This window comes from Gouania willdenowi, chromosome 9 (genome assembly GCF_900634775.1).
Source record: "Gouania willdenowi chromosome 9, fGouWil2.1, whole genome shotgun sequence".
In the NCBI taxonomy this organism is placed as follows: Eukaryota; Metazoa; Chordata; class Actinopteri; order Blenniiformes; family Gobiesocidae; genus Gouania; species Gouania willdenowi.
In genome coordinates, this window is record NC_041052.1 from 27346873 (window position 1) to 27766646 (window position 419774).

At 40.7% G+C, this 419774-nt stretch overlaps 10 protein-coding genes and 3 long non-coding RNA genes across 35 annotated transcripts; 5 read left to right on the forward strand and 8 right to left on the reverse strand.

Moving 5' to 3' along the window:
* Positions 1–1117: 1117 nt before the first annotated feature.
* On the forward strand, positions 1118–25009 carry tmem150aa (transmembrane protein 150Aa). Of its 5 annotated transcripts, none has more exons than XM_028456640.1 (10): positions 1168–1232; positions 4475–4618; positions 4912–5202; positions 6024–6315; positions 6455–6502; positions 6607–6693; positions 12698–12765; positions 19063–19190; positions 19281–19458; positions 21062–25009. In XM_028456640.1, the coding sequence occupies exons 3-10, from the start codon at positions 5175–5177 to the stop codon at positions 21361–21363; spliced, it is 1131 nt and encodes a 376-aa protein (XP_028312441.1). In that variant the 5' UTR covers positions 1168–1232; positions 4475–4618; positions 4912–5174; the 3' UTR covers positions 21364–25009. The 5 variants fall into 5 exon arrangements, with proteins under 5 accessions (XP_028312440.1, XP_028312445.1, XP_028312441.1 ...); XM_028456642.1 differs by having other exon boundaries at positions 4920–5202; XM_028456643.1 differs by lacking the exon at positions 4475–4618.
* rnf181 (ring finger protein 181) lies at positions 24758–32672 on the reverse strand. Of its 5 annotated transcripts, none has more exons than XM_028456657.1 (6): positions 32653–32672; positions 28240–28362; positions 26479–26615; positions 26194–26309; positions 26030–26104; positions 24758–25951 (listed from the first exon to the last, which is right to left on the reverse strand). In XM_028456657.1, the coding sequence occupies exons 2-6, from the start codon at positions 28323–28325 to the stop codon at positions 25892–25894; spliced, it is 474 nt and encodes a 157-aa protein (XP_028312458.1). In that variant the 5' UTR covers positions 28326–28362; positions 32653–32672; the 3' UTR covers positions 24758–25891. The 5 variants fall into 5 exon arrangements, with proteins under 5 accessions (XP_028312458.1, XP_028312454.1, XP_028312457.1 ...); XM_028456653.1 differs by lacking the exon at positions 32653–32672 and adding an exon at positions 32444–32646; XM_028456656.1 differs by lacking the exon at positions 32653–32672 and adding an exon at positions 32432–32646.
* Positions 32673–51532: 18860 nt separating this feature from the next.
* LOC114469296 (uncharacterized) lies at positions 51533–57218 on the forward strand. Its single transcript, XR_003674756.1, has 5 exons — positions 51533–51767; positions 51838–51910; positions 51999–52053; positions 52494–52727; positions 57167–57218. It is a non-coding gene; the product is annotated as an uncharacterized LOC114469296 (long non-coding RNA).
* A 10081-nt stretch (positions 57219–67299) lies between these two features.
* On the forward strand, positions 67300–122126 carry LOC114469285 (paxillin-like). 7 transcript variants are annotated; one of them, XM_028456635.1, is made up of 15 exons: positions 67300–67479; positions 112481–112689; positions 115008–115090; positions 115182–115321; positions 115393–115576; positions 116745–116838; positions 116956–117493; positions 117626–118176; positions 118667–118945; positions 119043–119432; positions 119657–119818; positions 120339–120512; positions 120593–120674; positions 120758–120906; positions 121652–122126. In XM_028456635.1, exons 1-15 carry the CDS (start codon positions 67467–67469, stop codon positions 121916–121918), a joined length of 3315 nt encoding a protein of 1104 aa, XP_028312436.1. In that variant the 5' UTR covers positions 67300–67466; the 3' UTR covers positions 121919–122126. The 7 variants fall into 7 exon arrangements, with proteins under 7 accessions (XP_028312436.1, XP_028312433.1, XP_028312434.1 ...); XM_028456634.1 differs by lacking the exon at positions 67300–67479 and adding exons at positions 78863–79008; positions 114804–114922 and having other exon boundaries at positions 116956–118176; XM_028456632.1 differs by having other exon boundaries at positions 116956–118176.
* Positions 122127–150731: 28605 nt separating this feature from the next.
* ctu1 (cytosolic thiouridylase subunit 1 homolog (S. pombe)) lies at positions 150732–154699 on the reverse strand. Of its 2 annotated transcripts, none has more exons than XM_028456646.1 (3): positions 154208–154699; positions 151488–152005; positions 150732–151410 (listed from the first exon to the last, which is right to left on the reverse strand). In XM_028456646.1, the coding sequence occupies exons 2-3, from the start codon at positions 151981–151983 to the stop codon at positions 150875–150877; spliced, it is 1032 nt and encodes a 343-aa protein (XP_028312447.1). In that variant the 5' UTR covers positions 151984–152005; positions 154208–154699; the 3' UTR covers positions 150732–150874. The 2 variants fall into 2 exon arrangements, with proteins under 2 accessions (XP_028312447.1, XP_028312446.1); XM_028456645.1 differs by having other exon boundaries at positions 150740–151410; positions 154407–154699.
* Positions 154700–154850: 151 nt separating this feature from the next.
* Positions 154851–185151, forward strand: LOC114469295 (uncharacterized). Of its 2 annotated transcripts, none has more exons than XR_003674755.1 (3): positions 154851–155004; positions 165842–165926; positions 184923–185151. It is a non-coding gene; the product is annotated as an uncharacterized LOC114469295 (long non-coding RNA). The 2 variants fall into 2 exon arrangements; XR_003674754.1 differs by lacking the exon at positions 184923–185151 and adding an exon at positions 167954–169807.
* Positions 167085–169393, reverse strand: crybb2 (crystallin, beta B2). Of its 3 annotated transcripts, none has more exons than XM_028456652.1 (6): positions 169017–169393; positions 168715–168788; positions 168463–168581; positions 168216–168348; positions 167983–168125; positions 167085–167312 (listed from the first exon to the last, which is right to left on the reverse strand). In XM_028456652.1, the coding sequence occupies exons 2-6, from the start codon at positions 168775–168777 to the stop codon at positions 167144–167146; spliced, it is 627 nt and encodes a 208-aa protein (XP_028312453.1). In that variant the 5' UTR covers positions 168778–168788; positions 169017–169393; the 3' UTR covers positions 167085–167143. The 3 variants fall into 3 exon arrangements, with proteins under 3 accessions (XP_028312453.1, XP_028312452.1, XP_028312451.1); XM_028456651.1 differs by having other exon boundaries at positions 169011–169017; XM_028456650.1 differs by lacking the exon at positions 169017–169393 and having other exon boundaries at positions 168715–168849.
* Positions 181788–195006, reverse strand: LOC114469289 (beta-crystallin B3-like). 2 transcript variants are annotated; one of them, XM_028456648.1, is made up of 6 exons: positions 194957–195006; positions 183167–183258; positions 182859–182977; positions 182631–182763; positions 182388–182530; positions 181788–182118 (listed from the first exon to the last, which is right to left on the reverse strand). In XM_028456648.1, the coding sequence occupies exons 2-6, from the start codon at positions 183239–183241 to the stop codon at positions 181890–181892; spliced, it is 699 nt and encodes a 232-aa protein (XP_028312449.1). In that variant the 5' UTR covers positions 183242–183258; positions 194957–195006; the 3' UTR covers positions 181788–181889. The 2 variants fall into 2 exon arrangements, with proteins under 2 accessions (XP_028312449.1, XP_028312448.1); XM_028456647.1 differs by lacking the exon at positions 194957–195006 and adding an exon at positions 183504–184464 and having other exon boundaries at positions 181789–182118.
* A 1447-nt stretch (positions 195007–196453) lies between these two features.
* On the reverse strand, positions 196454–199158 carry LOC114469292 (uncharacterized). Its single transcript, XR_003674752.1, has 3 exons — positions 198241–199158; positions 197704–197708; positions 196454–196463 (listed from the first exon to the last, which is right to left on the reverse strand). It is a non-coding gene; the product is annotated as an uncharacterized LOC114469292 (long non-coding RNA).
* Positions 199159–207394: 8236 nt separating this feature from the next.
* Positions 207395–338695, reverse strand: LOC114469284 (trichohyalin). 4 transcript variants are annotated; one of them, XM_028456630.1, is made up of 13 exons: positions 338399–338694; positions 312669–312762; positions 295555–296870; positions 295382–295466; positions 278554–281613; positions 276708–276833; positions 239035–239156; positions 236913–237054; positions 236578–236728; positions 227654–227787; positions 217978–218120; positions 214827–214914; positions 207395–207440 (listed from the first exon to the last, which is right to left on the reverse strand). In XM_028456630.1, exons 3-12 carry the CDS (start codon positions 296853–296855, stop codon positions 214827–214829), a joined length of 5352 nt encoding a protein of 1783 aa, XP_028312431.1. In that variant the 5' UTR covers positions 296856–296870; positions 312669–312762; positions 338399–338694; the 3' UTR covers positions 207395–207440. The 4 variants fall into 4 exon arrangements, 3 of the variants coding, with proteins under 3 accessions (XP_028312431.1, XP_028312430.1, XP_028312432.1); XM_028456629.1 differs by lacking the exon at positions 207395–207440 and adding an exon at positions 213369–214746 and having other exon boundaries at positions 338399–338693; XM_028456631.1 differs by lacking the exons at positions 207395–207440; positions 295382–295466; positions 295555–296870 and adding an exon at positions 213369–214746 and having other exon boundaries at positions 338399–338685.
* Positions 338696–340104: 1409 nt separating this feature from the next.
* Positions 340105–353643, reverse strand: rnf10 (ring finger protein 10). The gene is made up of 17 exons (XM_028457547.1): positions 353074–353643; positions 350558–350742; positions 350198–350403; positions 350029–350119; positions 349753–349937; positions 347201–347337; positions 346917–347071; positions 345411–345536; positions 345079–345313; positions 342745–342878; positions 342488–342605; positions 342127–342228; positions 341905–342036; positions 341711–341796; positions 341579–341636; positions 341153–341317; positions 340105–341070 (listed from the first exon to the last, which is right to left on the reverse strand). Exons 1-17 carry the CDS (start codon positions 353222–353224, stop codon positions 341000–341002), a joined length of 2337 nt encoding a protein of 778 aa, XP_028313348.1. The 5' UTR covers positions 353225–353643; the 3' UTR covers positions 340105–340999.
* Positions 353644–364722: 11079 nt separating this feature from the next.
* Positions 364723–371309, reverse strand: pop5 (POP5 homolog, ribonuclease P/MRP subunit). The gene is made up of 5 exons (XM_028457433.1): positions 371212–371309; positions 371003–371145; positions 365569–365718; positions 365390–365473; positions 364723–365293 (listed from the first exon to the last, which is right to left on the reverse strand). The coding sequence occupies exons 1-5, from the start codon at positions 371229–371231 to the stop codon at positions 365187–365189; spliced, it is 504 nt and encodes a 167-aa protein (XP_028313234.1). The 5' UTR covers positions 371232–371309; the 3' UTR covers positions 364723–365186.
* A 3557-nt stretch (positions 371310–374866) lies between these two features.
* On the forward strand, positions 374867–399931 carry unc119b (unc-119 lipid binding chaperone B). Its single transcript, XM_028457432.1, has 5 exons — positions 374867–375514; positions 379444–379554; positions 397517–397622; positions 397700–397872; positions 397962–399931. The coding sequence occupies exons 1-5, from the start codon at positions 375277–375279 to the stop codon at positions 398072–398074; spliced, it is 741 nt and encodes a 246-aa protein (XP_028313233.1). The 5' UTR covers positions 374867–375276; the 3' UTR covers positions 398075–399931.
* The last annotated feature ends 19843 nt before the right edge of the window (positions 399932–419774 follow it).

Sequence of the window (419774 nt, forward strand, 5' to 3'; positions counted from 1 at the left end):
AGAAAACGTCAGTTTGGGCCCTCTGAAGTGATTTTTAACATTGCAACTTGAAACTTTAAGAAAACAACTCAATTTTTTTAGTATGGCCTAAAACAGCTTTAACACGCTGAGAAAACGTCAGTTTGGGCCCTCTGAAGTGATTTTTAACATTGTAACTTGAAACTTTAAGAAAACAACTCAATTTTTTTAATATGGCTTAAAACAGCTTCAACACGCTGAGAAAACATCAGTTTGGGCAAAATGGCAGCCATGCCTCTGTCAGTCTGTCCTAGGGCAGCTGTGGCTACATTGTTACTTACCACCACTGGTATGACTGTGAGTGACTGGTATGAATGAATAATGGTTTTTGTAACACGCTTTGAATCTCCTTGAAGAAAGCGCTATATAAATCCAAGCCATTGTTATTATTACTGTAAGAGATTATTTATGGCCTAAAACAGCTTTTACAGGCTGAGAAAACATCAGTTTGTGCCCTTGAAGTGATTTTTAATATTGCAGCTGGAAACTTTAAGAGAACAACTTAATTTTTTTTTATTTAGTTACTTTTTTCAGAAGCACAACTCTGGTCCCAGCTCATGTGGGCCTGGGTGGGAATGAGCTGGCTGTCTGCAAAACAGGCCTAAAGAGGAAACACAGTGACTATTAAATGTAAACTTTAGAGCACATTCTGATTTGATGCATGGCCTTTGATAATATTTGTTTGTGTATCTTAAGTGCGCTAGATATATAAATAGAATTTAGTTGAGTTTCGTATGTTTTTTTTTTTTTTTTGTAGCTTGTAGCTACATTTCTTACTAAAGCTTGTGAGCCATGCAGTTGATCGTTCACGAAGTATCAGGAGGGTGGCGGTAGTTCGCTAGTAGTCGTAGTAATAGTGGGAGAAGAAGAAGAAGAAGAAGAAGAAGAAGAAGAAGAAGAAGAAGAAGAAGAAGAAGAAGAAGAAGAAGAAGAAGAAGAAGAAGAAGAAGAAGAAGAAGAAGAAGAAGAAGAAGAAGAACCAACGTCTATTTGAGAATCTAAAATGGAGTGACTCTAAGTGAACAGAAGAGGGCAGCATTACGCTTCTTTTAGTGTACAGCCTGCCGGAAACCATTAGAAGAAGAAGAACCGACTCTGAACTTTTATTCTGAAAATCTGAAGCGGTAGCACTTTGACGCTACTGCAAAACACCATTTTTGTTTTTAAAGGGAAATCAATGTTGTTGCGGTCTGTGGTTGACATAGCAGTGGAAGGTATGTGTAAAACAATTGTTTGTACGCCTATACTCTTTTGACATGTATGTTATTCGACCTTTTACGTTTTTGGGGTTATCGTTCATTGCTTGTGTTAGCGGAAATCAAAGAGCGGGGCTTAAATAGAAAGCTAACCCCTGCTCGCTGGAAGCTAGCGGTGACAACAACATCGGCACTGGTGCTGTAGCGCAATTGGTGGCCATTTTAATACGTTTGTGTTACTCGTCGTGGAGATTGATGTGCAGATGCGTTCACCGTGTCATAATATTTGCATTTCGGACGGAACTTTTTTTTTTTTTACTATAATCTGCAATTTTTTTTATTATTATTAAAAGAGAATTTTGCAGAACAAATGGCTTATAAATCACATTTCGTAGCTAAGTATTGCGACATTTCTGACTGTCTGCTCTATTAACTGGAAACGGAGACATGGGTAGAAGATAGTCTACCTTACCATTTTTTGTGGAACACCCGGTTCACTAACGGAGCCTGTAGTTCTCGGTCGGCTCTGAAGTTTGTCCCTCGGTTAATAAATCGTATAAATGCTATTGAAATTCATGGTTATCTAATAATGCACATTGTTGCAGTTCATGTTGTCAATGACTGGAGTTTAGCGCAATTCGTGTTCCACAGTTGCTAAATAACAGACATAACTACATACTTCTTATTTCTCACCGGGATTTAAGGGTGTACTCATAAAGAAGGTCAATTTTAGGCAGCAGTTAACTTTGCTCCTTTGTTGCGACTCAGCAACATAGTTTGTGCTTTTATTGTACATATTATTCAGTACTCTTCTTGCTGCAATGCACACAAAGCAATATGTTTCTACCTCAACAAGAATGAAGTATTTGACGTTGTTTCAAAAGCTTTAGTGAGTGCAGTCACTGTTGTTCACCGTAGAACCTCACCGATACAAGATTTTTAGAGTTGATGCCGATACCAATATTGGGGGTTTTAGCTAAAATCATCGGACTGTAGTTCACAGCAAAAAAAAACGAAAGGGTTCATATGGTATATTTAAAGTTAAGAGACCAGGTTAATTTGTAAGCATTACCTGAGATTTACATTTTCTTTTTGAGACCTTGTGTGTTCCCCCTAGGCACTTTGATCTTCCTCCACAACTGGTATGTTTGGTAAATAAAAGTGAAAATGTGTGTATGTATCGATCGATGGTTTGAAACAGCTGACACCACGACTGGGCGATTTTGCCTAAAAAAAAAAAGAAAAGAAAAGAAAAAAAAAAAAAGTGATTTATGTAAAAATGTAAGGATATTTCACCCAACCTTGACGTGGAATAATAATCTAATTTTCCATGAGTAGTCCATGATTAATATACCGCTGAACTTAGTACTTGCATGCTCGGGCTGCACGGTTTTGACAAAAAACCTAATTGCGATTTTTCTGACAGATATTCGATTTACGATTTTTAAAAATATTTTATACATTTAAACACATATGCATTTTATTTTTTTTCCAAATTCTGTTTTCCACATCAATTTTTTTAGAAATATTATTTAATTGTTTTCCAAAAATATTAGTTTTTAACTCCTGTGAGGAAACAAAATACTAATAAATTTAAAAAAAAACCATAATTAAACAAAAATGTATGTGAAAAATAAATTAAGATACAATTAAAGGGAAGATATAAATTATACTGACATGGATTATTCGACTGCTCCTTTTTAATTATTTATGTCATATAAAGATGCAACAGACCAGCATTGTCACTCAATTTCCCCTCAGGGATCTTGAGATACCATTGGTTATGATTTGGCGCTATAAAAATAAAAGATTGATTGATTGATTGAATATGCAAGGAGGAAGTCAGTGTCCCGTCTATAAACACGTTCACTCATGAATATGCATAAGTAGGCCACAAATCAGCCCGTTTGTGTAGAAAGTGACTTTTCAGAAGGCTAAAACTCTGGAAAACAGACGAGTTTGGGAAAATGAACCTCAAGTGCTATGTTTTTGGGGTTCTTAGAACAAATGGAGATGGGTGAAAAATAGCATGATATGGGACCTTTAAATTTGTTAACTGTACAGGATTTTGACAGGATTACTCAAAAAATACACATTAAAAGTAGTCAATATTATGCATGCACGTAGTCTAAGAAGTACTAAGTTCAGCAGTATATGAATCATAGACTACTTATGGAAAATAACACATTTATTCCACGTCAAATTTGGCTGAAATGTCCTTTACTTTGAAATCTGGACGCATACCTTCGTGATATCTTCAGTTTATTAATGAAGATGATAATAATTATTACTGTAAAAGTATCGTGATTTTCAGGGGTCTGATTGTGAGACTGCAGTCTGACCCTCAGTCTCTACCAGCAGGTCGTTATGATTACCGTAAGTGTTAGAATATTCACGCACTAGAAAACAACATGCGGCTGATTTGACCTGGCAAACGCTAACCACGGCTGGCTTGACCGCAGTTCCACTTTGTGGGTGTCTGCCCGAATATGTTTGAGCCTTGACAGTACTGTTAGCTTAAAGCACTACGTAACCTACCACATGACTACACTTAAGATAATTGGTCAAAAGCTGAGTAATAAAACTTTGTTACTAATTAGTGTTACTAATTGGAGTCATTTATATCAACTTTTAGTCTTTAAATACACATAATATCCCTTTATACTGTATGTGGATGGAAATTAAAATCTAATAAAAACCAAGATAAATGGGAGTTAACTCAAAACATGAATTACTAATTATTTTTAAATAGCAAGGTTTCAACATTTCAAATAGTAAACAAACTGACATACAATAGGCCTACCGGATGTACTCGTGTTTCGCTCATGCCTTTAAAATAGCTGAAACTATCAGGCCCGCAAAAGGATTGGGGACTGACACTGCCCCGCCGTAAAGATAGATAGCATAGACACAAATCAACGTCCGGGTCACTGAGTTCTCCTTCAAAAACCAATTAGCCAATTACTCCTAATAACTCTACCCACACGGTTCGTTTGTGTCAGAATTGCAAGCAAAATGTGAGGAATCGCGAGCAAAAAAGCAAGATATGGAAGAATTACAAGTAATATGTTTTATTTTTTAGATTACTTTTTTGGCAAAGTCTTATTTTTTGTTTGCTATTCACAAATTTTTGCTTGTCTTTTTGACACAAATCTGATTCCATAGAGGAGAGCGGAGCGTACTTTGCACGCCTAATAATTCTTCGACATGTGTCTGTAGTGCTGATATGAGCCTGACTAGCAAATGATGTGATTTGGCAGAGAGACAAACTTTGGATCTAATATCGTCAGATTGCCCACCCATTAAGCTCCCTTGACAGCTTGGAGACTGGAGGAAGACGAGCGCGGTGGACAAAAATACTGTTTGGTTCCGCGGAGGCATGCGCAGAGGTCTTACAGTAAACAGTGAGTAGATAAATAACCATGTCACAACATCAGCTGCGCTGCTATGAAGCGTTCACCTGAGCTCCCACGCCGGCTTGGCTGATGGCTGCATTTACCCAGCTGGCTGTCGTGTTACTATGGAGTTTTGTTTCTTTCTTATTGCCTATGCTCTTTTCAGGCTTAAAGCTAAGGAATGTAAGATTTTTTTTAAGTCATTTGGTCAAAAATCTATAATGACCTTTCAGCATATTGTAATTTAAAGTGTTCTGAGATGACAATGGACCTTTGCCCCTTCTCTTGGCTTTGTTTTCAAGAAATCCAGGAGCATGACGCTCTTTTTCCGGCAAAACCAAGTGGTCTGCGAGCTTTTTTGGGCATTACTATTGGCTGCTCCACAAAAGTCGAAGCGCGTTCACATCCCGTCGGTAGTGAATGGCGGACGTTTCAGCTGGAGAAGTCCCTATCATGGCATAAGGAATGACTGCTTACATGGCAAAGCAAGCCAAAAAAGGAACAACGTTGTGGAAAAGCGAGACTCTAAAAGGGAGAGTGGAAACAGACATGCGCGTTCACAAGGATGCCGGTGAACGACAGGGCAACAGGAAGTAAGTCATGTTTGAAACGGGGAGCGTAATTGTTCTATACCAACCTCAAAGATTCCACATACTGCTCATGGTTTTTCCTCTGTAAATAGACTATCCCTAAACTACACACTTCAGAATATGCAAACTATGTTTTCATGTTTTTTACCCTAGCCGTAGTTTGTATTGAGCTATAAAAACTTCTTGGCGTGATTCATTTTTAATAGTCTAACTTTTGTTTGGATTTATCAGAGATTGCAGTTAGCTCACTCAATGTTACTCTTGAAAAGGAACCTTGCACCTTGTAAACTGATTGAGGCTGTATTGCAGCATATCTAACTCGACCTTGGCCACATTTTGGTACAGACTTGACAGTTATGTTAACTGTTCAGTGCTTTGTCTTTATTTGTTTTGCTCTTTGCACTCAAACAGTGTTAGACTTAGTGTGTAGAAGTTTGAAGACGTCCAGACTCCAGAATCTTCCTCCATCTATTTTCCAACCCAGCTTTCTCCTTTTTCGGGGTCGCGGGGGAGGTAGAGAATGTTCAGCACCAAATTCAGTTAGCAAAAGTAAATGGCAAGCTCTGGCCTTTCATAGAAACCAGTTTTTTATCATCAACATGATCATTTTGTTTGTTGTCCTTTAAGCTTTGACATACCAGAACCAAAGCTTAAAGAATAGTTTAATTAGAAAAAAACTATAAAGGGAAAACATTCAATACCACCATTCCACCAACAGTATTAACTGACAGTTTTGAGTAATTATGATAGTGACTGTGGCTTGCAGGGCAACTACCAACACAGACATGATTCTAGTGGTCTGATCCAGACACTTTCACTCACAGGTTGCTGCTGGTTTGACAGACCCTGTGGAGTCGACGAGCTGTGCCATTACTCCTTCTGTCCTCTCATGCCCCCCACCCCCCTGTGTTTTCCTTGTGCCAGTGGCCCCGTACCCCTGTCCTGCCCTGTCTTCTTCCCTGATCTCTTGTGTCGTGTTGCCACTCCTGCACATCCCACATCCTCCCCTCTCACCCCATGCTTAAGACAAAGCCAACTCACTGCCAGCCCAATGACTGCCTGGATTGTCCTGCCTGTCAGCCTCTCTGCCTTTTCCATCACAGGAATATGGATTGTGTAAGTTGAAGTTATAAATAGTGTTGGTTTTATGCACCCTGTTGTATTCAAACAGGCAGTGATCTGATATCAAGTGATGGTTCATGAAATAGAGAACGCTGAATTGCCTCGGGTACATTGAGATGCTTTTACCTTACAGGTATGCCATGGCTGTGATGAATCACCATGTTTGTCCTGTGGAGAACTGGTATGAGTTTTTTTTCTCTTGTTTTTTTTCATTTTCTTCCAACATGCGCACCATCCCATTATTTTCCTTAGGATTTAAGTGAGCTCATTGTTTTACTGCTGCAGGTCCTACAATGTAACATGCACAGAGGAGCTACCCCGTCCTGGCTTTCCCAAGACATGCTGCACCGTTCAAGACATTCCCCTCATCAGGTGTGCTTGACTTGATTCTCTGTCCTCTTCTTTGTTTTCTGCAATTTTCAAACTTGTATTGTCACAAACGGCCCTTTAGGTATGTACTGCTGTGGCAGTGATTTACTTCCAAGATGCATGAATTACTCTTGTTAAGTCAATAAGTACCGTAATCTTCAAACCATAGATAAGTACAAAGGCACTGATGTATGAAGGCATTGGGACACTAAGATATTTTTTGTCTTGTATACGAATTAGGGCTGAAACTGTCTCTCGAGATATTTTATTACTAAAATTAATTGTCTAACCCTCATTTAAATTTAATGTAGTCTCTGTTGAAAGCTGAGTTTCACTATTCAGTGCTCTGTGTTTTTTGCCTGAATGGTTATTTGTGATGTACAACAATCTGTCTTAAGTAAATGCCAGGGTTTGTTTCAAGTTTTTGGTCTTTACTTCATTGGTTTGAAGTATTTTCTTTAACAATTGTATTCAAACTGTAAATCAAATCAAATATGCAACTAAAAAACCTAGAACAAGCAGCACAAATTGTAAGGTTGTCTCGTGCTGCTCACAGGACAGCACAGCATTATTTACAGACATAGTCACAGCTATCTGCTTGTGCAGTGGTGAGATCAATGAGTAACAGAACACCTTCACGTAACAAGGAATGAGCTGAAACCTCTGTCTGTGTAAATGGTAAATGGACTTGATTTTATATAGCGCTTTATCACCACACTGAAGCAGTCTCAAAGCGCTTTACATATCAGCTCATTCACCCAATCACTCTCACATTCACACACCAGTGGGACAGGACTGCCATGCAAGGCGCTAGTCGACCACTGGGAGCAACTTAGGGTTCAGTGTCTTGCCCAAGGACACTTCGACACCTAGTCAGGTACTGGGATCGAACCCCCAACCTCTTGATCAGAAGACGACCCACTACCACCTGAGCCACGGCGTGCGTGCGTGCGTGTCCACCTTCTCCGTGTGTTACCTCTTTCACATGCGTCATGCACATATTGTGTGTGTCTACCTATATCTCCTCCGTGCGTTATCTCTTAACCCGATTAGACCCGAAAGTACCACGAAAAATAAACGTTTTGCAACACAACTCTCTGTCTCTTGCGCAGAACAAACATCAATCATAGTGGTGCCGTGTTGTGGACCCATCGGCTCACAAAAACGTTACATTCCTCTGTCTGAAGAACCAGATAGTTTGGTCGGCTAATGCTAGTCTAAACTATCTTCCTCTCTCAGTCTGTCTGCTTGGCTGTGTGCGCAGCGATTGGCTCTGGCTGCACACGTGACTTGTGCTCGGGTGAGGAGCTGTGCAGTGAAATAGGTATAGAGGGTGCGCTAGCGCCCCCGCACATTCTGAGGTCAAAAGCTGCCGTCCAGAAGTGAAATTAAATTAAAATAAACATTTTGTAATGACCAAATTACTCCAAAATAGCAGATGTTTAGTTTAGTGTATTTTGAGTCATTTTCATGTTTTTGTTGTCGTTTGGTGTATTTTTCTGTAATATATGTTTTTTGGAGGCATTTTTGTTGTCGTTTTGTGTACTTCCTGTATAAATATTGTTTAGTTGTGTGTGTGTGCGCGCGTGTGTGCCTCTACCTTGGACTCAAATCTCCTCCCTTGGTTCTCTCACACACACACGCGCGCTGCTGAGAAATGTGCTGCTTTCAACACAGCAGCCATTGCCGTCAATAACTTCCGGGTGAGGTCTGTCCGGTCTAAATAGCGAAAGGTCAAACTAACATGAAAATAAACGTTTTGAAATGTCATCACCAAATAAAGAACAGTAAAAAATTATTTTTCCTCAAAAGAGAAGTCCACAGGAGCTCGTGCACGCACCGGAAGTGAGCTGTGCAGTGAAATAGATATAGATGGTGCGCTAGCGCCCCCTCACTCCCTGAGGTCAAAAGTTGAATAGGTTTAATTTTGGGGCTGTCCAGAAGTGAAATAAAATGAAAATAAACATTTTGAAATGACCAAATTACTCCAAAATAACAGACACACTTGGGGTATTTGGAACCTGTTGACCGAGTTTCAGGTTGAACTCGCACCGTGTCGGGGAGATGTTTGCTACACACACACACGCGCATGCACACAGACGTCCCTTGCTTTTTAGTTGGACAAGTAAAGTGCCTGTCGGAAGTATGCATTCATGTGGGAGCATAAGGGGTATATTTGCGGGTGCAATTTTCCTGGTTTAATTTTATGGGGCATGTGCATGACTTCATCATCACTTTTATATTTTTTTGTTTGGTGTATTTTTCTGTAACGTATGTTTTTTGAAGTCGTGTATTTGTGTATCTTTCTGTTGTCTTTTTGTGCATAAATGTTTGCTGTTTTTTGTATAATTATTGTTTTGTTGTCATTGTAGTCTGATTCTGGGGTCATTTTGTGTGTAAATATTTAGTTTTATGTATTTTTAGTATAAATATTTAGTTTTGTGTATTTTCAGCCATTTTCATATTTTTGTTGTATTTTTCTGTAATGTATGGTTTTTAACTCATGTGTATTTTTTATATCTTTCTGTTGTCTTTTTGTGCATTTTTTTGTATAATTATTGTTTTTTGTTGCATTTGTAGTGTGATTCTGGAGTAATTTTGTGTATTTTAGTTTGTTTTTTAGTGTAGTTTTGGGCATTTCTGTTGTCATTTTAGTATATTTTTTTGTAAAAGTATTTAGTTTAGTGTATTTTGAGTCATTTTCATATTTTTGTTGTCGTTTGGTGTGTTTTTCTGTAATATGTTTTTTCTCTCTCACACACGCTTTGCAGAGAAATGTGTAGCTTTCAACACAGCAGCCATTGCTGTCAATCACTTCCGGGTGAGGTCCGTCGGGTCTAAATAGCGTACGGTCAAACTAATGTTTTGAAATGACATCATCACCAGATAAGAAAAGGGGTTTATTTTCGGGTGCAGAATAAAACAGCGTGTGCGATTTCTCTGGTTTAATTTGATGGGACATGAACATGATAAATGTGTTTGTTGTTGTTTTTTTTACTCACTTTTATATTTTTTTGTTTGGTCTGTTTTTCTGTAATGTATGTTTTTTGGAGTCATTATGTGTATTTCTGTATCTTTCTGTTGTGTTTTTGTGCATTTTGTGTATAATTATAGGTATTTGTTGCCATTTTGGTGTGATTCTGTTGTCATTTTGTATTTTTTGTATAAATATTTAGTTTTGTGTATTTTGAGTCATTTTCATATTTTTGTTGTATTTTTCTGTAATGTATGTTTTTTGGAGTCATGTGTATTTTTTATTCTTTCAGTTGTCTTTTTGTGCAGTTGTCCGACTCTAGTGAAACAGCGCATTATTGAGCAACAGTTCTATGGTTTAAACAATGGGAAACGTGTCTGCAAAAGACTGACCAGTGGCTGACGGTTTCAAAAGATTTATTCAGAGAGCTCCCGTGTTTCGGTCTAAACTATCTTCTTGTCTCTCACTCTTGTGTTTACAGTCCGTGTCTGCTTTGCTGTGTGTGCAGCGATTGGCTCTGGCTGCACACGTGACTCTTGCTCGGGTGAGGAGCTGTGCAGTGAAATAGATATAGATGGTGCGCTAGCGCCCCCTCACATTCTGAGGTCAAAAGCTTCCGTCCAGAAGTGAAATAAAATTAAACTAAATGTTTTGAAATGACCAAATTACTCTAAAATAACAGATGCACAAACTCGGGCTATTTTGAAGCCGTCGACAAAGTTTCAGGTCGAACAGGCACCGCGTCAGGGAGATATTTGCCCCACACGCACACGCACACACACAGACACAGACACAGACACAGACACAGACACAGACACAGACACAGACACAGACACAGACACAGACACAGACACACACACACACACACACACACACACACACACACACACACACACACACACAGACGTTCCTTGCTTTCATAGAGAGACTAGTACAGTGCCGGTCGGAAGTATGCATTCATGTGGGAGCATAAGGGGTATAATTGCATATTTTTGTATCTTTCTGTTGTGTTTTTGTGCATTTTTTGTATAATTATTGTTTTTGTTACTCTTACTTTTTTTTTTTTTGATGTATTTTTCTGTAATGTATGTTTTTGAAGTCATATGTATTTTTGTATCTTTGTTGTCTTTGTGCATTTTTTGTATAATTATTGTTTTTTGTTGCCATTGCAGTGTGATTCTGGAATCTTTTTGTGTATTTTTGTATTTTTTTTTAGTGTAGTTTTGTGCATTTCTGTTGTTATTTTGTGTATTTTTGTATAAATATTTAGTTTTGTGTATTTTCATGTTTGTTGTTGTTTGGTGTATTTTTCTGTAATGTATGTTTTTTGGAGTAAATTTGTGTGTTTTTGGAGCCTTTTTGTATATTTTAATGCATTTCTGTTGTCATTTTGTGTACTTTTTGCATAAATATTGTTTAGTTTTTAGTTTTATTTTACTCATTTAGTATATTTGTATTATAAATACTGTGTGTGCGTGCGTGCGTGCCATCTCCTCCGTGCGTTATTTATCACACATGCGCGCGCGCTTCTTGCACATAATTTGTCGCAGGTTGTTAAGAGAGACACGGTAACTACGGTACGCCAGTTAAGTCAACTATTCATCAGCATGCATGGCTATATGCTGTACACCCCCTCGACTAACAGAAAAAGTTGGTCACACCAGTGCCAACACTGGATAAGTTTGTGTAGAGCCCTGATAATAATAAATATGTTGATAAGGATATAATATTAATAGTGAAAGTAGTAATAGTAATAAAAGTAATGTTATAATAATGATATTAATGGTAATAATTGCGATAAAATAATATAATAATGCACTAAAAACAATATTAATAATAAACAATTATAAATAATTATAAGATTATATAATAATAATATAGCAATGCTAATAATACAATGAGAACACCAGTAACTATAATAATGAAAAAGAATATAATGGTAATTATTAGAATAGCAATAACTTTAATACAATTGTAGTACAATTATACAATAACAAAATAATGTAATGAAAATCCAGTAACTATAATACAATAAAAACAATAACAACATAAAATAATAAGGTAATAGCAATAATAATAATACAATGAGAATACCAGTAACTATAAGATTAAAGAATAATACAAAAAAAGAATAGCAATAATACGGTAGCAGTACAAATAGATAGAGATAATATAATTTTGTGTGTGTGCGCATGTGTGAGGGAGAAAGAGAAAGAGACCCGAAAGTACCACGACAAAATAAACGTTTTGCAACACCAAAATCGTAACTCTCTCTCAATGGCTCTGTGTGCGTTCACCATGTACATCCCAATGTAGTGCGCGCATCAGCCGGAACCGGAAGTGGCGATAGATATAGATGGTGCGCTAGCGCTCCCTCACACCCTGAGGTCAAAAGATGAATAGGTTTCATTTCTGGGTCGTCCAGAAGTGAAATAAAATTAAAAGTAAACATTTAGAAATGATCAAATTACTCCATAATAACAGATACACACACTTGGGGTATTTGGAACCCGTTGACCAAGTTTCAGGTCGAACTCGCACCGCGTCGGGGAGATATTTGCTGCACACACACACACACACACACACACACACACACACACACAATCCTTGCATTTATAGGTAGATGTGTATACAATGTATGTGAATGTTGTTTTTGTGATGTTAAATGTAAGGGACTATCAATGACAATTTTTACTAAATCCGGCATGTTTACATCACTGTATTGTGTATGAATATGAATGTGTGCTGTCCCTCCCCAAAAAAAGAAACACAATTAATCAACTAAGAAATCACTGATTGACACTGCCATAATACAGATTTTATTCGAGTTTGAAGTTGGTCATTTTAATTAAATTAGAATTTTAAATAAATAGGCTACTTTTCTAGGAACAATAGAAACCTTTATGCCTGGAGAAAATTATGTAAAGGTGCCCAATGTTGAGTAGAAACCTCCTCAGATTATTATGAGTTGAATGATTCTTGCAGTAACTTACATGTGTTTGGGGTTAATTTTCATCTCCTCGTGTCCCACAGTAAATGCGGCTCCTTCCCTCCTGAAAGCTGCTTGTTCAGTCTGATTGGAAACGTTGGAGCCTTCATGGGTAAGGCCTCCGCTGAAGAAAACTCCATCCACAAGTACATGGTCATAAACTGAAGCTTTATTGCAGTTTTAGTATTTTGTTTATAAGTATATAAAATGTATTTTCATTGATCAATGATCCTTCTGTGGTCAGTAGTGTTCAACATGTGGCGCCTGGGTTATATTTAAAGAGATCTGAAATAAGTGTGGTCCAGTATATGATGGAGAAATAACTTGGAGGTTAGCAATGCTGCCTCAAAAATAGGCCTCAGCCTTTTTGGAGTTTGCATGGTATACATATATATCAATTTAAATAGTGACAAAGAAATGTAGCTTTTCCCATATTATTAAAAATAGTTATTTGTGTTTTGTCTTTCTCCAAACACAGAAAGTAGTTTCCGTCAAACTTATTCTTTTGCTTTGTCTTTTTTTTTTTTTTTACTGGTTCAGACCACATGAGAACAGACTGGGTTTAATGTGGATCCTGTACAAAGCCATTCTGCTAATGTAATTTTTGTGATTACTATAAAAGATGGCTGAAGATATATATACACAGTAGCAGGGGTGGAAAGCAACGAATTGCATTTACATGTATCTTGAGTTTTCATTTATTCAGACATTTAAAAAAAAAAAAAAAAAGTTAAAATAGGCTTTACACAATCAGGATTGTTAGCCCGTTCAGTGAGTTTAAAAAAACATACACATATAGTTGCATGATATAGGTGCCAAATTGGAATGGTTCCTACTAGAAATTCTACACGACGGTACTGTCATGGATTATGATTCTACCGGTGCCAGTTCCCGCTACATAGCGGCTGCCTCTACTCTCCTTCCGGTGTCACTGTTTGAGTTTACTTCAGTACTAAGATTATAACCCTAACCCTAACATAAACCAATAAACGAATAAAACACGTGTCCGTTCACTTTGAAAACAAAAATAAACATATGAATAAATTTTTTTAAGCAAAAAATAATTTTTTGGTCGTGCACATGTAACTCAGTAGATGACACTGGCTTCTCACTGCACAGTCTAAGCTCACTGCACGCTACTCACTTGAAAACAAACCAACATGGCAACTACTGCAACCAAACTCCACAGCTGCTGAATGATTGGCTGTTTGCCTGTTACTGGTGACGTCCAGAGATATGATACGCTGTTTCTGCACGCTGGGTCCACCCGTCTGTTAGCTGATTGGCTATTCGTGTGTTTCTGCCGGCAAGAACGAACTCCATGAAGGTAGCTCCGCTTTGACAGAAACTCGCTTCAAAACGAACAAGCTTAAGGTCTGTCTTGTCTGGAACACGCGCATGGCTTACAGTCACAAACATGAGACAACACATGGCAGAACCACCGGCCCCGAGCGGCGAGTCTGCCGGGGCGGTGTCGACATCAGTGGCATTACTAATTTTCCTAAAAAAAAAACAAACTGCAAAGTCCCATTTGGAACTATTTTGGCTTTAAACGAGGCATAGATGGTAAAGAAATAGGAGATCCACTGTGCAGGCGCTGCCACCAAGCTATAGGAGCCAAAGGAGGGAACACTTTTTTGGTTTTTTTTTTCCGCACGACTCAGAGCAATCTTTTTTTTTTTTTTTAGAGATATTTACAATGTACAAACAATATTTACAAAGTATGTACATACAAAGGAGGGATCACATACAATCTCATAAAACACTAGTGATGTCACCCAGAAAATGCATACAAATATAGGGGTCTATTCTGCTGTCTGGACTTAAACGCTTTTTTGTGCGCCTGCAGTTACGTACTTCTCTCCTATGCGTCCAGGTTCCTGACATGCCCACTGTGCGTAAGGTAGACCAAAAGCGTGTATGTGTGAATGAAGGCGGGTTGAAAGAAAGGAGGCGGTGATGTCATTTTTTTTTGGGCTGTCTAGAAATCACGGAACATGGAGTTTTCCCAACTCTTGTAAATGTCATTGAAATCTGTGAATATGATAAAGTTTATTTTTAATTGGAAACGCCTTCATTGATAAATAGTGTAAGAGGTTGATTTGATCAGATCATTGATCAGATTATTGCAGTGTGACTGAGTCACAATTAAAATCTCTTTCCTTGATCATCATCACCTTCATCACTATCATAATCATCATCGCTGTAAAGCGTGACAGAGTTAGATGAGCTGGAGATATGAGGAAATAACCCGGCCGCAGAGCATCTTGCTTTAATACAGAGGGATGTTTGCAGTGAAAAAGAACTATTGGCTTTTAAATATAAATAGTTTAAAGCGACCTGAGCTGAGCCTCATTAATGTGTGGAAACAGTTTGTGTCCTTCCTCATCCACATATGACAACTTGTTTCACTGTAGTGGATCAAACTGTGACTTCATGTTCGCTAGTGCTGCTGCCGACCGCTGCTCCGCCATCATCAACTTCGGTCTGTTAAACATCCGCTCTCTCACCAGTAAAGGACAACTCATCTATGAACTTATCACTGACCGTAAGTTTGACTTCTTCTGTTTAACCGACACATAGCAACAAGGACACGACTTCTCCGAGCTCATTGAATCCACTCCACCTGGGTTTGTTTACACCTGTAAACCATATGACTCTGGCCGGGGCGGAGGTCTTGCGATAATTCACCGCGAGACCATAAAAGTCTCGCCTGTGCCTGCCCCGGTCTTCACCTCATTTGAATCCACAGTATGTGAACTCTTCGGACCTATTCCCACCATCATTGCAACTGTTAACCGCAATCCTAAATCCAACAGTGAGTTTTTTAAATGACTTTGCAGCCTTCCTCACTCATTTATCCTCCCTTTCATCAAAAATAATAGTGCTGGGAGATTGTAACATTCATATGGACAACATCAATCATCCTTTTAACAGAGATTTTACATCCTGTTTAGATAGTTTTGGTCTTCAGCAACATATCAACACTCCCACCCACTCAAACGGTCACATTCTTGATTTACTCTGCTGCTCCGGTGTCACCCCTCTTGACTGTAAAACTGATGAACTCCACATAACTGATCACTTTCTCCTCTCATGAACTGGTGATGCATTACAACACTACACTCAATTCCATTCTCAACTCCCTGGCTCCGTTAAAATCTATGTCTGTTACATTCTTCACTCCTGCCCCCTGGTTCACACACCATCTCCGGCTCATGAAAGCCAGAGGTTGCCAACTCGAGCGCCTCCATAAAAAAACCCACCTCACTATTCACAAAGACGTACAATAACCACATCCTCCAGTTCAAAGACTCCATTGCCAAAACTAAATCCGAACATTACTCTAGTTTAATCAGTTCAAATAAAGGTAACTCCAAGTGTCTGTTTTTCTCTCCTCAATAAACTCACCTGCCCTCCTGACTCACTGCCACCTCATTTCTACTCCACCTCATCCCGTGAAACCTTAATGTCATTTCTCTCCTCAAAAATCCAGAACATTCATCACCACCTCAGTCAGAACTCTCCTCTCCCCATCCCATCAGAATCCTTCCCATTTACTCATTCCTTTTCCACTTTCCAACTCCCCACTCTCTCTGAAATCTCAGACCTCATTCGTCAGTCCAAACCGTCCTCCTGTCAGTTGGACCCTCTTCCCACATTACTGGTCAAAGCCTCTCTCCCCTCACTGATTCCCATCATGTCAGCCATCATCCACTCCTCGCTCATCACTGGAACTGTTCCCTCATCCTTCAAAACCGCTGCAATAATTCCAATCAGATCCTTCCAATCTCAATAACTTCCGTCCCGTCTCAAATCTCCCCTTCATCAATAAAATTCTCGAAAAAATAGTCTCCAACCAGCTTCACTCTCACCGATCCCACAATAACCTTTAAGAACAGTTCCAGTCTGGTTTCCGCCCCCTCCATAGCACTGAAACAGCACTCATAAAAAAAAAAAAACAACGACCTCCTCATGGCCGCTGATTCTGGACTCCTCACCGTCCTCTTCCTCCTCGACCTGAGTGCGGTATTTGACACCATCTCACACCACCCTTCTGAACCGACTAGCTTCCATTGGCATTACCCATAAATGGTTTAAATCCTATCTCTCCGGCCGCACTCAGTTCATCCAGCTCAAATCCTTTAAATTAAAACCCTGCCCCGTCACTACAGGTGTGCCCCAGGGCTCGGTCCTGGGCCCATTCTCTTCATTATTTACCTCCTCCCCCTTGGCAATGTCTTCTGTAAATTTGGCATTCATTTAAATTATGGTTAAATCATAATCTCCTAAAACTCAACAGTGACAAAACAGAGGTTCTCCTCATTGGTACAAAATCAACACTCTCCAAATCCAATAGTTTCTGCATCCAAATTGACAACTCCTCCGTTTCCCCCTCCCCACAGGTTAAGAGTCTGGGTGTCATCCTCGACAGCACTCTACCGTACAAATCCCACATCAATAATATCACCCAGTCTGCATATTTCCACCTTCGCAACATTAATCGCCTCCGCCCCTCCCTCACCCCTCACGCTGCTGCTATCGTTGTTCACAGTCTCGTCACTTCCCGGCTCGATTATTGCAATTCCCTTCACTTTGGTCTCCCAGCAAATCCCTCCATAAACTTCAGTTAGTCCAGAACTCAGCTGCCCGCATCATCACCAAAACACCCTCTATCTCCCACATCACTCCTGTTCTCCACCAGCTCCACTGGCTTCCTATTGAATCTCGCATCCACTTCAAGATCCTTCTGTTAACTTTTAAGGCCATTCACCACACTGCCCCCCCTTACCTGACTGATCTCATCCACATCCACACTCCATCTTGCTCTCTCAGATCATCTTCCGCATTCAGCTGTCCACTCCACCAGCCTGCCTTACCACCATGGGGAGCAGAGCTTTCAGCCGTTCTGCTCCCCTGCTCTGGAACTCACTACCTCTGGATCTCAGGAACATGGACTCATTCTCATAATTCAAAGCTGGACTCAAAACTCACTTATTCACAACAGCATTTCCCACCTGACCCCCCCTCCCCCGCACTGTCTCTGTGTTTTAGCTTAATTTTTACTGTTCTTTTTATACAGTTTTAGCTTAAATTTTATTGTGGTTTTATACTATGTTGTTGTGGTTTTATCATGTACTGTTAAGTGACCTTGGGTAACCTGAAAGGTGCTGAATTTCAAATAAAATGTATTGCCACGCAGCGACTGACATAAGTGCAGGGGGAGAATAGCACACAGCCAAAAACAGCGCCGCTGTGTGGCTTTTTGGACTTGGGCACATGGGAGAATAGAGCCCATAATTTTTTCAGGGAATCAGTTCCTGTTTATTGTATCTTATTCACTATGGTTTATTATGTTGGAGAAGAAGCATTATTGTCAAGTAGTTTGTTTTTTTTTTTTTGTTTTTTTTTTAAAAGACAGTGGATTTGTTATCCTAAGTTAATTATTTATATTAGTTAAACATAAATTGATGTGTAAAGGAAACTGAATGATTTTTTTTTTTCCAACCATATACATTTTAAGTTAATTTATTAGTTTTTTTTATTGCTTATATGCTTTTGTTCATGTACTTTTATCATGCACCAAACAACACTATAAGTATTTCTAACTTGTACAAATACATTGCAGTTCATAAAAATAATAATAATGAAAAAAAGGCTTCTGTATCGCGCTATTACCTGGAACCGTGATACTTTGTTGTATAGTATCGTGGTTACTCATTTTGGTATTGTGACAACTCTACATACACACATCCGCTTCTGTGTCCACCATCGCTCTGAAACAGACAGAAGTCTCCGCTGTGAAAGCAAAAATGCATCGCTCGACTCTAGGACTCTCCCTTTTAACATGCTCCTAGTGAATAAACAAAACACGCATGCACACACACACACAAACAGAGGATGCTCTCCCCGCTTTCAGAGCCAGTAGACTGGGGAAGAAATTCGGCGCTTTGCTGCTTCGCTCCAAGTTCCAACCGAGACATTTTTGCCGTTTGCCCATAGGTTTTCACCTTTGTGCATAAATGTGAGTGAAATAAAGCTGTGTCACGGAGAGCAAAGAACTCTTCGGTGTAAATGAGATGGAAGGGAAGCAATGGGAGCATCTACAGAAGGTTTCATCACAACAGTCAATCACATTAATTGCATAAAATGCTAAATATCGGCCGATCTGATTTATCAGATCAATGTAAAACTAAGTTAAAAATTATATTTACTATTTGTGGGTCATGTGTGTTTGGTAATGAAGACTGCCGCCTCCTGGTCCTGGTTTTAACATAGTAACCTAGTGTAGTGCTAAAGTGAAAAGGTTTCCACAGTTATAGAAGAGATTTAAAACATTTGATTTGATCAAGTTAGAAAGGAGGAACGATCCATCTTCCGTCTTGTGAATTTTGAATGTCCCCTACAGTGGTGATGGTGTGCCTTCTACGCTATGCCCAGGTGATCGAGCACGGCCACCAGTGTTGGCTCAACACCAGCGCATTGGTGTCGGGCTGCACCAATGCTGTTGGTTTAGTCATGGTGGGAAATTTCCAGGTAAACATCAGCTTATGTAAATAAAAACATCATTCAGCCTCAGTTGTGATGGTACAGCTATTGAGACATTTCTCTGCTTCTATCTTACAGGTCGACCACGCCAAATCTCTTCACTATGTGGGTGCTGGTGTTGCATTTCCAGCAGGTCTGCTGTTTGTGTGCCTGCAGTGTGTGCTCACCTACCGAATGGCCATGACTGCTCTGGACTACTGGATGGCCCATTTCAGGGTGGCTTTGGCACTGGGAGCCATGGTCTCCCTTGTCCTTAATATCCTTTAGCAGTCTGGCGTTGTTGGAAGCTTCTGCTGACATTGTAGTTGGAGTTGTGTGTGTTGACACATAATCATCGCCACACAGACAGGTCCAGGTACCGTGTGGCACACCTCAGAATCAGGCCCTGTTGACATGAGAACATTTTCTAGTGAAAACGCAAAAGTTTTGTTGCAATTTGGCGTTGTATTTATAGGGCAATGGCGTTTTGGTGCTTGAAAATAGAACATTTTTTAAAAAGTTTTTGAAAACAGGAAAACAAAACTTTCTGTGTCACGGGCATGCGCACTGCGGCTGTAGAGCCTCAGAGGATAGCTTTAATTGGACCTATAAAGTTAGACCTGATCCGGCTCGTAGCCATCAGAATACGGCCTGAATCAGAATAAAGGCGATCTCTTTAATTTTGAACCCATTGCTGACTACACTATTCACATCCGTGAACATGTAGGTGAGTTTCTTTAATAACAGCTTTATTTAATAGCCACTTGCTCTGTATTATACCTATAAACATGACAAGCAGCTTCATGTGATACAACAGACTCTATTTACCGGTTTACTGCTGCAACACACAGCTCAGAGAACTGCTCTCTACATACTGTACTGTATGTGATACACACAGCAACATGGCGAGTCAAGAACGTGTCATTTATGCATCACCTTTACCGCGCAGCGTCCGACCCAAGTCCAACCAGAGTCTGTGTTAAAAAGACAAAAATTAAGCCCGACCCCGGGTTTGGTCAAATAGCTTTTATTTGGAGTGCAGCACTGTGAATGATGTCAGAATCTGGTGCAGGCATGAAATACGCCTCTGCTGATACAAGTGATGGTGAAGTAAATCAACACTTAGTTGGACGAACACTCTAACTTGTTTGCCTATTTTGGTTCATTGCAAATTCATTCAGCAACTTATTGGCCTGGCATGTATACTAAGTTTTTATTTTATTTATTTATTTTTTTTTTTATAAACCTTTTCTGTTTTTTCACTAAAATGTGCAGGTACGTCTTCACAGAAATTTTGTCACTGTTTGTTGAAAGAATCAATATATTGTTTACTGGAATATTGCACTATAATGGTGAAGACCCTATTTTTTGTTTACACAAAGCACTATTGGAGATACTCATTTGTTTACATTGGTATGTTGACACTCATTTACAGAAATGTTGCACTAAAATAGTGTCACTGTTCATAGGACACTTTTTCAATTTATTGTCGTTCAGAGATATAAAATAAAAATTTAATTTTTTCACTTAATCTTTTTTTCTTGTTATGTCATAGATTGTCGTAGATTGATTTCTGACCAATATCGATAATCGCAGTATCGTCATATCGTGAGAAAAATGTTATCGTGAGCTTCTATCTTACAGGTCGATACGATACGATATCACGTATCGTATCGTGAGGTACCCAGAGGTTCCCACCCCTAATGTGCATATAGTAGACTAATATGAAGTCAAAAACTAAGGGGATATTACAATCAATATTAATCGGTGGAAACATAATTTCTCTGAGAATCTATTTTTTTCTATTTTCTGTCTTACTTTGTGATATATAGTCTCTTTGGTTCTTGAGTCTTGGTCCTCCTTGACTTTCTCCCTCCCAGGTGGTATATTCTTCATCCATGAGAGCTTCGTCCTGCAGCATGCTGCTGCTATCTGTGAGTGGGTCTTCACCGTAGACATCCTGGTTTTCTACGGCACATTCACCTATGAGTTTGGCACCGTCACCAGTGAGACCATGATGGCAGGCCTGCAACAGAGCCAGCACCATGGCTCCGGGATCATCATTGGTCCCCGGGCTAGGGGCTCCATGCTAGGGGGGGCAACCAAGAGCCTCAAGTCTCCTGGAGGAAGCAGCACATCGACACACCTCAATTGTACACCAGAGAGCATAGCCATGTTGTAGTCTTGCACTGCAGATGCAGGATGATTTTATAGAAATGCCACCAGAGTGATTTCAGATGTTTATAACTATTGAGGCACTACAGGTAATTTTCTTTGGTCATCAATGTAAGCCACTAATGGGTGAAGCCTTTGTATGAGCTGGTGATCAAGGTCACTTTAAACTGGGCATCGGTGATGTTTCTCTGATCAGAGGAGGGTCCATTGACCAATTGAAACTTTTTTTTCCCTAAACGCTCATCTTTATCATTTTAAGTCACCCAAATGTTTTTTTTTTACTACGGCATGTCCCATTCTTATGGATGAAAAGACGGACAATGGGTTATTATTGTAAGAAACACTGAATGTTTGAGTAGTAATGTTTGTTTCGGCTGTAAGGTCATGGCCTCTTTAATCAAACACCAATAATTTGCCTTTTTGACGGCAAGACATTTTTTTTTTTTCATCTGAGCTTTGTTTTTCATCGCACAAGCCTTCACCAATGTCTTTTTGTCACTTTGATTTTCAAAATGACCACTCAGTGAGAACAGCATGTTATTTAATTTCTCAAGATTTTAGTGATTTTTAAACTAATTCTCTGTTACTGTTAGTTTTTAATGATTTATTAGAATGCTATCATGTCCACTGCAATAATCGCCGTCAGTCACCTGCTAATTTTAGGTAGGTTAAACTATAATCTGATGAGAACGTGAGTGGAGTTTTTTCTCTGTTGCTGATTTGGTCCCAGGCTGGTCCCTTGGAAACCTTATTTTAATTTTTTTAAAAAAGCAATTTTTGTGTGTATGTTGTGAAGTTTTTATCATCCACAGCAGAAAAGTACAAATGATTGTTGACAAGTGTGTCATGTATCACCATTATTCACTTTTTCTCTAAGGACCAGAGTGTAGAGTTTAGGGAAACCTACTGGCAAAAAAGGTTTGATTATATTTGGTGCTTACTCATTTTATTCAGGGTAAATCGTCTACAGAACCAAACACTTTTTGTATGTTTACAGCAAAGTGTGGACAACAGAAGCAGTAATTTAAATGATAATTTAAGTGTGATGTCACTGTTCTGTTTAATGGACCTGGCTGTAGATTTCTGCAGTAACCTGTGTATCGTTAACCTTTTAATTTGGGTGCTATTTCCATCCTCACCACTAGGTGTTGCTAAATCTTACAAACTGGTCCTGAACTATCCTCACTGTTAAGGTCATTTATTCCCTTGAGTGTAGGTTATCTCAGAATGTGTGTATGAGTCAGATTAACTTTAACTAATCTTTGCTCTTTCACTCAGTATTTTGCCATCAGCTGCACATACCTAAACACTCGATCACAGCAATACCCATTGTGCATAAGTGTGTTCCCCTACCTCTTTATCCCTCTGGGTTTTAAGGTGCAGCTTAAAACCCAGAGAGACATGTTTTATATCTGACTGACTGCAGGATGACTGGATGTGTATTGTAAAAATCGTTTTCTGTTGAGGCATCAGTTTTAGAGAGTGGTGAATGTGTCATCAAGCGTCTATAATGGTGTTTTTCCATTTTCTGTGCAAATGATGCAGCACGTGTGTTTATATTTTGCTTAAAACAAAGAGAGCAGACACCCTGGAAATTAGGTTGCCTTTGTGTGTCTGACTCTTTCTGTGCACTGTCGGCCTTATTTTTTATACCACTCAAGTGCGCGCAGATCTTTCCTCTTTGTTTGCTTGTGTTCAACTATAGCCAAACTGTTTCATTTGCAGCAGCATCAGTACAATTACACCATCCTTAACAGGCCAAATATGACTTTTAATGTTAGAATTTATCAGTCTTTTTTGTCATGAATGTGCACTTCAGAGAACTTTCTGTGTTGGAGAGCAAAATGCTTGACCTGTCAGGAACCAATGTCAGTTAAATGTACCAATCCTATTTGTTCATTCTATCAATGAAAGCTACGTGAAAAAAATGAGACGGACATGAATGATTTAGTTTTATTTATTTAATTATGTAAATATGTATGATTTGTCTATCAGTTTGGTATTTTTATTTGACAAAGATTTATATTCAAATATAAAAATGTTAAATTATACCCACTCTGTGTGTGTGAGAAAGAATTATAAACTGTAGGAACTACATTTGTTCAATTCTGTTGATTTTGTCAGCAAATACAATTTGCTAAGAAATAAAACTCCACTATATAGACAAATGTATATGGCCACCCCTCTCTATGAGAGATTGGGCTGGGCACTGTAGGAAAATGCCTTGATGCTGCAGCTTCACACCACTGGTGAGGTGGTTGGCATAAGAGCTGGACACCCTGGCATGTGTAGCAGTGCCACGGTAGTGAACAGATTCCTGTCCATCAAAGACGATCCACATCATTCACTGTGCAGCAGTGGATGATGGACTATTAATCTCCTGTAAAATGTGACGTCTATCTAATTAGGCTTTGAAAACATTGTCTTTAAGCCTTTGTATTGTGAAGAAAATGTCATACATTTATTAATATTTTTTAATTGGCTCTGATTTAGTTTTTGTCAGGTGAGATGTAAAGTCAACCAAATGAAAAAACTAAATTAAAAGTGATTGAATTTAGAGAAATAAATATAGAATTTTAAAAAATTTGAGAAAAAGGTGAGCAAATTAGGGAGCAGTCTGCTTGTCCTATCAACATAGAAATGTAACCACTGATGGCAATAATGGAAGTATGACAATATATATACTGTATATATAAAAGGTAAAATATATATTTTTATTACATATAGTGCAACTAAACACCACTGTCACAAACGACATGTTTCTACTGCAACACCTTAATGGAAAAATAAAATACTACCAGTCATTTTTAAAATCCATCTGAAGTCTGAAATCTAATGGTTGGTTTTTAACAATTGTATATTTATATGATTTTATTCTTTGAAGTAAAAATGTTCAATGATTCAGTATTGAAGGTGTATTGTAAAAGTCATTGAATAAGGGGAATTCATTTCTACTTCTCATTTTACAAATAAATATTGCTTAAAGCAGTTGATGTTTAAAGGCATACTCAACCAAAATGACAAAAACACATCAACTCAATGGCGATTATGTACAAATTTATTTAGATTTTTTTTATTAATTAAAATTAAACTTTTAGTAATGAGAGGGGGTTTAGAAGCTGCATAATACGCAGGGGGAAAAAAGCACTTCAAATGCATGTGTTTTTAAATAAGTTTTTTCTTCTGTACTATACAACAGCAGAGGTTCCTAAAAACCAGGCGAAGGCCCAAGGGTCATCTTTTTCCCCCTGCAGGTTTTCCTCACTTATTTTGAAAATATGCATCATTGCCTGCTCTTATTTCCTTTTAAGTTTGCAGTAAATCCAAAATGTACAAAGCTTAGCAAAAATGACAACAGACATGAATGCAGAATTTTGTAAAGAAAAGAATGGAAATTGAGGTATTATGAAGGTGAATTTATTAAGCAACTTGTTCCACACAGTAGAAACAGGCTCTGTCATTATAAACAGCTACAATTAAAGGTTGTGTCCATTTACAGGGAATGATTTGGTGGCCGTAACCACCGATAGTAAAATGAAGAAAATTAAATGTTTCACATGTACAAATTATCATGAAAAACACCTACTGAAGGGGGTATTTCCAGCTGTAGCATTATTACCTAACATGTTTTTTCATAAATTTCTGTTTGAACAGCTCTGTATTTTCAAATGGTTTTGTATTTGAATATTTTGGTTGGTGGGTGCAAAGCTAAAGCAGTGGAGAACCACTAAACTATAATAAGAACCTCTCTCTCCTGCGACACTGAGATGTTCAGGTTAACATGAAATCACGAGAAAACAAACCTGACATCTGGATTGCAGTGATAACATTACACAAAGTAAGCAGTTAATCAGGTCTGTGCCATAATCAAAATAAAAACACCTGCAGCACTTCCATCTGGAGCACAGTGGTTTTAAATGCCACGTGCACAGGACACTAACGCCAAACTTTTTCCCATTCTGAAGACAATAAGCAATTCTTGTAAGGACCTTCGAATAAGACTTGTGTGCTTGCAGAAGAGAAAAATATTTCAATTCAGTTAATTAAAGCCCGTTTGTTGCATATTTAATCAGTTTCAAAAAAATTTTCGAGACCAGTCTGATTACATTTCTGCTGTCATTAGTATTTGTGATTACTCCCACAGATTTAGCTAAACAGTGCATTTAAAGCCATCTGTTTTTTCTTAAAAAAAAATTAAAAAAATTAGTAATTCTTCATTTCTACAGAATTTTAATATTCTTAAACCCCCTGCAATTTCTACTGCATTTACTACATTTCAAACTTACCGGTATTTGTGTAAACTTAAGTCTCATTTTAATTACATTTTATTTATAATCCACCGAACACAAGCCATTTAGTGGCACTTTCATGATAAAAGTTAAGACATGCTTTCTCAGTTTTGTTTTGTCTGACTGGTCCAACTGTCACATGTTAAACAGATTTATCTGGACATGTTTTGTCTACTCCCACTTGTGTTAGAATGACTGAAATGGCTTAAATGCAGTAATCTGTGCTAGAGTTCAACAGCCTTTACATCATGTGTACATGGCTCCATGGAGGTCTCCCAGACGGTGCTCTCTCTGTCTCCTTCTCTCCTACAAGACAGCAGAAATGTGTGTGGTTCAGCTGAGACTAGGAGTGGAAGACAAGGATCAGACAGACACACACCACACCTTGTCTTTCTTAAACTCTTCATACTCCAGATTGTCAGTAGGCAGTTCCAGTCTACAGAGTGGACAGGAGTTGGTCTGTTGGTTGCAAACAAGAAGAACCAGAACATCTCAGTGATGTTCAGTACACAGAAAACACACAGGAGTCCTGCGTTTATAAGCTTTACCTTCCCCAGCCACGGCAAGATGCATCCTGAGTGGAACAGGTGTTTGCAGGGCATTTCTCGAACGGTTTCTTGTTCTTCAAACTCCAGCAAACACACTGGACACTTCAGACCTTTATCTAAGAGAGAAATTGTTAAATTAACCCCATTAGAATAAATTGAATTAATAATATCCTCAGCAAAGTCAACAGTTATCCACTAGTGCTGCAACTGTGCATTTAAAACAAAACTGCTGTCAAAAGCATAAGTATTACATCATGTGGTTTACCCAACAGTCGCTCACACAACCTGCTTGTTCTGGGGAAATGATAACAACTGTCAGGGTCTGAACTGCGGTTTTGGCCGCTGGAGGAGGTAATCTCTGGTCCCATTCTGGTGAATCAAATGCTCCACTGTCCAGCAGGTCCAGTCCATTCATCAGAGACCTGCACACACACACAGGACAGCTGATATTTGGAATTTAGGTGTGGAAACAGAAAAATATTCTTATATTGAAATGCTAGCCATTTGGCCTACCCATAGATACAGTATGTATATATTTACACAAAGATGGAACACGTTCAGCATTCAGCCATAGTGCAGAATGGTCCAAAAATGGACGCAACCTTGCCCAGGACTAACTGTATAGCAGCTAGTTTCTGTCCATGTAAATAAACAGGATGATCATCAAATTCAACATTAAAGAACTATTATCTGGCATTCAACAATATTCAACACTTGAAGTGATGTAGTAAATGAAAGACAAGTGTCTAGTAGTTTTATTTACATTATTATAGTGCAATATTTATTCAATGTTGATAAAAAATGCCATCAGAAGCAGTGATGTTTACTGTGTAACTGTAACTAGATCAAACAAATGAAGTGTCACAGGCATGTTCATGAAGCCAAACTGTTATATATAATTAATAGTGGTTGGAAAATAGAGTTCACTATAAAATACAATAAACAATAATGTACTCAAGACCAAAATAACTGCAGTTGAAAAATCAATCTTGTATATATTTGACTTTAACTCTGGGCATGCTTACTCTTGGTAGAACCTTTTCAACTCAATAAGAATATAAGAAAATAAATAAACACCAACATAAGTAGGACATGTTTTCCTATTTAAATTGCAAAAACTGCCACTCAGCAAATGGAAGGCTAAAACAGATTATTCAAACAAGGGTTTTCAGGAAATTTTATCTCCTGACTGTTGACTGGCAGTCTTCCTCAGAGGTGACAAGCTTTGATGTATCCCCACAAGTTCTCTCAAAAGGAAAGTATCTTCTGATGGCTTTCATGTGTCCTTATGAGTTCTTTCTGGCCACGACCAACGTGAGAGTTCTCCCAGGCTGGCCACACTCCCTGTTGCCCGATAGTCAATAGATGGAGAAGCCTCCCAGGTGTGGAAGTGCAAAAATGTTCCCTCATCCCTGTTGATGTTAAAGAAGGAAACAAAGACAAACGCTGGATCAAGGAGGCCATCGATATCATTAAGTAGAACTTTAACAAACCTCATTGAATTTATACTACTCTTGTCATCTGTCCTCTGAGCTGTTCAATTCAAAGATCCGAAAGAAAGTAGAAAAAAAAAAACTTTACAGCCATGCCCAGAAAGGACACATGAAAGCCATCAGAAGATCTCTCATAATGCTTCCTTATGAGAGAACTTGTGGGGATACATCAAAGCATACCACCTCTGACGGAAACTGGCAGTTGACAGTTGAAACATGTCAGGAGATCAAATTTCCTGAAAAACCAAAACCTTAACATATAAATCAGAAATGAACGATTCATACCAATCTAGAATTTAAATCACATCATGTCATTATTATGACATTCTTCATGTCAACATTCATCTGTGCGTTAACTTTGGACAACAATTTTTTTATATATTGATTTATTCATTTTAAAACATCACACTAGAAAAGTCGACAGCCTAGATTTAAGATCTGAACATCTTCTATCTTGATCTTGACTCATGTTTTCTGTGAAAATATATTTACTTTCTTGAATAAACAAAACAAAAACTATCAAGTTTAAACTGCATGTATTTGCACATCTTACCTGGCCAACTCAAGCAGAGCATTCTGCCGATACTGCTCCTCCGGGTTTGTAGGTTCACAGTCATGCTCATCGAAGTAAGACGCCATAATTGACAGAGGTTGATGTTTCTTTGCATCAAAGAACCTGTGAGACAGACCAACACAGATTTTTGGTCCAAGAACTAAAGACTCAGGTAAACAGAAAACACTAAAGAAAGATTTGAGGAAACCTGAGCAGCTTTGTATCATGTCACACAAGAGTAAACCTGTGGATTGGAGAAACTGTGATTGAAAAAACACTTTTTTGATTTTCATATAGAAACATATTAAAGATTCCAAACAGCAGTGATTCTGAGCTGTGACCCAAACCCAGGAAAATGTATAACATCTCAATTCTATCATTTAAAAAATTTAATGGTTTGTAATCACTAATAAAGAAGACCTTCGCAGAATCACAATATTAAAAAAGCAAGTTCAACGATCACCCAAAGCTCATAGCAATTAGCTTATAATATCATCACAGTGAAGTTTGCTTGATATCAGGATAGTCGACAGATATTTGGCTGAAAATGCTGCATTCTACCTTTTTTTTTTTTTTTTACAAGTGGTTCAATTATATATTTTAAATGTATAGTCTCACTACCTCTTTAGAGGGACAATGCTTTAATGTCTAAATAACATTTTATTCCAATTGTGTATATTTTTTTCAACAGCTCCTAGCTGACTTTTTTTTCTTCTTCCTTTAAATGTCCATTTCCACCACCTTAACATGGCCCAATTCTCCAAATTGGATTTTCAAACTTTGTTCATCTTTAAACTATTTTTAATTTAGAAATGTTAATATTTATTTATTTTAATCATATTCCCACTGCTTTAACAGGACACAACTCTCCAAATTGGATTTTGCAGCTTTATCTTTAAGAAGAAATTACATTCAAATTGTATACACAACATTTTGAATAGCTTTAGAAAAGACAAAGAAGGTTGATTTGTGGAAAAAATTTAATAATTTCCTTGCATAGAAACAATTGGCAGTGTTTTGAATAGCAGCCATAAAGATGGACCAAGGGTTATATATTTTTCTTAAACGTGTAATCCCAGGTCCTTGTAGTGGCATACCCTTTTTAAGTTGGTTGGGGCACCAAATTGTTTTTAAAATAACACGTCTATACATCTTAATTTTGCTTTTCAATAGCTTGAACATAATTTATCAATTTGATTAAGATATGTTTTAACTCCCAAAATTTTTTTTTAGGTAAGTTGTTGGATTAATTGCTCATAAATGTTATGATTTACTTTTAATAGCATACATATAATTTGATCAGTAAGACTATACATTTTATAACAAATACTGACACACTGGGCTGTAGGGAAACTATTGAAAAAATGGAATCTTGAAAGACAAAATATAAAAAATGGTGTACCCTCTTAAAGCTGATATCCAGAGTTTCTGAGAGGACGTCTCCATGTCCCGCCCTCAACAGCTCCACTTCCTCCCACTGCCTCTGAAATCTACTAGAAGCCACGCCTCTACTTTTCTGCATGCGCATCGCGGAACATAACAAGGTCGCATCAGGTCACATTGATATAGGTCTATGGGTCAGGTAAGAGCCAAAATCATATTTACCTGTTTACTGTTGCGACACATGGCCTTGTCTCCGTGCACATTTCCGCATTCACTTTGATTGACAGTCTCAAATACAAGAAGTCAAAGCCTATTGGCTGTGCGCACTCGGCAATCGTTTCTATTTGTACAGGGGTCTATAGGACGAAGAAGGGACTTGTATACATTAATGTACACTAGAACAGTGCATTCATATAGTGGGCGCTTAAGGAGAGGGCATAATACAACATACTCTAGAGGATTATTAAGGGGTTTTATTTTTTTGTTTTAATTGTTTGTTGTTGCCATTGTAGTGTTATTCTGGAGTCATTTTGTGTTTTTTTATGTAGTTTTGTGCATTTCTGTTGTCATTTTAGTGTATTTTTGTATAAATATTTAGTTTAGTGTATTTTGAGTGATTTTTATATTTTTGTTGTCGTTTTGGTTTATTTTTCTGTAATATATGTTTTTTCTCTCTCACACACGCTGCAGAGAAATTTGTAGCTGTGAGGTCTGTCCGGTCTAAATAGCGTACGGTCAAACTAACGTTTTGAAACGACATCATCACCAAATAAGGAACATTAAAAAAATATTTTTCCTCAAAAGAGAAGTCCATAGGAGCGAAATCAGGGCCAAACTCAGCTGGCACGCACCGGAAGAGAGGTGTGCAGTGAAATAGATACAGTGCCCGTCAGAAGTATGCATTCATGTGGGAGCTTAAGTAGAGTTAATTATGGCCAAATGACTGTGTTTGAAGGTTGGCTGTACATATTTGCTCTGTAGTGTTATAAAGGGGTTTCCCCGGTTTAATTCTATGGGACATGAACATGATAAATGTGTTTGCTGTTTTTTTTACTCGCCTTTATATATTTTTTTTTTTGTTTGGTGTATTTTTCTGTAATGTATGTTTTCTGGAGTCATGTGTATTTTTTATTCTTTCAGTTGTCTTTTTGTGCATTTTTGTGTTTTATTTTACTCATTTAGTATATTTAAATAAACAAATACCGTCCGTGAAATGTTTGAGACGCTGATAACCAAACTCCATAGAAATTGTAGGGCCAAGCAGAAAAGTAACAAAACTGAGCAAAACAAAACGTAAAGCTCCAAACTACATAAGTGAGTAAGTAAATTAAAGTATTACCTAAAATTCGGCTGCCTTTTTAAATTTTTTACCTTCGAACCGAGTGGTCAGAACTTAGCTTCCATGTAAGGCACCACAGAGGCACCACAGAGAATCTGTTCCAGATGGAGTATTGAACAGGTTGAGGTCAAAACCGACTCTAGTGAAACAGCGCGTTATTGAACAACAGTTATATTGTTTAAACAATGGGAAACGTGTCTGCAAAAGACTCACCAGTGGCTGACGGTTTCAAATGATCTTTTCAGAGAGCTCCCGTGTTTGAGACGCTAACGATAGCATGGCACAGGAGGAAGTGGAGTCGGCAGTGGCTCACACACACAAACATCAGTGACTAACATCAGGCCCAATAAGTGAGACTTTAGAGCTTTGCTAGTTTATCAGTACAAGCACGGCTGCTTAGACGCTCCTCTCCCCTCTCCGGTATAAAACTATCTTCTTCTCTCTCACTAGTGTGTTTACAGTCCGTATCTGCTTAGCTGTGTGGGCAGCGATTGGCTCTGGCTGCACATGTGACTATTGCTCGTGTGAGGAGTAGATATTTATAGATATAGATGGTGCGCTAGCGCCCCCTGAGGTCAAAAGTTGAATAGGTTTCATTTCGGGGCCGTCCAGAAGTGAAATAAAATTAAAATAAACATACACAGCTCAGAGTGTGAAAGCTCGAGACCTCCTCTGCTTTCACACTCCTCTCATTGATGGGACTCCACCCGGGAACGACGCACATATTCGGACTCGGGGGTAATATGGCTTTCCGCTGACCCAAGCACTTTTGAAACCGATGAGAGAAGCAGTATCAGACCTCCCTTGCTTCCACACTCCTCTCCCAAGCTTTTAAATTGTGATTGTTATGTATTTTCTGTATTTACCTTTATTGCTGTTTTAACAACTGTAAAGTGTCTTTGAGGTTTTGAAAAACGCTTATAAATAAAATGTATTATCATTATTGATGGGATAACCTCGATTTCAGAGTGTGAAAAGGACATTATCGGTTGTCACCATTCACTAAGCAGGTCCATGATTATTTTTATTAAGCTATTGTTTAAATTCAATTTACAAATTTGAAGGAAGTGCACAAGATGAACAGGTCGATTAGAGAAACCGCACTGATCAGCTGATTGGTTGAACTGGCAGGAAAAACCTGAATTTTCCGCTCGTGTGCAGCTTTAGCTTTAGCAGCTAACTTGGCATTTCTACCTTGTAGATCGATACCACGTTTCAACAAAAAATATTTCAAGGAATCAACGCTCCAACGGGGAAAAAGAATCCAGATCTCTGTCGACTCACTGCCTACACCTTCAGACATGGAGTTTATCCATTTTGACCTTTTACCCATGCGCGAGAACTGAACGAGAGGGCTCATTTCCGAGTGTGAAAAGACTTTCTCTCCGAATAAACTGTCATTCACTTTAAAGCCCCGGAAACCCACATATTTAGTCATTTCAGATCGTTATTGAAGGACAGTGAACACACCGAGTTACTCACAAGGTAGAACAGAGTCTTTTCAGACGCGATATGTTCTCTCAAAAGAAAAATAAGGTCCACTTCATCTGAAAATACACAATTTACGTTTGCCATCTATCCTGGATTGACGTCATCAACCGGGCAGCGCTTCTCCCAATTACACAGAGCCGTATAGAGAGAGTAGCGACAACTCCGTTCACTCCAATATCTCTTTTTTTTTTTTTTCTTACTGCAATGACGATCCATGGAGCCTCACAATAATTCCGGGAGTGTTTTTTTTTTTCTCTTAAACTTTATTCAAACATAGGAAACAGTACAATTACAACCGCCAGGGGGAAACATACAGAGGTACAGCTCCAGAGTAAAACATTAAATAAAAACATTGAAGAGAACGCATAAATTAAGTCTTGATGGCGTTCATATTAGTGGTATTAATATATTAGATGGTTTTAATATATTGCTTGACTTCATTTTCAAATATAGAAAGCAGTGGTTTCTGTTTTGCACGACACTTGGCCATTTAGCTATACGTATAATAATGTTAATTACGCAGAATTGTTCCTTTCTCATATATGGATATTCAAAATGACCAAACAATACATGTTCCAAACATAAGGAGAAGTAAGGTTCAATACAAGCAGAGATCAGATTAAAGATGTCATTCCACAATTTGTTGAAAAACTGGCAGGACCAAAACAGATGGATAATGTCTTCAAGGTGTACTTCATAGACAATTTTTTTTTTTAAACTGCTGGGTAATATTATTTACATGTGTCCCTAGAGGATTTACTCTGCCGACTAGCGCTGACATGCGCTCCGGTCCCGTCCGGAGCTGATAATCCGCCCTGTTCTTTAATGCTGGAGGAAGACACACATTTATGATCATACACTTATAATGAAGATGAAGTCAGGGAAATGATTTAACACCATTTATTACAGATACAATTTACGAGTGAGTGAGATACTATTCGGCGCCAGACCCCAGGGTTCCATCACACGTGTTCCGGAAGCTGAAAGAGACCATCGTCCTGGAATCCCCTGGCTTTATCATCTTCGCTCCTCCTCTTTCGCCAGGCCCCCCACCTACGTAATCTGTATCAGTGATCAATGTGTCTGGGACAGGTGTGTCGCAGTTAGTTACATGAATTGCTTTATGTGAAGCTAAGTGTAGTGTGTAAACAATGTCCCTAAATATTCCTCAATTCAAGTTTAGTGGGTTTAGTGGGATGGCTATTACCTACAGTATATGTACTTCTGTGTGTGCTCCCACCAGTTTGGGGAAGTGCTTCCCCCCACCTGGGGGAAGTGGCGTACTCACCTCCTCCTACGGGGTCGGCGTACATTGTAAAGTGGACATCTCTACAATATGAAAAACCCTCAGAACCCAATGCACTAAAATTAACAATATCTGAGTGAAACTAAATTAAACACAGTTAAGATCATACAGAAACCTTTCCCTATGACAACATCATCATGGCCTAAACACGTGTGTATGGGCCTAATTCCCATTCGTCCTTTTCTTCCAGTTCCAGGACCTTAAGTGGCTCACAAGCCACATCTGCAAGGTCCTCCAAAGCCAATCCCCCAGCAGCTGCTTCACCTGAATAAGAAAGCAAAGCATCCCTGATTACCAACTGGTAAGGAGGGGGTTTCTGCAAACCCCCCAATAGGCCACCACACGTCCAATCTGATCACAGTTGATTTAGTTTCAGTCGAGTTGTTTGATAGATCTGCAATGTTATACATCTCGTTGCGTAGGAATTGGGGAGGGGCACATAAGGTGAATTATAGACTGCTTTTGCAGCCTCATGTTTTTATTTCAGCCATGGTGGTCAATTAACTTTTATTGGTGTCAAATGTTTGTACACAATCATCTAGTTGTGTTTTTAAGGCGTTAGATTGGTTCTTTGGAGATGGATTTACCTATTTTGCTACACTTAATCCCATTAGATCTTCCCCCGACACATACACCCCCAGGCTGACATAGATGTAATACTATTTTGGGCTGTTCGTGCGGTTTTTACTGTTGACAATTTTGTTCTCAAAGGAGTTTTTTTTGTCAGAGATTGTTAAAAAGAGTGGGTTTATTCCACCCCCTGTTGGCCTCAGAAAGATCAAGTAGAAATGCGGTAGCCCTGCCTTTCGCATATGTAAAATCACCCGTGACTGTCTTGTCTGCCATACTCACAAGTGTGGTCATGGCTCCTCCTACCTGCTCTGTTTGCTCTCCCTCTATAGTCTGGCCTGTAATGTTAATGTTCACCATACTCACCTCCTCCCCATAGCAATAACAAACCTATTGTTAGGAGAGGTTGCCACAGTGGGAAACCTGTCTTCCTAGATGGCAAAGGCAGCATCGGCCTCCACCGTCCATGTGGCACAAATTAAACAAAGCAATTCTGTCATGGCGCCCATCCGATCTGAAATTGAGAGTCCTTGCAACCTCATGCTCAAAAACTGGGAAATCATGAAACAGTAAACCAATACATTCTTGTTCTTTTTATCAGCTGCAAGAAATAGGTTAGCTTATTGTTATTTGACAAACAGGGAAAAGAATGGAAAAAGAAAAATCCCCACGTGTGTCAGCTCAGTATACAGTGGTATGAAAAAGTTTGGGCACCCTTGTAAATGTTCATGATTTTCCTTTATAAATCATTGGTTGTTTGGATAACAAATTCCAGTTAAATTTATCATATAGGAGACAAACACAGTGATATTTGAGAAGTGAAATAAAGTTTATTCGATTTACAGAAAGTGTGCTAGAATTATTTAAACAGAATTAGGCATGTGCATAAGTTTAGGCACCACAAAAGAAAAAAAATACTTAATATTTTGTAGATCCTCCTTTTTCTGAAATAACAGCCTCCAAACGCTTCCTATAGCTTCCAATTAGGGTCTGGATTCTGGTGGGAGGTATTTTGGACCATTCTTCTCTGCAGATCATCTCTAGTTCAGTCAGGTTTGATGGTTTCCGAGCATGGACCGCCCGTTTTAAAGCACACCATACATTTTCAATAATATTCAGGTCTGGGGACTGAGACGGCCATTCCAGGATGTTGTACTTGTTCCTCTGCATGAATGCCTTAGTAGATTTTGAGCAGTGTTTAGGATCATTGTCTTGTTGAAAGATCCAGCCCCGGCGCAACTTCAACTTTGTCACTGATTCCTGGACATTGTTCTCCAGAATCTGCTGATATTGAGAGGAATCCATGCGCCCCTCAACTTTAACAAGATTCCCAGTGCCTGCACTGGACACACAGCCCCACAGCATGATAGAACCACCACCAAACTTTACTGTAGGTAGCAAGTGCTTTTCTTGGAATGCTGTGTTCTTTTTCTGCCATGCATAACGCCCCTGGTTATGCCCAAATAACTCTATTTTACTTTCATCAGTCCACAGCACCTTGTTCCAAAATGAAGCTGGCTTGTCCAAATGTGCTTTAGCATACCTCAAGCGACCCCGTTTGTGGCGTGTGCAGAGAAAAGGCTTTTTCCGCATTACTCTTCCATACAGCATCTCCTTGTGTAAAGTGCGCTGAATAGTGGAACGATGCACAGTGACACCATCTGCAGCAAGCTGATGTTGTAGGTCTTTGGAGCTGGTCTGCGGGTTGACTGTGACTGTTCTCACCATCCTGCGCCGCTGCCTTTCGGAGATCTTTCTTGGTCTTCCACTTCGGGCCTTAACTAGAACTGTGCCTGTGGTCTTCCAATTCCTCACAATGTTCCTCACAGTTGAAACTGAAAGCTTAAATCGCTGGGATAGCTTTTTGTATCCCTCCCCTAAACCATGATGTTGAATAATCTTTGTTTTCAGGTCATTTGAGAGGTGTTTTGAGGCTCCCATGTTGCCACTAATCAGAGAAGATGCAAAGAGGAAACACCTAGAATTTTCCTACTTAAATACCCTGACTCATGATTGGATTCACCTGTGTATGGAGATCAAGGATCACTGAGGTTACCAAAACAATTTTGAGTTCCAATAATTAGTGCTAAGAGTATTAAAATCAATAAGATGCAAGGGTGCCTACATTTATGCACATACCTAATTTTGTTTAAATAATTCTAGCACACTTTCTGTAAATCATATAAACTTTATTTCACTTCTCAAATATCACTGTGTTTGTTTCCTATATGATAAATTTAACTGGAATTTGTTATCCAAACAACCAATTATTTATTAAGGAAAATCATGAACATTTACAAGGGTGCCCAAACTTTTTCATACCACTGTATGCTGCAACCAAAAACATGTTAGTTCAGAGGGAGGTTGGTCTCTTTTGTCAAAGTCAAAGTCTGGTTGTGAGATCCTCGTCAGTTTGGATCTCGTCTTTGTCCATTCAGTGCATGTCACCTGTTGCTATTTGTCATTAGTCAACCTGGTTCAGTGTCACCCCTCCTTTGTGACTGTTACCAGACCAGTCAGACCTATTAACTTGTTGCAGGGTCCAAACATCTGTAAACATCCATGAGGAGACCTGTGGGGACTAGGAAAAATGTATTAAAAAACACAAAATATGCATTTAATTTCAGTGGTCTGCTCGAGTTATCAAAAAGAAAAAACATCTATTATACCTCAGTATAGTGATTGTGAATCAAATAATTAAAGCTCAGCTCGTGTGAGCAAAATTAATGCAAAATTTGCTGAAACAAAAAAAACGAGGGCTGCATTTGTATTTCTAGCATTAGTTTTATTTTTAGGCCACCTGCCATCATTTCTTATTGTTGTGGAATTTCATATCTTTATATTAGGTAATTCTTTATTTGAATTGTGCATTTTAGCTCACTTTTCCTATTGGTTTGTCTTGGGCCAGTGTGTTCTTTACCATAACTCCGGCCATGGTTGTACCTTGTACTCTGGGTAGTACTCTTGGTAGTGTGGAGTAACACTTAGTGGTAGTTGAGCCTGAATCACTCCCTGTTTAGATTTCTCGGCTCCTGTACCTTTGGCCTCATTTAGTTGGGTGCAAGCTAATTCAAGTTGGACTTGAATTAACTGTTCTTTAATTTTGTTCTTTCCCTTATCATGTTCATCCTAATGATGACTAACAAATTTGGCCCACTGTTCCCAAGTTTTCTCATCTAAGTCCACCACACTATCTAACGGTTCTCTAACTAAGGGTGGCAAAGAATCCAAAATTGTCTGTCTCAATAGCATTTCAGTTGCCTCATTTAGGGGGCCCAGCTATGTGAGCCATTTGGGCCTCACAAAACGCCACAGCTGATCTTTAACTGTGGTGAGTGGGGTGTTGTCCCTCAAAGTTATTGTCCCTGCATTGGTTTCCACCTCTGTGATATCAGATGGGTTGCGCAAATGGACAAGCAAACCCGTAAATCACCCAGTGTGGGGGTCTTACCAACCATTAAAGGGATGAATACATCGATCCAGGCAGCACCCGCTGTGGATGGACTCGGTAGTTTAGTTTTAAATTGTTCAGCATCGTTTAGACTCATAGGACCATATTGCCAGTAATCATCATTACCATGTCTCTTCACTCTGAGGGAAAACTGTCCCCCTTTCAAAGTTTTCCCCCCTACGTAGCATCATGCCTTCTCGGTCCTCAAACTTTCTCAGTTGCTGTCTCTGCTCCTCAAGCCATTTTTTGAATGCCTCTTCCACTAGTCTCTCAGTTTCCTGTCGTAACTCGTGCACTTCCTGTCTCTCCCTGTCATCATCCTCAACCAACTTACTCTGCTCATCATTTTCAAGCTTTTCCAGTTTGTTCTTCATGATTTGAGTCAATTCCTCCCATTCATTTTTAAGGGCTTCCAATTTTGCTAACAGTTCTGATTGACTGTCAGAGTCATTAGCATCTGAGCTATTCAGGTAGCCAGTGATGGTGCTGTTGTTGTTGGCTTTCGCGTGCTGTGTCGAGTGGATGTTTTTGTAACCAAAAATATATAAAAAATGAAATACCAAAAGTGATGATGTCCATCAGATATGCCAATCTATTTATTGTAGAGAAGAACAGATGGGATGTCCAAAACCAGAATGATGTAGTTATTGCAGGGTATGAAATAGCAGTAAACCTCCACCTGATCTTCCCCTTTCCACACGATGGCACGTATGAACGGTAAAAACCGTATGTTCTCCAGTGCCACACCTGAAGCTCATTACAGCCTCCTTTTAGCTGATTAGGCAGAGGTGCTCCTAGAGTGCCCTCTGCTGCTATAATGGCTCCACTATACCGGCCCCTAATTGTCTATGGCCCTGACATAACAATTATTCATAGTGTGGAGCGACAACATAAATCTTCTTTATAGTTCAAACACACAGTAATCAAATGTAATTTCTGACCATTTTTTTTGTGGTTTTACATAAAAAGCATTAATATTTACAATTCTCACATTTGTATTTACATATTTACAAGCAGATTATTTAGCCTCTTTTGAATTCATCTTTCTTTGGGTTGTTTTCTTTTAAAGCGTCCTCCTTTGAATCTTTTTCCTTTGAACTATCTTCCTTGAATCTTTTTCTTTTGAATCGTTTTTCCTGGAAATCTTTTTATTTTAATCCTTTCCTTTGGAAATTTCTTTCTTTGAACTATTTGTCCTCTTGAGACGGTTCTTCTTTGTCATCCTTACTGCAGTCTTTGAAATCATGTTTATATTGTTTATCCAGCAGGTGTTCTAGAGTGCATACTGAAGTGTGGTTGACACTGAGACAACTCACATCTGTTGTGTCCTTAATATTTTTGCCTGAGCCACAAACGACTCATCCCAGAAGAGTCTTTATGGCAAATGGCCCATCTCCTTCACTGGGCACAACCCTCCACCAGGGTTTGTGCAACTTTGCAGCAACTGTGCCTATCAATAGCACCACTTCCGCATCAATCTTTGGAAGTTTAACTTGATATAAATATGGCCACTGTTTTATGTCTTCTTGTGTCATGACATGGGTTTTGTTTACAGGCATTTGTTTTTGTGTATACACAACAGGCAGTTTATGAAAGGTAGGAATCTGTGGTGATGATTGGACTCATTGTTAAACTGATTTTTGACATTTTACCGGTTACGTTTCGCTTTCTCATTAAGTTCTCAGTACAAAACGTAGATGTAGACCCATTGTCCAGAAATGCATAAGTTTGTACTAATTTATTTCCATTTTTGGATTTCACTGTTACAGGGAGAATTGACAGTTTTCCACTGGCCCCAGTATGGCTCACATTTGACTGGATTACTGCATTTACTTGTGATGTTTCAGCTGTACAGGGTTGAATGGTATTTGTATTGACAGATCAGTCAACTTTTGTAACAAAATGTAGAGCAGTGGGATGGCTTAGGTTACATTTTTCACATCTTTGGTTTATTACATTGATTTGAGGAATGTCCCAGTTTTATACACTTAAAGCAAGCACCTTTGTCTTTAAAAAAATGATTTTGTCTTGATGTTTTTCAGAAAACTGTTGGCAATAATTTAAAGAATGAGTTTGTTTACAAAATAAACATTTGAACGTATTTGGGTCTTTCACTGTTGATTGAGAGTTACTTGTCTGTTGCACATTGACTGAAAAGCTTCTATGTCTCGGTTTGAGTAGTTCTGGTTGACTGACAGGTTTGACACAGTCTGAAGTTTGAATTTCAAGATCACCGAAAGTTGGATTGTGAAATTATTTTGACTTGCCTTTCAACAAAGTATACAATATCCCTAAAATTTGGTTCGTGGTGGTAAGTTTCTTGAATATCGTATGCAATGTGCCGAAATTGTTCCTTCATTTTATATGGGAGTTTTGCGATGACAATTTTAATGCTTGATGACATACTTAATTCACTAAGATTTGTCAGATCACACATAGCGTTACAGCACCCACAAAAAAATAACGCGTAATCTTGTATTAGTGTCACATTTTCCTTTTTTTATGATTGGCCACTTTTATGATTGCATTTGTGAGCTTTATTTCATTTCCAAAATGTTCATGTAATAATGATTTTGTATTATTAAATCCCTCTTCAAGAGACACGTATAGACAGGTTTGAATTAACTGTCTTGGATGCCCTCTTGTGTACCTTTCCAAATAGTACAGGCAGTCCCCCTTGGAAGCACATTTATTTTCTACACAGTATTTGAAAGCTTGGATGAAGATTTTGTATTTAAATGGGTCACCATCAAAAATTGGAATGTCTCTGGGTGGTAGTTGTGTAGCTTTTTGTTGTTGTATTAACAGATCAGAAATGCCATTTTGTTTTTGTAGAAATTGTATTAATAAAGTGTCATTTCCTTGTTCGGCTTGAGTTGCTGACTGAATGACGGCATTAGTATTTCTGTTTTGACTTGTTTCTTCTTATTAGTGGGAGTGACAGGTTGAATATTGGGAGTGGTTGTTTGTATGATGGCATCAATATTTGGGTTTGTAGTAGAAACATTGCTTTTTCTTGATCTTGAGGCCTTTGAGCCTGAACAGTCACTGTAGGAATCCCAAACTGCAAGTTCTGCATTGGCAGCTTTGATTTCTGCTTTCAATTCCATTGTTTCAATTATTTTTCTGAATTCCTCTTCCTTGTTTTGCCAGTCTTGTTTTTCCTTCATAGCCATTCTTCATAGCCACTAATAGAGAACGTGACCTGGGTTTAGACCGTCGTGAGACAGGTTAGTTTTACCCTACTGATGATGTGTTGTTGCAATAGTTCATGTTTCTCTTTTAAAGTTCCTTCTTTATCCATGAGAGCTGCTCTTTTTGCCTTTGCATGGACACGCACTATTGAGGATCGTGAGGAATGGCTTGACATTGTGGATTTCATTGATACATTTGAGGCACTGTCAACAGGGTCTATTTCCTCCAATACATTTTCCTTATCTTCATAGTCATTTTCATGAGTCCTTTAAATATTCATTAACTGAATCATAAAAATTTTGGACATTTAACATTTTTGCTTTGAACCATATTTCATTCTTTTCTTTTTCCACATCTGGCAAAAAACTCCAGGAGATTATTATGTACATCTTTTGCTTAATTTATAATGTCCTCATATTTAGAAAAAGTACCTTTTACTTCAGGTTTAAATCCTGGTTGTGAAATAAGGCCTGTAAATGTGTCCTTTATATTATTTGATTTTTGAAGTAGTGATTTTCTTGTTTTTTTCTAAATCACTAATTTTTGCAGAGTGCCTTTTCCATTAACTTGACTATATATTTGCTTTTTTTACTGCTTCACAATCCATTGGAACATTCTCTAGTGGGTTTTGCAATAGATTCCTCCACAGGCACCACCTGATATGCCCCTTCCGCACGATGGCACGTATGCACGGTAAAAACCGTATGTTCTCCAGCGCCACACCTGGCGCTCATTACAGCCTTCTTTTAGCTGATTAGGCAGAGGTGCTCCTAGAGTGCCCTCTGCTGCTATAATGGCTCCACCCACCAGCTAGATACTTCCATAATTGGAGCTTGTTTTTTTCTAGGAGTAGGCAGTTTTGTTTTTTATAATGTGACATTTGCCTCTGCATATGGCCATCTAGGATTGTACGGAGGCCGGTGGGCCGATTGTGGGACACCGGTGTCACGGTCTGAGTTCACATCGAACTGAGATCGGTTTTGAGCATGCCCACTACCGGAAAATGAATTTATGCTACTTCCTTTTAGCTTTTTTCTACTTCCGCCGTGCTGAGATAAAAAAATAATTTCAAAGCTAAGGTTCAAAGCTTATGCTTTGAACCTTAGCTTATGTTCAAGCATAAGGGTGTCCATATGTGCACTTGGCACCAGGACACCCTAGGCCGCAGTTCGATGATCGACTTCGTAGTCGTGTCATAGGACTTGCGGCCGCATGTCTTGGACACTCGGGTAAAGAGAGGGGCGGAGCTGTCAACTGATCACCACCTGGTGGTGAGTTGGCTCCGATGGCGGGGGAGGATGCCGGTTAGACCTGGCAGACCCAAACGTATAGTGAGGGTCTGCCGGGAACGCCTGGCAGAGTCTCCCGTCAGAAGGAGCTTCAACTCCCACCTCCGGGAAAACTTCAACCATGTCTCGGAGGAGGCGGGGGACATTGAGTCCGAGTGGGCCATGTTCCATGCCTCTGTTGCTGAGGCGGCTGATCGGTGCTGTGGCCGCAAGGTAGTCGGTGCCTGTCGTGGCGGCAATACCCGAACCCGTTGGTGGACACCGGGGGTGAGGGATGCCGTCAAGCTGAAGAAGGAGTCCTACCGGGCCTTTTTGGCCTGTGGGACTCCGGAGGCAGCAGACAGGTACCGACGGGCCAAGCGGAGTGCAGCCACGGCGGTCGCCGAGGCAAAAGCCCGGACATGGGAGGAGTTTGGTGAGGCCATGGAGAACGACTTCCGGACGGCTTCGAAGAGATTCTGGACCACTATCCGGCGTCTCAGGAGGGGGAAGCAGTGCACCGCCAACACTATGTATGGTGACGTTGTGGATCGGTGGGGGGAATACTTTGAAGACCTCCTCAATCCCACCGACACGCCTTCCAATCAGGAAGCAGGGCCCAGGGACTCGAGAGTGGGCTCTCCTATCTCTGGGGCTGAGGTTGCCAAGGTGGTTAAAAAGCTCCTCGGTGGCAGGGCTCCGGGGGTGGATGAGATCCGCCCGGAGTTCCTCAAGGCCTTGGATGTTGTGGGGCTGTCATGGCTGACACGACTCTGCAACATCGCGTGGACATCGGGGGCAGTGCCTATGGATTGGCAGACCGGGGTGGTGGTCCCCCTTTTTAAGAAGGGGGACCGGAGGGTGTGTTCCAATTATAGAGGGATCACACTCCTCAGCCTCCCCGGTAAGGTCTATTCAGGGGTACTGGAGAGGAGGGTCCGCCGGATAGTTGAACCTCGGATTCAGGAGGAGCAATGTGGTTTCGTCCTGGCCGTGGAACTGTGGACCAGCTCTACACCCTCAGCAGGGTCCTTGAGGGGTCATGGGAATTTGCCCAACCAGTCCACATGTGTTTTGTGGACCTGGAAAAGGCATTTGACCGTGTCCCTCGGGGATTCCTGTGGGGGGTCCTCCGGGAGTATGGGGTATCGAACCTCCTGATAGGAGCTGTTCGTTCCCTGTATGACCGGAGTCAGAGTCTGGTCCGCATTGCCGGCAGTAAGTCGAAATCGTTTCCGGTGAGGGTTGGACTCCGCCAGGGCTGCCCTTTGTCACCGATTCTGTTCATAACTTTTATGGACAGAATTTCTAGGCGCAGTCAGGGCATTGAGGGGGTCCGGTTCGGGGGCCTCAGTATTGCATCACTGCTTTTTGCAGATGATGTGGTCCTGTTGGCTCCAACATACCGTGACCTTCAACTCTCACTGGATCGGTTCGCAGCCGAGTGTGAAGTGGCCAGAATGAGAATCAGCACCTCCAAATCCGAGTCCATGGTTCTCGACCGGAAAAAGGTGGAGTGCCTTCTCCGGGTTGGAGATGAGGTTCTGCCCCAGGTGGAGGAGTTCAAGTACCTCGGGGTCTTGTTCACGAGTGAGGGAAGGATGGAGCGAGAGATCGACAGGCGGATTGGTGCGGCGTCTGCAGTGATGCGGAGTCTGCACCAGTCCGTCATTATAAAAAGGGAGCCGAGCCAAAAAGCGAAGCTCTCGATTTACAGGTCGGTCTATGTTCCAACCCTCACCTATGGTCATGAACTTTGGGTCATGACCAAAAGAACAAGATCACGGGTACAAGCGGCCGAAATGAGTTTCCTCCGTAGGGTGGCTGGGCTCTCCCTTAGAGATAGGGTGAGAAGCTCAGTCATTCGGGAGGGGCTCAAAGTAGAGTCGCTGCTCCTCCGCATTGAGATGAGGTGGCTCGGGCACCTAATTAGGATTAGGCACGTCCCTCCGGAAGGAGGCCCCGGGGAAGACCCAGGACACGCTGGAGAGACTATGTCTCTCGGCTGGCCTGGGAACGTCTCGGGGTCCCCCCGGAAGAGCTGGAGGAAGTGGCCGGGGAGAGGGAAGTCTGGGCCTCCCTACTGAGGATGCTGCCCCCGCGACCCGGAAACGGCTAAGCGGGAGAAGATGGATGGATGGTTCAAAGCTAATGTTATTTGACGAGTGCTGAATGGCTCCTTTTCGTGTAAAAAAATTGTACAACTGCTCAATATATGAGGCAGGAGAGGTTCCAACGCCACAAAGAAATGATAGACAAGTTAATCTTCTTCATGGTGAAGGGCACGCCATCACCAGACACCGACAAGAAGGAGCTCAGGAAAACTCCATACAAAAATAAATAATTCCAAAAACATGATTATAATATACATTGCAGTAAAAAAAAACAGTTAACCTAATGTAACTTTATTTTTTAAAATCAGTATAACCCAGTACGGGTACACCTCACTACGTAGCAATCACGTACTGAGATTTTAAGAGGAACTCAGTACGATGTGAACTCCAATTTCAGCGCTCCTGAAGGGGTTTTTGTCACTGAATTCCACTGGCCATCACCTCCCCAGTGGAATACTTTTTGGTCCCCGTTTCCTGTGGCTGTTGGTCACCATAGCAGTCTTTATTAACTTTACTTGTAAATTTAATTGTATATATATATATATATATATGGTGTTGTGTAAATAAAATGGCTGCATTAAGCTCTGCATAGCCGCATTGTGACTCTGGGCACCGTCGTATTGAAGAGGAGGGTTTACTGCATGCACAACATTTACCAAGATAGGCTGCTGTATGTGAGATGTATTGTTCAGTTTCGTTCCACCAAACGGCGCACTACTTTTTATTTTGCTCAATATGTTCAACGTTGATAAAAGATTTACAAGCAAAAAGTTATCCACTCATTATCCTGCAGTTAATGAGAAAAGTGTAATTTATTGGCGCACTATATTGACTGCGCATTGAGACAAATACAACTGTTGAGCCCGATTTTCAACCAATCGGCATCGAGAATGTTAGTAGGCCACAGCCAAAATCAAGGCAATATCACTACGCACATGTAAACATTGAGGAGAATAAGCAGCACAGCTTCATCAGATAGAGGCAATCAAGCCCGATTAATATCCGTAAAGTGTCGGAAAAGATGGTGGGAAAGGTCTGCAGCCCTTCACCAAAGTCCGATGGAAAAATTATAAGCAGTGTGCGAAAGAATGGCTCAAAACGTCGGACACTACGGAGCTACCAACAAATTTCAGGTTTTACCCGGCCTGCTATCGGCGTTTTATAGACAACAAACTATTGCACAATGTGCACTACTTGTGCACTAAAGTGTCAAGATAAGACAGAACGTTACCACTTGTAACCCCCGTTGAAGGCTCTAAAGCGGTTTCGCCAAAGATGCTGCATTCCATGTACAGCTTGATGAAAGTTACGCCTACCACAACAACCACTTCTTCAAAGCCATCAGCAAGCCAGCACGTTCTGCCTAAAAGCAGCTATGTTTACTCACTTTATTATTATTATTATTATTATTATTGGCTTCCTGATTGCTTTTTAACAAATTATTTGCATAATATAGAAATGAATATGTTGAGGAACCAAAATAATAACGAAGCATAGAAAAAATTAATTAATGACATTCAAAAAGGAGTGAGAAGAAGCAAAGCTTGTTAGCTCTCATTCCTTTGTCTAAATAAAATATGTATATATACATATATATACATACACACACATATACGTGCATATATTCATACACTCTTATATATATATACACATACTGAAAGAGAGGAAATAGTGATCGTCTAGTTCTTTTAGGTTTAAGACAGCAAACTGAATGGGGTGCTGATCAGGGCACAGGAATGAAGAGATGAGACGTCCTTTCTCTTTAACTGGGATGTGTTTGCTTGAGTTCCTGGCTTAGATATGTTCCACAGCTTGAATTGAATGTTATGCAAGCTAATACATTGGCAACTGGGTTTAGAATTTATTCTTCATGTCTTTAATGTAGGATTTCTTTGTGAGGAAGCTTAAATGAAATCAGATGAGAGCATTCTGACTAATGCTGAACGATTAATTGCATTTGCGATATTATTGCAATATCATAAAACACAATTTTCTAATTGCAAAGGCTGCAATTTTTATTTTATTTTTTCAGATTTATTTGCTTTATTGTTGTAATCTGTGCTTTAACACTTATATTTATTTAAAGTTTAAATAAATCTGAAATGACTTATTATGAAACAGATTGTTTTATTGCTTGTGTTCATTGAAAAATACATGACAATAGGCCCTTGAAAAAATAATGGCATATTAAATCGTAATCTCAATATTGAGGAAAAAAAATCGCAATTAGATTATTTTCCCCAATCCTTCAGCCCTAATTCTGACACACATTCGTGGGCCAGCACTGACCTATGTAAATGTGTTTATTGTGACTAGATTTACTTATGAATGAGCGTTTTTGTTCCCCACAGTACATCACATGGACACATGAACAGCTTTGTCCGGACAGACACCGTAGAGGAAGCTGCACGTCTTACCACATGGGTTATAGCAGTGGCTCCACTCGTTTGACTTTTTTTTTTTAATAATGATAAACCTTAGGGAATAGGTTGTATATTTATATATATATTCTGAATGTATCAAATTTAATTGAGAATTGTTGCATTTAAATAGTTAATTTGTTATGTCTGGATGGGCTCATATAAGCAAGTTGCTTCAGCCCAATCCCTTTTTGGTTGAGATGTATTTGGTGAATGTAGTATTTTTCAATGTACTGTGCATCAAATGGACAACCAAATAAAATGTATTCATTCATTCACATATATATTTAATATGAATAAATCAAAATAAAATCTTGTTTACAGTAATCACTCCTGTGTATATGTACATTGTCATGGCAAATTTGCGGTTGACCTCATTTGGAGACATGATTTATTGCTCTGGTTGAATGATGGAGTCCAGGCGAGGCATTGATGATTTTATAAAAAAGGTTTATTATAAAACTAAATAAAAAAGAGTATAAAGATGGACAAAATTAGTGACCGCCCCGGGCGGACGTCCGATGACCGAGTGGCACAGTTCTAACTCATCACGTATATTCCCCCTCAGTCCCCCTCCCTCCTCCCCCCAGGAGATAAAGAGGACAGGGCGGAGGTGAAAGAAGAGGGTGAAAAGAGACAGTTTCTTCTTTAGGTCAAAACAACCAGTTCTCTGGTATCTCCTGATTGTCGTGAGTGTGTCATGCCTCTGTGTCTGAGGGATAAGATGTGTTTTGGGAAGCTGACCTCGAGAAGAGAGCAGAAAACATGAGACAGCAGAAATGAAAAGTCTCAACTTAAAGCCTTAAAAAGAATAAGGTATATGAGTAAATATGTTAATAAACATAACTAACAATTTTGCCCTGACAACATGTACTGCAGTTACTACTTCTGTATGCAAATTGACAATTCACCATTAAATGTGTTATTTTGAAAATGTTTTATTTTTTTTAAATACATTATATTTTGGCTTAATTCTATTTGTTATTTAGATTTTACCTCAAATATTACCATTGAATTGGAATAACATAATGAGAGTGTTCCTAGATATGAACTTCAGGTATATCTCAAATTTCAAAGTGTTTTATTTTGTACTTCAAGTGGTTATTCAGCATTTTTGGGTTTATTTGATAAACAGGTTAGAAAGTGCAAAATTCCCTGTTTTCCCTTTTTTCAAAATGGGCACCTTTAGCATCGTTTTTCTCAAAAACTGCAACCGCGGAGAACTTTTCCCTGAGGAATCTCTATATATATTTCTGATGTAAAATACAAAAAAAAATTAAGTAGTGCCCCCCGGGGTGGAACGAACACCTATTTCTAGGCAAGGAGTGTTTACAACAGTGACATAATCAAAGGGACCGGACCTTTAGGGGGAGCGCTAAGCGCAAGTTACTTAGTTCTGCTTTAAGTTAAAAAGCTGTGAAATAACTTTTGAATATGAATTTATTTGAGTTGTAATTGAAACTGAATGTGAAATGTCAAATAGAATGGAAAACAACAGAAGCATCAGTCAGGTGGTTCTCTCACATGTTTTTCTTCACATCCGAGTGAACAAATCACAAGTTTCCCTCATAGTTGTTTAAAAGCTGTTTTCACCGTGAGTCATCATCGTTGTAGCCTATTTTGAGTGGTGTTTAAGAGCAAATTTTAAATATTTGTCAACTCCATCTTTTTGATCCCTTTTCCAGAGGCAATCATGGAGACTACAGAAAACTAAGTATACAATGTAGACTAGAGACATCCTCAACAGAAAGTATTGCAAGCCTTTGTAAGCCAGAAGTGTCATTAATGAGCACTGATTGAACAGCTTGCTAGAAACTAGCTATTTGTACAGCAAACTTAATAAATGAGTCAGACTCGACAGCGTCAGACTTTATTTTTAGGAGATAAACCCAATTTTCCTGTGCATGTTTCTTACGCTAACCCAGTAACAAAACAAAAGCACTTCCCTTGAATGTTGGCTTAATTGCACACCAGTAAATTTCCATTCCAAGTTTCCATTTGTGGGTCAAAGCTTATTACATGCATGAACTCGCTTTGATTAATAACATTAATGAATAAAAAAAAAATCATATTATTTTCTAGGACATATGTAATACATTATTTGCAAGAAGTCTTAGTCTTTCAAAATATTTGGTGGGTGCTGATTTTTAAAGGATCTGAGTGTGAGATTAACCGTATTTCAACCCGAAGCAAAGCTGCAAGCAAATTTGATAGAGCCATTGACTTGTACTGAAGAGGAGTTACTGCGCATGTACAACTTTTAATGAGAATGGATGGTAAAGATTTTTGCGCCCCAAGGAGGAAACACGTCACCAATCAGACACAGATGAACGAAACAACTTTACACATCATCATTATCTATATATTATTCATTCTGATTATCTAAATACAGATATACATTTTCTTTTTTTTTTTTTTTTTCCTTTGTCTGCACATGCTGTCGAAGGTTAACACTACAAGAAGTGCAATCTTTAGACAGCAATGCATATTTTATTATTGCAATTAAATACATTTATTTATTTCATTGCATAATTGTGACCATCACCAGCCCTCCCTAGGGAAGGGTAAGAAATACTTTATTAAAGGGAGGATGTAAAAAAGAGAGGGCAGTGTTACACCAAGGTGAGGGGGTGGAGGGGGGTGGGGAAGTTAACAGGGAAGAGGGATACAAGATAGGAAATGGAATGGGTGGGGAGTAGTCGATAGGTTTCAAGTGATGCGATGTGAAATTGTGGTTGTGTATATTGTGCTTATTGTTGTGTTATCAAGCCAGTGTGCGGCTTAGGAATAATGGTGGTGGCTGTGAACAGAGGAAGAAGTGAGTGGAAATTCCATAAAACAGGTATTTGGGAACAACGTGTCTATGGTTGAGCCCAGTATGAGTGTTATCCCACAGCCCAAGGCCAGTGCATCCATGACAAATTTATTTCCAAGAACCGCCACTGCAAAACCCACGAGCCGCCCCCGGGCCCGAAGAAGCAGTCAGGCCAGCAGCAAGAGCGGGCAATCTAGGGGCCCCCGGCGACCACCCCACGGCCAAGCAGCCCCCCGAACGCCCCCAAGATCCCAAGCCGAGAGGCAGCCATCGCCCCCCCCATACACACCCGAGAAAGCCCCAAGGAGCCAAGGACCCAGCGCACCACGCCACCGATCCAACCCCCAACCCCCGGGAGTCTCCCCGCCGGCCCCCAGGCACCCCAACCTAGCCCCCCATGGCGCCCCAAATCACCTTTTGTTGATGCCGCCCGCGCCACGAGCTTCAGTTTTTTTAAAGCCAGGGCCCCCTCCAAGGGCCAAGCCAGACCGCCTCGCCGGGATGTGGCCCCCTATTCCGGCCCCGACACCCTGCCTCACGGGGCACTGCCCAAGCAGGGGCCGTACCAGTGGGTATGCAAGGGCGCCAAGGCCGCCAGGACCGGCCCGGCCAGCCAGCCAAGCACCCCGGGCCCCAGGAGCACCCCTCGGGACCAGGACCCCCCAAGGGCAAGCCCCCCGGGACGCACCCCCCAACCCCGCCCAGGACCCGGCCACAGCCCAGCAGGACCGCACAGCCCCGGACAGCCCAAGGCCAGCAGCCCAGGGCCCGCCGCCCCCCGGACAGCGCCAGCCACGGAGCAGCGCCCCCCACCGGCCCGCTAGCAACCGGCAATCCCCACCGCGGGGACGGAGGCATCCCAATGGCACACATCAAGTGCGGAACAGCAGCCCCCAGCCAAAGATGCCCCGGACCCACCCACCAGTCCGCAGATGGCAGGACAGACCCACCAGGCGGCCGACAGCAACCTCCACCACCGGAACAGCTAGCGCCGCCCCCCAGTAAACAGCATTGCCCCGAGGCACCAAGCAACCCCGCTCCAACCCCGGTGAGGACACCAGCACACCCCCAGCACACCCACCCCCCAAACCGGCGAGGCAGGCCGCCCCGGGTCCGCACACCGCGGGGCCCGCCCCCAAGGCCACCAGGAGACGAAACAAGCACCAAGCCACACCCAAGGGGAGGAAGCGCCCCCGCGCCCCACCAGGCCGACACCGCCCGGAAAGACCCCGCAAGGAGAGACCCCAGCAAAGCCCCCCCGAGACCCACCGCCACGCCCGACCGCACCATCCTGATGTATTTTTACTCTATGCAGTGGCCCAGCCACCAACAGAGGGGCCAGGCCACCACCGGAGAGGCCCAAATATGTGAACCAACCCACTACCCTGTTATGGTGCCTCTCCATTCCCCAAGGGACTGCTGCCCCTTGTAGCCAAGAACGAGCAGTCTTTTCCCCTGGCTTAGAACCAAGGGAAAGTGACCTCTTCAGTGAGGGAGATTTGTGGCTGTTGGTGTCTGATGAGCCAACACAATCTACTTCAGTACCTCATGTACCTAGTGTAGGGAGTATATCACAACCTCACCCCTCTGCCCCATCAGGGGAGCCTGGTACCAGACAGCCGGGTCTGCGTCGTACAACCAATGCTACAGCTGGGCATCACTCTAATGTCCACCATCTTCCAGCATCTGCAGACCAGTCTGGGAGTTCTGCACAGCCTTTGTCTAATCTCCAGACAGCTATCTTTAGACCCTGGTGCTAACTTCTACTTGTTTCATCGTCGGGGCGATGACACAAAATCCGGGGGAAGAATGTGACAAGGTATGGAGTGTACTCCTTTCCATTAGAGGGCAGTGTGGCTGTCAATCACTGGGCTGCCGGCTATAAATGAGCATGGCCTGCGCTGTTTGCATCCCTTCCTCTTCCTCTCTGATGGCATTGTCAGATGGTGTTGTTTACGTCCGCATCTGTGCCTGCGAGACTCAAGCAGTGTTTGTTCCCTGTGAATGGTATGTGTATATATTGGCTTCCTTCATTAGCTTTCAAGACACTGTCTACATTGGGTTTTGTGTACTATGAGAGTGTGGTGTGACCGGGCTCTGAGCTGCATTGCCGGTTTGTGATCAGGATCTGGGCTGCATTGTCAAGCCTGTGTGTGTGTGTTCGGCACCTCTGTCGGTAAGCTGCCATGACGCCTGTCTCTGTTAGCTGCATAGCTTGGTGAGTTAATTAATTAAATCTCTCCCAGCCAGCGCTGGTGGAATCTGGGCTGTGTGGTTTCCCTAATGCCACTGCTGCGTGACGGTCAACCCAGCGTTCCGGTAGGGAGACTTTTAACATAACTTACATTGTTTACTTGTTTTAGGTTTACTCCTAAATACTAAATGTTTATATTGGTTACTTTTACAGTGCACGGCGACCTTCTGCCACAACTTCTGGGCTGACACTGCTGTCTTTGCTTATGGTAAGTGCTGCTAATGGTGGTTTGACTGAAGCCTTTGTACTGGACCTTTTTGGCACCCTGGTTGCTCCCCTAAGCCAACGTTTGAGGGCATTGTGCACAAGCGAGGCCAGCTTTGCTGCCCTCTCTTCCACTTTTAGCTTTAACTATATTGTTTGATTTATTTGTGTGCTATTTTCTGTAGAGCTGTAATCTTAGTTATATTTTCTATACATCTTTGTGTGTTATTTTCTTTGGATTTATTTTAATTCCTGTATTTGTTATGTTTTTCAGTGTGTTTATTTTTGGTATTTGGGTTGTCCTTGTTTGTTTGATTTTTTCTTCCATTTTGTTGTTTTCCCGGTTTTCTTTGTGATTTGTTTTATTGTTTGTGTGGCATATGTGTGACACATTTAGTGCTTGCATTGTGGGACGTTTTTAAGTGTATGTGTTTTGTTTGGCAGGTGCTGAGGGCTCCAGCATGACAGCGGCCCGGGTGGTGGTCCCCTCACTTGATATTTTCTTTTGTTGCTGTCACACGGGTGCTGTGTAGTTTTGGATTGCCCGCCCTTAACTGCGGACTACAGCCAATACCTTGCCGACAATGAGAGCGTTGAGCACCCGCCCCAAACTGCTTGGAGAGAGCCATTGAAATATATGATGTTTATGGGCTCAGGTCTGACCAAAGTACTTTCTGGGTCAGTGTATGTTTTAATCATTGAATTTTCCATTCAGAAAAGGAAATCAAAAAAGAAAAAAACAAGTGGTAGTTTGATTTTAGTTTAGTTCAAATTGAAAAACTAAAATTGAAATTTAAGGCATATTTCTTCATCAGGGTCAAGAAGGGATTAGAAACATTAAAAAAATTGGTTGATTTTTCATTTTTGTTTCTAAAACTCAAAAACAGAAATACCAAAAGGCAAAAACAAAAAAAAAAGGTTGTTTTTCATTTTTGAGACCGGAAGTTGTTTTTTTCAAGATAAGAGCACATATATCAGGACGCTGCTGTTTTTCTGGTGCCAAAATATATGAATTATTGGCTTGTCAACTGCAGAAATTGCTGCAAAAATATCACACCAAAGTCGGAGTTTTTCAGCAAGACGTGAGGAGATTTAGCACAGAAAATGGTTTAATCCGACTCACTGATATATGTATTATGTGCAATATATTTGTAGCAATTTCTGCAGATGACAAACCTTGTTTTGCCATTTCAGAAATGACTTCGGAGTGCGGTTCCAAAGACATTTTAAACAAATATATTAAAATATAGAAATAATTCATATATGTTGGCACCAGAAAAACAACAGCACCCTCATGTGCTCTTATTTTGAAAAGAACAACTTCCGGTTTCACCATAATAAGAGACAGGCATTTTTTTTTGTTTTTGTCCTCTGGTATTTTTGGTTTTTGGTTTTAGAAACAAAAATTGAAAAATCAACCGTTAAATGTCGTTAATCCCTTCTTGACCCTGATGAAGAAATACGCCTTAAATTTATTTTTCAGTTTTTCAGTTTGAAAAAATCAAATAACCATTTTTTGTTTTGTTTTGTTTTATATATTTCTACAAATAATTAGACAGACAGACAGACAGACAGACAGACAGATAGATAGATAGATAGAGCACTTATAAGGTTACAAAGTGCTTTACAGAGTGCAAAGATAAAACAAGATTTAAAACAGAGTTAAAATTGTTCCATAAAATGCACATCAAAAAACATTGGTACAAAATATAAAAATGAATGAATAAATACATTAAATTAAATTTTAATTTTAATTTTAAATCTGGTATAGCGAGTTTGAGTTGCAGAACTTAGGGCCTCTGAGGCATAAAGCTCAATATAGATAGATAGATACCGTAGATAGACAGACAAATACATACATACACACAAGTTATTTTATGTGAGAAAAGACACATTTAAATGTACTAGTACAGTATTCATTTAGTGGGCACTTAAGGAGAGTTGTCAATTATGTGCATAATAATAACAACATACTCTGTAGCATTATAAAGGGGTATATTTGCAGGTGCAAAGTAAAATAGCTAGCGTGTGCAATTTCCCTGGTTCAATTCTATGAGACATGCGCATGATGAACGTGTTGTTTTTTTTCTCATTTTTATATTTTTTCCATTTGGTGTATTTTTCTGTAATGTATGTTTTTTTGGAGTCATTATATAACTTGGTAGTAAAAGACCCCCCAGGAAAGGATAGCACCACTTCTGTGCTGGGTATTATTGCCATGAATGTCATGAAAGCGTATTACAAGCAGCTTTGTCACCAGTATGGCCCTGGTTTGTTTGACCTTACCTCTGGGTTAGGAGTCCCCACACCCTGGTTACCTGCTCTTCAGTTGTGCCAACAGGTTGCGGTGCAGGATCGCTCAACGAGAAATGGTTTGGCAAAAGTTCGAGGTCCGAGGCCCGTTGTTATCCCTGCAGGAACCACAAAATGTGTTGCTGCCACTTGCTCCGCCGTAGTTGGGTCTACTGAAGCCAGCATTGCTGAGCCCCTGGGGTATGGGTTTAGTCTGCCACCCGGGCTGTTTGTGTCGCCCACTTTGGTTAGTGTTGTTAGAGGGACTGTTTTTGTACCTGTGACCAATGTTGGTATGTTCACTGTAACTTTAAAGTCTTGCTGGCCCTTGTGTCCTCTGTCGAGGTTGTTGGCCTACCCTCGGGATTACATGAAGTTCCCGGTGAACGTGAATCCATGGTTGCTACCGGTCGGTTTCACGCGGCAAAGGAGGGTTCGGTGCTGGATAAAATATTGGGGCTGAATCTTTTCATGCTAAATGAGGCTTAGCAGCTAAAAGTCAGGGCACTGCTAGTTAATTATGTCAGTGTTTTCCGTGTTTGAAGGTGACCTAGGTTGTACTGGTTTATTTCTCACGATATCCCTCTTTTTGACAATGTACCCGTGCGTCAGCTTTATAGACGTATTCCTCCATTAGAGTATGAGTCTAGGCCCACATAAACCAACTGCTAGATGCCCAGGTAATCCGGGAGAGCAGTAGCCCCTACTCCTCCCCCATTGTCATCATACGCAAAAAGGATGGCAGTCTGCGCCTCTGTGTGGACTATCGACAACACAATAAGAAAACCAGCGAGGACGCGTTTCCACTGCCCCGAATTGAGGAGTCCCTGGACTCGTTTTGTGGAGCTCAGTGGTTTACCATCATGGACTTAGCCTCTAGCTATAATCAGGTACCAATGGCAGAGGGCGACAAACAAAAGACTGCTTTCTACACCCCATTTGGGTTATTTGAATTTAGCCGAATGCCCTTTGGGTTATGTAATGCTCCGGGGACTTTCCAGAGGCTTATGGAGCGAAAGTTTGGCACACAGCATGGCCAGTCACTGCTACTCTACTTAGATGATATAGTCGTTTACTCTTCCACTTTTGATGAACATTTAAAGTGGCTGGAGGTTGTGATTAGCTGTCTGCAACAAGAAGGACTCAAAGTAAAGTTGGAGAAATTTAATTTTTTTCAAACAGGAGGTGCAATACTTGGGACATCGCATTTCAGAAGAGGGAGTGTCAACTGATCCTGGGAAGATTTCTGCCATGTCCAATTGGCCCCGTCCTAAAACTGTCCCTGAGCTGCGGTCCTTCATTGGCTTTGCGAGCTATTACGTTCGTGGAGGGGTTTTCCAAGCTGGTATATATTTCCAAGCTGGTATATATTTCCAAGCTGGCTGCCCCCCTTCACTAGGGGGTGGCTAGTTGCAGAACTATCTGGTCCCAACAACCGGAGAGGAAGAGGAACTCACCTGGGTGACGCCTGGTCGGAGGAGTGTGAGGAGATCTTCAAGGAGCAGAAGTCCCGCCTTGTAAGTGCGCCCACCTTAGCTTTTGCTGACTTCTCTCTGCCATTTATCCTTGAAGTAGATGCCAGCCACTGTGGATTGGGAGCTGTGCTATCACAGGAGCAAGGAGGAAAAGTGAGACCCGTGGCCTATGGCAGTCGCAGCCTGCACCCTGCAGAGAGAAACTATAGCTCCATGAAGCTGGAGATAGCAGCCATGAAGTGGGCCATGGCCGACAAATTCAAGGATTACCTGTGGGGCCACTGCTGTGTTGTATGGATGGACAACAATCCGCTGAGCCACCTGGACATTGCCAAGCTTGGAGCAACGTAGCAGCGGGGGGTTGCCTGCATTTGACTATAGTGTGAGGTATCGGCCAGGATGGATTAACCAGAACGCGGACGCCCTCTCCAGGCAACGTAATCACACTGGCAGTGAGGGGGTCGAGTTGGAGCGCTACCTACCTGGCAATTGCAGAGAATGTCTGCCAGCATCCGCAGCAGGCGGCCACCCAGTCCGCCATTACTGCTCTTCCATCCCACAGTCCAGTTGACCTGAGAAGGCTCCAAAATGTCAGACTCTTCCATCAGTGCCTTCCTGCCCTTCTGGAGCCAACAGAGAGTGCCAAGTCGTGCTGAGCAAGAGAAGCTGAGTCCTCGAGCGAGGGGTTTGGTGAAACAGTGGCACTGCATTGTGCAGGAGGGGCTGCTGTGACGTCGGCTGCTGAGGCCACAGCAGCCGACGTCAGCGGACGTGATCACCAGCTCAACTCGGTTCCCACAGAGAAACACATTATCACGTTAATTTATGACACACGTATGGCGTTACGTCACCATTAAGCGACTCTGGGTTTGTTGTTGACAGTACATTCTGTTAATTTCATATTTTCTGTTGCGTAGGGTAACTATAAACCAAGATTTACCCAGACACGTGCTCTTTTCACGGACTGGGTTTCCCAGGGCCCCTGAACGCATCACGTTAATTTAAATGACCGTAACTCTGCTCATATTTGCTCTATCGGAGAAATTCCACCAGTTTATGAAAGATAATAAGTTGTTCTTTACAGCCAGTATCGGTACATTGCGGTAATTTTACGCACACGTAACGGAAACATTAAAGATGCCGCTTTGTTTTAACGAAATCAACACAAGGAACAGAGAGAACCAAGTGAGTGAGAAAGAAAGACAAAAACAGACCAAATAACGGTGGATTTATTAAAAATGAAAGACTCTCTCTGATGATAAAATTTATATATTTATCTCCATCACTTTCAGTTTTCCTTTTGATGAACATGACATTATCTAACTCTTCTTTTATTTCTTCTTCTTTAAGTCCATGCAGAGTGGACACGCCCCTCCCTGGACATTAAAACCATGAGCTGACCCTAGTTTCCATCATCTGGTCTAGACCCATCACTTCCACAGACAACAGACAGAATAAAGCTCAGTCAACATGGGAACATGGGATGCACTTATTTATTGAAATGTATATTAAATGATTATTTAATTTTCTGTAATTTTATTTTTTAGGAGATGTTTTTAATTGTTTCAATAATTTAGAGACTTAAGGAACAGATTGTTATAATGGTTTGCGGAGGTGAAAGAAGAGGGTGAAAAGAGACGTGCTGGTGACGTGCTGGTGATGTGCTGACGTATCGATCATTTCCTGTTTACACTCTACCGCTGCTTGCAGCGCTCTACTACTGTGTTCTGCTAACTCTAATCAAACTTGTTGTCATTGATATTTTAGCCTTGAAAACACTTGTTTTAATTTTTTACCGTAGAGTTAAACGTACGAAGGTTAAGTAAAAAGCAATCTCGCCTCTTATAGGCAGTGTAATCTCCTTTAAACTTCCTTTTGTCCTTAGCTTAGCTTAGCTTAAATTTAGCACCTATGGCTTCTCTCTCCTCCCCTCCGCTCTCCTGCCCAGTGTGTCAGATGTTTAGTTACTCCTCGTCCTCCTTTAGGGACAATGGTAGTTGCATAAAGTGTAGCGTACTGTTAGATATGGAGGCGAGGATCAACAATCTGGAGAAGCGGTTCCGCACCCCTGATACCAAAACCGAAGCTAGCAAGCAGGACCTAGCCAGTGCGGACCGTGCTAGCTCTAGCTTAGCCTCCCCCCCGGCCAGCAATGAGTGGGTTACTGTCCGTGGTAAGCATAGTCGAAGGTCAAAAAGCCGCTCGGGACACCACCATGTTCACGTCTCAAACAGGTTCTCCCCCCTCCGTGAGGACAACACACTCACCGGGGAACAAACTCTGATAATTGGCGACTCCATAGTGAGAAACGTGAAGCTAGCGAAGTCAGCGGGCATTGTGAGGTGCATCCCAGGGGCCAGAGCGGGCGACATAGAATCAAATCTAAAGTTGCTGGCAAAGAGTAATCGTAAGTTTGATAGGATAGTCCTCCATGTCGGCACTAATGACTCCCGACGTCGTCAGTTGGAAGCAACCAAAGTGAACATTGAATCAGTTTGTGCTTATGCTAAAACAATGTCGGACTCCGTAATTTTCTCTGGTCCCTTACCAAATCTGACCAGTGATGACATGTATAGCCGCATGTCATCATTTAACCGCTGGCTATCGAGGTGGTGTCCAGAAAACGAGGTGGGCTTCATTGATAATTGGAGATCCTTCTGGGGAAAACCGAACCTGATAGGAAGAGATGGAATCCATCCTACTTTGGAGGGAGCATCTCTACTATCAGAAAACATGGCACAGTCACTGTTATGACATCTCATGAATGAGACCATGTTACAGAGGGGGAGTCCTCCACGCCCCTCTGCGCTTGCCTTAGGACAGTTTCCCTCCCATTGCTATTATCATAGCTGTGTTCATCGCCATGGCAACTGTTGTGATGGTGGTGAATATTATTTTATGGAGACGGTGTCTGTCCCTCGACCCATATTTCACAATGATTTTAACATAAAATCAAATAAAAGAGCTATCAATTATAAAAATCTGAAAAAAATTTTAATCTCAAATCTAGAAACACCAAAACATAAAACCATTAGATGTGCTCTATTAAATATTAGATCACTGAGATCCAAATCTCTACTAGTAAATGACCTTATCTCAGAAAATAACTTTGATTTATTCTGTTTAACTGAAACATGGCTGTATCAAGACGAATATGTTAGTTTAAATGAAGCCACTCCTCCCAGTCATTTAAATACTCATATGCCACGAGACATAGGCCGTGGAGGTGGTGTAGCAGCTATTTATCATTCCTCTCTCCTAATCTATCCTAAACCAAAGGCCAACTACACTTCCTTTGAAAGCCTGGTTTTAAATTTATCTCATACCAAATCAAAAACCTGCCAGCCAGTCTTATTTGCGATAATTTACCGTCCTCCAGGCCCTTATTCTGAATTTCTATCAGAATTCTCTGAGTTTATATCAAACTTAGTCCTCAGTTCTGATAAAATACTGATAGTAGGAGATTTTAATATCCATGTTGACAAAGATAGTGATAGCCTGAGCTCAGCCTTTATGTCCCTAATAGACTCAGTTGGCTTTTTTCAAACTATTAATGAAGCTACTCATCGTTTAAATCATACTCTTGATCTTGTTCTAACATATGGCCTTGATATTAATGAACTAAAAGTCTACCCTGAAAATCCTCTGCTATCAGATCACTTTTTAATATCTTTTAACATTATATTAGAGGATCTCGCACTGTGCAATAAAATAGTTACGAGTAGAAATCTGTCCAATAGTGCTGTGGCTAAATTTAAAGAGGCCATTCCTGCTGCCTTAAACTCAGTGCACCATCCAATAAATAACTATGATATTAATTATAACCCCTCTCAACTGGATCTGCTTGTCGATAGCTCTGCTAGCCTACTAAAATCTACCTTGGACTCAATTGGCCCATTGAGGGGAAAAAACTATTAAACGAGGAAAGCTCCGTGGTTTAGCTCTGAAACTCACACACTCAAACAAACAACCCGTAAATTAGAGAGAATGTGGTGCTCCAATAAAACAGAGGAGTCACGAATACTCTGGCAAGAAAGCCATAGTAAATACATGACAGCCTTACGACATAGTCGATCTACATACTATTCCTCACTAATTGAAGAAAATAAAAATAATCCGAGGTAACTTTTCAGCACTGTAGCCAGGCTAACACAAAGTCAGAGCTCTATTGAGCCCATGATTCCTTTAGCCCTCAGCTGTGAGGACTTTATGTCATTTTTTAACGATAAAATTCATAAGATTAGAGATAAAATTAGCCACTCCCTGCCTTCACCTGGGCCTGCTGTACCATTAAATGTAAATAGGCCTAACCTAAACTGTTTCACACATATAGGACTTCAGGAACTTAACTCTATTATTTCATCCTCCAAACCATCGACCTGCCTTTCAGATCCGATCCCAACTAAGCTGTTTAAAGAAGTTGTTCCCCTGGTCTGCCCATCTTTGTTGGAGACAATAAATATATCCCTATCAATAGGCTACGTGCCACAGTCCTTTAAAGTAGCTGTAATCAAACCCCTTCTCAAAAAACCTACTCTTGATTCCAGCACTTTAGCAAACTACAGGCCTATATCTAATCTTCCTTTTATTTCAAAGATTCTTGAGAAAGTTGTGGCGGCTCAGCTCTGTGAATTTCTTCAAAACAACAGCCTGTTCGAGGACTTCCAGTCAGGTTTTAGAGCTCAACACAGCACAGAGACTGCTTTAGTTAAAGTAACTAATGATCTACTCTGGGCTTCAGATGAAGGACGACTCTCAGTGCTGGTTTTATTAGATCTTAGTGCAGCTTTTGACACTATAGATCACTATATTCCACTAGAGAGATTAGAGAAATTACTTGGAATCACAGGGACTGCCCTAAACTGGTTTAAGTCCTACCTATCTGATAGGTACCAGTTTGTACACGTGAATAATAGGTCTTCTGTGTACACTAAAGTAAGCTACGGGGTTCCTCAGGGCTCTGTGCTAGGTCCAATCCTCTTCTGTATCTATATGCTCCCCCTTGGTAATGTTATGAGAAAATACTTTGTTAACTTTCACTGCTATGCTGATGATACCCAACTGTATGTATCAATGAAGCCAGGTGAGACAAATCAGCTATCTAAACTTGAGGCCTGTCTAAAGGACATTAGGGCCTGGATGGACCAAAATTTTCTTCTTCTCAACTCAGACAAGACTGAGGTCATTTTACTGGGCCCACGACACCTTAGAGAAACCTATGCTAGCCTAACTACCCTAGATGGCATTACTCTGGCACGAAGCACAACTGTTAGAAACCTTGGGGTTCTATTTGATCAGGATTTATCCTTCAACTCTCACATAAAACAAACTTCAAGAACTGCCTTCTTTCATCTCCGTAACATTGCTAAAATCAGATCTATCCTGTCTCAGGGCGACGCCGAAAAACTAGTCCATGCTTTTGTTACCTCTAGACTGGATTATTGTAATTCTCTTTTAGCAGGCTGCCCGAGCAAGTCGCTTAAGACACTTCAGCTGGTTCAAAATGCTGCAGCACGTGTACTGACTAAAACTAGGAGAAGAGATCACATTACTCCTGTATTAGCCTCTCTGCATTGGCTTCCCATAAAATATAGAATAGAATTCAAGATTCTTCTTCTCACTTATAAAGCCCTAAATGGACAGGCACCAGTCTATCTCAAGGAGCTTGTAGTGCCATACAATCCCCCCAGAACACTACGCTCTCAAAATGCTGGACTACTCGTTGTTCCATTTGTCTCTAAAAGTAGTATAGGAGGAAGAGCTTTCAGTTATCAGACCCCACTTCTCTGGAACCATCTACCAACCACGGTTCGGGGGGCAGACACCCTCTCTACCTTTAAGGTTAGGCTCAAAACATTCCTCTTTGGTAAAGCTTTTAGCTAGGAACCAGCTCATAGCTCATAATTAAGATGCAATAGGCATAGACTGCCGGGGAGGGGGTCTGGCATGCTCGGTTGGAGAGAGGTTGGAGAGGGCGTTAAGAGAGAGGTCATTTAGGCTAGAGAGGGACCGGAGAGGGTCCCATTCCTCTCTCAAACACTCCCTCTATGTCTGCTTCTTCCCTTGTGTGTTTGCTCCTGTACTCCTTCTGGCTTTTGTCTTGCAGGTCCGTGGGATCCTTAGTGTGGAGTTACAGAGTCTCAACAACTCTGTCTCCACCCTCTCCTCTGCACACACCCAACACAGCATAACGTGGATGGCTGTTCATCATAGGAATGGGATCCACACAAGGTTCCTGCTGCTTAACAGAAGGTTTTCCTTGCTGCCATGATGAATTCATGTTGGGTGTGGGATACAAATGTATGTGTATATACGTATATATGCATATGTGTGTATCCATAAAATGAAGAGTCCGTCCTTAAGACTGCTCTACTGTAAAGTGCCTTGAGATACCATTGGTTATGATTTGGCGCTATACAAATAAAGATTGATTGATTGATTGATTGCATAATAAAGGTGATTTACTTGAGTCATCACTAATTTCAGATTGTTTTTAAGTCTTTGTATAAAAATACTTTAACAGGACAACAATGATGTGCAGAGCTGCAGTAATGTTGGCTTCATACAATAATAATAATAACAACAACCACTGCACACACCACCAGAGAAGCTTCCAGTGAATAATTTACAAATAAAAAAAAGTTCACTGATGGTGACATTGAGATCTCAATGTCATCAGTGAACTTTTTTTTTTTCTGTAAATTATTCACTGGAAGCTTAGATATTGTGTTACAAAGATATCAAAGTTTGTTGTTTTGAGAAGAGTCATATTTATGATTAAAAGTTATGATTGTATTATATTCTAAAGTTTAGGATTATCTGGCTCGTCTTCCTTTCTTTCTGTTCACAGCATAACTTTATATTTAGTTCTACACAATGTGTTTACAGCTAATTTTACTGATTATTGTTACACATTATCCTGTATGTGCATTATATACAGTATAAATGTGTAGATTTAACCAACTGTTGGAGAAACCATTTTATTAAATACAAAGCAAACGACATGCAAACAGAAAAACAGGTAGAAATAGTTTATTTAAATTATGAAATTAGTGAGTTGTTAAAGTGCTGAGGTGCAGCGGAGGGTCTTCTTCTGCAGAGACGAGATGATGAGGGGTCAGCTGTCATAATATTCCCATCCTTGTACTTCCAATGTTTAAATGTTTTGTTTTTAAGGTTCATGTTACATTTTGCAAAAGGTTGCACTTTATTTCTGGCTTATTGATTTTTGTTTGGAAAATTATTACTCTTTCTTTCAGACATTTCATTTATTTGGGCTTGTATTTGTGATGTTCTGTTTTTGGTTACATTTAGATGAATAAATTAATACACAACACTTTGCTCCCCAAGACACTTTGTTTGTTTTCATTCTACAGAGTTTGTGAGTATGTGTCCCAGAACACTGAAACACCATATATATATATATATATATATATATATATATATATATATATACATTAGCAGCAGTACAATGTCCAATTTCCATTTTTTTCTGGGTTATATAATAGCCAACTACATGTGTCCTGTCCACAAAATACCAGTAATATGTTACACATTTGCAGCAGTAAAATGTCCCATTTCCATATGTTCTGGTTTATATGGGTTAATATACCAGTAATATGTGTTTATATGTATATTTATACCCTCGGAAATACCCGGACCTGATGATGAGCTGCTACACTCCGTTACTGTCCCGCTGTCGGCTGAACAAAGAGAAGTCCTGACGGTCATGTTGTCCTCTTCCTCCTCGAGTTCTCTGTGGTGTTGTTCATATATAGTGTATATATATATATCAGGTAACGCCAACTCTGAACTTTTCATCGGCTAACGAGCACTTCTGACACCGCTATCAATGCGGAATGCAGATGTTTACATGCCGTAAAGCGTCGCGCGGTACCAACGTCATCACATTTTGCGCGCGGGTCGAGTCGAGTTGTGCGTGCGCATGTGCGGCCAACTGTGCCAGTCTGGCACCATCGGGCCGTTACCCCCCCGTGGTGCAGTTCACACTTACGCAGGCCAGACAATGGCCCCCCATGGTTTCACACATGCACAGAGCTGGTTAGGAACGGCCCTGGTTGCCAGTGTGAGTACACCCTAACTTCTTCCAAGTCCCTGAGTGCATCACATGGCTGGTCAAGGCCTACTTCCAGGACCTTCAGTTCTGTATTAGAGTACAGGCCACTACAACTGCCTGGCAGCACCTCGAGCTAGGTATAATGGCAGGCTGTACCATCTCCCCACTGGCGTTTACCATGGCAATGGAGCTCATTATTCGAGCATCCCGATGGGTGGTTGGAGGAGAGCGGTTGAAGAGCGGGTTGCGTCTTCCTCCAATCAGGGCATACATGGATGACATGACGACAATAACAACAACAAACGCATGTACCAAACGCCTGCTGAATAAACTCCAGGGAAACATCAAATGGGCACGGATGGCGATTAAACCCAGCAAATCCTGCAGTATATCCATTGTCAATGGCCAGCTCATAATGAGAGGTTCCATGTCAACAATGAGCCAATACCAACAGTCCTGGAGAAGCCTATCAAGAGCCTTGGTCGTTGGTATAGTGCTGAGCTCAAAGACTAGGGGCAGGCGGAACAAATCCGGCAGGACATAATTGGTGGCCTTAAACAGATCAACAGCACTGCTCTCCCTGGGAAACTGAAACTGTGGTGCTTCCAGTTTGGGCTGCTACCCCGTCTCATGTGGCCACTTTCCATCTATGAGGTCACCCTATCCCAGGGCAATCGCCTAGAGAGACTGGTGAATGCCCAATTGAGAAAGTGGCTTGGACTGCCAAGATGCCTCTCCAGCATAGGCCTGTACAGCAATGGAGCCCTCTCTCTGCCAATCTCAAGCCTTGTGGAGGAGTACAAATGTTCCAAAACTAGGCTGGAAATGACTCGCACAGAATCCCGAGATCCAGTCGTCAGAGGTGCTGCCCCAGCTCTAGTAACGGGAAAGAAATGGAAGCCATCTGCAGCGATAGCGGCGGCAAAGACTGCCCTTAGACACCGGGAGATTGTGGGAAGAGTCCAACATGGCAGAGGGGGCCTTGGCTTGAAAGCAACAATGCCTAGATAGCAATAGGCTACTCCAGCTGAACGGCGGCAAATGGTGATAGAGGAGGTGCGTCTCCAGGAGGAAGCAGCCAGATGTGCCAAGGCAGTCTCCCAAGCGAAGCAAGGTTGCAGGATGAAGTGGGAGTGTGTGGAAAAGAAGAAAATCACTTGGAACGATATTTGGAGCATGGAGTCTGGTAGGCTGAGTTTCCTGATCAGATCCACGTATGATGTCCTGCCCTCTCCAAACAACCTACATCTCTGGTATGGAAAGGATTCAGGCTGTCTCCTGTGTGCAGCCCCTGCAACCCTCAAACACATCTTGTTGGGTTGCAAGACCAGCCTAATTCAGGGAAGATGTACCTGGCGCCACAACCAGGTGTTGAAGTGCCTGGCTGATAAAATTGAGCAAAAAAGGGTAACCACCAACGCTATGCCTCTAAATGCACAAACTATTTTTCCACGGAAGACTTTCATCCAGGAAGGGGAGAAACAGAGGACCAAGCCATCACCTCCAGACTCAAGCCCACTGAATGCAGCCCGGGATTGGGAGATGCGTGTAGATCTCAACCAGAGGCTGACTTTCCCAGCTGAAATTGCAAGGACCAACCTGCGCCCAGACCTCGTCCTCTGGTCCAAGTCCTGCTGCTGCGTCTTCATCGTTGAGCTTACAGTCCCAAGGGAAGAAGCCATCGATGAAGCATTTGAGCGGAAGAGGCTGCGGTACACCAACCTAGCAGCTGAAGCAGGGGGGCGGGGCTGGAACGTGAAGGTTTGGCCTGTGGAGGTGGGATGTAGAAGCTTTGTAGCTTGTTCCACCACAAGGCTACTGAAGGAAGTAGGGCTTAGAGGACATACCCAACGGAAGGCATTAAAAGAACTTGCCACTGTAGCAGAACAGAGCAGTCACTGGCTGTGGCTGAAACATAGGGATGCAACATGGGCTGGTAGATGATGGCAAGAGATGATGGTGGATTATGATCGCTGGGCGCCACATGCAACGTACACCCAGGTTTGATCAGCCTGTGGTGGGTCAACCTCAGCAGAGGGTGTATTGTGTTAAGTGGCCGAAACACCCAATGAAGTCGGGGCACACAACTGACAATGCGTTGTAGTGGGTGGCGCCCTGCGATCCTTACTAAACTTTCACCCCACCCAAAAGTACCCCAATTGTCGTGCTGAATTTTAGGGATTGATAACATCTAGTCCTATAAAGAATCTATCTATTTAATTATTTACGTCGATATCTATCTATCTATCGTTCTAATTATCTTAATTATTTATCTATCATATAATTATCTATCATATAATTATCTATCTATCTATCTTCCTTCCTTCCTTGGGCTTTTATTTTGACGCTTTTACTCGAGTCATAGACATCATAATACGTAGATGCCGCATCGACTGCTGCCGCCCACTAGAGCAGTGCGTCAACAGGGCGGCCATCTTGGACCGGTAAAAATAGCTTATTATTATTATTATTATTGTTATTATTATTATTGTTATTAATAATAATAAGAAGAAGAATAATAATAAGAAATATTGTTTATTATTAATATTATTTTTTTTGTTATTGTATTATAGTTACTGGCTTCTTATAATATTTTGTTTCTATTATTATTATTATTATTATTATTATTACAACTACTATTGAAGGAATGACTCAGGTGGAGGTTAGAACAGCTTTTATCAGTTCAGCAGCATCACACGGATAAAGATACAAAGCGCACCAACACAATATATAGGGCGTAAAACCACACCTCCTACCCATCAACCCCTTGGGTGAGAGAACAGTCCCCAAGTGCTCACCACACTATCACTATTACTATTATATCATCATCATTAATTATAGCCGAAGAACTGAAATATTCGAGGATGTGGGTGTGGAGATTGTGTTAAGTGGTATAACCAGCATTTTAAATATATCCAAGCACCTTGTATCATAGCTACATGTGTGACGTTTTTAAAAAATTAAACAGTTTGGAAATCGGTTCAAAATTCAACGAATAATTCTACTTAGTGATTGAGAAATACCTCTTTCTGTCGTAATGTCCATGTACCGCTGCCTCCACCACCACCGGTCCAAGATGGCGGCGCTGTTGACGTGTCCCTCCACAGTCGATGCGGTGTCTATGTATATAATGTCGATGCTTTTACTTTTGGTCACGTGACAGTCCTTATTCATGTCTTAAACAATTACGGTAAAACAAGAAAAGGAAACCCTTTTTCAAGCAGTTAAAACACCGTAACCCATTAATCCATACTTTGTTAGAGAAAGACTCAAACAACATCCAGTGAACACTAAAATACAAACACTAGTAATGCTATCTGACCTCTTAACGTCATTGTGTAGTTACACAATTTGAACACGAGATGTCGTTTTATCCCATAGTTTAGTACAGCGTGCTCTGGTGAAAGTACACATGCACGGTACACGTTGGGGCGCGTTCACGAGAACGAACCCCTGACCAACTTCCAGAGCAGCTTCAGAGGAAAAGTTTGTAGAAGGAAATCTGGACTCCGTAAACAATCCAGAAGATCACTCCGGGAGAAAACTGACGAAGACCACAACACATTAACCGCTATGGACGATTTAGGTAGGAAAACACGCTGTTATTTACTTTAAATATAACGTCTGTATACTTCTATGATTTATTCAATGTCCTCATTGAGGGGCGGGCGGCAGGGTGGAGGAGGTGAGTAGGTTATGACGGGGTAAAGCATTGTACAGCCGTGTTTTTTATGTTTCATAAAGGTTATTTTACTGTAGCATTGAATGATCGCACAACTGAGGTTGTGAGTTTAAGGTGAGTACCTTAAACATTGTGAGAATTGCAGTGAGTTAACGGCAGAATACCAGTGGAGCCTTTAAATCCTCTCGTTTTTCATCGCGATAGCAAAAAAAACAAAAAAAAAATCACAGATACACCTTTTTCTTTTTTTTGTAATTACCACAGTGGCTATTGTCCACCTTTCGTTTAAACAAGCAGAGTGTCCTATTGTTACCGTCCCAGCTCCTGACCTCAGACTATTCATTCCTGCTTTGAAGAGTGAAGTCAACAGGCCTCCACTTCATTTAGCCTCCTCACTATTTAGCCTCTCACTGCAGCTCAATCTGTGTGTCAGTCAGTGAAGTCATTCAATACAAACCACACAGAGTAGGAGAGATATCTGCAAAAAAAAAAAAAAAGTTAATTTCAGTGGTTACTAGTTAATGTGTTTGCTAATATGCAGTGAATATTAATATGAGAATGCTGTAAAAAAAAAAAAAAAAATGACAATTTCAGTTGACAGATGTTTCTCTGTAAATGCAGTTTGTTTAGTCATTAGTGAGGATGCAGGATGGATTATGCCCCACGTTTTAGACAAATGTGACCAATGACAACACAATCTGTGACTCCCCTGCTACAAGGCCAAGAAGACTTTGTTGATCTTTACCAGTTAGAGCATCTTCTCTGGGAGCCAACAGCTATACCTATGGTGTACTCAGAAGCCATGACCCAAAAAGTTTGCAGACAGGTCAATCTTTAGTTTCTGGTGAGGTTACATGGCCTTGTTACATAGTCCTCCACAGGCTTTGACAAAGTCTCTGATGCAGTCTGAACTCCGGAAATGTGTCAATGCTGCAGGTTTTGCAAACATAAAGGCTTCTCTTCCAGTATCTCACATGCCAGTCTCTGCCTGAGCAGGAGTTCCCGAGAGTTAACCATCATGGCTGTTGGTACTGGTCTGCCTCGCTTCCCCGCTAACAACCCATGAAAGGTGCCTACCAGAGTTTTCTTCCCAACTCATTGAGTGCCCAGTCAATATCCTTGTGTGCATCAGATGTGCCACTGTGTGAAGTACTGATAGTGGCACCCCTGCAACCTCAATAACTCTGCCTCAGTTAAAGAATATGGTTTCCATCAAAGCCATTTGCCATGCAGGACCAGGGGCCTCACAGGGCTCTACACTAACTTTTCCAGTGGTGGCACTGGTGCAACCAACTTTTTCAGTTGGTCGCACCAGCACAGAATTTGATTGCACCCTTGCATAGCCATGCGTGCTGATGAATAGTTGACTTAACTGGCGTACTGTAGTTTGTATGAAGTAAAGATTGACATTGACTTGAGATATTTGCAAAAATGTTATCAGGTTTTAGTGACAGTATTAAGTTTTTTCTGCAACAAGCAGTGGCTGAAATAACAGGTAATTTATTATTATTATTATTATTTAATTTTTTTTTGCAGAAAGGCTGTACTTGAATTAACTTAACAGTAGCATAACCAATTTAGCATCTGCATTGCTTCACCCCATGGAAATAAAAATTCAGAGGGTCCAGCTCTTATAGTGGGGTCTCCTAACCCTCTCCCCTGGTCAGGGGTCTGCAATTTTTACTCTACAAGGAACCCTTTAACCTCATCTCACCTGGATTAAAGTCCTCCTGAAGCCAAAAAAATACCTTCTCAATGAAGACAATACAGTGAATTAAATTATATACAGTTAAAATTATATGGAATAATGTTTGATCTAAATTGATTTATATTGATCATGTAAATGGAAACTTAAAAACAGTTTAAAATAAAATAAAATGAATTGACATCAATAAATAAAACAATATCTTGCATCTTGAAATTCTTATGCATCTCAGTTTACACAAACTCAGTGTTATATAAAAAATATTTTTTATTTAGTAAATGTATTTGAAAGGCTACAAAAAGTAACTTGAATTTGATAACACATGATCATGTGGTCATCACATGCTAATTGATCATTTCTTGCCACACATAAAGCATGCATATTTAACCAGCACATTGGCGGTTAAACTAATCTGTTCCCACACAATTAAAATCTCTATTTACTTCCAGAATAATGTTTTTGTTGGTTAAGTTATCTTACCAGGGATTTAAAACTTAAGGTTAGTCACAGGTGCAAGGAAAGGTAGTGGTCTGTAGAGGTTTAGGAGGTGAAGTGAAGTAGGGAAGGTGCTGAGTCATTGCACAATGTGATTTTTAAGTTAACCAATTGTTATATTTTGATTTTGTTTGTCATTAATAGCCTCTGTAAAAAAATAACTGTTTCAACAGTTTTTTTTTTTTAAATTATATGGAGCCATTACAAAGAGTCAAAGAGCCGCAGGTTGCAGAACCCTGCCCTGAGAGAACCACAGCTGAACATCTGGCCTGGCATCATAGTCCATCAGTTCTGGTCCCTCCATGCTGATTCTGATGAGCGTGTACGCTCTCAGGGCTGACAAGTTTCAGAAAATGACAAGAGTGAGACTTTAGTGACCTGATGCGTTTCAGTGAAAAAAATGTTTTAACATGGCTTTGGCCCGTTTTAACATTGAATTCTACCTTAAGACTGATGTCCTCACCTCCATGCCAGCGGCTCTCCCTGCACTGTGGGTTCCTAATGCTAGTTTTAATTAACCAGAAATTAGAAATGAAAACTAACAAGAATTTTGACAAAATACATTTATTTGTCAATATTTTATTTCAAGCAACTCTCCATCATTTAGCTGGGAACATGTCTCATGTTGTAGGTGTTTGTCTCAGATGTTGATGCCTTGATGACAGAGGCAGGGGGCTCCCATTTAAAACACTGTGGCCCAAGGCAGTGCTACCTTTACCTCAGCTCTCCTTGTCTGCGACGGAAAGGAGGTCATTAAAAAGCAAATCATGTAAATGTAAAAAACATTAAAACATCAAGTAATTTTTGATTGAATGAATGTCTTAGCAGCAGACTCAAGGTCCATAGTTAGACACTATTACATACCAAAATAATCATAAAAACAGTTCAAATGAACATTAGATTAGACAAGGCATTTGTTTCATTTACTATGTATTTATGCTGATTTAACCTACAAGTGCAATTCAGCTACTAGCAGTGTTCATAACACTGGTAGTTAGCTGAATAAGAGTTTTAATTAATTTAAGTTAATGTCTAGCACAGACACACACGTAGGAGTGGGCGATATGGGGAAAAAAAATCATATCACGATTTGTTCTTTGTAAAATCACGATCACAATACGATTTAATTCATTCAAATCATTTAGACTATTTTATAGTTATTTACCAATAAAACAAACCAATTCTCTTACTTAAAATCATTGCCTTAAAGAGATAAAAGGAATAAAAGATAATTTAAGACAAGGTAATTTTCAAATATTTAAAAAAAATGTATGTAAGCAATTTATCAAACTGGTTCCAAGTACAGTTAACATCAAACAAAAGGGCTGACATGTTCTTATATTCACACACAGTGTTTTAACTTTGTTTAACTAAAGTAGTGTAGCATTAGCATTAGCAACACTTAACGCTACATAACGAGGCAGCATATCTGTCTAGTAATTTCTACTTGTTATTGAGGTTACACACTCATATTAATAAAATCCTACTTAAAGCAGTGTTTGAACGCCTATTTTCAGACAGTTTAGACAATAATACCCTTTACAAGATAAAACATTACTGTTTTGGTTACATTAGGCCTGGGTGATTTGAACCAGTATTCACATCTCTATATTTTTCCTCAAAATGGCAATAGGCAATACAAACCATTTATTTTTTTTTTATTTTTTATCACTTTTGACTTTTTCCTTCATTAAGGCTGAAATGTGATTCAGTTATGTAGTTTTGCTTTTTTCAGGGCAGCTCTGAGTTGTTGAAAGTCATTTTTAAAGTAAATCACATTCAGGACACTGTCTCTTTAAGAGTGTGGAAACATCCTGTTAGCTTCTGCGGCAGCAGATCTCTGCTGAGGAGCGACAGAGAGTTAGAGAAGAGAAACACATGCAATGTTTCGTCAAACGTCTCTCAGTGTTTAACACTCAGAACTGATAGAGTTACAGACGGACAGACATCTGTACTGAGCCTCTGACAGACAGACACTAACACAGCTGACTGTGTGTCCGTGCACTGGGGGGATGGGGGGTTAGTTTTTTAGATGAGTAAATTAACACTATAACACACACACAGAGCAATATAAACAGTGAACAAAATTAGGTAGTTACATACCATCTCAGACAGCGTCTGAGTTCTAGAAACGCTTTCTTTCTGAAAGCATGTCGACGACTCGGTGCATGTTGTGTGAGGTGTCAATAGAGACCAGATCATCAAAACCCGCCTTACGTTGCTCCTGATTGGTTCATTATTGTGTGATGCCTGCCGTGGTTGGTTAGATTTAGGCACAGGGAGACATGGATTGGTCTGTGATTGGTTGTCTCGGTCAGTCAATCAGAGTTACTCGAGCTACTGCAAGCCGCGAGGAACAAAGTTTATTATCATGAAAAAAATAAAGAGTACTGAATGGGGTAAATATAAGAGTGAGAAATATCAAGTGAGAATGCGTCAAATGCGACTGTCACACAAAGCGTGAGGCTTGGCAGCTCTGGCTCTATCGCTGAGCTCAGCACATTTTTCCTTTTTACTTCTGTCCTCAATGTGAGCGCGCTCTCAGCGAAGCGCTCGTTATGTCTGGCTCTGTTCATAGTAGACCACACGCACTCCAAAAGAGCACGTTGGTGTTTATACTGCGCATTCACTGTTGCATTACCCGCAGCCACCGTCTCCTCGGCTCACCCGCAGCGCGTAGCGAGAGATAGAGAGAAGTGCACTCTGTGGGACTTGACAAAGCGCTCAGCCGCTCCGTCCAAAACAAGGTCACCCACACGCACTCACACAGATGCGACCAGATAAAATTTTCTCTCGCACACATTGAAAATATACGACCATTTTGGTCGCAGTCTCGAGCCCTATCTCATGTACCGTATGCTCAAAAACGTGCAAAGTCCACGGCAAAATCATGATGTACAGAAACTGGAGTGAGCATGGAAATGTGTGGTCTTTCATGTCAAGTCCTGAGGTGGCGTACGTACGTTTCTACATAGTTGATGCTTTAGATTCTAAGGATTTATTAGACACACTACCAAAATAATACAATACATTCACACATGAACTTCTGAGCTGCTGTTGTCCTGTATCATTTACACATTTTTAGTGAGTTACAGTTTATATATATATCTGTCTAATCTGTGTCAGTGTTGTTCACTACCTGTCAAAGGCAGCTTACTTGAAGCTCTATGAGCTGGGATCTCCTCCAGGTGATCAGATGTCCTCTGAGTAACAGACACTTACATCTGTCCAACCATCATTAGCAGCATCACACACACACACTTCAACAGACTGATTACTGTGACCGACCAACCGGTGGGGTGTGTGTGCGTGTGTGCATGCGTGCGTGTGTTGCAGGCAGGATCGTACCGGGCAGAGGCGGCGGGATTGACGTATTGAGAAAAGGACTTAACTTATAGAGGGTTTAATACCAAAGCATTTTCCACTGAGTCACATTTATCTATTACACATTCACAGCCTGTTTGATGATGAGATGGAGACAGAGACAAAAAATTAAGCCTGATGTGCGCGATCAGACTGTCATATTTTGCACTTATTATTATTATTATTATTATTAGTAGTAGTAGAATTTTCCCCTCTACCTTAATCCGCTTCCCACTCACACAAGCTAAGCATTCAGCGAACTGTGTGTGCCTATGTTAATGTTGAATCATCTCCGTCTTACATGTTGCTGTTGGTCTAAAACATCTCTTCTTTCCTGTGTTACTGCGGGTAAGAGCGCAGCTTTTTCTGATGACGATGAGGGGAATCCCTGTGACGATCTCATTTCAATATGATTTACATATGTAAATGTGGGTGTGGACAGGGAGGGCACACGTGCGCTCACATCCGCACTTATTCAGATGTTCAAATGATTGGTGCGTGGATCCAGTCTTACGCACAGATTTAAACATCTGAATTTTTACGAGAGTACGCCTGTCTCTTGATGGAGACACCATTTATACGTAAGTCTTTGTAGATGAGGCCCCAGGTCTTTGTGGATGGAGTCTCAGCCAGTTCCCTGCTGCCCTAATGACTCTGCGACCAGTGACATCGACAGGTTGTTGCACATGCGCAGATTGCAATTGCAAAGGGGTGTATTGCCACTACGCACACATTTACGAGAGGGTCTCCAGTTCAAGTATTACCAGGGGCCAACACTGGGATGTTGAACAAGTCCCTTAACCCTAGCTGCTCACCGACTGCTCCTCAGGGATGGGTTAAATGCAGAGAACAAATGTTGTATATGTGTAAAAACATATATATATGACAATAAATAAAGGTAAAAGCCCTGATTCTTCTTCCTCTCCTTTACTTAATCAGTCAAGGCTTAATTTACTCTGAATCTATTTCCAGCCTGTATTGACTACACATTGACTGTATTGGCTTCACCTTTTTTGTTGTATCTTACGTATCATTGGCCCTTCACCTTTGACACAGAACCTCGGAACTTCTAATTTTGTCCTTTTAGTTTTGAACAGCTGTTCTGTCAGCTATATTTACTTTATCACTTTGTAATGCATCAGTGTTTTCACTAGTCAGGTGTCAGGCAGAACTATCATTGTGTTCATTGCAATAATGATTGCAAAATTGATTTGGTATTCATTTTAGGGGTGAAATCCCTCTGGTACTATATGTGCAGGTCACATTATATGCTGCTGTGGTAAGCCTCTGAAAGGAGCGATTGTGGCCTGGTGAACAGCATGCTGTGTTGGGGGGAGGCTGTAAAGGAATTTTCAACATCACTGTGTGTCAGGGACCAAGGCCAAATGCTCACTGGGTTATGACTCACCTCCTGCTGCTGCTCCAGGCTGCGTGTCTGCATCAGAGGGGGTTGCTGGTTTCTTAATGTCCCACTATAACTCCAGTCCCACCCCACACAGTTAGTGATTGTTTAACAAAAAAAAAAAACATCTTAAGAGTCTAAGAGTGTGTGTCTGTATCTTGCTCCCAGTGCATGGTGCGGCCACGGTTGCTAGCGACATAGACGGTACCCGCACTTTTTAAAAATGTCCACTACACCCAATACTACACCACGTCCTCAAGAGCAAAAACGCTTGCAAAAGTACAGACATCAGTGGGAATAGGCACAACCTTTGCTGGACTGTATCAGTGGACATGTTGACAAGGCAAATTGTAAAATGTGTCGGTGAGTGTTTTCAGTGGTGCACTGGGATATCAGACTGTGCATTAGGAGAGCAACACTAGTACATACACGTAAGAATGTAAAACGTGCAAGCGTCAGAGTCACAGTTCATATGTTTATTATCTTATGTCTTTCTAAAGAAAGCAAACACAATGGGCCTGTACTATGAAGCTGGATTCAGAGGTGTCCCGATCCGATATTGTTATCGGATATCGGTCCGATATCAGCCAGAAAACAAATATCGGATTTTATCAGCCTGCATCTAAAATCGCTGATATAAGCTCTCAGATAAAATTTTCTGCTCCAGCACTTCTGTCCATAGGTGACTGTGGTTCACACTCCAACAAAGTAACCTACTGATGCTGACTATTGTTCTCTGTTTGAGTAATATCACTTGATCAAGCCTTTTCTAACATTCTACACTACAAAATAAGTAATAAAAGTATGTATGATTTGTGCCGCTATCATATTGGATTAATATCGGTATCGGCCGATACGCAAGGTTGCAATATTGGTATCATATCGGAAGTGAAAAAGTTATATTGGGACATCCCCAGCTTGATTTCCTCCTATCGCTCTAACTTAAGGGATATATATATATATATATATATACATATATATATATATATAATGTCTCTTTAAGCCACATTTCAACCCGACGGTATTCACATCCATGCACATGCATGTCAAATGATCTGATGCGAGTTATAATTATGACGAGCAGCTTCATGTGCGCTAAACACTACGTTCTTTTTTTTTTTTTTTCTCTTGTCTGCACATGCTGTCAAAGGTCAACACTACAAGAAGTGCAATCATTATGAGACAGCAATGCATGTTTTTTTATTGCAATAAAATACATTTATTTATTTTATTGCTTAATTGTGACCATCACCAGCCCTCCCTAAGGAAGGGTAAGAAATCTTTTATTATAGGGAGGATATAAAAAGGGAGAGCAGTGTTACACCTAGGGGGAGGGGGAGGGGAAAGGGAGCAGGGAGGAGAGACTCAAGGTAGGAAATAGAAAGGGTGGGGAAGAATAGATTGTTTTCCAGTGAGGGTGAGATGTGAAATTGTAGAATATATTGTGCTTATTATGTTGTGTAATCAAGCCAGTATAGTGACAAGTGTGAAGCTTATCTGTAATGGTGGTGGCTGTGGACAGGGGGAATGAGTGAGTGGTAGTACCTAAAGCAAGTATTTGGGATTAACGTGTCTAAAGTTAAGCCCAGTATAAGTTTTATCCCACATCCCAAGGCGCGCCAGTGCATCGTATACCAGTATATGTGCAAAAAAACGCAGGAACTGCCCCAGGCCCGCAGATGCAGCCAGGCCAGCAGAAAGAGTGGGGGCCAGGGACCCCCAGGCCACCCTCCCACAGCCGAGCAACCCCCCAGACGCCCCCAAGATCCCAGGCTGAGAGGCAGCCACCACCCCCCACACACACATCCGAGGAAGCCCCAAGCAGCCGAGCACCCAGCGCATCCCGCCACCGACCCCAACCCCCAACCCCTGATTAGTAATGCTCTCAGTATATTAATGATTAAATAATAAAGTCTGATCTGGTTTAATTATAGGAAATCAGAGAGATATTTATGAATCATAACTTCATGTAACTCATTATCAGATATAAAATAAACTAGATTCAGCGCCAGTAAAAACACAATTGGAGTTATTGTTGCTTTTCATATGCTTTTTATTTTTTTTTAGATAAGAATTCATTATAAATGACGAAATAGATAAATTATATACAATAACACTAATGGAGTGACCCATATGCACACACATGTAATATAAAATATCAGCCCATGAACTCTTTGAGTCAGCAGCTAGTGTAGCTTTTTTTAATGTGTTAATGCTATTACTGAAGCAGATTCTAGTGATGATGTATTCAATATAATTTGTGTTTGTAAAGAACCGGTTTACACCTTAAGTTGGGAAATGTTTCATTTATTTATTGTTTTTATTTGTCGTAATTTGCCCCAAGCCAAATTTAAAAGATTATAGCAACATAGAGCAAATAATTGTACGATTTGTCATCCGATTAGTCGGTTAATTGTTTCAATAATTAATGACTGTTGACTATTAAAATAGTCGTTAGTTGCAGCCCTAGACTCTATACCTTTGCACTAGCATTGAGATGGCAGCATGCAAAGGCAAAAGTAAGCAATAAATATTGTAAATACAGTACGCTGACTAAAATGCCATATCTAAAGGGCGACCGTGGCTCAGGTGGTAGTGGGTCGTCTTCTGATCGAGAGGTTGGGGGTTCGATCCCAGTACCTGACTATGTGTCGAAGTGTCCTTGGGCAAGACACTGAACCCTAAGTTGCTCCCAGTGGTCGACTAGCGCCTTGCATGGCAGTCCTGTCCCACTGGTGTGTGAATGTGAGAGTGATTGGGTGAATGAGCTGATATGTAAAGCGCTTTGAGACTGCTTCAGTGTGGTGATAAAGTGCTATATAAATCAAGTCCGTTCCGTTTATCTATTATGAAAATAACTAGCTTTCATGTTTTAGGCTTGTCAGTCACTGAGGCCTCTGAGTTCCCTGGTTTTACCCCTTGACCATGTTTGCACTTTTTTATTTATGTTAATTTATTTTACTTTTAAATGTGACCAGAGATGGCTTGTTTTAAGATTCACTAGGATTTAACTTAAGTTAATTGATATTATTTATTAGGGGGCCAAGCCCGCTGGTCCTAGGAACCACGTATGCTTACATCCTAGGACCAGAGGTGCTAGGAACCCTATTGTATTCGTTAGGATTATTATTAGGGGGCCAAGCCCACGGGGTCTGGGGAACGCATATGCTTCCTAGGACCAGCGGTGCTAGGAACCCTATTGTATTCGCTAGGATTATTATTAAGGGGCCAAGCCCACCGGGCCTGGGGACCGCATATGTAAGCAGACGCGGTTCCTAGGATCCCTATTGTAATCGTAAGGATTTTTATTATTATTATTTTTATTATTATATTTCCCCCGGTAAAAGTGGTGCTGCAGGCTAAACCGTGCAAGGAGGGTAGGTCCAGACGCCCCCCCCGCGTACTATGGATGCAAAAACTCACATATGTCCGTTAGCATGTGGCGCTATAACCAAGGTCAACGTGTTTTGGCCTTAACTCCAACACTGTTTGTTGCATATTCAAAAACTTCATATCCACAGGTTCCTTGAATAGCACTGAATCACCTGTGCTAGGACTTTTCTCGGAGTAAAATCGCAAAAACTGAAAAACCTACTTTTTTTAATTACTCCTTGGGATTTTGTCCAATCAGCGTGAAACTTGGCACGTACAGTCTTCTGTTGAACCTGATCTAAAGTTCAGCAAATAATTTTATTCGGGCAAAATATGCCTAAATTATTAATGAGTAAAGTTTTCTAGCTAGCTATAAAAACGTGAGCTGGTGCATATCTCGGTCAAATTAAATGCTATCAACACCAAATCTGAGATCCTTGGTTGGCATGTGACTGTGACTGGGGGTTTCCACTGGATACATCTCCACTACAGTTGAACGACTGTGACGTCATGAGACAGAGCAGTTCTCACGATATTTATATAATAACGCAGTTAAAGGTACGTGTTATAAATGCAACAATAAACAGATAAACAGGTCAGTGTTCCTAACAAAGGAGTACAACAAGGTTGTAATCTCTGGATTTGTCATAGCCACATTTTTTTAGCAACAGCCAACAGAGAAGAGATAAAACTACACCAGTAAAACATGAACTAAATCAAAGTTGCTGCAGTTTACAGTGCAGTTACAGTATGAGTGAAAACAATATAGTGAATGTGATTTTTTTTTTACACATTATGACGTTTTGGTGATGTAGTTACTTGAAATTTAATCTGAAGTGTTTTATTTTGAAAAGTAACCCTATATTTTATTGTGGAATATGTGCTTCATTTCCTGTTTAGCTTCATTTGCTCTGTGCTGATTGGTGCGTCGCGCTCCAGAAATAGAAGCCCTGTGTATATCTGGCGCAGGGCATCGGACTACAGCAGCTGGGAAGGAGCAGACACGCATCGCAGTGGACCCAGTGGAAATTAACACATAGACTAAAGTGGAAACCTATCAGCTCCGGTGACGCGGCGGTGATGTAACGTGTAACAGGTTTAATTAATACTATTTTGCTATGATGTGTAATATATGGCAATGGACTAGATCAGAAGATTTAATTTCAGCTCTGGTAGGGAAGTGGAAGTGGTTAAAGAGACACAGACACAGGATTGATATGCTGCAGTGAATTATATTATGTGATAAATATTTACAAGTATTTACAATTTATACAAAGTAGTTGAAAATGTCCAATAGTCCAACATGTTCAAAGTATTTATATCCAACAATTCACCCATACAAGGAGCAGCGCTTACTGAGACCCAGAAGCGGTTGACTCACAAAGAGCAGTCCAGTGAGTGTGTGTAGATGGCTACAGCGCCTCCTACCGGATTGGTAGAACTCACACGTTGTGTCCTTCGATCATTAGGCTCACAGCCTTCTAGCTCACCATCGAACCTGGCCAGTTCACTTGTGATCTAGTCCCTCTAAGACAGCGATCTATGTCCACAGCGGTAGAGGCAACTATAGTTGACCGGCTCCCCCACACACGCTCGTATACCAACAGTGCGGCCATGTTTAAAGGGTAACGTCATACTATGACATCATCGCGCACCAATCTCATGGGACTGAGACTAAGTCTCGTGATAATTTGAACGGCAAAGTGGGAGGGGGAGCAGCAGAGTGGAGCAGCAGAGTGGCTAAGATGTTTGCAGTGAGGTCCTAAATGTTAACTGTGCTTACAACGCATACCAAAGAATTCAAGTGGTTAGTGTGTCTTTGTGTTACCAGATGAGCTGTCATCCCTCTATGAGAGCTGCAGAGTTTGTGCATACCAGCCCTGAACCAGTTAATGGTTATAGTTGCTTGGCCAGAGATAAACTGGTAGCTGTAAATCAGTGCTCCTTCATTAGATCCACACCCATCCTGTTCTGGGTATGGGGAAGGGTCGGACCTCATTTCAAATGGAACGCAGCCTGCCCCACATCCTGAGGAAACAGTTGAGGAAAACAATGAGCAGAGTCATTGCTGTTTGCCAGCCCAGCAAACACTGGTGAAGTCCTGCAGCGAGGTCATCGGACTCCTCTGCCAGATCCTGCTTTCCTATATATGCCTTTCTTAGTCAGGGCCTTGTAACTATTGATAGCAGTGAAGCTGGTTGAACACTACAGGATTTAAAATTAATGTTTTTTTTAAGTTGGTGATACCTAACATGCAGTGGTGGCTGGTGACAAATATTCTTTGGGGTGCTGATCATGTGACAATACATTTATCTCCCTAGTCCAGTATAAGAATTCAAATCAACAACTATAATTAAACAGTAATGATTTAATCTCCTTCTCAAAATCACCAGTTCCACAGATAAGTAAATTAACAATTTTCAATTGTATAATGTTGCATGCATGCTTTAGAAAGAAAGGGTATCAAATACAATAGTCACCAACAATCGAAAAGTATGATCAGCTGAATCTATATGCATCAACAGTGTGTGTGAGTAAGTGATGTTAGTGTTTCTAAGGTGAATGTAATATGATGAGTGAGTGGAGGGATGGACAGTTGTTATTTGCTCTCTGTCTTTGAGTGCATCATTTCTCAATGACTGGTGTCACCAAATCAGGGATGTCTTGCGTTCGTTGATTTTATAGCATCAGATGGAGGCAATCATCTGATGCCATAAAATTTCTTAGGAAATATTTTATCATCTTTAAAGTAAAGAAGCACCTCTCTGATATGACTGTCATTTTTGAGGACGTTAAGGAGATTTACAGTTTCTGTAATGGAGAAAGAACAACCTCCCTGATAATAGTGGGGGAGGGAAACAGGGAGGAGAGACTCAAGGTAGGAAATGGAAAGGCTGGGGAAGAGTTGATTATTTTGAAGTGAGAGTGAGATGTGAAGTTGTAGTTGTGCATATTGTGCGTATTGTGTTGTGTAATCAAGTAGGGCTGTGCAATATGGCCTTTTTTTTTTTGATACCTCAATATTTTCAAGCTATATCACGATATACGATATATATCTCGATATTTTGCCCTTGCCTTGAGATGATGCTTTGATGCAAAAAATCGAACCAGATGTTTTTTTTTTTGTGATGTCATTGGGATTTCCCCTAATTATTATAGCATAGCGTACCTGTTAGTTAAAATGACACCTTTATTAACAGAGGTGTAGAGAACAATATAAAAATGTATAAAACAAATTATGTGAATTCATGCGCGTTTTTAAAAACAACTTCAGCTGACCAAAGTGCTGTACAGTTCTTTTTTAATTATTACAGTTAACTCAATTAAACTCAATCAATTATTTATTTATTATTACTGACAATTGTAACTTTATCAGATACAAAATATATAAACATTTGCCACTACTAGCACACTCGCACACGCATGCACAGACACATGCGCTGTAATCATTACCTTCTGAGGACTGTCCCTTTAAGGGAGCCATGGTAACATGAGGTCAGAATTGAGTCAGACCTGTCTTCTTTTCGATTTGTACAGAGTGCATGGATGGAGCTTTATGTTACCGTCCCATCTAAAACAACATATAAGCATTGTTTGATCTTCCCCTGCTTACAATAACGTGCAGTGTGACGGTAACGAGTTGTTTTGAGTCATGTTTATAAGGTTATCCACCCACGGAGACCTCAAGATCTCTACAGCGCACCCACACACACACACACACACACACTCACGCACACAGTGTTTTACAGAGCATTATACCTGTCATAGACAGATTATGGGGATCATGTCCTTAGCAATATGGTAGGCTACTGCTTTGGTACTCTCGCCCCACAGCACGCTCCGCCCGACCGCACCATCCTGATGTATTTGTACTCTACACAGTAGCCCAGCCATCAACAGAGGGGCCGGCCCTCACCCGACAGGCCCAAATGTGTAAACCTACCCACCACCCTCCATTCCCCAATGGAGAGGCAGTTCCCTATCCCCTGTGTGAATGTGTGTGTTTAGTGAATGTATGAGGTGCAATTAAAAGAAAGGTGATAGAGGTGATCGGTGCTCCCCATCCAACCTTTGTGTATATATTTGCATGTGGTGCAATGGCTCCGAAGGGTGGAGGTGGTGGTGTTACCCTCCGGGGGTTGGTGTGTTGAGGTGTGATTAAAATTGGAGAGATTGGTAGGGCAACTTGAGGTGGGAGTGCCGCCCCCGCGCCACTACTTAGTAGCACAGGCGACGGGCCCCTCCACCCCAGCCCAACCATCCAGCCCGTCAAGGGTTGGGTATGGGTGTGTGGTGCACCAAGCGAGTGAGCCAGACCAGCTGGGAGTGAAGTGTCCATGAAGGAGGTCTGTCTGGTGTGAGCCCGGCCCATACACATGGCAGGCCACCTGAAAAGGTAGATGGCGCAGACGGGCACGTGGGCCCCAGGGACATGCCGAGCAGCATAGCCGGAGACCCACCCCGCAGCACCCCCGAACCATGCCAGCCCCACGGAGCATGGGCACCAACCACATCCCCCAGCGGTCCAGAGGGCGACCCTCGCATTGGCCATTTATTTACTAATCTGCCATGGCAACTGCACACGATTGACTTTTTTTCTGCACTGCTTGGGTGCTCTGAAAAGCACCCTCATGACATAAATCAGAATCAGAATCAACTTTATTGGCCAGGGGTGTATGAATACACACGAGGAATTTCTTTTGGTGACCTGTGCTCTCTCAGGTAGTGTAACATTAAATAATAACAATCAACTAGAATAAAGAAAAATAAAGAAATTAAAGAAAGTAAAGAAAAATAAATAAATAAAAAAAAGAAGTATAAACATAAATATAAGAGTAGTTAGACTAATATGTGCAAACTAAATAAAAATAACAGATAATAATAATAATAATAATAATAATAATAATAATAATAATAATAATGAAATAAAATAAAAATACAATAATAATAATAAGATAATAGTGCAGTAGTGCATTGATGAGTAGTGCAGGTGAACATTTAAATGAAAAAATTATGTCCATGAACATTTCGCAGTGACAGGATTGTTCCAGGGTTGATATGTTTAATTCCAGGTTATTTCACAGTAACAGAAACAGGTCTGACACTCTTTGACTGTATAGTGTTGATCAGAGTGACAGCCTGGGGGAAGAAACTGTTTTTATGGCGGGTAGTTTTGGCGTACAGTGATCTGTAGCGTCTGCCGGAGGGGAGGAGTTTAAACAGATTGTGTGCAGGGTGTGAGGGGTCTGCAGTGATGCTACCTGCCCGTTTCCTGACCCTGGACAGGTATAAGTCTTGGATGGAGGGCAGATCATTTCTCCTGAAGTCCACTGTCATCTCCACAGTCTTGAGCGGGTTCAGTTCCAGATGGTTCTGACTGCTCCAGAGGGTCAGCTGTTCCACCTCCCGTCTGAAGGCAGACTCGTCCCCATCCCTGATGAGACCGATGACGGTGGTGTCGTCTGCAAACTTCAGGAGTTTCACAGAGGGGTCCCCTGAGGTGCAGTCATTGGTGTAGAGGGAGAATAGCAGTGGGGAGAGAACACACCCCTGAGGGGCGCCAGTGCTGAGTGACCGGGTGCTGGATGTGATGCCTCCCAGCCTTACTTGCTGCTTCCTGTCAGTCAGGAAGTTGGTGATCCACTGACAGGTGGAGGCCGGCACTGTGAGCTGGGTGAGTTTCTGGTGAAGGATGTCCGGGATGATGGTGTTGAACGCAGAGCTGAAATCCACAAACAGGATCCTCGCATAGGTCCCTGGGGAGTCGAGGTGATGCAGGATGTAGTTCAGACCCATGTTGACTGCATCCTCGACAGACCTGTTTGCCCGATAGGCAAACTGCAGGGGGTCCAGCAGGGGTCCTGTGATGTCCTTCAGGTGGCTCAGTACCAGCCTCTCAAAGGACTTCATGACTACGGACGTCAGGGCAATGGGTCGATAGTCATTAAGTCCTGTGATGGCAGGTTTCTTTGGGACTGGGATGATGCTGGAGCTTTTGAAGCAGGATGGTACTTCACACAGCTCCAGTGATGTATTGAAGATCCGTGTGAAAATGGGGGCCAGCTGCTCAGCACAGGCTTTCAGGCAGGAGGGAGATACTCCGTCTGGTCCTGGAGCCTTTTTGATCTTTTGACTCTTGAATAGCTGGCACACATCTCTTTCATTGATCTTCAGGGTAGGTGGGGGGTCAGAGGGTGAGGTAGGGGGGGAAGTGGGGGGAGCAGGAAGGGCAGAGTCCAGGTGATGGGCTGATGCTAATGAGCTCGGGGGTGGGTGAGAAAACCTGCAGTAAAAGCTATTCAGGTCTTCAGCCAGTCTTTTTTTACCTGCAGGGTGGGGGGAGGGTTTCCTGTAGTTGGTAACCTCACGCAGGCCTTTCCACACTTCTGAAGGGACTTTGTTTGAGAAGCTTTGTTTTAGCTTCTCAGTGTAGCACCTCTTGGCTACTCTGATCTCCTTGGTTAGTGTGTACTTGGCCTGCCTGAACAGGTCCCTGTCCCCACTCCTGTAGGCTTCCTCCTTAGCCTGACGTAGCATCCTGAGTTGAGGTGTGAACCAGGGTTTGTTGTTGTTGTATGTGCAGAAAGTCTTGGTCTGCATACACGTCCTCACAGAAGCTGATATAAGATGTCACAGTGTCAGTCAGTTCATCTAGGTTGTCTGATGCAGCTTCAAAAACACTCCAATCAGTGCAGTCAAAGCAGTCCTGTAACTCCTGCTTTGACTCCTCTGTCCATTTCTTTACAGTCCTTACTACAGGTTTAGCAGATTTAAACTTCTGCCTGTAGGTCGGGATGAGGTGAATCAGACAGTGATCAGAGAGCCCCAAAGCTGCACGGGGAACAGAGTGATATGAATCCCTTATTGCAGTGTAGCAGTGGTCCAGTGTGTTAGCACCCGTGGTGGGGCACTTTATATGTTGTCTGTATTTAGGGAGTTCGTGGGTTAGATTTGCTCTGTTAAAATCCGCGAGAATGATAAGCAAAGAGTCTGGATGTTTTTTCTCCACGTCTGCTATCTGGTCGGCCAGGTGCTGTAACGCCTCTGTTACACAAGCCTGAGGTGGGATGTAAACACCGACCATAACAAACGAGGAGAACTCCCGCGGAGAATAAAACGGTTTACAGTTTATGAAAAAACTCTCCAGATTAGGGCTACACGTCTGCTTCAACACTGTGACATCTGTACACCAGCCTTGGTTAATGTAAAAGCATATTCCGCCGCCCCTCGTCTTCCCACACAGCTCTTTTACGCGGTCCGCTCTGAAGAGCTGAAAGTCCGGTAGATGTAAAGAGCTGTCCGGGATGAGTTCACTGAGCCAGGTTTCAGTAAAACACAGGGCGGCGGATCTGCAAAAGTCCGAGTTTCTAGTGTTTAGGAGCAGCAGTTCATCTATTTTATTTGCCAGAGAGCGGACATTTGCCAGGTGAATGGATGGAAGCGCAGTGCGTAATCCCCGCTGCCTCAGTTTTACGAGCGCGCCTGCTCGTTTACCCCGTCTGCGGCGTCTCCTGCAAATTCCATAGAGAGCTGCTGCTCCTCCGGTGAGAATCTCCGCATAACTTTCTGGTTCAATGAGAACCGGTGAAAATAGATCAGCAGAGGACTGTCCTAAGTTTATTAGTTCTTCTCTGGTGAAAGAGACCAGAGAAGGGGAGCAAGAAACTACAAAGAAGAGCAAAAACGCAACAACTACGAGAGAGCGCAGTACCGAGGCAACCATCCGCGGCGCCATCTTGGTACTAATAAAAAAATGATTAATAAATGATTAATTCCTGTGCAGAAATTCACTTGTTAATGAATGTCAGTAGGTGGGAATTGTAATTTATATAATTCATATTGTATGTAGGCAAACACGGATAAAGGTGTTTGTTTTTCGTTTTCTGTACGGGAGCAAAAGAGCTTGAATTTAAAATAAAAAGGAGTTTTTTGTTTCTTCATTTTGGTTTTAGAAACTAATATCAAATGAGTGTTTTTTTTTTTTTTTTTTTTCAGTTTTTGTTACATAATGAAAAATGAATGAACGAATGATACACAGATTTCAATGCTTCCTTATAACCTCCTTTAGCCTAGGAAACACTGATGCATCCTTTACCAAAGGAGACGAGACAATGCTGACCCACAATTCCTTGCAGCAACATTTAAAGGGAAACTCGCTCAAGGAAACTCATGATAAGTAACGAAGATCATGTAAGTTACCAATGCAATAATATGCCTTGAACAACTTTAAATTAATAATCTATAACCCAATATTTATGATATGTAAGACATATTATCAGATTATAACTGACATAAAACAGACACTGTGTTTCAAGAAAAATGGATCAGAGACATTTTTAGCCACATTATGTTTTACATACAACATACAACATAATTCTTATTTCTGAGTGGAAGGCGATTGTGAGCAACCATTCTCAATTTGACGTTCTTTTAGTTTCACTTTTGTTCATCGTAGCCTCTTTTCCTTTGATTTACATTCAACCTTTGTTATTTTTGAGATTATATCTGAGGAAGGTGTTATAAATGAGATTTTAGTCCATTTTCGGAAATTTTTTATTTTTTCACCTCGGCAGACGTCGCTAACCTTCGCGGCCATCTGGTTATTGCGTCACCTAATTGAAGTGCATCTGATTGTCATAACAAACATGATCGTCTTTTCCTAACTCCTCTCTTAACACCTTTCCCTAACCCCATGACATCATCCACGGGGTTATGGAAAAGTGGATAGGAAAGGAGATGGGAGGGACTATTCAGACGCAGCCTTAGTTTTACAGCAACATTCTGCCTGTTTGTTTGTGACTTTTACTCAAACCTGCCTGCCCATCCAGGGCTCTACACAAACCTTTTCGGTGGTGGCACTGGTGTGACTAACTTTCTCAGTTGGTCACACCAGCACAGAATTTGGTCGCACCCTTTTTTTTTAAGGCGGGGGATACAGCATAGCCATGCATGCTGATGAATAGTTGACGTAACTGGTGTACCGTAGTTTTGTATGAAGTAAAGATTGACAATGACTTGAGATATGATATTTGCAAAATGTTTTGAGTTTTAGTGTCAATATTAAGTTTTTCGGCAACAAGCAGTGGCTGAAATAACAGGTCATTTCTTTTATATAATTTTAAAAGAAGACGTAACAAATTTTTTTTAAATAACAGCAAAGTTATCTGTTTTTTTATTTTGCAGAAAGGCTGTACTTGAATAAACTTAATAGTAGAATAACTTAGCATCTGCATTGCTTCACCCCATTGAATTCAATTCAGGGTCCAGCTCTTATAGTGGGGTCTCCTAACCCTCTTCCCCTGGGACAGGGGTCTGCAACCTTTACTCTACAAGGAACCATTTTGCCTCATCTCACCTGGATTAAAGTCCTCCTGGAGCCAAAAAAATACCTTCTTAATGAAGACAATACAATGTATTAAATTATATATTGTTCAAATTATATAGAATAATGTTTGATTTAATTTGACTTGATTTTTATTGATCATGTAAATGGAAACTTAAAGACAGTTTAAAATAAAATAAAATAAACTGACATCAAGAAATAAAACAGTATCTTGCATCTTCAAATTCTTACGCATCTCAGTTTACATGAACAAAATGTTATATAATGAAGATTTTTTATTTATGTGGGACCTGGGGGTGCATAGGTCGAGAGGGATATAAATGTCACTCTGTTGATATTTCCAACCTGACAGTGTTTGTAAAGTTATTCCAGAGATCGTGAGCGTTTCAATAGTGTTCATATTATTAATATTACACAAATTTGGACTCGAGGAGGTGTCCAGGGTTTTGAGCTGATGTCACTTTTGGCCAATCCGAGCACTTTTAAAAACCGATGGTAGCAGCTCAGCAGCAGTATCAGTCCCCTCGCTTCCACCCCTGGTGAATGAAAACACCGACTACCTGGGTCTCTAGCGGGCAGATTCAGACTCTACCCGGGAATGACGCACGTATCCGAGCACTTTTGCAAAACCGTTGGGACTCGGAACGACAAGTCTCGACTTCCAGGGTTCCAGCGGACTCTAGCCGGGAACGACGCACATATTCGGACTCAGGGAGACCATGGCTTTATTTTTGTTGTTTTTTTTTCTGACTTGTGTAGTTGTTTAACAACTGTAAAGTGTTTTTGAGTTTTTGAAAAGTGCTTATAAATACAAGTTATTGTTGATGGGACAAGCAAGACTTCCAATTGTGAAAAGGACGGGATGAGTTCTCATTTTGAAAAGGTAAATTTACGAGGTCCACCATTCATTAACCAGGTCCGTGATTATTTTTATTAAGCTATTATTTTAATGAAATTTACAAATTTGAAGGAAGTGTACAAGATGGACTGGTTGATAAGTGAACTGCAGTAACGCCATCAGCTGAAACAGCTCGAAAAGTCAGGAAAAACCAGAATTTTCAGCTCATAACTTGGTCTCTCTGCCTCGGAGAAAGATACCACGTTTACGCAAAAAATCTTTCAGGAAATCAACTCTCCAACGGGTAAAATAATCTCTAAATCTCTGTCAGACTTGCTTCCTGTTTATATTATTAATACTGTAATTTATTTATATTCTACCTCATAGTAATTTATCCACATTCTACCTCATTGTTGTTCGTTATTTGTTATTTGTTGTCCGTATGTCTTTAGTTAAGTTATTTGTTGTATAGTATTGCTAGTTGTTTTTTTTGTGTGTTTGTTGTGTGTTTTAAGTGCTCTTTTTATGCACTGCAGGTTTGCACTGGGGTTTGGGGGGATTGCAATTTCATCTGTGCTGTATGTTTAACATGGGGCATATTTGACAATAAAGAACCTTGAATCTTGAATCTTGAATCTTCCTACACCGTCAACCATGGCGAGTATATCTCTCTTGACCTTTGACCTAATGCGGAAGAACTGAACCAGAGTGAGAGTGTGAAAAGGCTTATAGTGTATATAAAATCAGTGTAAGACTACAATATAGGGTGGAAATCACAATATGGGCGGAAAATAACTGCTTGGTGGAGGTCTACGCTCTCTGAGTGCTTTTCTAGTTGTATTTGGCTTGGTATAGGTTGAAAATTGCCAAATATATTGTTCTCGTAGGAGTTATTGTATTTGGCAATTGAAAATTGATGTGTAGTTGAACTTTTTTGGGGCCAAAATGTCAATGTCAAGGTCAAGGTCGCGTCAAGTGTCAAAAAACAAAATTTCCATTTCTCTATCAATATTCATCGTATAAGTTTGATGCTTACATGTATGAAAAGCTCATCTCAAGTGGAGTATTTTATTTTATTGGACTGAAACTGTACCACCTACCAGTAAGAAGATTGGTAGGGGTCAAAGTTCATGACGTCACAAAAAAAAAAAAAAAAATCCCTATTACTTGGCCACTGGTACCATTGAACAACATTTCCTTTTAACGTGTGACCTTGACCTTCGCTCAAGGTTGTATTGGTACCATTGAACAAAATGTCCTTTCAATGTGTGACCTTGACCTTCACTCAAGGTCATATTTAAGGTCAGTAACTCCTCAGAAAAGTGAACTAAGTGAGACCTCTTCGCTTTCAGGACGACAAAGCTCAACCAAAACAAAACAAAAAATCCCTATATCGTGGCCAAGAATTGAGATACAGCGCTCAGACTAGTACCATTGAAAAACATTTCCTTCCAATGTGTGACCTTGTCTCAAGGTCATATTTAAGGTCAAGGTCAGTCTTCTGTTTTTCCTGCATTATTACTTTCAATTTCATTAGTAAAAAGAACAAACAAATTCAGAAACAGGTTGTCATTTTTGCCAATTTTTTCAATTTTCAATTGCTAACTACGTATTCGCCTTTGCGAATACAGGTCTTGCTTAGTTGTACATTGTACATTGTTTTTGTAGGAGTTTTTTTTTCTTCCACAACTCCTTTGTCCTAGAACTCCTCCTAGGCTTTTAATGCAGCACTAAGGACACATATGTCATCTCATAGGGGCAATGTCAAGGATGTGCAGTCGACCTTTTTTTTGGCGTCAAAATGTCAAGGTCAAGGCCGCGTCAAGTGTCAAAAAAGAAAATTTTCCATATCTCTACAAATATTTATTGTACAAGTTTGATGCTTACATTTCTGAAAGGTTCATCTCAAGTGGAGTATTTTACTTCATGGACAGAAGCTGTACCACCTACCAGTAAAAAGATCAGTTGGGGTCAAAGTTCATGACGCACGCCATAATATAAAAATGCATAAAACTAATATACAAAGTTTAAACTGCCTCATGTTTGATACGGATGATGACTGTCCATCCCTAAACAAGACTCAATGTAAAAAAAAATACCCATCATGCCTTGCGTTCTTGACCGGCGCCATTTAGCACGTCATAATAAAAAACCGCTATGGTAAATGGACTTGATTTTATATAGCGCTTTATCACCACACTGAAGCAGTCTCAAAGCGCTTTACATATCAGCTCATTCACCCAATCACTCTCACATTCACACACCAGTGGGACAGGACTGCCATGCAAGGCGCTAGCTGACCACTGGGAGCAACTTCGGGTTCAGTGTCTTGCCCAAGGACACTTCGACACATAGTCAGGTACTGGGATCGAACCCCACACCTCTCGATCAGAAGACGACCCGCTACCACCTGAGCCACGGTCGCCCATGCTATAACTCGTATACAACGGTCAAACAGCCTCATATTTGATACCCATGATGACTGTCCAGCCCTAAACAAGAATCAATGTGACAATTACCCATCATGCTTTGCGTTCTCAGATGGCACCACTTTTAGTGGTGTCCGACGCTAACAGCTATAGCGGAAAGACGATATGTCGTGTTTACTTCAAGAGTTTTGGATGGATCTTAGAAGATGGGAGCAATCGCTGATGAAGAAAAAAACAGGCTGTGATCAGTGGGAGGGTCCTATAATGTCACTGGAAAATCCTTCGCCATCACATTCTAAATCCTGTAGCTTGGCTATTTTTCAAAGGATTTGCATCAAATTCTTTGAGTGTGATTTTTAATTGGTTTACCCTTTATACTGGGTTTTTTCGACTCGCATCATTTTGCACCCCATAACAGAAAAAAACGCTATAACTTTATACAGTGGTCAAACAGCCTCATATTTGATACACATGATTACTGTCCAGCCCTAAACAAGGATCAATGTGAAAACTACCCATCATGCTTTGCATTCTCAGAGAGTGCTGCTTTTATTCCTCAATTGAGACGTAAATTGCTCTACAGTTTCTCCGTGATTGTGATTGGTCTGACGCTGAAACCTCCACCTCTGTCACAAGAGCGCACATTTAGCCAGGCTGAAATCAACTTGATTAACTTAGTGAGCTGATATTGAGGTTTGTAGTCCAGCTTCTCTCTGACAGAGAATGTTTGGTTAGGTGAAGCCTGCTATTGGAGATAAATCCAGGCTTCTCTTATCTATCTTCGTAGTACAGGCCCATAGTGTTTTTGTTTGTTTTGTTTTTTCTCGCACCATCCACTAAGTCACATTCCTTGTGTTGTTTTAAACTCTACTTGGCAATAAAAATATTCTGATTGATCATGAAGTGATAATGTTTGTGGTTGACTTTTTTGGGGATACGTGTACTTTTCTCACACAGCGTAACGTAATTGCAGAGTGCTAAGTTGTTGCATGATTTGTTTGCTCCCTTTTTTGTGTGCTGTAACCTCCGCCCTCGCTTTGATTGCAGCAGGTAGCAGTGCTTCTCACACTCTTTGCTGATGCGCACACAGAGAGGGAACAACGCATTGATTAACAGGGCAAGGCACTCCCAGGTCTGCCTCTTCCATTGTGCCATGATCAGGACCCAGTTTTCCTCTTAATACTCTTTTATTTTGCTTTTGAAAAGAGCACCAGCATTCCCAGTGATCACCGACAGCTGCATCTGCGTCCACCATTAATATCAAATACATAAAACGGTGAACTTACCAACAGTTAACAACAATAAGTAGGGATGTAACGATTCACTCAACTCCCGATACGATTCGATTCACGATACTGGGTTCACGATACGATTCTCTCACGATTTATTTTACAAAATGAGACTAGACAAAAAATTTTATTGGAAAAAAAACTAGAAAATATTGTACTATTTTCATTTTATTTTTCATTGTCAAAAGAATTCCTTGATAAACAATTCAAAACAATGCAATTTAACTAAAAATAAATCTTGAATGAAATAAATAAAGGAATAATACAAATGAAAATGAAGCCTATTAATTTAAATTCTGGTTCTATAATAAACAATGCAAAACTGCATAATAGTTCTTTTTCTTTTAAAAGTGCAACTGAAAATGTATTTTGTGCCTTAACAATTGGACTTTAAAAAAAAAAAAAACGTGATTACACTGATTTACGTCAAATTTTTTTGGACCAGCAGAGGGCGCTGGTAACACAGTGGTCGGTTGACATGCAGATATCTTGCAGTGAAGAAGAGAAGCTATGCTAGCAGACAGAGCTAATAGAAAAACGTGACTTTTACAGATATTCAAGTAATATTACAGATATTCTTTCGGTGCTAAAGGGGTAATGAATCATTTATTAACATATTTAAGAGTAGAAGGCGGCCAGAAAGAAAGTATTAGCAGACTCCGCCCGCCGCCTACACTTGTGGATAGCGCCCTCTGCTGGTTAAAAAAAGTACTGTGATTCAATTTTCAGAAAATCGATATCAACCGTGATACCTATGAATCGATTTTTAACTGCCTTACGATTAATCGTTACATCCCTAACAATAAGTGAACAATATAAAGATAGGCCTGTGAATAAGGTTAAAACTTTTTGAAGTTCTGTACAAATTCATCTATTTTTGCTGAATTAAATTAATTTCATGATTACACATTTCTGAAATTCCAGTATTATGCTGTTTTTTTTTTTTTTTTTTATCTCATTTTGTACTAAGAACCCCAACAACATAGTATTTGAGGTTTATTTTCCCAAAGTTCACTGATTTCTGGAGTTTTAGCCCTCTGAAAAGTCCCTTTAATGATGTATCTAAAAACAGACTGTTTTGGGGCCTTCATGCATATGCATGAGTGGGCATGTCTATAGACGCAGACTTCATGCCTCGCTCTTGCGAGGGAGGTCAGTGATTTTCTTTTGCTATCCACACACTATTGTTATTGTAATCAAATTTGACATTGCACACCCTTGAACCAAGCAGCAGCCATGTTGAAACTCTCTGGTCAGTCTGATCTTGATCCGCAGAGATATTTGAGGAACACACACACACAAACAGACGGAGATTATTTGCTTTTACAGAGATGACAATACAGTATAATGCATATTCTATATTAAACCTCAGTGTTTGTTTTACCTGTGAGGTAGGTTGAGAGGAAGGTGCTTTGTAGGGTAGGAGGAGTTTTTGCAAAATGTGGAATAGCGAGGGAGGGGGATAACATAACTTTGGCCCTCTGAATGAGGCTAAAGAATGTATATCAATATGGCAAAACCATTATAAAGAGATTTTTTCATAATACTGCCCCTTTAATGCAATTGTTCATTTATTTTACTCTCCATTCATTATTAGGAGCACAGAGCGCGGCCCCACCCTTTCTTTAACAACCAATCACAGCTCTTATAAGCCTGCATCATACCCAGCAACGGAATCAACCACACCTCCTTAGCAGGCCTATCGCTATTGGGGGCCATGGGGGGCCCGGCCCACCCAGCACAAGCATTGGGCCCACCCACTTGTGACACAGGTTGTTTTTTTTTTTAAATAGGATAATAGCTAATTTTTGCTATTGTAAGTATGCATTTATTATTAAAGCTGAACGATTTTGGAAAATAATCTAATTATGATTTATTTTCCTCAATATTGCAATTGCGATTTAATATGCAATTATTTTTTCAAGGGCCTCTTGTTATGAATTTTTCATTGAACACAAGCAATAAATAAATGTTTCATAATGAACAATTTCAGATTTATTTAAACTTTAAATATATATAAAATATAAATGTTAATGGACAGATTACAACAATAAAGCAAACAAATCTATGGCTTTTCCTCTTCAACATATCTAACTAACTTCACGTTTCATGAAACATGTAAACATGTGGACGGCACTTTTTAAACACTCTCTGAACTTAATAGGAGAGTACAAGACAGGACAAGAAAATAAAAAAATACAAATTGCAGCCTTTGCGATTAGAAAATCACATTTTATGATATTGCGATAATATGAATTAATCATTCAGCCTTAATTATTCTAATTAAAAATATAAATAAACAATAGTGTTTGTGTATGATCTTTTCATTGATGTAAATCTACACAGCAACAGTCGAGTTGAAAAGGAAGTGACGTCAGTATATTTAGCACATATTTTTGAAATTATCTACCTACCGGCATATATTTCACCTAACAGACTACTACAAGCCGAAAATATGGACTTGTACACAGCGGTGACGCTTGTGAACATTACATCAAACTGTATAAAGACACTGCCCACAGAAAAAGGCTTTGGTCACTGTGTGATCTCAGCTCTTCCAGGTACGGCTGCTTATACTGCTTAGGGCGACCGTGGCTCAGGTGGTAGAGGGTTGGTTGGTGGGTAATTGTCACATTGATTCTTGTTTAGGGCTGGACAGTCATCATGGGTATCAAATATGAGGCTCTTTGACCGTTGTATATGAGTTATAGCATGGGCGACCGTGACTCAGGTGGTAGAGGGTCGTCTTCTGATCGAGAGGTTGGGGGTTCGATCCCAGTACCTGACTATGTGTCGAAGTGTCCTTGGGCAAGAACCTGAACCCTAAGTTGCTCCCAGTGGTCAGCTAGCGCCTTGCATGGCAGTCCTGTCCCACTGGTGTGTGAATGTGAGAGTGATTGGGTGAATGAGCTGATATGTAAAGCGCTTTGAGACTGCTTCAGTGTGGTGATAAAGCGCTATATAAAATCTAGTTGATTTATACTGATCCAGTGACCGGTCCCAACTCAAGCAAAAGGAAATAGACAGTGACAATGTGCAAGAAATTCTGTGACTTTACAGTAAACAGTTGGGCAGCCACAAGGTGAAATAGATGTAAAGCTTGAGTTTAAGAGGTTGTATTACGTTATTAATGCAGTGCAGATGAATGCACATTTTGGAGAGCACAGCATTGCCCATTGGAGCACCTGCTGCTCTGAACTCAGAGGATGAGGATAAGTTCCTGGATCCATCAAAGCTAACCCTCTACTCAAATTGGCTGGAAACAACTTGATTGAAAGTTAATTTAATGTGGCGCTTGAATTCCTTATGAGGAAGATGATTAACACCCCAGTTTCCCACAAAGATGGCAAATGGACAATCGCCAGTGTTCTCAGCAAACTGCCTTGCCCTAACTTATTTTTAACACTTAAAAACGTGTTATCGGAGCATCGGTGAAGTATGCTGCCCAGACCCATGGCCCAGCTGATTCAGCTTGTGTTTTTAAAAGGAGTTAACGGTGGTTTAACTCTCTTTTCATCCCTCTTGCCCTCTTTCCTTGTGTATGAAGCTCTCGTAAAACAAAGCAGCCAAGTTAATGACTTCAGATGAGGAAGTAAAGTTGGTCTTTACAGCCATAATAGCTTTCAGATATTGATATTTTTTCTTATAGGGTAAAATTTGATAGAGTTACAGTATATAAAACGTGTTGCTGGCAACACTTTTAGGGTTGGTGGCAAACTCGCTCATTTTCAGGAATTTGTAAAATCTCCCTGAATGCCCCGGACAGGACAAGAAAAGTTAAAATGAATAAATGACTAAACTCTTTGAGTAGTTTGATGTCTAGAAGATTGATTTGATCTGAAAGTTGCTGTTGCGTGGTAATTGTAGTCCTTGTGTAAGACCATATCTGATGTTTTGAGTAAGATTTTAAGTGGTACAGACTCAGACAATGTGGCCTTTCTTTGACAATCAGATTACTCTCTCTTACAACACAAAAGGCTCCAGACTGTTTCTTATACATGCATAGTTTTGTATTTCTCCATAGTAACTGGGTGTTACATCAGTCTAGACTTTCTCTACTAATCTGATTTACTCATCCATGTGGAAGAACTTTTATTTTGGTCCTGCATTTGCTCTTGGGGAGTGTCACCTTTCCAGTTATGGAGCTTCTTGGTCGGGTATTTTTAGTTGGTTATCACCTCTTCTTCTAATAGCCTCTGTCTTTCTGAAAGCATACTGTTACTTTGATTAAATATTTGTCCGTATGCGATCCCACATCCTACAGCAGTGCAGAAAGAGCTTGGTGTTTATTTAGTAGTTTTTTGCCCTGTCAGAATTTTGATTGATTCCATCTTTGTGTATTTTCTCCCATTCACATTAGTTATAATTATCTGCACACCCTCTGTTGCCTCTGTGTCACCTTGTTCTCCACCCTCACTCCCTGGCTTCTGCCCGTCTTGTTTGATATAAATATCATGTTGGGTTGGCCCGATGGGGTAGAATTTCAATGCAGCCAGTTCTGCTCCTGTACTCTCTGGGTATCAGCAAGGGAACATCATTGCTGCCCACTTGTTAATAGAAAAGATTACAGAGCTCCTGGTCTCCTCTTCGGCCGACCTGCACTGTGTTCCTTACTTGGCTTGTAATGTGAGGCAAAAGCATTCACATCTCTGTTATCCTGGAATTTAAAGCATCATAGTGAAATGCTGTAATTGTCAACACATTATTTTAATTTTCTGGACTGACAGGCGGTGCTTTTCTACATATTCTTCATTGCTTACTTACATTACAGGAATGTTCAGCTCCAGTTTTTATTTTTTTAGGAATATTTGAAATTATTTCGCTTAGATTTTTAATTAGCTTTCACTGGATCAGAGTGAGTTAACCACCTCCTTTGTGTCATTGCATGATTACTTGCTGTTTCCAAAGTGGACGGAGGAATGTTAGGAATTTCCCACGTAACTTCGCTCCCATCTGATAAACCCTGCAGGACCTTGGCTGTGCTTTGGGTGGGTAGATTGTGCTGTGCAGTCAAGACTGTGCTTGTACCCACTGCTACAAGAACGCACATGTATCCACAGGATTTCAGTTATTTATTGACTGGATAAAGATTATTTCCCTTTAGCAATGTGACCCCAGTCTGATCTCTTGTAAGCTGCCTGTTGTCACATTTTAAATGAGTAGGTAGTTTGACCAAAGAGTAAAATTGTACATCATGACTTGAACCCCCGTCTCCAATGAGAAAAGGTTAGCCTGTTACTTGGCTTACAGCACGTTTGCATCCATAATACCTTTGTGGATTTGTCTCTTAGTGATGATGTATGTTGTTCAAAATCAGAATGTTTTATTGCCATTGTTTATGAACAGAATTCACAACTCGGAATTTGCTTTGGCTTACAGATGCTTAAAAAAGTGCAAATAGCAAACAACAGAATAGATTAAATAAAATAAAATAAAAAAATAAGGCATGCAATAATACGTTTTTGATAACAATATAATATATAAACTAAATAAATATAATATAATAATATATACAACAAACATATCGTCAGTGCAGGTTCTTAAAGGGCCCATGTTAAGATAAATCAACTTTTTTGTGCTTTAAACATCATAAAAGAGCTATTTGGACCTTATACATATGCCCAAAGTGTTTTTTTTTTTCATTGATTCCCTCAATCGTTAGTTAGAGGGTGATTTGCTCCTTTCTTACTGCAGGGTGAGCCCAAACACCTCGCTCCAATTTGATGACGCATTCCCACTTTGATGATGAATTTGACACGGCACTGAGCTGAAGCCGTGCCTCCAGGAAGCTCTCTGCCGTGATTGACATGTAAACAGACGTGCCCACGAAGGTGAGCATTTCAGCGTCCTTCGTGCAGTGTTATGTATTTTCTACAGTCTCTATATGTACTGGCGAACGCCCAGCCCCCTCAACCTCCCCCACTACCCCCTCACCCAGGTGTAACACTGCCCTCTCTTTTTATATTCTCCCTTTAATAAAGTGTTTCTTACACTTCCTTAGGGAGGGCTGGTGATAGTCACAATTATGCAATAAAATAAATTCATTTATTTAATTGCAATAACAAAACATGCATTGCTGTCTTAAAAAGATTGCACTTCTTGTAGTGTTGACCTTTGACAGCATGTGCAGACGAAAAAAAAAATATGGGTTTTAGATTATTTAAAGTTGTTCAAGACATATTGCATTTAACTTGCACGATCTTCATTACTTGTCAGCGCTCGGGTGTGCCTGTCCCTTTAAATGTTGTAAACGATCTCCTGGACAGAGGCATAATTTGTCCGTGCAATAGCACCTACTCGGCACCATTCTGGCCTGTTCTGAAACCTAACGGTAAATGGCGCCTCACTATTGACTACAGGCGCCTGAACCAACAGATTCCTCTGTCACGGTGGCCTATGACACAGTTACAACAAGAACTGCCCAGAGTCAGAAACGCTAAGTACTTCACTTCCATTGATGTGGCCTCTGGGTTCTGGGCCATTCCAGTAGACCCGGAGGACCAGCACAAACTTGCGTTCACCTTTGCAAACCGACAATACACCTTCACCAGGTGTCCCTTTGGTTATGCTAACTCTCCAGCAGAGTTTAACATCTTTCTGAACAAAGCAGGCCCGGACGCGGAAGTGTCAATGGTGACGCACATAAGTATGTTGGTCTCTTGGTCGGTAGTAAGGGTGTGGAACCACAGGCACAATGCATCCAAGGTCTCCAGAACCTCAAGGTTCCCCAGGATGTCTCAGGCTTAAGAAGCTCCCTTGGTATCTGCAACTACTCCAGGCAATTCATTGGCAATTACGCTGATCTAGCCAAACCTCTTTACACACTCCTGAAAAAGGATGTTCCTTTCACTTGAGGTGAGCCCCAACAACATGCTATGCATGCTCTAATCGATATGCTAGCAAAAGCTCCGTGCCCCGCTTACCCTGATCACAACAGGGAATTCCATCTGGAAGTGGGCTTTTCAGCACACTGCCTCAGTGCTGGTCTGTACCAGATACATGACACGAACAGACGAGTGGTTGCTTACGCAAGCAAAACCCTCTCCGACCCCAAACTCAAATACAATGATTGCAAAAAAGCTTTGTTAGCTACAGTATGGGCTGTGAAACATTTCTCCAACTATATTGGAGGTCAAAAGGTCATCGTTGAAACACAACACCAACCAGTGGTGTTCCTCAACAGCCAGCGCCTAAGAGATGGCATGGTAACAAATGCTCGCATCGCATCTTGGATGATGACCCTGCAAAGCTTTGACCTTGAAGTCCGTTATAGACAAAACCGCAAGACGCCATTGAGGATGGATTTGACCGCATGCCAACTCTGCCCCAGCGGCGCCTTCGCTCAGGCCGCGTCAGATGGCTCCCAGCCCCATAGCACACACCTGCCTCCGATCCCAGGCAATCCTCTGTCTGACGTCCCCTTGAATCATTATTTCTTTGATCCGAGCGTATGTACAGACATGGCGACAGCTTTTGTTGATTCCACCAAAACCCCCAGGTACTCGCTGGGGCTGGTCTCGTCTGGGTCGACAACGTCCCCAGCGAACCAATGATGTTCAAATTAGGCGAACAAACGTCTCAGTTTGCAGAGGTAGCCAGCATCCTCATTACCATGCAACATGCTGCCGACCATGGCCTCAGAAACTTGGTAATCTACACTGATTCTAATTATGTGCGACTCAGCTTTGTGTGCCATCTACCTGTGTGGAAGGCCAATGGCTTTGTGACATCAGGTCACAAACCTGTTAAGTCAGACAGGTTTGTCGCATTGCATGCGACGACTTGGTGTTAAAACACGACATACAGGTCTACTGGAAAAAGGTCAAGGGTCATTCCAAGGTCCTCGGCTTAGACCGAGATCTGAACAAAAAAGCTGATGCCCTCGCCAAACAGGGGGCGCTGTCAGTGGCACCCTGGTCCTTTGACCCAACCCAGCTCCCTGAGCCCCACCCGTTGTCAGTGAATGCTATTACGCGCTCTCGTGCTGCTGCCGAGACCGACACCCCAACGTCCTCACAGGTCACTGCATCGGTAAAACCCGCTTTCACCGACAATGACCTAATAACGTTACAGGGCCAAGACCCTGCAATCTCCTTCATGATTCGCCTCATGGGAGACACTACACCTGATAAACCCTCCTCCTCTGACTTTGCCTCCACACCCAACCTCAGCCATCTGTTTGCTCGTTACGGATAGTCAAGGGCATCTTGGTCCATGTTTCTGCGGACTCACAAACGCATGCGTTTGTCGTCCCACAGAACCAAAGGGGGGTGATACTGGCACATGCCCATGACGCACCCTGCGCCGGACACAGAGGAGTCACGGCCACAATGACAGCTCTGCAACAGATTGCATATTGGCCATACATGAAAAAAGACGTAACAGACTACATAAAAGGATGTCTAGTCTGTTGTCAGTTCCAACCATCAAACCCAATACACCGAGCACCTTTACAAAAGAGAGGCATCACTTTCCCTTGGTTCGACCTCCAAATCGATTGGGTTGGACCCTTAACTAAGTCCAGTAGAGGAAACAAATATTTCCTCACAGTGACATGCGCATTCACAAAATGGGTTGAGTACCTACCGGGACCAAGAGATACTGCAATGATGACCGCATTTCTGCTAGTCAACCACGTCTTTTCGAGGTTCGGCTTACTGACTCGTATCAGCTCTGACAGAGGAACTCATTTCACCGCTGACACGATGAAACAACTCTGGCAAATCCTTGGGGTCAAAGCCAACTTTCACATTAGCTACCATCCCCAGTCCTCTGGACAAGTGGAACTGTCCAATCGCACAGTGGTAGAAATCTTAAAAAAATATGTCTCTGCCAACCAAAAAGACTGGGATGTCAAACTTCCCTTAGTCTTAATGGCAATCAGGGCAACGCCCAGTAAATCAGCCGGCGTCCCACCTTTTGAAATGATGACGGGCAGACAAATGACTCTGACCACACACCTTCTGTACCAACCAGGACAAGCTAACATCGCTACCGCTTACACCACTCACCAATATATGACTGATCTTGAGAACTACCTCCGAGCTACGTTCGCGTTTGCTCAAAAACACCTCAAAGAGAGCGCAAAAGGCCGTAAAACCTACTACGACCAAAAAGCCTCACAGGAGGAACTACAGGTGGGAGACCACGTCTGGTATTATAGCTTCGCTCCACCCGCCGGCAAAAACGATCATCATGCAACCAAACTGGTGAAGAAATTTCTTCCCAAATGGACAGGACCCTACCTGGTCACCGATAAACTGTCTCCAGTGGTGTACCAAATAAAGATTCCGAGCACAAAAACCGAACCAAAGCTCAAATGGGTCCACCGAAACCAAATTAAGCTATACAGAACACCAAAACCAACAGACAAGCCGTCAACCACGAGCTGAATAAACCCTACAAGCCGAGAGATATCATTCCTAATTAACCTACCAGTCATCACGTTCAATAACGTCTGCCACCTCAAGGACGACATAAACTAAGAACTAGGAACTAGAATCCACTACACTATCTTGTCCCACTGAGGACACACCTGAGGGTCAGGACTTAACCGTGCTGGTTGATCCGTAAACTTCCAATCAGCCGTCCCATTGATCATGCCTTTAAACATTAGCATATCTCACGCCCCGCTACTGAGACCACCAACTCGTCTCATTATATAGGCACAGGCCTAAATTAGCTAGAGCAAAAGAAAGCTTTTCTTCCTTTTCTCTTATTTAGTTTAAACTCCCTTAGGGATTTATTTTTGTGTGTTTAGATATGATTCTTTTATATCCTGCATGCCTTGTCTTTGTCTTATTGATGTGCACCAGGATTAACTGACCAATACCACACCTCTAACTTTGTGTTTATGTGTACACTTTCACGTTACCCCACTCTACTGATCCTAAATTACATGTTCGCACCGAGCAGTGTTAAGGGACCCATAGTAACATATGGTACACACACCTAGCCTGCCTCCCTGGTCCACGGGTGCCCACTGCCAAGCGGCGCCCCAAAATTGACTTCATGGTCGGCCAACTCCTACCTCCATGGGCCTTAACACCAGGCAATGCTCCAACGCCAGCCACCAAGGGCTCCAGTCTTCAACCTCCAGGGGCTCCAGTCTTCAACTTCCCGGGGCTCCAGCCTCAACCACCAAGGGCTCCAGTCTTCAACCTCCGGGGCTCCAACCTCAACCACCCAGGCGTTCCAGCTTCGACCTCCAGATGCCCAGACGGCAACCTCCAGGTGATACCTCCCATCTCAACATCAAGGTGAGAGTGGTTCCCATAATTGACAGAGAAAGCACCTTTGCCATCCCTGAGGACGTCGGACTTTGTCACTCCTGAACTTTTGTCAGGAGCATGAGGACCTCTACACACCTTTACCTGTTTCCAGTTTTCTTTAACTTGAAGGTTCGTTCCCTCTTTTGTTTCCTCAAAAGAACTATTTGATAAGAGCTTCAAAGCATTGAAACCTTATCAACAGGGGGATTATGTAGGGAGCCAAATCAGATCAAGCCTAAAGACCCTCTTTCTAACAGGAATTAACCAAGGAGCCCGTTTCTTTATCACAAACTGTTTACAACATAACTGCCCCAGCAACTTTGAGGTGCATAGCTAACCCCCACTATGCGGCCTTTGAACCCAATAACGTAGCCAAAAAGACTGGCCCAACACTTTGAAGTGTTCAGTACGAACTCTCTTTATGACTCCACACGGGGAAGAACATCCGTCTTCTCCCTCCTTTACAAACAGATATCTTTGGGTTGCTCTAAGATCACAGAACTGTTCCACTGACCCCTGACCCCCTGTGGTGAGCTGTCACACCAGGACACTGCCCAGGCCTTCTCTGAGATGTGTACCGTGAAGAAGTGAGAACAAAGAAAATGTATTATGTTTGAAAAGTTACAAATGAAAACATTATTGGAATGGCTTCTGCAGAAAGTGAAATTGCAAATATTGTCTGTCCTATTTCACTCTTTTCAGATAATTTTATACCCACAGAATGCTAATTTTAAATGTTTCATCATTTAAAAGTGCTTAAAATACCAGAAAACATCACAAAAGTTAGTTTAAGGTATCTACTGCAACCATATAGTAAAGAAGAGGCATAACATGATTTTTAACATTTATGTTTATGAGTAATTACAAGTAAAACTCATTAACCGGTTCCTAAAGTAATACTAGGCTATTTTCCAGTCGTGTTTGGTATCAAACTCTTTCGTAATACATGATATTTCAAGATATGATGTTGAAAAGATTATTTGAATATGCTGAACTTATTATTATTGTTTATGGGTAAATCTTGGAATCATCCCTCCTGTTTGTCATTGTCCCACATACACACACACCCCAGACACACCCACAGGCATCCAGCTGAGATGCTGACAACTTTAAACCAATCAGCGAAGCTTCCTTCTTGGGAGGCGAGTCTCAAAGATAACCTTTTAAAAGGAAGAAAACCACCCAAAATTTCAGTTTTGGGACGCTGGCATTTCATGCTCAACGCCTTTCCCTTCCCATTCTTTTTTTTATTTCATTTTATTTTCAGTTGTAACAGTTAGATTTTGGAAACAACAGCTGCTTGGTTCGAACGAATCCAGCATCTATTTACGTGCGTAACAGCCGAAAGAAGCCTGGCCCGCAACCCATTGGGGTAAACCACGAGCCACTCTCTAACCCAGCTGCGAAGGCCAGAACCGCCTGGATTGGCTGAAGGGGCTATACTCTGTTGAAACGCAACAGAACTCAACGGTGGCACGTCCCGCTGCATTTCTTCAACCCAGCACCTCCAGGTCCAACCCTGACATCATCTTCTAGGTACCTGAACGAACTCAGATCAGCAAACTTGATCTACTATAGCTTACATCCATTCTTCCATAACTGCACACTTACATACACTCACAACATGTTCTACACAGTTAATCTTATTCATGTTTGTTCGTTCTCCCGTCTGTCTTTATGATTTTATTCTTTGATTTTATGATATTATTCAAATATGTATCCTGCATTTGTATTCAATATTTAGTAGACGAGCATTCTCCTAGAATAGTGATTTCACTTCATTACATATAATCCTCACAGCCTAGAAATGCATTTTATCATGATTTAATTATCCCATTTCAATTGATATTTTGACTGTTAATTGTTGAATTTTGAATAAAAGGTTAAACATAATCTTTGATTCCTCTGATTCAATAAAGCTGTGATTATGATGTAGATTGCTGTTCAAATTCACTTTTCCCTGGTTTCAAATTAATGGGTTTAGTCTAAAAACTTAGACATAATTCTCCTGTTAACAGGTGTGGCACCCCGCAAAAGTTGAAGTAATATTAATAATCATAATTAATATTCTTATTTATATAACCCATTATTAATAACTCATCCTCCTACATTAATAATGAAAAAATAAAGCAAGAAAAGTGCTGTGAGATGTCTAGCTTGAATGTGTTCATTTTAATGGAGGGAGTGGGTGCATGCGCGCAGCTGTTGCGCGTGCGCACGCATGTGTGCGCGTGTCAGTGGAGCAAATGTGTGTCTGCTTGGTAAGTCCTGATGTGTATAGTCCGACACGGTAACCAGGACTTGTAGCGAGGTTTATGCTTACAGTGCAGGTAGTTAATAAAATACAGCTCTCTCTCCAAAACCAACACTGCCTGCTCTTTCTGCGTGGGTCTCCTGGATTTAACACTAGGGGAGACTACTGACAGTGGCGATCTGCAGAGGAAGTAGTGGGGATTTCATTTGATTTGTGAAAAAATAAAGCCAAGCATCATTTCTTAATCATTTAATATAGTCAATGCATTGCCGTTAATAAACATGAAAACATATACGCAGCTAACACGATTCAGCTTTAGTTTTTAAGGCGAGCTGTCTGTTTTTGGTTGTATACTTCCCTGGTTCAATTTTCATTGTACAAGTTGGATAATGACTGGCGCCCTGTCCAGGGTGTACCCCCGCCAAGCGCCCTATGAGAGCCGGAGATTGGCACCGGCAGACCCCCGCGACCCTGTTAAACGGGAATAAGCGGGTAAGAAAATGGATGGATGGATGGAAGTTGGATAATGCTCAATGAAACAAGACTACAGTTCGTCAACATACATTTGCATTCGCAAAGTCGGACAATGAAATTAAGCAATACCCCTTAAACTGCCATATTTTATTAAACACCATGAACTACTGCACATGAATTATGCTTTGCACATGGACTGTTTTACAAGGAAAAACTGGACATTTATTGTCTTGAGATTTGGTTATCTGCTCATTTGAGAATACTGTATTTAGATTTATCCAAAAGTTACTCCCAACCAAGTAATTTGATTAGACAAGAGACATTCCATGAGTGCTGCTGATATAGAGCAACAATGGAACTTTTTACAGACATTATAAACTGTTCAAGCATTCTAATAGGTTTTACTCGAACCCCTCATCATCACGTTTCTGCAGAAGGACACCCTCCGCTGCACCTCAGCACTTTTCAACAACTCACTAATTTCACAATACACTATTACTACCTTTGTTTTTCTGTTTGCATGTCGTTTACTTTGTATTTAATAAAATTGTTCCTCCAACAGTTGGTTAAATCTACACATTTATACTGTACATAATGCACATGCAGGATGATGTGTAACAATAATCAGTAAAATTAGCTGTAAACACATTTTTTAGAACTAAATATAAGGTTATGCTGTGACATATGCTGTGAACAGAAAGAAAGGAAGACGAGCCAGATAATTCTAAACTTTAGAATATAATACAATCATAACTTTTAATCATAAATACAATTCCTCAAAATAACAACCTTTGATATCTTTGTCACACAATATCTATGCTTCCAGTGAATAATTTACAAATAAAAAAATAGTTCACTGATGGTGACATTGAGATCTCAGTGTCACCATCGTTGTCCTGTTAAAGTCTCTTTTTACAAAGACTTTAAAACAATCTGAAATTAGTGGTGACTCAAGTAAATCACCTTTATTATGCATTATAACAATCTCTACTCGAAACATATAATATAAACCTTCCACAAGTCTCTAAATTTTTGAAGCAATGAAAAACATCTAGAAAATAAAATTACAGAACATTAAATAATCATTTAATATACATTTTAATAAATAAGTGCATCCCATGGTCCAATGTTGACTCTGAGCTTTATTCTGTCTGTTGTCTGTGGAAATGATGGGTCTAGACCAGATGATGGAAACTAGGGTCAGCTCATGGTTTTAATGTCCAGGGAGGGGCGTGTCCACTCTGCATGGACTTAAAGAAGAAGAAATAAAAGAAGAGTTAGATATTGTCATGTTCATCAAAAGGAAAACTGAAAGTGATGGAGATAAATATGCTCAGATTGACTCTCACACACACAAAGTTTAAACAAACACACAAATACTCTGTCCTAAACTGTCTCACACATTAAAGGCATCTATTTACACTAATGTACACAAAGACTAGCTCCACAAAAGCAGAACTACATTTATTGATCGAGAAATTAAACTGATCTTACCTTTATAGGCTCAGTTTCCTCCTTTGTTTTCAAATCCATTTAAACCTCTATTCATGTGGTTTTTTATCATCCAAGAGAGTCTTCATTTTCAATAAATGCACTGCTACTTGGTCTGTTTTAATTTCTCTCTTTCTTTCTCACTCACTTGGTTCTCTCTGTTCCTCGTGTCGATTTCGTCAAAACAATGCGGCATCTTTAATGTTTCCGTTACGTGTGAGTAAAATCACCACAATTTACCGACACTGGTTGTAAAGAGGAGCAATTTCTTATTTTTCATAAACTGGTGTAATTTCTTCAATAGAGCAAATATGAGCAGAGTTACGGTCGTTTAAATTAACATGTTGCGTCCAGGGGCCCTGGGAAGCCCAGTCCGTTTGTATAATCCAGCCGTGAAAAGAGCACGTGTCTGGGTAAATCTTGACGGATAGTTACCCTACGCAACAGAAGATATGAAATTAACAGCATGTACTGTCAACAACAAACCCATAGTCGCTTAATGGTGACGTAGTGCCATACGTGTGTCATAAATTAACGTGATGACGTGTTTGACTGTGGGAACCGAGTTGAGCTGGTGATCACGCCACTCTACTGGGACAGGGCGGGGGGGAAGCTGTGAGCTTTGAACGGCCCGAGCTGGCAGTATGAGTACACCCATACATATACAGTAGGGCTGGGGACAAATTAAGTTTACAAATAAATCTTTTTTTTATTTGGCTCGATTCATAAAACTGCTACTCGTCAATACTTCGTTAAAATCCCCTTCTTGGTTATATAATTTACAGAGAGTACAGTATACTTCTCTAATACAGAGAGCCGGAAGGGGTGCCGAAGTGTTTTAGATGTGCGTGTGAACTTGGGATTAATAGGGGTTTTCTAAAGCTCTGAGGAGGAGGAGGAGGAGGAGGAGGAGGAAAGAATAAAAATGGAAAGTTAAAGTAATGAAATTAATAAAACTTTACCAAAATTAAAATTATGGACTATGAATCTAGAATTTTCGATTGAGAGAATTTGTTGTTATAAACCACTTTTCTGCCAGAAATGTGCGTGCATGCAGTTTTACCCTCCTTTGAACAGGCGCTTTCACGACAGCTCCGTTGTGTGACCAGCAGTGTGTGGGGGAAAAAGCTTTTCCTGACGCTTTTCCGAGGATTAGGGATGTAACAATTCACTCAACTCCCGATACGATTCGATTCACGATACTGGGTTCACGATACGATTCTCTCACGATTTATTTTACAAAATGGGAGTGTAGACAAATGATGACTGAAAAATATTCCTTTATATTTTTTGGGGGAAAAAAACTAGAAAATACTATTTTCTTTTTATATTTCATTGTCAACAGAATCCCTTGATAAACTATTCAAAACAATGCAATTTAACTAAAATAAATAAATCTTGAATGAAATAAAGGAATAATACAAATGAAGAAGACACCTATTAATTTTAATTCTGTTTCTATAGTAAACAATGCAAAACTACATAATAGTTCCTTTTCTTTTTAAAAGTGCAACTGAAAATGTATTTTGTGCCTTAACAATTGGACTTAAAAAAAAAAAAAAAACAGTCTGCACTGTATTTACATCAGATATTTGGTTGGACCAGCAGAGAGCACTGGTAACCCAGTGATCAGTTGGCATGCAGCTTATCTAGCAGTGAAGAAGAGATGCTATGCGCTAGCTAACAGAGCTAATAGAAAAACGTGACTTTTACACATATTCATGTAATATTACAGATGTTCTTTCGGTACTAAAGGGGTAAGGAATCATTTATGAACATGTTTAAGAGTAGAAGGCGGCCAGAAAGAAAGTAGTAGCAGATTCCGCCCGCCGCCTACACTTTTGGACAAGAAGGCTAAATATATAGCGCCCTCTACTGTTTAAAAAAAGTACTGCCATTCAATTTTCAGAGTATCCATGTGAACCGTGATACCTGTGAATCGATTTTTAACTCGATTTTGAGACTGAGCTGGGGGCGAGAGAGAGAGATTCTTGATAAGAGGGAGCGAGGCCTTTTATAAACATGTCAAGCTGTGATTTGATTGGGTGAACTCACATTTGTGGTGTTGTTCTGATTGGGTAGCAGAAGTAAGTGGGAGTCTGAACTTTCCTGTAAAGACAAGATGGTGGAGCTATCCCCACATGTGCTTTTTAAACAGAGTCATAAAACTAGATAGGGTGTTACCATGTTAAGGCTAAAATGGAGCATGGGTGTGTGCAGCTTGTATAAGCCCTTGAAAAATGACTTTCAATTGATTATCCCTTAAATGACTGATTTGAATTATTTCTAGCTTTAAGCATAACAAAAGAAGACAAAAACACTTTGATCAATGGTCATGGAATATGAAGAGTTACTGTATAAACATTTCCCTTGAAAGACTATTACATTAGTGATTAAACATGTCAGATGGAGGCACACGATGAGTCTCTTTCCTGTAGAGAAAAATGGTTAAAATTGAGGTCCCACGTCTGGAATTCGTTTAAATCACAGTTCTGCCTTTAAAGCATCAGATGGTGTTATAGGTTTTATTTTTATTTCTTCCTTTACAATCTTCATGTTGAAAAAGATGTCTCTGATGTAGGGTGTCAGGTTACATCCCTGTTATCTCTGTGGAATGTCTGTTCTTTGGGGTGGATGATGGGAGTGTCAGCCACGGGTCTGCAGGTCAAGGTGAAGAAGGGCTGGGATTTGAAAAAAATTTCCTTGGTCCTTTTTCTGTTGTCTGTTTTTGTGATAAAATTCCAAATGTGCAACAGTGTTTTTACCGCCTTTGGACATCAACCAGGGTTCCTACATACACATGCCCAAAGTGTTTTTTTCATTGATTCCCTCAATCGTTAGTTAGAGGGTGATTTGCTCCTTTCTTACTGCAGGGCGAGCCCAAACACCTTGCTCCAATTTGATGACGCGTTCCGACTTCGATGACGAATTTGACGCGGCACTGAGCTGAAGCCGCGCCTCCAGGAAGCTCTCTGCAAGTGTAGAGAAATTATACTTATAGCTTAAGTATAATGATGGTGGCGGTGAACAGGGGGAAGGAGTGAGTGGTATTTCAGATCAACGTAGTATCTAAGGTTAAACCTAAGATGATCTTATCCCACAGCCCAAGGCATGCCAGTGCATCATCCACCAATGTGTGTGAAAGAGCCACTCTTTCGAATCCAGGCTCTGGAGAGCCTTATAAATAAAAGTAAACCAGTGACACTGCCTCCTAGTGTACAGGGAAGGCCATCCCACCTGAGAGTACAGCTCACAGTGATGTGTCATGGCTCTACAGTTTGTCATGAACCTCAGAGCAGAATGATAAACAGAGTCCACCATCAGAAGACATGTACAAGAAGCATTCATATAAAAAAGGTCACCATATTCTAACACAGATAAGAATGTGGCAGAGACAAGGCGCTTCTTTACACCAAAAGAAAAACATGTCTTATTGCGGAAGTTTTAATTTCCTCACAAGTTTGTCAATGAAAAGTTTAAAAGTGAGGGAATCATCAATTACGACACCAAGGTATTTATATTCATGTACCACTTCTATTACATTTCCTTCAAGAGTGGACACGATTGGGGGAGTTAGAGGCACCTTCTTATGATTAGAAAACAACATTAGCTTGGTCTTCTCAGCATTGAGAACCAGTTTTAGATTAATCAGCGAATGCTGGACAGAAACAAAGGCTTTCTGCCGGGAATTAACAGCCTGTTCAAGAGATGATCCGAAGCAATAAATAATTGTATCATCGGCATAAAAATGCATATTAGCATCAGAAACATTTTGTTCGACATTATTAATGTACAAGATAAATAAGAGGGGTCCCAAAACAGATCCCTGCGGCACCCCCTTGTGAACAGTAATAAATTCAGAACAATGGCCCTCATATTTAATACACTGGGTCCTGTTTTCTAAATAATTTGAAAACCAAGCGACAATGTGCTCTGACAGTCCAATGAGATGTAGCCTGCGTTTTAAAATAGCATGGTCTACAGTGTCAAAAGCTTTAGAGAGATCAATAAAGAGTGAAGCACAGTACTGTTTTTTATCAAGTGCTAAAATAATGTCATTTATCACCTTCATAGTAGCAGTGATAGTGCTGTGCTTTTTTCTGAAGCCTGATTGCAATTTAGAGAGGATTTCATTAGAATAAAGGAACTCTTTCAACTGATCACAAACAAGCGACTCCAGGATTTTTGATAAAACACATAAATTTGAAATTGGCCGATAATTGGTAAGAACTGCTGGAGCACAAAAGCTGATTTCCAAACAGATGGAATATCTTTGTTTCTAATTGAAAGATTAAAAAGAATTGAAAGTGGCTCTGCTATAAAAATCAGCTGCCAGCTTTAAAAAGTAAGGCTCAATCAAGTCAAGTCCAGGGGGCTTTATGTGGTCTAATGTTTTTAGAGCTTTGTGCCCTTCGTGACAAGTAGGATCTCCAGAAAACATGGAAGATTGTGTGCAAGAATTCCCCATCGTTATTCTTTTAGAGTCAAATAGAGAACCAGATGATAAAAAATGCTGGTTAAAGCAGTTCAAGACTTCAGTTCTATCATAAACTGGGACTGAGTCTTTAAGTACAAATGTAGGAAGAGTCTCTGTGTTTTTGTTCAAAGACAGGGACTTGATCACTTTCCAGAATTTCTGTGGATTGTTGAGGTTCTCAGTGGTGACCAACAAAAAGTATCCTGATTTGGCCTTTTTGATAAGCGAAGTGCATTATGCATATGGGAGGAGAACATGCAAATAATGTACATGCGTGCGCGAGAGAGAGAAAAAGCTGGACCTGCACCCCCGGCAGTGCGTATGGAGTCCAGTGGCTCTGGTGCAGAGGGTCGCTGTGCGCGTAGATGGATATGACCATGGATCAATGTCTCTTCGCACGCACAGCTCCAGTCAAAGTCTTGTCGCGTTGATGTCAGGCCACATCAGCTGATCAGATGCATAATTTATGCTTTGATCACTGATGGCACAATGGTCACGTGTGTGCGTGACACAGCTCTGCTCAGACCTACTGGATTATGGTCAGTAGATCATCTTCACATAATGCAGACTGAATGACAGACTGTGTTGCTTTATTAACTCGGATCAATGGTAGATCAGTAGGATTGTTTCTGTCCAAATCTGCCTATTTTTTAATTTTGACTGATCAGAGCAAAGTTACAGGACCTTAGGGGGAAAAAAATATAATAGGATTTTAAAAAATAAAATTATAATAAAATATTTGTTTATTTAGTTTTCTACATTATTAAATGTCTGTGCAGCAGACAGTCCATCTGCCTACAATTTAACTGCCTCAAATGTCATGTGCTTGTGGGCACTGATGTCTCCACATTAAACAAGCAAAACGCTAATTTAAATAGGGGCGGTCGGCACCATTTTGGCATGCGCGCTAATCATTGTTGCAATCTTTGTGAATTCCTTGCAGCAGAGGAGGAAACTGTCACCAAAGGATTTAGGGAAGCTACTGGTTTACTACCCTTTATTTCAGATCTTAGTGAATCGTCCCCTCATTGTAGAAAATGTGGTAGGAGCCTATTTATTTGGACAGTTTTCCAACTGAACTTAAATGGGGAGCAATTGTTGGTAACACATCTCCAGATCCAAGTGTATGTTGCCTGTGAATGCAGTCTATTGTGTGATGATGTAAGGGTCTATTTTGTTGGTGCTCTCCTTTAATGACTGACACTGAGCAGGCTGACACTATACAACCTTGAACCCTGGACAGGATTCAGAAAGACTATTTTCCTCTAGTCACGTTCTTAGAATGATCAAGTTATGTTGAGTTTAAATTTAACATAGAAAGCTCGAGTATTAATTGACATGAGTTGACTGATCATACTGCTGGTGTATATTTGAGTAAGAAAAAATATGTTGTGGATTGCATTGGGATATTTTCTAACCATAGGAATGACATAGTGCAATGAGTTATTTCTGTCACATTGTCTAATCTTGGACACTCTGTTGACAGGCAAGCATAAGACACTCAGGCATGCTGCCATTGTCTTTCAGAAAACACCTCGGATCACCCAATGAAGAGCCATGTTTGTTAACTGACACATCTCACATAATGAAGCCACAAATTTGGCAGCATTTATCAAGACACATAGATAGAGTATAAGGTTTTCTTATTAATCGTGTTGTTGTTCAATAATTATTCCTTCTAACAAAATGAAAACCCTTTCAGATGCATTGCTTGCTGATCTGGAATCTACTACATCCCACATCTCGAAGAGGCCTGTGTTCTTGCTGGACAAGACTCCTTACTCCATCCCCACTGGAGGACACTCCTACCAAGATGTGTCAATACCACCTCCGCTCCCCCCTCCACCTTCATCTGAGGCTCTGAATGGGTCGCTGATAGACCAGCCAGGCTCTCACTACTCTTCTCAGCAAGTATGTGTCATTGACTGCAGCACCTTAAAATCTGCAAGAAAGGTGCCTGGTAGGAGTTACCAAGAAAGACTGTGTGCAATGGTACTCATAAAATTACAGATTTTTTGCTCACTATGTTTACTAACAAAGCACACTTTATTTCTGACTTTGTATAAGGTCAGATTTTTACATTGATGCCAGATCTTTCTTCAAAAATGTAGCATAATGTATAGTATTTTTAAGATGCAAATGAGCAGAGCAGGGGCCTCAATTATTAAAAGTGTGCCTAGGTAAGCACACTTCAGTTGGCGTACGATAAAAACCAGGAAGTGCGTACAATTTTTTTTTTTTTACTTTTTATGAACGAGGGCGCACGTACGTCCCGTGCCTTTCTCCGTTTATAAATCACAACTCGAAAGTTGTCACACGTGAGGAAACACCTTGCTCCGCCCATCTGGTGCCTAGAAAAGGTCCGGTGAACGCCCTGAATGAATATTCACGAATACGAGGGGGAAAACGAGCAAATAAAACAAATTTCACTCAATGCGAGGTGGAGGTATTAATTGTTGAGGTGGACACACGCAGGAGAGCGAAATTTGGTAACACAGTGAACATTACGAATGATAGAAAGATTGGTTGCGTTGCCTCATCAGACTGTGACGGGTGAAAAATAAACGATCACACATAAGTGGAGGAGAAAATATTTGGATTACTCTCTATAGGAAGAACATCTGTTCAACAGGTGGAGGAAAGCTCACCGGAGCTCAGCCTCACAGACCAAACGGCTGGAGGATCAAGGGAATCCCTTGATCTGTGTTGTAGCGGAGACTGAGGATGCACACAGATGAACTATGTACCAGAAGCATGGGATTAAATGATATTTTCTTGTTTGAAATGATAAAAATGAAGAGGTAGTAAAACAGCTTTGGTGTTATACGTAATTCACAATATTTAATTTCAAGTAAAACCATATTTTTCATCAGTCCAACTCCCAGGCTGTTTACTGGTTGGTGGTATTGTGGCTGAGGCCGGCCGCTCCGCAGCACCTCGTCTTTCTTCCTCTGCAGCCCCGTCCTCCCTCCCGCAGCACCTCGTCCTCACGGGGGGTCCAGCAATGCCAGTTAAGCGTTAAATGTGTGTTCCTTTTTATAACAACTGCAGTTGTTGCAACCAGTTGATCAGCAGTTTTGTGCAATGATCATGTGATTTTGATTACTATTATTAATATAAAACTGTATTTGTAGGCGCGCGTACGTCACTCACTCCCTGGGGTGTCAGTATAATTATTTCCTCCTTTGTTTTTGCAAATATATCCTTTATATATATGTGTTGTGAAATGTGCAATGTTCGATTATTTCACACAAACTCTATTAATTTCACAGAGCTGTCTTTAATTTCATCCTTCTCCTGTTGGGGTGGAATTTTCCTGTTTCTCCTGATTTTGTGCGTATGGCAGGGCCAGAGCTGCTGTGGAGGTGCGCACATTATCTTACCAGGTTGTTTTTTTTATAAATCCCAAACTTTGCTTATATATGGCGTACACTTTCTTTTGTACTGTATGTACGCAGCATTTATAAATGAGGCCCCAGATCACAGATTTCTGTAAATTTGGCTTTAGATCTCATTACCTACCTTTAACAGTTGATCCAGAAGAATGTAGCTGAATAATTTACATTTGAAGAATGATTGTTTATGGTTTTGTTTAATTTTATGGACCAGATGGGGACTGAAAAAAGAGATGCTGTCACCACGGGCATTGACATATTATGTACAGTTAAAATACTATTTGTAATTTTGCTAAACATACCTTAAATCAAAGGTTCAGTCCACAATGTTGGAAAGCTTGCAGGATTTGAGCTAGCAAGACCTCCTCTAAGCTCCACCTCCTCCTCCCTCTCTCATGTGTTCCCATCATGGCTCTATCCAAAGCCACGTACCTCACAAGCTTGAACACGAATCTAATATAAAAATAACAAATTTCCTCAAAGCAAAACCTAGATGCCTCGTTTTTCCTTGATATTTCTGGGAATTATGTCACGTGATGATTGTGCAAGCACAAGCAGGAGAAAGGAGGGACAAAGGGAGGCGTGGGCAAGATAAGACATGAGGGCATCTGATTTGTTTTTTGTATTCAGACGGAATGACAGAGATTGGCTACAGAGGTCTGACTCTTTTCATGCATGCCCTGCACACTGAGGAGGAACATGTAAATGCAGTAGAGAAAAGCAGAAGTAGCGTCAATACTCCCGCTCCTGTGAGCATCTTTGTTGGTGAACCACAATTGTATTGGCAGTGACGGTCACATGGTTATTTTGTATTAATTAGACAATCCTGTGCAGTCTTTAGGTTCAGGCCAGAAAAGCTCATGGTCCAGAGACAGCAGCAGCTCCCCAGTGTCTGTTGAAGAGGATCATGTCTATAGGTAACCTCTACATTTCAAAGCCACTTGCATCACTGGATGCATCCTCTAACATAAGTCAATATTAGCTGTCTCTACTCTGTTGCTGCCCCAGCTTTCCAAATAAACAGAAGATATCAGACTCATCCACAGCTGGTATGAGCTCAGCACTGGGCAGTAACCTCTCCGAACTCGACAGACTTCTTTTGGAACTCAATGCTGTGCAGCAGAGCTCCCCCTCATTCCCCACAACAGGTAAAAGCTCAAACCTCAGCCTTTTCTCTGTGTTAGTGTTGATTAGAACCAGTGTTAATGTATGTCTGCAGAGGAAGCAGCTCCACCTTTACCCTCCTGCAGCATCACGCACTATGACAATGGCAGCACCCCTGACATCCTAATTAGTCCGCCACTTCAGGAAAAACCTAAGAGGAATGGCACACGTTTAGAGGAAGCCCAGCCCACTGTGGAGAGTCTACTGGATGAGCTGAAGGGATCAGTGCCTACACCAAGGTATACACCACCACAAGGTCTAACACATCCACACACCAATGGGACAGAGCTGCCATGCAAGGTGCTGGTCAACCACTGGGAGCAACTTGGGGTTCAATGTCTTGCCCAAGGACACTTCAACACATAGACCAGTATAGACCGGGATCGAACCCCCAACCTCTCGATCAGAGGACATTTTCATATTTGAGCATGAAGGCTCTTTAAGGTGGGAATGTTAGAAAAAGATTAACTTAAAAATTGTTGTGTACTGGTTTTGTATTACATTTGATTCATAAAATGCTCACATTTGTTATCGAATAAACAAATAAAAGATACCCGTTAAACATTTGTGTTCCTCATTTGGTTTTTTAGTGTTATATTCAGTTAACTGTCAGGTTCAAATGCTAATTTAAAAAATAGATTAAATTAAGCCAGACAGGTTAAGAACTATGGCTCTGAAGCAAGCTGTAATAACTTTGAGAGAATAGCCACGGTTAAGATGTTTTTTTTTATTCAGAATTATCTATTCCGATTTAAATCATTCAGAAAGTGTTCTGCTTCGTGTTTACACGGAAATGGTAATTCCTAGTGTTGTAATAGTCGAGACCGGTCTTGGTCTCGAGACCAAATTTTAAAGGTCTCGGTCTTGTCTCGGACTCAGAAGCATTTTCACTCGGTCTTGTCTCGGACTCGGGATTTTCCCTCAAGACCATTCGAGACCAGCACTAATTCCTGCTATTTTTATAATGTGATAACACGGAGAAGAACCGGATAAATAAGTCGCACATGTGCAAAACAATCCGAATTAAAGCGGCTTTAACCAAGTTAAGTGTTTACAAGAAAGAGGAATTTTCTAATTCGGAATTAAAAACGGAATAAACCAGCCACCTAATTCGGAATTAACTTTAATTTGGAATTAAATTAGCATTAGGAATTATGTGTTTACAAGTCATGTTAAAGAGGAATTAACTTTTATTCCGCTTTAAACAGGAATTAATGCTCCCATGTAAATGGGGCCATTATCTCTTAGTAAAATCAGTTGTAGTTTGTAATGCGGTTTGCCAGCCTGAAGCTCATGGCTCACACTCCTAGCCAGTCCTCATGTGTACAGTACTCACAAACATTTAGGTTGTGCTTATGTAGCTGCCTGAAATAATTTTATGCTATGAATTGTAAATTGTATTTTCAGCCCCTTGGACTCGTCTTCTCAACAAGCCAGAATTTCTGCTTCCTGTGCAACCAGAGAGCTGGATGAGCTAATGGCGTCGTTGTCTGACTTTAAGGTACAAAACTGTTGTCAGTGGAGTAGCCTCAATCCACTCAAGGAAAATTCCAGCTTCTCCTGTCATATTCTTAATGATTTCTGTCCTCTTACTGTTTTCCTCTACTGCTGTCTCCAGCCCAACTCTCTTGGCTCTCTGCTCGAGCCAGCACCAGCCTTTCCCAACACCAACCATCTTCCAGTCTCCTCTGTCACCTCAGTAGTTTCTCCTCCCTTCACTATGTGCCATCCATCTGCCTCGCCGCTCTTCCCTTTACCGGCTGGCTTTGAACTGCACATAGATGAAGATGGAGGAGGTGTGTCAATAGCTCACCCAAGCTGTCTCCCTCTCCATAGTCCAGCATCCTCACTCTCTGCAGCTAGTGACTTAGAGCTGGATTCAGTCATAGATGTGTCTGCTCCCATGCTGTCAACACAAACCAGGTCTCTGCTTGTAGTCTCTCAGTCCTCATCCCCCAACTCCAACCTTATGAGAAATTGCCCATTACATTTGAATACCACGACTCCATCTCTTACATCAGTTATTACTGTACTGCACCACAAGTCCTCCAAGTCCCCCAGTCCCACTGTAGAAAGGCTCTCCCCCTCAGCCTCAGTCAGTAAACTCTCCTGTGCTCCTGAAACTTTGGGCTCAACTTGTTTTAATGACCTTGAAGGTAATTTCTTTTTTCCACCTTCCCTGAAAAATCTCACCCCTCCTCTCTCTATGCCTTTCCCCCTTTCTGTTGCTGTCTCCATGTCTCCACCCTCTCCACACACCCCCTTACAAACTGCCTCACTGTCCCCAGTCTCTGCACTGATAGTACCATCTCCATTGGCCTTCACCTCTGCCAGCAAACAACTCCCAGAGGCAGCCTCGATCTCTCAGAGAGCCAGTCCCCTCCAGGTGGAGCCATCTCTGGATGAGGCACTAGACACACTGCTGAAGATGAGTTTTACACAGAATCAATCAGAGGTGAAGATAGAGGCGCAGTGTCTGGACAATGGAATCCAGAAGGTGAGCGAGGAGCTCATCCTGCCAATGGACAGAAGCAGTGTGCAGCCTGACACCTTCAACAACACCATCACAGACGACTCTGTGGATGGAGGCACCGATGGGAACGGGGACCTGGACTGGGCTGATGAGGAGCTGTCCATGTCTTTTCATGATGGACTGGATGGCACAATGACGCCATACACAGAGAGGCCATACACAGATGGAAGCCTGACCCCGCTGACAGAGGCCAGCTGGATGGATGAGTTCATGACCCCCTCCTCCTGCCCTGGGACCCCTGACGTTGCCTTGGACTTGCCACTGATCCATACTCCCAATGTAGACAGAGTCTCTGCATCTGGACATGTATGCATCTGATCTGCTGCATGACACAGGCATGACTGCTATTCTGTTTAGAAAACATAAATGCTGCATACAGATGTGTGAGATAGATATACGTACTAGCCTCTGCCTCATCAGCTGTGAAAGCTGTTAAGTTAAGACAACATAGCATTTAAATCTGCTTTTCATGGAGCAGGTCGTAACATATAAACAGATCTTAACAACTAACCGGTTGTTTGCTGGCACCAGTTTTAACCACACTCCTAATACCTGCTGATCGAGTTTGGTGTACAGGACCTGTTTGTGACCCTCCTGCTCAGGTGGCTTTAACGGAGGCTCATGGAAAAAGCATGACGCATGATGCTAAGCCAACTGACCACCACTGATTTTGGCATGTCAACAATTTAAAATCACAGTTTGAGTGAGTCACTGCTACCGTCGTTGCTTGGCTGTAACACCATAACCAGGTATGTTGGTTTGGATGGATGATGAGATGCTCACAACTCTGCTTCAGATAAAAGCTGTGATCAGGAGAACCAAGGAGATGCCCAATGTGCACCCTATGTATCGAGACAGCCATTTGCGGCGTAAGATGGGACCCATGATAGTGAATAAGAGCAGTTCTCAGGACCGGCTCATAGAGGAGCTTCAGGGCAAGCTTGGCATCGGCCGGTCTGAGCGGCGACGTAAACAATCAGATGATTGGCTGACGGAGGGCGTCGTCGTCATGTCTAAACCTCAGCATTTCCGTCCTGAAGGGGCCACCAATGAAGTTGACAAGGTTGGGTTTTGTGTACTGAAAAGTTTTCTTTCCTCACTTGATTCACATTTTCCAGTTTTCTGCATGTTTTCCCCTCGACCTCCTGCTTTTCTGCTTTTTTCCTCTTTAGATCACAATCCCCCCTGATTCGCCTGTCCCTGTACGGAAGGTGCTCCCACCCCTTTCTCCCACTGCTCCACGCTATCCACCAGTCATCGAGGACCCCAGACGGCCACTCCCTGTGCAACAACCCCAAATTACAATACCTCTACTACCCCCTCCCCCACAACCCACCCACACTGATCAATCAGTTCCTGATGCACCACTACTCATTAGAAAATCAACACCTCGACAAGTCCCGTTTCAAGATCATCCTAGCCCCAAACCAGAGCTCTGCCCCCCTGTTCACAAAACTCCTACACATCCTCCCCCAATGGAGCCAACCCCACCAGCTGCACCCAAAGTGCTGGTGTCGGTGGGTTGCCAAACTGAATTTGACCCAGTCTTCCCACCAATGCAGGTTTTCACACCACTAATACCAGTACTCTTCTTCTGTGCAGCAAGAGCAAAATGTTTCTATAAATCTCCTAATTCAGTAGAGACTTACGTATATTCAACAATGAATACATGACTTGTAATGCAAATGACAGTTTTTACAGCAAGATTAGTGCTTCAAGAATACTTTGAATTTGTAAGGAACACAATTCCTGATACAATGACTCAATTCATTCTAAATTGTTTCAGATTATGGCCCAAGGGAAAGGGGGTCTTCCTGGGGGGGTTCCTACTCAGGTCAACAAGCTGGACAACATGCTGGGAAGCCTTCAGTCTGACCTCAACAAACTAGGGGTGCAGACAGTCGCTAAAGGGGTGTGTGGTGCCTGCTGTAAGCCAATTGTGGGACAGGTGAGATGATTCAGTTACCTAATATATTAAAGAGCAATAGTTCATGATATTTATGCCACCAATCAGAAATGGTTAACTAATCATGATAAAACATAACAAAAAAGTCTTTAAAAAATCTAAAAAATTATCAAGTGGAATCCTGTACACTATTTCAAACAATTCCAATCTGTAGTTTGTGTCAGAAAATCTCATCAAGCACAATGATCAAGAGACCTAACAAACAGGCACATTTCATAACTGTAGTTATGTGAAAGAAGTTATTGAATCCACATTATGCCTTCATGAAAAATATGAGAAAGAAATGGAAAATGAAAATGTGGGTAAAGCTGATTTGCCTTGAGAGAGTGTACTCTTAAGATCATGGTAATAATGATTATAAGAAGTGATTCCAATAACATTTTTATGAATTTCTACAGTGCCAGAGTGGAAGTTGGATGATTCATTTTTACTTTTTTAGTTAATTTAAATAAATGTTGAAGTCTAAGGAACGTTATGTAAGCAATTACAATTTTTTTCCCAGGTGGTGACAGCCATGGGTCGCACATGGCACCCTGAGCACTTTGTGTGCACACACTGTCAAGAGGAGATCGGCTCCAGAAACTTCTTTGAGCGTGAAGGCCAGCCGTACTGTGAGAAGGACTACCACACCCTGTTCTCCCCACGGTGTTACTACTGCAACGGGCCCATCCTGGATGTGAGTGACTGCACAGTAAAATATGTGGGGTTTATTTGTAGTCAATTCATCATCTATTGCTCATTTTAAAACCCTTATAGAAAGTGGTGACGGCACTGGATCAAACATGGCATCCTGAACACTTCTTCTGTGCTCAGTGTGGATCCTTCTTTGGTCCTGAGGGTCAGATGTTTGATTCTGTAAACCATGTTATTGTAAATATAACCACTCTGATTTGTATTGAATTTGTGCTTTTCTTCTTGAAGGTTTTCATGAAAAAGATGGAAAGGCCTACTGCAGGAAGGATTACTTCGACATGTTTGCACCGAAGTGCGGTGGCTGTGCCAGAGCTATTCTGGAGAATTATATTTCAGCACTGAACTCTCTTTGGCATCCTGAGTGTTTTGTTTGCCGGGTGCGTATGTTGCAGGGGACCGATCACTTTTTCAACCAAAAACGTGTTCAAATCATCCTAGCCTTAAAACCATAGCAAATACTTCTGTTGACCTAAAACATCATGTACAATAAAGCTACTCTCTTCCTAAAATGAGAAAAGTAAAAAGTTAAGAATCTTCTGACTTGCAGTTTAAGTGAACATTAACAGCAACATTATATATTCTAATGCCAGATTTTATATGGTTTTAATGTTACACCCAATGAGGTGTGGAGGTCAACTATAGAAAAAAATACCTAATAATAAAATAACAAAAGTAAACATTTTAGTTTCAATGATAGTAACAGAATCAAAATCCTTAATGTGCTTTCAAACATAAGAAGGTTCCCTAAATGTAGCAAATTATGGCTAACTTATGGTACTTTTGTCAAAATATTAAAATGAAAGTTAATTACATTTTAAATTTGACGAGTGTCATGATATGACTGTTTTATTGGGTGCTGTATGAATGAAGTTGGAATAAATCAAATGGTATTTTTGATTACATTGATTTTGGTTTTAACCATTTAAGCAACATATCCCAAACAAAAAGGCAAATGCCTTTCTTTTACGTGTTGTGCGGCATTATGCGGCATCAGTTCCAGCTTTTATTCTTGATGTTACAGTTTTTGTTTTTACAATAGGCATTTTCATACTGAGTCATTGTTGTGTAATAATGTGTTTGTACTGTCATAATGATATTGTGTTTATGTGCTTACCCTCACAGGAGTGCTTCACACCATTTGTGAACGGGAGTTTCTTCGAGCATGACGGCCAGCCCTACTGTGAAGTGCACTACCACGAGCGGCGCGGCTCGCTCTGCTCTGGCTGCCAGAAGCCCATCACAGGCCGCTGTATCACAGCCATGGCCAAGAAGTTCCACCCGGAGCACTTTGTGTGTGCCTTCTGCCTGAAACAGCTCAACAAAGGGACCTTCAAAGAACAGAACGACAAACCCTACTGCCATGGCTGCTTCATCAAGCTCTTCAGTTAGGGTGAACCCCTTCGGCACAGAACACTTTTTGTTTGGGTCAAAGAAAGTGTGGTATGTGCATGTGGTCGATGCAGCCTTCTGTCATACATTTGAAAATACCTTGTATTTTTAGGACCTGAACAATCAGGTTTTCAACTATTTTATCACAAAGAAAGGTCCTAAATGAGGGGCGGATTCACTAAGATCTGAAATAAAGCGTGGTAAACCAGTTGCTTCCCTAAATCCTTTGGTGACGCAGTTTCCTCACCTGCTGCGAGAAATTTGCTAAGATTGCAGCAATGATTAGCGTGTGTGCAGAAGTGGTGCAGACCGCCCTATATAAATGAGCGTTTTGCTTGTTCGATGTGGAGAACTGAGTGCACACAAGCATAATGACATTTGAGGAAGATAAATTGGAGGCAGATGGACTTCTCTGTTTTCTGCACAAATATTTAATAATGTCGGAAACTAAATAAACATTTTTTTTTTTTATTTTTTTTTTTAATAAAAAATAAATCTTTAAAACCTAATGATATTTTTTCCCCTATTTTAATGTGACTGCTCTGATCAGTCCATGTAAAATAGGCAGATTTGGACAGAAACCGTCCTATTGATCTGTTGATGCCATTGATCTGAGTTAATGCAGCAACAGAGTCTGTCAATCAGTCTGCACCATTTGAAGATGATCTACTGAGCATCTTCAAATGTGTGTGACTCACACACTCATTTGTGAATATTTTGCCATTGCTGCATAAATTACGCAAGCTGCTCAGCTGATTCTGGCCTGACACTCCTGCCATCCACGTGACACGAGAGTTTCATGTTCAAAACATGGAGGGAAAGACGTAGGAGCTCCTTGGAGCTTTGCGTCCGTAGCGACATCCATGATCTTCACGCAAAGCATCCTCTCTGCACCACAGCCACTGGACTCCCTACGCACCGTCGTGGGTGCACATCCAGCTTTTTCTCTATCACGCACATACACACTTTACTCTGCATTTTCTTATTCAGTGGCTGTTAATGTTGACTATTGTTTTATTTAAATTACTTTTCTATCCTAGAAAGGTTAACTAGTCTTTTTTTCATCTTCGTTGTGTTTTGTGTCTACATTTTTACTACAGCAGATCTCTGCATGTGTGTTTGCACCTGCTTGTCAGTCGGGCTTTTTATTTATATTCTCCCCTTGTGAGATGCGCCTATTTTACATATTCTTTAGAGGAAAACGTGCTAAATGGATTCAGGCCGCATCCTGAAGCGCAGCAGCCGTGCACTCCTGATTCCCTGGGGTATGTACTCTTTATTAGCGTGTGGAGTGACGTTTGTACATATTTTAATACCTATAAACCTTTAGTGAATCCGCCCCCAAATTTTTTCTATGCTGCTAACTCAGCAGTTTATAAATCGCTCAGTTTTTATGTTGCTTTAGTTTCTATGCTTTTACAAGCTGAGTTCTTAGTTGAAGACTGAAATTTGCTGAATTCTCACTGGTTGAGTGCATCATAACTAGACTCTTTAGCAATCTCTTTTAGTACCAAATTATTTTTACTCATTTTAGCGAAGAAAAAAATGCTATCTTACTCTCTTATCTTACAACATCCCTATTGTAAATATCTGCTGCAACTACAGTATATTCCCTGCAAACAAAAACCACTTGATCTAAGTTGAAAGGAGGAGAGGAACTGCTGGAAATGTGCAGCAAAAATACCCTTGTTTTTGCAGTTATCACTGTTAAAAGAAATGGAAGAAAGTGTATGGTTTAAAGAAGATGTGAATTAACAGTAACTATAAAACTGTGGATTAACAACTTTGTATCTCTGCATCAGTGTCTTGTAACACTGGGAAATTCTGTCTTCATTTTATTATTGTAGAGTGTTTAGTGAAGAATAAAAATACACACCTGGTGAAGACTGAAATGACTATGTGCCATGATGATCATACAGAACATATAGTTTAAGTATTGTCTTATTCAGGGAAATCTGGAGCCTTAAATATTTTGTTATTCACAGATATGTTGTTTTTCATTTTATTCATTTAGTTATTTACCCCAAACCTTAATCATCTGAACTGCTCTGTTTGTCTTTGTTTTCCTCTTCCAATCTGAATGTCAATACTCTGTGAGATTCCTCATATAAGTTTGATTACACAAATAAATTCTGTTTTGGTAAAACAAATATCCAAGAGCTTGTTTTAGGATTAACTGCTGGATTTATTATTATTATTTGGTTTTTTTCCCAAAAAAAAGCTGATTTAATATATAAACTTTTTTAATATATATAAAAGGAAAATGTCAAAAAGGAATATCTTCCCAGTTTCTGTTTTGAAGCAGGTTGAGTCATTCTGACAAAAGTTAAACTTTTATGGGCAGCAATAGGATCAGATAACCTAAACTTCTCACAGAGCTGAGGTGGCAAAAGTACTAGTCTTCAGTACTCAAGAAAAAGTATAATATAGATACTTGAATAAAAATGATTGGTAAATGGTCTTGATTTATATAGTGCTTTATCCCTACACTGAAGTAGTCTCAAAGCGCTTTACAATATTAATGGGACTGAGCTGCCAATCAAGGTGCTGAGCAACTTAGGGTTCAGTGTCTTGCCCAAAGACACTTTGACAGGTGTAGACTGGGATCAATCAATCCATCAATCTTTTATTTGTATAGCGCCAAATCATAACCAATGGTATCTCAAGACACTTTACAGTAGAGCAGTCTTAAGGATGGACTCTTCATTTTATGGATACACACATATGCATATATACGTATATACACATACATATGTATCCCACACCCAACATGAATTCATCATGGCGGCAAGGAAAACCTTCTGTTAAGCAGCAGGAACCTTGTGTGGATCCCATTCCTGTGATGAACAGCCATCCACGTTATGCTGTGTTGGGTGTGTGCAAAAGAAAGGGTGGAGACAGAGTTGTTGAGACTCTGTAACTCCACACTGAGGATCCCACGGACCTGCAAGACAAAGGCCAGAAGGAGTACAGGAGCAAACACACAAGGGAAGAAGCAGACATAGAGGGAGTGTTAGAGAGACCTAACCTAAATGACCTCTCTCTTAACGCCCTCTCCAACCTCTCTCCAACCGAGCATGCCAGACCCCCCCGGCAGTCTATGCCTATTGCATCTTAACTATGAGCTATGAGCTGGTTCCTAACTAAAAGCTTTACCAAAGAGGAATGTTTTGAGCCTAACCTTAAAGGTAGAGAGGGTGTCTGCCCCCCGAACCGTGGTTGGTAGATGGTTCCAGAGAAGTGGGGCCTGATAACTGAAAGCTCTTCCTCCTATACTACTTCTAGAGACAAATGGAACAACGAGTAGTCCAGCATAGGTAGGACTTAAACCAGTTTAGGGCAGTCCCTGTGATTCCAAGTAATTCCTCTAATCTCTCTAGTAGAATATAGTGATCTATAGTGTCAAAAGCTGCACTAAGATCTAATAAAACCAGCACTGAGAGTCGTCCTTCATCTGAAGCCCAGAGTAGATCATTAGTTACTTTAACTAAAGCAGTCTCTGTGCTGTGTTGAGCTCTAAAACCTGACTGGAAGTCCTCGAACAGGTGATTGTTTTGAAGGAAGTCACAGAGCTGAGCCGCCGCAACTTTCCCAAGAATCTTTGAAATAAAAGGAAGATTAGATATAGGCCTGTAGTTTGCTAAAGTGCTGGAATCAAGAGTAGGTTTTTTGAGAAGGGGTTTGATTACAGCTACTTTAAAGGACTGTGGCACGTAGCCTATTGATAGGGATATATTTATTGTCTCCAACAAAGATGGGCAGACTAGGGGAACAACTTCTTTAAACAGCTGAGTTGGGATCGGATCTGAAAGGCAGGTCGATGGTTTGGAGGATGAAATAATAGAGTTAAGTTCCTGAAGTCTTATATGTGTAAAACAGTTTAGGTTAGGCCTATTTACATTTAATGGTACAGCAGGCCCAGGTGAAGGCAGGGAGTGGCTAATTTTATCTCTAATCTTGTGAATTTTATCGTTAAAAAATGTCATAAAGTCCTCACAGCTGAGGGCTAGAGGAATCATGGGCTCAATAGAGCTCTGACTTTGTGTTAGCCTGGCTACAGTGCTGAAAAGGTACCTCGGATTATTTTTATTTTCTTCAATTAGTGAGGAATAGTATGTAGATCGACTATGTCGTAAGGCTGTCATGTATTTACTATGGCTTTCTTGCCAGAGAATTCGTGACTCCTCTGTTTTATTGGAGCGCCACATTCTCTCTAATTTACGGGTTGTTTGTTTGAGTGTGTGAGTTTCAGAGCTAAACCACGGAGCTTTCCTCTGACGTTTAATAGTTTTTTCCCCTCAATGGGCCAATTGAGTCCAAGGTGGATTTTAGTAGACTAGCAGAGCTATCGACAAGCAGATCCAGTTGAGAGGGGTTATAATTAATATCATAGTTATTTATTGGATGGTGCACTGAGTTTAAGGCAGCAGGAATGGCCTCTTTAAATTTAGCCACAGCACTATTGGACAGATTTCTACTCGTAACTATTTTATTGCACAGTGCGAGATCCTCTAATATAATGTTAGAAGATATTAAAAAGTGATCTGATAGCAGAGGATTTTCAGGGTAGACTTTTAGTTCATTAATATCAAGGCCATATGTTAGAACAAGATCAAGAGTTTGATTTAAACGATAAGTAGCTTCATTAATAGTTTGAAAAAAGCCAACTGAGTCTATTAGGGACATAAAGGCTGAGCTCAGGCTATCACTATCTTTGTCAACATGGATATTAAAATCTCCTACTAAGTTTGATATAAACTCAGAGAATTCTGATAGAAATTCAGAATAAGGGCCTGGAGGATGGTAAATTATCGCAAATAAGACTGGCTGGCAGGTTTTTGATTCGGTATGAGATAAATTTAGAACCAGGCTTTCAAAGGAAGTGTAATTGGCCTTTGGTTTAGGATAGATTAGGAGAGAGGAATGATAAATAGCTGCTACACCACCTCCACGGCCTATGTCCCGTGGCATATGAGTATTTAAATGACTGGGAGAAGTGACTTCATTTAAACTAACATATTCATCGTGATACAGCCATGTTTCAGTTATACAGAATAAATCAAAGTTATTTTCTGAGATAAGGTAATTTACTAGTAGAGATTTGAATCTCAGTGATCTAATATTTAATAGAGCACATCTAATGGTTTTATGTTTTGGTGTTTCTATATTTGAGATTTTAATTTTTTTCAGATTTTTATAATTTGTTACGGCTGAATTTACGGTTGACCTCATTTGAAGACATGATTCATTGCTCTGGTTGAATGATGGAGTCCAGGAGAAGCATTGATGATTTTATATAAAAAATAGTTTATTCTAAACTAAGAAAAAAGGTACAAGATGGAACAAAATTAGCGTCCGTCCAGGCGGACGTCCGAAGGAAGTGCCGCGCCCTCTAACAGTTTCAGCTTAAGCTTTTTATACAGATAAGAAAAGGTCCCAACAGTGAGAGACAAAAGGGAGGGAGTCAGATGCCCATAGTGGAATTGTTGGAGGATGATGAAGATGTTATGAGAAGGTTCTGCTCCAGTCTTTATCTGTCTTGATAAGTGTGTGCGTCAGTGTATGTCTGCATGTGAGCAGAGATTCTGGCTTGGCAGAGACTGTGCTGCACTGAGAATAATACGATCTGTACTGTTTAATCATGATTCAGCTGTTCAAAAGTGTAAAGAGTAATGGAGTCGTCATGTATTAAAACATGACAAATTGTACACATGAACATACATTTGAGGATATGATGATGAATATAAAAATGACCATAACATTCCCCACTTTTGGTCGCCTCAACGACCAAATCAAGAAACAAAATTATTATATTCCACCTTTGCTGTCTGTCAGGGTTAACCATTAGCATCGTTATTGTCATACATTGGATATATTCTTCTTTTGTGAGGCACAGTTATATCAAGAAAAATGTGGAAATAAACCTTAAAAAAAAACTTCATTATTATCAATGGCATGAATCATCAAAAATCATCCTTTATTACATCTAGATAAGCAAAAATCATCATTTGCATGAAGGACATCACTCGTCTTCATCGGCTGAGTTCAGTGGTAACTGGGGTAACCAATAGCCATGGTTAGAATCACCGCACTTGATTGGCGGCATCATGAGTGAAGAACCTTGAGTATTTTCCTCAATCGTAGCAGAAGGGTTTATGACTGTATTCCTGCAGCTAGGTGTGAGGTTGTCCTCCCTCAACCTAGCTATGAGCATTTGGTGTGGCTTATAAACAAAGCTAGGCCCTAGAGCGTTTTCTTGTGTGTGTCTCAGTGGCCTTGTCGGTTCCCCCTTCATTGTTCGGTCAGCCTCCGTCTCAGCATCAGCTGGTGTCGGCAATCATCTTGGATCCATGTTGCCTGCTCCGCGACCTTCACTGCCGTGTGGGTCGTTTGTTTCCGGTCGGCGTTGTAGATGATTGGTTGTTGTCTGAGGAAGGGTAGTCTCCACACACCTGGCAACCTCTCTTGGGATCGGAAGGTACCTGAACAGAAGAGGGGGAAAAACACCGAAACAGAACTCTTGGGATTGGCTGGTACCTGAACACAGGCGCGATCCCACTACTGAGGCTTTAGCTGGTACCTGGTACCTGGTAGGCTTTAGCTGGTACCTGGACAGAAAAAAGGGGGTGGGGGGGAAAAACACTCACCCAAAACAAAATAAAATAAAATAAAATAAAATAAAATAAAATAAAAAAATAAATAAAATAAAATAAAATAAAATAAAATAAAATAAAATAAAAGTTTATGGGTGTTAGGTTTAGTTAACTAACTAAATGAATAGTTAGTATGGCCAGGAAGGCAGAGACAGGTCAGAGGTCAGGATCTGAGAGCTTTTCAGATCCTAAAAGGTGCTGCTGCACAATCACACAATGGTTAGGTGTGGGTTAGTGAGCTTTTAGCCATGCTAGCTCTGTAGCCCATTCGCACGCGAGTGGGAAAATATGAGGCTGAAAGAAAAGCAGGAAGTATTAATTCGATTTTCTTTTCCTGGAGTAAGGAGAAGCATAGCTGGAGTTGCAGTGATTATCTGTGGTACATCTACTTACCTGGTGAGAAGCAACAATTTGAGAACCACTGTTTACAAGGGCATGCAAGTCGGACGGAGAAGGACATGCAAGTCGGACGGAGAAGTGTGGAGTGTGATTACATGTCTTCTCAAGATGAATACATACAATTGGGAGACATGGAGATGTGAGAAAGCTAAATGAGTTTAACCAAATAAATAAATAATGTTATTTATTTATTTAAATTGTTTGTTTCATTTTTCGTTGCTATCTCTTATTTGTGAAGGAGAAATCTTATTCTATCCTTTATTTATTCTGAATAATGTTAACACTCCACACCTATTTACATAGCCTAATTCTTTTATAGAGCTGAATTTGTCAGTTCATTTATTTCATTCATTTCCCTCATAATTATTATTTGAGATGTAATTTACTTAATTTTGAAGGTCAATTGGTGGCAAAAGTGTCTCCTATTCTGTGTCTGAACCAGAGTTTAGCAAGATTATTGGCCCTTTAAGGTTAGACAGAATTAAAGTTAAGTTGAGTCAAACAATCATATTGTCTTTTGCTCTCTGTATTTATCCCATTCGTAGGGGTGACGAGCCCCAGCACGGTTTGGAGAGCTTCCTTAAATACTTGGAAGTTACTTAACTTTAAACTATCTCTTATTTCAATCAATTATCTAGAGTTTCAGGAGGACCCTTTTTAAATCTCAGGCGACCCAGATTGGGCCACCAACCCAATGTTGAGAACACTTAATTTTTCCCTTAAACGTGTCTAAACCCACTGAAGGTGTTTTATGGTCTTGCACGCTAAGTGCTGTTGGAACAAGAAGAAAATGGTTGGAGGGTTTGAGGTATATTTTCCTATGATAAAATATAAATCAAAAATCAGAGGGACGTTGGTCCCTCCCTTCCCTTTTTTTACATAAGAATACATTTGGATTCTTAAAACCATATGATAAATATCATTGGAAAATCACTTATCTGATCATTTTGGAAGTGTCTCCGTTTTCCTCTCTCTTGTGTCCGCCTGCCTTTGTGCCCTCCAACCTCCTCGACCTCCTCCTCCTCAGCCTTAAAAGGTCAAAGCCAGGGTCAACTGTACGCTCCCTTTGGAAATTTGAAGATCTGTCCCCACTTTTGCAGTTGGATTGGAAGTCTCTGTAGTCTCTGGAATAGATATTATGTTAGAACATCCACAATATTGTCACGTGTCTATTTCTATTTCCCCTTTGCTTCCCAGTTACAGTTATGGACAATACTTCCCTTTAATTCTCATCCTTCATCATAAGAGCAGTGACCAGGCATGGCGGCGAAGAGGTAGGATCGGAGTCGAGAAGGCGGTGGCATTTTCTGTTAGGAAACACTCAGAAACAGAAAGAGAGGAAAACATTAAGACTTAAATGAATAATTTAAAATATCTCTTTTCTTTAGTTGGATCTGATTCGTCTCCTTTGAGTATACAGCCAGCGACCTGTATTTTGGAAAAAGCTACACAATAACAACAACTAAGACGAAGACATAGACAAGTGCACACCACAACGAGTATACACATATAACAACAAAAAACATGGACACTGAACATGTAAGGTCAGTCAAGGTCAAAGCCAGTCATTCCACTGAAAGTGGTATCATATATAAAAAATGTCGTTTGGTGTTTTTAAACACCCAGAAAAAAAAACCTTTAAATCCTGGTAACTTTTTAGAAGGCCCAAGGCCTAAAACCATAATTTTTTAACAAGCAGCAGTGTTTTCTGAACACCCCACTACATAATTGGCAAAAACAGGGAGAAGATCTAGTGCATCAAAACCCAGGAGGAAAGGAAGGTGAAACAGAGGAACATGTGTAGTCAAACAGCCATTCATCGGTCAATCACTCAATGACACGTCCACGGCACATTCGCACTCACAACGCGGTTCTCTCAGGCATACGTAACGTGTCATCATTCAGTCACTCATGCACCGCACACGTTCATGCCTCAATTTTCACGTCCATGCATTCACAAGGTTTTGTTGCATAGTGTCTAAGTAGAATATAGGTCTCATCTAACCCACCAATGGCGATAGCCAGTCCACCTCGTGTCTCGGGGTCAATGAGCTCTTATTGCCCCCCCCATGCTTGGCAACCTTTTAGTGTTAATTAATTGCTTTTTACTGGTATCGTCTGATTACTAAGAGGTACGCTCCTTTTTACTTCCGCCTTGGCGGAGTCTTAGATTATCGCCCGTGGTACTGACAGTCTGCTCATCTGCTGATCAGGCAGGAATAGCACAGCCGTGTCTAACTCAACAAACTCAACCGCGGTACCAAACCGCGGGAAATTCACCCGCCGTCCGTCTCCAGAAATGTAAAAAAGAATCTCTGAATCAGCAGGGCTCAACCACCGCTCTTGAAAATAAGAGTTTGGGAGATAATTCACAACAGTACCAAACTGAAGGAAAACACAACCTCCGGTACCAAACCGAAGGAAAACTCACCCGCCGTCCGTCTCCAAAGATATAAAAAAGAATCTCTGAATCAGCGGGGCTCAACCACCGCTCTTGAAAATAAGAGTTTGGGAGATAATTCACAACAGTACCAAACTGAAGGAAAATTTCGCACAACTGTCAGGACTTTTATTGGGCACCTCTAAGATTGAACGGAGCACGCAACCTCTAATAACCCTCACTCTAAGGGAACGTAGAAATTTGTTCAGAACGGTATTCGGTTACCAAGCATGTATCAAATCAGGTGGACCGCTATCCCCCGAAGAGTGCTTTCCCTAGCAAGGTGTATCCTGTTTCTGCACATTAAACCAGGACTTCTTGTTTGAAAAGTAATTGCCTATGTACTCATAGCAACTAATGGGACATTTTTTTCTCAGGAAAAATTTGGCTCCCCCCCCCCATGCTGTCGAGTGGCTTTGGGCCGGCCAGACAGTCCGACGCGGTAAGGGGGAGGCGTGCAAAATGAAAACAATGAATGTTGAACTAGGCTGTCTGTCGCAAGCAGCTTCAAAAAGGGTAAGGTACAGATTGTTTACGAGGGTATCGGTCAAAAAATGTCAAAATGTAAACTTGGTTGAGGCTGCAGTCCTCAATCTCTGTCTCAATTTTCCTGAAATTGAGTAAAAACAAAAGAGAAAAAGAAGAATCGTTCAGAAATAACAAAGGAGAAAAACGTGTGAGCTCAAAAAAATCATGGCCAATAAAAATTAAAAAATTAAAACTTCAGCTCCAAAAGCTGAGGCAACAGAGGGCTCTTTCTTCAGCGGATGTAACCATATCTTGCATTGTGGGGGCCTCCCCTCAATCAAGAAAATAAATGAAAGAAAAGCAAACAAAAACAACCTTATCAGTAACACTATTTTCTTCCCCTTTGTTTGTTCTTTTCTCATAAAGGCAACAGCAGTGTAAATAAATGAGCAACATAATGAATAAAAGCAAAGATAAATGATGGGCACACTTGATCTCATGTGGCAAACAGAAGGGTTCTGTGTGAAGTTCTGGTGGTCCTGTGTTTCTCATAGTTATGAATGTGGGTGTGTGACTGTATGTCTGGTCTGTCTGCGTGTGAGAGAATAAATGAAAACAAAATAATCTAGTGCACAGTCAGAAGATAGAGGGGTTAGTATTGTGCGAAGGAGAAGCTTGTTGGCTATTTGCTAGTTGTCCCCCTCCATGCCAAAGTTCAAGGCTAAAGTGATTTAGCACTACCACCAAAGGCTGTGGTGGACTTCTTGTGGCTTGGTATCCTTGTGGCTTTTGAAACAGTGTCTTTTTTGGTGAAGATATTCCATCAGACGTGTGACCAGTCTGCAGTTGCTGCCCATCGTTCAGGCAGTGGTCGTGGCGTTTAACTCGCAACTCATTGGTGGGGGAGTGTCCACTCCGACGCCCACAGGTTCTCAGTCTTTGATGATGGGGCATGCGGCCCATTCATAGACGATGAAGAGTTGACTTGGGACTGAGCGAGTTATTTCAGCATTGCTTTGCTGAATGGGAGTTGAGTCCTTGAGACCCTGAAAGGTCACCGACCTTTGATTGTCCATTTCCTTCTGATGCTTGGTCCTTTGAATGATGTTGACATTTCATTAGAATAAGAGTTGAAGGTGATTTCATTCTTTCATTGAAGATGTCGTTTCTTCAGGGGGGCAACCACAAAGCCAACAGAAACTAACAATTTAAATAATAAAAAATGATAATGATGGTAACAGTAATATTAAAATAAAATAAAATGAAATACTGTATTCATCTGTGTGTGTGTGTTTGAGTGTGTGTTGCTCAAACATGAAATCAAAATAAAATTTAAAATAAAAATAAAAATAGTGTCTGTGTGTAATGGCACTATTCTATCGGCAGGGGGCAAGGTGAGAAATCACAATGTTGTGTCACAAGTGTGTAGTGCACTAAACTGGCCAGTGAGGGGCGCCACCTCTCTCTCTCTCTCTGTTGGGTGTGGCTCTCTGTGCGTGCGCGTGCGCGCGCTTCCCTCTCGCTCTCTGTCTTGTGTGTGTGTGTGTGTGTGTGTGTGTGTGTGTGTGTGTGTGTGTGTGTGTGGCTTTGCGAGAGAAAAAACCAAGGCACACGGAAGCCAAAAAGCTGACACTCTTCCAAATGAAAGCATTAAAGCCAAACACCCAAAGGGAAAAATCTGATTCACGTTTAAACAAAATAAAAACAAAGATAAAAAAAGAAGTAAAACTCACTGAAGCATGATCTGAGTTCACATCATACCAAGATTGTATATGCGTATGCATATATTATTTGTTTATTGGATTCTCCATCTGTTTGATTCACAGAAACACAATTTAGGTTAGGTTCGGGGTTTTAATCTATTTTGCTTTCGGTACAGAGGTGAACTCAGATCATGGCACCGCTGGGATGTTTTGGAAACTTTGGTTGCCCGTCTATCTATGGTCAGGACCTCACAGGCTGTCTGTGGGTGTCCGAACAAAACCAAAGTAAATAATGACCAGCCGTATTTTATGCCTAAACAAAATATCCGAGCCCGAAGAAAAACAGAGGGAACCTACAGCATTAAAAAGCACAGAACCTCAACCATTTGAGCCTTTCTCATGGCAGTTCACTGCGTCAAAACACAGAACAGCTGAGGATCAAAATCAAGGCTCAAAGCTGAAAATCAATACAATGCTTGACTGGTTCCAAAAAAAAATCAACACAGAGCAAATATATATATATGTAAATGAAAATTTACATATATATATATATATTTATAAAGGCAGCTTTACCTTAGTCCGAATTGGTGTTTGAGATTCAACCGATGGTTCGTGATCCAGTCTCTGTCCGAGGGGTGGACAGAAGATGGTCCTGTTCGTGATCGCCAATTGTTACGGCTGAATTTACGGTTGACCTCATTTGAAGACATGATTCATTGCTCTGGTTGAATGATGGAGTCCAGGAGAAGCATTGATGATTTTATATAAAAAATAGTTTATTCTAAACTAAGAAAAAAGGTACAAGATGGAACAAAATTAGCGTCCGTCCAGGCGGACGTCCGAAGGAAGTGCCGCGCTCTCTAACAGTTTCAGCTTAAGCTTTTTATACAGATAAGAAAAGGTCCCAACAGTGAGAGACAAAAGGGAGGGAGTCAGATGCCCATAGTGGAATTGTTGGAGGATGATGAAGATGTTATGAGAAGGTTCTGCTCCAGTCTTTATCTGTCTTGATAAGTGTGTGCGTCAGTGTATGTCTGCATGTGAGCAGAGATTCTGGCTTGGCAGAGACTGTGCTGCACTGAGAATAATACGATCTGTACTGTTTAATCATGATTCAGCTGTTCAAAAGTGTAAAGAGTAATGGAGTCGTCATGTATTAAAACATGACAAATTGTACACATGAACATACATTTGAGGATATGATGATGAATATAAAAATGACCATAACAAATTGATACCTCTTTTATTTGATTTTATGTTAAAATCATTGTGAAATTTGGGTCGGGGGACAGACACCGTCTCTATAAAATAATATTCATCACCATCACAACAGTTGTCATGGCGATGAACACAGCTATCATAATAGCAATGGGAGGGAAACTGTCCTAAGGCAAGCATGGAGGACTCCACCTCTGTAACATGGTCTCATTCATGAGATGCCATAACAGTGACTGTGCCATGTTTTCTGATAGTAGAGATGCTCCCACCAAAGTAGGATGGATTCCATCTCTTCCTATCAGGTTCGATTTTCCCCAGAAGGATCTCTAATTATCAATGAAGCCCACCTCGTTTTCTGGACACCACCTCAATAGCCAGCGGTTAAATGATGACATGTGGCTATACATGTCATCATGAGTGATCAAACCCACAAACTCTTTATTAGAAGATGACCCCCTCTCCCACCTGAACCACGGTCCGCACGGTGAAAGGATTGAAGTTGCTTTCTCACATGAGTAAAAGTTAAAAAAAAAAAAGTACTTGCTACTAAAGTAAAACAAATGTTCCTTCAATAATAAGACAGCGTTTTTAAACCAGCAAATTCCATATCTTTTTTTTTTTTTTTTAAACTTGTAGAATACTGGTACAGTACATGAAGTTAAATCCATTACCTTTGAACACCTGGATAAGTTAGCACTCATAATAATGTATCAAAAAATGTGCATATGCTCAATAAAACCCAGAGCAGCTTTGAGTTTAACATTTTGTTGAAAACTGGTACATGGAAATACATTAAATCTGTTACCTTTTATGAGCACCTAACATATATAGCACTCTATATATAAAATTTGTAAATAAAATGTTTCAAGAAAAAAAATGCAAATGCTCAATTAAAACCAGAGCAGCTGTTTTTAACTGATTGTTTAAAAAAAACAAAAAAAAACAAATGTTAACCATAAAACTAAGGGACCTGCCTAACAGAAAAAAGCTAAAACTACCAACATTTTTCATTCAACCTCAAGAGAATCGTGTTCTCCAAGTTTCTGTAATGGATATGTGCCCTTTTTGGTGTGAAAATGATCCTGCTATGCTGAAAAGCCTTGCACAAGCAGCAAAAGCGGGTAATGGCGTGTGTAATTTGAGTGACAAGTTTAGGACTGCTGGAAATTATACTTGGGAACACCCATCGTGTCATCTTGACATACAAGGTAGGACTCAATCTGCTTGGAGTTTTCTTAAGCATTTCCTTGCTTAAAGGTCCCATATCATGCTATTTTTCACCCATCTCTATTTGTTCTAAGAACCCAAAAAACATAGTATTTGAGGTTTATTTTCCCAAACTCGCCTGTTTTCCAGAGTTTTAGTCACTTTCTGAGCAACTCTACACAGACAGGCTGATTTGTGGCCTATCTATGCATATTCATGAGTGGGCATGTCTATAGACGGGACATTGACTTCCTGCTCCTCGTACGGTGACGTAGGGCCAGAGGACGGACCGCCCTCTTCCCACCCACTTTGTAGTCGAGCTCATGCTGCTTTATAAACACGAGACAGAGCGTGGGGGCTGGGCGTTCGCCAGTACATACATAGACTGTAGAAAATACATACATAGCAGTGCTAGAAGGACGCTGTAATGCCCACCTTCGAGGGCAAGTCTGTTTACATGTCAATCACAGCAGAGAGCTTCCTGGAGGCGTGGCGTCTCCAGCTCAGTGCCGCGTCAAATTCGTCATTAAATTAGAGCGAGGTGTTTGGGCTCGACCTGCAGTAAAAAAGGAACAAATCATCCTCTAACTAACGATTGAGGGAATCAATGAAAAAACACTTTGGGCATGTGTATGAAGCCCAAATAACACTTTATGTTTAAACACAGAAAAGTCGATAAGAAATCTTCCTCCTCGGCAGACTGTATGGTATCATTTGGACTCACAGGGGAATCTTTAAGATTGCTCTTGATGAAGTCAAGACCTATCAAAAAAGAGATTGCATAGTATATATTCATATTATTAAATTATACCAATTAATTGGATTGCCACATCTGTGGTCCAATGATTTTGAAAATTCGGCACTAGTATGGTAGCTGCAATGGACTTTGAAGTGTTTCGCCAAAGCGATTCTCAAGCCCTTGTTGAAGAGCATTTATCGGTGGCACACAGCACTTGGTGGAAAGCCGAAGGTTTTGTAGCATACTCTTGAAAAGAGTAACGGTGGGCACGTTGCACATTGGCCTCTCATTGAAGCACATCAATTGCATTTGCAGTCTTTATATATTCGGTGAGAAAGGAGACCTCAGCTGAGGTAATTATTATTTTTTAGGGCCCTATAAAATCCACTTTAACGGAATCGTGGACGAAATCACGGAATCGACCAATGAAAACGGAATTTACTGTTGAAAGCCGAAATGGACAGAATCCGCATAGTATAAAACCACATAGTATAATACCACTATAAAATTTAAACTAAAGCAGTATAAAAACAACAGTAAAAGTGAAGCCAAAACACAGAGACAAAGCAGGGGTGGTCAGATGGGAAATGCTGTTTTAAACAAGTGGGTTTTGAGTCCAACTTTGAATTGTGAGAATGAGGTAGTGAGTTCCAGAGCCGGGGAGCAGAAAGGCTGAAAGCTCTGCTCCCCATGGTGGTAAGGCGGGCTGGGGAAATGGACAGATGAATGGAGGAAGAGGATCTGAGGGATTGAGATGGAGTGTGGATGAGATGAGTCAAGTAAGGGGGGGACAATGTGGTGAATGGCTTTAAAAGTTAACATAAGGATCTTGAAGTGGATGCAGAATTGAATGGGGAGCCAGTGGAAAACAGGAGTGATGTGGGAGATAGAGGGGGTTGTGGTGATGTTGCGGGCAACTGAGTTCTGGACTAACTGGAGTTTAAGGAGGGATTTATTGGGGAGACCATAGAGTAACAGTAATCAAGCCGGGAAGAGAGGAGACTGGACAAGGATAGCAGCACTGTGAGGGGTGAGGGAGGGGCAGAGGCGATTAATATTACAGAGGTGGAAATATGCGGACTGGGGGATATTATTGATGTGGGACTTGTAAGATAGAGTGCAGTCAAAGATGACACCCAGACTCTTGGATTTGGAGAGTGATGATTTTGTTCCAATGAAGAGGACCTCTGTTCTCTGGGGCACACTTGTAGTGACGGGTGAGGGGTTTGATTTAAAGGATTTGAGCTGGATGAACTGAGTGTGGCTGCAGACATAGGATTTAAACCAGTTAAGGGGGTATGGGTAATGCCAATGAAAGCTAGTCGGTTCAGAATGGTGGTGTGAGATGGTGTCAAATGCCGCACTCAGGTCGAGGAGGATGAGGATGGTGAGGAGTCCAGAATCAGCGGCCATGAGGAGGTTGTTGGTGATTTTTATGAGTGCTGTTTCTGTGCTATGGAGGGAGCGGAAACCAGACTGGAATTGTTCATAGAGGTTATTGTGAGATAGGTGAGAGTGAAGTTGGCTGGCGACTGTTTTTTGCTAATTTTGCACTGTGAGTTTCTTCTGTTTTCTTGCTTTGCTGCTGTAACAATGTAAATTTCTCCATTGTGAGATGAATAAAAGATTCTTATCTTGTGTATGGGCTATTAGCGAACAAATCATACTGATAGGTTAACATAAACACATTTAATTATTTATATATATACACACACACTCTACCGGGTCAAAGGTTTTAGAACATTCTAATCTTTCCAGTTATTTTGTTCTGATACACACGGTGTGTATAATGTTTTGGACCCAGACGCACGACACAGAGACAGAGTTAACAGTGAACAAGTGATTGAATTTACAAGTGAGGTGAATGTGCAGTCTTTCCTTCTTCAGTGAGCGGTGAGGTGAGTGGAGATCCCAGTCACAATCCTGAAGTCCCAAACATGTGAGGTGAGTGTGGAGCAGACAGGAAGGCAGGAGGTGGGTATCGCTGAACGCTGGCGAGCTGGAGAATAAGGAGACACGAGGAGGTGAGAACAAAGACCATGGGGAAGAATACTTTCACTGAGAGCCGAGATCTGCGGATACGATACCACTGGGGTAGATAATAATCCGGTACTGAGTGGAGGTAGAGTCTGGTCTTTATGCACTGGAGGTTGATGAGCTGATGAGGAAAACCTGGCTGATTACAAGAAACCCACAGAAGAGGACACACCGGAGGAGCAGACAGAAACAAACACACACAAGTGGGAGGGCACTGCACAGAACTAACCATAACATATTTATTGCAACTGAAGTTGTGCAAGTCCAATGAATAGCTTGACGTAAAAAACTGGAAAGAGTGTGGTGTTCTAAAAATTTTGACCAGTAGTGTATTCCCCAGATTAAAAATGTTTGTAGAAATTTCTGTATATTCTAGTGGTTCCCAAACTAGGGTACGTGTACCCCTAAGGGTACTTGAACAACTTTCAGGAGCCTGGTAAACAGAAACATTTCAGTTTATTTTTTAACATTATAGATTGTTTTATAACAAGTGCACAGACTTTTTTTCTCATCCATCAATAGATTTGTGGCACAACTCTTAAAAATCAAGGTTAATGTTGGATGAGACAGAAAAGAGTTTAGACGAGCCTGCAGACACAAAAGCCATAATGTGTAACATGAACTCTAGGGCAATAGAGTTTGGGAAACACTGTTCTATTTTAAAATGTTTCTATTTTTGAGGATTGTGTTCACAGTCCCATGGTTGCCTCTTATTTTCTTTTCTGAAAGGTGGCAACCCTAGACGAGGCTGAGATGGTTTGTGTGTGTGAGCGTGTAGCTGCCAGGTTAGAGAATAATTGAAAGGCTAGTCATCTTTCTATAAAAGCAAGGAATCTCTCTCTGTCTGTGTGTTCCTCAAATATCTCTGCGGATCAGGATCAGACTGACCTGAGAGTTTCAACATGGCTGCTCCTTGGTTCAAGGGTGTGTAATGTTGGATCTGTTTGAAGAGTCGACGGACTCAGTAATGATGTAATTAGTCCTAGGTCTACAGTGATGATGTCATCAGTTAGAACATTAGAACATTGGAACATTGGTTCTACCTCTACAGTGATCAGTCCTACCTCCACAGTGATGATGTCATCAGTCCTACTTCTACAGTGATGGCATCCCACCTTCAAAAACAACCTCATTTGGCCATCCATGAAAAAGCTACTTACCCTCCCACTTTTCTATAGCAATACTTACTACAGGCACTGCACTAGTAAGGTTGATGTACCTTGGCTGTTTAAAATTGTGCTTCTGTGGTGAATAGTTCTTTAGGTTAATGTGTTAAACAGTTGTTGTATTATCTGATTATTGACATTTATTTAGTGACTATCATATTGCTTCTTTGGAATTATCTAGCTACCATTAAACAGCTCACCCTGGGGTACTGGAGTTGTTCTCAGTTTGCTTAGGTTGCCAGGCAGTGCACATCATGGAAAAGTCACAGTCTAACACACAACTAAAAAAAACAGGTACATTCCTTTTAGTGGCTCACATTAACCCAACATACCCACTAACGAAAACATCTGGTAAAAAAGGGTAGGTATTGTTGGATTTATTAGCTAGAAATAGACTTTTTTTTGTTACGATTGGTGAGACTCAGGTGCAGGTCAACAAGACACGACTCAAAATTGTATAAAATAACTTTTAATAAACAACCAGCAAAATACAAAAGCAAACAGAAACAAAACAAATGCTATACTACACTAAAATATCCTAACAAAAAACAACTTCAATGAGTGAAAAGTAACAACTGAATAAAAAGCTTAACTGGGGTGCAGCAGAGTGTGAGGGAAGGGAAGTCCGGCGGATGTCAGTGGCAGGTGGATTGCTGACGGGGTGATGGAGGGTGAGTGGTGAAGCTGCGGAAGTCCTGGTGTAGGGATCCAGGGAGTTTGCAGGGGGGCAGAGGGGAATGAAATCCGGAGTCTGTCCTGTTCTTTTCCACAGAGGGTAGAGGTGGGTTTGGAGGCCAGGGTGTGCAGAGTTCCAACTGAAGAAATAAAGATATCGGTAAGTATTGGCAACAAATATACAAACAGACTGATTTTGGAGGTCAGACACTGACGATTCAACTTTACAGTCCGACGAGGAACTGAAGTCCAGAGTGAAGCTGTATTCAGGGGAGAAGATCAAACCCAGGTGCACTTCATCAGCTGATTGGAAGACAATCCACCTGCTAAGCTGCCACCCACCTAGAGGGAACAGAGACCGCACTACCTGGCTTCCGAGCCAGAGGGCGTGACAGTACCCCCCCTTCTACGTGCACCTCCAGGTGCACGTAGAAGGGGGGGTACTGTCACAGCCGGCTCTCCTTAACCAGTCTAACCTGGGAGACGTGGAATGTAGGATTCTCATAGAGGCAGGTAGTGTAAGACGCACCGCACTGGGATTAATGACACGCTCAATCGTAAAGGGACCCACAAACCTGGGAGCCAGTTTTTTGGATTCCACCTTAAGCGGAAGATCCTTAGCCCTAAGCCAAACCTTTTGTCCAGGGGAGTAGACAGGAGCGGGAGATCGACAACGGTTGGCTTGCTCCTCCATCCTCTGTGAAGCCTTCAGCAGCGAAACTCTGGCTCTTTTCCAGGTACGCTCACATCTGCGGAGGAAGGACTGAAGCGAGGGGATTGCAATCTCCTGTTCTTGGGAGGGAAACAATGGTGCACTGAAACGGAGAGAGACCTGAGGAGGCATTGGACAAAGAGTTATGGGCATATTCAATCCATGGTAAGAGACTGCTCCAGGCAGAGGGGTTATCTGAGGTCATGCATCTGAGAAATGTCTCAAGGGATTGATTTGCACGTTCTGTCTGTCCATTAGATTGAGGATGGAAACCCGAAGTAAGACTAACAGATGCTCCAAGAGCAGAACAAAAGGTTTTCCATACCTCCTTGGTGAACTGGGGTCCACGGTCCGAGACTATGTCAGTTGGGATGCCATGGAGCCGAAAAACATGGAGGATGAGGAGGTCAGTGGTCTCTCTTGCAGAGGGCAACTTGGGAAGAGCAATGAAGTGAGCAGTCTTAGAAAAACAATCAATAATCGTGAGAATAGCAGTGTTACCGTGAGATGGAGGGAGTCCGGTAACAAAGTCAACTGTTATATGCGACCAAGGGCGATGTGGAATAGGCAGGGGTTGGAGATAACCGGAACTGGGCTGATTTGGGGTCTTATTAGTGGAACAGATGGTACATGCAGCCACACACTCACGAGTATCCTTTTCCATGGATGGCCACCAGAACCTTTGCCTTAACACTTCCAACGTCCGAGTGGCTCCGGGGTGGCAGGTCAGACGGGAGGAATGAGCCCATAAAAGCACCTGGGGATGAACAGGAACTGGGACAAACAAGCGATTAGGAGGACCCCCGCCAGGGTCCGGATGTTGCTCCTGAGCTCTCAGAACTTGGGATTCAATCTCCCAGACCAAGGATCCAACTATACATGATTTGGGAAGAATGTGTTCTGGCTCACCTGGAGAGCTAGCGGGACAGAGCATCAGGCTTGACATTCCTGGATCCGGGTCGATAGGTGAGGGAGAACTTTAAACGTCCAAAAAATAGTGTCCAGCGGGCCTGGCGGGCATTTAGACGTTTGGCAGAATGAATGTACTCCAGATTCCTGTGATCTGTCCAGACTATGAAGGGCTGTTCTGCTCTCTCCAGCCAATGGCGCCATTCCTCCAATGCCATCTTCACCGCCAGTAACTCCCGATCGCCGACGTCATAATTCCTCTCTGCGGGTGACAAACGCAGAGAGAAGAAAGCACATGGATGCAACTTTTGATCTGAGGGAGAACGTTGAGAGAGAACCGCCCCCACCCTTGTGTCAGAAGCATCAACCTCCACAACGAACTGAAGTTTGGAATCGACCTGCGTGAGGATGGGAGCGGATACAAACCGATCTTTCAGATCTTGGAAGGCTTGATCTGCCTCGGGTGTCCAAACAAAAGTCCTCTTGATGGAGGTGAGCGAAGTCAAGGGTGCAGCTATCCGGCTATAGTTCCTGATAAAACATCTGTAGAAGTTAGCAAAACCAAGAAAGCGTTGCAATTGCTTACGGCTTTCCGGAGTGGACCAGTCCTGGACAGCGGTCACCTTTTGGGGGTCCATCTTGACCTCTCCTGCAGAAATTATGTAACCAAGAAATGAAACAAAGGACTTTTGGAACTCACATTTTTCTGCTTTGACAAACAAGCGGTTTTTGAGCAGCCGCTCTAGAACCAGGTAAACATGTTGAATATGTTCTTCTGGGTTGCGTGAGAAGATGAGGATGTCACGAAGACAAACCGGTTCAACATGTCTCTGAGGACGTCGTTGATCAGATTCTGGAAGACAGCAGGAGCATTGGTGAGGCCAAAAGGCATGACCAAATATTCAAAGTGGCCAAGTGGAGTGTTGAAGGCAGTCTTCCATTCGTCTCCTTGTCGGATACAGATGAGGTGGTAAGCATTACGCAGATCAAGCTTGGTAAAGATTGTAGCACCGTGCAAGGGGGTAAAGGCAGAGTTGATCAGAGGTAGCGGATATGTATTTTTAACAGTGATGTTGTTAAGTCCCCGGAAATCGATACAGGGTCGTAAGGTCTTATCTTTCTTAGCCACAAAGAAAAAACCAGCCCCCACCGGCGACGACGATGGTCTGATAATTCCGGCTGCCAGAGAATCGCGGATGTATGTCTCCATGGCGGCTTGTTCGGGCTTTGACAGGTTGTACAGTCTGCTAGTAGGTAATGTCCCCCCCTGTATCAAGTTAATAGCACAATCATAAGGGCGATGTGGTGGTAAAGACGGAGCCCTGTGGTGATTTCTTTTCTTTTCCAGTTGAATTGGGGGTTATGTGACTGGAGCCATGAAAAACTTAGTACCATAGAAAAGAACCGGGGGTGGTGAACCCACATGTCCAAGCGGGACGTTTGCGGCTGGATACACCCTTGACCCTTGGAACAAGCGGCGAGTTGTGTGTCTGTCCATCCTTTCCGTGGAAGACGTGGAGGACATCTACATGATTGGAATAATGATAGTAGGCATGCTGCTGATCGGAACTGGTGGCTTCCTAATCTATCGAAAAGTCCGTACTACGCTGGCGACTGTTTTGGAAAAGCTGCCAGTGATTTCTGAAGGATGTAGCAGGGCTCTGAACACTCAGACTCATGTGTTGATCGATATCAAAAGCAAGCAAGCTGCTTTTGGATCGTCTACGCGTTATGGATAACAACTGGGAGAAGTTGGAGACCCGGCTTGGAAGTGGAAACTAGGCCATTCATTGGATTACAGCAGAGAGACCCAGGACAGAAGGCTATTGGAAATTAACATAGCCTGTATCAAATCACATTGCTTATCTCCCTTTCGGCTCCCCAGCTAGCCAAGGCTAAAGCCAAGGTTGTCTCAACTCTTATCACCAGGAAGTTTCTGCAGACGGCGGCTCTTACCCCCACTCCCTCCCCCCGCTCCTTCCCTACATTCCTCCTGGAACTGTTGATGCTGAACTTTTCCACACGTCATCTGGTTGTCAGTAACGCAGCTACAGGTCTTCAACTTCAAATGCCTCGTTGGCCATCTTTCCCCACCTCCCCATCCACAGCTGCATGGAGGCGTGGTTGCAGCGCCCATTGGCAGCACGCCCATGTCCCCAAACGGCTGGAATCCTGCTGTTCTTCCCACCTGACCCCCTCCCCCAGCCAACCTCCCACCTAACCCTTCCCACATGCCTTGTCTCGAGTTGTTTGACTGTGTCATGCTTACATTTATGTTTGCAGAGGTGGTTTTTTTCCTGGTTTCACACTGTTTTCTCTGTTTAGGGAAATCAGTTTCAAACTGGCAGTTTTTTTCCCCCTCACCCCTCCTCTCCTCCTGTTGTTGATCCCTTTTTCACCTAAATATGTGGGCGCCGCAAAAGGCTGCCCCGGTGTGTTGATGTGTCTTCTCTCACTGCAACTACCAAGTCAAATTCCTCGTATTGTTCTAAACTGTACCTGGTCAATAAAGCTGATTCTGATTCTGATTCTGATTCATAGGAGGTTGGGGATGATCTATCAGATTGAATGTGATAACTTCTCGATGATTACCGGCTAAAACTAGCGTAACAGGAACGGTCTGCTGCTGTACCTGGGCGAGATGCAGACCATTAAGGGCTCGAACTTCTAAAGGGGTTCTAAGGGTGACCAGAGGAATGCCCATCTGCTTAGCAAGATGTCAATCCAAAAAACTCTCTTCTGCTCCAGAGTCAATCAGGGCTTGGACCGGAAGGGACTGGGAATGCCAACAAAGAGATGCGGAAATTAGAAGACGAGGTAGGGAGTTTATGGTTGTTTGGCTCACCCGTATCTCCCTGACTACCGATGAGCCTGATCTTTTTCCTTCCGCTGGGGACATGCAGCAATGACATACAGGCATTCGTATCTCGTCGATGCTGCTTCTCGATGTGCGACCCAACTGCATAGACTCTGGATCAGGGTCAGGACGAGGAGAGGAGGGGAAGACTGGTGACTTGAAAGCAGAAGAGGACCGGGACGCTTCTGAGCGCTGATTTCTTTCTCTGCGTCGCTGATTGGAAGACAATCCACCTGCCAAGCTGCCACCCACCAAGGGGGAACAGAGACCGCACTACCTGGCTTCCGAGCCAGAGGGCGTGACATTTTTCATTTGTGGTGTGTTAGAAGCAGGAATATGGTCAAGAATTAGAACCTGTGAAGTTTGACAAAAGCTACATTTTAGTTGGTTAAAAATACTTGCAACTGCAGCTATTGTGAAGGGTTTCTCGTACACAGTTGTCAGTATGAAATACAAATATTTAAGTCAGTTACTAATGGATGAATGGTGCAAAAACTGACCATAAAGATAAACGTAGTAACGTTTTTAATAAATCTGTAATAATAAATTTTAATAATCTAGTAACGTTTTTGATAAATCTGACTGAAAAGAGTCCAAATCTATAAAGAACTCTGGGTGATGTATACAATACATTATGGCTAATCACAATATCTCACAGTCATTATATATAATTACATGAGTACAGTACATGCTGATGTGCTAATTTGACTCAGGCAGTGCGGGTAAATTAGCAGTCCGGTAATGTGTTTTGATTAGCGCGAGAAAGACGAGGAGATTGATGCTGAGGAGGTGAATGCAAAGCTGGCCTCCGAAAAATGAATAAATTATGTAAAAAAAAAAAAGCACAGCTTTGAATTATGTTGGGTTTGGACTGGTTCGCACTGTATTCCGTGAGGCTTGGGTCTATTTGTGAAGCCCCATCACAGCTCTAATTTGACTGTGACTGTTACCCCTTTTCCACCAAGAGCACATTTTTGTTTGGAGCTATTGTTGGAGCTGGAGTTAAGTCAGAACTACTCAGTTATGGCGTTATCATAAGGCAGTGGCTATTCGTACGGTTGCTGTATCAATATACCAACATTCTATTCGTACGCAACACCCCTCATTGGCCAGTTTAGGTGACGTGATAGATCAGTTATGTGACCAGTTTAGGTCACATGACTAAGAATAAACCTAACCGTAAACCTAACCCTAAAAATGGTTGTGCTATAAGGCCCTGCCCCTAAACCTAAGACGTTACGTACGTGCACTTTGGTAAACGTACCAACAGCACTGGGGGTTGTAGTGGCAATCCGTACAGTTGCTGTATCAATATACCGACATTCTATCCATATGCAGCGCCCCTCATTAGGTCACGTGATAGACTAGACACTTTCTTATTAGAATTTTGTGTTCTTGCAAAAACATGTTTTTGTGCTCAAAACTTTGCATTAATTGCTCATAAATGTGGCACAAAAATAACGGCATACTCAGTCCATGACAGCGGTAAGTTGAAGCCACGTCCTCGCGTCACCGTAAAATGTCACTACATCACTGATTACGTAGCAGTTTACCCATGAACACTTGTATGGCAAGCCCTTTTAACCTATAATGCACAGACTGTAAAAATATTTAATAGCTAGTCTGGATATGTAATACAGATATTCGCTATTTAATTCTTCCTAGTCAAAATGACCAATTGAGATATGGATATCTGCAACTAAATTATGACTATCCAAAACTCCATTTAGGGATATCTACAATTTAATTCTGACTAGTCATGATTCCAAATCAAGATATCTTCAACTCCCATCCATTAAAGATATCTTTAATGACATTTGTAGATATCTTTAATCACGTTTTAACCAGTCAAAATGACATTATAGACATCTTGAACTGGAATTATGCCTTGTCAGAATGCACTAGTAGATATCTCTAAATGGAGTTATGGATAGTCACAATTTAGTTGCAGATATTCACATCTCACATTGTGCCTCGCCGCCTATCCATAACGAAATTAAAGATATCTGTAATGACAAACCCCATACACATCAATGGGGAAAGTGACATCATTTATCCTACTGGAATGACGTTGTGGATAGGCAGTGGCTATCCGTACGTTTGCCGTATCAATATGCCGACATTCTGTCCATATGCAGCCAGTTTCGGTCATGTGACTAAGACTAAACCTTACCCTAACCCTAAAAATTGTTGCGATATAAGCCTTTTCACACTCGTACTGGTTCATTACTTCTGTATTAGGTCAAAAGTCAAGAGGGATATACTCACCATGGCGAGTCTGATAGAGATTTTGATAAGCATGAGCATCGATTCCTTGAAATATTTTTTGCTTAAACATGATATTGTTTCTGAGGCAGAAAAGCTGAGTTAACTGCAAAAGTTAATGCTACGCACAAGCTGAAAATTTTGTTTTTTCCTCACTTTTCAAACTCTTTCAACTGTTTCAGCTGATGGCGTTTTCTCCAGGGGGGGCTACAACTCCAAAAACAGGTTTTGTGTAGCTGTGAACAAATAAGTAAGGACAATTTATTGTCATCGAACCCATAAACAAGTAAGAACAAATATAGTATACAGTATAGTAGTAGTATATAGCAGTGGTTGTCAAACTTTTTTGGCTCAAGTACCCCCTTTCTCTCATTTCTGATGTCCAACTACCACATTTTGCACAGAATACTATGAAAAAACAACTATACAGCATAATGATGGAATGAATGAGTGATGACACACATTTTAAATCATCTCATTTTGTAAATAAGTGGAAAGAAACAGTATTTAGTGCCTCAAGAATAGATTTATTTCTGCAGCACGTGTACTGACTAAAACTAGGAGAAGAGATCACATTACTCCTGTATTAGCCTCTCTGCATTGGCTTCCCATAAAATATAGAATAGAATTCAAGATTCTTCTTCTCACTTATAAAGCCCTAAATGAACAGGCACCAGTCTATCTCAAGGAGCTTGTAGTGCCATACAATCCCCCCAGAACACTACGCTCTCAAAATGCTGGACTACTCGTTGTTCCATTTGTCTCTAAAAGTAGTATAGGAGGAAGAGCTTTCAGTTATCAGGCCCCACTTCTCTGGAACCATCTACCAACCACGGTTCGGGGGGCAGACACCCTCTCTACCTTTAAGGTTAGGCTCAAAACATTCCTCTTTGGTAAAGCTTTTAGTTAGGAACCAGCTCATAGCTCATAATTAAGATGCAATAGGCATAGACTGCCGGGGGGGGGGGGTCTGGCATGCTCGGTTGGAGAGAGGTTGGAGAGGGCATTAAGAGAGAGGTCATTTAGGCTAGAGCGGGACCGGAGAGGGTCCCATTCCTCTCTCAAACACTCCCTCTATGTCTGCTTCTTCCCTTGTGTGTTTGCTCCTGTACTCCTTCTGGCTTTTGTCTTGCAGGTCCGTGGGATCCTTAGTGTGGAGTTACAGAGTCTCAACAACTCTGTCTCCACCCTTTCCTCTGCACACACCCAACACAGCATAATGTGGATGGCTGTTCATCATAGGAATGGGATCCACACAAGGTTCCTGCTGCTTAACAGAAGGTTTTCCTTGCCGCCATGATGAATTCATGTTGGGTGTGGGATACATATGTATGTGTATATACGTATATATGCATATGTGTGTATCCATAAAATGAAGAGTCCGTCCTTAAGACTGCTCTACTGTAAAGTGCCTTGAGATACCATTGGTTATGATTTGGCGCTATACAAATAAAGATTGATTGATTGATTCTATAGTTTTTATCATTTATGGTCATCTCCCTCCTGATGTGGGACCAGAAGAATGATCCTTGTTTTTTCAGTTAGTGTTCTAATCAGTATCATTTCTATCATCATTTTGTGGGTTTTCTGTGTCAATGTGTGTATTTTGTTTTTGTGTGTGGTTGGTATTATTTAAATTATTCCATCTCAGTCTGTTTCTTATGTCGTTTTGAATGTGTAATTTGTAGCAATGTGTCTTTGTTGTTGTTTTGTGTGTTGCTGGTAATAGTATTTTTCTCTCTTGGTGTATGTTTTTGGTGTTATTTTTCAGATTTTGCTATTGGTTGTCTGATCTTTTTTATTATTATGTAAATTTCTCTTATTTGGTGTTTTTATTGTCGTTTTGTGAATTGCTGATTATATTTAGAATTATTATAATTTTGAACTAAAGAAAACAAACATTATAAAACCCTATATTTTTAATGCTTTCATTTGTTAATTTTCTCTCTCTCTCTCCATGTACCCCCTGTAGTGCCATTGCGTACCCTTAAGGGTACACGTACCCCAATTTGAGAAACACTGGTATATACAATAGCGTGAGTGAGTTTGTATCAGGGTTATTATACTTTTAAAATTTCGCAGGTTGCGCATGCGCAGTTCCAGAGTGTGAAAAGGTTTAAATCCTAACCCTAACCCAAAGACACTACGTACTTGTACTTCGGTAACCGTACCAATAGACACTTTCTTGCGGATAGCTGACATTACAATTCGAAACTGAGTTAAAATATATCTCTAACTGTCAGTGTGACTAGCCAAAATGAAATGCATATATCTCTAACTGTATTTTTGACTTGTCAAAATTAAATTTTGAGTAGTCACAATTGTGTTGTTGATATCTATACAATGTTAATTCCGGATAGTCAAATGTAGCTATTAAATGTTAAAAGGGCTTGCCATAGCTCTCGTGCAATAATGAAACCTTTGCTTTGACGTCTTAAACATTGTATGAATGCTATCCTATCCTACATAAAGATTCAGAGGCGGACAACTCTACCCGTCTTCATACTGCGGTCAAGCCAGACTCCACTCTGAAATTCTCGGTCATTCTAGCCGCCAACCAATTTGCGGTGCATGTTTATAGATGGTTTTACGGTAATGCAGTCGGGGGACTGTTTCTACAGTTTAATTTAACTTCAGACAAATATTATAAAATCTTAGCAAGTAACTCAGATTCGTCTAACAAGTTTCAAAATAATATGCCACCAATGATTTAAATATGGGACTAAGTAAATGTGATTTTGGATTACATTACATTTAAAGAAAACCCCGTTATTAGTCTAATTCCACTTCAGGGTTGTAGTACACGACCCCATAGTGTGACCCTATAAGTTTCAAGACATTCTGATGTGTAGTTTCATCAGAATGTCTTGAAACTTCTGATGCTGTTGTGTTTAAATAAACATTTGTGTCGTCATCATGCTGTTCAACTTGTGTTATATTAATGATCAACGACACGACACCTTGTTTACCCACATTTGTTTTATACCTAATGCTGCTGTTTGATTTGGTTCAATAAATCAATCTCAAATGTCTTACTCCTTAGGTGAGTATTGCATTAACTTTACAATTCGATAAATGTATCAAAATAAAACATACAAACCTAATACTATGTGCTACAGCAGGGCAAGTATCTATATTTAGGAAAAAAAAACCAAAAAAACAACAAATACCACATCCCAGAATGTGTGGATGTAAAGAGCAATTTACATCCACACAATTTACATCCACAGAGCAATTTACGGTCTAAACCTGTCTCACGACAGGTTTAGAGCTGGAGTTCTGTTGTAGCTTCAAGTTAGCTCCAGCTCCTGCCCGGTAGAAAAGGCCTGTTTCCCCTGTCTTTTATTAATGCCATTCAATTGAGCACTCAAACACTCCCAAGAAAGGTTAAAAAAAATATCTAGATGTAAACAGGAAACGAGATTTCTTAGTTTAATGGAATGACAAATTACAAAGTATATTAAAATGTAATGAGAAGATTTTTTATTATAAAAACACTGTGCCAACTGTTAAAAAACAGCTGGTTTGAGCTTCCTCTCCTCCTCCTCAGTGAGCGGCTGCTTTGACAAGATCTTTTCGTGCAGGCGGTGGGGTTTGCCAATGCCTAGCTTGGGCAGGCCTCTGTTCAGCCCCTCCAGCAGCATACAGGCTTTGCAGAGCATCTGGCTGGAGATGTAGCCACAGCGGCTGCAGGATCCCTGAACAGGCATCTTCACACTGTCCCGCACAGACAGGTTCTCCCCAGAGTGGATGACATCTATTATGGCACTTGGCCTGATGCTCTCCAGGTCCTTCAAAAAAGTCCGGGCATGGCCACGATAGGCGTTGGGGGAGTAAATACATTCAGTAGAGAAATAGTCCAACTTTTTGAAGTAGGCATACAACACGATCTCCTTTTCGTAGGCATATTTTAGGGGCTTGCAGCGCGGCACGACTCCTTCGCCCTCGCTAGCAGTGGAAATGGCAGTGCAGCGGCACAATCGGGCAATGTCACCTCTCAGGACGTTCATCAGGACAGTCTCAGCAATATCATCAGCATTGTGACCTGTGCAATGAAACAAATGGGTGTGAAACCAAAGATTAAGGCCAGCTATGTTTACTCGTAGTTTTTTTTAGTCCCACCTGTGCAGATCCTGTTCACTTTCAGCAGCATAGCTCCCCTGTCCAGTGCCTGTCTCCTGAACACACCACAGAAGGTACAGTTATTCTTCAGTCCAATCTGCTTGACTATGGCATCCATTGTCCATCCATACAGCTCCTTGTACGACACAATCTTCAGCGGCAGCTCATATTGCTGCTGGTTTCTTTGCACAGTCTCTAGGGAATCATCCCGATAACCAGTGATCCCTTCATCTACTGACAGCAGCATCAGTTCCAGCCCGTAGTTGTGTCGCTGGTTCAGCAGCTTCATGACATGTGCCAGCACCGTGGAGTCTTTTCCACCAGAGGCAGCAATTGCCACAATCTCGCCAGGTTTGAACAGCTCTCCAGCCATGATGGTCCGATGAACCTCCTCCTCAAAGGCCCAGAAGAAACATTCCTTACAAAGAGAGTGGCCAGTTTTGGGACGCTTCAGCACAGCACGCTTCTCAGTACAGCTGCTGCACTGGACAGGCATCGTGACTGCTGGAGGAAAATCCCTGAAAGTACAATGTTGAAGATGATCAGATAAATATTTCACTCGTGGTAGTGCATGCAGCTTGGCTGAACCAATGTTATGATATCGGCCTCTCAGCAGGTCAAATCCACCATGCCACTGATCCTACACATGTTCTCCTTTCTCATCAGTGTTTTCTTTGACTGTTAGACATGTCGAAGTTCATAAGTAAAATTCACCCACCATATGATCAGAAAATGCTCATATATTATTTTTTTAAGAATTGGTGTTTAGTTGTGTGAGCGTTTCTACAATAGCCTATCCCCGTTTGTGGGCTCTATTCCTATCCACATTGTGATTGTCTCTAGTCATAAAATCAGATCAAGATGTGTGAGTGAGTATTAAATGTGCACATTTTTGGGGGGATTACTCAATTAAATGTCAAAAATAATTGACACCCCACATCCGAGTTGTTCAATTAGTGACCACTGGGCTCACATCAACAGAAAAAACAATAAGACCAAACCCTTGAAATGACCAGTAAACCATTTCCAATATAAACATTGATGTCACCATGATAATACATTGCCGTATTTTCAAAGGGAACTTTTGGAAGGACCAGACTGGACAAGAAAGACAGAAAGAAGTTCACTTGATTTCAAAGTAGCCTTGTGCTATTGTTAAAAGAAAGAATTTTGAAATATGTGTCAGGTAAAATTGCTTATTCACCATATGGTCTCTATTGAAGTTTAGATGTTAATTTTAAAATTGCTAGATTTTTATAAAATGTTTTAAAATGTGGTATAATGGCCATGAAAAATTGCCGTGTCCTACATCTTAGTAGGTAGTGTAGGTCTACTTAACTGGTGGCTCACAGGCCACATGTGATCCAGTGATAACCCAAGTTTTATTGAAAATACCTGAGGAAAAAACGCCACTCATTACTATTCAGAAATGTTAGAAAATCCAAGACACATAGCATAACAGCTCTGTGCACATAATCTTACATGTTTAAGATGAAACATGTTACATAAAACATGTCCTTATCCGGAGTTTCTGAGAAATATCTCTAGATAGTGTGATCGTTTGAAACCAGATACCACAACACCCCTTCAGAAATACAATATTAAACAATCTTTTAAAAAGTTATACACTAAGGGCTTACTCCACACACTGTCCAAAATCCCATTACTTTGTGTCGACAAAAAGATGAACATTAACCAACTGTAAGTGCAAGCCTGGCAAGATAAGCCTTTTCACACTCGCTCTGGTCCAGTTCTTCCACATTAGGTCAAAGATCAAGAAGTATGAACTCGCTATGGTTGACGTGTAGGAAGCAAGCCTGCCAGAGATTTTGATTATTTTTGCCGTTAGAGCTTTGATTCCTTAAAAGATGTTTCGCGCAAACGTGGCATCAATCTCCAGGGCAGAAAGACCGAGTTACCTGCTAAAGCTTATGCTGCACACAAGCTGAAAATTCCAGTTTTGCCTGACGTTTCAACAGTGACCCAGGTTATAGTCAAATTGTGTAAACATGAATAGGCTGATCAGTGCTGTTTCACTTAATCAGAAAATACCTTATTTAAATAAACGACCAATTAACAAATACCATGCAGATTACAGAGTATACTAATTAATCAATTGTATTTGTCAAAGTAAGTAAATGGAGATTGTTTTTGCAAATGTATGGGTCCTGGCTACACTGCTTAGGCTGCATAAAGATTTTTAGGTATATTGCACTGGTATGATGTACAGTACTTAAACATGATAAAAGGCCAAAATAATGGTCAGATTCAAGTGATTAGAAATAGGTGATACAGTATATTCTGTTCTTCTCTGGGTATTTTCACAATCTCACAGTACCACTACCATTAATTTATGTTCGTTTATAAATTACAATATTAAACAATATCATACATCATTTATATTCATCAATTTTATTCACACATTTAGCTAATCATAGATTATTCATTATTTTTTGCGGTAACACGTCCATTAAAAACAAATCGAAAACCGGGCTCACACACACCCATGGATTATACCTACCAAATTTCAGTCCGATCCGTTCACAAAAAACAGAAGAGTAGCGATTTTAACTTGTATACACAAAAACAACAACGGAGTGGCGTTTTAAGTCCGCTAGCCCGGCCTAATAAAAGCGGAATTATTCAATGAAACGTGTTCATTGAAACAGTCTGAGTGTTGCACTTGCAATATACTGGAATGTCAGATAGATTAGACCTACCTTTATCATACAAAAAGTCCGCGGAAAATTTCAGCAAATAGCACAAACAGCGTCGTGTTTACGTTTTTATGCCTCTTGACCGATGATCCCCGCCGGTCGCGCATGTGCACTTCGAGAGCATGAAAAGGCTTATTCACGAAGGCAACACATGTCGCTTAACAAAAATAATTATTGTACAATATAAAATGCGTTCTCATACCGCAGTTTTCCAAGGCACAGGATGTGAAACTGGAGTGTGTACAAAATAAATGAAGAATAGTCTTTGAAAAATGTTAAAGGGCCATTTAATTGAGAGAAGTCACACCACGAACAGCTACAGCTACTGCTACTGCTACTGCTTCTTCTTCTTCTTCTTCTTCTTGAATTTCCGGCAGACTAGATACATCAAATGCGTATTGCTGCCCTCCACAGGTCCCATTTTTCCCCACACCCTGGTCTTCTTTTGTAAGAGCATAATCCCTGCCCCTAAAAACTCCAGAGTACATTCTGTTGGCTGGCGTTTGTAACTGCACTGTCCGGAAGCTCAAAATGCTTGACCGTCACGTGATTCATGTAGACTCAAATAGTTCCCGGAAGTTATTGGCGGGCAATAAGCCTTACACACTTTGGAAGTGGATGTGCGCATGCGCGACCAACAGGAATCATAGGTCAAGAGAGATATAAATGTAAACACGACGCTGTTTGTGTTCTGCGCTGATATTTTCAGCAGACTTTTTGTACGATAACGGTAGGCCAAATCTATCTGACATTCAGACTGCAATCTCTCACTTACACCAGCTTTCAACGAACAAGTTTCAGTGAGTATTTGCGCTTTTAATGGACAACAAGGAGTCGCAAAAAAAGAAATGGGTAGCGTAAGCTTTTGCCTTACTCTGTATGTTTGTTTCCCACATCAGAATCAGAATAGTTTTACTGCCAAGTATAGTTTAAAATAATACAAGGAAAGTGACTTGGTCTAATCTTAATGTGTTCATGATTAACAATTCCATATCACAGACCCGTTCTGTACATGTATATAAATTAGCCATTATATGACACCAGGGATGTGGACCAGGCAGGTATTACAGTATGAGTTCTCACTTTGAAAAAGTACATTTATGAGGTATGCCATTCATTAACAAGGTTCCTTTGATTATTTTTTCATTAAGCTATTATATTATTTAAATTTACAAATTTGAAGAAAGTGCATGATGGACAGGTCATTTCATTTGCACATTTTCTTGTGTGGTCTTGCTCCTTTTTTCTGCATTTGTATAATTTTCATTATTAGTGTTGTTTTTTTAATACACCGCTCTTTGCTGTTTATGCTAAACTTATATGATACTTTATTTTATTTTTTTCCTGCCTCTCCATTTCCCAATGGAGAGGCACTTCCCTGAGTGAATGTATGTGTTTAGTGAATGTATGAAGTGCTAAACACATATGTGTATGTGGTGCAATAGCTCCGGAGGGTGGAAGTGGTGGTCCCACCCTCCGGGGGGTGGTATGTTGAGGTGTAATTAAAATTGGAGGGATTAGTAGGGCAGCCAGAGGCCAGTGCCGCCACTTAGTTGCACAGGCGGCGGTCCACCCCAGCCCCACCATCCAGTCCCCCAAGGGTTGGGTATGTGAGTGTGGTGCAACACACCAGACCAGCTGGGAGTGTGTGATGTGAAGTGTCCATGTCGGAGGCCTGTCCGGTAGGAGCCCGGCCCGTCCACATGGTGGGCCACCAGAGAGGGTAGATGGCGCAGACGGGCATGCGGCACTGTGGGCCCCAGGGATGCACCGAGCAGCACAACTGGAGACCCCCCACGACACCCCCCCGAACCATGCCGGCCATACGGAGCGCGGCAGAACCCCCCCCAGGCAGAGCCAGGCACCAGCCACATCCCCCAGCAGTCCAGGAGGCGACCCCCGCTGCCAGCCGGCCCAGAGCGGCCCGCCCCGCCAAAGCAGGTGGCGGCCGGGCAGGAGAGAGGCCAGCTCCCACACCAGGGCCAGCACAGGCCCGCACGACATCACGACATAGCACCCTCCACAGGTGGGCGGCCCCGGCCCCCCCGACAAGAGAGGACGCCATTAACCACTCAAGCCCAGCCACGGACCGATAGGCCGGCGAACCCATGCACCCCCAGCCAGGCACCGCAACCCCACACCAACGTTGCCAGCAGAGCCCCAAAATCTTTTACAGAATCAACGTTCCAACAGCAAAAAATATCTAAATCTCTGTCAGACTCGCTTCCTACACAGTCAGCCATGGCGAGTTTATCCCTCTTGACCACTCTCGCTCTGGTTCAGTTCTTCTGCATTAGGTCAATAATGCAGAAGAACTGAACCAGAGCGAGAGTGTGAAAATTTTTTTCCATTTCAGTAATGCCACCAATGCCAACACCAATGACAATTTCATATGTTTCTGCTGACAGTGTTAATTCAATTTACAACAAAGTCATCTCAATGCGCTTATCAAAATATAAAATTCATAATAAGAAAGAAAAAGCCCAACAAAATCCACATGAACAAGCATTTAGCCATCTAACAGAATCAAGATCGTAAAACACCATTAAAGAAATAAACAATTATTCAATCAATAGCAGCCTCCATTTTCTCCCAACAAGATATATATCATGACACAACAGCGCATCCGTTGTTTGTGTTGGAAACACAGAAAAACTGACAACAAGAACTCGGAACAGCCTCAGTGAGGCATATCCACAAAGCCAATCCTTCCTTTTACTGTAGAAAATACAAACAATTTTCTGACCTTAACTTTGCTGAAGGTCTGGTAGCTCAGATGTTGGTCTCCCATCTTTTAAAAGCTGTCGTTTTTCCTTAAAAGAACGTTTCTTTGTTGTCATCCTGCCTGTAGTGTTATCCCACCCACTAGCTAGAGAATGTAGCAGCAGCGGCCATGTGATATCAATTCACTAATGCACTGTGAACTAACGTATAGCATTTAGCATAGCTAAATGCCTTTGGACGTAAGTCCAAAGGCAGCATAGAGAGCTGCCTTTTTACGTAAATGGTTTTCATCTTGGAGAACTGACTGTGCATGCGCAAACACATAAAAACACACTATGTGAACAGAGGCAGAGCAGCAATGTGCTTTTGGGAGGGGGTGTGGCCTCCTCCTGCCTTACAGCGGAGTGAGACTGTGCAGCGTCTCTGCCGTACCACAAAATAGCGATGTTTAGTCATTTGGGCAATGAAAAGCACAAAATGCTGACACTGTCAAACTTTTGTTTTTTTTTTTTCTCTTGTCTGCACATGCTGTCAAAGGTCAACACCACAGAAAGTGCAATCATTATAAGACAGCAATGCATATTTTGTTATTGCAATAAAATACATTGATTTATTTTATTGCTTAATTGTGACCATCACCAGCCCTCCCTAAGGAAGGGTAAGAAATCTTTTATTATAGGGAGGATATAAAGAGGGAGAGCAGTGTTACACCTAAGTGGAGGGGGAAGGGGAGGGGAAAGGGAGCAGGGAGGAGAGACTCAAGACAGGAAATAGAAAAGGTGGGGAAGAATAGAAGAATAGCATATGTGCAAAAAAAAAAAAAACGCTACTGCAAGCCCAGTAACTGCCCTGGGCCCGCAGATGCAGCCAGGCCAGCAGAAAGAGCGGAGGCCAGGGAGCCCCAGGCAACCCCCCCGCGGCCGAGCAACCCCCTAGATGCACCCAAGATCCCAGGCCGAGAGGCAGCCACCGCCCCCCACACACACAGCCGAGGAAGCCCCAAGCAGCCGAGCACCCAGCGCATACCCCCACCAACCCCCAACCCCGAGGCCCCCCGCCAGCATCCAGCCCCCCCACCCACCCACACCCAAGCACCCAACCCCCCGAGGGAAGGGCCCAGAGAGCCCCCCGCCCGAGACCCCAGCAGAGTAGCCAAGGCCCACGCCCAGCAGACGGCCAGAGCCGCGTGGAATGGGCAGCCGGCGGGCACCCGCCCGTGGGCCCAGAGCCAGCAGGGTCCGGACCCCAGGCCAGAAGGACCCGGAACGGAAGCAGCACCGAGAGCAGCGCCCCCAGGGACGACAACCACGCCCATAGTCGCCGAGGGCACCAAGGGGATGCTGCAAGCCGCCCCGCCGGCCCCCAGGCGCACCGACCAAGCACCCCAAAGCGCACCAGATCGCCTTTCCTTGCTGCCGCCCGCGCGATACGCCCCCCTCCCCCCACCAAAGGGCCCAGCCACACCGCAGAGCCCGGCTCACAGGGCGCCGCCCAAGCAGGTATGGCAGGGCGCGGCCTGTACCACCCGCCCCGGCAGACCCACGCCAGGACCGGCCCAGCCAGCCGGCCAGACCCGCCGGACCCAAAGGGCACCACCGCAGGACAGGGAATCCCCAAGGGTGAGCCCCCGGGCCACCCCCCCAGCCCACGAACAGGCCACAACCCAGCAAGACCGCGCAGCCCCAGACAGCACAAAGACAGCTGCCCAGGTCCCGCCCCCCACCGGACAGCGCAGGCCACGGGGCAATGCCCCCCCAGCGCAAGAGCGACCGGCGGCCGCCACCTCAGGAGAGAGGGACCCCAACGGCTCACAACCGATGCAAAGCAGCAGCCTCCAGCCAAAGGCGCAGAACCCACCCACCCGCCAGCCCGCAAATAGCAGGACAGACCTACCAAGTGGCCGATACCGACCTCAACCCCTGGAACAGCTAGAGCCGCCCCCCAGCAAAGAGCACCACCCCGGAGCGCCAAGCAACCCCGCCCCAACCCCGGCGCAGACGCCGGCACCCCCCAGCGCGCCCACCCCCCACACCGGCACGGCAAGCCGCCCCGGACCCACACGCCGCGAGGCATGCCCTAAGGCAACCAGGAAACAAGACAAGCGCCAAGCCCCACCAGCAGGGAAGGGGCACCCCCACGCCCCACCAGGCCGGCACCGCCCGGAGAGACCCCGCAAAGGGAGCCCCCAGCAACACCCCACAGAGACCCACCGCCCCGCCATGCCCGACCGCACCCCCTGATCCCCACACGGTAGCCCAGCCATCAACAGACGGGCCAAGCCCCCACCCGACAGGCCCAGATGTGTGAATTTACCCACCACCCTGTTATGGTGCCTCTCCATTCCCCAATGGAGAGGCACTTCCCTATCCCCTGAGTGAATGTATGTGTTTAGTGAATGTATGAAGTGCTATTAAAAAAGGGTGGATGGAGGGGAGCGGTGCTCCCCATCCAGCCTATGTGTATATATGTGTATGTGGTGCAATAGCTCCGGAGGGTGGAAGTGGTGGTCCCACCCTCCGGGGGGTGGTGTGTTGAGGTGTAATTAAAATTGGAGGGATTAGTAGGGCAGCCAGAGGTGGGAGTGCCGCCTCCGCGCCACTACTTAGTAGCGCAGGCGGCGGCCCCCTCCACCCCCAGCCCCACCATCCAGCCCCCCAAGGGTTGGGTATGTGAGTGTGGTGCAACAAGTGGGTGAGCCAGACCAGCTGGGAGTGAGTGATGTGAAGTGTCCATGTAGGAGGCCTGTCTGGTAGGAGCCCGGCCCGTCCGCACGGCGGGCCACCGGAGAGGGCAGACGGCGCAGACGGGCACACGGCACCGCGGGCCCCAGAGATGCGCCGAGCAGCACAGCCGGAGACAACCCGCGGCACCCCCCCGAACCGCGGCGGCCATACGGAGCACGGCGGGACCCCCCCACAGGCGGAGCCAGGCACCAGCCACATCCCCCAGCAGTCCAGGAGGCGACCCCCGCCGCCAGCCGGCCCAGAGCGGCACGCCCCGCCAAAGCAGGCGGCGACCGCGCAGGAGAGAGGCCAGCTCCCACACCAGGGCCAGCACAGGCCAGCACAGGCCCGCACGACACCACGACATAGCACCCTCCACAGGTGGGCGGCCCCGGCCCCCCCGACGAGAAAGGACACCACCAACCACCCAAGCAGGGCCACCCCGCCAGCCACGGATCGATAGGTAGGCAAACCCATGCTCCCCCAGCCAGGCACCGCAACCCCACATCAATATCGCCAGCAGAGCCCCCCCCCATCCACGGAGACCACCCCCAATCACCCCTGCGCCGACATGAGACACCCCCGACGCCAGCACAGCCCGGAGGACAGCAGGCCCCAGCCAACAGCCCCACCCCGCCCAAGGCGGCGCGGCACCTCGCCGAGCCGAGCCGCAGCCCGTCCCCGGGCAGACGGTGGGAGGGCGCACCCCGAGACGCCGAACCCAGAGACCCACCCCCGGGGAACCCCCGCCCAGACACGACACCCTCGGGGCCCGGCGCCCCCAGCCAACAGACCAACCACCCCAACGCGGATCCGCCAGGAAAGAAGCCACCTGCCGCGCCACCACACACACCCACCTAGCACGGCCCAGGGGAGGCCCCAGCGTGGGCGTGGCCCCACAACTCACCCTACCCCCCCCTGAAGCTACACAAGCCGGCCCCTGCGGTCCCCCAAGTGAGCCCCCGAGGAGGAGGGGGAGGGGGCGGCCCGGCCCACCGCGCCAGCGGCACGCTCAGCGAAGGCGCGCCCCAGGGAACCAGGCCAAGGCGCCCAGACCGGCCGGCGGAGCAACCCACCGCACCACCCCACCACCCAACAACCCAGGACGCAAGTGCCGCCCCCAAGAGCAGCCGCCCCCAGCGCCACCCCCATCCCGGACCCCCCCGTCCCGAAGCCACAAACCCCACCACCCCAGGCCCCCAGACGAGCCAACCCCCGAGCCACCCACCCAGCGCAGCAATGCCTGCCCCCCAAGCGAAGGCCACAGCCCCCCCACCAGCACCCCGGGCCGACAGGAGCCCCCCACGCCAAACCCAACGGGAGAGCCGGCGCCGAGCGAATGCGGAGGAGGGGGGAGGACGAGACAGGGGGACAGAGAGAAAGAGGAAAGAGTGGCAGAGAGACTCGCAGGCCCCCGGCACCAAGGGCCACCCAGATGTGCACGAAGGGGGCAGGAGAGCAACACCAAGCCGCCCAGTGACCACAAGAGCACCCGAAAGGGACGCACGCCCCCACAGAGGCACCCAAAACACCCCAGCAACCCACTCAAACCACCCAGGTCAAGGCCACCCCACAAGCCCATGGAGGTCCAGGACTACAGTTAGATCAGTGTGTTAGTAAAGAGTGGTGCTGGCAGTTGCTTGCAGGCTAGATCATCAGGCTAAGAAAGAAAAATCAAGATTCAATGCAATTAGAAAAGGAGTCCAACGCTCCTCAAAGCAGGTTATTTTATTTTTTCTGAGAGGAGACATCTTTTCCATGGAAATAAATTCTATGAGGAGATTTCGCCATTGGTTTATGTTTAAGGATTTTTTATCTTTCCATTTCACTAATATTGTTTTTTTTTGCTACGGCAAGTGCCGCACGGATGGATTGTGATTGGTTTGCTGGAATATCAAGCATAGTCAGGTCTCCTAACAGACATAGATTTGGAGATAACGGAATCCTGGAGTCCAAAATGGAGGACAGTTTTTCAGTGATTAGAAACCAAAACTGTTGAACTGGCGAACAAAGCCATACGGCATGTAAATATGAATCAGCTGTTCCCTGGGTGCACTGAGAGCAGATGTCTGTTGGGGAGAAGCCCATTTTATACATTTTCTGTTGGGTAATGTGGGATCTGTGGAGGACCTTGTATTGAATTAGCTGAAGATTTGTGTTTTTAGTCATCTTAAAGGTATTGCAACAAATTTCTGTCCAGAAATCGGTGTTCGTGGTGATTGAGAGTTCAGCTTCCCATTTAGCGATTGGTAAGTGATTAGAGTTAGTGTTCAAGAGTGCTCTGTATATTTTTGAGAGTTTTTTTGTTTTTGTTGAGATATTTTTCATATATATGGCCAGTTCTGGAGGTTGCAAGGTGATTAAATCTATTGCCGTATTTTTCTTAATTGTCTCTGTTACTTGTAGGTATTGAAGAAAATTACTTTTATTTATATTAAATGTTTGGGTTAGATTGTTATATGTCCTGAGCTTATCATTTTCGAAGAGGTCTTGGAGATGAATAATTCCGCTATCTTCCCATGTTTTTAGATAGAGCGGTGTTTTTCTGTTTCTAAAGTCAGGGTTGTGCCAGATTGGAGACAGCATGTTAGTTTTTAATTGAACATTTGTAATGTCCAGGGCTTTCCACCACGCAGTCAGGGTGGAGGCAATCAGTGGGTTTTTAAAGCAGTTATGACGTTTGAGGGTCACAGTGATAAAAGGGAGATCAGAGAGTTTAATATGTTTGCAGTCTAGCTGTTCTATTTCTAGCCAGGTGTTGTGGTATTCTTTTGGTTTTAGCCATTCTGTTAAATATAGAATTTGGTTTGCTAGGTAATAATGCGTGAAATTAGGGGCTTCCAACCCTCCCTCGCTTTTATTTTTTTGAAGAGTTGAAAGGCTTATTTTGGGTTTTTTATTCCTAGCATAGAATTTTGTAATTGCAAAATCTAATCTTTTGAACCATTGCGTTGGTGGTTTCAGTGGGATCATAGAGAACAGATAGTTTATTTTAGGTAAGATTTTCATTTTAACTGAGGCTATTCTGCCAAGGAGTGAGATGGGGAGATTGTTCCATCTCCGCAGGTCTTCTGTGACTTTATCCAACAGAGGGTCTAGGTTCAGTTTAATTAATTCATTTAGGTTTGGTGATATATTTAAGCCCAGATATTTAATTATATTTGTGGGGGAGGGGTATTGTGGGTTTTGGGTTGCTGGGTTCCATGAATTTTTCGTTAAAGGAAGGATTGATGATTTTGACCAGTTAATGGAATAGTCTGATAGTTTAGAGAAGCTGTTTATTAGTTTAAATAATTCTTCTAATGAGGATTGGGGTTCTTCCAAATAGAGTAAAATATCATCCGCATAAAGATTTATTTTGTGTTCTGAGATGGATGAGTGGATTCCTTTAATAACAGAGTTCTGACGAACAGCTGCTGCGAGAGGTTCAACAAATATTGCAAAAAGAAAAGGTGATAGTGGGCAACCTTGTCTCGTTCCCCTCTGCAGTGTGAAGCTTTGGGATGTTATTTTGTTTGTGGTTACTGAGGCCTCAGGTTTAGAGTATAGGGTGGAGATCCATTGTATGAATGAATCTCCAAAGCCAAATTTCCCAAGGACAGCAAGGAGGAATGACCAGTTGACTCTATCGAATGCTTTTTCTGCATCTAGTGACAAGATTATTGTTTTCTTTTTAGAGTTCTGTGCCATGTTGATCAAATTAAACAGCCTTCTAACATTGTCTGTGGAGTGTCTATTTTTAATAAATCCTGTCTGGTCTTGGTATATAATTGACTGTACGACTTTCTCTAACCTGGAAGTGAGTGCTTTGGAAATAATTTTTATGTCTGTGTTAATAAGTGAGATGGGACGGTAACTTGAGGGTAACATGGGGTTTTTGTCTGGTTTAAGTAGTAATTTAATGTTTGCTGTATTCATGTGACCTCCTACATAACCTTTATTTTTAATCTCTGTTACTACTCTGAAAAAGAGCGGAGCCAGCATTGACCAGAAGTGTTTTAGGAATTCAGCAGGGAACCCATCTGGACCTGGTGCTTTGCCCGTTGACATGCTATCCAAAGCATTTTGTAGTTCTTGTAAGGTTAATGATGAGTCTAAGGTGGTTTTCTGATCTATGGTGAGCTGTGGTAGGTTTAAGTTATTGAGGAAGGTTTTAATATCTTCAGGGTCAGGGTTTAAGTTAGATGAGTATAAATTTTGATAACAATCATGAAAAATCTTATTAATGTCCTGAGGTAAGTTTAAAGTTTGACCTGAATTATCAGAGATTGCCGCTATGAAATAGTTTTCTTTGTTGTGTTTAAGCTGATTTGCTAAATATTTGCCTGATTTATTATTGTAGTCAAAGTTTTTGTACCGTAATTGCTGTAAAATAAAATCCGTTTGTTAGATAAAATTATGTCCAGATTAAGTTTTGTATTTTGGAGTTTTTTCCATAAAAGTTCAGACGGGTTAGCTGCGTATTCTTCCGTAAGTTTCTTAATTTTTTTCTTCAATCGTTTCTGATTAGAGTCACACTTCAGGGTGAGGGATATCGGGGCATGATCGCTAATAATTATAGGATGTATTTTAGAGGAAATCTTATGTGCAATGGATTTATTTGAGAGAAAAAAGTCAATTCGGGAGAAGGATTTATGCACAGGGGAGAAGAAGGTGTATTCTTTTTTAGTTGGATTGTTCAGTCTCCATACGTCACCTATTCCAAGATCATCCATGTAATTCATTAATACTTTAGCAGATCGAGACGGTTTTGTATTTGGGCACTTACTGGATCTGTCTAATGATGTGTTGAGTGTCAGATTGAAGTCACCTCCGATGATTACAGATGAATCTGCAGATAGGTCCGATAGCTCCGAAAAAACTCTATGGAAGAATTCAGGGTCGTCGTTATTGGGGGCATAGAGGTTTAGAATTGTGAAACATTTATCATAGATTACCACTTTGATAATAATATATCTACCCTCTGGGTCTATGGTGGAGTTGATTATGTTAAAGAGCAACCTTTTGTTGAAAAGAACCGAGACTCCTCTTTGCCTGGAATTGAAACACGAATTATATATTTTGTTAAAATTTGAGTCTGTCAGAGATTTTTCTTCTGATTGAAGTAAGTGAGTTTCTTGAAAGAAAACAATGTCTGCATTTAATCTTGATACATAATCAAATATCTTGATCTTTTTAGCCTGCGAGCGAATGCCACGCACATTCCAAGATGTTACTGTAAACTGAGACATGGAAAGGAGTGTGGTTTAGTCCTTACGAATGTGATCATAACCAAGAGTCTGAGAGCATTTGTGCACAGCTGTGTCGTGATAGACTTCAATGCAAGAAAGAAAGAGAAGAAATGCTTATCATGCGATACCACCACAGGGTAAGGGGCTGGGTTGAGAAGGTTAGTGAGAAGCACAAACATACAACAACAACAACCAGTACCAAAAGAATAAAACACGCAACAGGTAATTATATAAAGCGTAGGAAGGGGGTGGTATTGAGTGGATGTGAAAGAAAAAAAAAAGGTTAGGGGTTGGAGAAGAAAGAGGTGACATGGGGGTAGAGAGTGTCCTGTGAAACTGTATGAGCCTATACGTGTTTACCAACATCTGAGCTAGCATACACACACATTCATACACACACACTTAGTATATATACACATATCCATGATTTTATTTTATTTATCTTTTGAATTATTTGAATTATTTTTTATATATATATATATATACGCATACATATTTAATTATTATTGTTTATATTTATTTATTTTTTATTTTATTTTTTTAAATTTTGTTAACATATATATAGATATACATACACATAGAATACATATATATACACACACACACACACACACATTTTACCTTTTAAATAGTACTACCTGAACTACACCATGAGTGGAGAATTATCCTTTCAATATTTTTTTTTTTTCTTTTCTTTTCTTTAAAATTTTTTTTATATGTTTTATTTTATTTTTCTTAGTAGAGCCAGGGGGTGATGTTAGAATCCCTAAATCATCGACACTGTCAAACTTATAGGTAAATTGGAAATAAATAATTTATAATTATATTATAATTAAAAGAAATGATCAAAATATCAATTCACCCTTGGGTAGGCACTGCCTACCTTACCTATCCTGACTGCATGTCACTGTTAAGGGCCTCTGAAATCTTAATGATTTAATGTAATCTTTGACTTTCAGATAGGACAGATGAGAGCCTTTGAAGAGCTCTGGGACAGACTAGGACAAAAGGAGTATGACAGATCTTCAACTGACAGCACAACAGGTCAGAGGAGGATATGTATCAGCAGCTTGATGCTGTTGCGTTGTCCGGGAAATCCATTGCAAATCCATTGAAATCTTTCTGTTTACAATTTGTATGCAACCCTGCCCTTCATAACAGTATATATACACATGAATGCATAATATTTACAAATTTAGAATATCTTCACTGTCCACTTTTTGTTTTGCAAAAGGCAGAAGTATATCTTTGGCTTGCGTGTGCAGAGATCTGAAAAAAGGGGTAATTAACAAACACACCACATCCAGACAGAACACATTGAAAACATATTTATTATGTTTATACATGTATAAAAATAGCAATCTCAAAATTTATTTATTTTATTTATTTATTCAGTTCATTTCCGACATGGTTGCAATCACAGAAATTCATTTTGACCTTCAGAGCAAAATCACATCATTGTTTTTTTTTTTTTTTTTGTCCTTTTGCATGCCGGAAAGGGCGACGGAAAAAAGCATTATGCTTATCCAGATCCGTCCCCTGATTTGAACACAGATAATTTTACATCAAACCTCGTTTCTTCCCGAGTCAAATAAAATAAATCAGGATAATAACAATAAAAAAAATCTGTGAGGTAATCATATTCAAACACTTTATTTGCACTTTTTCACTAATTACTTTATCCAGTAACGTTAGCATTTCCTAGCCTCATGCTATCTGCTAATGATCCCTTAATCTACTAGTTTAGTGGGGATAATAGGTGTGTCTCTTGCACACCCATTAACGTGTGCAAGAGACATGCTCACGTTAATGGGTTTAGATATGCTGATAATAATAATAATAATATTTAATATGATTATTAAAAGTCTTACCGTTCAAAAGTGTATCACAAACTGTCTACTTCACTCTAGCTCCATTGCGCTGCAGTAGTCAACTGCTCACTTCCAGGACCTATTGTGAGGGTCCATGACCAGCCATTGCTGTAAAAAAAAAAAAACGGTTCATTGACGTGAACGGTGTTGTCGCAACTCTTTCTCTAAACGGCTCTGATTACAGTCAGTTACTGCCATTACTTAAGCGCGAGCAAAGAGTAAAATCAGAAGACACGTTGAAATGTAAGCAATAGGAATTTATTTTTTTGTTTCAAATAACATCACTGCTGCACCATCAGATATGAAAATGCAGTTTGGACACAGGGTGGAGAGGAGGTGGGCTCTGATGGAGCTGCTGGCTGCAGAGGTCAAAGGGAACAGAGTCAGGGCTTAGTTGTTGGGGTGAAAAGCTCCTCTCTGATGCCACTGCATATCTCGGATGCGCCGCACCGACTGGATCTGAGGAGTCTGGGCTCCGAACTCGCTGCTGTCCTTGTAGTCCCCCTTTTCAAACAGGTACTGGTATCCTCTGTAGCCTGGGTACTGGTAGCCCACCCAGCTGGTGCAGGGGGTGATAGAAGGAGACAAGAGTGAGGATGCAGGAAATATGGTGTTGATTTTGATAAACTGTTTGATCCTAAACAATCCATTTTAGAATTAAGGTGTCTTATTGATTTTATTCCAATGCACCACATTTTCTCTGTGAATCATTGCAGCTATCCACTCCCTGTAGAGGTATATTTGTCACTGCTAAATGGATACTTTAACAATTTGGATTGTTTGAGTCACACTAATCATAATTAAGGGGTTTCTCGACAGAATCACTGTCTCACTGAAACTGCTTTAAAGCCAAGGAGTTTTTTGTGTGCAAAGTTGAATTATTTTCCCTGAATATGCGTGGGTTTTTAGAGCACTCTGAAACTGTCAGTTCTATGATGGACTGAGGACCTGTCCAGGGTGAATGGATGGATGGATGAGCCCTATCATCAGTAACAACATTGAGGTTTATGGAAGCACAGTGGTAAAATAGATTTTAATCTACAGTGCTGAGATTGTCCAACACCATCTCTTTACTTCTATATTATTAGTAAGGTGAAATTCTATTTCAGTCATTGCAATCAAAACATATTTTTTACTATTTTAAGTCGGTTAGTCATTGTGATCTTCTGGTTTGGTTTTATTGTGTTTCTATGTTTATAGTAGGAGATTTGAAGCAAGGAAGGACTCACATGCCACTCTGAACACGAACAGAGGAGACTTTCTCCTGGTAGCCATGAGCGTGGAAGCTGGGAACATCATCGTCTATGATTTCCATCTTCTTCCCTGCAAAGCTGGGGTTTTCGTAAAGGACAATCTTGTGCTCCTGGCTGTCCTGGGAGAGCACCAAAGCAGCCAGATGTTCAGGTTAATGTGTGTACACTAAGTATGTAATATAGTATAAAAGAAAAATGCTTTCTCTCACCACTTTAATTGGGCGGAAGGCAACAATGGTGCCACTGCGCCTGCTGTTGGTCCAGGAATCCCAGCGAGGATACTCCCCCTTCTCAAACACATACTGCTCACCCTTACAGTTGGCCTGTTTGTATCCCACCCATCTGAGATGTGATCACATACAGACAGAGAAAAGAAGGGAAAGCTGATGTAATCAGGCAAACGGTCTTTATGTCCACACCTCCTGTTTGTGCTGTGTGTCTCTGAGCCACACTCACGGTCCACACAGCACCAGAATGGAGCCCACTTTCTCAACGCCTGCTTCCTGGAGGTCGTTACAGGGACCAGTCAGTTCATGGCAGCGTCCCTGAAAGTTTTCCTGCTCATAGATGATTAGCTGTTAGGTAGAGGAAATAAGAAAGAATGTTAATACATTTTTTTTAAATCCCATGGGTTATTTTTTATATTGTGCTGCGTGGGAAAGGTAGTGCACTTTACAGAAATAAAGATTTCTGCTAATTGTGTCTCACCTTGGATGCACTGGTGTCTGGCTGCTGCTGCTTGGATGCAGGGTTCTGGTGGTCTGTGGCCATAATGAATGAATCTGCAAAGATGAAACCGGGGATGGAGGTCACAAAAACAAAGTTCATTTTCTTGGTTTTTAATGATTATTAAATCACAAACAGATAATGGTAATGTTTGTATATTTCATTTTCACATATTCACAGTTTGATGAATTACAACAAAGCAATAATTACAAAAAATATTTTAATTGATTAAGAGAAAAAGCAAACATCCACAGAGCGTAATGGCATGAAGCCCTTACCAGTACCTGTTTGTGCCAGTGTGTTTCTGATGGCACGATGAGCTCAATATATACAGACGCCCAGGGGAGGATACGCTGCCAGCAGTGCCCATGGTTTTCCAGCCAGCCTGCAGATTTTGGCCTGCAGGCCAAAACCCCAACTCCCCCAACCCCCCACTCATGGGTGTCCCACTCCCACAAAGTTATTTCATTAGTTGTCAGTTTCATCCAGCCAGTCATTGTGTGACATTCACATGATTCAGCAAAAACTTTGCCGAGAGTCCCACAGCTACAAAGAGAGGCAGAGAGGGACAGGCAAACTATAAAACATGGCTTTATGTGCTTTCAATGACAGTGGAAAGGCTGCTGGAAATATGCACTAAAGTAGGTTGATATATTGATTATTACAGAAGTCCTTTAAAAGGGAAATATTCTATTGCTGCTGCAAAGACAAATACAGCTGCTTGAAATGCTTTTTGATTAAAAGATGAAACTTATACTGACCAGATATAATTTTATCCATCTGTTGCCTGTTGGCTGTGAACTCCAATGGCAAATACAGTGAAGCGGTTTCCTGAGACTTCATCCAATGGCTTTGTACAGTTTGAAAATAACTGCATATACAGTGAGGAACATAAGTATTTGAACACCCTGCAATTTGGCAAATTCTCCCACTTAGAACATATGTAAGGTTCTGAAATTTACATCGTAGGTGCATTTCCACTGTGAGAGACAGAATTAAAAAAAAAAAAAAAAAAACAGGAAATCACATTGTATGATTTTTTTAAATACTTTTTTTATATTTTCTTGCTGAACACACACACACACATATATATATATATATATATATATATATATATATATATTTGAACACCTGAAAAAATAATTGTTAATATTTGGTACAATTACAGACACAACACAGATCTTCTCTAGATCTGTCAGGTTTCAGGGCTGTTGCTGAGCAACATGGAACTTCAGCTCCCTCCAAAGATTTTCTGCATTTAGGTCTGGAGACTGGCTCAGCCACTCCAGAACCTTGATATGCTTCTTACGGAGCAACGGTGCAACTGCTAATGCTAACAAAACAATGACAGGGACGTCTTATCATCACACTTTTTAGCGTTATTTACAGCTTACCGAAGTGCTCTGTTCATCATCTCAAAAGATAGAAGGAATTGAACCCTCAATCAGACGAAGTCTTTCGGCAAATCCTTCTTTATCCTGGTGGAGGTTGCTGAAGCAGTCATCCTTGAAGTGCTTCACGCACACAAAAATGACCTTACCCACAGATGTGGGTACAATTCCGTGAAAAATAAAACTTAATCAGGCACTTCGAAAAGGTTCTGATGCTGGTAGACGGTGTGATGAAGCGTGTGGGTTACTACATCCAACAACGGAACATTTTGACTTATCCTCTCGTAACTTCGGCATCCTTGAGCTTGGACTACAAAATAAAAGCGAGAAATAAAAATGGCGGATTGCTCAAAGTGTTGGGCCTGGAGTCGATGTCCTAATTTGGCAGTTCTGCTACAAATACTGTGACGTTATTGTTCAAAAAACGTAATCGAGAATCTAAAAATCGAAACAGATCGTCAGACGATTATCCATTTTGACAGCCAGGGCGATCAGGGAATCCAAGTCCTCCGGGGGATCCATCGGAAACAGCTGATCACAGACAGGGCCAGCCAGCCCGTATAGGAAAGTATCCTTCAGTGAGGCCTTGTTCCAGGCACAGTCCGCGGAGAGAGTCCGGAACTCAATCGCAAAGTCGTCCACAGACTCACACAGCCGAGATCGGCTATTCCAGTCAGCGGTAGCCCAAGCCTCTGCTCTCCCAGACAGGTGGGATATGATAGGCTGTTTCCACACGCTGGTTCCAACCCGTCTGTTAGCTGATTGACTGTTCGTGTGTTTCTGTCGGCTGAACCACAGACATGAATACGTGCTGAACGAAGACAGGGTCTGGGTATAATTGGATAATCCCAAATTCATCTGTAAACCAAAATTAAATAACCGTTTTTCTTCCTCTCCTTTTCAAACAAAAAACAAGAAAACCGTTTTACCGTTTTAATCAAAAAACCATAAAACAAATCCAAATTGGCCCGTTTTTCGATTGTCCCGTGTCCTTTTCTCTTTTACAATTGAACATTGAAAAACAGCAGTTTCCGTTTTCCATTCTCCTTTCCCCGTTTAGAATTGAAAATAGAAAATCAGCTGTTTCCTTTTTCCATTCTGAACTCTGAAACGAAAAACAAAGTCACGTAACACGAGGTCATGTGGTCTGGCTTTTTTTCAGAATAAAGGTGTCAGAATAAAAGCATACGGGGAGACAGAATATAAAGCAGGCACAAGATCTATCACAGAGAGTGATACATCATTAAAAGCCTTACAAAAGCTACATAAAGGTCAAGTTTTGGTGTTTTTTTTTTATTTCGACATGAAATTGCTGAGCCGGCCTGTCGTGTTTGAAAAACATAATCCTAAATGACCAGCAGAGGTCCCCACGTCCCAACAAACAATATGAGGACCAAATCCCTCGTGAAATCTGATCAGACTAAGATGATTTTTTTATGGCTCGCAGTGTTTACTTACATTACATGTTTATTCAAACAAGCACTTTTATGACCCCATATCAGGATGAGAGTGGTGATGTGGAGACATGCAAGAGATGTCCCTAAAAGGTAAAAAAGAGCTGTGTCCACATTGCAGCAATTCTGTACGTGCATTTGTATCCCGAATCAGCTGATCAGTCATTCGTCAAACTCTTTGCACGTTGTGCTCTCTTCTGAAGGCATCGGCTGTAATTTCTTTCAGCAAGGCTGGATCTTTACACTTCCTGAGACGTAAATCACAATCATGTATTTGTTCCCTTCATACACTTCAATAGGCTACAATTATTCAGCTGGTTTTCGTGACATATATATTTCGTGGTAGTATTAGTAAGAGTGGTCAAAGATTAGATCCAATATTTTATATTACAAAGTATTTATATCTTTTGACATTTCTATGAACAAAAAAAGTGCCACAATAACAATTAGAAAAAATATCAGGCACATTTAAAATATTGTATATACAGTAACTGACATTATGTAAAATAGTACATTAGCAAGTTTTAAAATCATAATTACAAAGTAAAATGTTAAAATCAACATATATGCTTGTTTTTTTAGACAACAGTTGCAACTATAGCATAGAGGAACAACAATATGCACATGATGACATGGAGCATTACTTCCAGGTTCCTTGGGAAAACAATGTCAGAATAATCCTGTCTATAATTCAAAGCCACACTGTTGCAGTGTCCTTTTAGCCTCTTCTGTGTTGTGTGTTAATGCAGACTTGACTCATACAGTCAATTTCCCATCTGTGAACTTTGACCTAGGTCTTTCACTCAGTTGTTACAGTAATTTAATTTCCCATTTAAAGTCGGTGATACATTGATTATTGGTTTAAAGCATATGAATGTGCGTGTCCAAAAATTCATTTTAAAAGACTGTGTTCATTTCTTTTAGTAGTTTGTTGAACAAACACTCTTCACAACATATAGAACTATTTCCTCTTAACTCATATACTCCAAATTCTGCTGACTCTAATGCTTTTGGTTGGAAAAACACTGAAAAATAAACAACCTGCACTCGGCCACTAACATTTTCTTTATCCTTTGTCTGTATTAAATTAAACTAGACAGAAAGTCGGTTTGGAAATACATGACTCTGATTTGGAAGGGAGTACGTTTCAGAAAGAGTGTTGTCCCCTCATGTATTGAAGAACTTAACTTTAACTCCCACATTGACTGTTGTATTGGCTACTATGGTTACTGTTTGTGTTCCTCCCTGTGTTAAGTGTTTATATAATGTGAGTCCATGTAACAACTGCACAAACTGGGGACAAGTATTGTATGTATACTCAACATTTCCTGGACTTCATGAATGGAATAGAAATGTCTAATTACTTAACTTAATATCAGAGTACACATACAGAAAAAATATCTTGGCTGTCCTGATCTGGTAACTCAATACCAACAAAATTCATACACCACAACACATTTGTCACAATACAAAATGTCACAAACTATCTGCAAGTACAATTACAGTCACAAACCATTTCTCTTCCTGGGAGATCTTGGGTGACCTTGGTTCCTGTGGGTTGTTGCTGCAGTTGACCTGCTTTTGTTTAGCATCATTGTAGGAGGCATGTTTAGGAGAATTAAGTGTAAGACACAATTTGTACCAGCAAATGTCGCCTTTCGGTAAAGGTGATACTCATTATTGGTAGAAACTTTCAAGGGATGTTTGGTGCGTTGCTACGGAGAGCACATAGGCCCTATACCTTTTTAACTGCTGTACGCCACGTTATGAAGTAATAGATATTTATAATGGAAATATGTGGACTATTAATTGAATACTGTACATATGGCATTAATGAATACAATCATTGAATGAGAAATAAATATTCTGTAAACAAAGAAGATATTGGACTGTCTTATTTCACAATCTTACGCTCAGGAGAAAGCCGACAAGCACGTCAATTAATAGTGGCTTTACGTTTATCACAATTATAATGCTGATGTTGATCCGAAAATTGCTATGTTCATGTAATCAGTCCTAACAATATTTGAATTAGCATATCTATAAAAGCAAGGAATCTCTTTCTCTGTGTGTGTGTGTGTGTGTGTGTGTGTGTGTGTGTGTGTGTGTGTGTGTGTGTGTGTGTGTGTGTGTGTGTGTGTGTGTGTGTGTGCGTGCGTGATTTGCTGTGACGTGTGGAAGCCTGCAGCCCTTGCCTGCGATTTGTTTTTGTGTTGAATGTTTCTATACTACAAGACTTATTTCCTCATACAAAAGTATTTTTGTTTATATATGAATTAGGGGTTTGAATGTGTATAATTATTACAGTATTATTTTTTATTTACTTGGTCTTGGTTTCATCAGGTTGCTGTGTAAGACTAGGTCACTGTACACAAAATAAATAAACTATCATGATGTCATTAAGCATACATACTGTACATAACAGTTGACTGTGGCCAGCAAGCTGAATGAAAATCAGAGGCAGTCGTAGACATGCTTAACAAAGTTGCTAAATATGTTTATTGAATAAAACATACAGTGTAATGGGTTGACTGAACTTTTACATTTTTATGGGCTATAATTGGAGAAAAGCTTGGTTTGCATCTACCTCTGTGGATGATTTGAAAAGTAACTACTGTCTCTAAATAAACACAAACTATAGTATTGATATAACATTATTTGGCAGCGAAACAGTGAAAATAATAATAATTACTTCAAAGCCACACTGGCTGCTGGGAATTATTTTTGAAGAATTGAGACAATGTAAAAAAAACAATGCAAAAGTTATAATTTGCTGTCCTACAAACAGATAACTATCCACTGCATCAATTTATGAATAATTAAATAACAACTCAGGTTTTTTTTTAACAGTTTGCCAAATAAAAAACAAAAAATGTGGATTTAATAATATGCTAAAAAGAAAAACATGAACAACTACATATACAATCTAAAACTAGACTCAAAGCAACTTATTTTTAAACGCCTCAAGCCATTCATTTTTTGAAATAGTCTCTGTACCAGTTGTATGTCTCAATGTTGTATACAAGTTGTGACAGCAGATGATGTGGTAAATGGGACCCGAGGCAATGGATGCAATCGTATTTCACTAGGGATTTGGTGTCTCATATTGTTTGTTGGGACGTGGGGACCTCTGCTGGTCATTTTGGATTATGTTTTTCAAACACGACAGGCCGGCTAAGCAATCTCATGTCGAAATTAAAAAAAACACCAAAACTTGATCTTTATGTACCTTTTGTAAGGCTTTTAATGATGTATCACTCTCTTTGATAGATCTTGTGCCTGCTTTATATTCTCTCTCCCCGTATGCTTTTATTCTGACACTATCACTTCCGCATGTCGGCTGAAAAAAAGCCCGACCACGTGACCTCGTGTCACGTTACTTCGTTTTTCGTTTCAGAGTTCAGAACGGAAAAAGGAAACAGCTGATTTTCTATTTTCAATTCTAAACGGGGAAAGGAGAATGGAAAACGGAAACTGCTGTTTTTCAATGTTCAATTGTAAAAGGAGAAAAGGACACGGGACAATCGAAAATCGGGCCATTTTGGATTTGGTTTCTGGTTTTTTGATTAAAACGGTAAAAGTTTTTTTTTTTTTTTGTTTTTTATTTGAAAAGGAGAGGAAGAAAAACAGTTATTTAATTTTGGTTTACAGATGAATTTGGGATTATCCAATGATACCCAGACCGCAGCTTCAATTCGATAGAATTACGGTTCAAAACAAACAAACAAACAAGCTAAAATTCTGTCTCACCCTGACGCACACATCGTCACAAACACTAGACAACACACTCACCATGGCTGAAGCACTGGACCCGAGCGGCGAGTTTGCTGCGGCGTCGATCGTCAGTGGTCAAAAAAATCAAACTCCAAAAGTCACATTTTGAACTATTTTGGCTTTTTAACAAGGTAGAGACAGAAAAGAGGCGCTTCCATCAAGCTGCATGAGCCAAAGGAGGGAACACATCTATCCTCAAAAAACACCTGCCGTGTCGTCACAGAGATTTATATCTAATACCAGGTTAGTACGCCCTGTTTATGTTCTCACTGGCTAATATTAGTTAAAGGATGTCAAAGTATAAAGCACCTACAAAATGCATAAAAATGTAGTTTTCACAGAGAATCAGTTCCTGTTTATTGTATTTTGTCCTATATGGTACGGGAGAAGAAACATGATTGTCAAGTAGATTTTTTAAAAGGCAGTGGATTTGTTTTCCTAAGTTGATTATTTATATAGTAAATGTGCTAAGGAAACTGAATGATTATTTAATTTCAACCATATAAATTCTAACTTTAATTTGTTTTGTATTCCTTATATGCTTTTGTACATGTACTCTTATCACGCACCAAACAACACTATAAGTAATGAATAAGAATTTATAACTTGTCCAAATATATTGGCAACTTCTATCATAGTGGGGCCACAAAAATGGGTTTGTGTGCTTGGAGGGTCACATAATCAACATTCATGTTGGCATTTAGAATAATGAGCGAATTTTGTGTCTTTCTGTCATTCTGTGTATGTTTGTTGTTGTCTTACTCGTTGTCAGACATTTTGTGCAGTGCTGTAGTCGTGTATTTTTCCTGTAAAATATATGTATATTTGCAGTCATATTATGTATTTGTGCTGCCATTTTGAATTTTTGGAGTCATTTTTGTGTCTTTCTGACTTTTGTTGTCATTTACTGTAATGTTGTATATTTTTCTGAGTAATTATTTGTATTACTGTTGCTTTTTTCTCATTTTTGTAGTAGTTTTGAGTGTTTTCTGTTTTTCCTCATCTTTTACTGTATTTTCCTGCAATGTTGTAATTCTTTGTCATTTTTTGTGTTTTCTTGCTCTTGTTTTGTGTATTTTTCTTTCATTTTGTACATTTACTTTGGGGGTCACATAACATTAGTGTAAATAACCCCAGGTACATTTCTGTGTGTAAACAAGATTTAAAATGTTTTATTTTGTGCTTATCACTGTTTTACAATCACTTGTAGTTAACTTCCGGTTAGATGTTTGATGCTTTTATTTTGGCAGCATCACTTCCTGTTTGCCGTTTGGCGCTTAAGGTAACTTGATGTTGATGGAAACACGGAGAAGTAGAAGAAACCAACACAGAGCGGCTTTAAAAGTGTTTTATGTTTAGCTGCCCCCTTGAAGAGGCACAAGATACGTTTGAAATGTTTGGGAATACTGCATGAATGTTTGGTGTGGCCAGAGTTGTATGTTTGCTGGGTTTTATAATGTGTGTCTGAACTTATGCACATGTTTAGCATTTCATGCAAGGATGTAAGAGCTTAGCATTTAGCTTATACTTTGTTTTTGTATATTTCAGCTCTTACGGTGAATTTAAGGTTTACTGTCAAATAAACCTGTTTCATCAGTAAAGTCTCAACCTTCATTGGGGGGGGGGGGGGGATATGCCGCATTTGGCCCCCGAGCTGTCTGCGCTAGTAACATGTATTAATTAATTAGGAAACGCACCTACAATTATTTAATGGATTTAATGTTTTACTAATGTTAATGTCAAATATATTAAGCGATGGAGTGTAGTTGGGGAATATGTCACAACAGAATTAACTAACTTTAAATTGAAAAAATGGAGTTTTAAATATTATATATATATATATATATATATATATATATATATATAGTAATTTTTCACAAACTACAACCTAAGTGGTGTAAAAAATGTTTTTAAGCTTAAAGAATATAGTGTATTCTCTGGGATAGGATCCCCCCAGGCCCCCCTACAGTGGGTTTTGTTGTCACATTTTTCATGTCGTTGGTGTTTAAATGTCTGTAATTAAAACTAGCATTAGGAGGCCACAGGGCCGCAGGGAGAGCTGCTGGGATGGAGGTGAGGACATCAGTCTTAAGGTATAAATCAATGTTAAAACAGGCCAATGTGATGTTAAAAAAGGCCTTTTTTTTTTTTTTTTGCTGGAATGCATCATGTCATTAAAGTCTCACATTTTCTGAAACGTGGCAGCCCTGCATACTATTGTGCCAAACAGTCACAAGCCAAGAAGTTAAAACATCAGTGCCTCGGTATCCTCCATTGTCTGTCTCTGCCAGCATGTGGGCGTGGGTCTCGTCGCACCGAAAATGACGTCATATGGCAGTGTCTCGCGTCTGGTCCTTGCTCAATTGAAACGCTCTGCAAAAACAGTATCGGGTCCTGAATGCGAGTGGAGTAGAGCCAATACCACCAGTGGAAACACGCCTTTAGATTTTTCAAAAGATGTACAAAAACATTTCAAGTTTGAATTGAATGTTATGCAAGCTAATATATTGCCAACTGGGTTTAGAATTTATTTTTCATATCTTTAATTCAGGACCTCTTTGTGACACACACATTCGTGGGCCTGCACTGACCTACAGTGGGCCTGCACTGACCTACAGTATGTAAATGTGTTCATTGTGACTAGATTTACTTATGAGTGAGTTTTTTTCGTCCCCCACAGTACATCACAGTCATGCATGAATAGCTTTGTCCGGACAGGTCCTTCATGCACCGTGGAGGAAGCTGCACATCTTACCCGATGGGTTATAGCAGTTTTACTTTTTTCATTATTCAGATTCAGATTTGCTTTATTGTCATTGCAACAAGTACAACGAAAGGTATGGTGCTGGCCATTCTGTGCAAAAAGACAACAAAATATATAATAAATATGAAATATTTAAAAACTTTGTTATAATAAAAATACAATACAACAAGATGAAATAAAATTAAATAAGCACAGTCTCAAACACAATATGCACAGTCTAAAACACAAAGCACAGTCTAAAACACAAGATTGAAAAAAGGTAAGTACTGGAGGTGCAGATAAGCTGTAGTGTGTACAGGTATATGCTGTACATTGCAGGATGGATATACTGTAACACCGAGGTAGAATCAGTTGTATCAGTATATTGCACATATTACAGACACGTTATTTAGAGCTCTTACAGCAGTTGGAAAAAAAAGCTGTTTTTCAGTTCATTAGTCCTGGTTTTGATGGCCCTGTACCATCTGCCCAACGGCAGTAGCTCAAACAGGAAGTAGCCCAGTTGGTAGTAGTCCTTCAGGAAGGAGTTGGCTCTCCTGAGACAGTAAGAGCCATAAAGGTCCTCCAGTGTGGGCAGAGGGCACCCAATGACCTTCTCAGCCATTTTGGTGACCCTCTGGAGTTCTTTCCTGTGTGCCCCTGTGCAGAGGTGTGGTGGACAATCCTGACCCTCTGTGGGCGTTTTGTTAAAAAGTCCTTAATCCAGAGGCATGTGGAATGAGGTAGACCGAGGTTCAGCAGTTTCCTTACCACACCGTGTGGGAGGATTGTGTTAAACGCCAAACTATAATCCACAAAGAGAAGGCGAGTGTAGTGTAGCGCTGCGTTCATGACGTCCCCTGTTGATCTGTTTATCTTGATGGCAAACTGCTATGGGTCCGAGCTGGGGGTTATGAAGGTCATGATGTGACTCCTAACCAGTTTTTCAAAGCACTTCATCACCACTGGTGTGAGCGACACCGGCCAGTAGTCGTTGAGGCTGGTTGTGGTTTATTTCTTGGGTAGGGGGATGACAGTGGAGGTCTTCAGGCAGGATGGGACTGCAGACTGGGTCAGTTACAGGTTGAACATCCTGGTAAAGATTCCAGCGAGCTGGTCGGCACAGTCTTTCAATACCCACGCTGAGACGTTGTCTAGGGTATATAAACCTAAGGAAATAGGTTGTATATTGTATTTTTTGCCCTGGGATTTGTTTACTGTTAAGTTGAAGTTTTTGAAAAATAATTCTGAATAACATTTTGAGGAATAACTGACAATTGCTTGCTCATTTTAAGAGGTCTTTCATATTTCGTAACACACTATTGATATAGTTGTTTACAAACACAAAAGTGTCATTTACCCGAATAATCGATGAAAAAAAAAAGACAAACTACAGTACTCCATTACAGAAATATTTGATAGCTGCAGCACTAAATGTGAGTTTCTCAAAGTGTTTCTCCAGGCATAACTTTATGCTGGTGCACTGCTTTTTCCCAATTTATTCGTTTTAATATATGAAAACAATCACTCTACACATTTCACAACAAACCTACAGTAAATGTCCCTGACGTCCCACCTTCAAACACAACCTAATTTGTCCATCCAAGCAACTTAACCTCCCACTTTTCTATAGCAATACATACTTCCTACAGGCACTGCACTATAGTTGTGACAATGTGAGATCAATTGAGGATAGTTTTTCATGTGAATCCGATAGTGAGGACAGGGATCTTGATATTTAGTGTTGTGTATATGATAATAAATGTGATATAGGACATATATATTTAATATGAATAAATCAAAATTAATTCTTGTTTACAATAATCACTACTGTGAATATGTACATGTAGGGCCCTATAAAATCCGCGTTAACGGAATCGCGGACAGAATCATGGAATCGACCAATAAAAACAAAATGGAAATGGACAAAATTGGCATGAAATGCCATCACCGTGGTGCAAAGAACGTTTTTTATGGGGAAATGTTTCCGGGGACCGCTTATTAGGTGCACCACCCTCTCTCCTCCTGTCCTGGCTGTATTAAACTCATCTTAAAACAACCTCTAAAACAACACAAATCATCACTGACTCCTCACTACAGAACCTCTAGTGCCAGTTTAACTATGCTGTGCCTGCAAAGCTCTGCCCGTTGTCACGGCAAATTTGCGGTTGACCTCATTTGGAGGCATGATTTATTGCTTTGGTTGAATGATGGAGTCCAGGCGAGGCATTGATGATTTTATAAAAAAGATTTATTATAAAATTAAATAAAAAGGAGTAAAAAAGAAGCTTCCATCCTGAAAGAATGAAAGGCAAAAGGCTCGTGGAAGAGCAAAAAGGCAAGACCCACTCTAACTAACAGTTTCACAGCTTTAGCTTTTATACAGATAACAGAAAAGGTTCCACCCTGAGGTGAGGAGAAGGAGGGAGTCAGATGCCCAACAGTGGAAACATTTGAGGATGATGAAGACGTGTATATTATGAGGAAGATTGGGCGCCACTCTTATCTATCCTTGATAGTGTGTGTGTTCGTGTGTATGGCCTTCAGCAGAGACTCTGTGTTGCACTGAGTACAATACGATCTGTACTGTTTAATCTAACATGATTCAGCTGTTCAAAAGTGCGAAGAGTAATGGAGTCATCATGTATTAAAACATGACAAATTGTACACATGAACACACATTTGACGATATTATGATGAATATAAAAATTGCCATAACACGGTGTTTCGTGTAGAGCAGCGGCACTCCTTGAAAATGTGATCAGCTTTAATCATCTTCACCTGCTCAGTGTTCGAACTGTTATGTCTGGTTAACTAAGAATAACTCAGTCCATGTTGTCTTTTAGTTCTTTTTATTCCAGCCTTTTGTCCGTGTCTTAAGTACACATTCACAGTCAACAAGCTACCTCAAGTAAAAAAAAGTTAAAAAATTACCTGTGTCATGTTGTGGGAGTGGTGGCCTAGTGGTTAAGGACGCTCGCCTTGTAATCAAAGGGTTCCCGGTTTAAGCCTTACTTAAACTGTGGGATGTTGAGCAAGTCCCTTAACCCCGAACTGCTCCCCAGGCGCCGCAAAATGGCTGCCGACTGCCCCCAGGGGATGGGATAAATTGCAGAGGACACGTTTATATGTGTAACAATGTGTAACATCATATACCAATAAAGTTTGAGTTTTTTTTATAAGCAAGTATTAAAAAAGGAACAAACAAACCAATGATCTTCAAAGTCAAACACCTCACTTTCTATTACTGAACACCTGATCCTGTGGTTTCATATAATTTTGTATTTTTTGGAGGATAAATAGGTTTCAAAGAGGTTTCTTCTCTGAATATTTGAATTTAGAACTGCTAATCCTCAGAACCCATCTGAGGATTACCTTCAAACTTTTGTGGTGATTTCAATCCAAACATGCAAACAGCATGAATTAATTTCCACTGTTGACGAGCAGCATCACTAGCTTACTAAAAAGGTCTCATACTTGTACTAAATTCTCCTACCAAAAGAAAAACAATATGAAATTACTCAAATGTGCACAAAGGTCATCAAAGTACCTCTGAAGGAAAACTTCTGTAATATGTAGATGACATTTACATGAAATTATCAGAATTGTGTTTGTTTTCTTTTTTTTGTAATCAACCATATTAGTTAAAGTCCTTTCTGCTCTGACCAACAGAGAAAACATCATCACCAAGAAACTCGAGGTCAAAAAGCTTTTATTCACCCCTGAAACACACATGGCACTCCTCATTGTTGTAAAGGTGGGAGTTGTGTTCTCGGAGGCAGCTGAGGGTCCTGCTCACTTTGCTCCTGCTGAAACAGGAGGAGCTGGAGCAGGGTCCGGTTCTGGGCCTGGAGTTGGATCAGGGATGGTGAAACAGCCCCTATTGTGCCACTGCATGTCCCGCACACGTCGAACAGACTGGATTTGAGGCATAGGTGCCTCCCAGTCATTCCAGTGCTTGAAATCTCCCTGTTCGAATATAAACTGGCGACCTCTGTAGCCTGGGTACATGTAGCCGACCCACCTGGAGGAATGGAAAAGTGCCATGTTGGCCTATCAGTGCTAATCCTCAGGATATTGGTATAAAATGTTATTTTTCCATATGAGGTTTCACTATTGGTCCTAGGGGGGCTCTGTCCTGCATCAAATCTAAAAAATGTGTAAATATTCTTGCATGCAGAAGGCCTTCACTTAAGTGTCGAAGAGAGAGAAGTGTAAAACATGCAGGACAGTCCCCGTCCCCGAGGAACAGGAATGAAAATTAAATTGCTTTCAACTTTCAGGGTTACTCACACTCCGTTAATAGCCTTAATGCTGGCTACACGGTCCTGAAACCCATGGCCCCACAAGCTGGGCACATCATCATCATCGATCTCCATCTTCCTTCCAGTAAAGCCTGGGTTGTCATAGAGGTGTAGCTTGTGTTCAGCACTGTCCTGTTGACATGAAAGTCCCAAAAATACTGGACTTAAAAAAAGAATGAATTGAAATGAAAAATAAGGATGGAGAATTGGGTGCTTTTAATCAGTCACCCACCACTTTTAGAGGGCGCAGAGATAAGAGTGAGTAGCTGATCTGACTGTTGGTCCAAGTGTCCCAGCGTGGATACTCGCCCTTTTCCAGGATAAATTGCTCCCCTGTGAAGCCGTGCCGGTCGTATCCCACCCAGCTAGAAGGAAACCAGAGCCAGTCATCAAAGTCATGGACTTTGATGACTGGCTCTGGACATGGACATGAATTCAAATATGAGACGAGTAGACTTACGGTCCTGACTCAACAATCAGGGAGCCAACCTTCTCCAAACCCTTTCCACGCAAATCTTTACACTCTGCTGAAAACTCCACCTTACGGCCCTGGAAGTTTTCAAACTCAAACAGCACCACCTAAACCACACCAACAAAGGGAGATGAATGTGTGAGTCACCATTAGTAGATGTAACATCTACTGAAGACCTTTATGAAGGAGATTGTAATTAGTCAGTGAAAAAGACCTTAATGCAAATATATAGAAGGTCTGTCCAGTAGCTGATCATCCTGTTGGACTCTGACCTTCATGTGTGCACAGTGAAGTACCTTATATGAGGCTCCAGCTCCACCCTGGCTCTTCCCAGCAGTCAGCTGCTCCGGGACATTATGCTGCTCCGACATCCTCCTGATCCACCACTCTTCACACAAAAACACAAAACCAGTCATTATGCATGTGCAGAGATAAACATTTAAAGACTAGGGAACGACCACAGGTTAGACCTCTAAACATGGTTATGTTCTTTTGGACCTTCAGTGGCATTGACTGCTGTTAACCATTTGTTTTATGAAGTACACTCCTGTAATCCTGTACAACCTTCAAACATGGAGCGCTGAAACTCCCTTTCCATCTCTGTGTAGATCTCCACTATCCACTAGTTTTTACCTGTCTGGCTGCCTGAAGGTGGAAACGTTACTGGTTTTCACGACCACTTGGTGTTTGGTGGGGTAGAGCCAACAGAAGGCAGGGATGAGAGGGGGGTGTATTTATGGTTTATTTCTGGCCACAGCAGCAGAAAAGAAGGAGCTGTTGATGCAGCAAGTCTAGCTCACATTGTGTCTGTAACAGTGGCTCTCAATATGCAGCTGTGTTGGCACACGGCGTGCTGCCCGTCCGCCTGCCTGCTAGCGAGCACTGTGTTTGGGCACCAGGGGAGAGAGCCAAGAGGATTCAGCAAACAAGCCTGCTCAGCACAAACGCGCACACACACAGACAATTGAGCTATATCTTGCATTAACTTTCTATACGTTCCTTCTCCCATGGCTCATTCATTGTCAAATCCTAATGGAGATTGTACGAGAGTCTTTTTGCTGACATTTTTCATTAAAATTAAAAGTTATTGTTCTCTTTTCATCCTACTTGCTTTCTCTTCTCTCTGCCCTATGTTTGAAGCTCTAATCATTGGCCTCTTAAATGGGCTCCGTTACACGTGTCAGGAAAATATCCATACTTGGCTGTAAAGAGCAACTACTTAGCTCTCAGAAACTGTTAAAAATGTGATCTCAATGGTACGTTCAGAGATGGAGGTTTCCATTAGTTTTACACAATGGGCAGAATGTGAAAAATGGTCACGAGAGAGTAAAACTGGACGTATGGTCACCCTATGTAAACATTTGAGGTCATATAAAATGTTTAGAGAGCCCACAATAATGCGCACAATTAAAAACAAAAATACTGTGTATCTTGATAAATTCTTTGTGTGTGTGTAAAGTGGTGTCGGATCCATGGAAATGAGGAGGATGCGACTTTTAAAGTGTTATGACAATTATTATATTCATCATATCATCAAATGTGTGTTCATGTGTACAATTTGTTATGTTTTAATACATGATGACTGCATTACACTTTGCACTTATACACGTCTTCATCATCCTCCAACGTTTCCACTGTTGGGAGCATCTGACTCGCTCCTTTTCTTTCTCTCAGGGTGCAACTTTTTTCCCTATCTGTATAAAAGCTTAAACTGTATACCCTGAGCCGGGGACAAGACCTTTTGGACCATCCTGCTTAGTACGGGGCCGCCTTTCCTTCCCACAGGATGGGACTCTTTTTTTTGTACTCCTTTTCATTTAGTTTTATAATAAATCTTTTTTTTTTATAAAATCATCAAGCTTTGACTGGACATCATCATTCAACAAGAGCAATAAATCATGTCTCCAAATGAGGTCAACCGCAAATTTGTCATGACAAATGTCACTGCTGACCTTTGAGGTTCTTTGTGAGCAACGAGAGGAGAGCTGTGTGCAACTTTGAGAAGAAAGGAGCATTTACAAGACACAGAGACTGATCACTTGACCTCTACAGGACCAGAGAAAGACTTCAGACCAGGACCAGAGAAGAATTTTAGGACCAGGAAGACCAGAAAAGGACTGTAGGATCAGGAGTTTGCCATGGCCCTGCAAATGGCAGTAGGTAAGACATGTTTCAATTAGTGTTATCTGATAGGCATATTTTAATCATTTTAGCACTAAACATACATTATGATTTATAATTGTCATGATTCTGTAGGTCTGTCTGAATCAGGTTTGGGGCTTGAGACATGTATGTTTTATATTATAGGCTTACAGAAAATGGTTTTAGCATAATGAAAATCAAGAAATGCTGATAGTTTGTCATTTGTTATGTGTTACTTTTGCTTCTGTGATCATTTTACTCTGATGTAACATTTGAAGTGAGCGTTTAGGTTGCTGAGACTGTTTTGCAGAGGTGTATTTAACAAAAAAGTAGATGTACTTAAGTCCTGCACTGAGGTAGCTTTGATTGAAATGTATACTTTATTCCAGTCTATTTTTACTTAATATTTTTGAGAGAAAATTGATACTTTGACTTCATTACACTTCCCACAACAACCAAAGTACTTTTTGCTTTTGTTTGTTTTTAAGCAGCCAATAACATTCAATCAAACTGAAAAAATGTTGTTGACTGGGTAAAATGTAGAATGGATGCTGTTTGCATTGCTTGTGATTGAATATTTCTTTGATTTATTCTACTAATGCCAGTGAGTAGAATAAAGTAAATTGTTGGAAGTAAATAATCATTACTTCCAACAATGATTATTTTCTCGAAGGATTTCTCCTCATTTAAGTTTAAATGGCTTATTTCCCCCCTCTTATTTGCCAAGGGAGACCCCCGTAGCCCGTAGCAGGCTGGTATTTAGGCCAAGGCCTCCTCTTCCATGCTGAACATTCCCAACAATGTCAGCATGTCTGAGAGCTGATGTTGCCTCCTCCACTGCTGTTGCTGGAGTCCATTTGCGCCCAGTAGCTAAGATTGGTGGGTTGTTTCTCACCACTTTGTCTTTGGATTCGTTCAGTGTCACCTGTAGTCATGTTTTAGCGCACTTGAACTCCTCTGTGAGACTGGTGAGGGGCAACTTGAGAACACCATCTCCATAGAGGCCTATGCTGGAGAGGCATCGCAGAAGTCCAAGCCACTTTTTGATGTATGCTGTGACTTCTCTTTCCAGCTTCTCTACTGTTGAGATAGGGACTTCATACACTGCAAGGGGCCACAGGGTAGAAGACCAAATTGAAGGCACCAAATCTTTAACTTCCCAGGTAACTGGGTGTTATCGATGGACTGTAGGCCAGCGCTGATGTCCTTGCACAGCTGTTGCACCTGGTACCTGTCCTTCAGGCTTGTGTCGTAGCACCTTCCGAGGCTTTTGAATGGCTGTTCAGATACTGTATGATAAAAAATCACTGGAAAACCACTTATCTGTTCATTTTGGATGTCTCTCCGTTTTCCGCTCTCTAGTTCCCGCCTGCTTTGTGCCCGCTGGCTTTCTCGACCTCAATCTCCTCTGCCATAAAGGTCAAAGCCAGGGTCAGCTGTATGCTCTCTCCTCCTGTCCTGGCTGCATTAAACTCATCTTAAAACAAGCTCTAAAACAACGCAAATCATCATTGACTCCTCACTACAGAACCTCTAGTGCCAGTTTAACTTTGCTGTGCCTGTAAAGCTCTGCCCGTGTTTCGTGTAGCACAGCGGCACTCCTTGAAAACGTGATCAGCTTTAATCCTCTTCACCTGCTCAGTGTTCAAACTGTTATGCCTGGTTAACTAAGAATAACTCAGTCCATGTTGTCTTTTAGTTCTTTTTATTCCAGCTTTTTGTCCGTGCCTCGTAAGTACACATTCACAGTCAGCAAGCTACCTCAAGTACAACCGTTTCAGTGGGAACTTCTGGTTCACAAAATAAAAGTCAGTTGGAGCAACGTTATTAGAATAGTACATTCTAACATCTCATCAGAGCTTCAGTAAAATGCATGTTGAAATAATTAATTAATACAAAATTAACTAATGAAACACAATAATGAAAACAATCAAAGTTTATACTTAAGGAGAGGTGAGGACGCGAGAGAGAGGTAAGTCACGCGAGACAGTCTGTGAAAATTCAACATGGCGGCTCACTGCCTTGACTAGCTTACCAACTTTGTTTACTTGCACATTAACGCTTCTTACCGTTAAATCCACGCCACAAACGAGAGCCAACCACGCGCCCTCTCACCAGCCAGAGTGGAGGACCTCGAAGAGTTTATCGACCGATATTACGCCGAGTACGTGATGGAAACCAGACTGAAAGCTGCGAGCACATCAGGTAAGTCTGCTAAACGCCGTAAAAATGAATCGACATCGACAGACACGTCAGATCTGGAGGCAGAATCTCACACCGAGGTCCTAAAATCCATCAACAAGAGGCTGGGTGTGGTCGACTTGCTGCACCAAGATTTTCAGGAAAGCCTGGAATCTCGCAGTATGCGAGATTGGATATCCAGGACTGTAATATCCAGGACAATGTAATATTCTCAGGCATCCCAGAAACCCCCAACGACGACCCAGAGGCTCTGCTGAAAAACTTAATGTCTTCTGCGCTTAAAATCCCGGCAGAAACCGTGAAAAACATCACCTTTCACCGTGTCCATCGTCTCGGTCCACGCAGAGGTAACCACCCACACCCTATCATTGCCAAATTTGAACACTTTCAACAGAAAATCCAGGTTAAAAGTAAAGGTAGGGAACTTAAAGGTACGCAATTCGGCATGAATGATCAATTCCCTCGAGAAATAAATGAATGCCGAAAAACCCTGTATCCTACAGTATATTCAAAGAAAACCGACAGAGAGGCCGTAATTCAAAACTGGTCGTAGACAAGCTTTACATTGATGGTCAACTGTTTAGGGATTCTAACGTCACCCCCTGGCTCTACTAAGAAAAATGAAATAAAATAAAACATTTAATAAAATAAATTTAAAAAAGAAAATTAAAATTAAAAAAAAAGAAAGAAAAAAAAACAACAACAAAAAAAAACAGGTGATTTATGAGTTAATTATGAAAGGATAATTCTCCACTCATGGTGTAGTTAAGGTAGCACTATTTGAAAGGTAAAATGTGTGTGTGTGTGTGTATATATATATGTAGGTATGTGTGTGTATATCTATATATGTGTGTATGTATGTTAACAAAATAAAAAAACAAACAAAATAAACAGAAAAAATTAAATAAAAATAATAATAATTCAAAATGTATGTATATATATATATTTATCTGAAATAATTGAAATAATTCAAAAGGAAAATAAAATATAATCATGGATATGTGTGCATAAGTGAGTGTGTATGTGTGTGTGTGTATATAGGCTTGCACAGATGTTGGTAAACATATAGGCGCGTACAGTTTCACAGGACACTCTCTACCCCCATGTCACCTCTTTCTACTCCAACCCCTAACCTTTTTTTTTTTTTCACATCCACTCAATACCCCCCCTCCTACGCTTTATATATTTACCCCTTGCATGTTTTATTCTTTTGGTACTGGTTGTTGTTGTTGTATGTTTGTGCTTCTCACTAACCTTCTCAACCCAGCCCCTTACCCCATGGTGGTATCGCATGATAAGTACTTCTTCTCTTTTTTTCTTGCATCGAAGTCTCTCACAACACAGCTGGGCACAAATGCTCTCAGACTCTTGGTTATGCTCACATTCGTATGGACTAAACCGCACTCCTTTCCATGTCTCAGTAACATCTTGGAATGTGCGTGGCATTAGCTCGCAGGCTAAAAAGATTAAGATATTTGATTATGTATCAAGATTAAGCAGACATTGTTTTCTTTCAAGAAACTCACTTAAATCAGAAGAAAAATCTCTGACAGACTCAAATTTTAACAAGATATATAAATCGTGTTTCAATTCCAGGCAAAGAGGAGTCTCGGTTCTTTTCAACAAAAGGTTGCTCTTTAACATAATCAACTCCACCATAGACCCAGAAGGTAGATATATTATTATCAAAGTGGTAATCTATAATAAATGTTTCACAATTCTAAACCTCTATGCCCCCAATAATGACAACCCTGAATTCTTCCACAGAGTTTTTTCAGAGTTATCGGACCTTTCTGCAGACTCATCATTAATCATCGGAGGTGACTTCAAACTGACACTCAACACATCATTAGACAGATCCAGTAAGTGCCCAAATACAAAACCATCTCGATCTGCTAAAGTATTAATGAATTACATGGATGATCTTGGAATAGGTGACGTATGGAGACTGAACAATCCAACTAAAAAAGAATACACCTTCTTCTCCCCTGTGCATAAATCCTTCTCCCGAATTGACTTTTTTCTCTCAAACAATTCCATCGCACATAAGATTTCCTCTAAAATACATCCTATAATTATTAGCGATCATGCCCCGATATCCCTCACCCTGAAGTGTGAATCTAATCAGAAATTATCCTCTCTGTGGCGCTTTAATACTTCATTACTTAATGACAGTGAATTTGGTAAAATAATAAGAAAAGAATGGGAGGACTTTCTATTAACAAACGATTCCCTGGAAGTGTCACCGTCCTTACTATGGGAAACCGGCAAGGCTGTCATCAGAGGGAAGATTATATCATACTCTTCTTATAAGAAAAAACAGGAACAGATAGCAGAAAAAAACGATTGAAGAAAAAAATTAAGAAACTTACGGAAGAATACGCAGCTAACCCGTCTGAACTTTTATGGAAAAAACTCCAAAATACAAAACTTAATCTGGACATAATTTTATCTAACAAACGGATTTTATTTTACAGCAATTACGGTACAAAAACTTTGACTACAATAATAAATCAGGCAAATATTTAGCAAATCAGCTTAAACACAACAAAGAAAACTATTTCATAGCGGCAATCTCTGATAATTCAGGTCAAACTTTAAACTTACCTCAGGACATTAATAAGATTTTTCATGATTGTTATCAAAATTTATACTCATCTAACTTAAACCCTGACCCTGAAGATATTAAAACCTTCCTCAATAACTTAAACCTACCACAGCTCACCATAGATCAGAAAACCACCTTAGACTCATCATTAACCTTACAAGAACTACAAAATGCTTTGGATAGCATGTCAACAGGCAAAGCACCAGGTCCAGATGGGTTCCCTGCTGAATTCCTAAAACATTTCTGGTCAATGCTGGCTCCGCTCTTTTTCAGAGTCGTAACAGAGATTAAAAATAAATGTTACGTAGGAGGCCACATGAATACAGCAAACATTAAATTACGACTTAAACCAGACAAAAAACCTATTTTACCCTCAAGCTACCATCCCATCTCACTTATTAACACAGACATAAAAATTATTTCCAAAGCACTTACTTCCAGGTTAGAGGAAGTAGTACAGTCAATTATATACCAAGACCAGACAGGATTTATTAAAAATAAACACTCCACAGACAATGTTAGAAGGCTGTTTAATTTGATCAACATGGCACAAAACTCTAAAAAGAAAACAATAATCTTGTCACTTGACGCAGAAAAAGCATTCGATAGAGTCAACTGGTCATTCCTCCTTGCTGTCCTTGGGAAATTTGGCTTTGGAGAATCATTCATACAATGGACTAATACTAATACTATACTCTAAACCTAAGGCCTCAGTAACCACAAACAAAATAACATCCCAAAGCGTCACACTGCAGAGGGGAACCAGACAAGGTTGCCCACTATCACCTTTGCTTTTTGCAATATTTGTTGAACCTCTCGCAGCAGCTGTTCGTCAGAATACTGTTATTAAAGGAATCCACTCATCCATTTCAGAACACAAAATTAATCTTTATGCGGATGATACTGTATATTACTCTATCTGGAAGAACCCCAATCCTCATTAGAAGAAGTGTTTAAACTAATAAACAGCTTCTCAAAAATTATCAGACTAAATAAATCAATTTATTTTATTGCAATAACAAAACATGCATTGCTGTCTCATAATGATTGCACTTCTTGTAGTGCTGACCTTTGACAGCATGTGCAGACGAGAAAAAAAACAAAAAAAAAAACGTATACTTCAATCAATCAATCAATCTTTATTTGTATAGCGCCAAATCATAACCAATGGTATCTCAAGACACTTTACAGTAGAACAGTCTTAAGGACGGACTCTTCATTTTATGGATACACACATATGCATATATACGTATATACACATACATATGTATCCCACACCCAACATGAATTCATCATGGCGGCAAGGAAAACCTTCTGTTAAGCAGCAGGAACCTTGTGTGGATCCCATTCCTATGATGAACAGCCATCCACGTTATGCTGTGTTGGGTGTGTGCAGAGGAAAGGGTGGAGACAGAGCCGCTGAGACTCTGTAACTCCACACTGAGGATCCCACGGACCTGCAAGACAAAAGCCAGAAGGAGTACAGGAGCAAACACACAAGGGAAGAAGCAGACATAGAGGGAGTGTTTGAGAGAGGAATGGGACCCTCTCCGGTCCCTCTCTAACCTAAATGACCTCTCTCTTAACGCCCTCTCCAACCTCTCTCCAACCGAGCATGCCAGACCCCCCCCCCCGGCAGTCTATGCCTATTGCATCTTAACTATGAGCTATCAGCTGGTTCCTAACTAAAAGCTTTACCAAAGAGGAATGTTTTGAGCCTAACCTTAAAGGTAGAGAGGGTGTCTGCCCCCCGAACCGTGGTTGGTAGATGGTTCCAGAGAAGTGGGGCCTGATAACTGAAAGCTCTTCCTCCTATACTACTTTTAGAGACAAATGGAACAACGAGTAGTCCAGCATTTTGAGAGCGTAGTGTTCTGAGGGGATTGTATGGCACTACAAGCTCCTTGAGATAGACTGGTGCCTGTCCATTTAGGGCTTTATAAGTGAGAAGAAGAATCTTGAATTCTATTCTATATTTTATGGGAAGCCAATGCAGAGAGGCTAATACAGGAGTAATGTGATCTCTTCTCCTAGTTTTAGTCAGTACACGTGCTGCAGCATTTTGAACCAGCTGAAGTGTCTTAAGCGACTTGCTCGGGCAGCCTGCTAAAAGAGAATTACAATAATCCAGTCTAGAGGTAACAAAAGCATGGACTAGTTTTTCGGCGTCACCCTGAGACAGGATAGGTCTGATTTTAGCAATGTTACGGAGATGAAAGAAGGCAGTTCTTGAAGTTTGTTTTATGTGAGAGTTGAAGGATAAGTCCTGATCAAATAGAACCCCAAGGTTTCTAACAGTTGTGCTTTGTGCCAGAGTAATGCCATCTAGGGCAGTTAGGCTAGCAGGTTTCTCTAAGGTGTCGTGGGCCCCGTACAATGACCTCAGTCTTGTCTGAGTTGAGAAGAAGAAAATTTTGGTCCATCCAGGCCCTAATGTCCTTTAGACAGGCCTCAAGTTTAGATAGCTGATTTGTCTCACCTGGCTTCATTGATACATACAGTTGGGTATCATCAGCATAGCAGTGAAAGTTAACAGAGTATTTTCTCATAACATTACCAAGGGGGATCATATAGATACAGAAGAGGATTGGACCTAGCACAGAGCCCTGAGGAACCCCCGTAGCTTACTTTAGTGTACACAGAAGACTTATTATTCACGTGTACAAACTGGTACCTATCAGATAGTTAGGACTTAAACCAGTTTAGGGCAGTCCCTGTGATTCCAAGTAATTTCTCTAATCTCTCTAGTAGAATATAGTGATCTATAGTGTCAAAAGCTGCACTAAGATCTAATAAAACCAGCACTGAGAGTCATCCTTCATCTGAAGCCCAGAGTAGATCATTAGTTACTTTAACTAAAGCAGTCTCTGTGCTGTGTTGAGCTCTGAAACCTGACTGGAAGTCCTCGAACAGGCTGTTGTTTTGAAGAAATTCACAGAGCTGAGCCGCCACAACTTTCTCAAGAATCTTTGAAATAAAAGGAAGATTAGATATAGGCCTGTAGTTTGCTAAAGTGCTGGAATCAAGAGTAGGTTTTTTGAGAAGGGGTTTGATTACAGCTACTTTAAAGGACTGTGGCACGTAGCCTATTGATAGGGATATATTTATTGTCTCCAACAAAGATGGGCAGACCAGGGGAATAACTTCTTTAAACAGCTTAGTTGGGATCGGATCTGAAAGGCAGGTCGATGGTTTGGAGGATGAAATAATAGAGTTAAATTCCTGAAGTCCTATATGTGTGAAACAGTTTAGGTTAGGCCTATTTACATTTAATGGTACAGCAGGCCCAGGTGAAGGCAGGGAGTGGCTAATTTTATCTCTAATCTTATGAATTTTATTGTTAAAAAATGTCATAAAGTCCTCACAGCTGAGGGCTAGAGGAATCATGGGCTCAATAGAGCTCTGACTTTGTGTTAGCCTGGCTACAGTGCTGAAAAGGTACCTCGGATTATTTTTATTTTCTTCAATTAGTGAGGAATAGTATGTAGATCGACTATGTCGTAAGGCTGTCATGTATTTACAATGGCTTTCTTGCCAGAGTATTCGTGACTCCTCTGTTTTATTGGAGCGCCACATTCTCTCTAATTTACGGGTTGTTTGTTTGAGTGTGTGAGTTTCAGAGCTAAACCACGGAGCTTTCCTCTGACGTTTAATAGTTTTTTCCCTCAATGGGGCAATTGAGTCCAAGGTGGATTTTAGTAGGCTAGCAGAGCTATCGACAAGCAGATCCAGTTGAGAGGGGTTATAATTAATATCATAGTTATTTATTGGATGGTGCACTGAGTTTAAGGCAGCAGGAATGGCCTCTTTAAATTTAGCCACAGCACTATTGGACAGATTTCTACTCGTAACTATTTTATTGCACAGTGTGAGATCCTCTAGGATAATGTTAAAAGATATTAAAAAGTGATCTGATAGCAGAGGATTTTCAGGGTAGACTTTTAGTTCATTAATATCAAGGCCATATGTTAGAACAAGATCAAGAGTATGATTTAAACGATGAGTAGCTTCATTAATAGTTTGAAAAAAGCCAACTGAGTCTATTAGGGACATAAAGGCTGAGCTCAGGCTATCACTATCTTTGTCCACATGGATATTAAAATCTCCTACTATCAGTATTTTATCAGAACTGAGGACTAAGTTTGATATAAACTCAGAGAATTCTGATAGAAATTCAGAATAAGGGCCTGGAGGACGGTAAATTATCGCAAATAAGACTGGCTGGCAGGTTTTTGATTCGGTATGAGATAAATTTAGAACCAGGCTTTCAAAGGAAGTGTAACTGGCCTTTGGTTTAGGATAGATTAGGAGAGAGGAATGATAAATAGCTGCTACACCACCTCCACGGCCTATGTCTCGTGGCATATGAGTATTTAAATGACTGGGAGGAGTGGCTTCATTTAAACTAACATATTCATCATGATACAGCCATGTTTCAGTTAAACAGAATAAATCAAAGTTATTTGAGATTTGGATCTCAGTGATCTAATATTTAATAGAGCACATCTAATGGTTTTATGTTTTGGTGTTTCTAGATTTGAGATTTTAATTTTTTTCAGATTTTTATAATTGATAGCTCTTTTATTTGATTTTATGTTAAAATCATTGTGAAATATGGGTCGGGGGACAGACACCGTCTCCATAAAATAATATTCATCACCATCACAACAGTTGTCATGGCGATGAACACAGCTATCATAATAGCAATGGGAGGGAAACTGTCCTAAGGCAAGCGCAGAGGGGCGTGGAGGACTCCCCCTCTGTAACATGGTCTCATTCATGAGATGTCATAACAGTGACTGTGCCATGTTTTCTGATAGTAGAGATGCTCCCTCCAAAGTAGGATGGATTCCATCTCTTCCTATCAGGTTCGGTTTTCCCCAGAAGGATCTCCAATTATCAGTGAAGCCCACCTCGTTTTCTGGACACCACCTCGATAGCCAGCGGTTAAATGATGACATGCGGCTATACATGTCATCACTGGTCAGATTTGGTAAGGGACCAGAGAAAATTACGGAGTCCGACATTGTTTTAGCATAAGCACAAACTGATTCAATGTTCACTTTGGTTGCTTCCGACTGACGACGTCGGGAGTCATTAGTGCCGACATGGAGGACTATCCTATCAAACTTACGGTTACTCTTTGCCAGCAACTTTAGATTTGATTCTATGTCGCCCGCTCTGGCCCCTGGGATGCACCTCACGATGCCCGCTGACTTCGCTAGCTTCACGTTTCTCACTATGGAGTCGCCAATTATCAGAGTTTGTTCCCCGGTGAGTGTGTTGTCCTCACGGAGGGGGGAGAACCTGTTTGAGACGTGAACATGGTGGTGTCCCGAGCGGCTTTTTGACCTTCGACTATGCTTACCACGGACAGTAACCCACTCATTGCTGGCCGGGGGGGAGGCTAAGCTAGAGCTAGCACGGTCCGCACCGGCTAGGTCCTGCTTGCTAGCTTCGGTTTTGGTATCACCGCTTCTCCAGATTGTTGATCCTCGCCTCCATATCTAACAGTACGCTACACTTTATGCAACTACCATTGTCCCTAAAGGAGGACGAGGAGTAACTAAACATCTGACACACCGGGCAGGAGAGCGGAGGGGAGGAGAGAGAAGCCATAGGTGCTAAATTTAAGCTAAGCTAAGGACAAAAGGAAGTTTAAAGGAGATTACACTGCCTATAAGAGGCGAGATTGCTTTTTACTTAACCTCCGTACGTTTAACTCTACGGTAAAAAATTAAAACAAGTGTTTTCAAGGCTAAAATATCAATGACAACAAGTTTGATTAGAGTTAGCAGAACACAGTAGTAGAGCGCTGCAAGCAGCGGTAGAGTGTAAACAGGAAATGATCGATACGTCAGCACGTCTTAATTGCTTTTTCTTTTTTTTTTTAATTAAGCAATGAAAAATGTAATATTTTTTTTCTATTTAGAGAGTGCATGGCTTATTAGCCAGAACATTGTTTTGTTTTGTTGTTTTCGTTGAAAAGATGTTTTGTTTTCTTTTGTTTTTTAACTTCAGTGGGGTTACTCTTGTCCTGACTATAGGGGACAAAAATCTAGTCAACGTCAAATTCCACATTACACAGAAGATAGTATAATTTAAATTAGGTTAATTTAAACTAAGTTGATCAGGACTTAATCAATAAACCTGATCATATTCAGTAAATCATTGATCCCTGAGAGGAAATCAGGACATTAATGCTGTTCTCATACATCTTTATATGACATATAAATAATTAAAAAGGAGTGTCAGAATAATCCATGACACTACAACTTATAGCTACCTTTTAATTGTCTGTACTTTATTTTTGACATACATTTTTGTTTAATTATGAGTTTTTTTTAATTTATTTTAACTTATTTAGTTTCTTCACAGGAGTTAAAAACTAATAATTTCTTTAAAAAATTATAAATATTTCTAAAAAAAAATGGAATTTTAAAAATTAAAGTGGAAAAAACAGAATTTGGAAAAATAAAATAGATTTTATAGGGCTCTAAATATGTCATATTGTCACATGTCTATTTCAATCTATTTCCCCTTTGCTTCTCAGTTGTAGTTATGAACAATACTTCCCTCAAATTCTGTCTGTCATCAGAAAAACAGGCAGTGACCTGGCATGACGGCTGTAGGAGGCAGAACTTGGGCCGAGAAAGAGGTGGCATTTCTGTTTGGGAACACTCAGAAAGAGGGGAAAACATTAAGACTTGGATGAATCCTTTAAAATTCTTCATTAAAGTTGTTACTTATTATTCTATACATCTAAAATGTTTAGTGTTTGTGTAGCATACACAGTTCTTTACGTTACTTTATGCAACCCAATAAAATACATTGTGATCTTTTCTTCCTCGAGGTCCTTTGTTGAAGTTTTTTTAGTTTATCACCACAACAACAACAGCAGCAGCAACAGCAGACCTCTCTTCATGAAAGTAGGAACTTTTTTAGTTCATGAGTGGGGTCTTGAAGAAGAAGACTAGGACATGATGGCACCTTCATGCAGCAGCAGTATGGCAGCACAGCATTCCATCACCACCTCTTCATCACCCGTGACACCACATCACCAGAAGGTACTCAAATAATAGCAAATCAAATAATATCAGATGATCCTGCGCTGTGGCCAAAAGCTATCAATGAAAATGCTCGGTGTCAAATTGTGAGAAAAGAACCACTCCAAATAACAGACATGGACTTCCCCAAAATTCAGAGAACCCACTTCGGAGATTCACCAAAAAAATTGTTAGAAAATCCAATGTTCATAGTTAGTGTACGCCTACTTTCCACTTCAGTTACTTGTTTTTTTTTTTTGCTTGGTAGCATTTTTATCATACTTAAAAGTTTTCACATTTCAGTTGTGTTTGTTTTTTGGCATTTACTGTATATATGGTGTGTAAAGTTTGCATTTAGCTTAGATAGTTATGTTATTTATTTATTATTTATTTTATATGTTAATTATTGATTTATTTAATTTATATGTTAAGTATTTCTTTACTGATCCGTCGTACTGTACTTCATTCATCATCATTCTGGTGCCGGGAGGCCCCATAGTCCTTCTTGCCTCGGGCCCCCATGGGGTCTAGAAATGCCCCTGTTCAACCTTCATGAACCGACACGCTGTCAGCTCATCAAGGGAGGCCTCAGAATTCAAAACAAAATGATGGTTTCTCAATTCCATTTTTGAGTTCCCACTGAGTCTTCACTCAGAATCTGGAAACAGCCTAAATAATTGATCATCAGAAAATTGTTCTGGGTGTTGTAATGCATATTTCTTTGTGTCGATCAAATTGGCAAATGTGTGTCAGGTGTTTGGGTGGATGTGTCCGGTATATGGTTCGTCGGTGGATTAAGCATGGTACTCATTGGTTGGACATTCGCAGTTCCCACTTCACCTGAGTCCGCCGGTCAGTCCCTGTAGGGTGGGGCATTTCCGAGCACGCCGGCCGCTACCTTGTCCAAAATCATGTCTATTCTGGTTACGTTTAGGGTATTGTCTATTATTGGGGACTCTACAGGGACAATCTACGGCCCAGAGATTTAGTGCACTGCAAATTAAGCACTCATTCAATCTCAGTTGGCCTCGGGACGGGTGATCAGATATGGGTCTGTGGTAGTCAGCTTGGTAGCGTTGCTGACCATCATATTCATCTCTTTGACCTTCACTTTGGTGGTGTTGATACATCGTGAGGGAAGCAAGTCTGTTTACAGCAGACGTTTATTTTTCATCAGCTGCCTTCTTTTGTGTGTTCTTTTCCGTTACCTCAGCACTGCTCCATCTTTGCTGTGGAGACTGTGTTCTTTCTTTGTTTTCTTCCTCCCCACTGTCGCATTAGTGGGAACCTATGCTGGTTCATTCCGTAATGAGGATGCGTCCACAAAGGACAGTGAGGCATATAAGCACAGAGCATTCTGGATGGTAATAACCAAGCGTTGGATTGTTCATCCACTAATAGGGAACGTGAGCCGGGTTTAGACTGTCGTGAGACAGGTTAGTTTTACCCTACTGATGATGTGTTGTTGCGATAGTAAGTGTAAGTGTGGGTTGTTAGCACAAATGAATGTGAAGGGCCAGTTGCACATGGTGAGAAGGGTTCTTTGGCATGCTGGAAAGTCAAATGTGTCACCACAGCATCATCGTTGTGTATTCCTGGCTTAAAGGCCATAGGAGGAGTGACCATAATGTTCGGAAATGCAGAAGAAGTGTCAGGAGGAGGAGCCAGCGTTTCTAACAATTCAGGGCAAAATGTGTCTCTCTCTTTGGCTTTGCAGGCATTCCAGGCTGTAGATGGTGTGTGAGTATTTTTGTGGAACAATGGCTCCATCTACCAAGTATGAACGTCACATTGTCTATTTGTGTTATTTAATTCTGCCGGCAGAAGGCAAAGAAGGGTCGTCGCGGTGCCTCCGCCACACTGCCCCGACGCGTCAATGTAGGCGGGTGGAACTGTGATGTCCGGATACAGAGACACGGAGGGAGGGGTTAGTGTGTGTTTTGGAAATAGGGGAAAGAAGGAAGGGGCAGAAACGAAAGCTGCAGGGTTGCATTGCCCTGGTTTAATTGGATTGTAATGTTTGAATGGTTCATCAGTGCTTTTCTCTTTTTCTTTTTCTTTGATCACTTTAGAAGCGATTGTGACTTTCTTATCTTTGGCGGCCCTGAACGCACTCTCTAACCCAAAACTGTAAGCATCAATCGTGTTCCATCATTGTCTGAACATATTCATTTTTAACTCTTTTGTTTTTGGCAACAGTTTCTGCTTTTTCTTAACTATGTGAGCTGTCTTTCGCTTAAGCTGCCTTTCGCGGGAAACCCAAAGAATCCTACTCAAACGGGCAGATGTTTACAACATTCATCACCGTAGAGTAGGACATGATGGCACCTTCATGCAGCAGCAGCATGGCAGCACAGCTTTCCATCACCACCTCCTCACCACCCCCGTGAAACAATGTCGGACTCCGTAATTTTCTCTGGTCCCTTACCAAATCTGACCAGTGATGACATGTATAGCCGCATGTCATCATTTAACCGCTGGCTATCGAGGTGGTGTCCAGAAAACGAGGTGGGCTTCATTGATAATTGGAGATCCTTCTGGGGAAAACCGAACCTGATAGGAAGAGATGGAATCCACCCTACTTTGGAGGGAGCATCTCTACTATCAGAAAACATGGCACAGTCACTGTTATGACATCTCATGAATGAGACCATGTTACAGAGGGGGAGTCCTCCACGCCCCTCTGCGCTTGCCTTAGGACAGTTTCCCTCCCATTGCTATTATGATAGCCGTGTTCATCGCCATGACAACTGTTGTGATGGTGATGAATATTATTTTATAGAGACGGTGTCTGTCCCCCGACCCAAATTTCACAATGATTTTAACATAAAATCAAATAAAAGAGGTATCAATTATAAAAATCTGAAAAAAATTAAAATCTAAAATATAGAAACACCAAAACATAAAACCATTAGATGTGCTCTATTAAATATTAGATCACTGAGATCCAAATCTCTACTAGTAAGTGACCTTATCTCAGAAAATAACTTTGATTTATTCTGTTTAACTGAAACATGGCTGTATCAAGATAAATATGTTAGTTTAAATGAAGCCACTCCTCCCAGTCATTTAAATACTCATATGCCACGAGACATAGGCCGTGGAGGTGGTGTAGCAGCTATTTATCATTCCTCTCTCCTAATCTATCCTAAACCAAAGACCAATTACACTTCCTTTGACAGCCTGGTTCTAAATTTATCTCATACCGAATCAAAAACCTGCCAGCCAGTCTTATTTGTGATAATTTGCCGTCCTCCAGGCCCTTATTCTGAATTTCTATCAGAATTCTCTGAGTTTATATCAAACTTAGTCCTCAGATCTGATAAAATACTGATAGTAGGAGATTTTAATATCCATGTTGACAAAGATAGTGATAGCCTGAGCTCAGCCTTTATGTCCCTAATAGACTCAGTTGGCTTTTTTCAAACTATTAATGAAGCTACTCATCGTTTAAATCATACTCTTGATCTTGTTTTAGCATATGGCCTTGATATTAATGAACTAAAAGTCTACCCTGAAAATCCTCTGCTATCAGGTCACTTTTTAATATCTTTTAACATTATCCTAGAGGATCTCGCACTGTGCAATAAAATAGTTACGAGTAGAAATCTGTCCAATAGTGCTGTGGCTAAATTTAAAGAGGCCATTCCTGCTGCCTTTAACTCAGTGCACCATCCAATAAATAACTATGATATTAATTATAGCCCCTCTCAACTGGATCTGCTTGTCGATAGCTCTGCTAGTCTACTAAAATCCACCTTGGACTCAATTGGCCCATTGAGGGAAAAAACTATTAAACGTCAGAGGAAAGCTCCGTGGTTTAGCTCTGAAACTTGCACACTCAAACAAACAACCCGTAAATTAGAGAGAATGTGGCGCTCCAATAAAACAGAGGAGTCACGAATACTCTGGCAAGAAAGCCTTAGTAAATACATGACAGCCTTACGACATACTCGATCTACATACTACTCCTCACTATTTGAAGAAAATAAAAATAATCCGAGGTACCGTTTCAGCACTGTAGCCAGGCTAACACAAAGACAGAGCTCTATTGAGCCCATGATTCCTTTAGCCCTCAGCTGTGAGGACTTCATGACATTTTTTAACGATAAAATTCATAAGATTAGAGATAAAATTAGCCACTCCCTGCCTTCACCTGGGCCTGCTGTACCATTAAATGTAAATAGGCCTAACCTAAACTGTTTCACACAGGAACTTAACTATTATTTCATCCTCCAAACCATCGACCTGCCTTTCAGATCCGATCCCAACTAAGCTGTTTAAAGAAGTTGTTCCCCTGGTCTGCCCATCTTTGTTGGAGACAATAAATATATCCCTATCAATAGGCTACGTGCTACAGTCCTTTAAAGTAGCTGTAATCAAACCCCTTCTCAAAAAACCTACTCTTGATTCCAGCACTTTAGCAAACTACAGGCCTATCAAAGATTCTTGAGAAAGTTGTGGCGGCTCAGCTCTGTGACTTTCTTCAAAACAACAGCCTGTTCGAGGACTTCCAGTCAGGTTTTAGAGCTCAACACAGCACAGAGACTGCTTTAGTTAAAGTTACTAATGATCTACTCTGGGCTTCAGATGAAGGACGACTCTCAGTGCTGGTTTTATTAGATCTTTGTGCAGCTTTTGACACTATAGATCACTATATTCTACTAGAGAGATTAGAGGAATTACTTGGAATCACAGGGACTGCCCTAAACTGGTTTAAGTCCTACCTATCTGATAGGTACCAGTTTGTACACGTGAATAATAAGTCTTCTGTGTACACTAAAGTAAGCTACGGGGTTCCTCAGGGCTCTTTGCTAGGTCCAATCCTGTTCTGCATCTATATGCTCCCCCTTGGTAATGTTATGAGAAAATACTCTGTTAACTTTCACTGCTATGCTGATGATACCCAACTGTATGTATCAATGAAGCCAGGTGAGACAAATCAGCTATCTAAACTTGAGGCCTGTCTAAAGGACATTAGGGCCTGGATGGACCAAAATTTTCTCCTTCTTAACTCAGACAAGACTGAGGTCATTGTACTGGGCCCACGGCACCTTAGAGAAACCTATGCTAGCCTAACTGCCCTAGATGGCATTACTCTGGCACGAAGCACAACTGTTCGAAACGTTGGGGTTCTATTTGATCAGGATTTATCCTTCAACTCTCACATAAAACAAACTTCAAGAACTGCCTTCTTTCATCTCCGTAACATTGCTAAAATCAGATCTATCCTGTCTCAGAGTGACGCCGAAAAGCTAGTCCATGCTTTTATTACCTCTAGACTGGATTATTGTAATTCTCTTTTAGCAGGCTGCCCAAGCAAGTCGCTTAAGACACTTCAGCTGGTTCAAAATGCTGCAGCACGTGTACTGACTAAAACTAGTAGAAGAGATCACATTACTCCTGTATTAGCCTCTCTGCATTGGCTTCCCATAAAATATAGAATAGAATTCAAGATTCTTCTTCTCACTTATAAAGCCCTAAATGGACAGGCACCAGTCTATCTCAAGGAGCTTGTAGTGCCATACAATCCCCCCAGAACACTACGCTCTCAAAATGCTGGCCTACTTGTTGTTCCATTTGTCTCTAGAAGTAGTACAGGAGGAAGAGCTTTCAGTTATCAGGCCCCACTTCTCTGGAACCATCTACCAACCACGGTTCGGGGGCAGACACTCCCTCTCTACCTTTAAGGTTAAGCTCAAAACATTCCTCTTTGGTAACACTTTTAGTTAGGAACCAGCTCATAGCTCATAGTTAAGATGCAATAGGCATAGACTGCCGGGGGGGTCTGGCATGCTCGGTTGGAGAGAGGTTGGAGAGGGCGTTAAGAGAGAGGTCATTTAGGCTAACACTCCCTCTATGTCTGCTTCTTCCCTTGTGTGTTTGCTCCTGTACTCCTTCTGGCTGTTGTCTTGCAGGTCCGTGGGATCCTCAGTGTGGAGTTACAGAGTCTCAACAACTCTGTCTCCACCCTTTCCTCTGCACACACCCAACACAGCATAACGTGGATGGCTGTTTATCATAGGAATGGGATCCACACAAGATTCCTGCTGCTTAACAGGTTTTCCTTGCCGCCATGATTAATTCATGTTGGGTGTGGGATACATATGTATGTGTATACACGTATATATGCATATGTGTGTATCCATAAAATGAAGAGTCCGTCCTTAAGACTGCTCTACTGTAAAGTGTCTTTGGTTATGATTTGGCTCTATACAAATAAAAGATTGATTGATTGATTGATTGATTGATTGACATCACCAGAAGGTACACAAATTGTAGCAATCAAGTAATATCAGATGATCCTGCGCTGTGGCCAAAAGCTATCAATGACAATGCTCGGTGTCAAATTGTGAGAAAAGAATCACTCCAAATAAATGGACTTGGACTTGATTTATATAGCACTTTATCACCACACTGAAGCAGTCTCAAAGCGCTTTACATATCAGCTCATTCACCCAATCACTCTCACATTCACACACCAGTGGGACAGGACTGCCATGCAAGGTGCTAGTCGACCACTGGGAGCAACTTAGGGTTCAGTGTCTTGCCCAAGAACACTTCGACACATGGTCAGGTACTGGGATCGAACCCCCAACCTCTCGATCAGAAGACGATCTACTACCACCTGAGCCACGGTCGCCCACGACCAAATAACAGACATGGACTTCCCCAAAGTTCAGAAAACCCACCTCAGAGATTCACCAAAGAAAATTACAAAGTGACAATGAGAAATGGTTAGTGTACTCTTAGTTTCCACTTCAATTCCTTGTTTTTTTTTTTTTTGTTTGTTTGTTTTTTTGCTTGGTTGCATTTTTATCATAGTTAAAATTTTACACATTTCAGTTGTGTTTGTTTTTCTGGCATTTACTGTATATTGTGTGTAAAGTTTGCATTTAGTTTAAATAGTTGTGTCATTTATTTTATATGTTACTTATTTAATAAAGTATTTCTTTACTGATACGTCATCCTGGACTTCATTCATCATCATTCTGGGGCCGGGACCTCCAGGTGGTCTAGAAACACCCCTGCGCACAATATTAATGTTGTAAACTTATAGGAATTTCTTCAGAACGATATTGTAGTTGTCAGGCATATACGAGGTGGACTGGAGTCACCCGTTTTTTTTTTTTTCATCTAACAGCACAGAGCAGAAGATAAAGCAGAAAAATATAAAAATCAGCTTTACCTTTTCTAAACTGGTGTTTGAGGAAACAACAGGCGGTTGTCTAGTCTCCATCCGTGTGAACAGTCCAACGCGGGGCGGGTACGGAGCCCTTCTGCACATAAAAGACTGACTTTAAGGTTATGCGCATCCGCTCCTCCGGTATCGGTCCACAACAGACGTCCGCACAGGGCAGAAGATTGATCCTGTTCGTGATAGCCAAATTGTCACAGCAAATTTTTAGCATCCCCCATTTTAGACCAAATATTTACACTCTGTGATGGTGAAGTCCAGACGGAAGCAATGTGAAACAAACTAACAAAAGTTTATTAAAACAAACCAAATCTAAGGGTGAGCACAAATGGATCTTCCTGCCGGCAGGAAGGTACATAAAGTAGACTCACTATACTATTTATAATGAGTGAAGCTCGAGAGAGGAGAAAAAGAGAGAAAAAGGGTGGGGCAGAGAGAGAAAAGATGAGGACGAAGATTAAGGATGGGAGGGGGTGAGGACGAGGATAGGCCATCTTGTGTGTGTGTGTGTGTGTAACCTTTAAGTCTAGTGCCAACTGGAACAGTATCTCCATGTGAGGGTGTGCTATCAAGATATGTGAGCATTGTGACCCTAGCTGTGACTCAAGCAGACAGGGAGTGTGGGACATCACAGGATAGCTCAGAGAGAAAACTCACCTTATATGGAGCATTGACATGCAAGCACACAGATTCACACTATAATATATGAGTTCCATTTCTGGCGAAACAGAAGGGAAAAAGTGTGGATCACGTGTAATCTACATACATAGTGGAAGACGTCTCATCGCGTAGTGTAGCCAGTTTTTTTTACTGGCTGTTTAGAACAACGGTTGGGGTCCCCCATGCCGAAGTTAGAGTAAGACAAATAACAAAAGGAGTCGGAAGCATCCATTGGTATCGCGGTTAAGCGGGGGTGTGTTGATGACACAGGCATGTAAGAGCAAACATAACAGTTGGATAGGCTTCTACTTTTAGCTTGATAGTGCGCGTATCGGTACCAGGTGTTCGTGAAAAACGGATGAGTAACATTGGTCGCAGCTAAAGTGTCGTGCAGGGCGATGTCGTCTATCCAACGTTTATTTCTGCTAGCATTATTACTAATGCTAGTAAAAGGAAACATTCACATTAGGAACAACACTTGCATTCATTGGTTCAATCCAGTGTCCTCGATTGCCCCCTTGAAGGCCAGGAGCCAGAAGAGTACTGGAATTGCGGACAGGACCATCGCGCCAATCGATGGCCAGAACATGAGTGACATGAAATGACAGAATGGTGGCATGATTTCAGCCTGCTCCTGGGGCATAAACAGAAGGGCTTGTGACCTCTTCAATCACAGCGAGAAAGGCTTGTGACCTCTTTTCTCCCACGATGTCCTCAAGGTTGGATTTCAAAGGCTTCAACAGACCGTATGCCCCGTAAGAAAGGTCAGCCCGTGACCCCCCGAGGTCTTTTCCTTTTTCCTTTTGTTTGCAACTTTCAAAGCAAACAAAAGCTCATCAAAGCACTGCTCCCGAAAAGAAGAAACTGCTCCCGAAGGCGCACCTCCTTACTGCGGTTCCTCGATCAGTGGTGATGTTGGTTCTTCCTCCGTTGGACCAGTCGCCTCCAGATCAGGGTCGGCTTGTGTTGGCACCTTCCTGCAGTGTGATGCGTGAATCCACATGGCTCGCTCTGCGACCTTCACAGCCGTGTGTGTCGTCAGTTGAACCTGAAAAGGGCCGATCCACCTTCGGTCGGTCCACCCTCTCGGGTTGTAGATAATCACGAAGTCTTTAGGCCAAATATCGTGTAGATGATCAGTTGTTGTCAGAGGAAGGGTAGTCTCCACACACCTGGCAACCTCTCTTGGGATCGGTTGGTACCTGAACAGAAGAAAAGGGGGGGGGGGGGGGGGGTGGGAAACAAAAAAGCAATGTTATCTGTAGCCCATTCACACGTGAGTGGGAAAATATGAGGCTGAAAGAAAAGCAGGAAGTATTAATTCGATTCTCCTTTCCTGGAGCAAGGAGAAGCATAGCTGGAGTTGCAGTGATTCTCAAACTGTGGTACGTCTACTACCAGTGGTACGCTGATACCTGGTGAGAAGCAACAATTTGAGAACCACTGTTTACAAGGACATGCAAGTCAGACGGAGAAGTGTGGAGTGTGACTACATGTCTTCTCAAGATGAATACATACAATTGGGAGACATGGAGATGTGAGAAAGCTAAATAAGTTTAACCAAATAAATAAATAATGTTATTTATTTATTTAAATTGTTTGTTATATTTTTCTTTGCTATCTCTTATTTATGAAGGAGAAATCTTATTCTATCCTTTATTTATTTTGAATAATGTTAACACTCCACACTCCATAAAATAACCTAATTATTTTATAGAGCTGAATTTGTCAGTTCATTTATTTCATTATTTTTTCTCATAATTATTATTTGAGATGTAATTTACTTAATTTTGAAGGTAAATTGATGGCAAAAGTGTCTCCTATTCTGTGTCTGAACCAGAGTTAAGCAAGATTATTGACCCTTTAAGGTTAGACAGAATTAAAGTTAAGTTGAGTCAAACAATCATATTGTCTTTTGCTCTCTGTATTTATCCCATTCTTAGGAGTGACAAGCCATAGCACGGTTTGGAGAGCTTCCTTAAATGCTTGGAAGTTACTTAACATTAAACTATCTCTTATATCAATCAATTATCAAGAATTTCAGGAGGACCCTTTTTAAATCTCAGGCGACCCAGATTGGGCCACCAACCCAATGTTGAGAACCATTAATTTTTCCCTTAAAAGTGTCTAAACACAGTGAAAGTGTTTTATGGTCTTGCACGCTAAGTGCTGGTGGAACAAGAAGAAAATGGTTGAAGGGTTTTGAGGTATATTATTTTCCCATGATAAAATATAAATCAAAAATCAGAGGGACGTTGGCCCTCTCCCTTCCCTTTTTTACATAAGAATACATTTGGATTCTTAAAACCATATGATAAATATCATTGGAAAATCACTTATCTGATCATTTTGGATGTCTCCGTTTTCCTCTCTCTTGTGTCCACCTGCTTTTGTGCCCTCCAGCCTCCTCGACCTCCTCCTCCTCAGCCATAAAGGTCAAAGCCAGGGTCAACTGTACGCTCCTTTTGGAAATTTGAAGATCTGTCCCCACTTTTGCAGTTGGATTGGAAGTCTCTGTAGTCTCTGGAATAGATATTGTTAGAACATCCACAATATGTCATATTGTCACGTGTCTATTTCAATCTATTTCCCCTTTGCTTCCCAGTTATAGTTATGGACAATACTTACCTTTAATTCTCATCCTTCATCATAAGTGACCAGGCATGATGGCTGAAGGAGGCAGGATCGGAGTTGAAAAGGCGGTGGCATTTTCACTCAGAAACAGAAAGAGAGGAAAACATTAAGACTTAAATTAATAATTTAAAATATCCCTTTTCTTTAGTTGGATTTGATTCGTCTCCTTTGAGTATACAGCCAGCGACCTGTATATTGGAAAAAACAACACAATAACAACAACAGAAGGGTTCTGTGTGAAGTTATGGTGGTCCTGTGTTTCAGCTCATAGTTATGAACGTGAGTGTGTGACTGTATGTCTGGTCTGTCTGCTTAGAGCACACCTTCTTTTAAGTGTATCTCAAAGCGTGTGAGAGAATAAATGAAAACAAAATAATCTAGCGTACAGTCAGAAAATAGAGGGGTTAGTATTGTCCTATCGAAGGAGAAGCTTGTTGGCTATTTGCTAGTTGTCCCCCCCATGCCAAAGTTCAAGGCTAAAGTGATATAGCACTACCACCAAAGGCTGTGGTGGACTTCTTATGGCTTGGTATCCTCGTGGCTTTTGAAACAGTGTCTTTTTTGGTGAAGATGTTCCAGCAGACGTGTGATCAGTCTGCAGTTGCTGCCCATCATTCAGGCAGTAATCGTGGCGTTTAACCCGCAACTCATTGGTGGGGGAGTGTCCAACCAACTGCGACGCCCACAGGTTCTCAGTCTTTGATGATGGGGCAGGATGTGTTAATCCCAGCATTGGCATGCGGCCCATTCCATAGACGATGAAGAGTTGACTTGGGACTGAGCGAGTTATTTCGTTGCAGCATTGCTTTGCTGAATGGGAGAGTTGAGTCCTTTGATAGTCGATTTCCTTCTGAAGCTTGGTCCTTTGAATGATGTTGACATTTCATTAGCATAAGAGTTGAAGGTGATTTCATTCATTAAGAGCTTTCATTGAAGATGTCGTTTCTTCAGGGACAACCGCAAAGCCAACAGAAACTATCAATAAAATAATAAAAAATGATAATGATGATAACAGTAATATTAAAATAAAATAAAATGAAATACTGTATTCATCTGTGTGTGTGTTTGAGTGTGTGTTGCTCATAGTCATTTTAGAGTGGACCCCAGATATATCAAACATGAAATCAAATGAAATTTAAAATAAAAAATAAAAATAGTGTCTGTGTTGTAATGGCTTAGCACTATTCTGTAGGCAGAGGGAAAGGTGAGAAACCACAATGTTGTGTCACTAACGCTGTTAGTTTTGGGAATCAAGTATGTAGTGTCTTAATCATGTGACCTTTCACTAAGCTGGCCAATGTGGAGCACTACCTCTCTCTCCCTCTCTCTGTGTGTGTGTGTGTGTGTGTGGGTGTGCCTCCCTCTCTCTCTCTCTGTGTGTGGGTGTGCCTCCCTCTCTCTCCCTCTCCCTCTCTCTCTGTGTGTGTGTGTGTGTGTGTGTGTGTGTGTGTGTGTGTGTGTGTGTGTGTGTGTGTGTGTGTGTGTGTGTGTGTGTGTGTGTGTGTGCGTGTGTGTGTGTGTGTGTGTGTGTGTGTGTGTGTGTGTGTGTGTGTGTGTGTGCGTGCGTGCGTGCGTGCGTGCGTGTCTCCCCATACCACACGTCCGCACGTTCAACTGAGAAAAAAAACCAAAACGCACAGAAAACACAGCAACCGACTCTCGTCCAAAATGAAAGCATTAAAGCCAAACAACCAAAGGGAGAAATCTGATTCCATTCACACGTTTAAACAAAATAAAAACAAAGATAAAAAAGAAGTATAACTCACCGAAAGCATGATCTGAGTTCACATCATACCAAGATTGTATATGCGGATGCATAAATTATTTGTTTATTGGATTGTTCATCTGATTGATTCCCATTATCAGTGTTTTACTCCCTGTAGCCTTCACTACAGTTTAGGTTAGGGTTGGGGTTTTAATCTATTTTGATATCGGTACAGAGGTGAACTCAGTACATGGCACCGGGGTGTTTTGGAAACTTTGATTGCCTGTCTATCCTATGGTCAGGACCTCACAGGCTGTCCGTGGAGGTGCCTGAACAAAACCAAAGTAAATAATGACTAGCCGTACTTGATGCCTGAACAAAAATATCCGAGCCCGAAGAAAAATATAGGGAACTTATAATATTAAAAAACAAAGAACTTCAACCATTTGACCCTCTCTCATGGCAGTCCTTTCACTGTGTTAAAACACAGAACAGCTGAAGGAGGAGAGACCCTCCAGAATGATGAAAATCAATACAGTGCTCGACTGGTTGCCTTTCTATCAACACAGAGCGAATATATATATGTAAATTAAAATTTATATATATATACATATATATATATAAAGGTATCTTTACCTTAATAGTCCGAATTGGTGTTTGAGGATCAACCGATGGTTCGTGGTCCAGTCTCTGTCCGAGGGGCAGACCACGTGGGGCAGACTCGGAAGTCCCATGCCATAAAAAACTGGCTTTGGGGTTTTAAGTGCGTCCACTCTCCGGTGCTGGTCCACGGCAGAAGCCCCCAGAGTAGAAGATGGATCCTGTTCGTGACGCCAATTTGTCACGGCAAATTTGCGGTTGACCTCATTTGGAGACATGATTTATTGCTCTGGTTGAGTGATGAAGTCCAGGCGAGGCATTGATGATTTTATAAAAAAAAGGTTTATTATAAAACTAAGTAAAAAGGAGTACAAAGATGGACAAAATTAGTGACCGCCCCGGGCGGACGTCCGATGATCGAGTGGCCCACATTTCTAACTCATCACGTATATTCCCCCTCCGTCCCCCTCCCTCCTCCCCCCAGGAGATAAAGAGGACAGAGGAGGTGAAAGAAGAGGGTGAAAAGAGACAGTTTCTTCTTTAGGTCAAAACAACCAGTTCTCTGGTATCTCCTGATTGTCGTGAGTGTTGGAGGTGTGTGCGTGTATGGTGTTTGTGTGTATGAATGGATGTGTATTGGGTGTGTATGTGTGACTATGTGAGTGTGTGTAGGCATGTGAGTGTGTGATGCCTCTGTGTCTGAGGGATAAGATGTGTTTTGGGAAGCTGACCTCGAGAAGAGAGCAGAAAACATGAGACAGCAGAAATGAAAAGTCTCAACTTAAAGCCTTAAAAAGAATAAGGTCTATGAGTAAATATGTTAATAAACATAACTAACAATTTTGCCCTGACAATATGATAAATTAATTTTCCCCCAACACCATCCTTTATTTCAGATCTTAGTTGTTGGGTTATATTCTTTCCATGTGCTCTGGTCAGAGGATCCAAACTGCCGACCAGAGCAAACATGCGCTCCGGTCCCGTCCGGAGCTGAAAACCCGCCTGGTTCTTTAATCCTGGAGGAAGACACATTTATGATCATCCACTTATTGAGAGTGAGGAGTCACGTGGTGAGTTGGGTTGTTTTGGGGGGGTCTGAGCCTGTCAGCCATGATGGTGGTAGACGCCCCCAGAATTTCACGCATTCGCCAGAGCTTTACTTTTTGCGCATTTACGTAGAGGAATACGACGGCTGGGTCCAGGACTTGGTCATCTACAAGCCTCCAGCTGGTGAAAAAAGCGTTGTACTGGCAAAAGTAAGTTTCTTCACATATGTGAATAACATAAGATAACCTACACTTCCTAGCTTTAAGAGACAACTACATAAAGACATTTTAAGAGAACGTTCCAGAGTGAAAATGCAGAGAACACACTCTCATCCACGAGGGTGTGCGATCGAAAGTAAGGTCCTTTCTTCTAATTGCAGCCAACCAAGCAATCCGACGTCTCCTCATCAGGTCAGACACTTGCTCTCCTCAATGCTGTGTCCATTTCGGTACCCTAAAAAACTGCATCCCGTTGTTCCTCCGTCTTCCATGGCTATCATGGGAGGTATTGGAGCAGTTCTTAACGCAGCAGTGACTTCCAGGCATGGTCAAACAGTGCAGAATTGCAAGTACGCCCGCTACTACCGCATTAAAAACACATGTAAACAATCTGTTTTGCCACAGGACTTATGCCAACATGGCGGTGGGGAGGATCGGGGGAGGGGCTCTAGGCCGTGATGACAACTCCTCATTCTCATGATGATGAAGTCAAGGAATGGATTTAACACCATTTATTACAGATACGATTTACGAGAAAGTGAGATACTATTCGGTGTCTCACGAGTGAGTGAGACACCGAACGGCTCTGAGTTCTCCTTCACCGCGCGGGGATCTAGAAGAAGTCGGGCTCCCCACTCACTGTATCAGTAATCAATGTGTCTGAGACGGATGTGTCGCAGTTAGTTACATGAAGCTTTATGTGAAGCTAAGTGTAGTGTGTAAACAATGTCCCTATATATCCCTCATAGTGAATCCTAGTGTTGTGTTCAAGACCACACTATCCAAGACCAAAACTTGCCAGAGACCAGAATGTACCGAGACCAAGACTTCCGCGAGCCAAGACCGAGACAAGCCGAGACCAAGACCATAAAAAAAAAATTTTCAATTTAAAAAAATACATGAATAAATAAAATTGTGGTTACGGTTTGACAGTTAAATAAAATTCTCTCTTTAATTTTAGTTTATTTTAAATACATTTGACGGACAAAAAAGGTGCCTGCAAAAAATTAACTAAAATATTAAAACTACTACTGCTACTGATGAATTCACAATTATTCTACATATTTGAAAACAAGATTTTTATGTCAGCTGAATCTACAGCAAGTGTTTAAAAGTATTTCTGCCAAGAAATAATGATTCCGATTCTTTGAGTTGTGCAGATCAGCAGGTCACAGATTTCACAAGATAACTTTTTAGTTTGTAAAAGCCTTTACACAGGCCATTTGTATTAATTCACTTAGTTGATACAGTTTAATTTGGTTGCTGTAATATAACTAGGATATTCAATTAAAGGTTTCCAGCTGTAACTGTAAAAGTGAAACTTTCTGAAATAAAACTACTACTAGTTGGCATCAGTCTAAAAAACAAAGAGCTACAGCAGGTAGATTTGAAACAAAAAACAAACTCAAACCCCGGAACAGTCATGTGACAAATCAATCAACAGTTCTTGTTGAGAAAGATTATTATTCTGGATACAGTGGAAACAGAAACTTTAAAAAATAGTTATATTGTGAACCTGTTTATATTGTAGGGAACATATTATATACAAATATGTAATTGGAGTCTAAAGCCACAAAAAAACACCACTTTAAAAAGATAATAGACTAATATAAGTCCTCTTTACAGTTATTTGGGTCATTCTGCGCTTGTGCGAATTGCAGGCACTAGGACCCAGAGGCGGAGTAAATGCGTCCCCGTACTGCATTCACAGGCTGTAATATCAACAGTTTATCATTTTACCAGTTGTTAGAGCTACTTTCTTTACCAGGGAGATAATATTTATAACTGGTGATTGTTTTCCAGAGTTTTACTGGGCTTTTTACCGGTGATTAGTTTCTATCTCCCTTGCGCTCTGGGGTCCAAACTGAAACCGTAGCCAGACACACACACACGCACACACACACACGAGTGTGTCACACACGTCACTCAGTCACATTAAGGAAGGTTGCGGTCATTATACGGGGTGGATTAAAGAATGAATAAAAGATTGTTTTATCCCGTTCTTCTCCGTGTTATCACATTATAAAAGAGTTTAAAAATAGCAGTAATTAGTGCTGGTCTCGAATGGTCTTGAAGGAAAATCCAGAGTCCGGGCAGTCCGAGACAATTTGGTAAAATTTGGTCTCAAGACCAAGACCAGTCTCGACGACAACAACACTAGTGAATCCGCCCCTCAGTGTACTAAGACCCGGTGAGCATTAGTCATGACATGACTTTAAAAAGAAATTAACAGGAAAAGTCATAGAAACTAAATTTTCTTGGGCTTTTCTGAGATCTAAGATTTCTCTCACAGGACCCTACTATACACTGTGATCATGATAACCTTCACAAAGAAAGCTCGTTATGCTATCCATCATCCATCTATCAGTCTAGCTGAAGAATGTCATTAATATCAGATGAAGTGACTTTAGGAAGAAAAAAGTAAAAAAGGAGACTGCTTCTGACGTCAGGTACGTTTTATTAAGAATGGATTCATTTTAGGACACTGGCCAGTACAACACAGTGCAATATACATCTTACTTTCAAATAAAAAAGGACAAGGAGGAACATAAAAAACAAACCCTCGATTTGTACGCCAAAGTAAAATGTTGATTTACACAGAAAACCTGGACAATCACTCCAAAGCCTCGTCACTTGTATTGCACAAGTAGAAAAGTAAAGGGACACAGCCGACAGGAGGGGGCAGAGGTCAGTGCTTGTTGTGCATCAAGTGACAAAGTGCCTTATAAAGCGCAGAGTGGGTGGATGGCAGTTGTGAGAAGGAATAAGCAGTGACGTGTAGTGATTGAACTTCCCCCTCCTGGAGGAATGTGAACATAAACAGCCCATCAGCTGGAGTGAAACAAAGATTGTACATGCAATGTTAGATTGGGGCAAAGCCGATTGCACAGTGACTGGAAAAGAAAACGCATGAATCATGATTGAAGTGTGTGAGTAGGTCTACAAATATAATCTTTTAAAGCAGGGAAGATGTGCTGGTTAGTGTTTTTATACAAAGATTTGAGGAGTGTGTTTGTGCTGTAAAGGAGTGTGCATGATTGCAAAAAACTGTAGTCTGGGGCCTAATTTGTCCTTCGCTTTCACAAAAACCAACAATTAAAGAAAAACATGGAAAAATACATCGACATGTTGACAATGCTAGGTTAAGGAGAGTATCAAAGTATACGCTGCCGATATAGAGTCTCTTCATAGGGGTGCATCTTTGCCTCCAAAACTAGCTCTCTGTCTTTGTTACACCAACAAAAATACAAATCTAACATCTCCTGATTACAGTTACAAACCTGACCCACAACAGTTTCACAATTCATTAGTGCCTTAAAGGTTGTGCGACTCCCTTCAAAAACCTTGACAGATAACAGAAACAGTCAGCTTTGTACATGTTAGTCAAATAAGGACTCAACCTACACGCATGCACATCTTATGAAGGCTGTACAGGAGTGTGCTCGTGCATATCATAGGGAGGGGAAGAGTCCTGGTCCCACAAGTTTCAGGCAGAAGAAAACTTTTCATGTATAAAATCCTAAACCATTGCATCTCTTGGTCCCAATTAAAGCGTCCATGTGAATCCAGTCCTGCAGCTGAGCTTTGACCTGGATGAAGCAAAGCAGCTGATGGTTTATCTCCGGGCATCTTTTTTTTCTCTCTCTCTCAGGACAGAAATTTGCGCTGCGAAAGGCACCATGCACATTATCCACCCAGATGGGAGGAACAAAAAAGAAAAGAAAAAAACAAACAGCAGCAGCAGTAAATCTGTCCTCTCCATCTGTCTGGGTAGAACTTTAAGGCTTCTGTTTCAGAATCATCTGTTAAGGCAAACTTCAGAAAAGAAAAGCAACACACAGGTCAGAGGAGATTACCTTTGTTTAGATTCACCAAATGCCCCAGAAAACACTCACCTAATTATTCACGTAGCTGTCGTTTTCATACTGACTCATTCGCTTCTTTGACTTCAGTTCCTTCAGCCACTGTGGTGAGTCCTCCTCACTGATCAAACAAAAGACACCCATCAGAAAGATGCACTGATCCACTAATCTTGTGGTTTTTATTGACTATTTTTAAATTTTTGGTCCTCTCAATATTTTTACGAGTGAAGTGACTTTTTTGTTGCGCATGCAACACAAAAGTCAGTGAATATATTATTATAGAATTAGGATTGATGGTCAATAAAATCAGACTTTTGTGCTGTTTCATTGTATAGGTAAGAAGATTATTTTTCAACATATTACTTTGTATTTAATACAGAAAAGGAATAGTTGGTTTGGTTAAAGAAGAGTATCACTGTATAGTGGCTGTACATTTGTTCTTCTTCAATCGTGATCTATATTAAGCCAGATTCTCTACCCATAGGCTGCTGTACGTGAGCTGCATCGTTCAGTTTCACTAAACCAAACAGCTCACTACTTTTTCTTTTGCTCAATATGTTCAACGTTAATAAAAGGTATCCAAGCAAAAAGTTCTCCACACATTATCCTGCAGTTAATGAGAAAACTGTAATTTATTGGCGCACTATATTGACTGCGCATTGAGACATATACAACTGTTGAGCTCGATTTTCAACCAATCAGCATCGAGAATGATAGTAGGTCACAACCAAAATCAAGGCAATATCACTATGCACATGTAAACATGGAGGAGAGTAAGCAGCTGATAGCGGTGATCAAGCTCAATCGACACCCGTAAAGTGCACTCACTCAGTGCCATTGACGAGATAACTCGTCATTTCAAATCCAAACGCTCAGTGCCATTGATGAGCTAACTCGTCATTTGCGTTTTTTCACGGGGATTACTAGAAAACACCCTGACGGAGGTCCCTCATCAATATCTAAGCTGTGGGGTGTTGTAGTGACCAACTGTGCCCTGAAGATGGCAGCAGTGCACCTTTAGATGAGAGATTAGCCACTGATGCTACCCAGCAAAGTAGGAAGAAACAAGAACAAGTGAGATTATGGCGCTACAGAGTGATATTGTGACGTATCCAGCAGCTCACAGCTCAACATACTAACACAGAACATGTATGGGCATGAGTAGATTATTGATAATGTTGCGATGGTGAGATAAAACCATCAACTCACCGGGCCAAACGGGTCATCGCCGCGTGTCGGAAGGAAGAGGGGGGGTACAAAATAATAGGTGACATGTAGGAGGTAGCAGCACACCTTTGGATGAGCGATCATCTGTGCTCAGCAGAGCTTAGAGGGAGAGGAGGAAAGGCGTTTACGAGACAAAAAATGGCACTACGTATGAAGCTGACCCAGATAGCAAAATAATAATAGTTTTGCCATCAAAAGCCTGGTCTCAGTGTTTTTTTTTTGTTTTGTTTTGTTTTACATAAGGAACCAATGTTCAGATGTTAGAGTTGTCACCAAAGCAAAATAGCTTTAAAGTCACTGACAGGGTTTTTTTTTAGAAAAAGGCTTTTTTCTCAGCTTTTTGCTCTAAAACTGAAGATTTGTGTAAAACTTGCTCTATCCAACGGCTGATTACAAAAAGAACGAAACGAGCCAGAAACAAATTATTTTTTTTAATGAAAGTAGAGGCTTCAATCTTTCAGATTGCAGATAGTCATAGTAGAAAATATTCCGTGGGTCTTTAAAATCAGTCAAAATGCTCAAAAACGGCTGGCACTGAGGGGGGTAGAAAATCTGAAAATGGCTAGCACTGAATGAGTTTATGTCGGGAAAGATGGGGGGAAACATCCGCAGCCCTTCACCGAAGTCCAATGGGAAAAAAATCAAGCAGTGTGCAAAAGAATGGCTCAAAACGTCGGACACTACGGAGCTAGCTATTGCTAATCAACATGTTGGACAAACCGATCTTGATGTCCCAACAAACTACGAGTTTCACCCGGCCTTCATTTTATAGGCAAAAAACCGCTTGACTTGTGCACTTCAGTGTAAAGATAAGACAAAACGGTTGAAAAGACTTGTAACCACAACACCCACTTCTACAAAGCCATCAACAAGCCAGCTTGTTTTGCCTAAAAGCAGGTATGTTTACTAACTTTTTTATTTATTTATTTGTTTCTTATTCAGAATATGCAAATAGTACAAGGCTTCCTGATTGCTTTTTAACAAATTATTTGCACAACATAATATAGAAATGAAGATTTTGAGGAAGCAAAATAATAAGAAAGTGTCTAGAGATACGTTACAATTAGCCATAGCCCCCGTGACTATGGGTACGTTTCCGGACCTTTTCCACATAATCGTAATGTGCCTGTGTTTTCACCGTGTCAGGATGGCCGAGTGGTCTAAGGTAGCTAAAAATAAATGTGAGCTAAAATGCAACTGATGGAACTTTAAGTCACGTGGTGCACCTATCATGTGACCTAAATTGGCCAATGAGGGGCGCTGCTTATGCATAGAGTGGCAGTCTATGGATATGTTTAACGCATCCATAGCCACGGCCAAAAATAATAATGAAGTATAGAAAAAAAATAAATTGACAAATTTGAAAAGGAGTGAGAAGAAGCAGTTGCGTGTACATATGTACAATATGTACATGTAGTGCAGTCACTGCTCATGTATGCAAATTGACAATTCACCATTAAATGTGTTATTTTGAAAAGTGTTTTTTAATACATTATATTTTGGCTTAATTCTAATTGTTATTCAGATTTTACCTCAAATATTACCTTTGAATTGAAATAACATAATGAGAAGTAATTGAGATTTCTTGATAATCTTATCATGTTTACTGTTCCGAGATAGTAACTTCAGGTATAGCACAGATTTCAAACTGGTTTATTTTGTACTTCAAGTAGTTATTCGGCATTTTTGGGTTTATTTGATAAACAGGTTTGAAAGTGCAAAATTCCCTATGTTTTTCCTTTTTTCAAAATGGACACCTTTAGCATAATTTTTCTCAAAAACTGCAAGGTTGTGCACAGATGACTTTTTCCTGAGGAATCTTTAGATATTTCTGATGTAAAATATAAAAAAATAGGTAGTGCCCCCCAAGGTGGAACAAAACCGTATTTCTAGGCCTCTTTTAGACTATAGACAGCCTAAAGTCCATCTAAATGAGGCCAGGTTAGCTGTCACTCACCCACTTTCCTTCCTGCCAGCTGGGGGCAGCATTCTGGCTACTCGGGGGAGGAATGGTGATTTGGGGGAGCGAGACAGCTGAGAGGGAGAGGAGGTTGGTCCATCCACCTGATTGTCAGAGTCATTCCTCTTCTTCAGCTGGGCCTGAAAACAGAGGAAACTATCTTAGATCAAAACATTCTGCAGTATGACAAAAATGCTGGTGAGAGATTGGCTGTTTGTTCCACTGAACGAATGCTGAAGATCCTCCAGTCTGGATCATTGTGGTAATGAAGAAGTAACTGGAGCAGTACAAGGTAGAATAATTTACAATTCACCTGCGATAGAGATGGTATTATGTGTTTTTTTGCAATTGAACGTGCTTCATAACATCATGTAACAAATTTATATAGGTTGGAGGGTTTTTTTTATTCCAATTTAATAATATCAGTCTGCTAGATAGCACTGAAATACAGATAACAGTTTTCTGCTTGTTAATAAGATTAGCAGTTACTGGGGGTACTCCAGAAAGTGCAAGCACAGAGTCAGGATGTAACTGTATTCCACAAATGTCAGAGATCAACTCAAAAATTTTAGTCCAGTAAGCCGTTATGTTAGGACAGTTCCAAAAAGTGTGAGCTAGTGAAGCCTGTTTCTGGCCGCACCGGTCACAAGCTGTGTTCACCCCATGGAACATATTGGAAAGCCGTACTTTGGAGGGGTGTAGCCTGTGCAGAACTTTGAATTGGAGCAGTCCATGACGAGCACAGACTGATGATGAGTGGATGTTGTCTTGAGCCTTAGTCCATTGAGATGCAGTGATAATCATTCCAATGTCCTCTTGCCAAGCTTCTTTAGGTGATCAAGTGATGGGGTAAAGGGTGGGGTGTCAGTCTTGTGCCAGCAAGAACCAGCTCGTTTATCTGGGCAATTAAATCCAAGAAGGCAGGGGTAGGAGAGAGGCTGAATGAGGTGGAAGTAGGTGAATTTTGGGGTGAAGCAGGTGGGTCCTGAGATGCGAGGGATGAACAGACTAGTCAACTTTAGTATTGTCTCGCGACTCTGTTCACGTGACATCGGCTAGTTGCAGATGGCAGCGCAACACAGCAAACGAGGGTCCTAGTACGGCAAGACAGCACAACATCAAACGTTTGTTGCTCCTTCCTGGTTTGTGCTCAAACTGCAGCTGGTAGGCAGACACTACGGCTAATATACATGCTAATGTTAGCTATAGTTAGAACAAGTCTGTGTATTAAGCAGATCTGGAAAAAATCAGCAGCTCAGGACGGAGGCTCGGTTAGCAGGGGAAGACCGCTGTTGTGCCAAAATCTGTGACCCAAAAAATCTGTGACCCCTTCGGCTTCTCAGCGGACAGTTACTCCCCCTTAAACATGTTTGTAATTCTCCGGTCTGCATTTACTTCACCCACCGGAGTGTCATGTTTAACGGGGACTATAAAGCTACGAAGAGGTTTACACAGTTGACGTAGCAGTCTTCTTTTCTACCGCCAAGAAGCCGCAGCAGTCAGATTTTGGCACAACACCGTCTTCGGTGAAGGAAACAACCAACCGTTAAAACAGACCAAACTCACGGTAGGAGCAGCAGTGTTCCTGGGTTTATTTAGCTTCTATTGCATGTCCCCGTGAACCAGGTGCTGGCGGTTTCTGCCAAAATCTGTGACCCGAAAAAAATCTGTGACCGCTGCGGCATCTCTGCGGTAGACAAGAAGAGTGCTACGTCAACTGCGTAAACCTCTTCATAGCTATTAAGGAGCTATTTACACCCCCTTAAACATACTCCAAAACACACAAAAATGAACAATACAACAGTAATACACAAAATTACTAAAAAAATGTACAAAATTACAGAAAATGACAAAAAAAAGTACACCAAAAGACAAGAAAAACACAAAAAATGACTCTGCAAACCCACAGTACTAACAAACAAACAAAATGACAAAAGAGATACACAAAAATTACTTCAAAAACGCAAAATGATGGCACAAATACACAATACGACTCCAAAAAACACATATTAGGGCGACCGTGGCTCAGGTGGTATTGGGTCGTCTTCTGATCGAGAGGTTGGGGGTTCGATCCCAGTACCTGACTATGTGTCGAAGTGTCCTTGGGCAAGACACTGAACCCTAAGTTGCTCCCAGTGGTCAACTAGCGCCTTGCATGGCAGTCCTGTCCCACTGGTGTGCGAATGTGAGAGTGATTGGGTGAATGAGCTGATATGTAAAGCGCTTTGAGACTGCTTCAGTGTGGTGATAAAGCGCTATATAAAATCAAGTCCATTTACCAAAATCAAGTCCATATTTTACTAGGAAAATACACCAAAGGACAACAGAAATGTAGAAAATTCCTCACAATGAGCAAGACAACAACAAACATACAGAGAATGAGAGAAAAACACACAAAATGACAGTAAAAACTCTCTGTTCTTTCTTGTATTAATGCTCAGGTCCTCCGATCAAACAAACACATTTTTGTGGCCCCTGTGATAAAAATTGTCTACCTCTGGTATACAGTACTACAGTAGTTTGCTCAGTGGGATAAACATTAAACACCTCTGATTGAGGATGTCCTGAGCCGATCACGTGATCGAAAATCGGGCCCAATCACGTGGTTTCAGACTCGATCGGAATCAGACGTTATCTCCTAATCAGGACTCGGAAATATATGTATATTTATTTTCATTATAGGGATGGGCGGTATACCGGTTCATACCAAATACCGGTATATATTTTCGTTATATCAATTTTTAATATTCAGCCGTACCGGTATATTGATTACACAACGTTTGGAACGCTAAGCTGCGCCGCGTCAGACTGGAGCCTTTTCAATGTTGCACTGCGAAGGTAAACCGTAGCGCTCTGGTTACGGTTCTAGAACTAGTAGACCATGTTCTACTAGTTCTAGTGCAGAACTAGTAGAACATAATGACACAGAATATTGTTTCAAAAAGAGGAGCTCTGTCTGTTGTTTGGTCGATAGAGCAAGTTGGATGCAGAGCGGAGGTCGAGAGATAGACCGAACTTCTCAGACGTTTGTGAATAAAGGAGTTCAACAGCAGGTAAAGCCCTACAACATTTGTTCTTTTTGGAAGAGACCAAACGTATCGTTAGCCTCTCTGGTAACTAGCCTAATGCTATTGTGTTTGAGGGCATGTTTGTGTGCTCCGCACAAGTGTTTGTGTGCGCACTCGCGCCAGTGTTTGTGTGATTTGCATGTATGTTTGTGTATGAGAATAGATCATTTTAAGGCAATCTACTGCAGTATTTCATATATCGAGCGCCAACAGCAGGACGTGCAGGTGTGTTCTAAATCAGTGATTCTCAACTGGTGGGTCGCGGACCTGTACTTGGTGGGTTGCAGACAGCTGGTCAAAAATAAATAAATAAATGTCGCATGTTGGGCTTGTCTTTTATTATTGCAAAAAAAGCCACATTCGGCCTTCGGTTTTGTGAGTTAAAAATAAGGCCGAATAGTAGCGTGTGACGCAATCAAACAACATGTAGTCATTTTGAGTCGGAAAAGTGTGTGCACATTGCTGCAGGAGCACAGCAGCAGGAGCAACAGCTCCTCCTTTTCACACACGAACACAGCTAGACTCTCTCCTTACCGCTCTCCGTCGTCCGTCACCGCGTAAACCGTCCAATTCCACAACCGAGTCCATTGTTAGCGCTGTGAGCCACGAATTCATAAACATCCCCATTGTTTCTTCTTTACACTACACCAAGTCTCTCTGCATAAACTGGTGTAGCATTAGCATGGAGTGCTAACAGCTGATGTTTATAAACAATGGGTCCGTGGCTCCAAGCAGTGACTCCCAACACAATTGGCAGCAGAAAAAGTAGCGCAGTTTCGCCATCCAGTAGTGCAGTTTGCATTTACATATATGGCAATAAAGTATAATATATATTCTATATTAAACAGCAGTGTTGTTTCAGCTGTTAGATAGTTGGAGAGGGAGGAGCTCAAATTCTGATTAGTGATTACTTCTATTCTTCAAAAGAATAGAGCTCACATTCTGATTAGTGATTACTTCTATTCTTCAAAACTTCAAACAGTGTTCCAGGGATCCAATTTTCCAGGAGGCGTGTTAGGTGACGACATCTACCAACGTGAGCAAAATCCAACTGTCCCGTTTAAAGCTGAATTTTTATAATATGTGGAATAACAAGGGAGGGAGGAAACAGAACTTTTTCATCTTTGGCACTCTGAATAAGGCTATATCACTGAAGCAAAACCATTAGAAAGTGGTTTTCCTCATCATACCTCCCCTTCAGCTTTTTTTTTTGGAATGCATGTTTTGTTTTTTTTGAAGGCCTAATATATATTAAAAACTTTGTTGTGCTTTTATTAAAAGCAAAGGCTACTGGAATATTTAAAAAATGTCATAATATTCAATAAACATTCACTTTCTTTTAAAAAAAAAACATGTCTAAAAATGTATTCTAGGCTATTTATGCACTGTTTAAAAAAAAAGTGAAAAACTTAACAACCACATTCGATATTCGGTATTCGGCCAAGTGTTTATATTTTAAATTAACTTTGGCGGGAAACATTGTAGTGTTACTAGCCATTTTGGCTGGTGAAGAATGAAACACCACTGCAGCGTCTGTTTGAATCGGCAGGCTGCGGAAAGTCGTTGTTGCCAGATTGGGCTCTTTTCTTTTGTGTTTAGACTTCAATGTGTATCTGGTAACACAGCTTGTTGTACTAATCCTACATTTCCCATGAACACTATGTCGTGACGTGTCAACAATTGGCTATGTGCTTATGTTAGCGTGATTACGGTTATCGGAGAAGACAAACAGAACGGTGCAAAACAAACAATAGGAGCTGAAATTAAGTTGTAAAATTAGCTAGGAAAAACAAACAAACAAACGGAAATATTTATCGGGTGTTGAAAAACCTGAACTGCTAAAAAGGAAAGCTGCTGCTGACACAGGGGAAAATGAAGATGAAAGAGGATCTGAAACGAAGAAGAAATTGGATGTCTGGTATTCGACCATTTGTTCACCTTTAAAATGTGAACTATACAGTTTGTGGGGAGTAGGATTTGTTTACATTAAGCATGCATGCTAGTAAAACATTTTTTCTCTACAGTACATGTTTTCTTAGTACTGATTAGTGATTACTTCTATTCTTCAATACTTCAGTGTTCCAGGGATCCAATTTTCATCTGAGTTGTTTGTTTAATTAAGTTATGAGAATATACTTTATAAAAGGTTCACTTCTCCGACACACCCAAAGTTCCACATTTCACCTTTTAGGCCTTGTTACAACATTATTTTTAAATTAAATGTTTGTTTGTTTGTTTTTTTTTTTTTTTTTTTTTACCATTTTAATGTATTTCTGCAATCAACTAAAATAAAAACAATTTAAAGAAACATGAAAGCTTAATTCTTTCCTGTGGCACTCATAATGTAGTTTATTTTTGCTGGAAAAATATTTGGCTGGTAGAAAATCTGGTTCGCTGGTAACTTTAAGAGTAGGGATGTAACGATTAATCGTAAGGCAGTTAAAAATCGATTCATAGGTACCACGGTTCACATCGATGCTCTGAAAATTGAATCGCAGTACTTTTTTTTAAACAGCAGAGGGCGCTATATATTAATCCTTCCAGAAGCGGACGTGACGGGCGGAATCTGCTACTATTTTCTTTCTGGCCGCCATTTACTGTTAAACATGCTCATAAATGATTCCTTACCCCTTTAGCACCGAAAGAATATCTCTAATATTACGTGAATATCTGTAAAAGTCACGTTTTTCTATTAGCTCTGTCTGCTAGCATAGCATCTCTTCTTCACTGGTGGAATAACTGCATGCCAACCGACCACTGGGATACCAGCGCCCTCTGCTGGTCTAAACATATATCTGACGTAAATACAGTAAAATGACTGTTTTTTTTTTTTTTAAAGTCCAATTGTTAAGGCACAAAATACGTTTTCAGTTGCACTTTTAAAAAGAAAAAGAACTATTATGCAGTTTTGAATTGTTTACTATAGAACCAGAATTTAAATTAATAGGTTTCTTCTTCATTTGTATTATTCCTTTATGTATTTCATTCAAGATTTATTTTTAGTTAAATTGCATCATTTTGCATAGTTTATCAAGGGATTCTTTTGACAATGAAAAATAAAAGGAAAATAGTATAGTATTTTCCCCAAAAAAATAAAGGAATATTTTTCAGTCATTTGTCATCATTCCCATTTTGTAAAATAAATCGTGAGAAAATCGTATCGTGAACCCAGTATCGTGAATCGAATCGTATCGGGAGTTGAGTGAATCGTTACATCCCTATTTAAGAGTGATCCAAAAAGGTAATTTAAAGCCCTGTCTATGTCACAGCAGAAGGCTGAGTTGATTTAATGACATTTTACATTACAGGATAAGAACCATTCTGCTCTGTTTCACTCATGTTCCACGGTTTAAGAAAAAGGAAGTGTTACTTGGTGGAAAGCTTTTTGGAGGTTTTAGCCACTTTACTCTGCAGCATGGACTGACGTGCAACTCTGGGCTCCTACTCCGCTTGCTATCAGCGAGGAGGGCGGGCTTCCCTGTAGCACTAACACTGCCAAAGATCATATATTAAGTAAGATGAACACTTCTGCTCACTTCACATTTTAGACATGGAGCAAACATGTCTCATCTTTTGGTGACATTAAAACTTCTTGAATTCCAAGTGCTTTATTCTTCATCCGAGGCCCGAGTTAATGAAAGCTGTATACATATACGCAGAATTTTAGGTGGGTTTTTATGTCAACAACTCCTTCTGTAAAAAAAATGTATTAATGTTTAAAGTTTTATAGTGCACTACTAATATCACCACAACCGTACAATTTTGGCTTGAAAATAAATCTATCAATTTAATTTTCTCTAGTCTGGTGTACCTTGATAATAGTTACAATAACACTTCGTTCAAATCACCTCAATTAGTTTTATCATTCACAAGATCAGGACATTACTATTACATTTAAACAATATTCACCATAAGTGAAACTCAAATACTTGAGTTACAATCACACAGCTCCAGGTTAATGCTACCATTATACATTTCAGCGTTACCAATCTCTGTGTGGGGATTCGATCATCATCATCACACTGCCAAGAGTACTACAATCAGAGCCTTTCTAACAGAAAGCAGAATCTTGAGAATAGCTCTATAGCTAAACGAGGATGGCTGAAAAGTGGAAAGCTCCTCAGTCACAAAATCTGCATAAAGGAATTCAAGGGTATTGGTGCCAATAAGCACTTGCTCACAAGTAGCAAAGCAAAGTTGTGGTATCACTAGTGCCAAAGAATAAAGTTTAATGTCATTACATACAAAGTTCTTTGAGAACATGAGAGGCAGCCCAATGTATCCAAGATAAGGGACAGATTGGCTTTTGGCAACTTCAACATCAAGGAGGTGGCAACTGGATCATGTTCATCAATTGGTAGAGTTAGAATCCAAGGCAAGTTCAGTTTCAGGACAGTGTAGATCAGAGGTCTCATTCTCGCAATTGGCCCGTGGGCCGATAATTTGTGGTCCGCAGGACAATTTGAAAATGTAATCTTAGTGCGGCCCGTGTGTTTTATACTGTATTGTAATGACATGACTCGAGCTGTTATCAAAGATTTATCAGCCTTTAAGAAGTCTTTAAAACATTATGTATCCCTCATTCTCCACTTACGCCCACCCTTCCCCAAGCTCCCAGCCAGCTCGCATCCGCTTCCGAGGCTGGGGGCTCATAGACCTACCCGCCTCGGTTATAGTCAACGAAACATCAGTGTTTGCTGGAACGTACAGCTGATTCCATGGGGTTAAAATAGAAAATAAAATCCAGTAAATAACGCCTCTGTGGCTGCGTCCCATGGTTTATATTGGCTATAATCGGCTAATGTCACACTGTCCCAACGGATAGTAAACACCCCACTGGCGATTGCCTTTTTTCTGCTCTCTATCTCGGTAGTTTCTACAATCTAAAAATGTCATGATGTTCATGTCGTCACAAAATACATGAACACTGAGCGCAAAAAGAAAGGCGATTGCTGCCGAGTGGTTCATTATCCACCTTGTTGTTGCCGGAAGAAAAAGCGGAAATTACTTTCTGGTTGGCTAAACACGTGACTTGAACTTTATTGCTTGGAAAAAAAAAAAACTTTATTAGGAGAGTGACAGACATTAGCCGAATTCATGTCATGTTCAAAGCCTGCAGTGAAGAGAAAGGCTGGTGACAAGCACAGACAATTACTTCCCTCAAGCCAAATGTCGCTCAGCTATGTGAGAGGAAGCACTGCCAGGTCTCTGGAAGCAAGAAGTAGGCAAGAGAAGCCATGTTCAGAAGAAATGTTCATGTTTGTCAATGTTGCATTCATGTTCAGGGCAGTTCATGTTCAGAAGAACCCATTTAAATTAAAGAATTGTTAGTACAGAGCACAGAGGGGAGGGGGTAAAAGCGGAGTCGTCGGGGAGGCTATTTTCAAAATCATGCTAGCTTTCGAAAATTGCCGACCCTACCTTTAAAGAACTGTTAGTAATGACGTTTATGAAGATTTCATTTTTTTAGATTTCTGCGGCCCAACCTCACCCAGACTCTGGCTACTGTGGCCCCCAGGTAATTTGAGTTTGAGACCCCTGGTGTAGATGATCACCGTAAAATTATAAGAGACTGTCTCTACAACCATCTTTTTTTTTAGATAATATTTTTTATTATACTTTTTAACATTTCTATGCAATCAGCAATCACCACAACAAAAACAAAACAAAAGTGCACACACAGCATGATACACTTTCAATTAGGCATGAAGCTACATCTGTCCTTGATAAGTATATTAGGTAATGGTAATTACACACATTCTATTAAAAAGAAAAGTGAGTCGGAGACAGAAACAGATTAGGTTGACTTTGGGACTCCCTGCAGAAGAGTCAAAGATATTGTGGGTCTAACTTATTGTAAATATGGATCCCAGACACTGTAAAATACATCAGACCTTGAATGGATCATACATGTAATAAGCTCACTGGGAATACAGTCCCTGATTATATTGTGCCATGACTTTGTGTTTGGAGCAGCAGCGTCAATCAATAAAGAGCCCAAGGGCATGCTTTAGATTTTTCAAAGTTGATTTTGTATCCTGAGAAGGCGCCAAATGAGGAAATTACCTTGATCAAGCAGGGGATAGAAATTTTGGGGTTTTATAAATTAATATTAATATGTCATCTGCATACAATGTTTTTTTATGCTTCCTATTACCAACCGAAATACCAGATATTAAGGCATTCTGCATATAGCATGTACCGGTGGCTCAATAGCAATGTTCAAAGTAAGGGGCTGAGTGGATCGCCCTGCTTGTTTCCACGGTGGAGGGAGAAGTTGTTAGATCTCAGTCCATTTGTCAGAACTGCCGCACTCGGTGAGTTGTAAAGAATCCTAATCCACCTCCCAAAGTTTTCCCCCAGTCTCTTGTTGATTTCAAACTTCTCTTTAAGTTTCTATCTTTAAGTTTTGTCAGGCCTCTGTTGTTCCTTCACCTTAAAAAGACACAAGTGTGTTCTCAGTTTGTGCGTGTGAGAAAATTAATCGACAGTAGTTATGAGTTTCATGTTTGGCTGATTGATAATTACCTAATTGACAGTAAAAGTAATGTTTCGTCCCATGAATCAGGACTGGGTTCTGTGGCACACAAAGATCCAATACTCACTTTTAAAGCTAACGGGTCCAAGCCGGGGAACAGGGCGACTCTCTGTGGCTGAAAGGAAACTGCAGGCCCGGCATCAGCTCCTCTCGCTTGCTCCTCTGAGTCCGATTCATCCTTCTTATTCTCAAGCGTTGCTTCTGCCAAGTGGAAAAACACACATCCAAAAGGAGCTTCCCAGACAAAGGCTTCAGTAATTTTCCCTAGACTAGAGCAAACGTTTGTAGGAGAGAAGGTGATTTACATTTCCACCACAGGAACACTCCCTGGGAGACTATGCAAATTAGGGTGCTGACGTTTGAGAAGTGTGTCAGGTTTTGGAGCCGTGTCATTCATTTCCACATGTTTTTAAGCTGACAAAAGGATAAAGCGAGGAAATGTGATATTGTTTTGTTGTATTTATCATAATATCAATAGTAGTATACACTTATTATAAATAATTATACAATTAGTATATGCTAAATATACTTAATATATACTAAGATTTATAGTAAATAATTATATAACTTGAAGGTATCTAGTTAAACTTACTGATTATCGGGCTTGAATCCATGATACGTACAGAGCCTGAATTTAATAAGTCTGTATTGGCTGTTAATGATTGTAACCAGCTATGATAACCAGTGTTTCTTACACACTATGACAAAGATTTGTGTCTAGGCACAAAATCATTAATTTATAGTCTAAATTCAAACTTTGGATAGATTTTAGCTTTGTTTAGTAAAATCCTGGAAACCATCACTTTTCATACAATCATGCAGCTTGTGATTAGGCTTTACTTACAAATGTTACTTTACAAATGTTTAGGAGTGCTTTTATTCTTTTTCATTTCAGATCTCATCAATACACTGAAGCAGAGAAAGGGCAGAATGTTGTAGCAGTAGCTACCATTTGGAGATGTGCTCTCACAACTGTGTAATACACATGGATCAACATTTTAAAAAATTACATAATTTTGTGTAAGCTGAATAAATAGCTCATCATACCAAGCTCCTTCACATTATCTATAAGTTCATGGCTGGTGAGGCACTGACTTTTTCATTTTTACAAATATTTGAACCCATTTATAGAGTAATTTAAATTCACCATTCAAAGGTTTAGGGGCATTAAAACGTGCAAATGTCACTCCACGTGCTAATAAGCCGTACAAACCCCAGGGAATCAGGAGTGCGCAGCTGATGCACGTCGCAACGCACCCTCAATCCATTTAGCGTGTTCCCCTTTAATAAATATGTATAGTAGGCGGAGCTCACAAGTGGAGCAAGAAAATTGGAGGAGGACATGCAAATAAATTAATGCAGTGGGCGCAATGCAATTAATCAAATCTGGAACTGTTTGCAGTAATTGTTTTAGCACAGGAAAATAGTACGACTGACAAGCAGGTGCAAACACACTCAGAGATCCGCTGCAGTAATTGTTTACACAAAACAAAGCAGAGATGGAAAAAAAGCCTCCAGTTAACCTTTCTAGTATAAGAAAATAATTCAAATAAAACAATAGTCAAAATTAACAGCCACTGAGTGAGAAAATAAACAATGAGTTAAGTGTGTGTGAGGGGGAAAAAAGCATCACACCCTCGGCGGTGCATGTGTGGAGTCTGGTGACGCTGCAGTGGAGAGGGGATGCCGTGCGCGCTATGGACGCACTGCTTCTGTCATGTTTTGACTGTCAAACTCTGGTGTCGCGTTGATGGAAGGAGCATCAGGCCCGAAAGCTGATCAGATGCCTAATTTACAGTGATGGCACAATGTTCACATATCAGACTTGCTGGATGATGGTCAGTAGATAATCTTCAAATGGTGCAGACTGATTGACAGACTGTGTTGCTGTATTGACTCAGATCAATGGCGTCAACAGATCAATGACTTCAACAGATCAATGATGTCAACAGATCAATAGGACGGTTTCTGTCCAAATCTGCCCATTTTTCATGGACTGATCAGAGCAAAGTTACAGGACCTGACAGAGCAGCCACATTAAATTAGTGGGAAAAATTATCATTAGGTTTTAAAGTGGTTGTTTTTTTGTTTAAAAAAAAAAAAAAAAAAAACAGTTTTAATTGTTCATTTAGTTTTCTACTTTATTAAATGTTTGTGCAGCAGACAGAGAAGTCCATCTGTCTCCAAATTAACTTCCTCAAAAGTTATTGTGTGCTTCTGTGCACTCATGTCTCCACAATGAAAGAGCAAAATGCTCATTTAAATAGGGTTCCACCCCTTCTGCATGTGCACTAATCATCATGCAAGCTTAGTGAATTCCTCGCAGCAGGTGAGGAAACTACGTCACCAACGGATTTAGAGACACAACTGGTTTACCACCCTTTATTTCAGATCTAAGTGAATTCACCCCTTAGTTAAGGCCCTATAAAATCCGCATTCGCAGACGGAAGGCTAATTCATAATGTTATAAAAACAATCAGGAAGAAATTAGATCCCCAAAATACACAACCTACCATTTACAAAATGTCTACTGCAAACATACGACCACTTTGATTTTGGGCTCCATGTAATTTCATCTTCGTTTGTTTGCCTCAGTGCTTGGATCCATAATTTCGGTTTCTGGCCTTTTTCTGTCAGTATTCTGAAAACGGCTATCTTTTCCTTCAGCCAGGTGTGGTTATGACAGCCAAATACTACGCAGGATTTGGGCATTATACGATAATAATCAGCCAGACTGCAAAATCAGCGGTAAATAGCAGTTGTCAGGCAAATGATTACCACTCTTAAAATGGCGGCGCGTTGCTAAGTCAAGTAATGATGTCACGCAAAAAGGTGTATAATTTCATAATCAAATGACATCCTCGTCCGAAGTAACCTGTGCAACTCTCAAAATAAACTGCAATAAACGAGTGTGACAAAAGCTCGGCAAAATTGGCATGGATGGCAGTGAATCTTTGAAAATACAGGTTCGACAGAGCCTCCAACACAAGCCCGAACATATCCTCGTCAAAGAGTTAACAACACAGCCGCAATACGCACGGAAATCGAACAGGTGAAGACCCATGTTAAAAATGTCGAAGCGGGGCTCTCAACATGGTCCGATGAAGTTGTGTCGGTACAACCAAATGTACAAGACCTCAATAAACAAGTGAAGGATTTACAAGAAAAGTGTGAGAACCTGGAGGGCAGGATGCGGAGAGGGAATATACAGATTACTGGTGTACCAGAGCATCCGGGATTAAGCTCTCCCACAGCTGTTTCCAAACTTCTTCAGCAGGTGCTGCAGATGGAGAAAGAGGTGCGGGTGGAGCGCTCACATCGCAGCCTAACGCAGAGAAGACCGGAGGTCACACCACGCGTAATAATCGCAAGATTGCACAATGAGGGAGATGTTATGGATATTCTGAGGAAAGCCCGCGACCGTACAGGGCAACTCAAATACAAAGGAGTTCCGATCGCCATATTTCCGGACTACACAGCAGATGTCGCTAAAGCTAGAGCGGCTTTCACGGTGGTCAGGAGGATGCTACAGGGAGACAGGGAATCCGCTATGGACTCTTTTTTTTCCAGCCAAGTTTCGCATCTCCCACAACAATGTGGAGAAGGAGTTCGTTGATGATACCAAAGCTTTGGATTATGTTCAGAAAAACGTAATCCCTGCCAATGAAACTGAACATTAATAGGAGCTGATAAATGTATAAATACCCGCATTTGCATACGTGAGTATATCACTGTGTCGCTGCGACGGTGACGCGCTTCTTATATGCTGCAGGTGGGAGAGAAATATATGTGAAGGAGGTATGTGTGTAGCAGGTGTTGTACAGGACCACATATGATCAAGCGCTGTTTACTCTCTTGCCTGTATGATGTAATCAATACGTGACATACCTTTACAAGTCACATTTGGTTTTCTGTTATTATTATTTCCAACAGGGTATTCATAGCTCTGATAATATCCCTCTATACAGTACATCAGTATTAAGATGTCGTTATGTTCATAAATTGCATGATGAGGTTCTGCAGGAGCCTGGGCTGCTTGCTATAGTTTTTCTTTTTTTTTTTACCCAAGCAAAGGCGAGCGACTTTAAACTTGCTCACACAGTTGCCTGTTCTGACCTGCAGCCAGGGACCCTGTCCCAAAGGACTGACCAGACTTTGATGTTGGTTAAGTTTATTATATTTTTCATGCTCTGTTCTATCTGTTCAGATCCCACTGTTCCCGGGTGATCCCAAAAGTAACATTAATAATACAGCTGTACATTTAGTTTCAAAGGATCTAGAGTATAAGACAATAACTATGTGTTTGTATTTCTTATATATACATGATGCTCTCATATTCTTAATTATTTATTTATTTTTTACATATATATATATACAGTATATAAACGATTTCTCAACCCACAAGTCTGGGTTCCCTCCCAATACATATTACCTCAATACACTCCTTGTCTTTCACTTATCTCGGCAAACTTACTCACTCACATCCATACACAAACTCACACATTTACTAAACGTCATATTCTACTCTCATCTTATCATCTGAGTCACAACGCCAAAGGGCTCCATAGCCCCATAAAGAGGAATAAAATCCTCAATCAATCAATCAATCTTTTATTAGTATAGCGCCAAATCATAACCAATGGTATCTCAAGACACTTTACAGTAGAGCAGTCTTAAGGACAGACTCTTCATTTTATGGATACACACATATGCATATATACGTATATACACATACATATGTATCCCACACCCAACATGAATTCATCATGGCGGCAAGGAAAACCTTCTGTTAAGCAGCAGAAACCTTGTGTGGATCCCATTCCTATGATGAACAGCCATCCACGTTATGCTGGATCCTCAACCAATTAAGAAAATTAATTGTCAGATTGCATTCCTACAAGAGACCCACCAATCTGATACAGAACATGACAAGCTGAAAAAATCATGGGCCTATAAAGTGTTTAACTCATCACACCAGTCGGGCAGAAAAAGGGGGTCTCCATTTTAATACATAGACAGGTCAATTTTTCACCAAATCTTGTTCACAAAGACTCTGAGGGAAGATTCATGTAAGTGAATGGTTTTATTGATGGAATACAAGTCTTTCTCATGAATATATACACTCCAAATGAGGATGTACCTGGTTTTATAAGTAAAATATTCACTACAATAATACAGCACAGTACAGGTATCCTTCTATTGGGAGGGGACTGTAACTGCGTTATGTCTCAGTTTATAGATAAACAACCTCCCTCGAGGACCTCTGCACCAAGAATGAGCAAAAGATTAAAATATTTATCCATCGAGTCAGGCTTAGTGGATGTCTGTGGAAGTAAATATCCCAAAAGCAGAGACTTCACATTTTACTCCCATAGACACTCATTTTATTTAAGAATTGATCTCTTTTTTACTCCCAAATCAGAGATACACAGGATAAAAAATATACAGATTTTACCAATTACTCTGTCTGACCAAGCGCCGCTTGGACTAATGCGGGATCTGGGCCACAGGCCTACAACCAAAGAGTGGCGATTGAATGTCTCACTTCAAAATGATAAAGACTTCCTTTCATTTATAAAAATGAACTGAAAAATATTTAGATACAAATACCTCACCTGAAATATCACCTCTTACTCTATGGGACTGTGCAAATGCATACATTAGAAGATGCATCATCTCATTCGCAAGCGCAAAAAAAAAGAGAAGGCAAGCAAAACAAACACATTTAGAGAACAAAATAAAAAAAAACTGGAGCAACAACATAAGAGAACACCAACCTCTTGTTTACTTGACACTCTTAAACAAGCTCGAAGAGATTTAAACACTACTAACAGAAAAGAGGGCAACTTAAGATTTACCAACCAAAAATATTATGAAAATGGCAAAAGGGCAAGAAGATTGTTAGCATTAAGACTAAAAAAACAGCAGTCATCTAACATTGTACACAAGTTACAGTACAATAACTCAACATTTACAAGACCTGACGAAATATCACAGGAATTTGCAGGATTCTACGAATCGCTGTATAGTAATACAGATACTTGCATTGAGGATAGGGAATTGACCCAATTCTTGAAAGATATCAAATTACAGGAGCTATCTGAACCTATGGCAAAATAATGAGATGAACCAGTCAGGAATTACAGCAGGTAATTTCCACTCTGAAAAAAAAGAGTCCTGGTCCGGACAGATACATTATTTAACTTTATAAAACATTTAAAGAGACGATATCACCTTTGCTATTAAAGCTATTAAAGGCCTATCATTAAAGGCCTATCATACTATGGCTCCCTCCTTCCAGGAGGCAGCCATAGTTGTCATACACAAGGAAGGCAAGGATCCCACTAAATACGAGTCATACAGACCTATAAAATTGCTGAATACAGACCTACGTATACTAACAGCTATTTTAGCAAAGACGCGTCAATAGAGTTATAACCCAAATTGTCCATCCGGATCAGACCGGGTTAATAACAAGGAGGAATTATGGAGACAATATCAAAAGACCATTGAACCTTTTAACCGCAGAAGGAGGAAGCTATGATATTATCACTTGATGCTCAAAAGGCGTTTGAGTATTCTGGAAATACCTGTTCCAAACATTGAAACACCTTAAATTTGGTCCAACTTTTATTAAGTGGATTCAAACACTGTACTCTAATCCGCACGATGCTGTTAAAGTCAACAGGTTTTTATCAGATTGTTTTGTCCTTGAATGTGGTTACACACAGGGTTGTTCCCTATCACCTCTATTGTTCAATATCTGTATTGAACCATTAGCTCAACTCATTAGAGACAGCATAAATTATCGCTGTACACAGATGACGTTCTTTTATACTTAACTGAACCTGCAACCACAATCCCTCACCTAAAAGACCTAATTTCAACATATGGGTTCTTCTCAGGCTATAAAGCAAAGGTAGACAAAACCATGGCTATGGATATAAATTGTAATATTTCACAGTCAGTCAAACTGGAATTCAATGGCCAAAAGATGGCATTCAGATTCCACTAACATTAAAAAAGCCTATACAATACAAACTACAAGCCTATAATTCAGAAAATTAGCAGAGACCTAGACCGGTGGTCAACTCTTCCACCATCTCTGTTAGGTCACATAGAAATTGTGCGGATGAATATACGCCCTAAACTTCTCTACCTATTTTAGATGTTGCCAATTGATATTTCTAAATCCACGTTTGCTAAATTAGATAGACTTATCTCAAAGTTAATTTAGCAAGGGCGACGGCCAAGAGTTAGATTGAAAACACTACAGCTTTCTAAATCCCATGGGGGCCTCCAACTGCCCAATCTTAGACACTACTTCTGGGCTGCACAGTTAAGACTCTTAACAATATGGATTCCGGATCTCTCAGATACACGCTGGCTAAATATAGAAAAAAGTTTGTGTGCTACTCCCCTACAGGTCTTACCTTTTATAGATATCCCATCAGGGGATGCTCAAATATGTGAATGGACTAGAGAAACACTAAATATTTGGAGGAAAACAAAAGTATCATTTGGATCACCTAAAACAATCTCATCACTAAATAATATTGGATTTATAAAGAATTTTGCTTCCTCCCATATGGATGCAGAGTTTAGGAAGTGGTCAAAACATGGACTCAATAAGTTACATCAACTTCATGGGGGTAGGAGTCTAAAATCATTTGAACAATTGAAAGAGGAATTAGTACTCCCTCACACTCATTTCTTTAGATATTTACAATTACGGACATTCCTAACTAAACATAAAGAATTAAATAAAGTTTTGAAGGCCAGTCCAATTGAGGAGTTTTTGCTAAAATTACAAACTGCAAACGAGGGTAAGAAGATTATAGGTTGTTTTTACCATATATTTTCAGGTATGACCTTGAATAATACATTGCAGATAAAAAAAAGATGGGAAACCAAAAAGAATGTAGATATACAAAAAGACACATGGGATGAAATATGTACAGAAGCCCATCTTGTAACCAATTCCAATTCATGAAGGGAATTCAAGTGGAAGGTGATAATGAGATTCTTCCGGACTCCAGTTATAGTGTCAAAAATGGTCCCAGCATACTCTAATACATGTTAGAGAAATTGTGGTATACGAATTGAAAACCACACTCACATATTTTGGGAGGATGTTTTTAAAGATCTCAAACTGATATTCCATTACAAGTTTACAAAAGATCCAACTGTGGCACTACTAGGCCGAACACCAATACGCATTGATGGTAGAGCTAAAAATTATATTTTACAAATACTTATTACAACAGCTCTTAAATGTATAACAACTAAATGGCTAAAACCTGACATACAGTTACTGGATTGAGAAAGTATCGGAAATTTACGATATGGAACGCATAACATACACCCTGGGACTACAGAAAGAAAAAATAATGAAAAGATGGAACCCTGACATTACCATATTGCTTCTAAGCTAACGTTACATACTCATACACATGCACATACACACACACGCAAATTCCCTCCCTTCTTGCCTCCTCTTGTTATTATTTATCTAGGCTTTTATACACTTCCCCCCATGAGTCATACCTGCCTTGTCTTTTTTTGTTTCTTTTATTATTGTACCTATCCTTGTACAGATACAGCTGTAAACAAAAAAGGAAAATTGAAGAAGTGTGAATGTCATTGTATAAACTTTAGTTTAGTTTAAAAAAAAAAAAAAAATTGCACATTACTCAAAGTCAAAATTTTGTGTTTTTCAAAAAAAAGAGCCAGAGGGTGGGATTTCCACTGTTTTATTTGTTGATCGTTTGTACTGTGCTCTTATGATGCATTGTAATGTCTGCTTCGTCATAAAAGCATGTATTGTCATAAATGTTATTATATTCATGTATATTTTCAAACTACAGCTAATTAATATATTTATTATAAGTACTTATATTACTAATATTTTGAAACATAAATAATGAAAAACGGTCTGATTGAAACTAAAGGTTAGAAAAAGAGAATAAGTAGAGGGGGAAAAGTACCAACCTGTTGAGTCTCTGTAAAGCCAGTCTGCAGGGCCTCCTCCATCTGCATCAGCCTGACGGGCAGCCCGTGACGGCCGGGTACGTGGGGCTCGTTTTTTTGCCAGTTGAGCTCTCGAGCGCAGAGCGCTGGTGTCCAATAGAGCTGTCGGAGTCTGGAAATCAAAACACGCAAAGAGAAAATATGTCAATAAGAAAAAAAAATATTCAGCATGATTCTATATTTAGCAACTAAAGGTTAAACGACTGCAGTAAATAGCAATACTGTCTGAACCATCTTCACAAAACACCAGATAACAACACCAAGCATTACAGACTATTAAAGCTGTATTCACTTACATCAGGGAAAAGGAGTGGCTGGCTTTCAGAGGGAGGAGGAGGATATCCATCTATAGTGTCAGCCTCAGCCTGTGAGGCAGCATCTCCTGGTGTGTGCTGTGACGTGGACTTGCTCTCTGAGCTGGGAGTGGCTGGTGTCAGGCTTGAATTGTGGGGGGAAAAATATTTGGCAAAATTGCCAAGTTAAACTAATAACAAAACAAAATGCTTTAATTGAAACCTCTAAAAGGATAACTACAAGAGCAAAAACGAGACAGAGAAGAAAAAAATTGGAACCAAACGAAACACCGGCAGCTGCAACTGATTGTGGAATTGAAAGGCTCAATCTCCGGAGAAATTAAGATTTTCAGAGCCAAATTCAAAGACTTTCGCTCTGTTACAGTGCGGGATATTAAAAAAATAATGCAACAAACAATGGATCTACGACGTGACATGGATAAAGTTAAAAACTAAATCTCTGAACGGCAAACAAGAATCAGTGAGCGTTACAGGCAATACATGTGTGACTGATCATTCACCCCTCGCCTCTCTGGACCCGGGTGTCAGGTTACATACACAAAGGCCTTCACACACAGAGCAACACAGATTTAAAGCTGCAGTATGTAGAATCATGAGACGTTTCATGCTCCACACTCCCCTCCCTATTTCGAATCCCATCGTCCCTTACCGGTATGCTTGTGAACACGCACAACTGTGGAGCTCTTAAGTTACTTTTTTCTCAATAGAGACTATTGACAAATGTAGGGACTTTATCTTGTGTTATTGCACATGTTTTCTAATGTTTTAGGGACATGAAAGCACGTATCACTCACTCCTGTGAGGACAGTAAGAGGCTCCTCCACCTCGTACCTCAACAACCACGGCAGATGCGAGGTCCCGTTATCACTGCTTGCAGTTTTATTTCTTCTTTGAGGTACTGCATTGGTTTTTATATCGAAAAGAAGACGAGTAAGATGATGAATAAACTCTACTACTTTTTTAAGGTAAGAATAAGTAACAAAATGCTAATATTACGTCTTCCAATGCTAATGCATGACCAACGTGCTTCCATGGTAGGCGAGGTCTGCTTTACACGCATTACAGGATGTCTTTAATGTGCCGCATTCAACGTGAAATATTTCAATAGTGTGGACATACTTGGACTTAATGTTGCCATGTTGCTGGTGCTGCACTTTGATTACTGCCGTTTCTGTCCACTGAGCATGTGCAGCAAACAGCAGAGCAAATCTGCTCCACAACACGACAACTTTCACCCACGGATGAGGAATAACACTTGCAATGATGTATATGATAATTATCGACATTCACCTTAACCGGGGATGAGCTTTGTCATCAACGATGAATTGTTGCAGCCTTAATTTCAAATTAAATAAATGTAACCCATACTCTGCAAACAGCCTTAATGATGCTACAGGGGTCCTTCAGGACACTCTGTGCTGCTCTACAGCCCTTCTGCTTGCTTTCTGGCAAAGCCAGATATTATATGCATTGGCTCAGCCATCCAGAGCACCATCTATGAGTTGGCAACTCAGTTCCTATATTTTTGATGAATCATTGAGTCGCTTCACCTTGTTTTACAACAGAAGATTGCCTTTTGGCAGAAGCTCTTCGATTGAGACCATCTGTGGTAAACGTTTTCTGGCCAGCTGATGGAAATACCTGGTTTCTTCCAATTGTGTTTTCAGAAGTAAAGAGCTATTAATTTTAGCCTGCTGCAAAACATTTGCGATAATCACCACTGAAGCCACATTTTCCATAATTGCCTGTTGTGCTTCTTTAAAAAGTGTGTAAACAGCAGATCTTGAAACTCCAGTCTACTTTACTAATCTTTGTTGTGGATAGACCTTGACCTTGTTGAAGCAATGTAACCCACATACATCTTATTGTGCTTCTCAGTCTTGTCATGGATACATGACCTGTGACATTTAATATATAATATATAGTTGCTCCTAAACAACGGTTTTAAATAATGACTAAAATAATTATGATTGATCATGACCGTCATCAAGCAAATGCTTTTGTTATTGACAGTGTTGTATGTCATATGTATACAAACGCATGACATAATGATTGCTTAAGTAGTTTCGAAGCTTAAGTATGTTGTAGATAAAAGACTGCTTACCTGTCGTCTGTTCGCAGCCCTGTCTCCCAGGTCCCATACTGACTGTCGGTGTCACCACATGCTGTCTCTGAGTCTCTGCTCTCATCTTTGCTCTCCTCCTCAACACTTTGTTTCTGCTGCACCTGTAAACAAAAAGTTATTATTTAGGGGGTAAGACTTCAAAATGTCTCAAAATCTAGAGAAGGTTTGAAGAATAATTAAGGATGAGGAAAATGTACGATCTTAACACAAATAAAATACATTCTTTTAATGTGTCAACTAATACATCTTTTGTATAGCCATCAAATAACTTGAATCAAGCATTTTAAAAACAATATTGCTAGTGCTTTAACAAAACAACCATTATTTATTATATGCCCTGTATATTTAAGGTGTACTTTTATTTTAATTTATTTTTTTCATTTTAATTCTCTTATATATTTTCATTTTGTTTTATTTTAGTTATCTTTTTATTTTTATTAATGATCCTGTGACTAGATGTTGCTCGAAATTGTGCTTTATATACAGTGGGAAGTTGTATTTCTATTTTTCCTCTATAATAGAAACTGATTTGTATTTATCATTATTTTCATAGATTTCAATGACAGTTACAAGCGTTGGGAAAACTCCATGTTCCGTGATTTCTAAAGAGCCCAAAAAAATGACATCACCGCCTCATTTCCTTTAGCCTTCATTCACACACTACACGGTTTTGCTCTACTTACGCATGGGTGGGTGTGTCAGCAGCCTGGACCGGAGAATAAGCGTAGGAGAGAGGTGCATAACTGCAGGTGCGCAAAAAAGCACTTAAGTCCAGATGGGAGAATAGACCCCCAAGTTCTTTTAGGTGAATTTTAAGGGGTTGGAATTATGTCAGATATTTTTGCTCTTTGTTGGTGTTTTTTTTTTCCCCATATAAAGCATCTTGCGTTTTGATAATCTTTAATGGTCATTTTGATCATCTTTAATCCATGTCAAATAGAGGTTGCCCAGTCAACTTTGTGAGCTGGAATGTTAAATCACTCAATCACCCAGTGTGTGTGTGTGTGTGTGTATGTGTGTGTGTGTGTGTGTGCGTGCGCGTGGAGCAAATATCTCCCCGATGTGGTGCCTGTTCGACCTGAAACTTTGTCAACGGCTTCCAAATACCCCGAGTGTGTGCATCTGTTATTTTAATTTTATTTCACTTCTGGATGGCCCAGAAATGAAACCTATTCAGCTTTTGACCTCAGAGTGTGAGGGGGCGCCAGCGCACCATCTATATCTATTTCACAACACAGCTCACTTCCTGTGCGTTCCAGAGCTCCTGTAGACTTCTCTTTTGGGGAAACGTACTTTTTAACTGTTCCTTATTTGGGGATGATGTTTCAAAACATTTATTTTCATGTTAGTTTGACCGTTCGCTATTTAGACCGGACAGACCTCACCCATAAGTTATTGACGGGCAATGGCTGCTGTGCTGAAAGATGCAAATTTCTCAGCAGCAGGAGATTAGAGTCTCAGGTAGACAGTCTCACACACACACACCCCGATCAGGTGCGCTTCACTATCGATCACCAACATGCGTGTAGGTATGTGAGTGTTGAGTGTATAACGGACCACCATTTATTCCGGTTACAATCTATGTCACGACACCCGTCCATAGCGTGGTAGTTACTGTAGTGTTACGCTCTGAGTCAGATATAAGTGTTAACATGTTACGTAGACGGTGCTACATAGTGAAGGTCACCTGATTACTGCTGCTTCACTCACAACACACCTGCCACTACACCTAACTAGTGAAAATAGATAAGTTTAGTGAAAGTTAGGCAGGTACACGTGGATGGACTGGTGCATATGAATTTAGAACATAAGTATTGTTTTATGCTGATGACATGTTCATTTTCATGTCGAACGCCTCCGACAGCCTGCCAATCATATAGATTTAAGTTTAGACGATGCATGGCACAGATATATATGTCATGGTCTATAGCAAGCTCTACCAAAGTGGGATCAGCGGCCCCCTGGTGGGCTGCGAGGGCATTGCAGGGGAGCCGCGAGGGGTCATTCACAAAATATATTAATTTCATAGAAAAATACTATTTTAATTGAATTATTTAATGTTATACATTATTTAACACAGGACATGACTCTGAATTATACAGATGCTTAAACTATTGTAAGTAATTTCACAAGTTGCTGATAGGCCGGAACGTGTTGATAAAATAAAGGTGGGGAGGAATTAAAGGTGAGGGGACGCATGAACGGTGGGAATTAAGTAGCAGTCATAGACCAATGGCTGTTTAGCAAAAACAAGTCTATTGTTGATTTAAGTGAAGATCATGATCAAGATGATCATCAGGATGAGCAGACAAAAGAGTCAGCAAAGAAACAAAGAAGAAAGTAACTGGGTGAGTATCTGTCGCTGGGATTTACAAGCGTGGGACCTGATGACAACCCTTGCCCTGTCTGTGTCATCTGCGCTGAAGTCCTATCAAATGAAGCACTGAAGCCGTGTAAACTGCGTCGCCATCTACAAACCAAACATAGACAATTGTTGTCCAAGCCAAAGGAGTTCTTTGAAAACCAATTATGAGAATATATGACTTGTGAAAAAGCCACTGAAACCACGTGTGATGGGGGCGAATATGCCAGAGCTGTGGAGGTATCTTACAAAGCGGCTAAATTAATTTGCACATACTGGAAAACCTCACACCATAGGAGAGGACTTTATTTTACCTGCTGCTAAGGAAATGGTCAATGTGTGCAACTGGCAATAAAGCAGCAAAAAAAATGATTGTGATTTCATTGTCTGATAACACAGTGAAGCGCTGTATCGACAACATGGCTCAAGATGTGTTAAAACAACTACTGGCCCAAATCAGAACAAGTGGCTTCTTTGCTCTGAAAATGTATGAATCGACTGACATTGCAGCCTTGGCAAACCTGCTTGCTTTTGTCAGATACGAACACAATGGAGAAATACACAAAGACGTTCTGTTTTGCAAGCCTTTACGATCAAACACTACGGGGGAAGCCGTAATTGAAGACAAATTAATTTATGGTTGCAAACAAAAACGAATGGGGAAAATGTGTCGGACTGAGCACGGATGGAGCCAGGGCTGTGGTGATAAGGGCTTTTCCACCAAGAGCATGAAGTTTTCGTTCGGAGCTATAGTTGGAGCTAGCGCTACTTCAGAGCTACTCCTGTTTAGCTGAAGAACCGGTTTGGTTTTCCATCGCAGCAGCAGCAAGTTGGAGCCACGTCCTTGCGTCACCACAAAACGTCAGTACGTCACTGATTACATAACAGTTTACCCAAGAGCACTTGGCCATAATGAAGCCCATGCTTTGACTGTTGACATCGTATGAATACTATCGTATCCTACGTAAAGACTCAGCTGAACAACTCTAACCATCTTCATCGGAGTCACAGGAATCTGCGACGTTTGTGAACACAGGTATATATCAAAGACGTTTTATTGCTAAACAATGGCCGTCTTAATGGGCGACCGTGGCTCAGGTGGTAGTGGGTCGTCTACTGATCGAGAGGTTTGGGGTTCGATCCCAGTACCTGACTATGTGTCGAAGTGTCCTTGAGCAAGACACTGAACCCTAAGTTGCTCCCAGTGGTCGACTAGTGCCTTGCATGGCAGTCCTGTCCCACTGGTGTGTGAATGTGAGAGTGATTGGGTGAATGAGCTGATATGTAAAGCGCTTTGAGACTGCTTCAGTGTGGTGATAAAGCGCTATATAAAATCAAGTCCATTTACCATTTACCATTTAATGTTTGCCTTTGCTAAGCTATTTAGCTTCAACTACGCCTGTACAGCAGATAAAGGCAATAAGTTGATTATGATGTGTTGTTTATCAGTATAGATGCTCTTAAGGCTGACTGTGCACGTCAATGATCGCCCTACTGCTGGAACTTAATATGACCAGAATCAGCGCAAGTTTGTGTCAAACTAACGTGTCGTAATGTCATTCCATCCATCTGTGTTTGGACCGAGGACCTACTGTGTGTGGCTGAAGGGATGCTGTATTTAAATATATGTTTGTGTCCTCATCATACTGTTCAACTTGTGTTATTAATGATCCATGACACCTTATCAACTCCCTCATTTGTTTTATACCTAATGCTGCCATTTGATTTGTTTCAATAAATACTGATTTGAGGAAATCTCAATTGCATTCTATTTTAATGTCCTACTCATTAGGTGAGTATTGTATGAACTTTTGAATTCTATAAATGTATAAAAAAAAAAAATAATACAAACCTAATAATATGTGCTATAGCAGGCAGGTTTTGTTTCTATCTTGGGGCAAAAAAAATCAAATGCTGATGTTTGAAACTCAGAATGTGTGGATGTGAAGAGCAATTAAATTGTCTGAAAAAAATAAAGTAAGTGTGTGCTTACAAGTAGGCATTAAACAATGAACAAAGTCCTTGTAGACAATGAAGGTAATATTAAAATTCCAATGGACCCCTGGAGTATCTACTTGGGTTTAATTCCTGATGTAATTAAAAAAGAAGACATTTACTTATTTAAAGCATTAATCCTTGCCTAAAAAAGGTTACAACAAGAAACTGGGTAAATGTGATACTATTCAACCACAGCAATGGCTGGACATTATAGAGGAAATATATTGAATGGAGAAGTTAACTGTTCACCTGTGGCTTAAGAGTAGAACATTTGATCAAAGATGGGAGAAATGGAACATTCATTCATGGCAAAATAAAAATAAAAAAAATAAAAAATAAAATTACTAATTATTTGCAATTACAGTACTAAAAAAACTCAAACTTAAAATTATTCCTATGCAGTATGCACACATCACTGTAGTAAATAGCTGGTATAAATGATAACGCAAATTAATTTAATAACAGTAAGTAGTGGTAGGTTGAGTGATCTCTGCCTGTTGCTGGAAAGCTGACAGTATTTTTTAATAGAAGAGCAGGCTGTAACGCTTCAACAATCAGCAGTGATGAAGTTGGATATTGAAAAAGTGGGGGGATGAGTTAATCGAAACAGGATTGGTGTTGGGACAAAGACAGATTTGGATGGGCAGGTGGTTGATTGTGTGTTTGTTGTCTACTGAACCATGGCTCTCTTAATGAGGCTTGCAGAGAGGCCACACTGTCTGCAAACTACACTGTGCTTACTGAGGCAAGCCTGCACATGAACTGATAACCATGTCCTATAGGGAATAGATGCTGTCGTCAGCTACTGCCTATAGGGGGGAAAGATAAATCTGATCCACATGGCCTAGCTTTCTTTACCATGAGCACAGCTCAGATAATGTGTTTTTCTAAAAACTGACTGGAGTTGAAATCACTGTTTTGTTTTATGTAGGTGAGTGCAACACATGCACAAGACAAGTGTGTAGCCTCTTATGAACTTGGATTTAGAAGTCATAAAATAGATCAAATGTGTGTGAGATGTTATTCCTCACAGAAGCATTGAGAGTGGCATTGGACAACAATCCCTGACCCCAAAATAGCACTTGTACACCACTTCATTCTTCTTTCAAAGACAAATACACTGAAGTTGACAGGGCATAGTTACATATCAACATTAGCACTTAGCTAGGGCCCTATTGTGTAGAGCTTTCAAGTTGAAAGGGATTTATCCCATGGTCCCCCTGCATTCCCCATCTTAGATAAGCACCAGTGCTCAAAAAATGCAGTGTGGTACGATAGAAGCTGTGCTTCAATCGACTGATTTGACCGGTTAAACTGTCCTTTGTGCCAAAAAATGGTAGTCACATGAGGTTTACCATTTGAGAGTGGCATGAGAGTTGTTTCTCAGATATGGGAAGGATGTAAGGGTATATACTGTACATAAGTGTGCTGTTGTATTTGTAAAGTAAAACTTAAACATGCAGCCGAAAGACCAAAACCAACAACAAAAACATGTGAATGTGGTGAGAAAAGTTAAGCAAAGCCGATTTATTAATCAGCGGCACAGATCAACCTGCACCTGAAAACGACACTAAGGAGCCTCTGGGCAGGGATTTTACACTAAAAAGAGCCAAACTCAACACAAATGTTACCATTTTAAAACCTTCAATACTGTTATTTGAAACATGGAATGGTTTCTTAAAAAAAATTACCATGGAGCCGTTTTTATGAAGGTAGATATGATGCAAAATGGGAGAGCTTATAGAATGTGATGTGAGAACTTATAGAATGTGATGTGAGAACTTGTATTTAAAAATGTTTACTTGTATAAAAAAATCCACACACGTGAAATTAATTTCATATAACAAATGATGGAAAAAATGTAAACCTGGCCCAAACATACTCAGGTGGACCCCACGCACAACAGACTGAGCGGACTGTCCGCTCTCCTCGGAGCTTACAAACTGGGGCGCTCCGCAGCACAGTAGTTTCCATTAAAATCCTACATGTCCCATTCTTACTGCTTCTCCGTAGTCCTTGTTCTCCTGGGACGTGTTTTAAAGGTGTCGCTACTGTCGTAGCTCGTCTGACAGTCTCTCCTCTAAGCTCAAGTTTATCTCTCCTGCTCTGTTTCACTAGGCGGTTGAAATACAGGTTGGCGTTACATTTCATGCGGGTTGATACAATGCCCAGCAGTGTTTTGTGTGACACCAACTAAGCGGAGAGGTCCTAGCGGTCGTAAAATTTGAGCTTTGCATTTAATTGGCCTGGCGGACTACTCGCGGACTCCGTTGTACTAGTGCCCACCCGAGTATGTTTGAGCCTTTAAAATATAAACCCAATGGCCACGTTTACATGGGAGCTTTAATTCCTCTTTAAAGCGGAATAAAAGTTAATTCCTCTTTAACCTGACCTTGTAAACAGTTAATTCCTAATGCTAATTTAATTCCAAAATAAACTTAAATCCAAATTAAGTGGCTGGTTTATTCCGATTTTAATTCCAAATTAGATAATTCCTCTTTCTTGTAAACACTTAACTTGGTTAAAGCAGCTTTAAGTTAATTCAAACTTAAAGAAAAAAAAAAGAAGTTAATTTGGATCGTTTTGCGCTTGCGCGACTTGCGGCGATGACGCGCTAGTGATGACATAATCCAAGATTGTGGCGGCCCGTACACCAGCCAAGACTATTTAATAAAAGCTCTATTCCCCCATGTGCGTAAGTCCGAAAAGCCCCGCAGCAGCGCTGTTTTTGGCTGTGTGCTATTCTCCCCTGTACTTAGGTCAGTCGCTGCGGTGCCTTCATCCCAGTTACACACTGTGGGCTGAGCGTCCGTGAAATGTGGGTGTTCCCATTCAAATCTGGCTTTACGCACATTCTCCGGTGTGCGTAAAACCTTTTCCTCTTACGCGCCTCTAACCCCAGAATAAGTGCAGCGCCCCGATAAATTGAAACATTATATTGCACTAGAAATATGGACTTAGTTACATTTGAAGCCACATGGACTCGTGCGTAGTGCAGCAGCAGCTGTGATCACCCAGCTGCTGCTGCACGATTAATTAAAAGTCTGACAGATGCAGATTTCTGTCCACATTGGTCACAGTGATTCAACTATTTTCATACTATGTCCAACGTAAAGTCACAGTTTGATCCACTACAGAGTGAAACAAGCTGCCATATGCAGATGAGGATGGAACACAAACTGTTCTCACTCATATTAATGCTTTAAACACATTATATTTAAAACTGCATATTATGGAAGCCAATAGTTGTGTTTCACTGCAAACATCTCTCTGTACTAAGCAGGATGCTCTGCGAAAAGGTTAATTCCTCAAATCTCCAGCGCATCTAACTCAGTCACGCTTTTCGATGATGACGATGATGGATTTTAACTGTGACTCAGACAGAATGCGGCCGATCCTCAGTCACACTGCATTAATCTGATCAAATCAACCTGTTATATTGTTTATCAAAGACGGCGTTTCAAATTAAAAGTGAACTTCATCATTTTCACGGATTTCAATGACATTTACAAGCGTTGGGAAAACTCCATGTTCCGTGATTTCGAGACAGCCCAAAAAAATGACATCACCACCTCCTTTCCTTCAGCCTGCTTTCATTCACACATACGCGCTTTTTGGGCGTGTTAGCAGCCTGGATCGGAGAATACGCATTGGAGAGAAGTACGTAACTGCAGGCGCGCCAAAAAAATCGCTGAAAACCAGACGGGAGAATAGACCCCTAAGAGCCTTAAAAGACATGGATATGGGGGGTGTGGTTATGGCGCTGACCTAGGCGATAACTGATTAAACTCCTGTACTTTTTCCTTTACACCACGGACAAGAATACCAAACCTCTGTGGTAACGTTGCAGTGTACTCCTGCGGTATTATGTCGCCTAAAAAGTCCAAAACAAAGTCTAAAAGCAGCCCTTTCACTTACAAGGAAGACGACGAGGTGGATGCAAACAGCCTAGCTAGCTCAACAGGTGAGGCTAGCCCCAGGCCTCAGTCGGAAGACGCGGAGACTGGAAAACCGCATAACATGTATGTAATTCAGAAGCTCGATGTGATCAGAAATGACTTTTCAACCAAGATTGACGGGGTCCTGAATGCAATCCAGGGCGTTAAGAAGGATATACGAGACTTCTCGGGTCGTATGGATGAAGCGCATCAGTAGTGTCGAAGACACAGTTAATTCAGAGAAGAGCAAAACTGATGCGCTAACTAAACAAGTGGCTGCCCTCACACATAAGCTTGACAACCTGGAAAACCAGTCCCGACGGTCCAATTTACGACTGGTTAATGTACCCGAAAGAGTGAAAAGCAATGACGCCAACGCTTTCCTTGAGAAATGGCTGCCGGAGCCTCTGGGTCCCGCTACTTTCCCGTCTTCACCCATCATCGAAAGAGCACACAGGCTGCCTGGCCGGGCACAGCACAATAGGGCCCCTACACCGAGGATTCTCATCGTGAGGTTCTTAAATTTCCAAGAAAAAGTCCGGGTAATGCGAGCAACCAGGGCCAAAGGCAAAATAGTATGCGGTGGACAGGAGGTGAAGTTTTTCCCGGCCATTTCTATGGAGCTTCACCGGCAAATGTGCTTTGACGGTGTAAAATGACATTTGAGAGCGCTGAATATCCGCTACGAAATTGTTTACCCAGCCAAGCTTAGGGTGAGGACGGTTGATGGACAAACTAAGGAGTTTGTGTCTGCATCAGAGGCAGAGAAGTTTGTCCACACACTTCAACGCAGAGAGGACTCAAAGGGTACCTAAGTGGGACTCTTTTGGGATTTTGATCGCACTGTTTGCCCTGTTAAAGGAGAACCTACCTTTGTATATTTGGGTGGACATTCACTAATCCATAGGCTTTTTGGGAAGAATCCTACACTGCAAGTTAATTGTTTTGTAACATGTTATAAATGCTTGTACGTGTTGAATATACAGGGAGATTCATATGTCTGGTTAGTTTTGTTTTGTCAGTGTTATTATTACTTTGAATGCGGAGTCTGGTTTAACTGCTCCTTGGTTACATTGGATCAGTGTGTGCATTTAACTTCAACCCATGGTGAGGTGGAGGGGGGGAACGAGAGGCTGTCCTGTTCAGGATGACAGCTGAGGAGATTTGTTTTTGGCAGGTTTTATATTTTGTTTGCGTTATTGGCTCACATTATCACATTTTTTCTCAGTTTGCCTCAAATGGATCACATGTGCACATTCTAGTCTAACATTGTTTTAAGATTAACTCAAATAAGACTTTAAACATCACATCTTGGAATGTAAGGGGGATGCTTAAATTGTCTAAATTAAAACAGGTTATTACCAGGATTAAGGAACTTGAGTCATCTATAGTTTTTATTCAGGAGTCACGTTTATTAAAAGAAGATTTGGTGAAAGTTTGTAGAAGATGGCCAGGTAAAGTGCTGGCTTCATGTTTGTCTTCCCACGCTAGAGGGGTTATGGTGTTGATTCACAAGTCTGTGCCATTCCAAGTTAATAACACTATCCATGATACATCTGGTAGATTTGTGGTAGTGCAGGGAACACTTTTAAGAGAAAATATTAATTTGGTTAATATATATGGCCCTAATGATGAAAACCCGGCATTCTTTGAAAATATGTTTTTGCTGTTGGCCACCCTCCCAGGTAAAATAATAATGGCAGGCGATTTCAACTGTACTTTAGATCCAAAGTTTGATCGATCGCCTGGATGTGACAATTCCCATTTACAAACCAGAAAAAAAATACATCAATATATACAGGACCTGAACCCCTGTGACCCATGGAGGATTCAGAATCCAAGCAAAAAGGAATATTCATGTCACTCCTCACTTAATACACACTCCCGAAGAGACTATTTTTTTAATTTCATCCTCTCTGTTACCAAATGTAAATAATTGCATATATTGTTTTGTCTGATCATGCGCCAATCTTGCTATTTTACACTGATTTTCAATTAAACAGATGTTTTTATAATTGGCGGCTGCATCCTAAATGGCTGCAAAATTCTGATTTCATAAATTTTATAGGTGAACACATTGACGTCTACTTTTCTTTAAACACAAGTCAAACTTCAGCAGCGATTAGATGGGAGGCTTTTAAAGCATATATTAGGGGGCAAATGATTAGTTTCACTAGTTCCAAAACTAACAAATTTAAACACAGAATGAATGATTTAGACTGCAAAATTAGGGAATTAGAGAAAGCTTGTATTCTGGATAATTCAAAACAAACAAAACAAAAGCTGCTCGCTCTTAAAGCAGAATATGAAGAGCTTTCCGCACAATAAGCTGAAGACAGTCTAATAAGACTGAAGCAAACCTTTTACGATCAAGGGGAAAAACTGAGTAAACTACTGGCCTGGCAAATTAAGAAGCTTGATTCAGAAAGAGCCATAAATATAATTAGGAATGAATAGGGAGAATTTTTGTGTCGTACTATAAAACCCTTTACAATTCAGACGCCCCACTAAATCTGGAAAACCAAAACAATCTTCTAGATGGATTAGACATTCCCTGTATTTCTGAGGAGAGCTGAATTAGATAAGGAGCTAGATTTGGATGATGTTTCTAAGGCTATTACTAATAGGAAAGGTGGTAAGGCATCAGGTCCCAACGGTCTACCAATTGACATTTATAAAACTAGTACAGTGCCCGTCAGAAGTATGCATTCATGTGGGAGCATAAGGGGTATAATTGCATATTTTTGTATCTTTCTGTTGTGTTTTTGTGCATTTTTTGTATAATTATAGTTTTTTGTTGCCATTGCAGTGTGATTCTGGAATCTTTGTGTATTTTTGTATCTTTTTTAGTGTAGCTTTGTGCATTTCTGTTGTTATTTTGTGTATTTTTGTATAAATATTTAGTTTTGTGTAATTTGAGTCATTTTCATGTTTGTTGTTGTTTGGTGTATTTTTCTGTCATGTATGTATTTTGAAGTAATTTTGTGTGTTTTTGGAGCCTTTTTGTATATTTTTATGCATTCCTGTTGTCATTTTGTGTACTTTTTGTATAAATATTGTTTAGTTTTTACTTTTATTTTACTCATTTAGTATATTTTTATTATAAATACTGTGTGTGTGTGTGTGTGTGTGTGTGTGTGTGTGTGTGTGTGTGTGTGTGTGTGTGTGTGTGTGTGTGTGTGTGTGTGTGTGCCAGCCAACTCCTCCGTGCGTTATCTATCACACATGCGCGCGCTTCTTGCACATAAACCATCGCAGGTTGTTAAGAGAGACACGGTAACTACGGTAGTCAACTATTCATCAGCATGTATGTCTATGCCGTACAACCCCTCGACTAACAGAGAAAGTTTGTCACACCAGTGCCACCACTGGATAAGTTTGTGTAGAGAACTGATAATAATAAATATGTTGATAAGGATATAATATTAATAGTGACAGTAGTAATAGTAATAAAAGTAATGTTATAATAATGATATTAATGGTAATAATTGCAATAACAAAATAATAATGTCCTAAAAACAATATTAATAATAAACAATAAACAATATTAAATAATTATAAGGATAATATAGAAATGCTAATAATACAATGAGAACACCAGTAGCTATAATAAAAATGTGTGTGTGTGTGTGTGTGTGTGTGTGTGTGTGTGTGTGTGTGTGTGTGTGTGTGTGTGTGTGTGTGTGCGTGTGTAAAAAAGAGAGACCTGAAAATACTACAAAAAATAAATGTTTTGCAACACCAAAGTCGCAAATGTCTCTCAACGGCTCTGTGTGAGTTCACCATCCCGATGTAGTGCACGCACGTCCGCGCATCAGCCGTGTGTGTGTGTGTGTGTGTGTGTGTGTGTGTGTGTGTGTGTGTGTGTGTGTGTGTTTGTTTACATTGCAGCTGCTAGCATCTTTCTTAGCACATAGAAGAATATGAGAAGAAACACTCACCGTTGCGCAGAACAAACAATAATCATAGTGGAACCATCCGCTCACAAAAACGTTACATTCCACTGTCTGAAGAAGCAGAATGTTTGCAATAAGGTAATGACCATCAGCACAGGCACCGCCCACACTCATGGATACGAAGGAGGAAGTGAAGTCTGTGACCCGAGATTTAAAGTAAGTTTGGAATCACGGGAATAATATTAAATAACTATGAAATATTAACTTAAATGACTTTCAGCGGTACAAAAACCTTTTTAATATCGACCTTTTTTGTTTTTAACCCAAACAACTGCGACACGGTGATGTCATGAACCCGAAACCGAAAGTGGTGCGCTCTTACCGAAGAGCCATAATTATAAAATTAATGTTTTGACCATTTTGCGTCACCAAATTACTCCAAAATAACAGATGCACACACTCGGGGTATTTGGAACGTGGATGAATAGCAGTTGACGTCATGACCTGCCCAACCTGCAGTGATATTGGTTGAAAATCACAAAGATAACTTCGATATTAAAAGGCAGGATTGGATTAGAGATTTTGAGTAAGACATCTCCATCACTGATTGGCATAGAATTTGTTTAAAGGCACACACTCGAACTATCAACACTTGACTGAGATTAATACAATTCAAATGGATAATGAGAACTTATATCTCCCCTGTACAATTAAATAAATTTAATTCCAAGACACCTGATCTATGCTTTAAGTGCAATATACACCAAGGTACTTTGTACCATTGCCTGTGGAAATGTGAAGAGATGGAAAAAAAATTGACGTTTAGTGTTAAAATATGTCTCCCAGATGACATCTACCCCAATTCCTCTATGTCCTAAAGATTTGCATTTTAGGCATATGCCCTGACAACTACCTTCTATCCAGCAGAGAAGGAAAAATGGTTGATCTCTGTCTTCTATAGGCCAGGCACTCTATCACACTGTGCTGGAAAAATGTTAACTGCCCTTCTCTTGGCTACTGGTTAAAAAACCTAACATCAAGTCTGGCTTTTGAGAAACTGACAAATATAGTTAGAAAGAAAGCTTTTGAGTTTGATAACATTGGGAGGATGTTTTTGGATTTTGTTAGGAGGGGTGATACCACATTTATTATGAGGAAGATAATTTGAATATTTTATAATAATAATAATAATAATAATACATTTTATTTGTATGGCGCTTTTACAGTGCTCAAAGACGCTTTACAGAGATAAACAATAAGTAAAAATACAGAGGCATAGACTTAAGTAAAAAACACAATGTAATAAATAATAGGTAGACTACAAGATAAAATGGCTTTACATTAAAAATAGCTATACATTAAAATGGCTTTACATTAAAATGACTATACATTAAAAGCAGTCCGAAATAAGTGGGTTTTGAGGTGTTTTTTGAAGGTGAGAAGATCCGTGCAGTCTCTGAGATTTTGAGGGAGTGAGTTCCAGAGGGTGGGGGCGGCAATAGAAAAAGCTCTGTCTCCCCAGGTTCGGCGCCTGATCCTGGAGGGAGGGGACAGGAGGTTGGCGACAGAGGAGCGGAGGGATTGAGAGGAGGTATGGCGATGAAGCAGGTCAGTGAGGTAGGAGGGGCCCAGGTTATGGAGGGCTTTGAAAGTAATCAGTAGGACCTTGAATTGTATGCGCTGAGGGATAGGAAGCCAGTGTAGATTTTGAAGAACAGGGGTGATGTGTTCACGGGAATGAGTGTGTGTGAGGAGGCGAGCAGCGGAGTTCTGGATGTATTAAAGTTTATTGAGGGTTTTGGATGGTAGGCCGTAGAGGATGCTGTTGCAGTAATCGAGTCTGGAGGTAATGAAAGCATGAATGAGGGTTTCGGCGGCAGAAAAGGAAAGGGACGGGTGAAGACGTGCAATACTTTTTAGATGAAAGAAGGCAGACCGGGTTATGTGATTTATGTGCTGTTGGAATCTGAGTGTTTGGTCAAAGAGAATGCCAAGGTTACGGATGAGAGGGGATGGTGATAGAGTGGTCTGGTCAAGATGAAGGGAGAAATTCTGAGAGGAGTTTATGATGTTTTGCGGGCCAATAATGATGATGTCAGATTTACTGTATAATGCTATTCCTTTCATGTGATATTTTTTCTTATTTTTTGTTTCAATATGTATATATATTTTTTTCGTGTGATGTTTCTTAATTACAATTCTTCATTCAATATTTTTGTTTAGTTTTTTTAATTATTATTATTTATTTTTTTTAATTTAATTAAATGTTTTCATTTTTTATCATTTCTTTTTATTCATTTGATTATTACTTTTGATACTGCCAGGTGTTTGTGTTGGGGGACTGTTCAACTGTGCCTGTATATTGTACTGTATGTTCAATGTATAAATTGATAAAGCAATAAATACATGTTTTAAAAAAAAAAAAAGATGGATATAAACATGCAGACTTTCACACAGACACACACAAACTTATAAAACACACAGGGACCTCGGTAAATGAAACAGGCTTCACCGGACGGCTGCCACAAGGACCCGGAGGCGGAGTAAATGCGTCCCCGTACTGCATTCACAGGCTGTAATATCACCAAGTTTATAATTTTGCCAGTTGTTAGAGCTACTATCTTTACTAAGGGGCAACTATTTATTCCTGGTGATTGTTTTCCAGAGTTCTACTGGGCTTTTTACCGGTGATTAGTTCCTATCTTCCTTCCGCTCCGCAGTCCAAAAGTCTGAAACCGTGTGTTAGTGTCGAGCTGCTGCTTCTAAACTACAATCAAAATAAAAGTGAAAACAGTTCTCATGTGGTCTTCTGTATTATAGCTGACAACAAAAGGTTTGCTGTGTGTTTCTCCCGATACGTCACGTTCATCCCCTGTCCAATCAGAGCCTTCCCAACCCCCAGACCTAAAGCGGAAATATCTAAAGCCGAATAAACCGGTTTTCTATGTAAACCTCAGTTCGGGAATCACTATAGTTTTGCAACACATTTTGCAAGTCATCTGTTGTAAAACAAATTTGTACCTGTACCTGTAGAAATGCCTTTTTTAAATCAGGTAATTAAGTCTTTGTTAAGCAAATGTTTTATTTTACTATTTTATGCAGGGATGAGAAATATGGTTTGTTTGAAACCGGTTAACGTCCACTGTCCCGAATACGGGTCAAAATGCATTTTCTCACTCATTCAAGCTCATAGGGGCAGATTCACTAAAGGAATTCCCCATAGCGGGTGAGGAAACCGCCCCTTAAGGGATTAAATGCCTTCTCAAATACAGCAGCATATCACAAGTGTCATATACTGTTTGAAAGTTAAGTTCTCCAGTTTTTAACCATTCACTCAACTCCCGATACGATTCGATTCACGATACTGGGTTCACGATACGATTCTCTCACGATTTATTTTACAAAATGGGACTGTAGACAAATGATGATTTAAAAATATTCCTTTTATTTTTTGGGGGGAAAATAGTGTACTATTTTCCTTTTATTTTTCATTGTCAAAAGAATCCCTTGATAAACTATTTAAAACAATGCAATTTAACTGAAAATAAATTTTGAATGAAATAAATAAAGGAATAATACAAATGAAGAAGAAGCCTATTAATTTAAATTCTGGTTCTATAGTAAACAATGCAAAACTGCATAATAGTTCTTTTTCTTTTTAAAAGTGCAACTGAAAATGTATTTTGTGCCTTAACAATTGGACCTTTAAAAATAAAATCAGTTTGCACTGTATTTACGTCAGATAATTGTTTGGACCAGCAGAGGTCGCTGGTAACCCAGTGGTCGGTTGGGATGCAGCTATTCTGTGCAGTGAAGAAGAGATGCTATGCTAGCAGACTGAGCTAATAGAAAAACGGGCCTTTTACAGATATTCACGTAATATTACAGATATTCTTTCGGTGCTGAAGGGGTAAGGAATCATTTATGAACATGTTTAAGAGTATAAGGTGGCCAGAAAGAAAGTAGTAGCAGATTTCGCCCGCCGCCTCAGCATTTGGACAAGAGAAGGATAAATATATAGTTTGCAGTACTGTTTAAAAAAAGTACTGCGATTCAATTTTCAGAAAATCAATATGAACCGTGATACCTATGAATCCATTTTTTAACTGCCTTACGATTAATCGTTACATCCCTAATATAAACCATTCTAATATTCAACCATCACAGCAAACATCACAGCCTCCTCACCTCTAAAGCGATGTCATGTCTTACTGATTCCATATATTCCATCAAAAGTGGTCTCAATATCTTCCTAAGACATTAAAAATCCAGTGAATCCCAGCATTTAGTCCAAAACACAGTAAAACTGCTTTAAAAAAAATAAAATGTAATGTCCTATTCACAAAAAGAAAGCAGCTCCACGCTAATTTATTCTAAAATTTGAAGCTCGATTAGGTTGACCATGTCATTAAAAATCCTCACGGCTCTGCCGGATTGACTGCCACATTATATTAGCCAATCCGACCCAGTATTACAAATCTACAGACTATAATGTCCAACCGGCGGCAGTGGGTCAGAACATAACCTTGACTAACATAACCGAGTCAAAAGTTTCAACCAATGGGAAGCAGCATTGATAATATTGCGCCACTTTTCACTAGTTTTTTCGTAGGGCACACCATGGGCCAGTGGAGCTTGCAGCAGGGTTTTTTTCGGGGCAGCAGGCTGGGAAGGCTTTGTGGTCTGGGTCACAGTGATGCACGTAGTCTGACACACTCCTCGTACTGATGATGAATTCATGTTGGGTGTGGGATACATATGTATGTGTATACACGTATATATGCATATGTGTGTATCCATAAAATGAAGAGTCCGTCCTTAAGACTGCTCTACTGTAAAGTGCCTTGAGATACCATTGGTTATGATTTGGCGCTATACAAATAAAGATTGATTGATTGATTGATTGATTGATTGATTGTACTGCACTTTATTAGAATCAGAATCAGAATCAACTTTATTGACCAAGAGTGTATGGAATACACAGGAGGAATTTGTCTTGGTGAACTGTGCTCTCTCAGATAGTGTAACATTAAATAATAACAATCAACTAGAATAAATAAAAAAAGAAGTATAAATATAAGAGTAGTTAGACTATTATGTGCAAACTAAATAAAATAACAAGATAATAATAATAATAGTAATAATAATAATAATAATAATAATAATAATAATAATAATAATAACAAAATAAAATAAAAATACAATAATAATAATAAGATAATAGTGCAGTAGTGCATTGATGAGTAGTGCAGGTGAACATTTAAATGAAAATATTATGTCCATGAACATTCACAGTGACAGGTTGATCCAGAGTTGTTATGTTTAGTTCCATGGTTATTTCACAGTAACAGAAACAAGTCTGACACTCTATGACTGTTTAGTGTTAATCAGAATGACAGCCTGGGGGAAGAAACTGTTTTTATGGCTGGTAGTTTTTGCGTACAGTGATCTGTAGCGTCTGCCGGAGGGGAGGAGTTTAAACAGATTGTGTGCAGGGTGTGAGGGGTCTGCAGTGATGCTACCTGCCCGTTTCCTGACCCTGGACAGGTATAAGTCTTGGATTGAGGGCAGATCAACACCAATGATCTTTTCTGCAGTCCTGATTATCCGTTGTAGTCTGTGTCTGTCTAGCTTGGTTGTAGATCCAAACCAGACAGTGATGGAGGTGCACAGAACAGACTGAATGATGGAGGTGTAGAACATGATCAGCAGCTCCTGGGGCAGGTTGAACTTCCTCAGCTGACGCAGGAAGTACATCCTCTGCTGTGCCTTTTTCCTGGTTGTGTCTATGTGGGAGGTCCACTTCAGGTCCTGTGAGATTGTGGATCCCAGGAACCTGAAGGAGTCCACGGTAGCCACTTTGCTATTCAGAATGGTAAGGGGGGTGAGTGGGGGGGGATTTCTCCTGAAGTCCACTGTCATCTCCACAGTCTTGAGCGGGTTCAGTTCCAGATGGTTCTGACTGCACCAGAGAGCCAGCTGTTCTACCTCCCGTCTGAAGGCAGACTCGTCCCCATCCCTAATGAGACCGATGACGGTGGTGTCGTCTGCAAACTTCAGGAGTTTCACAGAGGGGTCCCCTGAGGTGCAGTCATTGGTGTAGAGGGAGAATAGAAGTGGGGAGAGAACACACCCCTGAGGGGCGCCAGTGCTGAGTGACCGGGTGCTAGATGTGATGCTTCCCAGCCTTACTTGCTGCTTCCTGTCAGACAGGAAGTTGGTGATCCACTGACAGGTGGAGGCCGGCACTGTGAGTTGGGTGAGTTTCTGGTGAAGGATGTTAGGGATGATGGTGTTGAACGCAGAGCTGAAATCCACAAACAGGATCCTAGCGTAGGTCCCTGGGGATTCGAGGTGATGCAGGATGTAGTTCAGTCCCATGTTGACTGCATCCTCGACAGACCTGTTTGCCCGATAGGCAAACTGCAGGGGGTCCAGCAGGGGTCTTGTGATGTCCTTCAGGTGGCTCAATACCAGCCTCTCAAAGGACTTCATGACTACGGACGTCAGGGCAATGGGTCGATAGTCATTGAGTCCTGTGATGGCAGGTTTCTTTGGGACTGGGATGATGCTGGAGCTTTTGAAGCAGGAAGGTACTTCACACAGCTCCAGTGATGTATTGAAGATCCGTGTGAAGATGGGGGCCAGCTGCTCAGCACAGGCTTTCAGGCAGGAGGGAGATACTCCGTCTGGTCCTGGAGCCTTTTTGATCTTTTGTTTCTTGAATAGCTGGTACACATCTCTTTCAATGATCTTCAGGGCAGGTGGGGGGGTCAGAGGGTGAGGTGGGGGGGGGGGGGAAGGGGGGGGAGCAGGAAGGGCAGAGTCCAGGTGATGGGCTGATGCTAATGAGCTCGGGGGTGGGTGTGAAAACCTGCAGTAAAAGCTATTCAGGTCTTCAGCCAGTCTTTTGTTACCTGCAGGGTGGGGGAGGGTTTCCTGTAGTTGGTAACCTCACGCAGGCCTTTCCACACTTCTGAAGGGACTTTGTTTGAGAAGCTTTGTTTTAGCTTCTCAGTGTAGCACCTCTTGGCTACTCTGATCTCCTTGGTTAGTGTGTACTTAGCCTGCTTAAACAGGACCCAGTCCCCACTCGAGTAGGCTTCCTCCTTAGCCTGACGTAGCATCCTGAGTTGAGGTGTGAACCAGGGTTTGTTGTTGTTGTATGTGCAGAAAGTCTTGGTCTGCACACATGTCCTCACAGAAGCTGATGTAAGATGTCACAGTATCAGTCAGTTCATCTAGGTTGTCTGATGTAGCTTCAAAAACACTCCAATCAGTACAGTCAAAGCAGTCCTGTAACTCCTGCTTTGACTCCTCTGTCCACCTCTTTACAGTCCTTACTACAGGTTTAGCAGATTTAAACTTATGCCTGTAGGTCGGGATGAGGTGAATCAGACAGTGATCAGAGAGCCCCAAAGCTGCACGGGGAACAGAGTGATATGAATCCTTTATTACTGTGTAGCAGTGGTCCAGTGTGTTAGCACCCCTGGTGGGGCACTTAATATGTTGTCTGTATTTAGGGAGTTTGTGGGTTAGATTTGCTCTGTTAAAATCCCCGAGAATGATAAGCAATGAGTCTGGATGTTTTTTCTCCACGTCTGCTATCTGGTCAGCCAGGTGCTGTAACGCCTCTGTTACACAAGCCTGAGGTGGGATGTAAACACCGACCATGACAAACGAAGAGAACTCCCGCGGAGAATAAAACGATTTACAGTTTATGAAAAAACTCTCCAGATTAGGGCTACACGTCTGCTTCAACACTGTGACATCTGTACACCAACCTTCGTTAATGTAAAAACATATTCCGCCTCCCCTCGTCTTCCCAGAGAGCTCTTTTACGCGGTCCGCTCTGAGGAGCTGAAAGTCCGGTAGATGTAGAGAGCTGTCCGGGATGAGTTCACTGAGCCAAGTTTCAGTAAAACACAGGGCGGCGGATCTGCAAAAGTCCGTGTTTCTGGTGTTTAGGAGCAGCAGTTCATCCATTTTATTTGCCAGAGAGCGGACATTCACCAGGTGAATGAATGGAAGCGCAGTGCGTAATCCTCGCTGCCTCAGTTTGACGAGCGCGCCTGCTCGTTTACCCCGTCTGCATCTGCGGCATCTCCTGCAAATTCCATAGAGAGCTGCTGCTCCTCCGGTGAGAATCTCCGCATAACTTTCTGGTTCAATGAGAACCGGTGAAAAAAGATCAGCAGAGGACTGTCCTACGTTTATTAGTTCTTCTCTGGTGAAAGAGACCAGAGAAGGGGAGCAAGAAACTACAAAAAAGAAGAAAAACGTGACAACTACGAGAGAGCGCAGTACCGAGGCAACCATCCGCGGCGCCATTATGTTTTGATATTTATTTGAATTTGAAACACTTTATTCATCCCTGAAGGGAAATTTGGGTTTTTACACTCTTATTTTAGGGACATGCTTCCCACACACAGGCCCGAATCACACACAATCACGCACAAACAGGACCTGTGGACATGCATTAATGGAGAGGTGTCAGAGTGGGGCGGCTTTTACTATGAAGGGAGGTCACCAGGGCAATTTTTGAGTTTGGTGCGTTGCTCAAGGGCACCTCAGCAGTGCTTGAGAAGTGCCCTGGCACCTCTCCATCTACCAGAACAACTTTCGTTTTTGAACCGGCGACCCCCCAGTTCCAAACCCATGTCCATACGAACTGAGCTACTGCCGCCCAATGGTGGGTTTGTCGTGCTCAAACCTTTAGTTGAAACCATGTTCAAAATTGTCCTGGAAAAACTTCACAATATTATCTTCAAAAGAGACTATCCCCACGCATGTGCACCAAAGGGTTCAAACAGTTATTCCAATTTGGGAATGTCTTGGACAGGCGTTTTTCCCAAATCTGGGTGGATAACTGCTTCTTTATAAGAAGCTTTCACATGAATGCTTAAAGCAAATCAACTGTGGTGCCCAAAAACTCACCAAATAGTAGATGCATACAGTATGTCAGTTGGATTAGCAGCGCTACGGCCGCTTTTGGGTTTTTCTTTGAAACAATATTGTGACTGTATACATTGGTTTGTTTTAGGTTTCAACCAGCTTCAAAACTATTTGTTTACTGCAAACCCTAACAAGTTAATTCCAGCAACAGTTGTTGGGATGACTTAATCTGTTCTTCAGGAGTGAAGTTGATGATCACTGTTATCAATGCTAAAACTAAACCCTGTCAACTTCTGGTAATAAAAATTGCGTGCGTGCATGACTGTTTTTCAACCTAAGCACACCCAATTCACAACCTCACATGCTCAGCATGGAAGAGGAACATTGCAGGGACATGTTGGAGAGTATCTATCACAGAGTGGATAAACGTTCTCGTCACAAGCTGCTCAGCAGCATTTTTAAGGGCACATTCTAAAAGGCATACGGCAAATAAGGGTTTTACAAATCTTTGTATTGAACATGATTTTTTAAGTTCTGCTTAAATATAATGTCCACTGTTCAGATCTTTGGTTTTAGCACTCCGAAAAGGCTATGCCTACTTTTATACCGGCGTTTGGAACATATTGACATCACAGAGGTGATGCCTGTAGACATCAGCTCCCTCCTTCTTCTTTGGATTAGTAATCAACATTACCAACTATCAACCCTTTTGGACCCCCCCCCCCACTTCGCGCTGGGACATCGAGCCGAACATCCACATAAAATGATCCAGGAGGAATAAGGAGGAACCATAATGAGGAAGGTTTTTCCCTAATAACATTAGCGATAGCTAAGCTCAAACAGCCAGGAAGGGTGGGTCAAAGGAAAACAACATTAAGAGCAGATGAATGAAAGACTGAAGCAAAGTGAGAAAGTACGCATTGGAAATAGCTGTTTCATATTGGGCCAGTTTTGACACAAAGTTCCCAAAAATCACTGTTTATGCTGCTTTCTCCTCAACAGTTGAAAGAAATGTGACAGTCCCACCCAAACACTGCAGCCAATACAAGTGCAAGACCACAAATATAAAATGAATGGTTTTATGACAGTCGATTATTTAAGTAGTACTATTGATTTTAATTTCAGTTATGGATCATAAACTTTTTTATATAGGCTTCATAATAGTTGGAATCAAATGAATAAACAAGAGCACTCAGAGAACGCAAACCTCTGAAAGTTTAGAGGTGCAAAGTCAGGTGGTGCTGTAGAACCAGCCAAAAATCCACATTGTGCTACGCTCCAAAATTTGTTCTGAATACTGTATCCACAATACCTGCTGGATCATCTCCACAATAAAACTTGTTCTTCCTTTTGACATTTTCTATCAAATTGTATTTAAATCTGTTCAGAACTTTTTGAGATATTCTGCTAACAAACATCTACATTAACAGATGGAGGGACAAACGTTGCTGAAAACATTACCTCCTTGGTGGAGGTAACTAAGCAAAGTACTGCAGTATTTTTGCTTTGATTATTCATTTGATTATTCATTTTAGTAAAGATGTGCATACCACACTTTTAAAGAAATAATAATGTTTGGCAATGTGAAAAACAAAGTCACAGCATCAGTGTGTGATAAACTAAAAACAAGACTAATGGATCACAAATTGTCCACAAATCCAGGACTAACTGTAGGTCAACCAAAGACCTTAAAAACCATGTCACCACACAGAACATCACTTAACTGTGTTTTCTCCATCAGGGTGGATGGGGAGTTATGCTGTGTGTGCACTCAAGTCTACCAGCGCATCAATGAATAATTACATCCAACTGAAAATAATGCACAACTGCTGCCACAATCCTTAATCTCGTGTCAGCAAACAGGCATGCAAGCTGCATATTGGTGGGCTTATATTAAGACAAACTCAACAGGTCAACCTGAACAGTGCTGTTATTCTTTCATTACATAAATGCTGCATGGAGACGAGGCCCCAAGATGTACAAAGTCTTAGAGGTTTGAACAGAAGGCAGGAATGCTAAAACCCGACTTGGCTTAAAATTTAAGTTCTAAGCACGCTAAATCTGATTTAAAGGATTACAATTAGTCTGAACTGTGTTTTTGTGTTTCCCCAAGTCAAATTTGATTTGTTTGCCATAGAAAAGGATAGTATATTTTGATTTAATACGAAGGCACTTAGCTCATGTTTAGCAACGGTTTTTCTCAAAATGACGATACACAAAAAAAATCTTACATTTTTTCACTCAATATGGTCTTAATCGGAAAGACGAACTCTGGATCAAATTCACCGATACTAAAGGCCACACAGGCACATTTATATTCAAATAGCTGCACAATATCGACATGTGCCACTTTTGGGTTTTTCTGTCATGAGGCAACAGAGCTGTAACGTGTAGCCCCTTTAAAAGGACTGATAATGTTCAGGCGCTGCTCGCCTTTTTCACCAAAGACGAGGTCCAGTGTGACCTGGCTTTTGTGGTCTGCATACCATCAGATCGCAAAATGCCTGGTGGCTTTACATATCCACTGCAAAGCAAAAACAAGTGAGGGAGAAACTTGCTGAAACAAAACTACATTAAAATAAAAAAAACTATAACAACAAAAGCGGTCAGCCTCCAGCCTCCGTTATGTTCAAAGACAAACATGCTGATTTGTTATTTTATCCCTTCAAATATTGATTATGCTAATGTGAGATGAAGCGTCTTTAAGCATAAGATGCTTTAATAGCAAATTTCTGCCACTTCTTATGTCACGAGTTACGTGTACACAGTGAATCTGGTGCTTCAGAGTAGGTGTGAACACAGACACAAGCAGGGCATGGTGCACATTTTACCCCAGTGATGAGAACCCTACACTGAAAGTGCCAAGAACTGTCTGAATGAGTGAGTGAGGGTGGGGCGTTTGTGCGCAGAGCTCAAAAAAGAAACAGGCAGGGGAGAAGTAGTGAAAGCAAAGGCTCCAAAAAGTAGTATTTTAACAAAAAAGAAATATTTCATTATAGTATAGGCCATATTGTAACTTTTTATGTCATCTAAAAAAACGATATAACAATATGTCACCAAGGCCAGCATACAAACATCTTAACATATTTACCATTCAGCCTAAAAAAACCTACTACATTTGACATGACTGCATTCTCACTGTTCTCTTATGATTCTAAGCCAGCAGTGCCATGGATAAGGTGATCAACTGTTGTGTGGAGTCATAGGTGGAGTCTGCGTCTATGGACACGCCCACTTACACAGCCCGATTTTAGAATTGGTCAGATAGTCACTTTTCAGAGGCTAAAACTCCAGAAAACAGGTGGATTTGAGAAAAAAAAAACCTCAAATACTATGTTGTTGGGGTTCTTAGAACAAATGGAGATGGGTGAAAAATAGCATAATATGGGAGCTTTAATTTTGGTGGAATCTGTCAGTCTGTTGCTGTTGCCTCAGCTGCAGCTGAGCTAAGTGGGTGAAAGTTAAAAGCTATCTGGCTTCAACAAGTAAAATGTAGCTGAAGAAGGCTTGTCTCCCCATTTAACATAATCCTGTGTAATATGGGTGGGAGGGAACAAAAAGGGGTTGGGGTTGACTGATGTAGACTGTATAGGGTGTGTAAAAATGTGGGTTGGAGTTTACTGGTAATGACAGGCAAAGTAAATGTGTTTTTTTTTTTTATTTTTATTTTTTAAGATAGGTCATATTTGGCATTTTTTCAAGAACCTTTTTGTTTTACTAATTCCTACTGGATATTCAGTCACTTGACCTATTGTTGGATTATTTTATTCTGGCACTTACTTTCTCTGACTCATTTAGGCCTACTTGGCCTGGCCTTCTTTTAATTGGCCTAATTATGCATTGGCATGTTTTCATGTGCAAGCCTTCAATAAATATGATCAGGGTAATTTACAGTTTGTGTTTTGTCTATTTTGTTGCATTTCTAATTTTTAAATGTAGGCTACTTGCATAAATGGAACAATGTTACGTTTTTAGAGGGTAACGTGCTTTAGGCTGCTATGTAGACCTCATTATGAGGCTATTGTGGTGCCAATGAAATTTCTTTTTGATGTGTAGGCCTTCATGAATAATTTCAAGCAGCATATTCATGTGTTGAGTCAGTGTTTGGTCTTTCAGGCCGAAAGTGTAATTTGGCCCCCTGAGGTCTCACGTGAAACAAATTTGGCCCCCTGACCAATTTCACCCTGGCACCCCTGTTCTAAGCGGTAGGTCTGATTTGACACGGAAAAGAGATAGTGTGATGGGGGAAGGGACGAGTGTCATGCTGCATTAATCTGTGAGGACTGGGCACCTGTTGACCAATACACACACACATATATAAATTAATTTTTCTTTATGGTTTTCCCTTTAAGGGTCGCCACAGAAAATATTTGCATGTTTAATAAACATATACAATATATTCAGGGGTTGTTCAGTCTTGCCTTGCCGGTTGGCCACACTGATTGATTGCCCGCACTGATTAATCGAGCCAATTTTAGCTATGACCGATGAATCGACATTGGTCAGGCTATAATATGTAACTGATGTACTGTAACTACTGGAAATTCTGTGACTCTGTGCTGTGCTTTCTGCACTATAACCTGCCACACTGGGAGAAGTGCACTAGCATTATTTTACCTTTTTGATTCATCCATCCTGTTTGCGATTTTAGCAACTTTATTTTTACATTGTATTCTGGAAATAGTTTGTTTTTTCTTATTTATCAGTGGCTTTACAGTCCTTATGTTGACACTGTTAATAATTAAAGTTCCTTTTTTTATTTAGTAGTGTTTGCTTCTTTGTCTTGAATCATATTTTGGGAATTATAAGATTTTTTGTTCATGTACAGTAAAGTTTACTGTGTATATCAATCAACTTATTTCATATACTGTATCAACTAGTATATCGGCTATCGACAGATATAGGTTTTCATCATGTACATCAAACATCATTTTTTTTAAAAACCCCAATGTTGGTATCGGCCTCAGGATTAAACATTCTGTATTGGTGGGCTCTAATCTGTATCTGTTTATAGATTTTCATTTATTAGGAAGAAGTTCTTCACTGAGCAAAACAAACTGTAATTGCATGACCATACACAGCAACACAACTGACAGACACAGAAATGTCATTAAAACATCTTGTCTTTGAGAGCTGTGAGTCATGCAGCGTTTTCCAGAGGGCTAAACAAAGAGGCGTTAGCTTCAATAAAAGGAACAGCATCACTGCACAGATTTTCTAAAAATGTTCACCACACAGAACCGGTAATACATAAGGGCGGAGGCAAATGACAAAAATGACAACCAAAGCAGACTGATTATAAAAAACGGGATTACCGACAGGGACAGAACTATAAAGCTTCTGACAATGTATGTCTATTTTTATGATAGAAAAACTAACCTGAACAATGAACATATTAGCAGGTTTGCTAAACAAAAAGAAACAAGGTAAAAGCCGGGCAATATGTAAAAAAAAAAAAAAAAGAAAAAAATATGTGACAGACACATATAAAAAAAAAAAAAAAAAAAAAGAAGATAGATAAGAAGAAGCAGGGCGGCCACAGTAACATGGGTAAGTTTTTAAAATATCTAGCAGGAGCCCCATCTGTTGTGGCGATTTAAAATCCAATACCGATACATTTAATTTCAGCATAGATGTACTACCAATAATTGTAGTTAAACTGCAAACACCAACTTCCTCATTTGTTTTTTTTTTTTTTTAAGACTGGCCACATTTATATGGGAGCTTTAATTCCTCTTTAAAGCGGAATAAACCTGACCTTGTAAACACAAATTCCTAATGCTAATTTCATTCCGAATTAAAGTTAATTCCGAATTAGGTGGAAGGTTTATTCCATTTTTAATTCCGAATTAGATCATTCCTCTTTCTTGTAAACACTTCACTTGCCTAATTCCGCTTTAAGTTCATTTCGGATCGATTTGTGCTTGCGCGATGTGCTATTGTTGAGCTGCTGCTTCAAAACTACAATACAAATAAAGGTGAAAACAGTTCTCGTCTGTGGTGTTCTGTGTTATAGCTAATAACAAAAGGTTTGTTGTGTGTTTTACCTGATAGCGGAATTATCTAAAGCCGAATAAACATGATTTCCATGTAAACCTCGTTCGGGAAATACCATTTCCATGTAAACACGAAGCTGAACACTTTAATTCCGAATGATTTAATTCGGAATAAATAATTTGGAATTAAAAAACATCATGTAACCATGGCCACTGTGTTATAATTTGTGTGTGCGTGTGTTGTCTTACAGCTGTTGGGGTGTTGGGAGCAGTACGTCTGCGTAGTGATAAACGTTGCTGGCTGCGCAGTGAGAACCTGCGGATGGACTCCCGGCTGCGGGAGGCCAGGGAACGTAGGGAGTTTGTTCTCTTGAAGTTCCCCGTCCCATCCTCATCCCTGTTCTCCCTCTCCACTGATAAAAAGCTGAGTGCTCCATGAAGTGAGCGGCGTACATTCCCAACCCATCCTGACACTTGAGAGTGAGCTACAGCCAGTTTGTCCCCGAGATGCTCCATCACTGTGTGTGTGCAGTTGGACTTCCTGTGTCCGAGAAGTGATTTGAGCTGAGGCAAGAGCAAACCATCTGAGTCTCCCAGTTCAATAATGTGTCCTGGGTACACACTGACGCATGTCAAGTGGTCAATACTGCAGCGAAGAAGGTGACAGAGCAACAATGACAAAGGTCAGCACGTTTCAGGCATTGGTGTTGCTGGTGTCCTTTTCTCACAGCACTGCAGCATAGATTTGTCAATCAGCCAGCTGCAGAAACAGGACTCCCAGGTTTCACTTCTAAATGCCCTCTCTGCAGTGCAGTCCCTATGGAGCAGTCAGGACTCTACTTTCTACTCATCGCTTTTACGGTTTCAAGCCATTGGAGTTTGGCATATTGTGGCACAATCCTGTTTCTGATTTTAAAGCTCACAAGTTTTGCTTGCACTGGACACGCCTGGCAGAAGTGGGAACATGAAGGTTATATGAAGACAGGAGCTACTCCAAATATATGCATAAAGCCACTATGTGGCATTAAAATACTTAACAAACAAGAACAACTAAAAAAATAAAGGTTGAAGCAGCAATGATAGAATCCTAACTGAGAACCTGTATTGCAACATACAACACCCCATACCCCCGATATTCCTCCAGGTGTGAACTCCCCTGTCCTGATCTGAGCCTGAATTACAGCTGACTGGTCACTCTACTGCAGCTGACAGGTCTTACAAAATGGCTTGAAAGTAAAAAAAACTCCATTTGACAAAGACACATCCCTGCAGTCCAGTGTTGTGTTCTTGAAAAAATTGGAAGAAGAAATGGTGCCAACTAGCTGGTGCCAAAAACAAAACCACTGTAGTCAAATGTCCACAGAAATGTAATGAGAACAATCAGAGCAGAGCCAAACCCAGTTGTGATGTCAGGTTCGCTTGTCAAGTTCCGAGGTGAACAGAATATTTCTCACTCCCCGCTTTTATCCCGCAGGTATGGGCAGGTAGGAGAAACTGCGTCAGCAGGGCTGCTCACTGAAGTTAGCACCATACGACTCACTGTCGAGGAGAAACTAGGTGGAGAGAGGGAGTGAGGAACACACTTAGAGGGAGTGAGAGAGAGAGTGGGAGGTCCCTATTTTAGTGCGGGTGGGGAGAGAGCAGAGTTAGTGCTCTAATGCTCCGACCTGATTCAGTGGCAGGGAAAGGAGGTGAAATGACACAGCGGGATTACCAAAGATGAGGCCAGACAATGTGTTGTTACGGCCTCTCTGCTCAAAACAGAACATCAGTCTCTAAAATGGGGATGACTAGAATGTGACAAAAGGAATGAGCAAAAGTGTCAGATCATGTTTAGGAGACAACTATAAATAGGGGCAAAACCAGAGTGAAAGGACAGGTGTGTCTTTACTAGTTTGGAGAGGTCATCAGACAGTTTATTAGCTAAAGGAACCTTAGACAACGAACAGGACAGTGGACAGAGAGTGGTTTTTTTTTAGACCTCACTCAAAGCCAGAGCCATGAAAAACACCTAAAAACACCACTAAAACAGAGGCAGACAGGCCGACTCCTGCCTGCACTGGGATCATTGTGCTGGTTTTCACACAAGTTGTATTACTAAATGGTAACAAAACTTAAAAGTAGTATAACACTCAACTATGTAAGAAACTCTAGAGGGTTTCTATTGAGAAACAAATAAAAGAAAGTACCGGTAATTCTGCGGCTGTGCTGATTAAATGCTATAACTTCACCTGCCATCGGCGCATGCCATGAAGTTGAGGCAAATACATTGCTTTTCATGGTGTTTCTTTATCAAAAAGAAACAGATGAAAATACAGATATGAGGGAAACTATTTACAAATGTGGTATTTATTCTGCAGGCTTTTAAGTTACTTCATAATTAATTGATTTTGGGGTGGGTTGTGTGGTCCTAGGCAGTGCTGCTTATTCTGCCTAAAACAGATTACTACACAGAACACATGATTACTGAACAGATCTGATTAAGAGTCTCTTATTCAGTTCTTGGTGTTCAGCTCCATACAGCAGACATCTCAGTGTTTCGCATAGTAATCGTTTTTTTTTACAAAGAATAAGCATCACTCAAACTCTCACAGTGCATCTGAGAATAACAACAATTACCTATAGTCTAAATGAGAATAAAGATTATCGTGGATCACTGTTGGAATTGGAATGGTCTTTATTCTGCTTCAAACTGATAACTATGCAGAACACAGATGTTAACTGTACAGAGCTGAGCCCTAACTTCTGAATAATTATCACTTCTTGTTAACTACAGAGTTGAGGAGTGCTGATTGCAATGATTAAAAAAAGTTATAATTATTATCAATATTTTGATATATGTGATCATTGACAATGCTGTAAAGGCTACTGTTGGTGAGCTTACTAATGGCACATAATAGCTATATTTTGATGAGAATATTATAAGCAAAGAGACATGTTCATCAGAATTTTAATGTTGACAGTGGAAAATGAATGTAGTGCCAACAAAAGCAAGATGAAGACAAAAATACATTGTCACTGTAAAATCTAAGAAAAGTACTAAATACGTCATACAGTGCATTGTATATAAAAGAATTTAGAGTAGCAGTTATTTGTAAGAGGGTCTATAATAAGACAGCAGAGTGCCACAGAGGCAGGAGGGAGTGAGATGGCATGCCCACATGTACAACACAGCTCTCAGTGCAGTGCCCATCTCAGCTCTGTTTTTCACTACAGTAATAGACCTTCGCCTACAAACCACTGAGGTCACCACATTAACTCATCTCTTCCGAGTGTGAGAAGCCAGTCAGCACAACTCAAAAAAGGGTTTGATATTTCATCCTGGTTACTTTGACAGTCTTGGATTTCAATGTGGTTTCTAGATTCTGTAAGCACAACAGACCTTTTTGTTTTAACAGCAGACTAAAATTTCACAAAACCTAGTAAACAGATTAATTCGGGATTTTCTTAATTATCTTTGTCATCAAAGAGGAATACCGTGCATTAGTCACTATGGAGATTTATTCAGGCTTCCAACCAGGCTAGCATGCAGACATAGTTTAGCCTGTTGCTCATTCTGATTCTCATTCTTTCGGCTAATATTACAGAACTTATTAAAGTTATTTAAAAAGTAACCAAACATAATATAATAATTTTTTTAATTACCTCAAAGATGCTTGTAATGATCATCAAAACAAGGAGTAATTCAATGTATTATTTATTTAATTATTTAATTTCTTTTTTATTCAATTACTGTGCCAGGTTTTTTATTTGATTTTGCATATATAATCATAGCCCTCCAATATCACTGATAGATATTTTCTTTCAAATCTTAGACTATCACAATATTTTAAGTTCATTATTATTAATTAACCTTTAAAATAATGCATGTTTATTGAGGCTAGATGTACTTTCTGATGTTTTAGAGAAGCTAAAGGTGTGTTCACACCAAATGCGACTGCAGCTACTACAGTCGCTTAAATGGCCCGTGATGAGTCAGTTGAACATTGTTGCACTTTTTGGCACTTTTTGGTACGACCGAGTAATAGTATGTGTCTGCGGAGCCGGTGGCAGCACTGAGAGTGCTGCTGCATTGAGAGTATGGAAAGCCGACTGAACATATATTAGACATCTTTGATATCAAAGCTCTGTTTCCTGTACTAGTGAGGTCTTTGACTGAACTAGTTTACTAGTAAAATACTGAAACATATACTCGTAAACTTGTAGAGAGAAAAAATCCCTACATGTTAACGAATGCTAGTTAACTAATAAGGCAAATATTGTGTCTACTAGTTAACTTGTGAGCCTCAAATGTTTACTAGTTAACTAGTAACAGCTAAGATGTCCACTAGTAACCTAGAAAGGCATATATGGACCATACTAGTTAACTAGTTAAGATACACAGATTTTACAACTTTAACTAGTTAATGCAAAAAGGTTCACTAGTTACACTAGAGATGTCTTTATGAGTCATACTAGTTAACTAATGAGGCTCTAAATGTTCACCAGTTAACTAGTTAGAGAACATATGTTCACTAGTTGCACTTGCATTGTTTTACGATCATACTTGTTAACTCGTGAGACTTTCATGTTTTACTAGGAGACTAGTTAGATCTAAAATGTAACTCGTGATACTTGTTGCACAAAATGATAATGAGGAGGAAGGGAATAAGTGAAGATTGGGGCTTCCAATGGGCTCTCAAAATAAAAATAAAAAGTAAGAGAAACTGTGTCACCCAGTCACAGTAGTTGGAGTATTTCAAACCCTACTAGTTAACTAGTGAGGCTCAGAAATGTTTACTACTTAACTAGTAAATCCTAAAATCTCAACTGGTTACACTCATGAGAACAGTTTTGCTGTACGAGTTTACTAGTGACTAGGGTTGGGCACTGAGAACCGGTTCCAAATAGGAACCAGTTCCTAACGTCCGGTTCCAGAACTGTTACGAAGATGTTTGCATTTTGATTCTTTTTTTCGATTCCTAAATGCCCGCACTAGTTTGTTTCCGTAGCTTGCTCTGTTTGTTTACGCGGGGTTTGTATAAGATGTGTTCAGAACGCGACTTGTGTGTGTGTCTCTCTGGCGTGTGTGTGTCTCTGGCGTGTGTGTGTGTCTCTCTCTGGCGTGTGTGTGTGTGTGTCTCTGGCATGTGTCTGTGTACGGGGACGCATTTACTCCACCTCCGGGTCCTAGTGCCTGCCAGTCGATGAAGCCTTTTCCGTTTACCGCGTTTACCGAGGTCCGTGTGGAAGTCTGCATGTTTATGACTATAACACAGAACACCACACATGAGAACTGTTTTCACCTTTATTTTGATTGTAGTTTTGAATCAGCAGCTCAACAATAACACAAGGTTTCAGTTTGGACCGCAGAGCAGAAGGAGATAGGAACTAATCACCGGTAAAAAAGCCCAGTAAAACAATCACCATGAATAAATATTTGCTCCCTGGTAAAGACAGTAGCTCTAACAACTGGTAAAATGATAAACTGGTGATGTTATAGCCTGTTCATGCAATACGAGGACGCATTTACTCCGCCTCCGGGTCCTAGTGCCTGCCGACCGGTGAAGCCTGTTCCGTTTACCGAGGTCCGTGTGTGTTTAATAAGTCTGTGTGTGTCCGTGTGAAAGTCGGCATGTTTATGCCTCTGTCCATCCACTCTTTTCATTATATCCATGTCTTTTAAGGCTCTTATTAAATAGTGTCGGCTGTAGTCCGGGCTGCCGCCATCTTGGATTATGTCGTCACCAGCGCGTCATCGCCGCAAGTCACGAAAGCGCAGAATGACCCAAATAACAGTAAAGAGGTATTATATTAGTCTATTTTCTTTTAAAAGTGTTTTTTTTGTGGCTTTAGACTCCAATTACATTTATGTATATAATATGTTCCCTACAATATAAACAGGTTCACAACATAACTATTTTTATTGTTTCTGTTTCCACTGTATCCAGAATAATAATCTTTCTCAACAAGAACTGTTGATTGATTTGTCACATGGCTTGTTTGAGTTTGTTTTATTTAGTTTCACATCTACCTGGGCTGTAGCTCTTTGTTTTTTTACACTGCTGCCAACTTGTTTCTAGTTTTATTTCAGCAAGTTTCACTTTTACAGTTTCAGTTGGGACCTTTGTAATTGAACACCCTAGTTACATTACAGCAACCAAATTAAACTATATCAACTAAGTGAATTAATAAAAATTACCTGTATAAAGGCTTTTTCAAATAAAAAAATGATCCTGTGAAATCTGTGACCTGTTGACCTGCACAACGCAAAGAATCGGAATTGAGAATCGTTTAGAACAGGAATCGGAATCAGAAACAGAATCGGTAAAATCCAAATGATGCCCAACCCTACTAGTAACGCCCTGTACAGTTTACAAGTAAACTAGTAAGTGCCTCAATGTCCACCAGTTAAACTTTAAGGAGTGTTCTTGGCCTCAGTAGTGAAATAGTGGAAGACTTTGTGTGGCACTAGTAAACATAGTTGTGGACTAAACAGCATACTAGTGGATATCTGCTTTCGACTAGTTAGCTAGTTGTATGCTACAATTTGACAAGTTTACATGCTGAGCAGCCAAAACACTTTACTTGTTCAATAGCTGAACAAAGATGGCCCCGAAATGAAACCTATTCCCCTTTTGACCTCAGGGTATGAGGGGGCGCTAGCGCAGCATCTATATCTATTTCACTGCACAGCTCCTCACACGAGCAAGTCACGTGTGCGGCCAGAGCCAATCGCTGCCCACACAGCCAAGCAGACACGGACTGTAAACACACGAGCGATAGAGAAGATAGTTTAGACCGCGACACGGGAGCTCAATGAATAGATCATTTGAAAACGTCAGCCACTGGTGAATCTTTTGCAGACAACTTTTCCAACCCGTTAAATACTCCATCTGGAAAACTGCAGATTCTCTATGGTGCCGTGCATGGAAGCTAAGCTCTGACCACTCGGTTCAAAGGTAAAAAAATTATTTTAGTTTTTTTTTTAAAAAAAAAAAAAGACAGCTGAATTGTACATAATATTTTAATTTACTTACTCACTCGTGTAGTTTGCAGCTTTACGTTTTGTTTTGCGCAGTTTTTTTCCTTTTCTGATTGGCCCTACAATGACTATAGAATTTGGTTATCAGCGTCTCAAACATTTCACAGGAACACACACACAAGGTATTTATTCATTTATAATAAAAAATAAAAATATACTAAATGAGTAAAATAAAACACAAAAAGACAACTGAAAGATAAAAAAAATACACCACTCCAAAAAATATACATTACAGAAAAATACAATAAAAAATATGAAAATTACTCAAATAAAAATATACTAAATGAGTAAAAAAAAACAAAAAACTAAACAATATTTATACAAAAAGTACACAAAATGATTCCAGACTCACTCTATAATGGCAACCAAAAACAGTTATACAAAAAATGCACGAAAAAACAACTGAAAGATAAAAAGCACACACATTATGACTCGAAAAAACATACATTACAGAAAAATACACCAAACAAAAAAATATAAAAGTGAGTAAAAAAAAAAACAACAAACACATTTATCATGTTCATGTCTCATAGAAGTGAACCAGGGAAATCACACACACTATTTTACTTTGCACCCACAAATATACACCTTTATAATACAGAGTACAGAGTATGTACACCTATGTACATCCAACCTTCAAACACATACTCATTTGGCCATAATTGACAACTCTACTTAAGCTCCCACTATATCAATACATACTTACGACAGGCACTTTACTAGTAGACTAAAATAACGACATTAATATCTTAAACGTATGACTATTCTCCTAAATGACGAGTTTAAATTAAGAGTTTAATCCAATTTTTTTTTTTCTCTTTAACGTAGCTCACTCCTGACTTGTCGTACATTTAATCTTGAATGCATTTATTTTTCCTAGTTTACCGTATATAAAAAATTCTGTATCAAGTTCCAATTCCAAAGTACATAATTTTATCGCATTAACTATTTTTTTTACTTTTTTAAGAACAGCATGAAGAATGTGAAGTATCGTAATGACTGCACCTTGGGCTGTCGTTTATCTCTCTTCTGACCTAAAGAAGTATTCCTACTTCCGGTTTAAATTATCTATTTATGGAGTTACTAAAGGATAAGTTAGCTCAAGATATACTTAGAATTTAAAAGGCGTATGCCGCTTTCATTTGGCCCCGTTAAGTTCAGGAAATGTGAAGCCCTGCCGCTGTAGCCTTCTCACTGTAGCAGGAGGGCTGCAGCCTCCGTCTCTACAGACAGTAACGGCCGAGGGAATTGCTTGAAAAATTACAATTTCTCAACTTTGAGCGACTTGTAGCGCGATCTAGTCACTGGAATCCTGCAAGTCGCATCGCTAGAAGAGAGGTTGCTTGGATGATGTTGCATTATTTACATTGATTTTGAATGTAATCTAGCACCAGAGTCACGTTCGGTGTGAACGCACCTTTAGTGAGCAGGCTGCTCTGGTTTACTAATATGGTATCTATTTTCATTCAATACGGACTTGTTGCATCATCATTTTACTGGCCACATTTTTTCACATCTGTGTATATTTGTGATTTATCTGACAGGTTTGAAGAAAGTGCTGAATGTACACTTGTCCTAAACAGTGAACTGACACCCTTAGACACTTTTTTCCAGCCTGCATTGGAAAACGTAGCAAGCCAGCATGGTCAAACAAAGCTTGGTCAAGTCTAGATGTACAAGATATTCTAATGCTAGTAAATAACCCCAATACAGCCACTAGATGGTGGTAGTGACTATGGAAAAAAGAGAGGGCCCTAAGGCTTAGCCCAATATTATCATTCATTGGATTATGATTACACAGGCTTTCAGCATCAGAAATTAACAACTTAATTTAAGCTTACACACAGCAGAGTGAAAGTAGAGGACAGCATAGCTGTACCCATTAGTTTAAAGAGCTACCTTCTATCCTAAGCTTTCAGTAACAGTCTCAACATAAAGAACAATACATGAATACAATAATAAATTCAGCTGGTTGAAAAATACTGTTGTACTTTGAATATGGAAATTGAGATTTGCTTGTCTTTAATAAAAATGGGAAAATGTGTGCAACCAAGTAAAAGACAGACACAAATAGCACCCTGTCTGCATTGCCGGAAGACACATCATTAAGGGCAACTCAATGAAGTTTTCCCTACACCACACTTGTGGGTTACTGACAAAATGTTGGTATGTAGGTCTGTAACCTGGCAAGAGCCAGATTGATGTGTAGCCCTCCCTCTGTCTGGCGAATCGTTTCAGAACCAGGGAGGGACATGAACAGAATGCTTGAAGCTGATTGGGCGAAGCGCCTGTCCAAAGCGCCTGTCCACCATGATTTGTTTTAGCCAATCACACGGTAACAAATGATGGCATGTGCCGCAAAGACGCTGCTACAACAATAAGGCTCCGCTTTGCCGTCTTCAACTTCCAAAAATGCACAAAATGCCTCTTGCTATTGCTCTTTCAAAAAGGAAATGCTGAATTCTTTTAAAACTGAGTTTATAGCAGCTTCCACACGTTCATCCTCCTGCATCGACATATTTCCATTTTGATTCAGAGCTATGCTAATAGCGGTAGCCCAGCTAGTTCCTCTCCCCGCAACTGTGCATGTGCCAGTTTTGCTTCGGCGCTTCTGCATTTGTCACACCCAGATATCCCACCCTAAACCACAACACTGCCTCATGATTGGTTCTAACCGTTTCGGTTCGGTTTCGAAAGGCAAAGGCGGGAACAGCACAAGATGGACTCTGGTGTTTCTGAACACCAGGAGAATTCATCTTGCAGGCAAGGTTAGTAGGACTGGAACAATAATTAAAAAAGCACACGATAAACAAAAAGGAACCTCAATGATACTCAATGTGCATCGGTCTCAGCACCATCCAGGGTTTGTTCATAGCGGAAAGTAAGGAGTGACACTCTTGTCAATCAAGGTAGGTGAAGGCCAGCGGGTGCTATGCTACATGTAGCTTCCCAGGCAGCAATAGTAGTTAAGCCATTTGACCACCTGATTCAGGGCTGTGAAGCAACTTTCCTGTGTGAAGCCGCTGGCCATGGCAGCCTGAGTTCTTAACATTCCAATTACAATGGTAAAAATTCTGATGAGAAATAAAAGTTTAATGTATTTGAAAGGGTGTTCTTGCATTGTTATTATGACAGTGATTAATTTGGTCCCAAAAAATCAATCTTGACAATAATATTGTTTATCAGCAATAAGTTGTGGGACAATATGTAATCAAGCAAAATGTGTTATCACAGGTCAAAGAGCATGTACCCATTCTTGATAATTTGCTCAGCTGCCCTTTAGCAGCAGCCTGAAGTGGGATGGGCGAAGGTGTGTGAGTGAGTAGTCTCGTGCCTTCAACATTAGTCACCACAACCCTTTACTACTTGCATGTAACTGAAGCCAAACTAACTGCATTCTTGCATCATGTGTTCTCAAACATGGTTGTCAGCATTATCTATGCTGTGCTTTACACAGATGGTCCTCCTCAGTACTTATATCAATCAAAGTTTGAATTCTTCTGATTTACAGCTAAGCATACTGAGACTTAGACTGAGACTTACCCAGCTGTGACGCTCCTGCTCTCTATGAGCACTGCGACTCCTCACTCTGGAAAGGTTTCCCTCTGTCAAGGTATCAGGAGGAGTTGATCGTCGTGAGACACTCCGTGACCGCATTCTGTTCAACTCCTTAGAAAAGCAGAACCAGAATGAGCACACATCTGGAACACCTGGTATACAACTATAAACACGTTACCTTCAAGGGCAAAACCTTATTGTTAATAATATTGAATGCATTTCAAATCTGAAAAGATCCTCTGCATATTAAGTTTAATAGTTTGAATATGACTGAGTTGTGCAAACTGCGAGACAGATGAGCAGCTGAACACTGCTGTAGATCAAGGTATCACCTCAATGATGAATCAAAGGAAGCAAATCACACTGAAAACAAACCAATGATTACAATATTTGGATGATAAAGAGTTCAACATATCAACATGAAGAAGCAACATAAAAAATCTACATTAAACTATGGATGCTATAAAAAAGGAAACAAAATACAGTCAAATAATAAATCAGTCATCAGAATTACGGTTTAATATTTTCGGGCCTTACAAGCGCGAACGAGAACATATGCGCGCAAACGAATACGCAATGAAATATTGTTCCCAAATGATGACAAGCTGATGTCAGCTTTAGGTGCGCTGCCTTTGTGTAACGTCAGGTGATGCAAACTCACTTCATTGTGGTTTCGCTTCGACCCGGATTAATTATAGTATCAAGCTTTGTAATGCACAGTTAGTCTTATTTTATGCAAAAGTATCTCCAGACAGCGCTAGTTTTCTCTGTTGCAGCCAGCATTTCACTCACTGTGAGCAGCTCCATTGCATACTTGTGCATGTAGGCATGCATAAGGGCCCGTATTTCGCTGCAGAAAATGGATCCGGGTATCATTTCAAAGGGGTCCATTTGTAATATAACACAAGTAGCAGGTAGTTTTAAAATGTGATGCAGTGTAAACTTGCCGAACATTAAATATCCTCCCGTTGTGGCTGTGTTTTTCAACTGTTGCTATATACAGTATATTACGCATACTGTATATATATATATATATATATATATATATATATATATATATATATCCCATTCATTTTCCCATCCACACTGTGGAACTCCTTGTTGATGATGTCATCTCAGAGTCAACAGCTCAATGTTGACAGGTAGTCATAGTAACACAGCTCAATGTTTTGACAGGTAGTCATGATAATCCTGAGTTTACCATGTTCCCGTGACCGGAGTGTGTTAGCTGAGCTTGAGCTGCTTGCCGGAGGTCTGCGCTCTGAGTGCTTTTCTAGTTTAATATGTTATACTATCACTTTCACAACTTAAAACATTATAAGGTGGGTCATTAATTAATGCAGCACAATACAAACAGGCAAGCTAACCTAAAAAAGTGACTCAAAATTGTTAACCTGATTGTTATTTTCCTCCTTCCCCGTTTCCATCCATCCTTAACTTTCTCTACTTTTGAATGCAAATTTCAGATTTCATACTGAACATTGTTCAATGTTCAAGTTCTTATTACATTAAACCGTTAGCTTAAACAATGTTTTTAAAAAACCCCAAGATCTTATTACTAAATCAACCGTATTCAGTCCCAATTTGCATTCAATTTTCCACTGTCCTTCTATTCCTCAACTTTACAAAAATTACAATTACAATTTCATTTAGCAGACGCCTTTATCAAAAGCAACGCACAACACGAGTAGTTAGGGTAAAGGGACTTGCTCAATTTCCCACAGTTATGGCCCATGTTGGATACATACTGGTGACCCTCCGATTATGAGCCCCCTTCCTTAACAGTTACGCTACTGTCCCAAAGGGTATTTTCTAGTTTTGTCCATCTCACCTGGGATCCTTGGGACCATCTCTGGACCTGGTTGTCTTTTTTGCTGTCCCGATGCTGAAGTTCATGGGGCAGCCATTTGTGCTCTGGGAATGCACTGATGGAGAGTCCACCTGAGGAGTGAGCAGTTTTAGCTTCAGCTCCAAGAATAAAGGCCATTTGAGAAGGATTATCTTGGAGCCTTTGTGGATGCCTTAGCCAATCGTCCTGGTCGAGGAAAAGCTGCTCAGGACCAATATTGTTGGCATCTTTTCTAGGTTCAGGGATGGGTTTGTCCACAGACATGCCAACTGGCTGCAGCTCCCATGGGTCCTGAGGAGCTGCTGTCCACATCGGACTTGAGACACCTCCTGAAGCATGGGATGGTACCTTCCAGTTGACATCCCTTTCTGGTGTAGGCTGCAACCAAGTTCCAAACGCAGTCTCAATGCCTTGAGCACTGGGCACAACAAACAAGTCTTGTGCAGGAGAGTGCTGAGATGTAGATGAGAAGGAGTCGATGTCAAGGATAGCTGGTCTGTAAGGCTCCTTCCAGCGAGTTGTAGGGTCACTGCGTGGGGAAGTAGTTTTTGACATCTGATCACTCCTTAGCACAGAGTCAAGATCTAAGACTTGAGGCCTCAAAGGTGATGTCTTTAGCCTCTCCTGTTCTTCTTTTTTCTGCTTCTCTTTGAGTCGTTGTTTCTCCACTTCTTGCTGTCTGGCAATCTGTCTCATTTTCTCTGCCTCTTCTCTCTCCATCTTCTCCTTCAGTCTGCAAATCTCAAGTTCCAGAATTCGCTGCCTTTCCCTATCTGCTTGCTTTTGCTTTTCAAATTCCATGAGCTGTCTTTTCTCTAAGTCTTTAAGCCTTTCCAATTCTTCAAATCTTTGCTTTTCCCTCTGTTGTTCTTGCTGTCTTAGCCTCTGGTTTTCCATCTCCTGTCGCTCAAAGTCTAGTTGTCTCTGTCGATCCCGCTCTAAATCTCTTTGCATCTGTTGCTCCAGCTCTCTCTGCCTTTCCTTTTCAATTTCATTCTGACGCTGTCTCTCCAGCTCCCTCTGTTGTTCCATCTCTTTTTCAAGTTCTTTTATTCTTAATATTTCATGTTCAAATACCATCCGTCTTATTTTCTCGGCCTCTTGTTTCTCCTTTTTCTCTCGAAGCCTCTCCTTCTCAAGCTCAATGTGTTGCTGCCTCTCTTTTTCTACTTGCTTCTGTTTTTGCAACTCTAAGAGCTGCTGCCTCTCCTGCTCCATCCTTTGCTTTTTTCTTTCCATTTCCTTGTGGTACTCCATCTCCATCACCCTTTGTCTTTCCCTTTCTTTATCCAGCTCTCTCATTCTCAACATTTCTTGCTCTAAAGCCATTTGCTTGATTTTTTCAGCTTCTTCTCTCTCTTTCTTCTCTCTTTGCCTTTGCTTCTCATTATCAATGAGTTCTTGCCTTTCTTTTTCTGCCTGCTTCTGTTTTTTAAACTCTCTAAGCTGTTGCCTCTCCTGTTCTTTTATCCTCTCTAGCTCCTCCATTTTCTGCTTCTCTTTTTGGATTTCAAGTAGCCACTGTTCTTTGTCCATCTCTTTCTGCCTCTCTTCCTCCTTTTGTCTTTGCTTCGCCTTTTCACGCTGTCTCTCCCTTTCCTGCATTGTCTCTGCCTCTCTACGTTTCTCCCTCTCAAACTGCCGCTCTCTCTCTTTTATGACTTCTTTTTGTTTCTCCCTCTCCAACTCTTGCAGCCTCTGTTTCTCGAGCCCAATCTGTTTTTGCATTTCCTGGGCTTTTTGTTTCTCATATTTTTCAAGCTCTGTCTGTTTTTCCTTCTCTCGTTCCTGCAATTTGAGTTTTTCCACCTCTGCTTGTTTCTTTCTTTCATGTTCTTTTTTCTGCTTCTCAAACACTTTCTGTCTCTGCCTCTCGTCCTCCCTTTGCATCTCCATTTCCTTCATGCGTGCAAATTCCAAATGACTTTGTTTCTCTATTTCCAATTGTCTTTGTTTTTCCCTTTCCAACTCTTTCATTTTAATCAAGTGTCTTTCCGTCTGTTTTTGTAGCTCTCTTTTATTTTCAGCCTCTATTCTTTCTTTCTTTGCCAGTTCGTTTAACGCTAATCTATGTTTCATTTCCCTTTCCCTTTCCTTTTCTTTATCAAGGTCTCTTATTCTTAACATTTCCTGTTCTAATGCCATTTGTCTTATTCTCTCAAAATCCTCTCTTTCCCTTTTGTCTCGAGCTGACAAATGGCTGATCGCTATTTCTTCCACTCTAACCGGAATGGATTTGTCAAAGGCTTCGTCCAGTGATGGGTTTCTCCTTATTGGAAGACTCTTTCCTTGTACCCCACTGATAGGCAAAGTCACATCTATTGGGGCTATTCTTACATCTCCAAGAGAACTTGGCTCCTGTATTTGTCCAGTCAAAGCAAAGTAAGTAGCCCTGGGTTTTGGCATTTCTTCATCTGGCAACATCGATTGATCTCTCTCTTCATCCAGAGCCATTGGCGTTTCCCTTTGAGATTCATTTAGCATCCCTTTCTCTATGCTAGCATTTTGGTCCATGCCTGACATGGTCCACTTTGGTAAAGCTCCTACTCTCAGGAACCGGGGCTGCTGCTCAGTTGTCATTGACAAAGCTAGCTGTCCTTCCGGAGACATTTTATCTGTCAGTGACCTGTTTCCCTTAGACTGAATTGGTATTGCCTTATTTTCCAACTGATCAAGAGGGACACTTGCATTCATTGTCCTGTTTTCTTCCACTATCCGTACTGTTTCAAAAGCATGAAGAAACTGCAGAGGGCCTGGTGGAGACATGGGCTCTTTGTTAGTGACAGTGAACAAAGTTCTCTCATCCTCTCCATCTACTCTCCTAAAAGAGAGGCTGCTGTATGAGTCCTTGGCAATGTCAACATTGTCCTTCACCATGACACTTTGCTTATCCACAAAATAATCAAACAAGGAAGCTCGCACTGTCTGTACTGCAGCACTGTCGTTGCCACTATGTTCCTTTGATAAATCACCAAATGTTTGAAACTCTTTAAAATCCATTGGGGGTCTCTGGGTATTGGGAGTGATCTCTGACTCTTCATCCTAAAAAAAAAGAAAAGAAAGATGTGTTCATAATATGCAATTGTTGTGCATTACTTGTTTTTTTAGGCAGTGTCATATACAGGATCGCCTCCGGGGTGCCAGTTTATTACCAAACATGGGGTTTTGATGGTAAACTACTTTTCTTTACATTAAATTTACATAAAAGCCAATGAAAAATAATTTGTGGACAGAGTATATTTTATTCTTGTAAGAAAAGGGGACCTGGGACTGCTGTAGTAGGTAGCTGATGTTCCTTCCTTCCTGATAGGGACCAACAAATAAAGATAACCAACAAATTAGGTGCCTCTTTGGAGCTGCTGATGTCTCCATTACAAACTACCGTCATGTCCACATTCTCTAGCAGTCCAGAGAGAGTACACGAAAGAGAGAGATGCACATGTTCAGACACTCAAATTGAACCGAAAATGTCCTTAACGTTCTTACCGGTAGATATTTTATCACTGTTGATGCAATGAGAGTTTGTATGTATGAGTACTAAAGCGGAAGTAGGTAAGTCTCAGGCCCTGTTTACACAACGTTTTGCTTCTGAGGATGTATACATGCCAGGCCAATAGATGGCAGTATTATTTTGCAGTGAACCAAAATAAGCAAACACAAGTAAGACTATTTGCGTGAGTCACCCTTTGGAATTAAACTTAATTTCTCCAACAAAGTGTTTGTAACTGACCCCATAACTCATTTATTTATTATCCTGAACACTGGTTTTAAATGTTGATGTTTTCCTATTTTGGACTCATTTTTCTCATGTTTAGACAATCAATTTTATGTGTTTAAGACAACTCATCCTGCAGTTACCTGGAGTTTCCACCGGGCATCAGGCTTTCTTGTTGGTGTGCCTATAATGGGGTGAGCTGTAGGACCCAGTCATTTACTTACCTGTGCAGAATAGTTACAAGGATAGTTGACCCGGAGGACAGTGTACGTGCATAAATAATTAGTAGAAGAGCAATTGTCGGCAAGTATATCCAACTGCAGATGTGGGTACAGTACAAGTGACACCCGCTACAAACCACGCCCACGCAAGCAATTTTTCAATAGCGGCTGCGGCTGTAGCTCCACCCTTCTCATTGTCAGCAACAGTGCGCTTAGAGGGGGTGATCAATCCACAAGAGCGGTGCAACCAGAATATACAGAGCTGTCAGCGTGATCCTTGAGAGCAGTGTGCCAGGAAATGAGTCCCACATGAGAAAAGATTTCCTTTTTTAACGCCCTTGGTGAGCAACATGAGGTACGTCATTTTTTGCCCTTCACTGCAGGTGAAGCAGGTTGAGTTGTCCTATTTGTTGATAAGTTGGTTATGGAAGTTGTTGCATTTATTTACTTGTTTGCTTTAGTTTGTAATTTGATAAGAGGAATTATGTCAACTTATGTAAAATTTTCTTCTAGTTTAAGAGCCAAATCAAAGTGTGCATTTGAGTCTGGGTTTTTGTTGTGTGTAATTCTTTTGATGTTGGGTTTAATTAAGCATTGCAATATTGTGATTGATAATGATCTGTTTTTACAAGATTTTTATTATTATTATATAAAGCATGTTTATGAATTGGTGTGCACTGTATGAAAACTATAAATTAAATAACTTGTATTTGTGTATTGTTTTGTAGTTATCACAGTCCTGCACTATGCTTGTCATCATCGAATAAAAAGCATTAAGGAAGCATCAGTCAAGACTCCAGCGTCTTGTTCATTAAACTCAAGGGCCGTTACAGTGTTAATTTACTTCACCGCCACTTGGATCAGCGGAGATGTGTTTTATGCCTGAACCAGATTCTGACAACAATCACAGTGCTGCACTCCAACTGAGAGCTATTTGCCCAAACTTGAGTCGGACACTGCTGCGGTGAATGAATTGTCAGGTGATGTGTTTCAATAAGAGCAAGATGATAAACAAATGTGTGCTGAGGAGGTGAATGGAGGCTGTCCTCTGGAACATGAATACCTTTGTATAGATAGATAGATAACTTTGTAGGCACGATTAAAGCTAGCCTATAAAGTGTTTCCCTGTTTACATGGAGATGAAGGGAGAAGCATTTTCAAAAACTTCCCACTCTGACATCTCTCCATGTGTTTGTCCATGTGTGTAATTCGGGCCTATGTGTGCAATGTAATTTCCATACAGGGATTAATAAAGTTCTTCAAATTCAAGATTTTAAGCACCAAAACGCTGTAGCAGTGTAAACAGACCGCCAAATCGCAACAAAACTTTTGTGTTTTCACTAAAAATTGTTCTTGTGTAAACAGGGCCTTACATTACCCTTTGGGGCATCTCCCGTCAAGATTTTATCTGAATGAAAAAACAAACCATTAACACAACACCCACATACGAGCCTGCCACAAGATGCATCATCACTTTAAAAATAAAGAAGCAGCACGAAATGAAGGGACTATGTTAAGTAATGACATGTTCTGACTTTTAGGAACAGAGGCACTTTTCTGAAATGTGTTTGGAACACTTAAAGAGTGATGTTGTAAATGAAGTTAGCACAATTAGCACAGATAGCACTTAAAACATGAAGTGCGGCACAACACCTGTTTTTTTTTGGGAGTCAAAAAATGTTATATCCAAAGCAGTAAGACACGCCCAGTCAGGCAGCCCACAGCGCTCCAGAGAGTTCACTACAATTACAGGCACACACAATCACAAAGTGAAGCTCACACACAGCCCTACAGACACTATAGCACTCAGGGGCAAACAGCACTGCTCTCCCACCACCTCACCCACACACACAAACAAGAAAGCACACACGGAGATCAGAAGTACACGCACATCTGCGCACATGCAGAGACAGACGGGAATACACACATAATGTGTGTACATACACACATACTGTAGCTTGATGAGCCCTCTGATTAGTGCAGAATATGTTATTTATAGAAGCAAGAGTCAAAAACATCACAGCTGAAGAAAGAAGTTCTGCATTGGAGCTGTCAATCAATGCTCACTGAGGATTGTGATTGGACGAAAACTAATCCCTCCTCCAAGCTTTTATAGGAGGGGAGGGGCCAACAGTCAAAGTTGGTGATGCACGATGCACTAATAATCTGTCTCAGCCAATAGCAAAATTCAATTGTAATAGCTGGTGTTAATGTAATATAAAACCCTTAGAGGGCAGTCACTCTGACATTTTACAACTAAATATGCAAAATTAAAATACCTTTACTAAAATTTGAAGAGTGGAACTAGGATTAATAAAAACAATATTTAATACCCAGAAAAAAGTGAGTTTGGGGTTTAGTTACTCTTTAAGGTGGCAGTTTCAATACCATACATCAGCCATTTAAGTATTTTTTTGTTAGGTATTGCCAATCAACTGGATTTATATTGGATTTGAATACACTAGTTTTATGTTCAAATTTATAAAATTGTAATGTTTTCTGGTTAAAGGAAAATAACATTTCTATAAACTCTTTACCAACAGTTATTGCACTTCAATTTATTTCAGTACATTTCGAATTTAAATTTGACAATATAAACTATTTCATTTTTACTATATATAGTTACAGATGAGACATCATTCACAATTTACAGTACTTGCTATTGTATTGCTTAGTGGAGAGAAGAAAAACACTAAGTGACTGAAACACTAGAAAACAGTTGGTAAAGACAAGTCTACAGGACACACTAATGAGCAATAACCATAAATAAAAGTAACTTTTTTAGTTTCAACACTAAGTTGCTAGAGCTTGGGAGAAAAACCTCAGCCTTGCTAAGCTGTATTACAAATGTACTTCCTTTTTCTCAAAGGTACAGAGTTGAGGGCACATAGTAAAGATATTGGGACTATATATGGTTCAGTAGAAGAAGGATACCACTACAATATCTGCAGTAAATCAAATCATACTTTATTTATATAGCACATTTCATGCACGAGGCAACACAATGTGCTTCGCAGTCAAAAATAAGTCATCTCAATGATCACTTGAAAATTAAAAATACAGTATACAAATTCAGAAAAAAAGTTCAACATGTACATTAAAGATATCCACATAAAGTAGATCACACAACATGCACAAAAACAAGCACACATTGAAAGCAGGCATCAACATCTAACCATCAAGTTTTCCAAAAAGTAGAGTTTTCCATTTGCTTTTAAAAGTGTTTAATGTAGGATCTTGTATCAAATCCGCAGGCAGGGCCTTCCATTTACTAGGGGCATAAAAACACAAACAGACTCCCCTGCCTTGGAATGTATACGTGGAACAGTTAAAATGTCACTACCTGTAGACCTGACAGTTCTATCTGAAGTATAACTCATTAGCATATCTCATGTATTGAGGAGCAAGGCCATTCAGTCCCTTGTAAGCAATTAATACAATTTTAAAAACAATCCTACATTGTACTAGAAGCCATTAGAGGGATCTGAGGACAGAAGTGATGTGTTCAAACTTTTTACTTCTAGTCAGGACTCTAGCAGCAGCATTTTGAATAAGCTGTAATCATTGAACAGGGGATTTTGAAAGGCCAGTAAATAAACTATTACAGTAGTCCAGTCTACTTAAAATGAATGCATGAACAATTTTTTCTGCATCGGATGTTGACAGAATGTCTCTAATGGTTGATATGTTCTTCAGATGATAAAATGCAGATTATGTGATTTGATTGACGTTGCTTTTGAAATTTAAATCGTCCAGTTCGATTTCAAGGTTTTTTGCTTGATTGTTTGTGTTTAAAGAGATTAAATTGAGATGAGCAGCAACTTTTGCCTTTTAGTTTTTGGACCAAAAATGATCATTTCTGTTTTGTCTCTGTTGAGCTGAAGAAAATTGTCTGACATCCAAGCGTTTAAGTCATCTAGACACTGAGTAAAGGGGTTTATGGGACTTATGAATCATCTGCATAATTATGGTAGTTAATACTGTGAATGACCAGTGGAAGTGGGAGCATGTAGTGGTCCAATAATGGAACCTTGACGCACTCTATACTTAACACACACTTTATTTGAGTGGAAGTCTCCAATAGAGACAAAGAACTGCCTGTCTTGAACCCAGTTTAGGGCTGTTCCAGACAGCCCCACCAGTTATTTTAATTTGTTTAATAAAATGCTGTGATTTACCATATCAAATGCTGCAGAGAGGTCAAAAAGAACAAGAACTGATACCTTGTTGGACTCTGTGTTTATGTTGATATCATTTAAAACTTTGAGTAGTGCTGGCTCTGTGCTGTGGAGGGATCTGAAACCTGACTGATAAATGTCTAGAATACTGTATGATTGGTGGTCAATTAACTATTGAGCTGAGAGTAAACTGATTTTTCAAGTGTTTTACTGAGAAATGGTAAGTTGGAGATGGGTCTATAATTTTCAGTAAATGTTGGATCAAGATTATATTTTTTACAAGAGGTTTGACGACAGCTGTTTTTAAAGATGAGGGGGAGATTAAGGGAGCAACTGATAATTTGTAACACAGGAGCTAAACAGTTCAAAACATTTTAAAAAAGTTTGGTGGGGATATAATCTAAGCAGCAGGTGGAGGGTCTGAGCTGTTGAACAACAGTTTCCAGCATTTGCAGATTCAGTGGGTCAAAGTGAGACAGGGTAGCATTAAGGGTGTTGTTTCTGAGTAACTGGGGATGAGGTGTATTCAATGTTCTTGAGGTACTAATATTTTGTCTAATGGTGATTATTATTAAAAAAGAAAACAAACTTTTCACAGGTATCAGTGGAAATCATCTGTGCTGGGATTTGGCTATGACAGTTGATAAGTCTGTCAACTGTGGAAAAGAGTACTTTATTATTGTTTATGTTTTCATTAACAAGTTTAGAGAAATAAGACTGTCGAGCTAATTTGATTGATTTGTTGTATTTTTAAAGTGTATCCCTGTAAACTTCATAGTTAGTCTGAAGTTTTGTTTTTCTCCACTTAAATTCAGCTTGCAACACCGTCTCTAATTAAGCCATCTAACGTATACTGTATTTCTCCATGTTTTTATTTGTTTTTGTTTTTTTATGATTTTAGTTTTAATAGATGCAATGCTGTTAATAATATTTTGTAATTTATTGTTAAAATCCATCACAGGATCATTAGTTGATGAGACCAGGAGCCCAGGTGATTCATTTATAGTCTTCTCAAATTTTTCAACAGTGATGTCATCAGTAAAACGCTTTTTGAATATTTTAACAGTATTTTGTTGCCCAGGAGAGGCAGATGCCTCAAAGAAAATACAACAATGATCTAAGAAGGCAACATCTCTAACACAGGGTTTAAAAATAATAAGCCCTTTGGATGTAAATAGGTTCAAGGTTTGTCCCTTTTTATGAGTGGAACAAGATACATGCTGTGAAAAGCCAAAAACATCCAGCAAGCTCTGAAAATTGTTGGCATCCTGGTCATTTTGTACGTTGTACGTTGAAATCACCTGAAATAATAAAATAATCATATTCTGCAGAAACACACAACAGCAGATCAGATAATTAATCAATAAAACCATGTAGACTGGATTATTGTAATTCTCTTTTAGCAGGCTGCCCGAGCAAGTCGCTTAAGACACTTCAGCTGGTTCAAAATGCTGCAGCACGTGTACTGACTAAAACTAGGAGAAGAGATCACATTACTCCTGTATTAGCCTCTCTGCATTGGCTTCCCATAAAATATAGAATAGAATTCAAGATTCTTCTTCTCACTTATAAAGCCCTAAATGGACAGGCACCAGTCTATCTCAAGGAGCTTGTAGTGCCATACAATCCCCCAGAACACTACGCTCTCAAAATGCTGGACTACTCGTTGTTCCATTCATCTCTAAAAGTAGTATAGGAGGAAGAGCTTTCAGTTATCAGGCCCCACTTCTCTGGAACCATCTACCAACCACGGTTTGGGGGGCAGACACCCTCTCTACCTTTAAGGTTAGGCTCAAAACATTCCTCTTTGATAAAGCTTTTAGTTAGGAACCAGCTCATAGCTCATAATTAAGATGCAATAGGCATAGACTGCCGGGGGGGGGGGGGGGGGGGGGGGGGGTCTGGCATGCTCGGTTGGAGAGAGGTTGGAGAGGGCGTTAAGAGAGAGGTCATTTAGGTTAGAGAGGGACCGGAGAGGGTCCCATTCCTCTTTCAAACACTCCCTCTATGTCTGCTTACTCCCTTGTGTGTTTGCTCCTGTACTCCTTCTGGCTTTTGTCTTGCAGGTCCGTGGGATCCTCAGTGTGGAGTTACAGAGACTCAGCGGCTCTGTCTCCACCCTTTTCTCTGCACACACCCAACACAGCATAACGTGGATGGCTGTTCATCATAGGAATGGGATCCACACAAGGTTCCTGCTGCTTAACAGAAGGTTTTCCTTGCCGCCATGATGAATTCATGTTGGGTGTGGGATACATATGTATGTGTATATACGTATATATGCATATGTGTGTATCCATAAAATGAAGAGTCCGTCCTTAAGACTGCTCTACTGTAAAGTGCCTTGAGATACCATTGGTTATGATTTGGCGCTATACAAATAAAGATTGATTGATTGATGTTTAGATTTCGGTGGCCGATAAACAGTACCAATTAAGATTTTTTGTAGTGAAACAGTGTACTGAAATAGCTAGATATTCAAAAGAAACAAAGTCCTCAAGGTCAAACTTATTGCAGTGGTACAGCAGCTATCCCACCTCCCCTCTTATTAGCTTGAGTGCTATGAAATAAAATTAAAGTTCGGGGGTAAGGTCTCAATGAGTGTTATTGAACCATTTGTATCCAGCCATGTTTCAGTCAGTAAAGCTATGTTAATATTGTGAGTGTTTATAAGATTGTGGACCAGAAAGGATTTATTGGCCAGTGATCTGACGTTTAGTAGCATACATTTTACTGTTCTTTGTGAGGGGCTTGCTGGGGGTAATGATTGCAGTCCGAACCATTACTAAGTTGTGTAAGTTCCTGCGTACGAGAGGGAAATCATAGCTTTTGTGTCTGTAAGTGAATACAACAGGAATTTGTTTAACATTGTTGCTGGTATGAAACGGACTCACCAAACATCAGGTGTGCTGTGCCTTAATAGATTAAAACCAGATCCATGTTTGTGGCAAGGAGCCGTGATCCATAGACATTTGGGTGTATTCCATCATGTCGGAAGAGGTAGGGACGGTTCAAGAAAGTAGTAAAATTATCCACAAATAAAATGCTAAGTGAGCAGCAGGATCCTTTGACCAATGTGTGGAGCTGGCGGACACGGCTGAACTTCACATCCCCAAAACTAGGACACGGCAACGGACCAGAGATGATATAGTGGTGCAAAAAAGTATTTAGTCAGCCACCAATTGTGCAAGTTCTCCCACTTAAAAAGATGAGAGAGGCCTGTAATTTTCATCATAGGTATACCTCAACTATAAAACAAAATGAAAAAAAAAAAAATCCAGAAAATCACATTTTAGGATTTTTAATGAATTATTTGGTAAATCCCTCGGTAAAATAATTGTTTGGTCAGCTACAAACAAGCTTCTTTCAGAGGCTCCTCTGTCCTCCACCTGTATTAATGGCACCTCTTTGAACTCGTTATCAGTATAAAAGACACCTGTCCACAACCTCAAACAGTCACACTCCAAACTCCACTATGGCAAAGACCAAAGAGCTGTTAAAGGACATCAGAAACAAAATTGTAGACCTGCACCAGGCTGGGAAGACTGACTCTGGAGCTTGGTGTAAAGAAATAAACTGTGGGAGAAATTATTAGAAAATGGAAGACATACAAGTCCACTGATAATCTTCCTCGATCTGGGGCTCCACACAAGATCTCACCCCGTGGGATCAAAATGATCACAAGAACGGTGAGCAAAATTCCCAGAACCACACGGGGGACCTAGTGAATGACCTGCAGATTGCTGGGACCAAAGTAAACAAAGGCTACCATCAGTAACACACTACTCCATCAGATACTCAAATCCTGAAAGAACACCATACTTACTGTAAAGCATGGGGGTGGTAACATCATGCTTTGGGGCTGTTTTTCTGCAAAAAGACCAGGACGACTGATCCGTGTAAAGGAAAGAATGAATGGGGCCATGTATCATGATATTTTGAGTGAAAACCTCCTTCCATCAGCAAGGGCATTGAAGATGAAACGTGGCTGGGTCTTTCAGCACAACAAAGATTCCAAACACACCGCCCGGGCAATGAAGGAGTGGCTGCGTCAGAAGCATTTCAAGGTCCTGGAGTGGCCTAGCCAGTCTCCCGATCTCTACCCCACAGAAAATCTTTGGAGGGAGTTGAAAGTCCTCTCGAGGAGATCTGCATGAAGGAATGGGCCAAAATACCAGTAACAGTGTGTGAAAACCTTGTGAAGACTTACATAAAACGTTTGACCTCTGTCATTGCCAACAAAGCGTGCATTACAAAGTATTGAGATGAACTTTTGTTATTGACCAAATACTTGTTTTCCACTATAATTTGCAAATAAATTTATTAAAAATCCTACAACGTGATTTTCTGGATTTTTTTTTTTTTTTTTTTTGGTCTTTCATAGTTGAGATAGTTCTGTGAGAGCCAGAAATCTTGCTTGTTTGTAGCTGACCAAATACTTATTTTACCAAGGGATTTACCAAATAATTCATTAAAAATCCTAAAATGTGATTTTCTGGATTTTTTTTTTTCATTTTGTCTCATAGTTGAGGTATATCTATGATGAAAATTTCAGGCCTCTCTCATCTTTTTAAGTGGGAGAACTTGCACAAATGGTGGCTAACTAAATACTTTTTTGCCCCACTGTACCACACTGTAGTGTGTGTGTGTATGTTGAGTGTTGTATCCTGTCCAATCACAGCAACAATCTAATAATAATAATAATACATTTTATTTGAAGATCAGCACCTTTCAGGTCACCCAAGGTCACTGCTGTTGTGCTTTTATCATGTGCTGTTCAGAGTATAAAACCACAATAAAAGTTAAGCTAAAACACAGGGACAGAGCGGGACGGTGGGGGGTTGTCAGGTGGGAAATGAGGTTGTGAATAAGTGGGTTTTGAGTCCGACTTTGAATTGTGAGAATGAGTCAATGTTCCTGAGATCCACAGCCGGGGAGCAGAGAGGCTGAAAGCTCGGCTCCCCATGGTGGTAAGACGGGCTGGTGGAGTGGACAGATGAATGGAAGAAGAGGATCTGAGGGAGCGAGATGGAGTGTGAACGTGGATAAGATCAGTCAGGTAAGGGAGGGCAGTGTGGTGAATGGCCTTAAAAGTTAACAGAAGGATGATGAACTGGATGCAGAATTGAATGGGAAGCCAGTGGAGCTGGTGGAGAACAGGAGTGATGTGGGAGATAGAGGGGGTTTTGGTGATGATGCGGGCAGCTGAGTTCTGGACTAACTGGAGTTTAAGAAGATGGTTTACTGATGAGGTAGAGCTGGATGTCATCCGCGTAAAAGTGAAAATTAATGCCAAATTTACAGAAGATATTGCCAAGGGGGAGGAGGTCAATAATGAAGAGAAGGGGCCCCAGGACTGAGCCCTGGGGCACACCTGTAGTGACGGGGATTGATTTAAAGGATTTGAGCTGGATGAACTGAGTGCGGCCGGAGAGATAGGATTTAAACCAGTTAAGGGGGGTATGGGTGATGCCAATGGAAGCTAATCTGTTCAGAAATGTGGTGTGAGAGATGGTGTCAAATGCCGCACTCAGGTCGAGGAAGATGAGGATGGTGAGAAGTCCAGAATCAGTTGCCAAGAGGAGGTCTTGGGTTTTTTTTTATGAGTGCTGTTTCAGTGCTATGGAGGGGGCAATAACCGGACTGGAACTGTTCATTAAGGTTATTGTGGAATCGGTGAGAGTGAAGTTGGCTGGCAACTGTTTTTTTCGAGAATTTTACTGATTTTACTGAAAGGGAGATTTGAGATGGGAAAGATCAGCACCAATATTTTTTTTAGGATTGGAGTTATTGCAGCAGTTTTGAAGGATGAGGGAGCAGTTCCAGTGATGAGCTAGGAGTGGATGATGGCTGATATGATGGGAAATCAGTGAGGAGAGGGAGGCTTTGACCAGGAATGTGGGAAGAGGGTCAAACTGACAGGAGGATGGGTTTGGACTGACGGATGAGTTCTGAGATTTCAGAGGGAGTGGGGAGTTGGAAAGTGAAAAAGGAATGCGTAAATGGGAAGGATTCTGGTGGGATGGGGAGAGGAGAGTTCTGACTGAGGTGGTGATGAATCTGGATTTTTGAGGCAAGAAATGACATTAAGGTTTAACGGGATGAGGTGGAGTAGAAATGAGGTGGCAGTGAGTCAGGTGTGCATGAATTTAGAATGGATCCACCCCCGCACGCACGCACATACGCGCACGCCAACAATAGTAGAAAAATGACTCAAAATACACAAAACTAAAAAAAATACACAAAACTAAAAAAAATACACAAAATGACAACAGAAATTCACAAAACTAAACTTAAAAAAAATACACAAAATGACACAATGGCAACAAAAAACCATAATTTTACAATAAATGTACAAAAAGACAACTTGAAAGATACAAAAATACACATAATGACATAAAACAAAAAAAAATCTACAATATTCATACAAAAAGTACACAAAACGACAACAGAAATGCACAAAAATATACAAACTACACGAAAAAAAAATATAGAAATACACAAAATGACTCCAGAATCACACTACAATCGCAACCAAAAACAATAATAATTATACAAAAAATGCACAAAAACACAACAGAAAGATACGAAAATACACATAATGACTCCAAGAAAATACATTACAGAAAAATACACCAAACAAAAAATATAAAAATGAGTAAAAAAAACAACCAACACATTTATCATGTGCGTGTCCCATAGAATTAAACCAGGGAAATCGCACACGCTATTTTACTTTGCACCCGCAAATATACCCCTTTATTAGGAATGTGCGATATTTTATCGTTTATGATTTATCTTCAAAAACATTCTCACTGCCTGACGCTGCCGTGCTGCGATACATCATGGACCGCTACTTGGTTAAAACCAGACAACCATCCAACAAAGGGAACCGATTCAAGTTCCTCCATCAGATCCACCCAAAGTTCCACAAACACGGGGACAGAGATAAACCTGTAGCAACGATTATGAACTGGAAACTCAACTAAAGCTAACTATGCTAAGCTAACACACCGACACGCAGAGCTAATGCTAACCACTCCATATAAGGAATAATAGACCAAGTAAAAAGAACACGTCTTACAGTAATAAAGCCACAGAGAGCTATCGATTTGTTTATGGTCAGATTTAACACTTGTATAGAAGGATAAAAGCTAAACATGTCACACGTTGTGTGAAATAAATGTTAGCATAAATAACTGTCACTGTTAATCCGTCCCAATTTGTGAAACGCAATATTTTTCAATTATATTTCACGTGTTCACAGACAAAGCTGGTCCCATTAGACTTAATGTAACTATTGAGATTATTACACCTAAATGTACTGAATGATTAAATCATCAGTTTGATCTGGTTTAATTATAGGAAATCAGAGAAATATTTATCAATCAAAACTTTATGTAACTCATTATCAGATACAGTATTTGTGTTTGTAAAGAACCTGTTTACACTGAGTTGTGATTTGTTTTTATGGTTTTTATTTATCGTGATTTTTATCGTTATCATGATAAATACCAGAAATTATCAGGATAATTTTTTTTGTCAATATCGCCCATCCCTACCCTTTATAACACTACAGAGTACATCCACACCTCTTTGTACATCCAAGCTTCAAACACATACTCATTTGGCCTTAATTGACAACTCTACTTAAGCTCCTCCCACTAGATGACTACATACTTCCGACGGGCACTGTACTAGAAAAATAAATAATCCAAACAGACATCTTAGTTGAGAGATATCCTATTTTCTTTAAATGTGGCGAAGTAGGCTGCATTGCCCGACTGCCTTGTGGCCAATCCTATCATACTTCAATTACTTTCAAAATTAAAACCATAATTGGCAATGAAAATATAGTTGGCAAAATACAAAGATTGTGAAAAAATGTCAACCAAAAGAAATCTGAGCATATTGAAGCAAGCATATGAAAAGAGAAGCAAGAGAGGATCATTGTAGCGGAGTCCAAAAACTCACTCCATGTCTAGAAGCACTAGAAGTGCTTATTTTGTACATTTAGAGCCAGACAAGGTTTTGCCACTTTGCTGAACAAATAAAGATTTGGTTGAGAAGAAACAAACCGTAGACAGCACAGAACAGAAAGTGACTGAATACCTCGCAGCACACAAATTTTTCTCTGTTGGTCATGTAATGGAGGGTGTGGTGCATAGTTTGTAATCAAAGCCACTCTGTATTGCCCTTTATCCAGTGACTCCTGTAGGTTTTATAAGTGGTAGCCGCTGGGGACGATTAATGTTTCAGCTGTCCAAGGTTTCACAGCATTGTTTGTCATCAGTGAAAGAATTGCTGTTACGTGAATTCATTCCTTGAGGGAAAATGTCATCAAACCAGAGGGCACAAAAAAGTACTTTAATCTTTAACACAGGCCACCAAGCTGAGCTGATAAAAGCTACCTCTACATATGCTTTTGTATACTTCTTAATTCTCTCACAGGCACATACTATGGTCTTCACTAGCCATACACTTTAAAATTCATATCGACATGAGATGATGGTATGCATGGTAAAATGCAAAACTGTTGTAAGAGAAGCTTTTAAAGCAGGGGTGGCAACCCCCCTTAAAGCCTTCCATAAGCTTTCGGCTGTGACATAGTTTCACATTGTTATCCCTATTTGCCCACTGGACAGCGGCATAATCCAACAGAAACTAGTTCCTAGAAAGCTCCATCCCTCTCTTACCCTCCTCTGAGCATCTTTGCTGATGTCATAGCAGCCTGCTGCCTCAGTTAGAGAAAAAGGATCTGATGACATCTCTGATGAAAACCTGATGAACAAGACAAAAACCATGCATGACAATGGAAATAATGGATGTAAGAAAAACAAACAATTGGGACAGGAAATACTAATCTTACCTTTTAGTTAGGTCAAAGGGCAAAGGGCGGGGTTTTAGTGCCGGCTTCATGACAGGGCTTTGAGTTGGTGTTGTATCCACCGTCAGCTGCTTGATGAGTTGTTTTACTCCCACTGTTGTCTCTATCTCAGGTACTGGCTCCTGTGAAGTTTGAGAATCTTTTGCTTGGCTTGTTGAACCTGTCCCAGGAGAGGATGATGAATCGAGGAGGAGGCTAATTCTTGATTTAATGTTCACCAGTCGCTTATCCTCTTCAGCCTCTTTCCTAGCCCCTTGTTCAGTTATTTTATTGCTTTGGTCTGAAGGGTCATCAGTGCTTCTTGATAACATACTCCTCATGGTTTGTTCTTGCTCTCTCCTCTGTGGTAGTAGCTTCCCATCTGGAGTGTGCTCCTTAACAGAGTCATTAGGCTTCTCTTTAGGACTTATTTGGTACAGAGAAAGACCAATAGATTCAAACTTTGATGTGAGATCAGTAGAGAGGGGTCGCCTAACTGCCCAGCGAGGAGCGGGAACAGGGACTTCAGTTTTACTTGGGCTGACAGGGAAACTGGACGATACAGGTCGGGGCCGGGAACTTCGGGGCGTTGGCCTCAATTGCACCGATGCTTCACGCTGAGCTTTTTCACTCCTTTCATCCTCCTTTCCAACCTCTAGAAGAAAACCCATGGACTTAGCTCTGGTAATTGAGGTTCCACTTTTGCGGTCATCGTGCATCTGAGGGGTCCCAGACCACTCCGCAACTGGAAACCTTTTAAAGCTTTTGGAGTGTCTTATTACACCTGGTTTCTGCCTCTCTGAGGGCAAAGGGGGGGGCTCAGTGGGAACTCCTGAGTCAAGAGGAGAAGCCGGTTTAAATGCCTGACCTACAGGCTTGAGTGTTTGTCTGGTGTTCACCTTATTGGATGTATTAAAGAAGGTTGGAGAAGGGCGGTTGGCGTTGGTTGACACCAGCCTTGGTGTGCCAGAAAAAAAGGATTGTGAGGTATTGTGAGTGCTCAAGTGGTCTGTTGTGTGTCCAGGAAGACGAGTGGACTCAGGCCGTAATTTGGTTTGAGGCTTGGGTGCAAGTATGGGTTTGATAGATGGATTCTTTTCCACAGAGAAGGGTTTGGGAGAAAGTCGAGGTTTCGGTGCAGGGACAGGCTTGTTGGGATCCGATGTGATAATATGACATGGATTTATCGATGGGATCTCAATGAGGCCCTTATTGCTGGCATCAGTAAGGGGACTCAGGTGAAGTCGTCCTCTTGCTGCTGCCATCCCCAAATCCCCAGGTTTAACTTCTACCTGAGCTGCCATCCTTTTATTAAGCACCTTTTGAGAAATAAGGAAAAAGCTTTACTTAAAGTAGTTATTTCACTCAGTCACTTTCACTTATGCTCAGTCAATCATTATTAGCAGTAGTGTGCAGGTGCACATGTGCTCCAAAAATAAACAATGCGTACTAGATTAAATATTGTTAAGAGTGTTAGCATACCTAAGATTTAGGAATTTTCAAAAATCCAGGGTTAAAATAATAATAATAATAATAATAATAATAATAATAATAATAATAACTAGAACTGCAAGCAATTATGAAAGGGGGCCAAGCCTTCCCGCACGACTCTGCCCCCAGGTTTCGCGGAGCCCTTGGAACCCTCACAGTCACATGCCAACTGAGGATCTCAGATTTGGTGTTGTTAGCCTTTATTTTGACCGCGATATGCGCCAGTGTGCATTTTTATAGCTAGCTAGAAAACTTTACTCGCTAATAATTTGCGCATAATTTACCCGAACAAACTCATAGGGTTAACTGGAGATTACGTCCAACTGAAGACTCTACGTGCCAAGTTTCACGCTGATTGGACAAAACCCCAAGGAGGAGTTCGAAAAAGTAGGTTTTCCAGTTTTTGCGATTTCCGAGAAAAGTTTAGGTGGAAATGGGCGTGGCCTAGCCCAGTTGATTCAGTGCTATTCAACGAATCTGTAGATGTGAAGGTTTTAAATGTGCAACAAACGGTGTGGGAGTTATTGGCCAAGACGCGTTGACCTTTGTTATAGTGCCACCTGCTGGCGGATATTTGTGAATTTTTTCCAATGGGGGTTTTGGACCCAACCACCAAAGGGCATCGCCCTACCTTGCACGGTTTATTCTGCAGCACCACTTTTACCCAAGGAAAAATAAAATGTAACAATTATAATAATAATCGGAACGATTACAATAAGGTTCCAAGCACTGCTGGTCCTAGGAACCGCGTATGCTTACATACACGGTTCCCTGGCCCCGCGGGCTTGGCCCCCTAACTAGAACTGCAAGCAGTTATGAAAGGGGGCCAAGCCTTCCCGCGCGACTCGACCCCCAGGTTTCGCGAAGCCCGTGGAAGTACGTCACGAAGAATGACGGAGTCGTGGCGAGCGTCAGGACACAGGCCAACGTGCCATTTGCTGTTCAGGCGGAAATGGGCATGGCCTAGAACAGGTGATTCATTGCTATTCAAGGAATCTGTGGATATGAAGGTTTTAAATTTGCAACAAACATTGTGGGAGTTATTGGCCAAAACGCGTTGACCTTTGTTATAGCGCCACCTGCTGGCAGACATATGTGAATTTTTGCATCCAAAGTACGCGGGGTGGTCTGGACCCAACCCCTAAAGGACACCGCCCTACCTTGTACAGTTTAGCCTGCAGCACCGCTTTTACCGGGGGAAACATAATAAATATAATAATATATATAACTAGAACTACAAGCAGGTTTCGCGGAGCCCGTTGAAGTACGTCATGAAGGATGACGGGCTCGTGGCTAGCGTCAGAACACAGGCCAACGTGCCATTTGCTGTGACCAGATGGATATGAAGTTTTGGAAGATGTGATTTAAAGTGAGAAAGTTACAGGCCAAAATGTGTTTGCACCCTTTATAGCGCCACCTAGTGGTGCACTTTTTGGTATGGGTGATCTGTGCGCTCTTCTATAGTTACCCTGTAAATTTCACAGCCCTCAACATAATACTTCAGCTGAAATAATGGTTTTTTTTTTGTTATGTAGTAATAAGCCACGCCCACTTTTACCAATTGCGATTCATTTCGAGATACGGTCCCAGGAGGGACCCAAGGTCATACCCACCAAATTTGGTAAAAATCGGTCTTGCCATTTATGAGATATACATTTCCCATATTTGCAGCGCCCCCTAGTGGCGTAGATTGTTAAAATTTTGCTTATACCTTCACAGTCACATGCCAACCAAGGATCTCAGATTTGGTGTTGTTAGCATTTATTTTGACCGAGATATGCAACAGTTTGCGTTTTTTATAGCTCGTTAGAAAATTTTACTCGTTAATATTTTGCGCATATTTTGCCCAAAAATTTTTTTTTGCTGAACTGTAAATCAGGTCCAAATGAAGACTCTACGTGCAAAGTTTCATGCTGATTGGACAAAACCCCAAGGAGTAATTTGAAAAAGTAGGTTTTTGATATGTAGTGACTTACAAAAAGCAATGTGCTGTGGGAGTGGGCGTGGCCTATGTCAGAAAATGCAACTCTATGTAGGGAACATGTGGATATGAATTTTCTGAAGATGTGATTTAAATTGTGAAAGTTAAAGGCCAAAATGTTTTTGCAATTATAGCGCCACCTAGTGGAGCAATTTTTGGTATGGGTGGTCTGTGTGGTCTTCTATATCTACCCAGTAAATTTCACAGCCCTCAACAAAATAATTCAGCAGAAATAAATGTTTGTTTATTTATGTGTTATGATGTAATAAGCCACGCCCACTTTGACCTATCGCGAATAACTTTAAGATATCGCCTCAGGAGGGACCCAAGATCATACCCTCCAAATTTGGTAACAATTGGTTGTGCCAATTAAGATAATTATAAATATTCATTATTTGTAGCACCCCCTAGTGGTCTACATCATTCAAATTTGGCGCATTTCCTCACAGTCACATGCCAACTAAGGATCTCAGACTTGGTGGTGTTAGCATTTATTTTGACCGAGATACTGTATGCGCCAGTTCGCATTTTTATTGCGAGCTAGAAAATTTTACTCATTAATAATTTGCACATAATTTACCTGGACAAACTCATTTAGTTAACTGTATATCACGTCCAACTGAAGGCTCTACGTGCCGCGGTTCCCTGGCCCCGTGGGCTTGGCCCCCTAATAAATCCTTTAATCCATTAATCACTGTAGTGAAATTGTTTCTTTGCATTTAACCCATTTTCCCCGAGGGGTAGCAGTGGGTTGGGAGCCGATTTGTATGTGTTTTTAATCAGCACTTGTGTTGTTCAGACTGTATGTGTCCAATGAGAAGTCAAGAAGGGAGGGGTTATAGAAACACAGCTGCATCGTTTACTGTACACAGAAAAGGGAGAATTGAGGGAGGGGGGAGGGAGATATTCAGACACGATACTGCACAGTGAAAAAGTGAGGGAAACATTCCAGAGCAGTGTACTGCTCTCTCTTATGTCTGTGCAAGTTGTTTCTGGAGCCAATGTAATCTGTAATGTTTAGATGGCTCAGTATACAGTAGGGCCCTATAAAATCCGAGTTAACGGAATCGCGGACGAATGTTACATTCTAACATCTCATCAGAGCTACAGAAGATATGATGATTTAAATTAGGTTAATTTAAACTAAGTTGATCAAAACTTAATCAATAAACCTGCTCAGATTCAATAAACCATTGATCCCTGAGAGGAAATTGGGTGACAATGCAGTTCTCATACATCTTTATGACATATAAATAATTAAAAAGGAGAGGTCGGAATAATCCATGTCACTCCAACTTATATCTACCTTTAATTGTATCTTACTTTATTTTTGACATACATTATGCAGTGATGTTGCTAGGTACGCGTCCTGCGTCCCCGACGCATAAAAACCTGAAAGAACGCAGTAAATCCACTATCCATGCGTCCCAGGGACGCACCTCATTTTTCCCATGAAAAACGACACATTGTGAACAACAACTTCGGTTTAAAATCACAGTAACTAGCAAAAGTAACGTAGCCGTCAGTGGACCCCTTTACGCATTAACACATGATCCCCTTGTGTACATGCTGGTTTAGCCGCTACAACAACAACTAGCAAATTAACGCGGATTTCATTTCAAAATGTTTCCTAGGACCGCTTATTAAGTGCACTGCCCTCCCCCTGTAAAGCTCCGTCCGTTTTCCATGTAGCGCCACGGTGCTCCGTGAGAACGTGATCAGCTTTAATCATCGTCCCCTGCTCAGTGTTCTAAGTGTTGTGCCTGGTTAACTAAGAATAACTCAGTCTGTGTTGTAATTTAGTTATTTTTATTCCAGCCTTTTGTCCGTGTCTATAGGTACACATTCACAGTCAGCAAGCAACCTCAAGTACAACAGTTTGCGTGGGAACTTCCGGTTTACAAAATAAAACGTTATTAGAATGTTACATTCTAACAACATCTCATCAGAGCTACAGAAGATAGGATAATTTAAATTAGGTTAATTTAAACTAAGTTGATCAAAACTTAATCATTAAACCTGATAAGATTCAGTAAATCATTGATCCCCGAGGGGAAATTGGGTGACATTAATGCTGCTCTCATGCATCTTTATATGACGTATAAACAATTAAAAAGGAGCAATTAGAATAATCCATGTCTACCTTTTAATTGTATATCCATTAATTTTTGACATATTTTTTGTTTAATTATGATTTATTTATTTATTAGTATTTATTTTGTTTTCTCACAAGATTTTAAAACTTTTCTTTAAAAAATGATAAATATTTCTTAAAAAACAGAATTAAAAAAATTAAAGTGGAAAACAGAATTTGAAAAAAAAATAAAACGAAGTTTGGAAAAAAATAAAATTTTATAGGGCCCTAAGTCAAAAATACAAACTTCTTAGTAGTAAACAGTGATGTTGCTTGGTATGATTACATTATAAACAACAACTTACGTTTAAAATCACAGTAACTCGCAAAAGAAACGTAGCCGTCAGCTGACCCCTTTACGCATTAACTCAGCGCAGACATGATCCCTTTGAGTACATACTAGTTTAGCCGCTACAACAACTAGCAAGTTAATTGGCTGCTTACAATACACCACAAACATATCTGCATCATTTTATTTTTCTCAACAGACTTTGCACTGTTAGTTAAGTTAAATTTTTGTGCTTTAAGTTTCATAGTGATTGACTCAGTTCATTTGATTTAGTTGATCTTCAGACAAGAAGATTTTGTCTTATTTTGGTGACAATTTATTTTTTGACTGTCATGATGATGAGAATGTTTTGTTTGTGTTAAAATCAGCACTTGTATTGATAATTTATTGTTGTAAAACAGACACCATTTTTTTTTCATTTGAATTTTAGTCATTTATTTTGGTGCTCTTTTATGTTGCTACAAAAGTGCAATATAACCTGCCACTGTGCAATAAACTTTTCAGATTTTAAATTGTATTGTTTAATTTCAGATACATTTTGAACATACATGAATATATCTGCTAATTATAGCCATATCATACCATCATTAAGAGAGTTTGACACTACAATTTAAGACATAGAAGAATATAGGAAATAGAAAGAAATAATTTTTTTGGGGGGGACCCATTGAATCCATGGACCCACTCAAATCACCACCTGTAGGTCCCGGAGACTCACTACTTATGAGTTTTTTTTATTTATTTATTAGCATTTATTTTGTTTCCTCACATCAGTTAAAAACTAATATTTTCTTTCAAAAATTATGAAAATTTGTAAAAACAAACAGAATTGGGAAAAAAAAAAAAAAAAGATTTTATTGGGCCCTAATACACTCTGCTCTGAAATGGTCCATGACAATACAATATTTTCTTTCCATCCTTTCCCTTACGTCTACCCTGTACTCTTTGTGTCCTCTTGTGTCTCTCTCCCTCTTTCCTGTTTGGGAAGCTCACAGGGCACAGTGTTGTGTCTGTAGCCCCCCCCCCCCTCTCCGTTCCGAGACATAGACAGAGCCATATAAGCGGACGAAAAACCAAAACAAATCAGCTCTCAATAAAAAGCACACTCCAGTTGAACACTCCTATCAATCCCAAAATCTTAGCTGTGCAAATGCAGATTACAAGATTTCAATTAGTGTGCATTGCTTTAAAGGCCCATGCACACCACTGTAAATAACATATTGGTGGTGGTCGGAGGGACCGATGGCGCACTATGGCAGCCTCGCTTCTGTGAGTCTGCCCCAGGACAGCTGTGGCTACAAGAGTGACTTACCACCACACTGTGTGTGGAGTGAAAGGATAATGCACATCAATGTAAAGTGCTTTGAGTGTCTATGAAAAAGCAATACATTATTATTATTATTATTATTATTATATACACATGCATAATACATACACATTGTGAATTTATAGTTTGAAGTTATTATTAATTTGGATAATATATCTATAATATCTATATTGTCATATGCTTTATAGCAGGAAATAAGAAGTAATAATGTTAATATATAATAAGGCATGTGTATTATGCATTCACAATACAAAATAAAGATCATTCTCTATAATTTGAACAACTGATGTGCGATCAAGCCAACAGGTAAAGCAGTTACAGAAAGTATGTAAGTTAACTAAACTGATGAAGAGTGAATTTAATTAAAAAGGTGTAAGACTGAATGTTTTATTAGAAATAATAAAAGACGGTAAAATTGTGCTGTACATGAATCATAACTGTCCATCACTATCATATGTTTACATGTTTAGAGCTGAAATTGGACTGCATCAAACCCAGTGAAAAAAATAAGAGGCGATTTTAGGTTGTACTATAGACCTGCCACCAAAAAGGTGTTTCTATCATCATTTATCAGTGTTGTTCTAGGAAATTATAATTTATATTAATTCACTGTAGTGTTTTCCATTGAATTTGAGTAAATATGCCCAAATCTGAATGTCAGAGTTGTGAAAATATATTCAAATTAAATCAGAAACCCATAGTCAGGTGTTGTTTACATTGCTCTCCAGGTAGTTGTTTGGTATGGAGGCATATGCCATTGGTTCACCAATGCGCTGTGATATAATAGAGATCAGTGTTCAGGTATGAATAGTAAATACATCATATCACATCACTCAGTTCTTCCACTGTTTTTAAATATAGGAAAAAAGTCAGAAGACCAGTGATGATAATGATGATATAATTTTGATATGTCTACATTTAGTTCTCAGTCATTTCATTAAAAAGCTTCATATTCTATAAGGCTTTAAAGAACAGAAATGTAGTTTGTGAGGGCTGACCCCGCCCACACACTGGACAGCTGTCACTCATTCAGCTCCAGGGTGTAACTTCCAGGCTCCACCCCTATGGCCTGGACCATGGCAGGACATGAGGGGAGATCTGGAATGTCAATTTAAGTTTATTATTTACAGTTTATACATAATTTGCTAATATTATTTGTCAATGTATTTTACTTGCCAAATCTTATTTGCTTATTTAGATTTAGCTAATTTACTTACCAATTTATGTATCTAATTATGTCTGTAATGTGTCTGTCTAGTCACCCCCTTCATGTTTGGTCTGATCAGCCAGCTTAAATGTTCCCCGTGTGTCATTTGGTAGGTCTGTTGGGTTGTGTCATGTTCAGTTGGAGTTCAGTTTGTTCCTTCTGTTAACATTATTTTTTGGCTAAATAAAAGCCGTAAACTTGAATTGCTTTGGTGTGTTCCTACTTTGACCCTCGGTCCCTGACATATGGTGGCAGTGGTGGGATCCAATCTGGTCGAGGACACACCTGGTTTTGATTTTTTAATTTTTTTCACCTGGAATCACCTGCAATTCTCAAACAAAATGAGAAGAAAGAAGATAAGAAGTAAAGCCTCTGGAAAAGAAGGGGATTCATGGGAGCAAGAAGAAAGAAAGTCAAGAAGAAGAGGAAGAAGAAGAAACTGAAGAGGAAAAGAAAGAAAAAGCAAAAGGAGACGCTGGGAGCAAGGAGCCAACACTTTTTGATCTAACAGGTATTCTACAAGCCTTTATGGGACAGCAGCAACAACAAGAGGTACAGCGGGAAAGGGAGTGTGCACAACAAGAAAACAGATTTAAAGTTTTACAACAGCAATTTCAGCTCCTCCAGCAAGAAGTGCAGGCGCGCTCCACACCTGACCCTGATCCTGCAATCACTGGGGCTAGACCTACAGAGGAGGAAGCCACTCTCTCTGGAGCCTACACAAACCCACAGCCTGAGGACTGTACTGAACTCCATGTGCTCCCAGGTCAGTCACGATTGTTACATGAACCAAGGCTTGAAAAATTAACAAGTGAAGATGATATCTAACATTATCTCATAACTTTTGAAAGAATTGCATCAGTTTGTAGATGGCCTCAAACAGACTGGGTTTTCCGGCTTATTCCTTTATTAACTGGGAAAGCTAGAGCTGCTTATGTGCATATGAATATGGATGAGGCACTTGACTATGAAAATGTTAAACTGGCTATACTACAAAAGTATGATATTAATGCAGAAACCTACAGACAAAAGTTCCGGTCTATTGATGTGGATCCAGGAGAGAGCCCTAAAGAACTTTATGTGAGACTTAAAGAATTATATGGAAAGTGGATTCAACCTAAAAATAAAACTGTGAGTGATGTTAATGAAATAATTATAATGGAACAATATTTGAGGATGTTGTCTCCAGAGCTCCAGGTTTGGGTTAAGGAACATGACCCTAAGACTGCTTCTGAGGCTGCTACCTTGGCAGAGGTGTTTGTTTTGGCCCGGAAGAAAAATCAGCAGCGGACAAATGCAGCATGGAAAACTGCGAGAGAGGCTCGAAGGCTTCCTCCACCGCATCACCAGAGAGTAACACCCAGCATGTGTAAAATGCCTGGAAAAGGTCAGTCAACTGGGCCAACGACACCCGTTATGCCAAAATCTAACAAAAAACCAATCTGTTATTTGTGCGGGCAAGAGGGCCACACTAAGCCGGTGTGTCTGAAGAACCCCACAAGATTAACACAAATGTGTTTTGTTCCACAACAAACTTTGACATGTAAGGAAAAGACGATAACAAATACAAAAGTAATTTCAGTGAAGGTGAATGGGAAGAAGGCGAAAGCTCTGGTGGACACTGGCAGTACTCAGACACTAGTGCATCTGAACTATGTTCCTCGTAATCTCATCTGCACTAAGGACACCATCCCCATTTGCTGTGTTCATGGTGACGAGAAACCTTATCCTACTGCTGATGTGTATATTGAAATCCAAGGGCAGTATTACCTGATAAGTGTTGGAGTAGCCGATAACCTACCATTTCCAGTGGTTCTCGGTGAAGATCTGCCAATCTTGTATGATTTAATAAAACCAACAAAAACCTGCAATGTCGTAACAAGGGCGCAGTCTAAAAGGTGTGACGAATCTCCTGTTCTCAGTGCTTTACCTTTTTTTGATGCAGAGCTGGAGACAAAACCCGGAAAATCCAGAAAGCCCCGCAGTCAGAAGACAAGAAAAATTCCAGCGCACTGTTGTCAAGGCACCAGGTGAGCCCAATTCACACTTGCCCTTGGGCTATAGACTTCCAACCAATATTATTGAAATGCAGCAGAATGATCCAAACCTGTCCAAGTTGCTTCTAAAGGCTAAAGAAAAACTGGAGCTGAAAGCTGATTCAATGGAGACAGAGAACGAGTTTTTCCTACAAAATGGCATTTTATATCGTCAGCAAGGTCAATTCAAACAGCTAGTTGTGCCAAGAACTGTCCGAGAAGTTATACTCACCTTGGGCCATTCTATTCCTTGGGCTGGCCACCTGGGGAAACATAAGACCATGGCACGTATCAAGCGGCATTTTTATTGGCCTGACCTATGCTCTGCTGTTGCTCAATTTTGTAGAAGCTGTCCTGAGTGTCAAAAGACCACAATTAGAGCTCCAGCTAAAGCTCCGCTCCAGCCTCTCTCAACAATTTCAACTCCGTTCGAGTGCCTTGGCATGGATGTGGTTGGTCCAGTAGAAAGAAGCAAATCAGGGAATCGGTTCATGTTGGTAATCACTGATTATGCCACAAAATATCCAGAAGCATTCCCTCTTCGAAATGTTAAAGCAAAAACTGTGGCCTTTTCCCTAATTCAGTTATTCTCCAGAGTGGGTTTTCCGAGTGAAATTTTAACTGATCAAGGAACTAACTTCATGTCTGAACTTTTGAAGGAGGTCTACAAATTGCTGGGCATTCGCAGTATACGGACAACCCCTTACCACCCACAAACGGACGGATTGACAGAGCGTTTCAACCAAACATTCAAACAAATGCTCCGTAAGTTTGTGAATGACACTGGTTCCGACTGGGATCAGTGGCTCCCTTACCTCCTTTTTGCTTATAGGGAGGTACCTCAAGCCTCATCTGGGTTTTCTCCCTTTGAACTTTTATATGGACATGAAGTGAGAGGTCCATTGTCTTGTTAAAGGAGACATGGGAGGGGAGTCAGGGGAGAGGGGAGCCCCTTAATGTTGTTTCTTATGTCATGCAGATGCGAGAGAAGCTGCAGAAGATGAGCGAGCTGGCCCAGGAGAACATGAAGGCGACACAACATGACCAAAAAGTGTGGTACGATCACAAAGCGCGCCACAGAAACTTTGAGCCTGGAAACAAAGTATTGGTCATGTTGCCTATCAGTGACAGCAAACTCCTGGCAAAGTGGCAAGGGCCCTATGAAATCACAAGAAAAATGGGTCCTACTACATATGAGGTCTATATGCCTGGCCGTAATCATTCTAAAAAAATCCTTCATGTTAACCTTCTCAAAGAGTGGTTTTCCAGAGAGGAGAAAATGGCAGAGGTGATACTGATCCAGAGGGTGGAGGAAGATGAGGAAGTGGATGATCAATACCTGCCTTCAATTGCAAGTTCCCACTTGGATATAGCTCACCTTACTGAAGAACAACAGGCCCAGGTAAAGGCTCTTATTGATGACACTATATTTTCTGAATATCCTGGTCGAACAAATATGGTGGAGCATACCATTGTGTTGAAACCTGATGCACCAATTAAGTGTAAAAGTTACAGGATACCTGAGTGCCTCCTGGTGGCATTGAAGAAAGAAGTGGATCTCATACTATCCTTGGGAATCATTCAGCCATCCAAAAGCAAATGGTGTAACCCTGTGGTGCTGGTACCTAAGAAGGATGGGACTATCAAATTTTGTATCGACTTCAGGTACTTGAACTCAATATCAAAATTTGACTGTTATCCAACCCCCCAAGTCGATGACCTGATTGGACGATTGAGGAAGGCCAAATACCTGATCACTATTGATTTCTGCAAAGGTTATTGGCAGGTTCCCCTCTCTCAGCAGTCACAGGAGTTGACCGCCTTCCGCACACCATGGGGATTGTTGGAGTTCATGGTACTCCCATTTGGTCTCCATGGCGCCCCCGCTAACTACCAACGATTGATGGACCAGGTACTGTGTGGTCACTCGGATTATGCCTGTGCTTATCTCGATGACATTGTGATTTTCAGTACAACCTGGGAGGAACATGTGGAGCATCTGGCTAATATTCTGGGGGCTCTACAGGCAGCTGGACTCACAATAAACCCAGCAAAGTGCTCTCTGGCTCAGACTGAGACGCAGTACCTTGGCTTTGTGATTGGAGGTGGGGTAATCAAACCACAAGTTCACAAAATTAAAGCAATTTCAGCATGTCCTTTGCCACAAACCAGGAAGCAGTTGAGGTCCTTCCTAGGAGTGGCTGGATTTTACCATCGGTTTATACCGCACTTCTCTGCCAGAGCTGCTCTGCTGACCGACATGACGGGCTCTCGGCAACCTAACCAGCTGAAGTGGACGGAGGAGAGAATTGCAGCTTTCAAGGACCTTCAACAAGCATTAAGTAAAGATCCTGTATTGCTCTGCCCAGATTTTGACAAAGACTTTGTTTTGCAAACAGATGCATCAGCTCGGGGTATTGGAGCTGTGCTGCTGCAAGGACCGCCTGAAGACCGACACCCAGTTGCGTATATCAGCCGCAAGCTGTTCCCCCGGGAGGTGAGATATGCAACTATTGAAAAGGAAGCTCTGGCCATCAAATGGGCGCTGGACTCCTTCAAATATTACCTCCTGGGAAGGCAGTTCATCTTGCAGACAGACCACAAGGCCCTGCCGTGGCTAGAAAAGATGCAGGACACCAATGGAAGGATCACAAAATGGTACATAGCCATGCAGCCCTTCCGATTTGTTGTCCAGCACATCCCCGGAAAAGAGAACCACACAGCCGACTACCTCTCCCGCAGCCACAGTGAAGATTTTGAAGAGGGGGGGTATGTGAGGGCTGACCCTGCCCACACACTGGACAGCTGTCACTCATTCAGCTCCAGGGTGTAACTTCCAGGCTCCACCCCTATGGCCTGAACCATGGCAGGACATGAGGGGAGATCTGGAATGTCAATTTAAGTTAATTATTTACAGTTTATACATAATTTGCTAATATTATTTGTCAATGTATTTTACTTGCCAAATATTATTTGCTTATTTAGATTTAGCTAATTTACTTACCAATTTATGTATCTAATTATGTCTGTAATGTGTCTGTCTAGTCACCCCCTTCATGTTTGGTCTGATCAGCCAGCTTAAATGTTCCCCCTGTGTGTCATTTGGTAGGTCTGCTGGGTTGTGTCATGTTCAGTTGGAGTTCAGTTTGTTCCTTCTGTTAACATTATTTTTTGGCTAAATAAAAGCCGTAAACTTGAGTTGCTTTGGTGTGTTCCTACTTTGACCCTCGGTCCCTGACATAGTTGGACTTGAAATTCAACTGAAAATGAATAAAAACAGGATGTCATATTATCCACATATCTTTTTTGTTCCTCCTGTAAGGTGGGTTACAGAAAAAATCCTCATGTGCAACACCTAGTGTGCTCCCCAAAGAACCAGATCAAAAAAGTTGTGTGCGCCACAGAATAATAATAATAATAATAATGCATTGCTTTTTCATAGACACTCAAAGCACAAGTACGTCACGAAGGATGACGGGCTTGGGGCGATCAGGAGAGTCTGGAGTTTTGTATGTGCAAAATTTGGTGCAGATGGAGCTTAAACACGAGGACGAGTTCAAAAAAGTAAGTTTTTGACGTGCAATGACTTACAAAGAGAAATATGATGTGGGAGTGGGCGTGGCCTATGTCAGAAGACGCGCCTCTATTTAAGGAACACGTGGATATAAAGTTTATGAAGATGTGATTAAAAATGTGAAAGTTACAGGCCAAAACGCGTTTGCATTAATCGCGATTAACTTCGAGATATGGCTTCAGGAGCGACCCAATGTCATACCCACTAAATTTGGTAAAAATCGGTCTTGCCAATTAAGAGATATAAATATCCCATATTTGCAGCGCCCACTAGTGGCCTACATTTTTCAAATATTGCTCATACCCCCACAGTCACATGCCAACCAAGGATCTCAGATTTGGTGGTGTTAGCAATTATTTTGTCTGAGATATGCACCAGTTTTCATTTTTATAGCAAGTTAGAAAATTTAACTCATTAATATTTTCCACAACATACTCTAAGTTTCCAGTTTTCGCAATTTTGCTCCGACAAAACTATAGGCGGAAATGGGAGTGGCCTAGCCCAGGAGATTCAGTGTTATTCAGAGAATCTGTGGATATTAAGTTCTTTAATGTGCGACATACAGTGTGGGAGTTGTAGGCCAAAACGAGGCCAAAACTTCTTGACCTTGGTATAGCGTCACCTGCTGACGAATATATGTGATTTTTTGCGTCCAAGGTACAAGGAGGTGTCTGGACCCACCCTCCAAAGGGCACCACCCTCCCTCGCACCCAAGGAAAAATAAAAGGTAACTATAATAATAAATAGAACTGCAAGCAGTTATGAAAGGGGGCCAAGCCTTCCCATGCGACTCGACCCCCAGGTTTTGCAAAGCCCGTGGAAGTGCGTCACAAAGGATGACAGGCTTGGGGCGAGCATCAGGACACAGGCCAACGTGCCATTTGCAGTGAACAAGTGGATATTAAGTTTTGGAAGATGTGATTTAAAATGTGAAAGTTACAGGCCAAAATGCATTTATACTGCCACCTAGTGGCGCACCTTTTGGTGTGTACTCTTCTATATGTGACTTGTAAATTTCACAGCCCTCAACATAATACTTCAGCTGAAATAAATGTTTGTTTATTTATATGTTATGTTGTAATAAGCCACGCCCACTTTGACCAATCACGATTAACATTAAGATATGGTCTCAAGAGCAACCCAAAGTCATACCCACAAAGTTTGGTAAAAATCAGTGTTGCCATTTAAGAGATATACATATCCCATATTTACAGCGCCCCCTTGTGGCCTAAATTATTCAAATTTTGCTCATACCCCCACAGTCACATGCCAACCACGGATCTTAGATTTGTGGTTGTTAGCATTTATTATGACTAAGATATGCACCAGTTTGTGTTTTTATAGCTAGCTAGAAAAATTTACTTGTTAATAATTTGCGCATATTTTGCACAAACAAAATTTTTTGCTGAACTTGGTGATCAGGTCCAAATGAAGACTCTACGTGCCAAGTTTCACGCTAATTGGACACGGCCCCAAGGAGGAGTTCGAAAAAGTAGGTTTTTGATGTGTAGTGACGTATAAAGAGCAATATGCCGTGGGAGTGTCCGTGGCCTAAGTCGGAAGATGTGACTCTATGTAGGGAACACATGGATATGAAGTTAATGAAGTTGTGAATCAAAATGTGAAAGTTAAAGACCAAAATGTATTTGAGATTATGGCGCCCACCTAGTGGTGCAATTATTGGTATGGGTGGTTTGTGTGGTGTTCTATATCTTCCCTGTAAATTTCCCACCCTCAACAAAATAATTCAGCTAAAATAAATGTTTATTTGAATGTTGTGATGTAATAAGCCACGCCCACTTTGACCAATCGCGAATAACTTTGAGATATGGCCTCAGGAGTGACCCAAGATCATACCCACCAAATTTGGTAAAAATCGGTCTTGCGGACATATGAGTTTTTGCGTCCTAGGTACACGGAAGGGTCGGGACCCAACCGCTTCACTTTTGCCGAGGGAAATATAATAATAATAAAAACCAGAGCAATTACAATAGGGTTCCTAGCACTGCTTGTCCCTGGCACCCTAATAATACATCCATTTTATATAGTGCTTTTTTGGCCACTCAAAGACGCTTTGCAGAATTAAGGGATTTTTCTTTCATTCCACACTTTATGGTGGTACGCTACTATTGTAGCCACAGCTGCCCTGGGGCAGACTGACGGAAGCGAGGCTGGCATAGTGTGCCATCGGCCCATCCAACCACCACCAACACTCACTCACGCTACATTTATACTAGGCAATGTGGGTGAAGTGTCTGCCCAAGGACACAATGACAGATACCACTAGAACGACTGTCCCCCACTGTGGCACCTGGAATTCTCAGTGGTCTCCCATCCAACTACTAACCAGGCCCAGACCTGCTTAGCTTCTGAAATCGGACAATGACAGGCTGGTATGGCCACATGAGAGCCTTTGCCCTGTGAAATAATTGGTAATATGCAGCTGTTCATATTGTGATAGCAAAATAATTTAAATTTTTAATTTTTTTTAAAATTTTTTTAATTTAATTTTAATTACTTTATTAATCCCTGAAGGGAAATTATGTTACACTCTGTTATTTTTTTAGGGACATGCTTCTCACACACACAGGCCCGAATCACACACATGCACAAACAGGCCACCCTCCGGTTTCCAACCCATGTCTCTACGGACTGAGCTACTGCCGCTGTAAGACATGGACCACTCATGATACACATGAAGGTTTTAGTTGTGGACACTAGACATAAATCACCTACGGAATGATCCTGTAACATGTGCATCACAAAGTTGAAGGACTGGTGCAATCATGACTGCATTCCATTAAGACAGATAGTGAGATAAGTAGGGACTAGATGACCAAACAAGTCCTTTCCTTCCTTTACCATGTCATAACTATCAAAACAGACATACTGCTTATGTGCTAATGGAGGTTTTCACTAGAATTAACTAAATTAATTCTTAATTGACTTTGACTCCACCCCTCTTTTTAAGTAAAAATAATAATTAAAAAAAACAATAGATTCTTCCACATGTTGGTGTGCTAAGTTACTTCATACGCTCAGGATCAGACAGCTACAAACTATTGCAACAAATCTTACTTGTCCAGATGTCAACCGTCTGCTGTGGCGCTCAGGTTTTCCTCGTGAGTCAGCTGCACTGTCATATCACAACAGAGGAAGGAGGTGAAAATGCCTGTAAAAAAAACATGCGGTGTGTCAAAGCCAGCGTTTAGCTTTTTGCCAGAACAAAGTGTCAAGCTTAAAGCAGAGAAATCACAGCAGAGCTACACATGGGCTGAACCAATGTGTGTAACGCCTTCATATGACAGCAAATGATAATGTTTAGGTTGACACAGACTTTGGTAAACACAGTCACACCCTTTAGTGAAAAAGTGCAAACACAAAACGTGACAGAGGAAAGTCATTACTGTGCAAGATCACAGTTCACCTTCTTATCCTCTTATCTTCGCACTGTGCTATTGATTCATGTTAACCTGCCATCGGTCACCTTTGAATGACCAGGAAGTAAGCATCTGAATTAAATTTCTTAAGTTCGAAGTATGAATACTGTACACAGCATTTTATTTATCCCTAACTGAGATGTCTTTAAAAATCTACTTTTCTCTGTGCTTTGTATTAAAAAAATCTTTTTTTATATATTTCAAACTTTTCAGCCATCTATTAGGATAGTTCAAACATATACCTATTTGAACCTGAAAGACAGTAAATCATTTGCAAACAACAAAAAGTTTGAACAAGCAAAAACTGGAGCTTAACATATTGGTAGGAAACGCCTTCAACAAGAAGGAATGCCAAACATTTGCTGTGGGTCAAGCGTTGTAATAAAGCCCTGTCATCCCCATCCTCCAACAGCTCCACTGGCTGCCCGTTCAGTACCGCATTCAATGCAAGCTCCTCCTCCTCACCTACAAGTCCCTCCATAACCTGGCCCCGTCCTACCTCACCGAGCTCCTGCAACAACATCAAGCCACCCGCGGCCTCACTCCCATCACACACACTAACCGCTGGACCTTGGGGGGCCGAGCCTTTGTCATTGCTGCCCCCACCCTTTGGAAATTACTTCCATCGGCCATCAGAAACTCTGACTCACTACCAAACATCAAATCATTACTAAAAACCCACCTGTTCAAACTGGCTTTACCATAAACCTCTTTTTTGTTTTACTCCCCATGTAAAGTGTCTTTGATTGTCTTTTTTTGTTTTATTCCTCATGTAAAGCGTCTTTGAGTGTCCAAAAAAGCGCTATACAAATTTGATGTATTATTATTATTATTATTATTATTAATAATAATATTATTATTAATATTATATGTGGAAACTGTAAACAGACACTGAGCCAGGAATCCCCATTCCTTATGTACTGTAGCTCTCCTACTGTCTTTATCTTTTTCTTCAAGTCTTATTCCAACTGTGCCAACAAAAATTCCCCATTTTTGGCTCAATATAGTATATAATCTCGAGCAGGAAGATAAGGTGCATGAGACCCAAACCACCACACTGCATATCAGGGGTGCAGAGCCAACATTTGGGTTTCTCTGCTGACATGCAATCATGTTTTCTCTTTAATGTATCCATTAATAGTACACAAACACCTAAGGTCATAAACACAGTTTCAGAGCCTTGAAATGAATAGGTAAAATATCAGTTAAATAATTTTACAAACAAATAGAAAAGGCTGCTTTGTGAAAGCAAGATCACCAGACAAATACACTATTGTGACAAGAACTGGTATCCATTTTATTTGTTGGTCTGCTTTTAAATGTACTATCATCAAGAAGTATTGCATTTAAAAGTTAGTAATAGGGATGTTGCTAAACTGTGCCGACGACACTGATGTTTCCTTATCGACTACATCAGGCTAATCCAAGCACAAAATATTCTACAAGGGCATAACATTGTCTGAGTGCATTTAATAACATCTTGAAACATAATCTGCAAAGCAAGTTATTAGTTAATACTACTGAGATTTTGTGCACAGCATAAGAGACAAGTAGCTGTACATCAAGGTATCTCTTCAATGAAGAATGAAATGGAGCAAATCACACTGAAAACAAACCAATGACCACTGGAATCAGTTTATAGCATTTCCAAATGAAGCTCTGACTAATCTAACATGCAGCCATGTAATATTTAGCAGATTAAAACGTCAAGATTAAAACATTTAAAAACCTCCAATACACTCGCTCTCTCGTGCCTATTCATGCACGCAAACGAGCACAAATATACACACACGCACACGTACAGGTTCATACATCTGTCCCAAACAAAGATGAAACGCTAACGTTAGCTTGCTGAGCTAGGCTGCCTTTGCTAACATCAGGTGAGCACACAAGCCGACGTCCAGGTGCTCTTCTTTGTTGTTCCACTTCGACCAGGTTGAATTACAGTATGAAAGCTTTGTGATGTGCAGTTTGCATAACACTGACTTTTGTTATGGGAAAGTATTTTCAGACATCGCTAGTTTTCTCTCAAGCAGCCATCGTCTCACTCACTGTCTGCAGCTCCATTGCATGCTTGTGCCAGCGTGATGTGCATCAGCACGGCTAGTAGCAGGTAGCATTCAATTGTGCGGCAGATTGTGCATTTCTTTAACAGTGACACTTCAAAAATGCTCCTGTTGTGGTGGTTTTCATCTGTTGTTTTATATAAAATGTAAACCAGTTGAACTGGAAAACCAGATCTATGTGACATTGGCAGTGTTGGGAACGTTACTTTAAAAAAGTAATTAGTTATAGTTACTCACTACTTGTTCAAAAAAGTAACTGCGTTAGTAACTAAATTACTCTATAATAAAAGTAACTAATTACCAAGGACAGTAACTATTTACGTTACTATTAAAAAAAAAAAAAAAAAAATGTTGCTCTATGTCAAATAATTCACATTTTTTAGATGCGTGTGTCGTGAGGTGCTTCATTCATTTTGAGTTGCTTACAACGGATGTCGACAACATCTTCTCTCCTGGATATAATGAACACTTCACATACAAGTTCTTGCCTTTGACCACAATTAATATAAAGTAGTGTTTGTATCGTCACCTTAAAAATGTCAACTTTTCATCAGATTGCTCCACGCTCACCATCTCTGCTTGATTCATCCAATCTGCTCTGTGTGTGTGTGTTGGCACCTCGCCTTAGCCAATCATAATCGCTCACCTTGTTTTTAAGCCGCCTCCTCTTGCTGGCACATGTGTAAAAACACTGGCTCTGATTGGCTACCATGAAACATGACGCCGCCTAAGCCAATCATAATCGCTCACCTTGTTTTTAACCCACCTCCTCACAACAGCTGAGTCAGTAGCCGGGGATGCTTTCGGATAAAAGTTTATTCAATCAATGCACGTAACGCACCGCCTTTAATGTTCAGTAACAATAACGGCGTTGTAACGGCGTAAAAAGTAATTAGTTAGATTACCCCGCTACTGAAAAACAAACGCCGTTACATAACGCCGTTATTCCAAACACTGGACATTGGCCAGCCTGCACAGTAGCATATGCACTATGACTTCATCAAAAATAATATTATTAAATACTACTCCTAACTAATTTAAATGTGCCTGTGGTAGGAAAATGTTGGAGAACATAAATACATATAGAGGTAAGTAAGGAAAAGTTCATTCATAACAACAGATAGTGGGTGAAGAATCTGGTTCAGCCAGTTATACAATGAGTAACATTTTATCATATGGCCAGCTGCCAATCAGTCGCAAGAAGTACCATCATTCTACTATGACAGCTATATTTACAACTGCAGGTAAAGTTGTAACAGGAATCCAAGATCAATTCATCTGTGAAATTTCCTGCTAATAAGAAGAGGTCATAAACCTTGGGTTTCTTGTCATCAAAGAGAAAAGTCATTGATTTAGTACAAATATAGCTACACACTGACAGCCATAATGCTATTACCATTGATGGGATAAGTATTACCTCTTTATTCGGGCATCTGTTAGAATGAAACATCTATTGCTATATGAGGACTACAGGCTAGGTTGGGCAAACAATCCAACAGAATTATAAAAATGAATCCTGACAACAGCACTCAGAGAGCGCAGAACTCCGTCAAGCACCAAATATCGGGCCGTTATCTAGATTACTGATCTTCAATCATGATATTGGCAATTTCCAGACTATAAGCCGCTACTTTTTTCTCACTCTTTGAACAATGACGCGGCTAAATTGTGGATTTTTACTGGTTTTATAAGCTTCATGCCGCCACAAAATTGAGCTCCATCACAATAGACCAGGTGGAACAATGAAACTGTTCACATTAAATCGTTCTTGCTCGCACTGAATCATTCTGATCACGCAGTTTGCCATGATGCACACTACCTCATCATAGCAACGACACAGAGAAATTTTGTCAGAGAGAGAGAGAGAGAGAGAGAGAGAGAGAGAGAGAGAGAGAGAGAGAGAGAGAGAGAGAGAGAGAGAGAGAGCGCCCGCTGCAATAGCAGTGGGGATGAAGTAAAAGTCAGCCAGTTTGTAATAGAAAGATAAACAACATAAAGTTGTAAAATCACCACATTATGTTTGTTCAGGATTGATCGGCGCTCTCGACTCTGAGGCTGATGGACAGACGGAGTGGAGATCAGAACAGCCCGGTTAAGTTTATTCTCCTGGTTTTCCTACCAGCGAAGTCATTGAGGACATCGTCAAATTTCCTCAGTGCTCATCAGCCAATAGAATGCGGTCTCTGTTAGGCTGTGGCATTTGTGTAATTTTTTCTTAGAAAATTGCTAATTCATTGTCATGCGGCGAATAAAACAGTGCGCTTTATAGCCCGGAAATTACGGTATATACATGTCTTCTGCCTTTCTGCTCAGATAAAAAGAGTGCCTAATGGAGTGTGTTGCCAGGACCAGAGTTGAAGAGGAGAAAGAGGGATGCTGACATGCTTGAAAAAGATTAGTAAATATTGAGAAAGAGAGAGCCACCTTTAAGGACAAAGCACACACAAGGTTTGGATCTGTTGTTGCAGACATGCTAGAATTCATTGAAGTACACAAAATTGATGCAGTCAAATGTAAAATCTATCAAGTGCTTTATGAGAATACTGAGAAAGAACAGAGGTCACAAACAAGTGCAATTCTTTTTTTTGCATATTTTATTTCCTTTGTTACAGTGTGTTGTAATAAAAACTGTGCTCAGCATACCTTTTCTGAGTACATTCTCCTGCCAGGGAACAAGTCCCTGTGGTGTCAGGAGGAATGACTTGAAATCATATCGAGCTGAGAGTGCAGCCCGGCTAGCTTGTGCTTTGCTGAGACCGCCAATGTCCAACAAGCTGTTGTCGCCTGCTACCACTTGTCCTCCACTCTCCACTCACAGGATCACCCACATGTGTAGAAGAGTCTGAATGATGACGGAGGCAGTGAAAAAAGTGTGTGGAGTACATAAAAAGGGGGTCGAAAACCCATGGGCGATTGGACATGAAGAGGAGTTGAATATGCTGAATGAGAGAATAAGAGTGGCGATGAGAAAGAGGAATGAGATGGTACAACATGTGGGTAACAGAAGAAGGCTGAGACTGATGAGAGAATGGAGGGCGAGATGGTGGAAGCAAGAGAGGAAGTGAAGGAGGCGAGGAAATAGCTGATGAAGTGGTTGAGGAGGTTGGAGGAAGAATGTTGGAGAGAGAATAAGAGAGTGTCAGGAAGCGAGTGAGACTAGCAGGGTGGTTGAGATGTATAAGTGCTTGAGAAAGATTGGAAGTAAAGGATGTAAGGTTCCGGAGAGTGCAAATATAACAGTGAATTAATATAAAGCGCATTTCCAAAGGGTGATGAGTGAGAGGTATGAGGAGGAACCGAATAAGATTGAAGAGGCGGTGAATGGAGCAACAGATCTGCATGAGGATGAGAGAGCGAAAGAGGTGAATAAGATGCTGAACGAGATTCCTGAAAGGGAGGAGATTGAGGAAGCAATGAACGAGATGAAAGAATCAGTGCCTGGTGATGATCGACTGAGAATTAGATATATTAGGATGCCATATGGTGAAGTGAAAGAGAGGGTGATACAGATGGTGAGACAGATGTTTGAGAAGAGAGCGGGCAGATGGAATGAATCTCTGAAAGTGGGGTTGATGGTGCCTTTGTTTAAGAAAGGAGACAGGAATGATAGAAACATCTATAGGGGTGTGTGTCTGTTGAGTATGGGAAGCAGGATTTTAGGGAGAGTGATAGCAAAGAGGGTTGCATGGTGGGCAGAACATTTGGGTTTGTTGGATGAGTAGCAAGCGAAGTTCAGGAAGGGTAGGTCGACGGCGGATGTGGTGCAAATGATGGTAAGAATGCAGGAGGATGTGGAGGACTACAAGAAATGGATGGAAGGACGAGAAAATAAAGGGATGAATGATGATGAATGGCCAGTTGCTAGATTTGAGAAAAGCATATCCGAGAGTGAGTACGCCTGGTCTGTGGAAGTTGTTGGAAAGGTATGGAACGAAAGGGGGGTGTCTGGAAACGATCATTGATTTGCATGCGACGATTGAGTATAGGGTGAAAGGGAATGAAGGTTTGAGTGAGATTTGGTTGCCAGCGAGGGGGTTGAGAGAATGTTTATCACCAGGCGGTGATGAGGCAGGTGGAGGAAGACAGGGGGAGAGTAGGAGGTGAGGTGGGGGTGACGTGGAGATGGGTACCTGGGGGATTGTGTGTGGGAGAAAGGTAGTTCGGAAGCGGTGAGTGTGAAAGTGTCTCTGGCTCTGTTTGCAGATGACACGATTGTGGGGTTGAAAGGAGAGATAGATGAAGGGGTGAATAAATGAGAAGAGAGAAATAATGAGGATAAGGAGGTGGTGCTTGAGTTTGGTACGGACAAGGGTGACGAGATCATAATATTAGGAAGTTTGGTGAGTTCAGAGGTGGATGTGAGAAATAGGATTAGGTGAGCAGGTGGTTTGTAGTAAAGAGTGAAAGGATGGTTGAAAGGGTCAAGAATATCAAAAAGGTGTCAGGGGAGAGTGGTGGAGGTGTGTGTGGAGAGCAGTTTGATTGTGAGGCGCGAGTGTGGTATGTGAGAGAGATGAATAGGTTGCAGAGATAAATGGACAAGTGCTACAGGTATGTATGGAATAACAGGAATGGTGAGCCACTGAGACAAATGCAGGCGAGAGGGGTGAACATGTGGGATGTAAGAAAGCGACTGGGAGTGAAGTCTATAAGGTGGAAGATTGAGAAGCAAGTGCTTGAGCGAGTGGGTCATGTGATGCAAATGGAGAATGATAGACTGACGAAAGGAATGGAATGGAAATGCAGGAATGTAAGAAGTTAATAAAATCAGGCTTTCCACACAAACAAATGTTAATATGAGGAAGGAAAGAGAGATTTTAACTGTGGCTCACAATGCAGTAATCTGATCAAATCAACCTGTTACAGTGTTTATCAATGAAGCATTTAAAATTAAAAGTGAGCTTTATCATTTTTCAATGACATTTACAAGCGTTAGGAAAACTATGTGTTCCGTGATTTCTAGACAGCCCAAAAATAATGACATCATGGCCCAGTCCGCTTCCTTTGCTTCAGACCACCTTCATTAACCGACTATGCGCTTTTGGTTGATTTACGTGCAGTGGGCGTGTCAGGAACCTAGACCAGAGAATATGCACAGGAGAGAGGCGCGTAGTCCAGACGGGAGAATAGGGCCCATCATGCATATCCTATGACTTGGTTAACGTGATCGACAAGCCAGTGGGTTCAAATTCTTTTTTTCTCTCTTTCAGTTGCACTGAGGAAATTTTTATCCTCAATGACTTCGCTGGTAGGAAAACCAGGAGAATGAACTTGTGAGGCTGGGCTGAAGAATGGATGGATGGTGCTTTTCTAGCTTGTGTTGGTTAATGTTGCTTTCTAAAGTACCACCAGAAAAATTACACTATTTCCACTAAATAGTCTCTCTGTGAAAGACCTCTGCGAACTGCAATTGTTTAAGTTCATGTGTTCATTACTGCAATTTTAACATTGTAATGTTAAATCTGAACGTTTTTGATCTTTTCACAAAATGTGAATGTCAATAGCAAAACATTTTAGTCATACGTATTTAAATTAAAAAGGATACTTTATTGAGCCAAACCTTCACTAGAAGGCACTTTAAATCGCTTTTTTGTAGCAAAGTTTAGGTATACACTAAAGTCTTCAAGCTGCAGCTTTTTCAGTTCAATTATTGCTTGGTTTGTTAGGTTTTTTTAAATATATTTAGGATAAGCCTTTCATATTTATCTTGTTGCTTTTTGTGCAATGCCTTACTCTAATAATATTAAGAATTTGTAATTTTTTCCTGTTACTCAGATGTATATTTAGATTGGATTTTATTTACTTGTTTGTGTTCTTTTACATGTGGATGTTAAACCCTTTTACCTATATAATGTTTTCTCCTTATGTAAAGAATCTTTGTTGGTATGATGACCACTATACAAGTGTTAAAAATAATTCTGATATTAATAACATAACAATAATGTAAATATCAATAACTTGGTATATTAAAAAAATGCCATATAAGGGGGTGCCAAAACAAATCTTGCCGAGGGTGCCAAAGAGGCTGTCTTCAATGATGTTCCGCTTCGACTGGTTGAATTTTTGTATGAAAGCTTTGTGTTGCACAGTTTGCATAAAACCTTTTGTCATGTCGTGACTCATTTCAAATCGGCACTTTTACTGTACGTGCCGCAGTTTGTGAACAGATGAGATGGGCTGGTTTACTGCTACCTTTGGACAGTATAAACAGAAATGTGTGATTAAATGCTCCTTTTTTGCTCTCCATTTTTTCCTTTTTGGCTGAGAGCCATTTGTTCCTTATTTTTCATGCTCCGTCTCACTCGTCTCTTTCTCAACTTCCTCTGACGCTACCATCTGAATCTCCCCAGCACCGCTCCCCTCCATCCACCTTTTTTTAATAGCACTTCAAGCATTCACCAAACACACACATTCACTCAGGGGATAGGGAAGTCCATCTCAGTTGGGGAATGGAGAGGCACCATAACAGGGTGGTGGGTAGCTTCACGCATTTGGGCCCGGCCCCTCTGTTGATGGCTGGGCCGCCGTGTAGAGTACAAATACATCAGGAGGGTGAAGTCGGGCGTGGCGGTGGGTCTCTGGGGGGCGTAGGGGGTGTTGCTGGGGGCTCACTTTGCGGGTTCTCTCCTGACAGTGAGAGCCACACCCTGGCAGGTGTGGCTTGGTGCTTGTCTCGTCTCCTAGTTGCCTTGGGGGCGCTCCCCACGGTGTGCGGGTCCGGGGTGGCCTGCCGCGTGGGGGGTGGGCGCGCTGGGGGTGCTGGCGTCTGCACCGGGGTTGGGGCAGGGATGCTTGGCACTCCAGGATGATGCTCTTGGCTGGGGGGCGGTTCTAGCTGTTCCGGTGGTTGAGGTCGCTATCGGCCGCTTGGTAGGTCTGTCCTGCTATCTGAGGACTGGTGGGTGGGTCCGGGGCACCTTTGGCTGGGGGCTGATGCTCCGCACCGGTTGTGCGCCATTCGGGTGCCTCCTTCCCGCGGTGGCGGCCGCCGGTCTCTTGTGCTCCGGTGGGGGGCACTGCCCCATTGGGGGTGGGTATCATCGCATGGGCGTCGTCGAGAAAAGGCAATCTGGCGCGCTCTGGGGTGCTCGGTCGGTGCGCCTGGGGGCCGGCGGGGCGACTTGCAGCGCCCCATTGGTGCCCTAGGCAGGTATGGGCATGGTCGTCATCCCTGGGGGGGCTGCTCTCGGTGCTGCTTCCGTCCCGGGTCCTTTTGGCCTGAGGTCCGGTCTCTGCTGGCTCTAGGCCCGACGGCTGCCCCTTCGGCGCGGCTCTGGCCGTCTGCTGGGCGTGGGCCTTGGCTCCTCTGCTGGGGTCTCGGGCGGGGGGCCCTCTGCGCCCTCCCTTCGGGGGGGGGGGTCGGGTGTGGGGGTGTGGGTGGATGGGGGGGCGGGATGCTGGTGGTGGGCCTTGGGGTTGGTGGTGGGATGCGCTCGGTTCCTTGGAACTTTCTCGGATGTGTGTGGATGAGGCTGTGGCTGCATCTCGGCCTGGGATCTAGGGGGCGTCTGGGGGACTGCTCGGCCGTGGGGGGGTGGCCTGGGGCTCCTTGGCCCCCACTCTTTCTGCTGGCCTGGCTGCATCTGCGGGCCCGGTGCGTTTTCTGGGTTTGCAGTAGCGGTTTTTTGCACATACACTGGTCTACAATGCACTGGCACGCCTTGGGATGTGGGATAAAATTCATACTGGGCTTAACTTTAGACACGTTGATCCCAAATACCTGATTTAGGTACTACCACTCACTCCTTCCCTCTGTCCACAGCCACCACCATTTTAGCTAAGCTTCACACTTGTCACCAGACTGGCTTGGTTACACAACATAATAATCACAATATGATCTAATACAACTCCACATCTCACTCAAAAACAATCTATTCTTCCCCACCCTTCCTATTTCCTGCCTTGAGTCTCTCCTCCCTGCTCCCTTCCTCCTCCCCCTCCCCCTCAGTGTAACACTGCTCTCCCTTTTTATATCCTCTCTATAATAAAATGTTTCGTACCCTTCCTTAGGGAGGGCTGGTGATAGTCACAATTAAGCAATAAAATAAATAAATTTATTTTATTCCAACAACAAAACATGCATTGCTGTCTCATAATGATTGCACTTCTTGTAGTGTTGACCTTTGACAGCATGTGCAGACAAGTGAAAAAAACCTGTCTGGTCCTCCTTAATTATTAAATTACGGTAATAAGCAGTATGTATGATTTGTGCTGATATCATATTGGATCCATATTGGTATCGGCCGATACGCAAGGCTGCAATATCGGTATCAAATCGGAAGCGAAAAAGTTGTATCGGGACATCCCGAGTATTTTTCTATCTTTCTGTTGTCTTTTTGTATAATAATTGTTTTTGTTGCCATTCTAGTGTGATTCTGGAGTCATTTTGTGTATTTTTGTATGTTTTTTTGGTGTAGTTTTGTGCATTTGTGTTGTCATTTTGTGTATTTTTTGTTTAAATATTTAGTTTTGTGTATTTTGAGTCATTTTCATATTTATGTTGTTGTTTGGTGTATTTGTCTGTAATGTATTTTTTTTGTCATTTTTTTGTGTTTTTGGAGCCTTTTTGTGGTTTTCTGTTGTCATTTTGTGTACTATTTGTATAAATATTGTTTAGTTTTTTTATTTTACTCATTTAGTATATTTTTATCATATATATCTTGTGTGGTGAGGGCGTGTGTGTGTGTGACTCTCCACCTGGTTACCATGTGGGATTCTCTCCATCTCCTCTGTTGGTTCTCCCTCACATGCATCGGCCGCACGCATGCACATACTTTGTCACAGATTGTTGAAATGAATGTGTTAAAAAAAAAAGACCCGCGGGAACTATTTGAAACTTCCAGGAACTCTTCTGTTGTCGCAAATCTGGGTGCTTTTACAAATGTAGTCCGGTGGACTCAAGCGGTGAATCTGCAACATTTTTGCATTTCAATTTGCTCCGGTCCGCTTTCACACATTCTATTTGCCATGCCCACCAAACTTTCTGAACTATGTCACGCAGGCGAAACGGTCGGTCTCCGATTGGACAGAATAAAAAAAAAAAAAAGAATACTTTAACCTCCAATGCCGTGACGATGTGCCGCTGCCCTGTCACTACTGACAGTCGCGCCATCACGTCCTATATTTGGTCTCTCTTCCTGTGTTTTCCAAAGGAAATCCTAAAACAATCCCTGCAGTAAAGTCATTAATAATAATTCAAAATAACCCATAATCACATGATGTCACAACCTGCACTAATGCTCTACATAAACACAGAGATGCCTCCGCTTCGTCTCCACCTGTCAGAACTCAGAGCCGTCATATCACCGGTAATTTACCGGTAAGAATGTGTAATATGTGAATATATGAGAATATATACGCAGATAAAACAGAGCAGTCAAATGTGCAGCCATCACTGATCATGTGAACAGTTTGGGGAAAAAGAGATGAGTGAAATAAATGAATGATGTGGGAGAAATATGGAAGAGAGAGGAAATGTGACGTTTTTTTTGTGTGTGTGTGTGTGTGTGCTGACAAAGGCGACTCTGATAATGGATGGATGAATGGATGGATATATATGTGTGTATTGCTGCTGGGCACTGGGTTGTGAATGTGTGCTCGTGTCTGTTACCTTGACGGGAGGCACGCAGCGGCACAGCAGCTCCTGCTGCGCTGTCACTGTCACAATTGCGCTTCAATGTAAAGTACTGTTTGCTCCTGGTTGCTTTGCTTGAGCTGAACCGAGAGCTACATTTTTCAGAGGACCAGAGTTCGCTTGTTTTGCTCCGCACCAGAGTTTCAGTGACCTTTCACATATCGCAAAAAGACCGGACTATCCGAGAAAGCGAAGCATGGTGCGGCGCAAAGAGGTATGTGTGAAAGCACCCTCTCTCTCTAAACAGTTCTGTGTGTGTTCAGCATGTACATCCAAGGTGCGTGTGTATGTGACTCACTACCTGTCCTCCTGGTTGCCATGTGGAACTCTCTCCATCGTACTCATTATTGGTATTATTCACATAGTGTATCAGCATAATGTCCACCACACTCTAAACAAAACAAGAGCAATGTGGAGATAAAACAAAAAAAATAATAATTTAAATGAGCTGCATAATAACATAACATAGATTGAAGAACATTCAGAACTAAGCACACACACACTTACAATAAAAAAGCATGGCAACAAACCCTACTGAACATGTAGGGAAAACCCGTCCTTCTGTGCATGGCACAGCAACCACTGCTTAACTCACTTCTATTCATAAACCTAAACACAGTCTGCTAAGCACCCGGTGTGGAACATTTTCACCTGGCTAACAAATAACGTCCCGAAAATAATAATAATAGGGGAAAGAATACTTTAAGACTGTCGCTAATGTTGGTACTTGATACTCACATGCTTCAAAAGGCACGTACTGGCAAATCTTTGGAAAAATGATTAGTCCACTGGGCGTAGTAGTCTATGGCAACAAATCCACGTATGCTGTGGCCACCTCTGGACAATCAAACCTCTTCTCCACGTCGTTGATGGTCAACTTTAGGGTTGCAGGATACACGAGTGCGTACTCCACATTCTTGCTCCTCAGGCTTCTCTTCACAGAGTCAAAAGCCTTGCGCTTCTTAACCAGAGCCGCCAAATAGTCACTGAAAAACGCGAATCCAGTCAGCTGGTTGCTCCGGTTTTGTTGCAAGGCGTCGGGCAGCAGCTATCACTCGTTGTTTATCAGTAAAATTATGAAACTTAATGATGATGGGTCTGGAGCGCCAATCAGGGCCTGGGTTCCTGGGAGCGGGGAGTGGTGAGTGTGAGCCAGCTTGATTCTCCCAGTCTTGGTTGTGAGCTTGAGATAGGAAGGAAGTCACATCTCAAAGAAAGTAATCGGATCTTTGGTCTCTGTGCCCTCTGGTACACCGAGCAAGCGGATGTTACAACTATGGTTCCTATTCTCCAAGTCGTCCATATGATCGGCCATGTCGCTGACTTGTTTCTCAAGCTTTTTCACGGTAGCATGCAGGGTTGTATCCTTGACGCTTGAGATCCGGGCTTTGGCATCATCAACACGGGCTCCCAGCTGCTGTACTTGGGATGTCTGATCATGGATAGCAGTGTCGATCCTGGCATCAAATGACTTGATGATATTATCTGTTATCTTGCTCAGAGCTAATGGAATGCTCTGATGCAATTTGCTCTTGGCCTCTGCATTGGTGGCAGTAGCTTCCACGTCGCTAGCTTCATCAGACTCCACCACGCCGTTAGCATTTTCTTCTCCTGGATTTAGTCTCCGAGTCGAGCATTTTTGAAATATAGTCGGTCAGGCTCATTATGGAACTATTCTGACACACGCATGTGACGTGTTGCCAGGTCAACACGTAATTTAATCGGATATTTGAGCGAATTCCATCGGAGCTGGACAGAACAAGGTGTTCACACTGACGCCATCTTAACTCCCCCCTCCAGTTTAATTCAATAGCTGCAACGTTTATTTTGCCAATCATTCAAAATGGCATACAGCTTATAATCAATCTGCTCTGGTCACATGTGCTCCCTCACTCCGCACATGGTCGAGCAACTAGGGCATTCATTCGCAGTTTAAGGGCCATCTACACGTACATGCACACGCACACACAACAAATGTTATGTTCCTGCATGGAAATTCTTCAACTCTTCCACTCCCTCACAGTCACAAGGCTGCGTTTAGGTCCCGAAATATGGTACCGTTTGATTTTTCGTGACTCTGTATCAGATAGTACCAAAGGAAAGGCAACAAAGGGGCAGATACTATAAGAGTAATCATCTCTTCTGCTCTTTTTCATTTGAAATGTGTTGATTTGGAAGTTTTGTTGCTTGGACTGTTCATTTTTTCTTTATTTTATTTTTTACTTTTGAATGAAATAAATAAAGACAAAAAGAATAACAAATTGGTCGGTACCTTAAAAAACAACCTGAATTGAATCGGTTATAGTTTTTTTTTGGCGATTGGCCCAAAAATCCTGATTGTGTAAAGCCTACTTTATAGTACTATAAATTAAAACAGAGTTCAGATTTTTTTTCTTACATTCCCACTTACAGTTATGGAGCAATGAAAATAAAAATAATTAATTTCTAAAAAAGTATTTTTCCGGATTTCAAGATACTGTCACTACTATCATTACTCAAAGCTGAAAAAATGACAGGGTGCTGAGCAGAGGTGTCGCAACAGGGTAGGCAACACAGGCATTTACCTAGGGCTCCGAGCTGAAGGGGCCCCCGAGGGATGGCTGACAGTCAGTTTCAATGACAAAATAATGTAACTGCTTTGAGGCGCTGCAGCGACAGCGCATCGAAAATCCCCTGCACGGGGCCCTTTCTGAGTAGTCACTGGCTAGTTGCAAGTAGGGGCCCCCGACAGACGGCAGATATCAGTGACACAACTTGAAACCCCCCGGACACATTACAGTGATACGTCGGGAACCTCCCTAATGGGGCCCCACTACTACCAGTCCCTGCATCAACGTACTGATGTTGTCAAACACACACCGATAAAATGAAGAGGATAAATCCCACAGGGCTCATGAAAAGAAGAACAAAAACAAGAAGAGGATGAAAATAAAAACATGATAGTGATAAGTGATAATGTGTAAGATGTGTGTTACATTATAAAAAAGTTTGTCCCAGTTAGTCCCAGACACTTTGTCCCAAACTCCCAGTCATCCACCCAGCACCAGAAAAGTTAACTGCACATTTAAGTCTGTGTAAAGTGAATTCAGCCATTTTCTTCTAAACACATTCATAGTGTGTTTATATGTATATATTAATCATTCAAATTTGACAGTGTGGTTAACAACAAACTTCTGTGTTATGACAAACTTAGAGCACATATTTATTCTTACTTTACACCAATTTTAACAGCTTTATGTTAAGAAGTAGTCCAGCTTTGCTTACATATAAGTCTTGTTGTCAATGGCTGTGTACATACTGTACATTCATAGCCACACAATAAGTTAGTCCTTTGCTGCCAATGATATTTTCTTCCAGAATAAAGTGTTTGTTGTCAAATGGTAAAACTGATACATCCATAAATGTTCTGCTATAGCCTAAATGTTACATTTAATAAAATGTTAACATGAAGCATTAAAGTTGTTACTGCAAATTAATGTTCATTAATTATTCCATACATATCTCAAATGTTTAGTGTTTGTGTAGCATGTACATTTCTTTACTTTACTTTATGCAAGCCAACCAAATACATTGTGATCTTTTCTTTTTTCTTTTTCGAGGTGCTTTGTTGAAGTTTTTTGGACCATCCCCACCACAACACCACCAACATCAGCAGCAGCAGCAACAGCAGAACTCTCTACATGAAAGTAGGAACTTATTTAGTTTAACTTTTTAAAAATACATTTTAAAGTTTAAAATATATAATGGGAGCTATCTGATTTAATGACCACACAAATATTTGTCTTAAACAATTGCTTCTTATACTATTTTCTTTCTAGCAATATCAACCTCAGATCATGAGTGGGGCCGTAAAGAAGAAGAGTAGGACATGACGGCACCTTCAGGCAGCAGCAGTATGGCAGCACGGCATTCCATCACCACCTCCTCACCATCCCCATGACACCACATTACCAGAACAGAAGGTACTCAAATAATAGCAAATCAAATAATATCAGATGATCCTGCGCTGTGGCCAAAATCGATGACAATGCTCGGTATCAAATTGTGAGAAAAGAATCACTCCAAATAACAGACATGAACTTCCCCAAAGTTCGGAAAATCCACCTCAGAGATTCACCAAAGAAAATTACAAAATGACAATGAGAAATGGTTAGAAAATCCAATGAGAAATGGTTAGTGTATTCTTACTTTCCACTTAAATTCCTTGTTTTTTTGTTGTTTTTTTGCTTGGTTGCAATTTTATCAACTTAAAATTTTGCACATTTCAGTTGTGTTTGTTTTTCTGGCATTTACTGTACATATTGTGTGTAAAGTTTGCATTTAGTTTAGATAGCTATGTTATTTATTTTATATGTTAATTATTTAATAAAGTATTTCTTTACTGATCCGTCGTCCTGGACTTCATTCATCATCATTCTGGGGCCAGGAGGCCCCATAGTCCTTCTTGCCTAGGGCCCCCAGAGGGTCTAGAAATGCCCCTGGTGCTGAGACATGCAAAGTTGTTTAATGAAGGCCCAAACATGTTTGAGGCCAAAGCCGCGACAAACTTTTTTCCAAATTTGAGGAGCTGGCATGTCCACCAGATAGGATGTATAGCAGATCTTTTTGTGTATTCTGAGAGAGTAGGTGAAACTGCATTACTACCAAATTTCAGTTTCTTTTGTGATGTAACATAGTTCCTGAGATATTGAAAGCTGAAAATAGAAGAAAAATAAGGACAAGAGAAAATCAACACACACACCTTACTAAATTGTCCATATCTCAAAAAGTCTTCATCCGACCAAACTAAAAATTTACAGTGTGCCTATTGAACAATCCCAGAACAATTGGTAAACATTTCTGAATTTTTTGAGAGTGCGTGGGCCATTTGTGAAATGACATGGAATGACCCAAATGGAAGAACAATGTGCCTATAGTTAAACGTACTGTATATGTTCAGTTATATTACGTGATAATAAAAATTGTCAAAAACAAAACAAAACATTGGCATAGAGCTGCAACTGTTTATTTTTGTAGTTGACTAATCTATCGATTATTTTTTCAATTAGTGACAATTATTTTTCTTTTTTGAAGCACATATTTTGGACTACTTTTTTAGCGCACCTGCTTAAATCCTTCCACCTGTGAACGTGTCCCTGTTGTACTGTGACGGTATGTTTTACAGAAAAGAATTAAAACTATAACATAAAACATGTATTTGTAGTAAGGCTGAACGATATATCGAAAAAATATCGTCCTCGCAATATTGGCACGTGCAATATCGCACAAGGCGAATGAAGAGGAAAGTAGAGATAAACTAGCTGCTAAAAGACAGTCCATCTCCGGAATTTGGGACTACTTCGGTTTAACAACACAAGACATATCACAGATGCAAGTACTTTGCAGGTCATGAAAAAAAATAGTCGCAACGTTGAGAGGAGACACGACGAATCTCCACAGCCACCTTCAACACAACCACAAGGAACTTTATGCTGTATATTTACAATCTAAAACTCCACAGCCTACTCCAGAAAAGTCAGGCAAACCAAAAGCAAATTTGCAAACGAGCATGAATGCAAGTCTGTCGCTCATTATGAGAAAACTTTGAAGCGACACAAAGCTTTAACTACAGCCAATAGCAAAATGCACACTCTCCGTTAATGTTGTGTGTAAAGAAGGTTTATTGGAAATGGTAAGGAGTTCGACCGCAGATATCAAGTGCCCTCTCAAACCTATTTTTCCCAAGTTACCATTCCGGAGATGTACGACACGTGTGAAGTCTGTAAAAGCAGAGCTTATTGAAGTGGACTTATACGCTAGCACCACTGACTTGTGATCCAGTCGAACTACTGAGCCCTATATGAGCTTCACTGTTCACTTTTTGACACACACAGCAACTGGAACTTGCCTGAACACAAACAAGTGGCCATCATATCCGACAATGGAGTGAATGTGGTGAAGGCTGCCGAGATCAACAATTGGCTCAGACTGCAGTGCTTTGGTCATCGCTTACATCTGGCCATTGGTGAGTGTTTATGATAAGGCTGTGGCTAAAATTAAAAAATATATATTAGGGTTAGGGCTAAAATAACAATAAAGTGGTTTATGGGGTAGTTAAAAATAAATATTAGCTAAAATGAAACTGAACCTCACCTAGTCACTTCACCTAAACTAGCCAATGAGGGGCGCATCGGAACGATAGTCCCCGGGTCTACCGTTCCGATGCATCATAACAATAGCCACGGCCTTTGACATATCAATATTCTTAATGTGTTGTAACAATTAAGTGACCACATTTAACTTTAAATTAAGTTAAAAAAAATTAGCATTTATTTATGGATTTATTTCAGTACATTAAGCTTTTCTTGTATTTGTGTATTTTGTTTCAGATAATGCAGTAAAAGGTGATGATCGCATTACAAGAGCAGTTGGACTTTGCAAGAAGTTGGTGGGACACTTCTCCCATAATTGGAAGGAGAAGACTGCCCTGAAAAAACGCACAGAGACCACAACCTCCCAGAGCATGCTTTGATAACAGAATGCCCTACCAGGTGGGGATCTAGACAACAGATGATACAGAGAGTTCTTGAGCAGCAGAAAGCCCTGAGTGACGTCCTGTCAGCTGATAGGAAGTCGAGACATTTGGTTCCAACTTGGCATATTGTGGATGTACTGGAATCCATAAACCAGGCATTGCAGCCTCTACAAGAATTCACTGATGCCCTTTCAAGTGAAAGTTATATTAGCGTTTCATATGTGAAACCAGTACTCCACGTTTTCAACACCTCAGTCCTTGCTGCAAAAGAACTAGACAGTGATTTGACAAAATCCATTAAGAAGAAGATCCTACACTACTTAATGTCAAAATACATCGACAACCCAACCACACAAGAACTGCTGGATATGGCCTGCCTCATGGATCCTCGATTTAAAGCAGGGTACATCAGCAGTATCAACTTGCATGACATCAAAGCCAGAGTGATTTCAGAAACTGAAGTAACATTTCCAAAGGTAAATGGTGGCTACACAGTAATATGTTCAAACTTTGTTTACTAACAATCTAATAATTTACTAATTTGAATTTCTCTATTTAAGGAGCAAAGCCATGATGCTCAACATGACCACATGGATCAACCAGAAGACATCCAAAAGAAACCAAAAAAAATCCCTGGGCAGTTTTTCAAATGCGTCCGAACTCCAACATCTACTACAGCATCATCACATGCAGTGGAGGTGAAACTCAACAGCTACCTCGTATCTCCCACCATTGACAGCAAAGATGACCCTCTATCTTGGTGGCGTGTTCATAAGGTCAACTTACCGTGCAATTGGCCAGAAAATACCTCTGTATACCAGCGAGTAGCTCACTATTAGACAGACTATTCAGTACATCTGGTAATGTTGTTACATGCCAATGCACTTATTTAAAACCAACATGTTGGTTTTCCTCGCCAAAAACCTGAAGTAGTTTACTTTTACTATTGAGGTTTACTCAAATATTATATTATTTGTTGTTGTAATAATTGCACTCAGTAAAGGCCTGGACACTTTATTTATATATATTTTTTTATTTAATTTAGTGAATGTCTGGTCATGTTAAGTTCACAGATATTCAAATTTCGGTTCCAAAACAGCAAGGGAATGTTTTCAATGATTAGTTGTAAAGCTCTTGCTTGCAAATTGCACTTAAGTTTACAGATTTTATTTTTCCAGGTACAAAAACTGAATGTTGAAGTTTTAGGGGATTTGTTTAAGCTTTTTTAAAGCTTCAGAAATGTTTGCCAATTTGCATGAATAATATGTGTGCACATATTAATGTGTTGTAATGCAAATAAAATGTTGGAAATATTCGTACCACCTGAGTATTTTTTGTCTGAAAATACAGTAAAAGACAACTCCAGGTTTTAAGAATTTAAAGGTCAACAAGTGTAAATATATGTATCTTTAGAGATGTAACGATTAATCGTAAGGCAGTTAAAAATCGATTCAAAGGTATCACGGTTCACATCGATGCTCTGAAAATTGAATCGCAGTACTTTTTTAACCAGCAGAGGGCTGGTATATATTATTATTAATATTATGCTATATATTAATCCTTCCAGAAGCGGACGTGACGGGCGGAATCTGCTACTGTTTTCTTTCTGGCCGCCATTTACTGTTAAACATGCTCATAAATGATTCTTTACTCCTTTAGCGCCGAAAGAATATCTGTAATATTACGTGAATATCTGTAAAAGTCACGTTTTTCTATTAACTCTGTCTGCTAGCATAGCTTCTCTTCTTCACTGGTGGAATAACTGCATGCCAACCGACCACTGGGTTACCAGCGCCCTCTGCTGGTCTAAACAAATATCTGACGTAAATATAGTAAAATGACTGTTTTGTTTTTTTAAAAGTCCAATTGTTAAGGCACAAAATACATTTTCAGTTGCACTTTTAAAAAGAAAAAGAACTATTATGCAGTTTTGAATTGTTTATTATAAAACCAGAATTTAAATTAATAGGCTTCTTCATTTGTATTATTCCTTTATTTATTTCATTCAAGATTTATTTTTAGTTAAATTGCATCATTTTGAATAGTTTATCAAGGGATTCTTTTGACAATGAAAAATAAAAGGAAAATAGTATAGTATTTTACCCAAAAAAATAAAGGAATATTTTTCAGTCATTCCCATTTTGTAAAATAAATCGTGAGAAAATCGTATCGTGAACCCAGAATCGTGAATCGAATCGTATCGGGAGTTGAGTGAATCGTTACATCCCTATGTATCTTACTACATTTGGTAATAATTGAGTTTTGATCTTCATTGTTATCTTTATTTTGTTAATATTTTTTTCATATGATTTATGCAGATTACATTTTTAGGTGAAAGAAAAGAAAAAAAAATTGCAATAATATCGTTATCACAATACGAGACACCCATATCGCACTAATTTCCAATATCGTGCAGGCCTAATTTGTAGTGTAGTTGTTATTTTTAACACATAAAATATCATTTAACTCACAATAAAATCATGAATAAATTTAATATCACAAACTTAATGTGTATGTTGTCTTGAACAAAGTACTAGTAGTAGTATTAAACTAAGAGTGTAAATAAGTATCTGTAAAAAGCTGGAGGTTGCAGGTTGAGGAGGTAATTAGGTTCAAACCAATCACAGAGTTTATTGTACTTAAATCAAGTCCATTCAATAAAATAATAAATAACATCTTATTTGAAAAAGTCCTTACAAGTTAAGAAATGTCTCATTTAGGGTGTACTCATACTGCCAGCTCAGGCCGTTCCAAGCTCACAGCAGGAATCCCCCCCTCCCTGTCCCTTTTCTGGCACAGTAGAACGGACGTGATCACCAGCTCAACTTGGTTCCCACAGTCAAACACGTCATCACGTTAATTTATGACACACGTATGGCATTACGTCACCATTAAGCGACTCTGGGTTTGTTGTTGACAGTACATGCTGTTAATTTCATATCTTCTGTTGCATAGGGTAACTATACGTCAATATTTACCCAGACACGTGCTCTTTTCACGGCTGGATTATATGAAGGACCTGGGTTTCCCAGGGCCCCTGAACACAACATGTTAATTTAAACGACCGTAACTCTGCTCATATTTGCTCTATCAGATAAATTCCACCAGTTTCTGAAAGATAAGAAATTGTTCTTTAAAGTCAGTATCGGTAAATTGAGGTGATTTTACTCACACGTAACAGAAACATTTAAGATGCCACTTTGTTTTGACGAAATCGACACGAGGAACAGAGAGAACCAAGTGAGTGAGAAAGAAAGAGAGAAATTAAAACAGACCAAGTAGCAGTGCATTTATTGAAAATGAAGACTCTTTTGGATGATAAAAAACCACATGAATAGAGGTTTAAATGGATTTGAAAACAAAGGAGGAAACTGAGCCTATAAAGGTAAGATCAGTTTAATTTCTCGATCAATAAATGTAGTTCTGCTTTTGTGGAGCTAGTCTTTGTGTACATTAGTGTAAATAGATGCTTTTAATGTGTGAGACAGTTTAGGACAGAGTATTTGTGTGTTTGTTTAAACTTTGTGTGTGTGAGAGTCAATCTGAGCATATTTATCTCCATCACTTTCAGTTTTTTGCAAACAGAAAAACAAAGGTAGAAATAGTGTATTTAAATTGCGAAATTAGTGAGTTGTTGAAAAGTGCTGAGGTGCCGCAGAGGATGTCCTTCTGCAGAAACGTGATGATGAGGGGTTTGGGTAAAACCCGGAATTCCGAGGTATTTCCGAGGGTACAAACTTGCATATAAATGCATATTACTGGTATATTAACCCATATAAACCAAAAAATATGGAAAAGGGACATTTTACTGCTGCAAATGTGTAACATATTACTGGTATTTTGAGAACAGGACACGTTTTTTGGTTTATATTTGTTAATATACCAGTAATATGTATTTATATCCTCGGAAATACCCGGACCTGATGATGAGCTGCTACACTCCGTTACTGTCCCGCTGTCGGCTCAGCAAAGAGAAATTCTGACGGTCACGTTGTCCTCTGCCTCAATTAGTTCTCTGAGACGCCGTTCATATATCCAGTAAACTCTAACCTTTTCATCGGCCAACGAGCACTTCTGACACCGCTATCATTACGGAATGCGGATGTTTATGTGCCGTAAAGCGTTGCGCGGTACCAACGTCATCACATTTTGGGCGCGGATCGAGACGAGTTGTGTGTGCGCGCAATGTTTGTTTTCAAAGTGAACGGACACGTTTTATTTGTTTATTGGATTATGTTACGGTTAGGGTTCTAATCTTAGTACGGAGGTAAACTCAGACCGTGACACAGGTTCCAAATAGGAACCGGTTCCTAACGTCCGGTTCCGGAACCGTTAAGATGTTTGCATTTCAATTATTTTTTTCGATTCCTAAATGCCAGCACTAGTTATTTTCCACAGCTCTGTATGTTTACGCTGGGTTTGCATAATGTGGGTTCAGAATGCGACTGTAGCACATGCAGTCTGTGTGAGTGTGTGTATGTGTATGGCTACGGTTTCAGTTTGGACCGTGGAGTGGAAGGGAGATAGGAACTAATCACTGGTAAAAAGCCCAGTAACACTCCGGAAAACAATCACCAGGAATAAATATTTGCTCCCTCGTAAAGATAGTAGCTCTAACAACTGGTAAAATGATAAACTATTACACCCTGTACATGCAGTACAGGGACGCATTTACGCCACCTCCAGGTCCTAGTGCCAGCTAGGCTGATTTGCGGCCTACTTGTGCATATTCATGAGTAATCGTGTCTGTAGACACAATCCACTAGGGATGTAACGATTCACTCAACTCCCGATACAATTCGATTCACGATACTGGGTTCACGATATGATTCTCTCACGATTTATTTTACAAAATGGGACTGTAGAAAAATGATGACTGAAAAATATTCCTTTATTTTTTTGGGGGAAAAAAACCTATTCAAAACAATGCAATTTAACTAAAAATAAATCCTGAATGAAATAAATAAAGGAATAATACAAATGAAGAATAAGCCTATTAATTTAAATTCTGGTTCTATAGTAAACAATGCAAAACTGCATAATAGTTCTTTTTAAAAGTGCAACTGAAAATGTATTTTGTGCCTTAACAATTGGACTTAAAAAAACAAACAAAAGAAAACAGTTATTTCACTGCATTTAGGTCAGATATTTGTTTGGACTAGCAGAGGGGGCTGGTAACCCAGTGGTCGGTTGGCATGCAGATATCTTGCAGTGAAGAAGAGATGCTATGCTAGCAGACAGAGCTAATAGAAAAACGTGACTTTTACAGATATTCACGTAATATTACAGATATTTTTTGGTGCTAAAGGTGTAAGGAATCATTTATGAACATGTTTAAAAGTAGAAGGCGCCCAGAGAAGAAAGTATTGGCAGATTCCGCCCGCTGCCAAAACTTCTGATTAAAAAAAGGGCAATTCAATTTTCACAGTATCGATGTGAATCGTGATACCAATTAATCGATTTTGAACTGCCTTACAATTAATCGTTACATCCCTACTATTCACACATTCTTGTTATTGTTTTCAGCCAAATGACTGCACATTACAGTAAAACACATAGCTATTTAAGCGGCTATTATGATTGTGAGTCAGAAAAACACAGTTTCATGAAGTATGTGCGCCACGAGCCGGCAGTATATGTCTGCAGAGCCTCCTCTGCTTCTACAGAAGCAGAAGCAGTGCTGCTAAGTCACTGTCTTTGGTCCTCTGAATGAGGCTAAAGAGATGTATATCACTGTAGCAAAACCAAAATAAAGTAATTTTTTTCATCATACCTCCCTTTTAAGCCGCACTGACTCATAATTGGGAGTGCCCCATCCGGTATTGATATCGGATATCGGTCCGATATCAGGCAGAAAATGAATATAATATAAGCACTTAAATCCAGATGGGAGAATAGGGCCCAAAGAGAGCTACGCAAGACCTGCTGCTGTCAATCATTTTCATGTATGACGTAAAATCACGTTTTTCAACCTCAAATAACTTATTGTAAACAAACTTCCCAAAAAAATGAGCACTTGAACACAATGTAGGGTGATAATAACTATTGATTACAGAAGAGTTTAGGTTTGGGAAAAAAAACATGTGATGAGTATTTTAACTTTACAGTTTGACCCACATCCTTATCATTTAGGAGACAGGGTTTATGACCTATACTGCAGCCAGTCAGCAGGGGGAGCGCGAAAAATAAAAGCTTCACTCCACCAGGCAGCTTGTTCCATCTATTCTTTTTACAGTCTATGGTACTGCTATAATGATTGAGAGCAGAACTTCAGAGTTTACACTTAAGTGTTTCAAATGGTTTGTTTTTGGTGAAAAGTTCTGAATCTTTAGAAACTTTAGGTCGCGTTAAGCTTAGTCAGTTTTTTCTCTCTACTCCATTTTTCTTCACTGTTTACTTGCACAAAGTTGGTGGTGCAACACTGCCCCTAGCAGTGAATGTAAGGACTGCAGCAAAAAGAAAGCAAGAAGCGGCTGCAGGCTGGATTTTATCATGAATTTACAAGATTAAATAACCCGTCTATGATACAAAATCCGCGTCGACTCATTTTTGTAGTCGGGATTATAGATTATGTCGACTGATTAATGCATCATTGTTTTTAAAGTGAAATGTAATACCTACTCATTCAACATCAGTGCCTGACCTTAATAATGTGCCCCATAATGAACATCCCTATAAAGACACTGACCAAAGCATCAGAGGAGTGGGAACAGTTACATGAAGAGGGTGGGCCAACTCTAAACTAAATCATTCGGATTATAAATGGGATGTATCTTAAATTAGCATCTGTGTACTATCGACATTTAGATGAGACGGATGATATTCGGTCCAAATTTTGTCACAGTGCATGGTGGCAGCTCCAGTCCTGCATCTGCAACAAGTGTTCCACTTCCTGCTCTAAGATCATCCACTACAGCTCGTCCCGCAGACAACACTGGACCCACTTAGACATTTACCTGTTTGGATCAGCAGCACATTTAACATGAAGGGCCGAGGGACCGCACTGGTGCACAAAGAACATTCAGAGCACACGTACAACTCAAGATATCGTGAAACAATCCAACCACTTTGGAGGCTAGCTAGGCTAACAACTCCAGAGCTAGACTCACAAAATGGAAACAGACTAAATCTGTATGTGAAACGAAACTACTCACCCGCCAGAAAAGCCGCTTTTTGTTTTATTCTCCCTTTGAGCTCCAAACTTTATAAATCCAGTCGATGGGAATAGAACAAGAGAATGTAATGCGGTGACTTTTCTTTTCCAGAAGTTAGCAAGGTGGCTAACTGAGCAAGTTTACGGTAGCTATCCCAGCTCAGGTTGCGGTGTTGTTGTCAGACTTGTCCAGACGGAGCTCAGTAAGCCCAGAGACATAAAGCGAGCCGCCCAACTGCTTAGGAAGAGCGGAGAGGATATACCATACGGCGTATTCCGCTTTACTCCTTCCAAATAAAACACTGCCCTCGTGAAGACTTCGGAAATACAACACATTCAACAACATGCCCACTTTGGACAACTGAAACGCGTTTTGTTTAATACTAGTATGTATTCCACGAAAATGACAAAAATAGGACTAAATATTTTATTTTTATGATGTTGACAACTACGCATCTTATTCTTATTAAAGAGGTCCAGCATCTTTTTCACAACTTTGTAAATACAAATATTAATATTAACATGACATAATTATGTGCAATTATTGCTTTCCCCTCTCCCCTACCCTCTCCAATATATTTGGAACATAAACACATTTTCAAAGCCGTTTACACTTCAAAATGATTTAGACTAAATATTTTCAGAACATTTAAAAACCTAACATAAAATTCGTGTCATCCACTTATTTTCTATTACATTTGATAGTAAAACACACAATTTTTTTGGAATAGACGAGCCCTTATTATATTGTTAAATTGGTAAACTACACCCCTCTAGTGGGCAAGAGAAGGTAATGCACATTTATACTTTTAACGCGACAGCATTTAACTTTCATTAACAATTAAAACAGGGATTCTCAAGTTTTTCAGATCCAGGGACCCCTTACAGGGGAGATACTTTTTCAAGGATCCACTCATACTCCTCACTTCAATTAAACATAATTACTGCCAGTTGTACCCTTAAGCGTAATGGGAATGATCTATTATTCATTAAACATTTCTTTCAGATCTTTGAAGTAGAAATGAACTTAAAACACACTTGTACCAGTTGTGTAACTTTGTGCATTGTTCCCAATGTGTAGTTGTACACTTTGGTAATGATACGAAGTGTTTTTCTTTTTGGAGAAGAGGGGGGGGGGGGGGTAACTTAACCCCCCCAAGCTACAGCTCGAAGACCCGTTTAAGAATCACAACATTAAAGCATTAGGATCAACAGGTAGTGGGGACAGAATGGGCAATTTTGAGTAAAATATTCTTTGTATTGGAACAATTTCCGGTTGTATACGAAATATATTTACATTCATAGTTATGTGACAAAATTTCAAGGTTTTTTTTTTTTTTTAGTACTTTTGCTCACCACTCTGTCCAATGACCAACCAAGGCACGTCTCCCAAAATCCAGGGCCAGAACTGCATAAAGGGGACTAGTTAAGCTTTCGGCAAAACTTATCTCAAAGTACCATCGAAAATGAGAGGACAGTCTTCAAAATGGTAAAGCATCTCAACAATTCAAACCTACTCTCAATGAAACTCACTTACTGTCCGCGCTGCCGAGAAGCAAGAACTGAAGCTAAACATGTTTTGTACCCCCCATGTTTGAGTAGAACACATCAACATTAGCAAGACAAATATAGTGAAATCAAACCAACAATGTTATAGCGAAGAAGCTTTATTTTTTTTACCCAGAAAGACAAAATAAAACAATGAAATTCATTTTGTGTGTCATTGTTTATTCCTTAGAGACTAGTTTTTTCTAGCTCGAACATAACATTGAGTGGAAAACCCTGAAACAAACTGTATCACTTATTCAGGTTCCAAGAGCATTTGGGTGGACACACCAAAAATCACTTCACACCTGTTTTCCAGTGGGAAAGCAAAAATATGGGCCATGAAAGTAGAAGTAAACAATCTACAACAGTAGAAAGAAAGAAAAGGAAATTAGAACCAGAAAGTGTATGTATTTATGAGTAAACCAACCATCCTTTGGATGTAACGAACAAATCTCTAACTTTACAATACCATTTGCCTCCTTTTGTATGATAATAAAATGTGTTTGTTTTGTTAAATATACTGAGGTCTGTGCCACATTCGTGACACTATTGTTAACACTGAAAATGCTTAGGCTATCGGTTTTTAAGTGCTTCAGACTAAGTTGCTGCAGAGTATTTTAGAAGGTTTTAAAGGTGCAACATAGCTGCAGCTGGCTGACTGCTTCTCTATAATGAAGCACCCTTAGCTATCCTGTCCATTTATCCACAGGTCATAAATCTTAATGTAGGGTCTGATTTCAGATAATTATATATTTGATGTCATTTTACAACCATTGTGCTCCAAAGGTTTGTATTGATTTCATATGATGTATATTATATCCATCTACTTTTTCTATTTGACAGGCAATGGGATATTTAGGCTCTGTCCTTTAAGCATTAAACACTGTGAAAAAGTAATTAAAAAACAAAAACAAGCACAGCTTAGACCAACAGCTCTACATCTGAAGCAACATGAGATTTAGCCGCATAATAAAACCAAAAGAGATGTGCATGGAAGTAAAAACAAGCATAGGAAGATCTGCAAATGCAATGAGATTATGTCAACTTCAGTTGTCTACTTTGTGTGAACCATGGAGGTGCTGAACAGAAGTTTCTGCTTCTTCTTTTTCTTCTTTCCTCTATCATCTGAAAGAAAACGAGCCAGAGATGAGTTTACGCTTGAAACCATGACGGCAAAACATGCCTTCGACTTCACTCTCCATCAGACCTGATTCGACCACAGTTTGTGGAGGAGAAGCTGGACCGGTGTCCAGTTGCAGAAGAGCCTTCTCAAAAGCCTGACTGAAAGAGTTCTGGAAGCTGGGCACAGGGACTCTATCTGAACCATCACTCTCTCCATCGCTGTCTGCAGCAGGCGGAGCAAGCAGCGTATCTGCACAAAACGAGGCACAATGTGACATTCAGGAAAGAAGAAACACTTCTACAAACTGGTTAAGCAGGAAATGCAAAATAAATGCACATAAAGCCAATAAAATTGGCTTGTAATTGTCGACAATTACATTTGTCGGTGACCTAATTCTGTTGCACCCTTAGATACTAGTGAAGAAATTGTAGCATCAAACTCATCACTGTTGGACAAATTGTTGACCATCAGCACTGACTTTCTACCAGCATATCTGGATTGGAGGGCTACCTTTCTTTGGAGTAATCCTGGTTCCACCATCGACCCGGGCTTTCCCATCTTTTAGCATCTATGCAGGGTAAAGTCAGGTTACACAAGGTCACTAAAATGGTGCATTTACTTTATAACAGTAAATATACACACCTGTGCAAAGGACATGCAGTGGGATTCCTCCTCGACACTACCCACAACTGGTGACGGCACATTCAGAGCTGGGAATCTCATCCCATCTTTGACAACAACAGAATGTCAGAGGGGATGATAAATAGGATTAACCATGAACACTGCATGAAGTATCGTTATATATTAAAAAATGAAGAGAAGGCAGAGGATCTCACCAGAAGGACTGCTGCTGAGCAGCGAAGAAGGGGCAAAAGTGAAGTCAGGTTGAATTGGAGGACTGCTTTCGTGAGGAGAACCAAATGCTGGGAAATGGTGCAGGTTCTCAAGGCCAATATGCACTTCTGGATCTGAGGGTGCAACAGTCATGACAGAGATGAGAAAAATAAACATCTGGAAGTAGAATGATTTGCTGATGTAAAAGCCTCAGCTGTACTTACATTTACCCTGCTTTTTGTTCTCCTCGATTTCAATTCGCTTCTCTCTGCGTTTCTCTTCTCTAGCCTTCTTCTGCCTCAGGCGCTTTCTTTTCTCCAAGTCATCTGAAAATATGAACAAACAAGCTCAGTAAATCAATCTATATTACACATTTAGTCTTTGGGGGAGCAGCTTCAGTCCTGTTACTTGACAGCTATTGTCCTGCATGTTGTGGAGGTTTTCCTGCTTCAGCAAACTGGTCTCTTAGAAAACCATCCAGCTTTCATCACATTCAGCAATGTTAAAAGAGGACGATACCTCAAACAGGACAGGAGCCTATCAGGAACAGGAATGAATACCCTCTCTCTAGGTTAAATAATGTACCAGAAAACGTGTCCAGTGTTTCTTTGGACAGGATTGGCGGCTGCAGCGCTAACTCGCAGATGCTGAACTCGCATGTTAGGGGCAGATGAGCGAGATAGCGATGCCGGCGACGAATCTCCTGGGATTACATATACAGATTAGAAATTATTTTCAGGATTTCAACTTTCAATTTGTGCTTTTCCTCCTCCAAGTTAGAAAAAAAGTACAAGAAAACATTTATTGTAAGTCCACCTTTTTGAGTTTCCTTTCTCACTGACCTCAGTGACTGTGTGTCCAATGATCTCCACTACCATGGCTGTAATAGAGTCTGGACTGGCCTCCAAGCTGCCATATTCACGCAACAGACAGCGCACGTTCACAGGATGCAGAAACATCTGCTGGCAGTCCTCCGCTGAAGAGACAAACGAGGTGAAGGAAACCAATGAGTAAATATTTTGTTTAAAAACTTCAAGGTAAACCAATGGCAGAGAGGGAGTGAGATCAAGCAAATTATGCCGATGGCTGCTCGTGAAGATCAAAAAGTGAGTTTGTGTGGAAAAAAAACACAAAATAAAAAACCACAATCGACACATTACTTAGGGGTGTGGGGAAAAATTAAATAAATACATTAAAAAAACCGATTGATCGTGATTTTATTAGACGATGATGAAATTATTCTTAAATTTCCAAAGCTTGATTATTTAGATTTTTAAAATTGTAATACAAACCATTTGAATCCCCCTTTCGTTGGCTGTCTTACAGGATTTATGAGCCGTCGTAACAAGACACCACGTAACAGTATCAAGAGTGTTGCGTGGGTTCATGGTTCAAAGCAACAGACAGCACTGTGTGGGAAGCAGGGAGAAGACCTGCATCCCAGATGCTGGCGCATCTTCCATGCATGCTTTCACAGCTACTCTGTAACCCTCGGAGCGGGCCGCCAGACATTGTTTGGCGAGGGAGGCCAAAGTACCAGGAAAAAGAGCATCTTTGGCGACCCTGGAGGTTGGGGCTGGTAGACTGCCTGACTAGACCGACTGAAGACTGATGGGGGTTCTATAATTTCCATGTTAACAAAATAGCGGACAGAATCGACCAACAAATACAAAGTCCACTATTGAAAATGGAAATTAACAGAATGAGGTAAAGAATAATTTCTCTGGGGCAATGTTTCTGGCAACCACTCATTCGATACACCCCCTGCCCGCCTCCCGGTCCGGAGCTTAACAAGATGTCGAAGCTACCACCCAAACCACCATCAAGAGTGCCTAAGAACTCAGCAACTCATTACTCACTCCAAAATACAGACCCCACCAGTTCCTGTGTAACTTTGATGTCTCTGTGAAGCTCCGCCCATTTCTTGTGAAGCACTGCAAACAGGGAGGGAGGAGCGCTCACTGCAGAAGTGAGCAGTCTTCGCCAGCTTCACCTGCTCAGATTGAGCAACATCTCATCAGTGCTACAGAAGATTAATGCGAAAAAGTGAACGAGATCACCGGTGCCAGGGATTGTAGTCTTAAACTTGATAGCTTTTAATACTGTAAAATATTTTGGACCCTAGTGGTGAAATCACTGATGCATCCACGTGTCCATCTAATTTTGTCTAATCATTATGGTCTGGAATGATGTCATCATCATTTAAATTAAGTTGATCAAAGCTTAATCAATAAACCTACTCAGATTCAGCAAACCATTGATCCCAGAGGGAAAATTGGGTGACATTATTGCTGTTCTCATACATCTTTATATGTCATATCATAAAAAATTCAAAAGGAGCAGTCAGTCAGTATAACTTATATCTACCTTTTAATTGTAGCTTATGGATGGTTTTAAATTAAAAAAAAATTTAAGACAATTTTTGTTTAATTATGGTTCTTTTTTATGATTATTTAGTTTGTTTCCTTACTGGAGTTAAAATTGAATATGCTCTGAAAAAATGATGAAATATTACTTTTAAAAAACAAAATTTAAAAAAAAAATGTATATGGAAAACATTGAAATTGAATATAGTTTTATAGGGCCCTATGTCAATGATCCTTCTGCAGGTTCACCAATGGGAACCTTGTTCTGACTTTTACTACCTCTAAATACTCACCTTTGATTATCTTCATGTAGCTCTGCCAGGGTTGAGGACCTCACTAAACCATCTAATCGTAGTAGCAAGGGGCAGTGTGTCAATATAATTTGCCATAAAGATTCAAAGTATCACTCAGCTTAAGTCCTAAAGAATCTGCATCTTTGTTATGGAAAATAAAAGCAATGAATAAAAAAAATTTGGGCATTCATTCATAAGAGGGGACATTTTGCTAACAGTTAAAGACTACATTTAAAATATCCCAATTATAATTATTGTTCTTTGATTTAAATACAATTTACAGTATTGAAGGTGCTCTGACATGTTGAAAGAGATTTGATAATTTTCAATAATCGAGAATCGATTTGTAATTGAATCAAACTTCAATTATCGAAATCGGGCTGATTAACCACCCCTAACGTTGTCCCAGTGCTTCCACCACTTATATACGAAGGATGAGGAAGTAGTCAGGCTCATCCTCCGCTGTGCCTGACTACTTCTCTTGAACATGACGATTAGAGAATAAATGTTGGCCAACCTTGGTAGAAGTAATAGTATGGTCCGTGCACCACGCTGGCTGAGGGTTGGCCTGACTCTGCCTTGCTGGCTGCGCTCTCTCCACTGAGCTCTGGAATAACGTCCATCACAGCTTCAGGAGGCTCCTCTAACACACTCTCCAGAACATCTTCAGGAAAGGTGTGCAGCTCAGCAGCTACATCCCCTGTTAGCGCCACCACCTCATCATCAAACGCAGAGGAGTACTCCATGACAGGCTGAGAAGAAAAAAGGTCCAGCAATAAACAAAGGAATTTTACGTCATACTCAAACAAGACGAGATACAATTAAATAATCAAATCAGTTATGACTCACCTTGGCACTACTGATTTTAGTCACTTTTTCCTGCAGAGGAGGGGTGGGTTCTTTCAGGGTAAGACCAGACAAGTCAAATCTGTCTGCAGTCACCTTTTGCTGCTTTAGCAAAATTTCCTCTCGCTCCTAAATACAGATAAACATTTAATAAAAGCAATCCAAGGACTGAACAACAATTTTGTCGTGAATAAAATGTACGATTAATAACAACTACCATATCTAAACTGGGCACAATTATTATTAAAAAAACTTAAGTTAAACGTCTAATTTGTCTTTAACTCATTCAGTGCCAGCCATTTTCAGAATTTCAGTTTTTGAGCATTGTGGCTGAATTTTAAAGACCCACAGAATAATTTGTACAATGACAACCTGCAATCTGACACCAGATTCTGAAAAATTAAATTCTATACTTTCATCAGAAGAATATTTGTTTGTAGCTTGTTTCATTCTTCCGTAATCAGCAGTTGAATAGAGCAAGTTTTACACAAATTTGCCAGTTTCAGAGCAAAAAGCTGAGAAAACAGGCTTTTTTTTTGCTTTACTGAAAACTATAACATCTGAACATTGGTTTCCTTCTTTAAAAAAAAAAAAAAAACAACATTGAGACAAGGCTTTGGATGGAAAAATTATTATTATTTTGCAATCTGGCTCACAGTTGAATGTTTTGCTTACTCTGTTTTGTATCTGCTCCAGCAATCAAAAAGGTTCCTTTATCTTATTCTGTTAAGAAGCACTAACCATTATCGGTATTGGATTATGAAAAAGTATCCAAGCTCCTGCTGGACTTGCTGTAGGTAAATTGGTCTAATAAAATGGCATTTAAATGTAATAGAGAGTGCAATTACAGATTTTTTCCAAATTGCATTGTTAATGTGTTTCACATTAAAGAGCTTATCTAGTAAGTAAACGTCATCTATAGAGTGCTTTTCACAGGTAAGAACCACAAAGTGCTGTGCAAATTTTTCAGTATCATCCCATCTAAAGAAAACATGGAAAAACAGTCACAAATAACATAGGAGACAAAAACGGGAGAACTATATCTGTAAAGCCTCAAATATTTCTGCGAATCACGCTCAGATTCACCTGAGACTTTCATCATGGCTGCTGCTTGGTTCAAGGGTGTTGGCTTTGTCGTTGGATTTGTTTGGACTGCAATGATACTGTTCATAAATTATTTCATAAAATTGTCTGAAATGCAGCTTTGCAAAACAGCTCAATGTTGACAGATAGTCATGGTAACTCAGGATAAGTTGAAAACTGCGTAGAATCTACAGGAGTGACTGCATAAAGGGCTTTTAAAAAACTTCTTAAGTGGATATAATATCCTAAAAAACACCCTGTAAATATTGACCAGCAGGTGTCCTCAGTGAGCAACATTTGTAACTAAGGTGAATAATAAAAAAATAATAAAAGTAGGCTTTCACTATATATATATATATAACAGTGCTGAATATGATGCTCTACACACACAAGCATATAACAAAACATTAACCATTAATTCTGTACCTGCAGAAGACACAGGGCCCTCTGGATGAAGCAGCCCTGGGCATCCTCCTCCTGACTGAGCTGAGCCTGAAGTGCTAACTTTTCCTCTGCCACCAAGTACAAGACCTGTCCTAAGGATATTAGCAGCAGCTTGGAGTATGGACTCAATTGAGCATCTACAAAAAAACAAATCAATTACTGAGTGATATGACAATTTATTTACTTTGCTATCTCTTTGTAGAGCAAATATCTATACAACAAACAACATTTATTATGTGTTAAAACAGAATGTGGAGAACAGTTACCCCCAAAGCAAACGGGCTCTTCCACCTTCACCCACTGAGAGCTCGGCATGGCTACAAGAGCCCCTTTTTCCCTCCGCATCAGGCGCATCGTGATTACATCACCAACAACATATTGCCTCGTTTCCATGGCTACCACACTGCAACAACAAGATAAAATAAGTTATAACAGTGTTACATCTCTCCAAAAAAAACTGTGTTTAAGTACAGGGAAGCTATGCAAAATTACAGTCTCTAATCTATAATCTTTATAATCAGATTGTTTCACAAACAAATGTAAAATATGAATTCTGACAGGAAAGTTTTAAATAACGGCCTGGAAATTTTTTAGTCCCCGTCTCCTGCATGAAGACATTGCACGTTTAGCTGAGCCCAGCAATGAATGTGAGCCCAGCCTCTGGCTTACTGAGCATCATGACCAAGGCAAGGCAAATAAAAAAAACACAGCTCAAAGACTTGCTCTTGGCATTTTGGGCCGATACTACGAAGCTAGAAAATTATATCCTGAATTCATCTCCATTAGCGGGCTTCACCTAACTAAACATTCTCCGTTAGACAGAAGCTGCGCAACAAATCTTGATTACAACTCGCTAGGTTAAGCAAGGTGATTTCAGCCAGGCTACGTACGTGCTCTATTGACAAAGGCTGAGATTACAGCGTCAGATCAATTACAATCACGGAGGAACTGTGTAGAGCAACTTACGTCACAATTGAGGAATCATTCTTTAAAAATATGAATTAAAATCCACAATTCAGACCAAAAACAACACTTTTGCTGCAGTAAAAGCAGCAAGGGATGAATGCAGGAATTACTGAGTGCCAATGCTTAAATTAGTGAAATTATAAAGGAAGAATAAAAGTTTCACTTTTACCTTGTGTGTGGCTCTGATGCTGCGTTCATACAGATCAGCCTACATCATAAGATGGAATGTATTTATATTTTATATTGTCTTACAGGACTGAGGCTCTTTGCATCACCACAGAGTACATGAATTAATTAATCAATCAATCAATTAATTTATCAGTCTGAAAGCATCCAATGCATGCAGGCATCAGACACTGACTAATGTAGGTCAGTCCATCAGATAAAAACCTATATATTTCCTATAGGATGTCATTGGGTAAATGAAAAGATTGCATCAATGTCTAAATATTCTCTCTTCTGTCAGCGTCACATCAGAGCCACACAGAGACGTGTTCATAGAATGATCCTCCTTTGATTTGGCAGGTCGTTTTCTAAGAGATTTGATTGATCACGAGTCAAGGCTTTAGTACTCGCTCAGATCCTAGCCAGAACAAACCCTAATTCCGACCAAGTTAGGTTTTCAGCCTAAGTAACCATGGTGATTTAGCACCCTAAGATGTTAGCCAGCTTCTTATGACAGCACACACCGAATAAATCCCAGAAGTTAGCGCGATAAGAGGAAATCTAGCTTCATAGAATAGGCCCTAAAGGTCTCCTGTTTCGGAACGCTGAAGTAAAACATCGGACAAACAACGGATAAACTAAAGGCAGTATGCTCACATTGTTTTAGCCATTATTGGGTAAGTTGCTGTCAACACGTTGATATTGTGGGTGCCATTAGATCTAAAGAAAATGTTGGTACCGTAATTTCCGGACTACTTTTTTCTTACGCTTTGAACCCTGTGGCCTAAACAGTGACGCTGCTAAATTGTGGATTTTTCGTGGTTTCTTAAGCTTCATGCTGCCACAAAATTGAGCTCCGTCACATTAGACCAGGTGGAACAATGAAACTGTTAACATTAATTTGTTCCTGCTCGCACTGAATCATTCTGATCACTCATTTTATCATGATGAACACTGCCTCATCATAGCAACAATGCAGAGAGAGAGAGAGAGAGAGAGAGAGAGAGAGAGAGAGAGAGAGAGAGAGAGAGAGAGAGAGAGAGAGAGAGAGAGAGAGAGAGAGAGAGAGAGAGAGAGAGAGAGAGAGAGAGAGAGAAGCGTGGATAAAGTCAAAGTCAGCCAGTTTGCAATAGGAGCATAACAGCATGAAGATGCCAAATCACCATGTTGGATTTCTTCAGAAGCGATTGCGTCGGTATTCTGACTCAGAGTCCGACTCGCTTGGATTGCATGGGTTCACAGTAAGAGGAGCGGACAAAGCGATGTATCAGTCTGGTTCCAGTAAAAAGTGACCATTAAAAGCTGTAAATGGACTGATAAGTAGACGTGGGGCAGTGAGGAGGAGACTTCATGTAGTAAAGGAAACTTATCAGTTGAAACACGGACATTTCCGTGAAACCTAAATTGAGTACAGCAGCCCGCCTGCCTGCCCATTCTGATTGGCTGAGTTGTCTAAAGGGCACCCTTATCAGCCAATAGAGTGAGGCCTATGTTAGGCTGCAGCATTTGTGTGGATTTTTCTTAGAAAATTGCTAAATTATTGTAATGCAGCCAATAAAACAGTGCACTTTATAGCCTGGAAATTACGATAAGTACCAAAAATGATCAAACTGCCACATGCCCTTGTTTATAGCTGATGAGCCCTTTCATAATAAATGTACTCAGCCTTCAAGTCTTCCAGACCTACCTCTTCAGGTCATCAGTATGTACAGCTTCATAGCAGATAGGGCACTTGGACCAGGTCTTATCACTCAGAGACAAGTAGTGTAGCACGCACGGCCAGCAAAAGATATGTCCACACCGAGTGATGCGAGCAGCCAAAGTAGGGTAGAGGCAGATGGGACATGATGGCACCTCATGGCTATAGATGCGCTGCAGATGCAAGGGAATGAGAACGATTTGGAATTATTGAAAAATCAATTTATGGGTTTTCTTTTTCTTTCCAATTACAGCAGATACTCACCACCTGTTGCACACAGTCCCAGTTGACCAGGGTGTCAGGATCAGTGAAATGTGCCTTGTAGTCCTGGTCATCAGTCACCACAAACTGGCAACTGAAAAATACATTAAAAGGAAGTTAGACATTTCCCCCTTTCATTCTAAATAAAAGCCTCATCTAATGGGCAGCTTACTTAGCCTGCAAAAAAAGCTCCTTATTGAAGGGCTTGTGCTTGTGGCCCCACTTGTTTCGGCGGCCCCAACAAGCGTGGCCTCCATCACCAACACAACCGCTGCCTCCGCGGGGTTCAAAGGTGAAGTTTAACAAGTGGTTCAAGCTTATTTTTTTCGGTCCAGCAAACTGAGCCGGGCTAAACTCTGCCCGGCGTGTCTCTGCTACCTAAAGAGAAACAGGCAACAATTTAATAAAAATATTGGTCACAATACTTCTCATATAACCCAATTTGATAACAAAGCACAAACATCCTCACCAGTGCAGATAAAGCACTAATATAGCAGCTGTAATTGCCCTTTGCTATGTTAGGAAAACAAACCTCCTCACGTCGTCCTCCACCTGTAATGCCATATAGCCGCCCTCCACCTCTCTGGGGGGGTCTCTTGTCAAAATTCTTGCTTTTCTGTGAAGTGGTGCGGCGAGGGTTAGCGAAACTGTCAGCTTTAGGAAAGGAGGGCTCCCGCTTCCGACTGTAGCGCTTGGAACCCCCATTGTTTTTATTCTCTGCAATTTCACAGACATGTATCTTAAGTCAATAGAAAGAGAAACAATTGCAGAAACTTTCATTTAGTTATACCAAAAAGGAAATAACAGGTAATATTTGATGTTGATGCACATTCAAAATTAGTTGATATTTGTGCTGTTATTTAAAACTTAGATATCAACAACATTGTACATACTTATTTGAATATAATAGTTAATTGTGTATTCAGTAGTCGATGTAATTGCATCATTATAACTGTTAAGAGAAGAAATGACTGGTCCTCCTTTATCGCTTTAGAGTAAGGATTTTATCCAATAATGTGATGTTCATTTTCCTTTTGTTACACTTTTGAATCTTGATTTTGAAGTTGAAATTTGGAAATCCATCATCAAGGAGTTGCTGTTTGAGTTTCTCCTATGACATATTTGTACCATCTACCAGTGGTGTAACAATACATCGATCCATATCGATACATCGATTAATTAACGATCCAATTACATCAATGCACAATGAAAACATCAATAAACATTGTTATCTTTAAGATATGGTTTTATTTTGAAATATACATAGCACATCTGTTTATCCATGCCACTATTTCCTGCTCGAGGATAATGGCATATCTAGCAAATGCCACGCGACAACAAAGCCGTGCAACCCCTGCTGCCATCCACATTTATACACGGCACTCTGCAGCCGCCAGCCAGTAATGTCCCGCTGCCGCTTCCTGAATGTGGAGCCAACCGCTATAAAACACCAACGAAGAAGAGGCGGAAGTATTGCTAGGCAAAAATAATAATAATAAAAATGACTTGAGGAGTCAAGGAGAAAACGCCACGCAAGGAAAGAGGTAAAAACGATGAAAAAATTATGAACTATATATCAGGAAATAAAATAATGAAAGCACAGCGCTACAGTAGTGATGCTGATTTTAAGACGATAATAATTGGGTTGAAGAAGGTTGTTTTACTAGGGATTTAGCATGCACGTGAGTGCACAGACACACAAACTGAGATCTGATACTTTCAGTATTTGGTCAGTACTCGTAAATGGGTTGATTTATAGTAACGCCCCACAAAAAACAGCGTCTCTTTATGTAAATAAACAGGACTACTGAATAAAAAGTGTCTGGAAGTCCACTTATATTTATTTAATATTAAAGAAGAAAAAAATTATATCAAACCATATTTGTGGCATTACCCTACATTCTTTGATTATTCTGTTTTAAATCCAAATCAAAGCAAATAAACCATGTGGTTATTTTTGTTTTAAACAAATTCATCATATGCCCCTTAAAATAAGTTTTTAACTTTTATACTTAGTTGTATAACAGTGTCGCATCATTAACATGTCAATGTTAAAATAATAATAATATTATTATTAATAATAATAATAATATGCCAATTACACTTTTTTCCCCATCTGGTTACCGTTTGTTACAGTGAAATAAACTGTTTTTAAAGCCATATTATTAAAAGCGTATTGTACCATAGTAAATTAAATAAAACTACTAGATACTTTTTATCACTCACAATTTTAACACTTTGTTAAATGTTACAGAATGGTGTTTATACGGTTTATGTAATGTCTGATGCCTGAAAGACCTTAGAAATAAAATGGTCAAATTATATTTCAGTTGTCTATTCTATTTTAACTAGAGGCAACTGATGCACAAAATACCTTGCGAGATAGTCTTTCGGGATCTACTTAGCTATTGCATATAACTATCTTAATATCATATTAATTAATATTTCTACTGGCATTGAAGTTCCCAAAAGTAACCAGGGGCCACCAAAACCAAAAACAACTGACAATTGAGTTATTAAGTCCAGCCTCGAGAATGCATCGACAAGGATTTAAGGGTTACATTAATTAAAAGTCACACTGTTGCTGGTTTAAATGTGTTATTATACCTTCTCCTTCTGCATGTTTAAATTCAGGATATGCAGCTTGCTAGATGCAGTCTACTTTTAAATGATGAAAGCAGTGTGGCTTTTAAAATCCAGTTTTTTCTTTGTATATTCCAATTTCTCCGGGGTTTTTTTCCACCAGAAAATTACTGTTTGTACAAAATTACATGTGGAAAAACTCTAAAGGCCCAGCAGCCACGGTTTGTGAACTACTGAATTAAGGCATTTTAATATTAAATACGTTGCGCACAATAAATAACCTTCGTGAAAACTGTGAGCAAACTGTAGCTGCACTTTTGTGACTACGAGAGGGTCCAAATGTTTTGACAGCGACGTCAGCAGAGCACGAGCCTGTGCAGAGCTGAAGGCCTCAGCAGGCCACAGGGCAACGGCGGCGAACTGCGTGTGCTGTGCAACCTGAAGAGGAAAACCCGCACGGCTCACCTGTTTTGGGTTTAGACTCTCCGGGTGCCGGGCCGCTGGAACTTGAACGGGTAGTAGGCTTGGTGCTGGGATTTTTCTCCATGTTTGTCTTCGAAGATTGAACGGTGTCGAGGACAAACTCCGGGCAGAGAGCCGCCGAGCTCCCTAGCATCCAACAGATAAACGGAGGAGAAAAGTGGGCTGCAAGGAGTGCGGGTCAGGCAACGAAGGCCCTGATTCATTTCTGTCAGACGCGGAGACCCCATTACGGCGACATCTTGACTACAAAACAAACCGAAGAAAATAAGAGACACGGTATCGGCGTCTCAAGTTATGTAGGCTGATCAAGAGAGAACGAAACCTGGCCAAGCGGGGCCAAGACCCCCGAATTGAAGCGTTTTACCCGTTAAGGAAAACACTTCGCCCTTAACAAGGCGGTAAATGTTTTCTCGAGACCAGAGGGAAAAAAACTACTTTAGCTTTTACAAACACTACCCAATTCGACGATGTTGAACAAATGGCGACGGGTCGCCAGAAAAGAGTCTGACAGACCCGGATGTTGCTTATACTTGCATCTTTTTCTTCTTCTTCAATGGGATTTTCTGGCAGCCGGCAACCTTAAAGTCGCACGACCGCCACCTTCTGGAATTTTGCGCTCAGCGCTCAGTTTTCGTTCGGCTTTTATCAGAGCCGTGTAAAGAGAGAGTTGCGACCATAGACATCAATTACATAGATGCCGCATCGACTGTGGAGGGACACGTCAACAGCGCCGCCCTCTTGGACCGGTGGTGGTGGAAGCGGTGCATGGACATTACGACAGAAAGAGGTATTTCTCAATGTCTAAGTAGAATTATTCGTTGAATTTTTAACCGACTTCCAAATTGTTTAATTTTTAAAAAACGTCACACATGTAGCTATGATACAAGGTGCTTGGATATATTTAAAATGCTGGTTTTACCACTCAACACTTAATCTCCACACCCACATCCTTTGGCCACAATCAATAATGATGATGATATAATAGTAATACTGATAATAATAGTAGTAATAGTATAATAGTAATGATAATAATAATAATAATAATAATAATAATAATAATAATAATAGCAAAAATAATATAAGAAGCCAGTAACTATAATACAATAATAAAAACAATAATATTAATAATAAACAATATTTATTCATTATGATAATAATAATAATAATAATAATGTATTATAAGAATATAACAATAATAATATTAGTACAATTTGAATACCACTAACTATAATATTAAGTATTAACAATAATGAAAATATACAATAATATGGTAGTATAATGATAATTATAAGAATAGCAATAACAATAATACAGTAGTAGTACAATTATACAATAATAATAATTGTCACATGCAATGTATAGCCTTAAACAATGTTGTCAAAAAAAAACCTGAGCACATCTTTACGGTTTCTAGGTTCCTTTTGTTCTATTTCTATCTATCTATCTATCTATCTATTTATCTATCTATCTATCATGTCTGTCCCTGTGAAAATTGCTTGAGAATTGAGAGATTTAGGACAACTTTAATACACCTTTTCGCGTGACGTCATTACTTGACTTAGCAACGTGCGCTGCCATTTTAAAAGTGGTAATCATTTGCCTGACAACTGCTATTTACTGCTGATTTTGCTGTCTGGCTGATTATTGTCGTATAATGCCCAAACCCTGCGTAGTATTTGGCTGTCATAACCACGCCTGGCTGAAGGAAAAGATAGCCGTTTACAGAAAAAGGCCAGAAACCGAAATTATGGATCCAAGCACTGAGGCAAACAAACGTAGATGAAATTACATGGAGCCCAAAATCCAAGTGGTCGTATGTTTGTAGTAGACATTTTGTAAATGGTAGGTTGCGTAATTTGGGGATCTAATTTCTTCCTGATTGTTTTTATGACATTATGAATTAGCCTACATTTAACTTGTAATTTATTCAGTAATGACTGAAATGTTTATGGCTAATATGTCTAACTTGAAGACAAGCAACGTGAAATTAACAGTAAATTTGCAATGCGTTGACTTGTATATGAACTGTAAGTATATTAAATAAACAAATGTGCTTCATATACCCATTTGTTTTAATTTAGGCTGTATTATTATTATTATATTATTAGCGGCGCTAGCCTAGCATAGCCACATTGTGTAACGAGCCAATTATCATGATGACACAGGCCTATATAGACACAAAAACACACATAAGCCTACCTTAAATAAAATATGTGCATTCAAGCTTTTGTAAGTCCTCATCTTCTCCATTGTGTAGACGCCAGGGCTGTTAATGAGGTACTCGTAAATAGCAGGCCATTGGAGATCTGGCCATGTCGTCGGGTTGTTTTTCCATGAACCTTGAGGTGTTTCGTATGGACATGATTCCAAACCAACCAGATGTAACTTACCTTCATATCGGTGCTTGGCCTTTGGCTCTAATCTGCTGAAATATTCGTACAACATTGAGTAAAACCTTCGTGTTGTCTGCGGTAAATAGTGTAAATAGCAGTTGTCAGGCAAATGTAAACCCCTCTTAAAATGGCAAAGGACGTTGCTAAGGCAAATGGCCCAGATGATGTATTTGGCGTATATCCATCGAATGAATTAGGGGTGAGTATTGGCAAAGATGTTGCAATACGATACGTATCGCGATAGTTAGGTCATGATGCAATATTCTACCCAGGTAATATCAAAATTAAACGTAGAAATGAAAAATCAAGTTGCTGTATATGTTCATTAGAAGATATTGATAATTTAGAGGACAAATTGAGTCAAAACTATTTACTTGAAAACATCCTATTTATTAAGTGTTTTTCACATTTTCACTGAAAAAAATAAATTGCAGTGTTACACACTGCCATCATAAATTAAAGTGCATCACATAACCATTGCAACATATTGAAAGCATTGTAACCGCCACTGAAATATTGCACAACTACACAAAAATATTCATTAAATATCTATATATATATATTTAAATCGATTTAAAATTGGCACCCAAAACATTGTGATATATCGTGAAATCTTTTTTTTTTCACCCCCCTAGTATGAATGTGGTTTGTGAGTGTTGGTGGTGATCAGAGGCACCGATGGTTCACTATGGCAACCTCACTTCTATCAGTCTGCCCCATGCAGCTGTGGCCACATTAGTAGCTTACCACCACTGTGTGTAGAGTGAAAGAATGATGCACATCAATGTAAAGCGCTTTGAGTGTCTATGAAAAGCACTAAATAAAATCCAATGCATTATTATTATTATTATCCACCGGTATCCGTCAAGCTGCCCGTAATATTGTAGTGGTTGCTAATGAAATCAACCATAACTCCAAGCTCCGAGTATGCTTTACGACGACTGTGTCCTCTTGAACTAAAGTATCCTCTTTACCTGTCCGTCAATAAGGTGAAAGTTGTGCCGACTAGCAAGCAAATCCTTAATATCTTTATATTTTAACTTGATTTCAAAGTAAAAATCAAGAAAACGGATGAATATCCAGCACTGTGGATGACGCCATTGTGATGAACTAATGATGACCCAGAACCAGTCTCTGTAACTCGCACTGCGAGATAATTTTTATTTTTTTTGTCCATGTCACCTTCAGGACTCCGTACCATTTGTCCTCTTTATTCAGAAAATCCACCTGTCACATTCACACTCCAGGATCAAGTTATATATTACAGATTATTTCCAGAAAAAAATAATGTTAATATTTCAATATCTATTCACACAATAATAGTTACATGCAGTTGTGTGCGAAAGTCAGGGCACCCCTTTAAAAACAGCATATTTTATATATTTAAAAAGTTATATTCATATTTACTGTCTCTCTGGTATATGGGAAAAAAAGACAATATTGTCAGGAAACATTAATGCATAGTTACATTTTATTTTATAAATTGAACAAAATTACAAAAATGAAAAACATAATTTTGGCATGTGCAAAAGTCAGGGCACCCTACAGCATCAGTACCTTCAGTACTTAGTAACACCCCCTCTGGCAGATATCACAGCTTGTAAACACTTCTTATAGCCAACAACAAGTCTCTGGATTCTATTATTTGGGATTTTTCCCCATTCTTCCTTGCAAAAGGCTTCCAGTTCTGCAATATTCCTAGGACGTCTTGCATGCACAGCTCTTTTAAGATCTACCCACAGATTTTCGATAATGTTTAAGTCGGGAGACTGTGAAGGCCATTCCAAACCCTTCAGCTTGCGTTTCTTGAAGTAGTCCATGGTGGATTTGGAGGTATGTTTAGGATCATTATACTGTTGTAAAAGCCATCCTCTTTTCAGCTTTAGCTTTTTTACAGATGCTGTGATATTTGCCTCCAGAATTTGCTGGTATTTAATTGAATCCATTCTTCCCTCCACCCGAGCAATGTTTCCTGTCCCACTGGCTGCAACACAACCCCAAAGCATGATGGATCCACCCCCATATTTAACAGTTGGCAAGGTGTTCTTTTCATGAAATGCTGCTCCTTTTTTTCTCCAAACATACCTTTGCTTATTGTGGCCAAAGAGTTCTATTTTAACTTCATCAGTCCACAGCACTTGTTTCCAAAAGTCATCAGGCTTCTGTAGATGTTCTGTTGCATATTTTTGACGTATTTTATGATGAGGTCGTAGAAAAGGTTTTTTTCTACAGACTCTTCCATGAAGGTCTTGTTTGTGCAAGTATCGGCGCACAGTGGAAGGGTGCACCACCACTCCTGAGTCTGCTAAATCTTCCTGGAGGTCTTTTGAAGTCAAATGTGGGTTTTGGTTTACCTTTCTGACCAGACTACGAGCTGTTCTCTCCGAGAGTTTCCTTGGTCTTCCAGATCTCTTCTTGACCTCCACAGTTCCCCTCACCTGCCATCTCTTAATTATGCCTCGCACTGTGGAAACTGCAAGCTGAAAACACTTTGCTATCTTCTTGTAGCCCTCCCCGGCATTGTGGGCATCAATTACTTTCATTTTTTCTGTCTTACACAGCTTCTTAGAGGAACCCATGGTTGCTGAGTGTTTGTACAAGGTTTGTGGAGTCGCCGTATTTAAGAAACCCTCACATTGGCACCAGCTGGCACTCCCTAATGACAATTGTTGACACATGCTTCAGGACCAATGAGCTGGTAGAGGTCTGAGCTTGTAAAAAGAATCTGACACTTTGAAACTCTCAGGGTGCCCCGACTTTTGCACATGCCAAAATTATGTTTTTCATTTTTGTAATTTTGTTCAATTTATAAAATAAAATGTAACTATGCATTAATGTTTCCTGACAATATTGTCTTTTTTTCACACATACCAGAGAGACAGTAAATATGAATGTAACTTTTTAAATATATAAAATATGCTGTTTTTAAATGGGTGCCCTGACTTTCGCACACAACTGTACATTGGTAGCTGTAAAAAATCTTGAAAACATTAGAAAAATAAGGTGGTTTAGAGCTTACCTATGTCTTAAACATACAGTATAAGGAGTAAACATTAAATATAATAATCAAATTCAAAGTTACATAATTGTTTGATTTGTTTCCCAAATATATTTATGTGTGTGTGACTGGGTTAATAATAAGTAATAACTCTAATGTCTTTGTAGAAAGGCACTTCACAAACTTTGGTCCATTCACTTGCATTAGTTTACAGGGCAGCTTTGCCTTTACTAATATGGCGGCCACACTGATGTGTCGCAACAACGGACCAACTCCCTGAGTTTATGTATTGATGTCTATGGTCAAACCATACTTCGGAAGCCCTAAAGGGCCATGCTTTCATGCAAATTTTTTTCCCGCTGTTTTCCCGTGATCACGACTTAATTTTCTCGAGATAACGAAACTGTTTTCCCATGACAACGGGAAGTATGATAAATCATTGCAAGGAAACATCATTCAGTATAACAATGTCAGAGGAGCAGGAGCATATAGATCACCGCATAAGGACTTCAGTAAAGTTAGAAAGACCCAAATTATGTCTCAAATGACCGAGCTTCTCACCCTACCTGGCTTCTGAATGGAGCCCTGGCTGTGCCATCTGGGGGACCTTGGCATCCTTTGCCTTTTCATATGTGGCTTTTATAATGAATAATGAAACATAATAATGCTGTCCAGTATATCATTCACATATGATCATTACTATATGTGCTGCCCTCTGTCAGTGTTGTGTGAATTTTACTGACTGTGATTTTTGTCCTTGTAGACTTGCCGTAGTTTCATTTTCCAAAGTAGCAGGTCTTGAAGCAAGCTGTTGTTTTTACTCTTCATTCTTCATTTTTTCTTCACTGAACCCTAAAGAGCATACAAATATGTAACATTGTATTTTATTTGTGTGTAGTTCCACCCAAAGACACTTCCAGCCAAAGAACGCAGCCACACAATACAAGACTATTCAGCGGTAGCTATCGACTTCCTCAGCCAAATACAAGTGCTGCTTCTAGAACCAAGGAGCCCAGTTCATCATCTACAACAGATCTGGCCAAGTATTTAATACGTTGGGAGATGATAAGCTCCGGGCTGCTAAGATTCGACGATCATCCTGAAGATTATTGAGCCTGGAAGGTGTCTTTCTGCAGTTCCACAGAACAGGAGCAGGCAATTAGCATTGTATGTCAGAGGTTGGAAGACTGCTATGGCTCACCGGAAGCAATAGAAAATGCACTCCTCAAGAAGGTTGATGATTTTCCAAAAATCTCAAACCGAGACAATCAAAGGTTGAGAGAGCTGGGAGACATTCTGTTAGAGCTTGAAGCTGCCAGGGCAGATGGATTTTTACCTGGTCTCAATTACCTGGACACATCTCGTGGCATCACTCCAATTGTCCAAAAGCTGCCTTACTCCCTGCAGGACAAGTGGGTCTCTCTAGCGTCTCGTTACAAGGAAAACCACCGGATATCTTACCCACCTTTCTCCTTCTTCGCAAAGTTTGTTTGTGATCAAGCCAGAACATTCAGTGACCCAAGCTTTGTCTGGTGGTTTGAGCATGGGAAAAGCAGAGTATTTCTACAAACACAATGTTAAGACGCCCATCTCTGTCAAAAAGACAGACGTCTCGATAGACTCGAACAGCAGCCCCGACAGTCCCTCAGAAAAAAGGATGGCTGACCCAGACAAACAGTGTCCACTTCACAACAAACCACACCCCCTCGGTAAGTTTCGTGGTTTTAGGAGCACATCCTTGGATGAGCGGAAAGCATATCTCACCTAGCTAAAGACTGTGGAAAAAATGTTCAGTGCAGAGAATGCAAGAGTGACCGTCTTCTTACTGCACTACATCCAGGACCGGCTCCGTGGATAACAGAGATCTCTGCAGCCACAAGAGGTCAAGGCGGGGAGCAAGAGGAACGAGCATGCACCGACATATGTGGAACTACAGTCAGGTTAAGATCATGCTCCAAAATCTGCCTCGTCAGAGTTTATCCAGCAAGCAAGAGAGATAGAGCTGTCAAGGTCTAATCGAATGTGACATGCTCCCAGATGACAAGTCGGAATTTCCCACGCCTGAGATCACCAGACACTATTCACACCTCAAGCGGGTCGTAAACAAGATCCCAGGTCTAGATCCCTCTGCAGCCATCCTTATCCTGTTTGGTCGAGACATACTACGGGCACACAAGGTTCGAGAACAATGCAGTGGACCCCACGATGCTCCCTACACCCAGCGTCTCGACTTGGGCTGGGTGATTGTAGGAGTTGTCTGTCTTGGGAGAGCTCACAAACCAGATCGTGCTAATGTCTACTGAACCAACGTGCTGAGTAACGGGCGTACATCTCTGTTTGATCCTTACACCAACAGTCTCCACATCAGAGAGATGTTTGATACTCCAGTGCATCACCATCATTTTCCAAAGGTGGACGACAGGACAGACCTGTTTGAAGAAAAAGACGGTCTTGGTGAAGGAGTCTTCCAGTGCACACCACACGATGACAAGCCTGCCATGTCTGTGGAAGATAAAGCCATTCTGGAAATAATGGACAGAGAGGTCTTCATGGACAACTCAAACAGTTGGGTGGCACCGCTACCCTTCAGAGAGCCAAGGCGCAAAGTTCTTAACAATAGGAAACAAGCAGTCAAGCGTCTTTCGACCTTACGCCGCGTGTTCAGGAAAAAGCCAGACATGAAGGAACATATGGTTGCTTTCATGCGCAAGATCTTTGAAGCAGGTCATGCGGAACTAGCCCCACCACTCAGTGGAGGACGAGTGTTGTTTCCTACCAATATTTTTGGAGTTTATCATCCGCACAAACTAGGCCAGGTACGAGCAGTGTTTGATTCCAGCGTTAAACATGATGGAGTCTCCCTCAACAACATCCTGTTGAGTGGACCTGACCTAAACTATACACTCTTGGGAGTTCTCATTCACTTTCGTAAGGAACCTGTTGGCGGTGGCAGCTGATATAGAACAAATGTTCTACTGCTTCAAAGTCTGTAAGGAACACCGCAATTTCCTACGTTTCCTCTGGTTCGAGGACAATGACCCTGCCAAAAAGATCACAGAGTACCGCATGACCGTACACATATTTGGCAATAGCCCTTCTCCCGCTGTTGCCATTTACGGCTTGAGAAGAGCTGCTCTGCAAGGTCAAGAAGAATATGGCACAGAGGCAAAACAATTTGTTCTAAGAAACTTTTATGTTGATGACAGACTTACCTCATTCTCCAACGACGATGACGCTATCCATGTCTTGAAAAGGACCAAAGAGATGTTAGCCGAGTCAAACATTTGACTGCACAAAGTAGCTTCAAACCATAATGGAGTGATGGCAGCGTTCCCACTCAAGGAACGCACTAAAGAGCTGAAAGACCTGGAGCTAGGGGTGGATCCTTTACCCCTGCAGAGGAGCTTAGGTCTCAATTGGCACCTTCAAACCGACAGCTTTAACTTCTTTGTCTCTTGAGAGGAGAAGCCATTTACCCGCAGGGGTATTCTCTCTACAGTCAACAACATATTTGATCTCTTGGCGTTTGTGGCTCCAGTAACGGTACAAGGCAAGGCTCTAGTCAGAGAGCTGTGCACCGAACAATATGGATGGGATGCTCAAATACCGGATGAAAAGGAGACACAGTGGAGGTCTTGGAAAAACTCACTCAAAGCACTCGAGCAACTTCACATTCCAAGACCATACCTACCTTTCCTTGTTCTCCACACAACACAGGGAACTATATGTCTTTTCTGACGTGTCCACTGCGGCCATCTCTGTGGTGGCTTACCTCAGAGCATGCGACGAAGAGGGACACAGCCATGTTGGATTCTGCATGGGGAAATCCAAGTTAGCACCACATCACTCCCATACTATGCACCGTCTGGAGCTTTGTGCGGCCTTGCTCGCAGTTGAGATAGCCAACTTGGTAGTGGACAAGCTAGATGTTGAAATCCACTCAGTGAAGTTCTACACTGACTCTAGAGTTGTCTTGAGCTATATCCACAACACCAACCGGAGGTTCTATGTGTATGTCGCCAACAGGGTCACACGAATCCGGAAGTCATTACATCCAGAACAGTGGCACTTTGTCAGCGCGGACCACAATCCTGCAGATCATGGTACACGACCAGTACCAGCGGCGCTTTTGGGAGAAACAATTTGGTTATCAGGACCCTCCTTTCTCAAAACAGTCGATGGAACTACGTCTATCCAGCCAGAGCCTATAGAGCTTGTTGAACCAGACTCTGATGTCGATGTGCGCCCACTGATTACAACTTTTGCTACAAAAGCTTCTGAAGCTCCACTTGGTTCACAAAGATTTGAACGCTTTTCCAGCTGGAAGCTACTCACACATGGAATAGCCAAGTTTATTCAGAAAGTCAGAACCTATTCCAAACCATACAGCAATAGGCTTTTAAAGAGAAAATCAAGAGTCTGTCCAAATGTGACATTGTTTCAAATCCCAGTCCTCCCAGGAAGCTCGATCCCACCCTGGATACTGATGGCGTGCTGAGGATTGGCAGTCGCATGTCATGAGCTGAAATCTCTTGGGAGGAGAAATAGTCGATAATCATCCCTAAGAACAACCACATTGCTACATTGTTGGTGCAGCATTACCATGAACGTGTCGCACATCACTGAAGGGGCCATTAGGTCTGCCGGGCTGTGGATTCTGGGAGGAAAAAGACTGGTATTGAGTATCATATACAAGTGTGTCACCTGCAGGTGGTTAAGAGGAAGCATGGAAAAACAAAAAATGTCCAACTTACCTGCTGATCAGCTCATCCAAGCTCCTCCATTTACACAGGTTGGATTGGATGTATTTGGACCATTAGCTGTCGCACGGCGCATTAGGGGAGGCCTCTCAGAAAGCAAACGCTGGGCCGTTATGTTTACTTGTTTGGTCACAAGAGCGGTTCATATGGAGGTGGTGGATTCTCTGTCTACATCAAGTTTTATAAATGCGCTTCAAAGATTCACTGCCATCAGGGATCCAGCAAAGCTCTTTCGTTCAGACCGAGGAAGGAATTTTGTTGGTGCATGCAAATAACTTTGCATAACAACAAAAGATGCAGAGCTTCAGTCTTATCTCAAAGACCAAGGCTGTACTTGGGACTTCAATCTTCCACACTCTTCCCACATGGGGGGAGTGTGGAAAAGGATGATAGGGATTGCTCGGCGTATTTTAGATGGTATGTTGCTCAATGTGCATTCCCCTCGTCTGTCGCATGAAGTTCTTGTCACACTGATAGCAGAGGTCACTGACATAATAAATGCACAGCCAATAGTTCCTGTGTCATCAGATCCAGACATGCCCAACATACTTACTCCTGTTAAGGTAGACGATGTGTCTGTACCTTCAGGAGACTTTGACCTTAAGGATATCTACCGCTGTCAGTGGAAGCAAGTTCAAGGCCTTGCTGATTTATTTTGGAGGTGATGGCGTCAAGAATACCTGACAACACTCCAGCCAAGGAGGAAATGGCAAGCAGACCAACCTAGCCTACAAATCGGAGACATTGTACTTCTAAAGGACAGCCAGGTCAAACTGAATGAATGGCCTACAGGACTCGTGGCAAATACCTTTCCGGGCCAAGACAACAGTCCGTAAAGTGGAAGTGAGAGTCGTTAAAGGTGGCTCCCCCAGGGTGTATTCAATACCCGCCGCCGACATTGTGCTGCTACTCAAAGGGACATAGTGGCATAGAACATTTTACCAGATGGGGAGTGTGCTGCCCTCTATCAGTGTTGTGTGAATTTTACTGACTGTGCTTTTTGTCCTTGTAGACTTGCCGTAGTTTCATTTTCCAAAGTAGCAGGCCTTGAAGCAAGCTGTTGTTTTTACTCCTCATTCTTTCATTTTTTCTTCACTGAACCCTAAAGAGCATATGTAAGTAATGCTTACACTTTATGTTAATTGTTACCTGAGATGGTCTGCTGCAAACGTTCATAGTTGTGTGGAAAACTTTGAAAAACGGTAGTGATGTTAATGCGTTAGCCAGTCTATGGCATTTTCCAAGTTAAGTTAGCATTGAGCTAATCACTAGATATCTCTAGTTAACCACTAGAGATATCTAGTGATTAGCTCAATGCGAGCTAATCTAGTGATTAGCTCAATGCAAACTTAACATGATAATTTCAGCACACAATGTTTACTTGTGTTGTACATAATAAGTAATGACTCAGTGTTTGTTTATGTGAAAGAAAGAGTCAAAATACATTACAAATATGTAACATTGTATTTTATTTGTGTGTTGTAGTTTCACAGTGCTTCCCACAGTAAACATCTTAAACGTACTTGCTGACTCCTGGATGTTTATTAAGGAACCTGTTTAGCTATGCGCCAAGCTAGAAATCAGCTCTACACCCTAGTAAGGGCAGAATACTATATTTAAATTTAAACATGCTTGAATGGTCTTTAAGAGAACACATTTTAAAAGAAGGAAAGACATCTTTTTCATTTAAATTTTTTATTGAAACAATAAATGTCTGACTAGTGTTATTTCAGACACAATTGAAACATACTTTAACATAAACAGCAGCTGTTCATTGAGTGTTGCCAACAAATGAACTCACCAGTTATACTAACCCATATTTCTACAAACTCAAAATTTGACTTTTTTTCCCAAATAGTTTGAAAAAAGTTGGAATTTTCCTATCAATCCACTGCTAAAAAATAAACCAGGCTGAGGTGTTTAAGTTGTCAGCATTTTGGGAAGTCACTCTTCTTCATCTTCCTCACTCCTTACTTCATCATCATCATCTTTCTTCCTTCCCCATGCTTGAGAACAGTTCATGATAGCTTTGCGCACATGTTCTTTTTCCTCTGTTAACAACAAAATTGGAGGAGGTAAGAAGGTTCTGTCTAAATCACTTGTAACTAAGTGGTCAAAATGTTTCAGCTGTATTATCAAAGTCTTACCTTCATTTTTACAATTAGGGAGCATTCGATGAAGCTGCTGGGTGTTGTATTTGATTAGAAACTTTTGGCATGTTTGAATGGTGCCTGAAATATACAAATTAAATTAGAATACCACAAAAAAAAAATCTAAGTGTATATTTATTATATATTATGAGCAGTTTTTTAAAAGACCATCTTACCTCCGACATGTAAACACTTAAGAAAACATGGAATTGTCTGTCCACGTGTTTTGACACAGGTAAGAAAAGGCAATGCAGACCAGAGAAGTTTGTAAAACCTTTTGGAAAAACGCAGAAAAACGATTCCTGTGTGTGCATTTAGATACTTCACTGTAAAGAAACAAAGAGAAAACATGGGCATGTCAATTTTGTTAAACAATAACAAGCATTTCTAAATACTGTCATGGCTGAATTTTTCTTTATTTAAAGGTCCAGTATTATGCTATTTTTCACCCATCTCCATTTGTTCTAAAAACTCCAACAACAAACTATTTGAGGTTTATTTTCCGAAACATGTCTGTTTTCCGGAGTTGTAGCCCTCTGAAAAGTCAATTTCATGACACTTTCATGAGTCTGTAGACAGACTCCATGCCTCACTCTTGCAAGGGTGATCACCTAAGCATTTTCTTTTTCTATCCACACACTCTTGTTATTGTTGTCAGTCAAAAAAAAATGCACATTACAGTAAAACACATGGCTATTTAAGAGGCTATTGTGATTGTGAGTCGGTCTCAGCACTGCTTCAAGGTGTGTGTTTATCACATCAGCAGCAAAGTTAATCAGCTGTCTCAAACACCAGAGTGTTAAGTTGCTAAGTCAATTTATTCTCCCCCTCACAGGAATAGTGCATTTAAGGTGATAATCATTTGTTTTGTCCTACCCTGCATCGCTTTGGGTCACAAACACGTCAGATCATGTAAAAGGTCATACGAGGTGATATGACAGTCACTAAAATTGTAACTGTTCCCTGGGCACTACACCGTGGCTGCTCACTGCTCCTCAGGGAGAGGTTAAATGGAGTCCATCCGAAGGTACTCAGGTTGAGAACACCGCACAATTTTTTCGGCGGCTGATGGACTCTGTCTTCCGGGACATGTCATTAATTTTTGTCTACTTGGGCTACATTCTCGTCGCAAGCGCCTCCGAGGAGGAGCATCTCACCCACCTACAGGCCCCCTTCATGAGGCTTGGCCAACAAATGCTGATCATCAACCCAGCGAAGTGCGTTTTTGGAGAGTCTGCCATTGAGTTCCTCGGACACCGCGTCACCAGGGATGGGGCGGCTCCCCTTACGTTGAAGGTGAAGGCTGTAGCGGCTTTTCCACGTCCCCATTCCGCACAAGCTCTCAGAGAATTCCTTGGTATGGCAACCTTTTATCATCGTTTCACCTCATATCATGCGGCCTTGTATGAAGCGCTGAAGGATAAATCCCTGAGCCAGGACATTAGCTGGACTGCAGAGAGTGATCTAGTTTTCGTGGAGGTCAAGACTGTGCTGGCACAGGTGATGGTGTTGGCACATCCGTCGCCCTAGGCACAGATTGCCATCACCACAAACTATGTGGTCTGCATCGTACATGAGCAGTGGGTGGCGGACGCCTGACTCGCCCTCTTTAGTCAGCAACTGACACCCAAAGAACGCAAATACAGCGCGTTTGACAGTGAGCTGCTCGCCATTTGGTTAGTGGTTTGACACTTCCGGTTTTTGCTTGAGGGCCGTGTGTTTACAGTGTTTGTGGACCACAAACCACTGACCACTCACCATCTCCAAGGTGTCAAAGCCGTGGTCTGCACATCAGCAGTGACAGCTAGCGTACGTTTCCAAGTTCACCACAGATATCCAGCACGTCCAAATTTGTTGCCGACTGCCTTTCCAGAATCATGGTCGGGACTGTTCAGCTGGGCCTCGACTATGAAAGCTAGGAGTGTGACAATATCTCGATACGGCGATATATCACAATATTTTTTCACACGAGATTATTTTTAAAATTTTTAACGTTTTTTTTTTTTTTTTTTTAACCTTTTCTGCTTTTTCACTGAAATGTGCAACTACATCTTCGCAGAAATTTTGTCACTAGTTGTTGAAGGAACCAATATTTTGTTTACTGGAATATTGCACTACAACGGTGTCACTGGTAAGAAAGACCCTATTTTTTGTTTACAGAAAGCACTATGGAGATACTTATTTGTTTACATTGGTATGTTGACACTTATTTACAGAAATGTTGCACTAAAATAGTGTCACTGTTCATAGGACACTTTTCAATTTATTGTCTTTCAGAGGTATAAAATTAAAAAAAAAATTTTTTCACTTAATCTTTTTTTTTTCTTGTCATGTCATAGATTATCGTAGATTGATTTCTGACCAATAAATCGATAATTGCAGTATCGTCACATCGTGAGATAATCGTTATTGTGAACTTTGTATCGCGTATCATATCGAGGTGGTGCACAGTCTTTCGCACTCATGGATTCCACCCCCAACCTGATGAAAACTTTTGAGAAAGTCTGTCATTGTTTTTCTCGCTAGCAAAGGAGTGATGGCTACCGGTAAAACAAAATACAGAACTTTCCTGCTGCCGGTGCCGCACCTCCACAGTGAATGTACACTGTAGTGTAAGCACTATTTGTTCATGCGGAGGTGTACTCCGCTCTTGTGGTTCGGCGCATTGGCGAACCTGTTCAATTGCTTTGTATCGCTGATCTGCTATCTGCTGCTGCGTTGCATGGACCCTGAAGCGCTGAGACGGACTCAAAATAACAATAGTCGCTTAAATAGCCATGTGTTTTACTGTAATATGCAGTTTTTTGGCTGAAAACAGTAACATTGTGTGGATAGCAGAAATAAAAATTGCTTTGTTGATCACTGATCACCCTGTAAAAGACCGAGACATGAAGTGAGTGAGCGTCTATAGACACACCCACTCATGAATATGCATAAGTAAGCCCCAAAACGGCCCGAATTCAGAACTGCTCAGAAAGTGAGTTATCAGAGGGCTGCCTAAAACTCTAGAAAACAGGCGAGTTTGGGAAAATAAACCTCAAATACTATGCTTTTGAGGTTCTTAGAACAAATGGAGATGGGTGAAAAATTGCATAATTCGTCCCCTTTAATAAAGAAGCTTGAAATAGTTTAAACCGACTACTTGCACATTGCACATTGTATATTGTCGACGTGCTTTACTGCTACTTACCCGTCTTGTACTTTTTGTTTTACTTGGTTGTGTACGGGTATTATTAAAGTTTAATAAATGTTAAGAGTTCTATTGGTGTCTTTAATTTAATTTCTAATATATACATTTATATCATGTGTTTCAATTGTCTTTCATAATCAAAGTGATTTAAAGAAAAAAGTGTATCGGCCTCAAATATCGGCTTCCACAATTGGCTGATTTTATTTTATTTATTTTTTTAAAATCAGCCTTTGAAAATCCCATATCGGTCAACGTCGACTACCAACACATTAGAATTTGAAAGTTGTTTTTCTTCAAGTGTCCCACAAGCAAATCATTCAGGAACCAAAACATTGGTAACATTGCAACAGCTGCACAGCTATTTCTCAGAGAAGATTTTCCCAGCGTGCCTGATATACAACAAATGTTGGATGACCAACAACACGAAGGGTTTTGAAACTGATCAAGGCTTCTCCAACCACTTTAGCCAAGAAACGAGGTTTACAATTGTTGCACCAGAACACTGAATTAAACAGGCCTCTATAAGATGTTATGGTTTGTAATTGTAATAGGGTCTGATGTCATCTTTGTTAAAGACCCTTAAGTTACATTCCAATGCAGGGCTGGGATGGTGGCCCATTTCACACATGCGGTGCCATCAACTTACAACAGATAATATATCCAGAGCTCAGAGCTGCAATGAGGGCCATATTCTCTTTAAAAAAATATAAACATTTGATCAAGGTCAAAAACAAGGTCTAATTGATTAATATTAACAATATTATCTAATCAATACGGAAGAGGTGGTTTTGCTGGCTTTGATGAGAATACCATGTGCGGTATCCTACATGGACTAGTTCCACTTCTTGAAATAGCCCCCTGGAGGTAAACTAAATCACTCGTATCTGCAATAAAAAAATGTAGAAAAAAATATTAATCTCGATTGTGCTTGTGCAGACATTTCACACAACTTGGATGCATTGACAGTTTTTGCACATAACCAATTTGGAATTCCAAACAAATGAATATATAATAACTGACTAATTTTTGCATTTATACTTGTGTAGTATAATCTCAGATAGCTAAACTTCAGAAAATGTCAAGGAAAACCATAGGTGTAAAATATGTGGGGGGGTATAATTTCATTATACGGGAATACATGTTTCTTTACTGTGCACATGACAATAAACACTTTGAATCTGAATTTGGCCTCGCTAAGTTAGCATCATGCAGAAGAGGAGAAAATACAAAAAATCTTACAGGAAGGAATGGGACTACGGCTCTTTTCCAGCCTCGTGGATGTGTGCTCTGGCCTGACCAAAAACGGACTGACGTCCGCCACTTAAACCTCCCCGACAGTTGTTGGGGAGGTTTGATTCATCCATGTATTAGCCAGCTGACCTGGCCTCCAATGACTGTAAATAGATCTTCAAGCTCTCAACATTGTTCAAATTAATGGAAAGATGCTGATTCTGTATCAAGCTAAGATGATTTTATGTCACCTTATCCTATTTGTGCTGGGACTGATTTTGGTAACTGCAGCCCACTTATTCTACGGCATTTGCTCATTGAAATAAAAACTAGTTGTTCGTGGTTTTGTGTATTAGGAATCTCAATCAGCTGCTGTGCGGCCAGGTCGTTGTGGGTCTTTCAGCCCCCTGTGTGAAATGCGGTGAGGAGAAAAAAAAAAAGAGGGGAAAGGGGCGCTCTGTATGTGTATAATTTTCTTTTGTTTTATGAGGCCAACATGGCTTAAAAGTGCATCTTTTTACGTGCAGTTGTTATTTGTGGTTTGGGCTGGTTTTTATTGGAATGAAGTGTCTTGTACCTGTTTCCTTCTGTTGCCGTGGGTTCAAATCCCGCTTTCGTCATATATATTTTTTTATTATAACATATTTAACATGGCAAATTCCACCTTTAAAAATACATATACAAAAAAATTCACTTTTAGGGTATTTCCTGGGTTTGGGATAGGGTTACGGTTAAAAATACATAAACAAAAAAATAAACATCTTAGGATATTTCCTGGTTTAGAGTTAGGTTTAGGGCTAAAATAAAAGGGTTAGCGGGGTAGCTAAAAATAAATATGAGCTCAAATAAAACTGACGGTACTTTAAGTCACGTGGTACGTTTCCGTATGAATAGCCACGGCCTTATTGGAATGGGTGGATGTGACTGACCTGGAAACTGTCAATCTGATCAGGCAACACTGATTAAGAGGTCGTCCAAATCTCAACCCCCCCCCACCGATATTCAAACAAACGTTACGCCCTTGAGGAAAACATAAATTAACAGTGAAATAGTTATATACAATACAATTATGACGAAACAACGCTGCTGCGGCTGTATTAAGTCAATCTAGTCGGCAAAGCTTAGATAAAGGGATTAAAAAAATATACATATTCAATAAATCAAATGATATGATATCTTACACATCTTACCAGAGAACCTAATGTTGCACAGAGCCTCCCCGTAATCCCCGTGAATCCGGCCAACTGCCTCCCTCACCGCCGCTGCTACTGCTCGGTCATCAAGCTGCAGTAGATATTTCCTCTCCGTCACGTTAATTTCACACAGTAAATACCTGTAGTAAACATGTATTCATGAGCAAAGATCACAAACACTGATGTGTACAAAGACACGTGTTTACCTCGACTTCACCCGCACCATAGCTAAATGCTAACCAGAGACTTCCGTCAACACTGCCTCAGCAGTGACACGTGATACTACTTCATAGCACGGTCTAGGTATCATTGGATAATCCCAAATTCATCTGTGAACCAAAATAAAAGAACGTTTTTTTCTTCATCTCCTTTTAAAACAAAAAACAAGAAAACCATTTTACCGTTTTAATTAAACAACCATAAAACAAACTAATATTGGCCCGTTTTTCGATTGTCGTGTGTCCTTTCCTCCTTTTCCTTTTTACAATTGAACATTGAAAAACAGCAGTTTGGAGATTTATTTATTTATTTATTTATTTATTTATTTATTTATTTATTTATTTATTTATTTATTATTTAGTTCAATGTTGCCATGGTAACATACTCAGAGAATAACATACCTCGCATTTAGGAATGGGATACTCAGAGTTTCCCTCATTTAAGCCTGAACATACTCAGAGTTTGAACATAACCTGCTTTATGGAATACCCCTCTGGTATCACACTGCACTTTTTATATTGTATATTGATTTGCCTTATGGAATCATACAGTGTTTGATGTAATTATTTAAATATTATAAATGCAAATTTAAATAAAAACTGATTATTATTATTATTATTATTATTATTATTATTATTATTATTATTATTATTATTATTGTTATTATTATTATTATTGTTGTTGTTGTTGTTGTTGTTGTTGTTAAATACCTGGACAAACTTAGAGGTGACTTAATAGAGGGCATTTTTGCAGTTAGTAAAGACAGTTTGAAGTTTTTATTGTGATAATGTTAAAATTGCCCAAAAATTTGTGGACCACTTGAGATCAAACTGGTCCAGGTTTGGCCCCTGAACTAAACTCTGACAACCCCTGCTGTGGAACCGCTTCCCAAATAAAAGGACCACATGATGAATGAGCTTCTATGCCATCCCCACCACTCACTGGAGAGACCTCCTGTCTGAAGCTGCTGAAGCAGAGGAACATAAAGCTTGATGGTTCCCCAGTAGAATGTGGTGGACATCCCACACATCAGGTTCAGATGCTGCTGGGTTTACTAGACCATAGATGAAGTGTGACCAGTCCAGATGATCTGTTAACTGTCTTGGTGTCTTCATCACTGGCAAAACTGAGATGACATTCAGCATCCCGGTACTCTCAGCAAATTTAGATTTAGATTTAGGTTTAATATTTAGATTGAACATTTTGATTTAGATTTAACTTCTTTATTTAGATTTTTTTTAATCATGTTTACACATTTTTAACAATGATATAAAACAAATCAAATGAAGGAAACATAAGCTAAATGTTAGGAAATTGAGCTAAATGTTCAGAATATGTTAGCTATGAAACAGTGACAAAGTTGATGATTCATGTTTTCTGTAATTCCCACTTTATCCTGCGGGCAGAATTTGATGCTCTAAAAGGCCGGATTTGGCCCCCGGGCATTGAGTTTGACACATGTTCCACACCATTAGACACAAAACTGCTAAGTCCAGCAATATTTTAATTCCCCAGGCCATCGGAATCCTAACTTCACAATAAAGACTTCAAACTGTCTGTACTAACTGCAAAAATGCCCTCTATTAAGGCACCTTTAAGTTTGTCCAGGTATTTAATAATAACAACAACAACAATAATGACAAAAAGTAAATAAATACAAAATAAATGTAATAAATGTTGTAAATGTACCAGATACGATAATACATTTGATTAATGACTGCCAATAGATAATGGTCTTGTGATGCAAGTTGGATTTAGGAGAAACTTGTCTTTTTTGCTTGTAAACCTATAATTAATTAACTCTGACCTTTTACATCGACTACGATGTTCATTGTGCCCATGTTTTCTTCCTGAGGGTTATTCCATAAAGGAGGGCTAACAAACTCTTGAGTCTATCCATAAACTCTGGGTCAACATACCCCGCGATGGGAAACTCTGGGTATCTGATTCCATTACAGCTGGTATGAAGTGGGTTAATCAACCCTGAGTATGTGAACCTTGGGTTACTCATGCGCACGTGTGCGATAAAAAGCCATCATCAATGGATAAGAGATGACTCGAGCTGCCATGACAACCAAACGGAAGAGAGGGATTTATTCACCCCAATGGGTGAAATAAGCCGGTGTTTGAGGAATATGAGCCTGTTCTAAAGGTGCGTTCAGTCTTCAGTGACTTTAGTGGCTTAAATCACCCGTAATTTGTCACACTTTTTGGTCACTTCATCACTTTACTGCTTCAGTGACGTGACGAGCAGGGAATAATATGAATAAAATGTGTTTGAGGAGACGTGGCAGAAGCAAAGGATGGCTGCATAGAGAGCCCTCCCGTTACACTGGCTATAAAGACAGTGACTGCCGCTTGATATCGAATCAATTATATTGATTTTTAATGTAATATTGTCGCCAGAGTCATCTCGACGTACTAAAAAATGTCATAAACAAAACACTGAAGTGGGACGCAAACCCGCAACCCATCACTTCCAAGAGCAGCGTCAGAATTCACCACACCATCATAACTTAAAAGATGCACAATCTACAGATTTAACTGTATAACAATATAAAACAATAATCCAGCCTTAAAAGTGGATTCATTTAAATTTTCATCTCCTCCTTTATATTATCCACAGGTTTGTATTCAGGGAACTTTACTACAGACGTCAGTAGATGTTTTAATGCAGATCAACCTCTCAGTGACTTTCACGTAACGCTCTGTATCCACAATGTTATAAAGAAAACTACCGTTTGCACAAAAAAAAAAAGAAACGTAAAGCAACACAACATTAGAAATGATGTGAACACGTCTGTGGTGTGTGATGTTACTAATGTGTTACAGAGAAGAGTGTTAAGGTTCATTAAAGTGTTCAGAAACAGTGTTCAGGTGGGCAGAGCCAGGTAGAAACCCAGAGTTTCTTTGATAAAACCTGACAGCGACCAGGTTTAGTTCACGGACAATGTTGCCATGGTAACATACACAGAGAAGAACATACCTCCCGTTTAGGAATGGGATACTCAGGGTTTCCCTCATTTCAGCCCAAACATACTCAGAGCTGGAACATAACCTGCTTTATGGAATACCCCTCCGGTAACACACTGCCTTATGGAATCATATAGTGTTTGATCTTGTAACTATTTAAATATTATAAATGCAAATTTAAATAAAAGCTGATTTAATAATAATAATAATAATAATAATAATAATAATAATAATAATAATAAATAAATAAACCAAGGCTGCTCTGAGCTCATTCAAAAGCTCCAAAATTACATTGCTGGGTAAACCATATGGTTCATAAAAAGACAATCCCCAACTCGTGTTTACTGTATTATTTTTACACGTGAACATTCATGAAATCATGCCTGCAGAGGAAACACATCCCCACAGTGCCACCTGCTGGTCATTTTTTGTAACTCCGTTCGTGCGTGCTGGTCGCGAGCATCAGCTTAATTTCATGTCAAAATAAAAAATGACCCAAAAATGGATCTTTATGTAGCTTTTGTAAACCATTTTAATGATCTATCACCCTCTGTGATAGATCATGTGCCTGCTTTATATTATCTCTCCGTCTATGCTTTTATTCTGACACAATCACTTCCGCATGTCGGCTGAAAAAAAGCCAGACCACGTGACTTCGTGTCACGTGATTTCGTTTGTCGTTTCAGAGTTCAGAATGGAAAAAGGAAACAGCTGATTTTCTATTTTCAATTGTAAAAGGGAAAAGGAGAAAATGACACGGGCCAATCAAAAAACGGGCCAATTTGGATTTGTTTTATGGTTTTTTGATTAAAACGGTTTTCTTGTTTTTTGTTTGAAAAGCAGAGGAAGAGAAACGGTTATTTCATTTTGGTTTACAGATGAATTTGGGATTATCCAATGATACCCAGACCGACCAGACCGGGTTACACTTAGTCAGTAACTATGACAACTTCCAACGTCGTCAGCCAATCGCAACTTCGCTTTTCTGTCCACAGACACGCTCAACGCCATCTTGAAATTACACAGTTTTCTAACTCGTCTTGAAGCAGGTTTTTGTTTGTGCGTGTATTGTGTGCGGCATGGACGGCTACAGAAGCAAACCCAAGCAAACTGTAGTGAGCACGGGGCAGTCAGACGCTAACAACAGCTTGGAGACAGTTCACAAGAATCCGAAGAGCGCCGGAGGTATGCTAAAGAAGCTAAAGTCGAGGCTTTGCCAGACGGAAAAGTGGCCCGAGGTTACCGAAGATGAGCTTCGGGCTATGGGTCGAGACATTTTACCGGACCATGTCCTTGGTCTGCGGGCTGTCACAGAAGGTACGTGAGGGCCATGGTATTCTGCCTTATACAGAGGGCTATAACAGAATAATTATTAAAAATAATGCACAACCCATTCTTGCGTTACTTTTAAATTTGTATTTCATAGCTCAATTTGACACATTTTCTAATGGTAAGCATTTTACCATTTATATATTGCGATTCTAACTGATATGCCTATTTTTCAAATATAATAAATCAGGAGATCTTATGGCTACATTCAAAAGTAATTAGAGGAATCGTTCAAATTTTACACTATATTAGTCTAATTCAGTGATTCTCAAACAGGGGTGTGGATACCACTTATAGAGTGAGCATCTTGAATAAAATGATAATGTGATTTATTTATTTTTCCCAAAGTCTGGCTAATTTTTTCAGTAATACTACACATAGGTTTGGCTGTGGCATGTTTTTGTTTGCATAATAACCTCATCAATGTAGATTATTGAAAACATGTAAGCCACACTACGAGATCTCCTGTATTAAAATTACAACGTTTTTGATTTTGTCAGGATGGCCGAGTGGTCTAAGGCGTTTCGCTCATGGATTCTTCTTTCCGCTGTCGTGGGTTCGAATCCCACTTTTGACATGTATGTTTTTTTTCTTCATTTTAACATGTTTAACATGGCAAATTCCACCTTTAAAAATACATATCCGACAAAAATAAACATTTAGGGTATTTCCTGGGTTAGGATTAGGGCTAAAATAAAAGGGTTAGCGGGGTAGCTAAAAAATAAATATGAGCTAAAAATACAACTGACTTTTAAATCATGTGGTGCACCTATCACGTGACCTAAACTGGTCAATAAGGGGCGCTGCGTATGCATAGATTGGTGGTCTAGTATGGATACAAATATTTGTCAGATTTTTTTTTGCCACCTTCAATTAAAGTAGGGTTTCTATCTACCATTAGAAAAGCATTGTCTGGGGAAAAAAAGTGACAAATAGAGATAAAAGAAAAGCATTGTCTGGCTCCTTGTTTTGGTCTTCAATGTAATCCGCATTAGAGTAAATTGGTAAATTGTGCTATGATTGTCTTTTTTAGGCCAAAATTTTCCCAGTTGTACATGCTTGGAAACGGGTTACATTTTACATTTTAAGCCACTTCACCTCAAGGATCATCAGTGTCGTTTCCACTGGTTGGACTGTCACCAGTGACCACTGCTGGTGTTTAAAATGCAAACGTAAATAATGTCTAACTAAGGGAATGTGGGAAATAGTTCCTAAATACCTAGTGCTGTGATTTATTGTAACACAAATTTAAGTGGCCACTTATGTCAACCTGAGAAAAATATTTTTGTAATCATCTTAAAGGAAATAAAAACTCATCAATTTTAGGTCATTCCTTTCAATGAGTAGCCCCCTCATCCACAGTTCTCTTGAAGTTATAATCACCTCCCTCGTCACCAACCTGAACTCTCCCATGTTTTAGGGCTGGACGGTATATCGGTTCATACCGAATACCGGTATATATTTTTGTTATGATATGAGTTCTTAATATACTGCCATACCGGTGTAATTGATTACACAACTTTTGGAATGCTGCGCCGCGTTTCAGACCGGACCCTTTTTAACGTTGCACTTCTAAATAAGAAGGTAAACAGTAGTGCTCTGGTGTTAGTTGCGGTGTAAATGGACAAGAAAGACACGATTGAAAGCTCCGAAGCTGCATGTGAACGTGTGTCTGTGAACAACACTCACAGACAAGGAGGCACGGTTAGTTTAGCATGTCAGCAGTTCGGCAGTAATACACAAAAAAAGAGAACAAAGGATCGCAATTTGTAATTTCTATAATGAGCTGCATACAAAACGCTACCGTATTCACCATAAGAAACAATGAGTATGCAGCATTTAAAGCTAGAAATAAAGCTAATGCTAAGCTAGCGCGTCAAAAAGCCATTGGGCTGCTGTTGCAAACTTGTATTACTACTAGTGTGGAATTATTCTACATTTACTCATGACAATAAAATAGACCATCCTAAATCAATCTACTGCAGTAATTCCTCTTTCTTTTCTTTATCCTCTATTTATCTCTTATCCTTATATTTATCACTATTATTATTATTGCTGCTGGCTCGTGTTTTTGTTCCGTGCACTGACTACCAAGTGAAATTCCATGTGCTGTTTTTTTTTTTTTTAAACTGTACTCGGCAAAATAAACCATTCTGATTCTCAACCAGCAGAAAATGCTGTGAACACCTGATTATGCATGAAAAAAAAGAATTCCGTGAAACCGTTAGAATTTAGAAAAATACTGTGACATAAATTTTTGGTCATACCGCCCAGCCCTTATCCCCTATTTTGTCAATGGAAACCCAGGCTACCCAATGTGCAGCTCATGCTTAACGTATGTCTGTATTTTGGTTTCTCCCAGAGCCAACAACAATGGTGCTACTTCCCTTCTCTCTGCCAACACTTTGCTGGAAGTGGAGTCGGTGCTATAGTGTTTCTTATAATTACTCCAAGGGGTATGAACCTGAAAACAGATGCTGAAATTTCAGTTGCTGTTCTTTTAGGAGTGTTCATGAGCACCTGACACCAGTTTTCGTGTTGATGCTAAATGCATATCATAAATAGTGCATTGACAAAATATTTTACATAATTATGTCCATGATAGCATTACATTTGACTTCCTTAATGTTAATTTTTGTGCATTTCTGGTATGTTTTTTGGAAAATGACCATATGAGAAGGTACGCTCCGGGAAGATCTTTCAAGGATTCATACACCTTCACTGCAGTGCTGATAGCTCACTCTGACGACCCCTACAGAATTATGATACCTATAATCATAATGATTATCATTACACAAACTACTCTCAAATAAGCCTCCATACCATGTAGCAGTTAATTGTAGGAAGACTTCTACGAATGTAGCTTCCTTATTTACACAGAGCCAGTGGCTCTGCGTAATGATGGTTCTGAGGCATCATGACGTCGGGCACAGAATTCCTCACTCCACCTATCCACACGGTTGTCACAGACAGATGTAGTGTCAACTTCTGTAACCCAATAAAATGTGTTTACTTGCAAGCTTCGGATGCCACAGAAGTTAACTGAGGCCGGAGTCTGTAATAGCTGTAGTATAAGCTATAAAGCTTTCATAGACACTATAATTATACTCTTAATTTTTCAGTCTGCCCTCTCCTACACCCTGAGTATAGACAGCGGGCTGTCGGGCCGTCTACATCCTCATAATATTGAGTGTTTCATATCTATAAGGCTGAATGAATCCTTCAAGTGGAATGTCTATCTGCAACACATGCTCCGTTTCACTTGCATGTGAATGGAAACCATTTTAAGAATCAGAATAGATTTTTTTATTGCCAAGCACAGTTTAAAACAATGTAAGAAATGTGACTTGGTGGATTGTGCTCAAAAACCAAAACGAAGACGTGAACTTCTCCAGAATCAAACTTTGATGACTGTGCTTCAGACATGAAAGGTCAACTGGTGTCACCTTGGGACCCACATTTTACCACGGTCATTAAATCGTGACCCAGTTTTTTTTTTTTTTAGAATTCAACCAACCAAATTAATTCTTTCTAAAAATGCTGTTGAAAACACATGTATATAATCTTTTTTAAAACATAAATCTATATATTTTCCTGTGTACCATACATTTCACAGCATGCCTGTCAAAAGAAAAGTTTATTTCAAAAATAAAAGACAAGTCCAACATGAGAGATATTAAGTATTGACCAGTTGTCCGCGACCCATCCAGTACAGGTCCGCGACCCACTTTTGGGTCCCGACCCACCAGTTGAGAATTCATGCTTTAAAGTTTTTTGATAGTATTTTGTAGCTGTTTATTTTGATGGCCTATCATGAGTGTTGGATAGTAAGGGCCCTGTTAGCTGAAGTTACCTGCTTAGTTGAGATACCCTTGCTTTAATAATTACTTTAAATACTCTGTTTATTTATATTGCAGACTATCTTTGCAGACCTGAAGACAATGTCTTCAGTGTTGACTTCACTCGCTTCAAAATCAGAGATCTCGAGACGGGCACAGTGCTGTTTGAGATAGCCAAACCTAACAGCGGTAAGTTTTACTGGGATGTTTGTGACCACACTGAGCTTTGTATTTCTGTTTGAAATGTGACCAACCTCATTAGGATGCACATTGTAAGCCATTTCCATGCATCTATATTATTTTATTGTGTTCACTGCATTAACTGAAATATTTTTTTTAAAATTTCTTTTCATTTCTTTCTTTTTTATTACTAGTACAGGGCCCGTCAGAAGTATGAATTCATATAGTAGGAGCTTAAGTAGAGCTGTCAATTATGGCCAAATGAGTATGTGTATGAAAGTTGGATTCACAAAGAGTTGTACATACTCTGTACTCTGTAGTGTTATAAAGGGGTATATTTTTGGGTGCAAAGTAAAATAGCGTGAGCGATTTTCCTGGTTTAATTCTACGGGACATGGGCATGATAAATGTTTGTTGTTCTTTTTTTTTTTTTTTTTTTTTTTTTTTACTCATTTTTTGTATTTTGTTTGTTTGGTGTATTTTTCTGTAACGTATGTTTTTTGGAGTCAATATGTGTATTTTTGTATCTTTCTGTTGTATTTTTGTATAATTATTGTTTTTTGTTGTGTGTGTGTGTGCGTGCGTGCACTCCTTCACAGGTTGTTGAAATGCTTGAGAGACCAAAAAACAATGAACCCAGAAGTACCACAACGCGATCGAACTTTGAAGCAGTTATCTCAAAACAAAATGAAAATAAACATTTTGCAATACACTTAAAGAACTTTTAGCAGTACACACAAAATACCCCCAGCCTGTGAGGCAGATAGCAAAATAATAGGTGACATGTAGGAGGTAGCAGTGCACCTTTGGATGAGAGATCATCCATGTTCAGCAAAGCTCAGAGGGAGAGGAGGAAAGGCGTTTACGAGACAGAAAATGGCGCTATATACAGAGTTGACGTTCCCAGCAGCGCACACTCGACCAGAGCATGTGTGGAACTCATGGATAGTGTGGCGGCGGTGAGATAAAACCATGCAGTGACACTCTGTATGTCCGGGAGGAAGAGGAAGTTGCGTGTGTGCAGAATGATGGGAGAGAATGTTGGAGGAACGCCAAAATACAGTAAGAAATTCATTCAACTCTGAACCAGATAGCAAAATAATAAGAATTTTGCCATCAAAAGCCCGGTCTCAGTGTTTTTTTTTTTTTATGTTTTATATAAGGAAACAATGTTCAGATGTTAGAGTTGTCACTAAAGCAAAAGAAATAACTTTAAAGTCACTGACAGGGTTTTTTTACAATAGCTTTTTTCTTAGCTTTTTGCTCTGAAATGAAGATTTGTGTAAAACTTGCTCTATTCAACGGCTTATTACAAATGAACGAAATGAGCCAGAAATAAATGGGTTTTTTTTCCTGACAGTAGAGGCATCAGTCTTTCAGAATATGGTGTCAGATTTCAGATAGTCATAGTAGAAAATATTCTGTGGGTGTTTAAAATCAGTCAAAATGCTCAAAAACGGCTGGCACTGGGGGGTAGAAAATCTGAAAATGGCTGGCACTGAATGAGTTAAAATAAACGTTTAGCAACACCAAATAAGTCAAAAATTATTGATGCATACACTCGGCGTGTGTGCAAGCTTGTAAAATAGTTTCAGGTCGAACAGTCGACACGTCAGGGAGAAATTCCCTCCAAACACACACAGAACTTCCTTGATTTATTAGAGAGATTTGGAGATTGACAAAAGTACAATATCCCCCCTGATGGTCAAAACTAAAGTTGGGAGGCAGCCCTTAGGACTAGTCTCAAATGCAAATGCAGGCTGTTCAAGTCTGTTAAAAACAATAATTGACTTTTTAAAGCCCCTTTGTTCAATATCAATCTTTTGATCTGCCACAATAATGTAATTTAAATGAAAATACCTCAAGTTGAGGGCACTTCTCAGCAATTTTTAGGTGAGTTTAAAAAATATCTTGACAGCACTAGTTACAGTAAATAAATATACTTGTACATTTTTTGCTATTTGTTTTTTTAATATAGAAAACAGGCCTGTATATGCTGCTGGTTTTTTTTTTTTTTGGTGCCCTTGGCAAGATTTTTTTTTTTTGGCCTCCCCCCTTATATGGCGTTTTTTACATTTACATTATTGTTATTATTATCAGAATCATTTATAACACTTGCATAGTGGTGTTCACCATACCCATAAATACACTTTACATAAGGCGAAAACATTAGCAAAATACTTTTTTGACATTTTATTTAATTTTGATTAAAGGGTTTCTCATAACACATATAAAAGAACACAAACAAGTAAATAAAAGCCAATTTAAATTTACATCTTAGTAACAGGTTCAAAATACAAATTATTAATTAGGTGTCTTATACTAATAACAAGTTCAAACAGGTGCCATTAATACAGGTAATGAGTGGAGGAGTGGAAGTTACAGGTCTGTGAGAGTCTTGCTTGTTTGTAGGTGGCCAAATACTTATTTTACCAAGGGATTTACCAATGAAATCATTAAAAATCCTACATTGTGATTTTCTGGATTTTTCTTCTCATTTTGTCTCTCATAGTTGAGGTATACCTATGAAGAAAATTACAGGCCTCTCTCATCTTTTTAAGTGGGAGAACTTGCACAATTGGTGGCTGACTAAATACTTTTTTGCCCCACTTTAAAAGTAAATGAAAGTTATTTATGAAGTATATTGACACAGAATACTAATGATACAAAAGTTTACATATTGAATGCAGTTTTATTAAAAGTAAAAATATCTTGTCTGAATTAGAAATTTTAGCTTTATTCTTGATAATTTATCCATCCATAATATGTTTACCTGTCTATAGATCACGTCAAGTCATTTAATATATACTGCATATACAGTATATATTGATTGAAATAAATTAGGCCCCAGCTTTCTCTGTTAAGGTAATCCTAGTTGTATATCTAATAATATTATCTTCATCATCGTCAATATATATGGGTATAATTAGAAATCAGAGAATGACAATCTACTTGACCTAATAGAAGACATCATCTTTTATAGCTCTCCAAATATCCCAATTCTCTTCTCTTTATTGGTGGGGACTTTAACACAACTTTTGACAATACTCTTGATAGATGGCCTCCATCACAGCTCTTTCCTTATAACACAAAATGAAAATTGTTTATGGAGAAAATTAATGTTATTGATGTATGGAGAGAAAAAATCCCTGATGATAAATCTTTCACTTGGAGTTACCGTTTGTGTACAAGACAGTCACACATTGATTTTTATTTAGTATCCAACTCCATTGATGAAAATAATGTTACAGCTAATATCCTTTCCACTTCCTTATAATCTTCATATTGAAAATTGAACTATTCCCCGTTTGCACATAAATCAGTTACAACTGAGAAAAAAATAAAGAAATAATTAGCACATTTTTGAAGAAAGCTAACATAGAGAAATCCTATAGTACCAATTGGGAGCTCTTTTAGTTTGAAACGTGCACGTTCCTGAGAAGGTATGGAAGTTTTATTGCCAAATCTAATTGAAGAATTGAAGAAGATGAGATCATTTCTAAAATTGCCTTATTTTATCAAAGATCCCCTGATAATATTTCACAGGAAGATAGATTGAATCTACTAGACCTCCAAAGTAAACTTGATGGTATTTATCAATGTAAAGCAGAAGGAGCCTTTGTGAGATCTAGGAAGAAACGGCTCAAGGAAGATCAGTAGAACTACTTTTTCAGGCTTGAAAAACATTGCCTAAAATTTAACTCCATCCACCAGTTAAACATTAATGGTGTGATCTCTGATGATACAAAGCTAATTTCTGCCATACCTTCTAAGATAATTTATATAATTTGAATTACAATGACACTGCTGCAAATTCATATTTAAGTTTGATGAAGGACGTGAAAATAATAGATTTAGGTGAAAATAATTATTGTGATGCCCCTTTTACTCTGAAGGAGACTCTTGATTCTATTGACTCACTTAGAAATAATAAATCTCCTGGGACAGACAGCCTAACTGCTGAATTTTACAAGTGTTTTTCCAGTCATTTAGCGCCATTTCTATTACAGGTATTCAGAGACAGTATTGAAAATAATGATGACACGGCTCCAAACAAATGTACATTCATCCGGTATTCAACAAGTCCTTTGAAGACTGCATTACAATCAAAGACCACCTTAAAGGTTCCCTTTTTTGAGTGATACACCCCATGATGCTGTATGTACCATAGCTCCCCATCAGTCTCTTCAGCTGATCTAGTGGTACAGTTTCAACATAACCTTCTGTGAGGACCCTGAATGCATTGTTCTGCAATGCAATGGTTATTTGGCATGCTGGGATTTTCTTGCTTGAAAGGCAAGTCTATACAGTATTGTCCGTTTGTCATTTTTGCCGAGTAACTCACGATATCCAAGAATTTTACCTCCTCTCGAGACATTTCGTCTGTTTCCTTGCTGGTTTCACTGAAGTCATGGTTGTACTGTTTGATTAACAACTACTCTCGGTTCACAATGGATATTCAATTGACAGCAGCAGCACCATTTGCATCACTAATGATGTCTCCTCTCAGTGGACCGGAGATGACCCCCACCAGTAGGATCATTGCTGCATATGGTCCGTTTCCTTCGCTGTTGACCAGCTCCCAAGCTTCTGATACCTTTGACTTATTTGTCCCAATAAGAAGAATGCCAGAGTCTATTTCGTGAATTTTAATATCCTTCAAATAAGGCCATTTCATGAGGTCTTCTTGTCTGGGAATGCTGAGCTGGGAAACAGGCATAGTTCTGTGTGTGAACACATCAGGTAATAGAGTAAAATTGTCTTTATCCAAACTTGATATTTCCAAACCTGAGATATGATGACTGGTAATCTGTTTCACTTGGTTCATGGTCTGCAAAAGAATATTGGTTCTTTGTCCTGTTATATTTAGTCTTCTCATTAAGCTTTCTGTGCAAAAGGTAGATGTACCTCCCATTATTCATTCTTCTTCATCTGTGGACACTGCACCAATGTGTGACCACTCTTATTGCAGCACAAACAATTTTGATATATGGGGTTTGATACATTTGTTTCCTTTCCATTTGTTGTCACATTTTCTTGTTCTTGTGGTTCTATAGGTGTTCCAGTTGTTGCAAAACTGCTTCCTCTTGGTCCTGATTTTCTTCTTGGTTTAAATGAGTTAGAGCTTTTCACAGTTGCAGCTGGCTTAGGATCCTGGATGTTTCCGAAAAATGGATCTGACAGTACCTTCATTTCTCTCTCTATGAAGTCCACCAGGTCAGAAAACGTAGCTCGATGTCCAGATATTGTCTTGTAGTTGACATGCTCTATTCCTCCTTTTGTCTCTCAGCTTATAAGGCAGTTTCAGAAGTATGGTCTTCATATTGGAAACAACATTTATTTGTTCTATGTAGGTGAGATGTGTCATTGTGTTACAACAACTTCTGAGGAACAATGTGAAGGCTTGTAATGTTTTTGAATTCTCCGATTTGATTACTGACCAGGCTGATGCTTTGTCCATATGTGCAGTGGCAATTATATATTAGTTCCCAAAATGTTCTTTGAGAAGATGTTTTGCTCTTTGATAGCCTTGGGCTGGAGGCATATGTTGGCAGCTGTGGACTAAGTCTTTTGCATTCCCTCCTGTGTATTGCCCTAGGAAATGCAAGCAGTCACTGTGGTCTTGAGTCTTTTGTACCGCTCCTCTCTCAAATGCCCTGATAAAAGTTTCATACAGCAAAGGATCTCCGTCATAAACAGGAATGTCTCTTGATGGCAGGATAGAAGAGAGATTTTGCTGAACCAGAAGAACAGTAATGTAATTTTGTCTCTGAATTATGTCACAGATATCACTTTGGTTGTAAGGATTAAATTCAGGTGGCGTACTGTGAACATACTTTTGTACACCTTCGTGTGCATATAAGTCTGGACTTTATGCCTGTGAAGAGAGTTTTGGGTTACATGGGTCACATCATGAGCTTTAATTGATGGTCCATAAGTTGTTTGTTGGTTTAACAACCTGTTGCTGGGAGAAAAATTCAGTTTCTTTCCACATATCCTGTCCTTGTTGCACTTGATCAGGATACTGTTAACTTGCAGGTGCATTCAACTTAGCTGATCCTTCCTTATGAGCAGTTTGTCTCAAATATGAGTTGCTGCCAGCTCAGTCTCTAGTTCCAGTTGTTCCTTCTTTCTTTTCAATTACTCCTCTTGGGCTTCAAGCTCATGCTTTTTCCTCAAGGCAGCAGCTCATTCCATGAGTGCAACCTTTTCTGCCTCAGCTTTAATGCAGGCAGATGAAGTTGAAGATACACGTGATAAAGTTGAAGATACACGTGATGATAATCTAGATTTGAGGCTTAATTTTGGTTTTGAGGCGTTTGACACACTGTCATCAGGTCCAACAATATCTGAGTTTACTTCATCTTCTTGTGTGGCGATTTGACCTTCAGCAGTGGTGTGTGGTTTCAGTCCAACTTCAGATAACCACATTTTTACATCTTGTATGAAGCCATCATTTATTATAATTTTTTGTTTACTTCTTTACTTCTGACATGTTTCAACGAATAAAATCATGCCTTTTGCAGTGGGCCAGATAACTCATGTTTCCTTCATGGAATCCTTTTCAATGTCGCCATCTTGTGGCTGAACGTCGGAATTGACAGCAGACATTTGTGCATGAACACATCATGATGATGCAATGTTTTAAACAGCTGATGTGCTAGTCACCAATACACTGTTTCAAGCAGCTGATGTGTTGCACGATTGTAGCTTTCATTTAGCTGACTCCACCATAGCTGCTGTCCAATACAGGGCTTCCTGTAGCTTGTCCAATAAAGCTTAATGATTGCATGTACCCAGTCTTTTGTGCTCCGGTGGTTTCCAATTCTCCCGCAGGAATCAGTGTAGGGCAGGTGTCATTTCCAGTTGATTTTGCTTGGACGCCAGGTATGTGAAACAAAACAATCTTCTGTCAACATCTCATTCATCTTATTCGGTTTGAATTGTTGCAAATTTCAGTCATAGAGCAAATTTCACACTTAATTGTATAGGAAAATTTCCAATTTTTGTTCCTTTGTCCAATGATTGCCATTAACACACAGGTAGGAGTGAAGTCTTACGCAGATGCAATCAATGATATTCCAGCCATTTGTAGTTGAGTTGATGGTTTATTTGAGGGATTTGATGGATAAAATTAGAACAAAACATACCATTTCCTGCTGTTTGTCTGAGTGCTGGTTTGACCATGAATGCCGGTCTGGTGAGAACTGTATGTGCTCCCCCTACCTGTACCTCCCCTTCCTGTCACCTATGCCACAATACACACCCCAGTGCCTTCAGTGTCCCTAGTGGAAAATAATATATAAGACTTATCCACAACTAAATAACATGTGTGGTGGCAAAATTGATTAATTATGTATACTCATATATTTGCTTTTTGATCTCATTCAACTTAATACCCCAATTTGTAACTTTCCACGCCTGTCTGATGTCTTTTCCTCTTCCTGCAAAGTCAGTGGGCCCATACTCCCATAATACAGCTTCTCTAAACGAATGTCAGTTGGCCTCAGTTTAATCTCGAAGGCCAGAGCACGTCCAAACCCACCCCAGACATCACATACACACACACATCATATACACATACACACACACTCACTCACACACCCCCCCCCACACACACACACACACACACACACATCTAACTTTCACCCTGACATCGGAGGTATCACCTCCGGCAGACTGACCTTTCCCCCCTGGTCTCTTCTTTGCTGTCTGTGGAAGGGGGAGGTGGGACAGTGGGGTATAAAAGTGTGTGAAAGGAACATTTGGGCCCTTCTTCGCGTCTCTCCTTTGGCCAGAGGAGACCACTTCTTTGTCTATCCCGCTTTGTACCTTTTTATTTAGTTTAGATTAAATAATTTTTTATTACTTCATCATCTCTCCTGTCTGGTCTTCATCATTTATCACCACAGAGTGTGTTTTCAAGTCAAAGACGAGGTAACCGTAAATTTCACCGTAACACATGCCAAAAATAAACACAAAATGGCTCCTACAAAAGTGAAGAATGCAATGAACGCATACAGCAAACTGTCTCTCACTGCTGATCTATGGGCACGTGTAGCTAATGAAGTCTACCTTAGAGTGACCTGTCACTACATTCACTATGGGACAAATAAAGAGGCTGAAATTAAATATGTGGTGTTTTTTTTTTTTATCCGATTCATCGAATAATTTATTAACCGATTAGTCAATTATGAAACTAATAATTTGTTGCAGCTCTAGTTGAGATGGAGCTGGAAGACAAATCAACAGAACTCAGACACATGCCTTGATGTCCTGTCAGCCATTTTCTCTTTCCCTTACCTTCTCAACTACCTATTTTACCTCACCCCAGAATTTCTGTTTTCACAACATTTCAAATGAAAATTGTGTTCACATTGTTATGTCTAAGGTGGGCCCATAATAGAAATATAAGGTTTCAATAGCCAGGACAGAAATTAAGCTGCTAATGTGGGTTGGTTACATTTTCTTAGAGGGCCTAATTTTAGATCAAAGATCCACATAGCATTACTCAGTGAAGGATCTGATAAAAGCATTTTGGTGTTTGGTTTGTTCACAGGTTCCAGTCAATTTTGATTTCTAGTTTTTGTCCACTGATATTAAATGAGAATTGTGTTACAATAAATATAATTTAGGACAATGTTGATATTTTTGTTCTCTTTCCACATTAATGAACACATTTGAAGAATGTTCTTGAACAACCGATTATTATTATTATTATTATTTCATTTTTCTTTATTGTACATTAATAACATTGACATCAATGCCTTTAATTGTAAAATAATATATTTTAACTTTGATCTGTATTTCCATTGTAAGTTTGGTCTTAAATTTTTTTTAAGGTGGTTTTAAAAAAAAGTCTTAAATATAACTTCTTCCTACCTGTAGTCACCCTGAATAGGAGACGAGGAAGCAGATTCATCCTCACGGTTTCAACTCTGGTCTAGCAGAGATGGGGGGAGGACTTCCCAGTGTCAGATCACTCCCCACTTGTTTAGTTTATTATAGTTTGCATCAAAAAGATTTGTAGTTTGAGGAGTTATAATAATTCCTAGGTACCTAAATCCTTGTTTAGACCAGTGAAATGATACTGTATTGTTAAATTGATTTGGTCATATCCCTGATATCATCATTGCCTCCAATTTATTTTGATTAATTTTATATCCTGAAATATCTCCATAATCTTTTAGACACTGCATGAGTCGAGGTATTGAAGTAAGAGGGTGTTTTATAAAGGTCAAAATGTCATCTGCAAATAGGGAAATTTTATGAATTCTCCCCCCACTATCCTCAGTCCCTACAATCTGATCATCTTGCCGTATAGCCTCTGCCATATGGAATCGCAGGAGTGCCAAAATGAAAAGGAAATAAATGTGGAAATATAAATAGAATCAATAATTAAAAAATATACAAATGTAGTCATATTCTTTTTGTATTTTGTCTTTGCTTTTGCTTATTCCATTTTGTCATTGCTTTTTCAGTATTGTCTTTGTTTTTCCATTTTGTTATTGCCTTTTCTGTTTTGTCTTTGTCTTTTCCCTTGCATTTTGACATTGCTTTTACTTGATGCCAACGACCCGCCCACAGCAAGTGCTGTCCAGGGTGACTAGACGATACTGATCACATGATTCCTGCTTGCAGTGGCTATGTATTAGGGCAGTGGCTATCCGTACAGTTGCCGTATCAATATACTGACGTTCTATCCATACGCAGCGCCCCTCATTGGCCAGTTTAGGTCACGTGATAGGTCAGTCATTGGCCAGTTTAGGTTGCATGACTAAGACTAAACCTAACCGTAAACCTAACCCTATAAGACTATGTATGTGTACTTCGGTAAATGTACCAATAGCACTGGGGGTTGTTCGTACGGCAACCGTACAAATAGACACTTTCATGTAGGTATTGGCAGGCTTGGGAAGTAACAGATTACAAGTAACAGCGTTACGTAATCAGTATACAATAAACATGTAACTATAATACGTGACAGTATATTTTAAAAAAAACATGTAATCAGATTACAGGTTGTTTTTTTTTTTTCTATAAAAACAGGGATTTTTTCTGGGGAATTCAACACGTAAAAAAACTGTCAGCCCCCCTCTCCGGTCGGGTGGGAGGTCTCGCAATAATCTACCGGGAGAAGTGGAAGATCTCACCTCTCTCCATCCCATCTTCCACATCATTTGAATCAGTGTCTTTGCAAATAACCGGACCAACACCGATCATAATAGCCACTGTGTATCGTTCATCCAAAAACAATAAGGATTTCATCAATGAATTCTCTTCACTTCTCACCCACCTCTGCACCCTCTCTCCCAATGTCATTGTGCTTGGTGATTTTAATGTCCACATGGACAATCTGAAACTTACTCACTACTGACTTCACATCATGCCTGGACAGTTTTGGTTTTCAGCAGTTTATGAATTTCCCTACCCACTCAAAGGGTTATATCCTTGACCTGGTCTGCTGCTCTGGTGTCTCCCCTTTTAACTGCTCCTCAAATGAACTCCCCATTTCTGACCATATATTTGTATCTTTTAGTTTAAATCTGGCCATCTCCAAAATTAAACCATCACACACCATTTCATTTCGTAACATCAAGAACACTAATATGACAACTCTCACCACGAGCATCGAAGCCTTCCTCAACATCAGCACCCCCTCTACCACAGATGAACTGGTTTCCCTCTCCAACAACAGTCTTCATACTCTGCTGAACTCACAGGCCCCCCCTTAAAACCCGGACTGTATCATTCACCCACTCTGCTCCCTGGTTCACTCCCCAGCTCCGCCACCTCAAAGCTAAAGGACGACAACTAGAACGTCTCTACAATAAAACTGGCCTTACTGTTCACAAGGAACTGTACCACCACCACACTCTTCTATATAAGGACTCAATCAACACAGCCAAGGACTAGTACTATGCTATTCTCATCAGTGCTGGTGTTGGGAACACCCGGACTCTGTTTTCTTTAATTAACAACTCCCTTCGCCCACGAGACTCTCTTCCCTCACACTTCTACTCCATTGATCACTGTACTTCACTCATGAACTTTTTCAACACAAAAATGTATAATATTCATCAGAAACTGACCTGTCACACCTCCTGCAGTCTACTCCCTCCTGTTCCCTCAGCTTTCTCATTTCAGCCACTCAAGTTTTCACTTTCTCTCCTCTGCTGACATATCTGAACTCATTAGGAAATCCAAACCATCCACCTGTCAACTAGACCCCCTCCCGACTCCCCTGATCAAAGCCTGTCTCCCCTCTCTGTCATTTTTGGTTACCTCTATCATCCACTCCTCCCTTTAATCTGGTTCTGTCCCCTCAGCTCTCAAATCTTCTGCAATAACTCCCATTCTCAAAAAACCTGGCAACTTCAATAACCTTTGTCCCATTTCCAATCTACCATTCCTTTCAAAAATCCTGGAAAAAACAGTTGCATCACAAGTCCACTCCCACCTCTCCATTAACAACCTGTACAAGCAATTCCAATTCGGTTTCCGCCCCATCACAGCACTGAAACTGCACTACTCAAAATAACCAATGACCTCCTTATGTCAGCAGACTCTGGATTCCTATCCATCCTCATCGTCCTCGACCTGAGTGCAGCTTTTGACACCATCTTCCATTCCATCCTCCTCCATAGACTGGCATCCATTGGTTTATCAGGCACACCCCTGGACTGATTTTCTTCATATCTCTCCGGCCGCACCCAGTTCATTCAGTTAAAAACATTCACATCCCTTCTCAAACTCAACAGTGACCAAACTGAGGTTCTCCTCATTGGTTCCAAATCCACTCTCACAAAATCAAAAAGCTTCACCATCAACAACTCTTCCGTCTTCCCCTCCCCTCAGGTTAAGAGTCTAGGTGTCGTCCTTGACGGCACTCTGTCATAAAACCCACATCGATAACATCACTCGGTCTGCATACTTCCATCTTCGAAACATCAACCGTCTCCGTCCCTCCCTCAACCCGTCAGGCACTGCCAACCTTGTCCACTCTCTGGTCACCTCCCATCTGGATTGCTGTAACTCCCTTCTGTCAGGTTTTTCCCAAAAGTCCTTACATAAACTACAACTGGTTCAGAATGCTGCAGCCCGGATCATCACCAGAACACCTTTTATCCACCACATCACCCCTGTTCTCCAACAACTCCACTGGCTCCCAATCACATACCGTATTGCTTACAAAACTCTCCTCCTAACCATCAAGGCCCTCCATAACTGTACTCCTCCACATAAACACACCCAATCGGACCCTCAGATCATCTTCCTCTCTGTCTCCTCATCCCTTCTGTCCGCATGACCACCATGGGGTCCAGAGCCTTCAGCCATTTTGCCCCCCACCTTTGGAACTCCCTCCCACCTGACATCCGAAACATTGACACACTGACCATCTTCAAATCACGTCTCAAAACCCACCTGTTCAAACAAGCCTACTCACTCTGATTTCCATCCACTACACTGCAAAACTTGTTTTAAATTAGTTTTTTGTAAAAGTGTTAACTACCTCCTTTTTAAATCTCTAATTTGTATGTTTTATATTTACTGCTTTGTAATTCTTTGTTTTTATTGTTGCTATTTTTAACTCTGCTTGTAAGGTGTCCTTGGGGTTTTTGAAAAGTGCCCATAAATAAAATGTATCATTATTATTAATGCGACTCGGCCTCTACATTATTATTTAATGTATGAGTGGGGTCAGGTTAAACATTTAATTATTTTATTTTATATTGTGCATTTTTGGAATGTCATTGCTAAATAAATATTTTCATATTTTTTATTGATTTATTCTTTTAAGCATTAATATTAATTTATACAATTGCAATGTTTTTATTTTAGAGGTTACTACACATTCAGAGCCAGAAATGCAATGGGGGACTAATCATTTGCATAATAATTTCTTTCGGTGTTTCAGTTTCGGCCAAAAAATGTAATTTGGGTGAATTCCTATTGGAAACTTCTGCATCATGTTTCATTTAAATCTTAAAAAAGAAACAATATCACAGTAATACTTGCATTGGATTTTATATAGCTCTTTATCAACTGAGACTCATAGTACAATGTGAATGATCTCTGCCTGCTGTTAAAATGTTGTCATCCAGAGATTTTTGCTATTACTCTGTATTATTTTATCTGCACTGTGCGGTAAGTTATAAGCATCCGGCCGGGAAAAGCAGCCAACGACCTGCCTCGTGTAGTCGGAGCCTGTGACCCCGTCCCCATGGGGAAACGGTGCTGCAACCCTAGGCTGCCTTGGAGGCAGACAAAATCTATCAGCCTGTTCTACTGGCTGTCCTTTCCGCTGATGGCTACTAGATGTTGACCTCTGGATCCGCTGTTGAGGAGCGGTAGTGGAAGCCCTGGATCTGCCAGGAGCTGCTCTGGGCCTCTGGAGGCCTGCCAGCTGCTGTCGGGTCGTCCCTGCCTGGCCGGAGCGCTCTAGGGCGTTGAGGGCGCCTGACCCAAATGGCTCCACTTAGATTTCAGCAGTGGTCCCTTCTATCACCAATGCTTGTGATAGAGAAGCTGAGAGGGCCAGCATAAGGTGGGAGAGGGAGTTACTGACCCACCCCATGCGGGCCACTGTGTTGTATGCCTTCAACAGCAATTTGTCCATTATCTTGCACTGGGGTCAAGGACACCTAGCGTTAGTCTTTAACTCACTCAGTGCCCCCGACGAGATATCTCGTCATTTCAAATCCGAAGGCTCAGCACCATTGACGAGAAACTCGTCATTTGCGTTTTTTCATGGGGATTACTAGAAAACACCCTGGCGGGGGTCCCTCATCAGTATCTAAGCTGTGGGGTGTTGTAGTGACCAACTGTAAATGGTAAATGGACTTGATTTTATATAGCGCTTTATCACCACACTGAAGCAGTCTCAAAGCGCTTTACATATCAGCTCATTCACCTAATCACTCTCACATTCACACACCAGTGGGACAGGACTGCCATGCAAGGTGCTAGTCGACCACTGGGAGCAACTTAGGGTTCAGTGTCTTGCCCAGGGACACTTCGACACATAGTCAGGTACTGGGATCGAACCCCCAACCTCTTGATCAGAAGACGACCCTCTACCACCTGAGCCAACTGTGCCCTGACGAAGGCAGCGGTGCACCTTTAGATGAGAGATTAGCCACTGATGCTACTATTAGCTGGGTGGGAGAAGGAGGAACGAGTGAGAATATGGCACTACAAAGTGATATTGTGACGTATCCAGCAGCTCACAGCACCACATACTAACAGAGAACATGTGTGGACCTGAGTGGATTATTGATAATGTTGTGCTCGTGAGATAAAACCATCAACTAACCGGGCTAAACCGGTCTGTGTGCAGACTGACGGGAGGGAATGTTGGAGGAACGCCAAAATACAGTAAGAAATCCATTCAACTCTGACATAGACAGCAAAATAATAATAATTTTGCCATCAAAAGCCCGGTCTCAGTGTTTTTTTTTAATGTTTTATATAAGGAAACAATGTTCAGATGTTAGAGTTGTCACTAAAAAAAATAGCTTTAAAGTCACTGACAGGGTTTTTTTTTTTTTACAAAAAGGCTGTTTTCTCAGCTTTTTGCTCTGAAACTAAAGATTTGTGAAAAACTTGCTCTATTCAATGGCTGATTACAAAAAAACGGAACGAGCCAGAAACAAATGTTTTTTTTTTTTTTTTTTTTTCATGACAGTAGAGGCCTCAATCTTTCAGAATCTGGTGTCAGATTTCAGTCATAGTAGATAATATTCTGTGGGTCTTTAAAATCAGTCAAAATGCTCAAAAACGGCTGGCACTGAGGGGGGGTAGAAAATTTGAAAACGGCTGGCACTGAATGAGTTAATGACTCATCCAGAGACACAGATGTGATAGCTGGCTCTATAGCTGGTATTTGGCCCAACTCATACTTGGTGGGGTCCTGCATAGCTGCTCGGGCCCTGGCATCCCAGTTGGAGTGGGAGAATGCCTTGATGTCTCTCCAGCAGGCGTGAAGCTCCCTGACATAGTACTCTGACGGAGGGACTGAAAAGACACTCTGCACCTGTTATCGCCTGAAGCGCTAACGGAAGCAGGGTTTTCCTGTGGGACATCAAGCTGCAGTCAAGCACGGATTATAGACCCCCTAGGGGTGTCCTCAGCCCCCCACAACAGGCCCTGCCCTGAGGAACAGGATAATGACTCAGAGGCATGCGACTGGGAGTCCACCCCAAGATCTGCAAACTGCGTCGCTGATGCAGCGATGGCTGGAGAGCCTTCAGAAAGTCTTTCATCTGACCCAGCTCAGCCGACAATCAGTCAACCTTGGCTGCCAACTTATTACCCCTTGGTTTCTTGGCCCTTAGGGCCACCACAGCCCCCTCGGCCGGTTGTTTGACCGCTGGGACCTGGCAGGAGTGAAGTGGGTCGTGTTGGCCCCCTCTAAGGCCTACTCCACCTCTCTCAGCCTGGCCATGCGTACTGATCATGGCATGTAGCCACAGTTCATGCATGGGATTTCGGACAACCCTGTCAGGCAGTGCACACAAGAGTAGGACATGGCGACAGGTTCTAAGCAGCCTATGCTGCGAAGGGAACCCCCAATAAAGCAGCAGGGCGGGTTGTTAGCTCGAGCCTGAGCACTGCTACTACTGACGTGCTAGCCACACTGGCTGAACGGAAGCTGTGAAAAACTAGATTTGCTCTAAGTGCCTTGTTAGCTTGAGCGGGAGCACTACTGCTAAATACGCGCTACTGTATTGAAAGGAAAATGACAGCTGAAGCTTGATAAGGAAACTAATGGGGCTGTTCACTGCCTGTTAGCTCAAGTGAAAGCACTGCTGCTAACTGCAGACTAAACCCTGTGGAGCAGTCACAATAATGTAAAGCGACAGCCGAAGTTGTGAAAAACACTGACCGGTGCTGCAAATTGCGTCGTTAGCTCGAGTGAGAGCACTGCTGCTAACTAAAAACTAAACCTTGTGTAGCTGTCACAATAACAACGTAAAGTGACAGCCGAAGCCGTGAAAACATTGACCAGGGCTGCAAGTCGCCTCGTTAGCACAAACGAAAACATTGCTGCTAACTGTGGACAAAAACAACATAAAGCGACAGCCAAAGCTGTGAAAACAATGGCTGGGGCTGCAAATTGCCTCGTTAGGTCAAGTGGAAACACTGCTGCCAGCTGCGGACAAAAACCACATAAAGCTACAGCCAAAGCCGTGAAAACACTGACCGGGGCTGCAAATTGCCACATTAGCTCGAGTGGAAACACTACTGCTAACTGTGGACAAAAACAACAGAAAACAAGCCGGTTGTATGATATCGTCTAAAGTTAGTTTCAATAGTTGCGGTCTTTCCACATAAACATAGATTGTCATTATTTTTTAACTGTGTCAGGCTCAGGGCGGCCTTGGACATAAGCGAGCAAAGCAGCAGACTGGTTACATTAAGGCAGTGGCTATCCGCACGGTTGCTGTATCAATATACCAACATTCTATCCATATGCATTGTCATTGTCCCAGTTTAGGTAAGACTAAACCTAACTGTAAACCAACCCTAAAAATTGTTACAATATAGGGTTATAACCTAACCATAACCCTAAACCTAACGCTACGTACGTGTATTTCGGTAAACGTACTAATAGCACCGGAGGTTTTCCGTACGGCAACCATACAAATAGGCACTTTTTTTCATTAAAAACTGACCTTAAACAACTGTAAATGGACTGATATGAAGACATTGGGCAGTGTGGAGGTCAATTCATATGGAAACATCAATTGAAACTCATCAAAATATTGTGAATCTCCATTGATCACTGAGATAGAAACGGAGTAGCAGCTGTTAACCTGCAAAAACACACACAAACATAGTAATAACATACAATCGCCACACACATGACAATAACAATCCTTAACTTATTCACTGCCACCCATTTTAAGAGCAGCCAACCCCATATTGCCAGACATTTTAGATGATTTTCACTGATATTTCAAGACCCACAGAACATGTTGTACTATGACAATCCGAAATCAGAAACCAGATTCTGAAAGATTAGAGACTCTACTTTCATCAGAAAACAAATGTTTTGTTTATAGCTTGTTTCATTCTTCCATAATCAGCAGTTGAATAGAGGCAAGTTTCACACAAATCTTCAGTTTGTGAGCAAAAAGATGAGGAAAAAGACTTTTTTTGAAAAATCTTATCAGTGACTTTGAAGCATTTTTTTTTTTTTTTTTTTTTTTTTTTTGCTTTAGTGACACCTCAACATTGGTTTTTTTCTATAAAACTATAAAAACAACACTGCGACCGGGCTTTTGATGGCAAAAGTGTTATTATTTTGCTATCTGGTTCAGAAGTGAATGGTTTTCTTACTGTATTTTGGCCTTCCTGCAAGTCTCTCCCCCAGTCATTCTCCCCATACGCAACTTCCTCCTTCTCCCAGACATGCCGAGTGTCACTGCTTGCCCCATTTTTTTGATTGTTTTTTCTCACCATTGCGACACTCTCAATAGTCCACTTAGTTTCACACATGCTCTGGTCGAGTGTACCCTGCTGGGAACTTAAGCATCAACTCTCGTAGCGCCATTTTCTGTCTTGGAAACTGTTTTCCTTTTCCTCTGAGCTCTTCCCATCATGGGTGATCTCTCATTCAAAGATGCGCTGCTGCCACCCACATGTCACCAGTTGGTCACTACATCATGGTACAAGTTTGATATTCACAGGAGAGCGTTGTCACACTGTTTCCTAGCAACCCCAGCCGAAAAACACAATTGACGTTTTTAGACGTCAATGGCAGTCAGTGCGTTAATGACACTAGTGTGCGATGGCACAATGTTTGAAAATCAATGAATACAGCAACATACAGTATAGTATTATGTTCCTTTAGGCCTGGTTGATTGTCTTCAATCGATTGGTTTTGGCTGTTAAACTCATAGCCTTATGTATGCTAGTCTGGTTTGTCAGAATTTGTCTGGTTAAGAACAGCTTTCTGTTCCAGGTGCAGTAGAACATGAGGACAGTGGTGATGTGAACACCAGCACAGGTCGTTTTGTCAGATACCAGTTTACACCAGCATTCCTTAAACTTCGCACCGTTGGTGCTACGTGAGTTACCAGACTTCCTGAAATCAACAATTGGCGCAACACCTTTTTCATTGCTCATCTGTACTTCCTGTTTGCAGTGTGGAGTTCACTGTGGGTGAAAGGCCCATTAACAGTTTCCGGATGATCGAGCGGCATTACTTCCAGGGAAAACTTCTCAAGAATTTTGACTTTGATTTTGGCTTTTGCATCCCCAACAGCTGCAACACGTGTGAACACATTTATGAGTTTCCACAGCTTCCCGAGGACCTGAGTGAGTTTGTATCTTTGATTCTCATCCGCTATTTTTTTATCATAACATTCAATGCCTTAGTTTTTACTGTTTCTCTGTCTTTATTGTAGTTCACCAAATGGTGGAGCACCCATATGAGACGAGGTCTGACAGCTTCTACTTTGTGGACAACAAACTCATCATGCACAACAAGGCAGATTATGCCTATAATGGTGGAGTGTAATTCCTAAGGGGAAACATTTGTGCAATACCTCCCAGGGGGTAGAATTTCTGAAATACACTCCCTAACAGTTTCTTTTTGGGAGGATTGAAGTATTTTTTCTTTCATGAACTTCATTTTGGTTAAGTTACTCCTTTGCATCTTAAACATTTGTTCCTGCGATGTCTCACTCATTATTTTCCTTAGTAGATCTGATTGAATCCTTGCTTTGAGTCATGAAAGTGTCCAGTCATCTTCCAAAAATGTTGCCTGAAGTTTCCTGTCGTCTCTGCTGGAAAGGGACACATTGGGGTCACAGACTATTCATGGCAAACCTCATAAAATCTCTTCAGATTCAGTTACAGTACAGTCCGTACAGAGATTTATCTGGTGAGGTTCAGTCAAACTGACTTTTGAAAGTAAGTCATCGCTAGTTATTTTACAGTATTGTTGTAATAGAAGAGTAGCAGAGGTATTTATGGCTTTGAGAGTTCTTCAGAGTTTTCTTAACCAATTCCTCCACTATATCTTTTCATGTCATGATTATGGTCCAACATTTAGTGTTTTGGCCTAATCTGGTCAGACATTTCTCAGATGAAGATTAATCTGATTTCGTTTCATCTGCAGCAAAAATATAATGCCCTTTGAAAAGCTGCTTCAGTAAATAAGTGCCACCGTATTTTGTTTTTGCAGCAAGTACGATGCACTTTTAATGGAGCAACCTGCTATTTGGTTTACGCAAAAAAAACTAGTGCCCTAATTAGTATTAAGTTAATTAATTCAAATCTTCCCAGACTTTTTTTGCAGTTTGCTGAGAGCATCAGTGAACTGTTTAGCATTATGTTGTTATGTCACCTGATAAGAGAGTAATGGTGCAATGTGAAGGTGTTTGTAAAGATGATGTGTGCTTTAATTTGTGTAGCTGTTCTAATGTTTGGTTTTTACAAAACTGCAAAACTCTGGGATTTAAAAAGTAGCACCTATGTTACAAGACAAGTTTGTACTTTGTGATGTCCATGTTTAGTTATCTTCATTCAAACAGGTATGTATACGTTCTGCTTAGGTTTCACTTTACAGTTGACTGTGTTTGTTTGATGCTTTGATTTGCAAAAGGCCTATTTTAGTTACTTTATACGTGATTTTGTTAAAATTGTTGTTCTTGATAGAAACACTCCATACGCAATGTAATGTAACATTTGACAGCACCCCAAAAGGAGCGTCAATCTGTCAAGGGCTTAGCTTGGTTAATCATTACCTACAAAAGTGTAAATGCCATATCTGTGCAGGTTAAATCGAAAAATACTAGTTTAAAATTGTGATTTGGCATTTCCACATAAAAAACTGTCAGTAATGTTTCATATTTTATGTTATAATTTGTAGTTGTCCTGAAGGTAATTAAGATCTTTAACAAATTGTAGCACAGCAAACATCCAGCATTGCTTACAAGCTGTTTGGTATTTTGCATTTAAATGATCACATACTGAATTGTGTGGATTCTTTACGTTATGTAATTGAAGGTTTCCTCTGATTTACCAGGTGTTTTATACACTGATCTGCTTTGTAATGGGACCATTCACTTTGTAACAGTAAAGTCTGACAGACTAAAGGACCAGTGACATCACTAGAAGTCGTAGATGGAAATACTTTAACTGTAAGCTCTTTGGTCCTGTATTGTATTTTGCTTCTTGGCTGCTGTAGCTGGGAGATGGTTTTCTTTGTGTTTTAGCCATTTAAGGTCAGCCTTCAAATTGTTCCAGTGCCTTGAGATGTGAGTGCATGGTCTGCACAAGAAGATCACGTAATCAAGACAAACATTTATGGATTTATTCTCCACATGGTTGCATAGATTACATTTTTGTACATCAGCTGTTTGTACAAATCCATGTCAAATTTGTAAATAAAATTGTTCAATTACAAATCCGTGCTTGTGATTATCAACAGGATATTTCATGCAAATATAGATTTTTATTTTTTTTAATTTTTTTTTGCAATTAATATTTCATTTAGCAAACGCATTTACCCCAATCAACATACAGCATGAACAGCTAGGGTTAAGGGACTTGCTCATCATGCCACAGTGTTGGCCCAAACTATATTGGAACTGGAGACCCTCTGATTACAAGCCTGCTTCCTTAACACTTACGCTACAACCGCTTACGCTATAATCTACATGTATAGAAATTAATAGAATATAAATATTTTTCATCAGATACGCTAATAAGTGTAAATAGAGATTTAATGACCACACACATTTAGAAATACTTTTATTTGTCCCTGAGCCTCATGGGATATTCAAAGATCCAACCACTGATTCAGTGTTCGACATAGACCTTAAAGCTGGGGTAGGAAAGTTTTTTATTTGGTCAAAAATCCATAATCATCTTATATTGTATTACATAATGTAATCCAAAGTGTTCTGAGTAGACAGTGAATCCTTCTCCTGGCTCTGTAAATGAGCTTTAGAAATACAGGAGCATGATGCTGGACTTCAGCCAATCAGAGATCTTTCTACCAACAGGTCGATCCCATGAGCTGTTTTAAGCATTACTGTCGGCTGCTTGAGCTGCTCGTCAAAAGTTGATGTGTGTTCTGGATCTGAGAATAGGGACAGTCCCTTGGCATTATATTCCAGCTGAAGCCTCTAAACAAAAATTAAAAAAAACTATAGGATTCAGTTTCTATTGGCAAATGAAAATTATGTTTTGTTGAGTTAATTAATTAGTCTGCTGTCATTGATGTCTAACTTCACCACTAATATCATCAGTAACTATTTAAACTGGTAATTAGAGAAGCTGATCCGCAGATATACAGTATTTGAGGAACACTCACAGACATTTATCTTCATTTTTAACATGAACTTGATCATGTTGTGCTGGTAACTCACTTGGCTAGCTGCAGCTGGCATCACATAGTTGAGGGTAATCTAAACTTTGTTTATCTGAATAAATGTAACATTTATATTCCAGTAGTCCCCAGCCAGTTTATTTTAGGCTCTGAGCCCACTATCGCTGGGTAACCTTTTTGTTTATAGTTAGTTGGTTATGTTATTAGCTATTAATTTGTTTCATATAAGAAAGCTTAGCGCTGTGACAGGAAAGCATTTTTTTTTTTGGATCACAACATTGTAGAAACAGTATTATTTAGTCATTGATGGATTCTTTGATAGGGACAGATACCAATACATAGAATGTGATTGTGCTAATTTGCTATCTGTCATTGTGTCCTTTGGCAACACTTCACCCACATTACCTAGTATGAATGTAGTGTGAGAGTGTTGGTGGTGGTCAGAGGGGCTGAAGGCACACTATGGCAGCCTCATTTTTGTCAGTCTGCCCCAGGGCAGCTGTGGCTACAATAGTAGCTTACCACCACTAATTGTGGCGTGAAAGAATAATGCCATGTAAAGTGCTTTGAGTGACAAAATAAGGCGCTAAATAAGACATGAGGGAAGAGAGCGGAATCACTCATCTCCAAGACCTTCGAAAATGACAAGCTCAGGCCATATAACAATCTAATCTAAACATTCAATATAGATAAAAGTAGTTTTCTACAGTACTTACAAGTAACAGAGACAATCAAGTAAAATACTCTAGTAGATCTAGTTACCTTACAACTGCCAGAATTGGCTATATATTTATGAAAAAAATCTCAACAAAATAAAAAAAAACTCTCAAAAATATACAGAGCACTCTTGAACATTAACTCTAATCACTTACCAATCACTAAATGGGAGGCTGAACTCTCAATCACCATGAACACTGATTTCTGGACAGAAATTTGTTGTAATACTTTTATGACAAAAAACACAAACCTTCAGCTAATTCAATACAAGGTCCTCCACAGATCCCACATTACCCAACAGAAAATGCATGAAATGGGCTTCTCCCCAACAGACATCTGCTCTCAGTGCACCCAGAAAACAGCTGATTTGTATTAACATGCCTTATGGCTTTGTTCCCCAGTTCAACAGTTTTGGTTTCTAATTATTGAAAAACTGTCCTCCATTCTGGACTGCAGGATTCCGTTATCTCCAAATCTATGTCTGATAGGAGACCTGACGAGGCTTGATCTTCCAGCAAACCAATCGCAATCCATCCTTGCGGCACTCACCATAGAAAAAAAAAAAAAACAATATTAGTGAATTGGAAAGATAAAAAAAATCCATAAACATAAACCAATGGCAAAATCTCCTCATAGAATTTATTTCCATGTAAAAGATGTCCGCTCTCAGAAAAAATTAAATAACCTGCTTTGAGGAGCGTTGGACTCCATTTTTAATTGCATTAAAGCTCAATTTTTTTTTTAGCCTGATGATCTAACCTGCAAGCGACTGTCAGCACCACTCTTTACTAACACACTAATCCAACTGTAGACCTGGACCTCGATGGGCTTGTGGGTTGGCCTTGGCGGCTTGGGTGGATTGCAGGGGTGTCTGGGTACCTCTGTGCGGGCGTGCGTTCCTTCTGGATGCTCTTGTGGTCCCTGGGCTGTTTGATTTTGCTTCCCTGCCCCCTCCGTGCACATCTGGGTGGTCCCTAGGGCTGAGGACTTGCGTGTTTTTCTCCCGCTCTATCCCCTTGCTCTCTGTCCTCCTGTCTCGTCCTCCCCCCTTCCTCCTCCCTTGCTCTTGCGCCTGTTCTCCTGTTGGGTCGGGCATTGGGGGCTCCTGTCGGGTCGGGATGCTGGTGGGGGTGGGCTGTGGCTTTTGCCTGGGTGGGTTAGCTTGAGGGTGGGTCCTTCGGGGGGCCTGGGGTGGTGGGGTTTGTGGCTCGGGGGTGGCTACTGCTCGGGGGCGACTTTAGCAATGACTAAGGCTCATCGCGTGGGTGGCAATGAGAAAAGGTGATCTGGGGCGCTCTGGGGGGCTCGGTCAGTGTGCATGGGGGCCGGCGGGGCGACTTGCAGCGTCCCCTTGGTGCCCTAGGTGGCTGGGGATGTGGTTGTCGTCTCTGGGCGGGCTACTGCCGGTGCTGCTTCTATTCCGGGTCCTTCTGGCCTGGGGTCCGGTCCCTGCTGGCTTTGGGCCCGCCGGCTGCCCGTTTGGCGCGGCTCTAGCCGTCTGCTGGGCGTGGGCCTTGGCTCCTCTGCTGGGGTCTCGGGCCGGGGGGATTTCTTGGCCCTCCCCTAGGGGGGTTGGGTGCGGGGGTGGGGGGCGGATGTTGGCGGAGGGCCTCGGGGTTGGGGTCGGTGGCGGGGTGCGCTAGGTCCTTGGGGCTTTCTCGGGTGTGTATGTGTTGGGCGGTGGCCGCCTCTTGGCTTGGGATCTTGGGGGGGTCTGCGGGGCTGCTCGGCCGTAAGGGGGTGGCTTGGGGCTCCCTAACACCCGCTCTTTCTGTTGGCCTGGCTGCATTGCCGGGTTGGGTTTGCAGTAGCGGTTCTTGCACATACGTTGGTCTACGATGCACTGGCATGCCTTGGGCTGTGGGATAAAACTCGTACTGTGCTTAACCTTAGACACGTTGATCCCAAATACCTGTTTTAGGTAATGCTACTCACTCCTTCCCTCTGTCCACAGCCACCACCATTATACCTAAGCTTCACACTTGTCACCAGACTGGCTTGATTACACAACTCAATAAGCACAATAAGCTAGGGATGTAACGATTCACTCAACTCCCGATAAGATTCGAATCACGGGGAGACTGGAGGCGGAGTCTGATGGAGTAGGACGTGCTTTTGGGGGGCTCCCGTGGATCTGATTTTTAAACGATTTCAGGGCACTTCATTGTGTTTATGACAAGAAATTAGATTATTTTAAGTGTATTTTGTTTCACCGATAACCCCCATGCCACCAAAACCTAGAAACGTGAACAGCTCGGGAGGCGCGGTGTCGCGGCCTGCTGCCACTGCTTCATCCTCGGCTCCTAGTGATCCAGCTTCGGCTCCGATGCCGCCTCTTCCCGACGTATCTGGACCCTCACTGAACATAGCCACCACAGACTTTAAAGCGGATTTGCTCGCCAGTCTCCGAGAAGAGATGGTAGGAGTATTTAAGACTGAACTGGCGACAGCTATGACCGATACTTTAGCCCAGATAAAGTCTGAGCTGCAAGCTGTAACGACGGAGCTAAGTGGTAGCATATCGGCTATCAGAGCGGAGGTGGGTGAGCTCAAGGGGACGGTACATACTATGGAGGGGTCGTTAACTGTGTGTTCGGATGACGTGACTTCACTCCAGACAAAAGTCGAGAGCTTATCGACCCAGGTCCTCGCACTTGAAAGTAACTGCGAGGATTTGGAAGCGAGATCACGCCGCAACAATATCAGGATCGTGGGGCTACATGAAGAAGATGGACCTGTTACCGCAGCCATGATCTCCACCCTGTTGATGGAAGCTTTTGACCTCGAAAAACCCCCGTTGGTTGACCGCGCGCACAGGTCACTTCAGCCCAGACCTAAACCTGGTGAACGTCCCCGTCCCGTCATAGCTTGGATGCACTACTGTGGGGACTGCATTGACATCTTACAACGCGCCAGAGCCAAGCAGCGGATCAAGATTAAAAACGCCGTGGTTTCCATTTTCCCGGATTTTACTGCCAAAACAGCCAGGGCTCGCGCTGCTTTCAATGACATTCGACGGCAGTTAAGAGAAATACCAGACGTCAGGTTTGGTATACTACATCCAGCCCGTCTCCGAATCACAAGAGGAAACGTCACAAGAGAGTTTACATCTCCTGGAGAGGCCAACGTGTTTCTGAAAACTCTTAAGTAATCCTGGTCTGTCTTCATGACATTTATGCATCAAGAATTCTATTTTACTTTGTTAAAGGTGGTTCTGAGATTTTTGTATTATTAGTTTTTTATTTTATTCTTGTGGTGGTTCTGTGATTTTTGTATTATTATTTGCTTTTATCTTATTTTTGTATTATTTTATTATTTAACATGTCACTTTTAATACAATGCGGCTACACACTGTTACACACATTTCAAACAATATTTTGCACACTTAAATAATGTTCTTGTTAGTAATAACCTGAATAGATATAACTTACTTTTGTTTAATATATACCTGTATATATTTCGAAATATATTTGCCTTACAGTTTGATTATTTACTTCCTCTGCGGGTGCCTCTCAGAGTTTGGAGTAGTATGAGGAAGGTTCTTAGGTCTACAGCTTTGAGTCTGTCTTTTTGGGGTTTGACTCCTAGTGGAGTTTGCACTGGCATCCTATCGTTTGGGGATGGGGTAGTGGTAAGTGCTTTGGGGGGAGGGTTCGGGGTTCACTCGTTCATGTTGGTGTTTTTTTCCCCCTTTTTTTTTTTTTTTTTTTTTTTTTTTTTCTTTTTTTCTTTTTTATTTCTCTGCTTCCTTTTCTTCTCTCACTCTCTCCCTCTTGGGGTTGGGGGGTTTGGAATCAAGTTGTCCCTTTGTGTTAATGTTTAATACACATGACTGACACTAAAAGCTCAAATATCAGATTTATTAGCTGGAACATCAAAGGTTTAGGAAGTGCTGTTAAAAGATCCAAGGTCTTTTCTCATTTAAAACGCTTAAAATCTGATATTGTCTTTCTGCAGGAGACCCACATGAGAACAAATGATCATGTCAGACTGTGTTGTCCCTGGGTTGCCAAGATATGCCATTCTAGCTTCAATTCCAGGGCCAGAGGGGTTGCCGTATTGATTGGTAAATCTGTCCCATTCACTCACACCAAAACCATTTCTGACAGAGATGGCAGGTACTTGATTATTTCTGGTTTTATATCTCGAGTTCCTGTTTTATTAGTTAATGTATACGCGCCAAACTTTGATAACCCAAATTTTATGAATACACTATTTGAAAAATTGCCCTCTTTAAATGATAGCTTATTGATATTTGGTGGGGATATAAATTGTACAATTAACCCTCAGTTAGACCGTTCTAACCCTGGACCAGCTCATTCCCAGATGGCTAAGTCTCTTAGTTCTTTTATGTCCAGTGGAGGCTATGTAGACCCCTGGAGATTTCGTAATCCGACTGGCAGACAGTACTCGTTTTTCTCGCACGTGCACCAGACTTTTTCGCGTATAGATTATTTTTTTGTAGATGCTAAGCTTATGCCTAACGTCTCAGATGTTGGGTACCACCCTATTACTATCTCGGATCATGCGCCTGTGTCTTTGGATGTACAAATATTGCCTAGTCTGAATTACTCCTCACACTGGAGATTCAACACCTCTCTTTTATCAGATGGAAAATTTTGTGAACTGATTTCCAATGCAATAGATGATTTCATCAGCTTTAACCAATGTGAGTCGCAGCCTATCCCAATGGCGTTACTATGGGAATCTTTAAAGGCCTATTTGCGAGGCCAGATCATCTCATATTCTGCGCACGTGAAAAAAATAAGGATGTTGAAAATCCAAACATTATTGACCGAACTTAAATCTTTAGACCAACAGCTTGCAGTCATCCAAACTACTGATTTGTTTAGACGCCGAGTTGCCATACAAACAGAGTTGGACCTTATTACTACCAACGAGGCGGAGCGTTTATTATTACACTCACGTTGTAAATATTACGAACATGGAGATAAGTCGGGCAGACTACTTGCTCATCAGTTGCGCCGTCAAGCAGCATCCCGATTAATACCTCGTATTAAAAATGATTCTGGAGCCCTGGTGGAAGACCCTGCCCTTATTAATTCAGTTTTCTCCTCTTTCTATGAGTCCTTGTACAGCTCCGAATTCTCTGATTCAACAGACATGCATGCTTTTTTAGATGATCTTACATTTCCTACTGTAAACTCAGAAGCACTTAATCAGTTAAACTCAAAACTGACAGTTGCAGAACTTAATTTGGCTTTACAAAACATGCAAAATAATAAAGCGCCGGGCCCGGATGGATTTCCGGTGGAGTTCTTTAAAACATTTCATTCTAAACTTATTCCGATATTACATTCAGTTTATATTGAATCCCTATCATGTGGCAATCTTCCCCCTACACTGAGGCAGGCCTCTATTAGCGTCCTTCTAAAAAAAGATAAAGATCCACAGTTATGTTCCTCATACAGACCCATTTCTTTAATGAATGTAGATTCTAAAATATTGGCTAAGGCTCTCGCTCGCCGTTTAGAGAATTTGCTTCCAAGCATTATCTCTAAGGAACAGACAGGTTTCATAAAGGGGCGCCAGCTGTTTTACAATGTTCGCACTCTGCTAAATATAATCTATTCTAAAGGTACCACTAATAAACCGGAAGTAGTATTGTCGATTGACGCAGAAAAGGCGTTCGATAGAGTTGAATGGCATTACTTGTTTGCAGTCCTGGCAAAATTTGGATTAGGTGATGAATTCATATCATGGATACGACTTCTTTATACATCTCCATGTGCTAGCAGCGTCACCAATAATGTCAGATCTAGATGTTTTCCTCTAAATAGAGGCTGCAAGCAGGGCTGCCCACTGTCGCCCCTCCTATTTGCACTCGCAATTGAGCCCCTGTCAATATATTTGAGGTCTGCACCAGACCTCACTGGCATTACCCGGCTACAAAAGGAATTCAAACTTTCACTGTACGCTGATGATTTATTGTTATATATTACCAATCCTAAGACTGTTTTTCCAAACATTCTTTCCTTTTTTCATAGATTTGGCTCTTTTTCAGGATATAAGATCAATATATCAAAGAGTGAATGCTACCCTATTAATAAACTAGCAATGCAAATGTGTCCATCAGATATTCCTTTTAAGTTTAGCCCCTCTGGATTCAGGTATTTGGGCGTCAATATAGTTAGATCCTTCAAATCTCTTCATTCTGCCAATTTCTCCCCCCTGTTATCTGAGATTAAATCTGATTTTCAAAGATGGGCTTCACTCCCCCTCACGTTGATTGGGAAAGTTAATACAGTAAAGATGAATGTTTTACCGAAATTTTTATTTTTGTTTCAGTGCCTGCCCATTTTTTTACCAAAACGTTTTTTTAAATCGATTGATTCAACTATTTCACATTTTTTGTGGAACGGCAAATCACCTCGTGTCAGGCTAAAAGTACTTCAAAGTTGCAAATTTGATGGTGGCTTGTCCTTGCCTAATTTCCAGTTTTATTACTGGGCAGTGAATACATCTAGGATTACATATTGGTCAGGGTCAGTTGATGTTCCCTGGTGTAATTTGGAGATGCTGTCCTGTCCCTTGTCATCCCTCTCTGCGTTATTAACTGACTCTGTTTCTGTCAACCTCTCTGGCCTTACTTGTAACTTGGTGGTGATTTCTACTCTTAGGATTTTTTTTCAGTTTCGGAGGCAATTCAAATTTATCGATTCTACGCCTTTAACACCATTGTTGAAAAATCATAGGTTCAAACCCACATTTACTGACCCTGTTTTTAAGTCATGGCATAATAAGGGATTGAGGCGTTTTAAGGATTTCTACAAGGACGGGGTTTTTTGCTCTTTTACAGATCTTTCTCTTGACTTTAATCTACCGCCCACTCATCTATTTAGATATTTCCAGGTGAGGAATTGTGCCAAAGCACTATTCCCTGGTTTTCCTTACCTTCCTCCTGAGCAGCCTTGGACTGAACTTTTACGATTAACCCCCTCACAAAAGTCAATCATCTCTAAAATATATAACATTATTCAATCATATGATAACTATTTAACCACAAAAACAAAAAAAGCCTGGGAGAATGAACTAGGAGTGGTCTTTAACCAATGCTGGTGGGACTCTGCGTTGAAACTTATTCATAAGACAACTATCTGTGCTCGTTTGACATTGATCCAATTTAAGGTTTTGTTCAGGTGTCATTACTCAAAAGCAAGGCTTGCTCGAATTTTTCCAACTACCATAGACATTTGTGATAGGTGTGGTGGATCGCCCTGTGATCTTGCTCATATGTTTTTCTCCTGTCCAACTTTAAATACATTTTGGCAAATCTATTTTAATACCATGTCTAAAGTGCTTTCAAAAAACGTTGATGTTTCTTCTCATGTGGCTATTTTCGGTATCCCCGAGAACTACTCCAATTATTCAGCTCTTCACCTGCAGATTTTAGCATTCACATCTCTTATTGCCAGACGGCATCTCCTCATACATTGGAAGTCAACAAGTTCCCCATCCAGCACTCAATGGATAAATGAGGTCATGTCTTTTCTGAAAGTTGAAAAGATTAGATACTCCAAGAAAGGTATGACTGACAAATTCTTTCAAAAGTGGCAAGCATTTCTTAATCTTTTTGAGGAAGCGTAACCCCCCCCTTTCTTTCTTTGTTTTTTTTTTTTTTTTTTTTCTTTTTTTTTTCTTTTTACTTTTTTTTTACTTTACATTATGTTTAAAAGAAAAACGAAATGAAACAGTGTGCTTACTTTCACTTGTATTGTACAATTGAGATACAATGTTCCTGTGCACATTAATAAAAACATTAAACAAAAAAAAAAAGATTCGATTCACGATAAGATTCTCTCGATTTAGTTTACAAAATGGGACTGAAAAATATTCCTTTTTTTGGGGGGGGAAAAAAAACTATAAAAAACTATACTGTTTTCCTTTTATTTTTCATTGTCAAAAGAATCCCTTGATAAACTATTCAAAACAATGCAATTTAACTAAAAATAAATCTTGAATGAAATAAATAAATAAAGGAATAATACAAATGAAGAAGAAGCCTGTTCATTTAAATTCTGGTTCTATAGTAAACAATGCAAAACTGCATAATAGTTCTTTTTAAAAGTGCAACTGAAAATGTATTTTGTGCCATAACAATTGGACTTAAAAAAAAAAAAAAAACAGTCATTTTACTATATTTAGGTCAGATATTTGTTTGAACCAGCAGAAGGCGCTGTTAACCCAGTGGTCGGTTGGCATGCACATATCTTGCAGTGAAGAAGAGGTGCTATGCTAGCAGACAGCGCTAATAGAAAAACTTGACTTTTACAGATATTCACATAATATTACAGATATTTTTTGGTGCTAAAGGGGTAAGGAATCATTTATGAACATGTTTAAAAGTAGAAGGCGGCCAGAAAGAAAGTATTAGCAGATTCTGCCCGCCGCCAACACTTCTGGATAGCGCCCTCTGCTGGTTAAAAAAGTACTGTGATTCAATTTTCACACTGTCGATGTGAATCGTGATACCTATGAATCGATTTTTAACTGCCTTACGATTAATCATTACATCCCTACAATAAGCACAACTACAACTTCACATCTCACTCAATAATCAATAATCAACTCTTCCCCACCCTTTCCATTGTACAAAAACTGTATTATTCATACAATATAGTTTACCCTGTGTCAGCTCTACGCTTCTATTGTTTGACAACAAATTGTGCTCTAATAAATCGGTCGATAAGCCTTTTCACACTCGGAAATCTCGCTCTTGTTCAGTTCTCGTGCATGAGGTCAAAGGTCAAGAGGTATAAACTCGCCTTGGCTGACTGTGTAGGTAGCGAGTCTGACTGAGATTTAGATTATTTTTCCCGTTGGAGCTTTGATTCCTTATTTGTTGAAACGTGGTATTGTTATCCAAGGTAGAAATGCCGAGTTAACTGCTAATGCTAATGCTGCACACAAGCTAAAAATTCAGGTTTTTCCTGACTTTTCAAACTTTTCTGTCCATCTTGTGCACTTCAATTTTGTAAATTAATAATAGCTTAACAGAAATAATCATGGACCTGGTTATTGAATGTTGTACCTCGTATATGTACCTTACAAAAGTGAGAAATTATACTGTCCTTTTCACACTCTGAAATCTCGCTTGTCCCATCAATATTATTACATTTTATTTATAAGCGCTTTTTAAAAACTCAAAAACACTTTGCAGTTGTTAAAACAACTACACAAGTAAAAAGAAACTAACAACAATAAAGGTAAATACAGAAAATCCAAAACAATCACAAGTTAAAAACTTGGGAGGAGTGTGGAAGCAGAGGAGGTCTCTCGCTTTGATACTGCGTGTCCTATCAGTTTTGCAAAAGCGCTCAGATATGTGCATAATTTCCGGATAGAGTCCAAATTCTGCCCACTCCACTGGAGACCCAGGTAGTCGGTGTTTTCGTCCACCAGGTAACCTGTGTGATGGGGACTGCCCTTGCTTTTATACTGCTGCTAAGCTGCTCCCATCAAATTTTAAAAGTGCTTGAATCGGGCCGAAAATAGAATCAGCGGAAGCCCTGGTCCCCTCCTGGAGTCCGAATATGTGTAATATGAATAATAGAAACACTAAAATTACAAACGCTGTTTGGTTGGAAATATCAACAGAGTGAACGAGTTTGTTGATGTTTATATCCCTCTTGATCTGTGACCCCCTCAGGTTGCACATGCGCAGTTCCAGAAGGTGAAGACACTTGTCAGTGCCAAGTGTCATTGCAGGCAGCAGTAGAGAGTGGAGGAGCGAAGGCTGGAGTTAGATAGGAAGAAAATTTGTGACACAGAAAATGAATCCGGATTTATGGCTCCAAAGAGCAGTAAAAGGAAACACAAAAAACATAGGGAGTTGCTTCCTTTCAACGAAACAGATAGTGAGGCAGGACAGGAACAACTGAGCAAATGTGAGGACTTCAACGTTTTCTTTACGTTATTAAAGAAGGAAATTTCTTTTACTGACCGTAATCCCAGTCAGCTAACAAAAATGATTAAGGAGGCTGTTGGAGAGATCAAAATAGCCACAATAATGAGAAAAGGCTCACAACTAGTTAGTTCTTGGAGATGGGAGCATTATATTCATACACACTAGAGCATGGTCCGAGATCACAATCAGATTATATTCACAACTTTTGATGGTGCTCACCCAGAAAAAAATCACTTCTAGAAAATTATTTATGTACATTAGAATAAAAGGAGTACTCCCTTTTCTTAGGATTTTTAAACCGACATGGATCTATGAGTTTATGCGTGTCTATAAATGCCTGGATTGTTTGTGCTGATTTAGATGCCTTTAACACAGAGTGAGAAGAGTGATCTAAAATTGAGTCCAACACAAGATTATAATCCCCTGAAAAAATCAGATGATGCCTATTCAAACTGGGGATGGAACTTAACATCTTTTTAAAGAATTGATCATCGACAAAATTGGGCGCATATATATTAACTAGAATTAAATTAAGCCCCGAAAGTTTACCCACAACCATTACATATCGGCCATTTTGATCAGAAATAGTGTTAGATGCTATAAAGGGAATATCTTTGTGGACCAGTATAGCTGTTCCTCTAGTTTTAAAATTGAACTGGGAATGAAAAACCTGCCCTACCCAGTCTCTGTGAATCCAAAAGTGATCATTCATTTTAAGGTGGGTTTCCTGTAAAAACGCTATGACTCCCCCAAGATGTTTCAAATGGGAGAGTATCTTCTGTCGCTTGACTGCATGATTAAGGCCCTTAACATTCCAAGTTATTATGTTTACATTACTATTACCTGGGATTAAATAATGCTTATTGCACGACATTGAAACCGTGGTGCTCAGATATGTAAATGACTATCCTATTATGGTGATGCACAACACATATGAATGCACAAATAAAAAACAAAACACAAAAAATACACATATACCTACACTTTTCAGGTAGCGAACAAAACATATATGGTAAATGGACTTGATTTATATAGCGCTTTATAACCACACTGAAGCAGTCCCAAAGCGCTTTACATATCAGCTCATTCACCCAATCACTCTCACATTCACACACCAGTGGGACAGGACTGCCATGCAAGGCGCTAGTCGACCACTGGGAGCAATTTAGGGTTCAGTGTCTTGCCCAAGGACACTTCGACACATAGTCAGGTACTGGGATCGAACCCCCAACCTCGCGATCAGAAGACGACCCTCTACCACGGTCGCCCAAATACATATCCATACATATATGGATGTAATACATATATCCAAATGCCTTAAGACGGCAACCCACCCTTAACCATTCTGAACCTTTGCAAACACTCATTTGCACTTTTCCTGCATTATAAAATATTAAAAAAAGATCAAACCTCTATCACACGACACCACACCTTAATTTAATGCCCTCTAACCAAGTTTGAACAAATATTATTGACAGGGGCACTTCAAAATCAGTAATGATCACTGCAATAATAAAATGATTACTGCCTTACCATGGTAAAAATCTATCAACCAACTGGTTAACATTAACTTAACTTTGTTTTAACATCAATGAAAACAATAATAGCAAACTGTGATCACACACCAGTTTAATATTAACTAAAATGTAGTAAACAGGAAAAGATAAAGTGAAGCGATCACACATCAGTAGCCTATTCAGTCTTGCTGCATAAATACAGTTTTGTTAATCGAATTTTACTGACTGAGCAGATATAACAGTAACAACCCTACTATATGTATCGGTATATGGCTGGTCAGGCTGTATCGAGCATGACCTGTCAAATCACTTGTTAGGACGTGAAGGGGGGTGTCTGTCCTGGGAAACGTTGTCCTTTATGTATGCAAGCGCTTCTGCGGGGTCTGTGAATCTCAAGCGTTTGTTGTTGTAGGTGAACTGTAGCATAGCTGGGTAAAACAGGCCGAATCTGATGTTGGCGGTGTGGAGCTTCTGTTTGGATTCGTAGATGACAGCACGTCGTTTGTTGATGTCCGGGCTGAAGTCTGGGAAAATGTGGATTCTGGAGCCCTCATAGGTGAGGGGGCCTCTCTCTCGCGTGCAAGTCGCAGGATCAGCTCCTTGTTCTGGAAGTGGTGCAGCTTCACAATGAATGGCCGCGTTCTGTTGTCGTCCTCTCCATAGGGGCTGCACTTCTGTGAGCTCTATCCACGGATGGGGGATTCTCAAAACTTTCTCCACCAAATACCTTGACTAGCAGATTTGTAATAAACTCCGTTGGCCGTTGTCCCTCTTTATTTTCTTTTATCCCCACATCACGAATGTTTTGTCTCCTGTATAGTTCTCTAAGTATGTTTCTTTCTCTCTTAGTATGCCATTTTCTTTCACCACCCGTGCCTGTGATGATTCCATATCATACATCCTTTTGTCAAATACATTCAGTCCTTCCTCCATATCGGTAATCCGTTGGCCATATGAACTAAGCGTTGAGTGTAGCGAAGCGATAGCCGTCCGGTTTTCATCCTGAAAGGAATCGATTGAGGCCTGTATGGCACCAACAGCCTTTGCTAGCGCTTCCAAGCTTTTGGAGTTAGTATTAGCATCTGCTTCTGAGTTAGCCATTAAGTTTGAGGCGGTGTTCCTCGACGACCTACTTTCTCTATGGTCTTTAGGAGGCCTCTGGGACATTGTAGTGAGGTTCACGGGTCCCTAAGCGAGCCTCACGCCGAAGTTTGAAAAGATGTGAGCTCCGAAATATATACATTTGGTACAATATTGCAGGAGTTGTGGCAGACGCGTCTACTCCGTAAGCATGCTCACTAGTGCCCCATGACATTGCTTTTTAATTGTGTTTTGGGTGAACATCAGTTTCAATTGTTAGGACTACTTTGTGCTACAAGTGTTGTGGGGAGGAGGCGGAGTGATACGGGGTAGGGGGTTGGGAGATGGGAGTTTGGAGAAAATTAAGTGTTAAGAAATAAAGTCAAGAACATTCTGTAAAATTTTATGCAAGTCCCATCTGTGAATCTGATTTCAAAGTAAGTAAATTACTCACTTGATACAATATAGACTTTATAGAGCTACTTTCCTTCTTTCATTGAATTGAAAAAGTTTATTTTAGACATGAAGGAACACATCTCTTCTAATTTAGATGATGCTGTAACTTGACACAATATAAAAATGCCAAATCTAATGAATGCAAACAAACCAATTAGATTCACCTTCGATTTACATGAAATCTTTCAGCTGGACTTGGGTCCTTTCTGTGTGGAGTTTGCATGTTCTCCCCGTGCTGCGTGGGTTTCCTCCGGGTACTCTGGCTTCCTCCCACAATCCAAAAACATGACTGTAAGGTTGATTGGAGTCTCTAAATTGCCCATAGGAGTGAATGAGGGAGTGAATTGTTACACGGCCGAAGGATGAAGCACAGTCATGAAATAGGTGAATTACAATGTTTATTTCATGACAGGTAAACAACGGTTTTCCCAGTACTGTTTCCTCAACCCTAACCGACAGTAAGGGCTCAAGACCCTGAATGAACACCATTTAGGGCGGAAAGGAACCGCAAGACACTCTGCACTGACACAGCAATCTTAATAACCACACTCAACCACTAAACACAAACACCCCGATGGAGGATGATCAGGTTGGCCTAACTGTGGGTTAATAAGAGTACATACAATAGTAGGGAAGTGACCGAAACAAACAAACAAAACATAAAAAATTAAGTAGTCTGCCCGGGCAATGTATGCAGACCAACCAGGCAGACTAAACACAAAGAAAACTATCAAAAACAAAAGGACAGCAGGCAGTGGGTCTAACTGCAAAGAAAAACACAATAATGAGTACACTATAATATAACATTTAATATTCAAATGCTAAAACCCCATTAAAACAATGTACCTGCGACGTCGAATCCACACGCCCAGTTCTCACTTTAAAAAGATCCTCAGACCCACACTAGACAGTCACCCAATAACAGCCTCTCCTCCCTCAAAGAGGGCAGCAGGTTTACGGCCTGTTGGAGACACATGAATTTAAAACAAACATAGCAAACATCTAAAATGCATACAGAAAACAGCATTTACCGTGATACCTCAGGCTTCCACGCATCCAGTGTGTGTGCACAGAACACACTGGCAATCCATGGGAAACTGGCACTTCCTGACTGGTGACCACTTCCTTTATATAGCGCCACCAATGAGGAAAGCGTGCCACCTTGTGGCTGCACCTGCCACATTCCTCCCCCTCAATATGCATCGGCGACCCGACAATGTAATAAATTTAAAAAAAATTAAAACCCCACTAAAGAGTTACCATTCCCAAATTTTAACCTGCAGATTTGGGCAGCCGGTGTGGATTAGAATGCTGCCCTGCTGTTTCTCTTGCCGACCTCCGTGGCTCAAAAACTAAGGATGCGCCAGTTTCCTCAGTGGATTGTTGGCCTGGAAGAGGTTCTCCACTTAACATGTCATTAACCTCTGCTCCTGCTGGTGAATTAGGTCCAGGCATTGCATTTACAATGTAATTTTCAATCAAAGTGTGGTCCAAATGTTCTCCACTTTCTGTCTTTTCCGCCCCTCTAGTCTCTGGAACACCCCTCAGCTCAGCTCTGTGTACTTGTCGCAGGGGACCCTCCTGACCGGCAGGTGCTATAGAGTACACCACTCCCTGTGGAGGAGGTGGCCGGATGATTTGATAAGGAGTTGAATCCCAAAAATCCTGAATCTTAGCTCGACCCCTAATGGAGTGATTGCGTGTATACACAAGCTCTCCCTGCTCAAAATCAGGATCAGTGCACTGGTCCAGATTCTGAGAGTCCCTCTGAGCTATTCTTCTGTCCACTCTATTCAGCACAGTCTCAAAGGCTACAGCTAGAGATTTTTGATGCTCCTCTACCCACTCCTCCAAAGGCAGGCCTGCCTCGGTTTCCACACCAACAAGGAAATCAACAGGTAACTGTGGCTCTCGCCCAAACATCAAAAAGTAAGGCGTTCTATTAGTCGTCTGATGGACTGTTGCATTGTACGCAGAAGTGACCTGTGACAGATGCTGGGGCCATTTGCATTTCTGTTCAGGTGGGAGAGTTCTCAACAAGTCATGCAAAGTGCGATTAAACCTCTCACATTGTCCATTTCCTTGGGGATGGTAAGGAGTAGTGCGGCTTTTGTCTACCTTATACAATTTACACAGCTGCTGGACTAGCGTGCTTTCAAAATTTCGTCCTTGATCAGAGTGGATGCGACTTGGAGGCCCAAATAGCTGAAACCAATGCTTCACCAAAGCCGCTGCCACCGTGCTAGCCCGCTGATCTTTTGTAGGGACAGTCTGTGTAAACTTTGAGAAAACGTCAGTCATTACAAGGACATTTTCTCTCCCGTCTGTAGAAGGCTCTAAAACAGTAAAATCTATCGCTAAGATTTCATGAGGCCGAGATGCTCTAATTGTCCCCATGAAAGTTTTCACTTTTGGCTGCATAGCCTTTGATAGAACACACCTCTCACAACTTTTACACCACTTTTCTACGTCTGCATACATATTTGGACAGTAATATCGGGCCCGAATTAACTGTAGTGTTCGCTCCACCCCCTGATGACCCTGTTCATCATGCAGAGAGCGAATAATGTTTTCTTGCAAACAATGAGGGAGAACAAGCTGCTCAACCTCAACCTGTCCATCCGAAGCATGCATAAGGCGGTAGAGAACTGACTCTCTCTGTCTGAGACGGCCCCACTGCCGCAGCATCTCCCTGGAGCCTTTAGTGAGTGCATTTCTCTCTTCATGCTCTGGCATCCTACCCCTCTCCCAGTGCTCCAAAATAAGGCCAATAACAGGGTCCTGATGCTGTAGGGTACAAAAGTCAGAACTCATTAGCCTTGGTAATGATCTCTTCCTGCATTCCAATAACCCCTCCACCTGAGCTAACTTCGGACTCCTGAATAGCGCCATGCTGGCGGGATAGGGCATCTGCATTGGCATTTTGTGAGCCTGGACGATATTTTATAGTTATATCAAACATTGCCAATTCGGAGGCCCACCTCTGCTCTGTTGCTCCAAGTTTAGCCGTAGCCAGATAACTCAAGGGATTATTATCTGTAAAAACTGTACACTGGTTACCCAACAGATAATCTCGAAATTTTTCTGTTACTGCCCATTTAACGGCCACCAGTTCTAATTTCATCGAACTATAGTTGTTCATGTTACGCTCTGTAGGTTTTAAACTACGGCTTGCAAAAGCTATGGGTCGTAACTTACCCTCCTGCTCTTGGGAGAGAACTGCTCCCAACCCTCCATGGCTTGCATCTACTTCCAATACAAAAGGCTTCTGGAAGTCTGCATAGGCAAGAACAGGCGTGGTTATTAAAGCAGTTTTAAGATTTTGAAAACTCTGCTCACATTCGGGGTTCCAGAATTCATTTAATGGTTTCTTTGGTGTCTTGCCCTTTTTACCCGAAGGGAGCAGCCTAGCTACTAAATGATTTAAAGGTGATGCCCTTTTTGAAAATTCATTTATAAATCTCCTGTAGTAACTAGCAAACCCCAAAAATGAACGGAGCTCTGCAAGGTTGGTGGGCCGTCTCCACTCTCGTACTGCCTCCACTTTTTCTGGATCTGTAGAGACTCCCTCCGCGGATACCACATGGCCCAAGTACTTAACCTGTTTTTGAAAAAACTGGCACTTTGAAAGTTTCACCTTCAACCCTTGGGTTTGCAACCGGGACAAAACCTGATCTAAACATTGCAGGTGTTGGTCAATAGATGATAAAAAAAACAATAACATCATCTAAATACAGCAACACTGACTGGTATCTGCAATCCCCAAAAAGGCGCTCTATGAGACGCTGAAAGGTACTTGGGGCATTGCATAAGCCAAACGGCATGCGGTTAAACTCAAACAAACCGAACGGTGTGCAGAAAGCAGTTTTTTTTTTATCCTTCTCAGCCATCTCAACCTGACTGTACCCACTCGCTAAATCTAAGGTTGTAAACCACTGGGCCCCAGACAACGAATCCAGTGATTCATCGATCCTAGGCAAGGGAAACGCATCTTTTCGAGTTTTGGAGTTTAACTGCCGGTAATCTATACACATGCGCAAGGTCCCATCTTTCTTTAATACCAGAACAATGGGTAAAGCATAGGGACTGTTGCTTTCCCTTATTATCTGACCCTGTAAAAGTTGCTGGATGTGGGTACGTGCCAAATCATACTGAGAAGGAGGAATACGTCTATAGGGCTGCCGTACTGGAGTCTCATCCAACAATGGGATTTCATGTGTTAATAAATTTGTACTGCCCACATCCAGATCATCCTTGGCAAACACACCCCTGTACTTGAGCAACATCTCCTTTGCTTGTTGCTTCTCCCTTCCTTGTAGGTGTTCAAATTCAGGAAAGTCAAAATCCCTTTTACCCACATTATCTCCATGAGTAGAAACAAAGGCGGTACAACTTTGTGAGTCAACTGACATTTGAATCTGAGAATTAGGCGATACCACAGTGGTGGTTTGTACAGTTGCTACCACCCTACGAGGCGCTAGCCACACATTTGAATGACCAACATTTACAATGGGAATAATCAATCAATCAATCAATCTTTATTTGCATAGCGCCAAATCATAACCAATGGTATCTCAAGGCACTTTACAGTAGAGCAGTCTTAAGGACGGACTCTTCATTTTATGGATACACACATATGCATATATACGTATATACACATACATATGTATCCCACACCCAACATGAATTCATCATGGCGGCAAGGAAAACCTTCTGTTAAGCAGCAGGAACCTTGTGTGGATCCCATTCCTATGATGAACAGCCATCCACGTTATGCTGTGTTGGGTGTGTGCAGAGGAGAGGGTGGAGACAGAGTTGTTGAGACTCTGTAACTCCACACTAAGGATCCCACGGACCTGCAAGACAAAAGCCAGAAGGAGTACAGGAGCAAACACACAAGGGAAGAAGCAGACATAGAGGGAGTGTTTGAGAGAGGAATGGGACCCTCTCTAGCCTAAATGACCTCTCTCTTAACGCCCTCTCCAACCTCTCTCCAACCGAGCATGCCAGACCCCCCCCCCCCGGCAGTCTATGCCTATTGCATCTTAATTATGAGCTATGAGCTGGTTCCTAACTAAAAGCTTTACCAAAGAGGAATGTTTTGAGCCTAACCTTAAAGGTAGAGAGGGTGTCTGCCCCCCGAACCGTGGTTGGTAGATGGTTCCAGAGAAGTGGGGCCTGA

Coding starts and splice junctions, on each gene's coding strand:
- crybb2 (XM_028456650.1), bottom strand. CDS start 168,834: ATGAACTTTGTTTTTGTGACCTCCATCCCCGGTTTCATCTTTGCAGAT. Junction 168,349..168,462: donor ATTCTGGTGCTGTGTGGACC/GTGAGTGTGGCT, acceptor ATCACATCTCAG/ATGGGTGGGATACAAACAGG. Junction 168,126..168,215: donor CCTTCCGCCCAATTAAAGTG/GTGAGAGAAAGC, acceptor GTGCTCTCCCAG/GACAGCCAGGAGCACAAGAT.
- tmem150aa (XM_028456639.1), top strand. CDS start 1,196: ATGTTGTTGCGGTCTGTGGTTGACATAGCAGTGGAAG. Junction 12,766..19,062: donor AAACGTTGGAGCCTTCATGG/GTAAGGCCTCCG, acceptor TGTCCCCTACAG/TGGTGATGGTGTGCCTTCTA. Junction 19,459..21,061: donor CATGGTCTCCCTTGTCCTTA/ATATCCTTTAGC, acceptor TCTCCCTCCCAG/GTGGTATATTCTTCATCCAT.
- pop5 (XM_028457433.1), bottom strand. CDS start 371,231: ATGGTGCGGGTGAAGTCGAG. Junction 371,146..371,211: donor ATGGTGCGGGTGAAGTCGAG/GTAAACACGTGT, acceptor TGTTTACTACAG/GTATTTACTGTGTGAAATTA. Junction 365,719..371,002: donor GTGCAACATTAGGTTCTCTG/GTAAGATGTGTA, acceptor GTTTCTTTACAG/TGAAGTATCTAAATGCACAC.
- LOC114469289 (XM_028456648.1), bottom strand. CDS start 183,241: ATGTCGGAGCAGCATAATGTCCCGGAGCAGCTGACTGCTGGGAAGAGC. Junction 182,764..182,858: donor CTGATTGTTGAGTCAGGACC/GTAAGTCTACTC, acceptor GTTTCCTTCTAG/CTGGGTGGGATACGACCGGC. Junction 182,531..182,630: donor CTCTGCGCCCTCTAAAAGTG/GTGGGTGACTGA, acceptor TCATGTCAACAG/GACAGTGCTGAACACAAGCT.
- LOC114469285 (XM_028456632.1), top strand. Junction 115,577..116,744: donor GGATCAGTGCCTACACCAAG/GTATACACCACC, acceptor TTGTATTTTCAG/CCCCTTGGACTCGTCTTCTC. Junction 120,675..120,757: donor ATCCTTCTTTGGTCCTGAGG/GTCAGATGTTTG, acceptor TTCTTCTTGAAG/GTTTTCATGAAAAAGATGGA.
- unc119b (XM_028457432.1), top strand. CDS start 375,277: ATGGACGGCTACAGAAGCAAACCCAAGCAAACTGTAGTGAGCACGGGG. Junction 375,515..379,443: donor TCTGCGGGCTGTCACAGAAG/GTACGTGAGGGC, acceptor TTTATATTGCAG/ACTATCTTTGCAGACCTGAA. Junction 379,555..397,516: donor GATAGCCAAACCTAACAGCG/GTAAGTTTTACT, acceptor TTTCTGTTCCAG/GTGCAGTAGAACATGAGGAC.
- LOC114469284 (XM_028456630.1), bottom strand. CDS start 296,855: ATGGCAGCTCAGGTAGAAGTTAAACCTGGGGATTTGGGGATGGCAGCA. Junction 237,055..239,034: donor GGGCTGCGAACAGACGACAG/GTAAGCAGTCTT, acceptor CCACAATTCAAG/CCTGACACCAGCCACTCCCA. Junction 218,121..227,653: donor TGGACCCGTTAGCTTTAAAA/GTGAGTATTGGA, acceptor CTCTGTTTTCAG/GCCCAGCTGAAGAAGAGGAA.
- rnf181 (XM_028456657.1), bottom strand. CDS start 28,325: ATGGCGTCTTACTTCGATGAGCATGACTGTGAACCTACAAACCCGGAG. Junction 26,616..28,239: donor GCTCTGCTTGAGTTGGCCAG/GTAAGATGTGCA, acceptor GTGTGTGTGCAG/GTCTCTGATGAATGGACTGG. Junction 25,952..26,029: donor AAGAGTTTAAGAAAGACAAG/GTGTGGTGTGTG, acceptor GCTGTCTTGTAG/GAGAGAAGGAGACAGAGAGA.
- ctu1 (XM_028456646.1), bottom strand. CDS start 151,983: ATGCCTGTCCAGTGCAGCAGCTGTACTGAGAAGCGTGCTGTGCTGAAG. Junction 151,411..151,487: donor AGTGAACAGGATCTGCACAG/GTGGGACTAAAA, acceptor TTCATTGCACAG/GTCACAATGCTGATGATATT.
- rnf10 (XM_028457547.1), bottom strand. CDS start 353,224: ATGCTAGGGAGCTCGGCGGCTCTCTGCCCGGAGTTTGTCCTCGACACC. Junction 342,606..342,744: donor TTGGACACACAGTCACTGAG/GTCAGTGAGAAA, acceptor ATGTAATCCCAG/GAGATTCGTCGCCGGCATCG. Junction 341,637..341,710: donor ACTGCATGTCCTTTGCACAG/GTGTGTATATTT, acceptor TACCCTGCATAG/ATGCTAAAAGATGGGAAAGC.